The following is a 576,716-nucleotide window of genomic DNA, read 5'->3' on the forward strand; positions in this document are numbered from 1 at the left end:
ATTCTTTGGTTTCCCAGTACATATAAAAGTTATACTTACATTATACTGTAGTTTATTAAGTGTGAAATAGCATTATGTCTAAAAGAAAGTATATACCTTAATTAAAAAATACTTCATTGCTAAAAAATGCTAACTATCACCTGAACTTTCAGTGAGTTATAATCACTGATCACAGACTATCATAACAAATTTGGTAATAATGAAAGCATTTGAAATATTACCAGAATTACCCAAATGTGACACAGAGACACAAAGTGAGCATTTCTAATGCTATTAAAAGAATGGCAGTGACAGACTTGCTTGACAGAGTTGCCCCAAACCTTCAGTTTGTAAAATTAAATTTTAAGTTTAATGTTACAGGTACATGTTGCTATTTTATGTTTCATACCTAAGGCAGTAAGCATGTTCGTCTTATGTTAGTATAATAATTATTATCAATAATCAAAATATGCTACACTGAAGATAAATTGCAGACTTACTGAGTGTCTAGCTGATCCCAGATTTCTCCACGATTCATCTTGGACCATGCATTATGCTCCATAATAATGTCACCCTGCTCAGCTGCCTGTTGGATATGGAATATGGAATAATAATGTGGTAATCATGTCTATTTTGTCCCCACTGAGAAACTTGGTCCTAGAAAAGTGATTGACACAAATTATATGCTTAATAACTATGCAAAAAGGAATTGACTGACCATTTGAGAATTCTGCTTAATGGGCATGCTATAGTGACTTTCAATGGCCAAACCAATAATATCTTTTTAGGGGGGTATTTGTAAGTCACAGATAATCAATTGTGTGGTTAAAAGCATAAAAAAAGAGAATATTAGAATATGAAACATGGAATCCATGTCTTTACAGAAGGACAAAAGCATGAGTTGCTATCAGGTTATTAGAATTATTAATGCATCATGAGTGTGTCTGCTCTGGATTCACATGCTTATTCTGTCATTTATACATACTATTTACCTTGAGACTGCTTTACACTGTAATAAAATAGTTCTTGCACTCTTGTTGGCAAGCTAAGTATATGTGATACCATTGTAACTGATTATAGAGGAGTGTTCCTGATAAGACATGGTAAAATATTAGAATTGTTTTTATATAAATAACATGATGGGTTTCTGTTGGTGGACTTTAGATATTGAAATTTATTATAATGCCATTAAACATAAGGATTGTGCTTTGGGATTGACCAATGGAAGTGCCATTTTCATCTCAAGATACTCCAGTAACTCACCCACCCCATGGCTTGGAGCAGAGGCTTCCTAAATTTCACAATATAATAACCAATATAACAGAAAAGGTCTTGAGTAACTTCAGACTATGCTGTTCTTTCAGACTGACTTTTAATTGTCAGTGACTAACACTTATTAAGTTTATATATACCACATCATATCTTCTTAAATATAATAATAAATTTCAATATGAGAATAACAGCATGTGTTTTTATTAGTTACTGTGTATAATATTAATAATATGCTTATCTCATTTGATTTGCACAAATACTAGAAGGAATTGCCCCATATTAGAGACATAGTATTTTTTTTATTATGTTATGTTAATCACCACACATTACATCATTAGTTTTTGATGTAGTGTTCCATGATTCATTGTTTGCATATAACAACCAGTCCTCCATAGTAATAAATTCTTGGAGAACAAAGTCACACCTTTAGTTAGTCATGAACTTGGAATTCAGATGCATCTGACTCCAAAGTCTGGTTCTTAATCATTCTTATATACTATCCATCTGAAAGTTTTTAAAAATAATCTAGGGTTTATAAAAAGAAGAGCTCTGTATTAAATCCCTTTAAAAAGTATTTCCATTTGGGATTTTTCTATCTGGAGGTTTCATAAAGCAGAGATTACTCCTATAATTCAAACCATTTAGATGTGCTGTTTCTTAATGTAATAGATTCAGTTTTACATTTTGCAAAACACTAGGTTTTTAAGAATCTTCTCAAAAAAAGTCCTGAAATCTAGAAATTTGAAAAATATTTTGATAATATACTACTTCCTGAAGATTCACAGTGCATACTAATATATTTTTTTACAATCAAAGATCCTACAGTAAGAACACAATTAATTTTATCTCACAACTTCTAATTTTACCTGAGTGTTTTTTAAAAACATTTATTAAAACTCTTAGGTAATATTTTCTCAGATACACAATAGCAAATTATTTGAGGATAAAAAGGAAAAGGAAGAAAGGCCCAAAGTAATTTCCCACTTAAGATGTAATTGTATAAAACCACATAGTTTTCCCTCCAATTAGATACACTGGACAGAAAAAAAAATAGATGTCCTTTAAAATATTTTTTATTGAAAACATCAAAACATTACAAATAATAAGAAATGAAACACACACACCAAAAAAAAAAAAAAAAAACCCACTCAGATTCTACATAAGAGAAATTTCTACTTGCAGGGTCAACTTTAAGTTTCTTTAAAAGAGTACAGCTACCTGTTTTCAAATGACAACGTATGTAACTTTTCTATTAAAGCTTCATGGGATGAATGGTTTATAGATACGAAGTAGTCATTTCTTCCCTTTTAAAATCATATTTTCTCCTCCTTATCTAAAATGACATGGATGTGAGGTGGCCACATGAGTTAAATTACCAAAAGCACTCTATACTATAAGTAGAATAGAGTGTTATTAAACAAATCCATAGGATATTTTCCTCTGCGGTCTTTTGCCACCCCTATCATCTCTCTCTGTTGCTTCTCCCTTTTTTGCCCTTTCTCAAATCAAATCATTTCTGCGCAAATGCTTGCATCTCGCTAAGGAGGATATGTGATAAGAAACCAGACTTTTTCTATAGACAGGCTGCTTATTGAGTAATTCATCCATCATTTACTCAAACAGAAAATCTATGACTACCATCATTTATTCATTCACATGGGTGTTTTCCCACCTGAAGCAAAGACTCCATTTTAATTTTGTTTTACAGCTGGTGGACATATCTCTACTCTATTACGATCAACAGCCCCACTTTGCACGTATGTTCAAGGGGCAATCTTCCTTCGGAGCCTTCTAAATATTCTTTTGTAACAGAGTGTCATTCATCTTCCATTTTCTCTCATTTACCCAATCCTAGCCATCTTTTTGAAGATGCTGCCTCCTTGGCTGTTGCAGCCCACCTTTATTCTGTTAATTTATATCATACAAGCTAGCACTTAATGGCTCACCTTTTTCTTGTAATACCCCTGAAATAGAGGATAAACACCTTGAACACCAATACTACTTCTAATGTGTATTCTGTTTTCAACACCACAATATCCTAGCCCATAATGGATACCCACTAGAGATTTGCTGAATTGGAATTTGTGCAGTTATTAAGAGGGACAAATAGCTGTGGGAGGAGGGTTACTTTAGTGAGAGGAAAGAGCCAAAGTAAAATAGTAAAGGGCTGCTGCCGGACGCGCGTCCGTTAGTTCCTGTGCACCAGTCCCCGCCGTTCCTCCGCCAGCATGCCGATGTTCGTGGTGAACACCAACGCCCCCAGCGCCTCCGCGCCGGACGGGCTCCTCTCCGAGCTCAGCAGCGGGCGCAGGCCACCGGCAAGCCGGCCCAGTACATCGCGGTGCACGTGGTCCCAGACCAGCTCACGGCCTTCGGCGGCTCAAGCGAGGCGTGCGCGCTCCGCAGTCTGCACAGCATCGGCAAGATCGGAGGCGCGCAGAACCGCTCCTACAGCAAGCTGCTGTGCGGCCCGCTGGCCGAGCGCCTGCACGTCAGCCCGGATAGGATCTACATCAGCTACTACGACAGGAACGCGGCCAACGTGGGCTGGACCGGCTCCACCTTCGCGTGAGGGCCACGCCTGCACCAGGCCCTGCCGCCCGCAATATTGTGCCCGCTTCACCGCCCCCCCCCCCCCAGCGACCTCCACCCAGCGACCTCCACCTCCAAGTCGGGATAAATAAACGGTTTGGAGGCTGGAAAAAAAAAAAAAAAAAAAAAAAGTAAAATAGTAAAGACCTATTAAGTTTATGAAGTTCCATTATCACGCAATTGTATGTATTCAGTGAGTGTGAGAATTTCTGGTTTCACATTCTATTATGAGCCTAGGAAGTTGCTAAAAAGAGAGGCTCAGATGAATTAGCAAGACATACTGCATTTCAATCACACAATTCTGTGTTTTACAAAAAATAACCTTGATTTAGTTTTGTTTTTGTTTCTGTTTTGTTTTGTTTTTTGTGTCTCAAGTATCATTGTAGTGAATTCTGCTTTCCAGTCAATTACTTTTAAAAATGCTCACAACCTCATTCTTTCCAAAGTAGAGTGTCAGTTTTATCAGGTGGTTAAATGGTGTATTTAAAAAATCTCTTCTTTGCTGTGTACCCTCAAGCTACATCTATAGAGATAAATGAATTACTTACCAACACAGTTAAGCAAGCATTATTATTTTTTCCTTCTACACATATTGAGGTAGGCACTGAGCATGAAGTAACCACAGAGATATAGTCCCTTCCTTCTATAGATTATAATTCTGTGGAGAATGTGTATGATAAATAACCAATCAAAGAAAAAAGAGAAGAAAAGCAAAAAGGAATATGGAAAGTGAGGTGCTAAGAGAACCTGTTTTGAATTATGTTGTTTTTAGAGAATTGTTTTAAGAAGTGACATTTATGCTGACTTAAAAGATGAGAAAGAACCACTATGTGAATGAAAGAACATTCCAGATAGAAAGAAAAAATGTGAAAGAGGAAGTCAGGAAAGGATTTTTAGTATAAGAAGCAAAGGGGAATAACGAACAAGATGAGGGTGGAGAAATTGGCAGGGTCCAAATTTTAAGAGGATAATAGGCTAGAATAAGTTCAATGGGAGCCATTAAAGACTCTCAAGCATGGAAGGAACAATATTAGTCTAAGTTTTAAAAAGATAAGCTACTACATGGAAAATACTACAAGGGCAAAGTATGGAACATCATTCCCCGGAAGGATTTCTTCACATGCTGGGGAAGGTGCCCATTGACAGTCATAAGGCTATATACTTCAGATTCCGTATTAATAAATCAAATTTCAGAGAAGAGCCAATTAACGACTCCCAGTTCTTTTTTTAAAATTTTATTTATAAGAGAGAGCATAAGCAGGGAGAACTGCAGAGGGAGAGGGAGAAGCAGACTCCCCACTGAGAAAGCAGCCAGATGTGGGGCTCAATCCCAGGACCCTGGGATCATGACCTGAGCTGAAGGCAGATGCTTAACCATCTGAGCCACCTAGACGCCCCACTACTTCCAGTTCTACCTCTGCTGTAGCAGACAACTGATACCTCCACAATGCCATATGAACTGGAGCAACAGAGGAGTTGAACTGTTTATTTTTTTCCCTTAATTTTATTCATTCTTGATTTTCATAATATCTCCCATTGATCGATTCTTTTCATACTTCTCTATATTCCTATTCTTTATCCTCTGAGTGTCCTTTGCCGATACCTTAAATACTGATTTTCTTCCACTTCAACCCACACTGTCATGCTCATTTTTAATGTCTTTCTCTGAGTATGCAGATCTGTTTTCACAACTTTAAGTTTTCTCATATTTAATCAATAAATATTCCCTGGATACTATTAAGTACCACGCACTATTCTAGGCACTATGGATCATCTTGGGGCACCTGGGTGGCTCAGTCGGTTAAGTGTCTGCCTTCGGCTCAGGTTATGATCCTGGGGTCCTGGGATCGAGTCCCGCATCTGGCTCCCTGCTCAGCAGGGAGCCTGCTTCTCCCTCTGCCTCTGCTTGCTGCTCTGCCAGCTTGTGCTTTCTCTCTCTCTCTCTCTGTTAAATAAATAAAGTCTTTTTTAAAAGTCTATCATCTCTTTCTTTCTATCATCTGTCTCATCTTTTTTCTACTGATGCTTCTCAAATCTAGATCTCTAGCCTAAAACTCTCTTAGAAGAGGTTCTGTTTGCTGGGTTTGAGACTCATGTATCCAGCTTCTTACTATCATGTCTGCCTAAACATCATAAAGTCACTTCTTAACTCAAAATACCCAAACAAAATTTTTCTTTTCCTTAAACTTGTTCTTCCTCACCATTTTCCATCTCAGCAGTTAGTACAACCATCCATTCAGATACCAGGGGGACAGTTTTCTTTCCTCCCTCTTTTTCACTTTCCACCCTTCAATCAGTGACCAATATTTTAAATTCAAATTAATTTTTTAGTTAATTCAAGTACCCATTATCTATTGCTGGTCTCTTGCTATAAGTTCCGGACTTGTCTCCCTGATTCCAATTTCCTTTTCTTCAAATCAAACTTCCACACCACTGCCAGAGGGCCCCACTTAAAAGGTAAATCTGATCAACCTACCTCCTCCCTTATAACCACTATGTCGTCATAATAATTCAAGCAGCTTAGCTTGGCATAGGTCATCTGACCACCATCTTCCCCTCCTCTCTACCTCTAGCCTTGTCTCTTGCCAATACCTCTCAAGCATTTTCTGTTCAGCATTTTCTCTTGACATTGCTTGGGTTTGGGATTTCTTAGTTTCCATTGCTCCTTCTTTATCTGAAGAACAACTTATTTTTCTTTAAGACAGATCCCTTCAAGAAGGCTTTTTTTGGAAATTTCGAGTTTGGATTAAAGGTTTCTCTTCTGTGCGTTCATTCATTCATTCATTCACTTAAAACATCCTTTGCTTACTCTTCTATCTTCTTATACCTGCCATATACCCATGTATTATTTTTTTTGATAGGACTAGTGAGTCATGATAGAAACCTTATTTATTTTCCTCTCTCCAGAACTAATTTAGTGCCTTACACAACAGATGTTCATTAAGTAAGTGAATAATTTACTTCTCTTTCAAGCCTAAATATTTCAATATATACTACCATGCACACTCTTTATTAATGATAATATGTATTTGAATAGCGCCTTTAAGTTTATGAAATGTTTTCACAATTATGCCATGTTTGATCCAAATCATTCTTTAAGAGAACATTAATAGGTTTTGATTTTTTTCATTTTTAATAACAGGGAAAGTTGAGGTTCAGAGAGATTTACTCAAGGTCAAACAGCTAGTGATGGAACATAATTCTATACATAATTTTTTCACCAGAGTGGTGGCTCAGCCTCCTTGACCCCCTCTTTCTGAAACATGCCAGATACATTTCCTAACCTAAGAGAGCCTAACCTAAGGCAGCAGACACCCCTGCTCAAGTGGGCCTGATCTTTTCTCCCTGAGCTCCAGACGTGTATTTCTAGCAACCTGCTTAATACATATCTCCTTGGATGTGCCACAGCACTACAAAGCAACATGTCTAAAATAAAATGTAGGGCGCCTGGGTGGCTCAATCGGTTAAGTGACTGCCTTCGGCTCAGGTCATGATCCTGGAGTCCCTGGATCGAGTCCCGCATTGGGCTCCCTGCTCGGCAGGGAGTCTGCTTCTCCCTCTGATCCTCCCCCCTCTCATGCTCTATCTCATTCTCTCTCTCAAATAAATAAATAAATAAATCTTAAAAAATAAAAATAAAATAAAATAAAATGTATCTTTGCTCTTCTCCCATACCCTCTGCCTCTCACCCAAACTAGTTTGTCCTCCAAATTTTATGATTTCTAGCAATGCTATTTTGTCTCGGGGATTTGGAAATTAATGTTACAGATGTATCTGGCTATTCATCTCTTGAAAATAAACCTCTTTACTGATAAATTGTCATTATTTATTGAAAATCTGCCAGGCTATCATTCATCCCTTCAGGGCCTTACTGCACAAAGACCTTTTAGAGAATTAAATATGGCATACTGAAAATAGTACTCTCCTCTTTGCATAATTAGATTTAGGCATAAAAATATTTCAATAACAACCTAAATTGATAAAAGGTAAAAATCTCTAACAATGAACAGATTACTTTCATTACTTCAATAACTTTTTTCAGTGAAAAAAATGTTATTATCCTTCATCTTGTTTTATTTCAGTTATTTTTTTATAATGAGGAGGGTAATAATGCCGTATGTTTTATTTCTATTTATTCCTGTTTTTGTGCCATGCCAGTCAGTCATTTGACTGCATTAATGGAACCAGGGTGAAAGAGATGCCCTTTTGGATTCACCAAGTTTTGTAGTGTTGAGGTCAACTTTTCCTTCATTCTAACAATTTTTTTGTTATTTTAATATCTGTTTGAAACCATTCACTGGATTGTAATTGTTAAAATAATATTATTTTTAAAAGACCAGAAAGTTCAAAATAAGTTAAAAATATAAATTACTTAACCTACTTAGTAAACCACATGTATTATTATATAAGTAAGGCAGGAATTATATGAATTAAATTGTTGTTCTTAATTGGACTTAGATTTTAGAAATGATATCAGAAAATTACTTCAGTGGCTAAAATTGAAGGGAGAAAGCTGAAGATTCTAGGGCTGGGTTTCTCATAACCTGGGTGTGATGGAAACTGTGATGTATCACCCAGAACCCGATCATGGAAGAATTTGTTGCTCCCACTGCTGGGAGGGCTGTCATCAACAGGCTTTAGTCACCTTCAGAGATCTCAACTGCATGGTGGTCTACATCCACTGTTTCTTGGGCAACTCATATTCAATAACGGATCAATACAGAAAGACCCAACTCCTGACAAGCTCCTGGCTGTGATTGCTCCCATACGATTATGATTGTCTAAGGCTTTTTTTGGCTCTTTATCACAGCTCAGCTTCTCCCTCTACCCAATCTTGCATCCTCACATTCCTTTCCACAGGTATTGCTACCTAACAAATATCTTGCATTCTAAACTGTCTTAGAGTTGGGTTCCTCCACCCTAATCCAATCTGAAACACAGGGCTTCGAGGAATCTGTGACTCCTCTAAGTTTACAGTCATGTGTTTATCTTATACGTGAATTTTCCTGATAGAGGTTTTTCCTAGGTGGGCTTTGTACAAAAAAATGCAAGTATCATTGTCTTAGTGTGTTGAAGATCATCCCATTACTAAGAAAAGATGAAGACAAAATGTGGATAATTTCAGCCTTTGAATTAAGTAGAACAAATTCTGCACAATGACTAATTCATACATATTAACCATTCAATATCTATCACATCATGAATGGACGAAAATGAAACTAAATCAATGAATGCTTCCAAGGCAAAGAGCGCCCTGCTAAAGTAAAAAAAGAAATGATAAAACTTAAAAAAAAAGTGACTATTCTTTGTAGTCAGGAGACTGTTTCAGGCCATTCTTTTCATTTTTGTAATTTTTTTAAAAAGGACACATGAAAATACACCAAGGTAATGATACCCCTGAAAATTTTTAAAAAGATTGTGATGCACTTTTGAAATTGTGTGTATGAGTTCCTGGCTAGAGCCCTGCTGAATCTTTTTTCAAATCCATAAAGAGAGTCCCTCAGGGTATTTCACAGTGTGAGGATACACAGCCTCCTTTCCTGACAGGTCATTATTGCATATCATGCTGGGATTGAGTATGGGACTGGAGAGTGGCTGCTCTCTGCTTCTTCTGTAAATGTATGTGAGACTCAGGCTTTGGAATCTTAAATGTCCACGAGAGCTCAAAGGGTACCTGATGATTGATTTGCACTACAGGACAGGACTGACACAAGAATTGCAGTTGAGTTCAGCAGGATTGCAATCAGAGTCTTTGACAAAAGTCACGTTGCATGAGGTTGACGATCATGTGGCTATGACCACCTGCTGCAGTTTTTTATCATTGCTAGATAAGAGGGTTTTTTTTGTTGTTGTACCCTTTTTTAAATGTTGTAATTAAAAGCAGTTTCTTCAAAAGGAAAAGTTTGACAGGAAAAGAACATGTCTACCAAGTTCTGACTGAAGAATGGAAACCGATATAGGGGAAGTGAAACCATAGGGAGGCGTATCCTGTGTGTCTAATTAGTCTATAGCCTTCGAAGTTGAGATACATCACAGGAGAGATTGAGCTTGGAGCAAAGCTCCTTCCTTTATCTAAAAATGATATACTTCACAATCATTAAAATATTAAAGTCCTAGAAATATTACACCACACGGTGTTACACCAATTTATAGTTTCACTTTATATAGTTAAGAAGTCTCGGGGGGGGGGGAGCATATTTTAAAATTCACATTATGTTTAATAACTTTTTCCTCTTGTTATGCTCATTGAAAGAAAAAAATAAAAATACACAAAAATATAAAGAAATGAATGAAAATCAGTCAGAACTGCACTACATAAGAGAGCACAACCTAGACTCTATTAAAAATGTACTACCAAACCCCCAGGGAGCCTAAATCCACTAAAAATACTGCAAAATGTCAAAGAAATTTTCAGTTGTTGAAAACTAACAAAAATTTAAGTTGACTAATTGTTCAAATAAATTAACCATGTTTTTCAGTTACCTCAAATTATTTTTTGTTTGTTTAATTAATATGCAGCAACGTAAGCACATAATTGCTTTTGAGAATTGGTTTGAACAGAAGTCAAAAGCTGATCTTTTTTTCTTTGTTAACATAATGTATTATTTGTTTCAGGGGTACAGGTCTGTGATTCATCAGTCTTACACAATTCACAGCGCTCACCATCATAGCACATACCCTCCCCAGTGTCCATCACCCAGCCACCCCATCCCTCCCACCTCCCTCCACTCCAGCAACCCTCTGAAAATTCCTTAGAATAATTGGAGAATTTGCTAGAGCAAATAAATCTATTGGCATTTAGTCATATTAGAAGTTTATTAAGATCTTCATGGAGCATCTTTACCTATTCCAGTAATATTTCTTGTCAAGTTTTGATTCCTAATATTGGTCTGGACAGGGAAGAATATGAGGACTCTGAGCACATGCCTAAAGCCCTTAAGTCTTGAAAAGAGATAGCCAAACACTCACTTTATTCCAGATGGCTATGTACTTTATTCCTAATATTAAAGGGGGGTTGTAAGGTTTTTGTTTGTTTTGCTTTTGCTTTTTACCCTCAGGATAGTTTTATTTATAGAAATGGATATTCAGAGGCTTACTTTAATGTTTAAAAAGTCAACTAGTTAAATTTACAATTGCAAAAACTTAATTCATTTTTAAGCTTTTAAGCCTAAAGTTCATTTTAAACCCAGTTCACTTATTCTTTTTAAAGCTCTAGCAAATTCTCCAATTATTCTAAGGAATTTTCAGTAATTCCTAGTCCCATTTACAAGTTTAGTTATAAACATTTAAACATTTTAAACCACATTTTACATTTTTTAAAATTTATTTTCTTATATATATTTTCAGTTTTCTGACTATAATTTTCCAACTGCTAAACTTCCTGTAAAACTAATAAATTAAATTTATAAAATAAAACTAGAATTATCTTAAATATTAATTAAAAACCAGTGAGATTTCAACAACAAAAAGCATAAGCCTCAAATGACTTCCTAATTAAGTGTCTTAATTTGATATTACAGGGATTTAAAAATGGAATCACACAGTTGATCCCCTGTGATTCCAGTTGTCCAATTCTCTTCAACATTAAAGGAACCAATAGGGGGCGCCTGCGTGGCGCAGTCGTTAAGCGTCTGCCTTTGGCTGGGGTCGTGATCCCCCGGGTCCTGGGATCGAGCCCCGCATCGGGCTCCCTGCCTGGCAGGAATCCTGCTTCTCCCTCTCCCTCTCCCCCTGCTTGTGTTCCTTCTCTCGCTATCTCTCTCTGTCAAATAAATAAAATCTTTAAAAAATAAATAAATAAAGGAACCAATAGTAAATATGCACCTAAAGAATCTTAATGCTATGAGTTTGAATCTCTTAAATATTTCTATATTCAGTTTTAAATCTTTCTGGGATTGAAAAATTATTTGTCTTCCTCTCTCACTAAGGAAATATTATATTATTCCTCAAGTTTATAGGGTTAACTCTCCAAATCTACCATGTTTGCAAATTAACTATGTTGTATCCATGTCCCTGGATTTATCTACATCTACTCACAGAGGTCTACAGCTCCCACCAAGTTCAATTGGATTTTGCATTTCTTTTGCCTCTGAAAGGTGGTTTGCAGACTTTTGTGTGGTAAGGGGATGTCTAGGGAACCCAAATTGGGCAGCACAGAAGGGGCCTGCTCCTGGGTCCACGCCAAAATAGAGAAAGGAATTTGTGGGCCGTACCAGGGTCTTGCCAGGTGGGGGATGTGGCACGCAGCTCTGTATGTGGTAGGCCAGTTCTCAGTCCCATCCTGCCCACAGTCAACAACTGCTGGGAAAACTTCCTACTGGAGTCCCACACGGTGTGTGTGTGGGGGGGGGGGGACAAACAAACACAAAAGCCTTACTTTTGGAGATAAAAAGACATATTTGCTGCTCACGCTGAAAGATTTTTTTTCTTTTTAAACGGAAACTGCATTATTTCATATATTTCCTAAGGCTGTGCAACACTTTGGGATATTAAAATTATATTAGGCTCAATTTGAGATATTGCTTTGTACTCTGTTAGGTCCAGTGTATAATGCATTTCCTCAGAAACCAACATTTCCCATTTCTCTGGTGTTAATGATGTAGGAAGGGGGATAACAAAAGATGACTGTCAGGATAACCTTGTCTGGAATAGTCCATGCTGTTTCTCTCCTGCATGAATGGCATAAAATTCAACTCAGGTAACTTCTTGCAGAGAGGTGGACCCAAAGAGGGTAACAACGTACCTTTTTAAGTTAGGATTTGAGATTCTCAAAATTTGGGGTGGCTAATTTCTGCAAACTTTTGATCCTGCATTGTGATAGGTTGTCCTGAGGATTAGATGCAGCAACAGCAGCAGAAAGCATAAAACTAGGGTTGTAGTTTTTGGAAATGGCTCCTTAATATCATTATCTTCTATTACAGCATCTCAGTTGCAAATTAAAAGAGAAATAGTCTTCATAAATACGCTTTCTCCCAATTTTCTTGAAACATGTGTCTTTTTGTATAGCTTTCATTTATCTAATTTTTTTTTAAGATTTTATTTTTAAGTAATTTTTACACCCAACGTGGGGCTCAAACTTCCAGCCTTGAGATCAAGAGTCAAATGATCCACTGACTGAGGCAGCTAGGCACCCCTGTCTATTTTTGATAGAGTACAGAGAACTATTTCTCTTCTACCAGAAAAAAAAACAAATCGTTCATGCTTGATGATAAATGGCACCTGACAATCCACCTCCAGGTAAGGGAGACAATAGGATTTAGTAAGGTGTGGACTAACTTGGAAAGTAGACATCACTTTTAACAAAGGGCCCACCCCACAGCTCTAGACAGCTCTTATCCTATTGGAATACAGACTAGACATTGCCAGAAATTTGCATTTTTATATGAAATTGCCCTATTTGAAATTATTAGTTTAAATTTTTAAAGAACATTATTCAGACTAAACCAAACACATCAGTAAGATTTATTAGGTCCCATGCAGCTAGTTTCACATTGAGTGCCCTTTAATTCAATGTGCTACAGGCTGTCTAACATGCATTATCTCAGTGCCACAAGGCCCATCTCCTTCAGTTTGCAAAATCCTGTAATAGTTATTTCTGTAAAAGTCAATTCTGTAAAAGTTGGGATTTCAGTTTTCTTGCTTTTTGTGCTAGAACTCAAACTCCTTTCCCTCAGCTAGTATAATCAATTATTTTAAGCTAATATAATCTTGTGCCTCATCATCAATAATTGAAATGCTCTTCCCTCATTCTCTAATTGACTAATTTTATTTTCCCAACCTTCAATGTCCAGATCAAATGTCACCTCCCCTGTGAAGGGTTTCTATCATCAATATTCAATATTTTTCTCTTTCTCTTCACACTCAACAGCACTTTATGTAGTACCTCAGCCATGGCGTAGTGCCAGGAAATTAACATGCCCGGGTCAGCCTACTCGTCCAAGGAGAACGAAAAACATGTGGAGCAGACCTGGACCCAACCTCAACTTGGAGTCACACCAAGCTGAATTCAGGCAAAACGAGCTTATTCCAGTCAGTCTGCAAAAAGGTGACTAAAGAAAACATATTTTACATTTTGGGTTATTTGTTACGTAGCAGTATTACGGAAATAATTAACCAGTACAGCTTATCACAATGGTTAAAGGATCTTTCTAGGGCTCTGTGTTCCTGGATATTGGAACACTGAAAGAAAAATTTAAGTTTTCAGAGAAGAAAAAGAGAACCAAAAATACTTGAAACTAGTCTGTGAGAAGAAAGATCTGTTAATTTTAGCGTATAAATATAAAATATATGCTAATATTATATATATATATGATCTTTGAAGTCCATGAGTTTAATTACTTATTCCTCTGAAATGAGTTTTTGTGATTAGAAAAAAATCTGACAATCATTACTCACTTTCTAGATTAAACAAACATTTTTAGAAGTATGTAATTCCATTTATTTAACACATATTTGTGAGCCCCTTACTAAATACTAAATATAAAATGAAGTAAAGATATCCAGAAATATATGCAGGATGAGGAGGAGATCAAGAGTTCAATTAAGAAATGTCCATGTATAGATTTCGAGTAAACTTTGGTTATATGACTCTAGAGCACAGAATGTCAGTGGGTATCCAGTGATCAAGTAGCAGCTGAAGGTATGGGCTGGATATCATCTCCCATGAAGAATCTATAGAGGAGAAGAGGAGAAATCCGAGGATAGAACTCTGGATAACACTAATGTAGGGCAAAGACCAGCCATAGAAATAGAAGGGAATTTTGGAATAATTCATCATAAAAGCCAAAGTGGGAGAGAATTTCATTGAGAGGTAGTCAACAGTTTCAAATGTTTAATAGAGCATGGCTATAACAAGGGCCAATTTTCATTAGATTTGACAATTAGGAATTCACAGATCATTTCAGTTATTGAAATTTCAGGAAGAAAGGTAACAGGCCATATTACCATGGAATGAGGACTGAATGGACTATTTAGTCGAGAAAATTTTCAGTGGAGACAGCTTTTCTATAAGCTTGATTGTGAATGAAACTGGGGTTCAAACACATCTAACTCTTACTTCGCTCTCACTTTTTTCATGAATATTCTGAGTTTTCTTTCTAAAAGTGTCTTGATACATATTTAACACTTTTAATTTTCCTTTTATTCTTACACAATATTTTTAAAGGAGTATTCATCTATAAATGCAATAATAGTTCTTTGGATAATTCCTATAATTATCAGAATCACTCCACATTGGGTCATATCTAAAGAACCTTGTTCAAATTCCTGGGTCCACACTTAGTAAATGTATGTTCTTAGATAAGTTATATAAACTTTCTAAGCCTCCATTCCCTCAGATGGAAAATAGGGCTAATATTATTTATCTCATTGAGTGGATGTCAGAATCAGATAAAACATGAAATTCTCATAGGGACTAGCACAAAGTAGATACTCAATTATAATGACTGTCATTATCTTGTTATTATTAATATTACTATAGTGCAAAGAAGATTATGCAATATTTGCTTATATTTCAAAGTAATAGAGTGAATGAGTTTGCTAAGGGTAGCAGGTGAAATTATAGCCACCTAGACCAAAAGTACAGCTTATTGTTTTTGAAGTCAAAATAGTAGAAAAACATAATTTAATGAATTAAAATAATTCACCTTTATTTTCGATAAAAACAGAACAAGTAAACATTTAATTTTAATTATTGATTTATTCAATGGGTATACTAATTAACAGCATTTTTTCTTGTTTGTTAAAATTATTTTATTAATTGAAAATCTTTTTAAATTTTATTTTATCGTAGTAACAACACTTAGCAAGAAACTTAGCATCTTAAGTTTTCAAGTGACAATACAGTATTATTCATTTTGGGACAAAATTGTACAGCAAATATCTAGAACTGATTTGTCTTGAATAATTAAGACTTTAGTCTTTTGATTAGTGACTCTCTCAATTTCTTATCCTCCCAGCCTCTGGCAAACACCATTGTACTCCCTGATTCTCTATAAGTTTACGTATATTAGACACTGTGGAACCAGGCAATATTTACCTTTCTCAAACTGGTTTATTTTACTTGGCAAAGTGTCCTGAAGATTTATCCATGTTGTTGCATATTGCAGGATTTCCTTCATTTTAAGGCTGAATAATATTCCATTGCATGGATATACCTCATTTTCTTTATCTATTCATCCATCAGTGGATATTTAGGTTGTGAAACCATCATTGTGGTTTTGATTTGAATCCCCCTGATGATTAGCGACATTGAATATCTTTTTTTTTAAGATTTTATTTGTTTATTTGACAGGGAGAGAGAGCACAAGCAGGGGGAGCGGCAGGCAGAGGCAGAGGGAGGAGAAGCAGGCTCTCCGCCAAGCAGGGAGCCCAAAGTGGGGCTCGATCCCAGGACCCTGGGATCATGACCTGAGCAGCCACCTAACCGACTGAGCCACCCAGGTGCCCCTGAATATCTTTTCATATACCTGTTGGCCATTTAGATGTCTCCTTTGGAGAAATCTCTATTCAAGTCATAACCCTTTCTTTAATTGAGTTATTTATGTTTTTGTTATTGCATTGTAAGAATTCCTTATATATTTTGGAAATTAATCCCTTATTAGATACATGGTTTGAGAATATTTTATCCCATTCTGTAGGTTGCCTTTCCACTTTGTTGATTGTTTCCTTTGCTGTGTAGGAGTGGGTTTTTGTTTTGTTTTGTTGGTTGGTTGGTTTCTATAATGTCTTTAATGGGGAAGGTGATGAGATTTCTGTATACACCCTCCCCCCTGAAAAAAATATTCCTTAACGATCAAGTTGGAGAAAGAATAATAGACTGATCTAATTCCACAAAGGAGGTCCCTTATATGGGACTGACAGCAGTTCTCTTCATCAAGATTCTGTGTAATATTACTATGCCCTTGTCTATAGCAATTAAGGAACCTAGAATCAATGAAGTGCCTCTCATTCAGCTTACTGCCCGTTCAGTGAGGACTGTGCAGAGGTATTTTAGTTTGATGTAGTCTCACTTTTCTATTTTTGCTTTTGTTGTCTGTGCTTTTGGTGTCATATTTATGAAATCACTGCCAAGACCAATGTCATGAAGTTTTTGCCTGTATTTTCTTCTAGGAACTTCACAGTTTCAAATCTTAAATTTAAGTCTTTAATCAATTTTGATTTAATTATTCTGTATAGTTTAAGATACACAGAGTTTAGGGTCAAATTTCATTTTTGCGTATGAATATCCAATTTTCCCAGTATCATTTGTTGAAAATACTATCCTTTCTCCACTGTGTATTTTGGCACTCTTGCCAAAGATCAGTTGATCACATACTCATGGATTGATTTCTGGACTCTCTATTCAGTTCCACTGGTTTATATAATCTGTATCTATGCTAGTATCATATTATTTTATTGTAGCTTTTTGATATAATATGAAACCAGAAAGTGTGATGCCTCCAGCTTTGTTCTTCCTCAAAACTTTTTAGCTATTCAGAGTCTTTTGTGGGTCCATATTAATTTTAGAACTGTTTTTTCTACTTCTGTAAAAAAAAAAAAATGCCATTGAGATTTTGGTAGGGATTGCAATCTGGATCATTTTGGGTAGTATGGACATGTTTAACAATAATAAGTCTTATAATCCATGAAAACCGGTTGTCTTTCTATTTGTTTTTGTCTTTTTTAATTTCTTTCATCAGTGTTTTGTAGTTTTGACAGTACAAGTCTTTCACCTCCTTAGTTAAGTTTATTCTTAAGTATTTTATTTTTTTGGTGCTATTATAAATGAGATCGTTTTCCTAATTTCCTTTTCAAATAGTTGATTTTTAGTATATAGAAATACAACTGATATTTGTGTGTTGATTTTGTATCCTGCAACCTTACAGAGTTAGTTTACTGGTTCTTACAATTTTTTTTATGTATCTTTAGGTTTTCTATGCATGAGATCATGTCATCTGCAAACAGGGACAATTTTATTTCTTCTTTTCCAACTTGGATGCCTCTTATTTCTTTTTCTTGCCTAATTGCTGTAGCTAGGACTTTTGATACTACATTGAATGGAAGTGTCAAGAGTGGTCATCCTTGCCTTGTTCTTGATCTTAGAGAAAAATTTTTCAGTTTTTCACTCGAGTATAATATTAGCTGTGGGTTTTTCATACATGGCCTTTATTTATTTTTTTAAAGATTTTATTTATTTATTTGCCAGAGAGAGAGAGAGAGAGCACAAGCAGGGTGAGCAGCAAGCAGAAGGAGAGTGAGAAACAGACTCCCCGCTGAACAGGGAGCCTGACATGGGACTCAATCCCAGGACCCTGGGATCATGACCTGAGCCAAAGGCAGATGCTTAACCAACTGAGCAACCCAGGCTTCCCTCATACATGGCCTTTATTGACTGAGCATTTTTAAAGCACATTTAGGTAATACTTAGAACAAAGAAAAAATCTTGAGATTCTCCCAAATTACCTTCTATGCATTTTTAACCTAAAAATGGAATTAGTCATTTTACTGATTTTTTCCCCAAAAGCTAAAGCAAGATTTTAATAAACAGAGGAGAGGCTTCAGCCCCAATTTAACTAGAGATGGAAATGAAAAATGTACTCCCGGAAAAGACTTAGATTTTAAAGTCAATTATAGGTGACAAATATGAGAACAAGCAGACAGTTTTCTGACATCATTCATTTCAATTCAATACCGTATATTCAATAAATATCTTTCTAAAGTCTTTAAGTCACATTTTCTTGTTGTTGTTGTTTTTTTTTTTTTTTAAGATTTTATTTATTTATTTGACAGAGACAGAGATAGTGAGAGCAGGAACACAAGCAGCGGGAGTGGGAGAGGGAGAGCAGGCTTCCCGCCGAGGAGGTAACCCGATATGGGGCTCGATCCTAGGACCCTGGGATCATGACCTGAGCCGAAGGCAGACGCTTAAGGACTGAGCCACCCAGGCGCCCACATTTTCTTGTTTTAAGCATGAATGCCTGTACTAGATTTCCACTGCTGTATAACAAGTTACCACAGACTTAACAGCTTAAAAGAACACACATTTAAAAAAATAACACACGGGGCGCCTGGGTGGCTCAGTTGGTTGGGCGACTGCCTTCGGCTCAGGTCATGATCCTGGAGTCCCGGGATCGAGTCCCGCATCGGGCTCCCTGCTCGGCGGGGAGTCTGCTTCTCCCTCTGACCCTCCCCCCTCTCATGTGCTCTCTCTCTCTCATTCTCTCTGTCTCAAATAAATAAATAAAATCTTTAAAAAAAATAACAAAATAACAAAATAACACACATTTATTATCTTACAGTTCTCATGGACAGGAATCTGGGCACAGCTCTAATAGGTCCTCTACTCAGGCCCCTAGTATCAGTAGAGGCTGCAGTCTCTTCAGAGACTCAACTGTAAGTCTAAGTTTTCCAACATATCTACCAATATTAAATCATATTACTTTTGATTGGTTAAGGTTTTCAAGGATCTATAATTTTTTTTCATAAATTAAAAATATTAAAATTATTATTTTTTTTAAAGATTTTATTTATTTATTTGAGAGAGAGAAAATGAGAGACAGAGAGCACGAGAGGGAGGAGGGTCAGAGGGAGAAGCAGACTCCCTGCCGAGCAGGGAGCCCAATGTGGGACTCGATCCTGGGACTCCAGGATCATGACCTGAGCCGAAGGCAGTCGCTTAACCAACTGAGCCACCCAGGCGCCCCTAAAATTATTATTTTTATTAATGAAAGAAAACATTAACAAAACTATCATGTTCAAAGTCACCTAACTCTGATTTGTCTTTCTTTTATCATCTTGTTCTTTGGTCATTAAAGTTTTGCCACTTTATAATTCCTACTCTGAGATTTTACAAGGTACAGTTTCCACTACTTCTCCGGAAGCTATTTGGCACTGTAACAGACCTCTCCTTATTCCGTCTTGTTTTCCCTTTGTTCTGTCTCATCTCATTACTTTTCCTTTTCATCCTGCAATATCACATTGAAGACTTTCATCTAATTTTCAGGGCACTGTCACCTGCTCATCTTTGTTAGTTCTGTTGCTTATCAAGCAGTTCTTTCTTATAGAATCACTTTGCTTTGGAAACTATGTGCCAGGTGTATGATACTAACTTGCAATGCTTCCCGATGAATCTTGTTTAATCTTCTTTTTAACCTTGCTTTAAATTCATAGAATAAAATGCATTGAACATCAGGAGTAAAACACCTTCTTTTGCAGAGAAAAAATGGAGAAGCATGGCCTATTGTATTGATATATAAACACAGTGCTGCTCTTCTGGTGGTTGCATGTACAGGTGATTACGAACAGGAAGGCACTAGAAGATAATGGAAATTAGTACACTCAGCACAGCAGGAAACACTTAGCCTTTCAGATATGCTTTAGTAAGAATTTCTCAGTGGATGGGCTTGCAGTGTGTGATTCTGAACACCAAAGCAAAAGCTAGCATTATTGGCATAAGTCAATATCCTACTTTGGGCATCCAAATGCTAAAATCTAACAGACATAACTCTTAAAGCCACAAAATTCCTTTTATAAATTTCTAAACATAGGGAAGAGTATTTTCTGGAAGATTGAGAACGTTTTCTTTGTTTTCATCTAAAACTTATTTGATCCAGTATTTGGCTTACAAAATACCTTATACATATACATTCTGAACATCTTTTTAAAATTTAACTTAATAAATAGCTATCTGATATAACTCTTTTTTTTTGTTTAGAACCTAAATATTTTTAAAGTTGACAATAATAACAAAAACTAGTCGTATCTTATTTGTTATAAACATAAGAGTTTAAATATAAGGCCTGGTGCTAAAAATCAGGTAAAATGTCAAAAAGATATGTATATATAGTGTGTGTTTGTTCCAGTGCAAGGTACTAATTTTATATTCAAGAACATTAAAATCAATTTAATTAAGGATATGTTATAATAAATGAAATCTAATACATTTCTATCCAAGAAAACAAATGTTCTCTGTCATGACTTTGGCAAATTCATTCAAATCTACTTAAATACTTCCAGTGATACAGATTCCTTTATTTCACACTGTCTCCTACAGTGTGGAGTTGTTCTATTTTTATATCTTATAAACCTTTCACTTTCATAGAACATAAACGGTTTCTTTAGACCATCCATTCATTGACCCTAGTTTCATCTTAGAACCATCCATTATAAATCTGCTCTTTACACATTAACTTATTGCAACTGTTTAAAAAATTTTTTAGCTTAAGACATTCTCAGGTATGTCTAGAGTTTTTTTCAGTAATTTCCAGTATGGTTTTTCTGCACACAATCTAGTTGGCCATTACCCAAATTATATGAGTGAACTTAAAATTTTTCACAGTTGCATAGGCTGAGATTACAATAGACTTTTTCTTCAGTGTTTTATTTGTTCTGTCAACTAATAGCCTATTTTATTTTCTAATATAAAGTTCTCAAGATAGGTCTTTTGAGTTCTGAGATTTATACTTCATTTTTTTATAATCTTTGTGCTGAATTTGTTTAGTTTTTTGACACATAACTACAAGCGCCAATCATTACCCCAGGTGCTGGAGATAGATTGCTGAGCACAGTTTGATTACAATGGCTATATAGTCTCTAGAAAGAATCAGACAATCAAATAATCACAACAATAAATATATAATTATAAACTGAGATAAATGCTCAAAAAAGGACAGTCCAGTTTATTACATACATTATTGTTATTTTAATTTTCTCTTGTTAGATTTGTCCTATGCATCTACATTGGGGATGTTTTTGAATCTGCATTATTTTATCCAACATGTTATTTCTTTTTGTTTGTACCATCTGAAATATTAATAAGCATAAGCACTCCTACAAGTTCTTAAATAAATCACTTACCCTTTGAAAATCATTTTCCATCTCTAGTTAAAGATGTTTACATTGTCCCAGCTTTTAGCATAAGGCTATGATGAGGCTCAAACGAGAGATTTTACCTGAAAGCCCTTTGTGAACTATCAAATGCTATACAATGCCAGACATTATTATTCTTCTGAGTTAATACATCATAAACCAGAGTCTTTTTTGTATAGTTAAAGCTCTCATTTATCCATTAATCAACAATCATTAGGTATATTTGTTCAACCAATTAAAATGTACTCATTGTGTGTTCATATTTCACCCACGTTTCTCTATTTTATTCATAAAGGTATTGTGGCAGAGAGACAAAGCCTTGCTGAAATCAAGGTATAAAGTGTATATATTTTCCTGAATTTTCCTTGTCATTCCTTTATCATTTATTCAATTGTTTGGTAATCACAACAAATAAACATCATTTGGTCCTCTTCTTTCTCACTCTGCCCAACAATATCACAACTCATCAAAGAATTGAAGGGAAATCGCCAGCCAGCTTTGAACTTATGTAGTATTTTTAAATTTGTTATGCAAATGGATGTGAACAGTACATGTTTCTCCTTTCTACTCTTTGAATTTTATTTCTAATTTCAAAGATAACTCTTCTTTTTTTCTTTCATTTATTACTGACTGACATGGATTCTTCTTAAGTAAGAGGTGTAGTATCACACTGAGAAGATAAGAGGACTGAACACAGCTTTTAAATAAACTTTTATCCATCTAGGTTTTTTTCCTTTTGGAAAAGGTGAGTTAAAAAAAAAGTGATTTTTATCGATTTTAATAACAATTTATGATTTCTGATATATCCTGGAGCACATATCACAATAATTAATTCTCAAAAATTTACATTCTTTGTTAATTACCATCCCTTGAACAGCAACAGACATATATAAAAAAAAGTCATGTGTTTTGATAAGTGTAGAAGTTCTACTTTTCATGGTCTCACTCAAAACTAAACCAAAGCCATAGTATTAATTAGAAATTAGAGTGCACGTGCCCTTTTAGCTGGAGAATATCAAACTGGTCCAGATGGGTAGACAAATCAATCAAGACTTTGTAAACTAACAACCAACTCCTAATTATGTATTTTATCTAAATTGATGTTTATTGAATTTTTACTGTATTGTGGCTAATTCACACACATTCTCATATTTAATGTTTTCAAGTGTAATTTTACCACCAGCTTAAAAATTCATTCATTCACGGGGCACCTGGGTGGCTCAGTTGGTTAAGTGTCTAAAGCTTGTTTTCCACTCAAGTCATGATCTTAGGGTCACAGGATTGAGCCCCAAGTTGGGCTTTGTGCTCAGTATGAAGTCTAGTTGAGGTTTTTTCCCTCTCTCTTCCCCACCCTACTCATCCCCCTGCTCATGCTCTCTCTCTCTCTAATTAATTAATTAATTCACTATCAAAAAATATTTATTGATTGCCTATGATGCTTCAGGTACTATTTCAGGAACTTGAGATTCAGCATTAAACAAACTAGCAAACAAATAAATAAATCTTCCTGCCCTGGTAGAGCTTACATTTCAGCAGAGAGAGACTGATAATAATGAATTGAAATAAATTAGAAAAAATATATTAAAAAATGATAAATTCTATGAAGAAAATTAGAGCAGGTTGAGTTGATGGAGTTTTTGAGGTAGGAAGGGGTATGTTGTAACTTTAGTTGTGACAGGATAAGGAAGGTCACACCAGAACTTTCATTAAGAAAGTCCAACCTGAAAGAGGTGAGGGAGTTAGCCTTGTGGATGCCAGGAAGAGGAAGCAGCTGGGTGGGTGCATCCATGGAGGAGGACTAGTATGACTGGAGCCAAGTATGGGGAGGAGCAGTGGATGTGGGGTCATAGACTTGTGTGGAGCAAGGTCATTGAAGGGCTTCTAGGACATTGCAAGAATTTTGACTTTTACTCTGAGGGACATAGGGAGTCAGGGTAGAGTTATAAGCTAAGGTTGGATTCATTTTTATTTCTATTGCAAAGGATTACTTTACCTGCAAACTAAGTGTACACTGGTAGATACAGGAGCACAATATTAGAGGCTATTGTAATAATCCCAGTGAGAAACAATGATGACTTATATTAGGGAAAAAGCAGTAGAGGGGGCCAGAAATAATCACACTCTGAGTGTTTTAAAATAATCTTTATTATAATTATAAAATAGTACAGAGTAAAAATCATAGTATTATGAATCCCATACCCATTACTCATAAAGGAGAATTATCAGGATTTTGTTATATTTTCTTTCTCCCTCTTTATTATGTTCTTTCTTACAAAATATCTTAAGGCAATCCCTAAATATCTCATAATTTCCCCCCAATTGCTTTATTATGAGTTCCCAAAGCTACAGAGTTATCATGCTCAATAAAAGTGATGATATTCCATAGTATCTTCTAATATCATAATCAAATTTCCACAATAAATTTTCTTTCAGTTCCTTTAAAATGTACTCATACAGTTGCTTTCTTGGAATGGAATCTAAACAAATTTCTTACATGGATTTTTGTTTTATTGTATCTCTTAAATCTCTTCATTTTAAAACAGATGCCACTTAAGTTCTTTCAAGTGAATCTCTAGTAGACAACATATAAATAGATCATATTTTTAAGTTACCTATTTTGCCAATTTCTGCCTTTTAATTAGAAAATACATTTACATTTACATGTAAAGTAATTAGTGATAAGGAAGAATTTCTGCCATTTTGCTCTTTGTTTTGTGTACGTCTTTGTTGTTCCTTATTTCCTATTATTGCCTATTTGTAATTATTGGATTCTTCACAGTGTACAATTTTTATTCTGTTCTCATTTCCTTTCCTGTTTTTTTTTTTTTTCTAATGGTTTCCCTGGGGATTACAGTTAACCTCTTAAACTTGTAGCAATCTATTTTGTACTAATACTGCCTTAACTTCAATAGTATACAACTTCTCTGCTCCTATACAGCTCCTTTATATTGATGTCACAAATTGCATCTGTTTATACTGTTGCCCATTAACATAGATTTTTAATTAATGTTTTATGGGTTTGTCTTTTAAATCATATAGGGAAAGAGAAGAGGAGTTACAGACCCAAAATACAAGAATACCAGCTTTGTATTTACCCATGTAGCTACCTAAAGAGTGTTCTTTATTCTTCATATGGCTTAATGTGCTTGTCCAGTATCCTTTAATTTCAGCCTGAAGTACTCACTTTAGTATTTCCTATAGGCAAGTCTACCAGGGACAACACCCTCTGCTTTTGTTTTTCTGGGAATGTCTTAATTTCTCTTTCATTTTTGAAGAATAGTTTGCCAGATATATAATACTTGGTTGACTTTCTTTTTTCTTTCAGCACTTTAAATATGTTATTCCACTGCTTTCTGACCTCCATGGTGTCTAATGGTTTTTTACTCTTATCAAGGATTTCTTACATATAATCAATTCCTTCTCTCTAGCTGTTTTCGAGATTTCTCTTTGCATTTGTCTTTCAACAGTTTGATTGTTTTATTTTATTTTTAAATTTTATTTTATTATGTTATGTTAGTCACCATACAATACATCACCAGTTTTCGATGCAGTGATCCACGAGTCATTGTTTTCATACAACACCCAGTGCTCCATGCAGTATGTGCCCTCCCTAATACCCATCGCTGGTCTAACCCCTCTCCCCAAACCCTCCCCTCTAAAATCCTCAGTTTGTTTCTCAGAGTCCATAGTCTCTCATGGTTCATCTCTCCTTCCGATATCCCCCCCTTCATTTCTCCCTTCCTCCTCCTAATGTCTTCCATGCTATTCCTTATGTTCTACAAATAAGTGAAGCCATATGATAATTGACTTTCTCTGCTTGACTTATTTCACTTAGCATAATCTCCTCCAGTCCCATCCATGTTGATGTAAAAGTTGGGTATTCATTCTTTCTGATGGCTGAGTAATATTCCATTATATTTATGGGCCACATCTTTATCCATTCGTCTGTTGAAGGACATCTCGGCTCTTTCCACAGTTTGGCTGTTGCGGACATTGCTGCTATGAATATTGGGGTGCATATGGCCCTTCTTTTCACTACATCTGTGTCTTTGGGGTAAATACCCAGTATGCAATTGCTGGGTCATAGGGTAGCTCTATTTTTAATTTTTGAGGCACTTCCACACTGTTTTCCAAAGTGGCTGTACCAACTTGCATTCCCACCAACAGTGTAAGAGGGTTCCCCTTTCTCCACAACCTCTCCAACATTTGTTGTTTCTTGCCCTGTCCATTTTTGCCATTCTAACTGGTGGAAGGTGGTATCTCAATGTGGTTTTGATTTGGATTTCCCTGATGGCTAATGATGATGAACATGTTTTCATGTGTCTGTTAGCCATTTGTATGTCTTCTTCGGAGAAGTGTCTGTTCATCTCTTCTGCCCACTTTTTGACTTGATTATTTGTTTTTTGGGTGTTGAGTTTGAGAAGTTCTTTATAGATCTTGGATACCAGTCCTTTATCTGTAGTGTCATTTGCAAATATCTTCCCATTCTGTGGGTTGCCTCTTTGTTTTGTTGACTGTTTCCTTTGCAGTGTAGAAGCTTTTTATCTTGATGAAGTCCCAAAAGTTCATTTTTGCTTTTGTTTCCCTCACCTTTGGAGATGTATCTTGAAAGAAGTTGCTGTGGGCGATGTCAAAGAGGTTACTGCCTATGTTGTCCTCTAGGATTTTGATGGATTCCTATCTCACGTTGAGGTCTTTCACCCACTTTGAGTTTATCTTTGTGTATGGTGTTAGAGAATTGTCAAGTTTCATCCTTCTGTATATAGCTGTCCAATTTTCCCAGCACCATTTATTGAAGAGACTGTCTTTTTTTCCATTGCATATTTTTTCCTGCTTTGTCAAAGATTATTTGACCATAGAGTTGAGGGTCCATATCTGGGCTCTTTATGCTGTTCCATTGGTCTATATGTCTGTTTTGTGCCAGTACCATGTTGTCTTGGTGATCACTGCTTTGTAATATAGCTTGAAATCAGGCAACGTGATGCCCCCAGCTTTGTTTTTCTTTTTCAACATTTCCTTGGCAATTCAGGGTCTTTTCTAATTCCATATAAATTTTAGGATTGTTTGTTCTAGTACTTTGAAAAATGTCATTGGAATTTTGATCAGGATGACATTGAAGGTATAGATTGCTCTGGGTAGCATAGATATTTTAACAATGTTTATTCTTCCGATCCATGAGCATGGAATATTTTTCCATCTTTTTGTGTCTTCTTCAATTTCTTTCATGAGTGTTCTGTAGTTCCTAGAGTATAGATCCTTTACCTCTTTGGTTAGGTTTGTTCTGAGGTTATCTTATGGTTCTTGGTGCTATTGTAAATGGAATCATTTCTCTAATTTCTCTTTCTACAGTTGCATTGTTAGTGTATAAGAAAGCAACTGATTTCTGTGCATTGATTTTGTATCCTGCCACATTACTGAATTACTGTATGAGTTCTAGTAATTTTGGCGTAGAGTCTTTTGGGTTTTCCACATAAAGTATCATGTCATTTGCAAAGAGAGAGAGTTTGACTACTTCTTTGCCAATTTGAATACCTTTTATTTCTTTTTGTTGTCTGATTGCTGTCGCTAGGACTTCTCGTACTATGTTGAAAAATAGTGGCGAGAGTGGACATCCTTGACGTGTTCCTGATCTTAAGGGAAAGGCTCTCAGCTTTTCCCCATTGAGGATGATATTCGCTGTGGGTTTTTCATAGATGGATTTTATGAACTTGAGGAATGCTCCCTATTTCCCTATACCCTGAAGAGTTTTAATCAGGAAAGAATGCTGTATTTTGTCAAATGCTTTTCTGCATCAATTGAGAGGACCATATGGCTCTTCTCTCTCCTCTTATTAATGTGTTCTATCACATTGGTTGATCTGCAAATGTTGAACTAACCTTGCATCCCATGGATAAATCCCATTTGGTCATGGTGGATGATCCTTTTAATGTATTGTTGGATCCTAATAGCTAGGATTTTCTTGAGGATTTTGGAATCCATATTCATCAGGGATACCAGTCTGAAATTATCCTTTTTGATGGGGTCTTTGCCTGGTTTGGGGATTAAGGTAATGCTGGCCTCATAGAATGAGTCTGGAAGCTTTCCTCCTGTTTCTATTTTTCTTTAAAAAAAAACCTTTTTATTGTTATGTTAATCCCCATACATTATTACATCATTAGTTTTAGATGTAGTGTTCCATGATTCATTGTTTGTGCAAAACACCCAGTGCTCCATGCAGAACATGCCCTCCTCAATACCCATCACCAGGCTAACTCATCCTCCCACACCCTCCCCTCTAGAACCCTCAGTTTGTTTCTCAGAGTCCATCCTCTGTCATGGTTCGTCCACCCCTTCGATTTCCCCCCCTTCATTCTTCCCCTCCCACTATCTTTTTTTTTTTTTCCTTAACATATATTGCATTATTTGTTTCAGCTGTTTCTATTTTTTGAAACAGTTTCAGTAGAATAGGTATTATTTCTTCTTTGAATGTTTGGTGGAATTCCCCAGGGAATCCATCAGGCCCTGAACTCTTGTTTTTGGGGAGGTTTTTGATCACTGTTTCAATCTCGTTACTGGTTATTGGCCTATTCAGGTTGTCAATTTCTTCTTGTTTCAGTCTTGGCAGCTTATAGGTTTCCAGGAAGGCCTCCATTTCATCCAGATTGCTCAGTTTATTGGCATATAGTTGTTGATAATAATTTCTAATAATTGTTTCTATTTCCTTGGTGTTAGTCGTGATCTCTCCCCTTTCATTCATAATTTTATTAATTTGGGTCCTTTCTCTTTTCTTTTGGGTAAGTCTGGCCAGTGGTTTATTGATCTTATTAATTCTTTCAAAAAACCAGCTTCTAATTTCGTTGATCTGATCTACTGTGTTTCTGGTTTCTAATTCATTGATTTCTAATCTAATCTTAATTATTTCTCTTCTAATGTGTGGCTTAGGCATCGATTGTTGCTTTTTCTCTAGTTCTTTAAGGTGTAGAGTTAGTTGGTGAATTCAGGATTTTTCTATTTTTTTGAGTGAGGCTTGGATGGCTATGTGTTATCCCCTTAGGACTGCCTTTGCTGTATCCTTTCAATAATCACTCTCAATGTGAATGGCCAATTTTAGACCGATGTGTTTTTGTTCTCATTGGTTTCCATGAATTGTTTAGGTTCTTCTTTGATTTCCTGGTTGACCCAAATATTCTTTTTTTTTTTTTTTTAAGATTTTATTTATTTATTTGACAGAGAGACACACAGTGAGAGAAGGAGCACAAGCAGGGGGAGTGGGAGAGGGAGAAGCAGGCTTCCTGCTGAGCAGGGAGCCCGATGCGGGGCTCGATCCCAGGACCCTGGGATCATGACCTGAGCCGGAGGCAGACGCTTAACGGCTGAGCCACCCAGGCGCCCCGACCCAAATATTCTTGAGCAGAGTAGTCTTTCGCTTCCAAGTGTTTGAATTTCTGCCAATTTTTTTCTTGTGATTAAGTTCCAGTTTTAAAGCATTATGGCCTGAGAATATGCAGGGAATAATCTCAATCTTTTGGTATCAGTCAAGACCTGATTTGTGACCTAGTGTGTGGTCTATTCTGTAGAAAGTTCCATGCGTGCTCAAGAAGAATGAGTATTCTGTTGTTTTAGGGTGGAATGTTCTGTATAATATCTATGACGTCCATCTGATCCAGTGTGTCATTCAAAACTCTTGTTTCTTTGTTGGTTTTCTGCTTAGATGATCTGTCCATTGCTGAGAGTGGAGTATTGAGGTCTCCTACAGTTAACATATTGTTATCAATATGACTCTTTATTTTGGTTAAGAGTTGGCTTATGTAGATGTCTGCTCCCATGTTGGGGGCATAGATACTTACAATTTTTAGATCTTGTTGGATAGGCCCTTTAAGAATGATATAGTGTCCTTCTGTGTCTCTAACTACTGTCTTTAGTTTAAAATCTAATTTGTCTGATATAAGAATTGCTACCCCAGCTTTCTTTTGAGGTCTGTTGGCATGGAAGGTGGATCTCCATCCCTTCACTTTCAGTCTGGATGTGTCTTTAGGTTCAAAATGAGTGTCTTATAGACAGCATATGAATGGGTCCTGTCTTTTTATCCAATCTGCAACCCTGTGCCTTTTATGGGAGCATTTAGGCCATTCACATTGAGAGTGATTATTGAAAGATATGAATTTATTGCCATCATATTGCCTGTGAAGACCTTGTTTTTATAGATTGTCCCTGTAAATTTCTTTTCTATATCACTCTTGGGGTCTTTCTCCTTTTATAGAACACCCCCCCCTTAATATTTCTTGCAGGGCTGGCTTAGTGGTCACATATTCTTTCAGCTTCTGCCGGTTGTGGAAGCTCTACATCTCTCCATCCATTCTAAATGACAGCCTTGCCAGATAAAGTACTCTTGGCTGCATGTTCTTCTTGTTTAGTACCTTGAATATGTCTTGCTAGGCCTTTCTGGCTTGCCAGGTCTCTGTGGATAGGTCTGACATTATTCTGATATTCCTGCCTCTGTACATAAGGAATCTCTTCCCCCTAACTGCCCTTAAGATGGTTTCCTTGGTTCTAAGATTGCGAGTTTTACCATAGCATGCCGGTGTCTTGGCCTGTTTTCCTTGATCTTGGGAGGGGTCCTCTCTGCCTCTAGGACACGAATGTTTGTTTTATTCCCCAGATTGGAAGTTCTCAGCTACGATTTGCTCAAATATATCTTCTAGTCCTCTCTCTCTCTCCATCCCCTAAGGGATTCCAATAATTCTGACACTGGAACGTTTCATGGTGTCACTTATTTCTCTGTTTCTATTTTCATGGATTCTGCGTTGTTTTTCCCTGGCCTCCTCTTTTCCATTTTGTCTATTAATTGGCCTTCTAGGTCACTAATTCATTCTTCTTTCTTGCTTACCCTGGCCTTTAGATTACCTAGATTAGGTTGGATATCATTAATAGCATTTTTAAATTCTGCCAATTCAGCTTTCATTTTTGCCCTTAGAGCTTCTATGTTGCCATTAACTGATTTCTCCATTCTAGCTATTGTCTTCACAATTACTACCCTGAATTCCATCTCCGACATCTTGATTATATCTGTATCCATTTGTAAATCTGTGGCATAAATCATAGTCTCTGAGTCTTTCCTATTTTGGGGGTTCCTCCTCTTAGTCATTCCGTTGAGGGGTGGTTGAGGGAATATATAGAGTCCAAATTATTGACCATGATCCAAGCAAGATGCACCTGTTTTAAAGGGACCTTAGGGTTCCTGGCCTCTAATGTTCTCCCAGCCTGTCTTCTGGGGGAGGGGCCTGCCATGCTGTTACTCAGGCAACCCTGTTTGAGCAGAGTTGCCCTGCCCCCTGTGGCAGGGGATGGGTTCAGTGGAAACTGGTTTTGGGGGCCTTTTGTTCCCTGGTGGCCTTCCCTGGTGGTTTTCTGTGTCTCTTCCGAGAGAGCAAAAGAGATCATTTCCAATCATCTGCCTCAGAGCAGAGAGATCAAGTCTGTTCTTCAATGAGCTCTCCAGGCCACACCATCTCTGTTTCTGTCTGTGCTGCTATAAACTGCAGTCCTGGGATTGTGCACCCCTCAGCAGCGCTCCCAGTCCTCACCTCCAGGTCGGGGCACATCTCTGCCCTTTGTGCTTCTAAAACCACCAGCTGTCCCCAGGTTGCACATGCGGCCACACCCCCACTCCAGTTTCTGTCCAGGAGGCTTCCCTAAAGTCCTTTCCCCACCACTACCAGTCTGCAAGTCTGTGCCCCATCCCCAGCATGGGGAGGCTATAGCTCACCGGCGGTATAGGATCCCGATGGCCAGGTTTCCTCCCCCTTCCAATTATCCTCTGACATTTGCCCATGGAATCACAGCTCCCTGCTTCATACCTTGAAACCAACCACCTGCAATATTCTGTTTGTAGAGATCCAGATCTATTATCTTACATCTCAGGCTGATTTCTTGGGTGTTCATAGTGTTCTGGTAGATATCCAGCTCAATTCCAGGACCAGTTGGAATAGGGTCCCCTACTCCTCTGCCATATTTACCCCCAACCAGTTTGATTTTTTTATTATGGATCTCTTTGTGTTTATCCTTCTTGGAATTTGTTGAGCTCTTGGGTGTTTAGATTCATGTCTTCTATCAAAAATGGGAAGTTTTAGGCCATTATTTTTTTTTTTTCAAATATTCTTTCTTACCCTTTTTCTCTCTTTTCTCCCTTTCTGGGATTCCCATTGGGTGGTATACTTGGTCGTGTTGCACAGATCTCTTAAGCTCTGCTAATTTTTCTTCATTCTTTTTTTCTTCTCCTTAGAATGGATAAGTTCATGTTTAGGTTTGCTTACTCTATTCTGCCTGCTCAAATATGCCATTGGAAAACACCCCCAAGTGATTTTTTTTATTTTAGTTATTGTACTTTTTAGCTCCAGAATTTCTGTTTTTTTTTTCTTTCTATAATTTCTATCTCTGTATTGATATTTTATATTCATTAAGGCATATTTCTCGTGGTTTCTTTCAGTTCTTCGTCCATGGTTCCTTTAGTTCTTTGACTTTATCTAGTAAGTTTAGTGTCTCTGCTCTCTCAGGGACGTTTTCTATTAAATTCTTCTGTGATTGGGCCATACTTTCTTGTTCTTTGCATGTTTCATGATTTTTTTTTTGGTTGAAAACTGAACATTTTGAAATATTATAATGTAATAACCCTGGAAACCATTTTCTCTTCCTTCTTGTGACTTGTTTCTCTTGATTGTGTGGGTTATAGCTCTTTGTGTAGTGACTTTTCTATACTATTTTTGTAAAGGTTATATTCTTTATTATGTGTGGTCTCTGAGATCTCTGATCCTTTAGTTTTGGTTTAGCTATGGTTTTAACAGATTTTTCTTAAATACCTGGAGAAAAAAAAAAAAAAAAAACTCTTCTGGTCTTTGCAAACTGGTTCTATGCTGGGGTCTTCTTTAATGTTTAGCTAGGCTGTTTACAACTATGCTTTAGCCTTCACTTCTTGTTTTTGCAGAGGCTAAAGATCAGGCATAGATGAAAGCTTAAGTTCTTCTCAAGGTTTTTTTGAGCATGATTCCTGCTATGGGCATGTGCATGGCTTTCTAAATCACCCCATATACACAGAAAATCTCAATGCCCTAATTCTCAAAAAAAAAAAAAACCTCTTTCCAGTTTTTCTCTTTTGCCTCAGAGGGAAGCAGCTTGTTTATTTCCTTTTCAGTGTTTTTAAGAAATGTCATCTGTGTAATCACTTTTCTGTCATGAGGAAGTTCTAGTTAGGAAAAACAAAGACCAGTATTTTGCATCAGTTTCTCAGGTAACTCTCAGATCAGACAGAGAAATGCAGTCCTTTGAGAACAAGGTCTGCCATGCTCTTTCTGGAATCAGGAAGCAGGATTCTATATTGGGAACATGAACTGTCATCTTTAAAATCACAGTGGAGCCAAGGAGAGAGGTGGTGCATAGAGAAGTAAACATGACACCAAGTTCTTCTGCTCTTTTTTCATTGTCTCTTTCTTGATTCAGTATTTGCTTAGTTGCTATAGACCTTTGCTTATTTTTCTAGAATTCTGTTAATATTGATTCTGACAGCTTTCACTCATATTTCTTTTGTGTGGAAAGCTATGCCTCTGGAGATACCTACCTACTCCACCATGTTCACTGGCATCACTTCATTTGTTTAAATTTTAATGTTTCTTATTATGAATAAAATTGAACATCTCTTTCTATGTCTGAGGGCCATTTTTATATTCTATAAACTGTTCATAATTTTTGGCCATTTCTCTCTCAGGATGAATATATTTTGAAGGAGAGAGTGGCAAAACATATCAATTATCACCAGCCAGTGTCCAATCTTCCCTTCTCTGTCATAGTACAAGACTCCCTAATTTTTTATTTACTTTTTCTGTTTTTAATTGTATTCTATGAATGTGCACATATAGTCAAAACATACTTTTTATTTTATTTGAGAGAGACAGACAGAGCGTGGGGGGAGGTCCATAGGGAGAGATTCTTCAAGCAGACTCCCTACTAAGTATGGAGCCAGAGGTGGGGCTCAATCTCATGACCCATGAGACCATGACCTGAGCTGAAACCAAAAGTCAGACACTTAACCAACTGATCCACCCAGGCACCCCTAGTCAAAACATATTTTTAATATTTTACTAAAATTTGTTATTTCTCAATTAGCCATGCCCTTTTTTAGAAAGCAAATATATTAACATAAGCAAAAAGAAGAAAATAAAAATCATCTACAACCTCACAATCTAGAGATAACAACTATAAGCATGTCGGTATATAATACTCTGTCCTTTCGAAAAATACGAAAAAAAATGACCATACTTGTACAGAATTTTTTAAAAACATGACCATATATAGAAAAATATAGCCATTCATATATTTTAATAGAGAATTGTTTTTAAAAGATTGTTATGTTTAATTGAACCAAAAAACTAAAATAAAATCTGTATATAAAAACAATATAGGCATTTTAGCAAATGATGCTGGATCAATTAACTATCCATAAACCCAAAAAAGTGCCCCATATATGTCATCACATGAAAAAATTAACTCAAAATGTATCACAGACTTAAATGTAAAACCAAAAACTGTACAATTCCTAGAAGAAAAAACAAAATAAAATCTTTGTGACTTGGTCTTAGGCAAAGATTTTTTTTCTTCAATTTTTGTATTGTGGCAAAACACACTTAACTTTTACTATCTTCACCATTTTAAAGTATACAATAACTAGACCAATGGCTGACTAAAATAAACTCTATATCTCCGAGCCTTTCTTGTAGCTAAGTGTAGAGTGATGATCACATCCTGGCCAATGTTATGTTTGCAAAGGTAATGTAAGCAACTCTAAATTTTACCATGTAAGGGAAGGGGTATGCGTTTCTTATTCCATTCTTTCTTCCAATCCATTGCCTGGAATGCGAGTGTGATGATGATACATTTGGGACCATATAAAATAAAGGCAATTTTCTATCACAAAGCCACAACATAGTAAATGCTAAGTCCCTAGAAAATGTCATGGAACATATCTGCCAAAGCAGCCTTTAGCCTCTATTTGCATTTCATTACCTGAGAGGGAAAGTTAGTTCTCATTTAAGCCACTGTTATTTTTTTTTTTTTCATAAAGTAGTCTATATCCCAACAAATACAAATATTCACTAAGGATGCATCTAGCTGGCAGCAGCCATTAACACTAGAAGATCAAATAGACCTGACAGCTAAAGTATCCAATAAGGACAACACACAAAATGAATATATAATCATTCATACTTTAAACAAACACTGTTATTATCTATTAGAAATGGAGGGAAAAAATATTTTTAAAGAAGAAAATTCTTATGATAAGGGCATTCTGCTTTTTATTTAAAATACATAGATTTTAAGAGATATGAATTATTTTTATTGCTGAGGTGGCATAGTGGATATTAGGATATAACAGTAAAGAAACAAAGTTAGAGCTAAATTGTTTGTTATTGAAAAAAAGAAGAGAGATATCAGTAGCAAAGTAGGTTGAAGACAGTAAGGTTTCGAGACAGAGTAGGGAAAAGGTCAAGAAAGAAATGGTTAATCAAGAAGTTACTCTGGGAAGAGATGGCTACTGAAGATTTTTGGAGAAAAACTGATACATACTATATGATGTAACCTCTACCTTCTCACTTAATCTCAGTAAAGTCTAAATGGTTCACTAGCATTATGGAAATCATAATTTCCATTTAGTAACTCAAAAATATGTTGAATTCTGTTTCAGTGTTGGTATAGATTCAGTGAAAACCGTCTCTCTCGAGACTCAATCATATCTGAATTATATATTATGTCACGTGCCATTATAAGTACTAGGTATACAAATATAAATAAGATAAAAGTTCCCATCCTCCAAGATTTCACAATCTAAAAAGTTATAAAGCAAATGGAGCAAAAAGTGACAAAACAATGTAATAAATTTTGGATACTAGGAATATGTAGCATGCTAAGACAGTGCAAAGAGAGAAAGACTAAATCTAGCGATAGGGTAAGGAAGGAGGAAATGCCTTTTGTGGATGTAGATTGGAATTTTTCATGAAGTGAAGGGAAAAGAAACTTAGGTAAAGGGAATAACTACGTAAAATGTAAAGAGCTATGAATAAGTCAATATGCTACTTCAAACACCTACAAGTGGTTTGGAATTGTGAGAGTTCAGGATACGTAAGGGGGACTGAAAGTAGATGCATTGGGAGACTTATACAATTTTTCAAGCCATCTTTTTTTTTTTTTAAGATTTTATTTATTTATTTGACAGAGAGACAGCGAGAGAGGGAACACAAGCAGGGGGAGTGGGAGAGGGAGAAGTAGGCCTCCAGCTGAGCAGAGAGCCTGATGCGGGGCTCGATCCCAGGACAGTGGGATCATGACCCGAGCTGAAGGCAGACGCTTAACGACTGAGCCATCCAGGCACCCCCTTTCAAACGATCTTAAGGACTTTTGAATTCACCCTTCATGTAGTAGAATTAAAACAACATATTCACTTACCCACTAAATAGCATTTTTTAGAACATCTATTTGTGCCAGATACTGTTTTAGATACTAATATATGGAAGGAGCAGCTTATATCCTAATGGGAGGAGAAAGTGTTTTTAAAAAAAATATAAAGAATAATATGATATAATATGAAAAATATATTGAAAAACATATATAAGAAATCAGATGCTTTGCTTCTGGGGGGGAAATGAATTAGTGTTATAGAGAACATAGTGTGGGCAAGGAGGAGAGAGAGAGATTTGTTCTAGCTTGAGTGCTCATGGAATTCTCTGAGGAAGTGACATTTATTGAGACTTGAATTAAGAGATGGAAAGACATGTAAATATCTGCTGGAAAAATTTCAAAGCAGAATAAACAGCCATGGCACAGAAACAGAAATCAGTTTGAAGGTTGGAGGGGTATAAAAAAAGCTAATGCTATAGACTGAATGATTGTGTCCTCCCCCAAAATCCATGTATTTAACTCTAATCCCCAGTGTGATGGTCTTTGAAGGTGGAGCATTTGAGAGGTGATAAGGGCATGAAGATAGAGCCTTCATGAATGGGATTAGTGCTCTTATAAACGAGATCTGAGGGAGCTCCCTTGCCCTGTCTGCCATGTGAGGATACAAAGAGAAGACAGCCATCTATGAACAAGAAAGTGGGGCCACCAAACCTGCCAGCACCTTCATCTTGGGTTTCTCAACCTCCAGAAACATGAGAAATAAATTTCTGTTGTCAAGACAGACTGGGTAGACAAGTCACCCAGTCTACTGTATTCTGTAATAGCATCCCAAACAAACTAAGACAGCCAATATGAAATGAACATAGTAAATAAAAAGTAAGAATGAGTTTGGAGAGCCAGGTTGGGGCCAAATTATACAGAAATACATAAACTAGGTAAATGAATATAAGTTTGATTTCAATGGAAATCCATTGGAAGCTTCTATGCGTGAAATGGCATGATCTGATTTACATTTTAGAAAGATACTTCTGGTTTCTATGTGGAGGATAAACTAAGCAAGAATGAAGTAAAGAATTCTAGTTAGGAGGCTATTTCACAATCTTAGACAAGAGTATTATGGAAATGCAGTGAGAAATGGAAAAAGAAATGGTGACAAATGTTTGGATTTGGAATATATTTTGGCAGAAGAGATATAACAGGCTATCCAGAGGAATAGGTGTGAAGTATGAGGAAATATGACTCATATTTTGCACTGAGCAATAGAGTAGATAACTATGCCAATACCTGGCTGGGATGGAGAAAATTGGGGAAGAGTGAATTCAAGTAAGAACAGATTGAGAAAAGATGAGAATTATTAGTTCTGTTTTGGCCTTGTTAGCTTATATACGTCTACTAAACAGAGTGGAAATGTTGTATAACCAATGGAACATAATAGTCTAGAACCAAGCGGTCTAGAAATATAAACTTTAGTGTCATTAGCATATGCCAATACTTAAGTCGTGAGACTGAAAAGATCATCTTGGAAGAAAACCTAGAAAGAGAAAAGACAGGAGGCTAATGGCCAAAAACAGGAGTCCTTTAGCACTAAGAAATCTGTCAAAGGAGTAAAAGTGACAAAGGAGATTTCAAAGGAGCCACCAGGGAAGCAGAGAGAAGGGAAAAAAAAGTAACAACAAAAACAGTCAAATGTTATGTCGCAGTGGACTTAGAAGAAATATTTTAAGAATGGAGCCAACGATCAATTGTGTCAAATGCTATTGACAAGTCAGATAAGATAATTACAATGAACCATTGGCTCTGGCAAAATGCAGATCATCATTGAATTTGACAAGAGTCAATTCAGTAGAGTAGTAGATACTAAAAATTCACTGTGGTGGTTTGAGAGAAGAATGGAGGGTGAGGTAAAAGTGCTTTTAACTATTTTAAGGGATATTACCATGAAAGAGAGCAAAGAAAGGGTTGGTAAATGGAAAAGTTAAGGGTCAAGGAAGGATCTTAATTTAAGGTTTTATTTTAATCCAAGTTATGCATCCACATAATTTAAAGAGTTAAATAATTCTGAAAAGCTTTTACACAATGTAATTGTTCTCTGCTTATATCACACACATGCTCCCCTTTTGCTCAATCCTCAGAAATCCTAGAACTTAGAAATCCTTCAACTATTTTAGCTGTTGCTTTTGGTTTCCTCTTGCTTTTGTATCTGCATTTGCTTCCTTTGTGTATGTTAGACTTTCCCTCTCCACTATTTTTCTTTTGTTTTCCTCACTCCCTTTTTCTTTCCTTTTATTTCTATTTCCAACTTCCTTTAATCCTATTCCTATTACTTTCCTTTTTCTAACTTAACTCTACTTTATTTTCTTCTTTTCCTTTTCCTTTTCCTTCTCTTCATCCTCTTCCTTCTTTCCCTGACTTAGCTCTGTTCTCTCTCTCTCAAACATGACTAGCCTGTGCACTAAAATGTCACATACATTGGCACTTCTTAAATAAAGATTTTTAGTCCATATTCTTAAATTTGAGTCAAGTTGGCCAAAGAATTGTAGTTCCTTCTCTAAGGAGGAAAAACAGGTTTTTTTAATGTCACATTATTTTTTTTCAGTATCAGTATTATTCAATAGAAATAATAAATAAATGACATGCATAGAATATATTTCTAATAAGTTCAAAGATTTCTGAGAATAAAAAGCCTCTTTCACTCAGTTGGTATTTTCTTAAGGTCAACTACTTTGTCTTATTCCTCTAACCCTAGCTCACACCTAATACGGTGCCTGGTAGGTTATAGCTGTTCGAAACTTTTATGTTAACTGTATTAGCAATCCCCCTAGTAAGCAGAATACAGTGTTAGCATATTGATAAAATCTGGTTGTGTCAACATAAACACAATTACAGCATAGCTTTTGTTTGTACTATCTTTCATGTCAAACCTTGATCTTCAAAGTTAAGTTATATTTAATGAAAAACCCATACTACCATTAAACTATATGGCAGATTTTGTTCATACACTCTATTGCTTACTTGATATGGCTTTTGCATTTACTCAATAACATATGCCAGATCCTTATGCTACCCTCTAGGGCTATTACAAAATAATGTGATAAATTGTATAAAACAGAGGTTAGAAACAAAGGAGAAAGCCACTGATTTTCCTTGCGAGTCTGGGTAGGCTCTGGAGAGGTAATAACTTTTGATCTGAGGCTGAAAGTGTGAATGCTGAGAGCCATGTCAATGCAATCTTTATAACAAACAGTTGCAAGATGCAGTCATAGTTTTAGTGAAAAAAATAACATTATGTTCTTAAATGCTTCCTACTTTCTTTGAGTAGAGCACATAAAGAAATATGGACAGCAGGAAACATGCCATCTAGAGACAAGAGCAGTTTAAATGGAGCCCACTCAGTGTGGAAGCATTTAATTCAGAATCTTCACATAATTTCATTTGATTTAAAGCATTATTAAGAAATATCCTCCAGCTTATCACATGTGAATTTTAAGCTTCGGTGCTATTAGGTTTGACACAGAGCACTTCTGGGATTATATTAATTTAGGCAGTAGTACCTGTTAGTAAGCATTTGATTGCCCACAATACAGAAGGATTTAATCATGTTATTGATTTGTTGGCAAATATCGGGTAAAATCCCCTGATATTGCTGGTAGTCGTGCATTCCAAATTTTATTGGATTTGTGAGTCATTTTCCTTTGTGTTTAAACTTGTGATATCTTCCTATAAATAGAAAAACCCAGGTGTTAACTGCAAAAGAACATTCACTGTTATGCAGTTGTACCCTAGGCTTGTGCCTCTGATGCTCAATTACAACAAGTGCTTTGACTCCTTTTCAATTTTAGTTTTGTCATTTCTAAATCATTCAATAGAAGAGAAAGTATAAAATGATTATAAGTTATCTAAGCAAAGACAATCCCTTCAAGGAGGTGTTCTAAAGACCAAAAGGGCTAAATGGCATGCTTAGATATTTTTGGCTAAATTATAAAATTTCCTTTCTAAACACATTGCCTTAGATTTGTCTTTGAAAACAAGGAAACTGAATTAAAACTTATTGTATATTTAATTTCAAGTAAAAGTGTGTGTGTGTGTGTGTGTGTGTGTGTGTGTGTATCTTTCACATGCCAGAGTATACTTAGGCCAATTCTACTTCTAGAACAAACCAAGTCCTCATAAAACCTGTTTTGGCAAATCTTATGCCATAGATTTTCATAGCCCATTGCTAAGGTGTAATAGCAATACTCTTCACAGTGGTTATAGAACCTCTATTCAAAAGTAAAAGGGCCCCAAATTGTCAAATTTGATACTTCACAGTGGTTATAGAACCTCTATTCAAAAGTAAAAGGGCCCCAAATTGTCAAAACCTAAGGTTGCTAGCATTTACAATTTGGTGATCATGGTATCAGAGATAGAATTTACTTAACCTTTGCAGTGTCCTTGAACATGTAGATTAAGTCCACAGAATTGTCAATTGGCTGGACCTCATGAGAGAACACAGTCTAGGGTGAAACAGTAACTGCGAAAAGGAAAGAAAAGAAACTATAACCACAACACAATAACAAAGAGTTGCTTCTTAGTCTTTCTAAGAGGAAAATGATGTATATTTTTACATTAGGCTTTACATTAGGTTACACAGTATTGGGGTAGGTTGGATTTAAACCTAGGCAATCTGATTCAATAATTCATAGGTTTTACGTTAAGTTTCTAATGACATGTTTTAATAGCTAATGGTTGTGGTGGTAATTTTTCCCAGCCCAGATTTCTTTTCCTGTTTCACTCCTTTTTCCCTTTAGGCATTAGAAGAAACCTGGGAAACTTGGGAATGAGAGGAGTATCTATCAAAGGAAGTGACTTCAGAGATCACCGGGAAAGTAGAAACTTGAGTATTTGAGATCATGAACTTAGAAAAATAAGCACACAAGAATGAAAGACAAGAAATGAAGTTTAACCATAACTTTACATCTGTGTGTATTTTTCAAGTGTATTTTTAGACACACGTAGCAAAAGTTTTCATATTTCAAATGGTATCTATGCAATTAATTTTTCCCTGATTCTGTTTAAAGTAAAAGAAAGCACTGGATTAAATTCTTATCCCAGTTCTACCACCAATAAGTGGTGTAAATTTTGACAAATGATTAAACTTCTCTGACCCCCAGGTTATTTAGGCTCAATTTGAATTGGTGAATATGTATTGTTCTCATATTAGGTGCTAGTCCTTGTGTTCAATTCTGGGAGCCCAAAAATGAGAATTGCTTCTACTTGAGTTGCTGTAATTCCCAGTTCCAATCTCACCCCACACAATGATTTCTAAATTGTCCACATTGCTCCAAAGTGATCTCTTTATAATGGAAATATTCTCAAAGGTTTTTAAATGCTGTGGCCCCCATTAAAACATACATACATACATACACACACACACACACCTTTAATTCCCTAGAAATGTATACGTGACTCTTTGTGGTCGGTCTCTCTTTGCCTCTCTTTAACTATTTCTCACCCCTCTTCACTAAGCCTCATAATAATAGCTATGCTGTTTGAGCAATGCTTTCATTTTTTCTTTTGCTTCTTTGGAGTATGTGTACTTCTTTCCACCTAAAATAGCCTCCTTTATCACCCCACTTATCCCTAACTTGTGCTAATCCTTTGTACCTCAGTTCCTAAGTTTCTCTTCAGACCTAAGCCTCTTCTGATCCTGCCAATTGATGTGTTGTAGAATTTATCAGTAGTACCATAAATCTGTTTATGAATCTGTTTGCAAACTATATTAGAAATCTCAGAATATTAAGAGTAAGAATTATTGAATCAGATTGCCTATGTTCTAATTTAACCTACTTCAATATTATGCAACTTTGGGCAAGTTATTTAACCTCTTCTATCTGCTGTTGCTTTATGTGTAAAATGGGAAGTGATAATTAGTATCTAGATCTTAGGAATGTTATAAAGATTAGAAAACAAACAAATATAAAACCAAACAAGCAAAAAAATGAAAATCAAATCAATGCACATAAAATGCTGTACCCAGAGCCTGACATGTAAGTGCTTAATAAATGTAATTTATCATTTTATTGTTGCTAAGGATGTCTCATCTCTATATCTCTAGTACCTTACATATTTCCTGACCTGACACTTTACTAATTCATTAGTTATGAGGATATTTGTTGTGCATCTCTGTGCCATATATGTAATTGCAGAACATAAAAATATAAAGAGTAGGTATGAAAAATGAATGTAGGAATGAATGAAAGAATGAACAAAGACAAGTTCCGTCTCTATCCGTGGAGAGTATTTGATGTCTAGTAGGGGAAAAGACATGCAAGTGAAGACTATAACAAGGAGCATGTATCAGTTCTGGTTTAAATCTTTTGTAAGGAGGCAAAATTGTTTTCAAAGTATGTCAAGCAGAAAGGAATTCTAATTCAGGGAATTGTAGCTTAGAATATTGTTGACCAGGCTAGGAATGGAAGTCAGGATCAGCCACTAGATTCCTAAATTTAATGGCCCATCACTAAGGTTGTAATCCAGGAAACAGGCTGCTCCTGTTGCCAAAACTGCCTCTCATCCACATAATGCTGATAGCTAAAGGCTGGGAAGCTGAGTGTGGCTTTCCTCAAATGACTTTATACTCTCCAAAGTCCATGATTTTGCTTGCCATGACACCTAGGTTTCACTGTCCAAATCATGTGAGAATGTATCTAGCTAGACCCTCTTGAGCAAGTCTGTGAAATGCAGTGTTTTACTTTCCAACCTCTCCAAAAACAAAGTAGCCATGTAATTTGTAGGAAAATTATTTTGCTTTTAAAAGTCTCTACTTTAAGGGACGCCTGGGTGGCTCGGTCAGTTAAGCGTCTGCCTTCAGCTCAGGTCATGATCCCCGGGTCCTGGGATCGAGTCCCACATCGGGCTCCTTGCTGAGCAAGGAGCCTGCTTCTCCCTCTGCCTGCCTCTGTCTCTCTCTCACTGATAAATAAATAAAATCTTAAAAGTATATATATATATATAAAAGTCTCTACTTTAAAATCTATTTTGAGTATTTTCATAGAAAAATCCTACCATTCCAAACTCAGAAGCAGTCACTTCACAGGCTCATATAGAAAAGTATTCTTTTAGATCTACTTAGTAGCCCAGTGATAGATACATTCTCAGCATTTTATGAAGCAAGCGCAGGCGCATGTAAACCAGATGAGGGTGGAAGGTGTAGGTTCAGGAGGACTTTATGAAATAAGAGATCTGTGGGGAAGAAAGCAAGGAAGCAGTTAAAATAGTATTAATGATGTCTTCCATTCAAGAGTTCCCTTACAAGGAGACATCTCCCTGCTGAGGATGTTTTCTTATTTGAAAATGTATTTGTGAAATACTATTAACAAAGTATCAATTTAAGAAGCCAGGTGAAGAATATAGAATAATTTAGTCTAGTCTTACCCACAAATGCTTAGTAGATTCTGATTAGATTTCTTTTATTTATTTATTTATTTATTTATTTATTTATTTATTTATTTGACAGAGAGAGCACAGGAGAGCACACGCAGAGGGAGCGGCAGAGGGAGAGGGAGAAGCAGGCTCCCCGTGGAGCAGGGAGCCCAATGTGGGGCTCGATTCCAGGACACTGGGATCATAACCTGAGCCAAAGGCAGTCGCTTAACTGACTGAGCCACCCAGGTGCCCCTCTGATTAGATTTCTATGCATTAAGGTCATATTGCCTAACACCGCTAAACATTTGCAAACAGATGATTGTGTCTGCCACATTCACCAACTACTATCTTAAGGAATAATTTGGAATTTTATTAATGCAGGCTTTCCTAAATTATGCTCTCTGTTTAACCATGCTCAAACAAAACCAAAACTAGATATGAGAACTTGACAGTATTGTTGTTTTCTTTCATTTCTTATTACACATTCAAAGCAAATTTTCATCATGGGACAATCATTTTGTTTTTTAGAAGAGGTAACTGGGGAGATAAACCTGATTAAATTCATTTGGTTTTTGTAACATATATGGCTTTTGTTTTTATTCGGAAATGAGACAACCACTTAAAAATGTTTCCTTAATTCACATTCCACATAATATTATTAATTAGCATTCCATAGTCTCCCAAGAGCTGAGAAATCAGTTTTAATTTACCATAACTGTAGATCTTTGTAGTAGAGCTGTGGCTTAGCTATAGAAAACAGGTAGGTAATTCATTAAAAGCCACTTTACCATAGAAAGCAGCAAATGAATTTTCAAACAAATGCTTAGCATTATATCCTATATGATAAATCTCCTGACTAATCTTGACCTTCTCAACTCCTGAAATTTATTATCTGCTCAACCACAGTGAAAGATATGTAAGTTATTAAAAATTACCTCTTAGTGGGGCACCTGGGTGGCACAGTCAGTTAAGCGTCTGACTCTTGGTTTCAGCTCGGGTCATGATCTCAGGTTTTGATCTGGGTTGTTATCTGGGTCGTAATCTCAGGATCCTGAGATGGAGCTCCCTTTGGGCTCTGCACTCAGTGCAGAGTCTGCTAAGCTTTCTCTCCCCCCTCCTTCTTTCTCCCTCCCCAGCATGCGCTCACATGTGCTCTCTCTCATTCAAATAAATAAATAAATATTTTTTAAAAAAAGAAATTACTTCTTAGATATTAAAAGATCTAATTGATAGTATTTCTTAACTACATTGAGAGTGGTTTTTTTTTAATTAGCGTTGAAAAATTTGATATTTATATCACTTTTAAATTCTCTTTGAATCACGTTTGTTTGTTTTAGTTTTTGGTTTTGGGTTTTTGTTTTGTTTTGGTTTGGTTTTTTGCTCCTCTATGAACTTTTAGATTTACATAAGGTGAGAAGAAACTTGTTACCTTACATCTCTTTATTTTCTAGTATTAAAAAATATCCCTTCCTTATGCTTTTTTTCTTTTTTCTTTTTTTTTAAGATTTTATTTATTTATTTGACAGAGAGAGACACAGCAAGGGAGGGAACACAAGCAGGGGGAGCAGGAGAGGGAGAAGCAGGCTTCCCGCGGAAAGCGGGGAAGCCCGATGCAGGGAGCCCGATGCAGGACTCGATCCCAGGACTCTAGGATCATGACCTGAGCCGATGGCAGATGCTTAACGACTGAGCCACCCAGGCACCCCCTTCCTTATGCTTTTATAAGTAATAGTATACTAGTACCTTTCCCTATTTTTTAAAGCAAATATAAACTATGAAAGTAATACTATTTTACACAAAGCAGATTATAAAATATCTTCACTTTCATGATAAACTGTCATAAACATCTTTTCTTACCACATTGTACTCACTTTATCATAATCTAAGAAATTTTAGAACTATTCTCTGGATTTAAATAAAATTTTAGCAGACCATTGGATGAAAGTCAAGCATACGGAAAATTATCTTCAAGATTTGCAATATTTCTTAAACTTTAGTTTAAAAAGTAATTCATCTTATCGTATAATAATAGCAGTAGTAAGCAATACTATCACAGACATGTTGGTTGAATAGCACTAATGTGGCTTATGAAACTGACTTGAGTTTAAGGGGTGAGCCTGATGGGCTGAACTGCAAAAGCATTAGCCTTGTCAGTAATTGGCTGAAGATTCATTATGTTGTCAAACTTTGGCTTTGAAACACAAAAAGAGGACTGTTGGAATCCTTGTTCTTCGTTGAGAGAATTTCTACCATCCTTGAAAAAAAGCCCTTTCTGCTATTGGCAATCATTCTACAATCATGAGGGGTGGTGTGAATTGCAGATGACAGAAGAATAGGAAAGAACATGGTTCCTCAGTAACATAATTGAGCCAGTGAGTCAATCAGCCCAGGAGCCTAGTTTCTTTCTAGCTTTCCTGTTAAATGAGCTAATAAACTTCTTTATTGTTTAAGCGAATTTTTTTTCAGTTTTCTGTCACTTATACCTGAAAATCCTGGTTGATAAAAAGCAGAAAGTGAAAGTCTCTCCTTCTACCTCCCTAACATACAACCCTAAGGTAATCATTGTTATCATTGTATATGAAATCTTTCATATCTTGTCTCTATTCATACAAAAATAGATTTGCCTCTCTCACTATATATATACATACACACACACATAGAGTGAGAGAGCTCTTTTGATGTAGTTATTATTATTATTATTTTAATAAATGGGATGAGAGTGTACACAATGATATGCATCAAGCTTTTTTTCACTTAACAATGTAAGATGGGCAATTTTCATATCACTATACATAATAGGAAACCCATTCTTTGTAATGACTGCACAGTATATCATTATGTGAGAGATCTTTTAATCCCTTTAGCAATTGCCCTAAAAATAGAAATTCAAATTGTTTTGAATTTTTTGCTATTTTGAGCAGCATAATAAGTACTTCTATACATATGTCTTTAAGAAAATGTGAAAATATTTCTTAGGATAGATTCATCACAATAAAAATGGTGACTCTCCATTTTGATTGTTTTATTTATTCAGTTCAATAGTGGTGACTATACTGAGACACAAGGAGTTAAATAATTTGCTATCACAGAGCTGGTAAATGTCAGTATTTTGCTCAGGCCATTTGGTTTTAAAGCCATCACTCCCTTTTTTTTTAAAGATATATTTATTTATTTTAGAGTAAGGGAAAGAAAGAGAAAGTGCACAGAAGCAGGGGCAAGAGCAGAGGGAGAGGAAGAGATAGAATCTCAAGCAGACTCCCCACTGTGTAGGGGCCTGATGTGGGGCTCAATCTCATGACCCTGAGATCATGACCTGAGTCAAAATCAAGAGTTGGACACTTAACTGACTGAGCCACCCAGGCATCCCCAGCGCTAGCACTTTTATGCATTATATTATCCCACCTCCTATTTAGGATTTTGTTTGGACGTACTTCTCTTTTTTAGATTTTATTTATTTATTTGAAGAGAGCACAAGCAGGGGGAGCAGAGAGGGAGAGGGAGAAGCAGGCTCCTTGCTGAGCAGGGAGCCCAAAGTGGGACTTGATCCCAGGACCCTGGGATCATGACCTGAGGCGAAGGCAGATGCTTAACCAACTGAGCCACCCAGGCACACCTGGAATTACTTTAGATTTATGAATAAATTTGGGAAGATTTATCTCTCTATTTCATATCTTCATTTTGGTTTTCCAGAAAAAAATATTGGGTTTCTTATCCATGTAGGCAAGACATTTCTCATTAAAAATAATCCTGGGTATTTTGTCCTTCATATTAGACCATTGTAATTATATTAAATTAGATGTTTTTAACAGGGCCCCTAAGGAAAAAAAAAAAGGATAAAAAAGGCTATCTTCCTAAGACATCCATCTAACTTATGGAGAGAAATCTAAAGCATCATTTTATATTAAAATGGGATATATTATATAAAAACAGAGTTCACACAATTTGTTTCCATAAAATATAAGGCAAAGGTATTTTGTGTCCATACGTTAGTTAGCTATTGGTACAAAACAAATTAAATCTTGGAACTTATAGTGACAAGCACTTACTACTTCACACAGTTTCTGAGGTCAAGATTCTGATGAAGCTTAACAGGACGGTTCAATCTTGGGTCTTTCATAGGCTGCAGTCAAGCTGTTGACCAGGGCTGCAGTCATTTAGAGATAAAAGATCTGCTTCCCTGTCCGCTCACTCCCATAGCTGTTGACAAGAGGCTTCAGTCTCTGCTGCATAACCCTGTAGGATGATAAAGCTACTCAGCTACAAGCAAAAGCAATTTTTTTTTTTTTTTTTTTTTTACTGAAAAAGAGGGTAGAAGAGCCCAGCAAGCTGAGCCAAGGGTAATGGGGAACCACTCATAAAGAGAAGAACTGAGTATAATTAAGAAACATTCCCTGTAGGGAAACTGGTTACATGAGCCTGACTGGATTTCAAAATTTCTATGTGTCTTTTTTCCTCTCCTCCTTTCTGAGTGACACTATCTAGTGTGATTATCTTCTATGTTACCATTGTATGGACCATGTGTAAAGGGCTGGTAATTTACTTTTCTAGTTTATAGGCCTCTACACCCAACAACTGAGCCCAAGTAACTGCATGTGAGGGATCACACTGAGCATTAATCAGATGTGGGCTCTTAAACTTCACGTTTAGGCCTGATGACATAAAGAGATGAGACTTTTGGAGCCTTGAAAATGACATGAATTTATTTTGAATGTGGAAGGGGTGGATCATCATGGACCAGAAGAGATCATGGTAAAATGTTAAATGAGTCTAACTCCCAGTACCAGCCCTTGTGCAATCCCCTCCCATACTGAACCTAGGCTTGGTCCTATGACTTGATTTGGCTAATGCAACATTTGGAAATTGATGCAAGCAGAGGATTGATAAGCATTTGCATTTTGGAGCTTGTCCTTTTGGAATATTCCTACTAAGAGCTTAGTCATCTAGCTGTAAGGTAGTATAGACCAGGCTACTGAATCTTTAGTGGTCACATTGGGATAAACCCTAAAGCACTAGAAACCATCTTGGACCTTCTAGCCCAAAGAAAGTCCAGCTGAAGGCAGCCACATGAGTAATTTTAACTATATCATATGGAGAGTAAAACTACCCAGATGAGCCCATATAGCACACAAAATGATCAGAAATAATTAATTAGTACTTAGTCTCGAAATTTTAAGTGGCTTGTCACACAGCAATAGATAACTGAAACTTATTTTGAAAAACTCCTTACATGGAAGTTTTCTTAGTTTCCTAAACTACCTGAATAAGTGAAAATAGGCAAATTCTTTTTGTTTTTCCTACTAAGGTGTAACAGAGTGCAAGTGCAATTCCTAATGATCTAAGCAGAATTTTCCAAAGTTCTCTACATAAAGAAATTCATTGATAAATGGAGGATCTGGCTTTAAAAAAATCTGCTAGATATGCAATGAATTGTGACCTATTTACCTAATTAAGAGAGGTGATCACCCCAATACTGGCAGTTGTGAAGCAATTAACTAACAAAACCTGTTAAGCATCCTGCCAAAATAAAGTGCCTGACTAATAATTTTGATCATTTTCAGTTGCATCATCACCTTATGAAATCTCATTAGAAATTTATCATTAAATGTGTAGATTGCTTTGAGTAGTATAGACACTTTTAAACAATATTTGTTCTTCTAATCCACGATCATGAAATGTTTTTCCACTTCTTTAATGCAATCCCTATCAAAATACCACCAGCAAACAATCCTGAAATTTGTAGAGGAGCCACGAAAAACCCCAAATAGCCAAAACAATCTTGAAAAAGAAAAGAAAAGTTGGAGGCATCACAATTCCAGACTTCAAGTTATATTACAAAGTTGTAGTGATCAAGACAGTATGGTATACTGGCACAAAAAATAGACACATAGATCAATGGAACAGAATAGAAAATCCAGAAGAGAATCCACACCTATATGGTCAATTAATCTTCAACAAAGCAGGAAAGAATACCAATGGGAAAAAAGTCTCTTCAATAAAAGGTACTGGGACACCTGGACAGTGACATGCAGAAGAATGAAACGCCCACTTTCTTATACCATACGCAAAAATAAATTCAAAATGGATGAAAGACCTAATGTAAGACAGGAAACCATCAAAATCCTAGAGGAGAACACAGGCAGTAACCTTTTTGACATCAGCCAAAGTAACTTCTTACTAGACATGTCTCCTGAGGCAAGGGAAACAAAAACAAAAACTATTGGGACTTCATCAAAATAAAAAGCTTCACAGAGAGGGAAACAATCAACAAAACTAAAAGACAACCTTCAGAATGGGAGAAGATATTTGCAAATGACATATCTGATAAAAGGTTAGTATGTAAAATATATTAAAAAAACATAAAATTCAACACCCACAAAAATGAATAATCCAGTTAAAAAATGGGCAGAAGATAGGAATAGACATTTTTCCAAAGAAGACATCCAGATGGCTAACAGACACATGAAAAGATGCTCAACATCACTCATCATCAGGGAAATACTACAATGAGATACGACCTCACACCAGTCAGAATGGCTAAAATCAACAACACAAGAAACAACAGGTGTTGGTGAGGATGCAGAGAAAGGGGAACCTTCTTACACCGTTGATGGGAATGCAAGTTGATACAGCCACTCTGGAAAACAGTATGGAGATTTTTCAGAAAGTTAGTATAGAACTACCCTATGATCCAGCAATTACTCTATGAGATATTTACACAAAGGTTAAAAAATATTGAATTGAAGGGATATATGCACCCCAATGTTTATAGCAGCATTGTGAACAATAGACAAATGATAGAAAGAGCCCAAATGTCCATCGACTGATGAATGGATAAAGAAGAAGTGGTATATACATATACAGTGGAATATAACTCAGCTACCAAAAAGACTGAAATCTTGTAATTTGCAACGTGGATGGAACATATTATGGAGAGTATTAGCTAAGCGAAATAAGTCAGTCAGAGAAAGCCAAATACCATATGATTTCACTCACATGTGGAATTTAAGAAACAAAACAGATGAACACAGTGGGGGGAAAAAAGAGAGGCAAACCATAAAACAGACTCTTTACTATAGAGAACAGAGGGTTACTAAAAGGGAGGTGGGCAAGGGGATGGGTTAAATGGGTGATGGATACTAAGGAGGGCACTTGTGATGAGCACTGGGTGTTGTATGTAAGTGATGAATCACTAAAGTCTAAACCTAAAACTAATATTACACTGTATGTTAACCAACCAGAATTTAAATTAAAAAAGACATTTATCAAACATCTTATTTTTTTTATATTTTATTTATTTATTTTAACAGAGAGAGAGACGGGGAGAGAGGGAACACAAGCTGGGGGAGTGGGAGAGGGAGAAGCAGGCTTCCCACGGAGCAGAGAGCCCGGGACCCTGGGACCATGACCTGAGCCGAAGGCAGACGCCCAACTGATTGAGCCACCCAGTCGCCCCTCAAACATTTCTTAATTTTAATTGTTTGCATTTTTTCAATATTGGTTGTGATCTCTCCTCTTTCATTTACGATTTTATTTATTTGGGTCCTTTCTCTTTTCTTCTTAATAAGTCTGGCTGGGATTTATCAATCTTAATTCTCTCAAAGAACCACTCCTGCTTTCATTGATCTGTTCTACTGTTTTGTTTTTGTTTTGTTTTGTTTTTATTTCTATGTCATTGATTTCTGCTCTAATCTTTATTATTTCTCTTCTCCTGATGAATTTAGGCTTTATTTTTTGTTCTTTTTCCAACTCCTTTAGGTGTAATGTTAGGTTGTGTATTTGAGACTTTTCTTATTTCTTGAGGAAGGCCTGTATTGCTATATACTTCCATCTTAGGACCACGTTTGCTGCATCCCAAAGGTTTTGCACTATTGTGTTTTCATTTTCATTTGCTTCCATGTATTTTTTAATGCTTCTTTAATTTCCTGGTTAACCGATTCATTCTTCAGTAGGATGTTATTTAACCTCCATGTATTTGTGGTCCTTCCAAATTTTTTCTTGTAGTTGACCTCAAGTTTCATAGCATTTTGGTCTGAAAATGTGTATGGTATGATCTTAATCTTTTTGTACCAATTGAGACCTGATTTGTGACCCAGTATGTGATCTGTTCTGGAGAATGTTCCATGTGCACTCAAGATGAATGTGTATGAAATGCTCTGAATATATCTGTTAAGTCCATCTGGTCCAGGGTGTCATTCAAGCCCTGTTTCCTTGTTGATCTTCAGCTCAGATGATCTGTCTGTTGCCGTGAATGAGGAGTTAAAGTCCCCTACTATTATTGTATTATTATCAATGAGTTTCTTTAATTTTGTTATTAATTGGCTTATATATTTAGCTGCCAAGAAATTTTTTGTTTGAAAATTTTAAGTGTAATATAAGTCAATGTTGCAAATAATAGTAAAAAGTCAGAGAAATTGGGCGCCTGGGTGGCTCAGTTGGTTAAGCGACTGCCTTCGGCTCAGGTCATGATCCTGGAGTCCCGGGATCGAGTCCCGCATCGGGCTCCCTGCTCGGCGGGGAGTCTGCTTCTCCCTCTGACCCTCCCCCCTCTCATGTGCTCTCTCTCATTCTCTCTCTCACAAATAAATAAATAAAATCTTAAAAAAAAAAAGTCAGAGAAATTGCATGTTTTAGTATTCATATTAATTTTATTCTAAGGTTATAAAAAACTGATACTTTACTATGATCTTATAAAGTTGACATTTGTTTTCATAAATTCAGTTTTAACAGAAAAGTTATTTGAGCTGTTTTACTTTATTTGTTGGTCTAATTGAGTAATGCTTCCTAGAAGAGAAGAAAATCCAGGAAATATATATCAGCTCAGCAAAAAATCCTTACAAAGTTTCATTCCATAAATGTATAAAATAATATGATCATTCACAACAGGAGATTCAGAGAATACTTGGTACACATTGCAAAATGTAAATCTCTAAGATTTCTCATAAATACTTGCTTAAATAAAAATATATTCAATATTTAATATTTTGGGTTAGCCTATATAAAAACATAATTGTTTTACATTATTGAGAAACAATTGTGCCAGCTATTAAGATAAATCTTTCAGTTATCTACTGCTACTTTCAAAAACTTCAATTAAGTTTAATTTTCCTTATAATTACAAATAATCTATTTTTCAAATAATATGTAAATAAAAATCATGAGAGAGTTAAACAAGAACAGAATGATACCTTGAAAAATCTGCGTCTAAATCTGAATCTGAACAAAAGTATCAAAGGATATGCTTGGTATATACCTAAGTGCTTTTAAATTTGTGATTTATTTAGATATCTGCATTCTCATCTCTAAGTTACCTTGTCTGTAATTACTTATGCTAGCTAATGTGATAAGAGAAATGAAAGAGCTTTATAGACCATGAAAATTCTTTGTTCTTCAAATACAAAATATCATTACCATTATATATGATGAAACTTTTAGTAACTATTTCAAAAATGTTACTTGTTTGAATATTTCATAAACCTCTTATCTTTCTTTGAGTACCCCAAAGTAGTAAACAAATCATTTTCTCTCAGGTGGCAGTTTTTTATAGAAAAGAGGGAATCAGTGTTCAATTGAGAAAGAAGAATCAGATTCTATGAAGTCAGAGAGCTCTGACACATTAATCCTGGGCCGGTTGCCTACACTACGAAGCTTCATTGCACATACAGAAGAAAGAAATGTAAAGATAATGCATATAAAGCACATAACCAGCATCTGCTACAGAGTAGGTACACGACAATTGCTAACACTCATTTGTTCTTCCACATGAAATTTTAAGGTTGGGTTTCCTGGTTATCTTTAATCATATTTTGAGGTTGAAATGTGTCTAGGTCATCCAGGTGGAGATGTTACCCTCAAGAAAGTAACACTGTAGGTTCTAGGTTATCTTTAAATATATTTGCAAGTCTTCAATTCAACTCTTAGTAGTTCTTCAGGACTCTTAGCCTTCCTTAATGCTCAAGGCTGGGTTTAGTATCCCTTCTTTCTATTCTTATATGATTTTGTGTTTATTCCTAGGAAAGCCTGTTGTATTGTAATTATTTGTTTTCTTTCCCTGCTTCTCTGTAACTGTAAACTCTATGTCCTGTGCATCACCGTACTCCACATGCCCAGCACAGTATCTAGCACAGAGAAATACATAATTGTTAAATGTATGGACTGGTTAAATATTTTATCAGGGTTGTTTGTATCTCTGCATAAAGTCCGACTCTCTCCTTCCATTTACAAGATACTATCTCTGTGCAAGGTAAATGGATCTAATTTCATCCCTTGCTTCATCCTGTCTGAGGTGGCCAGGGCTTCTTTCCACTCATTTTTAGATTACTTGTTTGAATTTCAAATCTAACATTTATTAGCTGTGCAAATTTGAGACAGTTACTTAACTTCTTTGTGCATTACTTTCCTCATATGTAAAATGACTGTAATTTTAATAATAGCTAATAATAGGATTTTGTGAAAATTAAACGATTTACATGCATAAGTGAACCAGTATATTTAGGACACTGCCTGGTATGAAATAGGTGGCTATAGTTTCTCCCGCATGCTCTTCCAACACCACTGATCTTAGTCTAAATTAAATGTAAGTGGGATCCTTCTATAATTAATGACTCAGTTTTATTTATAAATAATTTAATCCTAAAGTCATGAGAAGGGATGTATCTTGGCAAAAGGGTTCAACAGATACAGCTTTTCTTATGCATGTATGTATGTGTCTGTGTATGTACTTTTTGATCAAGGGTGTGAGAAGAGGGATATATATGCTAAAAACTGTTATTTCATAGTTGTAAAACTCTAGTCATAGGAACCATCTAATAAAATAATTTTTAAAAATGTTGATTTGGACAAACTAATATAATACATAAGTATTAATAAAATACATATATTTAAAAGAGAGTTTAACTAAACAATTCCATTCATTTTACTCCGTTACAGATTTTTCTACTAATTTTATTCTTATAGTGTTATGAGGGTGAATATATTTAGTGGAATTTTTATTGTATTATGATTATGACTTTATTATGCTTTCTACTTTTTCTATTTTTAAATAACACTGTGTCTACACATGCAAAGTACAGTGGATAACTGAAACAAGTGTCTATATATTCTAGATTTAAAAAATCCTTTGATTTCAATTATCTAAATCTGTGCTCTCCAATGCAGTAGTCATAGACCACATGTGGCAATTGAATACTTGAAATGTGGCTGGTATGAATTCAGATGTTCTGTAAGTGTACAAAAAGAGAGTTTGTAGACTTAATCAAAAATTGTAAAATAGCTCATTAATAGTTTTTATATTGATTAGATATTGAAATTACATTTCAACCTATTAGGTTAAATAAAATATATTATTAAAATTAATTTTACTTTTTTCTTTTTCCTTTTTTTGACGTGACTACTAAAACATTTGAAATTACATATGCAGCTCACATTATATTTCTATTGGACATCACTGATCTGACTAGTTTATTTTTTTTAAAGATTTTATTTTTATTTGACAGAGAGAGAGAGAGCACTCACGCGCACACGCACAAGCAGGGGGAGCTGCAGGCAGAGGGAGAGGGAGAAGCAGACCCCTCCGCTGAGCAGGGAGCCCGCTGTGGGGCTCAATCCCAGGACCCTGAGATCATGACCTGAGCCAAAGGCAGACGCTCAACTGACTCAGCCACCCAGGCGCCCTGATCTGGCTAGTTTAAAAGAAAAATGTATCTTTTTTTTATTTTGTTGGTTGAGAGGGAAAACTCTTTAATTGTCCATTATCTTGTGAGTAGTTTAAACACAATCTAAAATACTGTATTTCTTTCTAAAACTAATGTTTGACAGAGTAAAATAATTATATATGTTTTACGTCTAAAAGGGCAAGAAGTCCAACCCAGATATTTTTATAATTATAATGTCCTGTCAAGTACACAAGTTCCCAGATTCTCACCCCTAATTTTTTCCTCTAATTTGCAATCTATGCTGATATCAATGCACGGATAGATTGCATACATACATATATAAATGAAGGGAAAGGGAAAGCTCTTCCTTACATTAGATTGACAACTAATAAATGTAGAAGAATTAGAAAAATCTCCATTTGCGATCATTATAATGATAATTTATTCAGACAAGAATGAATCATCCATGACTACTAAAATGATTGGGTAAAAATTTGCTGAGGACAAAGATATTTAAATAGGTAAACAAATAGCAAAATTATTTATTACAAATGGAAAAATGTAACTTTGTAACAGAGAATCCTAGCAAAAACTGCCCCAGCCAAGTGATCAAAGGTAACAAACATCACCAGTAATGGAATCAACATGATGCTGATATGTTGTAAAGAAAACAAAGACTCACTTCTGTGATATTCCTGTTCAAATGCAGAAGTTGAATTAATTATGAGGGAATATTAGATAACCCCAAATGAAGAACACTCTACAACAGAATTGGCCTGTACTCTTCAAAATATTAGAAGTCATGAGGGGGTGCCTGGGTGGCTCAGTCAGTTGAGCCCTGGACTCTGGGGTGATCTCAGAGTCCTGGGATCCATTGGGCCTGGTTGTTCTCAGCACTCAGCAGGGAGGCTGCCTGAGAATTCTCTCCCTCTCCGTCTGCCCCTCCCCTCCCCCCCTTTCTTGGGTGTGATCTCTCTCTCTCTCTCTCTAGAATAGATAAATAAATCTTTAAAAAAAAATCTTAGATGTCATGAAAGATAAGGGAAGGCTAAGGAACTATTGAAAGAACCCAAGAGACATTTGGCCTATTGCAATATATAATCCTGGACTAGATCCTGGATAAAAAGAAAAACTTTTTTTTGCTATATGAAGTGTGTTGAGATAATTGGTAAAATGTGAATGGAGCCTGTGAGTTTGTTGGTAGTATTGCATCAGTGTTTATTTTCAGATTTGAATGATTATGCTGTGGCTACATACAAGATGTCCTAGCCTTTTGGGAAATATTGAAGCATGCAAGAATAATGGGAAAAATGGAACTTACTCTCTACTGAACTACTGAACTTTGGTTCAGACAAAAACATGACATACACACATATATAGACATGCACACATGCAGAGAGACAGAGAGACAGAATGATAAGGCTAATGTGGTAAAATATTAACATTTGGCATTTTACCTAGGTGAATTCTTTGCTCTATTTTTGTGCCTTGTCTATAAATCTAAAATTATTTCACAATAAAAAGTTTTTAAAACACTTAAGTGGCATCCAAGGTAAACCTTGGGAAAGTGCAGGTAACTTCTCTGAGATCAGAGGAAAGCTATTTTAGAATGGACAGGAAGCACCTAATGATACGCAAATATTCTGAAAAATATTAGAGCCAGTAATTTACTTTGCTTAAGCTCCTGCAATGCCCTTTTCTGATCATATGCAAAGGTGGGGAAAGCTCTCTTAAAATGCTCTTTCTTTGAGCTTAGAAAAGAGAGAAAAGTTTTACTGCATTTTCCTTTTTGATTAATCTCAGTCAGCTCAAATAAGAGGAGCTCAAATAAGCCTTTTCCAAGGTAAATAGCTAGCTTCACAGACATCCTTACTTCCTTAGCGTTGCCATCTGTGTTTTGTAGGGCTTCTCCACACTCTTCTTTGGCACCTTTTGAGAAGGTTTGTGGGGAATGGAAGGAATGTGTAAGTGCTCTTGGGAAAACTATCCTTTGCTTACTTTTTAGATTTTACATCTCTAAAACTATTTTACTTTTTTAAAATGTCCTTTCAATGTAGAATCTATAATCTGAACCAAATATCCACTTATTTTAACTTGACCTTCAGAGCATCTTTCTTTATTATGATCCCATCACTATAAAATAAAATTGCATCTTAAAACAGAAAATAAACTGGGCGCATGGGTGGCTCAGTTGGTTAAGCGACTGCCTTCGGCTCAGGTCATGATCCTGGAGTCCCCGGATCGAGTCCCGCATCGGGCTCCCTGCTCGGCAGGGAGTCTGCTTCTCCCTCTGACCCTCCTCCCTCTCGTGCTCTCTGTCTCTCATTCTCTCTGTCTCAAATAAATAAATAAAAATCTTAAAAAAAAAAAAAACAGAAAATAAACTAATAAGCATAGTTATCAAGATAACCCCATTAAGCCTTTTATAAGTTCCTTGTTATTTGAAACCAATAACAATCTCTTAAAGGTTGATTCATTCCTTTGTTATTAAATGTTTTGTTCAAAATGTTGCTTAGTTAGCAGTAGTAAGACAAGAAACTTAGCAACAATTTTTAAATGTAAGTTAAATTCTAACAAAACAACAAAAAATATCCAGAAATGATTCTTTTTTTTTAATCTTTTTTTTTTTAAGATTTTATTTATTATTTGACAGAGAGAATGAGATAGAGAGAGCATGAGAGGGGGGAGGGTCAGAGGGAGAAGCAGACTCCCCGCCGAGCAGGGAGCCCGATGCGGGACTCGATCCCGGGACTCCAGGACCATGACCTGAGCCGAAGGCAGTCGCTCAACCAACTGAGCCACCCAGGCGCCCCAGAAATGATTCTAAATTAGATAATACAAAAATCTGAGTCTAGAAAAAATTCTAAAATAGATAGTAAAGCATTGTGTATGAGGACAGCCTCTGACATTTCCTCTCCTCGTGACACTAGACAAACCATTTGGTCTTTGAGCCTTAAACATAAGATAAAGAAGTGGAAACAAATCTAATCCTTTGAATTTATTGCTCTATATGTAATTTGAAGAGTCCTAAAACTTCTTGAAAATGCAGTGGTCTATTTTTTTTTTCTTAACATATATTGCATTATTTGTTTCAGAGGTACAGACCTGAGATTCAACAGAAGAAGAAGGTAGCGGGAGGGGAAGAATGAAGCGGGGGAAATCGGAGGGGAAGACGAACCATGAGAGACGATGGACTCTGAAAAACAAACAGGGTTCTAGAGGGGAGGGGGTGGGAGGATGGGTTAGCCTGGTGGTGGGTATTGAGGAGGGCACGTTCTGCATGGAGCACTGGGTGTTATGCACAAACAATGAATCATGGAACACTACATCTAAATCTAATGATGTAATGTATGGGGATTAATAGAAGAATAAAAAAAAATTAAAAAAAAAAAGAAAATGCAATGGTCTAATCCTAATTTACATTTTTAAACCTCCAAATACTTTGCTGAATTTCCAATAGATTTTATAAGGCCTTTTCCTGAGTTTTGTTATTTAAGAAATTACTCATTATCAAACTACTTTATGTGACACAAATAGAATTTTATAATATGCATTTCATATAAAATTTAATAGAAAAATGCAGATGACTTACAGTTCAGTTCTGGAGGTATAGTATTCCCAGTGACCTATTTACTAAATAAAATTCAGCTACTGTTATGCTCTATACCGCACAGAAGACTATAAACAAACAAACAAACAGAAAATCCATTTTTAGTTCATTTGAATCACATTTTACTCATCTTTATTCAGCAGGGAAAAACAAAATCCAAACCTCTTTAGTAATAATGTTATTTCTTAGGAGATGCAAAAATAGTTTTGACATTTTTTACCCTATCAAGGACAAGAATAAATGAATATTACTGAATGAAAAAAGATTGCCCATACTATGTGGCTTATCCTGAAAGTAAAACAACAAACCAATCAGGTTTCATTTTCCAAGGACAGGATTTCCTCTCTTTCTCAGGTTTTTTCTTTTTTTTATTAAACTTTTTATAGAAATAATACACAGAGTTCCTGTGTACTCTTTTCAGTGTTCGCCTAATGGAACCTCTTGCAAAACTACAATGCAATATCACAACAAGAATATTAACATTCAGGGCGCCTGGGTGGCTCAGTTGGTTAAGCGACTGCCTTCGGCTCAGGTCATGATCCTGGAGTCCCGGGATCAAGTCCCGCATCGGGCTCCCTGCTCGGCAGGGAGTCTGCTTCTCCCTCTGACCCTCCTCCCTCTCATGCTCTCTGTCTCTCATTCTCTCTCTCTCAAATAAATAAATAAAATCTTTAAAAAATAAAAAAAAATAAAAACTCATGAAGAATATTAACATTCATACAGTCAAGATACAGAATATTTCTATCACTACTATGATCTCTCATGTTATCCTTTTATAACCATATTTATTTCCCTCACTCCTTAACCTTTGTCAACTACTAATCTGTTCTTCATTCTATAATTTTGTCATTTCAAAAATATCTCATAAATAATGTTCTCACTCAGCATAATTCTCTGTAGGTTTATTATCAATAGTCTATTCTTTTTTATTGCTAAGTAATATTTCATGGCATGGGGGTATCACAATTCATTTCACTACCACCCATTGAAGAACAATCTCCATTGTTTCTGGTTTGGGGCTATTAGGAATAAAAATGATATAAACGTTTTTGTACAGATTTGGTATGAATGTAAATCTTCATTTCCCTAGGATAAATGCCTAGGCGTGTGTAATTGCTTGATCATATGGTAGTTGCATGTTTAATGTTATAAGAAACTACTAAACTGTTTTCAAGAATGACTGTACTATTTTTTTATTTTCATCAGCAATATACGAACAAACTAGGTGTTCTGCATCATCACCAGCATTGGTGTTGTCACTATTTTTTATTTTTGACATTTTTGTAGGCATAGAGTGATCTCTAACTGTGGTTTTAATGTGCATTTCTCTAATAGATGACGGTGTTGAACTCTTTCTGTGCTTACTTGCCCTCTGTGTATCCTTTTTTTTAAGAATTTTTATTTATTTATTTGACAGAGAGAGAGCACAAGCAGGCAGAGTAGCAGGTAGAGAGAGAGAGGGAGAAGCAGGCTCCCCACTGAGTAAGGACCCAGGACCCTGAGATCATGACCTGAGCCGAAGGTAGTCGCTTAACCAACTGAGCCACCCAGGGGCCCCTCTGCATATCCTTTTTAAAGAAATTTCTTTCCATGTCTTTTGCCCATTTTCTTTTCTTTCTTTCTTTCTTTTTTTTTTTTTTTTGCCCATTTCCTAATTGGAGTTTGTTTTAACTTTCGAGTTGTTTTTTTGTTTATTTATTTGTTTGAGTTTTAAGTGTTATTTATATATTCTACATTGTAATTCTTTATTGGAAATTTGTTTGTAAATATTTTCTCCACTCTGTAGCTCATCGCTTCATTCCCTTAACAGGGTCTTTCCAGAGTGAAATTTTTTTTAATTTAAATGAAGACAACTCTGGGGAGCCTGGGTGGCTCAGTCCTTAAGCATCTGCCTTCGGCTCAGGTCATGGTCCCAGGATCCTGGGATCGAACCCCGCATTGGGCTCCCTGCTCAGCCGGGAGCCTGCTTCTCCCTCTCCCACTCCGCCGCCTGTGTTCCCTCTCTAGCTGTCTCTCTCTCTCTGTCAAATAAATAAATAAAAATCTTTAAAAAATAAATAAATAAAAATAAATGAAGACAACTTACCAAATCTGTATTCATGGATTGTCTTTTTGATATTATATCTAAAGACTCTATGTCTAGCTTTAGAGCCTTAGGATTTGTTCTTAATGTCTTTCTAAAAGTTTTGTGGTTTTGCATTTTTACGCTTAGGTCATTGTTCCATCCTGAGATAATTCTCTTTTTTTCTTTTCTTTTTCTTTCTTTGATTTACTTGTTTATTTGTTTTTGCCTATGGATGTCCAATTGTTCCAGCACCATGTGTTGAAAAGACTTTCTTCCATCCAGTTGCCTTTTCACCTTCATCATAAATTAGTTGAGCATATTTGTGTAAGATATTTCTGGATTCTCTGTTCTGTTGAATGACATTAAATGTGTCTGTCCTTCTGCCAATACCATAGAGTCTTGATTAATGTAGTATATAAAAAATCTTAAAGTCAGATAATTAGTCCCACTTTATTCTTCCTTATCAAGACAGTTTTCAGCTATTCTTTGTCTTTGTATATAAGTTTTAGAATAATGTAATCTATATTAATGAAATGTATTGCTGGAATTTTGATAGGAATTGCATTAAACCTGTTTATCAATTTGGAGAGATTGATATATTTACTACTTTTAGTCTTGCAACTCCTGAATACAGTATGACTCTCCATTTTTTAAAGATTTTTTTTCTATTTATTTTATTAGCACTGTGTAGTTTTCAGCATGCATGTTCTGGACATGTTTTGTTATATTTCACAAATTTTTTTTAAACAACAATAAATGGTATTGCTCACTTGCTCATTGCTAGTATATAAAAATACAACTGATTTTTGTGTTTATCTTGTTTTCTATGGCCTTGCTGAACTCATTTATGAGTTCTAGAAATTTTCTGGTGGATCCCTTGGAATTTTCTATGTAGATAATCATGTCATCTGCAAATAAGGGCAATTTTATTTCTTCCTTTTTGATCTGTATGTTTTTTCTTTTCTTGCCTGTTTGCACTGGCTAGAATGTTTAGCGCCATGTTGGAGAAGAGTAGTGAGAGTAGGCATCCTTGGCTTGTATCTGATTTTTTTTTCCTTCGCTTTTATTTATTTATTTTAGAGAGAGAGAGACCACAAGTGGGGAGGAAGCAGAGGGAGAGGGACCGAGAATCTGAAGCAGACTCCATGCTGAGTACAGACCAGGGTTCCGTCTCACAACCACGAGATCATGACCTGAGCCAAAACCAAGAGTCAGACGCTTAACTGAGCCACCCAGGTGCCCCACCTTGTATCTGATTTTAAAGGGGAAGACATTCCATCTTTCACCATTGAGTAGGTTAGCTATAGATTTTTGTAGTTGCTTTTTATTCAATTGAAATTCCACTCAACTCATATTTTCTCAGACTTTTTTTTATCATGAATGGGTGTTGAATTTTGTCAAATGACTTTTCTGCATTGATTTATATATGTCTGTGTGAGTTTTCTTCTTTAGCCTGCTTAATATGGGGTAGTACAGTGATTGATTTTCAAATATTGAACCAGCCTCACAACCTTGGAATAAATCCCAGGTAGTCATAATGTACAATTATTTTTAAGTATTGCTGAATTCTATTTGTTAAAACACTATTATGGGCTTTCGCATCTATATGTATATAAGGGATTTAGGTCTGTAGCTTTCTTTTTTCTTTTTTTTGTATTCTTCTTGTCTGGTTTTGGAATCAGGTTAATATTATTCTTTTTAAAAAATGAATTGGGAAGTATGCCCTCCTCTTTTATTTTCTGGAAAAGATTGTGTAGAATCAATGTTAGTTCTTTAAATATTTGTTAGCATTCTCCAGTGAAATGACCTGGCCCTGGAGATTTCTTTCTGACTATAGATTCAATTATCTTAATAGTTGGAGAGCCATTCAAATTATCTATTTCATATTTGGTGAGTTGCAAACTATGTTTTTCAAAAACCTAGTCTGTAATTGTCGAAGATGTCAAACTTACAGGGGCAGCATTTTTCATGGTATTCTTTTATCACTTGGATGCCTGCAGGATCTGTTTCATTCTCTATTTCATTCCTGATATTAGTAATTTATCTTTTCTCTTTTTTGTCAGTCTTGCTATAGTTGTCAATTTTATTGATCTTTTCACAGAATTAGCTCTTTAGTTCATTAATTTTCTCTATTGATATTGATTGCTGCTTTTATATTTACTATTTCCTTCCTTTTGCTGACTTTCAGTTTATTTACCTCTTCTTTTTTCTAGGTTCTTGAGGTAGGGCTTAGATTATTGAATTGAGAATTTTACCTGTCAGCACTAAGTTAGCTTTCCCAATGAATTTTGATGCTGTTGTATTTTCATTTTCATTCAGTTCAATGTATTTTTTCTTTTACATTTCCCTTGAGACTTTCATTTTCAGACCTGTAGATTATTTAGATGTGTTTTGTTTCCAAATTATTATAGATTTTCCTGTTACTTTTCTATTATTAATTTCTAATTTGATACCACTGTGTTCAGAGAACACACTGTGTGATTTCAATTATTTTTAACATGATTTATTTATTTTTATTTGAAAGAGAGAGAGAGCATGAATGGAGGGCAGGGCAGAGGCAGAGGGAGAAGCAGGCTCCCTGCTGAGTAGGGAGCCCAATACAGGGCTTGATCCCAAGACCCTGGGATCATGACCTGAGCTGAAGACAGATGCTTAAATGACTGTGCCACCCAGGCACCCTTCTTTTATCTATTTTATTTTTATTGTAAGACAGCCTGTAATTTTGTATTTGGCCGAGTAATATGCCATTTTATATATACCACTTCTTCATTATCCATTCATCAGTCGATGGACACAGGATGTTTCCACAATTTGGCTATTGTTGATAATGCTGCTATAAACATTGTCAGGGTGCATGTATCCCCTCGAATTAGTATTTTTTGTATCCTGTGTGTAAATATCTCATAGAGTAATTTCTAGATCATAGGGTAGTCCTATACTAACTTTCTGAAAAATCTCCATACTGTTTTCCAGAGTGGCTGCACCAGCTTGCATTCCCACCAACGGTGTAAGAGGGTTCCCTTTTCTCTGAATCCTGTTTCTTGTGTTGTTTTGATTTTAGCCATTCTGACTGGTGTGAGGTGGTATCTCATTGTAGTTTTGATTTGTATTGCCCTGATGATGAGTGATGTTGAATATCTTTTCATGTGTCTGTTGGCCATTTGGATGCCTTCTTTGGAAAAATGTCTACTCCTGTCTCCTGCCCATTTTTTAACTTGATTATTCATTTTTGTGGGTGTTGAATTTTATGTTTCTTATATATTTCAGATACTAACCTTTTATCAGATATGTCATTTGCAAATATCTTCTCCCATTCTGAAGGTTGTCTTTTAGTTTTGTTGATTGTTTCCTTCACTGTGAAGAAGGTTTTTATTTTGACGAATTCCCAATAGTTTATTTTTGTTTTTGTTTCCCTTGCCTCAGAAGACATATCAAGAAAGAAGTTGCTATAGATGATGTCAAAGAAGTTAGATATTTCACTTCTTTGGTTAGGTTTATTCCTAGGAATCTTATGGTTTTGGGTGCAATTGTAAATGGGATTGATTCCTTAATTTCTTTCTGCTGCTTCATTATTGGTATATATGCAACAGATTTCTATACATTGATTTTATATCTCATAACTTTACTGAATTCATTTATCAGTTCTAGCGTTTTTTGGTGGAGTCTTCTGGGTTTTTGAAATATATTATCACGTCATCTGCAAATAGTGAAAGTTTGACTTCTTCCTTGCTGACTGGGATGCGTTTTATTCCTTTTTGTTGTCTGTTTTGCTGTGGCTAGGACTTCCAGTATTATGTTGAATAAAAGTGGTGAGAGTGGACATCCCTGTGTGATCCTGACCTCAGGGGAAAGGCTCTCAGTTTTTCCCCATGCAGTATGATGTTATCTGTGGGTTTTTCATATATGGCCTTTATAATGTCGAGGTATGTTCCCTCTAAAGCTGCTTTGTTGAGGGTTTTTATCAGGAATGGATGATGTACTTTGTCAAATGCCTTTTCTGCATCTATTGAAATGATCACTTTCTTTTATTAATGCGATGTATCATGTTGGCTGATTTGCAAATATTGAACCACCCTTACAACCAAGGAATAAATCCCACTTGATCGTAGTGAGTGATTTTTTTAATGTATTGTTAGATTCGGTTTGCTAGTATTTTACAGAGGATTTTTGAATCTATGTTCATCAAGGATATTGGCCAGTAGTTCTCTCTTTTTTTTTAGTAGTATCTTTATCTGGTTTTGGTATCGGGGTAATGCTGGCCTCATAGAATGAATTTGGAAGTTTTCCTTCCTTTTCTATTTTTTGAATAGTTTGAGAAAAATAAGTATTAACTCTTTAAATGTTTGGTAGAATTCACCTGTGAAGCCATTCTGGTCCTGGACTTTTGTTTGTTGAGAGTTTTTGATTACTGATTCACTTTCTTTGCTGGTTACCAGTCTGTTTGAGTTTTCAATTTCTTCCTGTTTCAGTTTTGGTAATTTATATGTTTCTAGGAATTTATCCGTTTCAGGTTGTCCAATCTGTTGGCGTACAGTTTTTCACAATATTCTCTTACAATTGCTTGTATTTCTCTGATGTTGTTTATTTCTCCTTTCATTGTGATTTTATTTATTTGAGTCCTCTTTGCTTTTTGATAAGTGTGACTAGAGGCTTATCAATTTTTTTTCAAAGAACCAGCTTCTGGTTTCGTTGATCTGTTTTATTGTGTTTTTAGTTTCTATATCATTTATTTCTGTTCTAATCTTTTGTATTTCCTTCCTTCTGCTGGCTTTAGGCTTCATTTGTTGTTCTTTCTCTAGTTCCTTTAGCTGTAAGGTTAGGTTGTTCATATGAGATTTTTCTTGCTTCTTCAGGTAGGCATGTGTTGCTATTACTTCCCCTTAGGACCACTTTTGCAGCATTCCAAAGGTTTTGGGCCCTTGTGTTTTCATTTTCATTTGTTTCTATGTATTTTTTAAATTTCTTCTTTGATTTCCTGATTGATCCATTCATTGTTTAATAGTATGTTGTTTAACCTCCATGTATTTGTGGTCTTTTCAGATTTTTTTCTTGTGGTTGACTTCTAATATCAGAGTGTTGTGGTCAGAAATGGTGCATGGTATGATTGCAATCTTTTTGTATCTGTAGAAGCCTGTTTTGTGACTTGATATGTAATCTATTCTGGAGAATGTTTATGTGCCCTTGAAAGGAATGTGTATTCTGTGTTTTAGGGTGAAATCCTCTTAAGTCTATCTGGCCCAGTGTGTTATTCAAAGCCATTGTTTGCTCATTTATTTTCTGTTTAGATGATCTGTTTTATGATGTAAGTGGAGTGTTAAAGTCCCCTACTAGTATTGTATTATTATCAAGTAGTTCCTTTATGTTCATTACTAATTGTTTTATATATTTGGGTCCTCCCATACTGGATGCATAAATATTTATAATTGTTATATCTTCTTGTTGGATTGTCCCCTTTGTTATAATATAGTGCCCTTTTTGTCTTTTGTTACAGTCTTTGTTTTAAAGTCTAGTTCGTCCAATATAAGTATTGCTACTCTGGCTTCCTTTTGACATCCATTTGCATGATAAATGTTTTTCCATACCCTCACTTTCAATCTGCATGTGTCTTAAGGTTTAAAATGAAACTCTTGTAGGCAGCATATAGATGGGTCTTATTTTTTTTTTTTTAATCCATTCTGATACCCTATGTCTTTTGATTGGAGCACTTAGTCCACTTACATTCAGAGTGATTATTGATAGATATGAATTATCTGTGCCTTCTTGGGTGGAACCCAGTGTGCTGGGACTGAAGCAAGTGTGACTGAGGAAGGCATTTCCACTGGAGTGCAGGGGGGTGGGGCTTCATGTATGCAAGTTAGGCAGCCAGTGTCTCTGATGCGCTGCTTCCTGTAGGTGGCTCTGTGTTTATGCTGGGGTGGGTGAGGAAAATGACACCAGCCAGCAACTTTGTTCCCAGAGAGGTGTCTTTGTGAATGCTACCTCTGAGTGATGTGCTCTGAAAAGAGCGAATAATTTCCCCATTGTGTGTCCCAGACATTCTTCAGATCACTGTTTCCATGCTTTCTGCCGCCACATTGTTTGCCTGCCTTTGTTCCAGGTTCAACAGGATGCCCTCTGGGTTCTATCCCAGCCAAGCCTGCTGACCTTTAAATTCTAGGCTTTCAACCCTACTTGTTGCAAGAAGTCATGAAATTCAGCCTCTCTTATTTTACAAGCCAGTGGTTTTGGGGAAACATTCTTGTGCCTTCCCATCAGTGCTCCTCCCTCTCTCACCCTTTTCCCTGACCACAGCTCCCTCCCCTCCACAGTACCCATGATCCATTTCTCCCCTAAACCCAGTTTTCACCCTTCCTACCTTCTTCAACATGGCCTCTTCTCTTGCTTTCATTGTGGAGTTTGTTCTGTCAGGTTTCACATATTTCTGTGATATTTAGGATGATTTAATAGTTATCTAGGTGTGTTCCTGGGACAAGGCATGCCTAGGTTCCTCCTACTCTGTCGTCATCTTCCTCTACCCATATTTTTGTATTTGAAATGAGTTGTTTGTAGGCAACAGAGTTGGGTCATGTTTTTAAATCCATTCTGCAAATCTCTTTTAATTGATGTATTCAGACTACTTATACTAAGTAAGTATTAATACATTAGAGTTTAAGTTAGCCATTTTATTTTTGTTTTCTGTTTGTTCTGTTTCTCATTGTTCTAGTTGCCTCAATTCAGAGACTCAAGAAATTGCCTCATTTTGTTCTGCCTCCTTGTGAGTCACATGACCCTTTTCTAGAATTTCATTTTTATCTATCTATGTTTTTAAATCTATTTCTTTACATAGTTTTTGTAATTTTTGCTGTAGGCATTAAATTTTACTAGTACAGTATTGAAATATTACTTCTTTTATTGTTCTTTTACCCTCCTTCTCCATTTATAGCATATCATTTTAAATATTTTCTCTGTACATGTTTAAAACCACATCAGATATAATTTTTGCTAAAAGCATCAACTATACTTTTTAAAATTCAAAAGGAGAAGAAAAGCCCAGGGTATTTATCCTTAATTTTGGCTTACTGTGTTTTTTCTTCTTTCCTGATTTTCTAAGTTACATTAGTTTATCATTTCCTTTCTGTTAGAGAACTTCCTTTAGCTATTCTTTTAAGGTACATCTTCTGGTGAGATAACTTAGTTATCTGTTTAACCAAGGTGTCAATAAGAGATTCTAAAGGCAAATACAGAAGGGTACATACTTGTTAGCAAAACTTAACTCTTTAATATTGAGGAGACTTAACCTTATTAAGTAGTCAGACAGTGGATAAAGACAAAATATGGAAACTTTGTTTTCTGGGCAGATAAAGACAAACTGTGTTTACAATTTTTTACCAAGAGCAGACCAACAATTCAAGAAAAATAGAGAAAAAAAAGCCAAATCACAATCTTACACCAGTGCACTTTTATTTTTTTATTTTAAGTTTTTATTTTAATTCCCATTAGTTAACATACAGTGTTATATTAGTCTCAGGTATACAATGTAGTAATTCAACACTTCCATACATCACCCTGTGCTCAGTACTACAAGAGCACTCCTTAAACCCTATCACCTAGTTAACCCAGCCCCCACCCACCTCTCCTCTGGTAACCATCAGTTTGTTCTCTATATTTGAGTCTGGTTTCTTGATTTCTCTCTCTCCCACTCTGTCTTATTTTTTCCCTTCGCTTGTTTGTTTTGTTTTAAATTCTACATATGAGTGAAATCATATCGTATTTGTCTTTCTTTGACTGACATTTTACTTAGCATTATGTGAAATCCATGTCATTGCATCCATGTCATTGCAAATGATGAGATTTCATACTTTTATGTGGCTGAATAATATTCCATTTTGTGTGTGTGTGTGTGTATATATATATATATATATATATATATATATATATATATATATACCATCTTCTTTATCTATTCATCACTTGATGAACACTTGGGCTGCCTCATAACTTGGCTGCTGTAAATAATGCTGCTATAAATATAGTATCCCTTTGAATTAGTGTTTTTGTATTTTGGAGGTGATACCCAGCAGTGCAATTACTGAATTGTAAGGCAGTTCTATTTTTAACTGTTTGAGGAATCTCTATACTGTTTTCCACAGGGGCCCCATCAGTTTGCATTCCCACCAACAGTGCACAAGGGTTCCCTTTTCTCCACATCCCAGAAGTTTTTCATTTTAATGAAGTCCAGTTTATCAATTATTTATTTCCTTGGGATCCTTCCTTGGTGTTGTATCTAAAAAGGCAATGCCATACCCAAGGTCATCTAGGTTTTCTCCTATGTTATTTTCTAAGAGTTTTATATTTTTTTATTTTGCACTTAGGTCTATGATTCTTTTTAAGTTAGTTTCTGTGAAGGGTGTAAGATCTGTATCTACCTTCCTTTTTTTTTTTTTTTTGCATGTGGATGTCTAGCTGTACCAGCACCATTTGTTAAGGAGACAATCTTTGTTGTATTATATTATTGCCTTTGCTGTATTATATTATTGCCTTTGATTGTTGGATTTAATTTGCTAATATTTTGTTTAGGATTTTTGCATCTATATACATGAGAAATATAGGTCTGTAGTTTTCTATTCTTTAAATTTTTTAGATATGTCTTGTAACCCAGATAATGGTCTATCTTGGTGAATGTTCCACATTAGCTTGAGAAAAAAATGTGTGTTCTGCTCTTGTTGGATGAAGTAGTCTATAGATGTCAATTATACCCAGTTGATTGATGGTGTTGTTGAATTTAACTATGTCCTTACTGATTTTTCTGTCTGCTGAATCTATTTCTGATAGAGAGATATTGAAGATTCCAACTATGATAGTGTATTCACCTATTTTTCCTTGCAATTTTATCAGTTTTTGCCTCATATAGTTTGAACATTCTCCTTTTTTATTTGCCTTATGTGTATTTTTAGTTGCTTGTTTAAACATTTTTATCATGGCTGCTTTAAAATTTTGTCAAATAGGGGCACCTGTGTGGCTCAGTCAGTTTTGCATCTGATTCTTGGTTTCAACTCAGGTCAGGATCTCATGGGTCATAAGATCAAGCCCTGCACTGAGCTCTGCACTCAGCAGGGAGTCTGCTTGAGATTCTCTTCCTCTGCCCCTTTGCCCCCCACTCTCTCTCTCTCAAATGAATAAATCTTCTTAAAAAAGCTTAAAATTTCGTCAAATAATTCTATCATCTCTGTCATCTCATTGTTGACATCTATTGACATCTTTTTTCTAAAATTTAGATCTTTTTGGTACAATGAATGATTTTCTATTGAAATCTGGACATCTTTGTTATGTTATGAGACTGGATTTTATTTGAACCTTCTTTTGTTATTGGCTTTCCCTGATAACATTTTGACAGGGAAAATGGGATGTTTGCATTGTGTCTAGCAGATTAAAAGAGTTTTGGGTTGATTATCACTGAAGCTGGGTGATGGTATATAAGAGTTCATTATATCAATTTCTCTACTTTTGTGCTAGTTTGAAGTTTCCATACTAAAATTTAAAGAAATAAGGAGAAATATTATGTACATTGAAGATGTTTTTTGTTTATCAGAGCCTAACATATTCACTGGACACTCAACAAATAATAACTGAATAAAATAACATAAAATAAAATGTCTATACAAAAAAAATCATATTGGGGTTTCAATGTGAAAACATAATAAATTTTTAGGCTATGTTATGAGCATTAAGCTTATAAAGAAGCTTTAGATAAGTTTAAAAATGACCAAAGCTGAGACTTCAAAATATGAAATACTAGAGATGAGAAATAGGCTCTTGTTTTTTACATAAAAAAATATCTCATTCTTTATTTTACTTTGCCATAATTTCAATGTTGGGGAATGTCAGTATGACAGCACAGTTCATATGTATTTAGTGCCAAATGAAATCATCTCATTTGGGGTTCTTCTCTTATTAGAGTTTCATATTAATTGCTTGTCACCTTAGAATATATGCTTTAAAATGTCACACTGTAGTCTTGAACTTCAGATAAACTCATATTATACAACATTTTGTTATTTATTTATAGTTTCTCCTGTCCTTCCAAAGTAACAAACTTCCTACAGATATTTTTAGGGACTTTGGAAGAGGTATATATTCAGAACTAGATGGTACCTCAGCAATCATGTAATTCAAAGATTTCATTTTACAGATAAAATCATTTAGTCCCCACAAAGAATGTGTATGTGATTGTTTGCACAACATCCTTTCTCCCAGCTTTCCTGAGACCTACATTTCACCTATTCCATCAACATGATTCCTTTTTTTTTTTAAAGATTTTATTTATTTGAGAGAGAGAGAGTGAGAGAGAGAGCACAAGAGGGGGTAGTGTTAGAGGGAGAAGCAGATTCCCTGCTGAGCAGGGAGCCTGATGTGGGACTCGATCCCAGGACTCCGGGATCATGACCTGAGCCGAAGTCAGTCGCTTAACCAACTGAGCCACCCAGGCACCCCATCAACATGATTTCTATTTCTGTATTTTTAATTTTTTTCATTTTACCCCTGACCACAGTTGATTGTTCCAGAAGTTGGTATCTTTATGAAGAGTGTTAGATTTTTATAAACTCTAAGTTTTAAAACTGTTAACATCAGTGTTTTCTATCATTTAAGAGAAAACTTCTCGACAACAAGAGAGGCCATTAAAGAGAAACAGATGAAAGCTCCATCAGGACTCAAGTCTCTGACCCCTGAGTCCCTGAACCTCTTGCCCAGTGCTTGTTTATTCCATTAAATACCCCAACATCCTTCAAATAAATTTCCTCTTTTGTTTTGGCTGACCTAAGTTTAGTATAGGTCATTGCCACACAAAGAACCCTAATTAACACAGTACCATGAAGGTTAAGTAACTTAGGCTTCAAAACCAGTTCAAAATTTATTTTGGAAGCCACACTGTCTCCCAGACCAGTAAAAGGCACTAATAAATTTCTGCGGAATCAAGTAGATTGTTATTTCATATGTTATTATAGGACATTATAAAATATAAAATATTTTGGAAATATTTTGATGCATTTCATATACATTTATGACTTATGTGGCACTGTCTTTTTTTATTGTATCTATTTGAGAGAGAGAGCATGCACGCATGAGAGAGGGTGAGTGGCAGAGAGAAAGGGAGAAGCAGACTCCCCACTCAGCAGGAAACCCAATGCGGGGCTCCATCCCAGGGCTCCAGGATCATGACTTGGCCAAAGGCAGATGCTTAAACAACTGAGCCACCCAGACGCCCCTGTTGCACTGTTTTCAGTAGAAGTTTGTCTCAAGTAATAAACTAATATACTATATTTGTAACTTTTAACACAATTGGGTGGTTTTCAGAATGGGAATAACATTATATCTGGAATTTGCTTTAAAATACTTTAGAGCACAAAAAAATGAGGAGGCAGCAATACCTAAAACAAGATTAGTAAAATAATAATAATTGTTAGAGCTGGGATATGGGTAAATGGAGTTCATTACACTCTTCACCCTTCTTCTGTGTGTGCTGGACATTTTTTATTATAAAACTATTTTAAAATTATATCATATTATCTGACATATTATTGATTCTCACTAAATACTGTTTATCTCTAGCCCCATAGCCCAATTTTGGGGAAAAAAAAATAAGAAGAAATAAGAGTAGCTAACAGAAATAAAGGCCTTACTTGCTAACCCTGGGTACATTTGCTTTCTGAACTGTAAGTAATAGAAGGAATTTTAAAGTTCAGATTTCCTACTAGCTAGTCCCAAATTCTAGCCACTTTTCTCTTTCATTATTTGACCATTTCACAATCTGACAATTTCTGTGATACATTTTTAATGCATTTTATTGCAATTTCACTTTTTGACTCACACTTTTACAGGCATAGGAAATGGAAATATTTCATTTGTAAAAATAGGATTTTTATCACTTGTACTTTGGTACATTTTAAGTACATGGGTTTTCCTCTAAAGCTTCTTTGTTGTAGCTAAATTTAAATGAAACTGGGGAGATTTTCAAACTGTATTCACTGGGGAAAATATGTATAAATGAATACATATACAGTATATTTTCTTTTTTTCTTCAGTGTTTTGTTTTTTAAAAATGGAGGAAAAACCTCAATTGATAGTAGATATCAATCTAGGATACCAAATTAAACAATTCAAGGAGGCTTCATTCAGACTGTGTGACTGGATAGTACAACTATAATTGTTTCTATTTATTTCTGTATTCTTTTCTATATTGTACACATGTTCTTAATTAAACAGGTATTGCTTTTATAGTCAGAAAAAATGTATAAAATCTTAAGTAAAGACTTCTGTAATGTATTTCTTAAAAATATTATTACAGTTTGGATAGCAAGACCATTTTGGTTGGGATAGAAAATCATCCAAGCAGAGCTAAGATGAGATAGAATCCAGTACAGAGAGGACAGAAATCCATCTCTTTCCTCAAGGAGAGAGAAGTTAAAAATCAATGGAAGCCCGTAAGAATGAGCACTTAAGGGCAGTTGAAGAATTCCTCAAATGCTTACGAGTGACAGTAGATGAAGAGCCGGCCATACCACCTGTGAGTTGGCCCTCTTACCAGATTGTGCTACTATTCCTGTTACCTAACAATGAAACTGAACTCATGATCTTCCCTTCCAACTTGGCCCTTTTTGGAGCAGGGGGAGAAATAGAAAGAAAATAGCACCAACTCAGCAAATGAAACAAACACCCATCTTGTTCCACAAGCCAAAACGTAGGAAAACTTAGACTTTATTTCCTATATATTCATTCTTGAATCTACTGACTTCCCACCATCACCACCTATTGCTATTCTAATCTAAATCATTATCATCCCTTGCTTGGATCACCGAAGTAAGTGACTAATTGGTCCTCCTTATCAACTCTAGCTCTCTTCTATCCTGCAACCAAGGTAACTTTTCAAATACAAAGCTGATCTTGTCACGTTTTCAGCTTAATAATCTTCACCGTTCTCATAATAAAGGCCAAAGACCTTAATACACCCTTAATATATTCCACAAGATTCTGTTTTGCTATATATTGGAGGGATAAAGAAAAGAAACAACTTTATACAAAATGACTTAATTTTTATAAAACTGTCTCAGAAATTATACACACACATATATGTGTATGTATATATGCTCAGGAAAGTCTGTGTGGTGTGTGTGTGTGTGGGTGTGGGTGTGTGGGTGGGTGTGTGTCAGTGAAGCAGTCAGCATACACACAATATTTATCAATTAAGTTTGCCATCTTATATGGATGTGGTTCACGGAACCCCAAAACAATAGTAACATCAAAAGTCTGTCAGTTTTCTCTTCCGTAAAATTGTAATAGTAAATAACATCTTGAACATAGGGTCAATGAAACAACTGATTGAAATAATCCAGGAATATTTAGTACTGGATGTTGAAAGTGACCAATCAAGAGTAACTATTATTATTATTCTAAGATGGAAAAGAATTTTGGTTGAGAAAATCCTAATAGAAGTGGCTGCATGTGATGAGATGCTGGTACTCATCAGGGAGGAGGTACAAGTAAATTAGACTGGTCTTCATGATTATATTATTTTTCTGTTGCTGCATAACAAATCACCACAAACTTAAAAAAATATGCATTTATTGTTCTGTAGGTGAGTTGTTCAAGTTTGGGCTCTTCGTTCAGGGTCTCAAATCAAAGCTAAAATCAAGGTTTCAGTTGAGCTGCATGCTCAACTGGAGGTTAGGGATCTCCTCTGAGCTTATGTGGCTGAGGCAGGATTCAGTTTCTTGAAGTAATAGGACTGAAGTCCCTATTTCCTTCCTGGATCAGCAAGGGCCTGCTCTAAGCTCCTAAAGACCTCACATTCCTTGCACATAGTCCTTTCCATCTTCAAAGCCAACAAGAGAGAATCCTCCTCACATCAAATTCTTCTCTCACATTGAAATCTTTCTTTATGAAAAAGGACTTACCTGTTGGATCAGTTCTCTCTAGGATAATTTTGCTTTCTTAAGGTCAACTGTGGCATATAACATAACCTAATCATGAGAGTGACTATTCCATAATATCCATATGTCGCTATTTTAGGGAGAGAAAATCTTGGGAAACCATCTTAGAATTTGACATAACACGATGATAATCCAATGAATTAGACTGTTTTTATTTATTTGAGGATCAGATATTAAGATTTTTTATTCCAGCAATTCTTCTGGTGATGCTATATCCTTTACTAGGGTTTGGCTTGGGACCTATTAAGATAATCAGAGTCTCTTGAAGGCATATTTGGTGACACTGACTACATCAGTGAACTGGGAAAGGTGGGTGGGAGAAAAGGTAGTTACTTCCATCTACGCTTAATTTTATGCCTTATGTGTTGAATTCCATTACCTTTAATGCTTAAGATGACATAATGTTATATGGAAGAACCAACAATAATCTCAAGACAGCAAATTTCCAAATTTCAACATAAGTTTACTTCCTTATATGTTCTTCTTTGTCTCTCTCAATGCTTTCACACAAAAAGATGCAGTTATAGAGGGAGAATTTTTGAAAGATAAACATATATTAACAATGACAAATAAAAGCCTAGTGTAGAAGTAGCATTAAGTACTTTTACCCTCTGAAAGTTAGCCATATATAATCAGGGCAGAGATATGCTCTGGTAATAAATTCAGGTAGGAGCATCATTTTTTTCTTTCATTATTTGATACCCTTTAAACATTTTAACATTCTTAAATCTGGGGCATCTTACAACTGACGGATACATTTAAAGTGGCTTCTGTCTTTTCAGAAAAAAAAAAAAAAAAGAACGGTTAAGATATTGATAGAGTATCTTACAAGCAATGGAGAAAATGCTAAATAACTCCTAGCCAGCAAGACTAAAGTATTAACATTTCTAAAAAAAAAAAAAAATGCCATTTAACAATGTCAGATTTTTAATTGAAATGACAAAAAAAATGGGGGAAGCGGACTTCAATAGTGCTCATTTAAGCATTTTCCGGGGTATTCTGGTTCAGACTCTTGATGTATCTATCACAATAACATGCATACCTCTTTGGAGATGGATTTTGCAAATACACTTAATTTTTCTCTTCATGCCTCCTTTATTCTCCTTTATCTGTCTCTCTCCACTTGAATCCTACTCATCTAAGAAGGTTTTCCTGATAAAATTTCTGCTAAGTGAGGCTACATACCACCCCCCTCTCCAGTGTTCATACCAGCCTGTATCCAATTCTATCATTGCATTTATCACATTGTAATTTGTTTATTAGTTTGTCTCCCAAACATATTGCACAGTACTGGGCACATAATAGGTGGACAAATACATAAATGGATGAATGATGGTGTAAGCCACATTTCAAGCTGAGTGCTGTGTGTCAGTGGGATATGAAGCCACGGGAGAGAACAGCAATCCAGAGCATCATCTTTTGACAGTAAGGTCAGAACATTATTTTTATTATAAAAGAAACATAGATATGTTATAAACTATAAAGTGTGTAAACATATTTTAGTTATAGTCTTAGAATTCAAGGTAAATTATTTCAAGCTATAATATCCAAACTCTGTCCATAGAGGCATATAGAGAAAATGTTTGGAAGACACACTTATGCTTAGGCCTAGGCTGAAGCACTCTGCTTCACTTTATCCATACATTTCTTCAGTCGCCCCCCCAACCCTCTCCCGGGAGTACTTTGGCTGTAGCACTCAGCCAGCTATCCCCAGGAGCAAGTATGCCCGTTTGAGAAGTTAGAGTAGTTTAAATTATTATTCTGGAAATAATATAATCTCCAGTAAGAAGACTGAATAACAAGATTGATTGACTGTTTGCCTAAGGCTGAAATCAGGCCAAAAATATGTTGAATTTACCAAGTTAATGCCCCTTGGTGAGTCCCCTTGGTGACCACACCCCAAATATCTTGATTCACCAAACTTCTACATATGTCTTATATGTTCTATGTCACAGATTAATCAGAGAAAACAACGACAACAACACAAGTTTCCAAGGCTCTGGTCATGTAAAACCAGACTTTAGGCATTGTCTAATAATAGTACGCCAAATTCATGTTTAGTAAATAGCTACTACAGATTGCTTATTATTTTTTTAAAAAAAATCATATCCCTACACACATGTATAAAAATTCATTTATTAAACAAATATTTATTGAGATACCTATTATGTGCTGAATGGACACTGAGGATGCAACAGTGGACAAAACAGTATTTCTGCTCCCACAGAGTTTATAGTCTAGTTAGGGAGACAGGCAAAATACAAGTCCATATCTGCCCTATTAGGACACTGGGGTAAAGAGCGAGGAGCAGTCAAGGAAGGGGCTCTCTGATAAGGTAACATTACTGCTGGAATCTCTAACTGGAGGGTTTTGTCTTTTCATGTAGAACTATACAGTCTTCTCTTCTCTTCTTTTTCTTCCTCCTTCTTACTTCCAAGTAACTAATAAAAAGAATTTTCAGAGGACTGGCTCATTGCAGATTAACTGCAGAAGGTATGCTTACGAGACTGCCATCGTCCACAAATGCTAGCATGACTGAATCATGAATTAAATCCAAAGACAAGAACACAAGCGCTTTATAAATGGCAAGCAGGTTCATTCAGGATTTGAGACCTAACTTAATTATCCCTTGAGAAGATACAATTTGCTAAGCTTAAAAGCTGTTATGCTATCTTTTCTAAAATTATATTTTTAAACTAATCCCATCTCTCTTGGTAACTTCAGGCAGGAAGGTTGTTTTTGGTATTATTCTTTTTCTCTTTACACTTGTGAAGGTGACTGTTTGCCTTTAGCAAACTTTTATCCTTATTTGTCTTCTCAGCCTGCTTAATGAGCACCACCTCTCACCTTTGGCTTCTGTAGCTCAGATACTTTATTCTGAGAGTACTGTTTTCATGTAAAAAATAAATACACTGTAATTATAGCTATAACTATAAAAACCGTGACTATTTATAGAGTGAAAATAAGCCTAAATGAATGTTTCTCACAAAGAATATAAGAACATATGATGTTATTTTACTCGGTTTTTATTTCAACTTGTGCATATGAGATACGTTTAATAAGCTCTTGTGATACTCCTTTTTTTCCAAAATACCAATTCAGAATCTTAAATATTTCCTTTTTCCTAAAATTAATCATTACTAACTTGGACAAAAGTTGACTGTCACACCCTGATAATGACATTTAGAAAAATGGAATCAATTATTTTCTTAACAAGTTGATAAAGAAATGAAAGTAAAAAAATAGACGTATTATGGTCTGGAATGTCCGTCTGCTTATTTTTTTGCCCCAGAGTATTAGATTATATTAGTATAACTAAATTTAATCAAAGCTGGATGTTTGAGACTGGGAACTTCAACATGCCTTGATTTTAAAAGAAAAAAAAATCTGCAAAAAATAAAAATTATAGCCAGTAGGCAACATTAGTTGTGAATGTTTCTCTTTAAAAGTTTATCTGAGGGGCGCCTGGGTGGCTCAGTCGGTTAAGCGACTGCCTTCGGCTCAGGTCATGATCCTGGAGTCCTGGGATCGAGTCCCGCGTCGGGCTCCCTGCTCAGCACGGAGTCTGCTTCTCCCTCTGACCCTCCTCCCTCTCATGCTCTCTGTCTCTCATTGTCTCTCTCGCAAATAAATAAATAAAATCTTTAAAAAAAAAAAAGTTTATCTGAGATCTAAGATCCTTAAAGTAGTATGAAGTAGTTTTAAAACATTTTAAACATTTTAAAAGATCACCCAAAAAAAAAAAGTGCTGGACATAGATAGCCTCATATTTGAAACAGCAGCGCCATCTTGTGACAAGATATTTCAATATAACTGTATGCATATTTCGCTATTCTTAACGAATTCTCTTGACTATACCATGTATTTATTTATTTATGTATTTATGTATTCATTCATTTATTTTTATTAACATATAATGTATTATTTGTTTCAGGGGTACAGGTCTGTGATTCATCAGTCTTACACAATTCACAGTGCTCACCATAGCACATACCCTCCCCAGTGTCCATCACCCAGTCACCCCATCGCTCCCACCTTGATCTATACCATATAAAGATATAATGAGAAAAATAAAGTACTTTGACTCCTTTAGGACATTTTAAAATAACTTATTAAAGGAAAAGAGTCAACTTTCCTTTATTTATTAAACTAACAATCATCAGCACTTTTAAACAGCCACTATATTTTAAACATTTTTCTATGCTTTACAAAATTTTGTAAAGGAAGTAGTAATTGGTTCTAAGTACTGCTAACATAAGCAAATAGAAAGGCTGCCAAAAACAGGCTCAATAAACAAAAAAAAAAGGAAAATCAATTAAATAGTGAAAAGTAGCATTTGTCAGAGTACCTCAATCAAGAAAGGCATCCTGGAGAGGAGAGAAAATTTCTATTATCTCATAATCATTTACTTAGAATGGAACAGATATTTTAATAGAAGCTAGTTGGAAAGGACATTTTCTTTATCTTAACACTTTTGTTTTGCTCTATATTTCTATTCCATTTTTCCAGTGATAAAATATGCAAAAATTTTTTGAAAATTTAAATTTCTATAAAAAATGAAAAGGACCCAATACAGTGGGATTTTGTGTGGGTGTGCACGTTTGTGTGCCGGAGGCCTAAACTAATGGACCCTAAAAACTTTTTAATGTTTTCCAGTGTATATTTTTTCTCCCAGCATGCAGTTGTTATGTTTAAAAGGAGATTTTTTTTTAATCTACAGAATATTTAAATCATATAATATGAACTAAAGTGATATGGAAACTACAATGAGGTTTAGTGCATATGATTCAACCCAAATCAACAATTAGATTAAATGTTTACTAGACAATAAAAGGAATAACAAGTACTTTTATCTTCCTGATGTGCAAGTTACTTTTACAAAATTCTAGCTAATAACAAGGGAAATTGCCCATTCCTCTGCCTTAAAATCCAACTCTATCACTCTCCCATCTGTGCGGCCAGACTAGACTCTTGGCTGGACTACAGACCCCTAATTTTGGAACACTAAAGAGAGAGGAAAAGAAGCAATACCAATGACAACATGTCTAGTTCTCTTCTTCATCCCAGTCATCAGTCTTTTAATTTAATCTTTTTCTACAATATTTAATTCAGCAATCAAAAAAGCAATCAACAAGAGCAAAAGGGTAAGTAAACTGGGCAAAAAGTTTCTTTTTTTAAAATTTAAGCTTCTTGAAAACTGACCATTTTGTTCTCTGTGACCCAGTGTAGGCTTGAACAATGATAAATGTTCATATGCACCCATCAAAAGGAATGAAATCTTGCCATTTGCAATGACGTGGATGAAACTGGAGGGTAATATGCTGAGCGAAATAAGTCAGTCAGAGAAAGAAATGTATCATATGACCTCACTGATATGAGGAATTCTTAATCTCAGGAAACAAACTGAGGGTTGATGGAGTGGGGGGTGGGGTGGGAGGGATGGGGTGGCTGGGTGATAGACATTGGGGAGGGTATGTGCTATGGTGAGTGCTGTGAATTGCACAAGACTGTTGAAACACAGACCTGTACCTCTGAAGCAAATAATACATTATATGTTAAAAAAAAGAAGAAGAAGAAGATAGTAGGAAGGGAGAAATGAAGCGGGGGGAATCGGTGGGGGACAAGAACCGTGAGAGACTGTGGACTCTGAGAAACAAACTGGGGTTCTAGAGAGGAGGGGGGTGGGGGGATGGGTTAGCCTAGTGATAGGTATTAAAGAGGGCACGTTCTGCATGGAGCACTGGGTATTATACACAAACAATGAATCATGGAACACTACATCAAAAACTAATGATGTAATGTATGGTGATTAACATAACATAATAAAAAAATGTTCATTAAATTTTTTAATTCTTTCATCAATGCTGTTAAGCCCAGTATATTTCAACATTTTGGAGCTATTTTATTATGCTGTTGATAAGAAATTTAGCCATCATTATCCCTAAAAATAAAGCCTTATCCTCCAAAAAAATTTTTTATAACAGATATTTTCAGACATTAAGTTGCTTATAATTCATGTCTATTCATAATTTTAAAATAATCTAAGAGGTCCTTTACTCTCTCAAGACTGCTGAATATAAACCCCTTCCTAAATCCCTTGATATTTTAATACAGAAAATTAAAGAAGTATGTTTTTCCCCTAGGCTAGATTAAGTAGAAAAGAGAGAGATTAAAGAAGAAATTCCTCACTACATAGAAATTTGGTGAGAAAAATAGAACATTTTTCCCCTGGAAATTTGTTCGTTGATGAGGCACTTTCCCTCTTGACAGTAAAAGACATTTATAAGCCAGAAGCAAGACAAAAAAAAAGAAAAGAAACAATACACAAACCAAGAAGACAAAGAATGAACCTAGAGGGTAAAGAACTGGGGCTGGTTATAATCATTTCAATTTGGATTTCCTCAAAATTTTTTTGTTTCTTTTTATTGGTTTTCACTCATATCAAAAACATACTTATTTAATATCTAGCACTATATCTATCAATATAAAAATTCAAATGTAAAAGAACAATGTATACAACTTTAAAACAAAGTTAATATCAAACTACAGCTTATTTTTAATGTGATTTAAGGAAAAAACTAGAGAAATATTTATTTAACAGTTCAAAATTAACAAGGATTTTAGATTTCTATTTCAAAATTTTAGCCATGAGAATCAGCTATGTCACAAGTAATGCTTATACATATTTTTAGGATGAAAACAATATCAAATGTAGCAACAGAAAAAGAAAAAATTGGACAAAAGCAACACAACAATGTTTTTAGTTGTAGTTTTAGATTTGCATTTTGAAACACATTAATTCATCCTTAATAAAGTCAGCAGGCATCCACTACTTAATCATTAGACTGAGAATAGTCATATCAATGTATGAATGTACGAGGCACCGATTTATTGTCTCTACCAGATGTTAACTCCAGATAACAGTTAAAACTGTTTAACTCCAGGTTGTATACATTAATTAAAAAATTATTAAAAGACACATTTCTATGTTTCCCATTTTCATATTTTCCATATTTATTAACTGCATATTAATCACTTAAAACAAAACTAGAGAAGGAAAAGATGACTTTCATTTTCCCTGCCCTCCCTCACCCAAGCAACAAATGGCTGAAAATATGGTTCTCTGTGTGTTCCTGATGGTCTACAAAAAGTTTCTTCTTGGCAGCTTTCATGTATCTGAGAGCAGTCTCCAGCAAGTCTATTCTTCACTGCAGGGGGTGATGGGGATGGGAAGGCACGTATCTGCAGCAACTCCCCAGAGAAATGAATCTCAGCATTGGGAGAGGCGGAAAAGGAGAGAAGTTTCCCTAAATTCTGAGTTGGTTCACAGTTCAAACTTCCCCAGTCCTAGGGGTGGCACAGCCTTCTGTAGTTGTTAACACATTACACTTAGAGCTTACTTTTACCCCTTTCTCTAGTTAACCCCTTTTTACCTGGTTAGCTATTCTTTATGTTAAATACATTTTATTGAAGTTATTTGTGTAACTAAAACCTAAATGATACAAGTACCGAGCATAATAAAAGCAATAAACAGTCATTGTTTGAAAGAAGTTTAAAAGTTGGGAGATATGGGGGGGGAAACATCAAAATTAAGTGGAATCATAGCAGATTATTAACTTTGCTTTTGATTTCCCTTTTTCTGTATCATCTTATATACACATATATTATGTAATACTATATTACTTACATTATATTATATATATGTTTAAGCATCTGTTTCCTGCTTATTATAAATTATCTTATTCCAAAGTCATTATAAATTCTTTGAATCCATGCTTTTTAATGACTGAATAATGAGTCACTATACAGCTAGATTTTAATTTATTTACTCCATTTTCTTTTGTTTTTTGAAATTTAGTCTGCTTTCAACTCTCTTAACCTTTAAAGTGATACTTTAAGAGATAACATAAATATCTTTATTCATGGATAATTATTCTTTCTCCCCCAACCCTGCTCCTTCCTCCAAACCCATGCATCTCTCTGTCTCTCAATTTGGCAACAAAACTGTTAGCGATTAATGTGCAATTTTATAGAAGAGAATGAATTCCATAAACGGTGATATCTATTTTTAGTAAGGAAAAATACCAAATGTATCTCTTAATTATACAACCTGTAATATTTAAAATCTTATAAAATCTGGTGATTCTAGAATAAGAACTGGCATTCGTCCAACTAATACCTAATCTGTTACCCTGTAGCTAAGAGAGTTGCTTCTGTTACAGTTTTGCAATTTTTTTCATGGTATTTGAGCTTTGCCTTTGCTTTCGTTTTATATCCAATCTCCCCTAATGGTTTATCCCCTACATCCTGTAGTTACCCAGTGATGGGAAGTCAATACCTCTTTGTTCCACATCTGCTGCAGCACTCGATTTAGACCCACCTTCCCAGACTGTTTGTTTCTCTTTAACTTTTTCAAGCTATAATTTCTTCACCTTCAGAGTTTGGATCTAACTAGATGACAGCTAGCTATCTTCCTGATATAAGATTATATGATTCTAGATTCTGCCCTCCCATGCAATCAATTTCTTACCAAAACTAAACATGGAGTCATCTAAAATTCAATAGATAATATTGAGAACTCTAATTGACTTCCCTGCCACTTAATAAAAATATCTGGCTCTGAAATTTAAAAAAATAATAATAATAATCCTGAAAACTCAACTCTTTCTTTTTAATTAAGTTTTATCTGTAATAAATAGTTGCTGCAATTTTTCCTTCTTTTGTACAGGAGGTTATTTGAATATATCAAATGTTCAAATCTATATTAGCTTCCTATATCTAGGCAAACCACTTCCTTCCATACTAACTTGTCCAGGTAATAGCAAAAAGTAATTTTGAAAGTCATATTTGTATAATTGGAGGTATTCATAGCACAGCTGCAAATCTCTTAAAGTTGTTATAAACCATTCAACACCACTTCTTTGAGACAGTTTGTTGAGCATTTAAATGGAAATCAGAGAACCTAAGCTATCTATTTCAATTCAGCTAGCAATTCTACAAAGCTTAAAAATCTAAATGCCACAGTACTGTGAAAACACAAACTATCAAAAATTTATACAATCAAATTAAAATCTATAAAAATAACTTCATTTTCCAGCATTTACTAATCTCCTTGTAAATACACATTTCTTTTACAAAATCATTTAAGCTCTATAATACCTCTATTATGGATATTGTCTTCAAATTACTCTTACGTTCTGAGTGAATTTAAGCTTTAGTTCAGGGTTTTTGTTTTTTTGGGTTTTTTTGTTTGCTTGTTTTCTAAAGTTAGCTCCATGTCCACTGTGGAGCCAAACATGGGGCTTAAACTCAAAACCCTGAGATCATGAGCTGAGCTGAGATCAAGAGTCGGCCACTTAACTGACTGTGCCACCCAGGCGCCCCTAAGCTATGGAATTCTAAACACAGTTATTTGAAATTGTTTATCTTCCCCATATAAATCTTAGAGTAGGCTTCCAGTTGACCACCCTACTGCTACTGTTAAGGTCACCACTAGCAAGGTAGCCAGTTGTCTCTTCAACCTTTCTGCCCCTTATGTCTCTCTTATTACTCTTTTTCCTGATTTTAGCTCCTTTGTTTTTATTACACTGATAAACCCTAATTCTGACCTCCAAAGCCATTTCTTATCTCCTTCTATTAACTCCTTTTTCCAATCTTTCACTATTTCTATTCCCATCTTTTCCACCCTCTTTTCTTTCCTTCCTTCCCTTTTCCTCCTCTCTTTTTAGTCTATAAATATAAGTAAAACTCCACTTAAGACCTCAACCACACTTATATATTGAAAACTCCCAAATACATATTTATAGCAAAGATTTTTCTTATAAAGCCAGCTGTCTGTTGAACGTCACTACCTGGAAACTCATGTGTTCAAATCTGAGTTAATTATTATATTTATCTCATTTTATTCACTTCCATTCTGTATCCTTTATTCAATTCTTTATTAACCTCCACTTCTCCATTCATATTCACTATGTTCCCCGTTATAGTAATGGCACCATCTATCTCCTAAACTAAATCAGAAATGTATAGATTATTTTTAAAGCATTCTTCTTCACCATCCACATTTCATTCCACTCTCTTAATTCCACTTCTTGAATACTTTTAAAGATCATTTCCTTAATTTCTATCTTCATAACACTGTCTATATTCAGGTTCTCCCCATCTCTCACTAGCAACTACCTGACTAGTTTCCCAACCTCATCAAAATCATCATCCTCACTAATAATAACAACCCATTGCTTTCTTTGTCTTTTTTTTAATAAAAGTTCCTTGCTATCTCCCTTATCAAGTCATAGATATAATAAATATAAAATGTAATAATCTCTGGAGAACTAACACAAATAAAATGGTCTTCTCCTTTTCCCACTCATGTTTTGCCAAACATTTGACAGTGAATCTTTACACTACCTAATCAGATGTCATGTAGCTGGTGACAGAAACACAAATACTGGCTTCCCTGGAAACATGTCTGATTTGTAATGCTGGGCCCTGTCAACCTATATTTTTTTTCCCTCACTTGCCATGCTTTTAAGCATTCCACTCCTACACCATTTTGGTGGCATTTCTGCAAACATCTCTAGTTACTAGCTGCATTTACTCTCTCTTAGAATTTCAATGATCAGGGTGCCTGGGAGGCTCAGTCGGTTAAGCATCTGCCTTCGGCTCAGGTCATGATCCCAGGGTTCTGGGATCGAGTCCCACATCGGGCTCCCTGCTCCGCGGGAAGCCTGCTTCTCCCTCTCCCACTCCCCCTGCTTGTGTTCCCTCTCTCACTATGTCTCTCTGTGTTAAATAAATAAAATCTTTTAAAAAAAAGAATTTCAATGATCAACTATATTATAGCTACAGAATATGGATGGAATGTGATGGGGACTTTAAGCCATCAAACAAAAATGTTATGGGCTACCTTTGAGCAAATCTCTAACGTGTTAAGAAAGCATGTGTTACATATGAATTTTAAGATTGTTTTTTCCTTTTCTGCGAAAAATGGCATTGGAATTTTGATAAGGATAGCATTGAAGTCTGTAAATTGCTTCAAGGAGATGGACATTTTAACAAATTAATTCTTTCAATCCATGAACATGAGTTATCTTTCCATTTATTTGTGTCTTCTTCATTTCTTTCAACAATGTTCTGTAGTTTTCAGCATACAGGTCTTTCACCTCCTTGATTTAATTTATACCTAGGTATTTTATAGGTTTTCATGCTATTGTAAATAGGATTGCTTTCTAAATTTCCCTTTCAGATAGTTCACTGTTAGTATGTAGAAAATGCAACTGGTTTCTGTATGTTGATTTTGTATCCTACAACTTTACTGAATTAGCTTATTAGTGCTCATAGTTATTTTGGTGGAGTCACTATGATTTTCTGTATATAAGATCATGGCATCTGCAAAAAGAGACAATTTTACTTCTTCCTTTCTAATTTGGATGCCTTGTATTTCTTTGTTATGCCTAATTGTCCTGGTGGGACTTTCAGTGCTGTGTTGAAAATAAGTGGCAAGAGTAGGCATCATTGTCTCGTTCCTGGCCTTAGAGGAAAAGCTTGTAATTTTTCACCATTGAATATGATGTTAGCTGTTGGCTTGTCACATATGGCCCTTATTATGTTGAGGTACATTGTTTCTATATCCAATTTGTTGATACGTGATATCATAAAAGTATATTGAGTTTTGACCAATGTGTTTTTTAATTTATTGAGATAATTTATTTTTGACCTTCATTCTGTTAATGTGGTGTGTCACATTTATTGATTTGGCATATTGAACCATCTTTGGCACCAGGTATAAACCCCACTTGATCATAGCACATGATCCTTTTAATGGGCTATTAAATTCTTTTTGCTAAAATTTTGTTGAGAATTTTTGCATCTATGTTCATCAGGGGTAGTAGTCTATAATTTCCATTTCTTATATTGTCTTTGTCTGGCTGTGGTATCAGAGTAATGCTGGTCTCATAAAATGAGTCTGAAAGTGTTTCTCTTTGGGTTTTTTTGGTGGGGGGGAAGAGCTTGAGAGGCATTAATAGTAATTCATTTAATGTTTAGTAGAACTCACCAATGAAGTTACATGGTCCTGAGCTTTATGTTGGGAGATTTTTGATTACTCCTTACCTACTATTGGTATGTTCAGATTTTCTATTTCTTCATGACCCAGTCTTGATAGGTTGTATATGTCAAGGAATTTTTTAATTTCTTCTAGGTTTTTAAATTTCTTCTAATCTGTTAGCATATATTTGTTAATAGTAGTCTCTGAATATCCTTGGTATTCTGTGGCATCAGTTATAATGTCTTCTCTTTCGTTTTTGTTTTTATTTGGTTGAGTATTATCTCTTTTTTTTCTTAGTTACTCTAGCTAAAAGTTTGTCAATTTTATCTTTTCGAAAAAAGCTCTCATCTTCACTGATTTTTTTCTACTGTGTTTCTAGTCTCTCTTTCATTTATTTTTGCTCTGATCTTTGTTATTTTCTTCCTTCTTACTTTGGGCTTAGTTTGTTCCTCTTTTTCTAGTTCCTTAAGGTGTAAAGTGAGGTTGTTAATTTGAGATATTTCCTTTTTCTTAATGTAAGCATTTATTGCTAATTTTTCCCCTCAGAATTGCTTTTGCTGCATCCTATAAGTTTTGGTATGCTGTGTGTCCATTTTCATTTGTTCAAGATATTTTTTTACATCCTGTTGATTCCTTCTTTCACCCATTGGTATGGTGTGAAACCACAAAGACCCTGTATAGCCAAACCAAACTTGAGAAAGACAAAGCTGGAGGCATCACACTTTCTGATTTCAAACTACATTACAAAGCTATAGTAATCAACAGTATGGTACTGGTATAAAAACAGGCATATAAGCCAATGAAATAGAATACAGAGCTCAGGGGTGCCTGAGTCTGTCAGTTGAGCTTCCAACTCTTGGTTTGGGCTCAGGTCATGATCTCAGGGTGGTGAGACTGAGCCCTGCAATCAGTCCCACATCGGGCTCTGTGCTCAGCAGGCAGTCTGCTTGAGTTTCTCTTCCTCTCCCTCTGCCCTTCCCCCACTCACTCATGCACGCCCTCTCTCTCTAAAATAAATATATAAATCTTAAAAAAAAATAAAGAGCCCAGAAATAAACCCACACATATATGGTTAACTAATCTTTGGCAAGAGTGCCAAGAACATACAACGGGGAAAGGGTAGTCTCTTTAATAGATAGTGCTTAGAAAACGATATCCACATGCAAAAGAATGAAACTGGATTCCTATCTTACAGCACTCACAAAGAATAATTAGAAATTAATTAAAGACTTAAATGTAGAACCTGAAACTATAAGACTCCTAAGAGAAATCACAAGGAAAAAGCTTCATGACATTGGTCTTGGCAATGGTTTCCTGGATATGACACCAAAAACATAAGTTAAAAAAGCAAAAATAAACAAGTAAAATTACATCAAATTAAGCAGTGTATACATAGCAAAAGAAACAGGTAACCTACAGAATGGGAGAAAATATTTGCAAACCATGTATCTGATAAGGTCAAAATATATAAGGAACTCTTACAACACAATGGCAGAAACAAAACAAAACACAAATAACCTAATTAAAAATGGGCAAAGGATCTGAAGAGACATTTTTCCAAAAAGGGCATATAAATGGCCAACAGGTATATGAAAAAGTGCTCAACAATACTAATCATCAGAGAAATGAAAATCAAAACCATAATAAGGTATTACCTCACACCTGTTATCAAAAAGAGATAACAAATGTTGGAGAAGATATGAAGAAAAGGGAGTAATTGTACATTGTTGTTGGAAATGTAAATTGGCACAGCCAATATGGAAAACAGTATGGAAGTTCTCCAAAAAATTACAAATAGAACTACTATGTGATTCAGCAATTCCACTCCTGAGTATATATCTCAAAGAAACAAAGTGTCATGAATTGATACCTATTCTCTCATTTTCATTGCAACAGTACTCACAGAAGCGAAAATAAGGAAACAACCCAAGTTTCCATCAATGGATGAATGGATTAAAGATATGGTATATTTATTCAATCATAAAAAAGAAAGAAATACTGCTATTTGTGATGACATGAATGAAACTGAAGGATATTAGGCTAATTGAAATAATCCAGAGAGAGACAAATACTCTCTGATTTCTCATATATGGAATCTTAAAAAAAAAAATCAAACTCATAAGAAAGAGAGTAGAATGGTGGTTGCCAGGCCTGGGGAAATGAGGAGGTGTCATTTATAGGGTACTCACTTTCAATTATAAAATGAGTAAGTTCTGGGGGTCTATGTTCAGTATGGTGTCTGTAGTTAATATTGTATTTGAATATTGTATGCTTGAAAAATTTGCTAAGGGAGTGTATCTCAAGCATTCTCACCACACAAACAAATAAAAAATAAAATAAAATAACTATATTAGGTGATAAATGTGTTAAGTAACTTAATTGTGGTAATTATTCCATTTTTAAAGACAACTCAAGTCTTTTACTTTGTTCCATGTGTCCAAAACTTTTTTACTCCTGGCTTAGTTTAAGAGTGGTGATTTACTTGCCATTTGCAATGACGTGGATGGAGCTAGAGTGTATTATGCTAAACAAAATAAGTCAGTCAAAGACAAATACGTATGATTTCATTCATATGTGGAATTTAAGAAACAAAATAGATGAATGTAGGGGAAGGAAGAAAAAAAAGGAGAGAAAGGGAGGCAAGTCATAAGAGACTATTAACTACAGAGAACAAACGGAGGGTTAATGGATGGAGGAGGGTGGGGGATGAGCTAAATGGGTGATGGGTATTAAGGAGGACATTTATGATGAGCACTGGGTGTTGTATGTAAGTGATGAATCACTAAATTCTACTCCCCAAACCAATATTACACTATATGTTAACTAACTAGAATTTAAATAAAAATTTGAAAAGGGGGGAAAAAGAGTGGTGATTTAATTCAAAGCCTTAGTTCACATGATCCTGGATGAGTCCCCAAATTGTGGTCCAGATGTCATTTAGGGTTTGCTTGCCCCTTGAAAGCTAGGTAAGACTTGATAAAACTCCCAGTCCATCTTACGTTGGAAATCCAAACCATCAAGATTTCTGTTAAAGGATGGTAGGGAGGGAATGATTTAATATGCTCATGGTCATCTCACAGTGTTTCACTGACTTTTTTAACTCTCTTCCCTCTTCAGTCCCGAATTTTATTTCCTTTCCTAGAAAAAAAAATCCCCTCCTTTCTAGTACAGACTAGAAAACCATATTTACTCTTGAGGTCTTGTCTTAGAATCTCCCTCTCTAACTGCCAGTGGATTTTCAAGATATCTTCTTAAAGAGGAACATTTTACCTATGAGAGAATTCACATGCCAGATACTAAAATAATACATTTTCACCTTCTTATAACTGTCTTTTTATTTAAATTCTATAATTTGGGAAGTTATTTCTTAGCTGTAAAGTTGGCCATAGAAAGGAGGCCCTATCAAGTATTATAAATATCATCTTGTCCAACATCCTGAGACCTATAGAGGAAAATGTCTTTCCCAAGATCCCACTATTAATCAGAGCCATAATGCATCTTGAGCCTCTGGATTCTCATTCCAGCGTTCTTTCTATTACTCCATACTGCACTGATATTCCAAATAAATGCAATCATTATTTAGGCAACTCACTGAATTTTCTTCATTTAATCAAATGATAAAAATTCAAAGTACTTAATAAGAAGATTTAAACTTATATTTTCCTTGATATTGATATTTAAATTGATGGTAACCACTCATGGACCAGATGTTCTTTGTGAGTTTACATTTAAAAACTGATTATGTATGCGTATGATTTAAATTATAGTTTAAATCATAGTTTCACTTACAAATCATAGTTCAAAATGCCACATTGTGAGCCATCTGGGTGGCTCAGTCAGCTCAGGTCTTGATCTCAGGGTCGTGAGTTCAAGCCCCATGTTGGACTCCACGTTGTGCATGAAGCCTACTTAAAAAAAAAAAAAAAAAAAAAGCCACATAGTAATACAATTGCTAAATCAAATTCATCAGTACTGTGAAGTCAATTTTTATTTACATTTTTAGTTCAATATATGTAAATTCAATTTAAAAAAAATTTTAAAAAGATGTTTAAGTGGAAAGAATCCATTGAAGTAACTAAATTAAAATGGTTAGTATCTACTCAATTTATATAATTATATAATTATTTATTTATTCTTTCTAGTCAAGATAAGAAGGTTTTATTATAATAATAACTATAATTTGTTGCACATTCATTGAGGCAGACACTGTGTCCTATATACTATCCCATTTCTGTAACTTCTCAGTAAGTTAGTATTACTTAGAATAATTAACTAAGGGGCACCTGGGTGGCTCAGTTGGTTGGGCAATTGCCTTCAGCTCGGGTCATGATCCTGGAGTCCCTGGATCGAGTCCCGCATCGTGCTCCCTGCTTGGCAGGGAGTCTGCTTCCCTCTGATCCTCCCCCTCTCGTGTGCTCTCTCACTCTCATTCTCTCTCTCTCAAATAAATAAATAAAATATTTTTAAAAAAAGAATAATTAACTAAGAACACTAAGGTTCAGAAAAGTTAAATAAATTCCTCCAGCCACACAACAAAGTAGAAGGTATTAAATTCAAACCCAAATCTGTCCCACCCAAAACCCACACTTCTACTAATGTGAAAATTGATTATTTAATGAAGAATTACATTTTCTTTCAATTACTCATCAATTCACTCAACATATATTTATTTAAAGCCTATTTTGTGGGGTGCCTGGGTGGCTCAGTTGGTTAAGCGTCTGCCTTCAGCTCAGGTCATGATCCCCGGGTCCCGGGATCGATAAAGCCCAGCATGGGCTCCCTGCTCAGCGGGGAGTCTGCTTCTCCCTCTCGCCCTCCACCCACTTGTGCTTGCTCTCTCTCTTTCTCTCTCTCTCTCTCTCATAAATAAATAAAATCTTGAAAAAATAATACAAAACCTATTTTGTATCAGATATCATGTTAGGTGCTAAAGATTTAGTATATCTTTAGATGTATATAGGTATTTAAATAATTATAAAGATTTGTCCTCCTAACAACATTTTATGAGCTTTTCTCAAATTATATATATTTATTAAAATAGATAACTAGAAATACTTAATGCAATAATAAACTTTGAAAATCTTTTTCTAAGCTGTCTGAGGTATTTTTCCTTTATAAGCCTTGCCAGTTCCTCATTTAAATTTTTTTTCCCCAAAATCTCTGGAATAATGAGAATGCAGTTTTGCCTGACCTGTACATGAACCCAATCTCCCAATTATATTTTCTTAGCTTTTTTGACTGTCCCTAACATATTGGTTCATACTTGCACAATATTCATCTTTAGGCAATAAAGTCTAGGATGGGGTGACGGGAAGACTCTACCTAATTGGCAATATGTCAGCATTTTTCTGGGTGAATGTAATGATGGACTCGGCAGCAGTAAGAGCATGGGCATAACTGACCTAGCAGCATGTAAAGCACTCATGTAACACAGATGATTTAACTACATGAACAGCCAACATTCCCAGCATCAATCTTTTTTTTCCAAAATAAAGCAGTCATTTTTTAAAGTTTTAAACTCATGTATTAAAATACAGATTTGACTTTAATCATCTATCAAAGATAAGCTAAATGATACAAATCTGTTCCAAAATCGAATATGACTTCAGTTAATTTGATGGGAGATAGAAGGTCAAGAGGAGCAGAAACTTTTTTGGACCTACTTTAATTTTGCCTAAACTAGGAGATTTCAGAGAAACCCTCAATTTTGGGAATTGTCTAGGACCCACACCAGGGCCTCCATATTAGCTTGTGCACCTCCTTCCACATCAAAGACAAAATGATATAAGGTATTGTCTGAGACATGTGAGAAAAAGAGAGAATACAAAATTCTTATAGGGATAATTCTAATATACACCCAAATACCAGTGTCACCATTTTATGGTATATAAATAGGAAAAGAACAGTTGTCCCACATCTATCCCTGGATGGTCCACCATACAAATTCTCATCCTTACTGCCTCAAACTCCATTGTAGGCCACTATTCATGTTTATCCTTTCAGAATTCTTTTGAAGAATATTGCCCCTTACACTTAAATGGAAGAAGTAAGGACTGGCCACACTTGCCTGTTACTGCCCTGAACCTTTTTCCTCTCCTGTATAATTCAGTCATTACTGAAGATTGGGAGAAATTAGAGCAAATATAGGAGAGGAAGAATTCAAGACAGTAAATTTGATTTTCCTCATAGTTCAAAGAAAAGGTACAAAACCAGATAAACACTAAATACAGAGTTTTTTCCCAGACATGGCTCATTCTTAAAGACTAAGCCATTGATCAAGCTAACTCTTCACTAGGAGTACCTATTTCTTTAAAGTACCATATTACAGATCTATAACACTCAGTAAAATCCAACTCTGTCTAATATGTTGATCATGCTCTAAGAATGCATGTTTTTCCAAATCCCCATTATGCAGTGTGACATAGATCCCTAGAATTTTCCAAAGTCTGTTTAATACTCTGAGGAGACTACAGCAGGACTGCCAAGGTTTTAACCTAAGACTGATCATGCAATAGGCAAATTAGTCTATGCTTGTGGCTTTGGAAAAAGGGAAATAGGAAAAAATATATATATAGCTTGGAAAATTTTATATTTGTATTTTTTCTTTTTTTTTTTTCTTTTTAAGATTTTATTTATTTATTTGAGACAGAGAGCATGAGAGGGAGGAGAGTCAGAGGGAGAAGCAGACTCCCTGCCGAGCAGGGAGCCCGATGCGGGACTCGATCCCGGGACTCCAGGATCATGACCTGAGCCGAAGGCAGTCGCTTAACCAACTGAGCCACCCAGGCGCCCAATATATTTGTATTTTTAAAAAGAAAAACATTTAAATATAATACAAAACTCATAACTTTGTTAGAGTTCCTTGCATTTATATGCACTTTAGTATTTCATTTGTTTCTTTTTAAAAATTTATTATCACAGGGACCCCTGGGTGGCTCAGTTGATTAAGCCTCTGCCTTCAGCTCAGGTCCTGATCTCAGGGTCCTGGGATTGAACCCCGCGTCAAGCTCCCTGCTTAGCGGGGAGTCTGCTTTTCCCTCTGCCCTCCTTCCCACTGCTTGTGTGCTCTCTCTCTCTCTCTCTCAAATAAATAAATAAAATCTTTAAAAAATTATTATTACAAAGGAATGTGGGTTTCAAAATGATTTTAGTAGTTAATGACTCTAAAAGTTTGAATCTAGCAATGGCTTTAGCACTCTAATTCAGGTGGCCTTTGATATTTAGAAATAAACTTGAAGTGAAAATAAGGATTCTTCTATTTGTTTAGGGTACACCTATTACAAAAATGTCTGTATTGTCTCTCTCTCTGTCTCTCTCTCTCTCTCTCCACCTCTCTCTATTGTGGATATTATGCATTGACTTCTAAATTTAAAAGACTATAATTTAGCAATATAATACATCCCTCACATATGCACATTTTCTTTTTCCCATCCTCCCAATTTGGTTTTATTAGTTAAATCCAATATTATGTCTATGTAAACATTTTTCATTCTGAGCCAAGCATTTCATTATCTTCCTTAGACAATAATTTTTACTTTTCCAGGTTAATTTTTTAATTTACTTTTACTTGTTTGACAGTTTTCAAACACCTACTAACGAACCGTCTGGGTGGCTCAGTCAATGAAGTGTCTGCCTTCAGCTCAGCTCATGATCTCTGGGTCCTGTGTTCAGGCCCCATGTCAGGCTCACCACTCCACAGGGAGTCTTCTCCTCCCTCTCCCTCGGACCTCCCCCCGCCCATGCTCTCTTTCTCCTCTCTCAAATAAATAAATAAAATCTTTAAAACAAACAAAACAAAAAAACACAAATATCCACTAAAGTCTTCTCAAACTTCCAACAGTTCTCTATATAATGCCTTTTAATCAAATTATTCACATGGCCATAACTGTCAGATAATGGATCAAGTTTATTTTTCTAAACACACCTTTCTCACAAATCCCACTAATGTCCTGATCCAGTAGTTACTTGTTTACCTCTAGCCTGCTGGAACCCTACTGTTTGGAGACTTTCTGTCATTATATTGAACATTCCTTTAGTCTCTTTTTGGTATTTAATTCTATCTCAGAAATTTTCCTCCTTCTGAGGTTACTACCTCATTTTGGTGAAAAAAAAGTACATGGGAGTTATAATTTTTTAGGTTTTCACATGTGATAAATATCTATGCTCTCCCACAAGTTATGACTGATAGTTTGGCTGGCTACAAAATTCTAAGTTAGAAATTCTTCTCAGGATTTTGAAGATACTGCTCTATTATGTTCAAGTTTCCAGTGTTGCTGTTAATAAGTTTTTTTTTATTATGTTATGTTAATCACCATACATTACATCATTAGTTTTTGATGTAGTGTTCCATGATTCATTGTTTGCGTATAACACCCAGTGCTCCATGCAGTACGTGCCCTCTTTAATACCCATCACCAGGCTAACCCATTGTTAATAAGTTTTCTAATAATACCTAACATTAACATTCCTAAATTCTAAATTCTATTCCAAGTTCTATACTAGCCTGTTCATTCCTTATAACAAACTTATGAAAAAGTAATATCCTTAATGACAGACAAGGAAATTGAAGTCCAAAGAAATTAAGTTTCCCTTTTCCCCCTTAATTTTCTGAAATATTACAATATGCATCACTTTCAACATTTCAATTTTTAATCTATATGCTCATATGCTTGAACTCACAATTATCTTTAGTCTGTTTTCCCTATAGTCTCTTCAGAAATCACCATAATTAAATGCTGAAATTCCTGGAATAATCCTCTAATTTTCTATCTACTTTATTTTATTTTCTCTCTCTTGTCTTTTTCCTCTGTTTCCTAAGATATTTCCTTAGTTTTACATTCCAACATTCTATTGAGTTTTTTATTTTAGTGATCACATTTTTAATTTCAAAATATTTAATTCTCTGAAAATTTAATTTTTCTACTCATATGTATAAATATATTTCCATTTCATTTTTGTGTATCTTAAAACATTCTAGAATTTTCTTTATAGTATCAATTTCCATCTTTGTTACATTTATTCTTACATTCCTTATGGTTTTGTTGTTATTGTAAATCATGTTTTTAAATTACTTTTTCCAAATTTTTTGGTGTTTTTTAAGAATGCCATTGATTTTGTACTGCTGTCTTTTGTTTATATTCCTTTCCTTCTCTTATAATTATTTAACATGGGCCATATGTCATTTAGTTTTTTATTATTAACAATTTTTATTATGAGTGGGTCTCAATCTAGCTAAAGCTTTGCATTTGTGTGTTTGGGTTTAGGTGGCCCATGTGAGCTGGGACAGCATCATTTTGTGTACATTGTCTCAGGGCCCTTTTTTCATCAACTTTTCTGTGTCAGCTCTAAGATCATTTATTTTCTTCTTTGTACTTTTGCCTGTTTCTAAGTATGTTTTTGGAATGAACAGAAAATCTGTATGGCTCATTATGAAGCTTTTTATGTTATAGGTTTCCTCTGTAGTATTTGTGCATTTTGTTCCTCCAAGTCAAACATAGAACTGGATTATCAAGTCAGAGATCTTATTTCAGCGTTACTCTTACTAGTAATTTCAAAGATAAAGTCAATCAGGAGGTTTAGACAAAACAGAGAAAGGCCTAAGATATCCACAACAGCTCCCCAGGTCCCATCTTCCTGCACTGGATCAGAATGATAGATCAAGTCTCTAAATAAGGATCATAGATTCACGTCACACACAGGAGATTTTAAGATATAAAATATCTCCATTTTAAATCTGAGCATTGTATAACTTATAAGACATCACCATGCCTCATAGATTATAGATTCCAGTTATTATAGGTAACCCTTAGCCAGAGACATTCTACAAAGGGCATTTCAAAGATAAGGTTTCTTCCTCCCACCAAATATCAGTAGAATCTTTCCCCAGAAATATAGCTGGTAAAGGGATGCCAGGGCACCTACCTCCTATTCTTCCTCGCAGGGCATCTGACAGTCAAGAGAGTTAATAGATTTCAGGTGAACTGCTTTAATTACTTCTAGACAGCCCTAAATGGACTTGATACAATTATCAGGCTGATCATCAGACATGTTCCTTGCTACTACTTGCAAATCTAATTAACTTCTTCTGGAAAAGATAGGTTCTCTTTGTGGCTCTTCTATTCTCCCACCATGGAATAGGATTTGTGCATAGTTTCAAACCCCCCACTACATTCTAGTAACTCACTGTTCAAAGAAAGAAATCTTCGATTAGATCTTTAAGGTCAGAGGCCACTAGATTTCTAAGAGGTTTGGGCCATGCACAAAATCTGGTGGTACTACTTCCTCTATAGGTTATTCCAAATCCCACTTGATTGGCATCTCTGTGCCAGTTTTATTGTTTATTATTTGGTCTGGAAATCCCACAGTTTTATTAGAGATGAAGGGGATTTTTTTCCTATGATTTTTGTTCTTGTTATTTTCTGTTTTCACCAAGGGGGGGGAGGTTGGAGTGGGAATAACTTTGTAATCTTCAAACATAAGAAAATGAAATATTGTCTTAAAAGCCTTCTATTGCTGTGACTCAAAGTTCTATGATTTGAAGAAGTTTCCAAAAACAAAATTTGCTTCAAACTCATGTGTTTGATTTTTTTGTAAATCAGTTTTTAAAAATTTACAATCAACAAAAACCCTATCAACTTAACTTTTAAAATATGCAAAAAGTTTTTGGAAAGTAAATGTTAAAATAATTAAATTTTAAAATAACGTTACCTGTCAATAATTGGCAGACAAATATAAGGGTAAATAAATACAAACAGAACTAAAATTTGATTCATTTTCAACTATTTCAAATCTATCTACAGTGTGAAATTTTATCTGCAGCAATAAGGGATTTAATTCATTTCAAGGATACAGTGGAAAATATTGTATTTTACTATATGGTTCTTTTTTTTTAATTAAACTTCTTATATATTTTTGCGTTAACAAGAGAATAAGATGCAAAATTCTCTGATCTGCAGGGAACTACTAGCCAGATTTCAGTAAATGACAGGCTCTTCAGAGCACCTTATCTTTTTACCTCTCAAACCTAGCATTTTATCTTGCTGGTGGTAGTCACTCTTCCAGTATGTGTGCATTGAACTGCTGTAAAAAATGTGCTAGAAATATTTAAACAATATCCTTTTATTATTATCATTATTCCAATAATTGTTATATGTCAATTATAACATCAGTACTTTTTCCATAAGCGCCATCTCATTAGTCTCTATGGACTCTAAATGTTATTTTCAATGAGTTAAAAGAAAACAAACTATTCTTTCTTGAAAGGCAAATAGAAAATCTTCAGCAAAATAACACTTGTCAAAAAAAAAAAAAAAAAAAACAGAGAGAGAGAGGGAAAGAAAGAGAAAAAGAAATATCCCAGTCAAATTAAATTACAGAGAGGATTGACATTGATAGAACACAAGTGTCTAAGATAGAATTGTGCAAAATTCCTAAAGTAACACCCAATTCTTATAAAATGTACCGCTAGGAAACAGAGGTTCCATTTTACATCTCATTGCATCTGAAAAAGCAATCTTCTTTAGCAGAGTCCCAACATCCCTTTTCAATTTCAATATGACATTTTATTCTGAGGTTAATAGATATTAATAATACGTACAACTACAGAATATCAGCTACAACAAGACACTAAATATAGAGAAGGTAATTCTGTGGCTTCTATTCCATTAGGACACTATCACAGGGCCCAAATCTGACCAGAGGTAAGATCTTTACACTTTAACTCACTCAGTCCACTATGGCACCATAGAGCATCTGAGCAAGCCCCTCAGTGACAGTGTTTTACTGTACATCTTTCCTGACTTAGTTTGCTCTCTCACAGAATCTCATAGGAACAAAAGTGTGGAACCTATAGCTGTACCATCAAAAACAGTGTCATTGCAAAAAGATTTGGGGTTTAAATAAGATACGTTACTAAATGCTAAGAATTATCACAGTACTGAGTTAAAGTATATTTCAAAATATAAGCATTGGTGTATTTAAATGTTATAACAACTGTATTGGTAACCAAATAAATACATTAAAATAAGTGAAACAACAAATCAATTCCCAGTAGAATTACTTAAATATATGTGCTCAAGAGTAGGGGGCTTGGAGCAGAGTTAGGTGCTAACGTGTGTCCAAAATAACCATCCCAGGTAGTCAAAAAAGGAAGCAAAGGGTAAGTCTGATGATCGAAATAATTCTAATAGGGCACCTGGGTGTCTCAGGCAGTTAAGCCTCTGCCTTCAGCTCAGGTCATGATCCCAGGGTCCCTGGGATCCAACCCCACATCAGGCTCCCTGCCCAAGGGGGGAGTCTTGTTCTCCCTCTGCCCCGCCCCCTGCTCGTGTGCATGCTCTCTCTCTCACAATAAATAAATAATAAATAAATAAATAAATAAATAAATAAATAAATAAATAAATAAATAAATTGTAATAGCTCCCTAATTTCTATCAAAGAATGACGGATCCATTGAGAAATCTGAAGTGTTTCTGCTTGCCTATATTACTCCATTATATTTTAGTGTTAAGCTTCTGTGATCTTAACCTGCATTGATCTATTTGCTTGTACTCTGAGAATAGGATGGGATAATGAAACAAATTTAGCCTGTAAGTTCAATGCCTGTAAGAATCTATGAAGCCAATATATCCAATCTGAAAGGTTTTATTTTTTGTGGTGGATTTTCAACATAATCAGAAGCTGTAATAATGATAGAATTCTACCAATGAAGAAGACTGCAAGGGGCAAGTCCTCTCTCTTTCCCAAAAAATCAAGAAAGCTTGAGGAGAGAACTCCTAGAAAGAAAAACAAAACCTGGAGCACCTGGGTGGCTCAGTCAGTTAAGCATCTGACTCTTGATTTCAGCTCAGGTCATGATCTCACGGCCCTGAGATCGAGCCACACATCGGGCTCCATGCTGAGTATGGAGACTACTTAAGATTCTCTCTCTCCCTCTCCCTCTACCCCTACCCCTACCCCTGCTCTCTCTCCATATATATATATATATATATATATATATATATATATAAAATCTCAAGAAAGAAAAAGAAAGGCAAAACCTGATCAAAGGATTAAAGGAAAGGAATAATTCTGAGTACCATAATATTGCCTCCATATCTCAAATCTTTTTTTGACAAGTACCCACAGATTAATTGGTAAGGTCTAGAGAAGGAAACTATGCATGTAAATTGATAATCTTTGTGATATATTTTAATTAAAAGGCAATGCTGATTTGAGACTTATGGTATGTTTATCATTGTTGGGAGTGGGAGAAAGGGATTCAAAACAAGACTTTGGCACATCAAGAGCTCCCATTCATCAGTAAGCACACGAGCTCTATTAGTAGTTTGGGGATAGAAGTGTGGCTTCACGACATCATGGCCTTTTTACAAGGAGACTAGGCATCAGCAGGGAAGGGGCTGGCCATCTATATTGATCAAAAGGCAATTTCACATGGTTTCTTAACAAGCACTGAGGGAGCCAGAAAAATGGCAGGTACCACGTGGCTTAGAAGAATATGTTCAGCCATGAGATATGGCATCAAGTCTTCCAGACACAGAATTTAGGAGACTTTGAAGGGAAGCTGTCAATGACACAATAATAGGTATAGTCAGCATCTAAGATATACAATGAAGTACATAAAGTTTGGGATACACTTTCACTGAGATCTGGAGGTTAATATGAATGCTTAACTGAGGAAATAAAAGTATTGGTTAAATAGCCATTTTATTCAGCAAGTTGGCACTTTTAGGAAAAATAACAAATGCATTAGGACTATGGTGAAAAATTAAGATCATAAGAAAGTAGATGATTCTTGAAAGATACAGGGACATGTGTGTGCAAGCAAGGTGATATGACAAGTGAGTCCAGAGAAGGAGGATTTTGGAGAAAGACTACAGAACAAAAAACAGCAAAAGATGTTAGTATGAATGGTATGGATTTCAAGTAACAAACTGACTCAAGCACAATGAAAATTTGTTAGTTTTATAACCGGGAAATACAGGAATGCAGATGGCTTCAGACTGGAATTAGTAGCTCAGAAAAACCTCAAAACATTTTCTCTCTCCATCTCTTGGCTCTGCCTTCCTATGTCTTGGCTATATTTGGTCATGCTTTTCCCATGCAGTGGCAAAGTTGTTCAAACATAGTGTCAAGCTTACTTCCTAACAGATTGGCAAACTCAGGGGGAAAAAAGTAAAAACCTCTTTCCCAACAATTTAAGCCAAAGACCAAAGGGTGACTCTTAATTGATTTGGCTCCATTTATAAGCCCATCCTGGAACCCAAACTTTGTGAGAGGGGAATGGAATGTTGTGAAAACAATCAGCATAGATCACATTCCTATCCCTGGAGATGAGAAATGAGGTCAACTGTGCCTTCCCAGCATGGGTGAAACATGGTCTCTGGGTGGTTTATTAGCAGGAAGGTGATGTACTGTTACCAATAAAGAAATGATGTTTGATTCACTTCTGGTTCAGTTGATCCTAGAAGATACTATCACCAAAAGTTATTGCTAACCAAAATAATTATAAAAGGGAACTATAAAATCTTAGAATTATGGTAGTGGAAAGTGTGTACATGCATGTAATGCTGTCTAATATGTTCAGAATTCAGAATGATATTTGTCCTGAAGTATCCATGATAAAACCTGAGTTTGGTTTTTTATTTTGTTTGCTTTTGATATTTTTCATTTGGATTGCTATTCCAAACTCTTTAGTTGCCACTGTTAAAGAAATACATACCCATGTCTCTTGCTATACGACTTTGCAATTCCTATTGGAATATACAGAGTATTTTCCCACTCAATCAACTCATACCGGGGTTGTTCATGTGTCTTCTTTTGACCAGTGGAATTTTTGCATATTGAGGCAAGCAAAGCCTAAAGTGTCCTTTCAACGACTTGGTCCCTTGTACCGTGAAAAGAACATACCTTGAGTAGCCACTGATTAATGAAAATAGATCAGACTTAACTTTACCTCACAGCCTGGAGTCAAGCCCAGGTAATTGCACCAGTCTCCTCAGATAACCTGCAGACAAGAAAAATAATCATTTGTTGTTTTTAAGTTACTGATATTTTGAAACTGTTGATTTTACAGCATTATTGCAGCAGAAAACTAAATATTAAACTTCCCTGCTACACTACTTGTGAGTTATATTCCACTTATTTTCAACATAGTATATTGTATAAAAATGGTGCTGTTAAAAAAATGGTGCTGTTAAAAATAGTAAAAAATTTTGACATGTAACATTTATTTTAAAATATGATTTAACACAATTTAACTCTTAAACTGCTCAAAAACAATTTCCATATAAGATAGTGAAATTTAAAAGATATAAAAAATGCATTTTACAGATTTCTTCCCATACTTAAGTTTAAAAACAATGTATCGCGCCCCTCTAGGTGCTGTCAAGCTGTTCTGAAGAGGGAGGGAGAAGATGGAGGCAAGCTATCCAGTCCCTCACCCCATCACCCTGCAACTTTAGAGAAATCTCATTGCTAGATTTTTTATACACTGAGATTCCACATAAAGTTTCAGTTTTTAAGGAGGGGGAGGGAATTCTTCTGCTATGTTAAAAAACAAGTTTGTAATCTATTCACTACACAATCATCTTACCTAGAAAAATAAAAATTTTTCTCCCTACTCATAAAAGTAATTTGTTTATATATACTGTAATTAAATCCAACTATAAATAGTTTAAAAATAATAAATAATTATGCTAAATTGTGCATCTTGGAGGAAATCCTCTTTTCCCCCACAGCCTAAACAATCATGTTATGAAAAGCAGGTGTTTTTATTATCACCCCTTTAATCATGCCTTTACCAGAGTATGTCTCAGGTTAAAAATGGTTTATTTTAAAAATTTGTATTCCTTGGGAAGGATACTTTTGAGGGAGGAAATGAAACATTCTCTGTCATTTGCACTCTGAAAGGTCTACACCTGTGAAAAATACATGCTACTAATAAGTAAAAAAATTAAAAAAATATTTTCATGCCACTTTTCAGTTGATGTATGGGTAGAAATGATTATGACAGATTTTGACATTCAGAGCATTCTTTAACCTTAAGTGGAAAATGAAATAGTAGGCAGTGATTGACATGTAGAGATTGGAAGACTACCCAGAGCCTACTTACATATCTTTCCCATTATGATGTCAATAATTATTACCACTGAAGTCACACCTTTGAGTTAAGACATTATCTCCAGATTTTTAAATAATTATTAAAATTTAATTCAGTTAAAAAGTTAATTTATTTAATAAAAACTATATTAAGCCATTAACATCAACTAAATCTTTGAGGCAGTAAAGAGATAAATTCAATTTTCTTTGAAGGCTCATTTCTTCTGTTTTGATAGCTTACCAACAAGCTGACACCACAGGTCTGAGCAAACTCAGTGGGAGAAAAGGTATTACCAGAAACTGGACTCCAGAAGCCACTTTTTCTAACAGAGTCACTTATCTACTCTTACCTCTCCATATTTATGTCACATTGTTAGGAGTGGGGGGCCCTTTTTACTGGAGTACTGTGCTAGTCAAAGCATAACTGTCAGTGGAATAATAAAATGTCTATAATATGTGTTTGTAACACTCCTCAGTAATCCCTTTTTTATATTTACTATAATGAAGTTAGAATCTCCTTTGAATGACAAACATGTTACCTTTGAGATTACTTAGCAAAAAGGAAAAATGTTTTAATGAAAGAATTTTGGAGAGTAAAATTGTATAATTTCAGGATGCTCTTCTTGTTCCATAAGGGTGGGAGGGTTCCAAAAAAACAAAAGAAGACCAACAACAATCATGGGGAATTCAAAAGCAAATTTACTACTCTAGAAAGCGCTGAAATTCTATTTAAAATGTCACTAGCAAAGAATAATGAAAGAATAGAGAAAGAAACTATAATTCAGAATCTTTTTTCGTATTCTTTTTCTTCTCCTTCCTTCTTTTCTCCTTTAAAATTGTTGATTTTAACACAAAATACTTATTACCCTTCTAAAATACCAAAAAGCATGAACATGATTTTTCCCTCTTCCTTGTTTCTTTTCCTAAGGAATAGCTACAGTCACAGAACACTCTGGCTTCACTGTGGTACTTCACTCACTAGTGCAAGAGGGTAGCATCTTCTTGATGTTTGGAAAGAAGTATCGGACACATGGAGCCCAGCTCCTTCTTCTCTTTCCCTTGGGAGGAATTCAGATATTCTGCTGATAAAGACATTCTGCTTTTTTGTTTTCTAGAGATGCTTTGCTCCTCTCTTTGGGAGAACTCTGCCCCATTTCAGGCTGTTGAGTGGGAATGCCTAATTAAGTCTTAGGTTCACCATTAGAAATGCCACTTGCCCATTGATACAAATTGCATTCTCCTATATCAGCTTGTTAATAAAGGTGATGTTTTGGTTTCCATCTTCCTTATTCTTGTTTGCTTTTTAGTTTGACCCCAGGACCCAGAAAAATGTACTACATATTGGGAAGCATTTAAGCCTGCATACAGTACCTCTAAAATATTTCCATATAGTATCTCTAAAATTAAACCTCTGTAATAAAACACTGCATTTTGCTGAAACATTCACTTTTTAAGAAAAATTTCTACTGAGATATCAGTCCTTTTTTTCTACCCTTTTTAAGCTGCTTTTGTTAAATGCATACACATTTCTTCATTGGTTTGTTACCTTTAGAATAAAAGGCAGACAATATACCAAATGCTTTTCCTCTCAAATGAAAATTATAGGTTTACTTTCACTGAAGGGGAATTTTACTGGACATAATTCCATATTTCAATTTTAAAACATATTAATACTCATTATATTATAGGGAAGCATTTTATATATGAACATTCTTCTACAAAGCCAGGAGTATTACAAAAATCATTAGTTCCTGGCAGATTGAGGGGCTTTGTTTGGTTTATAGTATGTTTGAAGTACCACTTGACTGACAGTTAAATCAAGAGATAGTTCTATTATTTCCATCCCCAAACATGTAAAAATAGTAAGCAGGAAGCAGTTTGTCATTCAAAATCAATTATTTCAACATATGACAATAGAAGCCTGGAATGAGGACTGACAAATACAGGTTCAGGCAAATCTGAAAAAATTCAAAGACTGGCAGACTTATGAGCTAGTGGACTGCAGAATTCAGTTTCATTTAAACTACATAGCTGGGAGGGACGCCTGGGTGGCTCAGTCGTTAAGGGTCGTCTGCCTTTGGCTCAGGTCATGGTCCCGGGGTCCTGGGATCGAGCCCCGCATCGGGCTCCCTGCTCCGCAGGAAGCCTGCTTCTCCCTCTCCCTCTCCTCCTGCTTGTGTTCTCTCTCTCGCTGTGTCTTTATCTGTCAAATAAATAAATAAATAAAATCTTAAACTACATAGCTGGGAGATGGTGGGAGGAGGGAAGCAAACCATAAAGTTTATACACTAAAACTTAATAAACTAATTCTGTATTAATATAAGGAATGATAGTTCCTAGAATTTCATTATCTTGCATAGATAGTGATATCCTTTATATTCAGAAATGTCATTGCTCGTATCAATATATAAAACCTAATAGGGAAGTCTTGAGAGAAAAATGTATTGTTTTTAGTCTTATTTTACCTTTCTAACCTATGTTCCATTAGTATCCCATAAGTCCCCCTCTCCAGAACTAATCAACTAATCTATTCCTTGCTATGTAGTCTCATTTCTTTGTGCTTTTGTCGTGCCTTTTTTCTTCTTGGAATATCCCTTCCTCTTTTCTCTTCCTTACAAATTATTCTTACCCATATCAAGACCTTCCTTTTCCATAAAGCTGTCTCAGACCATTTCAGCACATGCATTATCTTCCCCCTTTGAAATCAAACAACCTATTATCCATACTTTATTATGCATAATTTTAAATATTTTCTTCTAATTTCATTAATGTATCATGTAGTTATATTTTGCTTTCCCAATCATACTTTGTACTTAAACGTGGGTAACATATTTCAAAGTACTTAAAAGAGTGCTGTGCACTTAATTAATGTGTTGGATTGATTGATGTGCATTTTCTTTTTTTTTCCTAATCTTTGTTTTTTTTAATCTTTTTATTATGTTATGTTAGTCACCATACAGTACATCATTAGTTTTTGATGTAGTGTTCCATGATTCTTTGTTTGCATATAACACCCAGTGCTCCATGCTATACGTGCTATCTTTAATACCCATCACCGGGCTAACCCATCCCCCCACCCACTCCCCTCTAAAACCCTCGGTTTGTTTCCCCGAGTCTGTAGTCTCTCATGGTTCATCCCCCACTCTGATGTGCATTTTCACTGTCACATACAGATTTGTTTAATCTTTACTTATAGCTCTTATAACACATGTAAGATTATAATATACAAAGCTGAGACTGAAGTTTCTGATAGAGGAATTTCTACAGATCTTATACAGGACCTAGAACTGAATTAGAAACACTATATTCAAGACAAGGATTTTCTGTCAACTAACTTTCAGTGAACGGCACATAGGTTGAATCTGGCAAACTTTCAAATTAGAATAGATGTTATTTTCTGTTCCAATTCAAATGTTTTGTGGGATTTTTTTTTTCTCCTTTTTTGAGTTACATTTTAGGAGAGTATCAAGTTGTTAGCCCTCAGTGTTAAGGACACATCTTTACTGAAGAGATGAAGAAGTGTGCATTTAACCAGAAATAGTGGTTAGTGTATTATATACAATTTCTCATTCAATACACCAAACTAAAAAAGTAGATATTACTTTCCTTTTATAGATGAGGAAACTGAGGTCCAGAGAGGTGTTTTTAAAATGTCCATTGAATTGATTATGAAAATATAATTATTTCATGACTCAAAAATCTTTAAAAATATCAAGGAAAAATATTGAGTTGGATTTGACAGATTTGCAATTATAAGGAAATAATAAACATCACCTTATATTCTAGTGTAAGTGGTGCTGTTTCAACCTAAACCCTTTCAACACAACTATTTCTTCCTAAATAGGTTATGTGAATGGCTCCAAGCCACACGTTGTGTTTTTATTTTTTTTCCCCCTCAGACTTATGTTCAAGGGCAAAAAGAGCAAACAGATTGTATTTGCCCATCTGTTCCATTTCTTGTGAAAGACCTTTAAAGGTCTTTTAATATATCACTTTTGAGATGGTGTAGGCTTGTAGACCCCTTGCAGGCCAGGGTCATTTGAGGACTGCACTGAGGTTAAGGTCGGCCAGGCAGGCCTAGGCCAGGAGGAGAAAATGTTCTCTTCCCCTTACCTCATGTTGCAAGGCCTAAATGCCTGGATCAGCAGGAAGTGGCTCTTGCCTAGCTTAAAGTGTATCTCTCTAAACAGAAGTGTTCTTTCTAAAGACAAAGAACATGTTGTCTCCAAAGGAAGGATGGCTAAGAGAATTCTTTATTCTGCAAGCATAAACAGGATGCATTTTGTTCTTATTGAATTTCGTGTATATTTCACTTCACAGATGTTGGCTTGATACTTTAAGTACACATTGTTATGTTTATCTGATCACTGCGAGTATATAGCTATGTGAGTAATAAACGGCAGTATGCAGTTGCAAGTGCTGCCTTTGCTCTGCATCCCCTGTGTCCTGGTGATTTCGTAGACCCTTACCCAGGGACCCCAACGCACTAGACGTTGACACACTTTACTTCGGTTGTTTTTTTTTTTTTAATTTCTATTTTTACTAGAGTTCTTAGATTATTTCATCTAAAACCTTGGGATTTTCTGCAAAAAAAAATGTGAGCTACATCTGACATATCTAGATTTTTCTGCTTTATATCTACTTTTGTGTGTGTGTGTGTGTGTATGTGTGTACAAAGATTTGCAAGGGCAAATAAAACAGAAGAAAAACTAAGACTCTCTCAAACTAGCCCTGAGTTAGGCCCCTGAATTTTTTTCCAGGCAATTCCAAATTGGAAGAAGGAATTTACTTTAATATATCCATAAGAACAAAATACAAGTGTTCAAAAACTTTGGTTTAAATACTCAGAGATTTTTCTATCTTTGTACAAACTGTTTCATTTATCTCTTAATACCACAGAGAGTGATCTCTTTAGAGATTTGGTTTATTGAACATAAGTGTCTTTTTGGAAGCTTTTATCATTTATTGGTCCAACATCTAGATGTACTTTATTTGGAAGCTTAATGATAATAATAATGCTACTATTAATCACAATGTTGAGATTAGTCTGGAAGGGCACTGAGCTTGTTTCAATCATTCTCTGTGATCATATTCCATGATGATGTTTAGTGGTTCAGTTTTGACTTGCAAGTGAGAGTCTAATCATGAACAATGATTCTTCAACATATTTTCCCTTCCATGAGAAGAGAAATAGCTCAGGATTCACAGGCAGAATTGCTTCTATACGTTAAGTTCTTAAGTATGAGAAATCACTAAGAACATAGCATAAATGGATTTAAAATGTGTTATATCCAGATCAATGTGGCATCATTTTTCCTGTTTTAAGAATACTATGTTGACAAAAGAGGGGGATAATTTACCAAAAAAATTGGCTGCTCTTATAACTTAGAGATCCTGAAAACATGACGGGATTTTGCTAAAGTACTTGACTTCTCCATGATTTTGTTTCCAGCTTTACTGAGGAATAATTGACAAAATTGTATATATTTCAAGTGTACAACGTGATGCTTTGATATACATTGTGAAATAATTACCAAGATCAAGTTAATTACCACATTCATCACCTCACGTAATTAATTTTTTTTGTGTGTGTGAGAACTATTAAGATCAATTCTCAGAAAATTTCAAGTAACACAATACCCTATTATTAACTATAGTCACCTTGCTGTACATTAGATTCTTAGAACTTATTCATCTTACCAATAGAAGTTGATTATCATTTACCTTACATCTCATTCTCTACCCCCATGCCCTGACAATTACCATTTCTACTTTCTGTTTCTGTGAGTTCAGCTTTATTTTTTTTTTTTTAGATTTCATATATAAGTGATACCATGCAGTATTTGTCTGCCTGGCTTATTTCAGTCAGCATAATGCCCTCCAGGTTCATACATGTTCTCATAAATTACAGAATTTTCTTCTTTTTATGGTTAAATAATATTCCATTGCATATATATTTTTTCTTTACCCATTATCTGTTGACATTTAGATGGCTTCTATATCTTGACTATTCTGAATAATGCTGCAGTGAACATGGGAGGGCACATATCAACCAAAATAATGATTTCATACCCTTCAGAAATATAGCAGAGATTTCTGGGTCACATGGTAGTTCTATTTTTAATTTTTTGAGGACCTCCATACTGTTTTCCATAATGGCTGTACCAATTTACATTCCTAACAGCAGTGTACAACGGTTCCCTTTTAACCTTGCTAACATTTGTCATCTTTTCAACAATAGACATCCTAATAGGTGTAAAGTGACATCTCATTATGGTTTTGTTTTGCATTTCTCTGATGATTAGTGATGTTGAGCACCTTTTTATGAACCTATGGGACATTTGTATGACTTCTTTGGAAAAATGTCTACTTAGGTCTTTAGCCCATTTTTAAAATGGGTATTATTGTTGTTGTTATTATTACTGCTTTTGAGTTGTAAGAGTTCCTTATATATTTTGAATAGTAACCTCTTATCAGATATATGGCTTGCAAATATTTTCTCCCATTTTGTAGGTTGTCTTTTTATTTTGTTGACTGTTTCCCTTGCTATGTTGATACTTTTTAGTTTGATGTAGTCTCACTTATTTATTTTTACTTTTTCTTGTCTGTGCTTTTAGGGCTATATCCATGAAATCATTCGAAGACCAATGTCATGAAACTTTGTTTTCTTCTAGGAGTTTTATGGTTCCAGCTTCTACAGTTAAGTCTTTTTGTTTTTAAGATTTTATTTATTTTAGGGAGAGAGAGAGTGAAAGAGAGAGTGAGCACAACCAGGGAGAGGAGCAGAGGCAGAAGCTGAGGGAGAAGCAGACTCCTTGCTGAGCAGGAAGCCTGATGTGGGGCTCGATCCCAGGACCCTGAGATCATGACCTGAGCTGAAGGCGGATGCTTAATGGATTGAGCCACCCAGACGCCCCTACATTTCAGTCTTTAATTCATTTCTAATTAATTTTTGTGGGTGTTGTAAGATAGGGGTCCAGTTTCATTCTTCTACATGTGGATATAGTTTTCACAGCACCATTTATTGAAGAGACTATCCTTTCCCCATTGTGTGTTCTTGGCACTCTTGTCAAAAATTAGTGACTATATATACATAGGTTTATTTCTGGGCTCTGTATTCTATTCCATTGGTCCATGTATGTGTATTTATGCTGGTTCCATACTCTTTTGATTACTATACATTTGTAGTATAGTTTGAAATCAGAAAGTGTGATGCCTCCAGCTTTGTCTGTCTTTCTCAAGATTGCTTGAGTTATTTGGAGTCTTTTGTGGTTCTGTATGAATTTTAGGATTTTTTTCTATTTCTTGAAAAAATGTAATTGGAATTTTGATGGGGATTGTATTGAATCAAGAGACCACTTTCGGTAGTATAGACATTGTAACAACATTCTTTTCTAATCCAAGAACACGGGGTATCTTTCCATTTATTTGTGTCTTCTTCAATTTCTTTCATCAATGTCTTACAGTTTTCAGTGTATAGATCTTTCACCTCCGTGGTTAAATTTAACCCTCAGTATTTGCTTTGCATGATATTACAAATGAGATTGCTTTTTTTTCTTTTGCTAGTTCATTGTTAGTGTATTGAAATACAACTGATATTTGCATGTTTACTTTGTATCTGGCAACTTACTAAATTTATTAATTCTAACAGGTTTTGGTGGAGTCGTCAGGAGTTTCCATGTATATGATTATGTCATTTGCACACAGAAAATTTTACTTCTTATTTTCTGATTTGGATGCCTTTTATTTTTATGTCTTGCCTAATTTCTCTGGGTAGGACTTCTAGTAGTATGTTGAATAGAAGTGGTGAAAATGGGCATCCTTGTCTTGTTCTTGATTTTAGAGGAAAAGCTTTCAGATTTTCGCCATTGAGCATGATGTTAGCTGTGGGCTTGTTCATATATGGGATTCACTATGTTGAGGTGAATTCCTTTTATACCTAATTATTGAGAGTTTTTATTATGAAAAGATGTTTAATTTTGTCAAATAAATTTTTGTTTCTATTGAAATTGCATGGCATTTATGACCTAATAAATCAGAGTAAACAGGTATTAATTTAATTGGGGAAGAACTGGGGAGGGAATGAGAAGAATCACTAGCACTCCTTCTCAAAAACTGATAAATTTTTTCTTCTTCTCCTTCATTATCTCAATTTATTTCATAAATAATTATTGAGCTCCTACCTAATATGTGCCAAACATGGTCTTGACTCAAGGATTCAATAAAGAACAAAATAGACATTGTCCCATAGTACTATGATGAGTGATAAAAAGAAAATTACAGAAAGTCATGACGTAATAAGAGGACTTGACATAATCCTGGGTAAATGTCCATGTAGAAATGGTCTTTGAGCTAAGATTTGAATGATGAATAGAAGTTATTAGGAGAAGAGGTGAGAAAAAAACTTTCCAAGTAGAAGAAGCAGAAGTGCAAGGAACCAAGAGATAATTTGAAGATACAATTAATAGGTCATGCTAAAATTTATGCGAGGGGATTGGGCATTGTTGAGAGAAGGGGAAAAGTCAAGGAGAAACCCTAGGTTTCTAAGTAAGTGGTGAGACAGGGCATCAGGGAATAGTAAAAGACTTGAAGAAAAAAAAATTGAAGGTTGCATTTTGAATAAATTAAGTATAAGATGTCTGTGAAATCTGGAAGTGGAGTCAAACATCTGTTGGAAATGTGAAGCTAGAGTCCAAAAAAAGATCTGCATTGGAGATATAGGTCTTCATGTAAAAGTCTGTGTTTTAAATCCATGGAAAAGGGCGCCTGGGTGGCTCAGTTGGTTGAGCGACTGCCTTCGGCTCAGGTCGTGATCCTGGAGTCCCGGGATCGAGTCCCGCATCGGGCTCCCTGCTCAGCGGGGGTCTGCTTCTCCCTCTGACCCTCCCCCCTCTCATGCTCTCTCTATCTCAGTCTCTCTCTCAAATAAATAAAATCTTAAAAAAAACAATAAATAAATAAATAAATAAATCCATGGAAAAGATTGCAAATACTTAGAAAAGAGAGGATTAAAAAAAAGATGAGAATTAGATCCAAATGAGTCTTTAGGTCAAACAGAAGATAAGCCAGTAAAATCGGAGTGGGAGACGAACCATGAGAGACTATGGACTCTGAGAAACAAACTGAGGGTTCTAGAGGGGAGGGGGTTGGGGGGATGGGTTAGCCTGGTGATGGGTATTAAAGAGGGCACGTACTAAAAAAAAAAATAATAAAAAATAAAATAAATAAATAAGTAAAGAGGGCACATACTGCATGAAGCACTGGGTATTATACGCAAACAATGAATCATGGAACACTACATCAAAAACTAATGATGTAATATATGGTGATTAACATAACATAATAATAAAAAAAGATACAGTAATAAATAAATAAATAGATAGATAAATAAATAAATAAATGTTTGGTAGAATTTGCCTATAAAAAAAAACAGAATATGAAAAAGAGCAACCAGTGAGAAAGAAGGAAAACCAGAAAGTAGATAGAGGCTGAAGGAAGAGAGGAGGAGAGAGGTTGGCTCACCATGTTGAATACTGTTGCAAAATGAAGTAAAATGAAGATAGAGAAGCACATTGGATTAGTAACATCAATGTGTTTGGTGATGTTGACAAGAGCAGATTCAGTGCAGTCATGATTAGAAACTGGACGATGAGGAGATGAAAATGACTAATATTGAAGATGTAGAGACTATGTGGTAAAAACAGAAGCTTGACTAGGAAGGGAAGCAAAGAAGTGGGTTATACCTAGAAAAAATCTGGGAGTCACAGATTTTTTAATTGGAAGACTAATACATGTAATCTAAGGGGACTAATCTAGCAGAAAGGGAAAGATTATTCAATCAGAAGAGAAAGGATTTTTTTTTTTTTTTAAGAGAGGAAGAGTGAGAGGTGGGGAGGTGGGGGCAGGTGCAAAGGAAGAGGGAGAGAGAGAGAATCTTAAGCAGACTCCATGCCCATTGCAGAGCACACACGGATCTTGATCTCACAACCCTGAGATCATGACCTGAGTGGAAATCAAGAATCCCATGCTTAACCAATGAGCCACCCAGGCACCTCGAGAAAGGGTAATCTAAAAATAAAATCCCCCATGAGATAAAAATGGAATGGTATTAACACAAGTGAGGAGAATGGCATTTGGTAAAATGAAGTACACCTTTTTCATTATGACAGGAGGAAAGAAGAAAATAATAGGGATGGGGTGCCTGCATGGCTTAGTTTGTTAGGTACCTGACTCTTGTTTGGCTCAGGTCATTATTTCAGGGTTGTGAGATCAAAACCCACGTGGGGCTCCAAGCTGGGCTTGGAGTCTGCTTAAGATTCTCTCTCTCCCTCTCCCCCAACCCTCTTGCTCTCTCTCTCTCTCAAAATAATAATAATAATAATAAGGATAAGGATAATTACAGATAAATTTACAGGTGAAAAGAAGAGGGAGTTTCCAAATTATGGCTTTTATTTTATCACTCAAGCATAAGCAAAACAACTGAGACTTATAAAACACAGATGAGATCCTTATCAAATTCCACATTTAAAGTCAAGGTGAAGGAGAATAAATAGCTAGAGGATCAAGAAGAAAATCCAGAACATATGGTGCAATAAAATCCTAAATGGTTGCATCCATCCATACGGGGGGTAAGAAATGGAAGAAAAAAACCATACATCTGGGCGCCTGGGTGGCTCAGTTGGTTGGGTGACTGCCTTCAGCTCGGGTCATGATCCTGGAGTCCTGGGATCGAGTCCCGCATCGGGCTCCCTGCTCAGCAGGGAGTCTGCTTCTCCCTCTGACCCTCCTCCCTCTCATGCTCTCTGTCTCTCATTCTTTCTCTCTCAAATAAAATAAATAAAATCTTAAAAAAAAAAACAAAACATACATCTACATCAAGTTAAAGACATTACAAAGAGAAAGAGAAAAATAGAGAAAGTAGAAGATTCCTATGAGTTCCATATAATTGAGACTTATATCTTGCATAATTCAAGTTTATTTTTTAACTTATTAACTGTAAAAGTGCTTTCATAAGTTGAAGTCACTCAAATGCTCTAACTTTGTATGGGAATAATTAAATCAGCTATCCCTAACTAATTATTAGAAACACTTGATGGAAGAAATACATAAATACATACTGGGAAATGGTGTTAATGGCAAGAAACATATTTGTTAAGATGCCTCTCTGAATTCTTAGAAATTCCTTTGACAAGTCATCATGAGCCTTCTAAAATATAACATGGTGTTAATTGTAGCTATCTTGTAATTATGTAATTATATGTGATTTTTATGCTTTTCTGAGTTTTTTCAAGTTGATCACTTAAAGCTTTTACCAAAAATTAATGAATTGTAAGAATACACACACACACACACACACGAAAAGAAATGCACTTGGTTATTTCTCTGTGTATGTGTATTTATTTATTTCAAATTTTATAATTTAGATTCAGCATGAATTGCAATAAACGGATCTTCAGCAGAGTTACTAATGGAAAAGTGAGCATTTCCGTCCCCAGAAACAGAGATTTGAATTCCTGTACAGTGGCCATTAATTTTATCTCCAGAAATAACATCACAATATGTGCCAGCAGGAAGACCAGTTTGCAAAGTTAAAGATAATGTCCTGAAAATAAAATTTAAGTTGAATTCAGCACAATAAAAAGCAAGAATTCAGACTATCTCTAAAAGCTTAGCTTTGTGCCAAGACCTCTCCAGTAGATGTGAACAGTTTTCCAGGACTAAAAGTAATCTTACAGAAGACTTACCAATTTCCTAGTCAGCAGTGAGTATTAACACAAAATTACGGTTGAGGAATATCAGTAAAGATTTGAGTGACTTGTCATCCTTAGATAAAAGCACTTCCTTTGGTAAACATAAATATTTTAAAATTTTCCCCATCTAAACGTAAGCAAATACTAATTATTTTCAATAATTTAAATTTGGTTATTTCTGCAAAGATCTTTTTCACAAGAGGAGAAAATGAATTTGGGCTGGAAATAAAAATAATCTAGCATTTTATGAAGAGGTATATGGTTTTAAATATAAAGCTGTCTCCTAAATTTATCTTGCTTCTCCCATCCAAAAGACAGAAATTAAAGGATTAGCCATAGCTTCTTTTGGTGGCAAGAAAGAGATATATTTGATTTATCTTTTTGTCAGTAAAATATAATATAGGATAAAATGAGCTAAGCATGAGTGAAAGTTGGCCTTGGAACGGAGACATTTCAACTGCTTGCAAAGACATCTTCTAAGTCATAGTTCTATATATTAGGGAATCAATATACTAGAGGCAGAGGATGTAAGTATAACCAGTGAAGGTAAGAAGTCTCAGAACTAAAACTTGAAAATCTCCTGAGGTGAATCACTGACCAACCATAAGATACAAGTTCTTTATACAGATGCTTTAAAAAATATATTATTTGTCAGAGGGACAGGGAAGTGAAAAAAGAAGACAAAACAAACAGATACAAGAATACTGAAAAAAAAAAAAAAAAAAGAGCTAAAAAGAGGTACTTCAGTACTGAGGCAATATTTTTCCATTATTTAAAAAGGGAAGGGGGGCTATAAGACAGTTCTTCTAGTGATTTCACAACCTTTATATTAACTACTTTGTGTATTTTGTGTGGGGTGTATATGTGAGCATATATGTGTGCCTCATACCTGCACATGAAATGCAAGGATGCACATAACATAACTCTACTTAGAACAGAAAGCCCTTATAAAGAAGAGATCAGAAGAATAAAGCCATCATCATTTTTCTTCTGATTTCTGTGGTTTCTTTTTTTTTTTAAAGATTTATTTATTTATTTATTTATTTATTTATTTATTTATTTATTTATTTGAGAGAGAGAATGAGATAGAGAGAGCATGAGAGGGGGGAGGGTCAGAGGGAGAAGCAGACTCCCTGCTGAGCAGAGAGCCCGATGTGGGACTCGATCCCGGGACTCCAGGATCATGACCTGAGCCGAAGGCAGTCACCCAACCAACTGAGCCACCCAGGCGCCCCTGATTTCTGTGGTTTCTTAATCCATTGACTAAAGGATTTTTCAGATACAAAAAAAGTAAATGTACAAGAAGAGAAAGTGGTAAACCAAGAACATATTAGTATAAAATGTTATCTGTAATTGATATCTACTTACCAGTCATCATTGTTAAAGACAATGAATCCTCTGTTTCCTCTTCCAAAAGCTACTTGGTTGCTACCATTATCCCACCAGTTTGTAAAAGGTTGGCCATCAACTACATTACGGAACATAACCATGTTCCTAAAAATAAAATACCACATAAAATGCTGATGAATACATTAACAGTTTAAAATAAAATGTTAAGAATGTTTATGATTAGAGGATGTCTCTAAATAAGAATGCCCACCTTATCTGACGCCATCGATGTTCACAGACCCAATCATTACCACAAGTAGTGTCTGGATTAATAGTAACTTCTTTAATTACCCCATTATCATTTGGTGGCCCAATCCAATTATTAACATCCTTAAGTAAAGAGAAAAAAAGAAAAAAACTGAAAAAGCTCCAATTTTTAACATTTCATGTATTTGTCTCTTTCCTCTCCAGTACACCAAACCCAGTCTGTCATGTGTCTCTGCATTGTCTTCATTTAGAATCTAACTCCCTCAGTATTTTTAAAGCCTTTTACCAAGTCCTCACCATTTTCTCCCCAATTTTTCATTCTCTAGTGCCATATTTTGAAGGTAGGATTTTTTTGCCCTTTCCATTTTCTTTCCAAGGAATTGCCATGGAATTCTTAATATCACTGTCAGTAGTGCAATGATATTGAAATGGCAAGGACTTCAGTGTCAGCAACAGCAGAATGGAAACAAAGATTGTATTACTATTAGTTAAGAAAGCTTAGTTAATATACATATCTTCTCTGTGCCTAATTTTCTTCTTCTGTGGGGATATCGCTTAGTTGCTATAAAAATTAAATAATGTATGTGAAAATGCCTTGAATATGATAACTGCTAAATAAGTATTCATTTCTCTCATTCTTCCTTCTGGATAAATGTGCTAATCAATACATCACAATATTCTTTACTAAACTGATCAAAGTTTTAATTTTGTGCTTTTCTGATTGGCACTTTTAACAATAGTCATAGAAAAAAAAAAAAAAAAAAAGGAAGAAACCAGGTAAATATCAGCCTGGTTTGTAGTGAAGTGTTTTTTACTTTAGGTATGAAGTTGCTGTACAATGATGCATCTGAAATCTTCAGTTTAAAAAAAAAAAAAAAAAAAAAAAAAAAAACAAAAAAAAAAAACTTTCCACTAACTTTGCAAATACATTCATAATTTTATTTCTCAGTTTCTTTTTAAAATTGCTACTCAATACCCCATACATTACCCCAAATATTTTTCTCATCTTTCCCTTTCCCAAATAGTCTGCAAGTTTCTCTTCTCTAATACATATATTTTCCTTTCACTTATAAGATACTTTCCCTATTTAACCCCAGTTCAACTGAATAGTTTCTTTGCATTCCATACAACTTCTTTTCCAAAGTATTTAAAAAAATATATTGTTCATATTATGGGCAGGTGCTATTTTAAGTTCTTTAAAACTGTTAACTTCTCCTTATATCAACCCCATGAAGTAGGCACTTAGGAAAAGTACATATTTTACTTACTATATCCTTATTTTTAAGTTCTTCTTTGGGGTGAGGGTGTGTTTGTCATATTTCTGATATAGCTTGCATACTCTGACAATAGAAACCATGAATTTTAATTCTTAATATCTACTGCTTTACTAAAAGTGTCCTATATCAGGTTTACACTTCAATATTTGATAAATAGTAAATATACTAGCATCATGTACAATCACAACAAAACTGCCTTCCCTTCCTTGAGAAAAATATATTTTGGATAACACCAAAACTTACTTGTCCATTTACAAAATGTCTTGGCCAACGGAAGCTTGACATTACTCGTGTAAATCCATATGGATGAGCAAGCATAAATCCAACTCCCATTTTGTACAGTCTGAAGGTTAAAAAATGATATCAGCAGAGAAGAAAACAGTATTTTTAGCGCCATTAAAAGGTAGGTAAAAAAAAAAAAAAAAAAAAAAAAACGGGGTGGAGGGGTCTTTATTTCCTACCTAGAGTCCCAGAATGTAAGAATAGATGCTCCTCCAGCTCCATGACCTCGCTGATTGTCATGGTTATCCACAAAGACAAGTGCTCTATCAGAAGGCATGAAACCCCATCCTTCTCCCCAGTTCCTATTAAAACACATATACACACACAAACATATGTATTCTTTTGCAATAGCTTTAGGGTAACCTAAAGGTGTATTTCTTTTGGTATGGCAGGCCTAAATGAAATTCTCTAATTAAAATGATTATTCTCTAGGAGTTTTTAAAAAATATATACAAACTATATATAGATATATTATACATTCTTTGTATGTATATATGTATGAATTACTTATATTACATTCATGTTACAGTTATACGATTTTCGTTATAAAAAAGTCATTTTAGAGATTTCACTACATTATAATTTAGATAAAACTTCAGAATGATCGGAGGGGGGAAAGATGGCGGAGGAGTAGGCGACCCGTTTCAACTGGTCCCCGGAATTGAGCTGGATATCTACCAGACCACCCTGAGCACTCACGAAACCAGCCTGAGATGGAAGAAGATCCGGATCTCTATAAACAGAATATCGCAGGTGGTTGGTTTCGAGGTATGAAGCAGAGAGCCGCGATTCTGCGGGCAGATATTGGAGGATAAACGGCAGCGGGAGGGCGCCTGGCCATGGGGATCCTACACCGCCTATGAGTGACAGCCTCGCACGCTGCGAACGGGCACAGACTCGCAGACCGGTAGCGGCGGGGAAAGGACTTTAGGGCAGCCCCCGGGGTGGAAACCCGGAGCAGCAGGGTCGCACCTGCGAACTGCAGCCCCTGGGACGGAAACCCAGAGCGGCGGAGTCACGTGCGTGCGAACTGGGAGTGGCTGGCGGTTTTAGAAGCACAAAGGGCAGAGACGTGCCCGGACCTGGAGGCAGGACTGGGGGCACTGAGAAGGGGCGCACGACCCAGGACTCTGCAATTTATAGCAGCACGGACAAAAACAGAGACAGTGTGGCCTGGAGAACTAACTGAAGAACAGACTGCGATCTCTCTGCTCTGAGGCAGAGGGTTGGAAACGGTCTGTTCTGCTCTGACTTGTGAAAGAGACGTGGAAAGCTGCCAGGTAACGGCGCCAGAGAACAAAAGCCCCCAAAATTGATTCCCACTGAGCCCATCCCCCGCCACAGGGGTGCAGGGCAACTCCGCCCAAACAGGGTTGCCTGAGTAACAGCGCGGCAGGCCCCTCCTGCAGAAGACAGGCTGGGAAAACAAGAGGCCAGCAACCCTAAGGTCCCAAGAAAACAGGTGCATCTTGCTTCGGTTCTGGTCAATAATTTGGACTCTATACATTCCCTCAAACACCCATCAACAAAATGACTAGCAGGAGGAGCCCCCAAAACAGAAAAGACTCAGAGATTATGACTTATGCTGCAGATTTACAAATGGATACAGATATAACCAAGATGTCGGAGATGGAATTCAGACTAGCAATTGTGAAGACAATGGCTAGAATGGAGAAATCAATTAATGGCAACATAGAGTCTCTAAGGGCAGAAATAAAAGGTGAATTGGCAGAATGTAAAAATGCTATCAATGAGATCCAATCCAATCTAGGTAATCTAACAGCTAGGGTAAGTGAGGCAGAAGAACGAATAAGCGACCTGGAAGACAATATAATAGATAAAAAGGGAAAAGAGGAGGCCAGGGAAAAACAACTCAGAATCCATGAAAATAGAGAAATAAGTGACACCATGAAGCATTCCAATGTCAGAATAATTGGAATCCCGGAGGGAGTGGAGAGAGAGAGAGGACTAGAAAATGTATTTGAGCAAATCGTAGCTGAGAACTTCCCTAATGGGGGGAATGAAACAAACATTTGAGTCCTAGAGGCAAAGAGGACCCCTCCTAAGATCAAGGAAAACAAGCCAACACCCCGGCATGTAATAGTAAAACTTGCAAATCTTAGAACCAAGGACACCATCTTAAGGGCAGTTAGGGGGAAGAGATTCCTTACGTACAGAGGGAGGAACATCAGAATAACATCAGACCTATCCACAGAGACCTTGCAAGCCAGAGAGGCCTGGCAAGACATATTCAGAGTACTAAATGAGAAGAACATGCAGCCAAGAATACTTTATCCGGCTAGGCTTTCATTTAGAATGGATGGAGAGATGCAGAGCTTCCACGACCGGCAGAAGCTGAAAGAATATGTGACCACTAAGCCGGACCTGCAAGAAATATTAAGGGGGGTTCTATAAAAGGAGAAAGACCCCAAGAGTGATATACAACAGAAATTTACAGGGACAATCTATAAAAACAACGTCTTCACAGGCAACATGATGACAATTAATTCATATCTTTCAATAGTCACTCTCAACATGAATGGCCTAAACACTCCCATAAAATGGCACAGGGTTGCAGATTGGATAAAAAGACAAGACACATCCCTATGCTGCCTACAAGAGACTCATTTTGAACCTAAAGATACATCCAGACTGAAAGTGAAGGGATGGGGATCCATCTTTCATGCCAGCGGACCTCAAAAGAAAGCTGGGGTAGCAATTCTTATATCAGACAAATTAGATTTTAAACTGAAGTCTGTAATAAGAGACACAGAAGGACACTATATCATTCTTAAAGGGTCTATCCAACAAGAAGATCTAACAATTGTAAATATCTATGCCCCCAAAATGGGAGCAGACATCTACATAAGCCAACTCTTAACCAAAATAAAGAGTCATATTGATAACAATAGGTTAATTGTAGGAGACCTCAATACTCCACTCTCAGCAATGGACAGATCATCTAAGCAGAAAATCAACAAGGAAACAAGAGCTTTGAATGATACATTGGACCAGATGGACCGCATAGATATTTACAGAACATTCCACCCTAAAACAACAGAATACTCATTCTTCTCAAGCGCACATGGAACTTTCTCCAGAATAGACCATATACTAGGTCACAAATCAGGTCTCAACCAATACCAAAAGATTGAGATTATTCCTTGCATATTCTCAGACCACAGTGCTCTAAAACTGGAACTCAATCACAAGAAAAAATTTGGCAGAAATTCAAACACTTGGAAGCTAAAGACCACTCTGCTCAAGAATGTTTGTGTCAACCAAGAAATCAAAGAACTTAAACAATCCATGGAAATCAATGAGAATGAAAACACATTGGTCCAAAACCTATGGGATACTGCAAAGGCGGTCCTAAGGGGGAAACTCATAGCCATCCAAGCCTCACTTGAAAAAATAGGAAAAATCCCGGATTCACTAACTCTACACCTTAAAGAACTAGAGAAAAAGCAATAAATGATGCCTAAGCCACGCATTAGAAGAGAAATAATTAAGATTAGAGTAGAAATCAATGAATTAGAAACCAGAAACACAGTAGATCAGATCAACGAAATTAGAAGCTGGTTTTTTGAAAGAATTAATAAGATCAATAAACCACTGGCCAGACTTATACAAAAGAAAAGAGAAAGGACCCAAATTAATAAAATTACGAATGAAAGGGGAGAGATCATGACTAACACCAAGGAAATAGAAACAATTATTAGAAATTATTATCAACAACTATAGGCCAATAAACTGAGCAATCTGGATGAAATGGAGGCCTTCCTGGAAACCTATAAGCTGCCAAGACTGAAACAGGAAGAAATTGACATCCTGAATAGACCAATAACCAGTAACGAGATTGAAGCAGTGATCAAAAACCTCCCAAAAAACAAGAGTCCAGGGCCTGATGGATTCCCTGGGGAATTCTACCAAACATTCAAGGAAGAAATAATACCTATTCTACTGAAGCTGTTTCAAAAAATAGAAACAGAAGGAAAATTTCCAAACTCATTCTATGAGGCCAGCATTACCTTAATCCTCAACCCAGGCAAAGACCCCATCAAAAAGGAGAATTTCAGACTGATATCCCTGATGAATATGGATTCCAAAATCCTCAAGAAAATCCTAGGTAATAGGATCCAACAATACATTAAAAGGATCATCCACCACAACCAAGTGGGATTTATCTCCGGGATGCAAGGGTGGTTCAACATTCGCAAATCGATCAATGTGATAGAACACATTAATAAGAGGAGGGAGAAGAACCATATGGTCCTCTCCAATGGTGCAGAAAAGCATTTGACAAAATACAACATCCTTTCCTGACTAAAACTCTCCAGAGTATAGGGATAGAGGGAACATTCCTCAAGTTCATAAAATCCATCTATGAAAAACCCACAGCGAATATCATCCTCAATGGGGAAAAGCTGAGAGCCTTTCCCTCAAGATCAGGAACACGTCAAGGGTGCCCACTCTCACCACTGTTGTTCAACATAGTACTAGAAGTCCTAGCAACAGCAATCAGACAACAAAAAGAAATAAAAGGTATTCAAATTGTCAGAGAAGTCAAACTCTCTCTTTTCGCAGACGACGTGATACTTTATGTGGAAAACCCAAAAGACTCCACCCCCAAATTACTAGAACTCGTACAGCAATTCAGTAATGTGGCAGGATACAAAATCAATGCACAGAAATCAGTTGCTTTGTTATACACTAACAACGCAACTGTAGAAAGAGAAATAAGAGAAACGATTCCATTTACAATAGCACCAAGAACCATAAGATACCTCGGAATTAACCTAACCAAAGAGGTAAAGAATCTATACTCTAGGAACTACAAAACACTCATGAAAGAAATTGAAGAAGACACAAAAAGATGGAAAAATATTCCATGCTCATGGATCGGAAGAATAAACATTGTTAAAATGTCTATGCTGCCCAGAGCAATCTATACCTTCAATGCCATCCCGATCAAAATTCCAATGACATTTTTCAAAGTGCTGGAACAAACAATCCTAAAATTTGTATGGAATCAGAAAAGACCCCGAATCGCCAAGGAAATGCTGAAAAAGAAAAACAAAGCTGAGGGCATCACGTTGCCTGATTTCAAGCTATATTACAAAGCTGTGATCACCAAGATGGCATGGTACTGGCACAAAAACAGACATATAGACCAATGGAACAGAATAGAGAACCCAGATATGGACCCTCAACTCTATGGTCAAATAATCTTTGACAAAGCAGGAAAAAACATGCAATGGAAAAAAGACAGTCTCTTCAATAAATGGTGCTGGGAAAATTGGACAGCCACATGCAGAAGAATGAAACTCGACCATTCTCTAACACCATTCACAAAGATAAACTCAAAGTGGATGAAAGACCTCAATGTGAGACAGAATTCCATCAAAATCCTAGAGGAGAACATAGGCAGTAAGCTCTTTGACATCGGCCACAGTGACTTCTTTCAAGACACATCTCCAAAAGCTAGTGAAACAAAAGCAAAAATGAACTTTTGGGACTTCATCAAGATAAAAAGGTTCTGCACAGCAAAGGAAACAGTCAACAAAACAAAGAGGCAACCCACAGAATGGGAGAAGATATTTGCAAATGACACTACAGATAAAGGGCTGGTATCCAAAATCTATAAAGGACTTCTCAAACTCAACACCCAGAAAACAAATAATTAAGTCAAAAAGTGGGCAGAAGATATGAAAAGACACTTCTCTGAAGAAGACATACAAATGGCTAACAGACACATGAAAAAATGTTCATCATCATTAACCATCAGGGAAATCCAAATCAAAATCACACTGAGATACCACCTTACACCAGTTAGAATGGCAAAAATGGACAGGGCAAGAAACAACAAATGTTGGAGAGGTTGTGGAGAAAGGGGAACCCTCTTACACTGATGGTGGGAATGCAAGTTGGTACAGCCACTTTGGAAAACAGTGTGGAGGTGCCTGAAAAATTTAAAAATAGAGCTACCCTATGACCCAGCAATTGCACTCTGGGTATTTACCCCAAAGACACAGATGTAGTGAAAAAAGGGCCATATGCACCCCAATGATCATAAGCAGCAATGTCCGCAATAGCCAAACTGTGGAAAGAGCCGAGATGCCCTTCAACAGATGAATGGATAAAGAAGATGTGGTCTATATATACAACGGCATATTACTCAGCCATCAGAAAAGATGAATACCCAACTTTTACATCAACATGGATGGGACTGGAGGAGATTATGCTAAGTGAAATAAGTCAAGCAGGGCGCCTGGGTGGCTCAGTTGGTTAAGCGACTGCCTTCGGCTCAGGTCATGATCCTGGAGTCCCGGGATCGAGTCCCGCATTGGGCTCCCTGCTCGGCAGGGAGTCTGCTTCTCCCTCTCCCACTCCCCCTTTGTGTTCCCTCTCTCGCTGTGTCTTTCTCTGTCAAATAAATAAATAAAATCTTAAAAAAAAAAAAAAAAAGAAATAAGTCAAGCAGAGAAAGTCAATTATCATATGGTTTCACTTATTTGTGGAACATAAGCAATAACATGGAGGACATTAGGGGAAGGAAGGGAAAAATGCGGGGGGGGGGGGAATTGGAGGGAGAGATGAACCATGAGAGACTATGGACTCTGAGAAACAAACAGGGTTTTAGAGGGGAGGGGGAGGGGGGATTGGTTAGCCCAGTGATGGGTATTAAGGAGGGCACGTACTGCATGGAGCACTGGGTGTTATACGAAAACAATGGATCGTGGATCACCACATCAAAAACTAATGATGTATTGTATGGTGACATAACATAATAAAATTAAAAAAAAACACTTCAGAATGATCAATATCCATATGATATCATACGGAATGGAAAACTGGGTTAAAAGTAGGTTTCAATCTTGGTTTGTTATAATATGAATATTCTAATATTTGAAAATAATTGATGATAATATATGTAAACTATTTGATGTAAGATATGTAAATAAATATAAGTAAATTAAAAATAGCCATGTAGTAAGTACTTCATAAATGATACAATCATTTTACTAATAATGTGGCCTTCACATATTATATTCAAACATTAGTCAAATCTTGTATAGTTATATAATACATAAAGTCTCTACAGTGTGTTTTGGGTTTCTCAATATCCTCACGATTGACATTCTTAATAATAAAGATGATAAATTGGAATTTGAGGAACTGTAACCCTTATTACCAGTAACTGAATCCTTAAAAGTTCTAAATAAGTTCCTAAGATAACTCAGATTGGTATAATAAGACTAATGCATCTGTGAAATAATTTAAAAGACAAATCATATTTCATTTACTTTAAGTAGGCCATCTTCTCTCCATTCCACTTGCGCAGAACTGTGCCTAGTTTTGCACCATACTTGAATTCTGTCACACGGCCATTTCCAAAGTACTCTTTGCTTTTAATTGGCTCACCGCCCAGATCGATTACCTAGTAAAAATATAGGGAAAATATCATTTTAAATAAGAACTTTAGAGGCTTTTAACCAGCAAGTTAACATTATACAGAAAATGGCTTGAAACTATTTATATTATTTGAAATACCTCAAATGGTTTTCCTTAAAGGAAGATTCTTTTTTTGTGCTAAATTATATGCTACAATATTAAAAATAACACGATAACAAGGTGATCTGTTGTCCTGCGAGAATGTTGACCTAACTTTAGTCTTGCACATAAATGATAATAACGATGGCTTGCATTTCTATAGCACTTGATATCTGGTTCACAACATTTCTAAGTGCTTGACAAATATTAACTCATTAATATTTAGACAAAGACATAACTATTATCATCATCCTTTTTATTCATATAAAAAAAAATGTTGCCTAGACAGGTTAATCAGTTTGCCTGTGTGAACACAGCTAATAGTGCTATAGCCAGGATTTAAACTCTGATAGATGACTGGCTCAAGAAAACCACTATAATATTATCTGTCTTGGGGAGATGGCAAATGACACAGATGTTTGCAGCCTAAATAAATCCTCTGCACTTCCATAAAATCTCTTGTGATAAAGAGTTAAATGTTAGATACTGTCTCAACAAAAGAGGGTTCACGAAAACTCTTCTATATAAATGATTCAGCCCTTAAACAACAGAAATTGTTTTAATTAAATCTATCACTTATTTTCTAGTGAATTATATGATATTATTTCATATACACATGAAATATAGATACATATATGAATTAATATACCTCCTGGTAAATGAAAGGTTTACTTCCTTCAGAGAACCACTTTGTATTTAGATTATGCAGTTTATCCAAAACTGCCTTTATGTCTCCAGGCCACATGTGCTTAGAAGCATCAATTCTGAACCCTGCTACACCAATGTCAATGAGGTGGTTCAGATATTCAGCAACCGTGGAACGCACATAATCTTTCTCCAGTGCAAGATCAAGAAGACCAACCAGACGACAATCTCTGACCTATTGCGGTAAAAAATTTGTGATTGATACACAAAACATTGCTTTTACCTGAGAATCCATTTGATTATGCATTCATCTATTCATTCACAGATATTTCTGTAGTGTCTTCTTTGCATTGGGAACTGGAGATACTGACATTCTAGTATGGACATACCTCGGAAATATTTTCTAGTATAAAAATGGAGTAAGAAATAAAGTAGATGAGCTTTTCTGACTGGGACAAATTAAATTGGGAAAAATGTTTTAAATATTGATTTGCGTTTCTTATTTTTAAATAGTCAGAGTTGGAATCCTATTTTCCTAAGGAATCCAGGCCAGTATTTAAAATGAAGATCAGGGCGCCTGGGTGGCTCAGTCAGTTAAGCGTCTGCCTTCCGGCTCGGGTCATGATCCCAGGGTCCTGGGATCCAGCCCTGCATAGCATCAGGCTCCCTGCTCAGCAGGAAGCCTGCTTCTCCCTCTCCCACTCCCCCTGCTTGCGTTCCCTCTCTTGCTGTGTCTCTCTCTGTCAAATAAATAAATAAAATCTTTAAAAATAAATAAAATGAAGATCAATAAACTACATGTAGATGATTAAAGGCACAGATAGCTCTTTATTCAGATCACTGTGGTTTTTTTCTTTAATCACCTGATAAGGATCATTATAGCTCTCAATGTCTCCATTTCTAGTTCTACATTTACCATCATTAAAATCCCAACCAGAGAATGGGACTGCTGGAAAATTTCTATTTCCAGGGTCGAAGTAACTTCCACAAGTACTGCTGGTTCCCGCACTCACACTATTCCCACACATATGATTAATTACAGCATCCGCATAAATATGGACCTGAAAAACAAAGTTTCTATTTCAGTTTGACTTACAGAGAGGTAGAAATCTATAGTATTATTGACTAAAGTTTATGGTATGTTAATCACACTCCAAAATAGGTCTTTGTTATTTTTTAGCTTATCTTCTTAGTAAACCAAAAGTCAAGCGTGAAGGGAAACCATTGTGAACTGAATACCAATCTGCATTCTACTGTCTTGGTAAAATACTTACGTATATGATAAACTAATAAACTATAGAACTAAAACTACCATAACTATGAAAAAATGCAAACAGCCTTTTTTTGGGGGGTGAGGGGAAGTAAGAATCAGCTGAGACAGGAGAGAGTAGTGGTCTTTGAAATTTCCACGCATCATCCTAAGAAAGAAGCAGCTAGCCTCTATTATCTACCAAGCATCTGAAGGTAAATATTGTCTCTCATGCTCCTCATCAAAAAGAATATAATTATTTACCATCAAAAACCCCGTGGGAAAGAAGACCCAGAAATTATAGGTAAAAATACAAGTTACATAAAAATTACAGCAAATATTGCAACTGGAATTTCCAATTCCCCACAAATGTGTATGGGATTCCCCAGAAAATGTGTATAGTTATAGGGCTAAAAGCTGATACTTGCTTTATAAGTAAGTTTGGCTTTAAACTTTGACTTAAATTTCTTTAGTAGACAAAGAGCACATATACAAAAATTTATAAAAGCTGAACATAAGGTAATAATTAAGTTTTAGCTATAGCTTAAATGTAAAGTAAAATAAAAAATAAATATGGAAAAATTTCTGCTCAAAAGGAACAGGAGAGAGGAGAGAGAAATTATTTTTCTAAATATTTTTTTAAAGGAAACTTTAATTCACTTACACCAACGTTGTTACATCTAGTCACCATGTCTTTGAATTCATCTTCATTTCCTGATCTTGTGCATATCTTGTAGCTAATTGGTTGGTATCTTTCCCACCAAGGTCTTGAAGGGTTATGAATCACAACATTTTCATTGGGTGGAGAGATCTATAAATAAAAAAATCATAATAAGTATCAAATTATGGGTTACTTTATATCATTGGATACTCTCAAAACTAATCAATAATCTAAAATAATTTCTGAATCTTTGCATATATAGTTACATTTTTAACAACCACATGAAAATATTAACAGTATATTGGAAATGTCCTGCTTAAGAAAGATTATATCAGAAACAAAACATAAAGTTGCCAACAATACTAAACTTTTTTCTTCCTCAGTAAAATGTTCCAGCTTCACAGATACAGATCATAATACCATTTACTATAAGCATAGAAAACTGCAATTTATACTATGAACAATACCCACCTGAACCCCTCCAAATCCTTTTGGAGCTAGGTATTGCTCACATTCAAGAGCAATGTCATTCCAGCGCCACTCAAACAGATGAACAATAGATGTCCGTCCAGATTTGGTGTTTGGGGCATACTGAGCCCAGCAGAACCCAATGATTGAAAGCAATAGAAAGAACTTCATTTTGCTTTTAAGTTGCCAGCATTCTTTCCAGCAACTATTTATTCCTGTAAGAAACATATTTTACTAAGTAAATGTTAACATGAATAAATACATAGAGCATAAAGTGTTTATTCATAATCAGAAAATGATTATCAATAATAATATTAACAGGTGAAGAATATCTATAAACAACCTGCCAGGAAAACAATCTAAATGACCTTTTAGACCTTAATGTTTTCCTTATTGAGGGAATATTAACCTTTTTAAACATCTGGCAGTTTATATGTAAAGAATCCTTAATCATGTATTATTTAATTAGGATTAGGTTTTATTTCTGAAGTCCTTCACTAACAGAAGGAAAATCACAATGAAAGCCAACTGAACTTAGAGTCAGAACATTGCCTTAACTATCTATTTGCAAAAATTATAGTGTTTCAATTTCAAAAAGAAATAGGATATTCAATTCAGTTCTGTTTTTACACCACCAACCCTAATTTTTAGTTATTTAAATTTCTGCATTAACATTTAAGAAATTATTTGGAAGGTGAATGCCCATGAATTGAGGAAACAGACCTTTCCCCACATCCATCAAATCATGTGCTTAATGCAATGGCTATAGCAGTAGAATGTTTGGTTTTTTCTCCTTTTAGCTAAATATCTCTTATACCTAATAGGACACTACAGTCATGAATTCAATCCCATTTTCTCCTTAATGTAAGTAAAAACCTATAAAAGACAATAGTACAGGTGGGGAAAACTTAATCCATTAATCCAACAAGCATTAACTGAATACTGCTTTTTGCTTAAGCATGTGGATGATACTCAAGATACAGTGATGAATAAGACAGGATTCTTATTCTCAAAGAACTTGCATTCTACTGTGAAGAAAACATATGAATGCCCAACATCACTCACCATCAGGGAAATACAAATCGAAACTATAATGAGCGATATATTACCTCACACCTGTCAGAATGGCTAAAATTAACAACACAAGAAACAACAGGTGTTGGCAAAGAGGTGGAGAAAGGGGAACCCTCTTACACTGTTGGTGGGAATAAAAATAGGAGCACTGGGTATTATACGCAAACAATGAATCATGGAACACTACATCAAAAACTAATGATGTAATATATGGTGGTTAACATAACATAATAATAAAAAAAAAAAACAGGTGCAACTACTATGGGAAAACAGTATGGAATTCCTCAAAAAGTTAAAAAAAGAACTACCTTATGATCCAGCAATTGCACTACTAGGTATTTACCCAAAGGATAAAAAATACAGATTCAAAGGGGTACATGAACCCCTATGTTGATAGCATTATCAACAATAGCCAAACTATGGGAAAAGCCCAAATGTCCATCAACTGATGAATGGATAAAGAAGTAGTGTGTGTATATATATGTGTGTGTGTGTGTGTGTGTGTATTTATTTATTTATTTATTTATTTATTTATTTATTTATTTATAATGGAATATTAGCCATAAAAAAGAATGAAATCTTGCCATTTGCAACAATGTGGATGGAACTAGAATGTATTATGTTAAGTGAAATAAGTCAAGCAGAGAAAGACAATTATCATATGGATTCACTCCTTTGTGGAACATGAGGAATAGTGCAGAGGACCATAGGGGAAGGGAGGGAAAACTGAATGGAAAAAATTAGAGAGGGAGACAAACCATGAGAGACTCCAGACTCTGGGAAACAAACTTAGGGTTACAGAGGGGAGGGGAGTAGGGTAATGGGGTAACCGGGTGATGGGTATTAAGGAGGGCACATGTTGTGATGAGCACTGGGTGTTATACACAACTAATGAATCGTTGAACACTACATCAAAAACTAATGATGTACTATATGTTGGCTAACTGAACATAATTTAAAAAAGGAAAAATAAAATAAGATAAAAACAGAAAGGGAGGCAAACCATAAGGGACTGTATAGGTAATAGAACAAACTGAGAGTCGCTGGAGGGGAATTGGGTGGGGGATGGGCTAAATGGTTGATGGGTATTAAAGAGAACACTTGTTAGGATGAGCACTGGGTGTTATATGTAAGTGATGAATCACTAAATTCTAATCCTGAAACCAATACTACAGTATATGTTAACTAACTTGAATTTAAAATTTAAAAAAATGAAATCTCGCCACTTGCAACAACATGGATGGACCTAGAGTTTATTATACTAAGCAAAGTAAGTCAGTAAGAGAAAGACAAATATCATATGATTTCACTCATATTTGGAATTTAAGAAATAAAACAGATGGGGTACCTGGGTGACTCAGTCGGTTAAGCGTCTGCCTTCAGTCCAGGTCATGATCCCAGGCTGGGGATCGAGTCTCACATTGGGGGGGGGGTCCCTGCTCAGTGGGGAGTCTGCTTGTCCCTCTCCCTCTGCCACTCACTTCCGTTCACGCTCTCTCGCTCTGCAGTCTCTCAAATAAATAAAAATCCTTAAAAATAAAAAAATAATAATTTTTTTAAAAAAGAAATAAAACAGATGAACATATCGGGGGGAAGAGGAGAGAGGGAAACAAACTATAAAAGACTCTTAACAATAGAGAACAAAGTGAGGGTGGAGGGAGGGAGGTGGGTGTGGGATGTGCTAGATGGATGATGGGCATAAGGGAGAGCACTTTTTATGATGAGCACTGGGTGCTGTATGTAAGTGACAAACCACTTAATTCTACTCATGAAGCCAATATTGCACTATATGTTAACGAAAATTTATATAAAAATTTGGTAAAAGAAAAAGAAAGAAAAAAAAGGAAATATATGAGTAAATAATAATATAATAATAATAATAAAACAATTGAAGATATCAATAAGAACTAGTATGAATTAACATAATAAAATAGAAAGTGACTTTGTCATCAAGGTATTTTAAACTGGATAGTCCGGAGGATTTCTCTGTGGAAATGATTTTCAGCTAGGATTTGAAGGATTAGAAGGAGCCAGTCATTTGAAGATGAGAGAAAGAGCAATCTAGAGGAAAGTACAACAGAAAAAGCCCACGGAAAGAAAAAAAACCAAGTGACATTAAAAAAAAAAAATTAAAAATCAAAACAAAACAAAACAACAGTGTAGCTAAACAATGTGTAATAAAATGAAGGGTAAAATGGGAAGGGTAAAATGATATGAGGTCTATTAGGCCAGATCATGTAGGACCTTGTAGAATATAATGACAGAGCCTTTGAGTCTGTAAAAAGCAGAGCTAAGAAACTTTGGTATACTTTAAAAGGAAATCACTCTTGCTGCCATGAAGAAATTGGATTATGTCAAGACAACAGTAGAGGTAAGGAGATCAGTTAGACTTTTTTGGCAGTCTAGGAAAGAGGTGAGTGGCTCAGACTAAGGGCACTGACAGGATATGTTTCAGAGACAGAAAGGCAAAAGGTTTATGGATAGATTAGAGCTGAAGAATGAGGGACAGAGAAAAATTACAGAAAGGTATTTGGCGATATCATTCATTAAGATGAGAAAAAACAAGGAAGTACCTGTTTTAGGGAAGGGTTATGTAGAACACTTTGGTCCTTAACTATTCCTCTATCAACCCTAATGCTCTCCTTTGGTCCTTCTAACCCACCATGTAAACACAATTTGTCCTACTTTCTTAGCCAGTTCAAGTTGTTAAAACAAGATCATCACAGACTGGATGGCTTAAACAACAAATATTTATTTGTCATATATCTGGAGGCTGGGAAGCCTGAAATCAAAATGTCGGCAGTTCCAGGGTCTGGTGAGAGCCCCCTTCCAGGTTCACAGGTAGCCATTTTCTTCTGTATCTTTATATGGTGGAGAACAGAGAGAGCTCCAGTCTCTTTCTCTTCTTATAAGGAAACCGATCCCATCATGGGGCTCCACTCTCATGACTTCATCTAAACCCAATTACTTCTCAAAGACCCCACAGCCTTATACCATTGCACTGGGAGTTAGGGTTTCAACATGTAAATTTGGGGGGAAAGGAGATACAAACGTACAGGCCCTAACACTTATCCATTACCAAACTAAAATTCCCTCATATTTCACAAGCAATTTCATTGCTCCATGATTTTCCAAGTATTTTCCTTCTTTCTAGAATCACCGTCCAACATCCTTGTGTACTGAGTAACTATTCTTCCTTCCAGATGCAGTTGAAGCAACATCTTTTGAAGCTTATCCTGATATTCCCAGGCATAGTTAATAATTCCTCTGTATGAGAGCTTTTTAACTTATATGACATTAAGCTGTATTTGATTTATATTGTAAATATATTATAAATAACTTAGGATTTACATGTTTATCAGTCTGTTACCAAACTTCTTCTTCTTTTTTTTTTTTTAAAGATTTATTTATTTATTTGAGAGAGCGAGAATGAGAGAGAGTACATGAGAGGGGGGAGGGTGAGAGGGAGAAGCAGGCTCCTCGCTGAGCAGGGAGCCCGATGCGGGACTCGATCCCAGGACTCCAGGATCATGACCTGAGCCAAAGGCAGTCGCTTAACCAACTGAGCCACCCAGGCGCCCTGTTACCAAACTTCTTAAAAGTAGACTTCCTATCTAATATTCTTAGAAACTAGCAAAACAAAAAGCATAATGGCTTATGTGATCAATAAATTGTTGTAACAGAAGACTCTAAATTCCAGGGATACCTGGGGTGGCTCAGTCAGTTAAGCGTCTGCCTTTGTCATGATTCCAGGGTCCTGGGATCGAGTCCCACATTGGGCTCCTTCCTCAGCAGGGAGCCGGCTTCTCCCTCTACCTTTGCCCCTCCACCTGCTTGTCCTCTCTCTCTCTCTGTCAAAATAAATAAAGTCTTAAAAAAAAAAGACTCTAAATTCCAGGCACTGTACAAGACATTGGTGTAACTTGGGTTATGTCCTCAATGATTTTTCAAAGTAAACAAACACTCTCAGAAATTATGTGATACAATCTAATCTTTGTAAAACCTTTGTACACATGAAGGAACAAACCGAATAAATTGTCCAGGCTCATATGGTAAATAGAGCCAGTGATTTGATAATAGACCCTATGACAAACCAACATTCTCTGTATTATACCAATATTCATCATAGAGTTCTAGAGATGTAATGTCCAATATGGTAGCCACAGGCAATATCTGGTGAATGAGATCCTGAAATATTAGTCTGAACATAGATGTGCTGTAAGTGTAAAATATACTCCAAATTGTGAAGAATTAGTATTAAAAATTAATGTAAAAATTAATTGTATGGCATTTATGTTGAAATAATATTTTGTGATGCATTAGGCTACATAAAATTTATTAACATTAATTTCCCCAGTTTCCTTTGACATCTTTTTTTAAAAAAGATTTTATTTATTTCAGGCAGAGAGCGGGAGAGAGAGAGAAAGCCAGAGAGAGAGAGAAAGCATGCACAGGAGCAGGGGGAAGGGGCAGAGGGAAAAGCAGACTCCCCACTGAGCAGGGAGCCTGACACCGGGCTCAATCCCAGGACCTTGGGATCATGACTTGAGCCCAAGGCAGATGCTTAACTGACTGAGCCACCCAGGCACCAGAGAAATGTTTTCAAAAACAAATAGGAAGGAAAATTTGCAAGGAGGACAAGAGACTAACTGGATGTAGATGAATATTCGAATGAGAAAAAAGAGAGAAGACTGACTAGACAGTGGTTGATATAAGGCTGATGGTGATAAAGAGTTGAGAACTAGATAAGAGCATGGTTTGAACTTCATACTTAAGCTTCCAAATGTTAAGAAAATGACCTTAGGAGTTAGATAAACTACAGTCCAAATCCTGATCTTGTCATTTATTATCTGTGTGACCCTGGAAAATAATCTTTTTTTTTTAAATAATCTCTTTTAAGTTTATGAACTAGAAAAAGTACTATGTACCTCATAAAGTTGTCATTATGATTGAGTGAATTAACACAAATAAAGCTGTTACCCCAGTGCATGATACATTAAAAACCCAATATATTTGGTCTCTGTAATGTTGTTATTACTGTTTTATTTTTATTGCTGGTACTATTCAAACTGCTCTAAACTTATGCTCTCTTTCCACTTCCACTTATAGTCACTTGGACATTCTCTCTTTCCATTCCACGCTTTCCAAATTCTAATAATACTTTCTACTCCCCCTCACACACAGGAATAGATAGTGATAAGAAGGAACTAGCAATGTTTTCCATCTGCTCTTTTTTCCACACTTTTTTTTTCTTTTCCTCTCTTTTTGTTTTAACCTCTTCAGAGCTTCTAGGAGGTCACATGTTGATTTTGAAATAACTTCTCATCACTGCCTCATCAATTAACTCTGAAATGTTTTTAATAGTGTTTCACATGAATTTTAGGATGTTATTAAAATAACAGATAACTTGCAGACATAAGCTGAGAAATTTTACGAACATCACAACATAGGTGGATGTATACAATTATACAATCATCTTCTATCAAGGGTCAGTCATTGTCATAGATTTTCTCATTTAACCTTAATTTTCATCTCAATCAATCTAAAGAGATATAAACTCCATAGGAGAGGCATTAAAACAACTAAAGCAGGGCACCTGGGTGGCTCAGTCGGTTAAGCTTCTGCCTTCAGCTCAGGTCATGATCTCAGGGTCCTGGGATCAAGTCCCACATTGGGATCCCTGATCAGCGGGGAGAATGCTTCTCCCTCTCCCTCTGCCTGCTGCTCTCCTTGCCTGTACTCACTCTTTCCCTCTGTCAAATAAATAAATAAAATCCTTAAAAAAACAAACAAAAAAAACCTAAAGTATATTTATATCTTTGAAGTAAAATCTGCAGACAAATCCTTGACATCTTTGATATCAATAACAAAACAAAAAAGGGGCACCTGGGTGGCTCAGTTAAGCATCTGCCTTCAGCTCAGATCATCAGGCTCTCTGTTCAGTGGGGAGCCTGCTTCTTCCTCTCCCTCAGTCCCTCCCCCCGGCTCGAGCTCTCTTTCTCTCAAATAAATAAATATTTTTTTTTAAAAATAATGAAACAAAAAATAAGAACTTGAAATAGTTGTTATATCTACTTTCCATTATGGATTTCCTAAAATTGTTCTCCTCAGAGAAGATATTCACAGTTATTAATACTAATATCAGTACTCTATTGCCCACATCTCCTATTGCTTGGATTGTCTTACAAAGAGGAAATTTCCTTCTATTTTAAAGCTTTAAGGGCTACTACAATATGTCAAATGAGTTGTATTGGGAGTTCTTTAAAAATATGAACTAGGACATTTGGTAAAAAGCAATCCTCCTTAAGAAGTATTTATATTTGAAGTGCCAATAAAACATATACAATGTTAAGAAGAAAAAAATACTGGGGCGCCTGGGTGGCTCAGTTGGTTAAGTGACTGCCTTCGGCTCAGGTCATGATCCTGGAGTCCCGGGATCGAGTCCCACATCGGGCTCCCTGCTCAGCAGGGAGTCTGCTTCTCCCTCTGACCCTCCTCCCTCTCATGCTCTCTGTCTCTCATTCTCTCTGTCTCAAATAAATAAATAAAATCTTAAAAAAAAAAAAGAAGAAAAAAATACTATTAACTTAGACTTCTCCATATGTTTGCTAGTTTCTGATGTTCTCAAGTATTTTTTTCCTCAATCAGTATTGAGATATTTGTTATTTATTTACTGTCCACAATATAAATGACATCATAGGGGAAAGGCTCTAGAATAAACCCAGGATTTCTCTTAATACATGAAATACCATAAATTTAGTGATTCCGCTTAAATGCTACTGAAATCATACCATGTCATAAATAGAATAAAGGAGCTCTATTAAAATGCTAGGCAAAAAGTAGTAGTAAAAAAAACTAGTATCTATTTCTATAGCTTTCTTCCTACTTATATAAATGCCAGTTACCTATATAAGTATTAGCTATGACAATGTTCTTTCCCCCTATCCTAAGCAGCCTCACATCTCAGGCAGATAGTAGTGTATTTCTTAACATGTAAATAAATTAACATTAACCAAGAAGAGACAAGTCATCTACTCTTATCATTTGTAGTTATTAGCCTAGATACCTCATAGTTAAATATCTTTTAACAAGTTTTTTAATTAAAGTACCATTAAGCATTTCAATGGAAATACCTTAAATGTCACATCTATACTTATTTTGTCACTTTTATTTATCTCCAAGTGTTTTTTTTTTTTTCTCTCTATTTTCATAGTTTTCAATATTCTAGAGCTTCAGGTAGTATTATTACTACAGTATTTGGTCAAGTTAGTGGTTTGTCTTACTGAAAAAAAGTGATAATTCCTCTAAATTTTACATTGAATCATGTACAAATTTCTCAAAACTGTCTCCCACAAGCTCTCTATCCCCACAAAAAAAAAAAAAAGGAAAGAAAAGAAAAACAGGAAAATGAACCTGAGCTCAAGATAATAAATCACATGTGAAGGTTAGAGAAAAGAGGCAAATATAATCAAGTTTGCTTACCAGATTTCTTAAATGAGAGAAACATTTTGAGCTACAGCTCAGACACACTTCAAACACAAAGAGCACAAATAGTACATTTTGTGCCACTGGAAACTGAAACTTGAGTTGTCAACAAACCTAGAATAGATTGTGAAACTCTGAATAATATCAAGTCATATGACAGAAACCATTTATTTCAAGACAAAAAGTGGGGGGTAGGGACTACATGATACTCATAAAACATTAAAATAACTTACCACATCATTTCTTTAAATCAGCAAACTCAAATCCACATCAGTCTTTTCAATTATAAAATAACAAAAATCATGCAGTTCTTGTTTTGCTTCTCTTCCCAGGGGGAAAAAAAAAATGCTGAATTTAGGACTTCAGAGTCCTATTACAGCCTAATTCTCCGAACCTAATCTGTAAAAAAAAAAGTCTCATGTGAACTCTACAATGATTCCTTAACAAACCACTGTCTTCTCTCAGTTTGCTGCCCTGCCACCTCTCCTAATTACACTGGACCTTGGTTGTTTGCTTTCTTTCTCTTTGCTATCTTTCTTCCTTTCTCTTTCTCAGTATCCTCTCCCAATCTCAATTCATCTTTTTTTTCCCCTGAACCATCTATAGCAATCTGTAAGAATTTTTTTTTTGATAAAATAGCCTTAAAGACATAGATTAAAATGATTATGTCAAATTAAATAAGTGTGACTAGGATGTAAACAAGACTCTAAACCAAAAATCTAATTTTGAATCTGTGCTTTGCCATCTACTATGTGAACCTTAGAGAAACCAAACACTGTAGATTGCATTTAGGTCTCAGTTGGAAAATGGGGGGTAATAGTATTATTGATAAATATGATAAAAATACAAAAATAACTAAAAACAGCTAACAATATGAATTGAGTGTTACTATGTGTCATTTCAGTGTATTATCATTTTGATTCCTCACATAAACATAAATACAAGATAGAATTAAGATTATACCCACTTTTAAAAGAATGGAACTGAAGCACATTATGTAAGGTCATTTGTCCACAGTCAAATTTCAGTAACTGCTGAGACTGAAATTCAAAACCAAGCAGTTTAACTCTATAGTGAGTTCTTAGCCACTACTCAGGCTTATCAGTCTCCACCACTGAGTTGTAAAGAAAATCAAATACTCTACGTGAAGATACTTTAGAATTTGGAAATTTCTGTTTAGCTAATATTAATGTTTAGAAAATTGCAAAAGTAGGAAGTATTCATCATAATTTCCTGTTTTTCAAATTTTTACACTAAACAAAATTAATATTTCTCTGTTACAATATGGGTTTTGTTTGTTTGTTTGTTTTAGAGGGAAAGCATGAGCATGAAAGGCAGAGGGAGAGGGAGAGAGAGAATCTTAAGCAGACTTCACACTCAGTGCAGAGCCTGACACGGGGCTTGATCTCACGACCCTCAGATTATGACCTGAGCCAAAATCAAGAGTCAGCTGCTTAACCAACTAAACCACCCAGGCACCCCTGTCTGTTACAGTTTTTATTCCTGATCTCACACCCACAGAACGTATTATTATTCATAAATATTCAGTGCTCCTCCCTGCAGGTGAAATACACACCTTGTCCTGTTCAATTTGGGAATGTCCATGTCATTTGCTTTGGCAATGAAATAAAAGCAGAAGTAATATGTTTTACTCTGGGGCCTCTGTGATTGTTAGCATATATCGAAATGAAGTTTCAGTGACAGATCGTAAAGCGACTAATGTGAAGAGTCTCCTTGTTGATCTAAGGTAAATATGAGAAATAAACTCGGCTATTGTTAAGCCACTGAGAATTCAGGTTTTTTGTTATCGTGGCATCACCAATTCTATCCTGATTGATACAACCATTAAGTTCCCTTAAGCTCTTTGATTCTTAGACATTCTCTTTGACATCTCTTTTCTCTTGGGATATAGGAAGAAAGAATAAATCGTAAGATCAGAGAACATTAATACTGAAAGAGACTACTGGAATAAGCTAGTCCAATCGTTTCCAGATTTTGAGCTCTAAGTAATCAGTAGAATTTTTTTAAAAATTGTGTAAAAACATATTTTCATATGAAAGTCATGAAATTCAGTTTCATAAAAAAAATCCACCATTAATGTATTATTTTCATCTTGTTTAAAATTTGGAGCCACTTATCTAAATCTAATTCTCTTATTAGGAATGAGACAAGCAGTATTTATATTGAATAAATAACAACTTAAAAAAAATGGACTGTGATGTCAGCATCATGGTAGTGGGAGTCATTCCTTTTTCCTCTCCTCTTTGATTACAATTAGTCACCTATAACTGAATTAAAGTGCCTCTCTACATTATACCAGGACACCTAGGAAATTTCAATCTACTTGTGCATCCAAAAGTAAGTGGAGAGGATCTCAGAGGGGACTGTGGATTCAGGGGAGTTGGTGAACCTGCTCCACCTGCAGTTGCCCTGATTAGAGAAGAGGAACCTGGAGAGTACACAAGTGGACAGATACTCATGGGAAATGAAGAATCTGTGGAGGTCCAGTCAGCCTGACAGCAGAACCTGGCACACCATCAGAGTGGAATAGAAGTGAGTTTGGAGGCAGAGGACAGGGAGGAACCCACTGAGGCAGCCTCCCTCTCCAGGGTAACAATGCAACACTCCGAGCTTTGCAACGGAAGGAGCTACCTCTCTGGCAGAGGAAGTGATAAGTGAAAGAAGTGACACACTGCCTAGCTACATGTGGGTTGCAGCTGGAGGGCTTGTTTCTCTCCTGCGACACAAGAGTTCTAAGGAGGGACATCCATGACTTGGGGGAGGGAGAGGGAAGGGAAGGAGGCAGACAAGGAATATCAAATGGCACTGAAGGAACTTTATTTCCTTCTGTATGCTTCAGGATTTCAGCTGCAGGTCTGTCCATGGATCTCTTGAAGTTCCCTACACTAGGATCCACCTGATGGGCTGTAGGCACCCCCAAAGTTCCAGATGCTAAAACCACATGTCCCCCAACTCTGCTGCCAGCTCTTTTTGCATACTTCATCCCAAGAGCCATCTCCTGTAGGAGAAACCTAAAACTTGAGCTACAGTGCCCCCTTCTGGACTACCAAAGAAAGTTTTCTAATTGCTAGCCTGTTGAGCTGTAAGAGCCAAATTACACAAATTCTTAAATAAGAAAAGTGTTTCCTACTTCAAATGTAAAATGTAAAATCAAAATGACACATATTGTCAGACATAATGAAAAATCAAGGTAATATGATATCATGAAAAGAAAATAATTCTCCATATACTGAACTCAAAGACACAAAATACTGAGATGAAACTGATAAGAGAATTCAAAATAAATTTTATGAAGAATTTTAACGGGCTACAAGAAAACTGAAGAAAGGCAATTCAATGAACTCCGGAATAAAATTAATGAATAGAATGAGTTCTCTACCAAAGAGACTGAAATTAAAAACAAACAAACAAAAACGGAAATTCTAGAGCTGAAGAAGTCATAGAATGAAATAAAGAATACACTGAAGAGCATAGGTAACAGAGCAGATAAGAAGGAAGAAAGTGTAAGTGACTTGGAAGATAGGAATTTAGAAATGATTCAGTCAGAAGAGGAGAGAAAATTATGATTTTAAAAAAGTGAAGAAACCCTGTGAGTACTATCAGATTCTATCAGAAAAGCAAACAGAATAATTAGTGTACCAGAAAAAGAGACAGGGAAGAGGGCAGAGATAAATTAAAGATATAATAGCTGCGAACTTTCCAAACCTGGGGAAGAAACTGACCATACAAGTCCACAAAGCTAGAAGACCCTATTATTTCAATGCAAAAAGACCATTTCTGGGCGCCAGGGTGGCTCAGTCGTTAAAGCGTCTGCCTTAGGCTCAGGTCATGATCCCAGGGTCCTGGGATCGAGCCCTGCATCTGGCTCCCTGCTCAGCGGGAGGCCTGCTTCTGCCTCTCCCACTCCTCCTGCTTCTGTTCCTGCTCTCAGTGTCTCTCTCTGTGTCAAATAAATAAACCAATGAAATCATTTTTTAAAAAAAGACCATTTCCAAGACACATTATAACAAAACTGTCAAAAATTAGTTATAAAGAATCTTAAAGGCAGCTGTAGGCAAAAACAGAGGGGGAAAGGAACAATGAAGATATAAAACAACCAGAAGGCAAATGACAAGATGGCAGCAGTAAGTCCTTACATATCAATTATCATTCTAAATGTTAATGGGTTGAATTCACCAATAGAAAGGCATAGAGTGACTGGATAGATTAAAAAACAAGTCCCAACTATATGCTACCTATAAGAGACTCATTTAAGTTCTAAAGACACACACAGGCTCAAAGTAAAGTGATGGAAGAAGATACTCCATGCAAATGAAAACCAAAAGAAAGCAGGGGTAGCCATACTTATATCAGACAAAATGGACTTCAAGCCAAAAACTGTAATAAGGGACAAAGAAGGTCATTATATAATGATAAAAGGGTCAACACATCAAGAAAATACAATAAGTGTATATATATATATGCACCCACCATTGGAACACTGAAATATATTAAGCAAATACTAAATAGATCTAAAGGGAGAAATGGATAACAAGAATAGTAAGGGACTTCAGGGATGCCTGGGTGGCTCAGTCGGTTAAGCGTCGGCCTTTGGCTCTGGTCATGATCCCAGGACCCTGGGATCCAGTACTGCATTGGGCTCCTTGCTCAGCGGGGACCCTGCTTCTCCCTCTGCCTGGCACTCACCCTGCTTGTGCACTCTCTCTCTTTCTCTGACAAATAAATAAATTAAATCTTAAAAAAAAAAAAAAAAAAGAATAGTAAAGGACTTCAATACCCCACTCTCAGCAATGGATAGGTCATCTAGACAGAAAAATCAATAAGGAAACAATGGAACTGAGTCATATATTAGAATAAATGTACCTAATGTATATAGAATATTCCATTCAACAGCAGCAGAATACACATTCTTCTCAAGTACATATGGAACATTCTCCAGGACAGATCACCTGATAGATCACAAAACAAATCTTAGCAAACTTAAGATTGAAATTATACCAACTCTCTTTTCCTACCACACTGATTAAAATAAAAATCAACAAGAGAAGCTGAAAAATCTACAAAAATGTGGAAACTAAACAACACACTTCTGAACAATTGAGTCAAAAATCAAAAAGGAAACAAAAATTATCTCAAAACAGATGAAAATGGAAATACAATATATCAAAATGTATGGGATGCAGCAAAAGCAGTTCTGAGAGGATGAGAGGAAAGTTTATAGTGATAAATGCATATATCAAGAAATTAAAAAGATTTCAAATAAACAACCTAACTTTATATCTCAAGGAACTAGAAACAGAAGAACAAATCAAGCTCAAAGTAGTAGAAGAAAGGAAATATAAAGATCAGAGTGGAAATAAATGAAATAGAGACCAGAAAAACAATAGAGAGGATCAATGAAACAAAGTTTTTTTTTGTTTGTCAAATGTTGTTTGACAAGGTAAACAAAATTGAAAAACTTTGGCTAGCTAACCAAGAAAAGAGAGAAACTGAAGTGGATAAAATTAGAAATGAAAAAGGAGACACTGAAGCTGATACTATAGAAATACATACAATCATAAGAGACTACTATGAATAATTACATGCCAACAAATTAGATAACCTAAAAGAAATGGGTAAATTTCTAGATATACACAAGCTATCAATACTGAATCAGGACGAAATAAAAAATCTGAACAGACCAATAATGAGTAAAAAGATTGAATCAATAATCAAAAACTTCACAACACAGAAAACCCAAGGCCTAGAACACTTCACTGGTAAATTCTACCAGACATTTAAAGGAGAATTAACATCCATCCTTCTCAAACACTTCTAAAAAATTGAAAAGCGAACACTTCCAAACACATTCTATGAGGCCAGCTTTACTCTGATGCCAAGGCTAGATAAGGATGCCACAAGAAAATTACAGACTAATATCCCTGATGGATATAAATGCAAAAATTATTAACAAAATATTAGCAAGCCAAATTCAAGAACACATTAAAGAATATACATCATGACCAAGTGGGATTTATCCCTGGGGTGCAAGCATGGTTCAACATATGCAAATCAATAAGTAATATATCACATTCATAAAATTAAAGACAAAAATTACATGATCATCTTAGTAGATACAGAAAAAGTATTTAATAAAATACAACATCCTTTCATGATTAAAAACCCTTAGCAGATGAGGTATAGAAGGAATATATCTCAACATGATAAAAGCCATATATGACAAACCCACAGCTAATATTATACTCAACGGAAAAAAAATTGAAAACTCTAAGATGAAGAACAAGACAAAGATGTCCACTCTCATCACTCATTCAATATAGTATTAGAAGTCCTGGCTAGTCCTGTAGGAGAAAGAAATAAAAGTAATCCAAATTGTAAAATAAGGAGTAAACTGTCACTATTTACAGATGATATGACTTTATGTAAAAAAAAAAATCACAAAGCCTCAACCCAAAAACAGTTGAAACTAATCAATTTCACAAAATTGTGGGATACAAAATCAACATGCAGAAATCAGTTGCACTAATAATGAAACATCTGAGAAAAAAATAAACTATCGCATCAGAAACAATAAAATAACTTAGGAAGAAATATAACCAAGTGAAAGATCCGTACAACAAAAACTACAAGCCTTTCCTGAAAGAAACTGAAGATGACACAAAAAAAAATGGAAAAATCACCCTTTTTTCATGAATAGAAAGAATATTGTTAAAATGTCAATACTATCCAAAGTCATCTATGGATTCAGTGTAATCCCCATCAGAATACCAATGGCATTCTTCACAGAAATAGAAAAAAATATTCTAAAATTTGTATGGAAGGGCGCCTGGGTGGCTCAGTCATTAAGCTTCTGCCTTTGGCCCAGGTCATGATCCCGGGATCCTGGGATCGAGCCTCACATCGGGCTCCCTGCTCAGCAGGAAGTCTGCTTCTCCCTCTCCCTCTGCCTGCCGCTCCCCCTGCTTGTGCACTCTCTCTCTCTGTCAAATAAATAAATAAAATCTTAAAAAAAAAAAATTTGTATGGATCCATAAGACTCTGAATAGCCAAACAGTCCTGAGGAAAATGAACAGAGCAGGAAGTATTACACTTCCTGATTTCAAACTATATTACAAAGCTATAGTAATAACAACAGTATGATACTAGCATAAAAATAGGCACATAGACCAACAAAACAGAATAGGAAGTTCAGAATTAAACCCCTGCATTTTTGGTCAACTACTATTCAACAAGGGAGCCAAGAACACCCAAGGGGAAAGGATAGGATCTTTGACAAATAGTACCGGGAAACTGGAAAAATGCATGCAGAACAATGAAACTGGACCCCTTTCTTACACCATTCGCAAAAACTAATTCAAAATGGATCAAAGATTTAATCATAAGACCTGATAATATAAAACTACGAAAAGAAACTGTAGGGAAGAATCTCCTTGAAATTGGTCTTGGCAATGATTTTTTTGGATATGACACCAAAAGTACAAACAACAAAAACAAAAATCAACAAATGGGACTACATCAAACTTAAAAGCTTTTGCACAGCAAAGGAAACAATGAACAAAATTAAAATACAACCTATAGAATTGGAAAAAAATATTGGAAACCCCAGATCAGAATATATTTAATATTCAAAATGTATGAAGAACTCATACAACTCAATAATGAAAAACCAAACAATCTAATTTAACTAACTAAATTAAATTTTGTGGCATAACTAAATAGATGTTTTTCCAAAGAAGACATCCAAATTGTCAACAGGTACATGAAAAGACGGTCAAAATTAGGAATCAACATGGAAATGCAAATCAAAACCACAATGAGATACCACCTTACACTGTTAGAATAATTATCATCAAGAAGAAAAAAGATGGGGCACCTGGGTGGCTCAGTCCTTAAGTGTCTGCCTTCAGCTCAGGTCATGATCCCAGGGTCCTGGGATCGAACCCCACATCGGGCTCCCTGCTCAGCAGGAAGCCTGATTCTCCCTCACCCACTTCCCCCGCTTGTGTTCCCTCTTTCACTGTGTCCCTCGCTGTCAAATAAATAAATAAAATCTTAAAAAAAAAAAAAGATAAAAGATGGTAAGTGTTGGCAAGAATGTTCAGAAAAGGGTACCCTTGTACCTTGTCAGTGGGAATGCAAATTGGTTCAACCATTGTGGAAAACAGCATGAAGGTTTCTCAAAAAATTAAAAACAGATCTATGATATGACTCATCAGTTCCACTTCTAGGTGTACACCCAAAGGAAATAAAAACGATTTCCAAGACATGTATCTGCACGCCCATGTTTATTGCAAGCATTATTTGCAACAGCCAAGATATGGAAATGACCTAAGTGTCCCTCAATGGATGAATGGATAGAGAAGAGGATTATTATTCAGCCATGAGAATGGAGGACATCCTGCCATTTGTGAATATGGATGAAACTTCAGTACATTAAGTGAGATAAGTCACACAGAGAAAGGTAAGTACTATACAGTATCACTTACATGTAAAATCTAAAGAACCCAAACTTGTACAGAGTAGAAGGGTAGTTGTCAGTGGATTGGCGGGGGGGTGGGGGGGGTGGAGAGGAGGAAATGACACTTAAGTTTAAGGGTACAAACTTACACTGAGTAGTAAATAAGTCCTAGAGATCTAATACACAGTGTACTGAATATAGACAACAATATTGTATTACAATCATCAAACTTGCTAAGAGACTAGAACTTAATTATTCCAACCACAAAAAAAGATAATTAATGTAACATGATAGAAATGTTAATTATTGCTACAATGTTACATATATAAATGTGTCATGATTAACATATTGTATACCTTAAATTTATATAATGTTACATATCAAATATATTTCAATTAAAAATAAATCAAAATAAAATTAACAGATCCTTTTTCCATGGTAAATCGTTGAAGAAAATAAAGCAGACATATCTTTGGCACTATCCTGGTTTTTTAGCAACATCTGTGATTTCTTAAATTTGCACTAGAAAGACTATTCAAGAAACAAATGATAGACTGGGAGAATGTACTTGCAATATATAACAAAGAAACAATAACGAGAACATAAGAACAACTCCAGGTAATCAATAAGAAGAAAATTTTTTAAAAAACTGGGAAAAGGAGCAACAGACAAATCTCAAAAGAGGAAACACAAATGTCTAAAAAAAAAAAAAAAAATGTGAGAGGATGCTCAGCCTAGCTAGCAATTTGGGAAATGCAAATTAAAATAACAAATCAGTTTTCATCTATTAGAAAAGCAAAAATTAGAAGATTCATAATATTAATTTTTGGTGAGATTGTTATAAAAGGTACTCTGATATACTATAATACTACTAGAGGGTAAAAATTGGTACCTTTGGGCAATTTTACATAATATTAAAATATAAAAATGTATTTAAAATGCACTTCTACTTATCTACTTACAGAAATATTCACTCGTGTACAGAGAGACATGTAAACACAAAAGCTCATTACAACATTTATCACAACAACAAAATCTTTGGAAAAAACTTAAATGTCATTACACTGAAAAATGGCTAAATAAAATACAGTACAGCCATACTCCGACAGGTAAAATCGTCTGCTTTTATTTCTTAAAAAGGCAGATTTCATTGTAACAACATGAAAGGTCATTTTGAATGAAGAAACACATAACAGTATGTCTCCATTTATATATGGAAAAAAGCATTCCAAAAATTGCATATTTTATATGTGTACATATATGCATCGAAATAAACTGCATGTACATTCATACAAAAAACTAGTAACAAAGGTTATCTCTGAGGAAGCAGGGATGAAACCAAGATTAGGGATTGTGTTCAACTGAACTGAAGCTTAACTTGTAATGTTTTAACAATTCTGAACAATCAAAATATACATATATTCCATATATAATATTTTTCATTGGGGAAATATACTTCCCCAAAGATGTAGCAATTAATTTCATAAGCCATTCAGTAAGAGCCTGCTATGTGATCTTAGTACAATGAACATATTCTATATTATTTCAATCCTTTAAAAGATTTGCCTTACGACCCAGTATGTAGGCAATTATTAAAAAAAAAAAAAACAAAACATGTTGCCTATATGTCCATTTGGTCAAGTTAATTAAAACTTGTTTAAATCATCTTGCTCTACTACTGAGATAGGTACATCTAAAATCTCCCATTATATATAGAATTGCTTATTCTTACCATTTCTTTCAAATTTTTTGCTTTATCTATTTTAAATCTACGTTATAGAGGGTAAAAAACTTATAATTACTAATTTTCTAGTCAATGTGTTAAAATTATAAAGTCTAATATTTTTTATTATAACATATAACCATTTTATCTTTTGTATTGATTTGGCTTTAAATCTATTTCATCTAATTCCAATAAAGCTATACCAGCTTTCCTTTGGTTAGAATTTGCCTGGTATATTTTGTACTTGCCTTTACCTTTACCTATTTCTATGCATTTATTTTAATCATGTGTGAAAACGTTTGTCTTTTAATAGAAACTTTAAGTCCATTTACCCTGAATGTTAACTATTGATATATTTAAGTTTAAATCTATCACCTTATTGCCCCACCAATTTTTTTCATATTTCTTGTCTTCTTTTAAATTATCTTTCTGTATTTTATCATTTAACACAGTAGAAATTATACACTCTGTTTGTACTTTATTAATGGTTAACATGGAAATTATACCATGTGTTAATTTCAGAGTTCAAATGTAATGATTATGACAGTTGTCAAAGAGAATATTCAACTCTATTTTAATTTATACTCATTGTTTTTATTTTTTAAATGTCTTATATTTTTAATCCTGCAAAACATTATTTTTAATAGAGACATTTTTATTTAGATTACCCAGATATTTACCACTTTGTTCTTCACTCCTCAGATCTCCTACCTGGGGTAACTACAGATGTCTAAAATATTTCCTTTATAATTTCTTTTGGTGAATATCTGCTCACAAATCCTCTTTTTTTTTAAGTGAAATATGTATTTCTTTAAATTTGAGTATAGTTGACATACACTCTGACAAACCCTCTTTGCTGCTTTTCTGAAAATGTCTTTATCTTCATTCCTTAAAACTACTTTCTCTGTGTAAATTTATAGAAGTTATTTCTTTCACTACTTTGCATATATTCTAGAGACATCCGGCTTCCTTTGTTGCTATAAAGAAGTCAGATGTCAGTCTAATTGACATTACATGGAGGAAATCTTTTTTTGTCTTTTTTTAATTATTATTATTTTTTTTTTTACTGCTTTAAAAATATTGTCCCTGTGTTATGTCTAAATAAGGATTTTTAAAAATTCATCCTGTGTTCTTGGAAATCTGTGTGTATATGTGTGTGTATTTGTGTGTGTTTCTTATCAGATCTAGAAAATTCTAAGGGTATACTTTATATAGCCACTGTTTCCACAATTCATTTATTTATTTGGAACTACAATTGAATATATGATAGGTATCATTCTATTGACCCTGTCTCTTAATCTCTCTCCTATATTGTCAATCATTATTATTAGCAGCCCCCCAAAATGAGATATTTAGGTAAAAATCTAACAAGATATATATAAGATCTATATGAAGAAAATTACAAAACTCCGATGAACAAAATCAAGGAAGAACTAAATAAATGGAGAGATATTCCATGTCCATAGGTAAAAAGACTCAATATTACCAAGATAATAATTCTTTCCAATTTGATCTATAGATTCAATACAATCCCAATAAAAATACTAACAAGTTATTTTGTGGATATCTACAGATTCTAATGTTTACATGGAGATTAAAAAGACAGAACCGCTAACATAGTATTAAAGAACAACAGAGGACAGACACTACCTGACATTAACACACTATATAAATCTACAGTATTCAGGAGAGTGATATTAGGGGGAAAAAAAAAAAGGATAAATCAATGGAACAGAATAAAGAGTCTCTAAATAGACCCACAAATATAGTCAACTGATCTTTAACGAAGTAGTAAAGGCAGTACAATGGAGAAAAGACCATCTCTTCAACAAATTGTGCTGGAGCAACTGGACATCCACATGCCCCAAAAGGTGGGTGGGTGGGATTCTAGACACAGACTTTACGCCCTTTACAAAAATTAACTCAAAATGGACTGTAGACTTAAATATAAAATGTGAAACTAAAACTCCGAGAAGATAACATACGAGAAAATCTAGATAGCCCTGGGTTTGACAATCACTTCTTAGAAATGACACCAAAGGCACAATCCATGGAAGAAATAATTGATAAGCATAACTTTATTAAAATTTAAAACCTGTTCTGTGAAAAATACTATCAAGAGAATCAGAAGAAAAGCCACAGACTGGGAGAAAATATATGCATATGACATATTATACAAAGAACTTTAAAAACTCAACAACAAGAAAATCAACAATGCAATTAAAGAATGAGCAAAAGATCTAAACAAATACCAAGGAAGATATACAGATGAAAAGATGACATTAGGGAACTGCAAATTAAAACAAGATACCACTACACACTGATTAGAATGACAAAAATCCAGAACACTGGCAACAACAAATGCTGAGGATGTGAAGCAACAGGAATTCTCATTCATTACTGGAGCAAATGCAAAATGGTACAAACACCTTGGGAGGCAATTTGGCAGTTTCTCATGAGACTAAACATACTCTTACCATGCAATCCAGCAATCATGCTCCTTGGTATTTACCCAAATAAATGGAAAACTTATGTCCACAAAAAAAAAGTGTACTCACAGATGTTCATAGCAGCTTTATTTATAATTGCCCAATTTCAAAGCAACATGTCTTTCAGTAGGTGAACGGATAAACTGTGTTACATCCAGACAAGGAAAAATTATTCTGTGCTGAAAAGAAATGAGCTATCAAGCCATGAAAAGACATGGAGGAGTCTTGTATGCATATTACTAAGTGAAAAAAGCCGATATGAAAAAGCTACATACTGTAATAGGATATAACATTCTGAAAAAGACAACAGTTTGGAAACAGTAAAAAGATTAGTAGTTGCCAGAAGTTAGGGGTAAGAAGGGATAAATAGGTGGAGCTCAGAGAACTTTCAGAGCAATGGATCTATTCTGTATGGATACGTTTTATGCATTTATAAAAAGAAAATGTACAATGCCAAGAGGAAATCTTAATGTAAACTTTGGGTGATAATAATGTGTCAGTGTAGGTACATTAATTATAATTAACATACCACTCTAATGCAGGAAGTTGAGAGTAGTGGAGGTTGTACATTTGTGAGGGCAGGAATTATATGGGAACTCTAATTTCTCTCAATTTTGCTGCGAACCTAAAACTGCTTTAAAAAAATAAAGACTACTAAAATGTTTTAAATAAATAAATACTTTTTAAAAAGATATCAGGCCCTATTCTCTAGAACCCATAAATGTTTCTTTATTTTGAAGAAGCCTTTGCAGATGTAATTAAGTTAAGGATCTTGAGATGACTAGAGTAATCTGAATTATCCAGTGGGTCATGAATACCATCATATGTACCTTATAAGAAAGAGAGTTAATACACATAGAAATAGAAAAGGCATGGAGCATATGACCATGGAGGCATAGATTGGAGTGATGCAGCCACAAGTGAAGGAATGCTGGCAGCCACCACAGCTGAAAGAAAGGTTTGCTTTTTCCTTAAAGCCTCTAGAGGTTGCATGGCCCTGCCAACACCTTGATCAGTGAAAAAGATTTTGGATTTCTGGTCTCCAGAACTGTAAAACAATAAATTTCTGTTGTTCTAAGCCACGAATATTATGGTAATTTGTTACAATAGCCATAAAAAACTAATACAAATATGTACTGTTTTGTATATCAGTGGTTGTTTTAATCATATTTACTACTGTGGGTTTGGTAGGGTAAGGTCAGACTCAGATCAAGAAAGGGAAACCAGAAAGGTTTGCAGTTTGTTATGCTCACAGTCCCCTGAGGAGAAATAGGACACCACACAGGCCCACTCAGAGGAAGCACCAGGCATTCACCAAGCAGAGGAAGAGAAGGAAACTACCTGCAAGTTCCTTCTTTATGGTTTCCATAGGAAGGAATGGGTGAAGCGGGTAGGCAGGTTTAGGATGTCTCAATAATTTCAGTGGACTCTGGGGTATAGAGATATTCCTTGTCTGATACCTGGTCCTTGGGTGATTAGAGAAGGTACATGGTGATCCAGAGTGTGAAAGTCTGATAAGGGAAGTGGTTTGGGATGTGGACTTAATCAGATGCCCAAGAAGGTCTGATTGACCTGTAGGAAGGGCCTCAAAAAATTGGATCAGAAAGCATTTGTAAAAAATATATTACAGTAGTCTGCTGCTGAGTCATAGTCTATTATATGCATGCACCATCATTTGTTTATCTTATGTGTTGATGGACATACAGGCTGTTTATATTTTTTGGCAATTATGAATAAAGCTGCTGTGAAGGATAAACAAGACTTTTTATAGACATGTATTTTCATATCACATGGGTTAAACCTAGACGTGAAATTGTTGGTTCTTATTATAACTAAATGTAAAATTTATAGAATGTCAAACTGTTTCCAAAGTGATTGTACTACTTCACAATCTCGCTAGCAATTTACAAGCAATCCAGTAAAGTTTTTTTTTAATGTATAAATCTGAGTTTTAATAAATTCATAGCATATACCCACCTCAACCACAATATCCAATATTCCATCACACCCGAAAATACTGTCATCCCTTTATAGTCAATTCATCCACCCACACCTGGCAACCACTCATCAGGTCTCTGTTTTCTCTTTAAAGAATTTCATGAAAATAGGAGTCACACAGTGTGTGACTTTGTGAGTCTGGCTTCTTTTACTAATGATGCATTAGAGATAGATCCATATTGTACCAGTCATTAATATTTCTATATAGAAGTATGACAGTTGAAGAACATTTGGGTTATTTTCGCTTTGGAGAATGATGAATAAAGCCACTATAAATGTGCACATATTTTTTTATTAAAATTTTTATATCATGGTAAAATATACAACAAAGTTTACCATTTTAATTTTGTTAAATGTACAGTGCAATAGTATTAAATATACTCATAATGTTGTGCAACCATCACCACCATCAATCTCTGTAGCTCTTTTCATCTTGTAGAATTGAAATTCTTTATCCATTAAACAGAAACTCTCCATTTGTCCCTCTCCCCAGCTGCTGGCATTACTGTTCTGCTTTCTGTCTCTGTGATTTTGACTACTCCAACTACCCCATATAAGTGGAATCATATTTGTCTTTTTGTGACTGCCTTAGTTTATCATAATATCATCAAGTTTATCTTCATTGTAGCATATGGCAAAATTTCCTTTTTAAAGGCTGAATATTATTCCCTTGTATGGATATTACATGTGACTTATCCATTCATCTGTTGAAGTACACTTGTGTTGCTTCCACCTTTTTGGCTATTGTGAATAATGCTGTTATGAACATGGATGCATAAATAATTACTTTGAGAACTTGCTTTCAATTCTTTTGGGTATATACCCAGAAGTGGAATTGCTGGATCATATGGTAATTCTATTTTAGTTTTATTAAAAACTGCCACACTGTTTCCCACAGCAGCTATACTATTTTAACTTCCCACCAACAAGGCACAGCCTTCAATTTTGCCACATCCTCAAAAACACTTGTTTCTTGTTTTTTTGTTTTGATAGCAGACATCCTGAGAGTGAGGTGATATCTTTGTGCATATTGATAATTTGTACATCTTTAGGGGCGCCTGGGTGGCTCAGATGGTTGAGCGTCTGCCTTCGGCTCAGGTCGTGATTCCAGGGTCCTGGGATCGGGCCCCACGTCGGGCTCCTGGCTCAGCGGGGAGCCTGCTTCTCCCTCTCCCTCTGTCTCCCCCCCCCCCCCCGCTCATGCTCTCTCTCCCTCTGTATCTCTGTGTCTCAAATGAATAAATAAAATCTTTAAAACATATATATTAAAAAAATTTGTACATCTTTAGAGAAAAGTCTATTCAAATTCTTTGCCCATTTTTGAATTAGGTTGATTTTTTTGTTGTTGAATTTTAGGTGTTCTCTATGTATTCTGGGTATTAATCTCTTATCAGATTTTATGATTTGAAATATTTTCTCTCATTCTGTACGTATCTTTTGATGAAAAAAATTTTAAAAACTTTTGTGAAGTCCAATTTGTCTATTTTTTTGTTACCTATACCTCTGACATCATGTCTAATGAATCACTGTCAAATCCAATGTCGTGAAGCTTTAGTTCTATTTTAAGAGGTTTTTTAGTTCTTAAACTTAGTTTTTTTTTTATCCATTTTGAATTAATTTTTGTATACAGTCTTAGGTAATATTTCAAATGAAATCTTTTTGTGTGGATATCCAATTCCTACCACCATTTGTTGAAAGGACTGTCCTTTCCCACTGAATGGTCTTGGCATCATCCTTGTCAAGAATCATTTGCCCAGGGGTGCCTGGGTGGCACATTCAGTTAAGCATGACTCTTGGTTTGAGTTCAGGTCATGATCTTGGGGTCCTGGGATCGAGCCCCATATCAGGCTCCATGCTCAGCAAGGAGTCTACTTGGGATTCTCTCTCTCTCTCTCCCTCTGCTCCTCCCACTCGTAGTTGCTCTCTAATAAAATAAATCCTTTTAAAAAAATAATCATTTGACCATATATGAGAGGATACATTCCTGGATTTTATTCTATTCCATGGATTTATATGTCTGTCTTTATGCCAGTACCACAATGTTTTGATTACTGTAGGCTTATAATAGGCTTTGAAACCAGAAGTTAGTCCTCTAGTTTTGTTCTTCTTGTCAAGATTGTTTTGGCTATTAAGGGTTCCTTGAGATATGAATTTTAGGATAGAATTTTCTTTTTTTTTTTTTTAGGTCAGTGGGATTTTAATAGAGATTGCATCGAAGCTATAGATTACTTTGGGTATACTAACATTTTGATATTACTAAGTATTCCAACCCATGAAAATAGTAATGTTTCAATTTATTTATGTCTTTAACATCTTTCAGCAATGTTTTATAGTTTTCACTATACGTGCTTTCCACCTCCTTGGTTGATTCCTAAGTATTTTATTCTTTTTCACGCTATTATAAATTATGAATTTCCATAATTTCCTTTTCAGATTGTTCATTAGTGTACAGAAATGCAACTGATTTTTGCATGTTGCCTTTGTATCCTACTATTTTGCTGAATTCATCTATTCTGACAAGTTTTTTTCTGACAAATTTTTTTGGTGGAATCTTTAGGGTTTTCTACATATAAGATTATATCTACAACTCAATAAATAAAACCCAAATAACTTAATTAAAAAGTGGATAAAGGGCCTAAATAGACATTTTTCCAAAGAAGATATACAAATAGGAAACTGGTACATGAAAGGTGCTCAATACCACTAATCATCAGGAAAATGCAAATCAAAACCACAGAGAGCTAACACCTCCCACCTGTTAGAATGGTTATCATCCAAAAGATGAGATAACAAATGCTGGCAAGGATGTGAAAAAAAGAGAACCCTGTACACTGTACATGGGAATGTGAAGTAATACAACCACTATGGAAAACAGTATGAAGGATCCTCAAAAAAGTAAAAACAGAAGTACCATATGATCCACCAATCCCAGTAATTTGCGACAACATGGATGGACTTGAAGGGCATTATGCTAAGTGAAATAAGCCAGAGAGAATAAGGAAAATACTGTATAGTTTCACTTATAAGTGGAATCTAAAAAAGGGAGGAGGGGGGAGTCAAACTTACAGTCAGAGAGTAAAGAAGTGTTTACTAGGAACTGGAGGGTGGCATTGGTAAAGGGTATAAACTTCCAGTTATAAAATGAGTAAGGTCTGAGGATCTAATGTATAAAATGGTGACTATAAGTGATAATACTGTGTAATTGAAATTTGTAGAGAGTGGAACTTAAAGGTAAATATGTCAAATGATGGATGTGTTAATTAACTAGATGGGAGGTGCAGATTCTTTCCACAATGTATGTATATATTAAATCATGCTGTACACTTTATCTTAAAATTTTCTCAATTATACTTCAATAAAGCTGAAGATCATATCATCTGTGAACAGAGATAATTTCACTTCTTCCTTTTCAATTTGAATGCTTTTTCTGTTATTGTTGTTTTCCTAACTCCTCTGGCTACAATATCCAGCACTAGGTTGAACACAAGTGGTCAAAGTGGGAATGGGAATCCTCGACTTGTTCCTGATTGTACAGGAAAACTTTTCCCTACTTTCCAGCATGGAATAGGATGTTCACTGTGGGTTTTTCATATGTGGCTTTTATTATGTTGAGGTAGTTTCCTTCTATTCCTACTTTACTGAATGCCTTTATCATGAAAAAATATTGTGTGAAATGCTTTTTATGTTGATATCTCAATTGATATCATGTGGTTTCTGTCCTTCATTCTTTTAATGTGGTGTGTTACACTGATAAATTTTCATATGTTGAACCATCCTTGCATTCCAGAAATAGATCCCACTTGGTCATGGTGTATAATCTTTATAATATGCTGAATTCAGTTTGCTAGTATCTTGTTGAAAGGTTGTTTTTGTTTGCATCAATGTTCACAAGGGATATTATTCTGTATTTTTTCTCTTGTAGTGTTTTTGTCTGGCTTTGATATCAGGGTAATGTTAGTTTTACAGCATGAGTCAAGAAGTGTTCCCTCCTCTTCAAATTTTAGGATGAGTTTAGGAAGGATTGGTGTTATTTCTCCCTTAAATGTTTGGTAGAACTCAGTAGTAAAGCTGTCAGTTCCAGGGCTTTTCATTATCAGATTTTTGATTACTGTTTCAATCTCCCTACTAGTTATAGATCTATTCAGAATTTCTATTTTTGTGTATAATTTAGTCTTAGTAGGCTTTGTATTTCTAGGAATTTGTTCATCTAGTTATCCAATTTGAGTAGAACTGTTCATCATACTCATAATCCTTTTTATTTCTGTAGAATCTGTAGTAATGTACTTACTTTAACTTATGATTTCAGTAATTTGAGTCTTTTTTATTAGTCCATCCAGTTAAATTTTTGTGTGTCAAATTTGCTGATGTTCTCAACCAATCAACTTTTGGTTTCATTGATTTTTCCTATTGTTTTTCTATTCTCTCTTTCATTTATCTGTAATCTTTATTATTTCCTCCTTCTACTAGCTTTGGATTTAATTGTTTTTTCTTTTTCTAGTTCCCTAAGTTGTAAAGTTAGCTTGTTGGGGTGAGAGCTTTGTTTTTCAGTGTGATTTATAACAATAAAATTTCCTCTTAGCAACACTTTTGTTGCATTCCATAGTTTTAGTACATTGTTTTTTCAGTTGTCTCTAAGTATTTTCTAATTTCCCACGTGATTTATTTTTTGACTTCCTGGTTGTTCAAGACTGTTGTCTAATTTCAATGGTAAAGTGAATTTTCCAACTTTCCTTCTGTTATTGACTTCTAACTGAATCCTGCTGTGGTCAGACAACATACTGTGTATGCCTCTTTCCATAAATCTACTGAAACTTAATTTGTGGCTTGATATGAGGTCTATCCTAGAAAATATCTCGTGTGCACTTGGGAAGAATGTGTATCCTACTGTTCTTAGGTAGAGTGTTCTGTATAGTTGGTTTATTGTGTGAGTCCTCTATTTCCTTATCTTCTGTCTCATTGTATCCATTATCATAAAAGGAGTACTAAAGTATTATTGTAAAATTGTCTATTTCAACCTTCAATTCTGTCAGTTTTGCTTCATATTTCATTCATTTCATATTCATTAGGCACATAAATGTTTACAACTTATATATTTAGTTTGTTTACAATTCATAAATATATTCTCTATTTAAACTTTTATTAAAGTCCTTCTCTTGCAATCTTTTCAATTTAAAGTCTCTTTTGTCTGATATCAGTAAAGCCACCCCTGCTCTTTTGATTACTATTTGCATGCAGTATCTTTTCCCATCCTTTATTTTTAATTGTTTTTCCATCCTTTCACTTTAACTCTCTTTTTGTCTTTGCATCTAAAATGTGTTTCCCATATATAGCATATAGTTAAATCAGGTGTCTTTATACATCCTCCCAATTGTGTTTTGACTGAAGAGTTAAATTCATTTATACTTAATTACTTAAAATGAGGGACCCGTCAATTTGCCTGTTTTCTATATGCCCTATAGCGTTTTTTGTTCCTCACTTCCTGCCTTACAGTCTTACGTTGATTTTTTGTAGTGACATGTTTACTTTCTCACTCATTTCCTTCTGTGTTTATTTTGCAGCTCTATTATTTGTGGTTATCATGGGGTTTACATTTAACAATCCTAGAGTTTTAACACTTAAATATCATACAAAAACTGTCTTTACAGTTCTGTCCTCACTTCTTTTCATTGAAGTCCCCCAAATGACAGCCTCATATGTTGTGTACCCCAAAACCCAAAACATAAACTAGTAATTATTTTAAATGTCATTAGTCTCAAATTATGTAGAAAACCACATATGGGGTTACTAGCCACAGTCACAATACTGGCTTATAAACTAGTAATTGTTTAAAAAATGTATTAGTTTCTTAAATCATGTAGAAAACAGGTATAGTCATTAACCACTATGACAATATTAACTTTTATAATTGCCCATATATTTCCCTTTATTGAGTTCTGTAGATCTTCAAACAGCTTTGAATCACTGTCTAATGTCCTTTAAGTTCACTATGCAAGACTCATTTTGAGTATTTCTTCCAAAACAGATCTGATGGTAACAAACTCAAACTTTATTTGGGATTGTCTTAATTTCTCCCTCACTTTTGAAAAACGGTTTTGCTAGATACAGGATTCCTGTTTGGCAGTTATTCTTTTTCCATTTAGCACTTTGTATCTATCAGCCCAGTTCCTTCTGGTTCTCCCAAGTTTTTGATGAAAAAAATCTCCTGATAATCTCATTTAGTATTCCCTGTGACAATTCACTTCTTAGTTTTCAAGATTGATTTTTGAAAGTCTGATTACAGTGTGTCTTGATGTGGGTCTCTGAGTTCATCTTGCTGGAAATTTGTTGAACTTCCTGGATCTTTATATTCATAATTTTTATCAGATTTAGGAAGTTTTCAGACATTATTTTTTCAAATATTCTCTGTCCCTTTCTCTCTCCTTTTGGGACTCCCACAGTGTATATACATCTGCTTGATGGTGCCCCACAGGTCCCTCAGGCTCTGTTCACTTTTCTTCAATCTTTTTTGCTTCTGTTCTTCAGACTTAATTATTTTCATTGTCCTATCTTCAATTTTGTTGATTCATTTGATACATATTTGAAAGGTGCAGTGCTCCATTCCTGATAAGTGTTGGTACTGTCAGAAGTAGAAGGAAGATTTTCCTTGGAATCCCTCTGATTTTTTTTCATTTCACTTACTGTATTTTTCAGCTCCAGAATTCCATTTGCTTTTTAGCTTTCTGGACATCTTTCTTTAATCTTTTGAGTGCCTTTCTGTTTTAAAGTCTTTGTCAAGTACATGCCATCAGGTCTACTTCAGGTCATTTGTTTCCCTTTTGAATGGGTTATACATTCCTGTTTTCTTTTTGCTTTTTGTGTGTCTTGTGGTTTTCTGTTGAAAACGATATTTTAACAATTCTGGAAATCAGATTTTTTCTTTCCCTGGGGTTAGCTGGTTTTGTTTTGTTTTTCTTTTTTTTTTTGAGAGAGGTAGAGAGAGAGGGTATGCCCACATATGCCCGCGCAAGAGCTGGGGAGGGGCAGAGGGAGAGGAAGAATACTAAGCAGGCTCCACCCCCAGCATGGAGCCTGACACAGGGCTCGATCTCACAACCCTGAAACCCCGAGATCATGACCTGAGCCAAAAATCAAGTCAGATGCCTAATCGACTAAGCCACCCAGGCGCCCCTATTGTTTACTTTTGATTATCTTTTGATCTCTGTGCCAAGGACCAGTCTGAGGTATGAAACTTTTTTTTTTTTTTAAGATTTTATTTATTTATTTGAGAGAGAGAATGAGAGAGAGAGAACACATGAGAGGGGATAGGGTCAGAGGACGAAGCAGACTCCCTGCCGAGCAGGGAGCCCGATGCGGGACTCGATCCAGGGACTCCAGGATCATGACCTGAGCCGAAGGCAGTCGCTTAACCAGCTGAGCCACCCAGGCGCCCGAGGTATGAAACCTAAGATCTTCTCAGATCTTGAGTCTTTCCCTGGGCATTCATGGTCAATTTCTAATTATCCCATATATGCAGTTGTTTATGAATGCCCTGGTCTTTAATGTCTGGCTCCCAAATGGAAAAAAAAAAAAGAAAGAAAGAAAAAGAATGGGAAATAAAGGGGATGTCAGTCCTTTTATACCCTTGGAAGTCACTTCACAGGGTGTGTGTGTGTGTGTTTACAATGGAAAGAGGTAAACCATGGCTTCCCACTTCTTTGTACCTTTGTGATCAAAAGCAGAAATCAGCCATCAGCCTGATTCCCAATATTTGGAGGTGAAGGTTCTTTTTGCCTACCCTGGCTCCCACTAGTTGTGTGCAAGCTGCTCCAGGAACACATGCACAGTTGCCTGCTATATGGCTGAGGTTGGGAAATGGTAGCTACTACTACAATGAGCTAAATTTGAATGAATTAACTTCAATTTACTGTCCAAGCTTTTTCCTGTTAAACTGAAAGGTCTTAATAGATCACAGCTCCAAAATAGTTACATCAAATAAATCCTATCACTGCAATTGTCATCTAGGTGGGGAGATGGATTCCTGGTGCTTCCTATTCTGCCATGTTCCCAGTATTTTTTCACAAGTTTTTTTTTCTTCCCTGTGAACATACTTTTTGTTCCTCTTAAATACTCAGAAGTGTGATAGCCAGGTCACATATAAGTATATATTTCACATTATAATAAACTTCTTGAAACTTTTTCAAAGCAGGTGGACCACTTTGTACTTCAATTAGCAATGTTTGAAGCTGCAGTGCTCCATTCCTGGTAAGTGTTGGTACTATCAGAATTCATTTTAAGCCATTCTAATAAGTGTGTAGTGCTCTATTACTGTGGCTGTCTTACATGTGTCTAAGGGCTAACGATGTGCATCTTTTCACGTGCTTAGTTCCCATCTGTAAGTCTTTGGTAAGGTATCTTCAAATTTATTGTTTTTTTTTGGGGGGGGGGATTTTTGTTTTCTGAGTTTTGGAAGTTCTTTATATATTCTGGATAAAATTCAAATACACGCTTTGCAGAAGTTCTTCCCAGTCTGTTACTTGCTTTTTCATTTTCTTAGTAGTGTCTTCTGAAAAGTACAAGGTTTTTATTTGATGAAGGCATATTTATCTTTTATCTTTTTATAGTGTTAACTTGTCTAAGTAAGGTCATGCAGACTTTATCTTATTTGTTTCCCCCCTCCTCCAGGAGTTCTATACTTTTGCACTTTATACCTAGGACTCTGACTCATTTTTGAAGAAATTTTTTGCGTGAGAACAACATACTTTTATTTTCAATTTTTAGCATATGGATGTCCAATTATTCTAGCATATGTTGAAATGATCATCCTTTCTCCACTGAATTGCCTTCTCACCTTTGTCAAAAATTATGGTTTATGTGTGGGTCTATTCCTGGACTTTTCTGTTCCAATGATCCGTGTCCACCTGTTTGCCAATACCACAACCTGATTATCTGAGCTTTGTAGTAAGTCTTAGAATCAGGTAGTCTAAGTCATCCATTTTTTTTTTTTTTCAAAATTATGCTGGCTATTCTAGTTGTTGCTTTTCCAAAGCAACTGCTCAGCAATATCAACAAAATGTACTGCTAGGATTTTTTAGTAGTAATGAATCAATTTGGAAGAGTTGATATTCTTAAAAATCATGGGTCTTTTGACTCATGTACACAGAATCTCTCCCATTTAGATTTTCACCTTTCATTATCAAAATTTATGAAGGGTTGTCAGGTTCAGTACACATCTGGGTAGACTTCTACCTATTATTTCTTTTGGTGCTATTGCAAATGGCATTTTTTAGGGAAAAAATTCAATATCCAGTTATTGACTTTTTTTTTTTAAAGATTTTATTTATCAGAGAGCGAGAGAGAGAGAGAAACAGCATGAGAGGGCAGAGGGTCAGAGGGAGAAGCAGGCTCCCTGCAGAGCAGGGAGCCCGATGCGGGGCTCAATCCCAGGACTTTGGGATCATGACCTGAGCCGAAGGCAGTCGCCCAACCAACTGAGCCACCCAGGCGCCCCTAATTATTGACTTTGAATCTTGCAACCTTCCTTACCTTATTAGGTGTAGTAGACTCCTTAATTCTTTGGGATTTTCTACATAAACAATCATGTCACCTCTGAATGGGGACAATTTTACTTCTTCATTTCTAATTTGTATGGCTTTTCTTTTTTGTTTTATGCACTGGCTGTCAGATGTTGAAAAGAAGGGATTAGTGTGCACTTTCTTACCTTGTTCTCAATCTTGGAGGAAAACATTCAGTTTTTTAACCGTTAGGATAGCAGTTAAGTTTTGTAAACACTATTTACCAGATTAAGGAAGCTCTTCTCTATTCCTATTTTACTGAGTTTTTATTAGTAATGTTTAATTTTATCAAAGGTTTTCGTTCATTACGATGAGCTATGCTTTTTCTTTTTTTTCTTTACAGATTTTATTTGACAGAGAGAGACACAGCACAGCGAGAGAGGGAACACAAGCAGGGGAGAGTGGGCGAGGGAGAAGCAGGCTTCCTGCAGAGCAGGGAACCCGATGTGGGGCTCGATCCCAGGACCCTGGGATCACGACCTGAGCCGAAGGCAGACGCTTTAACTGAGCCACCCAGGCACCCCGAGCTATGCTTTTTCTTCCTTAGTCTGTTGATGGATTACAATTGATTTTCAAAGGTTGGACTAGCCTGCTTTTCCCAAGATCAACTGCATTTTATCATGATTTATAAAATACTCTCCCCCCATATTATCGATTCAACTTCTTAATATTTTGATGAGGATTTTTACATTTACTCTCATGAGACAGAGTGATACATCATTTTCTTAGTATCTTGTCTTGTTTTAGCATCAGGGTAGTATAGGACTCATAAAATGAATTTGGATGTGTTGTCTTCTAAAGAACTGTTGGTTTCAGTTAATGTTTAACAAAATTCACCAGTGAAACTATCTATGCCTTACGTTTTCTTTGCAAGAAAGAAAGGAAGGAAGATTTTTAACTACAAAGTAAATGTATTAAGTAGATATAGGATCGTTCAGGTCACCTACTTCTCACACAAGCTTTGGTAGTTTGTCCCTTTTATGATATGGACCCACTTCATCAAAGTTGAAAATTTATGGAAATAAATTTGTTCAAAATATTCCAAATATTTTCTTACAGCTCTGGGGGTGTTTTTTTCTTTGCAATCTGGCTAGAACTTTTTCAATGTTATCGGTCTTTTCAGGAACTAGTTTTGTTTACAGTATTTTCTACTGTCCTGCTTACAAATTCACTGATTTATGCTTATTTTTATTTCCCTTATCTGCTTGTTCTGCATTTAATTTGCTCTTCTTTTTCTAGTTCCTTAAGGTAGAAAAGCTGATCATCAATCTGTGATTTTTCTTCTTTTCTAATATAAGCAAATTCCCTTTAAACACTCCTTTGGTGTATTCCACAAATTTTTGATCAATTTGTACTTTCATTCAGTTCAAGTACTATCTAATTTCCCTTAAGAATTGTCTTGATCCATGTTATTTAGAAATATTATTTAATATTCAGAAATTTAAGCACTTTTCAAATCTTTCTATTATGGATACCTAATTTATTTATTTTATTTTTTTAAAGATTTTATTTATTTATTTGACAGAGAGAGAGAAAGCAAGAGCAGGAACACAAGCAGGGGGGAGTGGGAGAGGGAGAATCAGGCCTCCCACTGAGCAGGGAGCCCGATGCGGGGCTTGATCCTGGGACCCTGGGATCATGACCTGAGCCAAAAGCAGACGCTTGACGACTGAGCCACCCAGGAGCCCCCCTCCTTTTCTTTGTTTTTTAGATACTGATACCTAATTTAGTTCAACTAAGGTCAGAGAACATTATATGATCTGTTAAGGTTTTGAACGTGTTAATATTTTATGGTATCAAATCATGTGTTCACTGTTTTAGTTCTTGGGATGGGAAAGATAGAAAATCTTCCTATTTTTATCCATAAAGACAGATTTTTACACAGTTCAAAATCAAAAAAGTGTATTAGGACATTAAAATTTCATGTGGAGCAACTGTTAAAAAAATTCTAAATATGTTGCTTTGGGGAGGGCAATAAGAAAACAGCTGCAATCGGGCGCCTGGGTGGCTCAGTCGGTTAAGCGACTGCCTTCGGCTCAGGTCATGATCCTGGAGTCCCGGGATCGAGTCCCGCATCGGACTCCCTGCTCGGCGGAGAGTCTGCTTCTCCCTCTGACCCTCCCCCCTCTCATGTACTTGCTCTCTCTCATTCTCTCTCTCAAATAAATAAATAAAATCTTAAAAAAAAAAAAAAGCTGCAAAACACTGGATTAGAGATGTTCTGCTATTTTCATTCAAGTTATGATATATATGTCATACAGAAAAATGTAAAACAACAACAAAAAAATTACAAGCCCTATGCCCCAAGACCCAGATTTAACAGATGTTAACATTTTACCAAAATATTCTTCAAATACTTTTTAAAAGAAATGTACAATATATAGAGAACTGCCCAATTCAAACCTCAATCTTTCCCTTCCATCCTTTTCTTACACAGCAAGATATTATATGTCTCTGGAGAATAATTTTAATGGTATTTTGTGTATCTTTTTCTAAGCTCTGAGAAGTTTCATACAACAAATTAATCTCTTGCTCAGACTTTCTTGAACTCTTAAGATTTTCAAATATCTTGGTATATCATTGCTACGTCATAATTTGAAAAAATTAAAATTTCTTGTGTAAATACCCCTTTTCTCATTGTCAGTTGGTGCAGTTTTTAATGGATATAAGCCCTTTTAATCACAGATGTTCTAAAGTGTTGTTTGATCCCCTAGCTTTACCCCAAGGCATTAAAGCTTATGCTTGTTGGGTGCAGGGTCTCCCTTTCCCAGTATTTTTTTTTTTTTTTCCTCCAAATTTACTGAATTTGAGCTATTTATTTTAGGTTCCCTACTGGCCTTTACATGAATGTTATACCTCTACAACAGTTTGCTTTCTGACGGATACATAGTAGCTTAAGTTCTTGGAGTGAGAACAGTATTCCTCCTGAGGATCATCAGTTAAGTACCTAACACATGTGGCTGGCTCTCATCTCTCCTAAACAATCATACTAAGGTCAATATTTTTGTTTTATATGCAATAATAAGTTACAGATCTAACAAAGTATCTTATTAACTTATAGCAAAATTTAAAAAAACCTCCTCCATTACTCATAATGGGAAGTGTTCTCTTCTTACAGAGCGGTTAAGATCAAATTGCTACAAGCACTCAGTACAGTGCCTTTTGAATTTTAGGTGCTTAATAAATATTTCCCCTTACTTCTTTTAAAAGCCTTGATATCGGGGTGCCTGGGTGGCTCAGTCGTTCAGCATCTGCCTTCGGCTCAGGTCATGATCCCAGGGTCCTGGGATCGAGCCTCACATCGGGCTCTCTGCTCCACAGGAAGCCTGCTTCTCCCTCTCCCACTCCCCCTGCTTGTGTCCCCTCTCTTGCTGTGTCTCTCTCTGTCAAATAAATAAATAAAATCTTTAAAAAATAAATAAATAAAAGCCTTGGTATCTCTTGATACTGATTTTAATAGAATCTCATTTGCATAGCAAATACTTTCCAAATCATTTAAAGCAGATCCTGAATGCTACTGCCTTTTGTTTGATTTACCTAATCAGGATTATGCTGATTCTATTCATGTTACTAATAGTAGGAGGCAGAGTCATGCTAGGTTGGGATGAAGAGTACTTGCATTATTCTGAGTGACTCCTTAAATCTTACACCATATTTGCCTCACTTGCCTCATACTATTCCCAGTCCTTGTATAAGGCATAAGTGGAAAATCACCATGTGGAAATATGAGTTTTATATATTATATACACTGTAGTAAAACATTTGTTTTTGGCTGTGTAGTACCTACTTTCTCTCTTGATTTCATAGCTCTATGCTTTTCCTTTGGAGAACAAGGCTTTTAAACTCTCACTTCATGTGGCTTATATGAAACGTCACTCCTTCTATCTTAAGGGTGACATATATGACCCATACTTAGTCTGTTAAGAGTGCCAAATCCCTCCAACAAAAGGAAAAAGTACTTATTTCAAGTTTATTTCATTTAAAGTAACTAAAAAATTCCATGATACACTAGCTGTTAGGGCTTTTGCTACAGGTTTAAATTACTAGTACTTCTCCATGATGAATTTTCTTTTTTTAAATCTAACTGAAAATGAACTATCATCACAATTATCAGGATAATGGTTAGCAGCTCCAGGCACAGCTCTGTCTAGTTTAAAAAAAAAAAAAAAAAATCTGTACAAGAACTGGAAATGCTTCTAATTGGACCTGTTTGGGTCATATGCTCAATTAATGAAATAGAGTGGAATGGTTGTGCATTATCCACAAACAGGTTAATTCCTAGACACCAACATTCTTACACTTTGGTCAAAGTCTCATGGTGCAGTTGTGGTAAGGAAGTGTGGAGGCCTAGGACAGGCAGTCCCAAATGTGCCACTCTGGCATACTGATTATTAAGAATGCTCTTCCCCTTCCCACCGTGTCTCCAGAAAGCAGGAAATAAATCTCCCATGTGAAAGGCACTCTCCCTGAGATATCCTTATCACCAGATAGGGAATTCAGAGACAAGAAAGTTGTATAAACAAGCCTTGTTACTTTTAGTAATTTACAACCACCGCCCAAATTCTGTTTAGAATCCTTTACTATTTCAAGCTTCAAAAGGTTAAGTTTTCTTTATTTTGTCAGTTCCTTGCTGACTAATGTCTCTCTGTGTTGGAATAGGCAGTTAGGTTCTAACAAAATACCTGGAGGCCAGCAAGGAGGAAGTTATGGCTAGCTCTTGGGAAAATCAGAGGCCTGTGCTGGCACCATTCCATAAGAAACCTGATCAAACCAGACAGGCCCCAGATGATGGATGCCATGACAGGAAACCCCTGACCAGATTAGGAAGAAAAAATACAAAACCCTGCTTCCTGCCCCAAGTAATACATATTCTACCCTCTAGTTAACAACTGTCAATAAAAGATAGAAACCCAACCTTCAGGGCACATAGCTCGTAGCTCGCTCACTCTCTTGAGCTCACTTGCTCTCCTATCTCTAGAGTGTACTTTTCACTTTATTTATTTAACATATAATGTATTATTTGTTTCAAGGACACAGGTCTGTGATTCATCAGTCTTACACAATTCACAGTGCTCACCATAGCACATAACCCTCCCCAATGTCCATCACTTTTCACTTTATATAAACTTCCCCACTTATGTCACTTACCCACTGTTAACAGAGTGTCTCCTTGAATCTTTTCTCAAGACAAGACAAGAGAACTTTCGGTGACTCCTTCAGGATGGGCTGGGTTGAAAACCCAGGGCTCAGGGTTTCTGCAGTTCACCTGGCAACATCTGCTTAAAATGTATAAAAGCATAGAACTTGGACATTTCTTTGAGACTCAATGCTACTATTAGGCCTCCATGTACATGTAATTCTAATTTGTTTTTTCCTGCTATTAATCTGTCTCATGTCAATTTAATTCTTAGACCAGTAAGAAAATCTTGAAGGAAATTTTTTCCTCCCCAACAACTGGCTAGTTGGCAGGATAAACTTCAACTGGCTAAATATTGTTCACCCTGTGATTGCTGTACCTGAGAAACTCTGGGACATCTGATAAACAGCTAGCAAAAGTAAGATTTCTTACCATGTCAGCCTCCTGGAATCTGTCTGCAAGATCTGGTGGGACAAGAGTGGTTAGAGTCCTTTTTCTTTCTAAATTTAGCATTAGCAGGAAAAAGTATTTTTGGAAATACTCCATGGGCTCAGCATCTCTGATAAATTCAATAGAGTACTCTTGGTTTTATTAATCCATTTCCTCCCCAGAGATGGTCACTATTTTTGTCTTTTATGTTGTTATAAAAGGGAATTCCTATAGGGAAATACCAGCATAGGCCCCTATAAGCCTGCTGTTCAAACTAACATTATAGACTGTTGAGTTCATAGTTCTTATCAGATGGGCATATGTTTCAACAAACTTTGCTGTGGGTCCCACACGTAAAATCTGGATAAGGTTTTTCCTTTTGTCTTGAGAACTTGATTTTCTCTGGTCTCCACCATGCAGACAATGCACTTACTGGGGTACACCCTGGTAGCCAAGTAAGAGTGGGGTTTTGAGACATAAAGTTGCTAGCAACACTGTCTAGCCATGACAGCCCTCAAAAAGTAAGTCATAAGAGGTCCCAGTCCATAAGGGACTTTTGTGCTCTTAACCTTTGTTGCTTGTTAGTGCTAAAATGTCCCATTCCAGTATACTGCACCTGCCTGGTGTCACAGATTAGTAGGTCTGTTAACTGGAGGCAATTCAGGTTTTTGTGGGTGATCAAAGACACTGTTTTCACTAAAGCATCCTTATTGCCTGTGTAAAAAAGGCATTTGCTTTCTCAGACTATTTCTGGGAGTAAACTTGCGGATCATGGGGACTATATCATCTATGCCCTCTCCAAGGATGCCTCTTGCACCCATGGTCTAAGCCTAGAAATTGCCCCTGGGTCTTTCCAAAAAAAAAAAAAAAAAAAGGCTTCTTGGTTTGAGTTGCTATTAAAATTAGTAAGAGCCTACTCATCAATGGTCAGACATGAAATCTTTTAAATTGGCTACATTTCAAAGGAAAAAAAATCCTTATACAGAGCTCTCAATTGTCTTATTAGTATACTTACTAGGGGTAGGGACTTAGGGACTCCCTTAACAAGGTGAAAGAACAGAAGTTAGACTTAAGACAAAAACTGATGTCCACATCCAAGGTAAATTCCCCTTCTTAAAAACCAGCTCCATCTGCCTGTTTTAACTTACCCTTCCTTATAAGGGTATAGAGCACTCCAGCCTAAACTCCAGAGTCAATGTATATACATTACTCATATAAATGCTAAAACTCATGAAGTGAATTTAACAGAAGCACTGAAGACAAGTGATAGGGCTCACTTTGCTATTTCTTTCTTTCTTTTTTTTTTAATTTTATTATGTCACTTGGCTATTTCTTTTAACTCCTACTTTCTAAAGCTCTACAAACAGGCTCTGCCAGCTTTAGGCATTCTTATGCCATGTCCTTTGCAGATATACCCTGGATTCCCACCTCCCCCCACCCCCCCAAACCCAGGAGGGAAAAAATTTCATGTCCCTTGGATAGCAACAAATCTTGTAACTCATAAAGCCCAATTTTACCTCCACTTTCAAAAGAGCCCACCAAATTTAAAGAGAAATTGGAAAGATTCACATCCTCCCCACTAAAAAAGAAAGAGATGACCATAATTTTTCCTGGCCCTCCTACAAATGAAGAGCAGAAGACTGATATTCAGGGGCTAATAGAAGCCAAGATTGAATTGTGAAGAAAGAAGGCTTTAGTTAACATGATTTATACAGACTTTTTTTTTTTTTTTTTACAAAGATATAAACCTGATTCCCACTTTAGGTGGAAATCTCCCTGATCTAAGGAGTCAAGTTTAGTTAAAAAAGCTGATCAATCTCTTGATATTCAGGCTGTAATTCAGTTTTTTCTGGGAATTAGCAACAACTGTGCCTGGCAAATCTCTACAAAACCAGAAATGCAACTCTAGAAGCAACCCCCGCCATCTCTACCAATCCCAAAACCTCACCTATTCCTCTCAAAATGCTTATAGGTACTATAAAAAATCAGGATACTGAAACAGAATTGTCCTCTACTTAAGAAAAGGAAGGTAAATTCTAAATAGCAATTACCCTATAATTCTTAGGGGAAAAAAAAAAACCCTTACATTCTTTGTCTCTTATAGTTATAAATCTTGTATCTCTGGAGTGTACACACAGCCCACAATTGCCTGAGTAAAGAAAAAAAAGAAGGAAGTAGATATTTTTTAAAAATACAAACTGCAAAAGGGTTCTCTTGCCCCTTTCTCCTCAAATATTAATAATGGTAAGTTTTCTGCATCTGTCAGTATGTGTCTATTGTGGATATATGGCATTTTCCAGTTAGAATTGCTCAAATGATTTTGTAGAAGAGCTCTATTTGATTGGCTTAAAGAAAATTAAGCACTTATAAGTTTTGCATTCATAAATATTCTCAAAAATAAAAAAGAAACACAATCCAAATGAATTTCAAGTTCACGTGAACTGGGAAAATATTCAGTATTAAAGCTAACTTAAGGTTGTTAAGAAATTATGAATTACGTCTCATGTCAATTTAATTCTTAGACCAGCTAGAAGAACCTTGAATAATCGAGGCAATTTTTCCTCACTCAGAAGCACTAGAAGTGTGGGTCATTACATTGGCAAGATAATTGAAGTCTTGTCGAAGTTTTGTCTAAGACATCAAAATCTTTATGCCACCTGGAATTGGTGTGAGCTGAGAACCACCACAACCACTATTAAGAGCTAATATTTACTGAGAAGTTGACTACACACACACACACCCCAGACTTGTTTTAAGTATTTTATGTTCATCAAATCATCTTTACAACAATCCTACCATAAGTATTGATTATCTCCATGGAAATGGATAGAACCTGCCCAAGGTGATAAAGCAATTAAACCTCAGAAACAAGATTTGGTGTCAGAATCTACAACTATAAAACCACTGTAATACACTAGTTTTCAGTAAATTAGGCTGAATTTCCTGTCACTGTAGAAAGAGTTTTATAAACTGATTTTTTTTAAATACTGCTTTTTCCATATCTAACAGAATTGTATGTTCTAAGAGGTAATTTTACTTAGATCTTGGCTCACTATTCCTGTCATAATTCTTAATAATTTCAAAATCCACTTAGATGATCCTTTTCTTACTCAAGTTTCTCAATTTCTTTAATTCATCTCTTTCCATGACCCTGTTGTCACTTAACTACCATGTTCACATTCTAGAACTTATAGACACTAATTACAGTATTCTCTGCCTTTGTCAATTTGTCATGTTATTCTCTTATTTGGACCTCTCAAATTTCTACTTCCTACCTCTAGTAAATAACTCCAACATTTCTTCAGTCATACTGCAATCTATATATAATTGATCATACCATTTTTCCATTGTTTCTCAACCTTCATTTTCTCACTTTGCTCTTTACCCAGATCTCTATGTCTTTTCTTTATAATCATTCCCTTGAGTATATCAACACCTTTTCCTTCCTCCCACTTTGTTGTATTCATCTAGGAAAATTCCAACTTTATTAAATTCAACTCCTGTCTACTCAGTGATGGCACCGAGGCTCAACATCATTGGAGGAAAACACAAAATCATTTGACTAGTCTCACTTAAATTAACAGACTTCAACTGACCACTTTAAGTACTGTCTAGCCATCCTTCTAAGAATCTATTCACTCTGTCACTTTCCTAAGTGTCTATTTTACACCTTCTTTTCTTTCCTCAATCCAATACTCTTTCCCTCTGTGACCTTGCTTCCTATTTCACAGAAAAAATATCATACAACTTTTACATGCTCCTCCTATATATCCAGCAAACTACAAGTATCTAGGCCTACACAATCCATCCTTTCTCCCTGCTATCAATGAGCCATTTACACGCCCATCTTTAAAACTAACTCTTCTATTTGCATACCATATCTGTAGCTCCAACAATATCCCTCTCCTTCATGCATCATATTTGTTTTTTCCTCTGCTGGGTTAGTCCTACTGGATTAGTCCATACAAACCTGCTATATCTTCAATCTTTACAAAACAAAATCAAAACCCTCTTGATACTATACCCCCCTGCATTAACAGCCCATTTCTCTATCCCCCCGAGAGCAAGACTCTCTAACATGGTTGTCTTCAATTCTCACTATATTAAATTCCTCTCTACCATTCTCTTTAATACGTCCTCTCATTTCTTCATTCATCAGATCAGTTTGTCAAGGAGAGATCTGTCAAGAACAGATCTGATATATTTCACCACCCCTTCCTACCTGAGATATTTTCTTTGTTTGGTTTATATACTGACATCTAAATTCTTTATATACCTGACATCTAAAAATGAGCATGTTCTGGGGTTCACTTCTCCATACTTCTAATTCCTATCTTTAAAATTCCCATTTTCATTATTTCACAATGCTAGGAGACAAAAGCTGTGATTCACAAAAGCATTCCAACAAAGACCAAGTCTCTGGGCATTGATTCTGGTGAAGTTATTATTATATATTCACAGGACAGTACTAATAAGAACAAATTAAATATAGCAAAGTTTTCTTATTAACACATAGCTGAAGCTAATTTCACTAAGATAACACAATACTTTTGTATGGGAAACATTTACACCCTTATGTGATAATCTGATCGATTTGGGGGCACGAAAATAAAAGACGACATTAGGGCAAGAATACAAATTTCCTAAAGTGGGGAAAATCTGCCACTATTAAAAAAAATCCAAAATAAACAACAACAACAAAAAACAAAAGTCATAGCCAGACAAACAAAACCACTCCTAAAATAATTACAAGAAATAAGAAATAATATTACTATAAAAAAGTATGTTTGGGCGCCTGGGTGGCTCAGTTGGTTAAGCGACTGCCTTCGGCTCAGGTCATGATCCTGGAGTCCCGGGATCGAGTCCCGCATCGGGCTCCCTGCTCGGCGGGGAGTCTGCTTCTCCCTCTGACCCTCCTCCCTCTCATGCTCTCTGTCTCTCATTCTCTCTGTCTCAAATAAATAAATAAAATCTTTAAAAAAAAAAAAAAAAAGTATGTTTAACTGCATTGGTATCCAGGTAAAAATGAAAAGAAGGGCAGAGGGCAGTATCTGTAATCATAAAAGAAAATTTCTATTTAGTATTGTAAAATTACCTTCAAAATTTTATGTAATTATCAAATTACACTTTCCAAGTGTATTAAACAAGATAAAAAAATTAAGAACATTATTTTATTGGAAAGAAAATAATTTATTATATATGAGGAAGATGATTAAAATACATGTAATATATCTCCAATAAACTGATTTAAATGCATATAGATTTAATTTTTAAATATACTTTAAAAGCTGTTAGTTACGCACAGTTCCATAGTCCAGGTGTCAATTTCTTCTCCTTAAAGTTGGAAAGCAGTTGGAAGACATGGAATCAGAAGGAACCTAAAACATCATAAGAGTTCATTAAAAATAATTATGATTATAAAACAGCTCATTAGCTTTTAGTTATTTTAAAACACATTCATATTTAGAAAATTAGTGAATCATGTCAGTACTACAAATTTTTAATTGTCTAAATAAACAGCTTATATAGAAACTGTGATTTATAACATTAAACATTTTAACTGTCTACAAAAAACAGCAACTTCAATATCTAATTTTTTGTACTCTTGAATGATAATAATTATTAACAGAATTTTGAATTGCTTTCCTAGTACTAGCAAGAGCAGGATTTGCAAAACATGCAGAGGCTCCAATTCTTGATTTTCCTACTTACAGAAGGTTGGATGGCTAGGTTGGTATAAGCACCTAACCATTTTAATCTAACAAATTAGTATCCAAACTGGTCAGTCCTTGAACTACTAAAGATACCTTTTCAAATTAGATTCTTGGTCCCATTCCCAGAAATTCTGATTTATTAGTTTTAGGAGAGAGTCCAGGAATCTTTAAATGTAAAAATCCTTCCTCAGTGGTTCTCAACCTTGGTCACACATTAGGAGGTTTGAAAAATTCCAGTATCTGTGCTGTGCGCCAGTCCAATTAAATCAAAATGGGGAGAAACCCTGACATCAGTACATTTTAGCCTTTTTTTTCCTTCATCAGATTTTTTTAAGTTTCCCAGGTGATTCCAAAATGTGGCCAAGATTAAGAACCACTGTTTTAGGTAATTCTGGTTTATCAACCAGTCTGGAAACCACTGTTACTACATATACCTACCAGATTGTTTCTTTTCACTTAAGGTGCTACCCTGAGTCAACATTATGTCTTCTTCCCTCTGTTCCTCTTTTCTCATTCCTTTTGTTTAGAGAAAGAAAGAGGAAAAAAAAAATACTTCTACTTGCTATCTATCTCAAAGGAAGTATCAATAATAAAACCTCAGATATGAAGTCTGCTACTCTTGGAATTTACAAAGAAATTCAGGTATTTTAATTTTCAATATATATACTTTTTTAAAAGAAAAAAAATCCTTTCCCCAAATTTTACAATACGTTATATAGAACACCTAAACCAGATACATCATAAAACAGAAAGCATATGTTATTGAATTAGGTTTAGGAAATACATAAATATAAGAAACAAGACTAAATTCTGTGTTGAAGCAGATGCATACATTCTCCAAGTAAATAAGTTGACCTGATTCACTAACTTTCCCTAGAAAAATTACATAACCTCAGGAACAGCATAGAAAATTCAGCAACAGATCTAAAAAACACGTAAGTGATTTGTCCAATCAACATTGGTAATTTTAGAAATATCTCATTTGAATAAATTAGAAAAAAAACTATTGCTTAATCCGAATCAATGCGTAGGGGAGGGACAAAACATTTCTAGGAAAACAGAAAACACTGCCCCAAAAAGGATACAACAAGAAAGGATACACTTTGTATGACAGTAATACAGCAGTATTTACGCAGGAATGCTTCTAAAGAAGAACAGCAGAATGCAGTTTAATTTTTTTTCTCAGTTCTCACATTAGATTTATAAATAAATGATTTTTTTAAACACACACTGAAAATTGTTAATTTTTAACCGTTCCACTAAGGTATTTGTAAGAATTCTGACTACATCAGTATAGATACTTCATAAAATTCAAATATTCAAGGCATTTCACAAAAGGAATAAACATTAAAATTTTCCCTTAGTTATATGATTTTTTCAGCTTAACACCAGTAAAGCTGACTGAGTTAACTTCATGTTCTTCCAAATATAAAGGCAGAAAGATTTAAAATAGAACACAAAGAATATATTTCCACTCAGGTTTCTTAAATCAATAGAACACAAACTTTGAAGTTTAAAATGGTTAATTCTATCATTTTTATTCATTAAATTACTTAAGTATGCATTAAAATTACTTGTTTGAAAGGCAAAAGATTTCATTCCACAAAAAAATATGTAAATACTTCTGTGACATGGCAATCAGTAACGCAAATTCTTAGGTCCCATTAAGAGTGACCAACTGGTCTTGGCTTGGTGGACACTTTCCCGGTCTGAGCACAGGAATACTGGCATGGTAGATTATACAAGGATCCTACTCCAGGCCTACTGAATCAGAAACTCTGGATGAGGGTGAAGGAAGCCTAGCTGTTTTATCAGCCCTTCAGGTGACTGTAATACATGTTCAAGTTTAGGAACCACTGCTTTCCTATAGGTTGAAAAGTTTTAAGACAAAGACATATTCCCCTCATAAATTCATTCTCCAAACTTAATTTTACATACACTTGGGCTTTATTCTGTAGTTAAAATTTTGAAATTTATTGGGAATTAACTGCACAGACAATGACACACACAGAGTGATAGAGACATGGATGGATAGATGGATCAACTGATCAATTATCCTTTAAAAACCTTAGGAGATACCTGAATTATCACTCTAGAAGGCTTTTATACTTCATTTTATCTCAAGAAAGTCTTGTTCTTTTATTATGTTATATCCACACTTACCTTCATTAATTTTTAACACTTCCTTTTTCCTTCTTTAGAATCTTGTTTTGGTCTAGCAGATCGAGCAAACTGCTAATATTTAAAAATTAAGGTTTCTTTCACAAACAGGACAGTAGTCTTCTCTAAATAATTACTAAGAACTTCCTAATGTAGGGCAGGAGTACAGTTTTTAAAAATGTATCTCTTGTACTTGTCTTCCTACTCTCAGCTATTTGTCAAATATTTTTTTTATTTTTGAGTGCATCCTACCAGCTGCCCATGATTTGCAGAAGTAAAAAATTTACCTTTTCTTTATAATTATTTTTTACATCTGGACCTTCACTCCATCTATCCCACTGATTTCTAGTTTGCAAACTGCATTAACTACTAAAAGCAGAATGTTTAATCAATATTTTGGTTGTTAAAATTTTCAAATAGAAATATGAATTGTAATATCTATAATAAAACATAAAAGAGTAAAACTACAATGAATCATTTTTTTAATGACTCCAAGTGTATTTGTAGATACTGTAGTGTTTTAGGCTTGCCTAAAAATGTTATTTCTGACCTGTATAAATGAAATGTTTAGACATGGCTAAATTATAATAACCTCATGCTACTGAGGTTCCTTTATTTTCCAATAAAAATCTAACTACCCATATGACTCAGCTAAGTATGTTTATAACTGAGTAAGCTAGAATACCAGTTGTTGAGATTTCTAAAGGATAACTTAAAAATTAGTTTCAAGGGGTGCCTGGGTGGCTCAGTAAGTTAAGTGTCTGCCTTCGGCTCAGGTCATGATCCCAGAGTCCTGGAATCAAGCCCTGCATCGGGCTCCCTGCTCAGCAGAGAGCCTGCTTCTCCCTCTCACTTTGCCCCCACCCCGGTTCTGTTTGTGCTCTATCTCAAATAAATAAATAAAATCTTAAAAAAAAAAAAAATTAGTTTCAAGTATACCCTTCTACTGAAAAACACACTGTCTTTGGAATAGATTATTTAAGGATACAACCACCATAGGTTTTCCAAAAAGAACATATCCATTAGCTTCCTTTAAGGCTTTTGCTGCTGCTTTTTCATTTGGAAGTCCAATGAAAGCTTGTCCTTTCATGCGACCTTCTTTCATCAAACGTATATCAAACCTAGGAAGAAAAAGCGGTTTTGATTTGAAGAATATCAAACAATTTTGATCACGGGAATAGAAATGGGTTGAACATTTAAAATGTTTGCCATTTCAGAGTAAAAATGACTATACTGTCTGATTAGAACATTACTCGGACTTTCTAAAATTATGTTTTGTATACTGTTCTAATTGATTCAAAGTAAGTTTGATAATAAATTTATATATATCCTTCTAAAGCTCTGTTAAGTGTACTTATGTAAGTTAAAAATTATAATACTAGGAACTCTAAAAACAAACTTAAATTTTTATTTCCTATCTCTATGTTTAAAAAATTTCATACAGCCAACTCAATACTATCTATTCAAGTGACAAAAAAACAACTATATAACCAAGAACAGAAAGGCTCAGGAACCACAGAAAAGTGACACAGAACTTCAGAGTAGGATATGACCTTATTGATCTAGTCAAAATCATCATTTTATAGGTGACGTCTACAGAGAATGCATGACTTCTTCAAAGTCATAAAGACAGCTAAAATTAGAGTAGAAACACAAACCAGATTTTTTATTCCCAAGTGTAATGTTCTATTATTCCATAACATGTTCATTTTTCAACATTTTTGGGAAAACGATATTCAAAAATCAGAAAAACCAGACCATAATTTACAACTAAAGTACTTCCTACAACTGCAATAGTCTATACAGAGCATTAAAAAATGCAGTGACTTTTTAAATTCACACAATTACTCCCACGAAAAGCAATTATTAATTTATCATTTTGATGTATATAGCTTTTTCCATATAGAATTATTTTCCCCCTCAAATTTTAATTACAGCAACACTAAAAATAGAGGAATGTATACAAATATTTATGTACATGAAACATTTCATACATATATATTTTTTTCTGTTTCTTATAATCATGATTCAAAGGTAGCAACAAGAAAAAGGACTAGTATTTTGCATGCATAGCAAAAGAAACTTTTGGTATACTGGTAAGAAAAGATATCTGCCACTAATGAGTATAAATAGGCCAGATAAGACATCAAAATATTAAAATAAAACTTAGTTCCAGTTATCCTCCATATTACCTCCACTCAAAGTCTTATCTCTTTACCTTTTCTACTTTTCCCTACTTCTAACTTATGTGGCCGAGGGTCTTACCTACTTTGGAGCTAACTAATTATGGCATTTTAAAGAATGAAATTCTAACTCGAAACATTAGCTTTTATATCATTTACAAATCCTATCCCCCTTTTGCTCTCACAAAATTGGGAGCCTTGCTTAATGCAGACTAATTAAAAGAAGGGAAGCTACTGCCAAGTTTAAGAATCTGAAAAATTCTGCCGGACTGCTACATATACTCCTGAATGAGTCATCAATGCAGTTGTTTTCAAAGTGTAGTCTTTGGACCAGTAGCTTTGGCATCATCCATGAGCTTTTTAGAAATACAAATTCATAGGCCCTACCTCAACCTCGATGGACCCAGGAAACGCTTTTACTAAGCTCTTCAGGTGATTCTTATACAGGTTAAAGTTTGAGAATCCCTGCTTTAGAACTGGGGATTAAGGCTGGAATTTATGCTGTTTGTATACTGGAACTCAGTCATAAATATTAGTGTGTGTATTGTTTAGGCCTGCTTACATGCTACAAAGATAGAACTGAGTAGCTCCAACAGACACTGTATGGCCTGTAATAAAATAAAAATATAAAATGTTTCTATCTGCCCATTTATGAAGAATTCTGCCGACTACTGCTTTAGACATCTAAAAATTAGGCAACATAAGAGCATTTCTTCCTATAATGTTTATCTCTATAGGGAAAGTGCTGGGATTAAAAAAAAGGGCTAATTTGTAACAGATAAAAACAAAACATAATTTGAGAATATGACTCCCACTTACATTATCCGTTGTGTTTCTGAGGAAAAGTCAACATATCTCCCAAAAATAAATTTAAGGTCCTAGAATTTTAATAAGAAAAAGACAAGTAAGAAGGTTCAGGGGGAAAAAAAGATAAAACAATAAAGTCAATTTACAAATTTCTATTTACCTTTTCTTGAACATGTTTAGCTAAATTCTTTACATAAATTCTACAGTTCGGTTCACCAGGTTCGTAACTTCTGAAAACTGAAAGTGTTTCCATTTCTTATTAAAAGCAAAACAAAAGGAGGACATACATACATTAGGATATTTTCATTACTTTTCTCAAAGAAAAACTATAAAAACATTCAAATACAAGTGTTAAATAGACAGAACAAGCATTATGAAAATGTCAGAACCATAACCATTAATAGCAATGTTCTTAATAAAATACTCATTAAAAATCTGAATTGATAATATGAAAATAAGCTTAAAAATTTCAGGCCATCTAAAATAACTAAAACTTGTCCAATAAAATATCTACTACTGAAGCTCCTTTATGATAAAGCTACCTTATTAAAAAAAGATTGAAGCAAATAAATAGGTTATCAATCACTTTTGTCATTGTCTTGCTTTAAGTCAGTTTCCCAAACCACCAGGCACCAACACAGTCAGATGTAAGAACGAATTACTCAAACCTAATCAAGTAATTCATGCAAACTGTGGCTTCTACCACTACTCCTAGTATCAATAATCAGTTCCTGACAACAGATGTTCTATGCAAAAATGCTAGTTGGAAGTTTATTTCCCATTATTATGGGAAATATTGTAACATGCTACATGTAATCTAAAACCCCTAAATAATTCCCTAAAATGTACTAAAAGCAGGAAAAATTCTTTAGAAGAAAACTATCATGTTAGGATATAAAATCCTTAAACACAGACATTTAATTACCAAATAACTGAAACTTTTTTTTTTTTTTTTTAAACAACTGCTTTGCATGCATCTCAAACACAGAATTGTAATGATATATCCACTGTATTTGGAATACAAAACTCCAGACCATGGGCCCCTTAATTTTTTTAAAATGTTATATAAAAAGTTTTAGGAATGAAAACAAAAATATTTTTTCCATAGATAGACTGAAAACACTGTATCGAGAGATACTTTCCTCCCTACAAAATATGGGTATTAAAACCAAAAGCAGTGATTAAAAACATTAACTGGGAAGATGTTTTGATATATATCCTTTAATTAAGGTAAAGAACATGAAGAGATTTGTTGTTTCTGACACATCAAAGACATAGAATAGGCACTGGTTTATTTCATGAAATTACCTTCTCTAGAAATTCTGCCTTTTTCCAACTCCCTTCTAGAAATACATTCTGATGGCATTTCATCACAGTCCTCTTTAATCTCTTCTGTGATGTTCAAATTAGGTTTAGGGAAGATTTTTCCAAATCCTACATTGGGTGCATCACCTCCAGGAGCAGGTAAATCTAAAAGTTAACATTAACATCAGCCATTAAAAATTCCTACCCTTCAAAACAGGTTTTGTTTTCCATTTTTAAAGATATCTTTTGGCACTAAAACTCTTAAGTGTTTTTCTCAATTCTTTAGAACAGGGGTAGGCAAACTTTTTCTGTAAAGGTTCAAATAGCAAGTATTTTAGGCGTTGCAGGCCATATGGTTCCTGTCATGGCTATTAAACTCTGCCACTGTAACATGAGAACAGCCAGACAATAGCTAAGCAGCCAAATGGTTGCTTGGTGGGTCTACTTACAGGGTCTGCAAAGTGGAAAGAAAATGAATTCATTTTCAACGTATTTAGTCTGAGGTGCCAGAGGGGCACCTCGAAAATGTAAAATGTATTGGGCAAGATAGGCAGAATGTGTGTTGGGGGGGGTCAATAATAAGTATTCTGTTTAACCTATCCACTTTGAACTATTAATAATTATATGAAATAAATCTGTAGTTCATTAAATAAACTACATAATTATCAAAGGCATTCCGTAATGGAATGTGCTCATTCAAGATTATTCATACAGTGGGTTTGAAGACTTCATAGTGCTACACCAGAATATTATGAAACAGCATTCAATCTTCAATCTTATCAAAGATGATTAAAAGATTAAGATCAGCATATATGCTGAAATCATAAGACAAATGGAAATTTGAGGATACCAAAAAGCTTCATTAAGCCTTTCCCCACCCTCCCACCAAAAAGAAGTCAATTCTACTCTTAGAACCTATAAGAAGTGAAGAAAAACAAGTATTCACACTCAAGAAATTACTCAATTAGGAAAATTCAAAAACACCACAAATTTTTAATTTCAGATAGCAACATAATGGATTTCATTTACAAAACATGAATTTTAGCTTCAGCAAAAATTAAACTGGCACAGTAAGGATAGGGTTAAATATTCACTAGAAAAATTCTAGTCATACTACCAAAAAACAAGCAAAAAACTAAAAAGCTATGAAAATGATGCAAAGAATATGCTAAACTTAGAATTATAAAAAGTTTCTTTATAATGTTGAAAAACTGTTGTACAAACAGATCTCCTGTGGCCTGAAAGTATCAATAGAGAAAAACTTAAGACTGCTTCTCCTGTTACTTCAACGTTACTAATTAACACTGATGTAGAATGGGAGGACTGTCATCCTCTCATACTGGTCTACACCCTTGAGTAAATTAAGCTTAAAAAAGTAAAAATTTGTGTCTGGGTGACTAACATGAAATAAGAGAGAAAAATATACAGAAAGAAAAATAGAAGTATTGAAACAAAAAAGCTATCTGTGCCCTACCTACTGTTCACTTTTTCAACAAACAATAGCAGCTAATTTTTAGACATTTGCACCATGCCAAGCATTTTATTTTACTTGGATCATCTTGTTTGTTTCTCACAGCCAATATTTATCAACTGCTCTTCTGTCATAGGCACTGTGCTCTGGGGCAGGGGTTCTGCACATGCTGCCTCTCTGGTGGAGACTATGATCCAATGGCTGACCCAAGCCCACCCCTAATGCCAGCAGGGCCAGGACAAGAGAACAAATGGAAGCCTCATACCATACACTGAAATACTGTAAAGTTACAAATCAAGTTTAACTGTTAAATATGTTCTATTCTCCTTAATAATAATAATAATAAAAGCAACTATCTGAAAAGGCAATGCCTTCTCACTAATCTTGGAAAAGACAGGAATTAAAATCAGTTTTTCCCAAATAATGCAATATATGTTAAGAAAAAAAAAGAAGAAGAAGAAGAAGAAGGTAGCGGGAAGGGAAGAATGAAGCGGGGGAAATCGGAGGGGTGGACGAACCATGAGAGACGATGGACTCTGAAAAACAAACTGAGGGTTCTAGAGGGGAGGGGGGTGGGAGGATGGGATGGCCTGGTGGTGGGTATTGAGGAGGGCACGTTCTGCATGGAGCACTGGGTGTTATGCACAAACAATGAATCATGGAACACTTCATCTAGAACTAATGATGTAACGTATGGGGATTAACATAAGAATAAAAAAAATGTAAAAAAAAAAAATCAGTTTTTCCACTCACTACATTTGCAAAACTTACTGGAACTCTGATCGCATATTCACACAAATGCTCAAAGATACATGTGCAAAATGTATGTTCCAGTAGTTTCTCAGATAGTAAAAAAACAGGAACAACCTCAACTTCTATCAACAGAGCATGATTAAAGATTCATACAACTGTACTATGTAGTATTATGCAGCCATAAAAAAAAAAAAAGGTATGTATTTTTATGTTGATACAGTAAGCTACTCCCACTAGACTTTAAACTCCTGAAGATCAGAGACCACATCTAGCTTATCCTTTAGTGCCTAGCATAGAGCCTGCTAGGCTGTATGCTTTCAGTAAGTCAATATTAAGTCAATGGCAAACACTACATAAAACATGATGCCCATTTAAAACAAGAGGAGAAAATGTGTTTACACGTGTATAGGATAAGGTCTGGAAGAATAGCTATATTCCTAATTATTAACAATGGTAGTGAGATAGGGGACAGTGGGGTTTGAGGTGGTAAAATTTTTTAAATTTTTACTTTATATGCTCCTGTTTTGATTACCTTTTCTGTAAGTTTGTATTATTTATGAAATTAAAATTAAGGAACAAAGGAATGCCATTATATCAAATTAATGCCTACAATAAACAGAATATCTGTAATTTTAATAAATTGTCTTTTAAACTTAAGAACAGTATCTTAGTAATTAATCTTCCATGTCTTTTGGATAAAAAAATATTTACATGAAATCTACAATACACGTAACAGTCACACTGCTTGTTTCCTAATCAGTAATTCAAATATACTAATAAAACCACAGAACATCACAACTAACAATGAAAAAATAAGTCAGTAGAACTGTTTTATTGTATTTTTCATGTAAACATCAGCAAAAACAAGACTCAATTTCACCCTAAAGTTAATTACTAGCAAAAGGCAACAGTAATGGTTTCATCATTAAGCATTAATTTTAGTTAATGAAAAAGTTCAAAATGGATAATATTCCATGACATTAAGGAAGGTTTAACTGCATATTTTAAACATTTAATTCTAACACAAAAAGCAGAATGAGAAGAATTTTTACACAGCATATTAAAGAACTAGAATGTGCTTACCATAATTTTGTTCTTCACGATTTTGTTCTTTTTCTAGATCTTTCTTAAATGCAGATGGCATGTCAGTAGATATATGAAATTCAATTTTCTTAATACCTACAGGTTGTGGTTGGTCAAATACATCTGAAGGTAACAGCACTGGATGTAAACTGCTGTTTATAAATAGTCACAGTATTACTTGGCAATTGCAAATAAAATCCTAAGTAAAACATTATTCCCATTTACCTTAAATTTAACACTGACAAAGCACTCACAATACCATAGGCATTGCACAAAATAACTTACATTTAATACTTCAATAAATCCTAACAAATTTGCTAATATGGATACTATTAAATTACTAGTTAAATAAGGAGACTGAGATTAAGGGATATCACTCATTAAATGACAGAGACAGTACTTGGGGACTACTGATTCCAAACTTAAAGATATTTACCAATATGCAAAGACATTCATTCTATTTTTAATATAAGCATTTTTATGTTCTGAATTCTACATACATAAATAAAGCTATGCTATCCAACAGAATTGCCACTAGCCACATGTGTCCTAATGAGCACGTGAAATATTGCTGCCCAAATTAAAATATAAATATATAAAATACACAACACACTATGACAACTTTGTATTAATTATATGCTGAAATAAAATATTTTGGATATAATGGGTTAAATAAAATATATTATCAAAATTAATTTCATCAGCTTTTTAATCCTTTCATGTGGCTACTGGAAAACTGAATTTGGTTCACGTTATTTATCTTTAATTGTTCAGTGCTGCGATAGAGATTAAAAGCATGCGATGTGGTATCAAGACATACGTAGGTGAGAACCATACATCGGTGAGAAAGATACATCATATTTATACTTAATGTGAAATTAAAAAAAAAAAAACAGATTAGGACTTATTCCTTCAAAAAGGAAAAAAGATTTCTAACAAACTCCTTTCTCAATTTTTGAAGTTACTTACAAGTTCAAGGGAAATTTACATTGTAGAATAGCTAAATGAAATTAAAATTGCAATTAATGTTAATTTTATGTGATTAATATATTAAAATATATAGAATCCCACGGCAAACAGGCAGGTAAAATGTCTACCGTAATTGTTTATAAATGACATGGTTTAAGCAAGTAGACAAAGTACACAGAAAACCCTTATTTCATAATCCAAAACAAAATTACCTATGTGGAGCAGATGAAGGTGTTTTCAATATATCCTTTATTTTTTGCTTTTTTCTCACATGGTGCTGCTTTGTTGTTTTTGGCCTTTTGGGCTGAAGATTTGCTAGTTCCATTAGTTTGGTCATTCTACATTACGAAAAGAGGAAGTAAAGAATTCTTCATGTACAAGCATGTAATATAAACTATAAATTATACATGTTATATTATAAATTATGATCTATATAGAAGTATAGTTTCTAAGCCATCAATTAAGATAATTTAAAATAAGCTCAAGTTCCTAAATTTCCTTGGCCAACTTTCATCTTACTTTAAAGGAACTGAGAATTTGAGAGAGAGAGAGAGAGAGTGTGTGTGTGTGTGTGTTTGTGTATGCACACGCACAAGCAGGAGGAGGGGCAGAGGGACAGGGAGAGAGAGAATCTTAAGCAGCCTCCCTGCTGAGCATGGAGCCCAATTCAGGGCTATCTCTCAACCCTGAGATCATGCATGTCATGAGCAGAAATCAAGAGTCGGATGCTCAACTGACTGAGCCATCCAGGTGCCCCTCAATTTACCTTTTAAAGATATGTTTTATTATGAAAATTATTAGTTGTCCAAATAAAATGGCTGCACTTGATGCCAGAAAGTTGAACAGGATACAGTAATACAACCTATGTAACTTTATTCCTTTTTTTGACTAATATTCAAAAAGACCTTATAAATACAGTGTAATTATTTTAATTCTTATTCTAATTAAAGAGTCTAAACTGAAGTTATTTTTATTTTAAAGCATTTTCAAAATCATTGCACATGAATCATTTTATCAACAAGATAACTTACTTGAGAACAAAGTTTTCAATACTATCTTTGAAGTGGCTTTTTATAAGAAACTATCAAGCTGTGATAATTGATACATTGTACCTAGTTTATCTTCATTATGAGTGTAATATTTCAAATAGATCCTGTCCGGGCATTTTTGTATCTTCCACAGAATCAGACACAGTGTTTCCAGAGCAGAAGTTCACAATCACTAGTCACAGCTCTATTTCTACAGTTACATTTGTGAAATTTGAAAGCAAAATAAACATGCACACAAATTGCAAGAAAGGAGAATGTGGTTAAAATAAGCTTTAAACCAAGTAAAGAAAAATGTAATAAACACATGCTATACATTTGTAAAGCCTCTTAACAATCAAGGTTTGCCCAAAATTTTATGAATAAATCCAGTTATATAAAACATGTTTCTATTCACAAATTGCTCACCCAAAATAGACTAAGCCTCTCAACATTGCCAGGCATAAATTAGGTAATCAATAATACTTGCTAAATAAATAGTATGGTTTTGTTTTTGTTTACATTTCCCAAAGATAGAAAAGCATGAAACATTGTTTTTGCAAAGACTTTATTCTCATTACTCAAGATGAATTACTTGCAGAATTCCTCACTACATCCCTAAATAGAAACCAGAATAAAAAAAAAAACAAAAGGGCGTCTGGGTGGCTCAGTTGGTTAAGCGACTGCCTTCGGCTCAGGTCATGATCCTGGAGTCCCGGGATCGAGTCCCGCATCGGGCTCCCTGCTCGGCGGGGAGTCTGCTTCTCCCTCTGACCCTCCTCCCTCTCATGCTCTCTGTCTCAAATAAATAAATAAAATCTTTAAAAAAAAAAAAAAAAAAAAAGGTTTTGGCCAGCCTGCATAAAGCATTCCTGAAATTACTACCTCTATTTTATAAAGAAAGTAAAATGTACATAGGTTATGTAATGAACCCAACGCAACACTTTATACCGTTCTTTATTTGGCAACAAGTTAATCTATCAAGAACTGCCAGCCTTCCTAAATGTCTCTATTCAAGACACCCCATTCACCCCATTTTTGTAGTTTTGGCTCCACCTACATTTTTAACTCTTTCTCTAGAAAGAATGCATATTGAGAGAGTACTTAAGTTAACATTGACTCAATAATAGTCATATTGTTGTTGATTATTTGTAAATATTGCCTGGAGTCTCTACTTGGTTTTTGTTTTTTTTTTTTTAAGGTTTTTATTTATTTTTTTGACAGTGAGACAAAGCAAGAGAGGGAACATAAGCAGGGAGAGTGGGAGAGGAAAAAGCAGGCTTCCCACTGGGCAGGGAGCTAGATACAGGGCTCGATCCCAGGACTCTGGGATCATAACCTGAGCCGAAGGCAGATGCTTAACAACGGAGCCACCAGGTGCCCCTCTACTTGGATTTTGACTCATGTCAACCCCTCCTGTATCTGACTTCTGTACACAGTTACCTAAGATTCTCATCATTTGGGGCACCTGGCTGGCTCAGTTGGAGCATGTGACTCTTGACCTTGGGGTTGTGAGTTCGAGCCCCACACTGGGTCTAGCAATTACTTAAAATAAAAAAACTTAAAAAAATAAATAAATAAAATAAAAAATTCCCATCATATGCCCATAGTGGTCTTCTAGGCTAGAGGTTGGCAAATTACTGCCCTGGGACCAAATTCAGCCAGCTGCCTCTTCCTGTAATCAGAAAGTTTTGCTGAAATACAGCCACATCCACTCCTTTAGGTATTGTCTGTGACTGCTTTCCTACTACAACAGAACTCTTAGCCCTATACAGAAAATGTTTAGCAATTCCTGTTCTAGGCTATGCTGTGGATTATACACCTGAACATTAACCATTTACTGCTTTTCACCAGAATCTTTAAATAAAAGGTATGTAGGTTGTCAAGAACAACCAATTAAAAAAAAAAAAAAAATTCATCTGCATTAGTTACTACAAATTGGTCTGTATAAAATCCCACAGAAATGCTCTAGAAATTTATTCTGAGAATAAAATTCAGGGGAATACGCTGAAAAAAATACAAAGACAATCCATTCTTATTCTTGTTATTCAAGATAGTTAAAGTTTTATGAAGTCTCCACAAAGAATTAGTGAATAATGAATCAATGCCCCTCCGGGGAAGTCAGGATTGGGTTCCTGCAAGCCTATACTCTTAGCATTTCACCAACTGATCAATACACACCTTGTTTCATGTGTGTTTTTGTTTAAGGACACCTTATTTTATATATAGTTGATTCACTAACATTGAATTTACAGTCAACAGCACTATAATTCAACCCTGAACAAGGCTTATCTAACAGGTTTTCTCCATTAGGAACATCACAGCCTTCTTGATTTTGGAAACATTAGACAGCACCTCAACGCTATGCTTGGGGACCAATTTAAACAGCAAAATCACCAACAAACATCATAAAAAATGTGAAAGGCTTGGTATTAAATAGACCACAAAAAGGATACTTGTTTACAGTATTGGAGATGAAGTAAGAAGACAGCATGTCACCCTGTTCTACCTCATCTAGGAATGTGCACGTCAAGCAACTCAAATTTTTCACCATTCTGTGCATGCCCACATTGGCAAAAGACCATACAAGCACTGTAAGTATTGATTTGGGGATTACAAATAAATTTTAGCATGTGGGGATATTCTCAAATACATGATCCACAAATAACAAGGATCAACTGCACTTCATAATACTATAATCATTGATCTAAAGAATTACTCATAATCCAGAAACTTTTCCTTAGGTCTCAGATCTTAATCTATACCTATTATATATGCTTGAGGGGTTGGGGAGTTGGGGACAAATTTTAATGACCCCAAATTATGAAGAATTATAGGTAAAATTTAAGAAGAGCAAAAGAATCTGTCTCATATTCTGTTCTTAAAATCTAAACAAATATTATTTGATATTACAAACCTTTGTCGGTCTTCATCATCACTGCTTTCATATTCTGATTCTATACTTGATAATTCCTCATCCTCATCTGGCAAAGGAGGTTCCTCTGGTGGCTGAGGAGATGCAGGTGGAAGAGGTGCATGTAATGGCATATAATCTTCATACTAATTAAGAGAAAAACGGTAATCATATGGTAATCTATGATATTTATAGAACAGAAAAAACATTTCCATTCAGGTACATTATTCTCATCTCTCTCCGTCATGATATTCTTTTACACGTTCAACACAAATTGAGGGAACACCTGCTACAGAAGACTGCTAGTTGATCACAAAACTTGTTTCTTCTTCCTTGGCACCTAGCTGGAGTAAATTTCCAAACCTCCTTTACAGTTGGATTTAATCATGTAACTGAGTTTTAGCCAACAGAATGCTAGCATAAAAAAAAATCCACCCATAATCATCTCTTCCTTCTTGATCTGCAGGATGTATGGTAATGCCCTCATTGATCTGGGAATGCACATAGTGAAGACAAGTGAAATTTCTGAATGACCAGAATAGAACATGATTCTGCCCTACTTTTGGAATACACTTGACCATGTACAAGATATAACTTATGCTGGTTAAGTGACTAAGATTTGAGTTTTATGTTAATAGCAGTTAGCTTATCTTCAAAGATATTCCTGTAATGTGCTAGACATTGAAGTGCTGGGATTACAAAGGAAAATTATGAAGCTAATAGTATATACATTAGAAAAGCAGCCAATATGCAATAGACAACAAAAAAGCAAATTTTCTATTTAAATGTTAGGACTCAAAATAATTTCTCATTGCTATTATCTAAACAAGTACTAAGTACTGTAACAAAATAGTAACTAGAATGATTCAATAGCAGACATAGACTAAGTTACAGATAGATTTGCACAGTAAATTTGAATAAAAATTATTAGCAACCTTTCTTCTCTTCTGCAAATGAAGCTCTATATGCAATAACACCAGAACAATGGAAATTTTACATAATTTTGTTAAGTGCAATTATTTTATAAAATGGCAGAACATTCTGGGTCAAAGGATTGAACAACACTGGCAGAAATGAGGGCCTCTATTACCAAAAGCATCTTTCACATTCTGACTTTCTCCTACTCATAGTTCTCCACTTAACTCTTACTAGCATATTAACTTTATATTTGTCCCTTAATTTCAATGCACATTAGAAGTTAGTGGCGCAATATTTGTGAAGGTTAGCCTCAATAATCCCACCTCAGGAAGAGAAGTTGTAATCTTCAAAATTCTTTTTTAAAAAAAAAAAAAAAAAGATTTATTTATTGAGACGGTCTGGGTGGCTCAGTTGGTTAAGCATTTGCCTTCAGCTCAGGTCATGATCCCAGGGTCCTGGGATTGAGTCACGCATTGGGCTCCTTGCTCAGCGGGAAGCCTACTTCTTCTTCTGCCTGCCGCTCCCCCTGCTTGTGCTCTCCCTATCTATCTCTCTGACATATAAATAAATAAGAGATTTATTTATTTATTTATTTAAGGGGACAGAGGGAGAGGGAGTCTTAAACAGACTGCACTGAGCACAGAGCCCAATGAATGGCTCGATCCCATGACCCTGAGATCACGACCCCAGCTGAAACCAAGAGTCAGATATTCAACCAACTGCACCACCCAGGTGCCCCATGAATCTTTAAAATTCTAAGATATTTCTTACCATGGGAGGTCGTGCAGTAATTGGTCCAAAAGGTGTGGGCAAATTCATTTTATTCATAAGATGAAGCACCTTAAAGGAGCAAAACATGGAAAATCACATAGTAAAATGATAATTCAACTCATATCTTGTATTTTATGTACTTTAAAACTTTGCAGTAACATTCCTGATTTAGTGCAAAGGCTGGCCACTTCTTGCTTTATCCCAGAATAGGGCTATTACCAGCCACTGATATATCTCAGATTACCCTTCCTAATATGTATGTCAATTCTACAAATACTCATTATTCTCATTATTAAAAATACCATGTTCTTGCAGTAAGTGCTACCAAAATGTTATATATTTCCCCAATTACTGCGGAATTATGAAACAAAAAGTACATTAAGAAAATATCTATAATTTGTACTTAAAAGTATCGTACTACTGTCAATACTTTCAAGCATTTGCTGAGGGATCCACTATGTTTTTTCCTTTAAGAAACAATCTCCATTAAAGGTATATGCTCAAGTAACAAAAATTACCAGAAGTTATATTTCCCAAATTATCTTATGCTTATTAGCATTAATATTAAACACATTAATAAGTTTAAGCCATAGTCTATAAAAACCTTCACTTGAATGTAGTAGTATTTCATTACATTTTGCAATGGACTTAATCGCCACCCACATACATATACTAAATCCTAACCCTCAATGTGATGGTTTCAGGAGGTAGGGTCTTTGGGAAGTAATTAGGTCATAAGGGTAGATGTCCATGAATGAGATTAGTGTTCCTTATAAAAAGGACCCCCAGAAAGCTCTCTCTCCTTTTTTCGCTAGGTGAAGATACAAAGAGAAAATAGCCATTTGCAACCCAGGAGAGGGCCCTTACCAGAACTTAACCCTGCTGGCACCCTAATCTCGGAGTTCCAATCTCCAGCACTGTGAGAAATAATTTTCTGTTGTTTATAAGCCACCCAGTCTATGGTACTTAGTTACAGCAGCCCAAACTGAGAAGACACCTTTAAATAACTGTAATATCACTGCCTGTTAGAATTAGTCTGATTAATGCTATTACGAAAAGTATAAAAAGTAGCATGGAAAATAACTTATCAAGTTATTCAAGCATATATTTTGGGAAAGTTAAGTTGCATTCTACTTACCTGTACATAGAACTTAGGAACACTTGCCAAAGCATTTACTATGTTTGCTAGGATTGTACTTGAAGGTGGTGGGTACATATACTTGAGGCATGAATTCAGAGGAAATGTCAGCCTAAAAAATATATTTAAAATGCTTATCATCTTTTAGTAAGTTTCGTATCAATAATGCATTTTTAGGTAACCTGATGAAGTACATAATTGCTCAAATAATTCAGTACTTTCAGATTCACCCTGTTCCTTATAATCCCAAATAAGTACATTTAAGAAGAAATTTGCTTTGGGGTGCCTGGGTGGCTCAGCTGGTTAAGTGTCTGCCTTTGGCTCAGGTCATGATCTCAGGGTCGTTCTGAATGACTTTTGGGCCAGTGGGCTCCCTTGCTTAGCGGCATCCCCTCCGCACCGCCCCTCCTCCCTGCTCATGCTCATGCGTATGCTCTCTCTCAAATAAATAAAATCTTTAAAAAAGGAAAAAAAGGAAATCTGTTTTTTGATTGCACTAAAGAAAAATAAGGTATTTCTTACCAGAGCTTATTTTATAGCTCTTAACATTTTAATGGACCCAAATTCAGTGACAAACTCTAATAGCTCAACATGTTTAACCAACATATTGACTTGACACAATGCTTTAAAATCTCTTATTTGTAACACACACACACACACACACACACACACACACACTCAGAACAACAAAACCAAAAAACAACAAAACACAAACAAAAAACACTAACCCATGGTTTGGTGCAATTCCATTTTCTATGGTTAAACAACCAAGTTCTTTCTTTTCTTTATCATCTTCCACAGGGTCATCAGATCTACAAAATACAGAATCAAAGTTGATTTTATCTTTAGAAATAGAGTAAAAAATTGAGGGTTTGTTAAAACTCAGACTGCTGGGCCTTATATTCCCCTTCCCAACCCCCAAATTTCAAATTCAGTAGGATTAGGGTAAGGCCCAAGAATCTGTATTCCAATCAAGATCCTAGATGATGCCACTGGCCCAAGGACTACTCTGAGAACCACTAGTGCAAGGCAAATTTGTAAAGGTTTTATAACTACAAAGAGTTACTGCTGGGAACCAAATACCAGTCTTTTAATTTCAAAGGCCATGCCTATCCACGGCACCCTGCTATCTGTAATACAACAAGGATTTTTATACTAGTTATGTTCCTCCACTTAAAGCTGATGCTTTTCACCCCACCCTCTTCCCACTTCACACTGATTAGTTCTCAATATTAAATCAACACTCAGATTCCTAATGCACAATAAGAACAAAAATAAATGTACTGGATTCAAGAGACATGTATCATTTATTATGTCAAATTATTTACTTGCTAGTCTGAAAACAACCCAACAGCAATACAATTGATTAAAAAACACTTTAAAATGTTAGGAAAACCTAACGATCTACATACCTTTTCTTTTTTTCAGGGTCTGAAGGGGGACACGGGGAATGAACTCGATCTTGCTCTTTTGCAAATTCAACAACTAAGGTATGACCTAAAAGTTTCAGCTGATGTAGTCTTGTCAATGCCTTCAGTTGGAAAAACAAGAGTAGAATATTTGATAATTGCATCAAAAGTTGTTTATTAGAGAACATCTCCAAATAGTTTATACACGATCTTTGTGAATGCTGCTAATATTTCCCTGGCTATTTCTTACCCATTTCCAATCTCAGGGTGCTTAGTCTTTGTCATTTATTAAGAGACTGCTTCCTATCACTTAGTAAAACCAAAATCTCGTTAAATCCAAATCTCCTTATACCTAGGCAGCTGAAAATGGTTAGAAAACAAACATAATCAGCCTTGACTCACTTTAAACTCATGACCACAACCGCAAATCTCGGGGTGAAACTTGATGCCATACTTATCACATTTTTAGTTCATTTTTTCTACTAATCTCTAAGACACTATTTTGTACTTTCTCCTTGCTCCTCAACCTCACAACATTCCTTTCCCATTCTTTTAGGCTAGGACTTTGCTTCCTACTTTGGGAAAACCGAAACAACCAGATGAGAACTTCAAATTCCCACCATAACTCCTATCTACCAGCTAATGAATCAATGCTATAAGGTATTAATTACCCATGTTTTTATTTAAATCCAGTTACTTGACTTGTATACTAAATCCCACTCTCTCATCTACTCAACAGTCTCTCTTCTACTCTGTATGGGGAGTGTCCTTAACTACATTGCTAATTTTCTGTCCTGTACTGAATCATCCATATTAGCACACAAATATACTTCTACTTCTCCCATCCTAATTTGTTCTTAATTCATCTATTAATCCCACTTTACTCCCCTCCCCCCCCTCTTTAATTACAGCTGCAGTAAAACTCCTTAAGAATTATTTATCTAAGCCAGGGTGCCTGGGTGGCTAAGTCTGTTAAGCAGCTGCCTTTGGCTCAGGTCATGATCCCAGGGTCCTGGGATGGAGCCACGCCCTGGGCTCCCTGCTAGATGGGAGCCTGTTTCTCCCTCGCCACTGCTTGTGCTCTCCTGCATGCGCGCGCACTCTCTCTCTCTCTCAAATAAATAAAATATAAAAAAAAAAAAAATTATCTAAGCCCTTTACCTACAACTCCTCTCCTCCCATCCAGTCTCCAACTCAAAGACAACAAATTCTGTACTGCCAAGCCAATGGTCTACTTTAAGTCTTCATTTTATTGCATTTAACACAGCTGATCACTCCCTCCTTGATACATGTTCTTCACTTGATGTTGAAACATCATACTTGAAAAAAAAAAAAAAAAATCCTACTCTCCTGTAGTTTTCTTCCTAGCTCACTGGTTTCTACTCCTTAATCTCTTGGCTTGTGCCTTTTCAACTCAAAATGTTGGCATACTCCAGAGTTTTATTATTGGTCCTCTTTCTAGCTACTATCTTAGTGATCTAATCACCATCCTAAATTTAAATTCCATCGCTATGCTAATAATTCCCCAATTTATAACCTCAGCCCAAGCCTGTTCCGAAGTCCAAGAAAACATATCCAAACTACCAGACAACTCTCCTTAAGTGTCTAACAAATATCTCAAAATTGACACTTCAGAAATTGAACCACTGATATTCTATCCTCATCCCCCCAAATGTTTTCTATGTGGAGCCTTTCACATTTCAGTTGATGATAACCCCATTTTTCCACTTACTCATATCAAAAATATTGGAATCATCTGTAAGACTTCTTACCCACGTTACATATCCAAGCCATCAAGAAATTTTGTTTGCTTCTACGTTCAAAATATATCCAGAATCTAACCACTTCTTACCGCCTTGGTCCGAACAGCTATCATCTTTGAGCTAAATTACCACCATAACCTGTTTACAGATTTCCCTGTTTTACTCTTCCTGCCTCCCATTTTAAAGATGTAAGTTAGATTATGTTACTGCTTTGCTCAAAATACTCCAACAGCTCCCCATTTTACTCAGAGTAAAATCCAGGATCTTTAGAGTATCTACATGATATGGCATCTAGTTCTTCTCTAACCTTAAATTCTAATTACATCCCCCTCATTCTGTCTGCTTCAGCCATTCTAGTTTACTTGAACATGACAGGCATTCTCCTACACCAGTGCCTTTTCCAGCCATTACTCTGACTGGAATGTACCTTCCCCAGATATTCCCTTAGCTAATTCACCTCCTTCAAATTATTACTCAAATATGACCCTAATCATCTTAACTGCAACCATCCCCATCTCGCACTCTTGATCGTATTGCTTTTTTTCCTTTTTATTCCATAGCATTTATCATTTTCTAAAATATTAATTAAGTTTATTATTTACAATCTGCCTCCCCTTTTGAGAATATGAGCCCCAATGAGGACATTAAGTCTTTATTTCCTTATTTTTTTATTCTTATTTTTTTAAAGATTTTATTTATTTGAGAGAGAGAATGAGATAGAGAGAGCACATGAGAGGGGGGAGGGTCAGAGGGAGAAGCAGACTCCCTGCTGAGCAGGGAGCCGGATGCGGGACTCGATCCCGGGACTCCAGGATCATGACCTGAGCCGAAGGCAGTCGCTTAACCAACTGAGCCACCCAGGCGCCCCTCCTTATTTTTTTTTTTTTTAAAGATTTTTTATTTACTTGACAGAGACAGACACAGCAAGAGAGGAAACACAAGCAGGCGGAGTGGGAGAGGGAGAAGCAAGTTTCCTGCTGAGCAGGGAGCCCGATGGGGGAACTCGATCCCAGGACCTGAGCCGAAGGCAGACACTTAATGACTGAGCCACCCAGTCGCCCTATTTCCTTTTTTTTTTTGGTAAATATTTTATTCACTGATTTATCCCAAGACTAAAGCAGCATCTACCACATTGTAAGCATGAAATATTTTTGAACAAATAGACCTGTAAGCCTTAATTAGGACTACAATTTTATTTTACCATCTTTATGCATCCTTACTTGACTCTTTCATTTTCAAATGTTTTCAATAATTTTCAAGTCCCTAAATCAATTCTAAACCTCTTCATTATCAGTGAACCTTTGACTGTCTGAAATGCAGGGCATCTAAGCTCAATTGCTTCAACTTTCTTCTTGGCAAAATGGGTATCACACCTATTCTCCTCAAGGATATACAGTTGTTCACTTTTAATGTTAACTAATTTCCCCATCTCACTCAGCTACTTACTCTATTCTTAAACATTTCTCTACCCTTGTTTTTTAAAAATCTATCAGTCACGTACACTGTAGCCTAAAAGCCATACCGATGCTATTATCTTCTCATTCCTTCTCTACTACAAATGTTTCCCAAAGACATTGACTGGCTCCACATCCTCATCTCTAAGTTGATCTTGACCATAAAACAATGCGGGTTTCATTACCGTGTTTTATTTATAATACCTTACGCCATATTTACAAGAAGCTTTTCTGAGAAAAAAAAATCCTATACATTAAAAAATACATATAATGTGAAGTCTTCTATAATCCCACCTTGACAGAAAGACATTTATTAACAATTTAGTGTACAGCTTTGCCACATTTTTTTCCCTATGCAGGACCATATGTACTATTGGATTTCCAAAAATCCAACGTTACATCTCATACCTAATGTCTGCCAACTTTATTCATGTACTCTATCTAGGCCACATTCCTTACTAATATATATTCATTTTACCTTATTCTTTGACAGTAGTCCAGCCTACCAATATACTATAAGGTGTCCTTTCCTCCTATTGATGAGAATTTGGGTGATTTCTATTGTTTCATAATAAAAAAACCCTTTACTGATTAAGACTATTCATTCCTCATTTTGTGTCATCACAGGATCTCATCTTCTTAAAACTCTCTTCTCTTTGCAACAAAGAAAGATAATTTCTTTTCTAGTTCTACTTCCTTTTTAACTTCTCCCTCCCATTCTCCTTTCCTGGCTTGTACTTTCCTCTGGGCAACCATATCCATTCACCTGATTCAAGAAACTCCATTTTTGACCCTGTCTTAGCTCTAGAGCCATATTTTTAACTATATTAAAAATATTTCCGGGGCACCTGGGTGGCTCAGTTGGTTAAGCGCCTGACTTCGGCTCAGGTCATGATCTCAGGGTACTGGGATCAAGTCCCGGATAGGGCTCCCCGCCCAGCAGGGAATCTGCTTCTCCCTCCTCCTGCCCCTCCCCCTGCTCGTGCTCTGTCTCTCTCTCAAATAAATTAAAAATCTTAAAAAAATTTCCATAGAAGTAGCTCAACAACTCTTCAAGTTAATAGGTAACAGTGGGAATTCATTACCTACCTTTGCAAACATCCTCTGAATCCTGCCCTTAATGTCATCTAATGTAATAACCCAATACCTCAGTCCAAAAATCTCCAAATATTCCCTTTCTTAACCTCTACATCTATAGGGATCACAAGATCTACAAACTCAATCTTTATTGAGTATATACCTACTTTTCCCTTTGTTTTTTTTCTAGACTTATTTGGATCCTTTATCTTGCGTTGGCCATTATAACATTTCTCTTGTCTTGACTTTCCACTTGGTCTTCTTATCACTAATCTTTTCCGCATCTAATCCATTACATGAACACTACCAGATCTTTCACAGACCTGACCATATTATTGTGCAGCTCAAAAGTAATCAAGCCAGAAGTAGTATCTACTGAACAAAATTCAATCCCTCCCTCCCACCCAAATTTAGACTCAACCTATTTTCCAAGTCCTATTTCCATCTTAACCTTTAGTTTTTGCTCTAGCTACAACTTTCTATGGCCCATAGCTTCACTTAGTGTTCTCCCAACCTGAAATGCCCATGCCCCTTTGTTTACTTCTCAAAACCCAACTAATTATTAAGGGTGTACCTCAGGGGCGCCTGGGTGGCTCAGTTGGTTGAGTGACTGCCTTCGGCTCAGGTCATGACCTGGAGTCCCTAGATCAAGTCCCGCATCGGGCTCCCTGCTCGGCAGGGAGTCTGCTTCTCCCTCTGACCCCCCTCCCTCTCATGCTCTCTGTCTCTCATTGTCTCTCTCGCAAATAAATAAAATCTTAAAAAAAAATAAAATTAAATTAAAAAAAAAAATTTAAAAAAAGGGTCTACCTCAAAGGTCACCTCCTTCGTGAATGCATCTCTAGGATTTGTTTTTTAATATATGTATTTTCCCTCTAATACTTAAAATATCTTAATTTGCCATAGTGAGCGTTATCAGTCTTTGCATTCTTTACAACTTATTTTTAATCACATACAAATTACAATTTTAATTTGCTTTCCAGTTAACCTATTCTTTTTTTTTTTTTTTTTTTAAAGATTTTTTATTTTTTATTAGAGAGAGAGAGAGTACAAGTGGGGGAGCGGCACACAGAGGTAGAGGGAGGAGCAGGCCCCCAGCTCAGCAGGGAGCCCAATGTGGGGCTCGATCCCAGGACCCCAGGATCATGACCTGAGCCAAAGGCAGACGCTTAACCATCTGAGCCACCCAGGCTCCCCTCCAGTTAATCTATTCTTATGCCCAAATACCTAAACTTTGGGGAAGATTTGCCAACTGATAAACCAAATGCAGTCTGTGGGGTAAACTCTTGAAACACAGATGCTTTTGTTTTTGAAAACGGTAGTTCAACATTATGTTCCACTTTTGAACAAAGATTAGTTAATAGGAAATTGCTGATAACTTTCATAGTTAAAAAAAGTCATACCTTTATAGCTGCTTTTTCATTAGGGAAAGTAGCAAAAGCTGTATGTTTCTGAAAAAGAATTAAGGTACAATTATTTCTAATACAATTTCAGTTTTTCATAAGAAATCTGACTTTACCAGCTGACAGTTATTTCACAAATTAATAAAGTCATGGAAAAGGATGGAAAATCGAGATCGCTGTAACTGTTTATTAATTTCAGCACTGTAGTTCTGCATCTTTTTTGGATCAGAGCTCCTTGAGATGACAGCTATGTAGCCTTTTGTATAAAGGTGTACACACATATACACCATGTTTTACATACACTTTCAAATAGTTCAACAGATCAGAAGTTTAAAACCCCTACTCTACTAAAGGACAACCCTTAAAGTATCTTCAGTTTATAATATATCTAAAAATCTTAAACTTCCCTGTATACAGCCAAATACAAAGTTTAAAAATGTTTACCAACAAAAAATCACTTCTCAAGTGCATGGTTCCTTTGTGCTTTATCCTTGTAATAAGGGTTCAGTGGGAGAAGTCTATTTTAAAATATAAACTGTAAGTTTAAAAACCATCAGAAAAAAATAAACAGTAAAGGAATCATTACCACGGATAATGTTATCAGTTCTTAACAGTGCTTATTAAAGCTTTTACAAGTTGCTTGAGTATTTATGTAACACATTCTAACTTTGTCTAATCTGATGATCCAAGATGACCTAATTAAGAGTACTTAAACTAACCACACAGAGTATTTGTATTTGCTGGTATAGGTGACACTTTGATCAAAATTGGTCAGTCTTCTCAGTACTTCTCAACCCTGGTTGCATATTAGAATCACGTGAGGAGACTAAAACCACTGATATATGGCCGAATCACAGACCATCTTGCAGAAACTTAACATCACCATTACTATTTTAACAGAGAGAAATCCATCTAAAACAAAAGCAAATGAAATAATTGGGTAAATTATTGTGTAGAAACGTTTTTCTCCTGTGTAGAAACCTTTAATAGTCTTAAAAATATTATTCCAACTGATTCCATCAGAAAAATTTTTATTAAGAGTTTTTTTCCTAAAAAATCGGGTAGAAATTCTGTGACTGGTTTACTGAAGTTACCACTGTACTTTCTCCTCTGTTTTAATGAATGTCTTAACAGTGGCTTATAAATAACCCAACATTTTTAAAAAGTCCTTTGTACTTCATACCTGCGAGTACTCTAAGTCTAAAAGAAATGCTCTCAAATTCCGAGGAGTTTTGAGATTCTCAAGATAGGTCAGAAAAACGGATGTAAGCTATTTTCCATTCTTCTGCCTTGACTTTCTCACTGCTCTTTTCGACAGCGCTGTGACATTTAAGAAGCTCAAGACATTTAAAACTTCACTTGGTACGCAAAACCTTTTGACCTAAGAGGGAGAACACAGGGAAGACCCCACTACACAAGCGCATTTTCCCACCCTCTTCTACTTCCTTCTGTCAAAGCTTCCCCCTCCCTGAGTCTACCCAAGGGCCTTCCCTGGCGGCTTCGGACGGGCGCGCCCTTACCAGTCGTCCCTTATCTGACAGGACGCGCACCGACTGCGCCCCGAAATATTTCAGCAAGTCCTCTTTCTCTTCGGCGGTCAGCTCGGCTGGCAGGTGCCTCACTAGAAGGGTTCGGTCGCCCCGCGGCGGGGAGAGCGAGGCAGAGCTCTGGCATCCTCTTGACATCGGCGGTAGTGGCTGCTCAGGGGCCGCCATTTCCCTCGGAGAAACCGCAACGGGGAAGGCGAAAAACGAGCACGCAGGGAAAACGCGCTAATCAACAGAAGCTGAAGCTAAACGAGTATTTTTCCGCCTCGCGCTAAGGATTCTGGAAACAAGGAAGGACCGCGATAGACGGTCACCTTCTCGCGAGATTTGCGCCTGGGACGGCGGAGTCTTATTCAGAGACCGGCTCCTCAGACTGAACGACTAGGTTCCACGGCGGTGGGAGAGCAAAGTGATTTTTAAGTTCCGGGCAGCTGCTGAAGGTATTAAAAACAAAAAATTTCCATGGAGAAGCGCGAGGATTTAAAGAGTTGTCAAGGAAGGAATAAGGGGCCTCAGCCGCGTGAAGGAAAAGGCCATAAACCCGAGGACCGAAGAAGCCACTGCTGCGCGTGTGCGAGCCGGGGGCGCGTCTGGGCGTGGCCGCGCGGTCTGGAGCTCAGCTCGCTAGGTTCCGGTTACCCGGCCAATCGCGAAAGCGCGTTTGACTGGCTGTCTCGGAAGGGGGACTTGGCGTGGGATTAAGCTAACCGGTGTGTGCCGACAGTCTTGGGATGGTGAAACCAAAGATAGGAAATTCTTCGACTCAGTAAGGTGCACGTAGGTGGGAGAACTTAGTTTAAGGAACAAAAAGTTAGGAAATGGGTTTCGTTTTCTTGAATCGTGCGTATAGCAGTCTAATAGGCTCTGGCCAGTGTTCATTTCACGGAATTGGCGGCCTCTAAGGAGATACACCCTAATGAATATGAGTAATTATATAGATAAATCGATCGATCGATAGATCTTCATATATTTAATTCTAATAACGACCCTAAGGGGTATACTCCTTCCCATCTTACCTTTAAGGACATTGATGTAAAAGGAAGTGTAAGTCGCACAGCTAGTAAATGACAAAGCTGAGATTCCACCCTGCTAGTGTAACTGGGCATTATACTTTAATCCACTATCCTGTCTGGTTTCTGAATGGAGTTAAGGCAGAGATCATCCCAAGAAGTGAATCAGAAATGTCTCCCTCACTCCATACAGTGAGGGCCTTAAGGATTCTAGAGAGAGGTATTCTCTACAGTCTGCTACATTGTGCACAGGGGCTGGAGACCTAAGGACCCTCTGCCTGCTCTTTATTTGCCTCTTAATTAGGTGTTTAAAATATAACAGTAAACAATACAGCAAACTTTTGCTTTTATGCAGCATTGTTTGAGAAGCAGGGGAGGGACAGACTTCAATAAAAACTAGAAAAAGCATGGGAAAACGCGGAAATGTCAGTTATGTAGAGCCAGACCTTGATGGCCCGGTATGTTTGTTTGGAGTCTTGTTTATCCCGAGAGTAATTGGAAACTGACAGATTTTTCTAGTAGGGGTGTGTGTGTGTGTGTAATGATTAAATTTTGGATATGAAAATTTATCTTTGGTTGCAGTGTGAAAAATATAGTGGAAGCCAGAAGACAGTTGGGCTACTACAATAGCCCAGGTAAAAAAAGAAAACAAAAACAAAACATTGCTTGAAATAGTTTGGTAACAGTGGATACAGAGAGAAGAATCTGGAACTGAAATATATTTGGGAAGTAGAATTGATAGAGTTGTAGATGAAGAAAAGTAGTTAAGGATAGTTCTGGGTTTTCAGCTTGAGCCCCAAACTGTTCACCGTCTAGGTGGATGGTGATGATGTCATGTTTTGAGCATGAGAACAGGGACTAAAGTGTAGCTAGATTAGGGACTTCAGGGAAGGGTGGGAAAGGGAGGAACACATATTAAATTTAAGGTACCTAGTCAATATCCATGTTTCAGGTAGGCAATTGGATGTAAATTTAGTATTCTAGAGAAATATCAACACAAGATGCACATACAGCATCAACACATATAATATTTACCAAGGGATGAGAGATAGTGTAGGCAGGGAGAGAGAGGCCCAGTATTGATCTATGGGGCATGTCAGTGTTGGGAAATGGAGGAGAGAGGAAGAACAAGATAATAATCCTTTCTCTCTTGGCACTTACATTCTAGTAGTAAAGATAGACCATAACATGTAGATAAGTAAGTTCCTTTGGAGAGTAATATGTGCTTTTGGGGGAAAAAATAGAGACAGGGTAGAGGGATAAACTGTTATTGGAGAAGGCATGCTACTTTAAACACTATCCTTTGTAGGCTTTTGTCCGTGTCTTTCACCATTATCATCTTACTAATGATATCATCATATCTTATCCTTCTCTTGTCAATAGCTCAGGCAGATCTCATAATTTCTTAGTCACTTTCAGTTAATAGTCCCAGCGGACTCAAAATGTCAACTCTAAATTATATTCAGGCCTCACTTTTTACCCTCTTCTCGTATCAGCCTTCACCTAAGAGATAGGAGGAAGATATAATTTGCTTTCATCTCTCCCACGTTTGAGTAGGAGTGGGTGTGGTCTGCTCTGTGTTGCGCGTTTCTCTCATTTTCTTTTCTTGGATTACCACAGAGGTTCCCAAACTTTCTCAGCTCATGGTGCTTTTATTGTCTCAATAGTTTTTTTTTAACAGCATCCCTTGGTGCCTCCTCACTTCCTGTTCCACCCTGATTTTACACAGCAACAGGAAAAAACCCAGGTTTGCAAAGATTTTTAAATTCAAAAATATTTCAAGCTGGTAATTCATGTAGTGTAGTGTCCGACAGATTTTGATTATTGCCGTTTCCCTCAAATATTGAAAATATTCCATAGCAGGGGCATCTGGCTGGCTCAGTCTTGCTCTTGGGGTCATAAGTTCAAGCCCCACGTTGGGTGTGGGGATTACTTTAAAAATAAATAAATAAAAGTTAAAAATAAAATATTCCATAGCACCTCTGTGATGTAGTTGGTGCACCTGGAACACCGCAGCACACAGTTTGAGAACTGTGGCTCTAACTACTTTTTGGTTTTGATTTTCTTAATTGCAAGGTAGGAGGAGGAAAGTTAGAGGTGGGGAGTATCTTACTTCATTGACCAAATGTTGGTTCTCTATCTCACTCTGATTCTCTCTGGTCCATGTTGATGGACGCTCATATTCATCAATTCCCCCTCTATCACTGAGTACCTTTTCAGGCAAGAGTAGCTTCCCCCTCCCCTTTGGTCTTTGGTTTACATCTCCAGTTTACCTCACTTAGCCATGTGTCTATTTGGGCATTCCTTTCAATTTCCAGACTTCCTATTTTTTCTCATGAAGCCTGGAGAACTCCTGGGGCCTATTTTAGTATTTCTGGAAGGCCTTGGAGAACCTGAGAAAAGAATTTACTCCTTTTTTTTTTTTCTTTTTTTTTTTTTTTTTTTGGTTTTTTTGTTTGTTTTTTTACTTAAGATACAATTGACATAGAACATTATATTAGTTTCAGGTATACAACATAATAATATGTTTGTATACATTACAAAATGTTCACCACAATAAGTCTAGTTTACATCCATCATCTTACACAGTTTCAATTTTTTTTCATGTGATGAGAACTTTTGAGATCTACACTCTTACCAACTTTCAAATATGTAATACAGTACTAATAACTATAGTCACCATGCTGTACATTACATCCCCAGGATTTATTTATTTTATTACTCAAAGTTTGTATCTTTTGACTCCCTTCACCAGTTTCTCCATCTTCCATTCTTCCTCTGGCAACCACCAGTCTATTCTTTGTATCTATGAGCTGGGTTTTGTTTTGAGTCCCCATGTAAGTGAGATCAGATGGCATTTATCTTTGTCTGACTTATTTCACTGAGCAAAATGCCCTTGAGATCCATCCATTTTGCCACAGATGGCGTGATTTCCTTCATTTTTATTTCTGAAAAATATTTCAAAATATTTCATTATATATCATATATTCTTTATCCATTCATTCATTCATTCATTCATTCATTCAGGAATACATAGGTTGGGCGCCTGGGTGGCTCAGTTGGTTAAGCGACTGCCTTCGGCTCAGGTCATGATCCTAGAGTCCCGGGATCGAGTCCCACATCAGGCTCCTTGCTCAGCAGAGGGTCTGCTTCTCCCTCTGACCCTCCCCCCGTCATGTGCTCTCTCTCTCTCTCTCATTCTGTCTCTCAAATAAATAAATAAAATCTTAAAAAAAAAAAAAAGGAATACATAGGTTGTTTAGTCTATATCTTGGCTACTGTAAATAATGCTGCAGTGGAGGTGGGGGTACATGTATCTTTTTGAGTTAGTTTTCTTCAGCTAAGTACCCAGAAGTGGAATTACTGGATCATATGGTAGTTCTATCTTTAATTTTTTGAGGAGCCCCCATACTGTTTTCCATAGTGGCCAACAGTGCACAGGGGTCCCCTTTTCTTCACGTCCTTGCCAACAATTTCTCTTTTCTTTCTTTCTTTCTTTCTTTCTTTCTTTCTTTCTTTCTTTCTTTCTTTCTTTCTTTCTTCTCTCTCTTTCTTTCTTTCTCTTTCTTTTTCTTTCTTTCTTTCTGTCTTTTTTTCTTTTTCTTTCTTTCTTTCTATGATAACCATTCTAAAAGGTGTGAATTGATGTATCATTGTGGTTTTGATTTGCATTTCCCTGAAGATTAGTGATGTTGAGCATCTTTTTGTGTATCTGTTAGCCGTCAGTATTTCTTCTTTGGAAAAATGTCTAGTTAGATTTTCTGCTCATTTTTAATTGAATTGTTAGTGTATATTTTTTTGCTATTCAGTTCTATGAATTATTTTCCTAATTTTTTGCTAAAAGCATTCTTTTCCTTTGCAGCCAAAGTTCTAGAGAGATTATGTGGGAAGTAAAGACAAAAGAAACATTAAATTTCCTTACTACTTCACAGCCAGCCCATTAACAAGTCCTTGAAACAGGCTGACATTCCTCTAGGAACTCAGCTGCCTCGATGTTAATACTTTGCTAAGGTCAAAAGGTAATCTTAGCCCAACCCCCAAAATACTATAAGTCTACTTTAACATATAAAAATACTTTTGGCGGGGAACCTGGGTGGCTCAATTGGATAAACATCTACCTTAGGCCCAAGTCATGATCTCAGAGTCCTGGGATTGAGCCCTGTATTGGGCTCCCCGCTCAGCCTCCTGCTCATGTGTGATGTCACTCTCTCTCTCAAATAAGTAAAAAAATATATATATTAAAAAAAAAGTACCTTTGCAAACTTCCTTTTTCTCTACCTCCCAAGATATATGTTGGCAGTCATCCCCTAAGCATATGACCCACAGATATAAATATGAAGGGTCTCATTACTAAGGTTTTATTAGACAATAATAAATAACCTTTTCTAACAATAGCTAGTCCCCTCAAAGTTCCTGGAAACCTTGCTTCCAAAATTCCTAGGAGACTCGCTATCCCTAACCACCTCCCAACTTGAAAGTATATACTCAACCACTCCTCATGACCCCAGTGCAGCTCTTTCTGCCCACAGGTCTTGTCTCTGTGCCTTAAAAAAACCCCCTTATTGCACCAAAGACATCTCAAGAATTATTTCTTGGCTGTTGGCTCCAAAACTCAACATCTTTCCTATATCAAGAGACGTAAGTTATCCTTATTTTTTTACCTTGTACTCCAAAATGTACTTCTGTCTGGCTCCTGATCCCATCAGTCCATAAAGTAATTCTTGCTAGGGTGAACAGTTACTCCAAGTTGCTAAATCCAATAGACGTTTTCAGTTCTCATTTTAACTTTTCAGCAGAACTTGAGACATTTGACCACATTCTTTTTGAAACATCATCTTCCCTTGGTTTACAAAACATGCCATTTCTCTTATTGTTCTAACTCACTTTCTCTCTGGCCTGACTCTAATTTTCAACTTCATTTTTTCTCCTTTGTTCCCTAACTTTGAACCTTCTTTCCACCTTTGCTCTTAAATGATAGCCTTGTTTCTTATTCTCATTGAAAAAATTGAAGACTTCCATACCCATCAATTGTACTTGCATTTGTGCTCCTTAGTTAAGGCAACTTCTTCAGAATTAGATCCCTGCCTTCTTGTGTACTCTACTGAATCATTCTCATTCAGTAAATATGCTATTATTATTTTGATTTTTTAAAAAGCAAAGCAAATGATGTGGAGAACAAAGGCAAAAGAAATATAGGAAAAAAAGTAAACTTTCTCACAACTTAATAGCCCATTGACAAATACCTGGGACAAGCCGAGTGACCGAGTGACCTTCGTCCAGAAAATCAACTGCCTCAATGTTAATACTTTGCTAGAGGCAAAAGGCAACCCTAGCTTGATACTAGCCCAACCTCCAGGACCCTAAAAGTCTTCTTTAACATATAAAAATCCCTTTGGAAACTTTCTTTATCTCTACCCCAATAATGAGGGAGCAAAAGGCAAAATGAGGGTATAGATAGCACAAGCTAACACCCAGCAACCCCCCCCCCCCATATGCGTGACATTCCTCAGGCATTCCAGGCTGCCCTAGAACAAAGGAAAGGAAAAAACAAATGGTTAACTGATAGAGATCACAGGCAGGACCTGAGCCTCCATTAGTTTGCAACTGTCTTAATGATTTACAAGAAAAGAGCAGCCTCCAAAACCTATAGATTCAATTTACTGGAGCCCTAACATCACCCTCCTCTCCATAGGATAAAGAATCTTACATAATCAGTCTCTCCTTTACAACCCCAGTGCAGCTCTTTCTGCCTGTGGGTCCTGTCACCCTACTATAATAAAAACACTTTTGGCACCAGAGACGTCTTAAGAATTCTTTCTTGGCCTTTGGCTCTGAACCCCACCACTCCAAACCATATCAGCCCCAAGATATACGTTAGCAATCATCCTCCAAACATATGGCCCACTGATGTATATCTGAAGGGTCTCATGACTAAGGTTTTACTAGACAGTAATAAATGCCCCCTCAAGATCCTGGAAACCTTGCTTCCATTTCCTTAGGGACTTAGGCTATCCCTAACACCCTCCCAATCTGAAAGTATATAAAATCAGTCACTCCTCACAACTGCAGTGCAGCTCTTTCTGCCCATGGGTCTGTCTCTGTGTTTTAATAAAACCACCTTTTTTTGCACCAAAGACATCTCAAGAATTCTTTCTTGACCATTTGGTCCGAAACCCCAATATTTCACATCAGCAAATATACAAATTTAAAAGAAAACCTTTTGTTTCCACTTTCCTCTCCAGCCATTTCTTTCTGTTTATAGCAAAATTGCTAGAAATAATGGTGTATGTTTGTTGTCTCCACTCTTTTTTTCTCTCATATTTTCTTTAATTTTGTTAAAAACAACAACAACAAAAAAAAACTGCAGGCCCAAAATGGCATCACTGGGCCAAGTCACCAAAACAAGGGTTAATACATAACGTAATTATAGTTTCAACCTCCCCTAGACATATAATCTTAACTGGTCAGTCAGGAATTTTCTGTTAAGTATCAATGAGATAATCTGTCAGATGGGCCCTTTCTTGCCCCCAAAGGAAGATGAGGTAATCCATCTAATAAGACCTCCTACCATTCCCTATAAGGGAAGGTGACCTTGCCTGGGACAATCTTTTCTCTTTTTCTTTCTTTCTTTCTTTCTTTCTTTCTTTCTTTCTTTCTTTCTTTCTTTCTTTCTTTCTTTCTTTCTTTCTTTTTCTTCCTTCCTTCCTTTCTTTCTTTCTTTCTTTCTTTCTTTCTTCTTTCTTTCCTTCTTTCTTTCTTTCTTTCTTTTCTTTCTTTTTCTTCCTTCCTTCCTTCCTTCCTTTCCTTCTTTCTTTCTTTCTTTTTCTTTTTCTTTCTTTTTTTTGCTAATAAACTTCTTGCTCCACCCTCCTTCTTATGAAAATCTTTTATTTTGTACAACTCCTTGGAGCTCCCCTACCTACTGGATGGGATGGTGCCTGATTCATGAAATTCATAAAACCAATTAGATCTTCAAATTTACTCAATTGGATTTTTATTCTTTAACAGATTTGGTGGCAGCAGTGGGATCCAAAGCAAATCTCCATCAACATTCAGGGACAATGAGAAACACAAGCATGGCGCCCTGTTAACCCTTTTGAATTCACTTTCTTGCTGTTTTCAAAGGCCATTGGTGAGTTCCTATGAGTTTGAGCTCTGTGCTCTGCATTTGAGCTCCTGATCTAATTGGCTTTTTTGTCCAGGGTTAACAGGTCACTGTAGACTAAGAGGAAGCACTAACAGATCATTAGTCAGCCCTCAGTTCAGGCCACAATTCCATATCAGAATCTCTTCCCTCATTCTAGTCTACAGTCCCCATTTACTGGGGTTTGCTGGTTTAGTCCACGTTGGACTAGCCAGAGCTGCACTGGGTTAGACTTAAGAACCAGAATGAGTTCAGGATCAGACTGGGTCTGATTTAAGAACCATAATGGGTCTGGGATTGGACCAGATCTGATTTGAGCTGGACGGCATTTAGTGTGAGGCCTTGGTGTTTTAAATAAAAACCAGTTGCTAATGGGGAATCTTGGAAGCCAGAAATAAAGCTGCAAATATTGGTGGGCATGGATTGAGCATTTAAAGGCTTTGCCACCTCAAGAAGTCTCCCATGATAGGATAAGTTGGTTATGGAATGGGTTAAACTGACACTAGGTCACTTGCCAACTTCAAGAAAATTTCTGTGCAATGAGGTACACTGTAAACACCCCACAAATACCAACCCCATGGCACATCCCTCTTAGATATTAGTTTGCCTCTAAGAAACCTAGCTAAAAGGCCTAGCTAAAAGAAATAGGATTCTTTATATCAAGAGAGTTGAGCACATTGCCTCTGGCACCCCTGCTTATTTTGTGTCTAAGAACTATAGTCCTGGTAGTTGGAGATATCTAGCAAGATGGAACAATTTTACTAAAAAACAACCTGGGATTACAATGGCTATTAAGGGGAATGTTACAATTAGATAAGATCATTTAAGAACACTTGTAATTAACGGTTCCCAAATTAAATAGAATGGGATACTTATTTTTTTTTTTTTTTTAAGATTTTATTTATTTATTTGACAGAGAGAGACACAGCGAGAGAGGGAACACAAGCAGGGGGAGTGGGTAAGGGAGAAGCAGGCTTCCTGCAGAGCAGGGAGCCTGATGCGGGGCTTGATCCTAGGACCCTGGGATCATGACCTGAGCTGAAGGCAGATGGTTAACAACTGAGCCACCCAGGCACCCTTGGGATACTTATTTTTTTTTTTTTTAAGATTTTATTTATTTATTTGAGAGAGAGAATGAGATAGAGAGCATGAGAGGGGGGAGGGTCAGAGAGAGAGGCAGACTCCCTGCTGAGCAGGGAGCCCGACGTGGGACTCGATCCCGGGACTCCAGGATCATGACCTGAGCCAAAGGCAGTCGCTTAACCAACTGAGCCACCCAGGTCCCCAGGGGATACTTATTTTAATTTACATGCAGAAGTCTCCAAAAATTCTCATACTTCCAAAGTCGTTTCAGTGGAAGATTCATTGCAAAAGACTAATAAAAAATTAAAGAGAGAAAAGGTACCTAAAAGATTATAAGACTTGTATCCATTCTGAAGAAACTATTAACAGTTGCCTTTTAAATTAAAACCACTCAAGGCTACAGGTAGTACTCTTCAGGTATCTTTCACTCCTTAGTCAAAGACCAAACTAAGGGCTATGGTTAAGAATTTTTTAAACCCAGGGAGGATCCTCAAAAGTTTTTGTAAATAGATTGCCTTCTGACCCCATTCAAGAGAGGAAGATAAAATTTCACGTTGTCCCTCTCTTTCCAAATCGAGACTAATTGGTTATTGATTCTTTCTCTCCCAGGATAGCTATTTCCTTTTTGTTTATCTACTTTTTGCATCCTAAGAATTTGGCTTGACTTTTTACCTGCCTGGGATTTGCAGGTTATTGGTTCTTTCTTTAGTTATCTTTGGGAGTAACTCTAAATCTTGTGAAGATACAATCTTTTACACCCTCTTTGAGGACACCTCATAGGTCCATGAAGTTGTTTAAAGCTGCCAGAAATATTTATTGTTTGTCGAGGCTGAAACATGACAAGATATTTGAAAGAACTTAATAACTCTATGATCAGAAATTTGACAAAGTGGAAGCTGATATTCAGAGCCTGATAGGAAGTTTTTTAGGCATTCTCCCATATGCTAAATGTAACCAAAAGGAAAGAAGAAATTCTAATATAAGTGGATGGGTGCATCAGTCCTTTGACATCATTGACAGCAACTAACCTAATTGAGGAATTTAAAGCAGTTGTCCTTATTTTATAAACCTAGTATTTACAAGACCAACAGTGTGGTTACAGAAACAATTCAGAATCCACTGATCCTTTTTACCTATTCCCAAACCTCCCTTATTTATCTCAAAAGGCTTGTAAGTAAAACTTGTAAAAACTCTGGCCTCAAGGGAACAAACATCCTAGGAACATTCCGCTTTATTTTTTCCTTTGAATTATAAATGTTGTATCTAGGGTCTTCCCTGGAACTTTTATCTAGACCATCTTTTTTTTTTTTTTAAGATTTTTATTTATTTATTTGACAGAGAGAGAGAGAGAGCACAAGCAGGGGAGCAGCAGTGGGAGGGGGAGAAGCAGGCTCCCCACTAAGCAAGGAGCCCAATGTGGGGCTCGATCCCAGGACCCTGGGATCATGATGTGAGCTGAAGGCAGATGCTTATCCGACTGAGACACCCAGGTGCCCCTGGGCCATCTTTTTAGAAAGCAAATTTTGGGGAGATAATTCTTATCAAGAAAAAAACAAAAGCAGAAAGATTATTTAGAACTTGATTTGTTATGGATAAATAACAAATCTTAAGTGTCTTCTCCACAAATATTACAAAAAGCTTTAGCCATCTAGACAGGTAACTTTAGCTTGTTCCATTTACCACAAAAACAAACCTAGATCTATCTTTTATAACTAGTGAATTTTGCACCAATTTCATGGCAATAATTTTAAAACAGAAGCTATAAGGTCTCTGTTGCATCTGAACACACAGTTCGTGTGTATCTATATCTATGTTGTAGATGTGTGGTATTTTCTACCTCCAGATGGTATTGCCAAAATTAATTTGTAAAAGCTCTGCTTAATTGGCTTAAACAAACAAGCACTTTACATAAATTAGTATTCATAAAAATTCTCAGAAATATAATAGAAACTAACCCAATGTTTTTCAAGTTCTTGTGATCTGGGATAATCTTCAGTAAATTAAAGTTAGTTTAATGAGTTCATTGGTTTAATTAAAACAGGCATGTCTTTCGAGTTATCAACATTGAATATAATTCTGGTAAATAACCTTTATTCTAATACTTAAATTTATTTACTTATTAAATTCATGTAATATTATTTGCAATTTGTCAGCAAAACTAATTTAGAATTATGGTTGACTGGTGTCTCATAAAGTTTTTGTGCATAATCTAAACATAATTGTTAAGAACAAGTAGGTTGAATAGATATAATTTTAGGTACGTTTTTTTAAATAGTTTCCCCAAATCTTGGTAACTTGACACCTTAAAGCTTTGCTAAGTGATGAGTTAAGTTAAATTCATTGAATATCTGCATCATTTCCTAATAAGATGATAATGAAACATTAATTACTGAGAATAGGTTTATCTATTTTTGGCTTCATATCACAGAGAAACTAAAAGATATTTGGATGTGTTAGTGCCACATTGGAAAAGGCACATGCTTCTAGAAATTATGAAATGTATTTGTAAATTTGCCAACCTAAAGAATGCTGGTGTTACAGGGTTGCAGTTTTCTTGTCTCACGGAGGCGAAGAATGAATCTCGTGGACACAAAAGGGTGAAGTGATAGTTTATTAAGTTAAGGTAAGAACCCAAAGAAAGCCCTCTAGAGTGAGAGGGTTTGAATGGGTTGCCAGTGAGGCTTTTATGGTCAGTCTTTTATTCAAAACTGATGAGGGAACCTAAATCTTCTTGATGTTACCTCTGATAGCACCATGATTACTTCTCCTTTGAATATCTCATCAGTGATGTTTAAGACAAATGAGGTGGTCTGGTTATGTTCCCTTATCTCTGGTTTCCTTACACCTCAGCGTTTCTGGGATTTTTGTGAGCTTGATCACATAGCCCCCTACTTGTCTCTCCCTACCTAGCCCCACCTGTCCCTTACTCACTGGTATAACAGTTCACAATTGTTTACATCTAGTTCTCACTAGATATTAAGGTTTCTAAGGGTTTAAGAATTCTAATTAACGTATGTGATTAAAGCTACTAGAAATAATAAGGGAAACATCTTCTTATACCAAGAAGTAAGATGTGTTTTTGATAAGAGAAGATATGAGAAACTGAGATGCATTTTTTGTTGAAGGAAAAGAAAGTAATTTTGTCCTAAAATGAGGCTGGTTGTCTAAAGAGGAAAAACAGGGGCCCCTGGGTGGCTCAGTCAGTTAAGTGCCTGGCTTTTGATTTTGGCTCAGGTCAAGAACTCAGGGTCCTGGGATTGAGTCCCATTCCAAAGCTGTTGGACTTTTGGTCTGCTTTTGATAACAGATTATGAAAGTTTCTATACCTTTTAACTGCTCTGCCTAAAAACAGTGATTTTGTGTTTTATAAAAATAATTTCCTGTGTCTGCTGTCTTTATTAGGTCTTTGATTACCTAGGAAAACTGAGTCTTCTTAATATTAAAGGAGCTAAATTTTGCTAATAGATAATTACTAAGTTTCATAATAATCTGTGATACTATTCAGGCAAGCACTTTATTTTTTTTGTAAGATTTTATTTATTTATTTGTCAGAGAGAGAGCTCACAAGCAGGGGGAGGAGCAGGCAGAGGAAGAAGCAGGCTACTGGCTGAGCAAGGAGCCTGATGCTGGACTTGATCCCAGGACCCTGGGATCATGACCTGAGCTGAAGGCAGATGCTCAACCAACTGAGCCACCCAAGCAAGCACTTTAAAATTTTTTGTCTGTGTGCAATTTTAACAAACTTCCCCAAATCAAATTCTAAATGAAGTCTTTTGTCCTTAAAAAAACTAGAATTTTTCCAGAAGTTTCCCTTAACATTTCAAAGGATTTGTTAACCTAATTAGGCTTATTTGATATGTTAAATTATATGGAAAGCATTGTCAAATAATATCTAATATGATGCCTTCCTTATGTAGTATTTGTATAGGTATATAAGAGTTCTAGAAATCATGTGAAATTCCTAGACATATGTGTCCTGATATCACTTTATATTATTCTTTTACCTTCTGAAGGGGCTCTCATCAAAATTGAGGCTTGTACTAAAAGGACTAAGCCTGAGTATCAAGGAGATGCTTTAGCTGACTTTCATGCAAAGGCAGGAGAAACAGAACCTGTAAAGATTGTGTCACATGTGGATGAAGGCTATTCTGCTTCTGCAGAAAATGACCCTTTGGTGCCAGACTTTTGCCATCCTCATGTCCTTGCCACATGGCAACAGCCTGCTTCTAAATCAAAGAAACAATAATTGTAAATTAAATGAACAGTTAGGGCTATGGGCAACCCAAGATGGCTGCACAGTTCTTTCTGGCTCCCTGGCAAGCCTCACTTTTTTGGTGTTTACATTCCTTCACCCACTCTGGTGCATTCAAGATGACTCAAATTATTAATTGACATTGATGGGGAAAACTTTTATAAAATTGCAAAATAGTCTACCAATAATGTCTGACTTGTCATGTTCATAATCCTGGAGAAACTATTTTGTTTTGTTTTTCAAGAGGCTTCACACCTCCCTCTGGACCCTTTGAACACCTGCAGTTGGACTTCATTCAACTGTCACTTAGTATGGGTTACCACTATGTTCTTATTCTTATATGTGTGTTTTTCGCATGGATTGAAGCTTTCCCTTAACTGCAAGACTGATGTCCTCATAGTGGCAAAAAATTGTTAGAAAATGTGTTTTCTACTTGGTATACCGTCCATGATCTCCAGTGATCAAGATACCTCTGCTTCCCTGGGAAAATCTTATAAACCTTAATGAAAACCTTGAAAACTTTTTGGAATTATCACTCTCCCCATCACTTCAATCATCAGACAAGGTTGAGAGAACTAATGGGATCCTCAAACTGAGCATTTCTAAACTTGCCAAAACTATTGGACTTCGCTGTTCTAAGATATTGCCCTTGGTCTTACTGACTGCTAGAAGTTACCCCTTTGGGAAGTATAACCTCACACCATGTGAGATAGTCATTAGCAGACCAATGTATATTGGTGTACAATCTTCTGCTGATCCCTTGTTGTCTCATACTGGTGTGACTGACTACTGTAAGTCTCTCATATCTTATGCTCAAGCCTGTCAACAGGTTATAGAAGCCTTTGTGGATCCCAATTTAAAGGATCCTGTTGGTCACAGTCTAAAGCCTGGTGATGAGGTATTCTGGAAACATTATCAGAGGAAGACACTTCTTGAGCTCAGTTGGAAGGGACTTTACCAAGTTTTCCTGACTGCTGACACTGTTGCAAAACTAGAAGACACTGGAGATCTCTGAATCAAATTGACAAGGAATAGGAGTAGCTGACATTGAAGTAACTGATTCAGCCCACGACAATGGATCAACTTCATATTTTAACTAAATATGAAACCCTTTCCCCTTATTTTCTTTTCCTTTACTTTGGCATTGCCTAGAAAGATAATGCCTTCCTCTGTATCTCTCAGGCCATTGCTAAGAGGGGGTAATCTAGAATTTATTTCAGGTTAGAAGAAAATCTAACTGTGCCCCTAATTTTTCACAAGCAAAATAAGAGATCTCTTTGGTTGACTCCCCCGAATTTACATTGTTGAGTTAGAAAGGACCTACCAAGGAGGCTTTCATAATTTAGGATTCACTCCTTATAGGAGGTCCCTATTTCCCGGGTTAGGGATAAATGTAAATGAGCCTATGACCAAGAACTTCTCCTTAATTCTTAATTATTGAAGAATCTGCTGCTGAAGTAATAGTGGCCCTATAAAGATTCTTAGACTCTATGGCCAAAGTTCTTGATAATAGAATAGCCCTTAATCATCTTTTATCTGAGCAAGGAGGTGTCTGTGTTGTGGCCAACACCATTTGCTTTACCTGGATTAACACTTCTGGGGAAATTAAAACTCAATTACATAAAATCAGGGGGGGAGCCACTTGGCTTAAAAAGTTCACTTTAGGTGGGGTGCCTGGGTGGCTCAGTTGGTTGAGCATCTGATTCTTGGTTTCAGCTCAGGTCGTGATCTCAGGGTCATGAGAATGCGCTCCGCATCAGGCTCTGTGCTCATTGTGGAGTCTGCTTGCCCCTCTCCCTCTGCTCCTTCCCCTGCTCTCTCTCTCTGTCTCAAATAAATAAATAAAATCTAAAAAAAAAAAAAATGTCACTTTAGGGGAGTCTTTCTTTTACTTAATATTGATTTATATTTATGAATTTATGAATTATATTTATGTCTTGGGGACTGTGGCTTTGAAGTGTACTATGAACATTAGGAATTATTATTTATAATCTCCCTGGCACATTGTAGCCTCTTAAAAACTGAAAATGCATATGTGCAGCTGCTAACTACCAAGCAGATGATCGCCCTGTACTGGAACCTCATAGGAGAAGCCAAGAAAATGACTGACTTAAAGAATGTGAACCTGAAGCCATGACCTGTGAATATCACAGAGATTAAGCATGACTTATAGATACCACACAAAAACACAAACTGCAAGAATTTTAGAGCAATAGCTGAGAGTGGTGCTGATGCCTTAAACTCTGATCACATCTCTCTCAGTTAAGCTGAGAGTCTGAGCAAAAGGGGGGAATTGTTAAAACCATAGGCCCAAAATGGCTTCACTTAGGTCAGGTCACCAAACTGGAGCTTAATGTATAATCTACTTGCATTTTTAAAAAAGATTTTATTTATTTATTTGAGAGAGAGAGAGAGAAAAAGAGCATGAGAGCACAATAGTGGGGAGGGGCAGATGGACAAGCAGACTCCAACCTGAGCATGGAGCTAGATACAAGGCTCAATCCCAGGACCCTAAAATCATGACTTGAACAAAAGTCAGACACTTAACCAAATGAGCCATTTGCAGTTTTAACCTGCCCCAGAAATGTAGTCTTAACCAGTCAGGAATTTTCTGTTAAGCACAAGTTAGGTAGCCTGTCACATGGGCCTTCTCTCTCCCCCAAGGGAAGATGAGGTAATCTGTCTAAGATCCCCTAAGGGAAGGTAACCTTGCCTGGAAAAATCCTTTCTTTTCTTTTGCTAATAACCTCTTGCTCCACCCTCGTACCCATAAAAACCTCCTTGCAGGCTGGGGTGCCGCCTGATTCAGGAGTCACTTCATAAAGTCAATTAGATGTTCAAATTTACTCCATTGAATTTTTGTTCTTTTTTTTTTTTTTTAAAGATTTTATTTATTTATTTGACAGAGAGAGAGACTGAGAGAGGGAACACAAGCAGGGGGAGTGGGAGAGGGAGAAGCAGGCTTCCCGCGGAGCAGGGAGCCCGATGCGGGGCTCGATCCCAGGACCCCAGGATCATGAGCTGAGCCGAAGGCAGACGCTCAACCGACTGAGCCACCCAGGCACCCCTGAATTTTTGTTCTTTAAAGTTTATTCCAATCAAGTTAACAACCCCACTATTCTACTGAAATTGCCCTTCTCAAGGTCACTAATGACCTCGACATTGCTAAATCCAATGGTTCTCAGATCTTATCCTATTTGATCTATCAATATCACTAAACACAGTTGTTTACTCTCTGCTATAAAAACAACCAAAACAAAACACAACCCCAAAACTAAGCTCCCTTCATTTGACTTGCTGTGTACCACACTTTCCATGTTTTCCCTCCATCATTCTGGTCACTCTCTTTGTTTCTTTTGCTGGTTCCTCCTCACCTTGACCTCTAAATGTAGGAATTTCTCACGGTTCAATCTTTTATTCTCACTCTACTCATCCTACAGATAATCTCAACAAGTTTCATGGCTTTAAAAACCATCCATATATTGATGACTTGTAATTTATATCTCCAGCCTTTACCTCTTCCCTGTACACTTCAAAACCATAAATCTAAGTGCTTACCTTAACACCTCCTCCATGTTGTATAATAATCATCTCAATCATAGCATGTTTAAAACTGAGCTCTTGATATTTTTTAAATCTCAAGTTTTTTCTATCTCAGTTACTTTTGATTTCTCTTTATCTTTTATATCCCATGACTTTCCATTCAGCAAATTCTCATTTTGCCTTGAAAATATCTCAAAAATTGGACCATTTTTCTCCATCCCCACTGTTACCACCTTGTCAAAGCCACCATGAACTTTCTGAAATTGCAATAATCTCATGGCCATTCTACTTTTGTCCTTGCCCCCTGGACAGACACAATAAGGCTCAACAATTATTCTGTGTATTCTTCATATACCAACTCCCTTGTTCTTAGGTGGGACTATGTAATTCATTCTGGCCAATGACCTGCTACTGAAAGAAACATGTCAATTCCAGACTACATCATGGAAGAGTAGATGTGAAAGCAGTGATGATAGAGGCCACACATTGAGATTACAGAGATAAGGCAAACATAGGCAGACAGGTAAACTTAACATAGAATACCTAGTTACCATATCGATAACAACTGCCTTAGGAAATTGCTGGACTTCCACCAAACTTTGCATAATTAAGAAATAATTTTTATTATGTGAAATGCATTGATAGTTTAGGGTTTTTTTTTGTTTTTTTCTTTAACCATATCAAATCTAATTGTAATAATACACTCTGACATTTTATGTATCAACTGGCCACAGGGTGCCAAGATCAAGCATTATTTCTTGGTTTGTCTTGGAGGGTGGTTTTAGATGAGATTAGCATATGATTTGGTGGACTCAGTGAAGTAGATTGCCTAGTCCAATACAGGTAGACATCATACCATCCTTTGAGGGCCTGACTAGAACAAAAGGTGAATGATGGAAGAATCCACGCCTTTTTTCTTACCTCACTGTTGAGCTGGAATATTTTACCTCTGGCCTTGACTGGGATTTATACCATCAGCTCCCCTGGTTCTCAGGCTTTCAGATTTGGACTAATTTATACCACCAGCTTTCTTGGATCTCCAGTTGATAGAAGGAAAATTATGGGACTTTTCAGCCTCCACAATCACAGGAACGAATTCCTCAAATTAGTACTTATCTTCTCTATGAATATATAATTTTTATTTATTATAAGATTTTAAAATTTATATGCATATTGAAGAATATATATTATAGTATATATTAGTCTTATAATAAGAATATATTTTGGGAGGGGAAGATGGCAGCAGAGTAGGAGGAGCCGAGGCTGACCTTGTCTCACAAAATTAGATATAAAATCATCCTAAATACCTCAGAAACTGATCTGAAGATTGGCAGAAAAAACTCCACAACTAAAGGTAGAAAGGAGGCCACTTCGAAGAAGGTAGAAAGTGCAGAGATGTAGTTTGGGAGAGAAATGGATCGTGGCCACTGTGGTGGGAGGTGCAGGGAAGGTTGAGAGATAGAGTAACACTCAGGAGCACATGGGGAAATGAATCCCTATAGCAATTGGCTTGGAAAGCAAGAGAAGCTGAATTTTTTTTTTTTTTAAGATTTTATTTATTTATTCATGAGAGACAGAGAGAGAGAGAGGCAGAGGGAGAAGCAGGCTCCCAAGGAGCAGGGAGCCCGATGCGGGACTCAATCCCAGGACCCTGGGATCTTGACCTGAGCCGAAGGCAGACGCTTAACCATCTGAGCCACCCAGGCGCCCGAGAAGCTGAATTTTTAAAGTTCTCTAACCAGCAGGGCTTAAAGCCTGGAGTTTTAAAGGTCAGCATGCTTGGCTCTGGGAAAGCTTGGAAGACATTGGGGCTTCTCTTGCAGAGAAGGCAGGCAAACAGCCCACTGATATACAGCATCTGGAGAGTGCCTGGGGCATAGAGTGGGGAGGTTATTTGCTTATCTTGGAGCATTTCCCAGAGAGACAGCATTAACAAAGAGAACTCTCAAGGAACAAAGGAACTGGTAAGCACCATTTCCTTCCCCCTCCCCCTCAGCATAAACACAGAGCCACCTGCAGGAACCACTGCTGTGCTGGCTCTCCCTACCTAACTTACTTATGCTAAGCACCCCCACCCCATGCTCTGGAAGAACCACCCTTCCCAATCATGGATGCTTCAGTCCCAAAGTGCATGGGACCCCTCCCCCAGAAGACCAGCCCAAACCCCTGCTAACACCATGTCTCCCAGCCCAGGAGTTTTACAGCACCTCAGTTCCAGCAGCAGGTCTCTTTTCACAAGCAGACCAGAACACACCTAGTTAAAACACGCCACATTCAGGCCAGGGACCAAACGCTGCCCACAACAGACAGAGAGCCTCTGCAGACGAGTGGCTTGAAGGATAAAGCAGCCATGACAGAATAGCAGAGTGCACGCAGCACAATTGGTTATACTTCCGGAACTGCCAATGCCTGGGGAACGGGGGAACACTACATGGCAGGGCGCTATAAGACCTCATCTTTAGAAATCCATTATCCTCAAGACCAGGAGTTGTAGCTGACTTCCTTAACAGAAACAGGCACAGAGACTGAACACCACTGAAATACTAACAATATAAAGTAAATAGTATGAAAAAGTATATACCAACAAGTTGAATAACTTGGAAAAAATGGATAAATTCCTAGAAACATACAACTACCAAAACTGAAACAAGAGGAAATAGAAAGTTCAAACAGACTGATTACCAGCAAAGAAATTGAATCAGTAATCAGAATAACTCTGAACAAATAGAAGTCCAGGACCGCATGGCTTCACAGGCGAATCCTACCAAATATTTGAAGACTCGATACCTATTCTTCTCAAGCTATGCCAAACAATAGAAAAGGAAGGAAAGCTTCCAATTCATTCTATGAGGCCAGGATTATCCTGATACTACAACCAGATGACACCAGAAGAAAAGAGAACTACAGGCCAGTATCTCTGATGACCATACATGCAAGAACTCTCAACAAAATAATGGCAACCCAAATCCAACAATACATTAAAAACATCATTTACCATGATCAAGTAGGCTTTATTCCTCGGTTTCAACAGTGTTTCAATATTTGCAAATCAATCAACATGATATGTCATATCAATAAGAGATAGGATAAGAACCATATGATCATTTCAAAAGAAGCATAAAAGCATTTGACAAAGTACAACATCCATTTGTGATAAAAACCCTCAACAAAGTAGGCCTGTTTGTTTGTTTGTTTATTTATTTATTTATTTATTTATTTATTTATTTTGACTTTAACATCCCTGGATCCCTGAGATTTTTTTTTTAATTTTATTATGTTATGTAGTCACCATACAATACATCATTAGTTTTTGATATGGTGATCCACGATCCATTGTTTTCATATAACACCCAGTGCTCCATGCAGTATGTGCCCTCTTTAATACCCATCACCAGGCTAACCAATTCCCCCTCCCCCCTCCCCTCTAAAACCCTGTTTGTTTCTCAGAGTCCATAGTCTCATGGTTCATCTCTCCCTCCAATTCCCGCCCGCATTTTCCCTTCCTTCTCCTAATATCCTCCATGCTATTCCTTATGTTCCACAAGTAAGTGAAACCATATGATAATTGACTTTCTCTGCTTGACTTATTTCACTTAGCATAATCTCCTCCAGTCCCATCCATGTTGATGTAAAAGTTGGGTATTCATCCTTTCTGATTGCTGAGTAATATTCCATTGTATATATGGACCACATCTTCTTTATCCGTTCATCTGTTGAAGGGCATCTCGGCTCTTTCCACAGTTTGGCTATTGTGGACTTTGCTGCTATGAACACTGGGGTGCATATGGCCCTTCTTTTCACTACATCTGTGTCTTTGGGATAAATACCTAGGAGTGCAATTGCTGGGTCATAGGGTAGTTCTATTTTTAAATTTTTGAGGCACCTCCACGCTGTTTTCCAAAGTGGCTGTACCAACTTACATTCCCACCAACAGTGTAAGAGGGTTCCCCTTTCTCCACAACCTCTCCAACATTTGTTGTTTCTTGCCCTGTCCATTTTTGCCATTCTAACTGGTGGAAGGTGGTATCTCAGTGTGGTTTTGATTTGGATTTCCCTGATGGCTAATGATGATGAACATTTTTTCATGTGTCTGTTAGCCATTTGTATGTCTTCTTCGGAGAAGTGTCTTTTCATATCTTCTGCCCACTTTTTGACTTGATTATTTGTTTTTTGGGTGCTGAGTTTGAGAAGTTTATAGATTTTGGATACCAGCCCTTTATCTGTAGTGTCATTTGCAAATATCTTCTCCCATTCTGTGGGTTGCCTCTTTGTTTTGTTGACTGTTTCCTTTGCTGTGCAGAAGCTTTTTATCTTGATGAAGTCCCAAAAGTTCATTTTTGCTTTTGTTTCACTAGCTTTTGGAGATGTATCTTGAAAGAAGTTGCTGTCAAAGAGGTTACTGCCTATGTTCTCCTCTAGAATTTTAATGGATTCCTGTCTCACATTGAGGTCTTTCATCCACTTTGAGTTTATCTTTGTGAATGGTGTTAGAGAATGGTCGAGTTTCATTCTTCTGCATGTGGCTGTCCAATTTTCCCAGCACCATTTATTGAAGAGACTGTCTTTTTTCCTTTGCATGTTTTTTCCTGCTTTGTCAAGATTATTTGACCAAAGAGTTGAGGGTCCATATCTGGGTGTTCTATTCTGTTCCATTGGTCTATATGTCTGTTTTTGTGCCAGTGCCATGCTATCTTGGTGATCACAGCTTTGTAATATAGCTTGAAATCAGGCAACATGATGCCCCCAGCTTTGTTTTTCTTTTTCAACATTTCCTTGGTGATTCGGGGTCTTTTCTGATTCCATACAAATTTTAGGATTGTTTGTTCCAGCACTTTGAAAAATGTCATTGGAATTTTGATCAGGATGACATTGAAGGTATAGATTGCTCTGGGTAGCATAGACATTTTAACAATGTTTATTCTTCCGATCCATGAGCATGGAATATTTTTCCATCTTTTTGTGTCTTCTTCAGTTTCTTTCATGAGTGTTTTGTAGTTCCTAGAGTATAGATTCTTTACCTCTTTGGTTAGGTTTATTCCGAGGTATCTTATGGTTCTTGGTGCTATTGTAAATGGAATTGTTTCTCTAATTTCTCTTTCTACAGTTGCGTTGTTAGTGTATAACAAAGCAACTGATTTCTGGGCATTGATTTTGTATCCTGCCACATTACTGAATTGCTGTATGAGTTCTAGTAATTTGGGGGTGGAGTCTTTTGGATTTTCCACATAAAGTATCACGTCATCTGCGAAAAGAGAGAGTTCGACTTCTTCTTTGCCAATTTGAATACCTTTTATTTCTTTTTGTTGTCTGATTGCTGTTGCTAGGACTTCTAGTACTATGTTGAACAATAGTGGCGAGAATGGGTATCCCTGACGTGTTCCTGATCTTAAGGGAAAGGCTCTCAGCTTTTCCCCATTGAGGATGATATTCGCTGTGGGTTTTTCATAGGTGGATTTTATGAACTTGAGGAATGTTCCTTCTATCCCTATACTCTGGAGAGTTTTAGTCAGGAAAGGATGTTGTATTTTGTCAAATGCTTTTTCTGCACCGTTTGAGAGGACCATATGGTTCTTTTCCCTCCTCTTATTAATGCGTTCTATCACATTGATTGATTTGCAAATGTTGAACCACCCTTGCATCCTGGGGATAAATTCCACTTGGTTATGGTGGATGATCCTTTCAATGTATTGTTGGATCCTATTAGCTAGGATTTTGTTGAGGATTTTGGAATCCATATTCATCAGGGATATCGGTCTGAAATTCTCCTTTTTGATGGGGTCTTTGCCTGGGTTGGGGATTAAGGTAATACTGGCTTCATAGAATGAGTTTGAAAGTTTTCCTTCCTTTTCAATTTTTTGAAACAGCTTCAGTAGAATAGGTATTATTTCTTCTTTGAATGTTTGGTAGAATTCCCCAGGGAATCCATCAGGCCCTGGACTCTTGTTTTTTGGGAGGTTTTTGATCACTGCTTCAATCTCGTTATGGGTTATTGGCCTATTCAGGTTGCCAATTTCTTCCTGTTTCAGTCTTGGCAGCTTATAGGTTTCCAGGAAGGCCTCCTTTTCATCCAGATTGCTCAGTTTATGGGCATATAGTTGTTGATAATAATGTCTAATAATTGTTTCTATTTCCTTGGTGTTAGTCGTGATCTCTCCCCTTTCATTCATAATTTTATTAATTTGGGTCCTTTCTCTTTTCTTTTGGATAAGTCTGGCCAGCGGTTTATTGATCTTATTAGCTCTTTCAAAGAACCAACTTCTAGTTTCGTTGATCTGATCTACTGTGTTTCTGGTTTCTAATTCATTGATCTCTGCTTTAATTTTAATTATTTCTCTTCTAATGCATGGTTTAGGCATCGTTTGTTGCTTTTTCTCTAGTTCTTTAAGGTGTAGAGTTAGTTGGTGAATTCGGGATTTTTCTATTTTTTTGAGTGAGGCTTGGATGGCTATGTATTTCCCCCTTAGGACCGCCTTTGCAGTATCCCATACATTTGGACCGATGTGTTTTCATTCTCATTGATTTCCATGAATTGTATAAGTTCTTCTTTGATTTCCTGGTTGGCCCAAACATTCTTGAGCAGAGTGGTCTTTAGCTTCCAAGTGTTTGAATTTCTTCCAAATTTTTTCTTGTGATTGAGTTCCAGTTTTAAAGCATTGTGGTCTGAGAATATGCAGGGAATAATCTCAATCTTTTGGTATCGGTTGAGACCTGATTTGTGACCCAGTATATGGTCTATTCTGGAGAAAGTTCCATGTGCGCTCAAGAAGAATGAGTATTGTTTTAGGGTGGAATGTTCTGTAAATCTCTATGAGGTCCATCTGGTCCAGTGTGTCATTCAAAGCTCTTGTTTCTTTGTTGACTGTCTGCTTAGATGATCTGTCTATTGCTGAGAGTGGAGTATTGATGTCTCCTACAATTAACATATTGTTATCAATATGACTCTTTATTTTGTTTAACAGTTGGCTTATGTAGATGGCTGCTCCCATGTTGGGGGCATAGATATTTACAATTGTTAGATCTTTTTTTTTTTTTTTTTTTAAGATTTTATTTATTTATTTATTTGACAGAGAGAGACACAGCGAGAGAAGGAACACAAGCAGGGGGAGTGGGAGAGGGAGAAGCAGGCTTCCCGCTGAGCAGGGAGCCCGATGTGGGGCTCGATCCCAGGACTCTGGGATCATGACCTGAGCCGAAGGCAGACGCTTAACGACTGAGCCACCAGGCGCCCCCAATTGTTAGATCTTCTTGTTGGATAGACCCTTTAAGTATGATATAGTGTCCTTCTGTGTCTCTAATTACAGACTTTAGTTTAAAATCTAATTTGTCTGATATAAGAATTGCTACCCTAGCTTTCTTTTGAGGTCTGCTGGCATGGAAGATAGATCTCCATCCCTTCACTTTCAATCTGGATGTATCTTTAGGTTCAAAATGAGTCTCTTGTAGGCAGCATATGGATGGGTCCTGTCTTTTTACCCAATCTGCAACCCTGTGCCATTTTATGGGAGTGTTTAGGCCATTCATGTTGAGAGTGATTATTGAAAGATATGAATTAATTGTCATCATGTTGCCTGTGAAGATGTTGTTTTTATAGATTGTCCCTGTAAATTTCTGTTGTAGATCACTCTTGGGGTCTTTCTCCTTTTATAGAACCCCTCCTTAATATTTCTTAGAGGACTGGCTTAGTGGTCACATATTCTTTCAGTTTCTGCTGGTCGTGGAAGATCTGCATCTCTCCATCCATTCTAAATGAAAGCCTTGCTGGATAAAGTATTCTTGGCTGCATGTTCTTCTCATATAGTATCCTGAATATGTCTTGCCAGGCCTTTCTGGCTTGCCAAGTCTCTGTGGATAGGTCCGATGTTATTCTGATGTTCCTCCCTCTGTACATAAGGAATCTCTTCCCCCTAACTGCCCTTAAGATGGTGTCCTTGGTTCTAAGATTTGCAAGTTTTACTATTACATGCCAGGGTGTTGGCCTGTTTTCCTTGATCTTAGGAGGGGTCCTCTCTGCCTCTAGGACTCGAATGTTTGTTTCATTCCCCAGATTAGGGAAGTTCTCAGCTACGATTTGCTCAAATACATCTTCTAGTCCTCTCTCTCTCTCCACTCCCTCCGGGATTCCAATTATTCTGACATCGGAACGCTTCATGGTGTCACTTATTTCTCTGATTCTATTTTCATGGATTCTGAGTTGTTTTTCCCTGGCCTCCTCGTTTCCCTTTTTATCTATTATATTGTCTTCCAGGTCGCTTATTCGTTCTTCTGCCTCACTTACCCTAGCTGTTAGATTATCTAGATTGGATTGGGTCTTATTGATAGCATTTTTAAGTTCTGCCAATTCACCTTTTATTTCTGCCCTTAGAGACTCTATGTTGCCATTAATTGATTTCTCCATTCTAGCCATTGTCTTCACAATTGGTAGCCTGAATTCCATCTCCGACATCTTGGTTATATCTCTATCCATTTGTAAATCTGCAGCATAAGTCATAATCTCTGAGTCTTTTCTGTTTGGGGGGTTCCTCCTACTAGTCATTCTGTTGATGGGTGTTTGAGGGAATGTATAGAGTCCAAATTATTGACCAGAACCCAAGCAAGATGCACCTGTTTTCTTGGGGCCTTAGGGTTGCTGGCCTCTTGTTTTCCCAGCCTGTCTTCTGCAGGAGGGGCCTGCTGTGCTGTTACTCAGGCAACCCTGTTTAGGCAGAGTTGCCCTGCACCTCTGTGGCGGGGGATGGGCTCAGCGGGAATCAGTTTTGGGGGCTTTTGTTCTCTGGTGGCTTACCCTGGCGGCTTTCCGCGTCTCTTCCGCGAGTCAGAGCAGAAGAGATGGTTTCCAACCCTCTGCCTCAGAGCAGAGAGACCTCAATCTGTTCTTCAGTTAGCTCTCCAGGCCACACTGTCTCCATTTCTGTCCGTGCTGCTATAAACTGCAACGTCCTGGGTTGTGCGCCCCTCCCCAGCACCTCCAGTCCTGCCTCCAGGTCAGGGCACGTCTCTGCCCTTTGTGCTTCTAAAACCACCAGCTGTTCCCAGTTCACCTGCACAACCCTGCCACTCCGGGTTCCCGCCCCGGGGGCTGCCCTAAAGTCCGTTCCCCGCTGCTACTGGTCTGTGAGTCTGTGCCCCATCCCCAGCGAGCAAGGCTGTCACTCACCAGCGGCATAGAATCCTCATGGCCAGGCACCCTCCTGCTGCCATTTATCCTCTGATATCTGCCTGCAGAATCAGGGCTCCCCGCTTTGTCCCTCAAAACCACCCGCCTGCAATATTCTGTTTATAGAGATCCAGATCTTCTTCCATCTCAGGCTGGTTTCGTGGGTGCTCAGAGTGGTCTGGTAGATATCCAGCTCAATTCTGGGGACCAGTTGAAATAGGGTCCCCTACTCCTCTGCCATCTTTCCTTCCCTCAACAAAGCAGGTTAAGAGGGAACATACCTCAACACAATAAAGGTCATATATGAAAAAAAAAAAAAAACACAAACAAAACAGATAACATCATCCTCAGTGGGGAAAAACTGAGAGCCTTCCCCTAAGGTCAGGAACAAGATAAGGATGCCCACTCTCACCACTTGTATTCAACATAGTACTGGAAGTCCTAGCCACAGCAATCAGACAACAAAAAGAAATAAAAGGTATCTAAATAGGTAAGGGAGAAGACAAGTTTCACAAGTTGCAGTTCCTGAAAGACAAAAAAAAAAAAAAAAAATCTGCTAGAGCTGATACAGGAATTCAGTAAAGCTGCAAGATACTAAATCAATCTACAGAAATCTGTTGCATTTCTATACACCAATAATGAAGCAGCAGAAAGAGAAATTAAGCAATCAATCCCATTTATAATTGCACCAAAAACCATAAGATACCTAGGAATAAACCTAACCAAAGAGGTGAAAGACCTGTACTCTGAAAACTATAAAACATTGTGGAAAAAATTGAAGATGACACAAAGAAATGGACATTCCATGCTCATGGATTAGAAGAGCAAATATTGTTAAAATGTCTATACTACCCCAAACTATCTACATATTTAATACAATCCCTATCAAAATACCAACAGCATTTTTCACAGAACTAGAACAAGCAGTCTTGAAATTTGTATGGAACCACAGAAGACCCCAAATAGCCAAAGAAATCTTGAAGAAAGACAAGCAAAGCTGGAAGCATCACAATTCCAGACTTCTAGTTATACTGCAAAGCTGTAGTCATCAAAACATTAGAGTACTGGCACAAGAAAAGACACATAGATCAATGGAACAGAATAGAGATCCCATAAATCAACCCAAGAACATATGGTCAATTAATCTTCAAAAAAGTAGGCAAGAATATGTAGTGGGAGAAAGACATCTCTTCAACAAATGGTATTGGGAAAACTGGACAAGTATGTGCAAAAGAATGAAACTGGACCACTTTCTTACACCATAAACAAAAATAAATTTTAAAAGGATGAAAGACCTAAATATGAGGCCTGAAACCATAAAAATCCTAGAAGAGAGTACAGGAAGTAAATTCTCTGACCTCAGCCATAGAAACATTTTTCTTGATATATTTCCTGAAGCAAGGGAAGCAAAAGCAAAAATAAGCTCTTGGGACTACATTGAAATAAAAGCTTCTATACAGTGAAGGAAATAATCAACAAAACTAAAAGACTATCTAAACTAACTAAATGGGAGAAGATTATTGCAAATGACATATCCAATAAAGGGTTAGTATCCAAAATATGTAAAGGATTTATACAATTTAATGCCAAAAAAAAAAAAAAAACAACCCAATTTAGAAATGGGTAGAAGACATGAACAGATATTTCTTCTAAGAAGACATTCACAAGGCCAACAGACACAATATTGTCAATATTAGTAATCAGGGAATACAAATCAAAACCTCAAGGAAATATCACCTCACACCTGTCAGAATGTCTAAAATAAAAAAACACAAGAAACAAATATTGGCAAGGATGTAGAGAAAAAAAAAAAAAGGACCCTCATAACGCTGTTGATAGGAATGCAACCTGGTGCATCGACTCCGGAAAATAGTATGGAGGCTCCTCAAAAAATTAAAAATAGAACTGTCCTATGATCCAGTAATTGCACTACTGGGCATTTGCCTGAAGAATACAAAAACCCTAAGGTGAAAAGATACAGGCACCTCTATGTTTATTGCAGCATTATTTACAATAGCCAAAATGTGAAAGCAACCCAAGTTTCCATCAATAGATGAATGGATAAAGAAGAGGTGTTTTATATATATGTGTACACACAAACACACAATGGAATATTAACCACAAAAAAGAATGAAATCTTCCATTTGCAACAGCATGGGTGGATCTATAGGGTATAATGCTAAGTGAAATAAGTCAGTCAGAGAAGGAATTTAAGAAACTAAACAAAGGAACAAATAAAAAAAGACAAAAAACAAAACAAAAAACACCCAGACTCTTAAATATAGAGAACAAACTGATGGTTACCCGAGGGGAGGTGGATAGGGGCATGGGTGGAATAGATGAAAAGGATTAAGAGTATACTTATGGTGATGAGCATTGAGTATAGAATTGTTGAATCACTATATTGTATACCTGAAACTAATATAACACCGTATGTTAATTATACTGCAATTAAAATAAATTAAAAATTTTTAAAAAGATTAAACTTTACGTTGTCCCCAAACTAATAAGACCACTGGCTCTACAAGAGTTCCTCTAATGTGAAATTTCTTATGGCAGAAAATAAACCTATGTTTGTCAGACTATAGATGTGGTATGCTTTGGTGGTCTTTGAGCAGATTTTTAAATCATTTTTGAACATCATTTTCTGTGCCCAGCACCCTCAAGGACATTTAAAAAGACAGACCAACTACATTGACAAATGGAAACCAGCATGTAACTGAGTTGTTACAGGAAGCTGTGTAAGAAAGCAGAGAAGAAAAAAATAAAGGAGAGACTAATTTTTATCTCCCTAATCCTTTGAGTTTCTCCATTATTTGATTCTAATTCATGTTTTACCCTTACATTCACCTTATGCTACAGGGAAGTTGAAGTATTTATTCTTTTTTGAACACATTCATATATTCTTCTCTGTATACTTAAATATGCTGCATATCCCAGCCCCTTAGTGATGACTTTCTTGGTCTTCATACAAATACAAACTTTGATGACCTATATATTTTGTACCTTCTATTATGACACTTATAGTTTCCTTTGTATTATAGTCATTTATAAATTTGATTTGATTATTAGATCTAAAAAATTTTTAAATATTTTAAGTAATCTCTACACCCAATGTGGGGCTCAAACTGACAACCCTGATTCAAGAGTCACATGTTCCACGGACTGAGCCAGTCAGGTACCCCTGATTATTAGATTTCATCATTATGTCTTATCTGGAAAGTTGCAATAGCCTCCTGATCAATTTCTTTGTTTCCACTCTATACACCTTACAGTCTATTCTCCTCACAGTAACTAGTGTGGTCTTTAAAAGATACAAATTTGAATGTGTTGTTTGAACCTTTCAATTGGTTTCCTATCACTCTTGGAATATAAAGTCCTTATCATGTCCTCTAAAGCTTTACAAGGTACTTCTATAATCTCATAATCCTACTAATCTGTTTCTTATGCACTCCCCTTTAGTCATTCCTCATCAGGGGTGATGGGGTAGAGGCACAGAATGAAAAATAGAATCCTTCCTCATGACCTTTGTGTTTGCTATCTCTCTTTCTAGTATTCTTCTAGATGCTCATATCCCTTCCATTTATTCAACATCTATTCAGATGTCCTTTCCTCAGAGGGTTTCGTTACTGCTTTGGAAATAGTGTACCTCCTCACCTTCCCATCACTAATCACTTATCCTGATGTATTAAATTTTGGGCATATAACAGCCTAGACATTATATTAATGCTAATATATGTGAGAGTGTGCATGCATGTGTGTGTTTATGATACAAGCTTTATGAGGTTAAGTATATTTGTCTTGTCTTTTTCTTGCTCACTTCTTCATCCACAGGCCAAAAATATTACCTGGCACATTTTAGGAAGTCAGAAATTATTTTTTGAATTAATAAGTACTTTTCAATCATATGTCTATCTCGCTTGCATATGTCAAAGTTTCAATTTTGCATTCAGAGGCAGTTAAATGCACAGATTTAGGAGTGAAACAGCCTGGGTTTATATTCCTGTTCTGCTATGCAACCAGGGAAAGTTTTGTGACCTTTCTGCCTCAGTTTTCTAATCTGTAAAATGGAGAAAATGTCTTCCTTATAGGCTTTTTATGAGTATTATATGAATTAATCTGGCATAGAGTCAGTGCTATTGAAGTATTTGTTGTCATTTATACATTTAATTGGTGATTATTTGAGTAATGTCTGTTTTCCCCATGAGACTTTTAGGAACCATATTAATTTTTTTCTTACCACTGTATCTCCAGACACCAGCTCATACTAGGAACTCTACACATTATATTAAAAAAAGAGAATGGTTTAAGTTTTGAGGTAATGCTTGCATGTTTGTATGCACCTAAATCTTTCCCATATTCTGTAGTTACCAGTGATGGACACTAGATGGCAAGCTTGTTCTAAGCAAGGCAAATGTTGGAGCATTAAGCCTCATAAATGGAGTGAAAGTGCAAGGTAGGGGGAAATGTCATATATGTTTTTTAGGTTGGCAGGATGGTAGGAAGATGAGAGTTTAATCACAAAATAAGGAGAATCACCTATCTTTTATTCTGCTTCATTCTATTGTGTGTATTACCCTTCTGACCAGCTAACCTCTTGCATAGTGATGCTTTTTGGCATTTCTGTCATTCTACTAGCCCCTTGTTACAGTATTCATAGTTTTCTATTGAAAAACAGTGTTTAGAAAGTTCTCTTATAGTATTCACTATTAACAAAAGTTTCCTAATTCTTTCAATTCTTTCAGGTTCCTATACCTGCTGGTTCTAAAAGTCCATTATGATTTTGGCTGGCACATGAGTTACTCTATACCTTAAACCCTCTATTCCTCATTCTTGAGCAAGAACTTTGACTTTTATTCTGATTATTGGCCACATACACTGATGTGAACCACACATCATTTTTGTTCTCTAGCTATCAATGTACCATCTTGGAAAAAGAAACTGTTGGGTTCAATGTTACTGTGTTTGTCTAACTTTACTTTTGTTTAGCAAAATTATTAACAGGCACCTGGTATAAAAGAAAGAAAAGAAAGTGTTGAGGAGCATACAAATCAGGTAGCTTCTGAATGATCAAATTTTTTAGATTCTGGAAATTAATTTTATAAATATCCATTATTTAAAATTGATTAAATGTATGTGTATGCTATGGTAAATTAAATTTACTAAAATATATTCAAAATGTGGGCATGTACTTTAAGACAGTGGTCTTATTATTTTTCCCTTTGTAATATGATGTGACATATTATTGGCTAAAAGAAAGAAACTTGGTTAACTTTCTTTCAACTGCTGAAGAAAATATTTTTTTCTTCCTTTTCTATGCTTATTAAGAAGGGTGATTATTACTTAATTCTCTTCATTAGAATGGCTTAAACTGAAAGGAATATAAATTATTTAATTATTAAAATTAATTTTTTTTAGTTAACTCAGACTTTGCTACCATTTGCAACGTTGGCAGGAATTCAGACCTATTGATAATATTTCTCAGTTTAAATGATTGAAAGTGGAAAAAAAAATCAGTACAGTGATTTCTTATATCATGGGAAGACTTGTAGCATGAATTCTGAGTCTTACACTGACTCCTATGTACTCTCCAATCTCTCTATTTTCTTTCAAATCTGACTCATAAAATTATTTTATATTCAATTTGAGAATTTATGAGTTGAGCTATTATAGTAAGAAGACATCCCCCAGGTAAATTTTTCAAATATATGACTGTCCCACAAATATCCCAGATTCAGTCACCCTGAGAACTCACATTTTTTAAAAAGATGTATTTATTTGAGAGAGAGAGAGTGTGCAAGTGCACGTGTGCTTGGGGGGGTTGGGAAGGGCAGAGGGAGAGGGAGAGAGAGAATCCTCAAGTGGACTCCCCACTGAGCATGGAGCCCAATGTGGGGCTCAATCACAGGACCCTGAGCCGAAATCAAGAGCCAGATACTTAACTGACTGAGCCATCCAGGTGCCCCAAGACTCATATTTTTATTTTTTAAAAATTTTTTTAGGAGACTTTATTTATTTATTTGCCAGAGAGAGAGAAAGAGGACAAGCAGGGGGAATGGCAGGGAGAGGGAGAAGCAGGCCTCCTACTGAGCAAGGAGCCTGATGCGGGACTCAATCCCAGGACCCCTAGATCACGACCCAGCTGAAGGCAGCTGCTTAACTGACTGAGCCAACAGGTGTCCCAAGAACTCATATTTTTAAAAACAACTATAACTTACTTGAAATGAATCAATTATTATTTTCTAAAATTAATGCATATTTAGGGATTCCTGGGTGGCTCAGTTAGTTAAGCGTCTGTCTTCAGCTCAGGTTTTCATCTGAGGGGGGAGCCTGCTTCTCCCTCTGCCTGCCACTCCCACTGCTTGTGTGCTCTCTCTCTCTGACAAATAAACAAATAAAATCTTAAAAAAAAGTAATGCATATTTATATTGAACCTCTATGCTGATTAGCAAATGAAAGAAAGAAAAAACATAACCCCAACTATTGATAAACTCTGTTAACAGTTTAGTATAGTCTTTCTACTCTTTTATCCATTTTATATACATATGTTTGTAAAATTGAAGATCATCATTCATATTACTTTGTAACTCAGTAATGTATTACACACATCTTTTTTTTTTTTAAAAGATTTATTTATTTATTTATTTTTGAGAGAGAGACACAGCGAGAGAGGGAACACAAGCAGGGAGAGCAGGAGAGGGAGAAGCAGGCTTCCCGCAGAGCAAGGAGCCCGATGCGGGGCTTGATCCCAGGACCCCGGGATCACGACCTGAGCCGAAGGCAGACGCTTAACCATCTGAGCCACCCAGGCGCCCCTACAAACATCTTTTTGTATAATTATACATTGTTCTTCAAATCATGTTTTATAGGATCCCAATGCATGGATTTAACCAATCCCTTTATTATTTTCCTTTATTATATATTAATATATAGCATTAGATAGATACAGAAGAATATAGCTAACATAAATGTTATAGAGCCTGGTAATATAAAAAGGACATCCATGAATCCACCACCTCACTTCTAAATGAAAATATTGCCTAACAATGATTATTCTACATTGGCAAATTCCCCAATGTACAGTAATACCATGTGAGGAAGTTGCAGCTAAATAATCTAGGTTGGGCTCCAGCATGCACAGTCCTGTCTATACAATTTTTCCATCTGCTTGAAGTCATCTTTTTCTTTCTTGCCTTTATCTTGTGTCTTGTTTTGATCTATCACTTATGAAAAACAGTTTGTATAAGGATAGGCAGACACACAGATATCACACCTACCCCAAAAAATAGTTTTCAGAGACACTGTCTTAATCCAAATTTAGCAAAGATCCATTTTCATAAAGGACACTACCCACATTAATGCAGCTCCTTTCACAGTAGAAAAAGCACTTACAATATTACACAAAACAATTAACTTGTCATCTTTTTAAACACTTTATTTCAGAATAGGATCTTTGCTTTATCTTTTTATAATCAAAGCCTCATTTAAAGTATTTTTTCTCTACTTCTAGATAAAAGGAAAGGCTAGCTTAAAGGGTTCTGCTTCTATCAAGTTTTAAACAGCTTTAACTATTTCTAGATAATTTCAGCTAGTTTATTACAGTTCAAGTCAGAGGAAATAGCTATTTCTTAAGATTAAAGACAGTATCTTATCTCTTCTGGGTAATTTTTATGGTCTACTTAACCAATAAAAGTCTGACTGTCAATATTTGCTAAATGAATGATTTTGTGAGTAGAATTATTCAGTAATACTTCAATTGTCTAGAATTAAGCAAACTGGCAACCTATTCTATGTAAAATAAAGCATAGCCCCCCATCAAAAAAGTACTTGCAAAAGTCTCTTGATACTCATATGGGGAACTTGCTCTCTACTCTGCCAGTTCTCACCCTTGAGGTTTGATTTGAGTTACCTCTATGTACTTCAGGGTTAGACTCATTGGCTTGAAGCAGTCATGATCTGGCCACTGAGTTTATTTCAGGGGTGAGCAGAAGAGCCAGTCCAATTAAACTATACTTCAGGACTTTTGCTGTGAACACCAGGGCAGATCCTCCCTTCAACACTGGGCTTGATATGACAATGAGTGGCTTGGAAATAGTAAGGCATTTTGTTAATTGGAAGAGCGTGGCCTAAGATGATGGCCTCCTCAAGGCGTAGAGACCAAAAATTCATCGTGGTGCAGTTTTGTTTCTGACCTGGAGATAGAGTTACCCCTACAGTGTTCCTTTATGTTAGCCAGTATCCCTCCTTTTTTGTAACATCCAGCTTTGTTTCATTTTCTGTCACTTGCAACCAAAAGAATTCCAACTTATTGATTTACTTTATTTTGGTTATTTCTTTAGTTCTTTATTCAGATAGCTTTAGGTTATGAATGATTCTGAAAACCTCCACTTTGTGGTTTTCAAGCAAACAGTTGACAAAAATTTAAAGGGAAAAATGGGTAAGTCCACTGCCATTAGTCAGCCATTCAATCAGTCAGTGCATATTTATAAAACCATCAAACTAGGAAACTCATGACGGTAATGGACCATATCTTCTTTTTTATGTCTGTGTCCACAATTTCTAGGGTAATTTCTTACACATTGTAATTGCTCAACTATTATCTAATGAATAAATGAATAAAATAATTAAAGATATCATAATTATTAGAAAAAACTCTGGATTATTATTGCCTAAAATATTTGATAATTGAAGAAAAGCAGATTTATGTTGATGATATTAAGCCCCAGATAGGCATAAGTGGGTAAGGAAAAACTCATATTATTATTTCTGTAATCATGATAAATTACTTCACTTCTCTGAACCTCATCTGTAAAATAATAATATCAAGCTGAAGAATTTCTTTGAGTATTTAATGAAATAATGTATGTAAATTGCCTATAAGAGCTCAATAACTTTTAGCTGCTCTTATTGTAATGAATGGGTGATCAACCTCACCATAATTTAATAATGTTTGATTATTACTGCATTGTCATAACTTTCAAATTTTGTTGAAAGCTAAACCTTGTAGTTAAAAGTGACACTAAACATATCCAGTCAAGGTTGGATTTACGTATTTCATTAAGTAATCACTTACCAGATTTTCACATCAAATGTCTCAGTTTAAGAATATTGCTGGCATTCACTTTTATAGAATGCTGACAACATTTTTTTTTTCAAAGATTTTATTTATTTATTTGAGAGAGAGAGCACATGAGATGGGGGAGGGTCAGAGGGAGAAGCAGACTCCCTGCCGAGCAGGGAGCCCGATGCGGGACTCGATCCAGGGACTCCAGGATCATGACCTGAGCCGAAGGCAGTCACCCAACTGACTGAGCCACCCAGGCACCCAAGGAAGCTGAAAATCTTGCCTGGCTTATCCAACTATACTAATTCTTTATAGCAGATTAGATATATTAGGAAAGAATTAGAATTAGAGCTATCAGTCATGAAACTCAAGAACATCTTAATCATAGCAAGAAAGCAAATTATTGAAAGTCTTCTAAGTAAAAATCAGAGAGTCTGAAAAGCATCTCATTATGACTTTTCCAATTAGAAAATTTTGCTAAATATCCACAGAATCATTGCAAGTGCTAATGAAATATAAAATAGCCTGCATCTTCATTTACCCAGTTCAAATGTGCTTTAAGCACACTTAGTGCATTTTTTATTTTATGTTCAAAGTACATATCAGAAAAATAAATAGCCAAGAATTGAGAACTATTTTTGTCCATTGTTACCTGTTATTTTCTTATCTTTTCTCTGGATTTCCTAAACCCAAAAGCTGTGTTTCTCAAAGTACATTCCAGGACTACCTGTATCACCCGACTGCCTTTTTAACAATATGTATTAATATGTATTGAATGATTAACCAATTTCTATTCAGTGTTTTTGAGTCCATAACAGAACCTATACCACCAGACTCTATTGGAGTGAGATCTGAGAATCTACTTTGTTAACAAACTCCCCTCCTAATGCAAAGACAAAGTCTTATTCTCTGTGGAACTTAAAACACACATACATAAACCTATTAGTTGCTATTAAAGTCCTACTAATGGCCACTGTATTTTTTACTAAAGTCAGTCTACAGAACTGAGTCCTATATAACTATGTTTAATAACAACAATGAAAACCACCAAAATTAGTGCTGAGAATGTAATAAAGGGCTTAATTAATGTATCCATATAGTTACATCATGAATTAATTCTGTGAAAATATAGAAAATGGCATAAAAAGTATAACTAAATAACTAAGCAAATGTTGTCATCATGGACCATGGAATCAGTGAGCATTCCCAATGCTGTAGGAATTAGTATGGTGTATATTAATAATACATATTTATTAACATATCCAAATACAGACCATAGTGCCTATCACATGATATGGACTAAATCACATGATATGAACTAAATACATATTTTAAAATGTATTTATGTGTTTTATGTATTTATTTTTATTTATTATAAGATTAGACATATGATTATATATTAATGTAGACAGATCAGTATTTTTTTTTTAATTTTTAATTTATTTGAGAGAGAGAGAGAGACCATGAGCGTTGGGCAGGGGCAGAGGGAGAGGGAAAAGAAGGCTCCCCACTGAGCAGGGAGCCCAACGCAGGGTGTAGGGCTCTATCCCAGAACCCTGAGATCATGACCTGAGTCAAAGGTAGATGCTTAACTAACTGACTGAGTCACCCAGGTGCCCCAACAGATCAGTATTTGTAGGAAATTAGGTTTTTGGAGATTTTTTTTACTCATATGGTAGGCTGAGTTATTTGCTTCAATTCTTTTCCCTGCTTCCTGTAATCATTTCCACTGTAACTTTTCAATTCTACCCCCTCCACACACAAGAGTATACTTTCTTCCCTACCTTTTGATGTTTTGCTCAGTCATATTAACTTTTTTCGGCAGTGGGATTTTAGAAGATAGAACACAGATGTGTTTGTGTATTCAGGTTTTTCCTCTAGCTCTTTGCCATTACCATGAGATTACCCTAACTAGCTAGTGGCTCCAGGGGGGGAATGAAGATCATGTCACTGAATAAAGCAGAGCCACCCCAGCAAACACAAAGACATGTGAGTAAAATTCTTCTGAGAGGTTCTTGGGCAGTTTTAATCCATCAAAAGATAACTGATAGAGTTTAATTCTTTCCTTTACATAACTTTTCAAGATGTTCCTTCCAGGAAATCTTCCCAATATTCTTCCTTTTTCTTAGGCTAGACAGATGTCTCTCCTCCTATCTGTGAATTGCCTTCTCCATATCTTTATCACTGAACTTACCAATTTATACTATAATTGCTTTTTACCTTGTTGTAATCTTCCACTAGACTGATTTTCTTTAGAGCTGGAAGTATATTCTTTTTGAAAAAAAAATCTGTGTTTCACACACATAATAGGAGCCAAATAACTATCCAATAAATGAATTAATTTATAGGAATAAGTCTGATACACAGTATGAAATTACATTCACTTTGGAATGGTACAATACAATCTTATGGTACATTTACTCAGCGATTGCAATTTTTGCTTCCTTGTAATAGTACTATATATCCACACCCATGATAATATATATCCCGATCCTTGTCTCCAGGTAGGCAGAAGGTACTTCATCAGCCTTTAATTTGGGGCTGGAGCATTTGGCTAGCAATGGGCTGTGAACTGTTAGCAGAGGTGACAGAAGTGAAATAAAATAATGCAGCAACTGAGTCTGCCCTGTTGTGTTTCTATTATTGTCAAGTGAAGAACATGTGGCAGGTTGCCCACAAGTTCCACTGATCCAAGAAAGATATACAGAGCAGACTTGAGCCTAACCTATAGCTTGAAGCCAAGCTCAGTCTAAATCAGCCAACTTTCATAGGACACAAATGTGTGAGCAAGAATAAATGATTGTTGTTTCACGCTTTGAAGTCATGGGGTCATGGGGTAGTTTGTTTATAAGCACAATTGTGGCAATAGTTGATACTTACCTATGAAGAGATATTTTTCCATGTGACTAGTTAATGAATAAACTGCACAAGTTTATTTTATATCCACAGAAAAAATTCTTGTGCTTATATATTTTCATAATCAATCAAAATGAATCTAGTATGCCTTATGACATAAAGCAAATCCTTATTGACATAGTTGAATTAATCACCATTATAGCAGATGTATGGTTACAAATTTAGTAATTTCAAGATATGAATCACACGGGGGCACCTGGGTGGCTCAGATGGTTAAGCGTCTGCCTTCGGCTCACGTCATGATCCCAGGGTCCTGGGATCGAGTCCCACATCGGGCTCCCTGCTCCTTGGGAGCCTGCTTCTCCATCTACCTCTCTCTCTCTGTCTCTCATGAATAAATAAATAAAATCTTTAAAAAAAAAACAACCCCCCCCCCAAAAAAAGATATGAATCACACTATTTACTTCCCTCCCCACTTTTCTCTCTCTCCCTCTCTCTTGTATACATACACACACACACACACATACATGCACATGCACGCATGTGCATACAAATACATATCTATCTAATTACTAAACTAAAACTTACATATGTGGTCAACACTGCTGGTTATTTATTCCCTGACTTCCATTTCCACTCTTCCTATCATACTAGGCACTAGGTCATCTGGATTAAAGACTCCCAGTCTCCCTTTAAGCTAGACGTGCTTGTGTACTGGACAATGGCATATGAGCAGACATAATCTCTGCCACCTGCAAGCAATCCCCTCAAAGGAAAGGAGAATGCCTTCCTTCCTTCTTTCCTTTTTACTGCTAGCTAGAATCTGTAGAGGTGTTAATGAGCCATCTGGGAACGCAGAGGTGGACAAATCACAAGATAGGAGGAAGCTGACCCTCTGATCACTTTGTATAGCATAACTGCCATAAGAACATGGGCCTTTAACTTGTGTGAGGACATACTTCATTCTTATTTATGTAGTTGGCAATACTATATTTGAAATGTATATCATAAAAATGCATGGTCTATATACTATACATCTGAGTTATTCTAAATTAAATGGCCTACTTTAAAAATGAAATATATATTTTTTTAATTACAAAATATGTGTGTTACTACACTTGTACACTGAGTAAGAAATTAGAAATTTTACCCTCTACACTCCTGTCTAGGAATGGTCATCTAATCAGTTTGGTGGTGTTACAGCTTTTGCACGACTGGACTAGCTGTCATGTCTGCATTCCTTCCTGTGTAAGATATTAGATGACAAATGGTCCACACCAGAGCCAGTGATTACAAGTAATTTAAAGGTTTATTACCCACTTTGGCATAGGCAAAATGAGGGGAATTCCTGGGCTTTGAGACCTCCAAAGAAAAGAGGGGAGAGGAGGGAAACGGAGAGAAATAGAGTGAAAGAAGAGAAATACATGCCTGCCTGCATTTGTTTTTTTTTGTTTTTTTTTAAGATTTTATTTATTTGACAGAGAGATAGAAAGTACAAGTAGGCAGAGCAGCAGGCAGAGGAGAGGGAGAAGCAAGCTCCCCGTGGAGCAGGGAGCCTAACGCGGGGCTCAATCCCAGGACCCTGGGATCATGACCTGAGCCGAAGGCAGCCGCTTAACCGGCTGAGCCACCCAGGCGCCCGCTACCTGCATTTTTGAGTAAGGCCGAAGGCAGACTAATACTGATGCCTCCTCCATATAGGGGTAGGGGTTAGGGAGTGGGAGTGGAGATCAAAGACAGGCAGGGTGGCATGTCTTGCACACAACTTATTTATCAGCATAGCAGAAGTGACTTGGGGGCGGGGGAAGGGTATTGACAGTTGTCTCTCTGGTATTGACTTATTGTACTAACTATTTCTCACAGGTATGTATCCTTCTAGCTTAATTTTGAAAGTTTCATTAAACTTGATTACAATTAAGGAAGGGTATGATGACTAATTTTATGTATCAGTTTGGCTGGGCTATGGTGTCCAGCTATGTGGTCAAACATTATTCTCTATGTTTCTGAGGTGATTTTTTTGGATGAGATTAATATTTAAACTGATAAACTTTGAGTAAAGTGGATTGCCCTCTGTAAGGTGGTTGGGTCTCATCCAAACAGTTGAAGGCCTGACTAGAACACAAGAGTGACTTCCTCTGAGTAAGAGGGAATTCAGCAGGGCAAGGCTTTCAGACTTGAACTGCAGCAATGGGTCTCCAATCTGCCAGTCTACCTTTCAGATTTTAAAATTGCCAGCCTCCGTAATGAGGTAAGCCAATGTTTTAAAATAAATCTCTTTATATATACACATCCTATTGGTTCTGTTTTTCTGGAGAATCCTAATATAAGGGCACAAGCAAAAAGGTTACTAAATACGAAGTATATTCATATTCATTTTGTAGCACAAAATTCTATTTCAAATGGAAGTAAAATGATGATGTTGATAATTGAAATATAGCTATGCAAATTATATTATGATCCAGTTTATTTAAAACCTCAGTGTTTTATTATCCTTAACATATTGCTAGCCATCTATATTGGCCCCATATGTTATTTCTTAATTTATTTATCAAACAAAACTATTGTGTATAGTGAACTAGTTCAACCATAAATCAAATAATTTACCATGACAGGTAAACAGAAATGTTTACCCAGTAAGTTTCACCTTAGGTTTGGTCGGCAACCAGTGGAAAATGCTCCCTTGTACTAATGAATAGATTCAGTGAAGCTAGCCAAAGCACCTGCCAAAAATACCTTAAAAATGTTCCTTTTCCAGAACCTAAAAAAAATTAAAAGTGTTCAAAATGTTAATTCAAAGTACTGAGGGAACAAGCGCATACCTTGTGTTAACTAGTGTTTATATGAAGTGGGAATTCAAATTACTGAGGCTTAATTGTATAAAGATATCTGGGGCCTAGCAATAATTTTTGGGTAAGGTGTTTGGATAAGGCACTACTCAAGTAAGTAAATGTCTTTCTCTCAATGTTTTTTTTATTCAATACAATACCTTTCTAAGTTTCCTCTTTTTTGTGGGGGAAGGGATGTTTTATAATATACCAAGGAAAACAAGAAATGATGATAATAGTAATAATAATAATAATAGCTGCTTTCAAACTTGTGGATCAAAAATGAATATTCTCCAAGCTTTAGGTAGAAGCACACTCAAGCTGGGACTCACCAAGAAAATATTATCCTTTAGATTCGGGTCTTTCATAATGATACCTATTGATACCTTCTGTCTCACAGAAAAGATGACTAAGATAAATGCCTCTCCTATGCTTTAGATCCCATCCACCCACATTTCTTCAAGGATATCTTTTCACAAATTAATCACATTTCTTTCTTCATAGCTTCATTTTATCACTCTTCACTATTTCCTTCTCTCCAAAAAATACATTGATTTCTCTTTTTAATTTTTAATTTTTTTTTATTTTTAAAAGATTTTATTTATTTATTTGACAAGAGAGAGACAGCGAGAGAGGGAACACAAGCAGGGGGAGTGGGAGAGGGAGAAGCAGGCTTCCTGCTGAGCAGGGAGCCAGATGCTTCGCTTGATCCCAGGACCTTGGGATCATGACCTGAGCCGAAAGCAGACCCTTAATGACTGAGCCACCTGGTGCCCCTACATTGATTTCTCTTGTCTTGAAAATATTCTCCCTTAGGTTCTGTATACTTCAATCATGATCATTCCTTTATTTCACAGCTGAGCTTCTTGTAAGGGCTATATAGGATTGTTCTGTCCAACCCTTTATTTAGTAACCAGAGATATTTCTAAGCCAGAGTGTAAAGCTTGGATGTTGCATATACTGTCAAATTTAATTCTTAACTGTCTGACAAAATATCTCTAGATATCCCCTACTACCTATTTACAGATGAGGAAACTGAGATTGAGACAGACTAAAGCATTTGCTGAAAGTAACTCAAACCCAAAGTCTGTGCACTAGAATATAGGCATTGTCATCCCCCCCTAAAATTAACAGCTGTTCATTGACTGAGTGCTTACTCTGTTAATATATATCAGGCACTGGGTAAGCTCTTTACCCACATTGTTGTTTAGTTCTCATGACATCTCCGTGAAGTGGATGTTCCCATTCATTCCTCAACTTCCATGGATCTTCCAAGTTCGAATGAAATGTTTTTTCTCAAATTGTGAATAATCTTTTGAATGCCAGATCAAGTGAGCATTTCATTTTCCTTTTTAATTATTTCTCTGTGACATTTAGTATTTCTGATCACTCTTTTTAGAGAGAGATGTCTTCCTTAATGTTAGGGAAAAAATCTTGGCTTACACATATTTATAATAAGAAAATTGGAAAACACTAATAAGACGAAGAAAAAAATCAACAGTGGTCCTACCATTCAGAGATTATTAATATTATCATTTCACTGTATATACTTTCAGAATTTTTTCAGAATAACTGATTCATATACATTCATATATATGAATATTTACATATATTCATGTATATTTTTTAAATGCAATGCCTAAGCTTTGTAATCTGCTTTTTTCACTGGTCAGTGAAAGGTTACTATCTTACATGTCAATAACTACTTTCTTACAAAATACTTTTTAAAGTTTTAACAGTTGCACAGCATGGCTGTGTCATTTATTTAATCAGTACTTTATTGTCAGATGTTTAGGTTGTTTTTGAATTTTTCTTTAGCTTTTAAAACATATGCTGTGATTTTCCTTAGGATAACATGCCAAAAGTATACTTATAAATCAAAATATGCACATATTTTTAAAGCCTGGGAGACATATTGCCAAATTTCTCACAAACAACTTTCTGACCCCTCCTTGATTACTGACTTGCTTGAATTACTCTTTTCTGGTCCTCAGCCTATTTTCTCAAACACTGCATGTCAAATCTCCTTTACTGATAGCTTCTTTCTTTCTGGACCCCTTAAATGTTTCTGTTTCCCAAGGATCTGATTGCATTCTTCCCGCTGTACATACTCTTATTGGAATATACTATCTAGGCACGTGGTTTCTACTTTAGCTTCTTGTAGCAATTTCATCACCATTTTTTTCAGTCTTACTAAACATTTTCTCTCTACTTTACAAGGCTCTACCCTTGACCTAGTCTCAAAGTCAATGCCATTTGCTTTAAAATTTTAATACAGCAGACTCCAATGCTCAGTACTTATTTCTATATCAGTTTTTTATTATTGCTGAAAAAACCACCCCAAAATTTGATGGTTTAAAACATCAAACAGTTCTCTGAATCAGAAATTGGGGCTAGATTCAGCTGGTATCATTATGTGGCTATAGTTGTCTCAACAGTCAACTAGAGGTAGATGTCTAAGGTGGTATGTTAGTTTTCTATTGCTGTCATAATAAATTACCAGAGATTTAATGGCTTAAAGCAATACAAAATTATTACCTCAAAATTCCTTAAGTCAGAAGTCTGGATTGGCTCAGCTGATTTCTCTGCTCCAGATTTCACAAGACCAATATTAAAATGTTGCTTAATTGGGCACTTATGAAAAGGCTCCAGGAAGAATCCACTTCCATGTTCATTCACATTGTTGGCAGAGTCTAGTTCCTTATGGTTGTAGGAGAGAGGTCCTCCTTTCCTTGTTGGCTGTCAACTGGGGACTGCCCTTGGCTCCTAGAGGAATCTTTCGTCTTCATCTCAGAACCAGTGTCAGTATGTTGAATACTTTTTGATGCTTGGATTCTCTCACACTTCTTTTGCCAATCTCTGACTCATTCTTCTGCTTTTAAGTAAAACTTCAACTAGTCACATAAAAGAAAACATGTTAACTTCAGAATTCAAAATGAAAAAAAAATGCAGGAACACAATTGAAACTTGTATTTTTCTAGCTGATATTCCTATTCCATTTTCTTATAAGTTGTTCTGGTATATTTCCTTTCTTCTGTCAAATTCTTTTATTTTCAAGGTATGGAAACAACTTAAAGTAAAAAGCTATTTATTATAAAGCCACAGATGTCTCAAGATTTTATTTTATTTATTTATTTATTTTTTAAAGATTTTATTTATTTATTTGAGAGAGAGAATGAGACAGAGAGAGCACATGAGAGGGGGGAGGGTCAGAGGGAGAAGCAGACCCCCTGCTGAGCAAGGAGCCCGATATGGGACTCGATCCCGGGACTCCAGGATCATGACCTGAGCCGAAGGCAGTCGCTTAACCAACTGAGCCACTAGGTGCCCTCAAGATTTTAAAGAATGGAAATGAGTAATTTTGAACCTCATGGGACCTGGATTTGGGATGTCAGGAACAAAGACCACTCTTTGTTATTTCCAGGACCCCAATGGACTCTAAAATCTGCTTTCTAGCTTTCTATCTGTTGCTTGGCTATTCTGTTTCTTTCTCTCTACCGCCTTCTAACCTATTTTGTATGATGTCAATTAGAATTACTAGTAATAGCTCTAAATTATGACTGCTTAGTATATGTTCTTATTAGTAATTGATTACTATCTATCTGAGTTCATTTCTTTCTTTCTTCTTCTTCTTCTCTTTTTTTTTTTTTTTTTTTTTTTTTGAGACAGGGGTGGGGCAGAGGGGGCAGAGGGATGGGGAGAGAGAAAGAATCTTAAGCAGGCTCCATGCCTGGCATGGAGCCCGCCACGGGGCTATATTTCACAATCCTGAGATCATGACCTTAGCCAAAACCAAGAGTCTGATGCTTAACAAACTGAGCCACCCAGCTGCCCCATCAGTTCATTTCTTGAAAGATTCAGATTTATCATTAGGCTGTCAGTGCCTTGATGGGGTTTGGGCTAGATGATTATCCATGATTGGGTATGAGGAGGTAGGCGAAAGGGTCACAAAGGTATCTCTCTAAAGTCTGTGGTTATAGTTGATTCTAGAAAATGAGTGTCTAGGAGAGGAAATGATAGGCATGTCTACTATACTTGTTAAAAATTTCTGAAAGTAAAGTTTTAGGGAATATTTAAATAATATACCATTACTGCTTTAAATACTCATGATTACCAGTACACTATACTTCTCTTCAGTCCTTTTACATGCATTTTTATAGTTATGATCATTTATGTGTATATCTACTTTTATTTTGCTTTTTTGTTATTTCTTGAAATGGCATAATTTCCTTACATCATTAAAAAGCATTAAAGACAAATTATAAATGGCCACATCATGTTAAATTATTTGGGTATATAATTCACTTAGCTATTCCCCTAATATTGCAGATTTGGCTTGTTTCCAACATTATAAATATTAGTTTGATTAAATTCTTTGTTCATAAATTTTTGTCTGCGTTTTTTGGGGGGTAGATTTCTGGTGAGTAATTAGGAAGCAGGGTATGAAAATTTTGAGGTTTTTATTTTTCTTTTCTTTTATTTATTTGAGAGAGAGAGAGAGAGAGCACATGAGAGGGGAGAGGCTCAGAGGGAGAAGCAGGCTCCCCACTGAGCAGGGAGCCTGATGTGGGGCTTGATCCTGGGATTCCAGGATCATGACCTGAGCCGAAGGCAGTTGCTTAACCAACTGAGCCACCCAGATGCCCAATTTTGAGGTTTTTCAATTTTGCCAAGTAATTGGCAAATTTCTGGAAGGATTATATCATTTTATAACACTGCTTTTATTAATCCTTTATATTCATTATCTAGTGGTGAACTAGGGAAAAATAGCAGTCTTGAGAATATGAGTCTTGTTATAATTTAATTCCAACTGCAAAGAGAGAAATCTAGGTTTGTACTTTCATTCTAACTAAAAAACTTTTATTCAGTGAAATAGAAGCAGATCATGAAAAGTACTAACCTCCTCCTTTTTTTCTGAAAGATCTATTCATTGAATCAATAATTTAAAAATTACATTTGTTTGGAACAATTATCCTCATTTCATTGCCTCAGCATAGCCTGAATATGATGTGGTGAATCGTTTCAAATTGGTGACTCTATTGATATGTTCTTGTGCTTCTTACAGCAGAGAAATATGAGCTTTCCCACTCTTTTTTTTTTAAGATTTTATTTATTTATTTGAGAAAGGGGGAGCTGCAGAGGGAGAGGGAGAAGCAAACTCCCCACTGAACAGGGAGCCTGATGCGGGACTTGATCCCAGGATCACGACCTAAGCTAAAGGCAGACGCTTAGCCAACTAAACCACCCAGGCACCCCTCTCACTCTTTTACTAATATTATGTTGTGTTATTTAGCCTGAAATATTTATGTCACCAACAATTGGTATCATATTTTCTGTGTCCTCATATTGGATGGCCACTCTGATGTTTCATAATCTCAAACCCCATGATTAATTATTTTTCTGGAAGAAACTCCTTAGCGTAAAGATTGAGGATGTGGTTCTGAAGTCAGACAGACATGATTTCATATCATACATGTTTCTGTTATATATTAGCCTGGATTATCTGAAGTAAGTTATGCAACTTGTCTACTACTTTTTCCTCATCTGTGAAATAGGAATAATGCTAGAACTTGTTTCATGTTGTTGCAAGGTGTAAATGAATTAATGCATGTCAGTTACTTAGTCCATAGTAAACACTCAAAATGTCAGTTAATATTATTGATTTAATAAGTTAATAATTGTTAACCATTAACTATTTCTATCCTATTTATTCTATTTTTTACTTTATCTAAATTTGATTCTCTGAAGTAAATAAAAAATCTAGTTCCTACTTGAGCTTTATTTTCTCCATGCATACTTCATTGTGCCACAGAACCAGCTCCTCCATATACTTTCAAATCTTACTGGATTATTAGTTTTCATGGTAAAATTTTCTCTACACATGATCAATAAACCATCAAATATTATTAAAATGTAGATTTTTTAAGATCACACCATAGTTATAATAAAAAATGAAACTTAGTAAAATTAATGCTGAATTCACTCCAGCTATATTGCTTACTCAGCAGCACATCTATCTCAATACACATGATGATATGGCACAGAATTTAGTAAAACAAAGCCACATATTTACTGAGTTAAAAGCAATTGATGGTTTTTATAAATGAATACTAAAAAAGAGAAAAGAAACATTTGTGGATGGTTTTGGTGATCCTGTCAGCTGGCCTGACTTTTACAGCTAAACATTGGTGTTTTCTTGAGCATGGAATAATTTCGTAGAACACCAACATCAGAAAAGGTCACTCTGTGACCATGAAAGAACAAGACAAAAACACACTTACTTTATAATCATGTCTGAACACAAAATATGAATACCTGTGGGAGTCACAAGATAGCAAACACTTCCCTTTCCTAGCTAATATGAATGGCTGTCATTTCTTTGCCAAATGAGATTTATTGTATCTCAATAGAATTAAAAAATTGTCCCAATTTCTGGCAAAACTCAATTTAGGGCATTCTTGCTTGGACCTCCCCAAAATCATTCAATCATAACCGAAATCCTACAATAAGTCTTTTCTAACATCCCCTTCCTAAAAAGTCCCACAGTTCTTCACACTATGCTTTCTCTCTCAATGGTAGCGAGTAATAAACCTAACTTGTTCAACCCCAGGTATTTTCCTGGTGGTCTTTGACTGGAAGGCATTGACAGAACATAAAAGTTGCCAACCTATTCAGATTTTCTTTACCTTTACTCAACATCGGTTGTTATCCATTTTGTGGAATAGTGAGACCACTTTTTAATTGTCATAGATGGATTTTTAATATTAAAATCTTTTAAATTTTGTATAGTTTTTGTAGCTTCAAAAAATTCAGTTGTGCAGATTCGTGGTCGCCAGAGTGGGAGTGGGCATAGGTGAAAAGGATTAAAGTGGTAAAAACTTACAAACATCCAGTCGTATAATAAATAAGTCCTGGATTGTAATGTATAACATGGTGACTGTAGTTAAAAACACTGTACTATATATTTGAGATTTGCTAGGAGAGTAGATCTTAAAGGTTTCATTACAAGAAAAAGAATTTTAAATGTGTGTGGTGATGTGTATTAACTAGACTTATTGTGTGACCATTTCATTATATATATAAAATATTATGTTGTACACCTGAAACTAATATGTTAAATGTCAATTATATTTCAATACAAGAAATTTTAAGAAATTCAGTCTGTTTCTTCATTTATTGATTGCTACACGTTCTTTTATATTTAATAATATCCCTCAAATATTGTTTGCTGAACAAATACTATTGGATACCATTTGATTTATTTAAGATAATCTCATTAAAGAGCTCATTAGAACCACATTCTGAATTGGAATGCACCATTTAGTAGCATACTGAAGCAGTTAATGGTTTGTGATTTCAGAGTACAATGTGAAAACTTTTTAATGCTGTACTTTTTAGTAGGATAAAGTAAGATATAGTTAGTTACACTAATTTCCATATTGAACTGCTGCCTAGAGTAATTGTTTAATCACTAGTTTTAGGGACAGTGATATTTAATAGGATAAACATTTACGTAAATGGAGCCTTCTAGTACTCTGTTATCAACTACAAATTCAATTTACTAGGGGAAAGTTTCTCATGAATTCCTTTTTCCCTGTTTCATCTAACCCAATTAAATGAGTTTTGGTCATTTTTTTTCCTAAATTCTTATATTAAATGTCAGGGAGTAGAAGAAAAAGTATTATTCCTACTGTTCTTGTTACAAATGTAATGTTTTATCTATCAAAGATCAGTTTATGTTTATCTCCTACTTTGTCATGAAATTTATATATAACAGCAATATGAGATAATCTAGTTTATGTTTAGAGTAAGTAGTAATCCAGATGGGCAATAATATGTTCAATGAAAGTGCAGAAATTCCATACAAAATTAATTTATATTTAGGTCAATTAGATCTTTCAAATTAACCACTACAGGTCAATAGTACTAGACCGTATTTGGTAGAAACATAAGGAAATAGGATAAATATTATTTTTTTTTTTTAAAGATGATTTTAATAAGACTTAGTTATTCTGAGTTAAAGGACAAGAATTTATATGTGGAAAAAGAATTGAAAAGAGTAATAATGGACATTTATTTATTTATTTATTAAGATTTTTTATTTATTTTAGAGAGAGAGAGCACAAGCATGAGGGGCAGAGGGAGAAAGAAAATCTCAAGCAGACTCTCCGCTGAGTCTGGAGTCCAAACTGGGGCTGGATCTCGGGACACTGAGATCGTGACCTGAGAGGAAATCAAGAATGGGAGGCTCAACTGACTTGAGTCATGCAAGCGCCCCAATAATGGACATTTATTGAACACTTATCATGAATCAGGGATTGTTAAAGTAATCCATATGTATTAATTAATTTAATGATCACAAAAAACCTCTGAGGGGGCTCCCTGGGTGGCTCAGCCGGTTAAACATCTGCCTTGGGCTCAGGTCATAATCTCAGGGTCCTGGGATCCAGCCTCATGTCCTGCTCCCTGCTCAGCAGGGAGTCTGCTTCTCTTCCTCTACCCCTTCCCCCAACTCATGCACACACTCTCTCTCTCTAATAAATAAATAAAATCTTAAAAAAAAACTTAATCTCAGGAAACAAACTGAGGTTTGCTGGAGTGGTGGGGGGTGGGAAGGATGGGGTGGCTGGGTGACAGACATTGGGGAAGGTATGTGCTATGGTGAGGGCTGTGAATTGTGTAAGACTGTTGAATCACAGACTGTACCTCTTAAACAAATAATACATTATATGTTAAAAAAAAAAGAAGAAGAAGAATATAGCAGGAAGGGAAAAATGAAGGTGGGGAATCGGAGGGAGAGATGAACCATGAAAGACTATGGACTCTGAGAAACAAACTGAGGGTTCTAAAGGGGAGAGGTGTGGGGGGATGGGTTAGCCTGGTGATGGGTATTAAAGAGGGCACGTATTGAGTGGAGCACTGTGTGTTATATGCAAACAATGAATCATGGAACACTTCATCTAAAACTAATGATGTAAGGTATGGGGATTAACATAAGAATAAAAAAAATAATAATAATAAAATTAAATTAAATTTAAAAAAACAAAAAACAAACAAAAAATAAATAAATAAAAAATAAAAAACAAAACAAAACAAAAAACAAAACAAAAAACCTCTGAGGAAAAATGACACAACTTCTAAGTGCTCACCCAAACCATAGCCTCCTCTTTTTAGCTGAGGAGCCCTTTCCCAGTTTCTTTTGCAGTTAGAAGTGGTCATGTGACTGAGTTCTAGCCAGTGGATTGGAAAGTGATCTGTAGTCCTTCCAGGTATGGCTCATAAAACTTTCCCACAAGTGATCCTTCAAGCTCTGTTTTTCCTTTTATTAACACAAGTGAAGATGTTTCTTAGGATGCCCTTGGCACATGCATATTAAAAATGGAGCACGTCTGTCTTGGGGTCACTGAAATTGAATCTCTCTTACATAAGTCAAACCTAATTGTAACTAGTTATGAATGGTTATAACTCAATATATATTATAAGGTCTTTTAGTTCTTAAAGGAATATAGTGTTCTTAAAATGACACCTAGTCATATTTTGTACCCACAGGTTTTAACTTTCCATCTTTTTTTACTTTTCTTGCTGCATATTTTTAGAATTATATATATATATATTTTTTATTTTGTTTCAAATATTTTATTTTTAAGTAATCTATATACCCAACGTGAAGCTAGAACTCACAACCCTAAGATCAAGAGTCCTCTACTGACTAAGCCAGACAGGTGCCCCAAGAATTATATATATTTGCAATATCATATTCTATAGCAGAATATTCTGTATGTAAATATATTTGGATATGCCAATAAATAAATGAACTGGAATTTACTTCATATATTTCTTCTGATTTATAAAAAACTTGGAAAAGTATTATGTCAGAGATAAAACAAAGCATCACTAAAAAAATTATACTTAAAAATGTAATTATAGGGAATTTTTTTGTCTTTTAGTTTAAGAACAGAGAATTACCTTTGTTATGGAAGATTGTTAAAGATTTAAATTTGAGATTTAAGTTTTAGTCAGAATGTTCTTTTTGTTCTTTAATCTCTAGTATCTATTATCTGTAAGTTGTTTAAAAAAATATATTACCGGGTGCCTGGGTGGCTCAGTCGGTTAAGCGACTGCCTTCAGCTCAGGTCATGATCCTGGAGTCCTGGGATCAAGTCCCGCATCGGGCTCCCTGCTCAGCGGGGAGTCTGCTTCTCCCTCTGACCCTCCTCCCTCTCGTGCTCTCTGTCTCTCATTCTCTCTCACAAATAAATAAATAAAATCTTTTAAAAAATACATATATTACCTTTTGGTGATTTCTTTTTTTTTCTTTTTTCTTTTTTTTTAAAGATTTTATTTATTTGCCAGAGAGAGAGAGAGAAAGCATGAGAGTACAAGCAGGGGGAGTGGCAAGCAGAGGGAGAAGCAGGCTTCCTGCCGAGCAAGGAGCCGGATGCGGGACTAGATTCTGGACCCTGGGATCATGACCTGAGCTGAAAGCAGACACTTAACCAACTGAGTCACCCAGGCGTCCCACATTTTGGTTATTTTTTAATGGCTTATTCAGAGAATAAATAATATTAAAGTAGAACTTTAAAAAAATTGGAGGAAAAAATATAAAGTTACATATTTTTTTAAAAGATTTTATTTATTTATTTGACAGAGAGAGAGACAGCGAGAGAGGGAATACAAGCAGGGGGTGTGGGAGTGGGAGAAGCAGGCTTTCCACCAAGCAGGGAGCCCAAGGCGGGGTTTGATCCCAGTATGCTGGGAGCATGACCTGAGCCGAAGGCAGACCCTTAATGACTGAGCCACCCAGGTGCCCCTAAAGTTACATATTTAAAGAGGCTAAATGTCAAGACCTTATGGTCACTCTCCAAAAAAGTAGAGTTGATGTCTTTTATACTGGAGATGCAAGGGTTTGGTTAAATTCTAAGTCTAAACTTTGCTAAGCCTTTTCAGTAGCTTTGACAGCAAAGATCAAAGAATTGATGACAAAATGATCACAGCTCTTTAGATTTGCAACATAGTCTTGAACTTCTGCAGTGAATCTAACTTGCTTTACAGATCTAGAAAGGGCTGAGCACATTCTTGTAATACATTCTATTTCTTCAAAATACAAGGTAATGAACTACTGTGAGGGGTACAGTTTGTAGGGAGGAAGTGTGAACACAAACATTTGGTAGTACAGCTTGGCTTTATGTTGGTTTTTGCAGACTACTTAGTAGACAGTATTTCTCTTGGTAGCCCGGTACCAGGAAACTTATCTCTATTCTAAACTATGAAGTTTGGGAGAAGTTAAAAATGTTCCTGTTGCTGTCTCTCTCTAAAAAATTGGGGGGTGGGGCTTCTAGGTGGCTCAGTTGGTTGACTGTCTGACTTGATTTTGATTCAGGTCATGATCTCTGGATTGTGGGATCAAGCCTTGTTTGGGCTCTGTGCTGGGCATGTAGCCTGCTTAAAATTCTCTCTCTCCCTCTCTTTCTGCCCTCCCCCAACTTGTGGGTGCTCTCTCCCTCTCTCAAAAAAAAAAAAATGTTCCTGTTGGATATGCAAAGAAAGGGAGGATGAAAAAGCTATGCATGGTGGAATTAGTGACAATGAGGGCATGACAGATATATTTATGTAATCAGATGATTAATGTAGTAAATTATTGCATTTCATCAAATTGAAGATGTATATTTTTTTTCAACTACTTACATACTTAAAATTAGGATGCATTTTACAACTGCTATCAACTAAGTGTCAATCATGATGTACTAGTTAAAGCCTGTACATACACAAATTTGGTATAGCTCTTTATATTTTACTAACTGCATTGAGTTCTGTGTGTTGTTGGAACTACAGGTACTGTTACTACACACTAAATAGTGTAACTGTAGAGATTACCAAGTGTTGAAATAGGTAAAACAAATCTTAAAGCAAAGAGAGGCTGGAATGACCGAATTCATGAATTCACTCTAACAATAATTGTTAGAGTACTGAAACATAAATTTGTTAAAAAACTTTCTGTTGTCTGAACAGAAGCTGCTTGTTTCAGCAAAATGTAATTTGAATGAGGAAAAAATAAAACTATGAGCTTATTCAGATAGAAAAGCACTACCATCACAACTTTCAAAGTGTATATCAGCAACTTAAAAGCCAAATCTCAGAAACAACAGGAGTCTTTTAAGAAATGCTTAATCACCAGCAATTTTGATGGCACAGAGAATAATATTGTGTTGAAAAAAATGAAAAGCAATGGCTCCAAGTTAAAAACAGTTATAGTAGAGTCAGGCTTTATGAAGAATTTTTTAGGAATAAACAAACTAATTTCTTTTACTAACATTTTCCCCATGTGATATATGTTAAAAATCTATGTCTAAATAAATATAAAATAATATTTTTAATAAAAATTATAAGTGAAAAACCATTTATCTGCATCTAACTGGGAGTGTTTTGCTAATACTGTGCCATAAAAGATTGTGGGACATAATCAATGGCATTTTAGAATAAATAAAATATCATAATTTATTTTAACTTCCATGACCTAATATTATTTTCAGACAACTTAAAAATATGAGCATAAGGTTAAGGATATGTAATATTTATGTGTTAAATTATCCACATATTGGTTGATCCTTTTTGCCCATCTAGTGTTACAAAAGTTTTAGGCTATTACTCAACAAATTTACCTCACCACACTTATTTAATAGAAAGGAAAAGGAAGAATGGCTTTATTATCATAATTGGCTCACAGTGATTGAATACCTCCAGTTACCGAGCGCTAGACTGAGTGCTCTTCATGGGCTACCTCACACAATCCTGACAAAGATCTGTGTAAGATATCATTCCAGTATGCAAATGAGGAAACTGAAGCTGGGAGAAATTATGCTGAGAGTCACATATATAGTATGTAGTAGAGCTGGAATTTGAATTCAGGCAATCTGGCCCAGCGTCTGTGCTCCACCACTATACTCTACAAGGAAACTAATACTGCGTAGTGATTAAAACATAGACATGGAAGTCTGATCAGTTGGGTTCAAATTCCATTCTGCCATTAACGAGTTGTGTGACCCTAGAGAAGTGACTTAACTTCTCTGTCTCAATTGTCTCTTCTGTAAAATGGTGATGAGACTAATAATGATAGTCTCTTCTCTATTAGGATGTTGTAAGGATTAAATGAGTTAATATCGGTAGAACATTTAGAATAGTGTTTGGTATATGATTAGCATTATATAAATGTTAGCCTTTTGTTATATCATCTCCTGTATATTATGATCTGCCTTGAAAGAAACAACCTGGTGATCACAGAAAAATCAATCCAGCATTTTTTATTTCTCTGCTGCCTACATTTATTTTTACCAGAAAACCAAGTATGATGGCTCTTTTCCAATTGTTCTATTTAATTGAATAATTACGATTAAAGATCAGCATTATCTTTAATGAGTTTTCCTATAGCCACATTAATCCTACTCTTCAAATTTGTGTTCAGTGGACCTTTTGAATTTCTCATAGATGTAGTAAATTCAAATTTATGGTTATTGTTATATTCCCTTCTTACGGGTACTAGGAATGGATACTCTAAAGTTTGCTTCATATTGTTAAAAACTTGTTTTTCTAAAGATGTAAACACAAAGAACGTTTAAAAAGACACCTGAAAAATCACAAGGACAGATTCTATAGTTACACAGATTGTTAAAATGTACTTAGTGTTGTATTTTTTTTTAAGAAATACCATGTTGAAATAAACTCTTGTTGATAGAACTAAGTTATTTGTTTGGGTTCTAAAAATTACCCAAAATAACATAGAAGATAGATTACACACTGACACAAATCTGGATTTTAATCCTGGTTCTGTTAATTACTAGTTGTATGACTTCAAGCAAATTGTTTAACTTTTCTGAGTTTGTTTATTAGTAATAATTGAATAAATGTCTATTTTATAGGCCAATTCTGAAGATTAATTAATATAAAACATCTAATACAAAGACTCAAAATTAGTTAACTCAACTGTTCTCCTACTCCTTTACACCCCTTCTCTGCCCCAGCCTTTTTCTTTTTTTTCCTTAAGATTTATTTATTTATTTTAGAAAGTGAGAGAGAGAGAGCAAGTGCAGTGGGAGGGGCAGAGGGAGAGAATCTCAAGCAGATTCCCCACTGAGCATGGAGCACCCCACGGGGCTCCATCTCATGACCCTGAGATTGTGACCTAAACCAACACCAAGAGTCCAATGCTCAACCAACCGACTGAGCCACCCAGGTGCCCTACCCCAGCCTTTTTCAAATAGTAGGATCTTTGTCAAATAGAAGGAGAATCACTAGCCACCAGGTGCCCTACCCCAGCCTTTTTCAAATAGTAGGATTTCAAATAGTGATCCTACTCCTAGAATACTCCTAGAATAAATGAGACACCAGGAAAATATTTTTGTTGTAACTTACTATAGAAATAAGTAAACTGATTTTAAAAACTACAAAATTTCTGGGCCCATAAGAGGCATTGTGACTTGTTGATGAAGATTTAGAATTATGGATGGAGAAAATGCACACACATATTTGTTTATGGGCAATCAGTACACTCCCTTGGGTATTGTTGACCCAAGTTGGCACTGTGGTTAGACTCCATACAATTGATCTCCATGTACAGGGCCATATATAAAGCTCAATACCAATGTTCTGTGAAGGAATAATGTACCTCATAGGCTTGAACTTGGCCTATGTTTGAAATGAATGAGTCATCAAAAATTATACCAATAGGATTCTGGGGGCCAATCTTATATTAAAGAAATACTGCCCCAGCCAGCAGAAATGATCTGTTTGCTAAGCCACCTTCCAAGAACCAGGACCCAACTATGGTTCCTATAGTATAAACCCAAAACTACTCACACCATCTAGTCAAAACCACACTCAGGATAGAGTTGGAGGGGAAATGTAAGGATCAAGTACCTTGTGAGTCCAGTCAGAACTTGAGAGGCCCTGCCCCTGGCCTTGACAACTAAGATACTCTTTATGGAGTACTGTCCATGTCTGGGAGTGATTCTGCACCAGACTTTTAGTTTCTCTGAGATCCTTGAGTAATATAGCAAGAACCACTACTTAGTCTGATCTCAGTCTTCTGTAAACTTAATGACATAAGTCATTCCCCAAGACATTATCAAATAAGTTATTAGGATATCTCAAGCCAAGTAGCAACAAGTAAATTTTCTTAAAAATTTAAAATCCTGTCTATATTCTATCATCTTTTACAGATCTCTCCAATTTCAACTTCCTCCCATTAACCATAATGGTGTTAATGTTATCAGAAGAGTGAAGAGTAGACCTACAAATGGAACCTTTGCCCTGTATTCAGAGGTGTTTTTCCTCAGAGGTTTTATCGACTGATCTTCTTTAAATTTTATAAATTTTCACAAAACCTGGGCACCTGGGTGGCTCAGTCGCTAAGCGTCTGCCTTCGGCTCAGGTCATGATCCCAGGGTCCTGGGATCGAGTCCCACATCGGGCTCCTTGCTCTGTGGGAAGCCTGCTTCTCCCTCTCCCACTCCCCCTGCTTGTGTTCTTGCTCTCGCTATGTCTCTCTCTGTCAAATAAATAAATAAAATCTTAAAAATTTTTTTTTTCACAAAACCAACTTTTTGTTTATTAAATATTCTCTGTTTTGTTGTTCCATAATTTTTTGTTTTTATTCTTGTTATTTCTTATTATTCTTATTATTTCCTTCCTTTTTTTGAAAGAAACTCTTTTTTATTTCTTCATTTTTTATTTTTATTTTTTAATGCTGCCCACAAGAGACTCACTTTATTTTTTTAATTGTCACAAAAAGTTTAATATAACCCAAACCTGATATGAAACATACATAATAATTATTGAACTATTGTATTTTAATTTTTAGTCACATGGTTCTTTTTTTTTGTTTAAGTTATTTAAATTTTAGTTAATTAACATACAGTGTAATATTAGTTTCAGGTGTATAATATAGTGATTCCACACTTCCATACAATACCTGGCAATCATCACATATGCAGAAAAACAGTTCTAAAAAAACTCAAAATGTGTGCCTTTTTTTTTTTTATGGCTTTCTTATGGCTAAGTAATATTCCATTGTGTGTGTATGTGTGTGTGTGTGTGTGTGTACATTCTTTATCCATTCATCAGTCAATGGACACTTGGGCTGTTTCCATAATTTGGCTATTGTAGATAATGCTGCTATAAACATTGGGGTGCATGTATCCCTTTTAATTAGTATTTTTGTATCCTTTGGGTAAATACCTATAGTGCAATTGCTGAATCATAGGGTAGTTCTATTTTTAACTTTTTGAGGAACCTCCATTCTGTTTTCCAGAGTGGCAGCAACAGTTTGCATTCCCACCAACAGTACAAGAGGGTTCCCCTTTCTCTGCATCCTCACCAACACCTGTTGTTTCTTGTGTGTAGCCATTCTGACAGGTGTGAGGTAATATTTCATTGTAGTTTTGATTTGTATTTAACTGATGATGAGTGATGTTGAGCATCTTTTCATGTGTCTGTTGGCCAACTGTATATGTTTTCTTTGGAAAAATGTCTATTCATGTCTTCTGCCCATTTTTTCTGCCCATTTTTTAAAAGATTTTATATATTTATTTTGAGACAGAGAGAGAGAGAAAAAACACAAGTGGGGGGAGGGGCAGAGGGAGGGCTGAGTGCAGAGCCTGAGGTGGGGCTTGATCTCAGGTCCTGGAGATCATGACCTGAGCTGAAGTCAGGCGCTTAACTGACTGAGCCACCCAGGCAACCATATCTTTTGCCCATTTTTTAATTGGATTATTCATTTTGGGGGTGTTGAGTTTTATAAGTTCTTTATAGATTTTAAATATTTTTATTTATTTATTGAGAGCGATAGTGATAGAGAGAAAGCATGAGAGGGGGAAAGTCAGAGGGAGAAGCAGACTCCCTGCTGAGCAGGGAGCCCGATGCGGGACTCGATCCTGGGACTCCAGGATCATGACCTGAGCCGAAGGCAGTCGCTTAAACAACTGAGCCACCCAGGCGCCCAGTTCTTTATAGATTTTAGATACTACCTTTATCAGATATATCATTTGCAAATATCTTCTCCCATTTTGAAGGTTGCCTTTTAGTTTTGTTGATTGTTTCCTTTGCTGTGCAGAAGTTTTTTTTGACGAAGTCCCAATAGTTTATTTTTGCTTTTGTTTCCCTTGCCTCAGGTGACATGTCTAGTAAGAAGTTGCTACCACTGAGACCAAAGAGGTTGATGCCTGTGTTCTCCTCTAGGATTTTTATGGTTTCAGGTCTTACATTTAGGTCTGTCCAGTTTTCCCAACATCGTTTGTTGAAGAGACTGTCTTTTTCCTATTGGATACTCTTTCTTGCTTTGTCAAAGATTAATTGACCATATAGCTGTGGATTCATTTCTGGGTTTTCCATTCTGTTCTATTAATCTGTGTCTGTTTTTGTGCCAGTACCATACTGTCTTGATGACCACAGCTTTGTGATATAGCTTGAAGTCAGTAATTGTGATGCCTCCAGGTTTGCTTGTCTTTTTTTTTTTTTTTTTCTTTAGTATTTGGGGTCTTTTGTGGTTCCGTACAAATTTTAGGATTGTTAGTTCTGGCTCTGTGAGAAATGCTGTTGGTATTTTGATAGGGATTGCATTAAATTTGTAGATTGCTTTGGGTAGTATAGACATTTTAACAATATTTGTTTTTCCAATCTATGAGCATGGAATGTCTTTCCATTTCTATGTGCCATCTTTAATTTCTTTCATCACTGTTTTATAGTCTTCAGAATACAGATCTTTCACCTCTTTGGTTAGGTTTATTCCTACATATCTTATGGTTTTTGGTACAACATGGGATTGATTCCTTAATTTCTCTTTCTGCTGTTTCATGATTGGTGTATGGAAATGCAACAGATTTCTGTAGATTGATTTTGTATCTTGCAGCTTTACTGAATTACTGTATCAGTTCTAGTAGATTTTTCATGGGGTCTTTCAGGTTTTCTCTATAGAGTTTCACGTCATCTGCAAATAGTGAAACTTTGACTTCTTCCTTGCTGATTTGGAGGCCTTTCCTTTCTTTTTGTTGTCTGAATGCTGTGGCTAGGACTTCCAGTACTATGTTGATACAAGTGGTGAGATTGGACATCCTTGCCTTGTTCCTGACCTTAGGGGAAAGGCTCTCAGTTTTCCCCCAATGAGGATAATTTTATCTGGGTTTTTTTCATATATGGCCTTTATTATGTTGAGGTATGCTCCCTCTAAACCTACCTTGTTAAGGGTTTTTATCATGAATGGATGAAGAACTTTGTTAAATTCTTTTTCCACATCTATTGAAAGGATAGTATGGTTCTTAGCCTTTCTTTTATCAATGTGGTATATCACATTGATTGATTTGGGAATATCGAGCCACTCTTGCAACCCAGGAATATATCCTGCTTAATCATGGTGAATGAGTTTTTTAATTTATTGTTGGATTTGGTTTGCTAGTATTTTATTGAGAATTTTTCTATCCATGTTCATCAGGGATATTGGCCCATAGTTCTCTTTTTTAGTGGAGTCTTTATCTGGTTTTGGTAACAGTGTGATAAATTTATCCTGAAAGAACGAACTACCCTCAAAGACTGAATTTGGAATAGTTTTCTGTTTTTTTGGAATAGTTTGAGAAGGTTAGGTCATAACTCTTCTTTAAATGTTTGATAGAATTTTCCTGTGAAGCTGTTTGGTCCTGGACTTTTGTTTATTGAAAGCTTTTTAATTATTGATTCAATTTCTTTACTGGTTATTTGTCTGTCAGTTTTTTTTTTTTTTAAGACTTTATTTATTTGAGAGAGAGAGAGAGCCTGCATGAGAGAGAACACACACAAGCAGGGGGAGGGGCTGAGGGATAGGGAGAGAGAGAATCCCAAGCACACCATGAGCTGAGCATGGAGCCCAATGCAGGGCTGTAGCCCATGACCCCGAGATCATGATCTGAGCCAAAACCAAGATTCGGATGTTTAACTGATTGAGCCATCCAGGCACATCTCTTCCTCTTTCAGTTTTGGTAGTTCATAAAAACATATGTTTCTATGAATTTATGATTTCTTCCAGGTTGTTCAATTTGTTGGCATATAGTTTTTCATAATATTCTCTTATAATTGTTTGTATTTGTATTTCTGTGGTGTTGGTTATTATTTCTCTTCTCTCATTTTGATTTTATTTTTTAGGGTCCTTTCTCTTTTCTTCTTGATAAATCTGGCTAGAGGCTTATCAGTTTTTTTAAAGAACTAGTTTCTGGTTTCCTTGATCTGTTCTACTATTTTTTTTTAGCTTCTATATCATTTATTTCTGTGAAGCAGTGTCCTCCAGATTCTATCCCAGCCAATCCTGCTGTCCTTTAAAACTCCAGGCTTTAAGCCCCATTATTTGCAAGAGCTCACAAAATTCAGCTCCTCTTGTTTTTCAAGCCAATGGCTTTGGGGAAACCTTCTCATTGTGCATTCCTATCTGTTCTCCTCTCTCTTTCCCTTCTCTGCCACCACGACTCCTTCCTCTCCAAAGCACCCATGATCTGTTTTTCCCCTAAATCATATCTCCACACTTCCTACCTTCTTACATGTGGCCTCTTCTCTCCCTTTAGTTGTGGAGTTTGTTTTGTCAGTCTTCAGGTTGATTTCTGAGGTATTTAGGATGATTTGATAGTTATCTAGTTGTGTTCGTGTGATGAGACAAGCCTAGCTTCCTCCTACTCTGCCACCATCTTACTTTCTAAAACTATTTCTCTTTTTCTTAAAAAAAAAAAAGAGATATAATCAACAAACAGTACAACATTAGTTTCATGTGTACAACATAATGATTCAACATTTGTATACATTGTGAAATGATTACAATAAGTAGCTACCATCTGTACCCTACAAAGTTAATACAATATTATTGACTATATTTCCTGTGCTGTACATTATATCACTATGACTTATTATTTTGTAACTGCAAGTTTGTTTCTTGATCTCCTTTACCCATTTTGCTCCCCTCAACCCCCTTTCTGTCTCCCAAACACCAATCTGTTCTGTGTTTGAGTATAAGATGTGTTTTGTTTGTTTGTTTTGATTCTACAAAAACTGAAATCATGCAGTATCTGTTCCTCTCTCTCTCTGACTTATTTCACTTAGGATATTGCTCTCAAGGTCCATTCCTGTTGTCACAAAAGGCAAGATTTCATTCTTTTTATGCGTGAGTAGTATTCCATTGTATGTATATGTATGTATACACACATACCCCACATATTCTTTATCCATTCATCTATCATAAAACACTTAGGTTGTTTTGATATCCTAGCTATTGTAATTAATGCTGTAATGAACATAGGGGTGCAGATGTATTTTTGAATGAGTGTTTTAGTTTTCTTCATATAGATACCCAGTAGTGGAATTGCTAGATCATATGGTATTTCTAGTTTTAGTTTTTCAAGGAAATTCCATAATGTTTTCCATATTGGCTGTACCAATTTTCATTCCCACCAAGAGTGCAAGAGGGTTCTCTTTTCTCCACATTTTTGCCAACACTGGTTATTATTTATCTTTTTGATGATAATAATTCTGACAAGGGTAAAGTGATATCTCATAGTGGTTTTGATTTGCATTTCCCTGATGATTAGTGATGTTGAGCATATTGTCAAAGGCTTATTGGCTCATTTTCTATTAGGAAAAATGTCTATTCATATCCTCTGCCCATTTTTTTTTAAGATTTTTATTTATTTATTTATTTATTTATTTATTTATTTATTTATTTATTTGACAGAGAGACACAGTGAGAGAGGGAACACAAGCAGGGGGAGTGGGAGAGGGAGAAGCAGGCTTCCTGTTGAGCAGAGAGCCCAATGCGGGGCTTGATCCCAGGACCCTGGGATCATGACCTGAGCTGAAGGCAGACGCTTTAATGATTGAGCCACCCAAGGGCCCTCCTCTGCACATTTTTTAATCATATATTTTTTTGTTAATGAATTGTCTGAGTTCTTTATATATTTTGAATATTAACCCCTTATCAAATTTATGATTTGCAAATGTCTTGTCTTTTTCCATTTGAATGACTTTTTTTTTTCTTGTCTAATTTCTGTGGCTAGGACTTCTAATACTGCATTAAATAAAAGTGAGGAAAGTGGGCATTCTTCTCTTTTTCATAATCTTAGAGGAAAAGCTTTTAGCTTTTCACCATTATTATATTAGCTCTGAATTTGTCAGACATGGCCTTTATTTATTTAGTTATGTTCCCTATATACCCACTTTGTTGAGAATTTTTATAATAATGGATGTTATTTATGATAATAGATGTTGAATTTTGTCAAATGCTTTTTCCATATCTACTGAGATGGTTATATGATTTTATCCTTCATTTTGTTAATGTAGTGTTATGTATCATGATGACTGATTTGCAGATATTGAAGCATCTTTGCATCCCTGGAGTAAATCCCACTAGATCATTGTATATGATTCTTTATTTTTTTATTTTTTTAAAGTTTTATGTATTCATTTGAGACACAGAGATACAGAGAGAGAGAGAGAGCATGAGCAGGGGGAGAGGCAGAGGGAGAGAGAGAAGCAGACACCCCACTGAGCCAGGAGCCCAATGTGAGGCTCGATGCCAGGACCCCAGGATCATGACCTGAGCTGAAGGCAGATGCTTAACATCTGAGCCACCCAGGCGCCGCATGATTCTTTAATTTATTGTTGAATAATAATAGTTTGTGAAAATTTGTGAGTAATAATTCAATATCAAAACTTTAATTGCACTAGATATATGATTTTATAGCAATCTTCTACCTTAGAACAGACTTACAAAAGCCCTATATGTGACATAAGCAAGTACTGTTTTTTTCTGGGCCTGTATGAAGAATTGGATAATTTCCATGTCATGAATCATAATCTGCACTACATAAAATTGGGACAAATTGAGGTTTGAAAGCATTATCACAGTGATGGGAAAGTTATGCTTAATTTGTCTATAGTCTCATGCAACTACTTTTCCATACCCCTGCCTGACCTCCACTCCACTTGTCTATGTCCTTAATTTTTCCTACAGAGCAATAGACTACTGTCAATCTTGGGATATTTTAAAGGTTATAATTATACATTTTCTCCCAATAAGTATCTGGAAGCATACAGATAGATATTGGAAGGAAACTATATATTTCCAGGAGCATAATAACTGACACTGAATGCACCACAATAAAGAAAAGAGAGATAGTTATAGATTTACAGCTACTTTTTTATAACTGTAAGACTGTAACTTTTTTTTAATTGACATTCTTTTAGCCAATTTTGGAATTGTATCATTCAGTTGATAGTTTGATGTTGCAGTATACCAGAACAGATTATATGGTTGTTGATATCATAAAATAATACATTTAAATAAACATCCTGAAAATTTTATAAGACCCCTTAAAATAAGGGGGTCATCCTATACAAATATGTTGTTTAGAGCTAATTTTCCTAATCCCGAGTTTTTAACATTATTTTTTTTTAATGGGAAAAGCATTTATTTTATAAGTTAAGTTCCAGAGTTTAATTCTCCATCTTAATATTCTAGTAACCTTGAATACATTACTTAAACTTGATAAATCTCATTTCTCTCTCCCACATTATGTGGCTAATAATACATACATGTGTTCTCTATACCTATTTGATTTTGAAGCACTTCCTCAAGTCCTTACTGCCTCTGTCATTTGCTTCTTTTGGCAGAAGGTGAAGATAAAAGTGGTAGACCATATTTTTACTGAATAGTATTATTGGTTAGTATTAAGTAGCATTGTTCTGCATTCTAAAATCTGTATGGGAGATCCCTGCATTGAAGACCAAATGGCAATAGACTCTTCTAAGGTATAAAGGAAGAACACGTTCATTGTGTGAAGGATTTATATTTAGACAATCATGTCCAAAGCCACTTTATTATGCCATTATGTAAGAGTTCTTTAAGTACTGTTTATAGATATCAACAAATATTTTGTCAGTATGAAATTTCTAAGATATAAAAAAGCTTTATGAGCTTTATCAATTAGCTTTTAATTCCTAGCAAAGTACCTGAAAATTAGCAGTTTAAAGCAACAACTATTTATTTTACTTATGATTCTGGGGCTGGCCTTTATGGACAGTTCTGGTCTGGGCCAGCCTTGGCTAATCTTGGCAAGGTTTGCTCATGTGTCTATGATCAGTTGGTGGGCTGGCTGGGGCTGGCTTGTTTATGATTGTGTGTCTAGGAAAACTGGGATTATCAGAGCCACTCAATCCTTCACTAAGTTAGTCCTGGCTTACTCATGTGATGGTGTCAGAATTTCAAGACCAAGAGAAGAAGCTTTGAAGCTTCTTGAGACCCATGTTTAGAATTCAACAATTCAATAAAACTTCTGGCAGATTCTTCTGGTCAAAGTCATAAGGCGTGCCCAGATTTAAGAGGTGTAGACATACACTCCAATTTTCGATGAGAAGAATTACAAAGAACTGTGACCTTTTTTGAAGTCTACCATGTGAACGGAAGTATGCAAATAGCATAATCAGCTATTTATCTCTAGTGTTGAAACATTATGAACAAAATTTTAAAAATTCACTCGACATTTAAATGTTTTGTCTATAAATTTTAATAATCATATATAGTTGGAATTTGTCCAAAATTTTATTAATCATATATATCAAATTTTAATAATCTTATATAATACTCATATATATATTATACCACCTTAAATAGATTATATTGAATTTTGGACATTCATAATTCTTCCAGTGTGTGTTAGAGGAAATATAACATTAAAAAATATCAAAATAAGAAATTTTAATATTTCTTATTAGTACTCATAAATAGTGTGGTGGAGAGTAGGACATTGGTTGAAATGAGGTTTGGATTATTTATGGATTCTATTTACCTCTATCCTTATTATTGCAAAAATTTAAGTTTTTGGGCGCCTGGGTGGCTCAGTTGGTTAAGCGACTGCCTTCGGCTCAGGTCATGATCCTGGAGTCCCTGGATCGAGTCCCACATCGGGCTCCCTGCTCAGCGGGGAGTCTGCTTCTCCCTCTGACCCTCCCCCCTCTCATGTGCTCTCTCTCATTCTCTCTCTCTCAAATAAATAAGTAAAATCTTTAAAAAAAAATAAGTTTTTTATTGGAGTTGATAAGAACATTTGATAACTTGATTTAAGAAATGTTCAATTAAAAATGAAGATTTTTACAAAACCTCTGAGTGTTAGACCTCAGCAGACTTTTATATAAACCAAGAATAAATGGAAATCCCTTGACAAGCTTGAACTAAACATGGATTAATTACTTAGACTTTTTTGGCAAAACCTGTAAGCTTAATGCAGGTTTGGGTATTTAAAGACTTCACAGTTGTAGCTTCATCATCCTCTATTTATAATCCTTTGCCTATTACAAGTACTAAGTTGGAGGCTTAAAAAAAGTTCTAAGGAATTACAACTGCAAGAAAAATGTTTTTACTGATAGAGCATAGTGAATATATTTTTTAATATATTCATAGAATTTTGCATAAGTTATTTAAAATGTGCATATTTAGTTCACTTTTAAATTTATCAGCATTGAAATTTCCAAGTGTGTATTAATTTGTATACCTATCAAAATACACTTTATAGATAATAAAACTTTTTAAATTTTATGAGCATTAATATACAAAAATAAGTTATAATGTATTATTTTCTACAGTTATTGAACTGTTGAAGAATGAAGTAAAATGAGGGAGGATATTCAAAGATGTCCAATTTCACATCCGGGTTTAAAGGAATTCACCTAAAAAAATATGGGGTAAGGTTCTAAAAATTTGCGTGGAGAAAAATAATTTCTACTTCAAAAAAAAAAAAGACAAGGAAAAGGTAAAATCATATAATTTTTAAAGAGCTTGAAGAGACTGTCCTTCAGCATGTATATGAAAATTGAGTCTCAGATCTACTCAAGGTCTCAAAATTAGCAAGTGTCATATATGAGTAGGAAATAAAATTTTATAACTTTAAGACCAGTGTTCTCTCTTCAATGCCAAACACTAGAAAGGGGAAGATGAATAAGCTTTAGTATCTTTGTATCACATTATAGTTTTACCCCGTTAACTAACTTTATCATTTTTCTGAAGATTACCAGTAAAAGGTTTTTAATTATTTTTAGTAACTACTTCTAATAATAAATATTAAAAAATCTGGGAACATTTATGAATCACTTTTCCCCTTGAATACCCATATACCTGTTGGCTTGTAATACAAAAGATGAGCCAAGCTCGTTTCTGTGCTCTCCCATAAACACAAATGCACATAACCACACACAGGGATACAACCTGAAAATGTTAAAGGTGAATTTTTCTTTTCTCATCTTTCCTGGGGCAAATGGCTTCCCAAGACACATATTTTGAGTTCATTTTTGAGAACTTTTGTGTGCATGCATGCATGTGTGTGTGTGTGTGTGTGTGTGTGTGATGATCACTGAATGTTGTATGGAAGTGTTGAATCACTAAATTGTACACCTGAAACTAATATTACACTGTATGTAACTAACTGGAATTTAAATAAAAACTTAAAAAATAAAAATAGAACTTTTTAAAATTCAATTTCCACATCACAAAATCCTATTGATCCTACCTCCTTAATAACTCTTAAATAAATCTTCCTAAATAACCATTTTCTTCATTTTCCATTCCTAAATGAACTCCCAGGCTGCTTTTGCCCTCTCCATTGTGCCACCTCCCCAATCCATCTTTATGATCTGGGCCCTATATTCTCCTGCCCCATTCCAAATTCTAGCCATATACCATTGGATCTTCATCCAACAAACCATGCTCTCTCATGCCTCCATGCATTTACTTATTACATTTCTTATGCCTGCAACACCCTTCTCTATTTCCACTACTTTTTTTTTTTTTTAAAGAAGCCCGTGTCCTTGTTTTTTTAAGATTTATTTATTTATTTGACAGAGAGAGAGAAAGAGGGCACAAGCAGGGGGGAGTGGGAGAGGGAGAAGTGGGAGCCCAATGTGGGGCTTGATCCCAGGATCCTGGGATCATGACTTGAGCCGAAGGCAGATGCTTAACCAACTGAACCACCCAGGTGCCCCTACTTCCACTACTTCATATAACTCAGTCATCCTTTAGGACTTGATTTAAATATGCTTTCCATAAATGGCTTTTATAGCTGACAGTAAGACCATCCTCAAGTACATTAAGTGTCTGTCTATGAGAAGAGTTAGATTAAATCAAACTTCAAAAGACTTCAAAGCCTACATGGCCACAACAAACAAATAAAACATACAAGTAAACAAATTGCTTTTTGCAGTGTTATGGTTTGGGAAAATATATATATTGGTTAGGGAAAGTAAGTTATGCTTCATTATGTTGTGAAAAAAGTCTATTTTAGACTCCTTCTATCCCATTCTACTTAAGTGTGTTGAATCAAATATACGGCAGACAAATCACAATATTGTCAAATCATCCGATACTCATCAATATCTTTGCTCTGAGGGAACTTGTCATTGTACAATGCTAAATACATTTACCCCAAAGGCTATTAGTCCAAAGAATTTTGAAAAATTATAATCATACATATTTTTAAGTTGACTTCTGAATGTTTTATGTTTAAAGCTTAATAATGGATTGTAAATTATATAATTGCTATTGTATTATAAACATTTCTTTTTTTTTTAAGATTTTATTTATTTATTTGACAGAGAGATAGAGAGAGAGCACAAGTAGGCAGAGAGGCAGGCAGAGGGAGAGGGAGAAGCAGACTCCCCACCAAGCAGGGAGCCCGACATGGGGCTTGATCCCAGGACCCTGGGATCATGACCTGAGCCGAAGGCAGCCGCTTAACCGACTGAGCCACCCAGGTGCCCCTTATAAACATTTCTTTTAAAGAGTTTAATCACATTTTTATTTCTATAAAATGAAACTGAAATGCTTTAGCAATATAATACCTACTGTATTGAGTTGAATAGTGTCCTCAAAAAATCATGTTCAGAACCACTTGTGGTACTTTGTTATGGTAGTTCTAGGAAACTAACAGATTTTGGCACTGAGAAAAGGATGATATTGTAACAAATATCTAAAAATGTGGAAGTGGTTTTGGAGTTGCGTAATGGGTACAGGCAGGAAGAGTTTTGAAGTGCATGATAGAGAAAACTCTAGATTGTCCTGAAGAAAGTGTTGATAGAAATATGGACATTAAAGGCCATTTTGGTGAGGGCTCAGACAGAAATAATGAACATGTTATGTTATAAAGTTCAGATATAAAGTTGGCTGGACTGTGTTCTGCTGTTGAGTAGAAAGAAAAATTTGTAAGTGATAACTTGGATATTTGGCTGGGAAGATTTCTAAACAAAGTATACAAAGTGCAGCTTGGTTTTTATTTGTTGCTTATAGTAAAATGAGAGAGAAAAGAGATAAACTGAGGAAGGAACTATGAAACAAAAAGGAGCCAGAACTTGATGATTTAGAAAATTCTCAGATGATCCACATAGCATAAATGTTAAGGCATACCCTGGAAAGAACAATATAGGATGTATGGACAAACTTTTTCTGAAGAGATCAGACATGTGAGGCATGGATCCAATCAATTATCTTAGCAGAAGCCAGGATAAACTGTGTGTAATGCTGTGGATCTCCTTGACATCCACAGAAGATCAACAAAATTTTTTGAGAATTTTATACCACCAGAAAAACTGCCAGCCTAGACTGAAGGGGGCAGAAATCAGACTAAGTGAAGAAAGGCTGTCAGATTTTTAGAATTTTACAAACAGGAAATGGGTTGCCCAGAGGGCAGGAGGGCCCAGAGAGGGTTGCTTAGAGGCTGATGGGATCTCCATGGCCCAGAAACAGGGGTTGATGGGCACTCTTCAGATCCAGAAGGCAGATTGAACAAAAGAGATTTACTTTCAGGTCATAAAATCTAATGGAACTTTTTTCTCTGGGATATAAACTTGCTTTAGATCAGTAATTTTTTATTCCTTCCATTTTCTCACTTGAGAAATGGGAGTATCTATCCTATGTCAGTCCCACAATAGCATTTTGACAGCAAGCACGTTGTTTTCTAGATCACAGGTCCACAGATGGAGAAAAATTTTACCCCAGGATGGATCATACCCAGAATCTGAACTACACCTGATTTAGATGATGAGATTTGCAATTTTTTGAGTTGATCAAATTTAGATGAAATTTTGGATTTAGAGTTAATAATGGAATGGTTTAAGAGTTTTAGGGATGTTGGAATGGACACGAATTTTGAGGGCCACAGGTAAGACTATACTGAGTTGAATATTGTGCCCCCCAAAATTCATATCCACTCAGAACTGATGAATATGACCTTATTTGGAAAATAGGGTCTTTGCAGATATGATAAGTTTGGAGAAGGTCATATTGGGTGAGGGCAGGTCCTAAATCCAATGACTGGTGCTTTTATAAGACCATATGAAGACACACAGGTAGAATGCCACATGACAACAGATGAAGCTGCAACCATAGGAATGCAAAGTATTGCTGGCAACCACCGGAAGATAGGAAGAGGCAAGGAAGGATTTTTTTTCTAGAGCCTTTAGAGAGAACATGGCCATATGACACCTTGATTTCAGACTTCTAGGTTCTAGAACTATGAGAAGGTAAATTTCTGTTGTTTTAAGCCATGTATTTTGTGTTACTTTGAGCTCTAGTTTCATTCTTTTGTGTGTGGCTGCCCAGTTTTCCCAATACCACTTATTGAAGAGACTGTCATCTTCCAGTTGTATATTCTTGGCTCCTTTGATGCAAATTAATTGATCATATATGTGTGGGTTTATTTCTGTGTTCTCTTTTCTATGCCATTGATCTAACCTATATGTTTGTTATTTTGCTACAGCAGCGCTAATAAACCAATATACCTTTCAAACATTAAAAATAAATAAATAAATAAATAATAAGGTATTTGAAAATTTTACATCATCTCTTTTTTTCCTTGAACATATATTTGCAGTCCACTTTCCTATTAAATTTATTATGATATAATGTACTTTTATTCTTGAAAGTTTTTTATTGATCACATTATTCTCACTTTGCTGAAACAAACAAAAATATGTATATAAACCAAAAGTTTATTTAAAAATTTTTCTTTGACAATGAGTCTTCAGGTTAAATACTCAGAAGTACAAGTATTATCAGTATACACTAATCAAAATAACAAAAAATATAAAAAGTAGCAAATTTTGCAAGAAGCAAATGTTTTGTTGGAATAACAACTCTAGTGAGTTTAATAGATTGTTTACTGCCTAAATTCAAGTATCAATGAATGAATATAACTTACTTTGTTTATCCACTTATCTGTTGATGAGCACTTGGATTGTTTCTACCTCTTAGCTGTGAATAATGCTGCTATGAACAGGGATGTGCAAGTATCTCTTTGAGATCCTGCTTTCAATTGCTTTGGATAAATATCCAGATGTGAGATTGCTGGATTACATGGTAGTTTAATTTTAAGTTGTGGAGGAACCTCCATATTGTTTTCATAGTAGCTATACCAATTTACATCCCTACCATTAGTTACATAAGGGTTTTCTTTTCTCCACATGCTCACCAACACTTGTTATTTCTAATCTTTTTGATAATAGACATTCTAACAGGTGTGAGGTGCTATCTCACTGTGGTTTTGATTTGCATTTCTCTGATATTAAGTGATATTGAGCAGTTTTTCATGTACCTGCTGGTCATCTATATATCTTCTTTGGAAAAATGTCTATGCAAATCCTCTGCCCATTTTTAAAAATCAGTTTCTGTTTGTTTTTTTGTTTGTTTTGCTATTGAGTTGTATGATTTCTTTATATATTAGCCCCCATCAGATATATGATTTGCAAATATTTTGTCTCATTCTGTAGGTTGCCTTTTCATTTTGTTGATGGTTTTCTTTGATGTAGAGAAGCTTTTCAGTTTGATGTAGTTCCAATTGCTTATTTTTTCTTTTGTTGCTTTTGCTCTTAGTGTCAGATTCAAAGAATCATTGCCAAGACTTCAGCTTCAAAAAATCACTGCCAAGGGGATGCCTGGGTGGCTCAGTTGGTTAAGCATCTGCCTTCAGCTCAGGTCATGATCCCAGGACCCTGGGATCAAGTCCCACATTTGGCTCCTTGCTCAGTGGGGAGCCTGCCTCTCCTTCTGCCTGTTGCTCCCCCTGCTTGTGCTCTCTCTCTCTCTGACAAATAAATAAAATCTTTAAAAAAAAAAAAAAATCATTGGGCGCCTGGGTGGCTCAGTTGGTTAAGCGACTGCCTTCGGCTCAGGTCATGATCCTGGAGTCCCTGGATCGAGTCCCACATCGGGCTTCCTGCTCAGCAGGGAGCCTGCTTCTCCCTCTGACCCTCCCCCCTCTCATGTGCTCTCTCTCTCTCTCTCTCTCATTCTGTCTCAAATAAATAAATAAAATCTTTAAAAAAAAAAATCATTGCCAAGACTGCACCTATGTTTTCTTCTAGTAGTTTTATGGTTTCAGGTCTTACGTTCAAGTCTTTAATCCATTTGAGTTAATTTTTGTGTATTGTGTAAAATAGTGTCCAGTTTTATTCTTTTGCATGTGGCTTTCCAGTTTTCTCAATACCATTTATTGAAGAGACTGTCATCTCATTGTGTATTCTTGACTCCTGTGTCATAAATTGACCATATATGTGTAGGTTTGTTTCTGAGCTTTCTATTGTATTCGTTTGATCTATATCTCTGCTTTTGTGTCAGTATCATGCTGTTTTTATTACTATAGCTTTGTAATATAGTTTGAAGTTAGGAAGCATGATGCCTCTAGCTTTGTTCATCTTTCTTAAGATTGCTTTGACTATTCAGTCTATTGTGGTTTGAATTTTGGAATTATTTTTTCTATTTCTGTGAAAAATACCATTGGAATTTTGATAAGGGTTGCATTGAATCCATAAATTGCTTTGGGTAGTAGGGACATTTTAACAATAACAATTCTTACCCAACTGAGCCACCCAGGTGCTCCTAACAATACTGATTCTTCTAATCCATGAGCATGGAATATCCTTCCATTTATTTGTGTCTTCTTCAGTTTTTTTCATCAGTGTCTTATAGTTTTTAGTACGCAGATCTTTAACCTCCTTGGTTAAATTTATTACTATGTATTTTATTCTTTTGATGCAAGTATAAATGGGATTGTTTTCTCAACTTCACTTTCCGATAGTTTGATATTAGGAATAGAAATACAACTGATTTTTGTATATTGATTTTGTATCCTGCAATTTCATTGAGTTTATTACTTTAACAGTTTTTTAATGGAGTCTTTTTTTAAAAAAAGATTTTATTTCTTTATTTGAGAGAGACAGCATGAAAGGGGGAGGGGAAGAAAGAATGTCAAGCAGACTCCTCACTTAGTGCAGAACCTGATGTGGGGCTTGATCCCAGGACCCTGAGATCATGACACTTAATCAAAGGAGTCACCCAAGTGCCCCTGGTGGAGTCTTTAGGGTTTTCTATGTATAATATCATGTCTTCTGTAAATATTGACAGTTTTACTTCTTTCTTTCTAATACGGATGCCTTTTATTTCTTTTTCTTTCTTAATAGCCCTGGCTAAGACTGAATCTACTTTTTTATAATTCTTTTTTATCCAGGTTTCAAAAGCTTATTATTCAGAGTAATAGTTATTTTTCAATAAATTATACCTTTTTATTTTCAAGAGATGATACCTAGTTTTATTGGGGACTATTATAGATCTTGAACATATTCTAAAATTGCCAAGCTACTCTGATTGAGAGTAGGCCTATAGAAGGCAGACAGAAAGATATCATTGAAGTTAGGGTTATGTTAGCCTACTGGCATGAAATGGAATAATGTCAAGGAGTGTAGGATATTGACAAGACAGTGTTTCAAGTGTTAGGCCATAGCAAGGGAAAATAAAGAGATATCAATAAATTTGAGCACCGAGTGAGGTAAAAGATGATAGAATAGATTGGAGGATATGAGGTTGGCGTCAGAAAGTTGCAATATATAAATTTATACTTTTCAGATGTTCATTAGAATGTCTAGTTTAAAGAGAGGCAAATAAAACTAAGAAGTTTAGTTATTGGAATGATTATTTTCTTGGCTGACTTGAGTCAGAGAAAGTTTTGCCTTGAAAATTCATAATGGTAAATATAACTGAAGCAATATTGAAACATTTCCCAGTTTATTTGGTTAGAATTATCAAATTTAATACTGCAAACAGGGATATTTTCTTTTTTATGGACTTATCAAAGTATATTATCATTTAAAAACCATTGAGTTAATAATGTGTTAATAAAATAAAGGATTATAATCTCATCTTAAAAATAAGAAAGTTCAACAACTCATTTGCACTATTGGCTTAGAAAGAAGTCCATGGCGAATGAGGAAGAACATACTGTCAATGCTCTGAGGTAAGACAGACTTATTCTTTTATTTGAGCTCATGTTCACACATTATTTTTTAGAACAAGAAACCACACTCATAATGTTTTCTTCTCAATTTTACATAATAAAAAGATTGCAATCAGCATACATTTTAGGTTTTTTTCCTTTGAAGTTATTGAAGTTTATTAATTTTCTTTGAATAAATCAGCTTAAAGACCTTGTCAAATATCATTTTTTTTTAAATTAGAGTACACAGATATTTATGAGACCAGTTGATTTTTGTGGGGTTTAAAGATTTAAAATATCAATGGCACTGAGCATCTAATATTTTAAACTTAATATTACAATTATACCACTGTTCTTTTCATCGGATAAACCTTTGACTCAGAGAGCAGCTACCTAGGGAGTGCTATGTTGTTGCTAAAGCAGACCTGTAGAGGTCACAATTAACAGACAAATGAAAAGCAGTTTGGAATTACAGGTTCATATAGCTAAATCTTAAATTCTGTCTGCCCAAAATTACTAGAAAGACCATATCACTCTCTCGTATTAAGACATTATAAATATGTAACAAAAATTTAAATCAGAATATTTTTAGATAATTAGATGATAAAGTAGATATTACTACTTGGTTGAGCCAAATCATATGATTTAAAATTTCTCATCTCTGCAGTACCTTAAACAAATTGAAAGAAGAGAGACCCCATTAAATTGAGTTTTAATAATTTTCTGTTATTTAATTATTTTGTCTAATATTTAATGTAAGACTATATGGCAAAAAGATGAAAATGGAACCTTGTTTGGATTCTCTAAACAGGAGCTATATCTTATAAAGTGTAAATTTTACTCTGTTAGAAAAAGCTGAGGAGATATTTCTAATAAAAAGTGATAAAGTAATCATTTTTAATGTTCATTCATTTGGGTAGTAATCAGGTGGATATATGTGGGGAAAGATAGCAGGACTAGTCAATAGAGAAACCATCCTTACCACGCGAATGCCAGTAAAACCCCTTAAAATGAAGGGAATCTGTCATCTTGTATAAATTCTCTTCTGCTTCCATAAACACAGCCGTAATCAATTAAAGACCCACTTGTGAAGGAGCCATTGTTTGCAGTTCCATTCATTTGCTGAGTTGTCTTTTAGACTGCCCATGCGGAAACCCTGGTAAGGTGATGAGAAAGTTCAAAGCACCTAACTTTGAAATGTGGATTTTGTTATTGAGACTTCTCTTTATCTTTTTATTCATTTTAAAAACTGTAGTGTATGTAGAAGGTGTGTTGGTTATTGGTTCCAAGAAAGGGAAGGGACTTTAAGAACATAACAAAGAATGAAAGTGATCTAATGACATAATTCTGCGTGACTTGTGGATTGCAGTGTTGAAAATGTTTGCTAAGAAAATAAATAATATTACTTTATCATAAGCCTCTTGATGGAAAGTGAGAGTGCTTTCTTCAACATGCATTCATTAATTTTTGTCATCACTGCCATTTTATTTTTGTTCTCCACTCTACCTACTCTAATTTCAGCTAGACAGTGGTATTACCACTGAGGTGTGGTCAGTATTCAGTCTTAGTTGCTAGATTTGGGAGACTGGTGGGACTTTGCTAAACAGACACGAATGCTAAAAGTATTTCAGAATTTGGCATAAATAGTTTAAAGAATTAACAAGATAAAAATGAATCAATATTAAATATTTAATGCTATTGCTATGTACAGAACTAGAGGGAGTAAACAAATTATACAGGAGTAAAAGTTATTTAGTATATGAAAGTAAATCCTCATACAACAAGCTTAAGGGCTAAGAAAGAAATGACATAATGTTATTCTCAGTACCTTACCTTGTCAGAGTAGGAATCTGACTTTTGGGTCACCCTTGATCTTTTGCTTTCTAGGCAGAAATCGGCCAAATTTCTTCCCTGACTACCTAAAAAAATAACCTGGCATAGGGCTAGGGGAAGTCACATTCAACTATAGTCATAGTCAAGTCAAATATAAAAGATTTTGGAATGGAAATTAAGGAATGGAGTGATCTAACAAGAATATGTTTTCTTTCCTAAGATTCCTTGGCTTTTCTAGATCAAATAAAAAAAAAAATCTTTAGGACTACAATTTAATAAAACTCCCGAGTCTGTCATTGTTATGCAAGCACATAAGCCTCTCTTTTCCTTGAGTGACATGTCTGGGGAGTTTATAAGGAAGAGCCTCGGTGCCCAGACCAGCCACTCTACAGATGACTCAGGACACCTTCGCTAAATCCATTCATTACCCTGGCCCCTAGTGGGAGTTACAAGCAAAGCCTGCCAATTAGATGTTGGTAATGCGGACTCTGCTTTAGGGAATTGGGTAAGACTGCCAGAATTCATTCCTGAACTTTAGCAGCCACAAAAGAGTATTTTTCTGTCATCTGTAACTGATTCAAAACCAGGTCTCAAAAGGACAAGCTTCCTTTTGTGCCCCATCTTTCCTAAAGTCCAATGACTAATAATGTTACAACATCAGGTTTTTCACAAGATCACAGGAAACATCTGATGAAGGAGAAGCAAAGAAAAAAATGTCATCGTTTGACTTGATTAGCCGTTGTTTAACTTTGTTTTCTAATTTTGTTTTCTAATTTTAGAACATTCTCTTTGGAAAATAATTATGTGGTAATTCATCACAAATTAATGGTGCTTTATTATTAAATGAGAGATTAAGCCTGGGTTGTATCACGATTCATAAAAAAATAAAATAAAAAGCTTTCCAAAATCTCTAGGTGGTGAATAAAGAAATTAAGTAAATTCATATTTAAAACTGCTTGCCCTCGCCTTGAAAAAATATTTCCAAAATCTTATTCTGAAGCTGTATTGGCATCACTACTTCCTTCTCTGCTAATAAACACACATAAGGGTGAATGTTTTGCTTTCAAGTTCATTGACATTATTATTGTTTTTATTTTTTTTTACATTTTAGTCAATTTCAATGCTTTGGTGATGTTTTGAAATTTTTGAGAGGCAGAGGTAGATTTTTTTAATAAGGATTCTGTGAACTTAAATATCTTATTAGTAGAATGTACAAATCTTGGAAAATGTCCAAGTCATTTTGCAGCAGATGTCAGAGAACTCTAAAGAGTAGGAATTTTAGGTCATAAATTCATGGTCAGTCCCTGTAGACTTTAACAAGGAAGATTTTACTCTGTACTGCTGTATGAAATGTTTTGTTGTTGTTGCTTTTTGTTTATTTGTTTATTTGTTTTAGAGCAATGTACTCTTTTGGCTTCTAGTCCTAATTTTACTTTAGAAATTGTTTTTGATGTGCTTCAGACAGGGGTCTTCTGTCCAGGTCTTGAAAGCAAGTATTGTATCTTTATTTTGTGTTCTTGTACAAATATATTTTATTGGGAACCTATTTCAAAATGCTTATTAAACATATGAGCTTATTCACATGAATGCACTCAAGTGTTGTAACTGTAGGGACAGAAGTTGGAACAGAAGAACCTATGTCTCATACTTGGGGCTGCAACTCGCTGTTTGAGCAGAGAGGTTTCCTTCATCAGCTTACTGCCTGTGCACATGCTGCAATGTGTATGTACTTATTTCTTTCTGCTGTCTCTCTCTCTCTCTCTCTCTTTCTCTCTCTCTCTCTCTCACACACACACACACACACACACACACACACACACACACACACCCTATGATTTAAGGAAAAAAACACAGTCATAAAGCTCAGGAGCTGAGAGTAAGAGAGTAAGGCCAGGGTAGTAACTGTTCAGAACTTGAATGAATTGCCGGTTTTCACCAAGTAAACTGGCTGGCCTTCTCAGGCAGGCTCCAAATTCCTGTTGAAATGAAAACTTTCTTTCCTGGACTAGGCCTGGCATTCCTGGGAAACAATGGCCCTTTTCAAATAGGCTCTGAAATTTCACAGGTGAAGGGAGAGGGGCAGTCATTTGATCCCACCCACAAGAAGCCTGTTAGTATTTTAAAAAGTGAAGACAGAGCCTATCATGGAAATGTGGGCAAAGCTCGCCAGTGGCTAAGGGCTGCAATCTAGATCCACGTTTCTGCAGATCTCTGTGAAATATGAATCAATTTCAGTATTCTGTCTTTGACTCACATTGCAACTCTTTTTCTAGATTTTCTTAAGAGCAGACTACAGAACCACTGAAACAGGGTTTTGTCATGTGTTAAGGAAGAACAGTATTCAGGTTTGTCTTTAATTAGGAACTGACATTAGAACTTATTTAAAAAAGGATTAAATTGCTGGGATGTGTGTGATTTTGGAAGACATGCAGGGTAAAAATACTACATAGAGTTACAAACACATACATATATATTTACATATATATGTAATAATTTTACCTTGCATCCTTTCCACATTTGACCTTTAAATTGGACCTAATTATATTATAATTCAATAATTTAAAAATTCAAAAAGGTTCAGATAATTTTGGAGTCTTTTATGAAAGTATAGACCACATCCAATTTGAAAGAATTTGGGCATATCGATCATCATACTTACATGTACAATTAATATCAGATGTATTTCATATATTTTATGGAAATTTTTATTTGACCAGATCTTTCAGTGATTGAGATAAACCCAGGTTTTTAGTATTCAGTTTCATGGGCAGGAAAATAATAAAAGTTCAAATTGTGGTATTTATCATTAATAAATAGATAAATTTTATTAGGCGCTCCTTTCCATTTTTATTCTTTTTAATAATCCTGATATTTGCCTCAAGATTAATAATGTACCCAGTATTTAACATAGGCCTAACATAAGACTTATTTTAGACATAAATTACAGGAGAGTCAGAAAGTAATTTGTTTTTACTTAAAAATAAATAATAGAACTTTTTTATGAAACTATCACTCTAAATTATATAGACCCTCTCTAAGCAACACAATTAACCTGATAATTATGTAGCAATATAATATTTTGAAATGTTTTTCCTGATATTTTGGTTATTACCTGATATTCTCTTCCCACCCCACACTCAACCTCTAACCCTCGCCCCAATTCTAGCAGCAACCAGGGTATTCTGAGCTTATGTCTTAAAAAAGGGATGAAACAGGGGCACCTGGGTGGCTCAGTCATTAAGCATCTCCCTTTGGCTCAGGTCATGATCCCAGGGTCCTGGGATCGAGCCCGGCGCCGGGCTCCCTGATCCGTGGAAAGCCTGCTTCTCCCTCTCCCTCTCCCTCTCCCCCTGCTTGTTTTCCTGCTCTCGCTGTCTCTCACTCTGTCAAATAAATAAAATCTTTAAAAAAAAAAAAGGGATGAAACAATAAAATAATGACAATAAAACCAAAGAATTGGTGTTTGAGTTTAAATACAAAAATAAAAAATAATTTATAAAAAACACACACACAAAAAGTAAATAGGAGAAAAAGCCAAGTCGCAAAAATAAACTAACAATTATGCTGAGCAAAATAAGTCAATCAGAGAAAGACATGTATCATATGACCTCACTGATATGAGGAATTCTTAATCTCAGGAAACAAACTGAGGGTTGCTGGAGTGGTGGGGGGTGGGAGGGATGGGGTGGCTGGGTGATAGTCATTGAGGAGGGTATGTGCTATGGTGAGTGCTGTGAATTGTGTAAGACTGTTGAATCACAGACCTGTACCTCTGAAACAAATAATACATTATATGTTAAAAAAAAAAAAAAGAAGAAGAAGATAGCAGGAGGGGAAGAATGAAGGGGGGTTAATCGGAGGGGGACGAACCATGAGAGACTATGGACTCTGAGAAACAAACTGAGGGTTCTAGAGGGGAGGGGGTTGGGGGGATGGGTTAGCCTGGTAATGGTATTAAAGAGGGCACGTTCTGCATGGAGCACTGGGTGTTATACGCAAACAATGAATCATGGAACACTACATCAAAAACTAATGATGTAATGTATGGTGATTAACATAACATAATAATAAAAAAAAAGTTAAAAAAAATCTATGTATCTTGTTTCCCCAACTCCTAGATTAATGAGGATTAACAATAGAATAAACTCAAAACCTTGGGATTCTAAAACTAAGAGACCTGGTATTTCTCAAGTGAAACTTAGAGACGCGGCAAGCTGAATACTTTGTATCTGTCCTATTCTTCCTCTACCCTCATCTATCTACTCTCCCCCTTGCATGGAGAGGGACAAAGGAGTACAGATGGATGGAGTGTTCAAGATACAGCTCTAAGATGGCCTCTAAGAATCTCTTGCTCCATTAATATAGCCTAGAGAGCAGTAGAATGTTTTTCCGTTGAGCTGAGAGAGGCACAGATAGGGAGCAAGGAACCAGCAGACCATAGGCGGGGTTATTTTGAGAAGAAAAATACAGCTGACATACACATGGGCAATGACAGAAAACATAGGAGAGAAAATATGTACACCATGATGGAAATTAGTGTGAAGTGACCATCAAGAACCATATAAAACCTGTTAATTATGTGATACTAAGAGCTTTGCAACTTAGATACGACCTCAGTGAAAGGTTTGTAGGTAGAAAAGTAACTGAAATGATTGAGATTGCCCTAACCTGACCAATATTATTTTTACCACCCAGTGAAATAGGGAGGGAGGGGGGCACAGAAAAGAAATTAAGTTTATTTATAGCTAAATAAAGTTAGTAATTTTGCACACTTGAATTTTAAGGACTAGAAGTCAGACCCTCTGCACTTATTATAAAGAACAAAATTCAAAGGAGATCTAAGTTCCCTGCCAGTTTGCCTAAGCTATTATTGCTTTGTTTGTCCTTACTGCCCTATAACCTTATTTGAACTCACATTAAAACATCCAGTTATCTAATGGTACCCCAAACCTTACAACCTGGAGGCAGATGTTCACCTTGTCTATCTAGAGGACACAAAAAAGTTGACTAGCTGCCTGGTGTAGAGCCAGGAGATTACTGCTATTCTTTTGAGACTGGCATATTCTCCTAGAGATTGCTATGGCAAAAGATATGTGAGTGGACCAGTTATGGGCTCTTAGAAGAGAGCTGCGTAGAGCCATTTAAGGACTGCCCAAGATAACCAATGGGGATTGTTGACTCCAATACCATGAGATTGTGTGAGGGAGATCTTCAGGGAAATTAGAGGCTGGATGAGGAGTATCCAGCCAGGAGAGTAAAACACCGCAGCTATGGAAACTTCCAAAATATCCATGAAATCATCCCTTAAGAAATTAAGCTTTAACCACATATCAGGCACAGAGAATATGATACAAACAGCCAAGGAAAAACCATTTTATTCTTTTATATTTCTTACTTTTTTTTTTTTTTTTTTTTTTTTTTTGCCCTAAGGAGTCTGAAAAAGCTGCTAGCCAGTGAGGAAGGAAGAAGATATGTGAGGAAAAAAAGCAAAGGACAATCAAGCATTCTCATTATGTTAAGGCAGCCAACTATAAACCTTGGCCTTGGGAAGGAGAATTCTTAATTTGAATAGCTATTGAAACATTGATTAATAATCTGGATTGTGTATATTGTGATTTTTGAATTGAAATAATGCTTTGGATCTTAAGGGGTCATAGGACTGCTTACTACTTAAGAGTAAGAAGTCATGAGACCTAGTCAATTTTACATCCAAGGTCAGGGAAGAACTCCCAATTTTTAAGGAGGTATTGGAGATTAAACAGAATTGTGATTTTAATTTATCCTGCAAGTCTTATGTTCAATATACTAATTATAGATCTTATAAAAATGAACAAAATGCTATGCAATCACAAATAATGGATAAATTACTCCTGTGCCTGGGATAGGGAGCATTGTCCAAGAGTTTAAATAAGTACTTGGTGGAGCATTGTTTTATACCTAGCTCTTATCACCTTTTTTTACAGGGTCACCTTACGTAAGTTTCACAATGTTTCTTGATTTCAGCTTTTTCCATGTAAGAATGAGAAAAAAATGTAATAATGCTATGTGAAGTGGCTTTTGCTTCAAATGAGATAATATAAATCATCTGTGATAATGTAATGTATACATTTTGAACACTTAAGTGCAATGCATATATAGTATTATATTGTTAAAAATAATTATGGCCACTCTCAGGGTATTTTATGAACTCAAACTATTTTGTTAAAGGAAAGGTTTTTGTTTCTTTAAGTTTCTTTTTGAGTTTGAAAGTTTATGTTCATATGCATTTCAGACATTTTTGAAACATACATACTACACACATATACTTTGTGATTTATCATGTTATATTTTATTTCTTCCTGTTTTTTGACAGCATCTTAAAATGAGATTTTTTGTCTTAATTTTAAGGTCTACAAAGATTGAGAACAAAATATTAGGTGACAAGTATATATAATATTTATTAGTAAATATGAATATATACATGCACATGTACATAAACACTGATATATAATACATACAAGTATATACTGATATATCATATGTACAAGCATATATATGTGTGTGTGTATATATATAAGCATATACATACTCAGCTGTGTGTGTATTTATGTACAGATATGTTTACATAGCTAGATATGTATATAAGACTCTATATGCCTGTTATATAGTTAATTTAATTCTTTTTTTTAAAAGATGTATTTATTTATTTTAGAGAGAGAGAGAGCAAGTGAAAGGAAGGGCAGAGGGAGACAATCTTCAAGCAGACTCCCTGCTGAGTGTGGGGCCAACGATGATGCGGGGCTCCATCTCATGACCCATGGAATCATGACCTGAGCAGAAACCAAGAGTCAGACGCTTAACTGACTGAGCCACCCAGACACCGCAATTAATTTAATTCTCTTAATAACCCTATGAGATTTATCCTATTATTTTAGGGATTTTACAGATGAAGGAACTGAGACACAGAAAGTTTAAGTTACTCAGTCAAGGTCACATTTATGGTGAATGGTGGAGCCAGGAGCTATACTTCAACAAAATAGTACCAGCATATGTTCTGTTAAGGATATTTCTATTTTCAGAATCTAAAGGGAACTACAGTACAGACCATGTTAGAATTACAAAGCACATGGTTAAAAATCAGCTTTGGAAAGCTCAGTGTTTATATAAGTGAAGATCAATTACTTAATTGTCGGGGTGATATTAGTCTCCCATGAATGGGAGTGGATGCTTCTCATTTTCCTCAAGTCAAGTGAGAGGGACATCAAGAAGAATACAAGTAGAACTGGATAAATGACCTTTGCAGCTTGGGATAGGCACACTCACAAGTGTCTGGTTCACATCTAAGAAATCTAAACAACAAACTCTGCTGAAGCAGCTTGTGGAAATATATTAAAGGACGCAGGTAGGAAGTAACTCCATTCTTACCAAGAGTGAATTAAAGTTGCACATTTCTGGAGTGCCTGGGTGGCTCAGGTGGTTAAGTGTCTGACTCTTGATTTTGGCTCAGGTCATGACCTCATGGTCGTGAGATTGAGCCCTATCTTGAGCCCAGCATGGAGCCTCTTGGGATTCTTTCTCTTTCTCTTCCTCTCCTTCTGCCCTTCCCCATCCTCTCTCTCTCTCCCTCTAAAAATAAATAAATAAATAAAAAATAAAAATTAATTAATTAATTAATTTAAAAAATAACTAAATAAGGTTGCATGTTTCCTCTATTTTATTTTATTTTATTTTATTTTTTAAAAATTTTATTTATTTATTTGAGACAGAGAGAATGAGAGAGACAGAGAGCACATGAGAGGGGGGAGGGTCAGAGGGAGAAGCAGGCTCCCTGCCGAGCGGGGAGCCCGATGCGGGACTCGATCCAGGGACTCCAGGATCATGACCTGAGCTGAAGGCAGTCGCTTAACCAACTGAGCCACCCAGGTGCCCCTGTTTCCTCTATTTTAGATGTGAGACATATATAAAGACCCTGTTGGAGCTGCCTTAAACTCACTGTAAGAGTCCTGTCTAAAAGGAAGCTAGTGCAAGAGAAAGAGACAGATAATAAGAAGTATTGAAATCAATCACTCAATGGAAATGTATCTACCCTCATCAAGGGAGATGTTGGTGGAAGACCTCAGTGATCAGAGATTTCCAAAGAACCCACAAAGCACCCCCATGTAACCATCAGCTTAAACATGGACAGAGGAAACCAGTGCTAAATTACATTGGTACCAGTCATGTATTATTTTTCCTGACACTTACTTTTTCTGGAAGAGTCAGAAACTGTAGGTAGCCTACCCTTTCCCCTTTTTACATTAACCATCTTCTCTACCTGGCATAATCTTTCTTGTGATGGTCACCAGACTCTCACCTTCTAGTCAGTCATTTAAATATAAAATAGAATCCTTTCAAAGAAGACTTCACATAGGGCCCTGTAAGCCTTGTTTAGGGTTCTGGCTTTTAATCAAAATGGAAAATGAAGCTAAAGAAGGATAATCTGATTTGATTAAAAATTTTTTTCTTCTTCATAGTCTATCCAATGTACACACAGAGAAGGAACTTAGCCTAGGCCCCTGCAACCCCTATAAATAGCATTCTCTCTGCAAAATATAGGTAATTTAGCCCCCTATAATGGGGGGAGAGTTTAAGAAGAGGGAGGGCACATAAGGAAAGTTAAGATCCACCCCTCTGGGGAAGGGTCAGGGCTGGGAGATGGCTTGAAGGCAAGATCACCACAGAGAGAGGAGGAGCACTTTTTAATAATAGTCATTCCACTTTGCATAGAGAAAAGATTGTAGAGGAAATTAATGGAAAGAAGGAGACAAACAGGTATGCTTTGGAGGTAGAGCTCATAGAATTTCATGATAGCTTGATTTTAGGCTGTTAGGGAAAGAGAGATTAAGTAGGACTCTTATGTTTTTGGCTGAAACAATTTATTTATTTATTTATTTTTTAAGATTTTATTTATTTGCGAGAGAGAATGAGAGACAGAGAGCATGAGAGGGAGGAGGGTCAGAGGGAGAAGCAGACTCCCTGCTGAGCAGGGATGGCTGAAACAATTTAGTCATGGGAAGACTTGCATAAGAGAAGGAGAAGTTTGGGTATGAGATGGAGTGGATTCCTGCTCTGTTGTATGCATGCCTTGTATAAACTCTTCTCCTTGAGACTGAGCAGGGACCATAAATATGATGGGATATCACTCCCATGACTAAGTTATGAATCAGATCACTTTCTATTAATAAAAAGGGAGATTATCTTGTGTGGGCCTAATCAGCAGGTGAGCCCTGTAAAGGAAGGTGAAGTGGCAGAGAGATGCTCTTCTGCTGACCTCAAAGAGGCAGCAAACTGAGATGCTGAGAGAAGAAGGGGTCTCATAGCAAAGACCTGAAGGAGACTCTAGACTGAATGACTAACTGATAGCTGCTCCTGGATCAGAGTCACCAAGAAAATAGGGACCTCAGTAATAGCACACCCGCAAGGAACTGAAATCTGTCAGCAATCTAAATGAGTTTGGATGATACTCCAAGTTTTAGGTAAGACCACAGCCACACCTTGGTTTTGACCTTACATAATCCTGAGCAGAAAACTCAACAACTCCTGAGAAGCTTCTAGCCTGTAGAAACTGAGATGGTAAATGGGTATTATTTTAAGCAACTAAGTTTATTGTGATTTGTTACATAACAACAAAAACACTAATGAAGTCAGCAAACAGGGTTTCCATTTTGGACATATTAGATTTAAAATGCCCATTAGATATTCAATAGGAGATACCAAACAGGGAATTTGTTACACCTTTCTGAGTTTCAGGGGAAATGATATGGTGGCTTTTTGCTTGTGCGAATATTTCAGAGTAAATGGTGAGAAACAGACCGACAACAGTTGTATTCCATGAAGTTGACTTGGTTGATAGGAAAAAAAGAGAAAGTGTGCCTGTCTTCCAAGAACTTACAGTTTAGACTAGAGAAGCAAGTCTAACTAAATATAAGACACAATCCTAGAAAACTGGTTTAATAATAACATTTTCAAATAGGAGAAAAATAAGACAATTGCACACCTTCACTTTAATTCCGTGAATTCTATTTTATCAATATTATTTTATTATGAAAACAAAAATAGATGCTGGTTTACTCTTTTCTATTTATTGATTTTTCTCCCTCTAATATTAACTAGAGAAATATAGCAATTTTTTTCTTATCTTGCCTTTGATGACTTTTTCCTTAGGAATTCTTTTATCCTACTTAGGAGTTCCATTTACCATGATCTTTCTACTCCATTGAGAACTCTAGAACTATTGGATATTTTAGAAATCATTTAGCACAGTACCTTTATTTTAAATGTAGGTAAACTGAGGAACACAGAGATTAAGTGATCAGCAAGCACCGGTAAAAAAGCCATGGCTGGACTCAAAATCTCCCATTACCCAGACCCTTGTTATTCAATGTACCATGTAATATCATATTGCTTCTCTGCCAATATGAAAAATTCTGTTTTGGTGGGGAAAAAGGAAAGATGTAAGTCTATGTAACCTTAAACACAAAGTTGGATTTACATTGTTTCAATGCCTTCATTTGATAAATGACAACAAATATATATATATTTTTTAACATTATACAAACAATTAGTAGGGACACAAAAATAGGTTTGGGCCTTGTTAAAAATATCCACATGGAATTCATACTTATATATATCTTAGAAGGACCCTGAGCCCTGTGGATCATCAATGCTTGTTATTTGTACTGAAATCTCCTACTATCTTGTTAGTCCTGATAGTTAATAATTGTGAAATAGTTTTGAAAGTTTGATCCATTTATAAATTATTTTCTTATTCTTTTTGGGCATGGCAATGACTCTAGAGCAATATAGAGAGATTAGAACTGTTGATAACTGGAAGAGAAATTATCTCAGTCTCTCTCTGTGGATGACAGCATGCGAAAATCTTACTTAGCCTTGGGTCAAATTGTTTTTTGGAAAGAAAGAGGAAGTAGTTGGTCCCCAGTTATTTGATTAGGTTATTTTGAACTCAATTGGGGCCATTTAGAGAATGACCACAGCAGTTCAGGAAGGGATTTTCATTGTAGTTTCTGTTTATTACATTAGTGCTAAATGTGAGTCTCAGAGAGTTTAAGAGGTCCGTGCCTTCAAGTGGGTTATAATCTAAAAAGAGAGATTACCTTTTATTTTATTTTAAATTTTTATTTTAACATGCTATCATAAAGTGAGCAGGGAGAATTTGAAATTGCAACTCTATTTGTAAAGTGGGTCAGTCTAGGTTAATTGGTCAGTCAGATTTTTCATGCTTGTTAAGAACCAAATAAGGTATTTTGAGCATATTTATTCTTAGAAGAATAAAGTTGAAATCTTAATTAAATTTCTCTGTTGAATAGCTTTAGATTTTGTTTCACAGTCACTGCTCCCAGTTAGTAGTTATGTAAAGAGAAAAATAAGGCTTAGAATCTTACCAGGCCCCTTTCATTTGTAGAACTGGTTCTTGTTCTTTTGCTGGAACTCAGCTTTACCAAACTAGTGTTTTACTTGGCTTGGTAGCATTTCTACTTAAATAAATGCAGAAATTTAAGAAACATAAAATACAAGGTTCACTGTATTCTATAAAGTTCAGGGAAAAAAACCCTAAAATATCTAGACATATCTACTCTAAATATTAGCTAAAAGCTAAATAGCTCTTTATATTTAGGTCAGTAAAATAATACTGACAAATTATTCTCTCGAGCTTTTATATAATACATATTTTTAAAAGTATAAAAACATAGAAATTACAAGAGTTTACAGATACACTTCATATGTATTATTTCTATCCATCTATGCATTATAAAATATATACAGAAAATGAACAGTTTCATAAAGTTATTAAAGCAATTAAAAAATGATAAGCAAATTGTTTCTTGCTAAAAAGGAAATGCATACTTAATTTATTTCTTAATCTTTTTTTTTTTTTAAGATTTTATTTGTTTATTTGATAGAGAGACAGCGAGAGAGGGAACACAAGCAGGGGGAGTGGGAGATGAAGAAGCAGGCTTCCCGCCGAGCAGGGAGCCGGATGCAGGGCTCCATCCCAGGACCCTGGGATCATGACCTAAGCCAAAGGCAGACGCTTAACGACTGAGCCACCCAGGAGCCCCAAGAATCTTTTATTTTAGAACAGTTTTAGGTTTGCAGAGTTATTGCAAAGATAGTACAGAGCATTCCCATACAACCCTAAACCCAGTTTTCCCTATTATTCAAATCTTGTATTAGTATGATACATTTACCATAGTTAATTAATCAATAATGATACATTATTATTAACTACATTTCATACTTTATTAAGATTTCCTCACTTTTCCCCTAAAATTCTTTTTCTGATCCGGAGTCCTATCTGGGATACCACATTGCATTCAATCGTCATGTCTCCATAGGATTCTCTTGGTTGTGACAATTTCTCAGACTTTATTTTTGATGACATAACAGTTTTAAGGACTATTGATATTTTGTAGATTGTCTCCTAGTTAGAATTGTTTTGATGTTTTTCTCATGTTTACACTGGGGTGATATTTTTTGGGGAAATACACAGAGGTAAAGTGCCATTCTCATTACATCATCTTAAGGCTACATACACTCAATATGATTTATCACTGTTGATGTTAACTTTGATCACCTGGCTTGAGCCAGTGTTTTGTCAGTTTTCTCCACTGTAACATTACTCTTTTTTTCTCTCTCTCTCTTTTTTTCCATACTGTACTCTTTGGAAGCAGTCACTATGCACAGCCCATACTGAAGGAGTAGGTTTTATGCCTCCTCTTTGAGGGTGGAGTATGTATGTATGTATGTATGTATGTATGTATTAAGAAAGGGAGAGAGAGAATCTTAAGCAGGCTCCACACATGGAGCCCAACACAGGGCTCGATCTCACAACCCTGAGATCCATGACCTGAGCTGAAATCAAGAGTCAGATGTTTGACTGAGCCACCCAGGAGCCCCTAAATATTTTTTTTAAATAAATATGTAGTGGGGCGCCTGGGTGGCTCAGTCATTAAGTGTCTGCCTTTGGCTCAGGTCGTGATCCCAGGGTCCTGGGATAGAGCCCGGAATCAGGCTCCCTACTCAGCGGGAAGCCTGCTTCTCCCTTTCCCACTCCCCCTGCTTGTGTTCCTTCTCTCGCTATAAATCTTTAATGAAATCTTTAAAAAAAAAAAAAAAAGTAATTATAGCATAAGATATGTTACTATATATATTTTTATATTATATGTAATATATAATCAGTATATATAAATATATATTAATATATAAGGTAATTGCTCCAGGAGATTATTTCTCTCCATTTTTTTATTCAATTGTTTATTTGTATTAACATGGGCTAGTGCATTCTATTTTTACTTTGGCTTATAATTCAATAATATTTAATTTTATTGTTCAAACTGCTCAAGGATTTGGCCATTGGGAGCTCTTCAGTTGGCTCCTATTATTTCTTTGTCATACCATATGTCATTGTGAGGTTTTGTTTTTTATTTATTTAAAAAAATTGTTTTTTTATTTTTTTAACTTTTTTAAAACTTTTTTAAAAGATTTTATTTATTTATTTAACAGAGAGAGACACAGCGAGAGAGGGAACACAGACAGGGGGAGTGGGAGAGGGAGAAGCAAGCTTCCGGTGGAGCAGGGATTCCCACGCAAGGCACGATCCCAGGACCCTGGAATCATGACCTGAGCTGAAGGCAGACGCTTAACGACTGAGCCACCCAGGAGCCCCATTTTATTTTATTTTATTTTATTTAAGATTTTATTTATTTATTTGAGACAGAGCACATGAGAGGGGGGAGGGTCAGAGGGAGAAACAGGCTCCCTGCCGAGCAGGGAGCCGGATGCGGGACTCGATCCCGGGACTCCAGGATCATGACCTGAGCCGAAGGCAGTCGCTTAACCAACTGAGCCACCCAGGCGCCCAGGAGCCCCATTTTAAAGATTCATTCATTTATTTGAGAGAGAGAGAGTACACATAGAGGGAGAGGAGAGGGAGAAGCAGACTCCCCGCTGAGCAAGGAGCCCGATGTGGGACTTGATCCCAGGACCCTGGGATCAGGACCAAGCCAAAGGCAGATGCTCAACTGACTGAGCCACGCAGGTGCCCCAGGTTTTGTTTTTTAAACACTTTCTTACTTTCTATACTATAAGATAATGTCTCTACAAGAGGCTCCAGGCTCAATATTCCCTGTCCCAGACCTAGAATCAGCCATTTCTTTAAGGATCTCAGTTTCCTTTTATTTGAGAGTGGTATTAGAACCCTGGATCTAGACACTAAGAGGGGTTGTTGCTACTGGGGTGCCATTGTTTCTAGACCCTCTCAATTGACAGAATGAGGAGTATATTTGTATATCCACATGCTTATAAATCTATATACAACCATATGTATCTATATTAAGCAAAATATGAGTAAATATTGATGTCTCCAACTTTAATCCATTATCACATGAGTCACTGTATTCTTCTCTCCTTGATTATCTATAATCTCCCACTTTAATAGGGAGAAACTTGGCTCCCATTATCTGCTGTTTATTTAGTTAGTTGTTCAATGGCAGTGTACATGTTGTGGTTTCAGAATTGTTAATTTGTACCCTATCATGAACAACTTTGGAATACAGTGCTCACCTACAGTTCTTTTTGCCTTTAAGATTAAATTTTCATTCTTTCTAAAATCTTAGATCAATACTTGTTTTCTCTCTCCAGTGTGGATGGCTCATACATTTGCAATACATTTAGATCCTTTTGTAACATTCTCCTTTCCATTCTGGGATTCCCAGATTCTCTATATCTTTTTTTTTTTTTATTTGCACACATTAAGGGTTTTAAAAAATTAATTAATTAGTTAATTAATTTCTGCAAAATCCATCCATTTTATGTGTATAAGTCAGTGTTTTTTTAGTATATTTACAGAGTTGTCCGACCGTCAGGACTCAATATGGCACAGTGGAAAAAATGGCAAAGTTCCCCTGAGTTGTGAGAATATATGATGCTTTAGCCTGATCTATATATACTCAATTTCTACTCAATGTAAAAGAGCATTTAGGAATGCTGAACGTTATGTGCCCTATAGGTTACCCAATTTCAATTGGCAGCTCAAATCACAAGATTACTTGTTCCATGATCAGCTGTTCAGTCTTGCCCATGTTCTAGTAATAAACCAAGAACTGTTACTGAAAGGGAGATTAGTTATTTGCTAAAGAAAAAAGTTGTTTCAAAGCCTGTGAGATCAAGATATGATTTTCTTAATATGAATTGCTATAGGCTCCAATCAACCAGAGACATTTTGTGCATCACTTAATCTGCCTCATCATAAGGGTCATGTGGTACAGCAATCAGCTCTTCATCTTGAACAGTTGGAGAGAGCATTAGTACACAATACCTCCTAGAAAACAAAAACAACCTACCACGTGTTTCATGTCTTTAATAACATTAGGATGCCCATGATACAGAAACGTATTACTCAGATAAGTACTAGATTCTTGGGTCAGCTTTGGAGGAGATGGTAGGCTGTGAATTGTGGAAAGAAGTGATAAATGCACAACAGCATTAGCCAATGTCACAATGAAGTTAGAGAAGAAATGTAGTTTCTGAGGAGGTCAAGAAGTATAGGAAATGCTCTGGGAAGGGACATATATCTGTGGATGAGAGAAAATATGCTTATTTTTAGAACTGGACTCAGGTGATTTTACCCAGGGAGTTTCAGAGGCTAATATTTAAGATCAGGTTCAAGAGCTAAGGATGGATAAGAAACTTACTTTTGATTCCTAGAATTTCATGGAATATAAAATACATGTTCATAAGCACAAGAAGTAATTTTAGATGTTCCTAAAACATCATATACATATTCCTCAAAAAATCTCTTATTCATGTTAGAGATTTAATTGCAAATATTATTGTATACCAACTGATTTGATGGCTTTCTACTTGCAATTTGTATACTTTTTCAAGGTTAAAAACTTGAACTTCATGCTTTCTCTAAATAACAAAGACAAAGAGCCCACAAACTCCACCAATATTTACTAAGAAAATTAGGAAATCTTTCTTAAGCTTACTGTAGATCCTATTGTGGAGAACCAAATGTGGCCACCTAGAAAAATGTGGACAAGGGAGCAAGGAATCAGATAATAAAGTCATAATAGCCAATAGTATATGTTCTATTTGAGTTCAAGTAAAGAAGTAGACTAATTTAGCCACACTGATTTTTATCTGGTAAAGAAAAAACATTTTTTTGCCAGGACAAAGATGAGAGAGTAACCACTTTTTCCATCTTAAAAAGCTATTTTTATTCATATTCTAGTCAACCTGTTAAATGAATCCATAATATGCTAACACTTCTATGCATTTTGAAGTGGTCTTTCTCTTTTGTCTCTAATGATGATAATTCCAGGAATGTCCCTAAGGGAAGATGTATTTGGCAAGTGGGCCTCTTGGTATTTCTCAGTCATACCACCTACTCATAAGGCCAGTCTTGGTGCCACTGGAATCTGAGATACTTTTTTTCGTAGGTGTAACTCTGGAGTTAAGGGGGCAAAAATCACTTATAGTTGAAGACTTCTCTCTTAAATTGACTTTCCTCTGATGATTTGAGAGAAGTTCTGTTTGTTGTCCTTCAAATCACAATATATGTCAACATATTTGGGACAAAGTTGAGGTGAAGAAGAGGGCCAAAAATACAACTCAGTAGTTATAATCCTGCATTTTTGGTTGGTCTAGTATGTTCATGGGATTTTTTTTCAGTGTGACCTGTTAAAAATTGTAATAATAATACTGTGTTGAACAATTGTGTGTGTCAACTTGGCTGGGCTGGGGGGTTCCCAGATATTTGGTAAGACATTATTCTGGGTGTTTCTCTGAAGGTAATATTGGATAAAATTAACATTTAAATTGGTGGACTTTGAATAAAGGAGATTGCCTTTCATAATGTGAGTGGATTTCATCCAATCACTTGAGGGCCTGAATAGAAAAAAACACCACATTCCCATCCCACCCCCGCAAACTCCCTAACAAAAGGAGATGGCCTTTAGACTTTAACTAGAACATTGGTTCTCCTGGGTCTTTGGCCTGACAGCCTACCTTGTTGATACTAGATTTGCTGGCCTTCTTAAGCTTGTAAGCCAATTCCTTATAATAAATTTCTTTGTATATATATATATTTATATATAATATAAATAATTCATGTTTATGTATCATTTCATCTTTAACTTGATAATAATTTGTAAAATGACTTCCTATATAGTATCTTATTTAATCTCCACAAAATTCCTATAATAGAGATAGAAAATGTATTATCAACATCCTGTTTGTACAGATAAGAAAAAAAAGCTTGGAGATGTCATCTGAGTTGCTCAAAACTCTACAGTCAATAAGCAAGAGATTGAATTTGAACTCAGGACTTCAGACTTCCAGCGTATTTTTGACTCCACTAGATTAGCTATTTACCTGGAGAACTTTTAATAATCTTGATGTTCAGGTTGCACTTCATAGGGATTAAATAAGAATGTGAGGGTGGGAGTCAGCCATTAATACTTTTTAAAGATTCTCAGGTGATTCCAATATTGAGCAAAGTTTGGAAACTACCAGTCCTTGTAATCACAATTTAGCTTGACATTTATTTCTTTTCAGAAAAAGTTTCTAAATCAATATTAACACATATTATAACTAGTTTCTTACCATTAATTTTAGTCACAGAAGTAGTGAATGTTATCCCTAAACATAGAAACATAAAATTAAAAAGTAATTAGAATTTTTTCAATGAAATCACACATGCTAGAAATATTTAAAAAATAAATTGGCATTTATAAGCCCTGGGAGAACAGGGATTAAATTCATAGCTTCTTAATTTTGGTCTACCTAGTTGTCAATAAAAATAAAAACGAAAACAAAAATACAATTCCTGAAAAAGCTTTTTTCCTAAGCAAAATCCCTGTTTATTTCTTTTAGGACTTGCTTTCAAAGGTAGCTACTTTTCTCATTCTCTTATTATCATCTCTACTCCTTTTCTGTTTTTTTCAAAGGAAATTTTGCTAATAAGATTAGAGGAAAACAAGGAACTTTTACTATCAGTGGATATGAAAGAAGGTCATAGATATCAAATATGCCATGCTATACTTTTTGTAAATCAGGAGTCCAGGAATCCAGGTCTAATTTGGCAGGATTTTCTGTGCCCAGTAGGCCAAGAGAATCCAATTCAGAATACTCCAGGAAGTCTGTCTTTACTGGAACCAGAGACTAGTATGATAATACTTTTGAGGTAGTCCAAGTGGAAAATTCAGTCAAATGTCCAGGTTGCCCATCAGGTACAGGTTTGTTATCAACAACTAACTTCAAAGCTTCTGGCTCTAGTCAAAGGGATAAGTTTGTTAAAAAAAATAATAATACAAATAAAAATCCTTAATAGCTCCAGGCAGGAGGACCCTCTGAAAAAGCCAGAAGTTGGTAGCAATGAGGATAGTATTCAGCGAGTGCAACTAGAGCAGGTTAGTATCTTGCAAATAGCCAACCTCAGAGCAGGAAGGTAACTGAGTCCTTCCTTGTTTCTGGTGGGTTCTTAATTGACCACAAAAGTTGTAAAAATTAAGGAAATGCAGTGAGAACTCCCAAATGGTTTATAAAAAATGTCTCACTGACATATTGACTACTTTCAATGAGGTTTGGGGAGAGGGGACCTTCTTTCCTCCCTTCCTCCCTTCCTCCCTTCCTTCCTTCCTTCTTTCCGAGTAAATTTGGTCAGGGCAGTTCCATTCTTTTAAATACAATCAGTAACATTTCAGCCCTAAAAAAAAAGACATCTGTGTCAGTGGCATCCAGCAAATGAAAACTTCTTATACTAGAAAACTTACATAATGGTGTCCCTAGAATATATGTTAGTGTGACCTATAAGGGCAAAATCTACTTTATGGTACTGGTAGAACTAAATTCTCTTGAATGTGATTCAAGATAAATTGATTTTATACTCTATTTTGCTCTAGGGTGATTAGGAAGTTTAGAATTGGCGTTGGACCTAGAGTTACCAAATATGTTCTCTTCTTGGCTCTGCTACTAGCTAACTGTGCAATTTAAATTCTCCATGTCTCAATTTCCTCATCTGTTTATAAATGGACATGAATATACTTTCTCTACCATATTGCCATAGGTTAATGTAAGGGTCAAATATGAAAGTGCTTTGCCAAAAATGAAGTCTGAGGTGTTAGTTTTCAGATAAATCTTTTTAAAAGTGCACTTTCACCTTTGTTTAAGAATGGAAAAAAAAGCTACCTACTGCCTATGCCATGCTTTTGAAACAGTGGGGTGTATATTTTAGGGCTACATTGTGGCAGGCCATACCGGTTGTGGCGGGATAAGCACAGCATGTTTTATAAAGTGTCAATACTGCATGAATATTTGGGCAGCAGTTTAAAACTTTGGTAAGTAATAAGTATTAATTATTAGCATAGAAATTTCTCCTGAATTTTAAAGGTAACACATGAGACTTCAAGGTAATTTTAGCAAGTGGCAGGTAGCTTCAACTATACTTCCAGAATCCTGAGGAACATGTGTTTATGTTCCTTTCAGCTCTTAGGGACAATCAGGCAAAATAGTTTGAGGAGGAGCTAGTACTGTATCAAATTCAAAATCTGCTATTCCTTCCATAATATTGGATCTAATTATCAATTGATTCTCATTTCTACTACATCCTATGACTCTATGTTCTGACTGGTCTATCTCTTCCTACCTGTTACAGAGTGATTTCTGGGATGTATTCAGTATTTCATAAACAGCTTGTTCCGTGATATACTAGCATGCTTCTCTTGAATTAAACTTGCTTTATCCTAGGTATCTAGAAAAGGAAATTAGGTCCATTGTGTGTGTGTGTGTCTGTGTGTGTGTGTGACTTTGTGTGTTCATCATACACAGACATAATCTGTAGACAAATAGAAGTTGAGATAAATATTATTGGCACCTGGAAATGGGCATGCGTCTTCTTTTCCTAGGCCTTCAGTTGGTGTTTTGAGTAAATATAGGTAGTAGCAAAGCTAGGTTTTTTGTTATTGTTGCATCACCAGGTTCAAGTGGGTGGTCTAGTGTTACTTTGTGTTTGTGGGTGGGGGACTAGATTATTGGAAGGTTTTTCTCAGTGTTCCTGTTCTACTCTGAGCCTTAGGCTTTCCTTGTGTGTTGCATGTTTCAGAGGTTCTCTCTTCATATTCTTGTCCCTCTCCCAGTGGCGGACTGCTTTTTCTTATTAGTCCATGCTTGTTAACCTGACAGTAGGTTTGGGGCAAGGATGGCTATGCTTTATGTGCTTTCTGATGTCCTGGTTTAGATTCAGTCTTAGGCAGGCTTCCTGTTCCTGGTTCTTGGCCTTCTCAATGATTACATCCTTCCCTCAGTGGTAATGATTCTCAAATGGTCTGAACCCAGGAGGTTTTTCTATCTTCCCCCAAGAAGAAGAGAGAAAACTGTTCCATTCCCTTCCCCTTCACCTCCCAATCAAAATGAGTATTCACCTATTAGAGTTTGCTGCCCATCCTAGGCTTAGGCTTTTATTCTGTAGAGAAGGATCCAGGCAGGACTTTCTATTATTCACAATGTAGATGTTCTCTTCCCCCAGATTTGTACCTCCAAGTAGACTTTTCTTGATTCCTTCCCTGCCAATATGATATGGTGAAGTGTGTGAAGAGCATGTGAATGGATGTAAACTCCCTTTGCATTTCTGGCTCCAGGAGGCTTTATGCTCTTATGCTATCCTACACTCATATTTCAGGAAATTGTTACAAATTTGGTCAAATTCTTTTTACCCATTTTTGAATGCCAACTTCATCTCTTTTCTGTGCTATGTCCTAGGTAAGCAATGCTTGAATCCTGTCTTTGGGCTTGCCTGTATTTAATTGAATTTCAGGCTATTTGATTGCCCTGAAATACCAATTCTCTGATAGTTCAAAAAAAGTCATGGTTAAATAAATTATCTAGCTTTTCCTAGATGTTAGTAGGTGGGCACAGCACTCTTTTCCCCTTAATACTAAGCAGACAGTGAAAGTCCCAATTCCTATAGGGCTTAAACATTTTAAATAATCTGATATATTAAACTTGAGAAATTAATGAATGTAAGAATTTGATTAAACACATTTACATCAGATTCATTCAAGTTGTTGCATGTATAACTAGTTTGTTTCTTTGTATTTCTGAGTAGTATCCCATTATATGAATGTACTACAGTTTAACTATCTACCCATTTAGGACTTTTTTTTAGTTTTTGATTATTAACAATAAAATTGCTATGAAGATTTATGTACAAGTTTTTAAATAAATTTTAAAGGATTTTTACTTATTTACTTGAAAGAGAGAGAAAGAGAGAGAGGGAGCATGTGAGCAGGTAGAGGGGCAGAGGGAGAGAGAGAGAGAAAACCTCAAGTGGACTCCACGCTGAGCACAGAGGCTGATGCTGGGCTCAATCCCAGGACCCTGAGATCATGATCTGAGCCCATATCAAGAGTCTGATGCTCAACCGACTGAGCTACCCAGGTGCCCCTTATATACAAGCTTTTATGTGAAATTAAGTTTTCATTCCATTGATATAAATGTGCAGAAATGCAATTGTTGGATCATATGCTAAGTGTATACAATTTTATGAGAAACTACCAAATGATTTTTCAGAGGGGCTGTACCGTTTTATGTTCCCACCAGCAATGTATGGGGGATCTAGTTTCTTTGCATCCTTATCAGCATTTGATATTATCATATTTTGTAACTGTAACCATTTTAAAAGGTACATGGTGCTATTCCATTGTGGTTTAATATGTATTTCCTTAATAACCAATGATTTGGACACCTTTTTGTGCTTTTTACCATCTGTATATTTTCTGTGGCCTGTTTATATCTTTTGCCTCTTTACCAATTGAATCCTTTGGGCTTTGTTACTCTTTCTAGACATGCAGTTTGTAAATATTTTCACCCAGTTTGGAAATTGTTTTTCACACAGTTGACAGAATCTTTTGCAGAAAAAAAATAATTTTAATGAAGTTGAATTTATTATATTCTTTTAGTGATTGTGCTTTTTGTTGTCAGGTCCAGGAACCCTTTGCCTAGTCTTTCTTCCTCTATTTTCTTCTAAAAATTTTATAATTTTTTAACTTTCAATGAAATTTATGATCCATTTTGAGTTAATTTTTCTATAAGCATAAGGTTTTATATCAAGGCTTGTGTATTTATTTTGGTCATGGTTGTTTAACTGCTGCAGCATCATTTGCTAAAATGTATTGATTTTAGCTATAGGAATATTAATTCAAAAAGATAAAAAAGTTACTAGTGACTATATCTATACATATTAATTTGGAAAAAATATTTACTTTTAATAGTATTCAAAGGAATACAAATTAAAACTATAATAAGATATAATTTTCTTCCCTTACTTATACATTCTTTAATGTCCTTGCTTTCTTTGTGTAGATCTTAGTTTCTGACCTATATTATTTTCCTTCTCTTTAAAGAACATGTTCTAATATTTCTTGCAAGGCAGATCTCGTGGCAACAAATTCTTTCAATTTTTGTTTGTCTGAAAGAAACTTTATTTTTCTTTCACTTTTGAAGGATAATTTCACTTTGTTTGTTTTCTCTCTGTCAATACTTTGAATATTTTTCTCCATTCTCTTGCTTGCATGGTGTTTAGGTCCATTCAGACTGCTATAACAAAATATCACAAACTGGGTGGCTTATAAACAAGAGCTATTTTTTTCCTCATAGTTCTGGAGGTTGGGAAATCCAAGATGAGGGTGCCAGCAGATTTGGTGTCTGGTGATGGTCCACCTCCTGAGTCATAGCCACCTTTTTGCTGTATCCTAACATGGTGGAAAGCGTGAGGGAATTCTATGGGGTCTCTTTTATAAGGACACTAATCCCATTTATTAGTGCTCCACCCTCATGATCGAATCACCTCTCAAAGACCCCACCTCCAAATACTATCACACTGGGGATTAGGATTTCAACATACTAATTTCGGGGTGGGGGGCATTAAGTCTGTGGCACATGGTTTCTCAGGAGAAGTTGGATGTAATTCTGTAATTCTTTTCTTTACTCCTCTATAAGTAAGGCATTTTTTTCTTCTGGTTTCTTTCAGGATTTTTTTTTTTTTTAATGGGGTGCCTGGGTGGCTCAGTTGGTTAAGTGCCTGCCTTCGGCCCAGGTCATGATCCCAGAGTCCCCGGATGGAGTCCCAGGGCAGGCTCCCTGCTCAGCAGGGAGTCTGCTTTTCCCTCTCCCTCTGTGCCCCTCCTCTTGCTCATTGTCTCTCTTTTTCTACCCGCCCAAATAAATAAATAAATAAATAAATAAATAAAATCTAAAAAAAAAGAATTTTTTTTAAATCTTTAATTTCCTTATTTTGAAAAATATATGTCTAGGTGTAGGGTTGGTTTTTTTTTTTTTTTTTTTTTTTTGCATTTATCCTTGGTATTTTCTGAGCTTCCTGGATCTTTAGTTGGTGTCTGACAATAATTTGGAGAAATGCTCAATTATTGTTTCAATTTTTTTTTCCTTTTTCTCTTCTCTTTCTGTTATTACCAATACATATGTGTTACATCTTGTGAGTTGTACCATTGTTCATCAGTATTCTTTTTCTCCCCCAGTCTTTTTCTCTTTGCTTATCAGTTTGGGAAAGTTCTATTGAGATATTCTCAAGCTTAAGGAGTCTTTCCTCAACTGTGTCCATTGTACTAATACAACCTTCAAAGGCATTTTTCATTTCTGTTAGAGTGTTTTTGATCTAGCATTTCATGTTGGTTCTTTCTTAGAATTTCCATCTTTTTGTTTTCATTGCCCATCTATTGTCTATTTTGTTTATTGGAGGCCTTTGTGTAATCACAGTTGTATTAAATTCCTGGTCTGATAATTCCAATATCCCTGCCATATTTGCATCTGGTTTTGATGCTTGCTCTGTTTCTTCCACCTGTATTTTGCCTTTTAATATGTGTGGTAATTTTTTTTTCTTGATAGCTGGGCATGATGTACTGGGTAAAAGGAACTGCTGTAAATAACCTTTTAGTAATTTGGTGGTAAGGTATGGGGGGAGGAGAAGCATTTTATAGTCCTGTGATTAGGTCTCATTTTTTTGATAAGTCTTTGTTTCTGGAATGTTAACCTTACATGTGCTTCTCAGTTATCATCCCCTCTGCACTAAATTTAGGTGGTGCAGGATGGCTGGAGGGAGCTAGAGTTGGGTATTTTTCTTCCCCTAGGTCAGTTAGGCTCAGTAGGTTAGGCTCTTGTTAGTTTCTCCTAAGGGCAGAATTTGTTAAGAATAGAATACTCTGGCATATTTCAAAAAAAGTTTCTTTTCCCCTTCCCCTGCCAGAACAATGAGATTTTTCTCTAATATATACACAATGAGAACCTAGTAGAGATCCAGGAGATAAAACTCACAAAAGTATGGGGGACTCCCAATGACTGGATCTTCTTGGAGCTTTTAAGTCTCAGACTTGTCCAGACTGAACCTCTAACAATTTCTCAATTATACAGCAGGTTTTTAAAACTGGCTCCTGGGGAGGTACCTGCTTCAGTAAATTGTGATTTTCTGTATTCACCTCTAGTTCTCTGTGATTTGGAGGGCAGCAGTTTACCCTGTGATCTCACTTCTTTTATGAATCTAAAAATAGTTGTTGATTTTTCAATTTGTTTAGCTTTTTACTTGTTAGGACAGGGTGGTGATTTCTAAGTTTCTTGTATACCGGACTGGAAACTGGAAGTCCTGGTAACTATTCCGTTATTGTATATAAAAGCCTGTTGGGTAATCTAGTTGGTTAAGAATCTAGTGCCATTTATTTGTTGGTATCCACTATAGTACTGTTATGAGGACAAAGCTTACTTTCTTGAGGAAACATTGAAAAATAGTGGTTTAGAAGAAAAGTAGAATGTAAACTTTCAAATGAAGCAAATCAATTACACAATTTTAAGGATCATTAACATTTGATTCAGAAAAATACTTTTCTTTATAGCACATCATATATTCTATATTTTATGTAAACATGCTCTTAAACAATGCTGTTAAAAAGAGATGGCTGCATTTCTCTTCTGCTCTTCCATATTCGTTTTGCAAGAAGCAGTATCTAAATCTCAACTGGCTAGGCAAAGCTTCTTATACTCCTTTGGCATTAACATCTTTGATATTACCCAGAGATATCAAGGTAAACTTTCTCACCATTAGGGAGCTATAAAATCTTTAAATCACTGCAAGAAATTTTAGGTTATTTTGTAGTAAAATTAAACCTAGAGAATTTAGATTTAATCCAGTGTTGATGAATGAATATTAAATTAAATAATGTAGAGCCTTCCAGCAAGTCTTGTTTTATATTTTTCATCCAAAGATATGATACAGTATTTAATCAAAATTCTGACATTATTAAGTGCCAATTTTACAGTTTAAAATAAGTTTACAAAGTTAAAGATACTGAAATATTATGTATATAAAGCAGAAGAAAATTGATGGCTATTTATTTTTATGTTATATTTGATTTTAAGTAAGACTTATCTAAAAATTGGACTACATTAAAGATATGCCATATAACTAGATCTCTAAAATATATGGTGTTGAAAGGGAGCATATCTTAATTAAGTTAGAATTTAAACCTATCATGTTAGCAATGTAAAAATGCAAGAAAATAATAGTTTTTGAGTTTTGTTTCAGATAATGTGTTTGACTATATCGAGCAGTACTTACTTGTTATGAATAAATAATTTCCTGGATTCCCTATGAGCTGCATAGTGTCTAAAATTACTAAATTGAAGTTTATTCTTAATTTTAAAATAAGTCAATATTTAGAAAGGCCCCTAAATTTTCAAATAATAGCTTATGTCTTGTCTTTATAGAAAGTCTATATTTAACACTATATATTTTTCAGAATCGCTATATATGTTATTTATAAAATATGCTTAAAGCTGTTTCTGAAATGTCCATATTAATTTGAAGAAGCAGATGGTATGTATAAATGAGTACCTTTATTACTTCCATTAATTTAATCTTTTTTTCTGACAAACTTCTAGCCTAAATACTATAAAGTAATTGAACATATTATTCTTTTTGTGCTTTTATGTTGAAAGAATAGGGAAAAAATAAAATTAGTTTTATCCACCACAACTATGATCTGTGTAAGCCCATGGGAAAAAGAAGTACAAAACCTGAGAAGGCATGGTTCAAAGAAGTACAAGTTTAGGAAAAGGAAAAAACCGAGGGAGCACGTTCAAGTCCGTAGCCTGCCTCAGCAGCTCTGATCCTCCTACACTTACTGCTTCTCTTTATATGTAAGGGGAGATGATGTTCCTCTCTCTTCCTATCTTCTCTTTAGGTCTTACCCTTCCAGAAGCAAAAGGAAGCACTGATCCTGATTGTTCCCTAAAAGCTAAGAACTGTCCACACTCCTCAAGTGTAGATTGGTAGATACTTTCTTTTCCTTTCCAGGAATGAAGTCCAATGCTAGTAAAATTGCTTTTTTCCCCAAGCTCAGCACAGGGCTTGAACTCACAATCCTGAGATCAAGAGTCAGGTGTTTAACCAGCTGAGCCACCCAGGTGCCCTGAGCAGTTTGGTTTTTAAATACAAGTTCTCTAACTAAAACTTTGGATATTGGTCTTATCTTCCTCTCATTTTCTAATGTTATTTTATTGCATTAGAAGTAAACAGAGAACAAGAAGGCCCCAACAATATGCTTATAATGAAGTAAAACCAATTCCAGGTAGGCCTATTCTAAGTTACTCTAGAATACCATTTTAGTAGAATTTACAAGGAAGAAAATATTGACATAGACTCCATAGTAGAGGTTTTGTTATTTCTAATTGTTTACCCCCACATGTACACAGAGAGAGTGTGTGAATACATTATCGCCCACTGCCATGTGACCTGCAGCATCCCTCCCTGAGAGAGGATTGTACTGCTGTTTCATGCCCCATTGGTTATGTGAGTGCTCTGACCAGTGGAATATGAGTAAAAGAGACATGTAACACCATTGTTCCTTTGGTGTTCCATTGGTGTTCCACTGGTGAGTCAAAGAGACGTGTAACACCATTGGTTCCAATATTATTCTTCCTCCTTTGCCACGAAAACAAGATAGGGCTATTCTTTCAGTTTCGGTTCTACAGTGAAGACAATAAGAAGCAAAGCACGGTGAATTGTGAAGGACAAGTAATAAGAGTGAGAAATAAACCTTTGTTTTTGTAGGCCACTAAAATTTTAAACTAAGTTATTACTGCAAAATAACTTGGCAAAGTTATTAGCAAAACTAATATACACTTGAAGTGAACTAAAGCACTAATGTGAACAATTGGACATCCTAACTTGCATTCTAACTCTAAGATAAGTTTTATCTTTCCTTCTTTTCTTCTGTCTTTTTCTTCTTTCCTTGTTCATGCTGTGTGTGTATGTGTGTTTGTACACACTCACATATATGAAAATTTGGACATCCATAGTAAATCAAATATGTTTTTAAGAATTTTAGGACTGACAATTTGAAAGCACTAAGCAATCTTAAGTGGAAACAGAGACTTGAAAACTGCAAAGTTAATATCAAAAAATGAAAGAAACCAACTGAAAAAATGTCGATGGAGTCAATTATCATTGGAATTGCTATGATGAAAAAAACAAAAGTCTTAATCTTTTTAGTTTGCTGAGTGTTCAATTTTATCTATTCTGGTCAGTAAAAAATGAGAGAAACTACATAATCATTATATGTTATTCCCGTCACTATTACACACATGGTAATAAGAATAGTATTGGAGTTAATCAAACTAGAACAACTGTATTTCTGTGCCATGCATGAGAAGGAAATCAATGATCATCCCTGACATTGATTATCTGGTATCTTCTCTATTATATATGATGTTATCAGTGATATTTCTTTCTAGTCAAGAAAGGATAAAAATCCTTCTTTTTATCTGTTTCCATATTTTTTTATTAATTCTTTTGATTGCCTAGGATATGTGTGATTATCCCGGCCATGCTAAGAACACAGGACTGATTGCCTTTTATGGTTAAGGTTGTCCTAATCAATCTAGACTAGGTCCATTTTTGAAGTCTCACAGATGCAGAGTTGGTTAAATCCCAAATGCTATGCTTCTTCAAACAATACAAGCTGTCTTTCTTTTCTGGGAATAATAAAAAGTATAATTTTATAATTCTCCCGGTATTAATTTATATGCTCTATTTTATTGTTTTCAATCTTGTATTTATTCAATGGGACATTCAATTTTAACAATTAAGGTAATAAATAATCTTTAATCTCATATTTGTTCTAGTGAATCAAGGGGAAGTGTTTAAAGAGTTTATGTACCTTTTTTTATGCTGTCTTATTAGACTTTCTCTAGAATTTAAAAGAACATAAACTTAAGTGCATAAAATGAATTTGTAAAAAGAACCTCTTTTCTCACCATCTCCCTATCTCTCTCCCTATCACACATATGTGTGCATGTGTGCCCACATGTGCATGTGTGCGTGCACATATACACACACACTCACACACTCACACTTGCTATTTTAGGTTTCTTTGCTGTTGTGGATACTTACAATGAAAGAATAAAGCATCTTTCCTTTCCATATTCACTCTATTCCCTAAAAGTCAGAAATCCTCATTGTTTTTAAAAATCCAAGTTGCACAGTAACATGTTTGAGAGGGAAATGCACAACATATTTTTTTAGGCTGAATTATTCCAGGAAAGTAGGCAATAAAAGTGAGTTTTCAGTGGGAACAGAAGATATGGCTAGTCCAAGAGTATGAAGTTACCTGGGATTTATCAAAGGGGCTTTGGCATTTCTGCATGTTACAGAAACCCTGTCCAGATGGCATAATATTATTCCACACTGGGGATGAGACTGAAGATTGATGTGTGCTGCCATCAGTGAAGGTCGGTGGAGTGAATTAGGGTGGAGGTCAGTAGAGTGAATTAGGGTGACGTGAACCTCTGAGTTTGGTTAAACTCGAGAGTACCACTGCCTGAGGGGCAGTCAGCATCACTGCTCAATTACAGCAGTGTGAAACTAAAGGAGCAATAGTAAGGTGGAAATAATGATGGACTATTTTTCAGATATCATGTAAACTAAGAATTTATTTTATGTTTTATGGGAAGGAATCCCAATATTGACTGAATTAAATTTATGGCCAGCGAGTTATGTAGAGCCTTGGAGGATATTTGATTTAGAAGGATGAGTCATTATGAAATTTCTTAGCCTTGAATAAGTAAAATTAATGCCAGTTATATATGGAATAAATTGGGGATTATTACAAAGCTTTGTGCAACATATATTTATAAGGAAGATGAATTGTAATACTTAGAATTGGGGGTAGTTAATTTTGAGATAATGGTTATAACCATGTTGGAGAATTAATGCATAGTGGGCACTCAAAGAGCTCTGTGGATCTGGTGAATACCAGTGAACTGATAAGAGATTAAGTGTGAAGGGAGCTAATTTTAAGAACTGTGAACAGATATAAAGTAATTGGCAGAATGTTCAATAAAGGGAGAAATAGCTTTTTTCCAATGAATTTCTTTGTGACTCCCAAGAGACTACTGAGAAATAAAGAATATAGAAGAAGAAATTTAAGTCCCCTATCTCAGGCTATGAATTTCAAAAATAACTTACCATTTCCATCTGAGAGATGAACACACAGCAGCCAATGTCCCCACGGTCCTAGAGGAGTGTTTTTCAGATTGCCTTTTGAGACCCGTAGGTGAATCATGAAATCAAATCGGAGAATCACAAAAAAAGCATTTTTAAAACATTAAATTAAGTACAACAGAATAAAATGGAAATCTTTGGTTTCATCACATATAGTAAGAGTCTGTATTATTTTATTTTTATTATCTGTATTTTTATATACCTATAAATACATGTAAATTTGTGTAATGGATCACAGCAAAACCTGTATTTCTGCTGAAGCTCAGATGAAATGAATTGTAGACCTCTGTCATATTCTGCTGAAATTTCCATATATCCCCTAAACTTACCATTTATACATAGGCTGAAATGTTTTGACTGGAAGTAGGGAACAGTATTCTCCCACGAAGAAAATTATAAAATTAGTCCCAAACTGAGTTTTTTTGTTTTTTTGTTTTTGATTTTTGAAGGGGATAAAACTGGGTTGGTTGAGACGATATTTGAAAAGAATTCATTGCTAGAGGAATGGAAATTATCTGAAGTCATAGAACACTACAATGATAAAATGGGATTAGAATCTCAGAGCTGGAGGCCATTTGAATTTCAAGTGTTCAGTTCTGTGGCTGAATGTCTGAGTACTTTAGAACAAGCTTAGAACAAGTTTAGAACATGATCAGCTTTTTAAGTGCCAACCAGAGGGCTGGTTAAAGGTTTCAACATTGATTCCAAGACCAGACACTTTGGAGACTTGGCCTTGGCCAGAGGAGGCATAGATCCAGAAAGTGTGGCTCAGGCCCAGCATGACCAGGCACAGGGAGAGGATGCTCTGAGTAAACTGTCCACTGTGAGCTCCACCTGGTGGAAATTGAACTCCTTAGAACTATTTTCAACTTTTAAAAGTTCGTTGGAGCAGGGAAGGAAGAAGAGGAAGTTGTGGTTCATTCCAGAAGAGAATCAGATATGAGAGATAATTTTAGTAACCCAAATTCATACTCTGCCTGCGAGGACACATGGGGACTTAATATGCAACTAAAGACTCAATGTTGCTTTGTCTTCTATTAAGCCCTGGTGGGTGTGCTTCCACAGGCCCCTTGAAAACCGAATACCTCGGTATCTGAACAACCCCTTTTTCCACCATTTTTGGGTAGCCTGGGCTATCATACAGAATTAAAGATTCTGAAGAGTACCCTGAACCTGAGTCAAGACTATAAAAGCTACTGCTCAACTACAGACATGAAGAACATTTCAGAGTGGTCTAAGATTTCAAAGAAACATAAGGGTTTTTTTTTTGCTTTGCTTTGTTGGTAGGGATGTTGGACATTTCATGAGGACTGAGCTTGCACGTACGAATGCTAAAACCTTAAGGGAGTAGAAAAAATTGTCAAGGCTGAGCCTGAGATGAATGGACAGGAGTTTAAGAGCCAACCCTGTCAGTTTGAAGCCTCAGGGTCCACCAGATAGATGGTAGTTTTCAGAATTCTGAACTAGCAACAATGCAGCCAAAAGAGCAATAGTAAAGATGGTAACATTCATGGAATTATGGATTGGGTAATTTCCCTGGTTTTCTGTCACCACAGAAATCTAGAAATTTTATGTGATCACATGGAGCTATTGAGGAGACCCCAGAAGGACTGACATTGAATTTTTTACCAACCAGGTGGGTGGAAGCACAAAGCAGACTAAATTTGACTTAAAACAGTAATAGAATATGTAAGTTTATAAACCCTATGCTGTGGTGTGAGATGCACACAAATACATATACAAGTAACATATAAGTTAAAATAAGTTTATTTTTCTAGTGTGTTTAGTTCTCATTTCAAATATATTCACACATGTTAGGTTCAGTGCAAAGTTTGTGTGTGGGCTCTGGTGTCAGAGAGCTAGGGCCTGGATCTCAGCTGTACCACATTAACTATAATCTTGGTCAACTTGCTTATCTCTCTGAATTTTAGTTTCTCACACATAAAATGGGGATTATAACATTGCCATCTGAGTGGGTTGTTGTTGATTTCTTAGCAAGTTGTCTGGAATATGGAACTTGTCAAAAAAAATTCTCCTGTTAAGAACATGAGCTATCTCCTTATTGGGTAGCATGAATTTGATTTTTTTAAAAAAGTTATTTTTGTAAGTATTTTTTATTTGCTTTTATAGATGTGATTTTCTCTCCAAATTGTTCATTGATCCTGCCACTTCATAAGCTAATTTTGAACCTATGCATCTTTAGATTTGTTTCTCCCACTCATCCCCAACCCCCAAATTCTTGACCCAGGGCTTTTCTAGTATTTTCTCTTCTCTGGTCCCAGTTTTGTATTTCCTCTGAGGCATCAACATTTTTGGACACAATTTTACTTCTAGCTTCATAATTGAGACGGAGAATCAAATTTGTACTTCATCTACCACTGCATAACCCATCCAAATACTTGACATTGAATCCCAGGCTTCTTAATTTGTGCATTCAGTCAACAAATATTAATTGCTTGTCTTCTCCGTGCCAGGCACTGTGACAATCACTAGGGACTTTCACAGAAAGAAAGAAGAATCCCTAATTTCCATTGACCCAGTTATAAATTTTGCTATTAGTCAATTAAGTTCCCCTTGTACTTAAATCAGTTTGAGTTTTGTTTCTTTCACTTGTAATCCTAAATTGACTTACACTGGCCAACTTCATCATATATTAAATCACCATATGCATTAAGGTCCTATTCTCTACAACCTATTCTACTCCATTAATTTATTTATCTGTACCAGTGCTTAAACTGCATTGTTTTAATTACTGTAGTTTTATAATATACTTGTTACTGGAAGAGTTTTCCATCATCACACATTCAAATTATGTTTTTTGGGTATTTTACATGTTGATTTTTCTAAACTAAATTTAGATTTATTTTAAGTTTTTTAAAAAAACATAAAACAGAACTAGAACAGTGAAATACATGTTGGTCTTTTTATTGGGATTATATTAATTTATGTGTTAATTTTGAAAGAGTGAATATTTACAATATTGAATTTGATAATACAAAAGAAATTTCCCTGAGATATTGAGCAAAGATTTACACAGTTCTTGGATGACAACCTAACACTTAGATTTCATGTAGTTGTTGGCTTGTAAATATTTCTCTATTTCACAGGCTTATTTCTGTCATGGATCCTTTTGTGGCATATCCAGAAAAATCAATATAATATTTCTTGGGCTAATTAATCCACCTTGAGAACAGTGAAGCTAAAACTTGCAGGTGCTCCATCCTGGGCCACTCAAGCTGGTGTCAGGATGTGATCCCTGAGTGAGCCAAGGGCCATCCCTTGCCAAAGTCACCTGAACAGGAGTTATGGGGGGAGCACCAGCAATAGGAAGTGGTCCAAGGAAAGTTGTACAAAATGTAGGGGGTGTAACTTGGAAACAAAACAGAATTAAATAAACCTTAAATGTTTTAGGACTAAATTTCAAAAGAATGACCCCTGACTCAAGAGCCCTCAGCTCTTGGGAAGGATTCAAACCAGGACAGCTCCAAAAACCTTAGCGGCAGAAATGCTGGAACTTCCATTTAGAACCAGGAATTTAACATGACCCATCTCAACAAATTCTGTCTTTCTACCTCTCAATTCGAAATTCTAAATTCCTAGATGGAGAATCTGGACTAGCAATATTAATTTTCTCCAGTTTGCTCTGATATCTGCTGGCCACTCTGAGTGGTCATCTGATAGAACTGTGGCCCTATTCCTGTGCATCAATGATAATACCCAGAGTGAAAAGGATTTTTACCATGTTGATGTTCTCCAGAACTATTCATTTAAAATTCTATTTTTTCTAGAATTATTTGGTACATCCACTGTTTCCACTAATAAAATAATTTTTAAGACATATTTAATTGTTAATTATTTAATTCTGCCTTGGCCATAGGCCTTTTAAAACAAATATCCTACTTGGGAATTCTTTATTATCTTGAAGATGAATTAGAAGAACATAAAATCGGCCCCAGACACTTTCTTACAAGAAAGTGCCTGAAAAAATATTAGTGTTAGTAACTACAAGTTTTGAAAAATCAGTTTTAAGTCTGCATCTAAAAATACTGAAAAAGCTATTTCTTCAAGCTATTATATAAAACTTTAGTTTGTGTGATTGAATCCTGAAACTGCTTCATCATCATTAACCAAAATCTTCATTTCTAGGACTAAAAGAGTGTATAATTCTTTACATTAATCAGTTAGAGAGGAAGAAAAACTTAATGGCTTGGTAATGTTGTCATCATTTCTATAGCTAATATTCAAACACATACTTTTTGGTGGAGCCAACCCAAAAAGATCTTGCCTCCCTCCTAACTGACCTCAGCTAAAGTGAGTTTCTATTTAGTGTGGCAAATGTCCAAGAGAATGACCACAGGAGCAGTCTGTTGTTGCACAATGATATCAAACTTTTAAAATTTGGCTATTGTATTTTAATAATAAATTTCTAATAAAAAATAAATTACTTGATTTAATTTCAGGTTTATTCTTATATTCTATAAGTTCATTCTATGTTGATGATTTTTGACTTGAAACATTGACTCTGGCTGAATGTTGATTTTAATCCTCAGGCATTGAATAATTCACCAAAAAACATGCCCAGTGTATCTCTGTTATAGATAAAACATCTATAAATAATGGTTCTAGCAAGGGAGCATAGTGACTTATATGCCTTTCTTATGTCTACTTGGACTCCCGATGAACAGACACAAGATACATGGTATATGATACTTTTACTGAAGATAATAATATCTATAGCATTAAAAATAATGATTTTTAAAAGTTATGTAAGACAATATATATATAAAGAGCTTAGCATGAATTTGAATTACCTTGACTGTGAAAGATTTAGCCTATTATGTAGGTTAACTAAGGCCTACAATTTTCATCTTTATCAGTACTGTTGGTAAATATGATGTTTTAAAAAAAATCACTTGATAGCCTCTGAGAACATCTTATTTGTAGTAATTTGCTTCCTAATGACAGCTATGAAAAAGAAATAATTCTGAGCAGTTTATGTGACTTAGGTTTATATCCTTGTGGAGTTTACAATTTTAATTTCCAAATTAAAAAAGAGAGTGGTGTATGAAACAGGACACAATACTTTTTAGCTTCACCCAAGAGTTACTGAAAACAACTTGGATCATGAAAGCTCATCTATAGTCCTTCACAACTTACTCTTTCTTTGAGTTTCCTAAAAATTGTAATTAGTCCCTCATTGCCTACTTACCTTGAGGAGTAAGTCCTATGTAACAATTTTTTGATTAATAGAGTTCTGTTGTTTCTTCCATGGGAAATGACTCATTTACCAAATTAAATTTTACATTTTTTAAGGTTTGTTTATGACTTATTCTTTCTATAACTTTCTCTAAGCTACAAAATATAGTGATTTATCATTACCTTAAATTGTCTTAGAATAATGAATTTATCCATTTAATGATAATTTATGGTACACTTGTATAAGTCAGAATTTCTCAAGTTGAATTGACAGAAACTTAAGTTGAGAAGAAATGTAAATTCCAGAGAAGAATTCTTATTTTTTACTTGAGTCATCTGCTTAATGCAAAGCCAACTTTTGTTGCTAGAAATATACTCTGATGAGTCCTGACTGGGCTATTTGCCAAATTCAGAGGAGAGGTGTTAGAGGGAGATGTTGAAGACTTAGATATAAGAAAAGAGAGAAAACTTATATCTTCTCTGGAATGTAATTTCCATGAGTGTAAATTTTTTTTTGTTTTTTATTTACTGCTGTATATTCAGTTCTTGGAAGAATATCTGGCTCAAAATATATGCTCTATAAATGTATTGTTGAATAAATGAATAAATAAATGAACAAATAGACAACAATATTCCCTAACGCATTTCACTGTCCTTGTGAGATATTCTGCTATGTTCTAGGGATGCAATGTTCACTTTATTCTGAGGTCAATGATATGCTAAAGCATTGTTAAATATTGTGACTCCTGTTCTGTATATTTATAATTATCATAATTGGAGTTATTCCATAGTTCTTCAGTATATGCTGGTTTTCATAACTGCACTGAAAACTTACCGAGAACAAAGTTGATGATTTTTACTTTTTTTGGAGTCCTAATAGAACAAGTAAATGTTTGTTTAGTTAAATCATGTTTCATTAAGAAGGGGCTGAAAATGAGTCTACTAATTAAGTAAGGGGCTAATTTGGTGGAACTGCTCCATTCTTGGTAAAACTATCTTTTTGTAGTATTTATATATTCAATTCTGATAGTTAAATTATCCTCTCTATTTTATCTGTTAATATTACCTTGTTATTTCTCCTGTAAAGTCTAGAGGTATGAGAGTGAATTATTAAACACAGCTGCAAAATTACAATACACTTAAAACTATTTTATAGGTGATACATTTTTGATTAAATTATTTAGATGATTACAGCATGATATTTAAAGATAAAAGTGTTCAAACTCTTTTTATCAACATCTATGTTCTTTGAGAATGATGAGCTGTAGACTAAGACATGTGCTCCTATTTCTATGCTTCCTCTAGCTTTCATCTAGCCTGAAGTACATGAATTTTCAAATAATAATGTCTGATTCCTATTTATGATACAACCATGAATTACTTACACATGTGGAGATTAAGTTTTGAATTAATTTATTCATTCAACATTTTTATGCCTCCACAATTATTTTTCTAATAACTCTTTAATATTCTACTTTTTAGAATATTTTTATAGTAGTGAGATAAGACATCATTATTTCTAATTAATGGTTGTATTGCCTGGTAATAGGTATAATTTTAAATGCTTATTTTTAGTTGAACTATATATTGCTTTGATTAAAAATATTTTCCTAATATTATGAATATTTTATTCTTGAAAAAAATTGAATAACCGGTTCATAAATGGAAATCAGAATCTTGGGGAGGGAGGTCTTTGGCAAGGCAATTATTTTACACAAACAACTGAATCCGTGGGAGGGGACCACACGAAGCCTGAATCCCCTTTTGAACCCTCCGTAGCATACTCCAGGGAAAGTCACTGACTGAAGATTGTTTAAATGACAGCAGTAGGGTGCATAGTAACACCGCTCCTCAAAGGAAGCATCACCTTATCTGACCTAGCCTTGGAGTAAATCAGGCGCCTGCTTCAGCCAGTTGACGATAATGTCTCCAACCATTTCCATTTTTTAACATTCAGAGCCATTTGAGGACATCTTTTGTTTGTTTATTAGATCTTCATAGGATATATTTTGTTGAAAACTTGAGATGAACTTGATTTTTAGTTGAACCTTAGCCTCTGACAATATATGATTCTAAGGATTTCTGCAGTTCTGTGATTGATGTGTGGGTTCTTGTGGTATACATCAATTACCCAGTGATGAGATCTCACAATGTGCTCTTACCTGCCTGAGTCGTTTGGTAAAGTAAAAGCTATTATCTTTTTGCATAGCAATAGATAATAGTTAAATGGTTGCTTTTTTCACTTAATCTTTTCTGAGACATTAAATTTATGTTGTTTTTCTTATAGTTTCTGATTTTAAAGAAGTATAGAGTGTCATTTGTGGAGAGAACAATTATGCAGCTTGAAACCTAGACAGTCTGTAGAAAATGATCCTCTTGGCGAAGAGTTCCAAATAAAGGAGCTCTGAAGAACTTTGGGTTGGTTTTGATTATACAGTATGTTTAGTTGTGATTTTGTCCGTCTCTTCACAGAAAGATCAGTGGTTAAATGTATGCTATTGGCTGCCAGAGTCAACACTCACAGTTTTCTTTCCATTCTGTGAGAAGAACTTCAAATGTTCTTATTCATAAAAGTTTATACTGCAGCCTGTTGGTCTGAACTAAAAACACACAATATTCCATGTCCTGTTAAGAATTCCAACCTGGAAAGGTCAACTGTTAAGTTTATCACAGTGTTTATGGAGGCACAGATTATTTACTTAGCATTGTAGAGTAACTGATATTTGTTTTTAATTCATAAATTAGAATGTATTATTGATACAGTAATTAGGAATGTAGAATCATTATGATTTATCTATTAGAGCACATCTTTTTCAAAGTTTTTTACTCATACTTCTGTATATAAAAGCAAACCAATGTTCTTAAAAAGTCACAATTATAGATGGGTTGGTGAGTGGTAATATTCGTTTTCCACATTTGTTTTCACTTGTATCATATTAAAAGCAACTTTGAAACCAATTAACTAATTTCAAAAAAGAAAGAAAACCCCTCATCTGATTGATTGTTAATCATGAAGTCCACACAATGTCTTATCCAGATTTACAGAAATAAGTAATATGGAAGGAAATTTTTAATAACATAAGACACAATATTTTAGTAATACCTGCTTTTTAATTCTGATAGACTAAAATATCACAGCGCTCACCATAGCACATACCCTCCCCAGTGTCTATCACCCAGCCGCCCTGTACCTCTGAAACAAATAATGCAATATATGATAAGAAAAAAAAAAAAAAGAAGAAGATAGCAGGAAGGGAAGAATGAAGGGGGGAAATTGGAGGGGGAGATGAACCATGAGAGACTATGGACTCTGAGAAACAAACTGAGGGTTCTGGGTGGGGGATGGGTTAGCCTGGTGATGGGTATTAAAGAGGGAATGTTCTGCATGGAGCACTGGGTGTTGTGCACAAACAATGAATCATGGAACACTACGTCAAAAACTAATGATGTAATGTATGGGGATTAACATAAGAATAAAAAAAACTAATGATGTAATGTATGGTGATTAACATAACAGTAAAAAAAATTAAAAAGAAAGAAAAAAGACTAAAATATCATCTTTTCTCATTTCTTTTTATTCAGTAATAAATTAATTTAACAAGGATATAGAGCAGAGCAATATACTGTCACAGTATCCAGAATTAACCAAATGGCAGAATCTGAGTGAAATTTGACTTCTGATATCAAATGGAATGTTTTGATAGTTTGCTGAAAAGACTCAAAGAACTCACTGAAACCTGTCTTATTCAAGGTTGCATTTATTGCAAAGAAAAGATATAGAAAATCAGCCAAAGGAAGAGATGCATAGGACAAAATTTGGAAGGGGTCTAAATGCAGAGCTTCCCTCTCTCTATGGAGTCATGAATGACCTTAACTCCTCCTGGCCACAGTGTGTGAAAATATGCAGAGTGATATCAACCAGGGAAGTTCACCTGAGTCTTTTGACATCCAGGGTTTTTATTGGGGCTCAGTTACATACTGTCTATATGGCTGTCTTTTAGTTTCTAGCTCCTCTTGGAGGTCAGGCTAATATCTTCAGTCTCCAGTTCTTCCAGTGGTTGACACTTACACTGCATGGTCCAAAGTGCCCATCATAAATCACACTGTTAGACTGTCTTATTTTAATTTTGGAAGGCATGGAATGAGGCAGGGCAAACTTAGAAAATACCTAGGCAAAAGTAGAAAACAGGGCAAAAGAACAAGAAACTAGGGGAATGCTATGTTGATGTCTTGAATTACAGAATTTGAAAGTAAAGGGATATTAGTAATCACCTAATGGTATGAACTTTTTAATTCACATGTGAGAAAACCTAGAGAAATTAGAAGAATTGGCTGTTTATACAGTGTTTATAGAAGAGCATCAGCTAGGATTTAGGGTTTTTTTTTTAAGTTTCTCTTTTTATTTAGGCCTAATCATATCCCAACTAGCATTCTCTTTTGGGGTGATTTTAAACAGCATGAAGGTGTTCTCAATTATATTTTTCCTCTAGTGGTTAAAATCACTGAAGAGTGTGTTCATAACTGTTTATCAGGGGAAAAAAAATTGTCTGCATTCTATAGAAAAGACTCCAGGCAACTTGGAAATAAGAAAAAGGCTGAAAGGAAACTAATGGAAAATAAAGATTGTTAGATAAAGGCCATTGAGATACGATATTTTAATATTTTTATCAAATTCTTTAAATTAACACATGTTCAATGTTATGTTATATGATTGGCTGAAATTATGCCTAACACTCAAAAAACGTAGGAAACCTAAGTTGAAAAATACTTAAAACAAAAAGGCTTTAGAGTTAAGAGACCTGAGCTTCAGTCCCAGTTTTATAAGAATATCTATGTAATTGTGCTCAAGCTACTCTTCTGAATCAAAGTGACACTAGGAAGAATATGAGTGGGTTGAACTATCAGTGATTCTTACTCTTCTGGAGTCATAGAGAGACCCTTTAAGAATCCAGTGAAGCTTTGCACTCTCTCTCTAAGAAAATGCACAAATGTAGTTACATACACAATTTTAATGTACTTTCTGTGAGTTCAAGTATTTGACCCACATTTTGAAACCCAGGTTAAGAAATTCTAGTTATGATGATTCCCAAGGTATCTTTCATGTCTAAAATTTGAGATTGTTTTATAATCATGTTACCTCAGAATCATATGTGAAATTTCAGATTTTTAAAACAAATTGATGCATACAGCATGAAATATTCAATTGTTCTCAGACTTTACCCAGAAGTACTGATTCAGAGACATTGAGGATGGGTAATCTGAGTTTTGTTGTTGTTGTTTTTATTGAAGTATAGTTGACATACAGTGTTACATTAACCCATGTCCATTGATGGATGAATGGAAAAAGAAGTTGTGGTATCTATATACCATGGAATATTACTAGGCAATCCGAGTTTGAATGAACTCTCCAGATGATGGTGGTGTGTGGTCAAGTTTGGGAGCCACTGGCTATAAGAATAAACTGAGTAAGATTGAAAACAAAATATATGAAAGGCCAGATAGACTTGATGATACTATTTGTAGGGCAATAAAACCTTAATGGGGGGGTAGAAGGAAAATAAAGCCACTATCACATGTGCCATGTAAACTAACTTTAGATAAGTCGTTGCCAAATAATAATTCATAAATTTGTAGTACATTGAATTTATCAAATTGCTTTTAGGTATCTTACCCTTTGGGTTTCATAATAACGTTCTGAGTTAGATAACACAAAATGTCATCCCCAATTTATGAGTAAGAAACCTCAAGTTTATTAGTATGCTTAGTGAAATAAGTCAGACAAAGAAAGCCAAATACCATATGATTTCTCTTATAGGTGGAATCTACAAACAAACAAACAAACAAAACAATAAAAAAACCATACTCATGTGTATGAGTATACACAAGCAAGCTTATAGATACAGAGAACAGATTGATGCTTGCCAGAGGCAGGGGTGGGGAATCGGAGGAATGCGTGAACTATTTTGTTTTTAGTTTAAATAAATTGAGTAAAAAATATATTCCTCACTTAAAAAAAAAAAAGCTCAAGATTTTGTCAAAGTTCACCCAGTTAGAGATAGTATTAGAACTTAACCTTCTTTCTCTGGGGCTCCTTATAACATGACATGCTACAATAAGACCCTTAAAAAGGGGAACTGATTAAAATTTGCACTTTTTTTTTTATCATTCTACAACAGTATTTCCAATTTTGGTTATTACTCTTAAGTCACATATTGAAATGCATTGGAGGAAAGACCTTTACTTGTTAGAACTTTTATGATTTGCATGGTGTGATGTAAGAAAATTAATCTCCTAGATCCACTACATTTAAAGTTTATTTATTGTATTGTTGAGGTATCTTTTTATTGTAAAAATTTATAATGAAGTAAAGATATTTCAATGAAAAAGGTGCAATTGTTTTATAGAGTGTCTAATGAAAATTAATTGTTCTCTCATTCCCTCTATATTCCCCACCTCCACTATTTGAGATAACTATTTTAAACTCCTTTAGCTATTTCTTTTGATATTTATTTGCCCATGGCAAAATAAGATGTTTAACTTGCTTTAAAAATTAAATTATTGGTTTTAGATGTTGTAAAGAAAAACTCTATTGTTTTCATTTACATGACATATAATACTCTCTGAATACTACTTCACTTCTGTCACTAGATGTGTGGGTTTTCCATGTATCAAGCAGTTCTATGATACCAGCTGGATGTCCTGCATTTTACTCATTTACTTAATTCTGAGATCATCTACCTGGAGATGGTATTAGATCCCATAGGCTAAGGGTTTAGTTCTACAAGACTGTCCACCCCCTCCCCCACTCCAGATGCCAATCACAAATCCAGGTTTTCACCTGAGCCTCTGACTAGCTGTAGATCAGAGATTCCCATGTACCCTTCTCAGGTTCGATTAATTTGCTAGCGCAGCTGACAGAACTCAGGAGAACATTTTTTTTTAAAGATTTTATTTATTTAATTGACAGAGAGGGGGAGAGAGCGAGGGAAAGCACAAGCTGTGGAAGTAGCAGAGGGAGAGGAAGAAGCAGGCTCCCCACTGAGCAGAGAGCCCCACACAGGGCTCGATCCCAGGACCCTGAGATCATGACCTGAGCCGAAGGCAGATGCTTAACCAACTGAGCCACCCAGGCACCCCTCAGTAGAACATTTTACTTTAGATTATGTTTATCATTAAAGGATAGAACTCAGGAACAGCCAGACGGAATGGATGTAAAAGGCAAGGTATATGGAAAGGGATGCAGAGGTTCATGGCCTCTCTAGGTGTGCTTCCACCGGTTCACCAACCCAGAAGCTCTCTGGAGCCAGTCCTTTAGGATTTTTATGGAGGCTTCATTACATAGGCACGATTGATTAAATCATTGGCTACTGGTGACTGATTCAACCTCCAGCCCTCACTCATCCCCAGTCTCTAATGGTGGCAGTGGGGCTAAAAGTTCCACCATTCTAATTTTGGTTGGTTCCCCTGGTAACCAACCCCTGTCCTTGGGTTATCTAGAGGCTTTCCAAAAATCACCGCTTTAGCAAAAACTCAGCTGTGGTTTAAAGAGGCTTGTTTAAGTAAGAAAAGACACTTTTTATGGCTCTCATCAATTAGGAAATTCCAAGAGTTTTAGGAATTCTGTGCCAGGAACAAGGATGAAGACCAAGTATATATTTTTATTATAAATCAGTATCACCGATGTTATCTGTTTTCTAACAAAGAATATAGGGATTTAGCTTTCTTACATTACCTACCTCCACTTTGTATTTTCCCTCCTATTCTCTCAAAGATATATTTTGGAGATAAGTAAATTTTAGTTAAGTCAGTATTCAGGATTGATATGAGTATTCCTGTGTACATATCATTCACTCTTTCACTCAGTGAATAGTTATTGTATGCTTATAATGTTCCATAAAATTTTCTAGATACTAAAGGTACATCTTTAACAGAACAGACAAAAATCTGTGCTTTTATTGAGGCCGTGTTTTAGAGAAGACAGAAAAAAATAAACATGATAAATGAATAAATTATATGGTAAATTTGCAGAAGGCAAGTACTAAAGGAAAAAAATAGAGCCAGTTAATAGGAATTGGTTGTTGAGAATGCCTTGCAATTTTAAATGGAGATAGGCAGATAGACTTTGAGAAGATGACATGTAGCAAATACTTTCAGGAGGTGAGGAGTGGGCCATCCAGAGAGCTAAGGGGTAGACACTCCTGAACAAGGGAATAGTCAGGGCAAAGGCTCTGAGGTGGAAGTGTGACTGGGTGTTCAATAAAAACAGTGTTGTGGGACAAGAAGAGTGAGAGGAGGTAGCAAGAAGTTGAGTTTAGAGTTTCAGCAAGAGGGCCACATTGTGTTGGGCTCTGTAGACCATTATGGGGGTTTTGGCATTTACTTTGAGAGAAGTGGAAAGCCTGGGAGGATTTTGAGATATGGATTGATATGTTCTTTTTTTTAATTCTTTTTTTTTTTTTAAGATTTTATTTATTCACTTCAGAGAGAGAGAGAGACAGAGAGCATAGCATGGGGAGCAGCAGGCAGAGGGAGAAGCCGACTCCCCGCCGAGCTGGGAGCCCGACATGGAACTCGATCCCAGGACCTGGAGATCATGACTTGAGCCGAAGGCAGATGCTTAACCATGTGAACCACCCAGGCGCCCTTGGATTGATATGTTCTGATTTATGTGTTAATTGGGACTGTTCTAGCTGTTCTGTTAACAGATTGTAGGAAGCATTGTTTGAAAGCAGGGAGACTAGTTAGGATGTTATTGTAAGAATCCATGCAAGAGATGAAAATGGCTTGGACCAGGATGCAGTTGGGATTTTGAGAAATGCCGATATTATGGATACATTTTGAGGGAGAGTTAAACCTACTACAATTAATCCATATAATACATTCACATATCTTTTCTTAAGCACTTTTGTTTTGATAATTGCAGCTTTTGTGTTAGATCTTGATTTTCTGTATACCCATAAAAAATCCATGAAAAGCTTTCTAACTTAAGTGTGAATTTTCCCCCTCCCCCATAACTGAAACATCAGGTATTCTATTTGATCCGCTTTTGGAGAGGGACTGGTGAAGGTATCCTTCTTGTACCTCTCTGTCTTCTTGTTCCAATTAGATTGGGTGATACCTAGGCTTCTATTATTATCCTGGAATTTTTCCTTCACCATCAGCTTTTGGTTCTTTCACAGTTTGGGATTTGTTTTGTTTTGTTTTGGTACTGTTAAAAAACAAAATTCAACTGAGTAAATTTAAAGATCACATTGGCTTTATTCAGTGATTCATGAATTGGGCAGCATCCCATTTAGCAAATAGAAAGGAGCTCCAAAGAGCTGAACAAAATGGGAGGCTTTTATAGGCAGAAGTGGAGAAGGAGATAATGGATTACCTCATTTTTCTTGGGGGAACGGAAGAAGTCTATCAGGCAGATTAACTCATTAGTACTGACCAGGAAATTCCAGATTTACTGATTTAAAATTACATTCCCAGGAGAGGTTGAAATTGCAATTCGGTTAGGTATTAAGTCCTGGTTAGCTGACATGCAACTTAGCACAAGTGACTCCATTTGGGGCCTGTTCTGTCTCTCTTTCTCTCCCTCTCTCTTAACAGTACCATGGCTTTATCTTTCTTTATTTTCTTTGTCAGTTGTGCATCTCTTCCAAGAAAGAATACATGGGTGATAAATTTTTGAGATTTTGCCTGGTCTGAACATGTTCTTGTTACAAGCTCACGAGTCTTGATATTTTTGACTGGTTAATCTAGGTAGGTGTGATGGTTAATTTTATGTACCAACTGAGGTAGGCTGTGGTACCCAGTTGTTTGGTCAAACATAAGTCTAGATGTTATTGTGAATTGTTTTTTAGATGCGGTTAACATTTAAATCAATAGACTTTGAGTAAAGCAAATTACCTTCCCTAATACTCTCATCCAATCACTTGAAGGTCTTAAGAGCAAAGACTGAGTTTCTCCTATGAGGAAGGAATTCTCCTCAAGACTGCAACATAGAAACCCTCCCTGAGTTTCCAACCTGCTGCCCTATAGAATTAGGATTCAAGACTGCAACATCAACTTCTAACTGAATTTTCAGCTTGCCAGCTTGTCCTACAGATTTTGGACTTGCCAGTCCCCAAAATTGTGTGAGCCCATTCATAATGAAATTTTTAGTCTCTAAAAGTATGTTTTCCTCCAAATTCTCCTTTTCTAAAAAAACATTTTTCTTAATCCATGGATACTACAGCTTCTATTATTTTTTGTGGATATTAAATTTTAGTTGTACTTAAGCTTTATTCTTCCCTTCATTGTTGTTATTTCCTAAGTTCCTTTATTTTCTTACAGTTTTAGTCTCTGTCATATTAGACACTACCTGTCCATATTTACAGGTAGGGCACTAATAAGCTTATTGAAAATGGTGTGTGTGTGTGTGTTCAGAGAAGAGCTTATTGAGTGGTGAGCTTTGCTGTAAAATGATTGAGCAGGGACCTATATCTTTCGTTGAGAAAGACTTTATGTCAGTATTTGAAAATATTTCTCTTGGGTCAATTTCCCCAAAAAAGAATTTTTAATGTCCTAGTGTGGCAGTGGGGGCTATATAGAAAAAGGATGTTGGGGACTCACTGTCCAATGGTAGATTTTCACTAACTCCTCCTGGTTTTAGTAGAGGCCACCAGCCCTCATCAGTGCCTATTCTCTCAAGTTTAAATTATCACTTGTTCAATCTCATTACTCTGAGAGGTTTTTTAGGAGGTGGGAGCTTATCCACAATTTTGTGTGTGTGTGTGTATGTGTGTGTATGGGGAGGGGTACTCAGTTATACTGAGTGGGGTAGCTGATTGAGAGTTCTATTTTTTTTTTTTTACAGATTTTCTGCCTGTCATCCCCTTACATTCAATTAGACCTGAAATTCTGCTTTCAAGACTGTGCTCCAGCCCTTTCCTCAACCCCATCCTTATAGGCAGACACTTAGTTTTTGGCTTTGTTGAGTTTGTTTAAATAGTTATTCCTCATTCCTGTATTGTCCAATGTACAAAACATTGTTTCTTGTGTCCTCTCTTGTTTTAAAGTCAGAATGTGTGTTTAATTGCCATGTTTTACCAACATTGAATATCTTTCCAAAAGACAAAATAACCATCATTAACTCATCTATCACAGAGTGATAGTTGATTTTCTTAATACCAATAGCGGTTTAACAACAATGGATATTAGATGGAGATTGCATATTTGACTATTTGTTACTATCCACCATGATATTGTGAGCTATGTATTGGGTAAATTAATATAATTGCAGTGCATAAGAATAACTAATTTATACTTAATCCTTTAAAATTATTATTAAATTTGAGTTAAAACACAAGGATGAAGACTTCAAGAAAAAGGGACATTAAATTATGAATATTTTTAAAGGTTGACTAGGTATTGTCATCCAATAAAACCACACATACAATTAAAATCTGTCATAGCAAAAATGAAAACCTTATCTTCTTTTTTTATACTTTTGTTATATATTTTATTTCTTGATCATTCTTATTCTCCTGGTTTCTTTATTGGAAACAACTTAACAATGAATGTTTTCAGTACACGTTTAGACCTCAGCTTTATAAGGATAACTATGTAAAGCCTGAATTTTCCATGAGTTTTATATATTTAAAATATGGTTCATTTAAAATTTTAATTTCTTAGAAATTACTATGTCTAGGTTTATGCTTTCATGGAATTGCATCTATATCACCAGCATAAAATTAATATTAACTATTAGAAATTGATTACTTCCTAAGTTTAGGATAAATTTAGGAAACCAAATCTTCTTGTCCATATTTTATTAATGCTGTTTGCTGAAACTAAGAAGTAGACAAATGAAGCATTCATTAATGTAATATCTTTTTAAAGCGTCAAGGGTATAAGACAAATCAATTTTGATTTTATATGTCAGTGGACCAACATAATAGATGAATTGGGCCATTTGTTTACTTTTGGTGTCATTAAAAAGGTGCAGACTGGACCTATGGTCCTACAACATTCTAAATATAGGCGGTCTTTTGTAATAAATTATGGATAAAGTTACAATGAAGTTGGTCATTGCAATGAAGGTACTAATACTACACACATACTAACTAGGAGGGGAAACTTATTTTGCCAAGTTTAAAACCAAATATAACCCCCCCAGAATTTGATATCCTGCTGGATGAATTTGTTATTGCCAACTAATAGAAAATTTCTACTTTTAGAGTGGAATGTTTGATGTCTATTTAGTGCTTTGAAACAGCAATTTATTTAAATATTAAAATAAAAAATTATATACCTGATTAAAATTTTTAAATGTTCAGGAATATGTATAGAAATTCAAGTTGTTAAAATAAAAAGACACTGGATAATAGCCAGTGTTTTAAATACATAAATTGATTGATTGATTGATTGACAGAGAGAACTAGTATTATGTATGGTAAAGAAGCAAGCGAATGAAGCTATGATCTTATTTCACTTACTCCTAGGAAGTCCACAACTATTTCTACCTAACTAGATCTTTAAAATAAGCATACATGAGTATTGACTATTATCTGCAAATATTTATTGTAACACTTGAATAGAACTGTAGGTTAGCATGATGTATTTATTATTAGTGAATTGTATGTAGTATGGCATAATTTAATTAGAACTTAAAGTATGTATACCTAAAAGATTTTCCCATATTGCTATTTATTTATTTTTTTTTAATTTTATTTGACAGAGAGAGACACAGCAAGAGAGGGAACACAAGCAGGGGGAGTGGGAGAGGGAGAAGCAGGCTTCCCGCCGAGCAGGAGGCCCGATGTGGGACTCGATCCCAGGACCCTGGGATCATGACCTGAGCCGAAGGCAGACGCTTAACGACTGAGCCACCCAGGTGCCCCTCCATATTGCTATTTCTAATTTAACTTACTACTGACAAGAACGGTTCCTGTAAGGATTAAGTGAGATACTGTATTTGAAAAGTTTAACACACTCAGCCTAACATATTATAATCACTTAATTAATGCTAACTAATTTTTCTTAACTAAAAATCCAAACATGAAAAAGGTATACATGGCAAGGGTTAGGAAAGAGTACAACTAACTCAGATTTGATTCAATGTATATTTATTGTTCATCTAATTTATGACATGCAACATGTTAAAATCTAAGATATGTTAAAAAAAAGACTATATGGTTCTTGCCTTCAGGCCCATGTTTTGTTGTTGTTGTTGTTGTTGTTGTTTTAAGTAGGCTCTTCATCCAAGGTGAGGCTTGAACTCCTGACCCTGAGATCAAGTATCAAATACTCTATGACTGAGCCAGACAGGCACCCCATGTTTCTTGCCTTCAAAGATTTCATTTCCATGGACACATTTTAATGAATAAAGAGAGTTCTGTGAGTTGAGTTCTAATGCAGTGATGTACAAGATCATATAACAACACTGAGCATGGAGCATCTACTTGTGACTGGGAAGACCAGGTAGATTTTATAAGGAAAAGACAGTTAATTGGAGGTTTGAAGATTTCTGCCTGAATTCTCCAGACCCTGTAAGATATGATTTAGAGCACCCTAATGAATTCCAATTCCACAAACAGTCAGTTTTGAGTCCAATATATCTGTGGTTAAGTTTATTGTTGATATTGGGTATCCTGAACCCCAAATGGATAGTTTGTACATACTGAGGTGTTGAGAGGTGATGGGTAAAGGAGTGCACTATTTAATTACACAATAGCAATGCCCTTAAGGGGTGCCATTAACCTAAGATAGTATTTATTCCAGTTTTTTAGCATGGGGGTTATAGATCTGTCATGAGGCAGTGGAGGGATACTTTTTATAAGTTCACAAAGAAAGAGAAAATATTATTTCATGGTACTTCATGCATTGGCTTCCCTATTATATTGTGTTTCCTAAACCTTGATGTTTATTTAGAGCATATTTTGAAATGAGTTGAAAAAAGAAGGTACAGGTTGACATCCATGGATTTTTACATTTATGTATTTGGTTTTTAAGCAAATTTGTTCTAAAAATCCTTTACCGCTAGCTGGGGAATTGTAAATTGATTTAATTAGTGCAAACGATAATGCTAATGTGCGGGTAAGTCATTTACTTGTGAGTGAGAAGACTAGCCAACAACTGAGCATCTGTATTTTAACAATGCCTTTCTGATTTCTATTTTCATGAAATAATAAGGAAAAAAATGATTCAGGTGCATGTGTGTGTGTACATGAGGGAGAGAGAAAGAAAAAGAAAAAGGAGACCGAATGTGAAAGGAAAAAACCTTCCAAAGAAAATAAGTATTATCACTTTCTTATATCTCTTTACTTTATTTTTAGGTCATTGACTTTTTCTTATCATAAAAAGTCCCTATATATTCTGGAGACTAGTTCTTTATTAATTATGTATGTTGTAAATCTTTTCTATTCATCATACTTTCCTTTCTAAATCTCTTTTGTCGAGCAGATGTTCTTAAATTTACTGTCATCTACTTTATCAACATTTTGCTTTAACGCTAGTGCTTTTACCTCATTTAAGAAATCCTTCCTTACCCTGAGATCATGAAGATAGTCTCTTTTATTATCTTTGAAAAGTTTTATAATTTTGCCTTTTTAAGGTCATTAACTTCCCTGGAATTGATTTTTGTATGTGGTATGAAGTCACCATTCAAGAATCTTCTGGTAAAAAAAAAAAAAAAAGAATCTTCGGGCTAATTGGCTGTTTGGGTATATTGGTCCAAGACAATACTTGGGCCTGTTGCTGTCCTGGAAATCTCTGCCACATAGTCACAGAACCCAGAATCATTCCCATTGGTATTTAGGCCAGAGTGGACAACTTTCACCAGGCGGCATTAAACTACAGGCAGGACCTGGACAGACATAGATTGAATAGTCAGATTTCAGGAACTCCCAGCAGGAACACCCTGGTTTTTTCCTTGTAATAATGTAACCTCTGATTTTACAAAGCTGAATTTTCAGACTGTTTTAATGGTGTTATGACAGGCTTTTACTATATTTTTAGAGTTTTGCGTCTACGTTTTTTTGATGAGATTAGTTTATGATTTTTCTTTTTCCATACTGTTCTTGTCATTTGTTGGTATTAAGATTTTTCTATAATAATAATGATGATGATGATGATAAACCCTTACAAAGTGCTTAATATGTGCCAGACTCTTATGAAAGCACTTTATATGCACTAACTCAATCTTTACGGTCACTTTATGAGGTGGGTTGCATTATTATTTCCATTTTATAAATGACAATAGTGATCCATAATCAGTTAAGTAACTTGCCAAGACAGGGATAGAAAACAATACAGCCTGCCTGGCATTGCTTATGAAAGATTACACTTGTGTCTTCCTTTTATGTTTGGTAGGGTACAACTCTTAAGGTCTCATTTCTTTGTGAGCCTGTTCACTATAGATTCAATGTATGCACTGATCAAAGAACTGCTAGTTGTTTCTTTTTCTTTTTGGACATTTTCTAGAAATGAACGTTTCAAATTTTTAAAATGTTTTTAATTTACATAATTTTATAATCGTTTCAATTTTTTAAAATTTTTGCTTATTTTTAAAAAGATATTTATATATTTGAGGGGCGCCTGAGTGGCTCAGTCATTAAGGGTCTACCTTTGGCTCAGGTCATGCTCCCAGGGTCCTGGGATGGAGCCACACATCAGCCTCCCTGATCGGCGGAAAGCCTGCTTCTTCCTCTCCCACTCCCCCTGCTTGTGTTCCCTCTCTCGCTGTCTCTCTCTCTGTCAAATAAATAAAATCTTAAAAAATAAATATATTTATATATTTGAGAGAGAGAGAGAGAGAGCACAAAGTGGGGAGGGGAGAGGGACATCCCTGCTGAATGTAGAGATGGATGTGGACTCAATCCCACATTGACCTGAGCCATAGGCAGATGGTTAACCAACTGAGCCATCAAGTCACCCCAATCTTTTCAATTCTCATACCATTTGTAGTTAAGTGCCCACTCTCATTCATAATGTGTTAATTTGTACCATCTCTCATTTCTGTGATGAAATTTTTATATGTAGCCTATTTGTTATTAATTTTTCCATTGACACATGAGTTTTTTTAAATATGCTTATAAGTTTCCAAATATAGTATAATTTTTCCCTTTGATTATTAGCTTAAAACTTTACTACCTTGTGAAAAGAGATTATGGATCTTAAAATTTGTCTAAAGTTTCTTCCTTGCCAGATTGTCATCAAGTTTGTAACTTTCCTTGAATATTAAAAAAATAGTGTTTTCTCCAACTGTTGGGTGCAGGGATCTGTTTTTATCCACTATTTAAAACTTGTTTATGCAATTTTGAGATCTTTTCTGTCTTTTTTCCTGTTGAATATACCAATTATGAGAAGAGATATGTTAAAATCTGTCACTGTGACATTGGATTAATCTGTTTCTGCTAATAGTTCTGTCAAGTTTTGTCCTTATATATTTTGTGGATATGTTATCTGGTATATTCAAGTTTGTAATTTTTGCTTTACCCTGGAAAGTTGATATTTTTATTGTGATGGAGTTTTCCATTATATCCATAGCAATGCTTTTTGCCAGGAAGTTCATTTGTCTGATATTATAGCTGTGCCACCTTCACTTTTATTAATATGAACCTAGCATATCTTTTTATCAGTTCTTTACTTTCAAGCATTCTGTGACCCTATGTTTTAGTTGTAGGTTTCACTGACAGGCTATATTGGATTTAGTTTTATAATTTTTTAATCCACTGTGATAAATGTTGACTTAGTTGTAACATCTTGTCCATTTTACATTTGCTATAATCAATAATATTTTAAAATTTATTTCTACCATTTTATTTCATCCTTTTTATTTTCCCCAACTTTCTTTTCTTTCACTGTCCTTTCTTGCTTATTTTGAATTAATTTCTCTCTTTCCATATTGTTTGCTTGAATAAATGGTAATAAGATCTCTTTGGGAATGGACTGGAGGAATCATTAGAATATATTTGCATGGTATTTAAGAGTCCTTCCTCATGGGTACCTGGTGTCTCCAGGATTCTGGGTCTGAGAAGTGGTTCAAATTCAGAAATTGGGCAAGGGATGATCATTCTACTGGAGAAGTTTCCACAGGCTCATGATCATTTATCCTTATTTTTCTTTTGATTATGAAAACTGAGCAATACCCTTTTTGGCTAGTTATCTGTCTTGTCTCTAAGAACTTTTGATTTCCATTCAGACCTTTCTGCTATTTATAATAAATATGATATTTTTGATAAATATGCTCACCTTGCTTCTGCCCTTCAGTCAGTATCACCTGGACTCTATTCATTCAGGATCTTATCATCATTATTTCAGTGTTTCAGATCTATAAGAAACCTGGCTATAAATTATAGCTACTACTGAGCTTCTCAACAATGCTGATGCCTTTTTACCTTTTACCATGTCAATAAGTGGAGCTTTCTCATGGAACATATGGTTGGTGAGTTTCTTTCTTTCCTTCTTTCTTTTTTTTTATTATTATGTTATGTTAATCACCATACATTACATCATTAGTTTTGGTGTAATGTTCCATGATTCATTGTTTGCGTATAACACCCAGTGCTCCATGCAGAACGTGCCCTCTTTGATACCTATCACCAGGCTAAGCCATCCTCCCATCCCCCTCCCCTCTAGAACCCTTAGTTTGTTTTTCAGAGTCCATAGTCTCTCATGGTTCGTCTCCCCCTCCGATTTCTCCCCCTTCATTCTTCCCCTCCCACTATCTTCTTCTTCTTCTTCTTTTTTTTTAACATATAATATATTATTTGTTTCAGAGGTACAGGTCTGTTATTCAACAGTCTTACACAATTCACAGTGCTCACCATAGCACACACCCTCCCCAGTGTCTATCACCTAGCCACCCCATCCACCCCACCACCACTCCAGCAACACTCTCTTCAACAAGTGGTGTTGGGAAAATTGAACAGCCACATGCAGAAGAATGAAACTGGACCATTTCCTTACACCACACACAAAAATAGACTCCAAATGGTTGAAAGAACTAAATGTGAGACAGGAGTCCATCAAAATCCTAAAGGAGAACACAGGCAGCAACCTCTTCGATCTCAGCCACAGCAACTTCTCCTAGAAACATTGCCAAAGGCAAGGGAAGCAAGGGCAAAAATGAACTATTGGGACTTCATCAAGATAAAAAGCTTTTGCACAACACAGGAAACAGTCAACAAAACCAAAAGACAACCGACAGAATGGGAGAAGATATTTGCAAATGACATACCAGATAAAGGGCTAGTATCCAAAATCTTTAAAGAACTTATCAAGCTCAACACCCAAAGAACAACTAATCCAATCAAGAAATGGGCAAAAGACATGAACAGACATTTTCCAAAGAAGACATCCAAATGGCCAACAGACACATGAAAAAGTGTTCAACATCACTGGGTGTCAGGGAAATCCAAATCTTTCTTTTTAAATTTTTTTTTAAATTTTTTAAATTTATTTATTTGAGAGAGAGAGAGCACAAGTGGGCTGAAGGGCAGAGGAAGAAGCAGACTCTCCACTGAGCAGGGAGCCTGATATGGGACTCGATCCTGGGACTCTGGGATCATGACCTGAGCCGAAGGCAGATGCTTAACCAACTGAGCCACCTAGGTGTCCTGGTTGGTGAATTTCTAATCATGTGCATTTTATCCACTCTAGCCTGCCTACTTCTTTGAGACTTTTGGTCCCTTCCTCCACAATCTGCTATTGTAGTTCCAGCATTTCTACCTCACTTAGTGTAAGTCATAACTTTTTCTAAGCTTCCCAGAGCCATCTAAACAGTGTGTTAGAATAATCTCCCAGGGTTCTTGCCCAGGTGTTTTATCCTGCATCTCTGGAAATTTCTCCCATTTCAAAAAACTATGTTTTATTCAACTTTACATTTTGCCTTTGATCCGGCACCCTCAGTATCCATTATAAACATTTTCTTATTGTTCCTTTCCTCCCTTAGCAAGCCCAGCACTTCCCCAGCTGGGTGACCTGTCCGATATTATTGATCTAATGGGAAAAGGAGAGGTGGACACAGATGTTCCTGTGGGTACATCTTATTTTTCAAGACAAAATTTTCTGTATCATCTTTAACATGGGATGTATCAATACAATTAATACAATCCAAATATCAGTGTCCTAGACATCTCTCCAATCTCAGACCTGACTTCGGTACAACAGACTGGCTTGACAACGCAAACTTCTCTTGAACACCACTACCCTTATAATAATTAAGGTTTAGGCCTTATCCACAGCATTTTTCTGTACTCCTAAGACAGAAAATAAGAGACTCTTTATGTGATGTAAAGAAGGCTCTCACTCCACACTTTGTCTTCAACTAGTGATTAATAACCCTTAGCCTTAGACAATAAAAGACTTTCACTAGTGCATCAATATTACCCAGCAATATTCATCAGATTCTATAGTACTTATACTTACTTCTTCTGAACCTCTCAAACACCTGCTAAAAACTGCTAATGTGGCCCTTCCTTTGGTGTCCCATCCCAGTTCCTCACTGGCAAAACAATATAGCATAACAGCAGCGATCACTTGTCCTTTTTCTATAAGTGATGGTGTCTTCATTGCCAGTTGGCCAGTAGTGATCCAACTACAAACCCATTTTAGGGTCTGCTTCCTAGGATCACTTTATATCAATTGTCTTACATTTTGTTTCTCAGGATACAGGCTCTGAATTAGATATTGAGTATGAGATGTTTTGAAGTATGATTTGAGTTATGTATTGCTATATAATGACAACGACAACAAAAATATAATGGCTTAAAATAACCACTTTTATTGTATTTCAAAATCATGTGGGTCAGGAATGTGGGCACAGCTTGGCTAAGTGATTCTTCTGCTTCATATAGGGTTTATAGTAGTCAGTTGCAGCTATATTCGCTTGGCAGCTGGACTGGTCTGCAGATCACTCACATGCCTGATGCCTTAGAAGAGATTACTATAAGGCTATATTTAGCCTGGCTCTTCTCTTTAGTCATATACTCTCAGAATCTAGGCATAAACTGACATAGTGTCCCTTACATTGTAGTCTGTTGATCAAAGTTGTCATAGGACAACTGTTTCAAGAGGAAAAAACCTTATCTCTTGGAAGAAGAGTGTCAAAGAATTTGTGGCCATCTTCAATCTGTCACAAATATTCTTAGGAACAAGCCATATTAGGGAACAGGAGAAGTAGGATGGGGAGGGAAAGGGGAAACTGAAATACAGTTACAACAGATGCCTCAGCCAATCCCATGAGGGGTTCTGGAGCTGGAATGACCATTTGAATTTGACCTGAATTGTGGCAAGGAGGTCAAGTTTATGTGTGGTTCTATTGGGTCAATCATTTGATATGGACTATCTTTGGGGTGGGGAGGCATGTAACTTTGGTTTAGGGAGTTACCTTTTGGTCTAAGCAATTCTCAGAGATAAATTAAGTTATAAGACATTATCAGTCAACACTCCTGCCGACTGAGTGCCTCTCTCATGAAAGGATAATCTGGGTGGTGCATCACAGCATTCATTACACATGTCAAGAAATAAATTGAGGCTATAAACAATAATAACACTGAAAATTAAAATACTGATATGAAGGAAAGAGTTGATTAAGTACATTTTATTAAATACAATAATGCATACATTTTATTAAAAAGATAAAGATATTAAAGAAAAGGTGTTTCAGTAAAGTATAATTAGTGTCTCTGAAGGAAGAACCCAATCAATGGAACAGAATGATTTCTAAAATATATATCAAGAAGAAATTAGGGAAAAAATTATTCTGAAGATGAAAATAACACATGGCATGCAAGACAAATTTTTCAGAGGATGCTGAATACAAAGACATATTCTTTTTAAACTATTATATTCAGAAGTAAAACTGGAGTTCTTTACTTCCAGTAAATGGGGACTTGAACTGTGTCCCATCTTCCTCTAATATATCTTATAAAAGCAGTAAGGCAAATTAAAACAAAAACAAACAAACAAAACCTGCAATTTCTTCTTACATTGAAACCAGAAAACATATATACCCCATATATTTTTTTTAAGTGTAAAAACTGCTAAAAGCAACTAAGATTGGCACAAAACTGAATGGATTGAAAGGCGCCACAAGGCACATGGTAAGAGGAATAGCAATAGTCCGGAAGCAAAAGACTTCAGGAAAGGCCTAAATGAAATAAGATCTATGGGATCTGGGAAGGACAAAGTAGAAACTGAAAAGATAAATAGGTGCATGAAAGCTTTGTATAGAATATGTATAGAATGACGGATAAGTGATGAAGTGTCTTAGAAAATACCAATAAAACTACACTCCCTAAAGGAACCACCTGCAATTACTGGACAAGGAAAATCTAGTTTGTTCCATAGTAAGAAGTAAAATTCGAGCTGGCCCAGCATTGACACACAGCTAATAGAAGAGATAAAAAGGGAAAGACTTACCCAAAAAGCACATCACAAAATGAGAAAGAACAGATGAAAGTTCTGCCCAAATATTTCATCATTAACTAAAAAATAAAATGAGAAAAATGAAATAATCACTTTTACAAGAGAAGACCTCAAAGTACAAACACAAGGTTTTTGGGAAAATATGGTGAGAAAATAGAAGGAAATGAAATGTACTTCAGTAGAACTCAGGAAAATGTACGAAGAACAATAAAAAACATCACAGAAATATAAGACAAAACTGGAGAACAAGGCAGCATAAACATGGAGAATAACACAGGAAGAGATCTGGAGTATAGAATGAGAAAAGCGACCAAAATAAAAGAGAAATGTAGAGGACTTAAAAAGGATTAAAGGGAATAGTTAGATACACAAGAAAGGCAAAGGAGATCAAATGTGCATAATTGGAGTTTACTAAGAAAAAAGCCAAAATAATGGAACAGAATATAGAAACATATAATTCAAGAAAACATTCCTGAAATTAAAGAAGGCTCAGATCTACATTTTTGAAAGGACATGTCATATGCCAGGACAATTTGAACCAGAATGGTCAATAATGAACATTTGATAAAGTATTGGTCCTTAAAGAAATAATCCTTTGCAACGCTAAGCAAAGATGCCAAGTCACTTAGAAGAGAAAAAACAAATCAACCGGATTTCATGTTTTCCTTAGCAGTATTCAGCATCAGAAGACAATGGAGCAATATTTGTATGATAGGCAAGGGAAGTGTAAGCCAAAGATTATATGTCCAGCCAAGTTGTGCTGCAAGTGAAAATTCAACAAATTGTTTTGAACACCAAGCACTCGGGGATTGGTATTCCCAAAAGTCCTTGTTAAGGAAACTCCCTGTAGGTGAACATCAATCAGAGGGTGCCTGGAAAGGAATGGCAAAGTCATGAACTTTGAATTTATTTTATTTAGAACCAACACAAACTAAATATAAATGTTTTATGCTATAAGAATGAGAAAATGTTAACCACTTAAAGAGAAAGAAGATAAAATATAGAGCAAGTCTGTTACCACATCTGAAGTATCTGGGAATCAAAGAATATCATTTCAAATTTACAGAATTAAGTAATAGGTAAATAAGCATATTGAATCAAAATGTCATTACTGTGACTGTCTATATTTGGAAATTATTTCCAAGATTCCTCTTCATTCTATGGTACCTGGTTAAAGTCCAGGAACTCCTGGAAGGTCTAGAGTGCAGATGGGAAGAAGCCATTTATTTTGGAAGGTTCTAGGGGTCAGACATGATAATGGTCAAATTCAGCCATATATGGCAGTCCTCAGCTTGTGCTTGTTTTCCTCCTGTGCTCTGAGTCATGGTGTTTTCTAACCCCGTGGCTTCCGGACCACTGCTGGCCCAACGCTCACCACCAGGGCCATCCCTGTACACATGCAGTGACAGCAATGCAACAAAAGAAGCAGTGTCCTTTGACCTCTGCAAAAAACCCCATTGTTTGTAGACAGATGAGCATGGCTTCTTGTAGCTTATCACGAGTTCAGACTATTTCATTTATGCCAATACTTAAGGCAGCTGTGATTGCTGACTTTCTCTCTGATTCTCCAATTCTCTCTTTCCAGATGCTGTCTTCCCCAGCTACTCCCACACTGGTGTAAATTCTAATTCCTAAATTAAACCTTTTACTGACATCATGCTAATAATGGTTTGGTTTATGACTGATTCAAAAATTGAGCTAAGCAAGGTAATTTTATTGACTGTAAGAATAAACCAGGAAAGGGCACCTGGGTGGCTCAGTTGGTTGGGCGACTGCCTTCGGCTCAGGTCATGATCCTGGGGTCCCGGGATCGAGTCCCGCGTCGGGCTCCCTGCTCGGCGGGGGGTCTGCTTCTCCCTCTGACCCTCCTCCCTCTCATGCTCTCTGTCTCTCATTGTCTCTCTCCCAAATAAAAAAAAAAAAAAAAAAAAAAAAAAAAAAAAGAATAAACCAGGAAAATACAAATTTAAAGGAAAAAAGTAAGAGTTGTGATCTTAATATCAAACAAATGGAATTCAGACCCCAAAGTGTTAAACTACATGAGGAAGGGAAATTCCTTATGCTAAAGGTCTCTATCTATAATCAAAATACAAATTTATGAATGTATATGCATTAAAATGGCACAATAGCAAAGTTAACTAATGGTACTCATACTGACATCTTGACCTATTTTTTTATTTCAGTGGCAGTGCTTATGGTATTTTCCCATTAAGTACGATGGTGGATTCGGATGAGAGATATGCTGTTTTCATTTTAAGGCATCATTAATCTATTACTAATTTATTGTTTTTTATTTTATTTTATTTTATTTATTTGCTTTTTGTTCATTTTATTTTTAAAAACACAAATGATTATTGAATTTTGTCAAATGCCTCATTAACATCTATGGAGGTAATATGACTTTCCTCCTTGGAGTTATCACTGTAATTAATATTGATCCATCTGTACATCTCTGGACTAAATCCACAGGGTCATGATTTTAATGTGATGCTAGATTATTTTTGTGAGTATTTTAGTGTGGAATTTTGCATTAATGCTCATGACTATATTTGGGGTATTTTTGTTGAAGTTTCTTTTAAATGTTGAGATTGTTTTTATGCTTATTTCATAAAGTATTTTTGGATTATAGAAATACTTTGAAATTAAAAACATTGTAGTATCTAGTCTTTAACATTTTGAAACTGGATCTTTTGCTTTTTGGAAATGAAAATCTTTTCATTTATGTTAATCATTTTATGTTTCTTTCTCTTGGATTTATTTTATTTTTCTAGAAAATTACAAATTTCATCCATACTTTCAAATTTATAATAGGAATATAAAAGAATACTGGCATGAACAAGTTGACTCAGTTCTAGCTCAGATTGAAGACCTTAAACTTTGAAGAAGCACAAATATCATGGATACGTGATTTTTCTGTAGTACTGTTGATTTATACAGGTAGAAGTTTAGAGGAAGAGAAGTTTACGTTGGTAAAGTTTGGAGGTCTTTTTTTTTTAAAGATTTTATTTACTTATTTGAGAGAGAGAGAGAGAGAGCAAATGGGGGCGGGGTAGAGAGAGAGAATATCCACCAGACTCCCACTGACCTCAGAGCCCAGGGTTTGATCTCATGTGAGGCTCGATCTCAGGACCCAGGAGATCAGGACCTGAGCCGAAACCAAGAGTTGGACACTTAACCGACTGAGCTACCCAGGCGCACCAAGTTTGGAATTTTTAATTGAGACCTTGCATGTAGAAATTAAGAGAAATCAATACATTCTTATTGAACACTTCTTTATTACCAAGAAGGACAATTGAAAAGAGAGAAGACATAAAACATGGTGATTACTCTGAAGGCACTTGCAGCCCAATTGTGAATGCCTTCAGGATTTAATCCCCCAAAGGCTATAATGAACTATTCAAGGTAACTATAACTAAATGCTAAAGGAGTTAATTCATACTTCTCAACCTTTATAACATTTCAGAGACTGAAGGGATTACTTAAGGCTGAGGTAATCAGAGGTTTAAAGAGGGAAGTTAATCCTACATGAAGGAGAAGACTCTAGGTATGAATACAAGAATAAATGTGCCTTTTGTGACAGTAGACAGGTAGGATATAATAACTAGTCTGTTAGTATTTGTTGAATGAATAAATATGTGACATTACATAAGATAGGGGAAAAAAGAAGGAAGGAAGCAGGGAAGAAATGGTTAAAAAGTCAAATATCATAAACAGATCATAAAATGACTGCAAAGCACCCATTGGATTTCCCAGCTAGGGATTGTTGATCATGGAGACAGTCATTTCAATGGATTACAACCAGATTTTAGTGAGTTGAAAGTGTATGTGCTGAGATGAAAAGTAGAGAGTAAAGGAGAATAGAAATAAAAAACAGGTTTTTGTCTGTTTGTATTTGGTTTTGTTTTGCTTTTTGTTAATGTGAAAGAAACAGAGCACATTTGTAGACTACAAGGAGGGATTTAGATGAGGGAAGAGATTTCATGACATGAAGACAGTAGTAGGTCATGATGAAGACTGCAGAGATAGACCTTGGACAGAAGCAGGGAAACCTCCTCTGAAAATGGAGTAAATAGAAGGGATGGCTGCAGTTAAATCTCATAATGGAATATCAGAAAATTGATGAAATTCTACTTAAGTGGTCTTAATTTTATTTTACAAACGGGAAATGGAGACATTTGTGAAGGAGGGAAGAAAGTAGTGCTATATTAGAATAATGAAGTTTGGACTGGACTACAAAGAAAATAGGAGTGAAGAAGTCAGTTCTAGCTCAGTTTGAAGACATATTTTTTGGGGATGCACAGTTTTGCTGTAGTGATTTTTATGCACTGAGTTAGGTATACACTGAAGGAAGGTTTAGAGTTTTTAAATGAGTATATAGATGTATATTGAAAGACTAACTGAGGGGCACCTGGGTGGCTCAGTGGGTTAAGCGTCTGCCTTTGGCTCAGGTCATGATCCCAGAATCATGGGACGGAGCCCCACTGGGCTCCCTGCTCAGCAGGGAGTCTGCTTCTCCCTCTGCCCCTCCCCCTTACTCATGTGTGCTCTCTCTTTCTCTTAAATAAATAAATAAAATCTTAAAAAGAAAAAAAGAAAGACTAACTGAAGCAGTGAAATTGGAGAAAAAGACCTAGAAAATAATAGAGACACAGAGAAAGGAAGTATTGTAAGAAATTGGTGTATTAATCTCAAGATTTCAGAGGTTTAGTTTTATAGAAGATAACAAGATTTTTGCAGGAAGTGATTGAAATGTAGTACAAGTAAAGGTCACTGAAATAGTGAGGTCAACAAACTGAGGATAAAGGCCACATGGTATAGAGGAAAAAGGTCACAGATTCTGACATCTATCTCTTAAGCTACGTGACCTTGGGAAAATTACTTCATTTGAGTGGCCCTCAGTTTCCTAATAAGTGGAATTAAAGTGCTACTATAAACATTAATGAAAAAGCATGTATTAAAGAGCCTAGCAAAACCCAGCATGGAAACGTTGTGTTATAACATCATTCTTTTTTTGTTGTAGTTGTTGTTGTTTTTTGTTGTTGTTGTTTTACATTATTCTTTTTGTTGCTGTTATCATTTTTACTTTTGTCACAGTTAAATAGGTCAAGGACTTGGGGGTTATCAGATTTTGAGTACAGAGGAATCAAGTGTGAAAGTTGTCAGTGAATATAAGGAGTTGATAACAAGAAGAAAGAAAATGGTAATTACGATTGCTAGAGATGACGTCATTGGATAGCTTGGAACAAAAAAAGCCTTATTTTTATGCTCTGGGGAAATCAGAAATAAAATTTTATTTTTACTTTTTTAAAAAATATTTTATTTATTTATTTGACAGAGACAGAGATAGCGAGAGCAGGAACACAAGCAGCGGGAGTGGGAGAGGGAGAGCAGGCTTCCCCTCCAGAAGGGAGCCCGATGTGGGACTCGATCCCAGGACCCTGGGATCATGACCTGAGCCAAAGGCAGACGCTTAATGACTGAGCCACCCAGGCACCCTATTTTTACTTTTTTAAAAGATTTATTTATTTATTTATTGAGAGAGAGAGGGGAAAAAAAAAAGCACGAGTGAGGAGAGAGGCAGAGGGAGGGAAAGAATCCCAAGCAGGCTCCACACCCAGTGCAGAGCCCAGGGCTCAATCTCATGACCCTGAGATCATGATCTGAGCCAAAATCAAGAGTCAGATGCTTAACCAGCTGACACCCAGGCACCCCAGAAATAAAATTTTAAATAGTAATTTGTAGTAAGAGAATTCTGACCTGTCTCTGCATTTGTCCCTGGAAAAGAATAAGATGAAGTAGCCTTCTATTAAGGAAGTGGAAATCTAGTGAAGAACATTTAGAGTAGAATGGAATTCCAGAAGAAAAAATATAAAGGACTAAGGGAGTAGTGGGAGGATAAGTAAAGAGACAGGAAAGATACAGCAATATGAGGATGAAAATATGGGAAAAGGAGAAAATCAGAGGGCCTCTACCAACTGCATGATAGCAAGGGTGATAGGCATGAGGTGAGAGCATGCCCAGATGCCACATAAACACCAAAATAAAATTATTTACATGTTGGAGCTAGCTGACTCTTCTCTTGGTGATGAAAACTTGGGGATGTTAGAGACATGATCAAGTCACATATAATGATTGAAACTGAGGATATAGGATATATCAGATACCTTTTAATTGTTTCAGAAATACTAGGATGACTAAATGAAAATAACTAAAATTACATTTTAAATGTAAATCTGAGTTTCTCAAACCCAAGTTTTATTTAATTACAGTGACCTCAAAAGAAAATAATGAAAATAGTGTAAAAATGTGCATTTAAGTGCAATGAAGTATTTTCCTGAGATTTAAATTGGCTGGCTAAAGTTCCTCATAAACTTTCTTTTACATTTTAAAAATATTAGTCATTTCAAAATCTTGGGCATATGGAAGTTGCATTTAATGCTAGCACAATATTTGGAAGAGAATGAAAATAATGCAAGCATTGAAATATGTACTTTTCAGATAGCACTTAAAACTTTAAATAGAAATGTAACCCACAGCTGACAGATTGTCTTTATCAGCCTTGAACAACATGTAGACAGCAGGCTGCATGGGTTCATAAATACATCTGGAGGCCTGCTCTTTGCCTGCCTGCTGTGTGGGAGTCTATGACTGGCAGCTCTTCAGGCATCAGAATGGAAACAATAGACCATCATCTGGATATGATAGTCACTTATTAAAATCTCAGCCATTTGCATTCTTCTTAAAACACCATTTTAAAGATATTCATTGCTAACTGGAACATAAAATTTTAAGGCTTCTATAATGATATAAATCAGCCATAGTAATGATTAAATTGTTCATTTAGAAATTATTTTGTAACCAAGTAGTTAGTGGCATAAATAAAACAGATTAATAGTGAGTGTCATTTATAATAGATTATACATTATGTATTTAGTTTATTAACTAAAATTTTAAATGCAACAATTACTTAATGCTATTGAGAAATATATACACTCAAATTTGACAAATTAGTATTTACACCCTTCAAAATAGGGATTTTTCCACTCTTTGGTCTAAGGCAGCCAGCAACTGGCTTAGGTTTTTATATAAATTGGCATTTTCTGGGCTCACAGAACCCAACTCATCTTGTAGACATTACAGCTCTTTACTGCCACAGTGGAGAACAAAGAGAACTGGAAGCAAGCACAGCGACTTGATATTTGGCCCCAAAACAGTAACTCCCAAACACTTAACAAAACTTTTCTTAGGCCTGTTCAGAAGGTGTGAGACTGGTCAGTACAATGACATTTAGCCAACAAGGGATTGTTTTCTCTATTTTATAGATACCCTAGGAATTCTTCCCAGTAACATAAACTGTCTCATAAAAATTAACAATAGTGCTGATTATCTTGTCAAAAACAAGTGAGTACATCCAATAGAAGAAACACACACACACACACACACAGCCCATGAAATTATAGACTCCTTTAGCTTAGCAATTCTTTTTTTTTTTTTTTCCATTTCATGGCACATCTATGCAGCCTTCCAGATTCTCTGAAAATATTTTGGGTAAAGAAAGAAAGAGAAGTTTGTTCCCTGTTCTTCCCTTAACCCCTTTCTCTGATCAAACCATAATAAACACACTCATATGCCTATTACATACCATACTGCTCCATACACGTACCAGCCATCGTGTATCTTTCTATAGCTCACTCGAACTTCATATCCCATATGTTCGTTCAAAAAATAATAGAGATTCCATGATTCCACAGACTTCAAAAAGATTTACAGAAGTATTTTCAAATGCTAATTTAATCAGGACTAGAGGGCACCATCATCTCTCACTGGATTACGACATTAGCTTTTTAACTTGTCTCCCTGCTCCCATTCTTCCCCTCCATGGTTTGAAGCAACCAGAGTGAGCCTTTAAAATCTGTCAGATCGTATCTCAAAATTCTTAAAGGAACTCTCATCTAACAGTAAATGCCCAAATCCTTAAATAGCCTGTGGGCTCTGCCGAGGACCCGTGCTTATCTCCTACCCCTTCCCTTTCACTTGACCTGCTTCAGGCACACTAGCATCTTTGATGTTTTTTGAACATTTCAGACACAACCACCTAGGAATATTTGCAGAGGCTGCTTCTGTCAGGAGAATGCTTCCCCTAGATGTGCGCAGGGCTCATTCCTTCTTCTTCAGTTTACTCTGATAACACCTTTTCAATGAGAGATTCTGTGAACACATTACAGTGACTCTTGAACAACATGGGTTTGAACTGTGTGGGTCCACTTATACGCAGATTTTTTTGATAAACACAGTGCTGTAAATATGTTTTCTTTCTTATGATTTTTCTTAATAACATTTTCTTTTGTCTAGCTTATTTTGTTGTAAGAATACAGTGTATAATACATATAACATACAGAACATATGTTAATAAACTATTTATGTTATTGGTAAGGCTTCCGGTCAACAGTGGGCTATTAGTAAAGTTTTAGGGGAGTCAAAATTTGTACACAGATTTTCAACAGCTTGGGGGTCAGTGCTCCTAACCCCATGTTGTTCAAGAGTCAACTGTATTTAAAATTGCAACCTAATTCTCTGGAATTCCTTATCTTACTTAACTTTTCTTCATAGGAAGTATCATCTTCTAACAGATTTCCAATTTAATTGTTTATTTATTTTTATTATCTGCTTCTACCCACTCTAATGAAAGCTCCACCAGAAGGGGTGCTTTGTTATGTGTTCACTGCTGTATCTTCAACACCTGGAACAGTGCCTGGCACATAGATTCTGTCTAATAAATATTTGTAAAAACTTGTTGGAACTCAGAAGCCTGTTTTCAGGATTGTAGTTATACAGGAATTTCTCATACAAAAGGAAAATTTGTAGAGATATAGTAAGCAATTGTTACTTGTTTACATTTTTATACTTTTTATAAAACCAAAATTAATTTGTTATTTTTTTTAAACATTTTTTTAAAGATTTATTTTACTTATTTTAGAGAGAGAGAATGAGAAGGCTGGGGAGAGAGAGAGAATCTCAAGCAGACTCCCCGCTGAGCACAGAGCCCCACGCAGGGCTGGATCTCATGACCCTGAGATCATACCTAAGTCAAAACCAAGAGTCAGACCCTCAACTGACTGAGCCACCCAGGTGTCCCAAAACCAAAATGAATTTAATAAAAGTCATGAAATTTAGTTTAGGTGTGGTATGCTTTTATACATGCTTTAATCTTAAAACTAGCATGATACTTCAATCATATAGAAAAGGGAAAAAACACAATAAATGCCTGTAGATTCAACATTAAATTCTTTCAGATCTTGGGGAATTTTGCCATATTTGTTCCTCATAACTTGTTAAAAAGCAAAATATTACAGATATAATTTAAACTTCTTGAAACACCCACTGATCCCATTTCTTTCTTACCACATCCTTAGATTGACTACTATCCTAAATTGATGTTTGGAAATCCCATGAATCCATATACATAAGAATATATAGATGGCTCCATGCATATTATATAATATTGTTTTATATAACTACAAACTTTATATATGTGAAGCCATAATTTAATTTATATTCTTAACTTGCTTTTTCCCTCTGCCATAATTATGTTGATGGGATATTCATCTGGTAATATTTATAGCTTTATGTAATTAATTTTAATTGTTATATAGTATTTAATATTATATTAACATGTATTTATTCATTCTCCTATTGATAAAAATTTAGGCTGTTTCTAATTATTTTTCTGTAATATACTGTTGCAATTATTTTTTTTGTACACTCATCATTGTGAACGGGTGTGAGAGTTTCTCTAATGTATCTAAACAAGGAATTTTTACATAAAAGCTTACCCCACATTTTCAGCTTTATTAGATGCTGCTAAATTATCCTCCAAGATGGTTATAGCAATGTATATACATAGAAGCAAGGGTTGTAGGCTTTTTTGTTGTGTTTTAACGATTGAGAATCTTCATTTTTGCCCTCACACTTGATGGCAGTTTAGCTGAATGTAAAATATTTAGTGGATGATATTTTTCTTTGGCACTTCCCTTGTATTCAGCTTAATGACCAGTTCTTTGTGTGAAATATTTTCTTTGATAACTTTATATTTTCCTTTTCACCTTGATCTTCTACAGTTTTATCTCAACATTCATTAGTTTAGATTTAGCTTAATTTAATGTGCTTAGTGATTAAATTTCACTTCAATCTGAGGATTTAGGTCTTTTTGTATTTTTGAATATTTTATGCCATTATTTCTTTAAAATAAAATAATTTCTCCCTTAGTTCTTTATGGAATCCTAATTAGATAATGTGAATTCTTTTAATTGATCCCATAATTCTCATAGTTGCTCTTTGTTTCTCTATAAAAATATGGGTAAATATTTTTAGACTAATTTTTCAATTAAATTTGCTCTTGATTGTATAGAATTTATTATAATTTTTAAATCTTTTTAGAGAGAATATGTCTTCAATATCTAATATTTCTGGTTGGTTTTATTACAAATTCATATTTTATTTTATATCTCTGGGTTTTTAAATTTTGTTTTTAACAAGTGTTATTCTTTATTTTTCTGATCAGTCAAGGCATTCTTTTGAAAACTTCTTTGGAGTGCTCCATATGATTATTTTCATGTAAAGTGGATTCATATTTCAACTATTAATTTTCTTGGCCAACTTTCTTAGCATATAGTTTTTTATATCTAATTGAATTTTGAGATTTTGATGTATTGATCCATGAAGGGTAAAAGTTTTTGAGTTTGAGGTTTATTTAGTGCTAACTTGCTTTCTCTTTCTTTCCATCTATAAGATTTTTGTGTTTTGTTTTTGCTTGTAATTCTTCCTTGGGAACTTACTGAGGTATTATCTTACATATTACTATTTTGGGTCTTCTGCTTTATTGTAATATGTAATATAAATAGTGGGTAGTTGGTTAAATTCCTGGGTCATGAGGCTGTGTCTTTTTCTTCTCACAATCCTAGATATAAAGATTCCCTTGAAAATATAACCCAAGGCAGTGTATCAGCAGTTTTTTTTTTTTTTCAAGGTTCCCTTGTATAAATAAGGAGTCCCATCTAGTCTCAACTATTCACTGCTCAAGCAGGTTGTTTGGCCCTTGTCTTCTCTCTTGTATGGGGGATTTTGATCTTTGCTGCCACATAGTTACCGAACTATTGAGCTGCACTGTCCATTTCCGGTCTTGAATCCACTGGGACTATGATTTTCTCCTAGGTCACTACTTTGTATTGCTATTTTAGATCCCTTTTTCATTTGATTTTTACTTTGTGTTTTATTGCCATTGTAGTGTGTTTTGAGCAGAAGCAATGTATCTAACCATGCACTTCATATCTTGACCAGAATCATTCATCAGTATTAAAATTCAAAACAGTGATAAATAGAAAGGAATGGAAATAAAGATTGTAATCTTATTTCTCAAGTTATAAAAGACAGTATGGAATAATTTAAGGGCTAAATTAGTTTCCAAGTGAAGGGATCCATTGACACCTTTTCTTGAACATTACCTTATTCTAATCATTATAGTTTTGTTTTATTTAATTGCCTCATCTTTCTTCTGGAGCCTTTAGTTGAAGTGGATACCAGGAGATGAGGAATAAAGTGAAGTAGATCTGTCAGTGGACATTTTAAAAAAATATTTATTTATTTATTTATTTATTTATTTATTTATTTATTTATTTATTATTTTTTAAATATTTTATTTATTTATTCATCAGAGAGAGAGCACAAGCAGGGGAGGTGGCAGGCAGAGCAGGCAGAGGGAGAAGCAGGCTTCCTGCCAAGCAGGGAGCCCGACATGGACTGGATCCCAGGTTCCTGGGATCATGATCTGAGCAGAAGGCAGACGCATAAGGCAGATGCTTAACCGACTGAGCCACCCAGGCACCCCAGACATTTTTTTTTAAGTGTATCTTTTTTCACTTAATTCATTGGAGATAGCTTTTAATATTAGGCACCAGACCCTGTGCCGATCCCCAAAACATATTGTGTCCTATTTGTACAAAGGGGAATGGAATATATATTGATTTAGAACAAAATATTTGGGCATTTCCCAAAGATATTCCAAAATTCCCACAAGATTTAGCTCTTAGGAAATCAAACTATTGTGTCAATAAGCCCATCTATTGTTGCTTTAACTGACCCAGTTTTCCTGTGGAGACATTCACCAAATGGTGAAAAGAGATGATTTTGCTTGTCAGTTAAATACAAACTTTAGTGAAAAAACAATATAAAATGAAAAACTGCAAAATTTAGTCAAAATTTAAAAGGTCAGTTGTGAGTCTCTAGTAATCCAAACTGGTTTGTTTGTTATTTTTAGTGTGTTAAAAAATATATATTCTTTGAGACAGAGTGACTCAGAAAATTCTAGTATAAAAGATAGATAATATCAGTTTATAAGGGAGATAAAGTATGTCTAAGTTGTTATTTTGTGCTGACCATGCCATAGCTTGAAATGTTATGTAATTCTAGGACAGCTAATATTAAGTATTTAATATCAGATATTTTGCTAATGCTTTATGCTAATGTATTATCTTACTTAATCTTCCAAACAATCCAATGAGGTAGGTATATTTATTCCAATTTTAGAAATGAGAATACTGGGACTTAGCAAGGATGGTTTACTCACCCATGAATGTACAGTTTTCAGATTATAGATTCAGTGTTTAACTCAGGTTTGTTTGAACTTAACCTTTATTCTAAATTGTGTCTCAATAATTTAATATATTCAAATTAGGTAAAAGAACAAAAGTGGTGATATGAAATATTATCATTCAAATATTAGGGCCAGTTTAAAAAAATAAAACTGGAAAGCAGGAAATTCTCCAAACTGATGGAAACATGTCAGCTTTAAGTGGCTCCTACTAAGCAAAAGTACGATCATTTGAGCATCAGTAATTATTACTATCATTTCAGCTTGAAAAAAGGTGAGGAGGGAAGGAATTAACACTATTCTTTTTTTTTTAAAAGATTTTATTTATTTATTTGAGAGAGAGAGCACGAGCAGGAGGAGGGGCAGAGGGAGAGGGAGAAGCAGAATCCCCACTGAGCAGGGAGCCCAATGAAGGGGCTTTACCCCAGGGTCCTGTGATCATGACCTGAGCCAAAGGCAACAGCTTAAACAACTGAGCCACCCAGGCACCCCTGCAACTATTCTTTATAGAAGAATGTCAACTAATAAATGTCAAAGGAATGCTAGAAATAGAAAATCACTGTTTGTAAGGATCATTGTAGTAATCAATTCAGGTAAGGGTTTTCAGTGAATACTAAAATCATTGGATGAAAGATGTGGGTATAGACTACTTAAACTAGGTCAAAGTGTTACCCTGGAGATTACTTGTTAATTATAAAGGAAAATGATTTTTGCAATGGAGAAATCTGATGGACATGACCAAGTGATCAAACGTAATATCACCAGTAGTAAGAAAATAACAATTTGTACCTCCTGATATGACACAGGGAAGTACACAATATAAATTATGAAATATTTTTGCCAAAAATTTTTAATGTGTATATAATTAAGAAAAAAACAAACAATTCTAGACTGTGGAATGACCTACTAAACAATTTGGCTAGGCTAAAAAAAAGTCAGTGTCATGAATTGAAAAAAGAAGGAGGAGGAGAAGGGAAAAGGAAGAGAAAGAGGGGGAAGAGGAAGAAGAAGAAGAAAAAAAGAGTAGGAGAAGGAAGAGGAGGAGGATAAAGAAGAAAAAATAATAGAAAAAGAATAGACAGTTCTAGGAGACTAAAGAGATGGGATAACTTGTCATGATTGGATCCCAGATTAAAGTTGTCCATAGCTGGGGTGCCTGGGTGGCTCAGTTGGTTTGGCATCTGCCTTCGGCTCAGGTCACGGTCCTGGGGTCCTGGGATCAAGCCCCACATCAGGCTCCCTGCTCAGTGAGAAATCTGCTTCTCCCTCTCCCTCTCCTGCTCCCCCTGCTTGTGCTCTCTCTCTTTCTCCCTGTGTCAAATAAATAAATAAGATCTTAAAAAAAAAAAAAAAGTTGTCCATTGCCCCTTAAATTGCGGCAATGGACAAATTTGGACGTGAACTATATATTAGGTAATATATCTGAATCAATGCTAATATTTTGGATGTGATAATGGTATTATCAATATATAGAAAAATATTCTTATTCTTAACAGATACATGGTAAAATATTTGTTGAAAAATGATGTCTGCATCTTACTTTTAAATGGATCAAAAAATGTGCATTTATTTTTTATGGCTGTGTAATATTCCATTATACATATAAATCACATCTTTATCCATAAAAAAGAATGAAATCTTTTTTTTTAATTTTTTTTTACTTTTTTTTTATTCTTATGTTAATCCCCATACATTACATCATTAGTTTTAGATGAAGTGTTCCATGATTCATTGTTCGTGCACAACACCCAGTGCTCCATGCAGAATGTGCCCTCCTCAATACCCACCACCAGGCTAACCCATCCTCCCACCCCCCTCCCCTCTAGAACCCCGTTTGTTTTTCAGAGTCCACCACCTCTCATGGTTCGTCTACCCCTCCGATTTCCCCCACTTCACTCTTCCCCTCCCGCTACCCTCTTCTTCTTCTTTTTTTTTTTTCTTAACATATATTGCATTATTTGTTTCAGAGGTACAGATCTGAGATTCAACAGTCTTGCACAATTCACAGCGCTTACCAGAGCACATACCCTCCCCAGTGTCTATCACCCAGTCACTCCCACCCCACCCCCCACTCCAACAACACTCAGTTTGATTCCTGCGATTAAGAATTCCTCATATCAGTGAGATCATATGATACATGTCTTTCTCTTTTTGACTTATTTCACTCAACATAATACCCTCCAGTTCCATCCACGTCGTTGCAAATGGCAAGATCTCATTCCTTTTGATGGCTGCATAATATTCCATTGTGTATATATACCACATCTAAAAAGAATGAAATCTTGCTATTTGCAACAACATGGATGGAGCCAGAGAGTATTATGGCAAGTGAAATAAGTCAGAGAAAGACAAATACCATATGATTTCACTTATATGTGGAATTTAAGAAACAAAAGAGCAAAGGGGTAAAAAGTGAGAGAGAGAAACCAAGAAATAGACTCTTAACTATAGAGAAAAAACTGATGGTTACCAGAGGGGAGGGTTGTGGGGGGATGGGTTAAATAGGTGATGGGGATTAAGGAGGGCACTTGCCATGATGAGCACTGGGTGATGTATGGAAGTGTTGAATCATTATATCGTACACCTGAAACTAATATTACACTGTATGTTAACTAACTGGGGTTCAAGTAAAAACTTTTTTAAAAAGGTACATCTGGGTAAGGGTATATATGTGTTCATTGTGCTGTTTTTCAACTCTTACATGGGTTTGAAATTTTGCAAAAAAAAAAAGTTGGGAAAAACTAAAACTTCATTTATTTGTGCAATTGATTTCGTCAATTACTTTGACTGCATTAATGATTGAATGTAATAATGGTGGAGGGTATGAATGTGTGAAAAGCTACTTAATTAGTAAAAATTTGTCTCTACTCAGTTGTCTGACTCTTCAACAATTTTCTTTTTCTTGTTTTTTCCTTTTTCCTTCCTTCCTTCCTCCCTCCCTCCCTTCCTTCCTTCCTTCCTTCCTTCCTTCCTTCCTTCCTTCCTTCCTTCCTTCTGCCTTTTCTCTTTTTGTCTTACTTCCTTTCTTTTTTTTAATTTAGGAAGAAATGTGGACACATACTCACTTGCTCAAATCAACATGTTTCCAGGCTGTGTATCACCTTTTCTGTGGTAACTGCAGAAAGTTTATTCTTACCTTATTAGTCAAACTTGGCTAATGCAAGGCAATCTTAAAACTTTGACATTTAGACTTGGCAAATGCAGAATTCTCTTAAATATATACTTAGAAATAGCAGATGGAAACTTTATGGTTTCCTAGGTTATTCAAGAAGCAGGCCATTTATCACTTAGGGTTTAATTTTTAAAAGCCACAGTAAGCTGTTGAAACAGTTCACTCAAGTAAGCACACATTTTAATTAGAAAATGTTTCTGCTTCATTCTAGTTGAATTTTCTTATGTTTCTGGTTTAAATCATATACTAAGGCAATAATTGAGATCATTTACTATCTATTATGTGTCAAACACTTTTAGAAACTTTATATATTATTTCTAATCCAAAAATTTAGTACCCAATGTAGTTATTATTCTCCCACTTAAAAAAAAAAAATGAGGAAACAGACTCTGAGATGTTAAGTGTCTTTCCCAGGGTCCTACAACTTGCTTAGTATTTAAGTTGGGCTTCAAACTGGTCTGTCTTGCTCCAAAGCCTTTTCCCTATCTACTACCACAGAATGTCTCCTTGATGGAATGCATCACTTCATAAAATCTAAAATATAAAGCTGTCAAGAATAAAAATCATGGGTTTATATATGTATACAGATATTCATGACCTACTATCGGTGATATCAGGTAATAAAAAATTAATCTATATTTTTTATTTAAAACTTTTGCTCCTGTTTTATTCAAAGTAGATAACTAGAGAGTAATTAAAAGACAAATAAGACATGCCCCCTTCCTTCAATGAAACTTCCAGATAAAGAACTTAATTTTTAAAAAGTACAAGGACACCCATAGCAGAAATAGCCCCCTGACCAACACAATTAATTTTTCTCTTTCTGTTATACAGAATTGTCACCGGGAAATGGTGTTTAGCTAAAGACTACATTTCCCAGACCCCTTTGCATCAAGGCATGGTTGAGTTCTCATGAGTGGAAAGCAAACAGAATTGATGTGTTTTATTTTTAGGACATAGTTTTTAAAAGTTAGTGTGTTTTTCGTACTCTTTTTCTTCTACTGAAATCTGGATGGTGGAACCACAAAATTAAAGGAGCCTAGGTTCATGAGCACTATATGAAGGAAACCTAACACAGATTAAAACACTTGTCTCTCTGTTACCTGAGAAAAATAAACTTCTATTAGATTAAGGTATTGAAATTTCAGCATTTTTTTAGTTATAGCAATTAATGTTGCCCCGACACTAATAATAACGCAAGTTGGTACCTTGACATTGGACTTTTGCAAAAAACATATAATATGCAGTAGTGGCTTAATATTTTGGGAATAAAGAGATAAACAAAAATATGGAGACCCTATTATATGGGATCAACATCTTTGGCAAATCATATCCTCTTCTTACTACCAAGACAGACCAGGTACCCACAGAACCTGTAACTCTAAAGAAAGAATTTAGAAAAAGCCAGTAAATTACTATGTATTGGTTATTTACTGTGGGTACTAGGAAGGTACTAGAAAAAGAGATGAGTTCAGTCACATATTAACTGGTTTAAGAGGGAGGATGTAAGAGAATCAAGGAAACTCAGGTGTTTTGATCTTGTAGGGTTGGAAAATCATCTGCTTCTGGATCCCCAAACAGCAAAAAATAAGCTTGATAAAAGTATTGTGCTATCAAAGCGTATTAAAATATCTCACTTAAACAGAGTTTCCACAAACCTGTGGCAGAGATCAGAGTAAGATGTTTCTTTCCAGTCCAAGCTTGTTGTTTCAGGTGGCTCAGGCTGGTAGCTATCATAGAATTGAAAAGAGGTGTTTAGGTGAAGAAGCCAGGAAAAAAGTCAACTTGGGAATTATGTCTGATAAATTGGCTACTGGCAAATGAACATGACTGTAAGCAAATTGATTAGAAACCTACTAAGCTTTGTGATCATATTGCTAAAGCCAAATGTCCAACCTGAGAAACCCTTTGAGATTTTGCCATGGAAAATAATGGATTAGGAAGAATCACTCAAAAGACATTGATCAGGGTCCAGGTAGAACAGAGGTAAGGGAGTTTGTCCTAGAAATCAGGATATCTGAGGACATTGGGAGGTCCCAAGAAGGGGATCTTTACAATGCCTGACCAGCAAGACTTTTTCATTCTTATGAACTACTCAAAGCTGAATGTTTCCCACTCTTTCTTTCAAAAAGACAGCTTTTAATACAGATATCCTACCTTTGCTTTACCACTGTATTTCTTGTAGGGAACAGGAGACAGATAACCTTGTCTTTTTAATTTATAATTTAGTGGATCATAAGGAATTGGACCAGCTGGCTAGGATACTAGAACTATGTTTGAGACCTTAGAGTTTGAGCTAGATAAGATAATTGGACTTTGGGTTATCTCCCTTGAGGAGAAATGAGTTTGTCCTATGTGTGGAAAAAAAAAAGGTACAGAGAGGCATAATGTTGCATAGTATGCCAACTTCTCTGAATTTTGTGCTCTTCTGGTCAAGCACATATCCCATAACTTGATGCGAAGCTTAACATTCACAATTAGGTACCAGTTATTAATTCCTGATTGGATACAGTGTCACTAATTATTAATCACAAATCTCCTTTATTAAATAATAAACTCCCATACTTGAAAAAATATTTTTGTGTTTTTCTTTCCATAAGATAGAGTTGTCATTAGGAAGGACCTTTTTTTTTAAGATTTTATTTATCTATCTGAGTGACAGGGAGAGCGGGGGGCGGGGAGGGGCAGAGGGAGAGTGAGAAGCAGACTCCCTGCTGAGCCCAGAGCTCCATCCTAGGACCCTGAGATCATGATCTGAGCTGAAGGCAGACGCTTAACCAACTGAGCTACCCAGGCACCCCATGGAAGGACCATTTTTATATACCCAATATCAACACTAGAAATTATCAGTATTTTTATTTCTTGTTTGCCAATCTGATGGATAATAAAGGATATCTTATTATTCTTTTATAATATGCTGTTCTGGTTACTAGTGAAATGTATACATAATGGCCATTTGCAGTTATTTTCTGTGAATTGCCTGGTTGTATAGCGGATACCATTTATGTGCCATTTCTGAGCTATTTTACCTAATATCTCCTGATACCTTGACATTTGTCGTGTCCTAGCTAATACTGAGTGACCAACTCTGTATGGGCTCTCACTGCTTCATGTGAGCTCATGACAGTTCCTCACCTCATGCCTATTCCACATGACCCTCAGCTCCCACTTCATAAAACCTGTTTGACACATATCTGTACAACCCAGTAGTCAGGAAGTTAAAGCGTCCTAGGGCAAAACTTTCACTGATGTTAAACAGAGCTAGCTAAAAATAAATACCAGGAATGGCTCTGGAACACAGCCTCGTAGTGAAATTGGGGAGCTGGATAACCCACCATTCTGAAGGCAATCAGAACCCCACTGCAGGTGGCAGGGGGAGTGGCCATAATCCCCAGGATGCAGTGGTCTCACAATTATTAAGGATTTCAACTCTGGTTGATTGGTGAAGGGTAATGTTGGGATGGGCCATATTTAGGTAGACTAGAAGAGTAGAGAGTGCAAATTATAAAGATTACAGCTTCTGTTATAAAAACTATGAGAGGGGCGCCTGGGTGGCTCAGTCGTTAAAGCTTCTGCCTTCGGCTCAGGTCATGGTCCCAGGGTCCTGGGATCCAGCCCCGCATCGGGCTCCCTGCTCAGCGGGAAGCCTGCTTCTCCCTCTCCCACTCCCCCTGCTTGCGTTCCCTCTCTCGCTGTGTCTCTCTCAAACAAATAAAATCTTTAAAAAAAAAAAAAAAAAACTATGAGAGAGAGCAAGAGGAAGATTGTGCTGAAAATAAGGCCTAACACTTAATTGTAAGAGAGTCAGAGCTACAAAACAGATCTAATATGCAGCTTCCAAAAGTCTCTTGTGTAAAAATCAGACACTGGTTAAGATAAAGAGACCTTAAGCCGGGGAAGGGAAATTTGAATGAATGAGCCTGAGCATATTGAGCATACGATTCCTGTGAAAATTACAAGCCAGCAGTGGTATCCATTCCTGCTTGCCAGAAAACTGCCTTTTTCTAGCCTAGAGGTCAGGTAATGACCTTCCCTGAAAGCAAGTACTTGTAAGATGATGCTTGTAGCTCATGACCCTTAAAACCTTCAGGCTGATAATCAAGATTAGGTCTCAGCAAAATCTGAATAGGAAAGTGTAGTCCCTGCTCTTCTATTTCTCCAGGAGAAATAGCCTATACACAAACATGTTGAAATACCTGATTAATGTATGCCAGCAAGGACCTGGAGAAAGCTTGTATGAAGGACACTGAGGAGGTTGAGGTCAAGGGGGTAGATTGTTAGGCAGGATAAAGAAGATTTTATTGATTTGGAGATACTCATGTGATTTGGACTTTAATGTTTTGGCAATACTTGGACTTAGTCACAACACTGTATTGGCATGCTTCCTAGAAGCTTGGACATATGTTAGCCCCACACTGTTCTCACACCCAATTCCCTGTACTACCAGTAAACTAGGGGCCCATGAACTTTTGTTTAATTTTGTCTGAGGTTTGCTCTGTAGGAAAACTAAGCTAAGGTGAGTTGTTTGATGGTTTGTTATAGCTTTGTGTTATATTATGGATTTATATTTTGCACTTTGCATTTATGTCTATGAATTATAATACATGTAGTCTATAATATATATTTTGCATGTTTCAATACATTTTTCATTTTTTTGCTGTATATGGTACAAATATTTATCTTCCATTTTTTGTCTCTTAACTTTATTTGTGGTGACACTTACCATATACACCTTTTTAACTTACTATACAGATGAATCATGCTAAAATTTCTCGAACAGATTCCGAGACATTGTATTACTTAAGAAGTCTTTTCCATCCTAGGGAGAGGGAAAGGAGGGAAAGGAAGATTAGAACTCTATTTACTTGTTCTTTCTCCTACCCACTTGATGGCTACTGGTTTCCATATAATATAGTTTAAGCCACTGTTATTCTCATTTGTCTTATTGATGATCACATCACCTGATTTATTATCACTAGTATGAATTTAAAACTCTTTTTTTCTTTTAATTTTTTCTTTCTTTTTTTTTTATTTTATTTTATTATGCTATGTTAGTCACCATACAATACATCATTGGTTTTTGATGTGGTGATCCACGATCCATTGTTTTCGTATAACACCCAGTGCTCCATGCAGTACGTGCCCTCCTTCATACCCATCACTGGGCTAACCCATCCCCCCACCCCCCTCTACTCTAAAACCTTGTTTCTCAGAGTCCATAGTCTCTCATGGTTCATCTCTCCCTCCGATTCCCCCCCTTCATTTTTCCCTTCCTTCTCCTAATGTCCTCCATGCTATTCCTTATGTTCCACAAATAAGTGAAAACTCTTCTCAGGGGAAAATCTTTGTTTACAGTGGAGGATAATTATGTTAATACTCTACTGGGTTGAAGTTTTTTCTAGATTGTTAAGATTTTTGTAAACATAAGTATGATTGTTCAATGAGGACATTATTGGGGAGATCTGCTTTAAGGGTGTGAGCAAGTGTATGAATGAGTATGTATATATATATGATTATTGAAATAGTTTTCACTAATGTTTAAGAAATAATAACAGGAAGCTCTAGAGCCAGACTGCCTGGGCTCAAAGTTTGAGTCCATTACTAATGTTTATTCGATTTTACAAAAGTAATTTAAATTTTCTCTCTCTACTTTGTCATCTGTAAAATCAAGATAAAAGTAACAGTACCTCAAAGTATTATTTTTAGCATATTTTTTACTTAATATATTAAAAATGTTTAAACAATACATTTTATATAGTAGGCTCTCAATAAATGTTATTGCTCCTCCTATTATTAGTATTGCTATTATTTCCATTATTATTATTATGTAGGGCTTACATATTCTAGTTGTTCACAAGTTCCATTGTAATATGACTGATCTGATTCTTCCTAGTCTTGATTAAGCATTTGTATTTGAAACCCTAGTCTCTTTTTCTCTATCATATTTTTTTGTAGTTATTTACATGTACTTTACTAGCTTCCTAAATTGAACTGTGTAGTTTTCAAATTATATATTTCCCCAAATGCTAATAATATAAACTGAAATACTGGTCCTGGAGGCTTTGGGGGTTATATGGGTAGTGATTTGAAAACTTTATTAGTTCTTTGTTCTATGTGAATCAATTTGGTTATTTACATATTCCCTGAAAATCAGCATTTTCATATGTATTAGCATAAAATGGTATTATGCTCTTTTGTTTAAAAAGTTAATGTAAATATTTTGTGAATTCTGAAACAGGTTAGATTTTCTGGGAGATAGGGTTTAGTGTTCAGAATGTTTATTAGGAAACCCTTGGGATCAATAGCTGTGGAAGGGAAGGGGAGAAAGCAGGTTTGGGCAGGAGACGCCAAGCTGTGATACTGGCCTGAGAGCCTCGGCTGACCTGAGGGGCTCTTGAAGTGAATAGTCCTTCAGGTTAGCTCAGATTGGATAGTGGGATTTATACTTTTGCCTTGATCAGTCATTGGATTTGGAGGAAGGGCATACCATGGGGAAGGAGTCTGAAGGAACCAACAGCTGAAGGCTATCCCCCGACAGCACTTCTAATAGCTGGGCAGAGTCCCGAAGGGGGATATGGATGATGCATCTCCAACCCATCACAGACCCTATTTACAATCATTCCTTTCTCTTTCTTGTTACTTTTAAGTAACTACCAAGGGATTTTTAGAGCATTTGTCTATACCATTTTAAAAACTGCCCTTATTTATGCTTTGCTTCTTATTTACAAATTTATGTAATCTTTTTTTTCATCCTCATTTTCACGTATTCATGCTTTCCTTGGAGTTTATTTTTTAATGATTTTTCTGACTGAGTTGAATATCTAGTTAGTTTATATTCATTCTGTTTCTTTGCATCTGAGTATAGCTTTGCTTGCAACACAGACTGATACGGTAGTATTTTCCTTTTCATAGATATTGGAATAATCAATTATGTATTGTTTAAATTTCATTTTTGGGAGTGATTCTTAATCCCTAGAGCCTTCTTAATTTTGCTGTTAGCTACTTAGTTGTTTTTTTTTTCTTTTACATATGGTATAAGATAGCTATATAATATCACTTTTATAATTTTTAAAAGTGTTTTTGGTGGCATGTTGTATGATAAATTTTTTGTGTTCTATGAATAACTGAAAGGAGTTTTTAGATTTTTTTTTTATTTTTGGGGAAAGAATAGAATAGGAAGTTTGAGGACTATCCGTTTTTTAACCTTATTAATAAAACTCTTTTATGAGTTTTTTTTCATTATTATTGGCCTAAGACTGATAATGGAATTAGAAAAGTGTCTACTGCAAAAGTAAATTGCCTTGTATATTTTATAAATGTTTACAATCTGAAGATTCAAGATTTTTATAGCTTTGATATGTATCTAACTTTTATTAGTATTAAAACTTTTTTCTATTTAGTGCTTTAGGTTTGATTTCTATTAAATTGGATGTTAGTATCTTTAGTCCTGATTTTCTTGCTTAAATTTTCTTAAATAGGCATCATATAGTTAGATATGGATAAATACAGAGGTGTCTATGATAAGGATGAAATTAACTAGTGCCCTTAATATCTCATTTAGCAGAATTCAAATAAAAAGGATTAAATAGTATAAACAAGGATATTTCACAAAAATCTGCTAATAAATGAAATCTCTCTGGAAATTAAAACTATCTGGTCTGAAAAGTTTTGAAACACAGGATAGATTTGTTTTTTTAACAGTATCTTAATTGCATTTTTCAATATATGCTCAGAATATTTACATTTAATTTCCAAAAACATTTTCAGGTGAGTGCCTCTAAATTGTAGGTGGATGGCTAAACACATTATTTCTTATTGACTGTGGCTCAGTCTCACTGTTGATTATGCCCACTATATGCAGAATTGTGTTTTCACTAGTTTTATGATCTATTTTCTTTCCTTAGGCATCCTGCCCTTTATTTAGTGGTTTTAGAATTCTTATCTTAATTTTCTGGGTCAGCAGTAAAACCTTGAATTTGGATATCATAACAATTTTGAGTTAACTTGGTGTGCCTACCTACTGCCAAGACAAATTCTGCCAAGCAAATATCCAACCCTGAATAGTTCTTATTGGTTATGCCCATGTTCTGCTTTTCAATGATTATATTGTCATGCTTTTCAACTCTGCATTCAGGTATTCTACTTAGGGAGCTCTTTGATACATCATGGCAGATAAGTGGGTGCTGAGTTTATGCCTTTGAAAAAAAGATGACAAAACTGAAAATCTCCAAAATGCATCAGAGGAGGCCTTTCTAACATTACTTCCAGGACCTTAAAATCTATGACCTTAGGGCCAGAAGTAGACCTGAAATGGAACTGAATCCAACTGAATGTCATTTAAATATATCTTAAAATTTTGGACCCAAAAGATAGAAGGAATTTGAAAGGAACCAAGCAATAAGTAGCAAATCCAGCCAAGCAATGAAACACCCTGAGATGGGACTTGAGGGTTGAAGATTAAAATTAGATAGAAATGATTAATTTATAACTTAAATCTAGGTTATGGTAGCCATGGAGATCAGTCTTTCTCTCACTTAAGTATGAAGTTCTTGTAATACTAGCTATAAAAAGGGCCAGGGGAAAAAAAACTAATAAGAATTAAATTCTATTTCCTAGCCAAATTTTCCTGGCCAAAATTTCATTTTACCCAGCTAAGACTATCACTGCAGTTATCATGGAAAATAATGATTGGCTCTTTGATGTATAAATACCTATAACCTATGAAAATTAGAAACAAGTATATAAGGGATGAAGTCATTAAAATCTTTAGGATTGCTATTTTTATGTGTTTGGAATACTTTAGAGAACTTGGCAGAATAATCTGATTGGCCAAATGGGTCTACTTTAAATATATGCAATTAAGTATTTGCCTTTAGATGCGTGATTATGGATTTAGCATTATAAAAGAATTTGACGAAGTATTGTAATATTTGAGAAAGCTTAATATCAATGATACTTTTAAATTTAATTTGTTATAGTTTGATCTTTACTGGCAAGATTGTATTTATTTGTTAAATAATTTAAATAGCTAAAAAAAGAATATTTTGGATTTATAAATGTGGTTGCACTTGTTTATGATAGTTTCATTAATTAGTTTTGTAAATAGATGATTTAGAAGTTTCCATTGGATTAATCAAATGTTTTTTTGAAAATGATACTTAAAATTTGTCAGATTAATAAGATTTTTAAATTAGCCTTTGCATTAGTTTTCTGTTGCTAATATAACAAATTATTGCAACCTCATGACTTAAAAGAATACTAATTAATTATCTTTCTGTTCTCTAAGTCAGAAGTCCAAAGTGTATTTGAGTCTAAAAGAATGGTGTCAGCAAGGTGGTGTTCTTTCTGGAGGTTCTAGGGAGAATCTGTTTCCTTGAGTTTTTAGCTTCTAGAGGCCACCTGTGGTCCTTGGCCTATGGCCCCTGTCTTTATCTTCAAGCCAGCATCATAGCATCTTCAAATCTCCCTCTTTGACTACAATCCCTGTTTCTGTCCTCATATCTCCTTCTCTGACTCCTGCCTCCCTCTTGTGAGGACCCTATGATTACATTGGTTCCACCAGATAATACAGGATTATCTTTTTTTTTTCATAGTATTTTTTGTGGAGTCTATAGGGTTTTCTTTTTTTTTTCTTTTATTATGTTATGTTAGTCACCATACATTACATCATTAGTTTTTGATGTAGTGTTCCATGATTCATTGTTTGCGTATAACACCCAGTGCTCCAGATTCTCAATTTAATCACATCTGCAAAGTCCCATTTGCTATGTAATATAAAATAGTCATAGTTTTTGGAGATTAGGCTGTGGATATCTTTTGGTGGGGAAGGGTGGTTACTGAATCTATTACAACCTTAAATATATGAAGGAAATAAGCTTTTTGAATTTATAACTTCAATAAATTTAATATATATATTTTTAAGGTTTTATTTATTTATTTGACAGAGAGAGAGGGATCACAAGCAGGGGGAGGGGCAGGGGAGAGGGAGAAGCAGGCTCCCCGCTGAGCAGGGAGCCCATGCGGGGCTCAATCCCAGGACCCTGGGATCATGAGCTGAGCCTAAGGCAGACACTCAACCAACTGAGCCATCCAGGCACCCCATAATATCAATATTAATAATTCAGTTAACTGCAAATTTTCTTCCTGTGCACAAAGACATTCTCAAGACACCAGAAAAGCACACTTTAGTGCACCAGGACATTTGCCTTTTATTTTGCTGATTATATGTGGTTATATTCTTTGCTGGCGCTAGTTGATTTGTGAACAATTACTGTTGATGTTCACAGACCTTGACAAAAAAAAGTACACCTTGTAGTAGGATTCTAAGGCCCTGTCAGCACTGAATTTAACTTTATCCATATTTTTATTTTTAACCTTTTAGGCATTGATTTTTGGTGAATATCATAGTGGTAAATTAATTGTATTTAATTACCTCATTTAAAAAAATAAGTGGAGTGTAAGACAAATTTAAAAAAAAACTATATGAGTTCTTTTTTAAAAGTTAGAGAATTTATTTCCTTGTATATGTTAAAATTAGAAGGGATTGTTAAGTAGAATAATTAAAGCTTAGTTCTATAACTTTATTTGATGTATTCTGATTTTTTTGTTTCTTCAATGTTCTTAGCGTTTTCTATTTTTTTCACTATCTAGAACTGATTTTGCCATCTGACAGTCAACAAGTCAAATCTACTCCTTTTTAAAATAATTTAGAGAAGGTTGATGGGGGTCAGGCCTATATTATCCTTTACCAATTTGGAAATTTTACATTAAAAATTCAGACCTCCATCTTCTCTTCATAAACAGTGAGATCTGGCAATGCATTGTGTGAAGCTGAGTCATTTCTGCCCAGTTCAGGCACTGCCCAGTTCAACATAAGCTGTGATCTTCCCCCAACTAGCCCATAGTGGCTCGATTTAAACCATTTTGCAGTTAACTCAGTCCCTGTAGGTACTTGAGGATAGGACTCATGTTTTGTTTACTTTTGACTAACAATTATTTGGAAGTTAAGCAGTTTGCTTTAAATTTAACTAGTATTTATCTTTAGGGTTATCAAATGCTTACCTGGACACGTATTTCTCTAATTATCAAAATACAGTACATTTAGCTTTCCTCAAGGGCAATAAGGAATTTTAAATGCCTGTGCCTCTCCTTCCCTGCAATATGCATCAATCTTTGCTATATTAATATGAGAACATTGAGACAGTTACTGCAATGGCCTTCTAATGGGTCTCCTTGACATTTTTATTTTATTTTTTTTAGAGAGAGAGAGTGTGTGTGCAGGGGCGGGGAGGGGTGCATGGGGAGGTGGAGAGGGAGAGAGAGAGAGAATCTTAACCAGGCTCCATGCCCAGCGTGGAGCCTGTCACATGGCTCATCTGATGACCCTGGGATCATGACCTGAGGTGAAATCAAGAGTCTGATGCTTAACTGACTGTGCCACCCAGGCACCCCTCCCTGACACTTACCTATATAACTGCAGAGTGATCTTTCCCCCACCCCCGGCTTTACCGAGATATAACTGACAGATAATGTGTAATTTTAAGGTGTACACATGATGATTTGATTTTCTTATATATTGCAAAATGATAACCACAGGAGGGTTAGCTAACATTTCCCTCACCTCACATAATTATCATTTCTTTTAGGTGGTGAGAAATTTTAGATCTACTCTCTTAGTCACTTTCAAGTATATAGCATAGTAAGTATTGTTAACTATAATCAACATACTGTACAATTAGATGCCTAGAACTTATTCATCCTATAACTGGAAGTTTGTATCCTTTGACCAACATCTCCCCATTTCCCCCACCCTGTGGCAACCACCATTTCACTCTCTTTTTTCAAAGCTAAGTAAGATCATGTCACTCCCTTGCTTATATTTCTGCATTGGTTTTCCAACTGCCATAGAATAAAATCCAAAGTCCTTAATGACTACATTGCCCAATGCTGTGTGAACCTTGGATATTCCACTGCTGTAGATTTGTATAACACGCTCGCTCACTGCACTTCTCTCAGTGGCCTCCCTGCTGTTGTAACATGGCAAGCTCTCTCCTACCTCCAGTATTTGGAACTTCCCAAAAACTCTTCTCTAGGACTTTTAAAGCTTTGTTCTCCCATTTCGGTCAGGTTTCTGCTCTTTAGAAGGACTTTCTTGAGCCCACCTATCAAAAATTTCAACTGTCTTCTATTCTGACCCTCTTCTATTTTCTCTGAGTGCTCATCACTACCTGACACTCGTTTAACATTTCTCTCATCCATTAGATAGCATCAGCAAAGCAGGATACAGTCTGCCTTGTCTACTCTTATTTCCCCTATATTTAGAAGAGTTTCTGCACATAATAGGTCCTCAGTAAATTTTTGTTGAGGTTATATGGGTTTGTATTCAATTGTGTTAATCTAATAGTCTCAATGCTCAACACCAGTTTTCATTTTTTAAATATTTTTATCACTTGAATTGTATCATCGATCCTTTTTTTTTTCCAAGAAGAGTGCTTAGCTGCAATATAGTCCAAGTTCTTTTTTTTTTTTTAAAGATTTTATTTATTTATTTGAGACAGAGAGAATGAGATACAAAGAGCATGAGAGGGAGGAGGGTCAGAGGGAGAAGCAGACTCCCTGCCGAGCAGGGAGCCCGATGCGGGACTCGATCCCAGGACTCCAGGATCATGACCTGAGCCAAAGGCAGTCGCTTAACCAACTGAGCCACCCAGGCGCCCATATTCCAAGTTCTTATAACATAGGAATGTCTTCTGTTGCTTTCATAGTAGAACAATAAATTGGTTGATGTGGAATATTCAGTTCACAAAATTTTTCCGTTGAAATTCTGTGTTGCCCTCTGGCATTCAGTTATTCAGAAGAGAAATTTGAGGACAGCTCAACTTTTGTTCTTTCATAGGTAACCTTTTTGTTTCTGCCTGAGTGCTAATACTTCATTTTGGGTGATTTTTTTCTTTGCTTTTCTTGGGTTCATGAAGTTAGTCCTTTTATTCTTGGGCTTGAATAATATTTCAGTTCAGAAAGATTTTTTAAATCTTTTTTTGGGTAAGAACTCTTAAGATTCACTCTCAGCATATTTCAAGTATAAAATACAGAATTATTAATTATAGTCCCATCTGTACATTAGATCCCCAGAACTTATTCATCTAATAACTGTGAGTTTGTACCCTTTGACCATTATCTTCCCATTTCCATTTCCTCTAACCCTTGGCAACCAACCCTTTTACTCAATGTTTCTATGAATTTAACATTTTTTTAGAGTCCACATGTAAGTGATACCATACACTATTTGTCTTTCTCTCTCTAGCTTATTTCACTAAGCATAATGCCCTCCAATTTCATCCATGTTGTCACAAATGACAGAACTTCCTTCTTTTCTAGGGCTGAACAATATTACACATACACACACATATACACATACCACATTTTTGTTTTTCATTTATCTGTCGATGGATACTTTGGTTGTTTCCATATCATGACTATTGTGAATAATGTTGCAATGAACATGGCAGTGCGCAGACTTCCTCGAGATAGTGATTTAATTTCCTTTGGGTGTACACCAGAAGTGGGATTGCTGGATCAGATGGTAGTTCTGTTTTTAATTTTTTGATGAATCTCCACACTGTTTTTCATAATGACTGTAAAGTTTACATTTCTACCAGCAGTGCACAAGGATTCCTTTTCACCAAAACCTTGCCTAATTTTTTATGTCTTTTTTTTTTTTTAAGATTTTTAACATTTATTTAACAGAGAGACACAGCGAGAGAGGGAACAAAAGCAGAGGGAGTGGGAGAGGAGCAGGCTTCCCGCCAAGCAAGGAGCCCGATGTAGGGCTCCATCCCAGGACCCTGGGATCATGACCTGAGCCGAAGTCAGATGCCCAATGACTGAGCCATCCAGGCACCCCTATCTCTTGTCTTTTTGATAATAGAAATTCTACAAGGTGTAAGGCATCTGATAATCTGATTGTGCTCTTAATTTGTATTTCCCTGATGATTAGTGATGGTGAATATCTTTTTACATACATGTTGGCCATTTTTACGTCTTTGGAAAAATATCTCTCTAGGTTCTTTGCCATTTTCTAATTGGGTTATTTGTATTTTTTCTATTAATATATTAGAGTTCCTTATATATTTTGCTATTAACCCCTTATTGGATATATGGTTTGTAAATATTTTCTCCCATTCTGTAAGTTGCCTTTTCATTTTGTTGATGGTTTTTTTGGCTTTGCAGAAACTTTTGAGTTTGATGTAGTCTTGCTTGTTTATTTTTGCTTTTGTCACCTGTGTTTTGGTGTCATATTGAAAAAGACTGATGTCAAGTCAAACATATTACCTATATTTTTTTCTAGGATACTTATGGTTTCAGATCTTATGTTTAAGTCTTCAATCTATTTTGAGTTGATTTTTGTTTATGGTTTAGGACAGAGGTCCAATTTCATTTTTGCATGTGGATATTCAGTTTTCCACCATTTATTGAAGAGTCAGTCCTTTTCCCATTGTGTATTCTTGGTGCCTTTTATAAATAGTTGATTATACATACATGAGTTGATTTCTTGTCTTTTTATTCTGTTCCATTGATCTATGTCTGTTTTTAGGCCAATATGATATTATTTTGATTACTAAAGCTTTGTAATATATTTTGAAATCAAAACTGTGATGCCTCCAGCTTTCTCATCTTCCTCAAGATTTCTTTCTTTCTTTTTTTTTTAAAGATTTTATTTATTTATTTATTTGAGAGAGAGAGAGAGAAACAGCATGAGAGGGGATAGAGTCAGAGGGAGAAGCAGGCTCCCCGCTGAGCCGGGAGCCAGATGCGGGACTCGATCCCAGGACTCCAGGATCATGACCTGAGCCGAAGGCAGTCGCTTAACCAACTGAGCCACCCAAGCGCCCAGTTCCTCAAGATTTCTTTAGCTATTTGGCATCTTCTGTGGTTCTATACAAATTTTAGGATTTTTTTCTATTTCTGTGAAAAATGCCATTGAAATTTTATGGAGATTGCATTGAATCTGTAGATCACTTTGGATACTATGGACGTTTTAATAATATTAATTCATCTAATCCATGAAAATGAGCTATATTCCATTTATTTCTGTGTTCTTCAATTTCTTTCATCAATATCTTACAGTTTTCAGTGTACAGCTTTTTGCTTCCTTGGTTAAAATTATTTCTAAGTATTTTATTCTTTGTGATGCTACTGTAAATTGGATTTTTTTCTATTTATATTTCAGGTAGTTCATTGTTAGTACATAGAAACACAACTGATTTTTGAATGTTGATTTTGTATACTGCAATTTTACGAATTTGTTTATTAATTGTAACAGTTTTTTGGTGTAGTCTTTAGGGTTTCTATATATAAGATCATGGTATCTGCAAACAATTTTACTTCCTTTCAAATTTGATGCCTTTTCTTTCTTTTTTTATTTTTGCTTAATTTTCTGGCTAGATATACAGTATTATGTTGAATAGAAGTGGCAGAGGTGGACACCTTTGTCTTGTTCCTAATCTTAAAGGAAAAGCCTTCAACTTGCCAACATTGAGTATGATATTAGCTGTAGGTTTGTCATATATGGCCTTTATTAGGTTGAAGTACATTTTGTCTGTGTATGATTTATTGGGAGGGATTTTTTCTAATCATGAAAGGATGTTGAATTTTGTCAAAGACTTTTCCTACATCTACTGAGATGATCATGTGATTTTTATTCTTAATTTTGTTGTGTAGTGTGTCACATTTACTGATTTGTGCATGTTGACCTATTCTTGCATCCCAAGGATAAATCCCACTTGATCATGGTGTATAATCCTCTTAATGTACTGTTGAATGCAATTTGCTAATATTTTGTCAAGTGTTTTTGCTTCTATATTTATCAAGAATATTAACCTGTAATTTTCTTTTCTTGTAGTGTCCTTGTCTGGCTTTGGTATTAGGGTAGTGCTGGCCTCATAAAATGAGTTTGGAAATGTTCCCTCTTTTTCAATTATGTGAAAGAGTTTGAGAAAGATTGGTATTAATTTTTCCTTTGATGTTTGGTAGAGTCCACCGATGAAGACATCTGATCCCGGACTATTTTTTTGGGAGATTTTTTTTGGGGCAGAGAGATTTTTATTATTGATTCAATCTCATTACTATTTATTGATCTGTTCAAGTTTTTTATTTCTTCATGATTCAGTCTTGGTAGGGTGTATGTTTCTAGGAATTTACCCATTTCTTCTAGGTTATCCAATTTGCTGACATATAACTGTTCACAGTAGTTTTTGTGATCCTTTGTATTTCTGTGGTATTATGTGTAAGCTTTAGTTAGATTAACTAAGAAAAAATCGGTGAAAACACAAATAAAATCAGATTTTTTTTTCTTGTTTAATCTTGAGTTATTGCCTACTGTCAGTTTTTCAGAATTTTTGCCAGGGTATACTCATAAGTCTTAGGCTTGGTAACTAATCTGTCTTCTATAGAACTTTTTTTTATATAATTTTATTCTTTTTTAAAAGTTCTATTTGGAAAACCAGTGATTCAGTTCCTTGCAATGTGAATAAACTCTGTTTCTTTTGTCTCCAGGTGAACTTTAATTTACTTAATTTTTAAAATTCCATTCCAATTTGTCATTATTTTTATCAATTCCACTTTCATTCTTTCTCAAAATTAATTTCTTATCAATTATAGTATCTCTTTCATAGAGGAATATATTTGCATGTGTTCCAATGGACTGAATAAATAGTTTATAGAATAATTTTATTTCCTTTTGGTTAAAATTTTCAGAAATATGTATATATTTGGAATGTTTAGTATAATGTTCCTTTTCTATTATACTACAAAAACTTTTACAAGGCTTTGCAGTTTTTAGATACAGAAAGATATGTCCAGAAAAATAAGCTCTACTGTTTGTTCAACGTAAGTGTGACTTTAGACCCTCTTGCTGTGTCCTTGTGCTAGAAAGTTTTGGGGTTTTTTGTTTGTTTTTGTTTTTTTTTTGTTTTTAATTTGTTTGGTTTTTTTAAAGATTTTATTTATTTGACAGAGAGAGACACAGCAAGAGAGGGAACACAAGCAGGGGGAGTGGGAGAGGGAGAAGTAGGCTCCCTGCCGAGCAGGGAGCCTGATGTGGGGCTTTATCCCAGGACCCTGGGATCATGACCTGAGACAAAGACAGACGCTTAATGACTGAGCCACCTACGTGCACAGAAAGTTGTGTTTTGCTTTGGTCTTTTTTTTCTTTTAGAACTGCAGCTGGAGGATGGACAAGTATATGTCTCACTTCAATGTCTAATCCCTATCATGGATTTTTCTAGGTAGTTCTACATTGAGGTGGAATTATTTCCTTTGCTAAATATAGAGTTCCTTGTTTGTGTCCTAACTTCAGATAGAACAGCAGTTCTTCATGTAAATGTTGTATGTAAAGAACACAACTAATATAGATGTTTTTGATAATAGTGTATTTCGCAGCTCTTCTCATTTGAGTAAATAGCAGTTGCTTATGCCGACAATCTGGGAGTTGTCGTTAATTCTCTCTACTTCACACTCAATCTACTTTCCTCCTCATTTATTCTGCCAGTGCTTTCTTGGCCTTCTTTCTGTTTCTTGACCTGGCTAAGGCCATTCTTTACAACCTTAACAATGGAATGCTAATGTCTTGCCACAAAAGGTTTTAAGAAATGTAGTTAAGATATCACAAACAGAAAAATCTAAAAGACAAGATTTGAGGAGAAATGTCACATGTTTATTATTTAATATCTATTAACTTACACAGTTATAAACAAGGGATAGTAATTAGCAGGCCAATTTACTGTTATCACATACAATAATTTCCAAACCAATGAAGGGATAAGACTGTGAAACCATATGGTATGCATATTATAAGGTAACCTGTTCCGTTCTTTTGAGTTGCTATTACTGCTTTTGACACAGTTACAGGAAATAAAAAGGTTACTGGAATGCAGACCAGGAAAAAGTATTCCCACAAGGCTTTGCAAAATGAAATTTGCAATCCCTGAGTGGAAACAGATTTCTAAGAACTAAGCTTTTTATCCTCTATAGCTGAGGTGATTCTGAGATGATTCTGTTAAAAAATAAAATATATTTATGCATTTGACCACATTTTGTAGTTGGTTTTTTTAATATGTTAGAGAAAAAGAATATTTGCACAGAATTTTATAATGCAGTACCTAAAGTTTAGTTTGAAAAACAGTATCATGACAACATAATGTGGTGTTGGCACTTGAGATTGAAGTGTTTCATTATATTGTACTTGAAGTATACCATACTAGCTTTCTTCTCATCATAAAGGAGCAAAATTCCTAATTACTTGGTTATCTACTGCTATGTAACAAACTACTTAATGGCTTAAAACAATAACCATTTTATTTGTGTATACTTCTGTGGGTCAGGAATTGAGAAATGACACAGCAGAGAAAGCATATCTTTGTTCCATGTGATTGCTGGAGTTAAAAGATCTAAGATGTCTTCTCTGGTCACATGTCTTAACTTCAGCTAAGAAAACTTGAAAAGCTTGGGCTGGTTGGAAAAGTTCCAATAGACCTAGAATCTCTGTGCTGGCTATCATGTGGGTTTCTTGGTTCAACTCTATGTAGTTTCAAGGTCTCCCCCTATCCACATGGGCTCTCTATGATCCATATTGTCTCTCCAACAGAGTGGCTGAAATTTAGGGTGAATGCAAAAGCAGATACTATAGTGCCTAAGGTTTAGGCCTAGAACTAGCACAGTGTCACTTTCACTGCATTTTATTGGTTAAAGCAATAGAAAAATCATAGGGAACTTCATAAGGGTATGAATATCAGGGAATATGATTTTTTTTTTTGGAAAATCATCAAAGTAATAGTCTTTCAAAATTTACTCTCTAGGGGGTGCCTGGGTGGCTCAGTTGGTTGGGCGTCTGCCTTTGGTTCAGGTCATGATCCTGGGGTCCTGGGATCAAACCCCTTGTCTGCCTCCCTGTTCAGCAGGGAGTCTGCTTCTGCCTCTGCCCCTCCCCCTGCTCGTGCTCTCTCCCTGAAATAAATAAATAAAATCTTAAGAAAAATTTACCCTCTTGCCCCAATAACTCACAATCAACACACAACTAAAATATACTCTCCCAAGATGCCCAGAGACACATCTAATTATGACATCAGGCTCAGTCTTGTAATCCAAGATCTTGTCATGTAAAGCAGATGCAGTTGTGAATGAAAGATCTTTGACATAACTTCTCCTACTCAGAAGACCTGTGAGTTAAAGAGAAGACATATCTGTTCTCCATACTCCCAAAAGACAGTGATGAGTTTGGGATGGTAAAATTGTAATATTCCCTCCCATTTAAAAGATGGGTTAAATAGAGCTAAAATGATAAGTAGAATTAAGACTATAGTGGATGCTAATGGTGTCCCTTTGACACCTCTTTCACTGAGGTAGTGTCTATCTTCAACGTGCTATGAGTGTTGACTCACAGCTGTCTAACACTATCAGCTGACACATCTGAATGATACAGTATGTATCAGAACCGGTGGATCCCATTGTCGTGTGTTTCGGGGGAATTTGTACTTTCAGTCCTTACAATCAAAATCTTTATGGTTTAGTTTCAATTCCTAGAAGAGGGACACTTTTACCAGGAGACACAGTAAGAGTGTCACTGCACTTAGAACTATGGCTTCTACCTGTTGACTTTGATCTCCTGATGCCAGTAGAATGAAAGAAACAAAAAGGAATTATTATTGACAGGGGTCGTTAAACCTGATCATCATAGGAAGGTAGGACTGCTACAAGATATGGGGGAAAAGAGGAATACACTTGACACTTACATGATCCATTTGACATCTATTCTCACTTTTAATTGTTAATAGATGAATAAAGCAATCATGATCTGATAAGTGTGTGGTGACCAGGGTCTCAGATCCCTCAGAAAGGAGGGGAGTCTGTGTAACTATAGTAGATGCTGTTATTGTCTCTCCCAGATCCTGCTTCCCTTTTGTTCCTTCTCCCATGAATTTCTTATTCTCAGGTTCTACTTTTAGGGTAAGCAAACTTAGAGGCAGACAAGTCTTGGGTTTAGTCCCAGTTTATCAGTTGTTGGTTAATTTTATATAATTTACTAGATGAACCTAACCCTGCTTTCTCCTCAATATCAGAATTAATTTTCTCATAAGGTTTTTGTAAAGATTAAGGAAGTTAATGAAAATAATTTTGCTGGCATCATGGTACAGTTGGAAGAATGGCAGACAGAATAGGTATTCAAAAGTTTCACCTAATATTATCATTGTATTTTTCTTCTCCCCTGGCATACCTTGAGCCATGACTTTTTGGGGAGTTACACATCAAACATTAATTTCACATAGAATTGTTTCTACAAGGAAATGTGCTAAATCTGATTATCTTTCTATACCCAACCCAAACACTAATCAACAAATGGAAACCATGGATGTATTCTTGGGAAATATAATTATATTGTTACTGATATATGCCTCTGTCTCTTTCATCAGGCTATGAGCTTCTTTTGTGAAGAACCCTATATTATTGAGCATTTTTTAAATAATTTGTTTGAAATAAAATGTTTAATACATGTCATATTTAACTTTTATATTTTGATTTTCACATATATCTCTAGGCATATACTTCTATATGGATGGAAATTCTATAGATTAACTTACTTATTGAATTATATGATTATCTTTTACATTATTTTATCATAATTTTAGCTATCTGAGCTTGAATCAATCTGCCTAATATCTATGTCAAAGAAGACTCATATTTTTAAATCTCAACTGCTCATAATTTTCAAAACCTTGGCAGTAATGATTTGATGTGTGTCCTATATGAAACATTACTACTTAAGTAACTTTTGGACATAAATGGTTTTATATATAACTCTAAAATTGAGTTAAATATAAAAATGGAAATCTTTAGCTAAATAATAGAAATAGGACATTACTATTCAGCTTTACCTACCACAAGGCAGAATTTAGACAAGCTTATAGTAATTAATTTAGGCTCTTCTCTCACAATCCAGCTTAACGAAAAAATTTTTTTTGAAAGAAATCTTGCAGTTACATTATACTGAGTGAATCACAAGCTATTAAAATTGCCTACTAGAAATATAGTAGTTTATATAGAATAGTCAGTTTTTCCCAGTGTCTAAGCCAACTCTTGGGAGTGTCATTAGATTCTTTTGGAAGCTGTAGTAGACTTAATATTAAATCATCACTTCACTGCAGCAAATGGCATTTACTGTGGCAATTTTTAAAAATTATATTAAAAAGTCTCATATCATTAACTTGTAAAAAAGTAGCATATAAACCAGAAGAAATTGCTCGGTGGTTAATATTTACTGAATATATATAATGCACAGTGTTATATAAAATACGTGGTATTTGTTTATAATTTATTTGGTGAATAAATACATATGAATACAACTAAACAAAATATATAGGTATATATATAATTTAAAGAGAATGATATATTCAAAATAAGATTGGATGAGTTTTTAGAAAGCATTTGGAATCTTACAAATGGATAAGAAAAAGATGAACTCAGTAGAAAATGGGCCAAGTATATGAACAGGTTATACAGAATATAGTAAAAGGGTAACAAACAGAAACATGTTTCAATTGTTAGTGAAATGTAAATTAGAATAAAGTAACACAACATTTTTGTATGTTGGTTTTGTAAAAATTGAAATGAAAAGGACAAATAATCCTTATAACTAGATAATTTTTAGAAAAATGGGTACTTTCATACATGCTGATGGTAATATGAATTGCTTTGTTCTTTGGGAAAGTAAATTGGCAATAACTATTAAAATTAAAACCGTTGGACTTCCACTCCCAGATGATAACTGGTACAGGACTAGATCCCAACCATAAACTAAAAACTAAACAATATATATTAAGCCACTATTTATAAACATTGTGAAACAGTCAACCTAATACTTGGATCCTTTTGAAGAAGGGCAACCACACAGGCTATGCACATATGATTTCTGTCTAGAAGCAGTTTTTTTAGACTATGATACACAGAAGTAGAGCCCATGTAGAGCACAGAGGTCTTACTGGGGACACAGATTGTATTACAGAGCTTCTGAGCAGCTGTAATTAGTGGGGTAGAAAGGAGAGATTTGCAAAAAGAACCTCCAAAAATCTGCCCCATGTGTTTAGCTGAATACTGTACACAGACATTGTGATGACAGATGTTGGAATTAAAAGACAAGGACCTTAAGTTGTCTAGAGGGGAGGGGGGTGGGAGGATGGATTAGCCCGGTGATGGGTATTAAAGAGGGCACGTTCTGCATGGAGCACTGGGTGTTATATGCAAACAATGAATCATGGAACACTACATCAAAAACTAATGATGTAATGTATGGTGGTTAACATAACATAAAAAAAAAAAAAACTTGCCAACTTGCAGGGTCAAAAAAAAAAAAAAAAGACAAGACCTTAAAACAACTATTAAAAATATGCTTATGGATTTAAAAGAAAGGTGGATGTATTGAGTGGAAAAATATGGAGTATCAGTAAAGAAATGGAATCTGAAAAAAAAAAAGGAAATTTGGGAACTGAAAAATATTAGTATCTGAAATGTAAAAACATGGATGGGTTAAAAACCTGTTGGACTTCTCAAAAAACAAAAACAGTGACTTTGAAGATAATGCAATAGAAAGTGACCAAAGTAAAGTTTGATAAGAACAAAAAAATAGACTTTAAAATATGTAAATCCTCAATGGCCTGACACAATATCAGGTGATCTAAGTTATGGACAGTTGGAATTCCAGAAGAAGAGATAGAAATGATCTAGAGTAGGTATCAATTACTTATAACAAGAAGACTTATCTGGAGATTTGATTGTATAGTTACTTATCTTCTAGAAAAATAGATAAAATGTTTCTTAGCTGTGTATAAAACAAAATAGTTTGTGAAACCAGATTCCACTTTCACATATACCAGGAACTCTGATCATACAAAATACTTAACAATTTTAAAACACCTTATACATTTTATTTCTTTGTACCATTACATTTGTTTCCCTTGTCTTCTCTGAGAAACTTATTTACATTTCAAGACACAGTTCTAAATTTTGAGAACAAGTAATATTTGGTAAATCAGCATGTTTTTATCAATTGAATTATTTAAATAAAATTTGTTGAAAATATATTTATAGGGGCGCCTAAGTGGCTCAGTTGGTTAAGTTTCCGACTCTTGGTTTCAGCTCAGGTCATGATCTCGGGGGTCCTGGGATCGAGCCCCACACCAGGCTCCCCGCTCAATAGGGAGTCTGCTTGTCTCCCTTTCTCTCTGCCCTCCCCCAGCTCGTGCTCTCTCACCCTCTAAAATAAATAAATCTGTCTTTAAAAAATATATGATTACAACTGTCCATAGAGATCAATAATAATAAACAATCAATAATTTGGTAGATGAAACAATTGCAGATGGTCATTGACATAGGATCTTTGGGAAGGTTAAAAAAACGGCTGTAGTGAGGTGGGGAAGAGCCATGGGCCCTCTGGAGGTAATTAGCTCTAAATTTTTAAATCCAGCATACCTGCATATTTACTTGTTTTACTAAGGGTTAATTATTCAATTGGTCAGAACAGGGAAAGAGAAACAGAAAATGATAAAACTAAATTTAAGAAACAGACCCCAGCCTAAAACTCTCCTTTCCATAAAAACAAAACAAAACAAACACACACACACACAAAACTGCGGTAAACCCACTCAAGAAACGCCAACATATATCTAAGTCGGAACTCCTTTTAAAAATGTTGCTTCAAGTCTTAAAATCATTTGGTAACACATACTGAGTTTATCCAGTCTTTTAGGAGAAAAATTTTTTGGAATCTCGTAGAATTAATGCATTACGACATGTGACATTCCTCCCCATTCTGCAAAATTCAAAATACTGACAACAAGAAAGGAAACTAAGTCCAGTTTTAAGAGTCTCAAAACCATATATTCAAATAAATGAATTTATGAATTCAACTGTCAGTTCAACTCTCTCAATTGCTGCTTTTAGCTTGTCTGGGTGTATGTTAACTGTGCTGTTTATTTTCATGTGAAGGACAAGCTAAATATTCAAACTACTATCATTTCCCAGAAAAAAAAAAAAAAAGAATATGAAATGGTGAATAATGAATAAGAGTCTAAATGCAGTAAACCTTAGGACAGAAACATTTGCTCTCCACAAATAAAGACGGTAAATGTGGTAGACTATGTATATATGGAACAACAGTTCTTTCAAAGTTTGCACACGTCCCTCTCTCTACTTTCATGAATAGTTTCATTCATTTCAGTGTGGCCTGTTTGTATGTGTGCATGTGTGTGTGAGTTCTGGAAGGCTAGTCTGTTCTACCCAAGTCCAGCTGCATGTAGCAAATGTTTTGAGATGTCTAAATTTGTATAATTCCATTCAGTACTTTGTAATGAAATAATTCAGCCCAATGTGTGAAAACAGGAATAGAGGAAAGAAAGCAAATAAATCATGATATGAATTCTATTCAAACTAAAATATAAAATAATAGAAGATGGCAAGTGTGAGAGACATATTAAGATTAATGTTTTAATCTCATTTTAATGAAAATTAAAATATCACACTTTAATACTTCAGACAAGAAGGGTCTATCAGGAAGTGAGCAGATAAACCAGATATTTCCAGCTCACATATTCTACTATGAGACTAAGGCTTATGTTTAAACAACTTAATTTGTTTCTTCTTTACACTGTGATGCATTAGCCATCATATGAAGCTTTTAAATCATATTTTAATTTTTATGATTACATAAAAAAGAGCAAGCTATATGAAGGCTAGCATAAAAAATGAACAGGATAATTGTGTAATTTAATCTAAATAATAGGTTAGCTATTTAAGTTTTTGTTATTTTATTAGGTTTACATGACAATATTAAAAATTAAAATCTATAAGCAAACATTTTTTCTGAATTAAGTATCAGAATTTTGAAGCATAAATGATTAGAACTAAGAAGTCCCCAGTGTTATAGTCATGGCAGTGTGGTGGTCTTTGGGGAGGCATTCTTCGCGGTTGGAACTCAACTTTTCATTATAAATTGAAGTTACAGGACTATATGATTTCAAGATCTTTTCTTCTTTGCAATTTTTGTACTATGAATTTATTCCTATCATTTAAAGGGAAATACACAAAACATTTATTAAAAAATAAACTTTCAAAGGAAATGGTCAGTGTTCCAAATATTTGGTTCATTTAGATCATGCATACAATATTTTAACCAGTTTTTTTTTAATAAAATCTGAGAAATAACTTTATTCTTCCAATGTTCCAAATTATTCATTAGAGTTTCTGTCCTTTTGTCTGTGCTTAACTTGGAGGCTAATTTGAGCAAGCAGAAAAACAAAGTTAAACAGATAAGGCAAATTGGGAAGTGCATATAGCATTAAAGTCTGATGCTCTCACAGGTACTCTCTTTGAAATTTACACACTCATTATGTCTGTGTAGGTGTGGCTAGATATGTAGGTGCCAAACTTTCTGGAGAATATCTAAGATAAAACTTATTAAAACTCATTTAAAGATTTTATTTATTTGCGAGAGAGAGAATGAGAGACAGAGAGCATGAGAGGGAGGAGGGTCAGAGGGAGAAGCAGACTCCCTGCCGAGCAGGGAGCCTGATGTGGGACTCGATCCCGGGACTCCAGGATCATGACCTGAGCCGAAGGCAGTCGCTTAACCAACTGAGCCACCCAGGCGCCCAAAACTCATTTAAAGGGAAGAGAAAATTTGGCCAGAGGAGATGCCTTCGTTTTTTTTCTTTTTTTACTTGAACTTACAGTAAGAACTACATTTTATAGTAATGATATTGCATACATATGTTGTGTGTGTGTGTGTTTGAGTGTGGGCCTATCTCTTTATCTATTATGAAGTAGCTTATTCCATTAGCTCTAAATTTCACTTTTTAAAAAAGATTTATTTACTTATTTATTTGACAGAGTCTCAGAGAGCACACAAGCAAGCAGAATAGCAGAGAGAGGGAGAGGGAGAAACAGTCTCCCCGCTGAACAGGGAGCCCAATACGGGACTCGATCCCAAGACCCTGGGATCCTGACCTGAGCCAAAGGCAGACGCTTAACGACTGCACCACCCAGGCGCCCTTAAATTTTACTTTTTAAAAACATGTTATAACAGCTCTGAAATCAGGATATTCTTTACAGGATAAACCATTCAGCAATTGTGACATTGTTCTCTTTGCCAAAGAATGAATACCGAAGCTTCCAGATTGCATATCAGTGGTTCTGAGAAGCATCCTAGAGATAATAGTGGAGAATCCTTTACATAATGTTGCATGAACAATGGTCTTGAAGGCACAGAAGATGATGTTCATGTGGGAAAATAAAGACATTGATTACTCTCAGCTGAAAACTAATTTAAAATATCAAGCCTTTGCAATCATATACAGTAAACCCTAGAATATAAATACAATATGTTTAATTCTTTAGGGAAGGTTTCTTTTATATGGCTGTCCAATAGGGCAGCTACTAGCCACATAATTACATGTATGGTTTCTGTTACATTGCTTTGGATGGTGCTGGTTTAGATGTTTATATCATAAGAGTCAAGAGTCTCTGCTTTTCAATATGTCTGGCCCTTCCCTGAGATAAAAACCCTAGGTGAAAATCTGCTTTTTGTGAAGAAAAGTACAGGACAAATAATAGATTAATTACCTCAAAGCCATTATTCCCTCCTCCTGTTCACATATTGGTAGGTATCCAATGCTAATGTGACATTAGCTACACAAAAAGCAGGCCCATGCTGAGTTGTTGCATGAAGGTAGAGTGAGCCTGGCACCTTGGAGAGCTGTGCTCAACTTACATTTGAAAGCTGATACTGGAAATTCATAATAAATTGGAGTAGGCAAATCAACAAATAGTAGGCAAATGGATAAAATTGCATATGTGGCGTGGGTCTTGGGATCTCCCTATTCTCATTTTATGCAATTGTTTAGAAATAAAATGGTATTCAAAATGAATATTTTATGAAACAGTTTTTACCTTAAAGAAGTATTGGTAAATAAATAGGTCAGGCAAAATAATTTTTCCATATGATGCTGAAGTATTAAATTTTAGAAACTGTTTCAGAGCACAGAAAGAAATGAACTCCAGAAAAAAAGTGATAAAGGTAACTCCTTCAGAGGAAAAGTACACTTTATATGTTTTAGGAAAATTGTACCTTCAAAACTGGTACCCTGCAGTTTTTCCCAAATGCTTGTGTATCTTGCTGTATGTCTAATCAATGGTAAGAAACCCAAATTGAGCAGTATAGACCCACCGTTAAAATAAATGGACTTAAAGTGACCTAGTTGCTAATTTTTTTCCAGTTTATCATAATCATGGAATATAATAAAACTATGTAAAAAGCACCAACAGAGTAAAGAGAAACAGCTCCATATATTTCCTGCTCCCTTTTGCAAAATCAATAGTTTTGTTCCATGAAGATTTAAATGCTATGTTTAATTTTGATAATTATTTTGATACAACTTTGGAGCAATATCATTTTTTTTCCTGAGGTGCATGGAAGTTCCTAAAATCAAATTAGCTTAGTGGAGTTCTTGCATTCATGAGGGGAATCACTCATACCATGATATATTTCTCTATTTTACATCTACTCTGTAAAACTCTCCTTCACAGAAACTGTAAAGCCTCCTCCTTTCCTTATCACTGAAATAGCAAAATCTTCTCTCCTTAGAAATGTCAACTTCCCTATCTCAGATAAATATGTAATACATCCAGAAGAAAATATATTATTTGGGCAAAATGAAAAACCGTTCTAATTTTTTTTTTTATCTAATGAACTTTTGCATACCTCTTGCCAACTTAAATTTCTTTGGCAAGTTATTTAAATATTTTTTATTAAGAGAAAACATTCAATTTTATGACTCTACTGATGCAAAATTATATTCACACTCCAGAGAAAGGAGTGTACTTTTAAAGAGCTCAGTAAGTCTAAAACCTAATAGAAACACTTGGATATTTCCTACCATATGCTTACACTACAAGAACAATTTTAATGGATGATGATAAATCAAACTATAGTAGTTATTTGCTGAGATAATATGCACTTTTAAAATATGGAAAGTTACTGGGGCGCCTGGGTGGCTCAGTCGTTAAGCGTCTGCCTTGGGCTCAGGTCATGATCTCAGGGTCCTGGGATGGAGCCCCACATGGGGCTCCCTTTGGCGGGAAGCTTGCTTTTCCCTCTCCCACTCCCCCTGCTTGTGTTCCCTCTCTCGCTGTGTCTCTCTCTGTCAAATAAATAAAATCTTAAAAAAAATATATGGAAAGTTACTTAACTTATGGTAGAATCTATCATTTACATATTGCCTAATATTTTTCATTATCTAAATAAAATAGTTATTCCTCTCATTTGCCTTTTGCAGGACAGAATTCTCATTTTATAGGTGAAAAGCTAAAACCTGGATAAGAGCTCATCCCAAATTAAACAGTGGCTTATAGCATAATTGGGAATATAACATACTACTCTACTTTTTTGTTGAGATTTTCCAGTATACACTACAAAATGATGTCTTATGTATTTTTGTACGATATGAATAGAAAAAAATAAAACTAAACTAAATAGGGGCGCCTGGGTGGCTCATTCAGTTAAGCAACTGACTTTGATTTTGGCTCAGGTCATGATCTCAAGTGGTGAGCCCAACCCTGTGTTGGGCTCCATGCTCAATGTGGAGTTTGATCCAGATTTTCTCGCTCCTTCTGCCCCTCCCCTCCATGCTGTCTCTCTCTCTCTCTCAAGTAAATAAACCTTTTTTTAAAAAAACTAAATAATCAGCTATAATTAGATAATTATTTGACTGAATATGATAGGCTATTTAGTTTACTACCTAGAAATTAATTTGGGTAGCTAACACTCTGAGCATACAAATATTCATAACTATTAGTAATTATAGAATTGTGAAATCTGCAGAAGATAGCTTCTTAACAGTAACCTGAGTTTATCACAATAAAATTGAAACCTATCAGAATTAGATTGCAAGTGGACATGTACTGAAAGTGAAATATCATTTGTTGATGTTATGAACTGGTTAAAATTCTAAAGCCATTTTTAGAAAATTGGAGTATTAAACTACAGAAAATTTAATTTCAAGTAAGATAAGCAATAGAAAATTATTTTCATAGCTAATAACTATATGACTTTTTATTATCCACTAAGGCCATTTATATAATTATTGGGAAAGGCAATGCCAAGGCTTTCCTCAAAGATCTCAGTTATTTAAAAATGTACACGGATGGAAGTAATCTCTTCAGCTCTCATTTCATTTTTCCCAATTTATCAAGGACCAGTTTTATCAAAAAAAGAAAAGGAAAGCAATTCTAGTTATTCTCTGATCAGAATTAGAATAAGAAGGTATATTAGAAAAGCTGCATGTCTTAATTCATTCTTATCTCATAACATAGCTGTGTGACTTAAAGGATAAAAGTGAAGTCAAGGAGATGAGCATGATCCCTCGTGCCTAGTTAAATGTTTAATAACCATTTACTTCTTCTCTCGTTACTTCATTCAATAGCCGATAATAGTTAATAATAATTTACTATTCCAGGTAGTGTGTTAGAATTTAGATGATATAGTGTAAATGCCAAGATGCCAAGATCTCAAATAACTTTTTTTTTTTCTTCAAAAACTATACTTTGGAATCCCAGAATAGTGCCTGGTATATGGTAGGAGCTCAATGAATGCAGAAGGTATGAAAGAATGTTTGCAGTATGACTGCCATACTAAATGAGATAATCTACTTAAAATGCTTAGAAGGGTGCCTGGACATAGTATAAATACTTTATAATCGTTAGCAATTTTGATTTTTTTCTCACTTTTATTTTCCTTTGCAAATGGTCCCTTTTAATGTTTTCCTCTGAGTAGGTTCTATTTACTGCTTAGCTTCTGTTTATTCATAATTTCTCTCCTGGCCTGCCATAACCCCTCTTGTCTCCTGAACCCATGTGTGCATTCTTGAAGTCCTAACTCCTATAGTGATTTATGTTTATCCATGTATATTTTGCAATTCAGATTCCTGAAAAGAGACTACAACTGGGTAGGGTGTTTGGTCAAAACCTCTCCATTGTAGGCCATCTCAAGGCTGAGTGTCTTTAAGACAGATGCCCATTCTTGTCTAATCAACAAAATTCAGGGAAGTGTGTGGGCTGTGCACTATAGAATATTCTGTCTCTGTCCTTGGTTGTGATTTTCTCTGTGTCAGCTACAGTCTATGACATGTGAGTGGTAGTAGAAATAGTCCCTTGAAAACTCTGAGTTTATATGATCCTTATAGCCCCAGAGAACTCACAGCTAGCAGTACTAGTGAAAGAAAGCCTTTTTTCTTGTATTGGCAGCTGAAATCTCAGGGAGAGTTTGATTGAACAGCCTTGAGTCCGTGCCCATTCCTGAATCAATGAGTAATTGAGGCTGGAGTGGAGGAGGGGATAGAGTACCATGATTGTAAAGACCTGGACCTTGTACTCAACTCTTGAGCCAGGAGATTGGATTAGATCTACTTAAACCATGTAGACTGGAATGGAATAGGAACTGTCCTTCAGAAAGCAACTGGCAAGATTAATACCTTAGTAAATTTCACATAGAAAAGCATACTCTTTTTAGAGAAATACTGTTTGTCACACTTTAAAACATAATCTTACTGACATTTGGGTTTCTGCTCTTTGATATAGTTTACAAAATATTTTTTCAATAAGTTTTCTTTTTTTAAAATAATATTTTATTTATTTATTTGAAAGAGAGACAGCAAGAATGAGAGACGGACACAAGTAGGGGGAGTGAGAGAGGGAGAAGCAGGCTTCCCGCTGAGCAGAGAGCCTGATGCGGGGCTAGATCCCAGGACCCTGGGATCATGACCTAAGCCGAAGGCAGACGCTTAACGACTGAGCTACCCAGCACCCCTCAATTATTTTTTCATACCAAACAATCTTCCCAAGGTAATTTAAATTCAGTGGACTTTTAGAGAAAACGTACTAAATGACAGAAACTTTACTGCTCATGTTGTAAGAGATGCAGAAATGATCAATATATAAACCTTGACTTCAAGTAGTTTACAGACTAAAGGGAAATACAGAATAACAAGATAAATTCAATACTTGTGATGAATTCAATGAAGGAGGTCTATTTACATTTGGGGAGGGTGATGGTGCCATGCAATGCAGGAAAGCGATACAGAAACAAATCTCTCTGGTAGGTGGGAGCACTGGGATGGGGTCTGGGAAGGGTTCATGACAAAAAGAACCCACAAGCTGGGTAGCACTTGAAGGATAAATAGGGGGTGGTTAAGGAAAAAAAAGGAATCCGGATGGATTTCTTTTATTCTCATTTTTTTTAAATTTAAGTTTGAATACTTATATTTCAAGATGAGAACAAGAAAATATTTGAATGGAAGACATCAATATTATAGGACATATATGTAAAAATATAAGTAAATATAAGTAAATATTAAAAATGGGTGTTTTTGAGTTGGTTTTCTCTTCACCAAAATTCTCAATATAAATTACTGTAATTACAGAAAACATGTTGTTTTTCCTTCTGGCACAAAAATAATTTAAAAGAAAGCTTAAGGATATATAAAAAGATTGGAGAAATGCAATACTTTAATTTTTTGCAGTTTGGCCTTTCTAGAAAACCAAGCTAAATTCAGTCCTTTTGAACAAAGTAACCACAACAGCATACTCAAGAAACTGTCTACATACTGACGATTATATTTGATCCTCTTGATCTTCTTTATAGAAGGTAGTACACAGCATTGTAAACCACTTTCATTTGTTTATCTACTCAAGATAGAGCTACATAGGGCTACCATGTTGCACTCCTTCCATGTTAAAGGCTTTTTTTTAGGTGTTGTGATTTTTATAAAGACGTACACGACATGTTTTGTGGCCCCAGAAGTTTACAATATAGAAGATAAAATAATTGTTATAGGAGGCAGAATATGTTGGGTGGCGCAGGCGGCAAGTTTTGGGAGTTCGGAGGCGAGAAAGCGCATCTTTGACTTCAAGAACGTGCAGTCTTCCTAGCAAATGTGGAATTGAAGTCTGACCTAAATTGTTGACTTCCTTTTTTAAATAATACCTGTTATAGAAATAAATATATTTTTGGAATGATATAAGTAAAAGTAAAAAGACTCTAAGTTAAAGGACCATTCAAAATTTGTAATACAGTATTGTTCAAATAATTATAGTGTGGTAAAAGCTTCTAATATAGTAATTTGCTAAAATAATATTTGGTAACTTTTAGTTTTAAAATTATATTTCTATTTATGTATTATTTAAGAAATCTATTTATACCAATAGACCTGAAATTCTTCCAATACATTTTTGCTTTTTTTTTTTGTCCAAACTACTTTGCTATACATTTTGGGCAGTTGGCCATAAACACTCAAGAGACTGATCCTTTGAAATAAATATTGTCTCACCGTGTGGTTCTAGAATGAAAATGAGATTTGGATGAATAATTACTTTAATCTGACCCATGAAAATATACAGGATCATGAACAAATGTTTGTTTTGTATACAAGGCTGGCTTCATGGATATAGGACCTGGGCAATTGAATAGGGCCCATGCTCAGAAAGGCCCCATGTTTGGTTTAATATTCTATTGTCTTTTTAATAATTTTGAACAAGGGATCTTGCCTTTTTATTTTGAACTGGTGCCCACAAATTACATAGTGGATCCTGCCTGTATCTTTATTAGTTTGGTCTCTAACACTGCATTGTATAATTGAAATTTGTTAAAAGATTAGGACTTAAATGTTCTCACACACACAGAAAAGGCAAATATGTGAGATGAAGGATGTGTTAATTAACTTGATGGTGGGATCTTTTTACAGTGTACAGTATATGTATATCAAATCATTACATTGTACATTTTAAATATCTTACAATTTTATTTGTCAATTTTACTACAATGGAGCTGAAAAATTTTAGTTTCATTATATTGGTTCTTCATTGAATTGATAAAATAATAATATATATATATATATTTTAAAACTCTATCATTCTGTCTTTATATTTTATTCTTTTTCTCCCCCTCCATATCTTAATCTATATGTGTATATGTATATGTATGGCCATCAGCTTCTGAGGGCCAGGGTGATTGCTCAAAAGAGACGATCATCTTCAATAAAAATCAGAATAGACACACTGAAAGAAATGTTAGTGAACCTGTTTTTATTCATGAGATGATATATATATAACGTGATTATTTAGGCAGCATATTTTCATGTTAGTTTCAGGCAGCTAATCATACATCTCAAGAAAATAACTGACGTCATGAGATTCTCTCAGGACATTCCTGAGGGGATTAATTTAAGCAATCCAAATAAGTCAAAGTAAAACCATCCCTCTTCAGCACATTTAATTACCCTACCAAAATTGATGATCTTCATGCCTTCATGATCTTTTGAACTTCAGTGATAATAAAAAAACCATGGTGTTTACCATATGACCAAAACCTATTCCGACATCTGATTATGGTAAATGATACATCAATCTATTTTTTTCTTATGCCTACAGTCAGAATTTTTAAAAGTTACAATGTTTTCATCTCCTCTAACCCCTTTAGTGTGCTTTAGTTACAGCCATAACTATCTTATCTGACATTAAGATAATTTATACTTAACTCTTTTTCTCTCATTATGGTATAGATTAATCTTATTTTTTTAGTCAGAGACATATGAAATATTTAGTTGCAGGATCATAGCTTACACAAATGTGTGTGTGTGTATGTATGTGTGCAGTAGTTTTGCTGGTAGAAAAGACAAATAAGAGAAATAGAGAACAATTTGATCAGAATAAACAAGAATAGAAGAAAAAATGAAGGAAGGAAGGAGGGAGGGAGAGAAAGACTGACTTTACTGTTGAAGTTGTTAATCCCTATTCTTTCTTTTCTGATTAAAATATCCATTCATATCAAGATGATATTAATTAAATATAAGAAATTATAACACATATCATCATAGTATAGGGCAATTATTTCTATAGTATTAACATATGAGACAATACAATCATATGATTGTGTAGATCCCAGAAATTCACAGAGTCAATCTTACTATTGTTGTCTTCATTTTTAAAAAATAAATAAAATTTAATTTTTGAATGTTTCCATAAGATGTACGATAAGGGCCCCTGGGTGGCTCAGTCATTAAGCGTCTGCTTTTGGCTCAGGTCATGGTCCCAGGGTCCTGGGATGGGGCCCCGCACGGGGCTCCCTCCTTCGCGGGAAGCCTGCTTCTCCCTCTCCCACTCCCCCTGCTTGTGTTCCTGCTCTTGCTATCTCACTCTGTCAAATAAATAAATAAAATCTTTAAAAAAAAGATATGATTAAATTCTTACCTTTTTGTTAATAAGCATTCTAATAGGTAGGAAGTAATATCTCATAGTAGTTTTAATTTGCATTTCCCTGATGATTAGTGATGTTGAGCACCTTTTCATTCGCCTGTTGGCCATTTGTATGTCTTCTCAGGAAAAATTCTATTCTGTTCTTCCTGTTTTTTTATTAGATTGCATGCTATTGAATTGTCTCAGTTTTTTTTTTTTAATATTTTGGATATTAACCCCTTTTCAGGTATATGATTTGCAAATATTTTCTCCCATTCCATAGGCCTTTTTATTTTGTTGATGGTTCCCTTTGTTGTGTAAAAACTTTTTATTTTGATGTAGTCCCACTTGTTTATTTTGTTTTTGTTGCCTTTGCTTTTAGTGTCAAATCCAGAAAATCATTGCCAGGAATGATGTCAAGGAGATTATTCCCTATGTTTTCTTCTAGGAGTTTTAAGTCTTCCAGTCTTACGGTCAAGTCTTAAGTCTATTTTGAGTTAATTTTTGTTCATGGTGTAAGATTGTGGACCGGTTTTATTCTTTTGCATGTGGATATCCAGTTTTCTCAATATCATTATTGAAGAGATTATCCTTTCCTCATTGTATATTCTTTGCTTTTTTGCCATAAATTAATTGACCATATAGGTTTGAATTTACTTCTGGGCTCTCTATTCTGTTTCATTTATCTCTGCATGTGTTTATGCCAATACCATATATGTTTTTATTACTATAAGTTTTTAATATAGTTTGAAGTCAGGAAGTGTGATGCCTCCAGATTTTTTTTTCCTCAAGATTGCTTTGGCTATTCGGGGTCTTTTGTTGTTCCATACAAACTTTTAGGCAATATTTTTCACAGAAGTGAAAATGTTTTTGTTGATGTCTTTAATATTGGTCTATAAAATTAAAAATATTGACAATTATCTTGAAGCCTATTAGTAAAGGAATGTTCATTTACACGAATTGAGCTGTTCAACTAGAGTTCTTAGTTACTTCTTTTTCTTTTTATAATTAACAAAAAGTACTTTTCCTTTCAGCCTCATGGCTCTTTTGGTTATAATTGTTCCAAATACAAAAGGTAACTCAATTTCTATTATTATAAAACAATATACGAAACAGGAAGCTTATTATCTCAAACTCAAAACTGGCACCTAACTCTACATTCCTTGGTTTGATTAAGAATCATCATATTTCTAATCACTTTGCTTTTATTTTTGAAGTTACATTTTAGCTAAAATATCTATATTCTATAACATATTCTTCGATTAAAAAAAGTACTATCAGAAGTATGATAAAAAATTGAGGTCACTTTTTACATCTTGTTATGTTCTAAATAAGTGAGCAACAGAGGGAACAACCTTCAGGAAGTCAGAGGATGAAAAATTCCTGAATCCTGGTACTCTCAGGGAAGACTTCAGGAAGAATTGACACTTGAAATGAAGTAATGTGATTTAATTCAGTGAATAAGTTATCAAGGTTTGTGGGATTTTGTTTTGGAGGGGAAAGTGGAGATGATGTATTGAGCAGGAAGATTGCCTTTAGGTAAGCAGGCAGATCCCTCCTCGTAAAATATTGAATTTGGAGTTATTCTTTGGACATTGGGAACAACTGAAGTTTTTTGAGCAAGGACTCTACACTATATAAAATGCAGATTTCCAAGCATTAATTTATTAGTGCTTTATAGGGTATACTGAAGAGAAGGAAAACTTGAGACAGAAAAGCTTGATAAGATAATGAACAAATCCTGAAGTGATTTGGAAGAAGGGATTTGTCAGAGACTTTGGTCATTGGTGGGAAGTTGGGGGAGATGAGAATAAAGTTACAGGAAGTCTCTAAAGTTCTAGAAACTGGTTCCTTGAGAAATCATGCTATGATTAGTAAAAAATAAAGAACAAAAAGCCTTTGAGATGCTATGCCTTTGACCTGCTCTGTTTGAAAACTTTTTTTAAGCCACACACTGAGCAGCTTCCATAGTATGCTTTATGTATTTACAGACTACTGCACACTGTTGTGACAATTCACTTTGAAGTTACTCTCAGTGGTGTATAGCTTGATGAAGGAATGTCCTGTAATCTTTCTGAGCAGGTCTAGGATATGGTAAAGCGAAGAGGAATCATGGGGTATAGGCCTGACCAGGTCTTCAAAAGATCTTTTCTCTCCCTGTTAAAAAGTGTTCATTCTTAGTTGCCACTCTCTTAGAAAAAATTGTGACCCTCAGGGGTTTTATTTGGAACAACATGAATGGTTTTACTTTCAATAGTCACAAGGAAAATGACAGGTTATATTTAATTTTTTTATATATCTTTATTTACATAGACTTCATTGATATCCCTGCTTGCTGTATAATTTGATTTATTTTGGGACATCAGAAAGAATCCATTGAAGTTGCAAAGGCAACTGCCTACTTGGGCAGCAAAACATGTAGCACAGAACAGAATAGTAAATAAAACTCAGTTAAAAAAACACAGAGTACTTTAAAAGGCAATTATGAGTACTTTTATAAAAGTATACTTCATTCAAATACAAAAATATTAGTTGAAGAATAAGCAAGTCAGTGTTTGAGAACATGTTGCCCCTCATATTCATAAAAGACTTACAAAATGTGCAATGGATTTAAGTTTCTCAAATTTTCTGATGATGGATATAGAAATGTGTGGATATGGGGTGAATCATATAAATTATTTTAAAATATAACTATAGAATTTAGAAATAGAATATGACCTTTTGTTTTGCTTTCTTAATTCAATATTTTAAATAGTAAGGTTTTCTTTTTTAAAATTTTTTTAAGATTTATTTTTTTAAGTAATCTCTACACCCAACATGGGGCTTGAACTCAGAACCCCAAGATCAAGAATCACATGCTCCATCGACTGAGCCAGCCAGGCACCCCAATAATGTTTTCTTTTAATGTTAGGTCTGTGGCATAAAGCTTATTAAATAGAACAGATGAATTCAAATTCTGGTTCTACCATATACAGACCATCTCTAAGCCTCAGGTTGCTCATCCAAAGAATGAGGGTAGTAATAGTAATAAGGATGTCTATTTAATATAACAGAGGGGCACCGGGGTGGCTCATTCGATTAAGCGTCTGCCTTCAGCTCAGGTCATGATCTCAGGGTCCTGGATTGAGCCCGGCATCAGGCTCCCTGCTGGGGGGGAGCCTGTTTCTCCCTCTCCCTCTGCTGCTCCCCCTGCTTGTGCTCACTTGCTCCCTCTCTCTCTCCGTCTCTCTCTGTCAAAAAAAAAAAAAAAAAAAAAATATATATATATATATATATGTATAACAGTTAGAACTTGGATTCTGGATCTTGGATTCCAATTCTGGTATTACACTTTTTACATGTGTGACCATAGGGAAGTTACTTAAACTGTCTGTGCTATAGTTACCTAAGTTATAAAATGAAAGTAATAATAATAGTACCTACTTCGTGGAGTTGTGAAGCTTAATGCCTTAGTGTGTGTAAAAAACTCTTAGACGAAGGTTTAGCATATAGAAAGTGCTATGTGTATTACTACTATAATGTATCTGCTGCTATTTCTCTGAGAATTATATAAGATAAATAGTATAAAAACCATCAACTGTACCTGGAATATTCTAAATGACTAATAATTGTCATTTTTAAAAATAGAATTAAGTGTATCTAATAATTTAATAAAGAGAAATTATTGTCATTACTGATTAACATAAATCATCAATTATTTACTTGAAATGACTTTTATTATTTCTATAAACATTCTTCAATTTTGACAATGATTAAAGACTGCTTTTTACTGTTTTCCAAAGACATTCTAATAAAAAATGAATCTATAACTAGTGATGTGATAAATTCATGGTTTATTATACCCCATCTCTATGGCTATTTTGTGCTTACACATTCAGTTTTAAAAGAAAACAAGAGTATTTTCCTCCATAGATCTGATGAAAATAATTTTCAGATAAAAATATCCAAATGAAAACACTTAAATCCTCAATTTTATTTCATCTTTCTTAACCAAGTTACATGTAGTAGTAGTATAAGTAATAATAATTTAAACCAAAGATAATAATAAAAATAAAAGCAATGTAATAATATTCCTCTTAAAAACAAAGAGAATTACCTGTCAGATTTCAATTTAATTCTACACAGCCATGAGGTGACTAATATATCTTTAAATGTCTTGTTAGTTAATCCAAGGGATGCAAAATAAGTAACACAGCCTAAAAATTTAAGCAGCTTAGAATGAGAAAAATATACAAAAAAATATAGGAGATGAGACAATGTAAATTCAGTAACAGTTCAGTGGGGATCACAGAGGAAAATATTCCATACATTTGAGGATGGAGGGAAAAAGGAAATAGCACTGAGACAATATTTGAAGGACTGCTAGAATTTTGACAGATCGAGATAGAGAAGGAGTGATTTTACGTTAGTGATTGAAGGCATCTTTGGGTATAGCAAACAATCTAATGTGCTTAGATATTAAGGTACACTTTTTAAGCCTGTGGTAAATACTGATGGAAATATAGGTTAAGATTGTTTTTAAAGTCTAACACAAGGGTAAGACATTTGTTCTCAATTTTATAGGTATTTTCATTTTCCTTCTCATGCTTTAAAACTCTTTAGAACTCGGGCACCTGAGTGGCTCAGTTGGTTAAGCAATTGCCTTCGGCTCAGGTCATGATCCTGGAGTCCCGGAATCGAATCCCGCATTGGGCTCCCTGCTCAGCAGGGAGTCTGCTCCTCCCTCTGACCCTCTCCCCCCTCATGCTCTCTCTCTCTCATTCTCTCTCTCAAATAAATAAAATCTTTAAAAAAAAAAAACTCTTTAGAACTCTAACTCTGCTACCTGAAAGCTTTGAAATTATTCCTTCACTCTTTCAAATTAAATTTTTATTTTAATCAAAGTTATATACTTAACATGGTTTAATAAGTCAAATTGTAGCGAAAGGCTTATAATGATAAGAGTAGTTCTGTTCTGTCCACTGCCTAACCCCAAGTCCCACTCTACAAAAACAATTTTTAACTTCTAGTTTTTGAGACTAGACCTCTTAATTTTAAATAAATATACTTTAGTGCCATTTCTTAATTTAAAAGTTTTTTAAACTCTACAGTTTTCCCATTGTGAAGTTGAGTATTTAACTCGCCAACACATGCTGATAATCTGTCCAAAACACATTCACTCTCCCTTACCCTCTCTCTTTTTCCTTTTCTTTTTCCCTCCCTCTCTCACTCATACCCACACACATGCACACACTTCCTCTCTACTATACTCTCAGTATAATTTATTAAAAGTTTTGTTTAAATAAGTGCTCAGTGTTTACATGCCTATGAATATGCAAATATTATTTAAGCTGAACCACATAGTGATCCATGGTGACATTTCTGTTCTTGAATAACTTTTATTTTTTTAGAATTTGTAAATACTTAAGCATTTGCTTAAGTTTCAATTTACTAGCTAGTAATTTTCTTCCAAATCTGAAAGAATTACAAAACATCACCAAATGGTCAACCACATCAAATAATCTATCACTGCATCTATCTTCATATCTTTCTATCTACCTGTATTCTTTCTTGCTATCTATCACCTCTTTGTCTTTAATCTACAATGTCAGTGCTCCTGGATACCCTAGCCTTTCTTTTCTACCAGGATTGATTGATTTCTAAAAACTCTGCACTAATGTGTTAGAAGTCCCTTCATCATTATTCTGACAATCTTATATATCCTTCTATGATAAAGTTCCATTTCCTTGATCACTTTACTGCTGTTGTCTTTGCTTTTTCATTCTATCTGCCTTCCCATTAAAAACAACCTTTATTCCTATAAAAGAATCTTAGTAGGTTTTTGTGAGGAAGAGCAATTATATTCCTGTTTAAGTGAAAACCTCTCTTAATTATAACAGATGATCTAATTCACAGAGACAAGGGATGATATTACGCTTAAATTTTATCGACTAATCACCTCCATGCCTTAAGTCTTGTTTGTATTGTTACCAAATCATTTTTCTATTCAGATTTGGAAGTTGGCTAATTGCCACCCTGATTCCTTGCCTTCCCACATCTAGATACTACTCTTGTCCTTCCTTCACAGTAATGCTCACTGAAAATTTGTCTACCTTTGCTGGCACTTGTCTCCTGAACTCTCCTTCCACAGTTCATGGATGTCAGGTTTTTAGCTCTACTACCTCCTTGAAATGGTTTGTGTTCAGGTTACTGATGGCCCAAAAGGAGACATTTTTAAACATTTTTTTTTCCCATCTATAATATCTTCAATTCATTAAACTTTCTTAGTATCCTTCTTTTAAAGTTTCTCTCCTTGTGTTGCTTCAGTGGCACTTTTACATTTTATCTTATGGGCAGCCTACATAGGGGCTGTACGTTTTAATCAGAAGTTTATGTAATGTCATTAGGTTAAACAAAACAAAAGGATTGTTTAGTTAGTTCATTCTTTCGTTAAAGGGTGTTGGACGAAGATAGTCTTATGCATCCATTTCCTCAGTTGAATATGATCAAAGTCCATGGGAAAACTCTCCAGACAATCCTTATTCAGTTTGCTTTCCAAACTCTCCCTTTTATTGATTTTTGACTGTAAATGCTCTTCTGATTAATTAGATCTTTCTTCAAATACGTTATTAAAACTTTAGAAATGTTAATAGACTTTATATGAGTGAACCATTTTGTTTGTTAAGTGAATTTGGTTATCCCTGTTCTTAGGGATTACAAGATGATGTTAACATTTAATTTTCATAGGGCAATCTTATTTCCTTTATTTTGTAGTTCTTGGTGGGATGCCTCAAATTTATGCCTATGTGCGACCACACTAAATATTTCTCTGGCTTGGTAGAAATTTTTCTTTTGCCTCTCTCTTTCTTCTTTCCTCATTCCTTCTTTCCTTCCCTCCCTCCTGAATTCAGTGTGCAAGGCCCTATGATAGGAGCTGTTTTTGCATTCCCTTTTGCAGTTCTTGACCACAATGATAAAAGGCAAAACAATGGAAAACAAGGGAATATTGGCAAAAGTGTCTGTACTTGATTTCTATTATCTAAGCTATGAATCTCATTTTTGAGTACCCAACACACTTATGGGTCTTGAAAAAAGCCCACAAAATATCACCTCTAACTGATAGATCTCATATAAAGGCCAGAAATAGCTTGTGCCCTCAGAGTCTTATGAGCTCTGACATTTTGGAGTGAGCTGAATTCTAGCCTCTTACCCTTTGCTGTGTGGTAAACCTGGTGTTCAGAAAGTTCAAATAAACTATTCAAATGAAATGGAATATTCCTAATAAATTACAAACTAGAGCCAAATCCTTGGGTGATTCTTGTTGAATCACCCATCATTTAATCAACCCCAACAACTCCAAACTTTCTATAGCATAGGAAATGTGTTTGTTGTTGATATTTTTGTTTTGTTATTAGTTTTGTTTGCTATTCAATGAGAGACTTATTTTGGATGGTGAAAAAGAAAAAAAAAAAAAAGAAGAGCAATTGCCTCAATGTTCATTTTTCTCCAAAGCCTAAGTCAGAAAGACTGACCATATTCTGTTATCACATTGACCTTTGGTGGATGAAACTTACGATAGATTTGAGTGCATTTTTCACAGTAATTAGGTTTTAATCCTATTTCTAGAAGATATATATACATCAAATTAAGAGTGCTCGTGGCATTTACTTTCATATACTTTCTACATATCTGCATTGAGTTTACTACATATTTGATGAGTTATTTGAAAATTGCCTCACATTTTTCATAACTAAAAATCACTTCTCTCTTCTGTATAATCCTCAGGCATTTTACATGGTCCCCTATATGTTTTCCATGTAAGAAGGGTGGCTTGCCTCTTCTAATTATTCTGCTTCTTGGGCTGGAGATTTGTACATTAAATTGTTAGTTACTAAATATTAAGTCTGGAACAAGATATGACACTTCAGATATAGCAAAGGTAAATTATGGCATACAGCACTATTATAAGGTGTGCTACTATTTTTATAGTAACTTTACCCACTCTATAACCACAAATAAGTATTTGTCTAGTATGTGTGTCGTTTTAAGGAAATTGTGCTGCAGCTTGTAATTACTTGCACTGAAATCCATCCGCTCAAACTTAGACCTTGCACTGCCTCAAACGCGCTTGAGGAAGGGGGAGGAGGGGTATGCTGAGTATGTTTTCTTAGAACTGATTAAAGCCGTTGTATTTATTTTGGTCCTTTAGGAATAAATTTGCTTTACTGTGGGATCAATGAGTCTAGCTGTGTTTCCTTGAAAACTGAAGTACTTATGATGTGGCAATTTAGAGAGAGAAGAGAGAGAATATCTCAGCAAGCTCTTGGTTCTTGGGTTCTCCTCAGTGATAATTTCATGTGTACAATGACTACTAAGTCTGTATTTCTCTTTCTCTCTCCCCCCACCGCTCTCCCCCCCCACCCACGGCAATTGTAAAGTAGGATTAATTGCCTGAACTGCAAGGAGGACTTTCTCCCGTACACCATTTATTACACAACCATGTTCATACTAAGATTGTTTCTCTGCTTGGAATGCCCTTACATCTATCCTTATTAATCAAAACCCTCATTGCCTCTCATATTCATATATCATTTATTTTATAAAATGTTCTCTCATGTTCACTAAAAAAATGGATATTTCCTGTCTTTTTGCTTCCAAGCATTTTGTTGAGTTTCTTTTATAATATTTGGCACAGTTGGCCCTACACAATGATTACGTGTCTCCTTGTCTTTCTTTCCATCTAGGCTGTAAAATCTGTAAACTTTTTTCCATTAAGAATCATGTTTCATATATATATTTGGAATGCACATAGCATTAGCAGGTGTCTGCTAACCAATACTTGGTGCATGTTTATTAACTCACAGCATCAATGCTGTCATTCCTCTGGAAATATAATCTTGCCTCTCTGCTTATGGAAAATTTCTGTCCTTCAGAAATCAGCTCTTTCTTGTCATCATTTCTGGTGACCCCAACCCTCAGTGATGTCTCTTTTTCCTTGTTGGAGAGCTGTCTGGAGGATCAAAGGAGCTGAGATATAAGGAGAATGTCTGGCACGGAGTCAGCACTATGTGAGCATTAGCTCTATGAGTTTCATTTATAGCCTAATGCACAGATAGATGATGTACTCAGGAGTACCTGGTGGGTAAGTGCTCAAGTGGAATGGGGACTTGGGGCTCCTGGCTCTCCATCAGGGTCTGTGAGAGAGTTCTCTAAGTCACTAAATCTGTCCCAAGGTCCCTGTGATCTTGGCTGCCTGGTTAAAGAAATATGCATAAAGAACATTCTGGAATACAGCCGATTTATTATTCACTAGAGCTTAGTTCTGCTCTTTGAGGAAGAACTTTGACTTTCTAGCCTAAGTTCTAAATTAAAATTGAATAAGCAAGTTTCTTGATCCTTTACATTGAGCCCTGACCTTATTCCAGTGTGTCTTTTAAAGACAGAGATACATCCTATAAGGATTGAGCTTGCTTGAGATATCTCTTACTATAAGTATGGGAAGGACTAAAAGGTTATTGTCATTTAATGACTGCCTATTATTTGCCAGGAAAATATTACAAATATGGGGAGCATTGGTGTCCCTATTAACTGATGAAAGAAAAGAAGCTCATAGCATGTAAATGGCTTGCCCAGAGATACTCAGTAAAGGTAGTATGACAGAGTGTTAAGTATGCCCAATTCTCGCCTCAAATAACATTGAGTTCAAATTCTAGGTTTATCACTTATTAGTTATGTGATCTTGTTTTAGTTTAGTTACTTAGTTTCCTCATGTGTAAGTGGGATAACATTATCTACCATATGCTGTTAGTGTAATGACTAAGACTTTATAAAATGTTAAAAAATAAATTCTTTCAGGAAAAAAATGTTAAAAAATGTTAAATGAGAAGTAGTATAATTTGATTCCAAATCTATGCTTTAGCCTCTACAAGCATGATGCAACATTGATTCAACTCATTCAAAAAATATTTATTGGGCATCTGTTCTAAGTTCTTGGAATAAGTCAGTGAACAAAACAGGCAAGGACTCTTCCACTTATGGAGCTTATGTGAGAGCCAGAAAAGACAGTCAATAAACAAAATAAATAGGTAGACTATTTAATATTTTGAAAGAAGATGATAGTACTATGGAAAAATAAAGTGTAGTGAAGGTGGATTGAAAATTTCTGGAGGTGCAATTTTAAGTGGATGATCAGAGTACAGCTTACTAAATAGATCACAACTGAAAACAAAGCAAAACAAAAAAAAACTTGAAGAAGATGAAGGGAATGGGGAACTTTCCAATAAATAGAAGCTTTGCACAAATTTCCTAAGGTGGGTTGTTACCTGATATGTTTGAGCAACAGCAAAGAGGCCTCCTTGGTCAGGGGAAGAGTAAAGAGTGGATGTGGTCATGACAATAACAGGTCCTATAAAACGTTGTGATCCTTCATGAAGACTTTGATTTTTACTGTGCAGAGAAATGAAATTATCTGATGAGTTTTAAAAGGATACCTCTGGCTACTGCATTGAGAACAGATCATAAGGGAACAAGGGCAGAAGCAGAATGATCAGTTAGAAGGTGACTTCAATAACAGTAACACATATGAGAGATGTGGTGGCTCAGACCATGGTGGGAGCAAAAGAGTGGCAAGAAGTGATAATCTGAAAAAAAAAGTGATAATCTGCAGGTGAATTCAATAGGATTTCCTTTCAGATTAGTTGTGGATATGACAGAAAGAGTGGATTTAAAGACGGCATGAAGAATTTTGATCTGAACAAATAGAATGATAAGGAGTCAACATGGCAAAGGTGACTTTAGGCAGCTTTTGTTGGGAATGGGCATTAAAGGAAAGATCAGAAATTCTGTTGTGCACATGTTGAGATGTCTGTAGAAAGGGTTAAATAGTTGCTGGTCTGTATTTTGGCTGTTTTAGCTTATGTATGTGCCAATGTTTTCTCTGCAGCTTAATGTTGCCTTCTTAATTCTAACATTTATTTTCTATTACTAACTACATTTTGAATTTGGTAATAAAGGGGCTTTATGATATATTTATTCTAAATATCTTGTAATGCTGAAAAATTGAAACTCAATAAATACTTTTTCCTGATTGATTGATTTAAATATTGAGTACTATTTTGCATTAAAGACAAGAAAAGAAAGATCTTTATATTGAAAAGTAATTGAACAGTTTATTTGCAAAATATAGTTCTATAAACAAGAAAATCTGTTTTAGCATAAAATATATATTAACAACAGACTATATAATATATATGTGCAAAAAATTCTTATACATATTTTTCTTTATTAATTCATTCTAGGATGTATATAATTATATTTATTTAATTACATATTTATAATTAAAATCTTTTTTTAGATTTATTTATTTATTTATTTATCAGAGAGATAGAGAGAAAGAAAACAAGCAGGGGGAGGGGTAGAGGTAGGGGGAGGGGTAGAAAACAAGCAGGCCCTCCACTGTGCAGGGATCCCGACATGGGGCTCCATCCCAGGACCCTGAGATCATGACCTGAGCTGAAGGCAGATGCTTAACCAACTGAGCCACCCAGGTGCCCCTATAATTAAAATCTTTCATTATAAATATATTTAATATGATATATAAATGTTTAATATAATGTTTAATTATAACTAAATGTTAAATTAATTTAATTATGGTAATATATTTTGCAAGCAAATTATTTCCTTAAGTAAGAAAAATAATTTATTAAAAGAAAAACAGTGGTCTATTACAATAAAAAAAACAGATCAGCTCCTGGAAAGACAAGAACTAGTTATTTTAGTAAAAAATGTAGACTTTGGTTTTACTTTTTAAAGAAAGTATCAAATGAAGCGTACCACATGTGCTGATGATGCCAGTTACTCAAGCATTCATCTTCTTACTCTTGATTCTGGGGTTTCATTCTCTGGAATTCTAATGGAAAAGGCAGGGTACAAATGAAGACATGGCACTCTTTGGAAATACCAAAACTCCAAAGAGGGAATATACTATTACCCCTCCAGTAGTAATTTGTGGGCTTATGAAAGAACACATGTCAAAGAAGGACTTACTTATGGATTTGAGGGAGATTGCAATATAAAATAAATGTAATGACATAGTTTAGCAAATGCACATGTCCACAGAACTATGACATGTACTTAGATGAGAAAAGATTGAGAAAAATTTCTACAGGTATTCACCTTTAAAAATGGGCAAATATGTATCTTTGCTCCCCATAAAAGATAAGATTTAGTTTTCCAGGAAGCTCTTATTTTCTTTCCTCCCTCCTCTTCTCTTCTCAATTTGTTTTTAAGATAAGGAGTTCCATTTTTGCATACAGCTTTTATAGAGCAATTGTCATGCTTTCTTATTGTAGGACAAGAGTCTCTGCCTAATTTGTTTAAGGCCAAAAAGAATTTGTTGTCTCATATACTGAACGTGTAAGAGACTTGAATTAAAGGTTCAAACAAGGGTCGCCTGGGAGGCTCAGTTGGTTAAGCCTCGAACTCAGTTTCAGCTCAGGTCATGATCTCAGGGTCGTGGGATCCAGCCCTGCATTGGGTTCTGCACTATGGAATTCTCCCTCTCCCTCTGCCCCTCCCCTGCTTGTGAGCTCTCTCTCTCTCTCAAATAAATAAATAAAATCTTAAAAACAAAAAAAGGTTCAAAGGATGTCATAAGGAACCAGGCTCTCTCCATTTTTGGCATTGCCTTTTGCTGGCTTGCCTTCATTTTCACCAATTATACCATGCTAACTGCTGGGAAGCCAGTGGAAAAAGCATTTGTTTCTTTCCCAACTGTTATAGCAAAATCTCATTTTGTAAAATTGCCTCCAACTGGGTCATGTGTGCCCCTGAATTAATCACTGGATCTAGGAAAAATCATTGCTTTCACTGGAAGACTGATGGCTCATTCTGTAGCTGGAGGAGGCATCAACTGAGGATAAAGGAGCACTGGTTTGTCATAGAAAAATGTATATGCAGTTAACAGGTACATAGTGAATGGTGAATGGGCAGAACAACAGATGTCCAGTTGAAGAATATTTATGTGTTGAAAATGGAACACAAAATTCCTTCTTAAGACACTTCAACAAATTTACTCCTCTTTTCGGTTTTCTGATGTATTATGTATCACTATTCTCGCAGACCCAAAACCTCAGAATAGTTTTTACATATCCCACTTCCTTGGCTAAGTCATCAAGTTCTGTGAATTTATCTTTCATAATGTCTTTTGCACCTGCACTTTTCTTTCCGTTTTCACTGCCACCATTCAAATTTGGGCTATTATTAATTTTTGCCTAGATAGTTGCTCTAGCCTCCTAATTGATCTTCCAGCCTTCAGTTTCCCAATATTTTACTCATATACATCAAATTTTATTTCATTTTGTTTCTCACTTAGGTTTCTATGATTGCTCAAAATTTTTATTTTGTTCCTCAGTGGGTGTAACATAAAGAGCACTGATCTTCCTACAATATTTATCTAGCATCCAGGAATTTTGTCTTAACTATTTTTTGCTTATTAGTTGTTAGCCTTATTTGTGAGCAAAAGTTATCCAAAATTGGGGTGCCTGGGTGGCACAGTTGGTTAGGGGACTGACTCTTGATTTTGGCTCAGATCATGATCTCAGGGTCATGAGATCAGAGCCCCACTGGAGACCCACTGGAGCCCCACCTTAAGCCCCATCTTGAGCCCCACCTCAGCTCCATGCTCAGCGGGGAGTTTGCTTCTCTCCCTCTGCCCCTCACCCCACTCACGGCTCTCTCTCTCTCTAAAATAAATAAATCTTTAAAAAAAAAGTTATCCAAAATTGATTTGAATTCAGTGCAAACTCTCTAAGTTTCTGCACAGCTCTAAAATTTAATCAGTAAATGAACATTATCCTATTGCAATTTTAGAGACACAGTATATTTTTTTCTTAAGAAAAAATGATATGGGGGGTGCCTGGGTGGCTCAGATGTTTAAGCGTCTGCCTTTGGCTCACGTCATGATCCCAGCGTCCTGGGATCGAGTCCCGCATCGGGCTCCCTGCTCCTTGGGAGCCTGCTTCTCCCTCTGCCTCTCTCTCTCTCTCTGTCTCTCATGAATAAATAAATAAAATCTTAAAAAAAAAAAAAAGAAAAAATGATATGGTACAGAAATTATTTTTAAAAAATTAGTCTGACTGGGAGTTAGCTGAATGAAACACTGGAGGCAGAAAGACCCATTCAGTGTTACTGCTATAATATAAGCATGATGTGGTAAAGTCTGGAGTAAAGGGAGTAGAGCTTGGAAATAAAAAGGAAGACATATTGAAAGGGAGAAATTTATATTTTACCTCCCAGTTTAATGGTTAGGACTGTGTTATCACCTTTCTCTCAACATTGAATAACAACCAATATAGCCAGGTCAGAGGAAATCTTCAGTAAAGCCCACGAGTGTGGTTGAACAAAATTGTATGTGGGAGAAGTTTTAGCCTGAGTAATTAGGAGAAGTATAGAAAGAATCCAAAACATTTATTTTCTGTCTTCTTTTTTCCTCTCTCCTTTCTTTCCTTCCTCCCTCCCTCCTACCCTTTCCTCTCTCCCTCCCATCCTCCGTCCCTCCCATCCTTCCTTCCTTCCTTCCTTCCTCCCTTCCTTCCTTCCTTCCTTCCTTTTTTTTTTTCCCCCGAAGAAAAGAATTGTTTATTTGGCTTCCTGGAGGTTGTTGTTACTGTTGTTTCAAGAAAGGCAATATGCCAGCTTGTGAGTTGATATCCTGATGATTTTTCTACTCTTAGAATAATATGCCTAATACCTTTTGTAAAAATAATGGTGAGGAGCCTAGCTGCTTCTTCCTTTTCCCACTGTAAATAGTTCTCCTGTTCCTGTCTTCAAAAGAAGTCCGGTGGCTACCAAGACTTATGCTTCTCAATTTTTTAGGAAGATTAAACCTGGATTTTACTTACAAAATCTAGGATGGGAAACTCTAGGGTCTTGCTTGATTCTTACTTCACCTCTTTGTACTTACCAGGAATATAAAAACATATTTTAGATGAACAGGTATAAAAGAAGTTTCAACATTCTATGTGAGTGTCACATAATGCTCACTAATGAGACTTTATAACTTATAAAGCACTTCTGCTGATAAATCATGTTTAATACTTAGAATAATTTTGTGACATAAACGTAACAAATATTTTAAACTTCATGTTATCAATGAGGAAACTGATGCTCATGTGATATTGAAATGTATTTTTGCTTTGCTCAGCTTATCTTATGTTTTCTGGGACCTGACTATTTTCTTTTGGGGAATTATTCTTTGCCCTCTCTTACATATTTTCCAAATCAGAGCTGCCATAATCTTACATAATCTCATCTTGCTGGCCACAAGGATCTCTCTAAGATGGTTGCATGTTCTATGCTAGACAAATATAATAACTCATTCTCCGGCCACAGTAATTCTAGAGCCAGTAAATTCTTTGATCAAACCTGGCCAATTAGAGTCTTTCCTTCCCTGCAATTTAAAATGAGAACCATGAGAAAAGAAGGGTGAAATTGTGAGGGGTGAAGTCAAGAGTTGACAGGCAATGCTGCCTACTACATGGAAGAAGGTGAATCTGGCATACAAAGAAAGGTAGAGATGAGAGAGAAAAGTAGTATTGATTAATATCCTCTAATTCCTCTGGTTCATAAGACAAAGCTCTGTCTTTAGCTAATACAATGTTTGTAACTATACGAACTGACAAATTACCCTTTATTTGACGAATCTGGTTTATGTTGGCTTTCTGTTTCATTGTCTTAAATCAGAAGAGTTCTAACACAACTGAGAATATAAAATCAGTACCAAATAATCCTTAGTTAATTAGTGACAGATGCTGGAATAGACCCTGATTTTCTGATAGTCTAAAGTATACTTTAAAATACTTGACAGTGATTACTTGTAGGACGCAGACACTGTCAATACTCCACCCATGTCCCCTTAGATCCCTTTGCTACTTTTCTGTGCACAGGCTTCCAGTGGGCTTACCTCCCACTTATCTTTTTTGGAGGACTATCCTCAGGCTGTTTGAACCAACTCAGCCTATGCTGCCTGAGAACCAGAAATGCCTGGGAATTATTGCCCCCTTGGGGCAGCCCTTCAAAGGACTGACAAGTAGTAGGGCTTAATTCTCACATCTTTTGGTAAGGACGGCTCTGAGGTATGACTGATCTCTGCTGTTTCCAGAGTTTCCTTGAAATATTGAGTCAAAGGTACCTTCCACAGGACTTGTTAGTATTGGACCTTTACAAGGCCTCCTTCCCTTTTCATTCCTCTAGCAGGTCCCCCACCCCCCACATGCACACACTCCCATGGAACCCTCTCAGGGTGTGATTCTAAGGAACCCAACTGAAGATAATAGACTACATTTTCCTAAGCTAAAGAGGGAAACACAGAAGTTGAAGGGTTCAGAAGGAGAGGACTCAGGTTAAGAACCCTGGGTGTGAGATATCAAAAGTAGGTGAAAGAGAACTGTTTGGGAGAGGGACATGAAAAATCAGGTACTAAGATAACCACTATAATTGTATTATTCCTCACCTAGAAATGGGAATTAATCAGAAAATGATCTAAAAATATGGTTCAGCCATATTTCCAGTGAATTGAAAGGGTACACCTTCTTTACATGAGCCAAACATTACAGAGCAGTATTTTACAGTGGTGTGTATCTTGGCTTAAAATTTAAGGTTATAATTTATTCTTCTTGGTTTATTTCCCAGTATTCACAGCAATGTCCAGCATACCTGACTGAGGAGTATTGTTGGCTGGAATCTTTACTGAAACCGTTGTAAGAAAGTAATCCTTTCCAAGAGTTCAGGAGTAAAATTACCAAGCAGCTGATTTGCTGATTCTCTGAGAAGTGTCTAACCTCTCCCCCCTCCAAACAAATACACAGACAAAAATATTTTCTGCATTCACCAGCCAATACCTACCTGAGCTGTCTATTGGAACCTTATTCAAAGGTAATTGAGAATAAAAATATGGATAATTCACTGATTTTAAAGTTACCAGAATTCTGAGATCTAAACCAGCAAAACTGAGTTAAGGAAAGTAGTTTTTGATTCAATTATTTAGGCATTTCAGTGATCCACTTCATTTTTTAAATATTTCTAAAGCCACCATACAAAATTTTTCTAATACATTTTCAAAATTTATTAGAAAGAGAAATATTTGTTCATCACTGTTTAATTATACTTGTATATTTTATTTTTCATAAGCCACATATTTTATAGAACAGTTCCAAGCTATTCAGACGCCTTAAATAAAAAGTTTCATGAACACGAGCTTCTGTTCCTCAGTGTATTTCTTGTTTCCTGAATTTATGTTCATATTGAGTGTAGGCTTAGGGGTGTTGTAGGGTGTGTGTGTGTGTGTATTACTGTTCTCTTCATAGAATTTCCATGCCCCTAGTTCTAATAGATTGGCCTTTCTGTCCTGACAGCCCCATAGAGCAGTGCTATTCTCATATTCTAGACAGTAATCAAAAGAAAAACCTCAAAAATAATAGTTTTATAAACTTTATTTTTTCTGTTAGACTGTGAGATACTTGACGGCATGAACTGTGACCTATTCATCTTTGTATTCCCTGACTAGAATGTGAGCGTATAGAAGATGCTCAACAAATATTTGTGGAATGAATGAATAAACAACCTATGTGTAGAAAGTTCCAAATGGTTAGACTTTCCCCCCACAATCCATAATACTTCCAGGAGAAAAAAGAAATTTGGGGAAGAACAGTGGGTTCTAAGACACCGACTTCTCAATGTTGGACTTGTCTCCTCCTAGAGAATATTAGCAATATAGCTTAGAGGGAAGCACACAGAAAAAAAGTGTGGCTTTTTTTTTTTTTTCCTTTTATGTTCCTGGAACAGACTGTGTCCAATAAAAAATGTGGCACAGTAACTTTCAAGATGTGACCTATTCCATTTCTATTCCTTGACATAATCCTATTGGTAATTTAAAAACATTGCTATTATTTATATTTTATGTTGTAAAAGGTTAGTTTCTTTTGATAGAAAGATACTGTATAAATGTAATAAGCAATGCAACATAAGAGTCCATGTAAAACTGCAATATAGTGATTGTGCAAGGCTAAAGAAAGCAGTCTGGTAAATCTTAAACACAGAATTTCTGACTTCCGATCTAGGGCTTTTTTCAGTAAACTACAATCCTATTCACTTCACATTTCCTGGATTAGCTGTAGCAAAATATAAGACAATATTCTGCTCTATGCCAATTTCCCAATACAATGTGTAAGAAATTATAGGGGCGCCTGGGTGGCTCAGATGGTTAAGCGTCTGACTTCGGCTCAGGTCATGATCCCAGAGTCCTGGGATCAAGCCCCACTTCGGGCTCCTGGCTCAGCGGGGAGCCTGCTTCTCCCTCACCCTCTGCCTCTCTCCATGCTTTCTCTCTTTGTCTCAAATGAATAAATAAAATCTTTAAAAAAAAGTGTAAGAAATTATAATATATAAATCTAAATTTTACCCAGGTTCCAAAAAGTCATGTAAGTCTCCTAAAGTAACGACAGCAGTATGAAAAGAGGTACAAGAAAAGCAGCTTTAATGCATGCAACAATACTAATGTCTATTAGTTAAATGAAAGAGTGATTATTATGATTATGCAATGTATTTTTTGTAACTGTTTCACAATACAGGTAATATTGTAATAAATATATGGGAACTTCTTTTAGATTAGGGGAAACACTCTATCCTCAAGATTACTACTTCAAACAAATGGAAACCTATTCTAAATTGAGCCATTAAGGAAAACAATAGAAATCTATACTGGGTTTCTTTTCTTATTAAAAAACCCAAATTTAACAAGAAATTAGACAAATATTTTTAAAAGTGTAACATCTAACACACTGTATTAACAGATTGCTCATCTCTTAGCCCATCACATCTGAGTGCACAGTTTTTGCTTTGTTTACTAGTATATTTCCAGTTCTTAGCATACTGTCTGTTGCATGACAGAAGCTCAGTGGGTTTTTGTTGAATCAATTACACTTAATGTATCACTTTGTTGTACTTATCACTGCATTATATGTAGCCATACAATGTAGCTATGTTATCTATACTAAATGCTGTGGCCCACCTTACAACTTCAAACAACAAAGGCAAAATCTGGAGGCACATAATATATTGTTTTCCCATCTGTGTTGAATCACTAAATCATATCTCATAAAAATTAACTTAGCACTCATTATGTGTACAGCTCTGTGTCAGGTATTAGAGGGGTCATCTGGTGGGGGGATACAAAGCTAGAGAACAATCCAACACCTTTTAAAGTAATTTATCATTGTCTTTATAAAATGTTGCTTATTATTAAAATGGTGTTTACTAAAGGTCATTTTAAATTATTTAAGTACATTAGAGAGAAATATATGAAGTTTTTCAGATGCTAGGAGCAAATTATAAGGCCAATCTTAAAATGGATCTTAGAAAGTTTCATTTCTTTCATAGAAAGCTAATATATTTAGAATATAAATGCAGAGGTGCCTGAGTGACTTAGTCAGTTAAGCGACCAACTCTTGATTTCAGCTCAGGTCATGATCTTAGGGTCATCAGCTGGAGCTCCATATCTGGCTCCATGCTGAGCATGGAGCCTGCTTAAGATTCTCCCTCTCCCTTTGCCCCTCCACCGACACTTGAGCTCATGCTGTCTCAAAAAAAAAAAAAAAAAAAAAAAAAAGAATATAAATACAAAATGCTTTGATTAAACTAGAAAATTTCCACACAATAAAAGATATCATCTGCCATTTGGAGGATCTTACAGATGCCTTGAAACTGTACATGCTTATGTAAATATTAGTTTTTTCTGCTTAAGGATTTAGAGAATGTCCCTCTGGGTGAGAGTGTAGCTTATTTAGCTAATTCTTGAGCCCCATGAACCAAGGAGATTTTGATAGAGCTTCAATAGATTTCAGAACACTTTACCAATTTTTAGAGCTTCAAACTTTTCTAAAACTCTCCATATTAGCAGTGAGTGTGTCCAAAATCATTTCAGATTTAATTTAATTTCAAGATATTTTCTCATCCTAATAGAAAAATGATGTCAATTAAAGGCTTTTTTTCCCCCAAAAAGAATTGTTAGGTGTGTTGATTAAAGTAGTTATACTGCATATACTTTTCAAATTACAACAATGACCAGTACCCCATCCTCAAGCTTCTTACATGCCACCAGCCTTACCTTTGCAAATCACTGAAACAGTTGAATTTAAGAGCTCATCAAACTTTTACTTTGCTCTTCCTCGTTTCAATTTGTACTTTGAAAAAAAATTCTCCTTAATGCAGTCCCACTAAATTTCAGTGTAGGCTTTGGTCTTAAATTCTCCAGAACATATATCAGTGCACATTTGGACACTTTTCATGTCTGTGCTCATTGTGTGGTGTAAGAGTCATATTGCTTCCACTCTCTTTTCAGATGATCACCACTAGTTCACTGCTCCCTTTTTATTACCACTTCTTTGGCCCAACTTCTTTGGAACTTTATGCCAAGATCGAGATATATTTCTACTTTGATAATTTTATTACTTTGGAATTGTGGAAACATGACGTTCACTTGCACTCTCTTTAGACATTACCTTTTAGATTAAGGTATGGTAACACTTAAGAAGGCCCTAGTTCTTGAAATTGACAAGCATGAAGATGAACTGAAAAAAATATTATATATAAAACAGTAATGATATAGGTAATTAGATAATCGATTTAGTCATAGAAGCCCTTAATACTGGATTTAGGGATACAGAATGGTTTTTCTAAGAAAAACTTAAGCAGGCTCAAACTCTGTTCTAGTCACATGCTAGCTCTCCAGTCTCAGTGTAGTGGCCTGGCGTTAATTGGACTTCTACCTCCCCTTCTCCCTTTTCCAGTCAAAGTCCCTAACTTTACTTTGGTCTCTTAACTCTCCTACATTCTCTTTCCACATGTTTAGATGGGGCCTCATCCTTGACTCAAGAGTTGGAGTGAGAGAACGTATCCAAAGTTCACTGGTGGATCTCACTGCTTCAGGTCGCAATGCTTAGCTCAGGCCCGGGCATGAGACATGATCAGAGCCAAGTAAGAGGCAGCGAGGCTTCTTTTGGAACTGCCAGAACAGAAGTGGTGCTCCATCACTGTGAGTTACTTGAGAGAGGTCCAGGCTAGGCTCTGCAGGAGCCACCTCATTGCCATCTGTAGCCTGAGATTGAAGTCCATTAGAGAAGGTGTAAAAGAGTCCTGATGACATTGTTAGTACCCTGTGTTCACCTCTGCCAAAAACAGGCCTTATTTCGAGAATTCTCAGTTATATGATGCAATAAATTCCTTTTTGGCTTAAGCCGTTTCGGGATAGTTTTTATACATGTACTTAAACTTTAGTGTTTATAATAAATAACTCTCACTGACTCAGATTTTGGTATCCGAATGTGGGAATGTTAGAATAATATATTCTAAAATTTTGAAATTGGATGAGTAGAAAGATAGCTACTTAGAATATTATGTATTAGATCGTGGAATTTAAACAATGAGTCTATTAAGTCTGAAGAATATAGGATTTTTTTGGGGGGGTAAAAAAAATTTAGGATGCTAGAGTATGTTGGTCACCTTTTGTTCTTAGTAAAAGACCTATAAGAAATCAAAAAGCTTAGTTAAACCTGACCTATCTGGAAGCAGGGAAAAAAGAAAATATAATTTTTCTACAAAAAGCCAATTTTGCTTTTAAGGCTTGCTATTTATGATGTTTGAAGGACTAGAAATGGGAGGCATTGCATGATGGAAATGCTACCCAAACTAACAATCAGAGGCAAGGTGGCAGGTAATAATCAAGAACCTCACGTGATATACTTCCTGTATCACAAAGGGACAATTGCGTCCAGAGAGTTGTGGCAGAAAAGACAAGATTATATAGAGTTTTGTCTAGCCCAGGCTTTCAAATTACCCATTGAGCTGAAAAGAGAAGATGTAAATTCCAGAGCGAACACAGCATTGTGCTGCTCAATAAAGGCAGAGACTACAAATGAACTGGGAAGGTTTTTAGTCTTATTAATTTTCATTCGGGGCTTCTGATATTTGCAATGTGAAGCGGCTTTAACTATTAAATTTAGTCTCACAGAGCCTTGGTTTCTTATATGTAAAATAGGAAGGACAGTAACTGTCTCCCAGGATGAATTTAAGCATTAAATTAGACCATACAAGTTGGAGGATTAAGCACTTTGCTTGGTACATAATTGAGACTTGATGTTGCAACAAATATTATTGGTGTAGGTAGTTCAGAGTTCCAGAAAAGAAAGCTTAGGATAATTTAAACTGTAATAATTTATATAGTGAATAGTAAACTTGTAGAATTCATTATTTGAAGAAAGAGTACTGATGGTAAATACATCTTTAAAAATAACAGACCCACAATGGATTACGAATGAAGCTAAGATTTTCTATATATACGTTGGTAGCAACATATGATTTAAGTGCCAGTACCACTATTATATAACACTATTATATAACATTGTAAATATTTATCTTTGTGTGTGTTTATTTTATGTTTATATTTATTTTTCTCCCAGCTAGACTATCTTTGTACCACCAATATTTAACATACTGCTTGGATCATCGTAGACAACTATTTTATGTTTGTTAATTAACTAATGAAAATTATTTTCTCTTGCAACAATCAAAAAAGAGCCATATTTAAAGCATAAATCTAATCAAAGTAATTATTTTTTCAATGTAAATGCATACTTAAAATCCTCAATAAATTTGTATATAAAAGATTCCCCTAATCCCTTTTTTATTCTAGAGAATTTTACCATGATGTAGAGGGTTACCTCTTTTTCTTTCTAGGGGTTTTTTATACTGACTCTTCTTGTAATGTTTTTTTCAATCTATTGAATTATTTATCATGGTCCCCAGCCTTGGGCCCAGGCCTACTAGTTATACTAAGTAGAATTACAAATTTTTGGTGAGGGTACATGACAAATAAGAGTGGGATGAACTGTGGAAGCAAAAAGTGAAAGAACAAAAAATTAAACTGAAGTAAAACTAAAAATCCTAATTAAATTTAGTGGGTTGAGTTCAGTTTTAGAATGGAAAAGTTAGGAATGTGGTAGAAGTAATTCCAGTATGATTTATTATAGTATAGTTTTGTATACATACTGCAGACTTTCCTGAAAGTACCAATTTTATTATTTTCAATATAGTGTATAATTTAATACAACTTAATTTTTCTGTTTTTGTGAGATGTCTTATACATAGGAAAATTTTCTTTATTGGACTAGAGACTTCAATTTTGCATCAAAAAACTTGGCATAGTCACACAATGTATTAAAAACTTTTATTGAGTACTCTTTATGCTCTAAGTACTGTCTTGGTTCAGAGGATACCACAGCCCTTGCCTCAAGAAACTTATAGTCAATAAGTAAAAATGATGACAAAGTAGATAATGACAATGCAAAATGTGAAGTGTTATGATAAAGAAGGCACAGAGAATGGGTACCTACACTAGATTGGGGAAAAAAATTGGGAGATGTTAGAAAATCTTCTGAGCTGAGTCTTGAAGGAGGAGTTGGCCAAGTCTAATGGGTGGGATTGGGATCTGGGAAGTCATTCTCTACAAAGAAGCTGCAATTTGTGAAGGACCATGGTTGAGAGAGAGTATGGGGCATTGAAGAACTGCAAATAATTTAGTGTAATAGGAGCCACCTTAGGAAAATGATGAAGCTGGAGACCCTGACAATGGCTAAATTAAAAGAACTGCAGATACCCTAAGGTTTGAACTTTAAGTTTGCCAGTATCTATTGGATGACTTTACATGGATGGATATGACATGATCCACTTTGTTTTTTAAATGAATTCCTGAACGGATGAGGACAATGTTCTTATAAGAAGGGGCAAAATGATAAGCAGCAGATCAGTTTAGCAAGCTATAGTAATCCAAGACCTGATACTTGCCTAAACCAAATTAATGGTGTTAGGATGGAAAGAAGCAGATGAACTAAGAAATACTAAGAACACAACCTACAATTTTGTGTCTAATTGAATGTTGGTGATGAAGTATAAATTTTTATCTCAGGAAATTAATATATGTTGGTGTCATTCATTGAGATAGGGAATACAGAGAGAGAGATCAAAGTGTAAAATGAGTTTGATTTTCGTAGACGTTAAATTTGAAGGTCTTTTGGGACATTTAAGTGAAAATATCAGGCACTTAGTTTTACTGAAAAGATTGAAGTTATCTTATTCTCCTTTTGGTGATGGGATTAGGGTGGAATACATAACCAAGTTTTTATCAATTAAATGTAATGGTAAATGTCCTGGGGCCTTCTGGGAAGGATTCTCTTGATAAAAAGAAAGAAATTCCTATAGAGAATTCATGCCCTTCTTTCCTGTTTGAACATTGATTTATAGGGACCTGATGCTTGGAACTGCAGAAAGTTTCTTTTGACCATTAGGCAAAAGCAAGGAGAATCACAAAGAAGTGGAACCAGATCCCTGATGTTACTGAGCTACTGGATTTACCAATTCTAGAATCATTCAACTATGGACTTAGTTTAGATGAGATAATAAAAACACTTATTGTCTGAGCAACTTTTCTTCTTTGTTATTTGCAGCTGAAGGCATTCCAACCTGAGGCCTGAGAGGTGATTTGAAGATAATTCAGTGGAATGAGTATAGGCAACTCTTTAAACAGCTGAATTGTGATTATGAAGGAAAAGATGCTATGATTTAGTTGGAGATATGGCAGCAAGTAAGTTTTTTTTTTTTCTTATTTAACGAGCAACATTTAAGAATATCTAAATACTAACATTACAGGGGAAATTACAATTGAGAGAAATTTAAGGCAAGAGAATATCATGCATGGAGCTGATTGAATAGGAAAAACTTTTGGAGAAAGGAGACCTCGTTCTTTCTAACAACAAGGTGACACAGGGAGATAAACATAAGACTTAACTGGTATGTGAACTTCTTTACTTTTATTCAGTCTCTGTCACAACATTTTATTTATTGTTTTTATTTTGTTTGGCAACCAGAACCGGGTTTTATGTTTTGGGTCATCACAGATTGAGATTTTTTGGGAGTTTCTCTCTCCCCATCATCAGAAGAGAATGCCCTCCAGAAAAAAAAAAAAAAAAAAAGTATCAACAATATGTATATGTCAGGTGTGGGAGACCCTGTGCATTTGGAATGAGACAGGCAGCAATGGATTGTGTCAGTAATTGTCAAGATCCGACTTCTGGGGCCAGCTGGCTTATCGAAGCACACACTGTTCTGGAGAATCTACGAGTCAAATTGGTACCAGCTGAGGAGACAGATATTGGGCTGAAGGCCAAACCAAATAAAAAGATATAAGAAAAGGACAAATTCTGAGTAGAAGAGAAAAAATGGAGCATACCAAAGAGTTATTTGATAGTTGTTTTTAAGGATACAGCTGAAGAGGTTTGCATTCGCAGCCTCAAAGCCCAAAAAGCATTCTCTTATTACACTCAAGGGTGGGGAATGGAAGCATTTCAACTGGCTACAGTAGGAGCATACCGAGAAACCTCAGTCCGTTATGTACACAATTTCCATAAACTGACATTCTGCATTTACTCTTTCTTAACTAGATGATACCAAGAAATGAAATCCAAAATCCATCACTGTAATTAACTCCAGTATACATGGCAGTATTTGCTGCCCACAAAGTTACGACTGATATTAAACTGTTACTGAACAATTAAAAGTTAAAATTGATTCTTAGTGAAACAATAGATTGAAGGTATGCTTTTTTATTTAGAAATATACCTCTCCTATAAGATTCTGTACATAGAAATCCATACCTTTAACATTGTTTCCAGATGTACTTTAGGCAAAATTTTGTTTGTTGTTTAGCTAGACCTGTTTCTTAAACCACGTGAAAGATTATATATTACTGAATAGAACCATTTTTGAGGCTTAAGGTTGAAATAGGAGATACTAGTGATTACATATCTCAGTAATTTCCCGTTCCAGAATGATATGGAGTGCAAGAATAACAATGACCCACCCATAGCTTAATTTCTTTACATACTAGCCAAAAAATTCAAAAATCAAATTAATCTTTCCTTGAGTTGTGCATACTGAAAGCTAGAGGAAACCATTAATGAAGTCGTACATCTTTCAAAAAGTGATTAACCAGGTAGAGGGAAACTGGCAAGTGTTCAAAAAAAAAAAAAAAACCAAAACTTTATTTAGTGTTTGGGCCAAAACTGTAAATTATTTTCAAATTATTTGCAGTGTACATTTCATTGCTCCATTGAACTAAGAAGAAATCTATTTGTTCAGCTGGAAGATGTTCCTCTTGGCACAGTATCAAATTTACAAAAGCAATGAGAGAAAGTGAAAACATTTGAACATTTTGAGTGCAAGGAAGTAATATAAACTAATACAGAGCATATTTTATAAGGAATTATTTCTTTTCTGTATTTTTATGTTTCTGAGAACACTATTCAAATTTGCTAATTAGCTAAATATTTGAGAAGTATTTGATTTTGTTATAAGTGAGACACTACTATTATACATTGTAAATGCCTTCCCTACCACTTCTATTTTTTTCCCTTCTCCTGTATTTCTATTTTTTAACCCAAGTTACTAGAATGTTAAATAAATTGTTAATAAGTTAGTGACACCAGGCTGCAAAATAAATGAATGAATACTTGTGTAATACATGTTGGCATTACAACAAAAAAATTTAATTTATTTTTTATGTTTCCACTTTATAAAATGTACAGATACTAAAGAAAAATTGCAAAATGCAGAGTAAGGTAATGAAAAAATAAAACAATATCTTCTATCACCTCACTACCCAAAGATTATCAGTAGTAGTATAGCTTTTTCTAACCTTTAACTTGATGACTAAGCTTTAAAAAATTGAAGTGCTATGTTGTGATGAGCACTGGATGTTATACATAACTAATGAATCGTTAAACACTATATTAAAAATTAATGATATTCTATATGTTGGCTAATTGAACGTAATAATAATAAAAAAATTGAAGTGCTTGGTATAATACTTTAAATGTAATCCATATATTGGTATTTCAGTAAAAATTATATGAAAGTATCATATATATTATTATACATATGTATATATATACAGACAATAATATGTATATTATTATATACTACATATATACACATTTTTTTTTTTTTTTTAAAGATTTTATTTATTTATTCATGAGAGACAGAGAGAGAGAGAAGCAGAGGGAGAAGCAGGCTCCCAAGGAGCAGGGAGCCCGATGCGGGACTCGATCCCAGGACTCCGGGATCATGACCTGAGCCGAAGGCAGACGCCCAACAGTCTGAGCCACCCAGGCGCCCCACATTTTTTTTAGTAGCTGTGTGATAGTCTGTTTAGTGAACATTTAGATTAATCATAATCTTTCAGCAGCATAGGTATTATTGATGAAGTTTTATAAGAGTGTACATTATTTATAATAGTTCCCTTAAATTATTTAAACACATGTTTATTGAACAGCTGTTTTGTGCTAAGCTCAGAGGTGTTAAGACACATTCCCTACCTTAAGAAGAGTATTACAGCCACTCTGGAAAACAGTATGGAGGTTCCTCAAGATGTTAAAAATAGAGCTAACTTATGACCCAGCAATTGCACTGCTATTTACCCCAAAGATACAGATGTAGTGAAAAGAAGGGCCATATGCATCCCAATGTTCATAGCAGCAACATCCACAATAGCCAAACTGTGGAAAGAGCTGAGATGCCCTTCAACAGATGAATGGATAAAGAAGATGTGGTCCATATATACAATGGAGTATCACTCAGCTATCAGAAAGGATGAATACCTACCATTTGCATTGACATGGCTGGGACTGGAGGGGATTATGCTAAGTGAAATAAGTCAAGCAGAGAAAGACAATTATCATATGGTTTCATTCAAATGAGGAACATAAAGAATAGCACAGAGGACCACAGGGGAAGGGAGGGAAAACTGAATGGGAAGAAATCAGAGAAGCAGACAAACCATGAGAGACTCTGGACTCCAGGAAACAAACTGAGAGTTACAGAAAGGAGGGGTTTGGGGATGGGGTAACCGGGTGATGGGAATTAAGGAGGGCATGTGTTGTGATGAGAATTTGGTGTTATATGCAACTAATGAATCATTGAACACTAAAAAAAAAAAAAAAAAAGAGTATAACAGTAGTGAAGACTGCAAAATAAATAGTTCATTTAACATTTTGAAAGACTGATAGGCTAGCAGGCTAAGGCAATGATGTCAAGAAGCTCAGACTCTTCTAACACTAGAGCCACCTTTATAGAGAAGTTTGCATCCAAGAGGTCTGCTCTTGGAATCCACTTGTTAAAGGACAAATTTTACCCTGGTGACAAATCCTGCTTTTTCTAAGATATAAGAATAAGCTAGCCCAGTGTAAAATAGGAAGGGGCTCATGTATTTTTGGAAGTTTACCACAATGGGCAGTCTTCAGTCAAAACTTTTGAGGAACTCCTTCAGAAAGATAGCTTTGTTGGTGGGCGCCTGGGTGGCTCAGTTGGTTAAGCGACTGCCTTCGGCTCAGGTCATAATCCTGGAGTCCCTGGATCGAGTCCCGCATCGGGCTCCCTGCTCAGTGGAGAGCCTGCTTCTGCCTCTCTCTCTGCCTGCCTCTCTGCCTACTTGTGCTTTCTCTCTGTGTGTCAAATAAATAAATAAAATCTTTAAAAAAAAAAAAAAGATAGCTTTGTTGGAGAAGTGATGTTGAACTGCTTGCATTTATATCTCTGGATGCCATTATGAACTTGTTAGACTACTTTGTGGCATTTTCTTAATTTCAATATCTACTAGTAAAATATAAGCTCCATGAGAGCAAGAATATATGTATAGAACTTTGAAAACTTCCTTGTACAAAGGTGTTCAATAAATACACATTGACTTTGTATGGAAAAAAATCAGTCCCTATTCCAATAAGCCATTCTGGGCTTTTGACTTAAGTCTGTCTTTTTTTTTTTTTTTTTTTTTTAAGATTTTATTTATTTATCTGAGAGAGACAGAGAGAGAGAGCGTGCATGAGCGGGAGAGGGGCAGAGGGAGAGGGAGAAGCTGAGCAGAGCAGGGAGCCCTGATGCAAGATTGATCCCAGGGTCCTGGGATCATGACCTGAACCCAAGGCTGAGCCACCCAGGTGCCCCAACTTATATTTCTCTTAGTATTGCCTAGAAGGCGTTAAAAAAAAAAAAAAAAAAAAGAACAAAACAAGTGGAGACCAGCGCTGAAAATTTCTGGAGCAGAAAAATAAGTGTAGTCTGACAAACAAAGCTTAATTTAGCTTATTTTGAAGAGCTAACTTGACCTGAGTCACTTTTTGCTTATGACTCTGAAAATCACAAGCAAAACTTAAACTGTTTCCAAAGGTTGATATGAGGTAGCCACTGGCCAATTCCCCATCATTCAAGAAAATTCTAATATCATCCAATCACTGCGAAGAATAAACAGTCACTGCTTTCTTGCTATTTATAGATAATGCTTTATAACAATATATGTCTGAGCCTCATTCCATGTTTGGTTTGAATGCTCCCAATTTGCAAAATGTCTTTGTGGTATGTATACAATAAACTTTTACTAATTACTACTTTGGTGACTCATAGGTTTTACCTCTGTAATTTCTGAACTTTCAACAAAGTCATATGCTATAGGGGCCTAAAAATATTGCAAATTTAGGGCCTTACATGGGTAAAGGAATAGAAAATAAGTGAAAGTGTTATTTATTTATTTATTTATTTTAATATTTTATTTATTTATTTGAGACAGAGAGAATGAGAGAGACAGAGAGCACATGAGAGGGGGGAGGGTCAGAGGGAGAAGCAGGCTCCCTGCCGAGCAGGGAGCCCGATGCGGGACTTGATCCAGGGACTCCAGGATCATGACCTAAGCCGAAGGCAGTCGCTTAACCAACTGAGCCACCCAGGCGCTCGAAAGTGTTATTTAAATAGACTATTCTCTTCCTGCATCACCTCAAACTTAAGAAGTTATGGAGGGTTCTGTTCATGAGTCTTTTCAAAATTCCCCAGAATAGCAGGGCATCCAAATGAATGATGATTCCATGTGTTCTGCCCATTCACCCAGAAGGCTGCTAGCTTTGCATGGAGGCTCTCTTCCTTTCCTGACGGCCTTTCATGCTTCTGTTAAAAGAACTACAAAACCTAATTAAGGATATAGGATGGTAAAGAAGTAAATTATTAGTTAAAAATGATGACAGGTCAATAGAACATTTACCTAAAAGGAAGTCTGAGTGTCACCACCAGAATTCGGTTACACAACCTAAGGAGTGTACCTAAGGTGTAGATTTACTAGAGACTCAAAGTTTTTGGTTCTAGTTGCTTGACTTACAGTTGGTTCACCTCCAAGTGTTGAAATAGATAATATATGCACAAGGGCATATTTTATATATTATTATTTATTTGGCCCATATGTTGGGATGTAAATATACTTGTCACATGAGTCAATCAAACTGAATATGTTAATTTATTTCGTGGATATGTCTCACTGGTGTTATGAAAAACGTGCTGTTATGTCCTATCAGCTTTACAATATTAAAAACCTCTGTTTTTGTTGTGCAGTGGTTTAACAAAGGTATAAAGAACAAAATAGTCTTCCCTAATGTACCTTATACTCCAGTGATTCTCTAAAGAGACCACATTTTTCACACTTCTATATTTTTTATTAATTTATACCTCCCCCACCATTTCAAGGCGAATAAATATCTTTTTATCTTTTGAGACTCAGCTAAATGAAAATCCTTGTGCTAAAAGGCACCTTTATCAAAACATTTATGTCATTTTGTCATAATTATTTAGTGTCTGTTGCCCTAGTTAGAACATAGGTTCTGCAAGAACAAATTAAAAAAGAAGGTCACTGAATGAAAATATTCAGTTTGAAGGTCTAAACCTTGAAGTCTTCAACATGTATTTGTATATTAACCAGTCTAGACTTCAATTTACTCATGTGTTAAAAAAAGTACATTTCAACTCAAATATCACATATGTATATGATGGATCACTGATCACTACAAGTCAACCATTAATCTGAAATAACAGAAGTCATGTTGACAGTTAATCTCTGCCAAACCTTTACTTTACATTATATTTGAAATAGGAAGAGAAATCATTTTTCTTTTCTTTGAAGTTGATTCTATTAGTAAAGGACTGTTTTTTTATTGTATACAATTTAAGCTTTACTTTTTGGTTTTATTATCTTTCTACTCAAATTTCTAAATTTGTATCCAAATATGATCAGATATTTCCATTTACCATCATTAATTAGCTCACATTCCCTACTCCTCTTTGAAAAGATATTTAATTACATTATTTAATACTTGGAAAATGTGAATGTGGTTATTGTTTTCAGAGTTCTACTTTTTTCCTTGATTCCAAACAAATCTTTTCCAATTTCTCAAAAGACTTTTGTGTAGCTATAAGAGCTTATCTTTAAGGGTTTTTGTTTGGCCTAATTATTTACTCCAAATATTTCTGAAAACTCATCTTCCTGGCTTCATCTTGTTTCGCAAGTCTGAACTGTAAAGAAAGCAAATGCAGAAAAAAGCAACTGCATTTGCACAAGAACATTGAGTTATTTAAGATACGAACCTATTGGGGCATGTGTAAAATGCCACAGCACTTGGCAATGCTTAATCAAGGCATTAATAGTAAATGGAAGCATTTAGATTTATATATCATTTGAGGAAACTAAGTAACTCAGTAGTCACTAAATAAAATTCATGAAAAACAGCTCAATTATATTTTTTTATCAACAAAATAGGATGGTTTATTTAAATTTTAAAATCCCATTGGATTTCAGCAGGGAGTCTATGAAACTAATGAATTTGTGTTACCATTCATGTATGAAGGATTCATTCAAAACAATTTTGTCAAAATAAGTTGATAGCATCACTAATGGATAAAATTAATTAAAAATAAAAGTTAGAATATAAGTAATACTGAATTTCATCCTCTCTTCCAAAAATAAAAAAGAGAAAACTTTGAAAATGTTAAGTATATTAAAATTATTTTTCTAGAATTTTATCTGGAATATTATTATGTATCCATTATACTAAGAAAAATTTTTCATTATTTTTTTAAAATTAAATCATAATTGTAGAGTGGAGGGATTTTAAATAGCACAATCTTTTCCTGTGTCCTAGAACATTTTCCTTCTTGTGTAGTCCTTAAACACTTCTTTAAGATTACCTTGAACAGGGGCACCTGGGTGGCTCAGTTGTTAAACGTCTGCCTCTGGCTCAGATCATAACCCCAGGGTCCTGGGATCGAGCCCTGCATCGAGCCCTGCATCGAGCCCTGCGTCGAGCCCTGCGTCGAGCCCTGCATTGGGCTGTCTGCTCGGCGGGAAGCCTGCTTCTCCCTCTCCCACTTGCCCTGCTTGTGTTCCCTCTTTCACTGTCCATCTCTCTGTCAAATAAATAAATAAAAATCCTTAAAGTAACAATAAAAAAAAGATTACCTTGAACATACTGCCTCTGAAAATGCTTTTTGACTTCTTCAACAATAATCAAACATGGTCAATTTTCATATTTAATTAAACCCAAAATGTCATAAAATAGGGATATACAGTAACAGTCTCATATGAGAGGTGGAACAAAGATGGAAATGAAATAAGAAAATTCAGTACTATTTTTGAATAAGCTGGAATCTTTTATCAATTATTTGCTGTATGACTATGGCCAAGTTAATTGATCTCTCTGAATTTCTATTTCCCCATCTTGATTCAGGAAAGATAATTATAATTACTCTCCAGAGTTCCTGTGATGATTAAATGAGTTAACCTTATCTCTTGCCTAGGAAAAGAGATGGGACTAACTTATTTCATTATCTTATCTTGTTTGAGGTTGGTGAAATTTATGGTCTGTGCTCTTGTCATGGGTGTCCTATAAATCCCTCCCTCTTACTGATTAACTAAACCTTACCTTGGGGACACTTGAACTCAGCTGCATTCTCAATTTGGTACTCAGCAACTTCTATTGCAAGGTCACCTCATCCCTTACTATAGATGTTCCATGGTGGGCCAACCTCCTTTCAACTCTCAAATATCTCTGTGTTTCACAGTGTGATTCATAGGGATCTCTGGATTGCTCCTATGTCATGCACAACCATGGGAGAACTAGGGTATAGAACATTCCTTTCTCACTGCTACAGAAAAATTCAGTAAAAATTGACTGGATTGAGGGGCACCTGGGTGGCTCAGTCGGTTAAGCATCAGACTTTTGATTTTGGCTCAGACCATGATCTCAGGGCATGAGATCGAGCTCCAAGTCAGGCTCCATGTCCAGTATGGAGACTACCTAAGATTCTCTCTCTCCCTCTCCCTCTGCCCCCCCACCACTTGCTCTCCCTTTCTTCCTCTCAAAACAAACAAACAAAATTGACTGGATATGTAGCCAAAATAGATTAAGATAACAGTTACTAGACTTATCCTATTGAATCTACATTTGGTATAGAATCCCTTTTGGGATCCATCACTTTATGAGTAGTCATTGTATTCTCCAAAATATCACTTAAAATTCTAATGATTATAAGAGATGTAACCATAAAGTATTCTCCCCATTTTTCTCCAGAACCGCAAAAGATACCAAGAGACATAGCAACATCAAACATCTGTTAAATGTTAATAATTTTAATAAGAAATAATTTTATAGGGCACCTGGGTGGCTCAGTCGGTTGAGTGACCGATTTTTGGCTTTGTTTCAAGTTGTGATCTCATGGGTTGTGAGATCAAACCCTGAGACTAGCTCCACGCTCAGCAGGATGTCTGCTTGAAGATTTTCTTCCTCTGCCCATGCCCCCACTTGCACGTGCATGTACTCTCTCTCTCTCTCAAATAAATAAATCTTTAAAAAAAAAAGAAATATTAACTTTAGCAGTATCTTTTATTGGGTCTTAAGATGCAATGTCTAGTATCTATTATTCAAAGAACATTCTAATATCCCTAAGTCTTGTCTAACACTTACATAGTGTTATGGACTGCATTTTCTTGTCCTTCCAAAATAATATGTTGAAAGTCTAATCTGCAAAGTAACAATATTTGGAGATAGGACCTTTATAGAAGTAATTAATGTTAAATGAGTTCATAAGGGTGAGGCTCTGATCCAATAGGATGAGTGTTTTGTTTTGTTTTGTTTTGTTTAAAGACAATAGACACCAGAGAGGGAGTTAAATCTCTCCCTCTTCTTCTCACTCTGTGTATTATGTGTCTGTGTCTGTCTCTCTGTCTGTCTCTCTCTCTCTCTCACACACACACACACACACAGTGAAAATGGCATGTGAGGAAGCAATAAGAAGACAGCTGTCTGTAAGCCAGGAAAAGAGTTCACCAGGAACTGGATTGGTTAGCACCATGATCTTGGCTTTCCAGTCTCCAAAACTATGAGAAATAAATTTCTGTTGTTTAAAGCACCCAGTCTGTAGTACTTTATCATGGCAGCCTGAGTGGACTAAGGCACGTGGTAATAACAATTATAAAATTTATAGCAATACTGATTATAAGTAATTATATACTTTATTTTTCACACTATTTTATTAGTCATATTGTAGAAAAGTAAAAATAAGCAAAACATTTTTAAAATAACAACCATTATTCTGAATTCCTGTGTCTAAGTACTATCATAGAAACAATATTTGGCTTACAGTAGTTTTTCCCTTAAAAAAGTTGCAGTTTTCTTAGGCACAAAAGACATGCAAAAGATAAAATTATAAACCAGTGTAAGAAACTAAATTACCACTTGGAAAATTTTGTGGTAAGTGGTCTGCCACAGGTGTACATATGTCCATTTTTTGTATTTTTATCTACTAATTCAAAGTTTTTCATTGCTAAATATTCCTGGGCTAAAAAATACCTTAAAACTGTGTGTATTCTTTAATTGCTTTTACTGTTATTGAGGAAAGCAATCTGATTAGACAGTGGAAAGATGTGAAAGATTTAACATATTATACCATTCGGTGGTATTTACATTTTAATTGAACCGACTGGAGGAAATTATGTTTATTCCAATAGGACACATTTTTTTTTAAATTTATTTATTCTAGAGAGAGAGAGCACATGTATGAGCAAGCATGGCAAGGGGCAGAGTGAGGGGGAGAGAGAAACTTTAGCAGACTCCTCATTGAGCTCAGAGCCCACACGGGGCATGATCTCACAACTCTGAGATCTTGACCTGAGCTGAAACCAAGAGTTGGATGCCCAACCGACTGTGCCACCCAGGGGCCTCCCAATAGGACACATTTCTATTGGGAGAATTTCAGCATTGTGGTTAATCATTTATGGCCAAGAAGCAGCTCCTGCCTATCCTACCTATGCATAAGTGTTAATCTGATGACATATTACAAAATGGACAAATTCATAACCTTAATCACCAACTGTGACATGATTAAAGAAAAAAAATCTAGGTGGTCTAAGAGGGCTTCATGCAAGAGTTGTATGCAAATAAAGTTTGCTCTAGTTTTTGAAGGTGAGGTAAAATACGGCTAATCAATGAAAAAAGTAAAGGAAAGCAAAGTCACTCTAGAATGAATAAGCAGAAAAATCTGGGGATATTGTTCAAGAATAATTTAAATACAAGATTTAACTTTAGCAATATTTTTTATTTGCCTTAGGTGCTTTTCCTGTGCGACCCTCCCTACTCCCCTAGAATGGTCATTAGTTTTCAGATTAAAAAGGAGAATTTTTCTTTCTTTCTTTTTTTTAAAAGATTTCATTTATTTATTTGAGAGAAAAAGTGAGAGTAAGAGAGAGAGCATGAGCAGGGGAGAAGGAGAGGGAGAAGCAGGCTCACCACTGTGCAGAGAGCCCGATGCAGGACTCGATCCCAGGACCCTGAGATCATGACCTAAGCTGAAGGCAGATGCTTAACCGACTGAGCCATCCAAGCATCCTCTCAGATATCTTTCTTTCTGATAACTTTGTAAAAATCTCAAATGCTCAAAGTGAGTCTGAATACTTACATTTGGACACTGTTGCTTTTGTTTTCATATACAGTATTTAAATCACTGGAATAAAACTAAGAACTTGTCTTGGCTTTTAAATATGAAAAACTAATTTCTAATCATGGTCCTAATTGAATGAGTGTGCGATTGGTGTGTGCCTGAAAACCTATCAGCTCAACAGGAAGAAAAACAATGCCTAATACTCTGATCTTTCTTTCTGAAACTCACTCCTTATGTTTTTGGCTTAGATCAGTCCACTCTGATTAACTTTTAGGAATATTTCACTAGTTGTACTTCATAAAAAAGAATATTTATAGTTCTATAGATAGTAGGGTTATATGTATAAAAGTTAAAAGCAATATTGTAATAGTGTTGATGAGGGATAGAAGCACAAAAATGTTCACCTTTAGCCCAGAAGGCTGACCTATAGCCCGCATAGTTCCAATAAGGATCAAATACCTACTGGTTGCTACCTTCTTAAAAGGTCTCATGACTGCCTGTACATCTCACCGATAGTTAATATCAAACTGAATGATAAGCACCAGAGAAATATTACAAAAGTAGTTTTACAAGTAGAAATTCGAAGAAGACATTTATGATCTAATACTCCCTACACATCCTCCCCCTTGAAGACTAAGCATATAACCACCAGCTTCATGCAGCAAATGTGCAGGTTTCTGCCCACGGGTCCTGTCCCCTACTATAATAAAAACACCTTTTTGCACTACCAACATCTCAAGAATTCTTTCTTGACTGTTTGCTCATAGCCCCACATCAATTTCATTTCTAAGATCTCCATCTTGATCTCTTTTTAATAGTTGCCTCTTATTAATTTATGGCTATCTTTGCCTCTCAATTAAAATTTAAAACTTTATGAATCTATTTCCCCTTATACAACCCCCTTATCCATCAGGGTTTAGATGTTCCTTTATCTTGGTCTTTCTATTTCATAATTTTGGTTTGGTTAAGGCTCTCTTGATCCTTGGTTGATTATTCAAATTCATACACAAGGGATGATGTTGATGAGAATAGAAAGTTTTCATGAATTTCTAGTGCAGTTATGCATGGCACTTACTGCTTGCCTTGTTGGTCCTTGTATATACACACAGATTTCATTCTCACTTCAGAGCTTTTGCACAAATAGTTTTCCTTGTTCTTCCTCTATATGACTGTCACCTTCATTTTTTTTTTTTAGGTTTCTGTTCAATAGCACGTCCTCAAGAGGCCTTTCCTGAGCACACTCCCCGTCACCACAGCACCATTTCACTGATAGGCTCCCTCTCCTGCTTTATTTTTCTTTCTCTCACTTAGCAATATGTAATTAGAGTGTATCAGTTTGGTTTATTTGTTTAATGCATGTTTCCTTACTGGAATGTAATGTATGGTCCATGAGGGCAGGATCTTTGCACTATTTACTGCAAGAGTCCCACTGTAGGGACTAATGTCCAGTACATACTAGACACTTAGTAAATATTTGTTTATTGAATAAATTACAAATAAATGCCCCATTCAGCCGCTATTCACACTCTCACACAAAGACTGAATAAGAAAGCTGAACTCAGGGCTTTGTAAGTGCATGGGTGTTGCCAAGAGGAAAGCTCTTCTTTCTGGCCTTGGTTGGGGAAAGGACAGACAATGTCAGGCTCTCATTTATTGTAAAAGTAAAGAGGGAGTGGAAAGAGCTTTCCTATCTATTCCTAACTATTCCTGTCTATTTTCTGCTCTTTCTGTGGTAATCCAGAATTACCTGAAAACCCTATTCTCCTTAAATCTACCCCCCCCCCCCCCACCAGTCAGGACACTCTTTTCCTTTGTTCAGAAACCAATTCTCAAGGCTGTGCTGGGAGCTTACTGATACACATGAGAAAGGGATAGGTAGTCCCATTTGCTCTATAACTAATCCTTCATTTAATTACCCTATCTATGTAATCCAACACTCTTTTCTTTTATCCATACCACCTAGCTCTGTGAATGCTTCTCTGGGTCTCCATCAGGGAGGTGCTTCCAAGTAGCCTTCTGACAATGCTTTGAGAAATAATAATTTAATAAGATGAACAATCGCTTGATAATTATTGTTTCAATGGTAATTTCTTAGCATTTTAAAGGGCTTTGAGGGGAGAGGAAAATAGGTATGTCCAGTCTACCATCTTGGTCTTGAAACAATAATATTTATATCAGGAGACTTTTAAGAGCTTACATTTTTACATAATTTCTCCTATTAAGATACTTGGATATTCGGAAACTACTTCAGAGTACTAAATTAATTGCAACTTCTATGGAGAAAGAAAAGAAAAAGAAAAAGAAATATTAAGCCAGAAGAAGAATGAAAGCAAGCAGTACTCAAAACTCTTAAACAACCTCAAAATTCCACCTCCCTGAAAATCCAAAAACCCAACACGCACATTTCAGAGACACAAAGACCTCCCATAGCTCTTTAGAGGTCCTATCCACAAAGCCTAGGAAACTTCTCTGCAGGCATAAATACAATCAAATTTACCAAGCTAGCAAGGGGAGAGAAAAATGCATATGCCTTATCCACCCCAGGTTGAAATATGTTGTTTTCTTCTTTTAATGATCTCATTAATCTTGTAAATTAAACAGTTCAACATTAAGATCAGTGAGCTCAATTATTCAGATTTTCTTTCTTTCTTTCTTTCTTTCTTTCTTTTTCTTTCTTTCTTTCTTTCTTTCTTTCTTTCTTTCTTTCTTTCTTTCTTTCTTTCTTTCTTTCTTTCTTTCTTTCTTTCTTTCTTCTTTCTTTCTTTCTTTCTCTTTCTTTCAAGTTTTTTTTCTCTTTATTGTAATGTTGTGTCATTGAGGAAGTCAGGGTAGCCAGTGTGGTAAAATATGCTGCCAGCAACACTCTTCAAATTCCAGTGATTGCCCTTGGACAAAGGAATATCCACACGCTAGAGCCTTCCTTTGGAGAAGGGGACAGTAGAAAATGAGTCACTTTTCAGGTCCCTCCCGCATCGACCCACTCTCCTATGGTTGGGCTCTAAAGGGCTTGACCCTCGTGGGTTGGTAATGAGTAATGTGGCATTCACCTAATTTTTGGACTTCTGCTCAAAAGTAGGTGTTGTTCAGTTGATAAATTCTAGATAGGCTCTCTTTTAGAAGTCTCTTTCCTGCCTCATATTTTTTTTTTCTCCTGGGAGAAAATAAAGCTGAGAAAACATCAGAATTTAAGAGGTCAGGAGCTAGCAGCTGTGAAGTCAGCCACGAAGTTCTTACAGCAATGTGCAACAAAATGTCCCTTTTCAGGTTTCTTTTTAGTTCAATACGATTTTTACCATTTAAAAAAAGATGAGAAATACCATGAAGAATTAAAAGTTATAAAAATCAACATATTTCTCTAAATTACATCACTAGAACTTAAAAGCTTTTAACCCAAAAATAAAGTCAGTCAAAAACTGAACCTAACAGATTAGAAGTAAACATTAGATAGTAAAATATGATTTATCAACATAGCAAAATATAAGGTAAATAGGATAGTTCCTTCTATAACAAGATTTTTTTAGCTTGAAACAAAATATCCAAATCATTAAGACACATCCCAAGTTGTAGTTTTTGGACTTTGATAGAGCTGGGTTTGATTCCCAAGTCAATAACTTACTGAGTTGTATAATCTCTGAGTATTAGTTTTCTCATATTAAAAAATGGTAATAAAACTTACCTCATGGCGTATTATCAGAGTTAAATGAGGTAATATGTGTAGATCATGTGATCATAGTTAAAATGCTGATTTGACAAGATCAAAACTCAAGAGTTAATTTAAGAAGACCTGGGTTAGAGTATCAACTGGGTTGTAGTATCATGTACTAACTTGGAGTCTTTTCAAGTTTATTTACCCTGACCTTTATTTTTTTTTTTAAATTCATAAAATTAAAGCTAAGGCTATAGTTACTTTTGTGAGGATTAATTAATGAAGATCATTCATTCATTTAAACAATTTTTATTTAATTATTTATTTAACTATTTATTTATTTATAAAAGAGTCGACCCAAAAGACACCTGCCCACATTAAGCTGAGGTTCTAGTAGCTTTACCAAAATTTTACACACAGCAAGAATTTATTTAGCATGAATAAAGATCAGCTATATCCAAAGATATAATTATAATTTTTCTATTTTATTAACAGAATATTATTAAAGAAGGAAGGAATCACCAAAAAGATCTTTTCTTAGTTCCAAATAAAATAAAATAAAATATATTAGTCATATTCTAATTTTTCTTTCACTGATACAATGCTAAAATGTTTACAGTTTTTATCCTCTTACAATCAAACACATCTTGACAGTAGATACAAGTATTCACATATACATACTAATTAATACACTGATTAAAAATTCTAAAGATTACAGTTGATTGAATTTTGTTTTTTATTTTTACAATTAGAATTTTAGAAATAACTGGCTTGCCAAGTTACTTTTATTGCTCACCTCATATTGGAAGTTTCATATGCATATTGTTTAGATTCAAGAAGAAATACAAATTATTTTGAACTGACAGCTGTGTTGTAGGTTGGTGAATGCACTATTTATTAGCAAAACCACAGCATAAATAAGCCTAAAGGAAAGTATGAAAAATTCTATGGGACTTTAGCCAAAGAGGTTTTACCAGGAGAAGAGGAATGAAGTGAGGTTAAGGACACATTATTTTGCTGTAAGATTACATGTAGTTAACAATGAGTAGAAAAAAGTGGGGGAAAAAAGATCTTAAAACTTATGTAAATTATTATACTATATTTACTATTTCTCCGGATCAATCATTGGTCTGCAAATAAAGTGTATTGCTTGTGGGTGGATGGGTAAGATTTTTGAGGGGCGATTTATTTTGATCTTGGTCTCCTAAATTAATCATGTACGTATCCTCTCCTATCTTTTCAGAGCTGCTGTGATAGATACAACTAGTATTTCACGCATATTAACTCTGACATGAAGGTTTTTATCCCCCCTTTGTATAAAAACCGTCATTGTGAATTTAACCTCATATTATATATTTTGTAAAAAGAAGTTACTTTTTCTAAAGAATTTTTTTTTTTATTTATTCATTTGAGACAGAGAGATACAGAGAGAGAGAGAGTGAGTAGGAGCAGTGGGGAGAGGCAGAGGGAGAGGGAGAAGCACAGTCCCCGCTGAGTAGGGAGCCTGATGCGGGGCACTATCCCAGGACCTGGAGATCATGACCTGAGCCGAAGGCAGACACTTAACGACTGAGCCACCCAGGCACCCCAAGAAGTTACTTCTTCTAAGTTTAATTTCAATCATTGTATTTCAACATTTCAGAAAAATAATATCTAATTTAGCTATTCTTTCTCATTCTATATTTTATATTCTACCCTTATGCTTAGGTTTATTCCTTAGGCATTCAAATAGCTGAGGAAGCTCCTATTTTAAAAATATATATATATCAGACACACACAAACACACACGCATACATACATACACACCTTTTGATGCTTTGTAGTTCTCTTCTTCACAGCCATATTTTTTTAAAGTGTAATTTACACTCTCTTTCCACCTCCTTACTTGCCACTCCTTCCTTGACCCAGGATAATCCTTTTCCCTTCCTATCATATGAATAAAATTGTTCTCATTAAGGTAAGTGATGACTTTGTTGTTGCTATGGCCAACGGATTCTTCTTTATTTTTACTCAGAGCAGTATTTAACAATTTGATAATTTCTTTCTTAAATCAATTTATTCTGCTTTAGCAGGCTTGTCTAATGTACCTCCTGTCTTTGTGGTTGCAGTTTCCTTTAACCCCTTTGAAGCTGTTACAGGCATCTCAAGAGTGGTATATCTTTGGTGCCTTCTCCATCTCCTCTATGTACTGTCCTGGAAGATTAAACGAATTTGCTTGACTTCAATCACCATCACTGATGTCATGGTGCCTCCCACATACATGCTCTAACCCAGACCCATACATCCAAATGCTTTCTGGATATTACTTCTTGAATGTCTCACAGTCACCTCAGATTAACATGTTCCAAACTGAACTTTTCACCTTCTCCTTACTCCTCCACCTACCAAATGACTCTTCTATGTTCTCAACCTCTGCAAATAACGTTCACATCTGGTGTTTCCAAAGCCAGAAATAGACATAATTTTGACTGATGATTTTCTTTCATCTTCAGATCCAAATAATTAGCTAGTCTTGCCATTCTTATTCTTCATTTTCATTGCTACTATGTTACTCCCAACCACCATCACCTCTCATCTGGGTACTCTATCAATTTCCTAACTTATCCTATTAATTGCAGTCTTGTCCCCTCCAGCTAATTTTTACAGCAGAGTTGCACCACTCTTTAAAAACAAAAATCCAGGGGTGCCTGGGTGGCTCAGTCATTAAGTGTCTGCCTTTGGCTCAGGTCATGATTCCAGGGCCCTGGGATTGAGCCCCACATCGGGCTCCGGGCTCCGTGGGAAGCCTGCTTCTCCCTCTCCCACTCCCCCTGCTTGTGTTCCCTCTCTTCCTGTGTTTTTCTCTGTGTAATAAATAAATAAATAATCTTTAAAAAAATAAATAAATAAATAAAAACAAAAATCTGATGTCATTTTTTTAAATTAAAACTTGTTCATTGATTCTTATTTTATTTTTAATAGACTCCAGCGTGCTTGGCTGGCCCAGTAGGTGAAGCTTGTGACTCTTGAGCTCAGGGTTGTAGGTTAGAGACCCACACTGGTTGGAGATACTACTTAAAAATAAAGCCTTAAAAAAATAGAATCTGAATATAAGAGCATAGTTTGCAGGTTTCTTCATTATCTAGGCTCTGATTACATTACTGGTCTCATATCTTACCCCTTCCTACTTACACAGATAGGATAAATTCCTCTTATATATACACAGATATACGTTTCCACTGTAAGTATTAGCTGTATTAAATTGCTTTTAGATTCCTAAAGCACCATACCTATATCTCTATTTCCATTTTCACCTAACTATCATCTACTAACATTTAGACTCTCAATTAAGTGGCTTCTGCTTCTTAGAAGTATCCCTAATTCCTTCTGTCTGGGTCCGGAGTTTTTGTTTTATGTTCCTGAACATCTTTTCATAAGCCCTCTTGCAGACTAAACTATTGCTGGTTTTAATTGCCCATATTTTCCCACTAGACCATAAGCTCTATAACTATGGCTATCTTATTCATTACTCCATCCATGAACCAATCATAAATCCTGGGAGTGTCAGTACATCTCAATACATACTGATTGAATGGAAACATAATGCATAATTAAGCAATTGGACTTTTATTGTTAATGCATACAAATGAACTGTAAATAATCTTTTAAAAATATCATTGTATTTTATTTTATTTTAAAGGCAGTATGTGGGGCGCCTGGGTGGCTCAGTTGGTTAAGCCACTGCCTTCGGCTCAGGTCATGATCCTGGAGTCCCAGGATCGGGTCCCGCATCGGGTTCCCTGCTCAGCAGGGAGTCTGCTTCTCCCTCTGACCCTCCCCCCTCTCATGCTCTCTCTCTATCTCATTCTCTCTCAAATAAAAAAAAATCTTTAAAGGCCGTATGTGTTCATTGGGGAAAACTTGGTAAATCCAGATATCATGCTTAACGCTATATTTATCCCTAATTATAACCAATAAAAATAAGAGCAATTTTTGAAAATCCATCATTTTTAAATATATTTTTATACAATTCAGAAAATTACATATTTTTCTCTAAAGTTGCTTTTTTTATATTACTGTGTGCAAATTTATTTTATAATATACATGAATGTGATTTGGTTTCTTTGAGAATCAACAATACTGAAATGTTCATTTTTTCTGATATAGACTTACAAGTAATAAATTCAGTGAGACAAACCCTTTTTTAAAATGTGTCTATATGTTCAAAATATGTTTTAGCTATTCTTTGAAGAAGAAGAAGTTGGCTCTTCTAAAAATAGCTTCTCCAAAATTAGCTTATTAACTGCTAAGAAATTCCCAATTGGTAGCAATAGAGAATCATTGTTGTATACTTAAGCCCATTGGTCGGGACAGTTAGCAGTGATTTTTGTGGTAAAATGTAAGTGTTCAAGTGACATTATAAGATTCTCTTTAGTCTCATTGAATTTCTCTTTTAAATGGTTGGCCTCAGCACAGCAAATGTGTTTAAATCATCATTTGGGGCAGATAAAGCAGGAATCCCTAGGGTCAATAAGTCTCAAATTTAGAGTCTTTAAGAATTACCTGCATCATTTAAAAAATGTAGATTTCTGCACCCTATCCTCAGAGATTCCATACTAATATAGGTTTGTGGTAGGGCCCAGTAGTATTCGTTATAGCAAGTGCTTGTACTGATTTTGGTGTAGGAGATATCCGGACCATACTTTAAGAAATACTGACATGGGATTGGGGCCTAAACCATCTATGGACTTTCCATGAGTTCTCTGTAATTTTTAACCCTGTAACAATGTTATCCTCTTTTTTTTAAATAATATAAATATGAGTGTGAAAAATATAAACAAACTATTCTTTCATTTTTATTGAAAATGCATGTTTTACCTTTAGAAATATTATCTTATGTGTTCATATTTTTAATGTTCCTTTTACTTGAAATTTGTTAGTTTTTTTGTTGTTGTTCTTAAAGATTTTATTTATTTATTCGAGAGAGAAAGAGAGAGAGAGCATGAGCAGGGGGAGGGGCAGAAGGACAAGCAGACTCCTCATAGAGTGGGGAGACCAATGCTGGCCCATCCCAGGACCTCGGGATCACAACCTGAGCCGAAGTCAGATGCTTAACTGACTGAGCCACCCAGGTGCCCTGAAGAAGGTTAGTTTTTCAACCCACACTGCTTTTATAATCTGAGGCTTTCTCATATTAAAAAAAATTTTCCACTATACAGCTACTACCATAATTGGAGTTTCATGTAAAATGAAATGGGATTTTGACCATTGAATAAATGTAGCTAGTGTCTGTATCTGTCATTTTATTCCCACATGGCATTTTACTACTTATAGGCAGTTTGAATTGTAACATGCCACTTAGGTAAATTCAGATACCGTATTTATAAAGAGATTTATGTAAAACATATCTGGTTTTCTAGTATTACAATATAAAATTTTCTTAAATTTTGCTCTAATATTGCACTTTAAAATCCATTATGAATTGTAATTATAGACTATTGGTCTTCAGAATAGTCAAAAGCACACGTTTGAAAACATAAGCTTTATTTCTGGCCTCACCACTCATGTGACTTTGTTGAGATCTTTCTCCTTCCCTCAGGCTCCTTTACTTACCATCAATATACTAAACATTTATTGAGCATTTTCTTTCTTTTTTTTTTTTTTTAGATTTTATTTATTTGACAGAGAGACACAGCGAAAGAGGAAACACAAGCAGAGGTAGAGGGAAAGGGAGAAGCAGGCTTCCCGCGGAGCAGGGAGCCTGCCTGATGCGGGGCTCGATCCCAGGACCCTGGGATCATGACCTGAGCCAAAGGCAGATACTTAACAACTGAGCCACCCAGGTACCCAAGCATTTTCTTATTTATTGCCAATATCAGTGGGTTTAAAAATGAAAACAAAAAGACCCTTTGCCTTGTCTTCCTTTCAGAGTTTGCATGAAGATCAAATAAAGGAGCTTTATAAACTCTATTTCCACATCAGTACAAAATTTTATTTGTTGTGATTGCATTGATGAAGTACACAAAAATGGTTTTTCTACAAGTTGGTTTTGTAAACTTCCTAAATAAGATCACGTAATGGACAAATGTGCTTTAGATAATTACTTTCAAAGCTTTTAAAATTTCTCTGTAATAACAACCTTCTGTGTCACTGGTCTCCATAGTGTTCATCTTTGTTAAAATTGGTGCTTAAAACTAAATTTTCCGCAGGTCCAAACTAGAATATTTTATCTTGACAATGTATCTAGCTCCCTCCTGAGAATATGTCATTGTTAATAACTGCTTTATTCTCATTAAAATCTCCTGCTAATTTCCATTCAGTAATACACAGATTATTTTCCTTCAGTAGTCATTAGCCATTCCCTATAGGTATCTTATCATGAAATCAAAACAGATAAAGGTGATGAATAAATTTTAAAGCCTATTCATGGATGTTCTAATATGCATGTGTGTGTGTGTGTGCATGCACACTTGTGTATGTGTATTTGAGCAGAACCATGCATTTAAACAATAGCTGATATATAGAAACCTTATTTTCAAATGTGTAAATGTAATTAAATGTTCCTCTATCTATATAACATGAGATATCTGTTATCTCTTGTCTCTTTTAACTGAAACTGCCCTGACCATAGGTCTCTACTGATGGAACTCCAGATTGTTCTGTTGGCATATGTGGCCATGCTCTGAACCATGCTATGATCTTAGCTGTTTGGAACAGGCAAGGTGATATGACACAATAGAATCTAACCTATGCACTAGTACATGAGGATATAAGATGCCAAGTCAGTGATCAAGCAAAAAATATGGTGGTTACTCATTGGGAATTCAAAATGGAGACCCACGGTGAGGTGGGAGAAGGTCATCAAATTGATCACAGAGTGAAAATATACATTTTTTAAAAATCGGGAAGAGGCAGAAAGAAGCTGTGTGACCAAAATGGCAGAATATCACAATAGGTGTAAAACCAACTCATGCTTTGAAGCTGTTTTAAGAGGTCGTGCTTACTAAAGCCACAATGAATCTTGACTGAACCATTTCCCATTTTTCTTTCTGGTAAGCTTGACTACACTATAGTTACTGTGTATGGTTACTACACTGTAGTTACTTTTCTCAAGAGGCATAATTGAGCTTTTCCTGGTTTCTAGGAAGCCTCAACTCATGACTGAAATATTTGTTTTTCTTATTTCAACATATATCTGTATAATAGAACTCCCATTATTTGAGTTATTTGAAGTGCTTTAATGTCCTTTGGAACCAGAAGAGCCATTAAAAGCTTAGCTAACACAGATTCCTGGTGAGGAAAAAAGTATGATCAAATCTTTTCTCAATTGGAAACTATTTCTTTTGCTTTTCAGATTCATAAAGAAAAGGACCTCAAAGAAAAACGGTTATATAAAATAAAGGATTTATAATTGTGTGAATTTTATTTATTCTAATTCATCAATGATGTTCCATTAGCATCACTCATAGCTTTGGCAGTTTGGTTTTGAATAATACTAAATAGCTCTCTATGTCTGGACTGATTTGGATGACCTGGTTATTTTAAGAAGAACATTTAAGTAGATGGATTATAACACACGTTTATACACATGCACATGCTCACTCATTATGTATTCATTTGTGGCCAAACAAGTTTTTTTTTCTTCCCCTCCCCAGCACAATGTAACTTGATTGGTTAAAGACCAAAATAAATCTTAATTTATGATTTATCATTCTGCAATTGGTTATTGCAGTGGATGCTTTGATAGATTTCCTAAACTCCTTCCTTAAGATCATCCCCTAATAACTGGCAGTAACAGCAACTGACCACACACAGCTCAATCCCTCGAGAAGAACTGTGCTCAGCTATAAGGAACTGCTTTGCCAAAGGTGGCTAGGGGCAGCCCAAGGCCAATGAGTGCCTAATGAAGGGATACACCCTACCTCAAGCTGGGACAACTTCAAAGGCCCATCTCATCTCCAGAGTTCCCAAGAGGATTGACTGAGGTCTGAGATGCAACTGCATTCCAGGTTAGCTTGTATCCCTCTGCCCAGTCCCCTGTCATCACTTGTTTATATGTGTGTATACTACTAGAGGACCCCAGTAAGCCTTCCCCTTAATAGGGAACTTAAACTGATACAAAGAAAACTCAAGTCCTGCAGTTTACAAAAATATAAGATAAAGGACTTTTCCTCCTTGAGTTTTAAAAAGAATAATCTGAAAGAGCTCAAAAGTACAACCAAGAATACTTTCATCAGGTTTATGAAAACTTATCACTTTCAATACAATAAGTATTGTGAGATGGAAGTGACATTGTCCTCAATATCCAAGATGGAGAATTACTTCAGACCTTTCTAGGTGGAGTTGGCTGAGATTGCATGTATTTGAAAGTGCCAAATCTAGGGAGAAGTTTAATCTTTAAGCCATTTATAGCCAGGACTGTATATAATTCTTAGGTGAAACAGAAGATACATATTTTATATTTTTTATTATAAAAATGGAAATTCACAACCAGGAGGCATGTCCGTTATGTATTGATGTATTGTTATTGAGAACAGCAAGTTGCATATATATAGTACAGTTTTTATAAATGCAAACGACACCAAAATACTTTAGATGCTTGTGTATTTATTTGTATATATTTGAGGGTGAAGAAGTTTATTTAACAGGCATTAACTATCATAAGGTGAAACTAGTAGAAGGGAGAGTTAGCAGGAATGCGAATACAGTCCTTTAAATGGTTTAAAAGAACCACTATTCTATATTACTCTAGTGTTTTTTTCCTGGTTGAGCTTAAGAGGTATGAGGTTTGTAATTTTGGAAGAGGCATTTAAGATTTAAAGTGAAACAGAACAATGCCTTTAATCTAAAAAAGAGACTACATAAAACTATTCAAAATAAAAATTTTGTTCATTGTAATGTGATACCAGCTAATGTTTATATTACTGAAAGGATGCCTCTAAGATTGCAGTGGAATTGACTGTAAACAAAAGCAGTAGTTTCAAAGAACTGTGGCCAGCATAAACAAAATCGGGTTATAATTGATGACAGAATTTTAAAATTTTTCTTTCCTAAGATGGTGCCTATATCACCAATGACTATTAAGCTAGTTATTTTTCTTATTTCTCTCTTCAAAACCATTTTTAAAAAAGTAGCATAGATAGAGCATGTTATGTTTAAAAGCCCTCGAAACTCCCCATAACTTTCAGGGTAAAACCCAGACTCATTAAAATGGAATGTAGGTCTCATATATCCTTTCTGCTTCCTCTTTAACTTCATCCTCCCCTCCTCCCGCTCACATGCTTTACTTCAGCCCTCAGATCATGAGAGGACTTCAAGGGTATCTGCCTCTATGTCTTTGTCCATTTTGCTTCCTTATGCTAGGAAGTTCTCTCCACCAAGTTCCACTTTCCCAGATCAGTTTTATTCCCCCTTTACTAGTAAAGCAAGATGTCTTCTCTAGGTGGTATTTTCGTGCCTCCAAACGTTAGCCTGGATTAGGTGCCTTCCCAGCACATCCCCACATATCTCAGGGTTTTTCTTTTCCATGGCATTCATCCCAGTGAATTCCTTTTTTTAGCTTTATTGAAGTTTAATTGATATACAATAAACTGCATATTTTAAATTGTATAATTTAATGAGCTTTGACATATGTATAGAGCCATGAAACCATCACCACAAATCAAGATAATGAACTTTTTCTGTCACCCACAAAAATTTCTTCTTGTCCCTTTGTATTTCCTCCTATCCCTCTCCACCCTCCCTGTGCATCCCCAGGGTACTACTGATCTGCTTTCTATCATGATAGATTAGTTTGGATTGTCTAGAATTTTATATAAATGGAACCATACAATGTCCTCTTTTATCCTGGCTTTTTTCACTCAGCATGATTATTTTGGGATTCATCAATGTTGTTGCATGTATCAATAGTTTATTTGTTTTTTTTTTTTCTGAGTTTCTTTGGTTATACCAAAATTTTTTATCCATTCACCTGATAGACATTTGTGTGGTTTCCAGTTTGGGGCTATTACCAAAAAAGGTGTTATGCATATTTTTGTATGTCTTTCTGTGGACATATACTTTTATTTTTCCTGTGTAAATACCTAGGAGTGTGTATTACTTTCTAGGGCTGCTATAATAAAATACTACATATTGGGTGGTTTAAAATAATAGGAATTGATTCTCCCACAGTTCTGGAGGCTAGAAGTCCAAAATCAAGGTGTTAGCAGAGGTTGTAGGGAAGAATTCTTCTTTGCCTCCTCTTGATTCTGGGATTTCTTGGCATTCTTTGGCATTTTTGGTATTCCTTGATTTGCAGATGGATCTCTCCATCTACGTATAGTTTTGACTTCTGTGTGTTTCTGTCTCTGTGTCTAGATTTCCCTCTTTTTATAAGAACACCAGTCCTATTAGATTTAGGGCCTGATTTAATCAAGTAGGGTCTTAACTAGAGTATATCTGCAAAGACCCTATTTCCAAGTAAGGACATATTTATAGGTTCTGAGTGGATGTGAGTTTTTTTATTTTTTTAATTTAAATTCAATTAATTAACATATAATATATTAATTGTTTCAGAGGTCGAGGTCAGTGATTCATCAGTCTTAGGTAATACCCAGTGCTCATTACATCACATGTGGATGTGAATTTTGAGGGGATACTATTCCACCCAGTACAGAGCCTAACATTTCTTTGGACAATATTAATCTTTCCTGTGTAGATATGTTTTGAAAAAATATTCTCCTAGGAAGGGCTTGCCTTTTCATTTTTACATCAATGCCTTTTGAAGAGCAAAGTTTTCAACTGTGATAGTTTGTCCTTTTGTATTGTGTTTAAGAAACATATCAAGATCAAAAAAAAAGGGGCGCCTGGGTGGTTCAGTTGGTTAAGTGACTGCTTTCGGCTCAGGTCATGATCCTGGAGTCCCTGGATCGAGTCCCGCATCGGGCTCCCTGCTCGGCGGGGAGTCTGCTTCTCCCTCTGACCCTCCCCCCTCTCATGGGCTCTCTCTCTCATTCTCTCTGTCTCAAATAAATAAATAAAATCTTTAAAAAAATAATCCAAAAAAAAAAAGAAACATATCAAGATCATTGAGATTTTTCTCTAATGATTTCTTCCAGAAGTTTTCCAGATTTGAGTCTATGAACTGTTTCAAGTTAATTTTTGTCTATATTGTGAGGTAATAATAAAGGCTTGTTTTTGTTTATTTTGTAATAGTCATACAATTGTTTAGGACCATTTGTTAAAAATATTATTTTTTTCCCTGTTGAATTGTCTTGGTATTAAAAAAATAAATTAAATGTATTTATAGGTCTAATTCTAGACTCGATTCTGTTCTGTCATTGATCTATTTTTTAAATCTTTATGCCAAAACCACACTACCTTGATTATCCTAATTTTATAAGGAGTCTTAAAATTAGATAATAAATCTTCTAATTTTATTTTTTATAAAAGTTGTTTTTATTAGTTCTGGATCCCTTGCAATTCTATATAAATATTAGAATTTACTTGTCAATTCCTACAAAAATGCTGGCTGGGGCTTTGATTGAGATTTCATTAAATCTATAGAATAATTAGGGGAGAACTGTATCTTGACAACATTGAGTCTTCCAAGATACACATTTATTTGTTTTTTCTTTTTTAAGATTTTATTTATTTATTTGCCAGAAAGAGAGAGAAAGAGAACACAAGCAGTGGGAGTAGCAAGCAGAGGGAGAAGCAGGTTCCCCACTGAGTAAGGAGCCCAATGTGGGACTTGATCCCAGGAATCTGGGATCATGACCTGAACCAACGGCAGACGCATAACAGGCTGAGACACTCAGGTGCCCGTATTTGGGTTTTTAATTTCTCAGCAATGGTTTTTAGTTTTCAGTATAGATATATTGTATACATATTTATCAGGTTTATCCCTATTTCATATTTTTGATGCTACAGTTGACCCTTGAATAACATAAGTTTGAACTGTATGGGTCCACCTATACGTGGATTTTTTTTTCATAAACACAATGCAGTACTGTAAATGTAGTTACTCTTCCTTATGACTTTCTCAATAACATTTTTTCTCTAGCTTACCTTATTTTAAGACTTCAGTATATGATATATATAACATACAAAATATGTTAATTGGTGGTTTATGGTATCAATAAAGCTTCCAGTCAACAGTAGGCTATTAGTAGTTAAGTTTTGAGGGATTCAAAAGTTACATGTAGATTTTCAACTACACAAGGGGTTGGTGCCTTTAACCCCTATGTTGTTCAAGAGTCAACTATATTTTATATAATATTATTTTTAATCTCTATTTTGAATGGGTTTTTGCTAGTATAAAGAAAAAGTAATTGATTAATGTATACTGATATAGTATCATTCAACATAAACTCATTTTTTAGGTTTAGTAGATGTTTTTATAGCTCCCACAGGATTTTCTACGTAGATGACACTGTTGTCTATAAATAGAGTTTTTCTTCCTCTTCTACACTTCCAATGCATATTTTCCCCCACTTTGCCCTTTCTCTTGCCTTACTGCACTAGCTAACACCTCTAGTGTGATGTCAAATGGAAGTATGAGAAGAGACATCCTTCCTTTGTTAGTGCTCTTAGGAAAAAAAAAAAAGTATTTTACCATTAAATGTGATGTTAGCTGTTGAGTTTTCATAGATGCCCTTAATCAGGCTCCTCCACAGGTTTAGGGAACTCTTTCTCTGTGCATCTTTCCTCTTTGGTACCCTTCTCATGACATCTAACTGCATTAGCTTCCCCAGATTACCATTTTGTTCTTTTCCCATCATGGAGGTTAATAGTGCCTACCTATGTCCCTCCTTGTGTTCCAGCCTGGAAACTCTAAAGTCTCTAAATTCACTACCTTTGTTTCACCTCCTTCAGGGATCATTTTCTTGTGCTGTCTTACATCCAAATGAAATCTATTATTTTGTATATTTTGTCTGGTGTTTCAATTGTTTTAAGCAGAAGGGTAAATTCTGTATTTGTTACTTAATCTAGATATGAGTTCTAATATCTTCTCAATTATAAATAAAATTCTCTTTTATTAAATTATATGATCCTTAAGGATAGGTACTATGACTTTTATGTTTTTATTTTTAGCATCTGGCACAATTCACTGCATACAATAAGGATCACTTATGCTTGCTAAATGAATGAATACATGATTATTGAACAAATGCATTGCACAGGTCTTTTATTATTGTTAATACAGTGATGATGCTGAGAATATACCTATGACTAGGTACTCAGACTCTAAGTACTCTAACATTTTTTTTTTTCAATTATGGTTGTTAATTCCAACTACCACTAGAGTATATCAAGTCTGGCCAGCACAGGTATTTTAGGGTTCTTAGATATTTCTGTATTAGTGTATCTATCCCAGTAGTGCTACCTAGTAATGTGAACCAAGGCATATAACAGTCCCAACTGGGGAATCTTTATTGTGTTGCCAACTTTTATATTCATGGGAGATTTCACACAGAATAACATAAGCCAATCAGAAGAAGGCACATTTACCAATAAATAACTCCTGAAAGCAGGATTATAAGAAGTACATATAATAGGAGCCCTAAGGTTCCTAAAACACAAGTGTTCAAGAAAAATTAGTGTTTTTCTAGATATCTATATCTATATAGATATAGATATAGATATTCAGTGTAATGTGCTTTTTTTGAACTAATTATCAGGATACTTATAAAAAGTGGTAAATAAAATAACAGATGTGGAGGAGAGGAAACCCTCATACACTATGGGTAAGAATCTAAGTAGGTGCAGCCACTACAGAAAATAGTATGGAGATTCCTCAAAAAATTAAAAATAGAACTACCATACAATCCAGCAATGCCATTTCTGGATAATTTGCATGAAGGAAAAAATACCCACACCAATCCAAAGAGATCCATTCACCCCTAAGTTCACTGCAGCATTATTTACGAAAACCAAGGCATGGAAGCAAACAAAGTGTCCACCAGTAAATGAATAGATAAAGAAAATATAGCCAATATACACAATGGAATATTCCTCAGCCATAAAAAAGAATATAATCTTACCATTTGCAACAACAGAGATGGACTTAGATGGTATTATGCTAAGTGAAATAAGTCAGAAAGGAAAAAAAAAACACAATTTCACTTATATGTCAATCTTCAAAACAAAACAAATAAGACAAGATAGAAATTGACTCATAGATATAGGAAACAAACTGTTGGTTACCAGAGGGAGGTAGGATGAGGTGGGGCAAAATAGGTAAATGGGATTAAGAGGTACAAACTTCAGTTATAAGACAAACAAGTCATGGGGATATAATGTACAGCATAGGAAATACAGTTAATAATATTATAATAACTTGGTATAGTGATAGATGGTAACTAGATTTATCATGGGGCACATTTCATAATATATAAAAACATAGAATTGTAATGAATATACCTGAAACTAATAAGATATTGTATGTCAACCATACTTCAGTAAAAAAATATAATAATAACAGAGATTGAGGACCAATCAGTATAGTTTTACTATTGTGAGTGTGTGTTTTTTTTAGAGAGTGCACATGCACACACACACACACATGCACAAACGAGTGGGGTGAGGGAGAGGCAGAGACAGAGGGAGAGAGCGAATCTTAAGTAGGCTCCCCACCCAGCTCAGAGCCCAATGTGGAGCTTGAGCTCACGATCCTGAGATAATGACCTGAGCTGAAATCAGGAGTCAGATGCTCACCCAGGTGTCCCTGTCATTGTGTTTTTTTACAACTCCTAACATGTAAGGAAGGATCAATGAGTCATAAATATTTGTAATTATTTATAAATTAGCATACTTACATTAGAATAAAAATTTGAACAGAAAAATAATTTAGAAGCTGCACACTTTCTATTTATTTTTTTATTCTTATGTTAATCCCCATACATTACATCATTAGTTTTAGATGAAGTGTTCCATGATTCATTGTTTGTGCATAACACGCAGTGCTCCATGCAGAATGTGCCCTCCTCAATACCCACCACCAGGCTAACCCATCCTCCCACCCCCCTCCCCTCTAGAACCCTCAGTTTGTTTTTCAGAGTCCATCGTCTCTCATGGTTCATCTACCCCTCTGATTTCCCCCGCTTCATTCTTCCCCTCCCGCTACCTTCTTCTTCTTTTTTTTCCCTTAACATATATTGCATTATTTGTTTCAGAGGTACAGATCTGAGATTCCACAGTCCTGCACAATTCACAGCGCTTACCAGAGCACATACGCTCCCCAGTGTCTATCACCCAGTCACCCCATCCCTCCCACCCCACCCCCCACTCCAGCAACCCTCAGTTTGTTTCCTGCAATTAAGAATTCCTCATATCAGTGAGGTCATATGATACATGTCTTTCTCTGTTTGACTTATTTCACTCAACATAATACCCTCCAGTTCCATCCACGTCGTTGCAATTGGCAAGATCTCATTCCTTTTGATGGCTGCATAATATTCCATTTAGAAGCTGCACACTTTCAACAGCTTTAACTTTAAAATATTAATATATAAAAACTTAGTTCTAAATTTCTTAAAAATATTTTAAAATATTTTCTTAATTTTTTTTTAAAACAACATCAACAATAAAGTATTGTTCAGGGGTTAGGAGGCTAAACACACTATTGATATTTAGTAAGATTATCTCAGCCATTTTTGAAAACTAAAATCAATTTTGAAAAAAAATTACTATCATTTTCAATAATAATAGAAATGCTTCAGAAAAAAAATATGAGAATTTTATTTTGTTTGCTATATATTTCAGGTGTACTTACAAACTATTTTGTATAAAGAATTTGGCACTTGGTTAATCAGAAATTTAAAAATTCGATTTAATATTTTTATTTTTATTTATTTATTTTTCCTTTCAGTGGATCCTTTATTAAATCACACAATTGTATTTCAACTAATATAAATCATAGAGGCCACCTAATACAAGGGATAGTGCTGATCACATTAAAATCAATCAGTTTAAAATACATTGTACACATATCAAGACTGCATAACTTATTTTGTGAACTGCACATATGTTTCTGCAAAGAAAGCAATACTGACAATATGTGCAACGTGGTAACGATTCATTACATATGTGCAATCTGTAAACTATCCTTTAATCTCCAAGCTTCACAGTAAATAAGTTTAAACTATCCTTTAAGCTCCAAGCTTCACAGTAAATAAGTTTAAGATAAACATATCTTTACTTAAGATAAATCTTATATTTAAGATAAAAACACTTTGTTCTCAAAGTTTCATCCTGTTTCACTCTCTGTAATTTTTTTTTTCCTTTAAAATGTAGAGACCACCATTCTACTTTCTGTTTCAAGGAGTTTGCCTATTTTATATACGTCAAATATAGAAAGGAGGAAATTGGGAATTGTTGTTTAATGAGTATAAAATTTCAGTTGTGCAGGCGCCTGGGTGGCTCAGTTGGTTAAGCGACTACCTTCGGCTCAGGTCATGATCCTGGAGTCCTGGGATCAAGTCCCGCATCGGAGGTCCCTACTCAGCAGGGAGTCTGCTTCTCCCTCTGACCCTCCCCCCTCTCATGCTCTCTCTCTCTATCTCATTCTCTCTCTCAAATAAATAAATAAAATTTAAAAAAAAATTCAGTTGTGCAAAATGAACAAGTTCTAGAGATCTGTTGTACAACATTGCACCTATAATTAATAACAATATATTGTTCACTTAAAAATTTGTTGAAAGGATAAATCTTGTATTGTCATCACAATAAAAAATAATTAGTTAATTAATTAATTAAAATAGGATTATGTTTAATATCCAAAATGTATTGATACACCCAGTAGATGTTTACATATTGGAATGTTCAATACATTACTACCAGCTGAATGATGAAGTATACTTCTCTACAATTGTATTTGTTAAATTAAAATTCCATGGAAAAGACTCTTCCAGATTGCTTTCAGTGACTGGAATTTATCACAATAAAAATGTAGCTTTGGTTCCAAGTGTGTACTGAGTTGAATAGTGTCTTCCCCCAAATTCATATCCACTTGGAATCCAGAATGTGACCTTATTTAAAAATAGGGTCTTTGTTGATGTTATCAGATTAAAATGAGATCATACTGGATTAATTGGATTAATTAATGACTGGATTAATTCAATGGTTGGTGTCTTTATATAGAAGAAGAAAATTTGGACACTAATATATAGAGAGAGGAAGATGCCATGTGAAGGCAGAGACAGAGATTAGAGTGGTAAGTCTACAAGACAAGGAATGGCAAGAAACACCAAGAAACACCAGCAAACATGAGAAGCAAGGAGAGAGAAATGAAAAAATTCTCCCTCAAAGCCTCCAGAGGAAGTGTGGATTTGCTAACACGTAATTTCAGATTTCTTGCATCATAAGTGTGAGAGAATAAATTCCTGATGTTTTCTGCCATCTAGTTGGTGGTACTTTGTTGTGATAAGCCTAGGAAACTAATCCTGAATGTTACAGTTTCAAGTTGTTAGCTTTATTTTCTGCCTTTGGGTTTTTTCTATTAAATAATCCCCACCCTCTCACCCACAAAGTTCATGGATTAAGTTAATAGAATTGAGTTTTTGTTGATTGGCTAAAAGACTTTTAATCAACAAAATTTGATGTTCAAACTAGAAAAATCCATTTGCAGCTACTTTTGACAGAATGGAACTGTGGCCCTGACTTAAATAAATACCTCATTAGTGCATAAACATTAATCCAGAAATGCTGAACACCCTGTCTATATGTACCAGCCAGGGTCTATTCAGGAAATAAACAGACAAAAGCATCATTCAGAGTTTTTAAAATAGAGGGAATTCAATGCAGGCAGGGTATTGGTTACATAACTAATGGAAGAGGCTGAGAAGTCAACCACGGAAGAGTGAGGAAACCTAAAGATCAGGAGCCCAGGAAGTTGCTTTCACTCATAGTCTGGGGGACAAAAGGAGAAGGCAGAATTATAGCTATTCAGGACTGGGTCCCCAGACAGGAGCTTGCATCTTAGTAGGCCCTTCCTGGATGCAGAAGATAAGCAGCTCCTATTAGAGACCAGTGAAAAAGCCATAAGTAAGAGAATTCTTAATCTCAGGAAACAAACTGAGGGTTGCCAGAGTGGTGGGGGGGGGGTGGGAGGGGTGGGTGATAAATAACTGGGTGATAGGCCTTTATTGGCCTAATCCAGCTAGAAGTCCAGTGACAGAGGAGCCTGGGAAATGGAACCTGTAAGAGTCAGTCACCTGCTTTATAGAGCTGAGCAGGGCACCTAAAAGAAATGGAGGTAAGGACAAGTTGATATTTATATCCATTAATTTCTATTTATCTCTTCCACTATCACCTACATCAGATCCTAATTATTGTTCATCCTGTATGTTATAAACTACTTTTTTCCCCTTGTGAATAATTTATTTATTTTTTCTTTTCTTTTTTATTTTTTATTATTATGTTTAATCAGCCAACATATAGTACATCATTAGTTTTTGATGTAGTGGTAACAATTCATTAGTTGCGTATAACATCCAGTGCTCATCACAACACACGCTCTCCTTAATACCCATCCCCCAGTCACCCCATCCCCCTACCACCCTCCTTTCTGTAACCCTCAGTTTGTTTCCTGGAGACCAGAGTCTCTCATGGTTTGTCTCCTCTGATTTCTTCCCATTCAGTTTTCCCTCCCTTCCCCTGTGGTCCTCCGCGCTATTCCTTATGTTCCACTTATGAGTGAAACCATATGATAACTGTCATTCTCTGCTTGACTTATTTCACTTGGAATAATCCCCTCCAGTTCCATCCATGTTGATGCAAATGGTGGGTAGTCATCCTTTCTGATGGCTGAGTCCCATCAATGTTGATGTAAAAGTTGGGTATTGATCCTTTCTGATGGCTGAGTGATATTCCATTGTATATATGAACCACATCTTTATCCATTCCTCTGTTGAAGGACATTTCAGCTCCTTCTGCAGTGTGGCTATTGTGGACACTGCTGTAAACTTCTGACAGTTTTTTCTGACTCTATTTGGAGCCTTCTCTTATCTACTGTGGACACAGTAAGGCCATTTGCTTAACTCAGTGAAAGGAGTAAGTTTCCTCATTTGCCAGAGGATTAAAGCTAAACTTACTAAACTGATATTTTAGGTCCCCATATCAAGTTCAAAATAATCTTTTAAATTACCTCTCATTATTTGACTATTTAATTAATGTGTTATTGCCAGGTATTATTACAATGGTATTATTGGATATTTAAAAAAATTGAAAACATGCAAAATTGATGAATAATTATGATTAGTTTTAAAATTGGAGGGAGGTGGGGGGATGGGTTAGCCCAGTGATGGGTATTAAAGAGGGCATGTATTGAATGGAGCACTGGGTGTTATACGCAAACAATGAATCATGGAACACTATATCAAAACTAATGATGTAATGTATGGTGATTAACATAACATAATAAAATAGAAAAAAGAAATATTAAAAAAAAATTGCATAATAGACTGTAAGTTCTTTAGGACACCGAAATCAATGGGGACTGAAGCAATCTGTGATATCTGAATCTCAGTTTAAATAACTGTATGTGTTTTATTCAATGTTGTATCCCGGAACTCAGATTAGTATATGTAAATAGTTAATACTCAATAAATACTGAATGAATGAGATAATGAATAACAAGCCAGTTATCTAAGGTTTAGAGTCTTTGATAAAAAGGTATTTTTTATCATGATAAAAATAAAGATAAATAAAAATAAAAAATAATAAAAATTATTAATAATAATTAAAATAATAAATAAATAATAAATAAAAATAATAAATAAAAATAAATAAATTTATTTATTTTTTGCAATAAATAACTGTCAAAACACATGGAAATATCTAAGTTTTTTCATTCAAGGGTACAATACTGCATTCTCTAGTTTATTACACAGTCAATAAACACTGGTTTCCTAAATTACATAAAGATAATAATGAGAATTTAAAATATATAAAACAACTTAAAGAGATAGTTATAAAGAGTTAAATGTATACATATAAAGAAGTTGAAACAAAGGGAAAGTGTCTTTTTTATTGTAGACCAGATGCTCAATAAACCTTTTTTGAATGTTTGAATTGTCAATCATCAATTAACAAACCAAAAAGCTTATCTATTTTATAATAGTTATATATTAATCTTTCCTTTATACTGGATTTCTTTTGGTATCAATTGTTCAAGTTAATTATTTTCAGTGTTCTAAAGAACTATCTATAGCTATATCCTTATCTGTATCTATCTCAAATGGGAATGAGGCATTAAATTGTTCTTGTTTCTATTTGGGCTGATATTTAAAGGTAGTAATAATGTGCTTTGTTCACATGTTGTATTATCACCTTTGAAACAGATTCCCCTTTCCCTGTGGTTATGTAGAAAGATATCTGTACTTTTCTGAAAGGAGTATATCAGAATACTTGGGCATGTCAAGAGCCCAGAGTTTACACTCTGGTGCTGTATGGATTTAGGAAGTATCCTTCTGACAACGACGTGGATGGAACTGGAGAGTATTATGCTGAGCGAAATAAGTCAATCAGAGAAAGACATGTATCATATGATCTCACTGATATGGGGAATTCTTAATCTCAGGAAACGAACTGAGGGTTGCTGGAGTGCTGGGGGGGTGGGAGGGATGGGGTGACTGGGTGATAGACACTGGGGAGGGTATGTGCTCTGGTAAGTGCTGTGAATTGTGTAAGACTGTTGAATCACAGACCTGTACCTCTGAAACAAATAATACATTATATGTTAAAAAAAAAAAAAATAAGAAGATAGTAGGAAGGGAAAATTGAAGGGGGGGGGAATCGGAGGGGGAGATGAACCACGAGAGACTATGGACTCTGAGAAACAAACTGAGGTTTCTGGGTGGGGGATGGGTTAGCCTGGTGATGGGTATTAAAGAGGGCACGTTCTGCATGGAGCACTGGGTGTTACATGCAAACAATTAATAGTGGAACACTACATCAAAAACTAATGATGTAATGTATGGTGATTAACATAACATAATGAAAAAAAAAAGGCAACAATAAGAAAACAAGCAGCCCCATTAAAAAATGGGGCAAAACCTTAACATATACCCTGCCACAGAAGATATACAAATGGCAAATAAGCATATGAAAAGATATTCTATATCATATGTTATAAATGAAATGAAAATTAAAACAATGGGATACCACCACACACCTGTTAGAAGGGCCACAATTCAGAACACTGACAGCATCAAATGCTGGTGAGGATGTGGAGCAACAGGAACTCTCATTCATTGCTGGTGGGAATGCAAATGGCACAGCACTTTGGAAGACAGTTTGGTGGTTTCTTATGAAACTAAAACACACTCTTACCGTATGATCCAGCAATCACACTCCTTGGTATTTACCCAAAGGAGTTGACAATTTATGTCCACATAAAAATCTGCACACAGATGTGTATAGCAGCTTTATTCATAGTTAGTAGAACTTGGAAGGAAGCAAGATGTTTTTCACTAGGTGAATGAATAAATTGTGGTTCATCCAGAAAATGGAATATTATTCAGCACTAAAAAGAACTGAGCTATGAAGCCATGAAAAGACAAAAAAGCCAATTTGAAAAAGCCACATCTTGTATGATTCCCACTATATGTCATTCTAGTAAAAGCAAAACAATGGAGACAGTAAAACGATCAGTGGTTGCCAGTGGTTAGGGGTGAGGGAGAATGGGCAGAGCACAGAGGATTCTTAGGGCAGTAAAAATACTCTTTATAATGTCATGAGGATGGATACATGACATTATACATTTATCCAAATCCACAGAATGTGTAACACCAGGAGTGAAACCTAAGGTAAATATGGACTTCGGGGGATAATGATATGTCCATGTAGGTTTATCAAATGTAACAAATGTACTGTTCTGATGCCAGATGTTGATGATGGGAGAGGCTATGCGTGTTGAGGGTAAGGGTAGGGGAGATATGGTAAACCTCTGTACTTTCCCCTTAATTTTACTTCAAACCTTAAACTGCTCTAAAAAAAAGTTCTAAAAGAATAATAATTAAAAAGAAATAACTGTTATAGGTAAGGCTCAAGGTAATTCTTTTTGCTGTGGAATCTCTTTAATGAACCTAACACTGGGAGGAATCCTTTCCCAAAGAATGAACAGCTGCATTGAAAAAGGCCTTACCTCAGAGCCAGACTGACTTCTGGGCATCTTACATTTCTGCCTACCTCGGAGCTTCAGCTCTGTGGCAATTTCTATTGCTTCTGGCCTTGCACTGGATAGCTGAACTGCTCTGAACTTTAGCCAGGAGAGCAATTTGGTACTGGAGAACTTTTAACCACAAAGAGAGGCTGTGAAAGGGCCAACCCTTGCATAAATCTGGCTTAGTAAGGTACACTTGAGTTCTCAGTCTCTGGCCACATTAGCCAGGCAAGCAGGAAAGGAGCAAGAATTCAACAAGCCAGGGCAAGCAAGTCCTTAGGAATAGTTTGGGATATTGGGTAAAGGCTGGCTTTCCTGCTATGAGAGGCAAGTGAGGATCCAGAGTTGTGAAAATTATTTTAATTATGACATCATTTTGTACTCAAAACAAGAAAAGTAATATCCATTTTTCAACTATGTGTATTGAATTTCTGAATTTGTTTTTCAATTTAAACCCATACCCTTTGCAGTACGTGCCCTTTTTAATACCCATCACTGGGCTAACCCATCCGTACTGCACATACTGCATGGAACACTGGGTGTTATACACAGTGAATCATGGAACACTACATCCAAAACTAATGATGTAATGTATGGTGATTAACATAACATAATTAAAAGTAATAATAATAATAATTTAAAAAATTTAAAAAAAATAAAAAAATAAACCCATACCCTTTAATTTTAAATATAAGTTTCTTCCAATACCCTAGTCCTTATTTGATAACTTGTCATTGAAATTGTTTCTTTTTACAGTCAATGTATATGTCGGTAAATATTTTAATTTCATTTAAACAGAAAAAAATTGAGCATGTAGATATATCTGGGGTGGATCCTTTTTATGCTACACACATTTATCTTCATCATCATCATTACCATCATCATCATCATTTTCTGGGCTTTTGAAAAGCTGAACTCAGATAAGCAAGCCAGAAATTCAAACTATTATGGAAAAACAAACAACAACTCTTAGGCATCAAGAGCTTTGGCATCTCGTCCTAGCTCTGCCACCAACTAGCTGGGTGGGGCCTTGAATAAATCACCTAGGTTCATGGGACTTTTGATTTGTCCTTTTTAAAATAAAGGAATTATACCAGATGATTTCCAAGACTCTTGCAGTTCTAAAAGGTCTAAATTTTTTTGCAAGTGCATTTGTTCAAGTATTTTATTCACATAGCAATATCCCATTTTACAAAATGCTGCCCAAGCAGGATATGCCACATCTATTGGGAATTAAATCAATCAGGTAGTAAAAACAACTATTTCATTTAGAATAGGGAAATGCCAAAAACAATTGCACAATCTTAATGTATTAAGATAGAGATTTCAAAATTTCTGACAACTTAATAATTTTAAAATATCCTGATTTTACTATTTTTTTCCCTTATGAAAAAGAAAAGGCTGTTCAGCACAATTAAAAATGAGTGCTTTGGGCGCCTGGGTGGCTCAGTCAGTTAAGCGTCTGAATCGATTTTGTCTCAGGTCACGATCTCAGGGATGTGAGATGGAGCCCTACCTATGTTGCATCGGACTTCATACTTGATGGGGTGTCTGCTTTGGATTCTCTCTCTGTCTCTCTTTCCCTCTGCCCCTCCCCCCTCAAATAAATCTTTAAGAATAAATGAATAAATAAATAAGTACAAGTATGAAGTCCATTGCTTTGAAAATACTAATTTATTGTCAACAGTGGTGTCTTATTTTTTTTTAATCAGCTGTCCATTTATGTGCTTATTGAACAACTATTCTGTGCCAGACACTGGGCATTAGGCTGGAAACACCCCAATTTCATGCACTTATAGAGTTCATATAGTACTGGAGAAATCTAGGAGACTAACAACAGTCAGTCACAGTACTTGAGAATAACAGTAAGAATAACAGTAATCTCAGAATTAATACTAATAATTACCATTTTTGAATGTCTATCCAATGTCAAACACTGTGCCATACATTTTAATCTTATTTAATCTCACATCAAATGTTGGAAACAGATATTTACAAATGAGACAATGAAGTGAACAAAAAATGTGAAAAGTAGTAAGTGGTGGACTCCAGATTTGAATCCTGGTCTTAGTAAAAATCCCAGGCCTTTTAACTATTTTACACTGCCTTTCAAGACTACCTAAACAATTTGAGGTGAGAAACAAACCCTTTCATAAAAAAAGAAAAGCATTGTGTTTTATTTCTAGAAATATAATCTGGAATTATAATTATAGATTATATAATCTAGAACTCATTTCTAGAATATAAATATCTAGCTAGGATCCTTACTAGGTTAATAACAAAGATTCTGGGGTCAGTCACTTTGAGGTAAACTCTAGATCTGCCAATAACTAGCTGTGTAAATCTGCATTGGGTCAATATTTGAACATATAATATTTAAACTTTATAAATTCAATATTTAACCATTCTTTGTCTCAGTTTTATTATCTATAAATGCTTGTATGACTATTAAATGAACTAATAAGTGTAAAGTCCTTAGTACAGTGCCTAGTTGTATAATAAATAAATATTAGCTATTTTCACTGCTATTAATCTGTATTCTGTGGACTGATCAGAACAGATCTGAAGTTTTAAGGGACTCTGTTAGCAATCCTTCTTCTACCTCTTCCAGCAAATTTCAGGTTCCCATACTCTTGTATGTCCTCCACTGCTAGTAAAAATTGGTCACTTGTCTATAAATGTCTCTTTCTCCTTCATTTCCATGGCTTCTCTACACACCTTAATCTTCCGTTTTTATCCTTCTCCTGCTATATTCTTTAATCTCTATATTTTTACTTTTCTTCCATTTTGTTCATTTCAAACTTGTAAAATTGATTCATAATTTACATGACAATTTTTACAGAATTTTTTCCCGTATGTTGACCCCCCACTGCACAACACCTGCTGTTCAATCAGTACTTTTTTTAAAAGATTTTATTGATTTTTTTTGACAGAGAGAGAGTGAAAAAGAGAGAGAGCATGAGAGCATGGAGGGTCAGAGGGAGAAGCAGACTCCCCACTGAGCAGGGAGCCCGATGCAGAGCTGGATCCTGGGACTCCAGGATCATGACCTGAGCCGAAGGTGAACGTTTAACTGACTGAGCCACCCAGGCACCTCGATACTTGTACTTATTCAAAATGACCTTAAAGCATAGACTTAAACTTAAAAATGAAGGGAAATTTGGGGAATTAAAAGATTAGTAACTTTTAATGCAAACATTTTTTTCATATATATATGTATATATATATTTTAAAGTAGGCAAGTGCTAAAGCAGTGATTTCACAATAATGAAAATTCTATTTATTGTAGCACTTGTATCTTGGCTCTTTATTTATAATCGACTCTCCCCCCACCCTAAATATAGTGCACAATAAAATGGATTTTCCAGACAGAACTTAGTTTTTTTACTGCTCAATATATATCAGAGAAACTTTCTCCTCTTTGCATTCATTGGTAATTATGCAGCATTCCTTCAAAATACATCTGCATCTGGGTTTCTATTTTTATGTTTCCCTTTAAGCTATTTGCAGATGAAGTCACTCTATGGTGTATGGTGCTTTATTTCTTTTCTTGTGCTACAGTCAGCATAAAAACTTTACAGTCTCATAAAAAAGGAAAAGTATGCAATAAATGGATCTAATGAGCTTCTGAAAAATAGAAGTTTGAATATTTTATAAAATTAAGAGCTTTCAAAGGAGTTTGAATATATTACAAAATCAGAGCTTTCATTTCATGTATAAAAGAGCAGAGTAATTTGTCCATAAGAGTCAAATCTAAGAAAATCTTCACCCCTTTTTCCAGTTTGTCTAAATGTCCTTTATTTGTAGCTCATTAACAAGCTTACTGGAGATTCATTGATTTGATGTCTACTATGTTCAGGATGTTGCATCGGAGGGGTGTGGACTCCTTTAGGTCCTATCCTTCAATCAGCCTATAGTCCACCTGCCATGACATGGGCTCATGATTGGGCCTTGTAGGCAACAAGTACTAACTTTGGATTTTATCCTGATTTTATAAGTAATTGTGTCACTTTGGACAAGGCCACCTATTCTCATTCATTTACTCAATACATATTTAATGATGATTTTCTATTTCCCTATCACTGTTTCAGGTTCTAGGAATAGAGTGATGAGCACTGTATATGAAGAATCTGCCTTTATGTTTCAGTAGGACTGCCTTATAGTCACTGGCTCTATCTTCCCCTTTCTAAATGTGTTAAACTATCTCTTAGGGCATGGTGAGGAGTGAACTGGATAAGAGACATGAGACTCTAAGAGTAGTTTAATGCATGATGAAACATAAATGTTCAAGAAACGTTAGTTTGCATCCCGCAAAATTCCATTCCAATGGAACACATAATATACTTAGGTAAAATAGGTTAAAGATCAATGAAAAGCTTCTATAATCATAGAATGTATGACTTTGTTGCAACATCATAATATTTTGATACATGTAGGTATGTGAAAGATGATGCCAATTGTAGTTGAAAACATTAATATTTTAACTTTGATAATTGTTTTGAACATTGGCAATGCCAAAAATAGTTTAAATTCTTTGGGTGTATAACATAATATTAAGATTCCATCTTAGAAGCTTCAGGGTGGTTTCCTCCAGTACTAATCCAAATGGTATTCGATTCTTCTGCAAGGGAGATTTTTCTATTCTCATCTATTTGTTTGCTTTTTTTTTTTTTTTTTTTTTTTATTCATGAGAGACAGAGCGAGAGAGAAAGGCAGAGGAGAAGCAGGTTCCCAAGGAGCAGGGAGCCTGATGCGGGACTCGATCCCAGGACCCTGAGATCATGACCTGAGCCGAAGGCAGACGCTTAACCATCTGAGCCACCCAGGCGCCCTATTTGTTTGCTTATTTTATTTTTTATGTCAGTATCAATTCATGGATATTTATTTTATATTTTGGGTTATAATCCAAAACTTTAATTTATTTTGTTGTTCAAATTGTTCCAGCTTTGGCCATTTGGCTACTGTGACATGCCTCATCATTGTTTTGTTGTTGTTTTGCTATTTTTCTAAAACATTCCTTTTTTAAAAAGATTTATTTATTTATTTGAGAGAGACTGAGAGAGCATGTGCATGCATGGGGGGAGGGGCAGAGGAAGAGGGAGAGAGAAAGTCTCAAGCAGACTCTCTGCTGAGTGCAGAGCCCCATGCAGAGCTCAATTCCACCACCGAAAATCTCCACCTGAGCCAAATCCAGAGTTGGATGCTTAACCAACTGAGCCACTCAGGTGCCCCCTGTTGTTTTAGTTTTTACACTGCTGAATACTCCATGCTCACTCCATGCCCTCAGTCCTAGAATTAGCCATTTTCTTCAAGAAGTCCTGATTTCTTTTATTGGAGAATGATATTAGAAACTAAGGCCTGGGGACTAGGCCTGATCCATGGGAGGAGTGAGGTTGGCTATGGAGCATAAAATGCACCTTAGAATGATCTCCTCTTGGGGCAAAAGTACATATTTTGTGCCAGGCACTGTTCTGGATGAAGCAGTGAAGGAACAAAATCTCATTTCTCATAAATCTTACATTCTAATAAAGGGAGACAGAAAATAAAGAAATTAAGCATAATACAGTTCACTTGGAGAAAAGCACTAAAGAAAAAATAAAGTACTACATGAGAATAGAGAGTAACAGTGTAGGAAAGGATGTTTTGAATTGGATGATAAGAAAATAATTAGTCTTAAAAGCTAAAGGAAACCAGGTATTCAAAAATTAGGAGAAAGTGTGTTCTAGGCAAAGGACACAGCTTGTGCAAAAGCACTGAGAAGAGAATGTGCTTGGTGTGTGCAAGGAGCAGCGAGGAGGCCAGAGTAGCTGGAGTTCCAAGAAGAGAGGGAGTGTGATGGAGTGAATGAAATCTGTGAGGGATAGTGTAGATCATACAAAGCAGGGCTTACAGCTCATGCTTGACCCACCAGCTATTTATATATGCCTTCCCAACAATTATACATGTTTTTACAATTTTAAATGTTTGGAATAAAATATCAAAAATAAAATAATATTTTATAATACTTGGAAATTGTATGAAATTCAAATTTCAGCATCAATAAAGTTTTATTGGAACACAGCCACAACCTTCTGTTTTTGCCTTATCTGTGACTGTTTTCATACTACCACAGCAAAGTTTGGTAATTACTACAGAAAATATATAATGTCTAGCCTTTATAGAAAAAGTTTTCCAACTCCTGATATAGAACTTTACAGGAAATAATAAGAATTTGAAATTTTATACTGAAGGAGATGGGGAGCTGCTGAGGGTTTTAGAAGAGAGGATTTACATGATCTAGCTTGTTTTCAAAAAATCAAATAAGTTAATAGAATCAATAAATTTCCTATATAAAGAGAACAACAAAGGTATCTTTTATTATGTTAGTGAGGTGACTTTGGGATCACACCTAAGGGTGGGTGCTGGTTTGCTAGGCTGATTGGAAAGTTGGAACTTCCAGCCCACCTGCCTAACCTCCATGGAAGGGAAGATGTTGGAGGCTGGAGGGAATTGATAGCCAATGGCCAATGATTTAATCAATCATAACTAAGTAATGAAGCCCCCATAAAAACCCAAAAGGATGGGGTTTGGAGAGCTTCTGGGTTGGTGAATGTGTAGAAATTTGGGGAAAGTGTCCCTCAGAGAGGGCATGGAAGTTCCATACCCTTTCTACATATTTTGCCCTATGCATCTCTTTCATCTGGCTGTTTCTGAGTTATATCCTTTTATAGTAAAGTGTTGTTAAAGAACAAAAATTCAGCAGAGTAAATTTGAAGATCCAATTGGATTAGCTGTATCTCATCTAGCAAGTAGAGGGAAGCTCTGAAATAAAGGAAAGTTTTTTTATAGGAAGGAGGGTGAGGCAAGAAAGTTACTAGCCAAAGAAAAGAAGGGATGATCCAGGCAAGGTCACCTTTCCTTAGGTGGAAGGGCAGGGGGTCTTATTAGGTGGATTACCTCATCTTCTTTTGGGAGAGGAAGAGAGTCCATGTGACAGACTACCTCATGGTGCTTATCAGAAAATTCCTGATTGATAGGTTAAGACTTAACATTTCTTTGGGGGTTTGAAACTGCAATTAGGTTAGGTCTTAAGTCCTGGTTTGGTGACTTAGGCGAGTCCAAGTGATGTTGTTTTGAGCCTGTAGTTTTCTTTTCAACACTGGTTATCTAGTAAGTAAAATGTTTCTGTGAGTTCTGTGAGCCACTCTAGCAAATGAATCAAATTCGAGGAGTGGATTATTTGAACCTCCAATCTATAGCCTGTTGGTCAGAAGCATGGGTGACAACTGGGCTTGCTATTGGCATGTGAAGGGGGGAGGCAATCCTGTAGGACTGCACCCTTAACCTGTGGAATCTGATGCTATCACTGGGAGACAGTAACTGAACTGAATTGAATTGTAGGACAGCTGGTGTCTGAGAATTGCTTGGTGGTACAGAGAAAAACCCTCGACATATTGGAATTGGTGACTAGAAAAATAACAGGTGAAACTTTTGGCCAGAGAGCCTCTTAGTTCCATTTTTGCTGTTTCTATATATTCCTATATATTTGTTCCTATGTATATTTCTATAAAATTTAAGATGAATAAAATATAAAATTTCCTTAAAAAGACCTAAATATGATAATATAACTATTGGGCTGTGACTGACAAAAAATAAAACACAAGAACCATGAAAATTCAATTCATTTATTTACAATATAACATTTAGTTTGAGGTTGCAAAACCTACAGGGTCTTGGCAGGAGCTTCTAAAGAGGTTAAAAAGGATTCAGGTTTGGGAAGGATGAAGAAGGAACACTCAAAACATTGCTAAACTGAGAAACAAAAGTAGGGTCCAAGTATTCACTTTGCATGCCTGGAGATTACAGGGAGGGGACCCTCCAGAAAGCAGAAAAGATGACTTTAGAATCCAGGCAAACAATCCTTGATTCATCCCTATCTTGCCAACCAAAATAGATTTAATTGTTATGAGTTGTTTTTTGCTGAACTTAACATGAAAAAAGTTTGTGTTGTAAAACAAACACTTACTAGGAAAGAGAGTCCTTCCAGGCTTTCAGCAGTAGACAGTTCAGTTGGCCTAGGCAGTTTGGTTCCTTCTTCATTATGCCTTCGGCTGAGAAGTTGTGCAAGAACTTGAGGCCTTGATGGAAAGGTTAGAGAAAAAGTGGAGTTGAGGTCACTGGAAATGGGGAACCCTTGCTGCAGTTGAGACCATTAGATCTTTTGACATGTGCATTCAGGTCTCTCTCTGAGATTTTTTTTTAATTTTTTTTATTTTATTACGTTATGTTAATCACCATACATTACATCATTAGTTTTTGATGTAGTGTTCCATGATTCATTGTTTGCATATAACACCCAGTGCTCCATTCAGTACGTGCCCTCTTTAAGACCCATCACCAGGCTAACCCATCCCCCACCCCCCTCCCCTCTAGAACCCTCAGTTTGTTTCTCAGAGTCCATAGTTTCTCATGGTTCGTCTCCCCCACCGATTTCCACCCCTCCATTTCTCCCTTCCTACTATCTGCTTTTTTTTTTTTTTTTTAACATATAATGTATTATTAGTTTCAGAGGTACAGGTCTGTGATTCAACAGTCTTACACAATTCACAGTGCTCACCATAGCACACACCTTCCTCAGTGTCTATCATCCCATCCACCCCACCACCACTCCAGCAACCCTCAGTTTGTTTCCTGAGATTAAGAATTCCTCATATCAGTGAGATCATATGATACATGTCTTTCTCTGATTGACATATTTCACACAGCATAATACCCTCCAGTTCCATCCACGTCATTATAAATGGCAAGATCTCATTCCTTTTGATGGCTGCATAATATTCCAGTGTGTGTGTGTGTGTGTGTGTGCACGCCACATCTTTATCCATTCATCTGTCGATGGACATCTTGATTCTTTCATAGTTTGGCTATTGTGGACATTGCTGCTATAAACATCGGGATGCATGTACCCCTTCAGATCACTATATTTGTATCTTTGGGGTAAATACCCAGTAGTGTAATTGCTAGGTCATAGGGCAGCTCTATTTTCAACTTTTTGAGGAACCCCCATACTGTTTTCCAGAGTGGCTGCACCAGCTTGCATTCCCACCAACAGTGTAGGAGGGTTCCCCTTTCTCCGCATCCCCACCAACATCTGTCGTTTCCTGACTTGTTAATTTTAGTCATTCTGACTAGTGGGAGGTGGTATCTCACTGAGGTTTTGATTTGGATTTCCCTGATGCCGAGTGATGTTGAGCACTTTTTCATGTGTCTGTTGGCCAATTGGATGTCTTCCTTGGAAAAATGTCTGTTCATGTCTTCTGCCCATTTCTTGATTGGATCATTTGTTCTTTGGGTGTTGAGTTTGATAAGTTCTTTATAGATTTTGGATACTAGCCCTTTATCTGATATGTCTTTTGCAAATATCTTCTCCCATTCTGTCAGCTGTCTTTTGGTTTTGTTGACTGTTTCTTTTGCTGTGCAAAAGCTTTTATCTTGATGAAGTCCTAATAGTTCATTTTTGCCCTTGCTTCCCTTGCCTGTTTCCTTTCCCAAATTAGGGAAGTTCTCTGCTATAATTTGCTCCAATATACCTTATGCCCCTCTCTCTCTTTCTTCTTCCTCTGGGATCCCAATTATTCTAATATTGTTTCATCTTATGGTATCACTTATCTCTCAAATTCTGCCCTCATGATCCAGTAGTTGTTTATCTCTCTTTTTCTCAGCTTCTTTATTTTCCATCATTTGGTCTTCTATATCACTAATTCTCTCTTCTGCCTCATTTATCCTAGCAGTTAGAGCCTCCATTTTTGATTGCACTCATTAATAGCCTTTTTGATTTCGACTTGGTTAGATTTTAGTTCTTTTATTTCTCCAGAGAGGGTTTCTCTAATATCTTCCATGCTTTTTTCAAGCCCAGCTAGTATCTTTAAAATCGTCATTCTGAACTCTAGTTCCAACATTGATTAGGTCCCTGACAGTCGGTACTGCCTCTTGTTCTTTTTTTTGAGTTGATTTTTTCCATCTTGTCATTTTGTCCAGAGGACAATAGATGAGAGAACAAAATGCCAACAGGGTAACGACCCCAGAAAAATATACACTAAACAAATCAGAAGAGACCTGAAACCAGGGGAAAAGAAAGGGAAAGAAAGAAAAAAGAAAAAGTAAAAGATTAAAAAAAAAAAAAGAATATGATCAAATATGATCAGGCTGGTGCATAGATCAGTGCCACACACTAGACTTTGGGTGTATTTTGGTCTGTTAAAAGAAAGTGCCTCCCAAAATTTTAAAGAAAGAAAAACTTATATATGTACAAAAATAAGGGTAAATATGATGAAGCAATGAAATATGACTGTAAAGATGAAAATTATAAAATATTTTATAAAAGGAATTGATAAGAAGTTGGTTGAAAAAAGAAAGAAGAGGATTTTAAAAAAAGAGAGAGAATGTGATCAGGCAGGAGAGTGGAACAAAGCCACACACTAGAGATTTAGGGTATCTTTTGGTCTGTTAGAAGAACTGTATCCCCAAATTTTAAGGTGAGAACTTACATATATATATATAAGCACCTGGTCTGGGAAGCCTAACTGGAGCAGTGTCTTAGAAGCTTTTGCTAAATCTGGAGAGCAAGCTGTACATGTCTATTTCCTGTCTTTAATTCTATGGCTTTTTGTTTTACCAGTATGGAAATTACACTTGTTTCCTGTCTGAGGCTTATGTCTCTGGTTCCAGCATATGGGCTTTCTCTCAGTGGTTTGCCAGGGAAGTAGTTATGAGAGGAGATGCCTATCTCAAAAGATCTTAATCCTATAGTGTCTTTAAGAAATTATTTTGTTAAAAAATTATATTCCTGGGGTGCCTGGGTAGCTCAGTCAGTTAAGCATCTGCCTTCGACTCAGGTCATGATCCCGGGGTTCCGGGATTGAGCCCCGTGTCTGGATCCCTGCTCAGCGGGGAGTCTGCTTCTCCCTCTCCCACTGCCCCTCCCCCTGCCCGTTCTCTCTCTCTCATTTTCTTTCTCTCAAATAAAATCTTAAAAAAATATATATTCCTATTATTGCAGATGCTAATTTACTAGCAAGGTTTCATTATTTTAACTGGACACAATGTCTTTATTTAGGCTTTTTTTTCTTGATTTTATTTCTTTTTTTTTTTTTTTCATTTTTTGCTTTCCGCTTATGTTTACTTTAATAGACTATATGCTACCTCAGGTTTCTATATACAGGTTCCTATTTGGCTCAACAGTGAATCTTTATGCTCTGTCATAGACTTCCCAATTTTAATAAAGTAGATTCTTTGTGGGGCGCCTGGGTGGCTCAGTTGACTGCCTTCGGCTCAGGTCATGATCCTAGAGTCCTGGGATCAAGTCCCGCATGGGGCTCCCTGTTCAGCAGGGAGTCTGCTTCTCCCTCTGTCCCTCCCCCCTCTCATACTCTCTCTCTCTATCTCATTCTCTCTCTCAAATAAATAAATAAAATCTTAAAAAAAAAAGTAGATTCTTTGCTAATTTCTATTTTCCCTACACAAAATTAGCATGACTATCCAAAGTTGAATTGGACATATAGCTGACCAATTATTATTCTTTATCAATAACCAAGATCAGGTTTGCTCAACATCTAGGTACAGATAATTTATGAACCTAGCCTCATATTTAGTAAAACTTTGAACATAGATTCAGTAAACAAAAAACTAAGTTAGTAAAAGATAAATGATGAATTAATCCATTAACACTTCAACAATCCAGAGTTGCATACTGTTAGCTCTATGGAATGCTATAGAATAATTGGAGTTTAAAGCTATTAAATTAACTAAGTAGGTAGATATTGGATATTGCTTTTGAAAAGAAAGGTAGAAGATATAGCTTGACAAATACAAAAAATGTATTCCATTTTTTAATTAAATTTTAGTAATTTTGCTCTTATAAGTGAATGTTGTTAAACTAAATGTGAATGAAAAAAAATACATAAGATAGTTTAGAGAAAAAAATAAAATATATAATACCCAATCTATAAATGAGAACTAAAAGTAGACTCACGCCTTGTACATTACATACAATTTTAGGCCAGTTTAATCAAAGCAATTCTGCTTATCTGTTTTATGGGACCATTTAAAGTATCGCAAAGCATTAAGTTCCTTAGAACATTCTTTTCTTCATTTTAGTATTTTACCCTAAATGATATGCTCTTCTAAAAAGGAAGCACATTTTTCTTTTTTTTCATTTTTCTGATTTGTACTAAATACAATGAAAAGTTTTTCCAAAAAAAAAAAAATTTTTTTTTTTTTCCTTATAAACCCAAATGAATGAAAAATCTGTTAGTGAGATTCTAACTATAGAGCACAATTTCAGTGGCTAACCTGATGACAAGCAAAACTTATATAGAAATTTCTGGGCTGTTCCTTCTATGACTACTTTCCATGGATTTTTTTTTTTTTTAAGTCTGGTTGAAGGCAATTCACGTGTATATTCATTAAATCCTGTGTTCTATTGTCCCAATTGCAGTTTTGTGGCAGAGTCTGCACTGTCATCAGAGTATTGAGCCATCAATGACTAGGTCTCATGTTTTTGGCTAACTACATCACAGTGATCCAATAGATTGAAAATTAAAAACATAACCCTGCTGGTTTGAATATTCTGGTAGGGGCTGAGAAAACAATCAGCATATTTAGGCAGTGACTAATGTCAATCAATAGGGAAACATTAGTCTTACATATCAAAACTGAAGAAAAAGAATTTTTAAATTCATTCCATAACTGGAAGCCTGTATCCCCCATTCCCATTCACCTGTTTTACCCATAACCCCGTGCCCCCCCGCCCACAACCATCAGTTTGTTCTAAAGGTGGAGAAATATTTTAAGTAGCTCATGCTTTAAGGTCCCCTTTTTTTCCTAAAGGTCCATTTTAAACATCAGAATTTAAATCTCTCAGTTTAGAATCTAATCTTCATTGCATGGGGGATGTGGCAAAGTGAAATGTGTATCAGTTTTAGGTTAGGAGAAATCTGGGTTTGAATTCTAATGCTGCTACATTTTGGCTTAGTTTCTTGACTGTAAGATAAAAATCTATGTATCTACATCATTTTATTGAGAGAACTCAATGAAATAATATATGTAAAATAGTGTAACATATGTTCTAGACATGCAATGCCAGGCATCATTATATAGGTGTTTAGTGTGGTTATTTGATATGACCAAATCTATAAACCACTGTTACCAAGATCAAAAGCAAGCCCTTCAAGTTATTGATTCCAAAAACTATTTTCCTAAATCCTAAATGCCTGTATACCACCTTTTGTATTTTAAAATGTATGGAAAAAATTAATGAATAAATGACACAATTCTACATTTTATAGTTTCTTTATATTTTTGTACTATTAAAATGTTTACTAAACACTTGGATACCTGCTGAAATTGCCATTTGTTTTTGTAACAAATTCTTTACTAAAACTATTGCCATCCAGAAACATAGCAAATTTTATCTTTTTTTAAATTTTATTTTATTATTGTTATGTTAATCACCATACATTACATCATTAGTTTTTGATGTAGTGTTCCATGATTCATTGTTTGCTCCATGCAGAACGTGCCCTCTTTAATACCCATCACCAGGCTAACCCATCCCCCCACCTCCTTCTCCTCTAGAACCCTCAGTTTGTTTTTCAGAGTCCATCGTCTCTCATGGTTCGTCTCCCCCTCCGATTTCCACCCCCTGCATTTTTCCCTTCTGCTATATTCTTCTTCTTCTTCTTCTTCTTTTTTTTAACATATAATGTATTATTTGTTTCAGAGGTTGTACAGGTCTGTGATTCAACAGTCTTACACAATTCACAGTGCTCACCATAGCACATACCCTTCCCAATGTCTATCACCCTGCCACTCCATCCCTTCCACCCCGCACCACTCCAGCAACCCTCAGTTTGTTTTCTGAGATTAAGAACAGCAAATTTTAGTCCAGTTTCAACTATCTCTGTGTTGGCGAGGATTTCAGGCGAAATATGAATGTTCACAAACTCATAATCAACAGGAAATGTACTTTCTGAACCAAAGTGAAATGCAAGTTCCTATTTCCAAAACACTGAAATTTGAAATCCACAGAACACTGCATATAATTAAAGCACACCTCCCAGTTTAATGAGAACTTTTCCAACTGATCCAAGAGATACAACCTAAAATAGAAAGGACTTCAGTGTCTTTGAGCCTCAGCCTTAGTAGCGGGAAACGGCAGAGATGCAGAGCAGCTATGTTGGGGAAGTTTTCATAAAGGAGACTTGCTCTATTATTTCACAAGTTTATGGAAAAACACTGTGCTGTAAAAATAAATTATTCATAAAATTGATCTCATATGCCAAAATAAATCTATGATGTCATCTAAATTGGATCCTCTGAACAATGGTTTTAGCCTAGTTCTATGTAGTATCCTGGGTGGGGCAAGGGAGAGCGGGGAGAAAAGGCAGAAGTTATCACCTTTTGTAGAAATACTGGGAAAATGCTCTATACACCAGTTTATAAACAGCACACAGGTGCTATGTGTGAACGTCAATGCTGTCTTTGATCTGCAGCCATATAACCTAATATACCAAATATCTACAGGAAAATAATGTGTCCCAATTAATGGAAAGAAATCCAAGTCAAAAAAATCAATCACACCATTTAGTGGGTAGGAAAAGAAAAGCACTTATTTAACAAACTGTATTATTTTTTAAAAAATATTTTATTTATTTTATTTGAGAGAGAGAGTGCGAGTGAGCATGAGCAGGGGTGGGGAGAGCAGAGAGAGAAGCAGACTCCCTGCTCAGCAGGGAGCCCAACATGGGGCTCGAACCCAGGACCCTGGGATCATGACCTGAGCTGAAGGCAGATGCTTAACCAACTGAACCACCCAGGTGCCCCAACAAACTGTATTATTTTTCACTCAGCTATTCTTGTGTATCCTGTAGTACTGTAAGCAGTGTGGCCCACAGATCAGAAGCAGCATTTAGGAGTTTCTTAGAAATGTAGAATCTGCAGTCCCACCTCAGGGCAACTGAATTAGAATCAGTTCAAGAAGTACTAAGACAGAATTTCAAAGCTATTGTGAATGTAAGAATCCTGACTGTAGTAGTCAATAGCATCCATCCAATCTAGACTGATGAACCGAAATGGTTCATTCACTGTTTTCCTTTTTTTCCTTTTCATTGTTTTCTTTTAAAAAAATCTCATTCTGTAAGGAGATATTACTTATAAACCACTAAGTGAACAAATTCTAATTGTACAACCCAATAAATATTCACACATATACACTACATTTCTATCTCTTCCACATTTATCTTAATTAACTTTTACTCTTTTTCTACTCTTGCATCCTTTATGGCTAGGGGGACATTACATGCTCCTGAAGACTGCTACCTTCTTTAGAATTTTAGTTTTCAACCTCACTTGGATCTCCAGTATTGCATGGCAATTCTTGCCTTTATCCTTATTTAGCTATTTTCTCAACAGGTATTTCAAACTTTTGTCACCATCCTCGGCATTTTTTCATTTCTATTTTCTTTTTTGATTTTGTGGATGATCTTTTCCCTTTCTTCACTAATAGAGGCAATCCTGTAAGAACTTTCTTCCCTCCTCCTCACCTCCTTACTTGTTTCTAACGTTTAGAAACAGTATCCATATCTATTCTTTACTCCCCTCTCTATGTGTGTCCCTAGCTGTGCCTCATCCCCTTCTGTCTTCTCTGTGATTCATGATTTGGCTTCATCAGTTATTCATTTTCTTCCATTTAATAATTGTATATATATGTTTATAAATGCACATATGCGTGTATATATAAAATTGTGTTCCCCTAATTAAAAAGAAAACAGTTTTCCCTTGACTCTGTCATCCTCCGGTTTCTATACCACCTTTTTCCGTCATTTCATAGTCAAACTTCTTGAGCCCTTTGACTTACCTCAATGTTTCCTTGTGGTATCTCTTACTCACATTTCCTCAGCTGTAGGTGCACTTCTCCATTCCTCTGTTTGTTTTTTTGTTTTTGTTTTTTAAAGTAGGTGCTCTGCGCAACGTGGGGCTTGAACTCACAGCCTCGTGATTAAGAGTCGCATGATCTATGGAGTCAACCAGCTGCCCCTCCTCCATTCCTCTACTAAAACAACTTCTGCCAATATTATCAGTGACCTTTGTCAAATCCAGTAGATATCTTTTGGTTTCATCACTTAATTTCCGATTGAGTTTTCCTCAACAATTTCTTCCCTCGACCACAGTTATAATTTGTTTCTCACACTTCAAAAGCTGTGCTTTTTCCATCTGTGAGAAGTATGGTAAGTACATTTTATATTCTATAAATGCTATTGCATATCACATCGGTATTTTTGCATTTATGTAGTTCTTTTTGTCTCTAGCTTACACTATCCCCTCAAAATAATGTTTCCCAAATATATGTTAATTCTTTTCTTCCCCACCCCCCATCAATATGGTTTGGTTCATTGGTTTTTAGTTTATGAAGAGAGTGAAATAACAATTTGTGAATGACTACACCAACACTGTGGTAGGGAATTTATATGTACTTTGCTATGCAGAAAACAGTTGCATAATTATGATTATTCTAGAATGGTTCTGATATTGATTTCCCATCTTCCATCTTCCCTTCTAAGAAAATGCTCAAAATTCTTTGCCATATACTGCAATGAAATTCCTCTCTTCTTGAATTGCTTGGATTTTTCTTCAGATTCTCTTCTATGTGTCCCATATGTCCTTGTTATGATTACCTGCAGAGGTGTGGTTACCTTCTTCTATTTGGGCTATCATTCTCTCTTTCTCTTTCTTCCAAGTTTTTATTTAAGTTCCAGGTAGTTAACCAATGTAATATTAGTTTCAGGTGCAAGATTTAGTGATTTGTCACTTAAATATTTCGGGCTACCATTCTTAATTGAAAATTTTGGTATTTGTAATTAGTCAAAATTATTTTTAGTGAGACATTTTATTTAACACATCTTGGAAAAAAAGGAGGTAAGAGTAGTCCTGAGTGCCTAGTACTCCCTAAATTGGACTCACAAGACAGATACTAACTTTAAAATATTGAAAATAAAAGGATAGGGACGCCTGGGTGGCTCAGTTGGTTAAGCAACTGCCTTCGGCTCAGGTCATGATCCTGGAGTCCCGGGATCGAGTCCCGCATCGGGCTCCCTGATCAGCGGGGAGCCTGCTTCTCCCTCTGACCCTCCCCCCTCTCATGTACTCTCTCTCATTCTCACTCTCTCAAATAAATAAATAAATCTTAAAAAAAAAAGAAAAGAAAAGGATAAAAAAAGATATCCATGCACACCAACCAAATGAAAGTTGTTATAGTCATATAAAGAACTCAATGTGATTATTAGAAATAGTAGGACAATTTATAATGATAAGAAAATCTATTTACTATAATGATATAACAATATAAATATGTATGCATCTAATTATAACTTCAGCTAATGTAAAAAAAAATAGAACTAGAAAGAGAAATAGAGAAATCTACAAATAAGTTTAGAAATTTTAAAGCATCTTTTTGTAACTGATAAGTGAAGTAGGTACAAAATTAATAGGAATACTGAATATTTCAATAACATTCAAATATTTGTATGTGTAGTCATATACATATATATATATATAACTAGTGTATATATACAGATATATATATGTGTGTGTGTATTATACAAAACTCCTAGGAAATAAGAAGAAGAAGAAAAAGAAACCTTTCCCAACTATTTTACTAAGTCAGCATTACTTTGGTATCAAAACTTGAAATATTACAAAGATAGATCATTTATCTCTCTCATAAACTTAGATATAAAAATCCCAAGCAAAATAGCAAACTCAACCCAATACTATATAAATGGATAATACATTACAAAAATGTGCAGTTTATTCTAAAAATCAATAAGTTTACCACATTAATAAATAAAGAAAAATATGTGATTATCTTAGGAGCAGAAAAATCATTTAATATAATTCGGTACTTTTTCATAATAAAAGATCTTAGCAATCTAGGAGTTAGAAGGGAATGCTGTTTAGTCTGAAAAAGGGCTACATAATTTTTTTACACCTTTTTACACTTTTACAAAAGTGCTACATAAATATCATATTTAATGTTTAAATATTGATTCATATCTCTGAAATCAGAAGCTAGATAGGGATACTGGTTACCACCACTTTTATTCAATTTTGTATTGACAGTCCTAACTAGTGCAGTTAGGCAAGAAAAAAAGAATAAAAAAACTATAGGAATAGGAAAAAAATTAAGCTCCTATTTTTTGTTTTAGAGATGACCTGATTGTATTTATAGAAAAAAAAAATTAAAATCTACAGGTAAACTATTAGAATTAGTGTATGAACCTAAGTAGATTACTAGACTGCAAAACTCTATACAAAAAATCAATTGTATTTCTACACATTAAGAGCAACTATTGAGAAAGCAAAAAATTAAAAATATGTTTAATTTACAATAGCTTCATAAAACAACAAATACACAGAAGTAATTCTAACAAAAGATGGGAGATTTTTATATGGAAAACTATATAGCCACTATTGAGATAAATTTAAAAGACCCCAATATGTCAAAATTTACCATGCTAATGATTGGAAGTTTCAGTATTATGAAGATGTGAATTCTACCAAAATTGATCTACAGATTCAATACAATCCCCATCAAGATTCTTACAGGTTGTTTTGTCAAAAAATGAGAAGGTGGGGGCGCCTGGGTGGCTCAGTTGGTTAAGCGACTGCCTTCGGCTCAGGTCATGATCCTGGAGTCCCTGGATCGAGTCCCGCATCGGGCTCCCTGCTCGGCAGGGAGTCTGCTTCTCCCTCTGACCCTCCCCCCTCTCATGTGCTCTCTCTCATTCTCTCTCTCAAATAAATAAATAAAATCTTTAAAGAAAAATTATTAAAAAAAAAAAAAGAGAAGGTGGCTCTAAAACATATATACAAATGCAAAGGCAATATTATAGAACCAAATTGGAAGACCTACAGTTATACATACAAAATTTATCAGAACACTCCAGAAATTAGGACTTTGTGGTATTGGTACAAACACTCCAGAAATTAAGACATTGTGGTATTGGTACAAATATTTGACTTAAGGTAAAGATAGCACTGAAAAACAGGATAGACATGTCGGTTTTGTTCAAAAAAATGATTTTAGGTCAACTGGATGTATAAATGGAATAAAATTAATCCTTACCTCTCCTATACAGCCTACACAAAATCAGTTGGTAGATTGTGAGAAAATACCTTCAAGATTTCAGGGGTAGACAAAGATTTCTTAAATAAGAACACAAAAACCTCTAAGCTTGAAAGATACATCAAATAATTTACTAAAATAAAATTTTAAAAATTTGTTAATCAAAATCAAGCCACAAAATAGTGGAAATTTTACATAGTACATGTGATCAATAGAGGACATATCTCCAGATTATATAAAGATTTCCCCCAAAATCAATAAAAATACTGTTAGCCCAGTGAAAAATAGGTAAAAGAATTGAGTAAGTACTTTACAAACGAAGTTATCAAGAAGACCTATAAACATATCAAGGGTGCTCAGCCTCATAAGTCATCAGAGAAATGCAAATTACAATCACAGTGAGACACTACTACACATCAGAATGGTTAAAATGATATAGTCTGACAAGCTTAAATGTTGATAAAGATGTGGTGTGACTAGAATATCCTACGGTGCTTGGGGTATGAATTGGTGCAACCATTTGGAGAAGCTCTTGCCTTAAGACACTGGATGACTCAGCAATTCCAATCATGAGCAAATACCCAAAATAAACTCTTACATACATTCACCTGAAGATAAGTGCCAAAAATGTATTTCTTAAAATAGGATGAAACACAAATTTGTGGCTTCTGATGTGCAATCCATGTGCAAATATCATCAGTTAGAGTTTCCATTTGATTCCATTTGAAAAGTCACACTGAAGGAAAAAAAAAAAGCTCCTGTTAACTGTAACAAATATAAAAAAGGCTTCATCAAATGTCATTAAAAATCAGAATGTGCTTATTGGCAACTATAGTTCCCCCTTGCCTAATATTTTTCATTTCCACCTCTAAATACTCTTAAACAAGCCTAATCCTAGACCTTTAATAAGGATCACTGATCAGCACCACACGTGCCAAAAAGACATGCTAATGGCTCTTTAAATACAAGCCTATTTAAATCACTATTTATCAGACTAGTCAAACTGATTTCTCTGCAGTTCCCAGAGTATTATGACCAGGACTGTGCCTGTGAAAACAGTCTGTGTTGTAACCTCTCAGAAGAACACATCCTTTACCCGGGCCTCAAACTATTCCCACAAAGATCCAAGGAATGTGAGGTCTCAACTAAAAAATAAATCACAAAACCTTCTGCACAGGGAACTTGGCCTTGTAGAAACTGCTACCACAGCCACCAGAGAGAGAGAGAGAGGGGGAGAGATTGAAAGAGGGAGAAGCACAGTCCAAATTTAAGCCTACTAAGTGGCTTGTGAAGCGAGGTCACGTGGGAGTACCCTAGCTGGGAAAGCCAAGATGTTGTGCTTCTCTAAAGAGAGGTGGTGTTTGATTTCCACCAAGACTTATAGGTAAAGAATCACCAAAATATTGCAAATGTAGTAAAAAATATGATACCCGTCCTGAATCTCAATCCTGCCCCTGGTTTACTGCTTTACCACATACAGGGGCCCTGGCAAATCATTACCAGGCCTCCTTTTAACGATGTGACACTTGCCTGTGAAGATGTCGGAAATCTGGCATACTCTCGTTTCTTCTCTCTTTTTGTCTACCTCTCTTTCTTTAATTCTTCTCGTGCCCCCCTTTTCCCAGTGGGTATGAGAATGAGGCCTACTATTTTATTCCATTGATTAGTAGTTATGTAACCTTGGAAATGTCACTTGGCATGACTCCTATATATTTGATTGGTTATTATGTCCTGGTGATAACGAATCTGAAGAAAATGAGCTGGTTAAATTGAACACACATAATAAAACCAACTAGAACTTTTTTTAGTTATACGTATAAGGAAATTTTCATCCCTCATAAAAAAATTAGAAGTTGTTTAAAATATTCAAGGTGTGTTTACTCATATCTCTATGAGTAAGTTTGAAACTTCAAAAGCCCTGAAGGGTGTGAAATAAAACTGTGATATGGGTCCAGTACAAGTTTTCTTGCCCAACTGACCATTCATGAACCTCTTTAAGTGGCACATTAGTCCTGTGGATTTCCTATGAAGCTCAGGCTGATTTGGAGTTCTTTATTGTTGTTGTTTTTAGTTTAGTTTTATTTTTTAGTAAATGACCAGGGCTTTGCCAGGCTTTGAATCAGATTCCAGGAGTTTATAATACTGTAATATTGTTGAGGTGAGCTTTGGAACAATTTTGTCTTCTACATTTGATCTGATGTATAAAAAATGTAAAATCACCCCCCTTTATAAGTTGCTGCTTTATGGTTTCAAAACACTACAAACATCCATAGTTTCTTTTTTTTTTAAGATTTTATTTATTTATTTGAGAGAGAGAGACAAAGAGAGCGAGAGAGAGGGAGAGAGAGCACAAGTTGGGGGGAGAGGGAGAAGCAGGCTCCCACTGAGCAAGGAGCCCAACTTGGGGCTCGATCCCTGGACCCTGAGATCATGACCTGAGCCAAAGGCAGATGCTTAACTAGCTGAGCCACCCAGGCACCCCACATGCATAGTTTCTACATAATATCAGTCTTCATATGGAAGGAAATGCCTAGAGAGTCCTAAAAATATCAAAAGCCACACATTGTACCCCTTCAAGACGAGATTCCATGTCCGTATTAATGGACAGCTTTTATCTAGTATCTGACCTCCTCTATCTGTACCCATTTAGCCATTATAGGTGCTACAAATAGCAGAATTTGACAACGGCCTTTTACAATGAGTGCCCAAATAAGGTGGAGAAAAAGTACAATGATACGCGATGAATGTGTGAATTCAGTTCTTCTAACTACATGGAAAATACTCAACTATGGTAAATACAAGCAAATCCAAACACGGTCTTACGTTTTTCTTAAAATGAGGTTATAGTTATCTATTTTAAATAGCTTTTCATGAGACATTTATTCAGATGACATTTTTAGCCTATTTTGGAATGTTATTAATACCAGACCTGCTTATATGGAATGCAAGATTAACAACATTCCTGAAAGCATAGAAGAAACTTTTCATTCATATGTTATTGTTATAAGAGAAGCAGATGTTACAAAATTTCAGAACTTGCAACCCAGCTAATCATTTACAACTTCATCATCCAAAAATTCATTTATTAGTAGTCTTAATATTTTAGACCAGCAAATATTGCTGTAGTCTGAGAAGACATCATATGATGTCATCTGTAAAAATATAATTGCTGTTTTCTGATTGTACCAGGCCAAACTGTGGGAACTTCCACTCTTTCTCCCCGCTTCTGGGAACAGAATTAGTGTTTTTATTATGACAAAATAGAGAGAAGAAAACAAGGCTCATGGGTTTTCAAGGCTCATCGTTTATTTAATCTTTCAAAACACCTCTTCCTTGGAACAGAAATTAAGTAGTAACTATTGAGAAAAGCATTGCTTCAAGATAGAGAGACCATGGTGTTCTGCTGCTCCCTTCGGCTAAGGATTATTTTCTGATCCAGTTGGAGGCTCTGGAGAGTGAGCTATGGTAGACTCATTAAGGAAGATTATAGCGATCCAACTTGGAAAATGGGGTAGAACTTTATTGCCAGCTGGAGATGAAAGATATTTCTAGTTCTTACAGCAATCAAAGTTCAGAAACAGTAAAACAAACAAAAAATGTACAACTGGTAGACTATTTTGCTGCTGGAAACTAGACAAAGTTTCCTTTTACTGGAGAGGCTACATTTTCTCGATAGTTTAGCAAATGATTTTCCCCTAACAATTGGTAACACATCACATTAGCCCAGGAAAATCTTGATCCAGCTGAAGTCCATCCATATTTCTACACCCTGTTGGCTTGTGTAATAGTAAGGACTTCCATCACCAAAATGGCACATATTTAGCTTAAATGCCCCTTTCTTTTTAATTTTACACAATCCACCCTGGTATTGTTTTTTTGTTTTTTTGGGTTTTTGTTTTTTTTTTTTTGCAAGAGAGAGAATGAGAGACAGCATGAGAGGGAGGAGGGTCAGAGGGAGAAGCAGACTCCCTGCCAAGCAGGGAGCCCGATGCGGAACTCGGTCCTGGGACTCCAGGATCATGACCTGAGCCGAAGGCAGTCGCTCAACCAACTGAGCCACCCAGGCGCCCTGGTATTGTTTTTATGTTTATTATTAATGTTGTTTTCCTCAAGCTTCCATGTATCATGTGGCATTATTTGCTTTCTTATCTTACCCGAATTCTTTGTCCCAGAATACCTTCTCACTTTATAAACTTCTTGAATATGAAGTTATCCTATTTGTATGTCCTTTTTAAAAAACACTAAGCATGTCACTTTTACATAGCAACTACTCAATATAAGTTTATTGAATAAACGAAAGTATGCTTTCCTGAATGAATAAACGAATAGGTGAATCTATTTATGTATATTCTTTTATACTAAGGGAGATTCAAAGACACTGTTAAAATGGATAAAATGTCCACCATGGTAGCATTTAATTACTATTTCAATGTATTTAGTCTTCATATGTTTGGTTTAAATGAAATTATCGATGGGAATGTTCCAGGAGAGTCACTGTTTAGGATCCTCACATAAGTTAACAGGAAAAATAAATATAAATGCCAAATCATAAGATTTAATAAGCTAATGTTGATAAATTACTTAAGTGTGCCTGACACATAGCAAGCACTAGACAAGATCTTATTAAATAAAGTAGATCACTGACTGATCTCAGTGATCACTGAAGAAATAGCTTGCATATATTCTTGTGCACATAATCAAGAATCATAAATGAAAGACTGAAACACAGTAGTTGACACAGAGTAGGTTTTGTATTACAAAATCATAATTTTATGTTTAATGAATTTATGTTGAATTGAACTAATTTTGTAAAATTAGTTTTAAAAGGTTGAAATCTAGACCTGAAGCTTCTGCATTGATCTGAAATCTTATTTCCTTATTCAACCTATTCTTTTTCTCCTCATGGAAGCCATGATTATAGTGGTTATTCAATAAATGTTCAAAGGAAGTAACAATTAAGTCCTCCACCTATACGTATTCTTACAGAGAATCACTTATCTTTTGAGCTCAACTTCTATCTAACTTTATATAGTCTTGACTTCACCTTCTAGACTTTCTCCTGCACTAAAGCAATTCCTGACCCTTAATAAGCCATATGAATTATTATTTATTGTCCGCTCATTGTTTACCTTTATTGCCAGGTTCAGTTTACATCCATTAGAAGAGCTAACTAAGTACGTTGCCTTACCCTGGGCTGAGCTCCTGAGGACACTTAGAATCACAGGGAACAGGAAAGTAAGTGAAAGGGGATGCCCATCAAGAACAGAATTGCACTCAAGGATAATTGCAAAATACCAGTAGAGAAGAAATGTTACACTGGTCAAATTGGAGAGATAAATGTAGACCATAAGCAAGAAACAAATGAGCAGGGTAAATCATGGAAGGACATATGAAGAACTGTGAGGAAAGAGGGTCCACTAATTTGTTAATAACAAAATTGGCTTTGCTAGAGTTGGAATTGATGCTTCAACTTAAATTAAGACCTGACGTTTAAGGTAGAGTCTTCTCAAATACATAGCACCTCCAGAAAATAAAAGGCATTTATTAAAAAAAAAAAAGTGTTCAATATCTTTTATGTGCCAGAATTCGAAACTGTATATGCAAATAAACAAAAATAAGTTCTTAAACAGTTTACATCCCAACAAGGAAGTCACACATACAAAAAAATAATTATATAAATTCAGGGCATGATGAGAATACACAGAAGGGACAATTCAACATATTTTTGGAGCTTGATCAATAAGGATTTACCTAGCGTAGTGACATTTAAGATGAACCCTATCCTTTTTAGCCCAATTTCAGCTAGACCCCCCATAGCTACTTGCTAATGTTTCTAGTCATCTCTAATGAGATGCTTGTTGCATTTTCTATAGCAATTAATAAAAAATGTTTCTGGCTCACCCTAAGGTTTCCATCTTTATCCTCACGCCCTACTCTTGTGCAGATCTCTCCCACCATAGTTCTGGGTAAAGGAGATCTTCCAGCATAGACCTTTTAATTTTTGTTTTTAATTTGATCACAACATTTGGTATTTTCATCTGTTTCTCTGTATAGACCCCAGCTTCAAAAGGATTTGGCCCCTTCTTTTTTAGTCCAAAGTACATCTTTCCACATAAGACTTACTCTTACCTACATTAATCAGGACATGGTTCTTTCAATTACTTACTCTTTCTCTTACATTTATAATCTTTCTCTGTTTGTTGACTACTTCCCCTGTACCATCCACTGTGCTCAGGCTATTTCTGTTAAATCTGATAAACTTTTAACCTCCTTTGTTTCTTGGACTGACTTTTGAGGAAAGTAATCCAATTCGCTGCCTTTGTTTGTTCAATATCAATCTATTCAGTAAATGGCTTGGTGTCTGCCATCTGCTTCTGTCCGTCTATTAGAACCTCTCTGGGAGGCCCTGATGATCTGCTTACTGTTTACCAATCACTGTCTGTACCAGTAGAGAAGAAATGTTCTCAGTCTCAGTCTTTGGCCTCCAAGTAGTATCTGTTCCTCTGAACTATCTCCCCTTGAATTTCATTTCCTCATGACTTGCACTCTCCTAGGCTTTTCTTTTTTTTCTTTTCTTTTCTTTCTTTTCCTTCCTTTTCTTTTCCTTTCCTTTCTTTTTTCTTTTCTTTTCTTTTCTTTTCTTTTCTTTTCTTTTCTTTTCTTTTCTTTTCTTTTCTTTTATCTCTGTCTACTCAATATTTGCCTCTTTCACTGACTCAGAAGACCTTTGAGATAAAGGCAAGCTGGAACTACTTGCATTGCTCAGTCTGCAGGGTGTTTAGCCTGACTATATTTATGTATTTGGTAAATACTTTTTATATAGTGCTTAACATGCACCGGGCCATGCTCCAAACACTAACACTTTGAATTCTCACAATAACCCTATGAAGATTAAAAAACAGAGAGACTGAGGCACAAAGAGTTTAAGCGACTTGTTCAAGGTTGTATAGATAGTGTTTTGACTGGCATTCTGACCTGGACGCTATGACCTTAGAAATTATGCTGCCTCTGGCATTGCTGCATATTAACACAAACGTGCCTTTGCTGGGAAGTCTCGCTACCCAAGTGTATTCTACTATGTCCCAAACCAGTTCTAGGCATCTGTGTCTCTCCACATACTCTATAATGTGGACCTACTCTAAAGGAGCTCTTAATCATGTCCACCAAAAAGTCACTGGATACAGTTCAGGGAGTCCATTAATTTGGGTAAGAAAGGACATCTAAGTAACTTCTAAAGGAAATTTAATATTTCCTTAAAATAGTCATATAGGCTACAAAGCATAGTGGTATTAGCAACACCATTAATTTGGCTCAACTGGAAAACATAGACAGTTTATGTCACATTAAATATTGCTTAGAGTCATCATATTGAAATTATGGCAGTTGTTAGACCCACCACTAGATCTTGTTATCTAATGTATTAAAAGGCAAACAGTTTTATTAATATATCACATTTTAAATTATTTTGATAGCTCTATTTCAAACTAATTGATCTCTGTTTTAATTTATGTATTTTATTTTATGTATATAAAATCATTATTCTGAGAAGGGGTCTGTAGGCTTCACTAAAAAAGCCAAAGTGCTCCATGGTACAACATAACTTGGAAAACTGCTTCAGTCTTCTCTACACTTACATCTTCTCTGTTCTTTCTACCCAGTCAGATTGGATTTATAGTTATAACACTTGGATACTTAACTAGAATTCTACCCTTTCCCAAACCCAGAATCGTATTTTCAACATTCTGCTAGACTTTGCCTGACCACAAACTTCTCAATCTCAAATAAGAGGATCCCTCAACTACCTTCACTAATATTCTTCTCTTCCTAGTGCCCACCTGTCTATGACTAGCATTTCTATATTTTCTGTTGTTTAGATTAAAAACTTGGCAAACACTCTTGATTCTTTGCTGTTCATTTTTAGTTCCAATAAAATATTTTTGTGTTTTTTTCCATTGTCTTCCTGATAATTCATGTATTTGTCTTTTTTTCATTCTAGATATTACTACCTTCATTTTTTGTCGCACTTGGACAAATGCAGTAGTCTCTCCTTGCTTTCTATTTCCCTCTCTTAATTCTTGTTCCCACCTCCAGAACTCTAAGTAGAATGTCATAGAAATAATGGCTGTCTGTACATCTCTTTATAGACATATATATATTTTTAACTATAAAGTACAACTTAAAAAATACATTCAAGTATCAAAAAAGAAAATGAAAATCGATACAACCCTACCTTTAGAGGTATTTTATTCAAGTATTTTAAAAGAAATTAATATATGTTACATATATATTATATATGCTATAAATATATATAATCACCTATAATTTTTAATAAACATATCTTTGAGTGATTTCTTGTGTCATTAACTTAATATTTAATTGCAATACAATATACTATAATTTGTATAGCTGCTGCTCTATTTTTTTTTTATTTGGATTGTTTCTAGTTAGTGCAATTACAAATAATCATGTTATAGCTGTTATTTAAAATTGTCTTTCCATGATCCCTTCTTGTGGAAATCCAGAAATTTTTGAAATCCATCTCAAAGGTCGTTAAGTCTCTTCTCTTGCTCTCTCCACATACCCCAACCATATAGAAAACTCTACAAGACTATATCATTCCTTATTTGGTTCTGTCTCTTCACGCATTGTGGGTGACACAAGGAACATTAAGCTTCTGGAGCAAAGGTTAAAATCTGTCAGGGGCCATTGGGCATCTTACACTTTGAATTCTCACACCCAGTAAATGTAGTAAGAAATGCCTGAGGAGAAGTTGAGAGGCAAAAAAATAGTTTCTCAGTTGAAATAGTTACACAGTAAAGTTAATGTACTATGATTCCATAGCAGAAAAATAAAAAGCTTCAAAGTAACCTCACTAAAGAATAACCCTCTTAAAGAAGAAAAAAGAGAAAATACAGGTTTTTACCATCATCCAGAATGCTTAACAGTTATAAAACACACACACACTCACATACAAACTGATTAATGATTTCACACAAACAGGGAGTTTCTTGAATGTGTGTTAATCTGGTATTCATTGTTTTCCTTCTAAAAGATCAAGAATATTAAATTCCTTCTTAACTCTGCAAAAGGAGAGCGAGAACAAGAAAGCAAGACAAATGCTGGGCAGATGTAAAAGCAAGGTATGTTCAGGAACATCAGTGAAAGATAATGTCAGCATTTTGCAGATGAGAAGAAAGAGAATCTCTTTTGGTTTTTATATTTTCTACATCTCTATAAAAGTTACAGGCTCACAGATCATAGAATATATAAATAAATCTGAAAAGACTGTTGTTTAAATACTATTCAGTTGCAGTCAAGGAAACTGAGATTATATTTAACTGTTCAGCAATTTGTACGGTTTATTTCATAATGCATTTTTAATCTTTTTTTATAAGTTTTATTTATTTGTTCATTTTAGAGAGAGAGTGCTTGGGAGGAGCAGGAGGAAAAGGAAAGCCTTAAGCAGGCTCCACGCCCAGCATGGAGCTGACACAGGGCTCCATCTCATGACCCTGAGATCATGACCTGAGCTGAAATCAAGAGTCAGATGCTTAACTGACTGAGCCACCCAGATGCCCCTTAATCTTTTTTTTTAAGAGAAATCTAAAATGAAGAATTTTTTAGATAGATACTGCTACAGATGGGAGTGTTAGAAACCACTTAAAGTTCTGGTATTCAGTGTGGGTAGAAGAGAAAAACAATACCAACTGCTGCTTATTGAGGTCTATTCCAGTTTGGGTATGTTACACATTTACAGATGTATTAGGAAATATATTCCACCATGTAATTAATACTAATTTCTGCTGACACTCCTCTGTCCAAATTTGGGTGGGAATAATGCTACCAAAATATAATATTTCTTGATATCTCCACTCCCTATGACAGATGATTGTATTTAATTTTAAAGACTTCTAAAATTATTTTATTATAACTTAATAAAGCATTACTGTATTGAAAAAAAAGGAATAGTTCGATGTGGCCAAGTATTTCTTTAAAGTGCCAAAGCTTGAAGGAAAGAAGCTCAACTTCAAAGTCAACTAATAGATGCTAGATTAAAGAAGGAATGCAGGCTCAGATTAAAATCTTTGAGAAGGAATGAATTATTGAGGGTAATGGGGATAGGGGAAAATGATAGGACTGCCTTGCAGATGGAGCGTAATTGAGACGAAATATCAGAGAAAAATGCTCAGCAAGTTCACACCTTAAAAGACACTTTATTAAGAATCTGGTGAAACATTTAGTATGGACCAACTGACAGATTTCATTGTACAAGTTCTAGTATGTGTTGTAGTTTTCGGCATTTTTGCTATTTGTTTTTAGTTTTTTCCATCATTGTATTGTGCCAACAGATTGGTCTCTTATAACAGTCTTCAGAATCACACTGATTACTGTTTTTATTCAGCATGATGTATTAATTTAAGTCATTCTCAATTTTTCAGTAGAGACAGTAGAGACAGTAGAGACAGTTATTGTATAAGCAATACAGAATTTTCTATGATATATAGATATTAACAAGGAGCAGGACTTCCCTTGAGCCTATGAAGTAAAAGAGAAACTAAAATCATAGTCATTCTAGGTATACTTAATAGAGACACAGAGCATATCAGGCACATCACTTCCTCCTTCTCATACCCTCAGAAGACCCCTGTCAATACTCTTCCCTGATGAAGGTGATGGGAAGAAAGGGTGTTATCATTTCTGGAACCCTGGAGTACTGTCTTCCATGTTTTCTCCCTATGAAATGATGCTTTTCTCCAAAGGTTAGCTGTCTGAAAATGATTTTTAAATGATCACTATAATCAATAAACTGTGTCAACAGCCAGTATGTACATGAAGGCCAAATACTAATATTGATAGATAATAAGTTTATTTATAAATATTATTTATAAGATTTGTATGAATTTCTGGCTATACATTAATCTGTTTCATTGATGTTAAAATCCGCTTCATCAACTCTGTTAAAGATTTATATTAAAAAAATCTTAGAATTTTGACCATGAGAAATGTTAACATGTCACCAGTTTTGTGTTTGACACAAATCTTAGTATTGCTAATATAATTTTGTTTGCTTTGTATCTGTTACAGGTACAGACTTAGGCAAAATCTGCTTCAATAAAATTTATATTTAATATTGATAAACAACATATTGATTTCTCAAGAGTTTGGTTATTGAACTTAGTAAGTGTTGTATTTGAGAAGAGTCAATTATTAATTGTATGTATAATGAACTAAGATAATAAGTTTTAAAAATTAATATTTTAATAATACTTATTCAGAACTCCCAGAACAGCAAACACCATGCTGGTACAACTAGTTAGGGATGATTGCCTTTTTTTTTTATGGGTCCTTTTGTAAAAACATACAAAAATATAACCTCTAACAGGAAAAGGAGACATGGTAAGACAAATATAGCCAGTTTCTGATTAGATGAAATTTCTCTTTGACCTAGAGGATATAGGCAGGAAAGAACTCATGTAGAGGAAGCAAAAAGGAAAGACTGAGATCATGAAAGAAAAACTTTCAATTCACTATTTTGTTTGGATCCAGACCTAAAGAACCTTCATGAGCAAATCCTTCAGTGAAGGAACAATAGCCTTTGCTATATATTTCCTAGCGATAAAAATTCTTTGCTTTCAAAAAGTTCTGAACTGCCAATATGATGTTCTCCCCAACTTAAACTAAAGTTAAGAATGCCAAGTATGTGACAATAGATATGATAGCATTTTGTTATTCTTGTGAATAATTTTCAAAAAACCTGAATTATCAATTCTGCTAAGCAAAACCAGTGATTCCAATCTGATTATGTTTAGTCTACAGCTCATCTTTGGGGCAAGCATTTTAAGAACATATGTCAATTATTAGCTGAAAAACTACTGTATGCCAGAGATTTAGAAACTTTAAAAATACTGTAGAACTCATCTCTAGTTACTGTAACTAATATAACAATAACACAAAAAGAAATTTTTACTATAATACTTCCAAAAAGAAAATTCATGGCTACAAATCACCCATTTTTTACTTTCTATATTTACCATTTTCTTTTCAAAAGAATCTGAAATAAAATAGGCTCAATTCTATCATCATCATCTTGACTCATGGCCTTCACTGCAATTACCACAGTGAATTTGTGCCAAAACTACAGACTTCTCTGACAGTGTAATATTTGAGGTGGTATACGAAGACTTTGTCTATACTGATGGTAGTTTCAGAACCCTAATTGTCTAGCAAGATCATTTCTAGGTCTTTAACCAGCATTCTGGGCAAAATGGCAATGTGAAGTTTTTTCTACTACTTTTCACTTTCTTCCTTCTCAGGTACTGCTTACAGCACCCATCTGTGCTCAACCCTCCTTGTAAATCCACTCACAGAGGACAGAGTCTCTAGGTGGCCTCTTGATTTTCAAAGCCACCCATCCCTTTGTGATTTATCTAGGCCCAATCTTTCTAAAGTAACTGCTGATTCCCACAGTTTTGTTTCTATATATATGACAGGAAGATTAATTAAAATCAATGTAGATTTTACTTTCTAACCTGGATCTTGATATACTTCTTTTAGCTTCCCAATCTGAATTTTGTTCTGTTTTTTTTTTTTTTATCATTATGGATAATTGTGGATGTTATCAATAGACATTTTGATTGTTAGTGAAAATTTAGAGTGGTTATGCTTCAGACATCAAAAATAGCTGATGTTAATAAATTAATAGCTAGCATATTTTGAGCACTTAGTATATTTCAGGTGCATAAGGTACTCTATACATATTATCTCACCTAAAACTTGCAACAACTCTTGGGTAGGTAGTATTATCTGTATTTTATATTATGTTCCCATTTAAGTCTTAATTTTATTTAATTGTTCCAAAGTTTTGACTGAAGCAAAAGAAGCATCCAGTATTCTCCCATTCACCCTTTCTTGGCATTGTGCCAAGTGTTTCAGATTCAGTGGAAACCTCAAAGTTTCACAGTAATAATAGATAGGAAGACCATGGTCCCATTTTGACCATTTGTTCCTGTAGTCTCAGTGTGACCATTTATTGTTCAAACCAGGGCACTTGAGATTGAAAGTGTTCTGCTTTAGACAATAAATTATGTGGTCACCTCGATAATAGCTAACATTTATTATATGAGAGAAACATCTTAAATACTTTACATGTAATGTATTAACTTATTTAATTCTCACAACAACTTTTTGAGATACATACGATTATTATAGTACTTCTTTTACGAATGGAGAAGGTGAAGAACAAAGAAGTTTAGTCAGTGCTGGAAGGCACATAGGTAGTAAAAGTTATAAACCCAGACCATGTGGCTTCAGAGTCTGTTTAATTCTACCAAGTTTGAAAACTTTTCATTAGAAACTCTTATATTTTTGAGCTCTCATCCTACTATTGTAAATGATGACATGCCTTCAGTCTCGGGTTAGTCTCTTCCTGAAATCATCTCTCCTTGCCACTCTGCTTCCAATAATGACACCCCCATTCATTCATTCGCTTAGCCAACGTAAGCAAAATGTGCTTCAGCTCAACACCGTGTATGCAGCCTGATCTTCCAGTCACTTACAACTTTACAGTCATCTTTGACTTCTTCCATCCTCCCAAATGCAAATTTTATAAATTCTTCTCTGGAAGTCATGAAAGTCAAAAATTAACAAGATAGCTATAATCTAACAATTAAAAATAACAAGTGTTGGCAAGGATATGGAGAAATGGAGCCTTCATGCACTGTTGGTCAGAATATAACATGGTGGAGCCCCTTTAGAAAAAAGATTGACAATATCCTGAAAAATTAAAAGCAGAATTTCCATATGACCCAGGACTTCTTCTCCTAATTATATTCCCAAGAGAGCTGAAACATATGTCCAAACAAAATACATGGATATTCATAAGAGCATTATTTGTAAGAGCCGAAAGTAGAAACAACCCAAATATCTGTCAGTTGATGAACAGATAAACAAAATGTTGTGTATCCATACAGTGAGCCATACAAATGAATGAAATATACTAAGTAAAAAAAAAATCCAGACACAAAGTCATATGTTATGTGATTCTATTTACATGAAATGTCCAGAATAGGTAAAACCATAGAGACAGAAAGGTAAGTGGTTGCCAGAGGTTGAAGATGGGTGATGGTGATTGACTGCTAATGTGTATGAGGTTTCTTTTGGGAGGGATGAAATATTCTGGAATTAATTAGTGGTAATGGTTGCACAATCTTATGAATATACTAAAACCACTGAATTGTATACTTTAAAATGAGAAATTTTATAGTATGTGAAAAAAAGATTAATCAGAGAAAAATGTATGACAAAGTGAAACTTTAATTTTCCTTTCTGATTTTTAATAAAATAAAATAATAGCTAACATGTTTATTTAAATTTTGGGGGGAAATAACTCATAGTTTTTACAGACTAGATTTGCTAAGTCATCCAATATTATTTAAATTAAGTATCACTATCTATGATTTAATTAGCTTTTAAAGGTTTTGTTTTTGTTTTTGTTTTAAGATTTTATTTATCTGATAGAGAGAGGGAGAGCACAAGCAGGGAGAGTAGTAGGAAGGGGGAGAAGCAGGCTCCTGAGAGGCCTACCTGGGGATCGATCTCGGAATCCTGGGATCATGACCTGAGCCGAAGGCAGACGCTTAACCGAGTGAGCCACCCAGGGGCCTCTCTAATTAGCTTTTTTTTTAATATACATTTTTAAATTTTATTTATTTTTGAGAGAGAGAGAATGACAGAGAGAGAGAATGAGAAGGGTGAGGGGCACCTGGGTGGCTCAGTTGGTTAAGCAACTGCCTTCGGCTCAGGTCATGATCCTGGAGTCCCGGGATCGAGTCCCACATTGGGCTCCCTGCTCAGCAGGGGGTCTGCTTTTCCCTCTGACCCTCACCCCTCTAATTAGCTTTTAAAAATAGTTTTAGAAATTATTTCTATTTAGTCAATTGACTGATAATTGCCATTAAAAACAGCCATTAAAAACGGGCTAATTTTTTTTAAAGACTTTATTTATTTATTTGACAGAGAGAGTGAGAGAGAGAGAGCACAAGCAGGGGGAGCTGCAGGCAGAGGGAAAAGCAGGCTCCCTGATGAGCAAGGAGCCTGATGTGGGACTCGATTCCAGGACTTTGGGATCATGACCTGGGCTGAAGGCAGATGCTTAACGACTGAGCCACCCAGACTCCCCATGAAAATGGGCTAATTAAAATCTCAGAAACATCATGATAAAGTCAAAATATTATAGTCTGTACAGAAACATTTAAATAAAGTGTTTTGATTTTTAAATTAACATTTTATGTAGTAAATATATAAAAGATAACTTTTTATTATACTATAATTATATTAACTTTAGAGGAAGTTTACACTGTTGTGAATATCTCTGCCATTATCTCACTTTATTTGTAGTATGAGAATAAAACCATCTTATAAAATTATGTTGATTTCTTTTTTTTTAAAGATTTTATTTATTTATTTGACAGAGAGAGACAACAAGAGAGGGAAAACAAGCAGGAGGAGTGGGAGAGGGAGAAGCAGGCTTCCTGCTGAGCGGGGGTCCCCGATGTGGGGCTCGATCCCAGGACCCTGAGATCATGACCTGAGTGGAAGGCAGATGCTTAACAACTTGAGCCACCCAGGCGCCCCATAAAATTATGTTGATTTCTGTAATGGTCTTGGAAAACCATAATTTTTGTTTCCAAAAACAACCAAAATGTCTAAGGAAACAGAAACATAAGCCTGATGCTCAATAATCACAAATAAATTGATAAACAAATTGATCAGCTATTGAAAATTAAAGGTCCACTCGATTTAGAGAGGAGCCTTTAAAGTTTTTTGTTGTTTATTATTTCATTATTTATTTAAATAACTACAAAATTAAGTATGATGCCCATTAGTTTTAGTGGGTAGGAATTTAAAGTGGACATTTTAAGTTCAATATAAAGGTTCTATTAATAACAATCTAAAGAACGGTATTAAGTGGTGTGACTTCGCTTTAGTTTTTACACGTGGGCTTTTTCTAAAGGCTAACAGCTAACTTTTGTGGTTCCAGTATTACCCTGCCAACTCCCATGATAGAGGCACAGACAAAGCCTCGTCAGAGCAGAAAGCTTTCTTTTGGGTTTTCATACAGTACTTACTTGCATTCAGCCAAGGTAAGCAAAAATGTGTTTCAGCTCAACTGTGTGGTCAGCCTAAACCGGCTATGGGGCTCTGGCTCTCGTATTTGCAGTCCACCAGCTCCCCAGCTGCAGCTGGGCCTGTTCCTCCTAGTTAATAATAGGAGTCAGGTCTACTCTAAATCTTGTTGTTTGTAATGGAAGCAGGTTTTGCTTACTCGGAATTATTTTTAAATAATTTCCCTTGCAACCCAGTTGTGATGAGGCTTTAGTGTCCACTAACATAAGTTCCATGCCTTTGAGACATCTGTGGTCCAGTTCTCCTTTAGACCACAGTGAAAGCATTGATAAGAAGGGCACTTCAGTGCAGAGCTAAAGGCAGGAAAATTCAAGAATGCCTAGTATGTATGTGTGTATATGTGTGTGTGTGTGTGTGTGTATGCACAGATTTCTTGAAACTAAATCTATGCTTCCCTCTTTCTAAAAATAGATATATTATGCTTACTAAATATATATTTATGTTATAAATATAATTTACCATATACATTAAGATACATAATTTATTAATATGTACTAAAGACTATATAAAATGTATATATTATTTTTTAAGAAGGGGAAGCATAGGGGTGCCTGGGTGGCTCAGTTGTTCGTTTGGCGTCTGCCTTCGGCTCGAGTCACGGTCCCAGGGTCCCGGGATCGAGTCCCGCATCGGGCTCCCTGCTCCGTGGGAAACCTGCTTCTCCCTCTCCCACTCCCCCTGCTTGCGTTCCCTCTCTCTCTCTCTGTCAAAAAATAAATAAAAAATCAAAAAAAAAAAAAAAAAGAAGGGGAAGCATATTTTCTACTTTTCTTCGCTCACCTACGCATATAGCAAATCACTTACACAGTTCCTAAGCCAACAAGATAATCTTTAAGGGACACCAGTAGAAACTCCTTAGTAAAAAGTACTATCTAACAGTTCTTAGGCTGTTCTGTTCTCCTTTTCTGTGAAACTAGTGCAAAAGCTTTTTTTTTTGGAGTAAGTAATGGGGAATACAAGTGACCATCTCAGACACAAAATCCCAGGCATGAGAGCCTCTTTCCACAGCAATTCAGTCTTGCCAGACACAGAAGTGTTTCAAGGTTGGGGAGAAATTGTGGTTGTCTATTCTGGTAACTCTGTAGGGAGGGACCAGGGAGAGTTTACCAGCTGACTAGTGCCTTGGTCCCTTTAAGTGGTCCTTGCTTGAGTCCAAATCCAATAGTTTTAGGACAAGAAAATCATTTTTTGGTTTCTCCTTTGCTGTGTCTGTTTTAAGCCTAGGTAAGATGGTTATGGAAATAAGAAAGCCTTACAAAAGACAATAAGTTTTGTCTGTTTAAATAATTGTTTGAAACAATGATCTCAGATTCTACCTGGTAGAGTAGAGAAAGAGAACTGGGCTTGAAGTTTAAGAATAATTTTGTTTTTTAGTATCAATCATGCTACTTACAATTGAGTGATGTTGTGGTCACTTAACTTCTCTGAGCCTCGGTGTCCTCATATAAAATGGGAACAATACTATGTAACTTGGTATGAGTAATAAATAGGATAGTGTGGGTTAAAATAATCATTTAAATTCTATCTAAATATAAATTTATCATTGTCCTTTGATCCCTTCCCTTCCTTAAATCATCCAGACTCATTTCCTCTTTGGCAATCCACATATTTATCTTTTTATGTTTTGAAGTTTTTATTTATTTATTTGACAGAGAGAGAGAGCGAGCACAAGCAGGGGAGTGGCAGGGGGAGAGGGAGAAGCAGGTTCCCCACTGATCAGGAGCCTCATGCAGGGCTCGATCCCAGGACCCTGGGATCATGACCTGAGCCAAAGGCAGATACTTAACCAACTGAGCCACCCAGGCACCCCTCACATGTTTATCTTTTACATTTTTCTCATAAATGGTAAAAGATGAAACCCAGATATCATGGTCAGCTATAGTAACTATGTAACTACAGATTTTGGCCTTTCTTGATCTTCTTTAAAAAAATGACCTTTTAATGTTATTAAAATGAATATCTTGATTGTAAGTTGCCTCATACGCCTTATATAAATTACTGAGGTGTGAATTAAAGCAATGCTACTCAGAGTAATTTAATTAATGTTAAAAAGATGATAATGTATGGTATCAATTTTGTAATTATCTAATGGCTTAGAATTCTAGGTTGCTTTATAAAATAATTAATTATTAATTTATTTTATGATTTTTGTTGAAATTTCTAAAACCAGTCTTGTGTCTTGCACTGAGCAAGTGCTAAACAAGATTTATTAAATGAATATTGATTTTTTCATACTCAATGTGTTCCAAGATGTTTAAAGCATTTTTATAGAAAGACATATAATGTATAAGAAATGTTTTAACTGTAATGGTCTAGTGAGAAGTAAAATAATTTGTTGAATCTATAAATGAATAAATGAACAAGAGTGACTTTGCAACTTAAACTTTAGGGATTGTTCAACATGAGAAATACTTCTCAATTTATTAAGAAAAATTTTAAAACAACATACAGCTCTCAACTGTTATGCATGCCTCAACATCATAAATGGCACTCAGCTGCTATGCAAGCTTTATTAACAATAAATAACTTATTAATAATAAATCAGAGTCCAAATCCAAAATCAAATTTGAAGGAATTTCTGACTTCATTCTCACAGTAATCAAATTCTTCCATTAACAGTCTGTGACTACACTTATACAAGCAAATAAATAAAAGTGGAGTAGATCTGTCTTTAGACTGTATCGATCAATAATTTGATTCTTGAAGTTTTCTTGCCTGTTTTATGTGGAAATTTGCAGTCTCACTTACAGAGTTTATTAGCAAGAGAATAAAACATTTTACTTTTTCTTTAATATTTCATATTCCTCCATCTGACACGACTTACAGACATTTTATCTGGGACCTGAGTAGATCATTGATATAAATTATGTATACACCTGTGTTTATATTTATTACACACAATCAGTCAGTCCAAATTTATTTCTTGATGACCCCCTATATGCCAGGACTCCTCTAGGTGCTTGGGATTCAGCAAGTGAATGAATATGGCACTCCTCTGAAAAATTATTTGCAAGGAGAAAATGCAATGCTGCATAGTAGAATGCTTTTGTTTGTGTATCATCTTTTTCATAATTAACACATTTCTCACCATAGTCAGTTATAGACTACTAAAGTCATTCACTTCTTGATTGTTTTCTCTTATATCAGTTCAGACTTTTTTTTAGTATTTCCCATGTTTTTAACATACTAGGAGTCTAGCTCCCCTATTTCAAATTTGGTCCCTCTTAAGTTCCATCTCCATTCTGCTAAATTGCTATTGGGCTGAAATGTCTGAATCTTTTCTGGACTCTTTATGGTTATAAAAATACAATGACCACACAATGTGCTTTGGCACAACAAAGGGCCATTTTTGGTGTGTGTGGTGGTTCATGTCAGTTTAGAAAAACAAACTTTCTATGTCAATATATTATTTTGAGGTGCTATACAGTCATTCCATTCTCTTATTCTGTAATTATAAGATTTCTTAAGATAACTTATGTAAATAATGTCATTATTTATCATAATAATGAAAAGTGAAACAGGGGGATCCCTAGGAAGTAAAATATGTCCATTTACCAGATTGGATATCTTGAATCCATTAAAAAATTACTTACAATATTCAGATCTTTACTAAAATTTTAAAAATGTGGGAATTACCTATAACATAAATATTGGTGCAGAAAGCAGGGCACATAACCATATGTAAAGGAGCTGTATGACATTAGAATACAATACACCAAAATATTAATGATATATATTTTATGTAATACAATTTTGTCCTCATACCTCCTGATATTTTCCAAATTTTCTATAAGCATATATTAATATTAATGTATGAAGCTTATGACTGTTTACATAGTAAGTATCTAAAGATGAAAATATTGAAAATAAATACTTTTGTAATTAGTAGCACTTTCAAGTAGGAAAGGATCCCATTTAGGAGTTGATTTATAACTAGTACCACAATTTTTACTTTAACAATTGATCCCATACAAATATCCATTCATTCAATAGATATTTCTTAAGCTCCAATAATGTGACAGTCACTGTTCTAGGTACTAAAGATGCATGAAAGAAAGAAAGAAAGAGAGAAAGAAAGAAAGATAGATAGAAAGAAAGAAAAAGAATTGCAATATCCATGCTCATAGTTGTAGTGGAGAGAAAGCAACACAAAAGAACTTTATGATAAAATCTATAGTGCATTTTGATGATAAGTGTTATGGCCAAAAGAGTGATAGAGATGTCTACTGTGGGGAAAATTTTGAAAATTCAAATAGAGTAGTCAGGAAAAGCCTCAGCCAACAGGGAACATCTGATCTAGGACTCAAGGCGAATGAAGGTTCAAGCTGAACAGATTTAGAGAAAGAGTATTACAAGAGGGAACAAGAACACAAATCTGTCAAGGAATCATTTGCAGTGTGCTGGCCAGTATGTTGGTCCATTGTGGCTGGAACAGAATGAGGCAAAGTGATGGGGGAGATGAAGTAAGAGAGGCAACAAGAACCAGATAAATTAGGGCAATATAGCCATTATTAGGACTTGGATTTTTACTGCTAATTAGATGTAAGGTCATAGGGGGGTTTAAAGAAGTGATATGCCCATTTACAATTGCACCCAAAACCATAAGATACCTAGGAATAAATCTAACCAAAGACGTAAAGTATCTGTACTCAGAAAACTATAAAATACTCCTGAAAGAAATTGAGGAAGACACAAAGAAATGGAAAAACAATTCCATGCTCATGGATTGCAAGAACAAATATTGTGAAGATGTCAATGCTACCTAGAGCAATCTACACAGTTAATGCAATCCCTATTGAAATACCAACTTTTTTCAAAGAAATGGAACAAATAATCCTAAAATTTGTATGGAACCAGAAGAGACCCTGAATAGCCAGAGGAATGTTGAAAAAGAAAAGCAAAGCTGGTGGCATCACAATTCCAGACTTCCAGCTCTATTACAAATCTGTCATCATCAAGACAGTATGGTACTGGCACAAAAACAGACACATAGATCAATGGAACAGAATAGAGAGCCCAGAAATGGACCCTCAACTCTATAGTCAACTGATTTTCGACAAAGCAGGTAAGAATGTCCAGTGGAAAAAAAGACAGTCTCTTCAACAAATAGTATTGGGAAAATTGGACAGCCACATGCAGAAGAATGAAACTGGACCATTTCTTTATACCACACACAAAAATAGTCTCAAAATGGATGAAAGACCTAAATGCGAGACAGGAATCCATCAAAATCCTAAAGGAGAACACAGGCAGCAACCTCTTTGACCTCAGCCGAAGCAACTTCTTCCTAGAAACATCGCCAAAGGCAAGGAAAGCAAGGGCAAAAATGAACTATTGGGACTTCATCAAGATAAAAAGCTTTTGCACAACAAAGGAAACAGTCAACAAAACCAAAAGACAACCGACAGAATGGGAGAAGATATTTGCAAATGACATATCAGATAAAGGGCTAGTATCCAAAATCTATAAAGAACTTATCAAACTCAACACCCAAAGAACAAATGATCCAATCAAGAAATGGGCAGAAGACATGAACAGACATTTTTCCAAAGAAGACATCCAAATGGCCAACAGACACATGAAAAAGTGCTCAACATCACTCGGCATCAGGGAAATCCAAATCAAAACCTCAGTGAGATACCACCTCCCACTAGTAAGAATGGCTAAAATTAACAAGTCAGGAAATGACAGATATTGGTGAGGATACAGAGAAAGGGGAACCCTCCTACACGGTTGGTGGGAATGCAAGCTGGTGCAACCACTCTGGAAAACAGTATGGAGTTTCTTCAAAAAGTTGAAAATAGAGCTACCAGACGACCCAGCAATTGCACTACTGGGTATTAACCCCAAAGATACAAATGTAGTGATCCGAAGGGGTACATGCACCCCAAAGTTTGTAGCAGCAATGTCTACAATAGCCAAACTATGGAAAGAGCCAAGATGTTCATCAACAGATGAATGGATAAGGACGATGTGATTGATACACACACACACACACACACACACAACCGACAGAATGGGAGAAGATATTTGCAAATGACATTTGCAGCCATTAATGGAATATTATGCAGCCATTAAAAAAAACCTGAAGTCTTGCCATTTGCAGGGACATAGATGGAGCTAGAGGGTATGATGCTAAGTGAAATAAGTCAATCAGAGAAAGACAAGTATCATATGATCTCACTGATATGGGGAATTCTTAATCTCAGGAAACAAACTGAGGGGTGCTGGACTGGTGGGGGGTGGGAGGGATGGGGTGGCTAGGTGTTGGACATTGGGGAGGGTATATGCTATGGTGAGCACTGTGAATTGTGTAAGACTGATGAATCAGAGACCTGTACCTCTGAAACAAGATAGGAGGAAGGGAAAAATGAAGAGGGGAAAGTCAGAGGGGAGATGAGCCATGAGAGACTATGGACTCTGAGAAACAAACTGAGGGTTTTAGAGGGGAGGGGGGTAGGGCAATGGGTTAGCACTGTGATGGTTATTAAGGAGGGCATGTATTGAATGGAGCACTGGGTGTTATACGCAAACAATGAATCTTGGAACACTACATCAAAAACAAATGATGTAATGTATGGGGATTAACATAAGAATAAAAAAATGATGTATTGTGACTAACATAACATAATAAAATTAAATTAAAAAAATAAAGAAGTAATATGATCCAGCTAACTTGTAAATGATCACTCTGGCTGCTCTATTTAAAATAACTTTGAAATTCGACAAACTTCACAGAAAATAAAGAAGCATGTGGGTGCCTGGGTGGCTCAGATGGTTAAGCAGCTGCCTTCAGCTCAGGCCATGATCTCCAGGTCCTGTCATCAAGCCCCGTGTGGGGCTCCCTGCTCCACGGGAGTCTACTTCTCCCTTTCCCTCTGCCTCTCTCCCTGCTTGTTGTCTCTGTCTCTCTGTCTCTCTCTCTCTCAAATGAATAAATAAAATCTTAAAAAAATAAAAAAAAGAAAGAAGCATGAATGGTGTGCTCTATATATTTCTATATATAAAAATTGCATATACAAATATAACTTGATGTTCTTTAAAATAAGATATTGGGGTGCCTGTGTGGCTCAGAGGATTAAGCGACTGAGTCTTGGTTTCCACTTGGATCATGATCTCAGGATGAAGGGATGGAGCCCCACATTGGGCTCCACACTTAGTGGGGAGTCTGCTTAAGATTCTCTCTCTCCCTCTCCCTGTGCCCCTCCCCAATTTGCATGCACACTCTCTCTGCTCTCTCTCAAGTAATAAATAAATAAATCTTTAAAAAACTATATAAGTGGAATCATAGAGTCAATATTCTTTTCTGTCTGATCTCTTTCATGCAATATGATGTTTTTAAGGCACATTCATTTTGCTGTCTGTTATATTAAGTCATTTCATGTTATTTGAGTTATATTTCATTGTGTGAACATAAAGCAATACGTTTATCTATTTTCTTATTGATGAGCATGAAAATTATTTCTGATTTTTTACTACTCTGAATTACACTGCTACACAACACTTGTACAAGTCTTTTTGTAGATATATATTTCAATTACTTTTTGGTAAATATCTAAATCTAGAATTGCTAGGTTAGAATATGTATGTATATTTAACCATCTGAGCCACCCAGGCGCCCCTTTTTTTTTTTTTAAAGATTTTATTTATTTATTCATGAGAGACAGAGAGAGAGAGAGAGAGAGGCAGAGGGAGAAGCAGGCTCCCAAGGAGCAGGGAGCCCGATGTGGGACTCGATCCCAGGACCCTGGGATCATGACCTGAGCCGAAGGCAGACGCTTAACCATCTATGTATATTTAAATTTATAAGAAACTGTCAAAGAGTGTCCAAAGTATAAAATTTATAGTCCTGCGGCAATGTGTAAGAGTTTCAAACCTTACATTTTTGCATTTGGTCTTCTCAGTTTTTTGTTGTTGTTTGCTTTTTTCTTAAATTTTAACCCAACTGGTGAGTATGCACTGGTATGTCATTTCCTGGTAAAGAAAATCTCAGAGAATTTGTCTTTGGCAGATCTGAATAGAGGAAATACTATATAAGTGAAGGAGATTAAGAGGTACAAACTTCTTGTTATAAAATAAGTATGTCACAAAGATGAAAAGTATACAGAACTGACACAAGAAGAAGTTAAAAATATAAAAACTTTATATATTTAATAAATTAAATTTGTAATCAAAAGTGTTCCCATAAGTAAAATTCTAGGACCACATGGTTTCTCTGGCGAATTCTATCACCTACTTAAGGAATAAATTATACCATTTTTATACGAACTTTTTCAGAAAGGAAAAGAAGTGGGAACACTTTCCAAATCATTTAATGAGAGCAGGATAATCCTGGTAACAAAACCTGAAAAAGATACAATAATGAAAGAAAATTAAAGATAAGCATCCCTTATGAATACAAACATAATAAATCTTCTACATATTATTAGCAAATTAAATTCAGGAAAACATAAAATCATAATACATTTTTAGCAAATGAGCATTATCTTACAAATGCAAAATTTGTTTAACATTTCAAACTTAATTTCTCATAGTGACAACATAAAGGAAAACAAAATTATATGGGTATCTCAATAATTGTTGTAAATGCATTTAACAAAATTTAACACTGATTTAAAATTTAAAATATCAGAAAACAAGACAAAATTTCTTTATTCTAATGAAGCTCACCTATGAAAAATCTACAGAAACACCATACTTAATTGTGAAATATTGACCTCTTTCCTTTTAAAAGTCAAGAGTTTTTGTACCCATAACTAAATTGGAAAGGAAGAGATATTTCTCACTTTAATTATGGATGACATGATTAATTATGTAGAAAGAAAATGGTATCTACTAGAACCAATGTATTAGAAATAATAGTTGATTTCATCAAGGTCATAGAAAAAAGGAACAATATGAAAATTAATTTTGCTTTTATATATTAGGAGAAAGCAATTGAAGAAATATATTTTAAAAGTCCATTTACCTTAGCATAAGAATATATTTAAGGATAAAATCAAAGAAAAACCTGCAAACACTATAATGACAACTATAAAACATTGCTGAGAGAAATTAAAGAACTACCCCATTCTCTCTTAGCGTTCCAAGACTCCAATTACATGTATATTAGATTTGATATTGTCCCCAAGGTCACTGAGGCTCTTTTATAAGTATTTTGTGTACTCCATATTAATTAGATCTGATAATTGTTTTTCAACTGTACTATTAACCCTTTATTCTATACTCTTAAATCCATTTTTAAACTCTTCCAATATTTTTTTATTTTAATAGATACTGTACTTTGCACTTCTATCATTTTCATTTTGTTCATCTATATATTTATATAGAGAATATATGTTTGCTGTCTGTTAATTCCAATGTATGGCTCATCTAGTCTATTTCTATTGTTTGCTTTTTTAAATATCTTAGTTATGGCTCATATTTTTATGTTTCTTGGTATATCTACTATTTTTTTTTATTGTAGCTTGAACATTGTAGATGATACATTGGAGGATTTTGGTATTCTTTTTTTTTTTTTTTCTAATGAGTGTTGGTTTTTATCCCATTGGCAGTTAAATTGCTGTAGATTATTCTGGTTGTATCAATTTTTAGTTTAGTATTTATTAGGTTACTGTTACTGGAACTTTAGTTTTAGAATGAAAACCCTACTCTAGGGTGTGTCTTTAATCCTAAAGACAAAAAGTATTTCTAGGCTCTTGACTGAATGCCCATAGTGCTCAGCAACATGTCTCCAGTCTGGCAGGACAAGATCTTCAACATTTCTCAGCCCTGCATGATCTTTTGTATCACTACTTAATTCTTAGCCCCATATCAGATCTCTGCTAAGCACATATTCTCAATTCTGCCTTGGATAACACATCCATGGTAAATCCAAATGTAAACTTTTGAGGTCATTGTTTGCTGAATTCTTTCTTCTCTGATGCTTTGTTCTACAAATTAGTCTAAAGTGACACATGTAGTTGGTGACAGAGTTTTCCTAAAGTCAGGGTTAATGGTCCTTCTACTTTATCATTGCCTTACTAATTTTGCTTTAGCATCGTTGAGATTAGTACAAAATTTAGTGCATAAATAGAAGATGATTCATACTTGTAAGACATTTTTGATGATGAATTCACTAAAGATGCTATCTTAGTATTTCCCATTATCAGGAGGAAACTCAGCAGAGTTTCTAATCTATCTACTCTTTCTATAGAGTCTTTACTAATATCATTGCTATGAGTATGGTTTTGGTCTTTTACTTATGGCTTTTATTACTAGTTTATTATTATAAAGTAGAGGGGGTCAGTAAGTTATCCTCCAGACTGAGAAGGTACTTTCAGACTGAAAAGAGAAGCAAGCCACTCTATACCATTTACAGGGTTTTATTAAGGGTAACTTACTGACAGGAGAAAATCAGATGAACAGGCTACCCATGACACTACACACCTGTTTCCACCCCCAACCAGACCTTAATCCATAGGTTTTATAGAGTGAGGGGCTTTGTAATGAGGTCAAAGGGTAGTTATCTAAAGGGCACCTTCTGTGCACCACTTTAGGGAAGATCAGGCAGACCTTCCTGCATTCTGGTCAGGGCGTATATTAACCTCCAAGGGGCCTGGAACACATAGCACCAAGGGAAGTCATTGAGACGGCATGAACAAGAGGGAGGGTGCAAAGACAGAGTCAGTGTTGTAAGCACTTCTACAAATAGTCATAAGATCTTTACTTTCTAAATTATTTTCATTATTATAAAATGAACTGCAATGCAATGCAATAAAATCCATTCCCTAAAATTGGTTTTACATATTTTGATCTTATAATAACTTTGAAAATTTTGTGAATTTTATAGTCATTTTATTTACTGAAATGCCAACATTAAAAAAATGAAATTAAGATAGTAATTGGAAAAATAACTAATTTATTCAGCCTGAAAGTCAGATTTGCTTTTTGTTTATTAATTAATTAATTTTTCTACCATAAAAAAAAACCTATAATAAAATTGTTGACACATTACAGTTCAATTGGAGTCGTAAAGCTGATTAGTTATATCAAATTATGAGAGATTTGAACCTGGATCTAGGTTAAGTTTGGCAAGTAATTTTGGCAATTATTCATTTTAGAACCATCAGAAAAAACAGAAAATATTTTATTTTATATTTTTATCTTCTTGAAATTGTTCTATAATCATATCTGGTGATAATAAGGAGTTACATATACCCTAAAATCATACTACTTTATATAGGTAATATTTTAAAATAAGAAATTGCTTTATAATATTTTATTCCATTTTTCTCTCTACTATGACTACATTTCTGAGATATTTGATAATAATATTCTATTAATATGTGGGAAATTAATATTGAAAAACATTAGTAAATTCCTATTAAGATGAAAATCTACAATTGTTTCAAATGTGATCTAATTTGTTCTGGCAAGCACTGTTCCAGGAATTGATGATACATGAATGAAAAAGACCAAATTTCTGTCCCCATGGTAATTCTGTTATCTGTAAGTAAAGACAACAGAGTTTTCAAGATTATATATGCATTATTTTTACCCACACAGAGATGTTCTATAGAACTCAATTTAAAATTTATTTTTTTCGGGGCACCTAAGTGGCTCAGTCGGTTAAGCGTCTGCCTTCGGCTCAGGTCATGATCCCAGGGTCCTGGGATCGAGCCCCACATCGGGCTCCCTGCTCAGCGGGAAGCCTGCTTTTCCCTCTCCCACTCCCCCTGCTTGTGTTCCCTCTCTGACTGTATCTCTCTCTGTCAAATAAATAAATAAAATCTTTAAAAAAATAAAAATAAAAAAATAAAAAATAAAAAAAATAAAATTTATTTTTTTCAAGTTTTTTTTTTTATGTCTCAAAATGTAATTTCTTACCAGTTTCCTTGGAAACTTTTTCCACAAAATGAGTATTCTCCATGTTAGAGTTCCTCTTCTAATATTTGGGCTAATAGGCTGATATGTATATAGTTTTTGCTTTTTCTTTTCCCAGTCTGAAGAAAGTAATTATTTTTTCCTCCATGTTTACTCTTTTTTAAAAACTCTGGGAAATTAATTAGACCCATTCTCCCCATAGTCTTTGTTGAAGCACATTCTGGTTTTTAATATTTCCTCATAAATCCGTCAACCTCAAGACATTAGTCATTTTCATTACTTCTCTCTGAACTCTATCCAGTTTTTCTACATATTTTCTACATACTTCTAATAATGATGACCTTAGAAATGAATCCATAATCCAGGTGTGAGCTCAACGTAGTTCTGTAGAGAGAACCTGTCATTTCCATATTTTATGACATAAGCTTACTGCCAAAGGAAGAAGGTTCCTTCATTTCTAGTCAGTCTTCAAATTTTGGAGCTCTACATGGCTTTGACCTGGGTCCACCCTCTTTCTCTTCTCATTCACCATTGTTTCTCTAGCAATATTGTCTTCTCCTATGACTTCAAACACCATACATATGATGACCCCTTTCAAATCTGCATCTCCATCACAGACATCCTCCTGTGTTTTATATAACAATAAGACAACATAAAAGAAAAAGAAGAAAAGCAGTATAAAAAAGTAGTTGACATTTTTTGAGTGCTTACTATGTGCTGACTACCTTTAAACAATTTATATATATTGAGTTAATCTCAAACAACTATGATAAAGGTACTGCTATTTTTATTTTATAGAATAAAGAATTGATACACAGTTGAGTAATACTGTCTGAACTCATTTCTCCCCACACATTCATATGCTTTTTAAAATGAATTTATCCAAAGAACAGCTATCTTTTAAAAACACAAATTGTTATTTTCCTCCCAATAATGATTCAGTGATTTCCTTTTGCTTTAGGCCAAACTCTAAATTCTTAACATTGCATGAAGGGCCCTGTGAGCACCATGAGATAGAGACTGTATCTCTGGTTTACTCTGGTATCCCCAGAGCCTAGAATAATGTTTGCAGTCTGAATAGCCTGAGCCCTTTCTGATGCCTCATTCTCTCCTTCTGAATTTCTGCCCCCTTAGCATTTAAGCTCTCGCTACATTCTTCTTTAGTTCTTCAAATAAGGAAACTCTTCCAGGTTGAGAACTTTTGATAAGCAGACTGCTCTTCTAGAATGTTCTTTAGTCCCATCATTGTTAGTTAAGTTAGATTCATTCTTTGGTAGACAGTTTAACTGTCACTTTTTTAGGGAACCCCAGTGGTGTGTGTGTGTGTGGGGGGACTTGCCTATTACCAGGTTGTAGAAGTTGATTATGTTCATTTCTTCTCAACTCCATGTTCAATGATATTGCTTTGATATCTTAAAATCGACCATGGTGGGGGCATTTGTAGCACAGACACAGGCAAATGCTACAAATCAGGACTTCACTCCCCTTCCCGCTGGTAAGAGCCTATTGTTGAATGTCTAATAGCAAAGCACTGAGGGAGTTTTGCCTAATTCCCACGACTACATTTGATCATTTGTTATTCACTTCACACAAGTGTAATTATGTAGCTATTCTATGATAACTTTTAAATATCATTAAAATATCCTCCGTTAGAGCATATAAATTGTGTCATTTTTTATTACCATGTTCCTAGTAACTAGAAGAGTATCTGGCACTAGAAAATATTAGCTGAATGCAAAAATGAATTACTGCTTTATCTATAGAAATTACGATACTTATTTAGACTTCAAGAGTTGAAGAATAGTTGATGTATTAGTTATCCATTGCTGCATATCAAATTGCCACACACTTAGCTGCTTAAAACAGCCCACACTTATTATCTCAAAATTCCTATGAGTCAATAGTCCAGTCACAGCTTCACTGGCTCCTCTGCTTCAGATTTCACAAGACTATGGTCTAGAGTTTCATTCTGAAGTTTACGGGAAGAATTTGCTTCCAAACTCATTCAGGTTGCTCTTGTAATTCACTTCCTATTGTCATAGGACCAGATGGGCTTCTTCCTCATTGTCAGCTGGAAACCCCTCCTCAGCAACTGGAGGCCTCCTGCAGTTCCTAGAGGCCACCTAAAGTTCCTTGCATGGGAGCATTCCCAGCATGGTCCCTTACTTCATCAGGGAAGCAAGGAGAATTTCTAGAGTGTCTGCTATCAAGAGAGTCTTATATAGTGTAATGTAATCACAAGAATGAACTTCCATCAGCTTTTCAGGTTCATTTGGTTGGAAGCAGTCACAGGTCCTGTCCACACTAAAGGGGAGGGGATCACACAAAGGTATGAATACCAGGAGGAAGGGTGGGGGGCAGGTGAGATATTTATTATCTGGCCTGCCTGCCACAGTGGTAGGAAATAGGAAATTTAGGAAATATTAATTTAGGAAATATTAAAAAAGGCTCATTACTGTAGTACCTAATTATATAATAAATGACTGTAAAATTAGAAGTTAAAATGTAAAATGCAATAAATACCAATCAGGACTACTTGATTACTGGTTCTTCTAAAAACAGTAATGCATTTTCATTAGTTTTATTTGGTTTTCACTCAGTGAATGGAAATATATACTTCTAGAAATTTAACTTAAATCTCAGGGTTTTTTTGTAAAAAGACAGTGTTTTCTTTTTTATAGAATTATTCTTAAATTCAAGGACCTAATATTATAACCTTAGTTCTAATTTGTAAGGCTCTTCTATTAAATAGGATTGCTAGTCACTAAAAGGTATCAATTGTAGAAATATTGTATCCATAGAAAACACATCTTGGTTGTGTTTTGATCTTGGTTGCACCGGTCTATGAGAAATAATATGAGATTTTTTTTTTAAATTCACTGTTTTTTAAATTCACTGCAAATTGTAAGTGATGAAGACAATTTTTATTCAAAGCTATGTCTCCTATGCCTGACTCACATTGGGGGCTCAGAAGTATTTATTGCATGAATGTTGCAATGTAGTCAAACCCTGGTTCCTTTGCTCCATCCTCAACCCTTTCACCTTGCCTGTCTCAAGCATGTATCTTTTGTGTTTGCTTTAAAATGGCAAAAATAATATCCACTTCTTACTAACAGTAGGGATACCAAGATATGGGTTGCCTATTAAAAATCCAGTATAGAATACCTTTATGATATTATTCTAATTTCATTTTTGACCTGTTTAGCAATTCCATTTCTAGACAGAAATTATATAAAAACATTCATTCTGCTCTACTTCACTTAGGCCAAATAAATATTTGCACCTTATCAAAATTGGCAAGGACTGAAAGCAATGAATTATTTTGTGGTGAACACTGATCTAAACAACAAAGGGAGGAAACCATGACAATTCCTGCAGTTCATACCAGTAAAGTGAAAAGATTGTAATAAGAAATGAAAAATTTGTACATGATATGTTTTAAATCTCTCTGCCCAACTCTGTTAACATCTGCCATGACTGCTAGGTATTCCCGAACTTTTCATTTGCTTGAGCAAGTTGATAACCAGGTGGTGATGAGTCTGTCAACTGATAATGCTGTGTCAATCAGGTGGATGAAAAGCTCTGGTTTCCAAAATTCAATTGCATGTTTGAATTGCCATGGTTGAATTAGCAGGGAAGATGTTTCATTTGTGATTTTTCTCCAGCTGAACTTCATAGTTTGTGATTTGACTATGAAGAAAGACATTGTTCAGAAAGCACCCAAAAAAGAATATATACAAGCTACAATTCTTCTCCATTCACAAGGACTTGAGCCCCATGTCTGTGACTGGTGGCTGTTAAATAGTAGTTTCTGCTCCTGTATGGACATTGCCATTCCATTCGTCCAGCTTGATGAGTGCTTATTATGTGTTGAATATTGTGGGAAATGTCAGGTATCAAAACTGGATAAAGTACAGGGTCTTCTCTACAGGAATTTCCCTTCTAGTAAGATAGATAAATAATTTCTACAAGGGAGGCAGAAGTTATTTCTGCATGAGTGCCTGTTGCTTTTCAAAGAATCATTAATTTCTGTAAGAAAGTCATTTTGATCCAAATGTGTTTCTGAAAACACAATGAAATTCTCACAAAGTTTGCAACTCAAGACTATTTGCTAATCTATGAAAAGGAAGTATTATTGAGGGATAACTAATAAAACAGATATTCCAGGGATTTCTGTCATGCTATCTACATGTTTACTTGCACTCTGTTGTTAAATATGACTGCCCTGTTCTGGTTGCATAGGTAAAAGTGAATATTTGCGTTAATGACATATTTTTCTTTTCTATCTTAGAAAACCCGGTGTTTATTGGATTTTTGTCTAAACTATCACATGAGACACTTGGATAAAAAATGCCATTTGTCATTTTTTCCACTAGTCTATGCCTTTCTTTTCTCCTGGTCCCCACTTTCCCTCTCTCCTTCTCCTTCTTGATCCCGCCCACCAAATGCAGTTCTCCACCATGTTAATAGCAACTTCCTCACCTCTGAATCTTGCTCTATAACTACTGAAACCCCCTTTCAAAAACTGTAATAGAAGAGTTCTGTTTAGAAAGTCATTTGAAAAATGTCAGGAACAACCCTTTGCCCTGTCTCCTTGGCATTCTGAAAGTTGCCAGTCAACCTCCCTGTGGTTCACTACCTAGACCACAGTTTCAAGAACTGAACTGTGAACCCTTGTTCAATGTCCCCTGCTGAAAATCAGTGTAAACAGTTTAGATCAAAATGAGCCTTCTGAACTCACATTTTAGTGTGTTGAGCCACCACTATGGAATGTTTGGGATTCTATTAATACAGCTTTATGGCTTTAAAAGAAAGTATTCTTTCAGTACTGAAAATGTAGCTGCTTTATTTTCAAGTGGCAAAAAATGGCAGAAAAATTTGGTCTTGGATATAGCTAGTTGGAGTATCATAATTTTGTCTTAAATAAGTAAAGGGTTATTTTACAAGCTGTAATTTGAAAATATATACACTTAGGTCAAAAATTATAGGCTGGTAAATGTGAAATACTAAGGTATATTAGAGAGTACACATTTGAATGCATATGAAATCTACACTAATGATTTCTGACATTCATTGTTCAGTGCTTCCTAAAAGCTCAAAGAACAAAAATACATTTTATAGTGATCCCTACAATTTCATAGTTATTGCAGTTAAAAATAACAATTGTAGTCCACCCTCTGTAGCACTACCTAAAACTCTATCCCTAAAAAATGGTTCGGTAATATGTCTCAGCAGTAAAGAGAAGTGTTTTTATTTTCTACTCTAACATGCCTTTCCTGGTATCCACTGCTGGAAGTCAGTCTCCCTAAAAAGTTCTCATGGCATTTTACTTGTATGGATTTATTACACTTAATGTATAGCCTGTGTTATTTTTATGCTAATCTTATCTTCCCTGCTATACTGCCAAATTCTTAAACAATGATTCCACAGCTCATCAGCCTTCAGACTGTTATGATGCCTATCCTAGTGTCTTGCTTCCAGCTATCACTTATTGAATAAATGTTGGGCCTGCATCAAGAATTAGCCATGATTATAGGCAAGCTATTAACAGAGATGGAAATAGAGTCTAAATCTCCACTATCCTCCTCTTGCATTGCAGAGAACCACTGGTTGATCCTCTCGGGCTGCTATATAAATGTGTAGTACTAGAAATAGTGGAAAGACTTTACATTCCAGTAATATGCATAACATTCAGGTTTTTGCCACACTAAGAAGTATTCAGAAGTATTAACACAGATCCTTAAAAATGTATTTTTAGAATCCATTAAGAGTGATCTATTTAGGGCGCCTGGGTGGCTCAGTCGTTAAGCGTCTGCCTTCGGCTCAGGTCATGATCCCAGGATGCTGGGATCGAGTCCCACATCGGGCTCCCTGCTCGGCGGGAAGCCTGCTTCTCCCTCCCCCACTCCCCCTGCTTATGTTCCCTCTCTCGCTGTGTCTCTCTCTGTCAAATAAATAAATAAAATCTTTAAAAAAAAAAAGAGTGATCTATTTAAGAATGAATCAGATTGCTATTTAGGGATAGTCTGGGTTATACATTTAAATATACATATATACTATTTTTAGGATAATATATGGATAGTTTTATTTGCTAAATATGATTTAGTTAAAATGGGGAAAATGTCTAAGTATTATCCCAAATATAATTTCCCAATTATATAAATCATGGGGGCATTATTTCATAGAATAACAATAATATAATTAAAAATATAGTATAAATCATTTGTAAGGAACTAGATATGTATTAACACATTAAAGCTACATGCCTGCTGAGTTTCCAAACTCTCCTCTTTTATAGAGGGCCAAAGGGAGACAGAAAGATGCCGACTGGCCTTGCCTTCATCTCTGCACTTTCTCCTGTGCTTCTTGCAGTGACTCTTTTTCTGCCAGACATTAAATATTAGTTTTATTTAGAATTTTATCTTTGCCTTTTCTCAAAAAAACAGTTTATATATCAGTGTATTAACTATAATTGTTCATTTTATTGTCTGTCTCTGTACTGGTCTGTGAACACTTTGAGAGAAGACACATGATGTGCTCACTTTGATTTTTTGGTCCATAGAAGATTCAATACACTTTCATTATAAGAATAAGCAAATTCAGGGCTCCTGGGTGGCTCAGTTGGTTAAGCGACGGCCTTCGGCTCAGGTCATGATCCTGGAGTCCCGGGATCGAGTCCCGCATCGGGCTCCCTGCTCGGCGGGGAGTCTGCTTCTCCCTCTGCCCTCTTCCCTCTCGTGCTCTCTGTCTCTCATTCTCTCTCTCTCAAATAAATAAATAAAATCTTAAAAAAAAAAGAAGAAGCAAATTCATGAAAGTTAAATTACTTCAGCCTGCCTATGTGCCAACATAGGGCTTTGGAGACCAATCATAAATAAGATAAAAAATCTGCCCATCCTGAATCTAGTGAAAACTGAGGGATTAGTGGCAGAGTCCTAAAACTGATGTGATTTACTCTAGTACTGTCAGGAGCTGAATTGGGTTGAATCATAACTTTTGGAAAATGTGAGATAGAAGAAAGGACATGGAATTTAGAGTAAAAATTCTGAATTCTTATGCTAGACCTTCGAATTTCTGATTGTGAAATCTTGGGCATGTTACCTAATCTCTGTGAACCTCAGGAAGAGAGGGGATCTGAAATAGGGTCAACCAGTCTACCTTTCCTTACTTTAGGGACCTAAATTTAGTTAAACCAACTTCTGTGGCTGAAGAATTCAGGCAGCACATAGTTTGAAATGTAGACTGATTCATTAGGCTAAATATTTTATGTTAAACCATCTTATTTCTCCAAAGTGGGCTAATGTAAGCCCAATGCCTCAGATTCGCCGCATATCACTCTATGTTACTATTTTAGGCTTTCTAGTATATGCTTGATTTGAGAAACATCATCTGAGCATTTATTTGTCCCTATGTTGGGGAGTACATAACTATTACAATGCTATTTATTTTGTGCTTAAGGGCTAGTTGTTCTTTGCAATAATGGAAGATAAGTCCTTTAGATAAAGACTTCTTTTTTACACTGTGTGTTTAAATCATTTATTCTTGCCTCGCTTCTTTAGGATTTTTCACACATGCTACTGAATGTACTTCTTTGATTTATTACCACAGCATTTCAGTTTTGTTATTTGAACTTTTTTCCCTACAACACAGACCTAGATCTGTGGAAAGTTTATCTCCTTTGGTGCTCCTCCTGAATCATGGGGGTGGCCAACGGAATCAATCTGTCACCTAAAACTTCCACCATATTGAAAGCATGTGGAAGCCATTCTTCTGTCAGTGTCCATCACTTCTGCCTGCAGGGTTACTGGTCTGAGACATTCCAAGTAGGCTGTTCAGATAGGAATGTGAGTTAGTCTGGGCAGGAATTGTAAACCTAGGGGTGTTTTGCTGTTATTAACCACAGCATGTACATCCTGTTTCAGAGTCTTCTTTTTTGAACAAACGTGTGTGTTCCCTTGCTCTAATTTCCTATTTCCTTCCCAACTAAAATAAAGTAGCTGACACCAGAGACTGACAGCTGGACAAGGACAGAGAAGGTTTAACCACATTTCCTTATGCATCACTTACTTTTGGCATGTCTGGTCTTACGTCACACATTGATCGTATTTGTGCTTGGGTACATTTAATACAAGAGCCTTCAAATCCAGTCTCCTTCAAACACAACCTTTCATATAAATTAAATAGATAAACTCCTAAATTCGGGATTCACACTCATTGCTATTATTTTAAAAGAACCCAAGTTTATCATTCCTGCCCAGACCAACTCACATTCTTGGCTGCAAAGGCCTACTTGGAATGTCTAGCCTTAGAAATGCACATTTTGTGCAGTTATTTCTATCTCATATATTTAACCCACAAACTGAATATAGTTGAAAACAGGAGCAAGTCTGTTTCAAATTAGGTGACACAGAGTATTAACAAAGATCATAGGAAAGCATAGTGGTAGAGCATAAAGACTTAGAAATACAAAATAAAAATCAGTGAAAAGGAAAACACCTTAAATTTCCAACTACTATTAATACAAATTTTGCAGGAATTAGTAAAACTCCAGGTTTTTTTTTTTTAATTCTCTCAAAGTAAGTTTAAACCCCACAGATTTAATTTATGAGAAGTATTCTTAAAAATGAAACATTGAGGAATGTTTCTTAGGATTTCTAAGGAGCCAATTTATAATGTGCCTACTGGAGCATGTAAAATATATTTCTGTGAGTAGGTATAAGCATTACTGAAAGAGACATAACTATTTTATTCCACAGAGTGTAAGGTTAAAGTAAAAGAATCTGAAGAAAAGAAAGGGAAATAGGACGTTCAGGAATCCAATAATATAATTCCCTATGACATAGCATGCCAGCTAATTTTTTTTTTTAAAGATTTTATTTATTTATTTGAGACAGAGAGAATGAGAGACAGAGAGCATGAGAGGGAGGAGCAGACTCCCCGCCGAGCAGGGAGCCCGATGCATGCCAGCTAATTTAACAACAAATTAGATGGCTAAAATTGAATTGAACTGCTATCCTTTCTTGGGGAAAACACCAGGGAGTTTTCCATGAATAAGAGCCAATGAATCAAGACCAAAGGAAACTGACCGCACCTGCCTTGGATAATAGAAGAATGGGATCTGGGAACCAGAAACTGAACAGCCTAATGCATGCTGATAGAAACACCCCCAGTGACTTCACATAACCTTGAAACCATCTGCAGGTGATTCCCTATGTCAGTAAAAGTAGGGCTGACAAATCTCTGCAAGCCTCCTTTAGTGTGCTCCCACATTGCTCTAGAAACCAAGCCAAGTGGACATGCATTTGTATAATGGAATGTGTCTTTTCTCTTCCTTGTCTGTGGCTTCTTTGTGTATGTGTTGGCTACCACTGCTCATAAGTGGCTTATGAGAAATGCAATACTATTAAGATACACAAATAAGTCACATTTTTGTCTAAGCCAATGCAATAAATTTCCAGTCAGAAGAATCTTTTTGGCTACTTGGAAATAATCCAGAAGTCTCTGCTACTCATGCAGGACCTTCTACATTTAGCTTCTTCATTCTTTGACTTTTTTTTTAACCTTTCATCGCACCATTTATTTCCTTTGTCATAGATTAGGATAGCTCTTTTGCTGAGTTCCATACGTTTCATATGGATGACTTAGTAGTTAAATGAAGTTGACAGATAACTAAATCAACAGAGGTTTATTACCTTATATATGTAAAACTCTGTTGTAGGAATTCTGCAGGTTAAAAACAGATAAGTCTGTCTTCTCACTCAAAAACAGATGATCTAGTAATTTAGAGAAATGGTAATATGCTTTGTAAAGTTGTTAATTTGTGTATTATTGATAACTACATATGCACAGATTGCCTTAAAGGTGAAGCGGCATTTTAAAGAATTCCTTCAGTAGAGTTCATTATCAATTTCTCAAAACATATCCTAGATTATTTTTATTTTAATGTTTAAACTTAAACATAATTATTTTCAGCACAGTTAGCTACATTCGCTGATCAATATGCATTCTGTTCTAAAAATATTTTTAAACTGAGAAACAAGCAATAGGATATTAAAGTGCAGGTCTGCAGACTAGAGAAGAGAAAATCACTTGCACATTGTTTTGGGTAACTCTGGAAATCCTAATGCCAAGATAGATCCCACAAGAATAAATGTTTGATTTTGATACACATTATAGTTCTCTCTTTTGCTAAAAATCATAATGGAATTTCAGTGAATGCTCCTTCTTAGTATTTGTCTTCATTTGTACTAAGAGGTATTCAGTAAATATTTATATAAAAATATGAAAACAATCAAATCAAAGATTAAATTTTTCAAAAAATGCTGGACCCATATTTTAAATCCATACTGAGATCCTTTAGAAACTATTAGAATAATCTTATATTGAAGTCAGCTTTTGTGTATGAAATATCTGCCTAAGCAAATACTTCATAAAATTGTTCCTTCTCTGTTATAAATTCTAAAGATATACTTATGCTATTAGCTCGAGAAGAATGTGGTAAATGCCTAAGATGACAATACAAGAAAGCATTGACTCGTCCAACAACAAAGCAGTCCAGGAAAGATTTGATCAAAGAAGAAAGGTCTAGAAGAGACATTTGACATAGTGAATGGTGGTAGTCAGAAACTTGGGAGTAAGTTTTTCTAAGATCACATGTGAAGATTACTGTACATTAACATAAGCCCCAATAATGAGTTAGATTGATATAAAGAATAAAACTGGAATTTGACACTGATTCTGAGTATATTGTGCTGATTGAGCCATAATTATTCTAGAAAGCTCGATGATATCTTGCCATTCATTCATGGAGTCATTCATTAATTTATTCATCATGAGCATTCATCATATAAAGTGTGTATGTGTTCTGCTCCCTCAAGTTACTCAGACACTAAAAGAAGGAAATGGGCTTGTTAAAATAAAACAATGTGACTAGAACTATGTAGCTGGAGCTATGTAGGAGAGGCCAGGGCAGGCTTCTTGGTGGAAGTTGCTTTGAGCTGCATTTTGAAGGATGTCCAGGAATTTTCCTGGATAGGAGAAGAATTTTATATAAAGAGAATAACATTAGCCAGAATTTTTAAAGATGTTTTCTGAGAAGAACTAGATGTCAGGTAAAAAAGATGTCCATACCTAAATATGTATGACAAACACTGGATTACACAAAGACAAAAAGATTTCTCTACTGCAGAATGCTCACAAATTTTAACCACTGTTTCATAAATTTTCTTGATTATAAACATAATTTAGGTCAATTAGTCAAGACACGGACTTCATGAACTCAGTGTCTTAATCTGTTCAGACTGCTACACCAAAGTACCACAGGCTGGGTAACTTATAAACAGAAATTCATTCCTCACAATTCTGGTGGTGGGAAATGAGAAATCAGGGTGACAGCATGGTTGTGTTCTGGAATAAGCTATCTTTCATGTTGCAGACTTCTCACTGTGTCCTAATGCAATAGAAAAGCCTAGGGATCTCTATCAGGTCTCTTTTATAAAGGCACTAATCCCATTCATGAACTTTGCCCTCATTATCTAAGCACCTCCCAAAGGCCACACTCCTAGGACCATCACATTGAATATTAGGATTTCAACATATAAACTTGAGAGGGGCACAAATATTCAAACCACTGGACTCACCTCAGATACATGATTCATAGTCTTCTTTCAAATAGGCCTGAAAATCCATAGCTTTTGACAATGTTCCAGTTGATTCTTAAGGTCTTCAAGTTTGAAAAAACTACTGTTTAAGCAATTGTGCAGTCAAGAGCTTCATAAGGAGAATGTCGTATATGCCACTTTTCAAACTTACTTGGCACTATAACTTTTACGTGAGGAAATCTTTACTTGCATGTTGTGAAATAATTGTGCTTCTCAGAGCATGTTTGAAGATACCAGCAAAAATATAAAGACATGGCAAGTTAAAGAGCTAGGACTTATCCTATGAGTCCTTAGAAAATCTGTGTTTTGGGCGCCTGGGTGGCTCAGATGGTTAAGCGTCTGCCTTCGGCTCGGGTCATGATCCCAGGGTCCTGGGATCGAGTCCCACATTGGGCTCCCGGCTCAGCGGGGAGCCTGCTTCTCCCTCTGACCCTCTCCCGTCTCATGCTGTTTCTCTCTCGCTCACTCTCTAAAAAATAAATAAAATCTTTAAAAAAAAAAAAGAAAGAAAATCTGTGTTTCTGAACACAGGGTGTAGGACTTGATGCTAAAGAATGTAGAGGCGAGGGGCACCTGAGTGCCTCAGTTTGTTAGGCGACTGCCTTCAGCTGGGGTCATGATCCCAGGGTCCTGGCATCAAGCCCCACATCGGGCTCCTTGTTCAGCAAGGAGCCTGCTTCTCCCTCTCCCTCTGCCTGCTACACCACCTGCTTGGGCTCTCTCTCTCTCTGTCACGTAAATAAATAAAATCTTAAAAAAAAAAAAAAAAAAAAAGAATGTAGAGGCGAGATAATGAAGCCAAGCTAAGGTGTTTGTACTTTATCTTATGAGCAATGGGAAGCCCAGAATGATTTTTGAATCCAGTAAGTTAGGTTTGGAAATGTCCATAAGTGACTTTATATATATGCTTCATCTCGTGGCATAGATGAAGTTACACATAATGTAAGACAATGATGAGACCACGTAGAAAAGTAAACAAGAGGGGATCATATAAAATAGAGTGAACAATGAAGCTAGTGCACCAATGCATTCAGTATTGAATTTACACTTTTGCAGTGAATGAATCATAAATGTGGCTAAAAGTTTCTAATGGGCAACCTAAAAAGGAAAGCATCAAATTTAAGTTTGAGGATGGTGTTGCTTGATTTGTTGAGTGGAAGAATAAAAAAATGATGGACTAACTGAATAACTGAATGGAGATTTACTTTATAAGAAATCTAGTAGCTGCATGGAAGATGGAAGGTTGAAGGAAATTCTGGTGGCTAAAGCATGATTTTGATAATCTAAGTGAGAGATAGTTATAATAGGATAATCTAAGTGACAGAGAATAAGGGGTCACTAATACAAATTGATAGGAAAAGCCAGATTCAAGAAACAATTCTGTGATTAAATGAACAGTTTTTAGTGATTGACTTGATTTTGGAGAATTAAAAAAAAAAAAACACCACGTGATGGCAGCTGAAGATGAGACGAGGCTTCTAATTGACAATGTACACCAATGTACACTATTTAAAAAGATTAGGATTATAGAATGAGAACTAATTTGAGGAAGGGGTGCTTGGAGGTGAAATAATAAGTTCAATGTGGAATATATTGAGTTTGACATTTCTATAGGCTATTGGAAATATATTTTGTGGAATTCAGGAGAGATTGTGTAGGCCAGTGATTTTTCACCTAACAGTCCATGTAGATTTTCTAGGACAGAAGTAACGTTAATTAGAATCTCTCTTCTTTTCCTAATAATATTTTAAAATTGTAAACAAAAAGGATATCAGAAAATAAAGGTGAGTATTTTCAACATACCAAAATATGAGTTTGAGAAAAGCTGTTAATAAATATAACCATGACTATTTATTTTTTTTAAAAGATTTTATTTATTTATTTGAGAGAGAGAATGAGAGACAGAGAGCATGAGAGGGAAGAGGTTCAGAGGGAGAAGCAGACTCCCTGCCGAGCAGGGAGCCCGATGCGGGACTCGATCCCGGGACTCCAGGATCATGACCTGAGCCGAAGGCAGTCGCTTAACCAACTGAGCCACCCAGGTGCCCCAACCATGACTATTTAAAAAACTACTATTTTTGATTGTGAAAAGAATGAAAAACACTTATTGGAAGAATCTTGGGACTAAGAGAAAACATCTAGCCTAAAAATTCATATTAATGCTATGCACATCTTTCTTATAAAGGAAACAAATCAGGAATAGAGTTTTAATAGATTTTCTGCTTTACTGAGGTGTTTTGTCAGAAATCAAGAGGCAAACAAAGCTATGGTTCATAAACACCGCAGCAAGCAACCAACCGACCAGTATTTCATTGTGAGATGATGCAGAGATGAAAACAAAGCTAGTTAATCAAAATTAGTCCTTTCCTAACTAGCCTCAAGATGCTAGAAAAGCATATTAGAAAATGTATTTAAACTATTCTGAGTAAATTTGTTAAATTAATAAAAAGGGAAGAATCATTTAAAAGTCTTTTACAAAGATTATTTTTCACACATTAAAAACCTCTTTGGGATATGCTGCAACATGACTAGGAACACTTTAGAGACTCTATAACTGTTAGATCTTAGGAAAAGGAGGAGGTGATATTTTTTTCTTTGTCCCTTCAGGCTCTGTGGGGCAGTCCCAAGTGAATCACAGTCTTAGAACAAACCTGTCAAATTCTGTAATTCCATACAAGCTGGAGTTCTGAGCTGGGTTATGGATGGAGTGGGACTGGGGAGGAGAGGCTGAGCTGATTTAGTCTGGGTGTCACAATGCAGGTCATCGAAATGGGTGACCTAAGCAGCCATATTCAGAAGTAAAAGCAAAACTAAAATCTGAGTAGTATATCCAAGTTATTTATCAGTTGCAAGGCAAAGAAAGAGGAAAACCTATGCAATAATCACTGTTTAGAAACAAGAAATTCCAGATAGGAAGAGGGAAGTTTTGGACCAGAAGGTAAGGGATGGAGCTTAAAAATCTCTTGGTCTGCTACTTCTGCTTTTCACAGAGCACGTGTGACCTTGGAGAATAGGAAAGAAGAACTATGGGAGCCATTCTCAATTTAGTGATTGAAAATGAACATCAGTGATTGCCTGCTTAAAGAAACTCAACAAATCAGCTTTGCAACATGGGTTTTAAGGCTCCCTGAGATTAATTCATTCTGTATCACCCAAAGGTTAGTTTATTTAGTGAGCTGAAAATAAAGCAACAAATGGACCAACTCTCTGTTCTCATGGACCATTTTAGAGGTGCTCAGAGTCCAAAAACAATAATTAAAACAAAATTAATTTGAATGCATGTAATAAGAATATGATTTTAAATCATTTGGGAAAAGACAAAAATTATGTGATAAAATCTACCAAAGTATTGTAGCAATTTGTATCTTGGGAAAGCATGAGATTTCAAAGCCAAGTTCAAATATTACTCTTTCTCAGAGGCTTTTCTAAGTTAAGCAGGATTACTTTTGCTTCCTTTGGAAAGATCTTCAGATGGAAGTACTTATTCAGACAATGAGTGAAGTCTCATTTAGTGGACTCATTTATCTCTGGTTTTGCTCCATCCTGGGTTCTCTAACTTTATTACAGAGTCCACTTTGGAAGCCTAACTATCTTCAAGGAGTTTGACAGATTTGATCCCTGGCCAGCATACCAACCATTCTTCATAGGAGCTCATAATGTTTAAACAAATGTCTTCAGAAGCACAATAGATCACATAGGTACTTTGTGCTCTAAACTACAATCCTCATCTGGACCACCAACACATCTGGAACAGTTGGTTAGCTACTTATTACCCACTCTATAAATACTTGTTGACTCAACTATGTGTGGTTCTATTGTTTGCCCTCTGTAAGTCATATTTCCACAAATGAAATGTAAACAATATGATGTTCAGAACAGCACTGTTTTCTCTGTTCATATATCATTCCTTATTTTTCCCTTCTAAAATTCACAAAAGGAAAAAATGGTTATTTTTTTTATCTTTGACACTGATTGTTCTACACAACTTTAGAGACATGTTGAGTTAATGTAAGTAGCTTTTGTGAGAGCCAAGTTGTAATTTCAAAAAAATGAAGCCAAGTCCAGTTACATTTGTAACACATTTTTATGTCTCTTTAAAAGGAAAAAAGGCTTGAAAAGAGAAATGACAGTGATGATGAAAAAAATACAGGGAAGATTTAGGGTAGTTCAGTGAGGACCACAAAATGAGTAAAAAAAAAAATATGATGTATGATTGAGGTTAAGAAAGAGAGAGAGGGAAGACTTGTCATAAATTGTTTTAAATGACAGACAACTACAAAACATAGCTGTGTATACATGGGATGGGATTTGACTTGCATTATAAGCAAATGCTCGCTATACTTAAGTGATATGAAATAAGGATTCACATACTTGTAATTAAGATGTACAATAAGAATTGTACAATTATAAAAATAGTGTTATTGTTAAATAACTATTAAAGAATATATTTTACAAAAGTAGAAACTGAGGCAGAGATGATTAATTGGCTTGCTACTAGTCATTGCCTAAATTGGTAGCAGAACTAGAGGAATTGGTGGTTGAACTCAGTCTTGTATCATTCAGCCCAATACAAACATATGATTTGCTTTTGCTACACAAGGCTTATCTTTAGTTATATTGAACTTTACTAAGATAAAGTGCATGGTTGTACATAGCAATAAAACCAGCTGCGTGGATCTTTGACATATTTCAACATTTTGAAACCTCCCAAGAAATAGTAGACCAAAAACCATCCTAATGTTTTTCTATATTTTACTATGATAAAAACACTATCAAGAGATTTTCGAAACAAATTCTTTTTTAGACCATTCTCCCATAACTATAAAATTAGAATATTCCCCTATGCCAAATGATTATTTTTGAATACTGAATTTAGTCAAAATGAAAAAATGCAGGAGCTGGGGCACCTGGGTATCTCAATAGTGAGTTCAAGCCGTGCATTGGGCTCCAGAATGGGCATGGAGACTACTTAAAAAAAAATGCAAGAGTTACAGTAAGATGAAGCACAGTCCCTGATTTTTGATGCTCTCTAAAGCAAAATATATCTCAAATCATTCAAGAAATTAAATTATAAGAATGAATATTTTAAAATATTTGAGGTTCCATACAAATTTTAGGATTATTTGTTCTAACTTTGTGAAAAATGCTTTTGGTATTTTAATAGGGATTGCCTTAAGTGTGTAAATTGCTTTGGGTAGTACAGACATTTTAACAACATTTGTCCTTCCAATCCATGAGCATGGAATGTGTTTCCATTTCTTTGTGTCATCTTCAATTTCTTTCATCAGTGTTTTATAGTTTTCAGAACACAAGTCTTTCACCTCTTTCATTAGGTTTATTCCTAGGTATCTTATGGTTTTTGGTGCAATTGTAAATGGGATTGATCCCTTGGTTTCTCTTTCTGCTTCTTCATTACTGGTGTATAGAAGGACAATAGATTTCTGTAGATTGATTTTGTATCCTGTGATTTTACTGAATTTATCAGTTCTAGCAGTTTTTTGATGGAGTCTTTAGGGTTTTCTATATAGAGTATCATGTCATCTGCAAATAGTGAAAGTTTGACTTCCTTCTTGCCAATTCGATGCCTTTTTATTTCTTTTTGTTGTTTAATTGCTGTGGCTAGGACTACCAGTACTATGTTAAGTAACAATGGTGAGAGTGGACATCTCTGTCTTGTTCTTGACCATAGAGGGAAATCTCTGTTTTTCATAATTGAGGATGATGTTAGCTGTGGGTTTTTCATATGTGCCCTCTTATATTGAGGTTTATTCCCTCCAAACAGACTTTGTTGAGGGTTTTTATCACGAATGGATGGTGTACTTTGTCAAATACTTTTTCTGCAGCTATTGAAATAAAGGTTCTTATCCTTTCTTTTATTAATGTGGTGTTCCACACTGATTGATTTGTGAATATTGAACCACCCTTGCAACCCAGGAATAAATGTCACTCAATTTTGATGGATAATTTTTTTTAATGTATTTTAGATTCAGTTTGCTAGTATTTTATTGAGAATTTTTGCATCCATGTTCATCAGGGATATTGGCCTGTAGTTCTCTTTTTTAGTAGAAAAATAGGCACATAGATCAATGGAACAGAATAGAAAACCCAGAAACGATGCTACCATTATATGGTCAATTAATCTTTGACAAACCAGGAAAGAATATCCAACGTAAAAAGAGACAGTGTCTTCAACAAATGGTGTTGGGGAAAATGGACAGCAACGTGCAGAAGAATGAGACTTGACCACTTTCTTACACCATACACAAAAAATAAATTCAAAATGAATGAAAGACCTGAATGTGGGACTTGAAACCATACAAATCCTAGAGGAGAACATAGGCAGTAAACTCCTTGACATTGGCTGTAGCAGCTTCCTTCTAGATATGTCTCCTGAGGCAAGGGGAACTAAAGCAAAAATGAACTATTGGGATTTCATCAAAATAAAAAGCTTCTGCATAGCAAAGGAAACAATCAACAAAACTAACAGGCAACCTACTGAATGGGAAAAGATATTTGCAAATGACATATCTGATAAAAAGTTAGTATCCAAAATATATAAAGAACTTGTAAAATGCAACACCCAAAAAGTAAATAATCCAATTAAAAAATGGGCAGAAGGCATGAATAAACATTTCCCCAAAAAAGACATACAGATGGCCAACAGACACATGAAAAATGTTCAACATCATTCATCGTCAGGGAGATATAAATTAAAACTACAATGATATATGACTTTACACCTGTCAGAATGGCTACACTCAACAACACAGGAAACAACAGGTGTTGGCAAGGATGTGAAGAAAGGGGAACAGTCTTGACTGTTGGTGGGAATGCAAACTGGAGCAACCACTCTGGAAATCTGTATGGAGGTTCCTCAAAAAGTTAAAAATAGAACTACCCTATGACCCAGCAATTGCACTACTAGGTATTTATTCAAAGAATACAAAAATACTAATTCAAAGGGATATATGCACCCTGATGTTTATATCAGCATTATCTGAAATAGGCAAGATATGGAAAGATCCCACATGCCCATTGACAAATGAAATGATAAAGAAGATGTAGTCTATATACACAATGGAATATTGCTCAGCCATAAAAAAGAATGAACTCTTGCCATTTGCAACAACATGGATGGAGCTAGAGAGTATTATGCTAAGCAAAATAAGTCAGAGTAAAATAAATACATATGATTTTACTCATATATGGAATTTAAGAAACAAAACAAATGAACAAAGGGGAAAAAAGAGAGAAAGAGGCAAACCAAGAAATAGACTCTTAACTATAGAGAACAAGATGATGGTTACCAGAGGGGAGGTAGATGGGGGGATGTTTTAAATAGATGATGGGGATTAAGGTGTGCACTTGTGATGAGCACAGGATATTGTATGGAAGTGCTGAATCACTATATTTTACACCTGAGACTAATATTACACTGTATGTTAACTAACTGGAATGTAAATAAAAATTTAAAAAATAAAAATATTTTAATGAATCTGATTTGTTTTAATCCTTTAAAAGAGGGTAACCACTTGATGTAAATCTTCCTATTTCTTGCTCTCTGCCTGCTTGTAGACTTTGACTTTTCTTCTACCTTCTATCTTTTTTGGAGGGTTTATTCTACTTATGTTGTAGCAATACTAACGTAGAAGTAAAAAAAAAAAAAAAAAAAAACCTCTTAGGAAATCCATTCCTCCTCTTGAAGTAGGAAAGAGCTATAAAATAATAGTCAGTCAAAGCTTTTTTTTTTTTTTTTCCTGCCAATATCCACCCCATCACATTTTTTGTTCCTTCTTCTTAGTGGCTTCACAGAGCTAATAATAACTAACATTTGTATAGTGCATTCTAGCTTACTATTCCAGCTTTTTCACAACCATTGCCTCATTTAGTCCTCACACTAAGCCTTTGGGGTGGCTATTATTATCGCCACCAAGCTGCAGACAAGGAAACTAAGATTCAAAGAAGCTACACAGCTTGTAAAGTAGTTTTCAGAATTCATTGGATTGATTATGCGGCCATTAAAAATGAGGATTTTGTTGACAATTTAATGACATGGAAAAATGTTCATGAAAAAAATAAATTAAAAAAATAGCAGACCATAAACTATAGTAAATGAATCCAATTTTCCCTTTCTGCCTTCAAATTTTCCACAAAAAGCATGCACTAATTTTCACAATATGATTAGATGTATAATAATTTTTATTGTCTAGCAAAATCAACATTAACCCTGAACTACATTCAGTTCCATTACCAACTTGCTTACAGAAAAACTATTAATGTCATAATAATGTAACTGTAAACAAACATTTTGCAAAGAATGAATTCAGGCTTGCACATGAAGAGGTTAATTTTTAAATAAAATCATCTGTGTTTTATTCTCAATTTTTCCCCAAAAGCTATCAGATTGGTGTCTGTCAATAGAAATGGACTAAGAGGGTATACACTGTCTAGAGAATCTTTACATTTTTCCATTTTTCTGGGAATAATGCAGGACTCAAAATAGCTAAGACTTACTGATAGTTATTTTTTGCTAGGTGTTAAAAACACTGTAATAGATTAAGTCATTGAAATCTGACAACATTCCTATGAAATTGGTCTTCTTTATGACACACTTTTATAGCTTAGGAACCTTAGACTTGGAAATGTAAGATGCATTGTTCATGTTCATGGCAAATGAATACAAAAACTCAAACTCAGATATTTCTTTTTCCAAAACCCCTGTTCTCAAGCTACTAATCCTGCTCTTTTTATATTGAAGAATGTGTGAGTGATCTTTACCCCCTGTGACTTAAACCTCACCTAGTAATCTTAATTTATTAGCTCTACTTGTTAACCTCCTTCATTATTTATTTTAAGTTTTAGAACCAAATTTAATTCTTGGTTCTGTTGTTTATTAGCTTGCTATTTGTTATTATACAGATAAATATAAATGCACTTTTTTTTTTCTGACTTCTATTAACTAGTCATTTGGAGAACAGTACAGTGGAATGAGGAGTAAACAAAAAATTCACCCAGTGATGAATTCACAATTCTCTGAGCTTAATGAATCTTGAAATGTCAGGCCATCAGATTTTTATATCCCAATTGAATTCACATTGTGGAACTTATAAATAGAAAAAAAATTCATTCAGAATATTCTTTTATTCATCAAATACTGATGGCAGAGAGTCTTCCTCTTTATATCATGAAGTGGAACTTTTTGAAGGCGCTCTCCATTTGAGTTTTTACATTGGTAATAGGTTGTCTTGACATTTATCCAAACTATATTTGAAAAACTAAATTATCCCCTTATCTTTGCAGTAATAGTTCTGACTCTGCTAAACTCTCTGGAAGGTCATAGGTTTAAGACTGTAATGTGTCAAGATAAAAAATGCCAAATGTCATGTGGGAACTGAAATGGCACATCCAAGGAGAAGTAACCAATCTGAGGAGGAGCATTTTCTTGGTGACTGCAGCTTTCTTTGTTTATTTTCTATGTAAAAATACATTTTACTTTACTTTATTTCATCCTTTAGTGAATCATTGCCTTCACATAATAGTCTATTATGTTTTCCACATTCAACTTGGTGTGACATATGATAAGAATAATTTCAGAGTTGACATAGTATTTCTAAATATTTCACTGATCCGTATTATTTGTTTTTGAGAGGCTGGCCATCAACATGCCTGTTGCTCCTTCATGATGCTTTCACTGAAGTACAATAACATAAGTTGTCTGCTTTTATATTTTACATGAATTGTTTTACTCATTGAAAAAAATAAAATATTATGCTATACTCTGTGACTTTGTGATCCAAACTGCAAACACAGATGTACAAGACTTTAAAGGTTCTCAGATGTGAGCATTCTTCAGTTACAAAGTAATTTATCCCAAGTTCCATTAAAAAATATGCTTTTCTTTCTTTTTTTAAAAAAGACTATTTATTTGACAGAGAGAGAGAGAAAACAGCTGTGGGAGCAGCAGAGGGAGAGGGAGAAGCAGCTTCCCGCAGAGCGGGGAGCCCGATGCGGGGCTCGATCCCAGGACCCTGGGATCATGACCTGAGTGGAAGGCAAACGCTTAACCGACTGAGCCACCCAGGTGTCCCAAGAATATGATTTTCAATGTACTTATATTTTAAATATTAAGCCTTAGGAATCAAACCCAAAGAATGTGTAAGTATAGAAATATTGTAAATAATTGTAAATAATTCCCTGTAAACATTCATTGTACATAATCTCATCTTGACTACAATGTAATATAATTGCAAAATATTATTTATTATAAATAAAAACTATATATTACCATTGGAGTCAGACTTGTGTAGCAATAGGGAAATTCTGAATTAAAACTAGAAAATCTGAGTCATAATTTTTTCCATTTACCAAATCTGTGAACTCCAATTTAATCTTCACTGTGCGTGCTAAGGGCATCTTGCAAACTTTGATAGGATTAACAAGACATAATTTATTTATAAAGCCCTTGAGACTCATAAAAAAATTAAAGGAGGATTTACACATGTTTTTTATTGTCAATATCATTATTAAGAACAATAATATTCCTGTAAATAAAATAATTATCTGAAGCTTATTTTTCACTAAGTGAATATTAAATTGATTCCCAAATGTACAGTGCAAATCTGATATCTCATGGTATTTCCTGTCCAGGGGAAACAAATCTCTGCTAGCCTCAGAATTGTAATTTTGTTTTAAATGGTTTCTTTAGGGATGCCTGGGTGACTCAGTCATTGAGCATCTGCCTTCGGCTGGGGTCATGATCCCAAGGTCCTGGGATCAAACCCCCCATTGGGCTCCCTGCTCTGGAGGAAGCCTGCTTCTCCTTCTCCCACTCCCCCTGCTTGTGTTCCCTCTCTCGCTGTGTCTCTCTCTGTCAAATAAATAAATAAAATCTTTAAAAAATAAGCAACATTTAAAAAATAAATAGTTTCTGTAACCTTATGGTACTGTAAATATTATATCTGTTCAGGTTATTTTCTTTGTACTGGTATCAAAGTATTCCATAACCACATCTCCTATGTACCTCTAGCCAGGCTATAGTGCCAGGCATAAATTTTTCACGTATATTCCTCCATCTTAACATCATTGATATTGTTTGTTGTTGTTGTTGCTTTTATTCTTACTTAGTGTGTTTTTAACTTTTTACTTAAAATAATTATAAATTCACTGGAAATTACAAAAGTAGTAAAGAGATCGCATGTACTCTTCACCCAGTTTCCCCCAAAGGTAACATCAAACAATTGTAGTACAGTAGCAAAACGAGGGAATTGACATTGGTGCAATCCCCAGACCTTGTTCAGATTTCAACAGTTTTGCATGCACTCGTTTTTTTGTGTGTAAATTTCTATACAAGCTTATTGCATATATACATTTATTTAACCACTGCCGTAATCAAGATACAGGATTATTCCAACACCACAAAAATTTCCCTCAGGCTACTCCTTCATGAATGACAGCCATCCTTTATCCCTCTCTTCCATATCCCTAGCCCTAGTCAATCACTAATCTGTGTATGCCATTATAGCTTTATCATTTCAAGAGTATCATGTAAATAAATATGAAATTTCAAGAATATCATACAATGTGTAATCTCTGTGGAGATTATTTTTTCACTCGATATAATTCTTTTGATATTTAATCAGGTTTTTGTGTGTATCAATAGTTCATTCATTTTTATTCCTGAGTAGTATTCTATGATATACTACATCCCATGGGGATATGCCACAGGTTTTTTTTGAAGGCCATTCAGGTCATTTCTGCTTTGCGGTTATGACAAGTAAAACTGCTGTGAACCTTCATGGTACGTTTCTGTGCATGCGAACGTGAGTTTTCATTTCTCTGGGATAAGTGACCAGGAATGGGATTGTTGAATTGTATGAAAAGTGTACTTTTTAAAATGAAATTCTCAAACTATTTTCCAGAGTCACTGTACCATTTATATTTACATTCCTACCATCAATCTCTGAATGACGAAATTACTCCACATCCTAACCAGATTTGTTATTGTCACTATTTTTAAACTCATATTAACTGTAGTAATATCTCATCATGGTTTTAACTTGCATTTCACTAAATGTTTAATGATGTTGAATATTTTGTCATGTGCTTATGTGTTTATATGCCATTTGTATATTCTTTTTTGGTAAAATGTTCCCTGTCTTTTGCCCAATTTCCAATTAGATTGTGAGTGAGTGTGCGTGTGTTTATGTTTATGTTTACTATTACATTTTGAGAGTTTTGTATATACACTAAATATGAGTCCTTTTTCAGATATGTGGTTTGAAGATATTTTCTCTCATTTTAAATTGCCTTTTTATCATCTTAACAGGTTCTTTATTTTTTTAAAAGATTTTATTTATTTATTTGACGGAGAGAGACACAGCGAGAGAGGGAACACAAGCGGGGGGGGTGGGAGAGGGAGAAGCAGGCTTCCCACTGAGCAGCGAGCCCTACTTGGGGCTCAATCCCAGGACCCCAGAATCATGACCTGAGCCAAAGGCAGAAGCTTAACCAACTGAGCCACCCAGGCACCCCTTAACAGAATCTTTAATTTTGATTAAGTGAGTTTATCAATTTATTGTGCTTTTCTTTTCCTGTTTAAGAATTCTTCACCTACCCCTAGGTCCTCCATACCTTCTCCTATATTTTCTTCTGTAAGTTTCACTGTTTTATATTCTACATTTAAATATTTAATTCATTTAGAGTTAATATTTGTATAAGATGTGAGGTTTGATTGACTTTTGTTGTTGTTGTTTGTTATTTGTTTTGGTTTGTTTTTTTGCCTATATTTATCCAATTGTTCCAGCAATTTAAAAAAAATATTCTTTCTCCATTTTTTAAAGATCTATTTATTTATGTGAGAGAGAGAAATGTAATAGATTGTGTGCCTTGTTAAAAAAGCAATTGGCTGTATTTTTGGGGTAGTGATTGGCTCTATTTCTATATTCTCTATTGAGTCTCATTGATCAGTGTATTTATCCTTTGTCAGTACTACATTATCTGATTGCTGTAGCTAAATAGTAAGGTTTAAAATTGGTTAGAGAGCCATCCCATTTTATTCATCTTTTTCTTTTTTTTTAAGATGTTATTTATTTGTTGGGGGGGGGGCTGTGCAAAAGCAGTGGGGAGCAGCAGGTAGAGGGAGAAGCAGACTCCCCATTGAGCAAGGAGCCTGATGAGGGACTCAAGACTTGGGACTCGATCCCAGGACCCTGGGATCATAACCTGAGCTGAAGGCAGCTGCTTAACCGACTGAGCCTCCCAGGCGTCCCTATTCATCTTTCTCAAAATTGTTTTAGCTATTCTAGTTTCCTTGCCTTTCCATGTAATTTTTAGGATAAACTCTTTAATATCTACAAAACATGTTACTGGGATTTTGATAGGAATTGCACTATACCTATAGATCCATTGGGGGAGAGTCAACATCCTTACTACATTGAGTTTTCAAAATCATAGAAAAGGTCATGTCTTCTCATTTCCTTAGATCTTTGTTTCCTTTCATCAGTGTTTTGTAATTTTCAGTATACAAATACTGTATCTGTTTTATTAGATTTAACCTATGTATTTCATTTTTTGAGCTATTATAAATGGTATTGTTTTTAATTTTTGTTTCCATGTGTTTATTGCCCCTCTATAGAAATTCATTTTTGTATGTTGATTTTGTATACTGACACCTTGCTGAACTCACTATTAGTTTAGGAAGTTTTGTTTTGTTTTGTTTTGTTTTGTTTTGGTCTTTGTTTTTTGTTTTGTAGATTCCTGGGATTTTTTTATGTTGATTATAATGTCATTGGTAAATTGGGAAAATTTTGTATCTCCCTTTCCATTTGTATGCCTTTTCTTTCCTTATTAACTATCTAGGTATTTCAGTGACATACTGAATAACAGTGGTTAGAGTTGACATCCTTGCCTTATTTCTCAATTTACTATTAAGCGTGATATTAGCTATAGACTATAGTTTTACTTTTTTAAACTTAGTTTTGATTTATTGACCATTACATTAAGCAGTCTTACATTTGTTTTATAACAGGTAAGTGTTAAGAATTCTTGTTCCTAGATTTCAGATGTCAGGATAACAAACACTCACTTGCCTCTTACAAAACTTGTATTTTCATTGCATTCCTGATACTTAGTAATTCTTTAGCTTCAAGTGAGATGCAATAAAGTAGAGGGCTTATGAGTGTTGACCACAGAGTCAGTGTCTGTATTTATCTCACAGCTTGTATCACCCAGATTTATCTCTCAACAAGGATTAAGAATCAGTTTCTGATCCTGGGAAAGTTTGCCACAGTTGACCTTGTCGGAGTAATATTATATGACAAGGGTTAGAATGTCCCAACTTGGAGCAGTTATCCAAGCCTGAAGGGTAGGAGAATGGAAAATATAACTCTTCCCTCTGGGAAAAAAAAAAACAAAAACAAAAACAAAAAACTCCATTCTGAATTACTTCTAAAAGCATGAATGATAATTGCCGTGCCTTAAAAAAAATCTCCCCAGTACTATATATATTCATGTATATTTGTAAGTCCTTTAAAGTCAGTGGATTTATAATTTTATTGGAGAATCCCTAGGTATGTGTTTTAGTATTTTTGTTAGTTTACAGACATTCATCTTAAGTTAACAGAGATATGCACAGTTTAGGTAAGTGGTAGGCAAATTTTCACATTTAGGTAAATATCAAATATGGTTATGGTTGTAAAATCTCTTTTTCTCAGCAATATCCTTTGGATTTAAACAAAATGCCTTGAAGAGATATATCAAGTTCTCTTTTTTTGGTAGTTTTAAAGTCTAATTTTTAAAAGTCTATGTACAGTACAGACTTCCAGTTATAAGATAAATAAGTCTGGGGACATATAATTTTTTGCATACAGACAGAATTAAACTGTACTTTTCATAGTCTTGCAGACTTTTAGAAATGTGCAGTAAATTTTATTTGTTCATTTTAGGAATTTTAATACTATACATACTATTCTGTGTGGAACAATTTAGAAGGCCAGAACTTTTAGAAATTGGAACATATCTGTAGTCATTCTATCTCCCTCACTAATAATAAAGTGAGAAAATATGAAGGACACTATTTTCCCACCCCCACCAACAAATAATTGCATGCTCTTGGGAAAGAAAATAGTTTTCTGGGTCTAATTGTCAAAAAAATGTAAAGGGTTGAATCACAAAATTTATTGTTTGATTTCTCTTCATTTGAAGATTAATTAACACTTTGCTATATGAACTTTCTTGTCATATTTAATAAATTTGGAAAAGATCCAAATAATATCTGGAAACATAAGTTCTTTGATTTTCTGACATTTCTAGATTTCATATTAGCTGGATAATTGACAAAGCATGGTAATGCCATTATGAATATTTAAAAATAAAAAAAGATATCCTTTGTGTATTTTTAAAATATATTCATCAAAGAAACTTAATATAAGGACTATAAAGCATAAACAAATTCTGCTCATAGATGATGTTATTTTATGCTAGGTACCAACCCTTAATGAAGAATGTTTCCAGATATTTGCCATTATATTTCATAAAGACTATGTTAGAAACTTTATGCAGATTATTAGTAAATTATCAACAACACTTTGCTCTTTTTTTGCTATCTTTTATGCTGCATCTAGTGTTTCTGGATCTCTGCTTCTCAGGCACCTGGTAGGAATGCTTTTGAGCTCCACCACAGCTGGGTGGGGCTATATGATGAGTATTAGCCAATATATTGTGAGTGAAGGTGACACATGTCATTTTCGGATTGTATTATTATTTTGTGGGAGCTTTTTTCCTCTGCTTTGGCTGAGCACAACTTTGAGATAGTGTTTTCCCTATCAGACTCTGTCACAGAGTGAGCAGATATGATGGCGAGCAGATATGATAGAGTTTGTCAATTCATGACAAACAAAAAACCCTTTCCTTTTATAAGCCACTCAAGTTTTAGGGTTATTTTTCACTCCGGCCTAACCTACGCTAGTATTAACTGTCCTGTTTTATACATTAAAATAAACTACACAGCTAATAAAAGGGTGAGTTAAGTCACAAACAGGTCTGTTCCTTAAATGCATGCTTTTCTATACAGCCCACAGTGTCAACTATCATCCCATATCCCTGCACCAACTTTTATACTTTCATTCAGTTTTTTTTTTAATTTTATTATGTTATGTTAATCACCATACATTACATCATTAGTTTTTGATATCCTATATCGGTGATTCAGTTTTAAAGCCCTTGTGAATACCTCAGGTAGTTTTGGTATTGTTGTAGAGCACTAAGGTCATTTCTCTCAGAATGCATTAAAATGCATTATTTTTCTAAGGCTTAAATTCCTAACTCTGCTACTGTTATGATTTTGCATAAGGAGAACATTGAGAATTATGTAGAACTTTTCATGGTCTTGATGTTACAAAACTCCCAGCTGCTGACCATATGAAGAAGCCACATAAACAATTGTAAACGCAATAGAGAGTTTTATTAAAAATATATGTGCTCTAAGATTGACCTACTAATGGTGCAAATTCTTATTTTTTTGTTTGATTTAGAACATATAACAAATTTGGCATGAGGAGCTTAATTATAATGCAATTCCATCTCTTTTTGTTTAAAATAATATTTTCATTAATGGAAAAATGTTTCATTGCTCTTGCAGTCCATTTGCTATTAAAATTCAGAAGCTTGAAGTAAAAGTAGACATTCTTTTTTTACATGAGTCAGTTTAGTTTATACACAGTCTTTATTCATTTTGCACCAAAATGCTACACTAAATAATGGATTAGTGGATGATACTTGGAATTTTTTTTTTTTAAGATTTTATTTATTTATTTGACAGAGACAGAGATAGCGAGAGCAGGAACACAAGCAGCGGAAGGGGGAGAGGGAGAAGCAGGCTTCCCCCTGAGGAGGGAGCCCGATGTGGGACTCGATCCCAGGACCCTGGGATCATGACCTGAGCCGAAGGCAGACGCTTAACGACTGAGCCACCCAGGCGCCCGATACTTGGAATTAATAGTAATCCAGTATTCAGAGTATATACAAAATTTTTTAAAAATTAAAATTGGATTTTATTTCCATAGTTCTAACACAAATCAAGTAACCATTAAATTATGTAATATTTTAGTTTTGTATTATACTTGTAACTATAGATTTCACTGACCTATAATGTGTTTGTTTGCAAGCAAAATTATTGATTTTACTTGCTCAAGTGCCAATAAGAAGTAACTAAGGGCATCTTAATCCAAAATCTAGAGTCAGGAGACTCAATTAATATGTCAAATATTCCAAGAGGTAAAAAAAAAATACCAGCTGGATCCAGTCCTCATGCAAGAAAGTATATTTATTCTAAAGAGAAGTGTTCTAAAAATGATGTGTTCTAAAACCAAAATCATGACCATAAAGCATAGCCTAGAACATAATTGGATTTCAAAAACATTCTAATTTGATGTTGGAAGGGTCTTTTATCCTCTAAGTAGATTTTTTCTTCCCCCCAAATTTTATAAATGTTAGAATAATATCATCTCTCCAGTATTATTGCATCTAATATAAATAGCCTGGAAGACTGAAAAGACTATAATTATACATGTTACTTTTTTTTTTATAAGCTTTAAAATGTTAAGAGGAAAAAACAAGACTTAGCCTAGGAAGAATCAGTTGTAAACCACATAACTAATAATGGATTAATTTTCAGAACATATAAATGATATCTAAAGAGCAACATGATAATATACATTCAACTCCCCAAAATGAGAAAATATGAATACTATTTTCATGGAAGAAAAAATGTGCACAATACACATAATCATGGAATTTCAAATTAAACCACAACTGCCATCATCGTATACTTACTAGTATGGGAAAACTGGAAAATGAAAAAATTAGCTAATGTGTATTCATAAGAACGTGAATAACTGCAATTTATGTACACTGCTGGTGACATATAACCAGTACCCTCGCTTTGGAAAACAATTTGGCATGATTTTTAAAGGTTAACATGTACACATCTTACAAACTATTTCAGTTCTGGATATATATACCATGAATTTCTCCAGGATTATGTTCCAGGAGACATGTACAAGAATATTTATAGAGTTGTTTATAATACAAAAACACAGGAAACAAATCAAAATATCTGTCATACTGAGAATGGTAAATATGTGTGGTATGGTTACACATTATGATATAAAACAACAGCAATAATAAATGAGCCTCATCTACATGTATCAACAGAGCTGCATTTTATAAACATAAAATGTAGTGTAATAAAAATCTTGTAATAGAATACATACTTTCTCATATGATTTAAAAGAAATTGAAACAGAAGTAAACTAAGGTATTCATTGTTATGGAACACATATATGTGTTAAAAGTATAAAGAAAATAATGTGTCAAGTAGTTAAATCTATATATTAAGTATCAAAAAAGTATAACATTGTAACACTCTGATATTTACTTTCACACCTTATCCTGAGAGACTTCGTGCTAATGTGCTTTTTCAATGATGTTTTTAGTTGTATAGTGAAAAGCCATGAACTAAACTTCTAAGTGTATTGTTAATTTTAAAATTTTTATCAATCTGCATTTTCTATGTCTAAATCAATCTTTCTTTCTCAAAAAAAAAGATTTTATTTATTTATTTGAGAGAGAGAGAGCACTAGAGAGACAGAGAAAGCACGAGTTGGGGGCAGAGGGAGAAGCAGGCTCTCCGCTGAGCAGAGAGCTGGACATGGGTCTCTATCCGAGGACCCTGGGATCATGACCTGAGCTGAAGGCAGACAAACAAACGCTTAACCGACTGAACCAACCAGGCGCCCCTCAACCAATCTGATATAATTTAAAGAAATGTTTTGTTCTGGTATTAAGATTGAGACATGAGCTTCATAAAAACATTGAAAAAAAAAGGAAATATATATTAAAAAGGTGACCATATAAAACACTTAAAACCCATTGATACATGTGACTTCAGGAGGAGGCAGAACCTATAGGAATGGTGACAGTACGTCAAAGACACCCAATAAGTGTGAACTGAATGAATGGATTTGGGCACAAATGAGAAGTAAATGTTCATGTGCAAAGGGAAATTCTAGACTAAAGTTTAAACAATCTCACACTCTAAGAAAGGACATTGCGTTAAGACATTATAAAAGTTTCCATTCAGCTTAAAGGTTTCATTCATAATTTAGGTTTATGTAAGGGTTTTATGCCTAATGCAAGCTTCTTTCTCCTTTTCTTTCTCCAAATAGATTCTTCCCTTCATTGCAAGGTGAAATAATTTGTTTAATAACATTTTTGTTATTGTTGATTCAAGTGGAAGTATGATCAGAAGAGGAAATCAAAAGTGTAAGCTTTATCAATCTTACACACATAATGCTTTTGTTTCCTGAAAGTTTGAAAAAGACACCCAAAAAGAAGTTTTTTCTTTTTTTTAAGTTTTTATTTTAATCACCTCTTTGCTCATCACAAGTGCACTCCTTAATCCCCATCACCTATTTAATCCATCCCTCCACCCACCTCCCCTCTGGTAACCCTCAGTTTGCTCTCTATAGTTAAGAGTCTGTTTCTTGGTTTGCCTCATTCTCTCTTTCCTCTTTGTTCATTTGTTTTGTTTCTTAAATTCCACATATGAATGAAATCATATAGTATTTTTCTTTCTCTGACTGACTTATTTCCCTTAGCATTTCTCTAGCTCCATCCACATGATTGCAAATGGCAACATTTCGTTCTTTTTTATGACTGAATAATAATTCATTGTATATGTATATATATATATATACTGCACAAGTCCATCAGTCCATTGACTGTGCATATATGCCACATCTTTATCCATGCATCAGTCAATGGACTGATGGACTTGTGCAGTTTCCATATCTTGGCTATTGTAAATGATGCTGCCATAAACATAGGAGTGCCTGTGTCCCTTTGAATTAGTATTTTTGTATCCTTTGAGTAAATACCCAGTAGTACAATTGCTGGATCGTAGGGTAGTTCTATTATTAACTTTTTGAGGAATCTCCATACTGTTTTCCAGAGTGGCTGCACCAGTTTGCATTCCCACCAACAGTGCACAAGTGTTCCTTTTTCTCCACATCCTCATCACCTGTTGTTTCTTGTGTTGTTGATTCTAGCCATTCTGACATGTGTGAGATGTTATCTCATTGTAGTTTTGATTTGTATTTCCATGATGATGTGTGATGTTGAGCATCTTTTCATGTGCCTGTTGGCCATGTGTATGTCTTTTTTGAAGAAATACTTGTTCATGTCTTCTGCTCATTTTTAAATTAGATTATTTACTTCTTGGGTGTTGAGTTTGGTGAGTTCTTTATATATTTTGGATACTAACCCTTTATCAGATATGTCCTGTGCAAATATTTTCTCCCACTCATGCCTTTTAGTTTTGTTGATTGTTTCCTTTTGCTGCACAGAAGCTTTTTATTTTAATGTGGTCCCAATAGTCTATTTTTGTTTTTGTTTCCCTTGACTCAGAGGACCTATCTAGAAAAAGTCGCTACAACCAATGTCAGAGAAATTACCATTTGTGTTCTCTTTTAGGATTTTTTATGATTTCAGGGCTCATATTTAGGTCTTTAATGTGTTTTGAATTTATTTTTGTGTATGGTGTAAGAGAGTGGTCCAGTTTCATTCTTTAGCATGTTGCTGCCAGTTTTCCCAACACCATTTGTTGAAGAGACTGTCTTTTTCCCCTTTGGATATTTGTCTTGCTTTGTCAAAGATTAATTGACCATATAATTGTTCGTTTATTTCTGGATTTTCTTTTCTGTTCTATTGATCTGTGTGTTTATTTTTATGCTGGTACCATACTGTTTTGATCATTACAGTTTTGTAATATAACTTGAAGTCTGGAATTGTTATGCCTCCGGCTTTGCTTGTCTTTTTCATGATTGTGTTGGCTATTTGGGGTCTTTTGTGGTTCCATACAAAATTTAGAATTTTTTGTTCTAGTTCTGTGAAAAATGCTGTTGGTATTTTGATAGGTATTGTATTAAATATGTAGTTTACTTTGGATAGTAAAGCATTTTAACAATATTTGTTCTTGAATCCATAAGCATGGAATGTTTTTCCATTTCTTTTTGTTGTGTTCAGTTTATTTCATCAGTGTTTTATAGTTTTCAGAGTACAGTTCTTTCACCTCTTTGGTTAGGTTTATTCCTAGATATCTTATTGTTTTTGGAAATAATTTTTGTAAATGTTTTTGGGATTGTTTTCTTAATTTCTCTTTCTGCTTCTTCATTGTTGGTGTATAGAAATGCAACAGATTTCTATATGTCGATTTTGTATCTTGAGACTTTACTGAATTTGTTTCAGTTCTAGCATTTTTATTGATGGTCTTTTGGGTTTTCTATATAGAATATCATATCATCTACAAATAGTGACAGTTTGACTTATTCCTTGCAGATTTGGATGCCTTTTATTTCTTTTTGTTGTCTGATTGCTGTGGCTAGGACTTCCAGTACTATGTTGAATAAATATGGTGGGAGTGGACATGTCTTGTTTCTGACCTTCTTCCTGACTCTCAGTTTTCCCCCATTGAGGATGGTATTAGCTGGGAGGTTTTCATATATGACCTTTATTATGTTGAGTTATGTTGCCTCTAAACATACTTTGTTGAGGGCTTTTATCAGGAATGGATGATGTACTTTGTCAAATGCATTTTCTGTTTCTATTGAAATGATCATATGGTTCTTACCCTTTCTTTTATTGAAGTCATGCATCACACAGTGATTGATTTGGGAATATTGAACCACCCTGGCAACCCAGGAATAATTCCCACTTGATTATGGGGAATGATTTTTTTAATGCATTTTTGGATTCGATTTGCTAGTATTTTTTTGAAAATTTTTGCATCTGTGTTCATCAGAGATATTGGCTTGTAGTTTTGTTTTTTTTGTGTGTGGTATCTTTATCGGGTTTTTGGCATGAGAGTAATGCTGGCCTTATTGAATGAATGTGGAAGTTTTCCTTCCTTTTCTATTTTTTGGCATAGTTTGAGACAAATAGTTATTAACCTTTCTTTTTTTTTTAAGATTTTATTTATTCATTTGAGACACAGAGATACAGAGAGAGAGAGAGAAAGCATGAGCAGGGAGAGAGGCAGAGAGAGAAGCAGGCTCCTCGCTGAGCCAGGAGCCTGATGTGGGGCTCGATCCCAGGACCCTGGGATCATGACCTGAGCTGAAGGCAGAGGCTGAATCATCTGAGCCACCCAGGTGCCCCCTAACTTTTGTTTAAATGTTTGGTAGAATTCGCCTGTGGAACCATCTGGTCCTGGACTTTTGTTTGTTGGGAGTTTTTGGATTGTTGATTAACTTCCTTGCTGGTAATTGGTCTGTTCAAGTTTTCTATTTCTTCCTATTTCAGTTTTGGTAGGTTATATATTTCTAGGTATTTACCCATTTCTCCTATGTTGTCCAATTTGTTGGCATATAGTTTTCTTTATGATATTCTCTTATAGTTCTTTGTGTTTCTGTGGTGTTTGATGTTATTTCTCTTCTTTCATTTGTGATTTTATTTATTTGGATCTTTTCCCTTTTTTCTTGATAGCTCTGGCTAGAGATTTATCAATTCTATTGATTTTTTCAAAGAACCAACTCCTGGTTTCATTGATCTCTATTGTTTTCTTTATTTTCTATATCATATATTTCTGCTCTAATTTTTATTATTTCCTTCCTTCTGCTGATATAGGTTTTGTTTGTTGTTCTTTTTCTAGCTCCTTTGGGTGTAAGTGTAGGTTGCTTATTTGAGGTTTTTCTTGCTTCTTGAGATAGGCCTGTATTGCTATAAACTTCCTTCTTAGAACCTCTTTTGCTGCATCCCAAAGATTTTGAAATGTTGTGTTTTCTTTTTCATTTGTTTCCACGTACTTTTTAATTTCTTCTTTTAATTCCTGTTTGACTCACTCAGTGTTTAGTAGCATGTTATTTAACCTCCATGTATTTGTGATCTTTCCAGATTTTTTCTTGTGGTCACCTTCTAGTTTCATTGCATTGTGATAAGAAAAGATGCATGGTATGACTTCCATCTTTTTGAATTTGTTGAAGCTTGTTTTGTGACCTAATATGTTATCTATTCTGGAGAATGTTCCATGTGCATTTGAAAAGAATGTGTATTCTGCTGTTTAAGATGGAATGTTCTGAACATATCTGTTAAGTCAATCTGGTCCAGTGTGTCATTCAAAGCCATTGTTTCCTTGTTGATGTTCTGTTTAGATGATCTGTCCATTGATGTGAGTGGGGTGTTAAAGTCCCCTAGTATTATTGTATTATTATCAATTAGTTTCTTTATGTTTGTGATTAACTGTTTTATGTATTTACGTATTTGGGTGCTCCCATGTTGTGTGCATAAATATTTATAATTGCCATATCTTCTTGTTAAATTGTTCCCTTTACTATTATAAAGGGTCTTTTTTGTCTTTTGTTACAGTCTTTGTTTTAAAGTCTATTTTGTCTGGCATAAGTAATGCTACTCCAGCTTTTTTTTCACATTCATTTGCATGATAAATATTTCTTCATCCCCTCACTTTCAATCTGCAAGTGCCTTTAGGTCTGAAATGAGACTCTTGTAGGAAGCATATTGATGGGTCTTGCTTTTCTATCCATTCTGTCACCCTATGTCTTTTTTTTTTTTCTTTTTATTCATGAGAGACAGAGAGAGAGAGAGAGAGAGAGGCAGAGGGAGAAGCAGGCTCCCAAGGAGCAGAGAGCCTGATGCGGGACTCGATCCAAGGACCCTGGGATCATGACCTGAGCCGAAGGCAGACGCTTAACCATCTGAGCCACCCAGGCACCCCTGTCACCCTATGTCTTGATTGGAGCATTTGGTCCATTTACATTCAAAGTAATTATTAATAGATATGTATTTATTACCATTTTATTACTTCTTTTGTGGTTGTTTCTGAAGATGTTCCCTGATCCTTTCTTGTCTTTCTCTCTTTCATGATTTACTGGTTTTCTTTAGTGATATATTTGGATTTCTTTTTCTTTATTCCTTGCATATTTATTACTGGGTTTTGATTTGTTGTTCTCATTAGGTTTGTATATAACATCTTCTGCAAATAGCAGTCTGTTGATGGTTGTTTAAGTCTGAACCAATCCTTTACTCCTCTCCTCCCCATGTTTTAGGCATATGGTGTCATAATTTACATCCTTTTATTTTGTGAGTTCCTTGACTGATTTTTTTACAGAAATATTAATTTTTACTCCTTTTGTGTTTCCTACCATCATATTGTCATTTTTGGTCTTTTTTTCCTCCACTCTAAGGGTTCCCTTTAATATTTCTTGCAGGGTTCGTTTAGTGGTAATGAAATCCTTTCATTTTTATTTGTCTGGAAAATTCTTTAGCTCTCCTTCTATTCTGAATGATAGCCTTGCTGGATAGAATATTCTTGGCTCTAGGTTTTTCCCATTCAGCCCTTTGAATATATTATGCCACTACTTTCTGGCTTGGAAACTTTCTGCTGAAAAATCCACTGGTAGACTTATGGGGTTTCCTTTGTATGTAACTGTCTCCTTTTGTCTTCCTGCTTTTAGTGTTTTTTCTTTATTACTATATTTTTGCCATTTTAATTAAAATATGTCTTGGTGTAGATCTGCTTTTGTTGATTTTGTTGGGATTCTCTGTGTCTCCCGGATGTGGGTATCTGTTTCTTTCCATGATTAAGGAAGTTCTCAGCTATTATTTCTTCAAATAAATTCTCTGTCCCCTTTTCTGTCTCTTCTTTTTCTGGGACTCCTATAATACAAATGTTATTATGTTTTATGTAGTCACTGAGTTCCCTAAGTCTATTCTTGTTTTGCATAATTCTTTTTTCTCTCATTTGTTCAGCTTGATTATTTTCCATTCCTCTGTCTTCTAGGTCATTGATTCATTCCTCTGCCTCTTCCAGCCTGCTGTTCATGCCATCAAGCATGTTTCTCATTTTGTTTTTTGAGCCCATTATCTATGTTACTCCTTGTCTCTGTGTTGATGGTCTTACTGATGTCCTCCACTCTTTTCTCAAGTCTAGTGAGTATCATGATCATTGCTTTAAATTCTCCATTAGCCACGTCACTTATATCTGTTTCACTTAGATCTCTGGCCGTGACATTGTTATGCTTTTATTTGGGATGAATTACTCTGTCTTCTCACTTTGTGTAAGTCTCTGTTACTGTTTCTGTGTGTTAAGGAAGTCAGCTGTGTCTCCTGCTCTTGAGGGTAATGAAGAAGAGGTCCTGTAGTGCCCTGCAGTGTAGTGTTTCCTGTTCCCCAGGGCCTGACACTTCTGGGAGTGTCTCCAATGTGTGCTGTGTGTGCTCTGTTGTGTCCTGGCTTCTTTATCCTTCAGGCCAGTCATCTGCAGAAGCTCTCTTTGCCTGTTGTGGGTGGTGTTTGGTCCCCGGGTTGAATGTGGCACATTTTAACTAGGTGTGTTCTGGACTACCTGTGAAATATGAACTGTCACTGCCATCAGATCTGAGGCCTCACAAAACTTCCAGGTCAGGAGACATGGTGTTGGCAGGGGTTTGGGCCAGTCTTGGGTTGGGGGAGGGGAGGTCCACCACACTGGGACTGAAACAAGGGTGACTGGGAAGGGCAGTTCCACCAGAACATGGGGGTACAAGCCCTGACTTTGCCAACTGGATTTTATGGTGACATTTTTCATAAACTGAATGAGCTAAATCTATTATTCTGAGGTTAGGGTAAAATTCATTTAAAGCACTAACACTCACAAATATAATACACAGAAAACATATCCTTTACTACTATTTAAATCATAGTCATTTTTTTATATCAAATTTAAAATGAACGAGAGGGTGTATAGAATTTCAAAATTCTTTTACATGGCATGCAAGCAAAAATGTTCCATTTAGAATATGTGAACAGGAGAGAAATGAGCTGCCAGTACAATATGAAGACATATTTTGTCTAATTGACAATTGAGCATGAGGCTGGCCCTATATGTTCTTTGCAAAAAGCTACGGATTTATAATAAACTTTAAAATCTCCACACACAAAACCAAACATGTAGCTTTTGTGATTGATACCTCTATTTTGATGAGCTATTATAAGAGCAGGTCTCCCAGCTACTGTGAAATAAGCACAGGAAATGCAACATAATGATAAGAATTTAAATGCCATAATGGTTATTCTTTTGCACCTAAATTATGTAGTCACTAGTCATTCATAGAGTCTGCATTCATACCTGGTAAACCACAATTGAGGAGCTGGAAAGGTTTGTTTTGAGGGTATAAAGTAAATCATTTTAGGGCTACAATGACTGAATTGCTGGGATCAGCACCACCTGTTTCAGTTATCAGAACAGTGAGGTGAAGGCATGGTCAAACAATCAACCTTCTGAAAATTAAATATATATGAAAGAATCACTGGCTGTAAATCAGTGTGAACTGGATATATATTATAACGTTGATTGGCTTAGACTACAGGAACTCCCTTTCTTGGCTACACAAGAGTTCTCTTGTTACAAAAATTGTGGTATGCAACAATCACCTGCCAGTGGAATATTGAGCTTCTGACCTAAATTTTAAAACGCAGTCTTAAAATCATGTTCTTACCTCTTTACATGCTAGTTAAAATTCTGATTCTGATGACATTCCTGTCACACAATGACTGTATACACATGATTCTAAATACCTACAAATAAACAAAAGCTCTTGATCAATGATTTATGTTACCAGATAGCCAGATGTTTTCCATATATTAGTTATTAAAAAGATGAAGAAAATTGATATTTCATTTAGCATCACTTAGACACAATTTAGAAAAATAAAAACCTCATAACAATAAAACACCATATAATTTTGATTTAAATAACTGGTAGCAAAGAATTTGTGAACCATGTTGTAGTAAAACCTAAGGAATCTTTCTTTTATTCCTTTATTGAGTGTTAGAGCCACTCTCAGTTGGTTAGAAACCTTACTTTATCTTCCTACATATTTTTCCTTTATATTTAACTAAGTGTGCTATTTTAAAGAAAAATATCAGGCTTTTGGGGCGCCTGGGTGGCTCAGTTGGTTGGGCGACTGCCTTCGGCTTGGGTCGTGATCCCAGGGTCCTGGGATCGAGTCCCGCATCGGGCTCCCTGCTCTGCGGGGAGCCTGCTTCTCCCTCTCCCACTCCCCCTGCTTGTGTTCCCTCTCTCGTTGTGTCTCTCTCTGTCAAATAAATAAATAAAATCTTAAAAAAAAAAAAGAAAAATATCAGGCTTTTTTAATATCACAGTTATTCTCAATGGAAGATGAATTCAATAATTAAATATATTAAATGTATTTTCTAAGTTAAAATTCAACAAACTATTGATCCATTTCCTTAAGGAAACAAATACATTTTATAGTGTTTTCCTCTTACTTTACCTTAACTATAGGATTAAGGCTTTTAGAATTATGAAGACAAATCACCTTTTTAAATTAATTCTCTTTTGGGATGCCTGGGTGGCTCAGTTGGTTAAGCATCTGCCTTTGGCTTAGGTCATGATCCCAGGGTCCTGGGATCAAGCCCTGTTTTGGGCTCCCTGCTCATCAGGGAGTCTGCTTCTCCCTCTCCTCTCAGCTTGTTCTCTCTCTCACTATCTCTGTCTCTCTCAAGTAAATAAATAAAATCTTTAAAAATAATAATAATAATAATTATCTTTTAAAATTGACATTTTAAATTACAAGATGTTGCAACAAATGGCATATTATTTTGTACAGCAATTTTTTTTAATTTATTATATTTTTATTGAATTACTGTCAAACTAGCTGAGTATTTTGAAAGCAAATACATAGAAAAAATTGATTATATTTTTTCATTATTCTCTGACCCCTCCCTACCCCTAGATTCTTTCTCTGACCTTCTCTGTACTACTTTGTGGCCCAAGAGGCTGTATCGTTTAGTCCCCTTACCTTTGGCTTCCAATTAGATTTGGTTATTTTAACAGAGTTTCTCAACTACGACACCACTGACATTTTGAGTTGGATCATTTTTTATTGTTGTTGTGGGGATCTGTCCCATGCATTGTAAGATGTTTAGTAGCACCATGGCTTCTACCCACTAAATGCACCTCCTCCCTCTATTGTGGCAATCAGAGAATGTCTCCAGACATTGTCAAATGTCCTGTTGGTAGGGCAAAATGGCCCCTGTTGAGAACCATTGTGTTAACAAGAGGAAGTAATAGGAGATGGAAGAGGGAGAGGAGAAATGGTCTGTGTACTTAAAGTTAACCCAGCCCTTACCAGGTAGTGGCTTTGCCAGTAGCTTTATTCTTCCGTTTCTGACTTTCACCTCAAGTCCTTCTTCAAGGGTTTCTCTTTGGGTTTTCATAACAGTAACAACATCCCCTCCCCTTGTCACATCAGCTCTAGGGGTGTAATGACTTTCCACCATTGCCAGTCCTTGGATGATTTACCGGCCCTTGATGGTTCTTTATATCCTCACAATCTAATTAAACTCTCTTCAACCTATTTCCTGCTAAGTTCTTGATTAACGAAATACACCTTTTTGGAAGATGACTTATATGTCCAGTAAGCACAGTGTTTTTGGTTATCACTAATTCCAGATCTTTCTCATCTGTCTCTCTGTCTCTTCCTTTATCTAACTCTTGATACACATTCAGTAGACAACATTGCAACATTGACATTATTTGGACTGTACTACAATCTGTATTAAGATTTCTTTTCAGAAAATATCCATATTTTCATTTATTGTATGTATGCTAGAGTACCTGTTCCCCTGATTACTCTCCCCACTCTTTATAAGGCTTGGGGTTCACTCCCATGTTCTCAGAAAGCTTTTCTATCCCCTCTAGTCTACACCAACCCTCTGATTAGGGTACTGCAATGGACTGAATGTTTGTGTCCTGACCAAAAATCATGTATTGAAACCCTAATCCTCAGTGCAATGAGATTTGGAGATTTTGAGTGGTCATTATGTCATTAGGATAGAGCCTCATGATGTTGTTAGTGCCCTTATAAGAAGAGACACAAAAGAGCTTGCTTCCTCTCTCTCTTTCTCAGCCATATGAGTTCTACATATTGTCTATCTGACAAAATTTGTTTAGTCCATGAACAAGAATTTGTTGAAAATATATTAGAGCCATAACAAAGTATTCAATTCATTTTTTGAGCAAATTAAAAGTCATTTCTTTTTTTTTTAAATTTTATTTATTTATTTGCTAGAGAGAGAGAGAGCATAGGCAAGAGAGAGTGAGTGAGAGTACAAGCAGGGAGAGCTGCAGGCAGAGGGAGAAGCAGGCTCCCTGCTGAGCAAGGAGCCCAATGCGGGACTCAATCCTAGGACCCTGGGATCATGACCTGAGCTGAAGGCAGTCGCTTAACCGACTGAGCCACCCAGGCGTCCCTTAAAAGTCATTTCTTTTGAAGAATGTACAACTTAGGGAAAAGTTTAAATACATTAAATAATGTAAATCATTGCATGTTATCTAATAGGTCTGATACGATGGGTGAGGGCTGGTAGTTGGTATCTATAGCAAGGTAGCAAACAAATAAATTGTTGGAATACAAGGTCAGTCAAACTTTTGTGGAAAGAAGATAGGGCCAGACTACAGACCAGAGCTTATCCAAGAGGAGAGATCGCTGATCCTAGAAGATATCTATTCATATAGGCTTGACTTATATAGTGGAAGATAAAGTAGAAATGTGCTGCTTAGCTGGCTCAAAGTAGCCTAAACACAAATTGTGGCTTCATGGTGCATCTAGATAAAGCCACAAGGTTAATTCTAGATCTTATCACTGGTAGAGATGGAGTTTCTAATCTACTTCCAGGTATGATCTGGATTGGCCCACAAACTTTGTGGGGAATGAATGGTAGATAGAATTATCTGAAATTGAAGACAAGAAGAAAAGATATAATCACTTTCATTTAGTCACATATTTAACTTATATTTATTAATAATTTACTAGATAGCCAACATCAGTCCATGCCCTGAGGATATACCAGTAAATAACATAAACCTTTCTCAAGATCTTATGATGCTTACGTACTAATGGACATGTAGTGACATAATTCTTACAGTCATTTGCACAGTGCTTTTTCTGTATGAAAGAAATAATTAAAGAAGACCTCAACTAAAAGTGTAATATTGAAGTTTTGATTTTGTCCTAATTTGCTCTTAAATAACCTGTGATTTCAATTTACCTTTTATTATTCTTTTGATTCTTTGGGACTGTATAGGGCTGACCATGGAAAACTTCAAAACAAGGAAAACATGGATTTTGGTGTTGTTTGTTATATTTTGTGCCTTTAAAAAAGATTTTATTTGTTTATTTATTTATTTATTTGAGAGAGAGAGAGAATGAGCAGGGGCAGGGGGAGATGGAGAGAAAGAATCTCTCAAGCAGACTCTGTGCTGAACACAGAGCTCGAGGCAGGGCTCAATCCCATAATCCTGAGATCATGACCTTAGCTGAAACCAAGAGTTGGACGCTTAACCAACTGAGCCAGTCAGGAACCCCTACATTTTAGTGTTTTTTGTCCTCATCTCCCTTATGGCATTTTCCAGTGGGAAGCCAGGAAAAAAAATTTGGAGTTTAGGGCCTACTGGGTTTGAGTATGCCACATAATTATATGTCTTGTCACCTAAATGTCTAGAAGACTCAGTTTTCATGTCTGTAAACAGAATTGGGAACTGAGACTGTTACTGAGGAGGGATCAGCAAGATAGTATCATTGTTCTACTTCTCCCAAACCTTTGTGGCTGCTGGACTCCTTTGAATGCTCTGAGAAACCAGGAGAAATGGTAGAATTTGGGGTTCCAAGATAGATCTGAATTTTCATTGATAAACTTTTTTTTTGGGATAGCTAAACTTCTTTATTTAGCACTGTGTTAAGAGCTTGAGAGAAAAAAAGAAGTATTAAAGTGCATGTGGTTTTCTAGGTTTTTCTAGGATATATATATATATATATATATCTGCTATTTTTCACCCACTATACAACTGAGCTCTGACCTTTCCTTAGCAGGTATCTCAGGAAAAGATTATACCGTATTAACAAAAAGTGAAAATCTCCTTCTGAAGGTGGAGTTTTCCAGACCAGCTCATTTATTTTGTGGCAAAAATTATCATCACACCTCCATTGCCTTATTTGCCTGGAGTCAATTCCTGTGGTTCTCATAGTTGGAAGGCAATCAGAAGAAGTGGGAAAGACAGATGCTGGTCAAGGCTAACCATTAGTCACAGCGGCAGCTTCACATGTTTGAAATCACATTGTGGTTTTTTCAGTTTGATTTTTATTGTCTGTTTGGCCTAAACACTTGCCACTCTTGTTATGAAGCTAAGGATCATGAAGACCAGTGTTCCTTAATATCACATTGCTTTAATACCTCATTGTTATAACTGATGCCATCCAGAAATCTCTCAAAAAAAGGGACATACTGTAATGATATTTGGGAAAAATACAGCTCAAGGGTCCATTGCTGATTTTAAAGAATACCATTCTTAGACTTTCACTTGCTTTAAAAGAATGTAAAACTTACCCTTCTGAAGAATTTACAGGTAATTCTTAAGAGCCATGCTACTAAGAATTTGATATATCCCGTGTGAAAGTGATACACAGATAATCCCCTGCCCCTCAATTCTTTTTACCTGGAGGTTTCCCTTCTCAAAAGCATTAACTCAAATAACATATCTGTTCTTGAAGTTAGAGTAACATAGATAGTTCATATGCAAGTTTTCCTTCCTATTAGTTGTGTGGCCTTGAACAGATCTTCTAACCTCATTAAACCTCATTTCCTGATTTATAATTGGTGATTGCAAGAACTGTGAAGAAGATGCTGTTTTCCCCTAATTGCAAGGTAACATATTAGCATGCTTCATTTTCATGGATTCCGGCAGAAAACACACAACTAATGAGTCAGAGAAAAGGGACCGTTTATTACAGCAGAACAGTAGCCAGATAATCATTGTCCTGTGCTCTTTTCCCAAGCTTCAATTCCCATAGGGCAATGCAGTGAGGGCTTTTGAGAATCCAGAGGTGGAAGGGACTTTTATATTGACATTTAATCATCCAGTATCATCTTTTAAAGAACAGTACTTTATGCCTACTCCTAGTTTTTATTTTTATTTCTGAATTTAATTTATTTCTCAATACAGAGACTGTCTAGTTAAATATATAGACTATATAGATAGATATAGATATAAATATAGACAGAGACTATATATATGTGTGTATGTATGTGTGTATATATATATATATATATATATATATATATATATATATACATATACATATATATATATAGGCCAGGGTTCGTCAGGGAATTTACCTATTTCTTCAAACAGGGGAAATTTCAGGGGGTCTAAATATCTCTTATAGACTTCCAAACTAGCCAACATCCCTTCTCCAGAGGTACCTGGTGACTGAGCCCTAAGCCTTGGTGGATTCTGTGTCAAGAAAGCCTCACTAAAAAAAAAAAAAAAAAAAAAAAAAGAAAGCCTCACTAATTGGCTTCTTCTTGTAGACCTCAGTTTTATTTTTACCCAGTTTTCTAAATCACTCACCACTTCCTATCCATTTTCTGGCTTCTAGAAATTTAATTGATATGCCATATTTGTTGTTACATCTGCATCATTTTTCTTTGTCCTTGTAGATTGATACTATTTTGTTTCATCACTCTCATTTAAATCAATTTTCAGGAGGAAGCATAGCTTAATAAAAAACCCATACAAGCCTCCTTTTAGAAGTCTATGTTCTGAGATGTTACAAGTGTTTTTACACTCTTTTGAGTCCCAAGTTATTAATTTACATATACAAACCTAATGTAGATGTTTCCATGGCAATTAATTATTTTTCCTTATTTTTTTTTCCTCCCCTAGAGGTAAAAAAGAAACTTCTTTATTTTGCTGGAGAAAGCTTATGATACAAACATAATTTTTCTGAATCCTTAAAAGGATCATAATTATTTAATCTTCAGAGAGAAGTCAATGTCATGTGATCTTATATAAAATTCTTCTCCTGACTCTTCCACTAATTGGCTGCATTGTCTGATATCATTTCCCTTATATGTAAGAAATCCTGGTGCTTTTGTAAAAATCCAGTGTGACATTTCACATACTTAAGTGATTTGAATAGGACACCTGTGTGGCTCAGATGGTTAAGCATCTGCCTTCGGCTCAGGTCATGATCCCAGGGTCCTGGGATCGAGCCCCGCATCGGGCTCCCTGCTCAGCGGGGAACCTGCTTCTTCCTCTGCCTCTCTCACTCTCTCATGAATAAATAAATAAAATCTTTAAAAAAATAAATGATTTGAATACAGCAAATATATAAATATAAGATTATTTAAAATAATATATTTTAATTAAAATAATTTAAAAGTTTAAAAATGCTATTTTTTCTCAATCATCAGTTTGGTTGACTTCTCTGTATACTCTCCAATTCCTTGATATTCTTCTTAAAGTATGAAGTTCCATCTTAGATGTAGTATCTTTAAAAGAAACTTACCCATGTGAAATACATTGCTCTATGTTTTCATTCATTCCATTAACATGTTGCATTCCAGTATTTTGTCAGTTTTTGAAATATATGTAGAATTCCATTGCAATACCCAGAATACCATTGCAATGTCCAGGACTCTGAAAGAGAATATTTCTAACTTCCAAAACACATGAAAAGAGAGTATGACAGTTCAAATATTATTTTACTGACTTGGATACAGCAATCTGTATTAAATGAAAAATGCTCTTCACAAGACATATTCAGAAATCCCTGTTAATCGAGTGATATTTTATTTATTTATTTATTTATTTATTTATTTATTTATTTATTTATTTTTAAAGATTTATTTATTTGAGAGAGTGAGAATGAGAGAGAGAGAGTACATGAGAGGGGGTAGGGTTAGAGGGAGAAGCAGGCTCCTTGCTGAGCAGGGAATCCGATGCGGGACTCGATCCCGGGACTCCAGGATCATGACCTGAGCTGAAGGCAGTCGCTTAACCAACTGAGCCACCCAGGCGCCCCCTGAGTGATATTTTAAATGTAGATTTTATCCTTTAAGTATTAGGTATAGCAAATAATTGAAGAGAATAAATTGTTATTTAATATTCTATATTTTGAATTATTTAGATTAAAATATATACTTGTATGCATCTGTAAGACTACTGGCAGCAATTTTGCTAAGAGGGTAATCGAGAGGGTCATGAGCATTGGCAATTCAAAGGACATGGGAATCTGGAATTTAGAATGGATGGAACTGAATCTCTGCGTAAATCAAAATCTAAATTCTAAAAGTGTTCTGAGAGTTTCACAATAGCTTGTCTGTTGCAAAATCTCAAAAGTGGGGAGGATAGTTATTATTCATGTCTGTAACAGTTTTGAAACCTGGTCGCAAAATCTTTGACACTTATTCCATCATGCTGTAGGGTCTATGCCACCTCTCCTTGAATCTGGGCAAACTAGTGACTGCTTCAACTAGTAGAATATGGTGCAAATGATGGTATGTGACTCTAAAACTAGCTCATAAAAGGCCATACCGTTTCGTCTTGTTATCTGAAACTCTCTTTCTTAGAACCCTGGGTCATCATGAAAGATATCTTTATTAGCTTGAGGCAATACCATGAGAAAGCTCATGTTCACAAAAAGACCACATAGACGTTCTGGTTGACAGTTCCAGGTAAACCAGAATTTGAGTCATCCCAGCCCTGGCACAAGATAATCGATTGAAAATGCATCTATATGATTCTAGTCCCCAGCTATTCAAGTTATCTCCAACCATCTTAATCTTCTCATCTGAGACCCTAGACATCATGGAACAGAGGCAAGCCATCCAAACTGTGTCCAATCTGAATTTCTGACTCACAAGGCTGTAAGTATAATAAAATGATTCATGTTTTATGCCACTAAACTTAGGGATGGTTTATTTTTCAGCAATAGATACCCAGCTAATCTTAAATCAGCAATGACCTTGGAAGTTTCATTCTTTGCTGTATAAAATTAAAAAATAACATTGAACAATTTTTGAATCAATCACTTTGCAAAAGTCGAGAAGCATAACAAAATATCTTTTGAAATCAGAGGATTCATGCTAGTGCTATAGTATTTAGTAACAAATATATTGGACATGCATTTTTTTTTGCTTTATGTAAGCACACTTTACACTTTTAAAAATTTAGACTCTTAGGGGCGCCTGGGTGGCTCAGTCATTAAACATCTGCCTTCGGCTCAGGTCATGATCCCAGGGTCGTGGGATCGAGCCCCGCATCGGGTGCCCTGCTCCGCGGGAAGCCTGCTTCTCCTTCTCCCACTCCCACTTGTGTTCCCTCTCTTGCTGTATCTCTCTCTGTCAAATAAATAAATAAAATCTTTAAAAAAAAATTTAGACTCTTAGAAATATATGTACTTTTCTGATATGTGAATAAGTTATACTTACAGATAATAGAATACAAATGTATCAGAATTTGTAACATAGATAATCATTTATCATTTACAAAGTAAATTTCAGGGAAGCCTGGGTGGCTCAGTTGGTTGAGCACCTGACTCCCAGTTTTGGCTCAGGTCATGATCTTAGGTCGTGAGATCAAGCCCTGGTTTGGGCTCCATGCTCAGCAGAGAGTCTACTTGAGAGTCTCTCCCTTTCTGTCTCTGTCCCTATCCCACTCCACTCCCCCTACTCTCTCTTTCTCTCTCTCAAATAAATAAATAAATCTTAAAAAACGAACAAACAGGGTGCCTGGGTGGCTCATAAGCGTCTGCCTTTGGCTCAGGTCATGATCTCAGAATACTGGGATTGAGTCCTGCATCTGGCTTCCTGCTCAGGGGAGAGTCTGTTTCTCTGCCCCTCCCCTGGCTCATGCTCTCTCTCTCTCGCTCGCTCACTCTTGCTCTCGCTCTCTCAAATAAATAAATAAAATCTTTAAAAAACAAACAAACAAAACAAAGCAAATTTCAAAAATTACACAAAATTAGGGTTAGAGATGGCAAGTTGGTGTTGGGAGATGTTCCCAAGAATGTATCTTAACTATTGGCATTGTTTGGTCTCTCACGTGCAATTTTTAATTTATAAAGTACTCCTTGCTCAAAGTCTTTTCCCCTTTATTTTTTTTATCATATCTAATTCACAATTTTTATGAGTACTCAGAGGCACAATATTCTTTACACCCAGAATTCTTCTCTCAAATTATGCATATCTTTTTCTTTGACATTTTTTTAAGCTAATATCTGTGTCAAATATGATTTTTTAAAACTAGATGTCTTCTAAATCTTTTGCAGTGGCTTATAACAAAGATGTAGTTAGAGAATTTCACAGTTTATATTAAATAAAAGAGGTAGAAATCCTCATTCAGAAATAAAAAGTATTCAACTGAAATTATTCAGCTATTTTTGGAATAAGACAAATTTAATAAGGGAATTCCCAAGTAACTTTTATACTTCCAGAGTGAGTAAGAGGTGATTATTTTTTAAGAGACCCCAACTAAAACTAAGCAAACCACTTATAAAGGGTCAGGCTGCATAGTAAATTACAGGTTGAATATTAACAATGATACACACAGGAATTCTTACTGACCAGTAAACATATGGCATGTTACCCTCTTAATATATAGCTTAGGCTATCATCATTAACACCATTTCTAAGAATAATATACATTCTAAGAATGCCTATTTCAGGAGAAACACAGTTACGTCCTACCATGGAATTACTGGCCCTTTGGAGATTGAAAACACGTTGTTAAACATGAGGTTAAACATGAGTTAAACCTCACCATATCTATGAATGTGTATATCAATTTTACAGATAACCAAGAATAATAACAAAAGGTAAGAGTAAATGTTAATTGGGTCCTATATATATATAAGCAGCTTTTTAGGGCCTTATATCTATTAACTCATTAAATTTTTAAACAACTGTATGAGGTGGTATTATTTTCTTCATTTTATAGATAAATTAACTGAGGCCAAGAGACTTTAAGTATTTCTTCCAAGGTCATTTAGTTGAGAAGTAGTAATATGGACTTTAAAACAAATCAGACTTGTTCCTAAACCTGTATTCTTTTTTGTTTGTTCGTTTTTATTTAAATTTCAGTTAGTTAACATACAGTATAATATTAGTTTCAGGTGTACAATTTTGTGATTCAACAATTCCTTACATCACCCAGTGCTCATCACAAGTGCACTCCTTAATCCCCATCACCTATCCTGAACCTGTATTCTTAAACCTTATGCTTTAAAAACACTAATGTCTATACCAATTTAGACCAGTTAAATCTTTCCTAAAAAGCATGAGTTTACACTCAATTGCTCACCAGTCTTAAAATTAACAAGACAGACAATTTGCTAAGATCAACATAACGTCCTTATCATTTTTCATAAGAAATAGATTTAAAGATTTCTTCCTTGGCTTTATATTAGCTAAATATTATTGGGGAAGGAAATTGAACCCAGAATCCCTGACTTCATGTCCTGAATCTCTGCTCTATGGTACCAGTGAGTTAAGATCTGGGCATTAGGAAACCTGTTCCCCAACTTCAGATCCATAATGTGGTAGCAAGGACAACTTGATTCTGAGTCCTCTGGATTTAAATCAACTGCTTTTTAATTTTTTTTTAACCACATCACAAAATGTCTTTTGTTCATTCTCCCATCTACCTCTTTCCATGTATTTTTTGGTATGTCTCCCAAAATACACATGAATTTGTTCTGAGATATGCTCCATATTTGTCCCAAATTTCATACATAAAATCCTCATTCCCCATGAAGGACTGAAAGCAAGAAGTTCTGGGAAATACATATTCCCACAAAGATTCACCCTAGAGGGGTTAAATTATATGTGCAAGTCTTCTGTCAACAGCTTGACTAACTTACAAATACAAAAATAAGTTAAAATGTCAATTCTGCCTTCAAAACATTTCTTGTGTCTATATTTAACCTAGTTTCACCACTGCTCAAGTTCAAACTCACGTTATGTCTGACCTGGATACTTCAATTGTTCCTTCAAGGGTGTCCAGACATACACTCTGGCATACTTTCAGTCTGTTCTTCACAGCACAGCCAGGGCAAAGTTTTTGAAATGCAAATATGATCATTTTTATACCCTGTCTGAAATTTTTTACTGGTTTTCCATTGTTCTTAAAATAACTTGACCAAGAGGTTTTTATATAGTTCAGCCCCCAAGTATCAATAAAGACATATTGCCCCCATGTTCCTTCTTTTTCTTTTCACTTGAGATATACCAGTCTCCTTTCAGTCCTTTAGGGCCTCTATACTCCCTCCAGTCACTTAATTCTTTCACGTTTATTTTGCCTAGGTAACTCCTAGATTTCAAGTCAAGTACCACTACCTAGGGTCACTTGCCCTGGCCCATTTAAATGTCTCTATTTTCAGCTCTCATCATAGGAGCTTCATCTCTGGCATAGCACAATATACAAATATGTTTGCATTTATTGTGTGGTTTTTTTTTTTTTTTTTTTTTTTTTTGAGGATCTCTCTTCTCTAACAGATTGCAAACTCCATGAGGGCATTGACAGTGTCTCTTTTGCACATTGTTGGACACCTAGAGCTCGATCCCAGGCGGGGGGGGGGGGGGTGGAGCCTGCTTCTCCCTCTCCCTCTGCTTTCCCCCTGCTCATGCTCTCTCTCTTCTGTATCTCTGTGTCTCAAATGAATAAAAAAAAAAATCTTAAAAAAAAAAAAAAGATTTTACAAGGAAAGGAAACTATGGACCAATATCATTCAGGAACTTAAAAACAAAATCCTTAAGAAAATATTATCAATTTAATCCAGCAATAAATATAAAGAATAATAACTCATAACCAATGGGGTCATTGCAGGAATGGAAGATTGGCCCAATATTTGCACTTCAATCAATTTAATTTATTATATTAACACAGTCATAAGAAAAACATACAGTTATATAAATAGATGCATAAAAGTAGTCAATGAAATTCAACACCCATTTACTTAAAAAAAAAAAAAAAGAGCTCTCAAAAACTAGGAATTGAAGGGGGGAGTTTCCTTAACCTAATAAAGGATATATAAGAAAAACCTACAGCTAATGTGATGCTTATTGGTGAGAGACTTAACACATTTTCCCGTAAGATCAAGCACAAAGCAAGGGTGTCTGATCTTACCATTCATATTCAACATTTTATTGATCATTCTAGCTAGTACAATAAGAAAAAAAAGAAATAAAAGATATACAGATTGTAAATAAACAAAACTGTTATTTTTTATTTACAGATAAGCTGGTTGCCTTTGTAGAGAATTTCAAGCAATCTACAAAATAATCCTGAACTAATAGTAAGAACATATTCCAGATTGCAGGATACAAAGCCAGTATACAAAAGGCAATAGTTTTCTATATACTAGCAATAAAAAGTTTAACTCAGAAATTAAAATAAGCAATACCATTCGCTATGGCATCTTCTCTTCTCCCCCCGCAAAATACTCCTCTGACAAAATAAGCCACATGCAGAAAACTATAAAACTGTGATAAAAATGTCAGAAGAAGATCTACATAAATATAAATATAGTTCATGTCCATGGATCAGAAGAATCAAAATTGTGTTGATGCCAATTCTTCCCAACTTGATCTATATGTTCAACATAATCTCAATAAAAATGCCACCTAGCCATTTTATGCATATTAATAAATTGAGTCTATAACTTATATGGAAAAGAAAAGGCCCTAAATAATACTGAACAAGAAGAATACAGTCTAAGAAGTCACACTACGCAATTTCAAGGCTTTCTGAAAAGCTACACTTATCAAGAACATGTGATGTTGGCGAGAAGGTAGACACATAAGTCATTAGTACCAAATAGAAAGCCCAGAAATAGACCCTCACTGCCAGTGGAAGTGTAAACTGGTGAAATCACTATGGAGGTGGATATTATTTATTAAATTGAACATATACACACCCTGTACTATTCAGTATCTACTGAAGAGAACTTTTAGTTGTGATCACCAAAATATATGAACATGTATATAATAACCAAAATGGAAATAACCCAAATCCCCAGCAATCTTAGGATGGATAAATTGTGGTAGATTCATAATGGAATACCATATTCAACAATGAAAATGAACAAACTACAATTATATGCATGACCTGGGTGAATCACAAAAATACTGTTGAGTGAAAGAAGATACAAATTAATATATAATGGAATTATAAAAAAACAGGTGAAACTAATTTATATTGTTAGAAGTCAGAATAGTGGTTACTCCTTGAGGGAGAGGAATAATCAGAAGGGTCATCAGATGGCATCTTCACAAGGGAACAATCTCCATTTTCCTAATGTTATAATTCTTTGAGTTTTGGTTACATGGTCAGGCTTACTTTGTAAAAATTCTTGAATTTTTTTTTTTTTGGTTTGTATTGGACATATGCTATACTTTAATAAAAAAAGATGACAAAAAGTTCCACTGCTTTTATATCTATCTACCAGTGTCATTTGGTATACGAAAAAATTATTTTCCCTAAGTATTTTCTTCATGTGGAGACTGGGGCTCTTTTGTTTAAAAAATAAATTGGTGTTTATTCCTCAAACTTAGTAAAAATTAATGAATCCATTAAACTTGAGCATTACAGTTATCAAAAAGAGAAATAGAGTATTATTGTGCTAGTATCTATATAAAATGGGGTTTCAAAGAAACTATTTCAAAATTCACTGAAATTAGAGTAATGTGTCAAAGTAATGCCCTCTAGTATCGTATTATAATAATTTTAGAATCTTTGGTCTTAAGAATCCTGTTTACCTTCAGAATCTTTCCGTAGTTTGACCAGTTCTCTCATCCATTGCCACCATCCCAGCCCAAGATTCCGTCACCTCTAACCTGGAACTTTACAGTGCCTCCTCCTCCTAGTCTTCCTTATTTCTATCCTTAGCCTTCTGGCAGTCTATTCCCAACAAAGAAGTCAGAATTATTTGTGAAGACATAGATAAATGATGTCATTGGCCAGCTCAAAAATCTCCATAGCTTTCCATCTTGCCCAGATTAAAAATCAAAGTACTTATTAAAACCTCAAGATCTCGTGGTTCTCTCCACACTCGCCACACGGGTGTCCTTATTTCTCTAACTTGTGATACACGTTCTTGCCTCAGGGACTTTGCACTTGTTGGCCTTGCTTGGAGTACTTTCCTCATTATTTGCTCGTTCCCTCATTTTTTCCTTGTTTTAAATATACTTTCTCAACGAGGCTTTCTTTTATTTTGCCAACTGAAATCTCACAAACATATTCCATTTGACAACCCCTTTTCTAGATTTATTTTCCCTTTGTAGTACTTTCATTATTTAATACACAGGCCTACCCTGGAGATATTGCAGATTCAGTTTCAGACTGCTGCAATAAAGCGAATGGCACAATAAAGTGAATCAAATTAATTTTTTGGTTTCCCAAAGCATATACAAGCTATGTTTATACTATACTATAATCTTTTAAGTGTGCAATAGTATTATGTTTAAAAAACAATGTACATACCTTGATTTTTAAAATGCTGATTACTAAAAAATGCTTTAACTATCATCTGAGCTTTCAGTGAATTCTAATCTTTTTTGCTGCTGCAGGGTCTTGTCTTGATGTTGATGGCTGCTGACTGATCAGGGTGGTAGTTGCTGAAGGATGGGGGGTGGTGGCAATTTCTTAAATAAGAAAACAATGAAGTTTGCTGCATTGACTCCCCCCACCCCAAGTGATTTTTCTGTAGCATGCAATGCTGTTTGATAGCATTTTATTCATAGTAGAACTTTTTCCAAAATTGGAGTCAATTCTCTCAAACCCTGCCATTGCTTTATCAACTAAGTATGTAATAGTCTAAATCCTTTGTTGTCATATCAGCAATCTTCACAGTGTCTTCACCAGTAGATTCCAGCTCAAGAAACTCCTTTTTTTATTTTTTACTCGTACATAGAAGCTTCTTCTCAGCCATTAAAGTATCATAAGATTGCAGCAATTCAAATGTAATAATAATGAAAAAGTTGGAAATTTTGTAAGGATTACCAAAATGTGACACAGAGACACAAAGTGAGCATATGATGTTGGAAAAATGGTGGTGGTGATAGACTTGCTTGATGAAGGGTTGCCACAAACCTTCAATTTGTAAAAAAATGCAGTATCTGTGGACTGCAATAAAGTGAGGTGGGTGAAATGAGGTAGGCCTTTAATACATATTTATTTTGTTGATTTTTAGTCTCCTGTCCTAGAAAGGAAAATCCAGATAGGAAGGGGCTTTTGTCTGTTTCATTTTGTTTTGCTAGTACATCACCAGTTCCTAAGTCTTAGCTCTTAGTAGATACTGAATGAAATTTAGAGAACATTTGAAAGAATACATAGGAATATTTAATTAAATATAGACACCGTTGGCCATTTTTATCTTTTGGAAAATTATACCCAGAAATTCCAACTTCTCAATGTAAGAAAAAAATAAAAAGAGAACACTTCAGAAAATTCTAGAGCTTGGGCTGTAAAGATAGATTTCTAGCATGAAGTAGACCACTAAAAATTAGTCATAGAGTTGAGGTTTCCATATGTAAAGGACTTGGAAATTCATCCTAACAAACGTAAAAAAATGAAAAATCAACAACTCTTCTTATAACCATTGGAGAAGCAAAGTCACAGCAAACTGCTGCCCCCAAAATTAGAGAGGTAGACAGGAAGATACAGAGAATCACAACTTACTGGGGCAGAAACCCATGAGCAGAAACCCCTGCAGGAACTAGTAGTACCAGGATAAGAAAATCTAAACTGTAATTGATGAATTGCTAAAGGCTCAGTGTGGGGAATTCTGAGTCAAAAACTTCAGGGGGAATCAGTCAAAAAACTCCCACTTGTAATTTTTAGTTTAGTAGAGCCAGTAGCTCTACCAGATACTCTCAGTGAATACTGGAGAAAAATCCACTCATGCTTCTGACAGGGAGAGAGGAAAAGGGACCATGCTAAAATACACAACAGCATTCTGTTCTTAATAAGTTCTGCTCCTATGAGAAACTGTTTTACCAGAGCCTAATCTTTTTTTTTTAATTTTATTATGTTATGTTAATCACCATACATACATTACATCAATAGTTTTTGATGTAGTGATCCATGATTCATTGTTTGCATATAACACCCAGTGCTCCATTCAGTACATGCCGTCCTTAATACCCATCACCGGGCTAACCCATCCCCCCGCCCCCTCCCCTCTAGAACCTTCAGTTTGTTTCTCTACATTCTCCCCCTCCAATTCCCCCCCCTTCATTTTTCCCTTCCTACTATCTTCTTTTTTTTTTTTTTTAACATATAATGTATTATTTGTTTCAGAGGAGCTGGTTCTTTGAAAGAATTAATCAGATTGATAAACCCCTGGCCAGACTTAGCAAAAAGAAAAGAGAAAGGACCCAAATAAATAAAATCATGAATGAAAGAGGAGAGATCACAACCAACACCAAAGAAATACAATTATAAGAACATATTATAAGCAACTATATGCTAGCAAATTAGATAATCTGGAAGAAATGGATGCATTCCCAGAGATGTATAAACTACCAAAACTGAACCAGGAAGAAATACAAAACCTGAACAGACCTATAACCACTAAGGAAATTGAAGCAGTGATCAAAAATCTCCCAACAAACAAGAGCCCAGAGCCTAATCTTTGAGAGTTTTATCAGAGCCTAACCAATTATTGACCTGGGGGAAGAGCAATGTGTTTGTTTTGCAATCCATTTGGATCTTATAATCCTTTCAGGACAATGACAGAGGTTAAAATGGAGAGAAAAATCCTAAATTAATTACAAAATCAGACTGCATAGCAGCAAAACAATGTGGAAGGGGAGAGGACCAAATAGCTAAAATGTCAAATGCCTCAAAAGTGCCTGAGTTTTTATGCAAGGATCTCTAAGCAGTGGCTGTGAAACAAAGAGAAAATGAACTTCACCTACTGACCCTAAAGTGTGGAAAGCTCTGAGACTCAATTTCAGTCAGGCAAAGAGAAGTGGATATGTTGTGAACTTGAGAGTGAAGGGGAGTTCCTTTATCATGAGTACAGGGTTCATAAGAGCATAGTGCAGAGACTATGAAGAAGAACTGTTAGAGGTTATGCAAAGACATGTATAATGTTCATAGAGAACTATGAGTACAGATTGGAAAGTGAAGAGAGGATACAGGAATATGGAGTGCAGACAGTCAAAGGTTTGCAGACAGCTGCAAGATTTTAGAAGAGACGGTCTCAATGATCCCCTGGTGTACGGGGTATCATGGCAAGGTCTCTAAAGGTCTTGGGGAAGACAAATACTCACTTTTTCAACGTCTTCTTTAAACTTATGGTTGATCTTGTGAGAAATAAACATGTGTCAGCTTGAGGTGTTTGGGAAAGCTTTTTTTTCTTTTCTTTTTCCTTTCCTTTCCTTTCCTTTCCTTTCCTTTCCTTTCCTTTCCTTCCTTTCTTTTTTCCTCTCTGTACTTTCTTTTTCTTTCTTTTCTTTTCTTTTTTTTTTTTGATAAAAAGAAACAGACTTTACTGACTTTCAGGCTGAGTTCCAACAGCTATATTTTGACTTTGAGGGAAAGAACTTGACATCCTTCACTGAACTGCTGACCTAATCTCAACAGCCACCTACCTTTGCCATGTGATAAACAAACAAGAAAGTATTTTCTTTAATTTAAGTGGTTGTAGTTCAGTTTTCTGTTATTTGCAACCTGAGGCAATTCTATGTGATACAACTTTCATGCTCTTCTCAGGGAGAATTAATTGTTCCCCTTTGTACCTTTTCACTGCATATAATTTCTTTCCCACCCATATTGTTATTTATCTTCCTCTCACATAGATTGGACATTCTTTGAAGGTAAAATGCCTTTATGTTTATATTTGTGTTGTAAGTTCTTCTCACAATATCTGGTACATAATTATAGGTAATAGATAATGTTAAATAACAGATGAATGGTGAGTCTAGTGGAAACCTATAGTTTTTTCTGCCCAAGAATCACTTCTGAGCTGGGCGCCTGGGTGGCTCAGTAGGTTAAGTGTCTGCTTTCAGCTCAGGTTGTGATCTCAGGGTCCTGTAATTGAGTCCCGCATCAGGCTCCCTGCTCTATGGGGAGCCTTCTTCTCCCTTTGCTTCTCTCTCTCTCTCTCTCTCTCTGTCTCTGTCTCTCCCTGTCTCTCATGAATAAATAAATAAACTCTTTGAAAAAAAATCACTTCTCGGAATTATCTTTGCTCTCATATGTACATGGCCACTATGAAAGTCATTCTACTAAATTTAAAGAAAAAAATCTTGATCCCAGTTCACAGAAGACTGATTCAGAGATGGGGCTCTCCATATTACTGTGTCTGTTGCAGTCTTTTCCTGGGCATTTGTAATACAGAACTATGAATCATGGAAGCAGCATTGTACTATTGACAATACCTCAGTGGTACAAGTAATGTTTTTTTTTTGTTTGTTTGTTTTTGTTTTTGTTTTGTTTGCTAAGGACAAGAATTTACTCTAATTACCATGTTCAGCAATGCTTCCTTGATCAATTTCTCATTGGATTCAGAAAGATACTGATGAATTTCTTTGTCAGTAATTACTTTAAATGTAAATGATTAAATTTACCTATCAAAACAGAAATTGACAGAATGAATTTTTTTTTAAAAGATTCAATGATGGGGCGCCTGGGTGGCTCAGTTGGTTAAGCAACTGCCTTCGGCTCAGGTCATGATCCTGGAGTCCCAGGATCGAGTCCCGCATCGGGCTCCCTGCTCGGCAGGGGGTCTGCTTCTCCCTTTGACCCTCCTCCCTCTCATGCTCTCTGTCTCTCATTCTCTCTCTCTCAAATAAATAAATAAAATCTTAAAAAAAAAAAGATTCAATGATATGTTGTCTACAAGAGACTTACTTTAAATCCAAAGACCCAAATAGGTTGAAAATAAAATAATTGTAGTCAGTTTGGACTGGTATAACAAGTTACCATTGACTGGGTGGTTTAAACAACAGTTATTTCTCACAGTTCTAGAACCTGAAATTTTCAAGATCAAGTTTCTTGGCAAATCTGGTATCTGGTGAGGTCTTGCTTCCTGGTTTGCACATGGCTATATAGATATAGATATAGATATAGATATAGATATAGATATATAGATAGATCTTCATATGGCAGACAGAAAGGAAAAAAAGCTCTTGTGTCTCTTCTTATAAGAGCACTAATGTCAGTCATGAGGGGCTCACCAATATTGCCATCACATTGGGGATTGGAATTTCAACATGCGAATTTTGTGGCAGACACAAACAGTCCAGAAGAGGTGGCAAAAAGATAATACAGGCAAACACTAAACAAAAGAGAGCTTGAATGTCTATACTATTAACAGATACAATAAACTACAAGCTAAAAATTGTTATAAGAGATAAAGGAAGAAATTATGAATAAAAGGATGAATTCATCAAGAGATATAATAATTATAAGCATACAAACAAAACAGTAGAGTCTCAAAATATATGTCACAAATAATAACATAATTGAAAGGAAATATACAGTCCTGCAATAATAGTTGGGAGACATTAATAACCCATTTTCAATAATGGATAGAGCCTCTAGACAAAAGACCAAAGAAAATAGAGACTTTGACCAAAATTATAAACTGACTAGGGCTAAAAGACATAAAAAGCATTCTACCCAACAAAACACAGTACATAATCTTCTCAAGTGCACATGAAGCATTCTTCAGGATAAAACTTTTTTTAGGCCACAAAACAAACCTCAATAAATTTTAGAAGATTGATAGCATATAAAGTATCTTCTTAGAACACAACAAGATGAAGCTAGAAATCAATAACAGAAGGAAAAGTGGAAAATTTACAAACATGTGGAAATTAAACAGCACATTTTTTAAAAAGATTTATTTATTTATTTATTTGAGAGAGAGAGAGTGGGGGAAAGTGCAGAGGGAGAGAATCTCAAGCAAACTCCCCTCTAAGCATGGAGACTGACACGGGGCTTGATCTCAGAATCCATGAGATCATGACCTGAGCCAAAATCATGAGTTGATCACTTAACCACTGAGCCACCCAGGCGACCCTAAACAACATATTCTTAACAAGCAATTGGGTCAAAAGAAGGTATCATAGAGAAAATAAGGAAACACTTATAGACTTATGAAAACAAAACAGAATATTCCAATATTTGTGGTATAGTGAAAACAATGCTCTGAGGGGAATTTATAGCAGTAAACAGCATACTTTATAAAAGAAGAAAGATCACAAATCGATAACATAATCCTAAAGAATTAGAAAAAAAATAAACTAAACCAAAGCTAGCAGAAGGAATGAAATAATAAAGACTAGAATGGAGATAATAGAGAATAGAAAAAACAGTAGAAAGAATCAGTGGAACCAAAAGTTGGTTCTTTAGAAAGATCAACAAAATAGACAGACTTTAGCTAGAATGACAGAGGAAAAAAAAAAGATGCAAATAACTAAAATTTGAGATGAAAGCCAGGAATATTAGTACCGGTTTTATAGAAATAAAAAGGCTTATAATATAATACTATAGGAAAATTTATGCCAATAATTAAATAACCTAAATGAAATAGATAAATTCTTAGAAACACACAAATTACCTAAACAACAAATAGAAAATCTGAATAGATCCATAAAAAGTAAAAAGATTGAATCAGTAATGAAAGCATTCAAGAATGAAAAGTCAATGATCTGATGGCTTTGATGGTGAAATCATCAAACATTTAAAGAATACGCAGTAATTTTTCCCTAACTATTCAAAAAATAGAAAAGAAGGGAGCACTTTATAACTTATTCTACAAGGGAAGCTTTATCCTGATACCAAAGCCAGACATGACACCATAAGCAAAGAAAACTACAAAGCAATATTCCTTATGAATATAGGTGCAAAATCCTTGACAGAATACTAGCAAACCTAATCCTATAGTGTATTAAAAAGATCAGACACAATGACCAAATGGACGTTATCCCAAGAATATAGGGTAGTTAACCTAACAAAATCAATCAATGTAATAAACCATATTAATAGATCAAAATTAAAAAATCACATGATCATCTCAACTGACAGAGGAAGCATTCAACAAAATCCATAATTTTATTATAAAAATAATCAGAAAACTGAAAATGGATGAGAATTTCTTCAACATGATTAAGGGCATTTATATAACAAACATCATACTCAATGGTGAAAGACTCAAAACTTTCTACCTAACATCAGGAACAAGACAAGGATGACTGGTTTCACTGATGCTATACAACATTTTACTGAAAGTTACAGCCAGAGCAACTAGGCAGTAAAAAATGACATAAAAATAAAAGATATCCAAATTGGAAAGAAAGAAGTAAAACTAACTCTATCCACAGATAACATGGATCTACATATAGAAAATTCTAAAGAATCTACAAAGAAACTACTAGAACTAATATGGGAATTTAAAGTTCGCAAGGTCCAAGATCAGCACACAAAAATTAGTTGTAGACACCAGCTATGAACAATCCAAAAGGAAATTAAGATATAAATTCCAATTACGACATCCAAAAATAATAAAATACCTATCAATAATTTAACTAAGGAGATGATAGAGTTGAATACTAAAAACTACAAAATATTGTATTTTTCAATATTGTACTTTTCTGAAAGAGATTAAAGAAAATCTACATAAATAGAAAGATATACCATGTCCACGGATCTTAACATTTTTAAATAGTAATGTTTCCTGTGATCTACAGATACAGTTCAATCCCTATCAATGGCAATGGTCTCTTTGCCAAATGGAAAAGTTGGACCTCTGATTCATATAGAATTGCAAGGGGCCCTAAATAGCCAAAACAACACTGAAAAAGCAAAGTTGGAGACTCATACTTTACAACTTCAAAACTTACTACCAAGTTACAGTAAACAATGCAATGTGGTACTGGCAAAACATAGACACACTGACCAGTGGAATAAAACTGAAATCCAGAAATAAACCCATATTTATTAATTTGACAAAGATGCCAAGACACTTCGTGGGAAAATAATAGTCTCTTCAACAAATGGTGCTGAAACAACTGTATATCCACATGCAAAAAATAAAGCTGGGATCCTACCCCATATCATATACAAACACTGATTCAAAATAGATTGACAAAGCTCTTAGATAAAAACATAGGGATAAGTCTGTACGATTTTGCCAAAGGATTCTTAGATATGACATCAAAATCATTAAGAACAAAAGGAAAAATAGATAAATTAGACTTCATGAGAACAAAAACCTCTGTGTCTCCAAAGACACATTATAAAGAAAGTGAAAAGACAACCTACAGAATAAAAGAAAATATCTGCATATCATATATCTGACAAGGGTCTCCTATAGACTATATAAGGAACACTTATATCTCAACAACAAAGACAGACAAACTATTTAAAAATTGGTGAATGACTTAAGTAAGCAATCCTTCTAAGAATATTTACAAATTGCTAACAGGTACATGAAAAATGCTTAACATCATCAGTCATTAGTGAAATGCAAATCCAAACTACAGTGACATATCACTTCATAACTACTAGAATGGATATGATAATAAAAAATGAAAACAAGTGTTGGTGATAAAGTGGAGTAATTAGAACCAACCCTCATACTTTGCTGGTGGGAACATTAACTTTTTAGCTGCTATGGAAAATGGTTGGGTAGTTCTCAGAAAGTAAAACACAGAATTCTTACATAACCCTACAATTCTGTTCCTAAATATATACCCAAAAGAATTGAAACAGGTACTACAACAAATAGATGTACACACATATTCATAGCAGCACTATTTACAATAGCCAAAAGGTGGAAATAACCCAAATGTCTATCAGGAGATAAATGGATAAACAGATTGTGATGTATACATTATTTGGCCATAAAAATAAATGAAATACTGATACATACTACAATGTGGGTGAACCTTAAAATATTATGATAAGTGAAATAAACTAGACATATAAGATCTTGTATGATTTATTTATATAAAATTATCTAGAAGAGTTAAATCTATAGAAAGAAAGCATGTTTGTGTTTGCCATGAGCTGGGGAGATGGGAGGATAAGGAATACATGTTTAATGAGTATGGGCTGTCCTTTTGGAATGAAGAAAATAATTTGGAGCTATATAGAAGTGGTGGTTGCACAACATTGTGATTGTGCTAAATGCCACTGAATTGTTCAGTTTAAAATGGTCAATTCTGTGTTATAGAAATTTCACTTAAGTTTAAAACAATCTCATACTATTTGGTAAACTTTTTTTCCTTTCTTCTTGCTGTAGTAAGATGGCCCAGATTATGCCAGCAAAACAGTATGTCTCAAAAACTAAAATGTATTTACTTAACAGAAAGTACTTTAGAAGAAACAGAAAATAGTGCCAAAAATTTGGAGAAAAAGAAATTCAAACAATTGCACAGCACTAGGTTTCTGCTGAAGGAAAGTACAGATGTTTCTAACATTTCTCAGGTTATGATTATGTTACAATCTGCCTCAATAATAAAACTGAAAGGACTATTTTTCTGCATGTGGCCAGTAAAAGAAAGATGTACTGGAGATGATTTAAAAGAATCTTTAATAAAAATAATGTTTCTTGGAAAAATGTTGTAAGTATAACCATTTTAGTGTGCCTGCTTTGAAAGCAATAAACAAAAGATAATTTTGAAGTTACGTTCAGCAATATTACTACATGAAATATTCATTTTCAAAATTATTCACAGGCAAACCACTGCAGTAAAGCAGTTGTAGCTGAAAAGACACAAAGATGTCATCAATGCAGATAATTTCAATTAAAAAAAGACTTTTAAAATACAGCCAACTGTAAAATATGTCATCTCTTTCCCTCTTTTGTTTGCAATGTATGCAAAGCAAATATTTTGATTCATCTAAACATGAAAGGGTAAGAAAACAATAGCTCACCTGTTTTTATAAATAATGTTTTATTATAACACATACAAAATATAGTTGATTTATTATAATACTTCATATGTGATGGGGAGTGATCATAAAAATAGCTGGTGGCAAATTATTTAAGAGAATTGTGAACACAATTAAATTACACATTTTTTCTGTTATCGCCCCTAAAATTTAGATTTACCAAATTTTTTTTAAGATTTTTTAAGATTTTATTTATTTATTTGAGAGAGAAAATGCACAAGCTGGGGAGAGGGGTGCAGGAAACCCACCACTATGGGGCTCAATCCCAGGACCTTGAGAACATGACCTGAGCCAAAGCCACATGCTTAACCAACTGAGCCACCAAGGTAAAAAAAAAATTACCAAACTTTTAAAGGTTATAAAGTGGATGTCAGTATTGCCCAACCTAATAAATAATTAATTATTTTTTGCCCACTTCACTTCAAGGTAAAGATGACATTTTAACAATGACTAAAAAAAGCTATAACTTTTGAATAGAAAATTATGCTATGGAGAAAGTGTTTTGAAAACATATGTATGGAAATGTTTCTGTCATGCAGTCAGTGCCAAAGCCCACCTGTGTTACCTTCAAAACTTTCATATCTGCATTCATCAGAAATGGAAATATATTTTTTTAACTATCTAAAATCTTTCAAGTAAAGATTTTCAGTGAATTTGAAGTTATTTTTAAAAACATTTAGATGCGGGGCGCCTGGGTGGCTCAGTCGGTTAAGCAGCTGCCTTCGGCTCAGGTCATGATCCCAGGGTCCTGGGATCGAGTCCCGCATCGGGCTCCCTGCTCTGCGGGGAGCCTGCTTCTCCCTCTCCCTCTGCCTGCCACTCTGCCTACTTGTGTTCTCTCTCTATCTCTCTGTCAAATAAATAAATAAAATCTTAAAAAAAAATAAAAATAAAAATAAAAAATAAAAACATTTAGATGCATAACACTTTTTGAAATTTGCAAGAACATTGCTGAGTTCAAGAAAAACATTCACCTAAGTCATGGGTAGAGAGGAAGAGTAAATATCATTAATACTTAGAGTAGACTCTTTCCACTTACAGCAATTAAAATAAAGTATCAAGATAATTAAATCCAGGACCATATATTTTATATTTTATGAAGTAACTTATAAATTCAACATTTTAAAAAATAATGAATTCGTTTCTATCATATGCCTTTCACTGACAATATTGTTAATATTTTATAGTTTAGGGAGACCAAATATCAATATAATGATAATGAGGTGACATTAGCAAGATAATAGTACAAGAAGTCCCAGCCCTCATTCCTCCACAGAAACACTGATACAACAATTATATTTGGGCCAAAATGGCTTTAAGTGAAATCCAGAATACAGTTAAGAAGTTGCAGCACCTCTAGAACATAAGGCTGTAAAAAGTCACACCAAGATATATAAGAAGAGCACATTCACTTTGCCTGAATTAGTTCTTCTCTCAAACCAGTTAGCTCTGTGCCAAGAAGATCGCCTTGGCCTGTGACCTCTCCCTCAAGGATAAAGTGAGAGTGGGATGTGTTCCTTACTCTCCGGCGTCCTGGCTTTACGATGTGCTCCTCTGAAGGGCTGGTTTCTATTTCACCTCATAATGAGCATTGAAAGATCAGCAGAGCTTAGATACCTGGGACAGCGAGGAACAAAGAGAGAGAAGTGGATTTCCTCATAGAGCAAACACTGCTCAGTAAGACTGGGTAGAGCTGAAGAGCAGAGGCCTTCCCTCTCAAAGGAAGGGAGACCAAAACCAAAAGACAACCGACAGAATGGGAGAAGATATTTGCAAATGACATATCAGTAAAGTGATTCTTGTCCCAGCCTTTTAGTGTGCTCCTTCAGTGGCTGGTTTTGATCTCACCTCACTGTAAGTGCTGAAGGACTGGCAGAACCTGAGCACCTGGCACAGCTAGCAACAAAGGAAAGAAAACGGCATCCTCCTACAGCTGGCACTGCTCTGTGAGCTTGGGAATAGGTGCTATGTCTTCAAATGAGCAGATACCAATGCAATTCTACAAGGAACATGAAGAAGCAGGAAAATATGCCACAATCAAAGGGAAAAAAATCAATCTCCTATAACTGACCCAAAATAAATGAAGATTTATGAATTACCGGATGAACAATTCAAGCTGAGGGCCTAAAAGTAGTTCAGTGAGTTATAAGAAAACCCTGACAGACAATTAAATAAAATCAGGAAAATGACACACGAACAAAATGAGAATATCAACAAAGAGACATAAACCCTAATTAAAAAAAAATAGAAATAGTGGAGCTGAAAAATACAATAATTGAATTAAAAAATTCACTAGCGAATTTCAACAGACTGGTACAAACAGAAGGAAAAATCTCAAGCTTGAAGGCAAGTCATTTAAAATTATCCAGTCAGAGGAGCAAAAAGAAAAAAAGAATGAAAAGTAATGAAGAAAATCTGAGAGGTTTTTAGGATCAGTAAGTAAACTAATATATACATTATAGGATTCCCAAAGGGGAAAAAAGAGAAAGGGAAAAGGGAAAAAAGTCTATTTAAAGAAGTAATAGATGGAAACTCCCCAAATCTGGGGAGGGAAATAGACATCCTGATTTATGAAGTTCAGACACACTGAATTTAAGAGGTCTACACCAAAACACATTAAATCAAATTGTCAAAAATCAAAGAGAGAATTTTTAAAGCAGCAAGAGAAAAGTGATTCATTATTACAAGGAAGTCCCCATAAGCCTATTGGCAGCTTTCTTAGCAGAAATCTTACTGGCCAGGAGAAAGTGGGACGATACAGTCCAAGTGCTGACAAAAAACTGCCACCTAAGGTTGCAATACCTGGCAATGCTGTTCTTCAGAAATGAAGAAGAAATAAAAATTTTCCCAAACAAAAGCTGAGGGAGTTCATCACCACTAGACCTACCTTACATAAAATGCTAAAGGGTTTTCTTCAAGTTGAAACAAAAAGACATTAATTATTAACATGAAGACATAGGAAAAGATAAAGTAACTGGTGAAGACAAATATATACAAATATATAATCAATTCAGAATGCTGTAACTCACCTTTAACTCTAGTATAAAAGTTAAAAGACAAAATAATAACTATAATAATAATGACTAGTTAATGGAAACAGAATATGAAACATGCAAATAGCAACATCAATAACAAAGTATGATTGGGGAATAAAAGGATATAGTTTTTGTATGCGAGTGAATTTAAATTGTTATTGGCTTTAAAAATACTGTTCTAAATATGAGATTCATGTATTCCCATGTGTGATATTGTGATTAATAATAAGAAATATATATTTTGTCTTAATCCCCTTTTCTGGCACAAAGCTCATAAAAACCCTTAGAATTTCCTAAGGTGATGAGCACATAAAGGTAACTTTTGTTATGCTAATGAGATGACTTTTGGAACTTACCTAAGGATGGGAGCTCATTGCCAGGGGAGTTAACCATGTGATTAGAGGTTGGAACTTTAATCCCACTCCCCAACCTCTGGGGAAGGGAGAAGGGGCCGTAGATTTAGTCCAATCACTGGTAGTTAATGATTTAATCAATCATGCCTACAGAATGAAGTTTCCATAAAAACCCAAAACCTACAAGAGAAAAAGAGCTTCTAGGATGATGAACATGTGGTGGTGCTAGGGAGTGGTACATGTGGAGAGGGCCTGGAAACTCCACACCCTTTCCCCATATCTTGCCCTGTGCATCCTCTCCATCTGGCTGTTTCTGAGTTACATTCTTTTATAATAAACTGGTGATCTTGTAAGTAAAAAAAAAAAAAAATATTGCGAGTTCTGTGAGTTGCTTTAGCAAATTAATTAAACCAAAGGAGGGTGTCACTGGAACCTCCAATCTATAGCTAGTCAGCGAAAAGCACAGATAATAACCTGGACTTGTGACTGGCACGTGAAGTGAAGGGGGTGGGGTGGGTAAAGTCTTATAGGACTAAGGCTTTAACCTGTGGGATCTGATGCTATCTCCAGGTAACGTCAGAATTGAACTGAATTATAAAACTTTGAGCTGGTGTCAGAAAATAGCTTGTGGATATGTGGGAACCCTCCCTCACCCACCCACACACACTTTGGAGTTGGGTCCAGAAATCCCTTTACCATTATAATTACACACAAAAAAATTTACAGTAGGAACCCAAAAGATAAGGAGAAAGGAATGAAAGCCTATCATTATAAAAAATTTTCAAGTCACAAAAGAAGAATAGCAAGAGAGGAAAAAAGAAACAAAAGAACTACAAAACAGATATAAAACAATAAATAAAAGAGCAATAGCCCTTAACTATCAATAATTACTTTAAATGTAAATGGATTGGATTCCCTAGTCAAAGGACCTAGAGCAGCTGCATGGATAAAAAACAAGATCCAATCACATGCTGTCTACAAGAGACTTACTTTAGCTTTAAGGATGCACATAAACTGAAAGTGAAGAGATGAATAAAGATATTCCATGTAAATGGTAATCTAAAAAGAGCAAGGGTGGGGTGTCTGGGTGGCTCAGTGGGTTAAGCATCTGCCTTTGGCTCAGGTCATGATCCAGGGTCCTGGGATTGAGCCCCATATTGGTCACCCTGCTCAGCAGGGGGTCTATCTCCCTCTCCTCCCTACTCATGCTCTCCCTCACTCTTTCTCTCTCTTAAGTAAATAAATAAAATCTTAAAAAAAATAGAGAGCAAGGGTGGCTATACTTCTATCAGACAAAATAAATTTTAAGTAAAAAATTTGTCACAAGAGATCAAGAAGGCTATTACATAGTGATAAAAGAGTCAATTTACTAGAAAGATATTAAAATTATAAATATATATGCACCCAACTTCAGAGCACCTAATATATAAAGCAAATAGTAACAGAACTGAAGGGAGAAATAAACAGGAATACAGTAATAGTGGGTTTTTTTTAATTATTTACAATAACGGTATTATTTTTGTGTTATATTATATTATAATAAAACTACTTAAAATATTATTGAAGGAGACTTCAATATCCCACACTCAACAATGGATAGATCAACCAGACAGAAAATCAATAAGGAACCACAGAGTCAAACAACACTGTAGACCAGACATATACAGATTGTTCCATACAACAACATCACAGTACACATTCTCCTTGAGTACACACAGAACATTATCAAGGATAGTTCACATGTTAGGCCACAAAGCAAGTGTTAAAATGTTTAAGAAAATTGAAGTCATATTAAGTATCTTTTCCAACCACAATGGCATGAAACTAGAAATCAGTAGCAGGAGAAAAATCGGGAAATTCACAAATATGTGGAAATTAAATAACACATTTCTGAAGAACCAACTGGCCAAAGAAAAAATTAAAAAGGAAATAAATATTTTGAGACACATTAAAATGAAAAACACTTTACTAAAATGTATGGGATGCAGCAAAAGCAGTACTAAGAGGGAAGTTTGTAATGATAAAAACCTACATTAAGAAGGAAAAAAAAAAAAAAAAGGAGGGTTGCCTGGGTGGCTCAGTCGGTTAAGTTTCTGCCTTCAGCTTAGGTCATGATCCCAGGATCCTGGGATCGAGCCTTGCTCGGGATCCCAGCTCAGAGGAGAGCCTGTTTCTCCCTCTCCCTCTACTGCTCCCCCTGCTTGTGTTCTCTCTCTCTGTCAAATAAATAAATAAAATCTTTTTTTAAAAAAAGATGCCAAATAAAAAATCTACATCTCAAGGAACAAGAAAAAGAAGAACAAATTAAGCCCAAAGTTAGTAGAAGGAAAGAAATAATAAAAGAGCAGAAATAAAGGAAAAACAGACTAGGAAGACAACAGAAAAAAAATCAATGAAACTGGGGAAAAAAGAAGACTAAAAATTATAAATGAGAAAGGACATTACAACTGATACTACAAAAATTCATGAGACAATATGATGAACATTATATGCCAACAAACTGGATAACTTAGAAGGAGAGGATAAATTCCTAGAAACATACAATCAGCAATGAATGAACCATGAAGAAGTGTAAGATAAAAACAGACCACTAAGTAAGGAGATTAAATCAGTAATCAAAAACGTCCCAACAAAGAAAAGCTTAGGTTCAGATAGCTACACTGGGAAGTCTACCAAATATTTAAAGAAAAATAAATGCTAGTCTTTCCAAAAAATTGAAGAGGAGGGAATTCACAAAACTGGCATCACCCTGACACCAAAGTCAAATAATAATACTACAAGAAAAGAAAATTATAGGCCAATATCCCTGATGAATACAGATGGGAAAATATTCAACAAAATTCTAGCAACCAAATTCAACAGCACAGTAGAAGGATCATACACCATGATCAGGTGGAATTTATCCCTTGGATGAAATGTTCAACATATGCAAATGAATAAATGTGATGCACCTCATTAACAGAATGAAAGATATAAATCATTTGATCATCTCAAAAGATGTGAAAAAAGCATTTTACAAAATTCAACATCCATCCATGATTAAAATCTCTCAACATATTGAGGATAGAGGGAACTTACCTAACATATTAAAGGCCATATAATGGGGGCACCTGGGTGGCTCAGTCGTTAAACATCTGCCTTCAGCTCAGGTCATGATCTCAGGGTCCTGGGATCGAGCCCAGCATCAGGCTCCCTGCTCCATGGGAAGCCTGCTTCTCCTTCTCCCACTCCCCTTGCTTGTGTTCCCTCTCTGACTGTGTCTCTCTCTGTCAAATAAATAAATAAAATCTTAAAAAAAAAAAAAGGCCATATATGACAACTTCATAGCTAACACCAGAGTCAATAGTGAAAAGCTGATACCTTTTCCTCTAAGATCAAGAACAAGGCAAAGCTGTCCACTATTGCCACTTCTATTCAACACAGTACTGAGAGTCATAGCCAGAGCAATTTTGTAAGAAAAAAAAAAGGGTGGCATCCAAATCAGAAAAGAGGAAGTAAAAAGGTCTGTGTCTGTTTGTAGACAATATGATGTCATATATAGAAAACTCTAAAACTCCATTAAAAGTCTGTCAGAACTAATAAGTTAATTCAGTAAGGTTGCAGGATATAGAATCAACATACTAAAATCAGTTGTGTTTCTATACAACAATGAACTATCGAAAAAGAAATTAAGAAAACAATCCCATTTAAAGTAGTATCAGAAACAATTAAATACTTTGGAATAAACTTAACCAAAGAGATAAAATATTTTAAGTTGAAAATTATAATACATTGATAAGAAATTACGGAAAACACAAATAATGGAAAGACATCCATGCTCATGATTGTTAAAATGCCATACTACCCAAAGCAATCTACAGTTTCAATGATATTTCCATCAAAATTCCAATGTCATTTTTACTGAAATAGGAAAAATAGGCTTAAAATTCATATGGAACTACAAAAGATCCAAATAGCCAGTGATCTTGAAGAGGAAGAACAAAGCTGAAGGTATTACACTTCCTGATTTTGAAATATATTACAAAGCTCAGTAATTAAAATGGTATGGTATTGGCACAAAGACAGACATATAGACCAATGTAACAGCATAGGGAGCACAGAAACAAACTCGTAGATATATGGTAACTGTTCTTCCACAAGAGTGGAAAGAATACGCAATGGGGAAATTGATTATCTCTTTAACAAATGTTGTGAAACTAAATATGCACATGCAAAAGGATGAAATTGGACCTCTATCTTTCACCATACGTAGAAATCAACTGAAAATAGATTAAAGATTTCAATGCAAGACCTGAAAATATAAACACTTAGAAGAAAACATGGAGGGCGGGCTTCATGACATTGATCTTGGCAATGATTTCATGGATATGACACCTAAAAGATAGGCAAAAAGCAAAATTTGACCTTTGCATCTGAGTTATCAATAATGTTTTTTATGGTTCTCCAAAAAAGAATTATGGTATATACAATTGGGGAAAACATTATAGGCTAAATAAATGTCAATGTGCTATAAGGAATGCCACGTCAATATCACTGGAGACATGATTTTGACATTTTTTGCCTTTGAAATTTCTTTTTTTTTAAAGATTTATTTATTTGAGAGAGAGAGAGAGAGCACGTGGGGGAGAGGGGCAGAACATAATGTGTCTTCAATGCAGGTTTTATTTTCCATGACTTTCAGATGTTCTGTTTTCTTCATGGAGCTTTTTCCCATTTATCTATATGTCCACCCCTTGGTATTTATTATTGTCATGTCTGATGGTAGGAGTGGTGCTAGTAATAGGACTCACGGGGTGATGTTAAAAGAAGAAGTCGAAGTAGGAGTGGGGTAGGAATGAGTCCTCTTCTTTGGAAATAATGGAGGGGTAGCAGTAGGAATTGTTGCCATGTGAATGGGATTTCCTCTCACTTCCTATTTTTATTTATTTATTTATTTATTTATTTATTTATTTATTTATTTATTTATTATTTATTTATTTATTTATTTTTTATTCTTATGTTATTCCCCATACATTACATCATTAGTTTTAGATGAAGTGTTCCATGATTCATTGTTTGTGCATAACACCCAGTGCTCCATGCAGAATGTGCCCTCCTCAATACCCACCACCAGGCTAACCCATCCTCCCACCCCCCTCCCCTCTAGAACCCTGTTTGTTTTTCAGAGTCCATCGTCTCTCATGGTTCGTCTACCCCTCCAATTTCCCCTATTTTTTAATTAGTATTGGTTAACAAAGTCATTAACCTTTGTCAGTAAAATAATAAAAAAAAAGAAAACTGCCTTATGAGTTCTAATGATTTTTCAGCAAATACCTTGGGTTTTCTGAAGATGAAGCATTGTTTCATCCTTTCCCAAGCTATAATTCATTCTGTTTGTGCAGGTTCTGACTTGCCTGCCCTCAGATCCATTTTGTTGACTCTTCTTTGTTTCACGGGACAAACAATCCCTGCAAGAGTCATTTCCCACATTGCTGTGTTAGCCAGCTTCTGGTGTGTATGGCCAATGGAAGGTGCTAGCCAAGCTTGGAGGATAAAATACAGGGAGAAACTGGGACATTTTCCTTCCCTCTCTACTCATATCACTGGCATTAGCAATTTCTCCTCTGGGGTTCTAGTTTCTTTCATTCTGGTTCACTGGATGATGAGTTCATGCCCCTTTTCCTTTATGTCCCTCCACCCTAGGGACTGGCACCCTCTTTGGCTGCCAATCTCTGGGATAAATATTTAGCTTCATAGGTCCTCCATCCTTCATGAATTCAATTTCCTGAATTATATTATCTCAGTTTTAAATGCTTAAAAAGGTTCTGTCCTACCAACTGGATCTTGATAGAGGGTTTAGTGTATAATTATCTTGGCTAGAAATGTTTGAACATTTTACAAATTGTACTGATTTCCATGTCAACATCTATATTGACAAATAAAATTTTATCCATGCTGAGTTTATAGAAAATTTAAGTGATACATGTAAATATTTAGGAATGCATTGGGTGCTACAGTCCTTTTTAGAAATAGGCAAGATATGAATTAAAACACTTTTTTTTTTTTGTGAGTGAAAACACTTCTTTAAAAGGTTTTAAGTGGTACCTGTCAAACCATTCATGAAATGTGTTAAATTTTACTTAAAACTAAATAATTTTAATCATGCTATAAGTGGCTGAGAAATTATAAATACATGATTTAAAAAAATAGAGTTGAGGACTTCTATTCAAATATCATGTATATGTAACTAAAATCTTTCCATAAGTAAAGAGTAAAGAGCTGTTGATGAAATCCACAGCTTATTCTTATTTGGAAGATAAAACCACCAGCAAGGTTAGACAACTTTCATACAGGACCTGCATACAATCCAAACAATATAAAATTACTAAGTGCCATACACCATAGAAGTGATCATTAACTCTGTAGATTTGGTAATAATTGCTCATAATTATAAAGCAGACATTTTGCTAACATGATTTTCAGATAACTGTTATTTAAAAAGTAGCTATATTTGAGACATTATAAAGTGTTTTATTATTTATTTTTCCCTCTGAACCACTCACTTTTTTTTCTAAAGTTTCATTCATTCATTCATTTATTCTTCAAATATAAATTAAGTGCCTTCTATGTAACAGGCACTATTCTAGGAGCTTGAGATATATCAGTGAGCAAAAGAAACAGAAGATTCTAGTCCTTGAGAATTTCCATTCTAGCTTTAAAACAACAACAATAACAAAAACATAGTAAAATATCTGGTAGTGTTTAACTCTTAATAATGTCAATAGCCTATACTGTATTGTTTCTAATTTTTCACCTATAGGTAATGATTTTATATATATATATATGTATAGGTAATGATATAGGCTATATGTATATATACTCACCCTAAATATAATTCATAAGGATTCATAAGCCAGGTGAATATTCTGTAAACACAGAAAAGAATAGTTAAGTGATAAATATTTAGTCCATGTGTAGGAAAAAAAAGTGTTAAAGAAACCCACTGATCTAATCTACTCAGTAAAATTCAACCTTCTAAAGGATCAAATGGTTTATGGAGCATTTTGTCAATGTTGGTGAGCAATTATTCTCCACTTTCATGAACTACAAGACAAAACAAGATTTAAATTTAGAGGAAATTGTACATAAAAGTTGTGAAACACTACAATACACTGGAAATATATGAAATGTTTTCTGGGGATCATTAAGCATTGGTTTAACAAGTACATTTCTGAAATGATTTGGACATAGTAAGAAAGAATGCAAATCAATGGACTCTCAATGGCTCTTTCACTGTATCTAAGTTATGATTTTGGTTACTTTTTAGTGTTTACTTTCTTTTAATTTGCCATTAAAAATTCAACTAAATCATTCAACTAACCATATTTATAATCTGATAAGGAAAGTTTGGGGTGATAAGGTTATAGGTTTGTTTTTATTTATAAAGTTGTTTCCTTTCTTAAGGAAGAAACAATAAAGATCACATTTAGTTTTGAAAGTCAAGGTCCCCTGGACATAGCTTAGATCAAAGGTCAGACAAAGAGTTAATTTGCTCTCCTTAATAAATCCACAGAATGAAGTAGTAGGTCTTCCTTGGATATCTGTTGAGTACAGAAATGAGACTGGAGTTGACAGCTAAAAGAAGGAAGTGTAGAAGTCTTAGTGACATAATGGCAGGCAGGGAGTGGTTCAAGAACTTCAAAAAGACAAGGATATCTAGTATTGAACTTTGATTTGAAAAACACAGTATTACATAGAAAATTGCTGATTGTAGCAGGCAATCAGGGAATATCTGGTGTGGAAAAATAATCTGGATAGGAAGAAAAAGCTATAGGACTTAAAGTACTGTTGAGAATACAGGAAGCTTTGGAAAAAGGTTGACTGGAGGGACTAGATAAACCAAATGTCCCACCCACACTCCACCCTGTCCATCCAAAGATACTGGAGAGTATCTAACCTTTCCACTATATGTGCAAGTAAGATGGTAATCCTTGTATTTGAATATTTAAATATAACGTCATTACTGGAACTTAAAGATTTTGTATTACCAAAAGTCATCTTGATTATGCTTATACTTTATTATTTCAAGTATAATAAGATCATAATGTATCTCTAAAGGTCTTTAATCTAAACAAATAAAATACAAAACTATTCATAACAACTTTTATTAACTACTTGAGGGAGAGCATACTAGTTGCAACTTAAATGAAGAACTAACAGTGTGAGTACACAAGAAATAATTCTGCCTCTTTTAGATAAACCAAAGTATCAAACACCCTTTAAAATACTACTAGTGATGGTAATAATAAATTTCAGCTGAAGGTTTAGTTTTTAAGAAAATTAATACTTGGAAGGGTTAAATCCTATCTAATCCTTTAGAGAAGAAGCAGAATGAAATTATGTTTACAGGATATTCAAAGAATTCATTTAAAGTCAAGTCTTCCCTGCAGTTTCAGGCTAAGAGAGTTTTGTTTCTTGCATAATATTAGCAAATTTGGGGAATCTTAATCATATTTTTGAGAAAGTACTACTCCCTCACGTGAGTATATTTTTAAACATTTACTGCATTCTTATGGTATAGCTTGAGGCCATTTTTTTTCCTTTTGGTCAGAATACATCTCCAAGTTAATAACTGATGTCAGTGTTTCCTAACTACATTTAAGAAAAATCTTAGATTAACCTGCATACAGTAGCATTTGGCTTCTTCCCATCGCTTTGCTAATATTTAATGGAGAAAGGGAAAACAAGCTGTAAGGTATGGTGGAGACAGGTAGGGAGAGATATGGTATGTACTCATCAATGTACAAAACATTTATAACTGGGGTTACCAATATCACAGTTATCTTTTAATGATATTAAGGAATAAAAGTACCCTTGCTCTCATATTTACCTTGGCAAGTTCATAGATATGTCTTGGACTGAAATGATTGAGAAACAGTGATTTACACACATGGAAAAATATGATTTAACTAAAAGTAACTATATTTCCTTAAAGTCTTTGTTCTCATATAGTCACTAGGAAAATATGATTTAAATAAAATAAATATATTTAACTATCTTTTCTTATAAATGTGTGAGTGTGTATGTGTGTTTGAGATAATTTTAAATTTACTTTGCTGGATAGTATGAAAGGGAACGATTTTGCCCATTGTAGAAGGTACACTAACATGGTGTTAAAGAGATTTGGATTCTAAAGCAAGTTCACCAACATACGTTGCTATATATGTGAATTGAGGCAACACCATTAACTAATCTATCTTTAGTTCCTGGTTTATAAAATAAGTTGATTGAATTTTTAAAATCTTCAATATTTCCTTTAGGTCTGATATTCTTTGAAACAACATGTAATGAAGAACATTTTAAAATATTACAGTCTTCTTTAACACCAAAATGAATTTTGTTGGTATGTTGATTTTTTGTTGAAATTTCTATAGAAATTTAAATTATTTTATGTTTCCAACAGCAACCAGCAGAGTTATGGTCAAATGTTATATTCTGGGGAATGTGTATTTAAAAAAAAATACAGAAAATTTTTTGATTCATTATTCATTCATGCACTCAGCAAATTTTCATTGAAGACTTAGTATATTGAATTACCTCCTGGAGATAAAAAGAGCAGGCAAATGCTATTCACAAGTTCAGTTTCTTGATATCCTGCTTGGCAAATTAATTTTACCATTTTCAGAAAGTTCTTGTCAAAACAAGTCACAGAGGAAAATGTTATAAAATTATAAATTGCAATGGAAAAAGTGTTTGATCTGAAAATTAAATCTATCCTTATGAATGGGTAAGACAAAATTAATGATGAAGTTGTTACCAAAAACCATAGAATCTAAGCAGGTAAAGGGATATGGAAAATTCCACCCGAATTGAAGTGAGTCTAGAAATCCAGTTCCACAGCTTCAAAGATCAGTTATTATGGGACAACCTAAATATGGGGGAAAAAGTCTGATCATGAAACCAAACTGACTCCTTTCTTTGTGACTAATACTCTATTTCTGGAAAATATGCATTTCAAAGCACCATGAAGAGCTGAAATTATGAAAGAGGAATTCAAAGGCTTGAAAGCTCAGCTGGTCTGAGGTGAGGAAAAGAATGTAAGGTTTGAGACACCAAAGTAAATTACTCTGGGACTGAACCCTGGGAAATCAAGGACCATACCCTAGAACGACCCTTTTCAGGGTCAAGATTTACTGAATATTACTATTTATGACTGTTAAACTTAAATTTCATACTCTTTCTTTAATCAAAACCTTTCTCATTTATACTAAATCCTTTTCGGATGAAAGTATTTAGTTTGAGATGATTTCATTATTTTTCAAAAAATGAATTCATCACAATTTACTCATAACAAAATTCTTGATCCTTATTTAATATTAGCATTAAGCATACTTACGGGAACATGATACACATTTTAAGAATAAAAGCAGCAATATGCAATGAAGAACATACAAAACTATCCTTGTCTTTTTGGACACCAAAATAAATTTTGTTGGTATGGGGTTTTTATTGAAATTCAAAAACATATTTAATGACTTGCTTTCTACCTAAGTATTAAAAATGTGATAAATATATGACCATAGAGAACTTTATTTTGAATGATTAGCCTTGAGTCAGACAAATATTTTCAGTTAGTGTTCCAGTAGTCAAATCTCCTGTCTAATTTATTTTTTTTTAAAAGATTTTATTTATTTATTTGACAGAGAGAGACACAGCAAGAGAGGGAACACAAGCAGGGGGAGTGGGAGAGGGAGAAGCAGGCTTCCCGCGGAGCAGGGAGCCAGATGCGGGGCTCAATCCCAGGACCCCGGGATCAGGACCTGAGCGGAAGGCAGACGCTTAACCGACTGAGCCACCCAGGCGCCCCTCTCCTGTCTAATTTAAATCAGCATCATTAAAGCTACCATCTCTGTCAGAAAAAAATTAAAGTTAGCACATCTGCAAGGCAGTGCAGCTCGCCAAGCCCCACTGTCTGCAGGCAGGCTGCCCAAACAAACAAAAAGTAAATAAATAAAATAACGAATGTCACTTTTAGTCATTTGTGCTGAAGCACAGCGCTACTCTTTGCTTGAATGCTGCTCATGGAGGGAGTTCAAAAACAGGAAATGAAAGGGGAAAAAGAGGCTCTTTCACAAATTACTGACTCTCTAGACACCAAACTGCTTTTACCTCTGAATTCTCTGCTTGTAAAAATGCTAATTTATCATCACTCTGGAAGAAATTAAAAAATATGCTACAAATTAATAGTCTGATATGACTTAAAATGTAAAAGTTACTTTTATCTTTTCGATAATCTTTCCTTGTCAAAGTTTGTCTGGCCAAAGAATCTGAAGAAAATAGGCTCCTTATTAATAGCCCCTCTCTAAAAGATGCTATTTCTCAGAGATGCTATTCTCAGAGATCTTCTCTGAAAATAGTCTAATTTCATGCACAGATGAAAAGTGTCTACCCTTATTTGTTTAACAGCTCCAGTATGAAAAAAATAGAAGGAAACTACTAAAATAGTAGAAAATGACATTTGGGGTTTCTAATTTTCATAAAATTTCTTAAATTACTTTTAAAAAAAATTCAAGGTCCTTAAATGGGAAGAAAAATGCATTTTTAGTGCATGGGCTGTTTTCAATTTTTTCCACCCTCCTTCAGTTGACTACAGCATGAAAAGAAACCAAAAAACTATTTCACACTAAATGTACTGTAGGAAGGGAGTGGTGCTAGTGGTTAAAGAGTGGGATTTGTAGCTCAATTTTTTGAGTGCTATTTCTGGCTTAATCCCTGGCAAATTCTGTGGTTTTGTGATAGTTGCTTATATGGTCATATATGGGTTTGCCTATTTGATGACCGGGTGTTGTGAATGCTCTGGACTCCTAAGAAGAAAAGTGAAACAGAGACTTGCATTAAGCTGATCCCACCTCTTTTAATATAATGCTTTATTTCAGGTTTGTCCTCATAATATTCTCTGGTACCTACCATAGCTAATGTCCACCGGATATTGAAATTGTGCCCATCTTTCCATATCCAACCTGAATAACATTGTGTCCTAATCATTAAAGTTCATTTGGTTGTGAGAAATAGGAATCTTCTCTGGCTAGGTTAGGCCACAAAGGATATTTTTCTTCCACTTATGGAGGAGTTGATTTATCACAATTTTATGATTGAGATAACTTAGGCCTGTTGTAAATGTGGGTCACCATTCAGAATAGTAAATATAGATTTCAATTGATTTGCTTGATATATATCCTATGGGATATTTTACACAAGAACCAAAATAAGACTAGTTTACTTTGTTATCTGACAGGTGCAATGAATGACATTTGCTATAGACTGAATGTTGTGTCCCCCCACCCCCCAATTCATATATTGGCATCCAACCCCTGATATGATGGTATTTGGAGGTGGGGCCTTTGTTAGGTAATTAAGTTACAAGGTGGAACATTGGTGAGTCGGATTTGTGCTCTTATAAGAGAGTCTCAGAGAGCTACATTTCCCCTTCCATCATTTAAGGTTATAGTGAGAAGATTGTCATCTATGAACCAGGAAGTGGGCCCTCACCAGACACGGAATCTGATGGCATCTCAATCTTATACTTCCCAGCTCCCAGAACTGTGAGAAATAAGTTTCTGTTGTTTATAAGTTACCCAATCTATAGTATTTTCTGTTACAACAACCCAAGCAGACTAAAACATTTTTCTTTTAAAAGTATCTTAATTCTGATCAATAAAAGCAGTCTATTGCTGTCTTACTTAAAGCTATGTACACATCCCTGCTTCTTATAGCCGTAAATAAAAGATGTTCTTGTTCCTGAACTTGTCTTGTTATTTTTTTTGTTAGTGATAGAAAGACATATATTGGTATATTCATATCTATAGCTGTCTATCACTCTTAAAATACCACTTACTTTAGAAAGTAGAACATCAGTCTGTACCAAATTTGCCAGTGTGGGGTGTTTGGGAGCAAGATGGCAGAGGAGTAAGAGACCTGGATTTCGTCTGGTCTCAGGAATGCAGCTGGATAGGGATGAAACCATTCTGAACACCTACAAACTCAACAGGAGATCGAAGAAAAGAAGAGCAACAACTCTCTCATCAGAAAAGCGACCACTTTCTGGCAGGTAGGACGTGCAGAGAAGTGAATCCGAGGCGATATTCGGGAGGATAGACGGCGGGGGAGGGGCCTCCGTTGGCCGCTTCTGGCAAGTGATAGAGCTGCGGAGCACAAAATCGGAACTTTTAGAAGTCTGCTCCGCTGAGGGAGGTCGCCCCAGTGGCTAAGTGGGGAGTGGAACCCTCCGGGACAGTGTGGTCTCAGGACCCTCGGGGTCACAGAAAGACCGGGGGTGCCTGGGTGCAGCAGAGCTCCCAGGTATCAGAGCAGGGAAGCCGGCTGCAGAAACTGAGCTGAGGCGTGAGCTCTCACCTCGGGGTTGCCATAAACCGTGATCCGCGGCGCAGTCGGGCCCCTGCTCCTCCAGCAGGGACCCAACAAGCGGCAGATCCGGGGAGACTCACCTTCCTCCCCCGGGAGGAGCCGCGCGGGAGTGCACCGCAGGGATCTGCTGGGTTTGGAGACTCCACCGGGGTCGGTGCCAGAGATAGAAACGCGCGGTCACAGGCCGGGTGAGCATGGAGTGCGGCTGGAGACCGGGGAGACGGGAGTGACTGACGGCTTTTCTCTGGGGGCTCACTGAGGAGCCGGGCTGAGTTCTCGGCTCCTCCCAGGCAGAGATTGGGAGGCCGCCATTTTCACTCTCGTCCTCCAAAGCCGAACGGAAAGCTTGCAGGGAACAAAAGCTCCCGAGAGCAAACCCAAGCAGATTACTTAGCTCAGACCAGGCAAGGGTGGGGCAATTCCGCCCCGGCAAAGACATTTGGGAACCATGTCAACAGGCCCCTCCCCCAGAAGATCCGCCAGAACAGCCAGCCAAGACCAAGTTTACCGATCAATGAGAACGGCAGAACGCCAGTGCTAGGAGACTACTGCACATAGAATCCATGGCTTTTTTACCATGATTCTTTAGTCTTTCAAAGTTAATTTTTTTAACTTTTTTTTTTAATTTTTCTTTTTCCCTTTTTCAACCAACATCTTATCAATCCCTTTTTTAAAAAATCTTTTTTATTTTTCATTTTTAGAGTCATATTCTATCCCTTCATAGTAGTTACCATTATTTTTGGCATATATATATATGTTGTTCTCTCTTTAAAATTTTGAGATAGTTTCTTCTAACAGATCAAAATATACCCTAAATCTCTAGTGTACGGTTTTGTTCTACTCTCCTGCCTGATCACATTCTCTCTCTTTTTTTTTCTTTTTTTTTAATCCTCTTCTTTCTTTTTTCAAACAACTTATCAATTCCTTTTATAAGATTTTTTATAATTTTCATCTTTACAGTCATATTCCATCCCTTCATCATATCAACCCTTATTTTTGTACATATATAAGTTTTTCTTTAAAATTTTGGGAGGCACTTTCTTCTAACAGACCAAAATACACCCAAAATCTAGTGTGTGGCATGGATCTATGCACCAGCCTGATCCTATTTGATCATATTCTGTTTTTTTGTTTTGTTTTGTTCTGGTTTTGTTTGTTTTTATCTTTTTCTTTTTTTTCTTTCTTTCCCTTTCTTTTCCCCCAGCTTCAGGTCTTTTCTGATTTGTTTAGAGTATATTTTCTGGGGATGTTGTTACCCTGTTAGCATTTTGTTCTCTCATTAATCTATTTTCTTCTGGACAAAATGACAAGATGGAAAAAATCACCTCAACAAAAAGAACAAGAGGTAGTACCGACTGCCAGGGACCTACTCAATACGGACATTAGTATGATGTCGGATCTAGAGTTCAGAATCATCACTTTAAAGATACTAGCTGGGCTTGAAAAAAACATGGAAGTTATTACAGAAACCCTTTCTGGAGAAATAAAGAACTAAAATCTAACCAGGTCGAAATCAAAAAGGCTATTAATGAGGTGTAATAAAAAATGGGGGTGCTAACTGCTAGGATAAATGAGGCAGAAAAGAGAATCAGTGATATAGAAGACCAAATGATGGAAAATAAAGAAGCTGAGAAAAAGAGAGATAAACAACTACTGGATCATGAGGGCAGAATTCGAGAGATAAGTGATACCATAAGACAAAACAACATTAGAATAATTGGGATCCCAGAAGAAGAAGAAAGAGAGAGAGGGGCAGAAGGTATATTGGAGCAAATTATAGCAGAGAACTTCCCTAATTTGGGGAAGGAAACAGGCATCAAAACCCAGGAAGCACAGAGAACCCCTCTCAAAATCAATAAAAATAGGTCAACACCTGAACATCTAATAGTAAAACTTTTGAGTCTCAGAGACAAAGAGAAAATCCTGAAAGCATCTCAGGAGAAGAGATATGTAACCTACCACGGTAGAAACATTAGATTGGCAACAGACCTATCCACAGAGACCTGGCAGGCCAGAAAGGACTGACATGATATATTCAGAGCACTAAATGAGAAAAATATGCAACCAAGAATACTATATCCAGCTAGGCTGTCATTGAAAATAGAAGGAGAGATAAAAAGCTTCCAGGACAAACAAAAACTAAAGGAATTTGCAAACATGAAACCAGCCCTACAAGAAATATTGAAAGGGGTCCTCTAAGCAAAGAGAGAGCCTAAAAGCAACATAGACCAGAAAGGAACACAGACAATATACAGTAACAGTCACCTTACAGGCAATACAATGGCACTAAATTCATATCTTTCAATAGTTACCCTGAATGTAAGTGGGTTAAATGCCCCAATCAAAAGACACAGGCTATCAGATTGGATTAAAAAACAAGACCCATTGATATGCTGTCTGCAAGAGACTCATTTTAGACCCAGAGACACCCCCAGATTGAAAGTGAGGGGGTGGAAAACCATTTACCATGCTAGGGGCACCAAAAGAAAGCTGGGGTGGCAATCCTTATATCAGACAAATTAGATTTTAAGCCAAAGACTGTAATAAGAGATGAGGAAGGACACTATATCCTACTTAAAGGGTCTATCCAACAAGAAGATCTAACATTTATAAATACCTATGCCCCTAACATGGGAGCAGCCAATTATATAAGGCAATTAATAACAAAGGCAAAGAAACACATCGACAACAATACAATAATAGTGGGGGACTTTAACACCCCCCTCACTAAAATGGACAAATCACCTAAGCAAAAGATCAACAAGGAAATAAAGACTTTAAATGACACACTGGACCAAATGGACTTCACAAACATATTCAGAACATTCCATCCCAAAGCAACAGAATGCACATTCTTCTCTAGTGCCCATGGAACATTCTCCAGAATCGATCACATCCTAGGTCATAAATCAGGTCTCAACCGGTACCAAACAATTGGGATCATTCCCTGCCTATTTTCAGACCACAATGCTTTGAAACTAGAACTCAATCACAAGAGGAAAGTCGGAAAGAACTCCAATACATGGAGGCTAAAGAACATCCTACTAAAGAATGAATGGGTCAACCAGGAAATTAAAGAAGAATTAAAAAAATTCATGGAAACCAATGAAAATGAAAACAGAACTGTTCAAAATCTTTGGGATGCAGCAAAGGCAGTCCTAAGAGGAAAGTATATAGCAATTCAAGCCTTTCTCAAGAAACGAGAAAGATCTCAAGTACACAACCTAACCCTACACCTAAAGGAGCTGGAGAAAGAACAGCAAATAAAGCTTAAAACCAGCAGGAGAAGAGAAATAATAAAGATCAGAGCAGAAATCAATGAAATAGAAACTAAAAGAACAGTAGAACAGATCAACGAAACTAGGAGCTGGTTCTTTGAAAGAATTAACAAGATTGATAAACCCCTGGCCAGACATATCAAAAAGAGAAGAGAAATGACCCAAATCAACAAAATCATGAATGAAAGAGGAGAGATCACAACCAACACCAAGGAAATACAAACAATTATAAGAACATATTATGAGCAACTCTATGCCAGCAAATTAGATAATCTGGAAGAAATGGATGCATTCCTAGAGATGTATCAACTATCAACTCTGAACCAGGAAGAAATAGAAAACCTGAACAGACCCATAACCACTAAGGAAATTGCAGCAGTCATCAAAAATCTCCCAAAAAACAAAAGTCCAGGGCCAGATGGCTTCCCAGGGGAATTCTACCAAACATTTCAAGAAGAATTAATACCTATTCTTCTGAAACTGTTCCAAAAAATAGAAATGGAAGGAAAACTTCCAAACTCATTTTATGAGGCCAGCATTACCTTGATCCCAAAACCAAAGACCCCATCAAAAAGGAGAATTACAGACCAATATCCTTGATGAACACGGATGCAAAAATTCTCATGAAAATACTAGCCAGTAGGACCCAACAGTACATTAAAAGGATTATTCACCATGACCAAGTGGGATTTATCCCTGGGCTGCAAGGTTGGTTCAACATCCGCAAATCAATCAACGTGATTCAATACATTAACAAAAGACAGAACAAGAATCATATGATCTTCTCAATAGATGCAGAAAAAGCATTTGACAAAGTACAGCATCCTTTCTTTTTTTTTTTTTTTATTTGAGAGAGAGAGAATGAGAGACAGAGAGCATGAGAGGGAGGAGGGTCAGAGGGAGAAGCAGACTCCCTGCTGAGCAGGGAGCCCGATGCGGGACTCGATCCCGGGACTCCAGGATCATGACCTGAGCCGAAAGCAGCCGCTTAACCAACTGAGTCACCCAGGCGCCCCTACAGCATCCTTTCTTGATCAAAACTCTTCAGAGTATAGGCATAGAGGGTACATACCTCAATATCATAAAAGCCATCTATGAAAAACCTACAGCAAATATCATTCTCAATGGGGAAAAACTGAGAGCTTTCCCCCTAAGGTCAGGAACACGGCAGGGACGTCCTCTATCACCACTGCTATTCAACATAGTATTAGAAGTCCTAGCCACAGCTATCAGACAACAAAAAGAAATAAAAGGCATCCGAATCAGCAAAGAAGAAGTCAAACTCTCACTCTTTGCAGATGATAGGATACTTTATGTGGAAAACCCCAAAGACTCCACCCCAAAACTGTTAGAACTCATACAGGAATTCAGTCAAGTGGCAGGATATAAAATCAATGCACAGAAGTCAGTGGCATTCCTATACACCAACAACAAGACAGAATAAAGAGAAATTAAGGAGTTGATCCCATTTACAACTGCACCCAAAACCATAAGATACCTAGGAATAAATCTAACCAAAGAGGCAAAGGATCTGTACTCAGAAAACTATAAAATACTCCTGAAAGAAATTGAGGAAGACACAACTAAATGGAAAAATGTTCCATGCTCATGGATTGGAAGAACAAATATTGTGAAGATGTCAATGCTACCTAGAGCAATCTACACAGTCAATGCAATCCCCATCAACATACCATCCACTTTTTTCAAAGAAATGGAACAAATAATCCTAAAATTTGTATGGAACCAGAAAAGACCCCAAATAGCCAGAGGAATGTTGAAAAAGAAAAGCAAAGCTGGCATCACAATTCCGGACTTCCAGCTCTATTACAAATCTGTCATCATCAAGACAGTATGGTACTGGCACAAAAACAGACACATAGATCAATGGAACAGAATAGAGAGTCCAGAAATGGACCCTCAACTCTATGGTCAACTAATCTTTGACAAAGTAGGAAAGAATGTCCAATGGATAAAAGACAGTCTCTTCAACAAATGGTGTTGGGAAAATTGAACAGCCACATGCAGAAGAATGAAACTGGACCATTTCCTTACACCACGCACAAAAATAGACTCCAAATGGTTGAAAGACCTAAATGTGAGACAGGAGTCCATCAAAATCCTAAAGGAGAACACAGGCAGCAACCTCTTCGACCTCAGCTGCAGCAACTTCTTCCTAGAAACATCGCCAAAGGCAAGGGAAGCAAGGGCAAAAATGAACTATTGGGACTTCATCAAGATAAAAAACTTTTGCACAGCAAAAGAAACAGTCAACAAAACCAAAAGACAACAGACAGAATGGGAGAAGATATTTGCAAATGACATATCAGATAAAGGGCTAGTATCCAAAATCTATAAAGAACTTATCAAACTCAACACCCAAGAACAAATGATCCAATCAAGAAATTGGCAGAAGACATGAACAGACATTTTTCAAGGAAGACATCCAAATGGCCAACAGACACTTGAAAAAGTGCTCAACATCGCTCCGCATCAGGGAAATCCAAATCAAAACCTCAATGAGATACCACCTCACACCAGTCAGAATGGCTAAAAAGAACAAGTCAGGAAACGACAGATGTTGGCGGGGATGTGGAGAAAGGGGAACCCTCCTACACTGTTGGTGGGAATGCAAACTGGTGCAGCCACTCTGGAAAACAGTATGGAGGTTCCTCAAAAAGTTGAAAATAGAGCTACCATATGATCCAGCAACTGCACTACTGGGTATTTACCCCAAAGATACAAAGGTAGGGATCCAGAGGGGTACGTGCACCCTGATGTTTATAGCAGCAATGTCCACAATAGCCAAACTGTGGAAAGTGCCAAGATGTCCATCGACAGATGAATGGATAAAGAAGAAGTGGTATATATATACAATGGAATATTATGCAGCCATCAAAAGGAATGAGATCTTGCCATTTGCAACAACGTGGTTGGAACTGGAGGGTGTTATGCTGAGAGAAATAAGTCTATTAGAGAAAGACATGTATCATATGACCTCACTGATATGAGGAATTCTTAGTCTCAGGAAACAAACTGAGCATTGTTGGAGTCAGGGGTGGGGTGGGAGGGATGGGGTGGCTCGGTGATAGACATTGGGGAGGGTATGTGCTATGGTGAGCGCTGTGAATTGTGCAAGACTGTTGAATCACAGATCCGTACCTCTGAAACAAATAATGCAATATATGTTAAGAAAACAAATTTGCCAATGTGATAACATTTTCTCTAGATTCTATTATTTTTATAATTGAAATATATGGAGTAGTAACAATTTCTTGATTTTAATATTTATTATATAAATCTTGATTTCTCTACATGTGCTCTTTGATTAATTTTTTACATTATTTACAAATATTGTTTATATATAACTGTCTTTTAGAAACAAATATTTTGGATAATATGGAGGAAGAGAATAAAATCTTTCTGAAAGAGCTTCAAGAAAAGTTGAGCAGTCAGAAACGATAAAATAAAGCAAACCCTATATAAACATATATTTACGTATTTATGATATACAAAATAAACATTTATAAATTATTTACTTATTTTTTTATTGTCAGGAATTGGCTTATGTGGTCATGGAGGCTGAGAAGTCCTATGATCTACCTTCTGCAAGCTGGAGACCCAAGTGATGTAATTCAGTTGGAATCCAAAGGCCGGATAACCAGGGAAGCCAACAGTATAAACCTCAGTCCTAGGGTAAAAGGCAATGAGCTGAGCTGAGATATCTCAGCTAAATGTTTGTCCTTGAAGCAGGAGAAAGGGGTGTGTGGGATACCTGGCCGGCTCAGTCAGTGAAGTGTGCAACTCTTGATCTTGGGGTTGAAAGTTCAAGCCCTACATTGGGTGTAGAGATTACTTAAAAATCTTAAAAAATTGGGCACCTGGGTGGTTCAGTTGGTTAAGCGACTGCCTTCAGCTCAGGTCATGATCCTGGAGTCCTGGGATCGAGTCCCGCATTGGGCTCCCTGCTCGGCAGGGAGTCTGCTTCTCCCTCTCACCCTTACCCCTCTTGTGCTCTCTCTCTCTCTGTTTCAAATAAATAAAATAAAATATTTAAAAAAAAATAAAAATCTTAAAAAATTAAAAAAAAAAGGAGAAAAGGGTGTGTAATAAAATATGTCATGGACTAACACTTTAAACCTGTTCTTAGACCTCCCTTTCTTCAACATTTCTCACTTAACAATGACTGTTAAAAGTCTATTTTTTCCAGTTTCCATTGTGTTCTCTCCTCATCTTTTCCTTCTAGTTGCCCTGGAATTCCCCCTTAAGATATGTAATTTTCTCCCATGCTGATTGCTTTTCTTGCAAAAATACTCAATCTTTCATTCCTGTCCTGAAATTTTGAGGAATAAAATTCTCTGACAATGCAAGATTCAGGAAAATGTCTTAGTAATAGATTTGGAATGTAAATGGACTCAAAGAGGTCCACAGGCTATGAGAATAATAGGCTGGATAGGCGTTCCTTTTAAATATTCCCCAGGAATATTGCTAAAGAAAAGGGTGGTAAAGACTGAGCCAGGTTTTCAATAAATAGTAAGAAGTACCTTTTCTGGTCTATAGTCAGAGACTAAATAAGTACATATTTGTTCAGAGCACTATAATATCCATCACAAAATCTCTCGATGTTTACATTTCATTAAGTTATTTATGTGAGCTACCAAGGTGTGTGTGTGTGTGTGTGTGTGTGTGTGATTTATGTGTGTATTTAAAACATTTCGATCATTACGTGATCAAATTTTATGGAAGTTTAATCTCAAATAAAATCCATTTAAAACAGTACTAAAGAATATAGATTTTGTAAAAAAAAATCACTTTCTATAAGTAATAACAGTTATTCTCAAAGTAGGATGCCTTATTTCCTAATTAATTGACTTATTAATAGATTTTTCTTTCTTTACCTGAATGTTAAGATTCTAGGATTTTAGCCAATATCCCACTCAAATATTTAAAATCACTATCCCTATATATGACATATTTTTGAGAATAACTCATGGCACTATTTTTACCATGGTCTGTATTTTTAGTACAATATGAATATGTTTATATATGAATTAAAATTTTTATTTGTCACTAATGATTTGAAATCCTTATATGAATTCCTTGACATTTTCCTTCTTTCATTCTTACCCATTCAGCAAAATTTAATCAGATATTCTGCTTCAGAATTTTTGGGTAGGAATAATAAGAGAAGACAATGGAGACTATTGGAAGCAGTGATGGTTGT

The 576,716-nt window shown here is 35.5% G+C and overlaps 2 protein-coding genes, 1 long non-coding RNA gene and 1 pseudogene across 14 annotated transcripts; 2 read left to right on the forward strand and 2 right to left on the reverse strand.

The window, feature by feature from the left end:
- Positions 1 to 3,224: 3,224 nt before the first annotated feature.
- On the forward strand, positions 3,225 to 3,878 carry LOC123858294 (macrophage migration inhibitory factor-like; annotated as a pseudogene).
- A 110,399-nt stretch (positions 3,879 to 114,277) lies between these two features.
- On the reverse strand, positions 114,278 to 137,354 carry LOC123859324 (alpha-amylase 2B). Of its 2 annotated transcripts, XM_064588732.1 has the most exons (12): positions 137,224 to 137,354; positions 136,988 to 137,104; positions 128,435 to 128,646; positions 127,967 to 128,113; positions 126,917 to 127,114; positions 126,058 to 126,288; positions 125,162 to 125,295; positions 118,034 to 118,156; positions 117,816 to 117,915; positions 116,300 to 116,418; positions 116,068 to 116,193; positions 114,278 to 114,551 (listed from the first exon to the last, which is right to left on the reverse strand). In XM_064588732.1, the coding sequence occupies exons 2-12, from the start codon at positions 137,010 to 137,012 to the stop codon at positions 114,362 to 114,364; spliced, it is 1,605 nt and encodes a 534-aa protein (XP_064444802.1). In that variant the 5' UTR covers positions 137,013 to 137,104; positions 137,224 to 137,354; the 3' UTR covers positions 114,278 to 114,361. The 2 variants fall into 2 exon arrangements, with proteins under 2 accessions (XP_064444802.1, XP_064444803.1); XM_064588733.1 differs by lacking the exons at positions 136,988 to 137,104; positions 137,224 to 137,354 and adding an exon at positions 130,854 to 130,987 and having other exon boundaries at positions 114,279 to 114,551.
- A 25,175-nt stretch (positions 137,355 to 162,529) lies between these two features.
- Positions 162,530 to 198,828, reverse strand: RNPC3 (RNA binding region (RNP1, RRM) containing 3). Of its 6 annotated transcripts, XR_010410808.1 has the most exons (17): positions 198,634 to 198,828; positions 197,114 to 197,161; positions 191,420 to 191,538; positions 190,736 to 190,819; positions 190,008 to 190,119; positions 188,870 to 188,938; positions 187,184 to 187,326; positions 183,454 to 183,579; positions 182,273 to 182,424; positions 178,969 to 179,130; positions 177,821 to 177,915; positions 177,673 to 177,731; positions 175,659 to 175,791; positions 174,674 to 174,745; positions 172,949 to 173,654; positions 172,100 to 172,174; positions 167,897 to 171,847 (listed from the first exon to the last, which is right to left on the reverse strand). XR_010410808.1 is itself a non-coding variant. In XM_045897081.3 (15 exons), the coding sequence occupies exons 1-14, from the start codon at positions 198,826 to 198,828 to the stop codon at positions 174,686 to 174,688; spliced, it is 1,557 nt and encodes a 518-aa protein (XP_045753037.1). In that variant the 3' UTR covers positions 171,963 to 172,174; positions 174,674 to 174,685. The 6 variants fall into 6 exon arrangements, 2 of the variants coding, with proteins under 2 accessions (XP_045753037.1, XP_064444804.1); XR_010410806.1 differs by lacking the exons at positions 167,897 to 171,847; positions 172,949 to 173,654 and adding an exon at positions 162,530 to 166,506; XR_010410807.1 differs by lacking the exon at positions 172,949 to 173,654.
- A 141-nt stretch (positions 198,829 to 198,969) lies between these two features.
- LOC129046446 (uncharacterized) lies at positions 198,970 to 430,927 on the forward strand. 6 transcript variants are annotated; one of them, XR_008507754.2, is made up of 9 exons: positions 198,970 to 199,100; positions 206,679 to 206,802; positions 210,439 to 210,520; positions 321,241 to 321,396; positions 396,746 to 396,988; positions 400,962 to 401,144; positions 404,611 to 404,747; positions 425,253 to 425,428; positions 426,940 to 430,927. It is a non-coding gene; the product is annotated as an uncharacterized LOC129046446 (long non-coding RNA). The 6 variants fall into 6 exon arrangements; XR_010410811.1 differs by lacking the exon at positions 400,962 to 401,144; XR_010410812.1 differs by lacking the exons at positions 321,241 to 321,396; positions 396,746 to 396,988; positions 400,962 to 401,144 and adding an exon at positions 259,695 to 259,755.
- The last annotated feature ends 145,789 nt before the right edge of the window (positions 430,928 to 576,716 follow it).

Source organism: Mirounga angustirostris, unplaced genomic scaffold (assembly GCF_029215605.1).
Source record: "Mirounga angustirostris isolate CCGP_5_RB_7025 unplaced genomic scaffold, mMirAng1.0.hap1 SCAF_4, whole genome shotgun sequence".
Lineage (NCBI taxonomy): Eukaryota > Metazoa > Chordata > Mammalia > Carnivora > Phocidae > Mirounga > Mirounga angustirostris.

What these genes read in the sequence shown, in the direction of transcription:
- LOC123859324 (XM_064588732.1), bottom strand. Translation starts at nt 137,012, where the DNA reads ATGTTTCTCTCATTTAAGAAATCTG. An exon ending in CTAGATGTAACAACGTTGGT is followed by an intron (nt 127,115 to 127,966) that starts GTAAGTGAATTA and finishes TTTGTTTTTCAG; the next exon opens with GTCCATATTTATGCGGATGC. An exon ending in CATCGATGGCGTCAGATAAG is followed by an intron (nt 116,194 to 116,299) that starts GTGGGCATTCTT and finishes TTTTATTTTTAG; the next exon opens with GAACATGGTTATGTTCCGTA.
- RNPC3 (XM_045897081.3), bottom strand. Translation starts at nt 198,828, where the DNA reads ATGGCGGCCCCTGAGCAGCCACTACCGCCGATGTCAAGAGGATGCCAG. An exon ending in ATGAAAAAGCAGCTATAAAG is followed by an intron (nt 191,539 to 197,113) that starts GTATGACTTTTT and finishes TTCCAACTGAAG; the next exon opens with GCATTGACAAGACTACATCA. An exon ending in TCGTGAAGAACAAAATTATG is followed by an intron (nt 179,131 to 182,272) that starts GTAAGCACATTC and finishes GTTAACTTTTAG; the next exon opens with ATTTACCTGCTCCTGGAGGT.